The 576,716-nt window shown below is 37.8% G+C and overlaps 1 protein-coding gene, 2 long non-coding RNA genes and 2 pseudogenes across 11 annotated transcripts; 3 read left to right on the forward strand and 2 right to left on the reverse strand.

Moving 5' to 3' along the window:
- Window positions 1-92,165: 92,165 nt before the first annotated feature.
- On the forward strand, window positions 92,166-259,456 carry EMB (embigin). Of its 9 annotated transcripts, none has more exons than XM_061393576.1 (13): window positions 92,166-92,253; window positions 171,411-171,500; window positions 173,742-173,831; window positions 176,944-177,033; window positions 196,230-196,310; window positions 196,419-196,608; window positions 196,838-196,926; window positions 207,187-207,314; window positions 212,557-212,836; window positions 213,856-213,889; window positions 215,988-216,042; window positions 258,260-258,384; window positions 258,907-259,456. In XM_061393576.1, the coding sequence occupies exons 1-12, from the start codon at window positions 92,181-92,183 to the stop codon at window positions 258,299-258,301; spliced, it is 1,242 nt and encodes a 413-aa protein (XP_061249560.1). In that variant the 5' UTR covers window positions 92,166-92,180; the 3' UTR covers window positions 258,302-258,384; window positions 258,907-259,456. The 9 variants fall into 9 exon arrangements, with proteins under 9 accessions (XP_061249560.1, XP_061249561.1, XP_061249559.1 ...); XM_061393577.1 differs by lacking the exon at window positions 92,166-92,253 and adding an exon at window positions 155,036-155,096 and having other exon boundaries at window positions 258,907-259,455; XM_061393575.1 differs by lacking the exon at window positions 92,166-92,253 and adding an exon at window positions 157,118-157,325 and having other exon boundaries at window positions 258,907-259,453.
- Window positions 133,484-154,945, reverse strand: LOC133233611 (uncharacterized). The gene is made up of 3 exons (XR_009731780.1): window positions 141,516-154,945; window positions 138,717-138,778; window positions 133,484-138,117 (listed from the first exon to the last, which is right to left on the reverse strand). It is a non-coding gene; the product is annotated as an uncharacterized LOC133233611 (long non-coding RNA).
- A 2,888-nt stretch (window positions 259,457-262,344) lies between the features above and the next one.
- On the forward strand, window positions 262,345-399,655 carry LOC133233613 (uncharacterized). Its single transcript, XR_009731781.1, has 5 exons — window positions 262,345-263,362; window positions 288,260-288,340; window positions 290,078-290,129; window positions 295,986-296,065; window positions 397,907-399,655. It is a non-coding gene; the product is annotated as an uncharacterized LOC133233613 (long non-coding RNA).
- On the reverse strand, window positions 310,302-311,694 carry LOC133233612 (transcriptional adapter 2-alpha-like; annotated as a pseudogene).
- A 172,725-nt stretch (window positions 399,656-572,380) lies between the features above and the next one.
- Window positions 572,381-573,300, forward strand: LOC133233328 (translation machinery-associated protein 16-like; annotated as a pseudogene).
- Window positions 573,301-576,716: the final 3,416 nt, after the last annotated feature.

Genomic DNA, 576,716 nt, shown 5'->3' on the forward strand with positions numbered 1-576,716 from the left:
AGGTGGCCAAAGTATTGGAGTTTCAGCTTCAGCATCAGTCCTTCCAATGAATTTTCAGGACTGATTTCCTTTAGCATGGACTGGTTGGATCTCCTTGCAGTGGTATATGTAGCTATGCATTTATTTTTAAGACGTTTGCTCAGAGCTTGAGTACTACCTGTATCTGAAAAGCCTAGGTGTGAAAATGTTACCCTAAAGTATCTCTCTGATTTTAACTTAAAGATCTTTTGTTTGAAAACAATTTCAAACAAGTTTGAAATTAAATAAATTAAAAACACAGCAGCACCCATAATACCCACATGCACTTTACTCTAATGTTAATATTTTTTAGCAAATTTGTATTATCATCTTTTCTCTTTTTCTCTCAATATGTATTCCAACTTTCAATCCTTAGACCTGGGTCTTACAGAAACCTGCAATGTGATGTTTGGCTCTGTGCCAGGTGGAGACAGCAATTTTTTTTTCTATTAGTCTGGTTCAGCTATGTATTTTAAAAGTATCCTCTATCATATTTTATCTATTATTTCTGTATGTTTGGAATAGGAGTGAGTTCTTCCACGTTAATACAACCTTGAACATAAACGTCTCAATGTAAATGAAGAGCTACATTGCAGGAATTCTAGAAAAGGGGTCAAAAATAGTATTATTTTCCTTTCTGCTTGCTTTGTTAGTATTTTACTTTATTTCTGAGAGGAGAGTCTGCAGTCTAAAAATAGCAGAAAGGAAGGGAGATGTGAGACTTTTTTCTTCTCTTGCTATCCACATACCATTGGAAAGAATGTTTATATATATACATGTACATATGTATGTATATATATAAAGGGCATGTATCTATGTGTGTGTGTATGTATATGTTTTTATGTATACATAAACATCCATATTCTGTATTAGTGTTTTAATTTTGCTAAAACAAACACCAGAGACCGGGCAGCTTAAACAACAGGACTTACTCTCTCACAGTTCTAGAGGCTAGAAGTGTGTGTCGGCAGGTTCGATTTCACCCTGAGGCCGCTCTCCTTGACTTGTAGATGGCCATGTTCTCTCTTTGTCCTCACAGGCTCTTCTTCTTTCTGTGTGCATGCACACCAGTGTTTAACTTTCTTCTTCCAATAGGAACATCAGCCCTACTGGTTTAGGTACCACCGATATGACCTCATTTTCCTTAATTGCATCTTTAAAGTCCCTCTGTCCAAATACAGTCACATTCTGAAGTGCTGGGGGTCAGGACTTCAACACATGACCGGGATGGGGGCATAACTCAGCCTGTGACATATCCCATGTATCAGTGGTCCCCAACCACTTCATGGCTTCATGGAAGACAATTTTTCCATGGATCCGGGTGATGGGTGGTGGTGGTGGTGGTTTTGGGATGATTCTCATTAAGAGCCGCTGCGCAACCTAGATCTCTCACATGTACATTTCACAGTAGGGTATTCACTCCTGTGAAAATCTAATGCCACCACTGATCTGACAGGAGGCAGAGCTTAGGCTATAATGCAGGTGATGGGGAACCCCTGTAAAAACAATGAAGCTTGGCTTGTCCACCTGCTGCTCATCTCCTGCTGGGCAGGCCAGTCCCTAATAGGCCTATCAGTCTATAGTCCCTATTAGTCCCTAATAGGGACCTATCAGTCCCAGTCCATGGCCTGGGGGTTAGGGACCCCTACTATATATCTACAACATATTTATATAATATATATGATTATATAAATATAATATAAGCTCTTGATTAGCTTTGTCACTCTAGTGATATTGGAAGGAAAAGCTTCAGGTGACTATCCCTTTTGTATGAATAAGAATTCTGTCTGCCCTTAACATAAGAATGAAGTAGAGAGAAATCCATTTAGGGAGCAACATGAAAAAATTCTAAGATTTCAGTATGATACCCTCATTTTTTCCAAGGGTCAAATGTTAGCATATGTGGCATGCCATAATGAGACAGAGTTTTTCAAAGCCATATTTCAAAGCCAGTTGTACTGGCTCACCATCTCCTACTGCCAGCATTCATCTAGCACTCAGTTGGAGAACTGAGCTAAAAATCAGGCTTTTCTATATCAGCAGAGTAGCACAGAATCTGAACTTAATCCTGAATTTCTACTCTATAATACCTTGCTTCCAAACTGAGCCACACACAATTTTTTCTTGTTAGAAGGTCAGATTGATACATTTTTTAACAATAATAAGACAAGAGTAGCAATCTTGGAAAAAGAATAACTGGAGGGCAAAGAAAAACCATTCATTCATTCATTCAGCCATTTATGAACAAACTTGTTTGCTTCATGATTAACACAGCCTCTTGGAGGTTAAGCAGATATTCTTTTGTAAATATCTTTCAGTTATTCATAAGTATGTGTAGTTTACCTTTGTCAGTAAACTATAAATTCTTAGAGGAAAGACCTGTAATTTCTTTCTTTTGACTTCCTTTTAGTAACTGGTAATCATGAACAACTAGTTGAATGTTTATAACAACTATCACAGATTAATAAGTCTTTCAGTGAATGTTTTCCATCATTTCCTAATTTCCAAGCCCTGTGCTATGCTCTGAGGAATGCAGAGATTAATGCATCCCCAACCGTACAGCAGATTTCTTGGAGAGAGACACAAAAAATAAGTGTTGTAAATGCTGAAGACGTTGTACTAGAAATCTCAAAAGAAAATATCTGCTGTAGAGGCAAAGTGCTCCCACTCAGACTCATGTTGCCTAGATTTAAACTCTGGTCTCACCACTTACTTCTTTTAAGAGTTTAGGCAAATTTCATAAGTTCTTCAGACAAGTTTCATCATCCTTGTGAAGTGAAGTGCAGTTGCTCAGTCGTGTCTGACTCTTTGCGATCCCATGGACTGTAGTCTACCAGGCTTCTCTGTCCATGGGATTTTCCAGGCAAGAGTACTGGAGTGGGTTTCCATTTCCTTCTCCAGGGGATCTTCCTGACCCAGGGATCGGCCTAGGTCTCCTGCATCGCAGGCAGACGCTTTACCCAAATACTCTTATAAGAGTATGATAAGGATTAAAAGCAATTATGCATTGATTAAATTTCCTGAGTGCCTCACACTGGTAATGTTATTCTTTGCTCAACAATCAAATGGGAAAAGGTGATATATCTCCAAGGAAAATGTCCTGTAAGTGGCCTGCACAGAGGTCTGGAAGACTCCAAACCTAGCACTACTTATGGTATAAGAATAAAATTAGTTTACATAAAATATTTTTAAAAATCTTTCAAAATATCAAGAAATTTTATAATCATTGTTAACAACTTGAGAAAGATTGTTAGAATTATATGCAGCTGATAAGGGGGTCATTTTAAACCTACAAATTATTAAGGAAACAGTGAAGAACCCAACACACAGATGAAAGGAAGACGACATGGGTAAGTACATCTATCCCTCACTTTTCTGAAGTTCGCTTTCTGTCACTTCACTTTTACAAAAGATTTATATTAGCACCTGCTTTCTCACTAACTGAAAGAAGTCTAAAGAAAATTTTTGCTTTTATAAAATAAAGGTGAAAAAAATAACATTCAGCATTTGTTTTGCTGGGAACTGTCTTAGAGGCATCACTCACCCCCAGAGTCATCAAGCACCTTCCTGGGAACCACACTCAGCAACTCAGGATCAAGGCGCCAATAGCTTCAAACTGTGTCTGTGAGCATCTGTGCTTTATCTTGATTTATGTTGTGTGTCCATTAGCAAGATGTGACCTAAGGTAATTGATTTTCTGTAGGCCATTTTGGCTTAGGAAATGTTTCACAGGAACATTTTACTTTTTGAAAGCAAGGGAAACCTATATACATAGAAAGAGAAAAGCAACAAAGAGAGGCAAATTACCAATTGTGAAAAGATTCTCAATCACGTTAATTCAAGGCATTCAAATCCAAATAGCATTGACCACCATTTTTCCACCAATAAATTGGCAAAACATATTTCGTAATATCCATCATTGCTGACTACCTGGTTGGGAACAAGGGCTGTGCTCACCCACACGCTTGGAGAGTGTGTATACTGATTAAACTTCAGGTGTACAATTTAGTGGCATCTACCAAAATTAGTGGGGCTCCCCTGGTGATTCAGTGGTAAAGAATCCACCTGCTAATAGAGGACACACAGGAGATGTGGGTTCAGTCCCTGGGTCGGGAAGATTCTCTGGAGGGTGAAATGGCAACCCACTCCAGTATTCTTGCCTAGGAAACCCCATGGACAGAGGAGCCTGGCGGGCTACAGTCCTTGGGGTCGCAAAGTCAGACAAGACAGATGGACTGAGCATGTACACACACAGGCACCAAAATTAGTAGTGTATATTCTCTTTGACTGAGCAAACCCTACAATATATGTACAATAATATATGTGTAAGGATTATTCATTTCAGAGTTGTCTGCAAGGGTAGGCTGGGAACAACGTAAATAGTCACTGATAAAGAAATGAGTAGATAAATAATTGTACATCTGAATGATGCAGTACGCAGTAACTAAAAGCGTGGGAAGAGATATATACTATTATGGAAAAGGCCCTAAGACATATTATTAAATAATAAAATCAAGGTTCATGAATGGTGCTGGTTGGCGGTTTAGTTGCTAAGTCGTGTCCGACTCCTATGACCCCATAGACTGCAGCCCGCCAGGCTCCTTTGTCCATGGGATTTTCCAGACAAGAATACTGGAGTGGATTGCCATTTCCTTCTCCAAGGGATCTTCCCACCCCAGGGATCGACCCCGGGTCTCCTGCATTGCAGGCAGAGATAGCATGTATACTAGTCTAGTACACTACTTTTTAAAAAAGTAAATGAAACATACTAGGTTGACAAAGAAATTTATTTTTTTCTTGATCAAGAAATTATTAACAGCACCTACCTTTGGGTAATATTGTGGATAGGGGAGAGGGAGGGGGACATTAATTTTTCATTTTAAACCCAATGAGTTATTCAAATATAATGCCATTATAGTTCTGATGTTTATGATTAAATAACCAATGAAATACATTCTTATATATAAACATATAATACTCTAAAAAGCTAGAAATTATTGAGTGGAGATTAGACTATAGAAAACTCATGTGTCACAAATTTTAACTAAACTATGTCCTTTAGCATCCTAATTCTTTTGAGAACAGTTAAAGCTTCATCTTCTAGACTTCAAGTAATTCTTGGAATTTTATTTGGCTCTTTTCCTGTCCAAACTGCTAAATCTTCTGACAGGTTAAACTTTTTTTCTTAAAACATTAATTTTTTTTTCTTGGTGCATTTTATAGGGTTTTTGTACTATATCTGGTTCTTTATCTGTTTGATTAGTCTTTATCCTTTTGGGAAGACTAGTCCTGGTAGACCTCTTTCTTCAAAATTTTCCCAGTTCTTATGGCTTTTTTGCTTTTTGGCTTATAATCAAAAATCAATTTCTGACTTATTTTGTCCTAGAGAAGCTTAATGGAAGTTATAGCAAGCTAAATTGGTTATTAATTAAAAGTATAAAGCTTGCAAAACCCTAATATGGAGGCTGTAACCCAAAGACATTTCCAATAGTTGATAAAGCCATTCACTCTAAAACCAGCTATTTTTCTTTTGAATTGTATTACCTTTAATTCTGTAAATTGAATGTTATAGAGCACCAGGCAAACTGCTGTGAGTAATTATAATACTCGTTGCTGAGTGATGTGACTTCTTCCTCAAAGCTAAGCTTTTTAGGGAAATTGCATGATTAGGTCCCTAGGTGTCTTGGCTTGTTCAGAGAATCATGTTGGCCCTCCAGGGAGCTAATGTGTCTTTAATTATTTACAGGCTCACACAAGATCCTTTATAAATATAAGCATGTTAGCTCAGTAACTAAATAACAGTAACATGAAACATGGCGGAGACAGTAGAAAGAACTGCTAGAAGCCAATGCAAACCCAGGAGCTGCCCTCTCTATGGCACATACTGTAGCTTTCCAACAGTAATTGGTTGACAACTGTAGACCTTGGTGTCTGTATGCAATTATATATGTTAGGCCCTTCTGAAATATAGGGGCTTTCTAAATTTCTACAGAGGAGACTGAGGAGTAAAGTACATCTACTATATACTTTAAAAAATTATTTATTTATTTATGGCTGCACTGGGTCTTCCTTGCTGCATGTAGGCTTTCTCGAGTTGCACAAGTAGGGGCTACTCTCTGGTTGCTGTGTGCAGGCTTCTCATTGCGGTGGCTTCTCTTGTGGCAGAGCATGAGCTTTACTGCCCCAAGGCATATGGGATCTTCCTGGACCAGGGATTGAACCCATGTTCCCTGCAATGACAGGCAGATTCTTAACCACACAGATGATCAGGGAAGTCCCTAGCATATACTTTGACATCTTTTAGGTGAGAGCCAAATTTGTTTAAGGGATCTCATCTTCTGGTTTTAAAGTAGTGTTTAAATTCATGGGCGATCACTATGTGAAGACACAAACAAAGGGAAAAGAAGTCTGTGCGTCAATGGAGCCAGAGATTGGAATGATGCATCTATAAAACAAGAAACTTAAAGGATCGGTAGCAAACACCTCATAGAAGCTACAGGGAGCGAGGAGGGACTGTCCAATAGAGGTGTCGAGGGAGCCTGGCTCTGCTGACACCTGGATTTCAGGCTCCTATCCTTTGGAACTGTGAGAAAATACCTTTCTGTCATTTTAAGCCATAACAAATATAATTGTGAAAATAGCAATCCATCCACAAAGTACAATATTTAGATGCACATTCTACAAATGTCAACAAAGCAAAAGTTTTCTTTTCAACTTCTGCACCCATCATTTTTCTTCATTCTTTTGTGAAAAGTTTAATATCTGTAGCGGTGTTTGTGTGCAAATATTTTACATATTTATACATTATAATAACATATATACATATGCATAAACAAAAAATGGAATATCCTAAATATATGGATCTGAGAAGTTTTTAAAATAAATTTGGGCTAGAACATATGGGCATGGTTAAGACTCAAAACTCCTCGATTGAAAACAACCTCATTTTGTCAATTCAATAGAATTGGGAACGCCAGGCTCTGTTTTTTGATTGTTGTTCTAGCGGTATCTTAATGACAAAGTTTACTAAAATGGAAATACATGTAGTGACCCATTGTTGGAAATACATATCGTGCCCTCCTAAGCATTCAGTGTTCCCCACCCACACATACTCCTTAAAAAGATAGTGAATTTCCCAGCCATGACAACATCTGAGTGAGATAACCCCATGCCAAGAACTCTTGGTCATGATCATCGATGCAGGAAGGAGCATATGCTTTCAGCTAATCAAATCAGAACAGAGCACAGCTTTTTTATTCAATGACTGAGTGGAAAATAGCTTCTCTCTGATGGTGGCAGAGGAAGCATAAGGTAGTTCCGTGTGATGACATGGAATTTCAAGCCACAGAGTAAAATGGAGACCTAATAATGTCAATGGAGAAGGCAATGGCACCCCACTCCAGTACTCTTGCCTGGAAAATCCCAGGGATGGAGGAGCCTGGTGGGCTGCAGTCCATGGGGTCGAGAAGAGTCAGACATGACTGAGCGACTTCACTTTCACTTTTCACTTTCCTGCATTGGAGAAGGAAATGGCAACCCACTCCAGTGTTCTTGCCTGGAGAATCCCAGGGATGGGGGAGCCTGGTGGCTGCCATCTATGGGGTCACACAGAGTCGGACACGACTGAAGTGACTTAGCAGTAGCAGCAGCAGCAATAATGTCAAAGGGAGACACTCATGCACTGTAGCCCACCAGGCTCCTCTGTCCATGGAATTCTCCAGGCAAGAATACTGGAGTGGGTAGCCATTACCCTTCTCCGGGGGATCTTCCTGACCCTGGGATTGAACCCCAGTCTCCTGCATTGCAGGCAAATTCTTTACTGTCTGAGCCACCAGGGAAGCCCCACAGAGAGGACAAGAAGTATTTATTTTGTGTCATTGCTAAAGCTCTGTATCAAACTATCTTGAATTCTTTACTATTATCAAAATTCTCTCTATTATAAAAGACAGTCTGAATTATGCTTTTTGTTACTCACAACCAAAGTTACTCAAATATACTAGCACCAAAATGTTATCTCACAATTGATCGATACTAGATTTGCCAGAGTTATGGGGATATTTGTTTGCTAACTTAATTAGTAAATAGTCCATGTTCAAATACATTTGGAAAATATCCAGCTGTATTTTTCACACTTTTAGAGATCCACAAAGCACAAGACATGTTAAACATTTCAAGAAGTAAAAAATTAAAAAAAAAAATCTAATTATGATTACACCTACAGTTTTCATTATAATTAACCAAACATTTCCTTTTCCATGTAATATTTATTGAAAATCTATATTAAAAAAGGTTTTTACCTAGAACTGAAAAATACTGATTCAGATTATCAGTGTATTTTCATATTCTACTTTTCCCACAAGATTAGAATCAACATTTTTAGCCAGGACATTTGGACCCAGACACTCCAGGCCTTTTAAAACAAGTTACAAATATATATAACTTGTTTCCTACTTAGTCAAAAAACCTCAGGTCTGTCCAGTCACATTTCTAAGTCCAGCCAGGCTTAAAATATGGTTGGTCTTTACCTCACTTCAGCTTGTTGAATTTTTTTCATTTTACCTGATGTGACATAGATTATATCTTAAAAAGACAAATGTATGCTGTGCATCTCTTATATTTTTCTTGAATTTTTTAAAATATAAGTTACAGATGCCTAATAGGCCTGATTTTAACAGTAAATAAATTTATAACAGAAATATTGGGAACCGTTGAAAAGGCTGGAAAACCGGACTTAAAAGTTAAGCAGCCAGAAAACATGCCCCAAGCATGCTGTAGAACTGTTCAGAGAGGAAACCGCTGACAACACTGCTAAGAACTAACACTGTAGCTCGTCCCTGTTTCACAATCCGAGGCGGACTGTTAAACCACTGCTATCACGCCCACTGTACACCACAACAGACACTTTAGCAGTTACTGCATTGCCTCCACTAGAAACTGAAAGGTTAAATCTTTTTCTTTTCTATGAACTCTTAAGTCAAAATTGAGCACAGGCGAACAAATTGGCAGAATCTAAAGCATATTGTGGTACTCCAGCTGCAAGGGGGCACAGAAAGCATGCATTTGGCAATTTAGGTTCTAAAGTGTGTGTGCCTGCTCACTTACTTCTGACTCTTTGCTACCCCACGTACTGTAGCCTGCCAGACTCCCCTGTCTATGGGATTCTCCAGGCAAGAATACTGGAGTGGGTTGCATGCCTTTCTCCAGGGGTTCTTCTGGACTCAAGGATTGAACCCACATCTCTTGTGGCTCCTGCACTTCAGGTGGATTCTATATCCATGGAGCCAATTGGGAAGCCCAGCTTCTAAAGCAATAGTTTTTTGCTTCCATCAAGACTGATAGGCCAGAGAATTCCTCAAACATAGAAACAAACTTCAAATAGTAATAAATACTCATGCTTTGATTTGCTCAATATTAACGTAAACTTTCATTTTTTCAATAATGCAAAAAACCGATACTTTCTCCTAACATAATACAATGATTTCTCCAAGTGCACACTTTCCTACGTTCCTCCAACAAGGGGATAATCTGCAAATCTCATTAGTCATAACACTTACTTTAAGTCCAAGAGTTCTGGATGATGTCCGTTCCTCTTCTCAGTCTATCACTAATACTGTCTTGATATTTTTTCATGTGTTGTTTCAAAATTAACCTCCAATATACCCTACATTAAAAAAAGAGGGAATAATGGAAAGGAAAGAACAGGAGAAAAACTGTGAAGATATATAAATATATACAAGACAATACCAGAAAAAAGGCATGAGTGGAAGTTACGGCCTTTGTTTCTGTGGATGGTCACCAGGTCATTACTGGTGCTGAAGCGACGCAGCAGCAGCAGCAGCAGCAGCATGACCATGTGTCTTCCGCTAACATCTCTGACAGTCAGATTTTACATTATAAGGTAACCAAATCTTCACTCTCAACAGAAATGTCCTTCATAATCTATTTGTGTGCACTTGCTGTGGTCACTCTTAATTTATTTAAAAAAAATTAATAGACTTCATTTTTTAGAGTGGTTATAAGTTTACAGAAAAATTGAGTGAGAAAGTGCAGAGAGTTCCAAACAAGTTTAGCATCTTGTATATATGTGGTACTTCTGTTAAAATTGAGGAATCAATATTGATACACTGCTGCTACTGCTGCTAAGTCGCTTCAGTCATGTCTGACTCTGTGCGACCCCATAGACGGCAGCCCACCAGGCTCCCCCGTCCCTGGGATTCTCTAGGCAAGAACACTGGAGTGGGTTGCCATTTCCTTCTCCAATGCATGAAAGTGAAAAGTCAAAGTGAAGTCACTCAGTTGTGTCTGACTCTTAGTGATCCCATGGACTGCAGCCTATCAGGCTCCTCTGTCCATCTGTAAAATCCTGGGATTTTACAGGCAAGAGTACTGGAGTGGGTTGCCAGTGCCTTCTCCGATTGATACGCTTTTAGTAACTAAAGCCCATAGTTTACATGAGGGTTATGTCTTTGTGTTGCACAGGTCTGTGGCTTTTTCCAAGTGTGTACTATTATGTATCGACAATTAAAGCATCTCCCTGAATAGTTTCAGTGCCTTAAAAACCCCATGATCCATGTATTTATCCCCCTCCCGCCAACTCCTGGCAACCATTGATATTTATACTGTCTCCATACAGTTTTGAGAATGTCATATAGTTAAAATACTATAGTAGTGTGCCCTTTCAGACTACCCTCTTTCAGTTAGCAAAATGCATCTATTCCCTCCATATCTTTGCATAGCTTGATAGCTCATTCTGAAAAAAAAAATCACTGAATGATATTCAATTGTGCAGATGTACCACTGCTTATTTACCCACCCACTTATTGGAGGATATCTTGGTTGCTTCCAAATTTTGGCAATTAGCCTTCATTAATTTTTACCACAGGACTTGCAAAATTTTGGATGGAATCCCCTGGATCCTTTCTACTTTTCTCAGAAATTGAGATTTTAATTCCTCTTGAAAGTCAAGGTTTATTATCCCAGCCAACAATGGATCCAACTTAAATTTTTAGCTGTTTGTCCACAGGCATGAGAAGCACTGAAAGTCCACATAGCAGTCTTATCCTCTCACTCAATGGAATATTTGTTGTCGATCTTCCCCTTGGGTACTAATTCAGGAAAGCCTAGAATCTCAGAGATAGGAAACAAAAGCTTGAAAGGAATCAGTAGTTGTAACGGTGAAATGACATCTGTAACCCAGATCAAAGGCTCTTGTATTCAATATTTACCCTTCCTGTACAAGTTCAGACTTGTTTACTAGTTTCAGAACACACACCACATCTTCTAGCATCAGCTCAACCTTACAACTCATTGTCTCTCAACAGTAGAGCAGAGTCTTTAACAGAATATTCACCATTCTGTAATAACAGTTATTTTAGGGTGAGAGGATAAATGGTGAGACAGGCAAACTCAATGAATACTCTCTTGTTATGAAGCAGGTTCCTTACATACAAGCAATGTAGAATTAAATACCATGGCATCATATGAAGCATTTGATATGCTCATGGAGAGTAGTATCAGATTGAGACAACATAATCCTAGAATAAACATCTATTCTAGTTACAAAATTCCCATTACCACTCTGATAGAGGATTGTCAGAATTATCAATGAGTCTGCCAAAAGGTGAGTGGTTTGTACACCCAAGACATATTATTGGGTGCTTAGCTTTGATCCCTGTGGCTTGCATGTTGGACACCTAACGGTGCTGCAGATAAATTGGCTTTGGTGAGGAACAGGGCATATGCTGAGTCTACGCATATTCCCTATTGCCCTCACCAAGGTTTCTTTGGTCACTAGCCTTCAGAACAAGCAACATAGTGCCTGGTAAAAGAGATTGTGTCACACCTGAATATCTGATTGGTAATCTTCTTGACAGTAGTTTGGTGAGCATTTGCATTAAGCACAGATGTTATCATACTCTGGTTCATTCCCCAATCTCTTCCCCCAAATTCATTGTTATCCATTCTCCAATCTTGTTCCTTCTAAGTTCCTAATCATTTAGCACAATCATTACCCACTACATATAAATCAGTACTATCCCCCCTTACAGGAATAGTGAAAAACCAAATACATGTCCTAAAGTTCTGTTAAGATTACACTCAAGTGGACCATAATGCCTAAGCAATCTACTTTTGTCTGGTGTTGATATATTGTGCATTTACTCCTGTCAATCAGGCTTAGTTTGTCTGTCATCGATCAACTGGCCATAGGGAACTGCCCATGAAGATACAGATGAGAAGGGGCAACAGTGCAGAGAGTAAATTCACGCAGCTTACTGCATCTTCAGAATCTGTGTTGGCTCAAGTCCACATACATGGATCCTGTTGGCCGATGAAGAAGACTTGTTAATTGTGTAGCACTCATTTCTTGATAAGCAATTCATGTTGTCATGTTTGTCCCATTGATAGGACTTCAATCTCTACAATGGCCTGGAGTCAATCGAGAGGTTTCTTAAAGAACAAAAATGTTATTTTGCAAAAAATAAAAAAAGCATCTTGCTTAATTCTGTGAACTTCAGAGGGGTACCTTAGACCATTAGGGTAAAGAAAATACTTTATTTCTAATAATGTATGTTTGAGGATTACATTATGCAAGTAAAGGCACCCACAGGGTATCAAATTAATGAAATGTCAATAGAATACATAACAGAAATTAACATAATCTAATTATATATAATGCAAGAAAAGGTAGGCTACTCAGTATGAAGCTAAAGTAACCAGAAAAAGCCACTGAAAAATAAAGACTAATTCACACATTCAATACATAATTAATCATGTTAAATTATCCCAGCTACGTTGTGTCTACTGAAAGCAATAGAAAGCCTAATTAACACTGTAACATTTGATTTTTACTTAACGAGAAGCCTTAAGGTATTGGGTCCTACAGTTGGTTTGGCAGTTCAGTGGTATCTTAAAAAACCATTCCCCTCCTCTATCCTTTCCCTCTACCCTCCTCAGGGTATTGAATGTCACCTTCAGGCTCATCACCACATACTTATTAATAGCTTTGTGGCTCTACTTATTTGAAAGCTTCCAAAGTAGGAAAATAGAGAATAGGGCAAAAAAGGCCTTCTTTTTTATTAGAGGTGAAATCTTTCCCAGAAGCTCTCGACACACTTCTTCTTATATCTCAGAGGTCAGAAAGAGATCACAGACTTGCCTCTGAAACAATCACAGAAAAAGAGAAAATGATAGTACCCTGTTGACTCAGACTCCATGATTCATCAATTGAGACTAGGAACCTAAATGATAATAGGGATCTGTTATCAAGGAGGAACGGGAAATAGCTGTTGAATATGCAGCTGAAGATTCTGCTTCCATCATATTTTTTGTAGATGCAGTATTCCTTATAACCATCTGAGAATGGAGAGGGTCAACTCTATTCTCTAGATCTAGAAGCCATTTAATGATTTTGAAATTATGAAAAGTGAAAATGTTAGTCACTCAGTTGTGTCCAACTCTTTGTGACCCCATGGACTGTAGCTCACCAGGCTCTTCTGTCCATGGGATTTCCCTGGCAAGAATACTGGAGCAGGTTGCCAATTCCTTTTCCAGGAGATCTTTCTGATCCAGTGATAGAACCTGGGTCTCCCACATGGCAGGCAGATTCTTTACCATCTGAGCCACCAGGGTATAACCCATTTAATGAATTTGAAAATCTGAAGTAATTTCACTAGACTCTTTTCCAGAAAGCAGGCTGATTGAAGATAAATTTATCTTTAATATAGCCACCCTGAGCTAATCTATTTCTTGTCCCCAAATCTTTCAGAGATGGGCAAAAGGAAAGCATGAATTGGTCAGGAAATTGAATATATAAGAATAAGTTAACAGGTCATGACAAATACCTCCAATAGCCTCTGATCTTGTAATAATAACTATGCACACAGATAAGAACATGATACACACAAGATAGTGAAGGACAGAGAAGCAGTCCATTGGGTTACAAAGAGTCAGACATGACTGAGCAACAACAAACATACAAGAAATAGCAGGAGATTAAAGAACACTGTAAGAAATACATTTTCATTATTACTTCTTAGTCAAAATTCTGAAATTACATGAGGGACCTTGTGTTAGAGTTCTCTGAAGAAATAGAACTAGAAGGATATTATACATTATATAATATATGTATATATTATAAGGAAATGACTCTCATGATTATGGAGGCTGGCGAGTCCCAAGATTTTCAGGATAAGACCAAAGCTGGACACCCAGGAGAACCAATTATATAGTTTCAGTTCAAAGACAGACAGGCTCAAGAGCAAGAAAGAGCTGATGTTTCAGTTCAATCGTGAGAACAGAAAAAAAGCTGATGGCCCAGTTCAAAAGAAGTCTGGCAGGAAGTGCTTTATTCAAGAGCATGTCAGCTTTTTTTATTCCATTCAGACCTTCACCTGATTAGGTAAAACCCACTCACATTAGGGAGGGCAATCTGCTTCCTTCAGTCTACTTGTGTAAATATCAATCCATCCAAAAACACCTTCACAGAAAAGCCCAAAGCAATGTTCAACCAAATATTTGGTCACCCTGTGGGCCAGTCAAATTGACCCACAAAATTAAGCATCACAGACCTGTGAATCTTCAACAGATTTTGACTCCTGCAAACTTTGCAATAACCAGTGTAAGTACTGAAGGCTCTTGAATGTACAGAAATTCTTAATTTTTTTTTCGGTGTTGTGGTGCATAGTTTGGAAAAAAGAAAAATACTAAACAGAATTGTCTGGCAATTTTCCCATCCTCCCCCTACTTATTGGCATACGTGTTTGTATGTTTACTATAAAACAGAAACAAGAGTTAGAGGTGAAGAAATCAAAATGAGCCAGGTTAGGAAAAAACAGGGAGCAGGCATTCATTGCGTCATGTAGACCAGAATTGTAGAGCCTGCCAAGTCCCACGATTACAGGCTGCTAAATTCTACTGGCGTGTTATTCTTTTCATATACTGTTGGCAACCCCACCCCCGCAACCCCCAAGGCTTCAAGAGTCCCAAGCGCAGTCACTTTTTAACTCCAAACTATGTGACATTGGCACTGTGTTGAGATAACCCTGATTCATCGAGAAAAACACTCATGATATTCAGTATACTCTGCTTATTTATCACTGAAGTTTAATACAAAAATTGCTGGAGTTAAAATGCATATTGCTTAAAGTACTTAGCTGACTATTCAAGCAATTTGGCTTCTAGATCTCTCCATTCTTTTGTTATTATATACACACACAATTTGTCTACTTATAAATTATTTTATTTCTAAGAGAAGCTTGAGGAGAGAGAGATATATATTCTAATATGTATATTAGAATATATATTCTAAGAACAAGATGGTTGGATGGCATCACTGACTTAAAGGACATGAGTTTGAGCAAGCTCAGGGAGATGTTGAAGGACAGGGAAGCCTGGCATGCTACAGTCCCTGGGGTTGTAAAGAGATGGACACAACTGAGTGACTGAACAAGGATGTTAGAATATGCATACATCTGATTTGTGCAATATTGAAACAGAGACACTATATCGAACTGTCATCTTTTTTTCCCATTTCATTTAATTTGGTACGGAAAAACATGTGGTTTGTATCATAATTTGCTTCAGTCACTAAGTATATTTCATCCAACAATATTTAAATATAACCTAAACCATTTTAAGTACTTCTTCATGATGCAAGAGGATTGTAACTTCAATATGAAAATATAAAAATTCAGGATCACAAAGTTTATGTATACTTCCCAGAATCTCAATTTCTACAGTTAATAGAAAAAATATATGTGCTTTTCAGAAGAAGAGAAGTTGTTGATTGCTAATAAATTAGTTTTTACATATTGCTAATCAGAGTTCAATAAGCAAAAACAAAAGAATTATAAGTAGTATTCCATAAAATGTTTGAAGTGAAATTACAGCATGTCTTTTAATTTTTTTTAGAATTAAATGTGTGCATACTTAGTTGTGTCTGACTCTTTGTGATGCCATGGACTGTATCCAACCAAGTTCCTCTGTCCCTGAATTCTCCAGGCAAGGAGTCGTTGGCTTTTTGAACGCTAATTGCCTCTCTACAATGTTTTCAAGAAAGCAATATGATGACATGGAGTAGGTTGCATAGCGTGTTTTTGCCACCTGGCTTCTAGTTCCTAGCATTCTGTAAGCTTATTGTTTCTTCCTTCTTCCTCAAAGAGAAGAAAGAAGAAACTTGCGTCAAATTGTTTAGGCAGTTTCATTCAGCAAATGCAACTGCATCACAGGCGTGTCTTAAATTAATAATCTTGATCTGGGTCTCTAACATCTCTGTGTTTAATGAGGACTGAATAAACCATTTTGCCACTCAAAACACAGCCAGTGACTGCTCCTTCTCCTTAAGAAATGTGAACCTTTTGCTTGATTAACTAATTACGTCACCTGCAACTTATGAGGCAGGTAGAAGAGTCTTCCAGTCTGCCAGAGCAGTGCTTCTGAACTGATATGCACATACAAATTACCTGGAGATCCTGATAAGTTGCAGATTTTGATTTGATGGCTCTGGGAGGGTTCTGAAATGTTACCTTCTTAACAAGTCCCCAAGTTAAGCTGATCCCAGGGCCCCTTTGTGAGCAGTAAGTTCTAAGAATTAGAAACCGGACAAGTATTCAGTTTAGTTCAGTCGCTCAGTTGTCGCTGACTCTTTGAGACCCCATGGAATGCAGCAACCCAGGCCTCCCTGTCCATCACCAACTCCCGGAGTTTACCCAAATTCATGTTCATTGAGTCAGTGATGTCATCCAACTATCTCATCCTCTGTCAACTCTTTTTCCTCCTGCCCTCAGTCTTTCCCAGCATCAGGGTCTTTTCAAATGAGTCAGCTCTTCCCATTGGGTGGCCAAAATATTGGAGCTTCAGCTTCAGCATCAGTCCTTCCAATGAACACTCAGGACTGATCTCCTTTAGGATGGACTAGTTGGATCTCCTTGCAGTCCAACGGACTCTCAAGAGTCTTCTCCAACACCACAGTTCAAAAGCATCAATTCTTTGGTGCTAAGCTTTCTTTATAGTCCAACTCTCACATCCATACATGACTACTGGAAAAACCATAGCCTTGACTAGACAGACCTTTGTTGGCAAAGTAAGATCTCTGCTTTTTAATATGCTGTCTAGGTTGGTCATAACTTTCCTTCCAAGGAATAAGCGTCTTTTAATTTCATGGTTGAAATCACCATCTGCAGTGATTTTGGAGCTCCCCAAAATAAAGTCAGCCACTGTTTCCACTCTTTCCCCATCTATTTGCCATGAAGTGATGGGACTGGATACCATGATCTTAGTTTTCTGAATGTTGAGCTTTAAGCCAACTTTTTCACTCTCCTCTTTCACTTTCATCAAGAGGCTTTTTAGTTCCTCTTCACTTTCTGCCATAAGGGTGGTGTCATCTGCATATCTGAGGTTATTGATATTTATCCCGGCAATCCTGGACAAATGTAAACAAGTATCAGAGAACATAGAAAAACTTAAATTAAAAAAATGATATATTTAACCTGTTCAGAATAAAACCCAGAAGAGTCCCAGGGATTCCCAATTCTGCTCCACTTGTGAGGAACATGACCTTAAGCTTCCCATTTATTTATCAGTACATCAATTTTCTTGTCTTCAAGTTGGTAAAATAATTAGCTTCCAAGAATCTTAGCACATTTTATCTTTTTGTTCAATGAGGGCAAACAAGGGTTACAACTGCTATCCTGGAAAAGGCATTAGAGAACGAAAAGCTTGAAGAACTTATATTCATAAAAAAATAGAATGAAAATAAGGAAGATCAAATTGAAATAAAGAATGAGTCAGTAGGGTATGAACTGTTAAACCCTTGATGAGATTTCCCAGGTACTGACACACCAGTAATTTGAAATAAGAAGAATAGAAGAAAAGGTCAGTTTCAACCCTTAAAATGTTGTGGGGGGACTGGGAGTAAGAAATAATATGTCAGAGAGTCTGGTACAAAAATTTTTATTTATCTTATGGAAGAAAGAAGAGACAGCAACGGCCAGAAGCAATAGGAAATGAAAGAAAGAGGTTTACCTGCAATCATTAAAACCAGAGGAAATTCTGTAAAGCTATTTAAAGGAAGATTTATGATGTTTAGATTTACAGAAAAAAAATATGCTAATAAATACAATATGTGTAACCAACTGTTCATAATTAATATATAATGCTGTTGCATTTCACAGAATATAAATATAAGAAAACAATCTAATCTAAGAGGTATGAATAGAGTTCCATATAATTTTCCTTAGGAGACAATTTTGGATAAAGAAAATAGTGATTCAGAATTTATATTAATATAAAAAGCAATATAAAAATTGTTTAGATGATTAAGTGCTGAGTAATTTAGTATTCTGGTAATCAAACAAATGTAAAGTGAAATAATAAGAAGCCTTTTAAAGATTTGTGAGATTTACAGACATAAAAACATTGAAGACTTGGGTTTGTAGGACTGCAAGAAGTCGGTACTTTGACTAGTAGTTGCTCAGAGTATAAAATGGTACCATTTTATACTCTGAAATTTGAAAACATATATACCTCAATCCTCAAAAATCCATATGTACCATAATTCACTAATCACTCTTTATGAAATAATCACTCTTGTATAGATGTATATTTATTGGAGCATACTTCAAACAGAATTGAATACAACCCTCACTTCCAAAAAACAAAGAGGAGGGGACAGATTAGTTAAATATAGGATAACAAAAATATATTAAAGATGCTGTGAACTTATTTTAAAGTACATTTATAAAATATTAATGGCAATAGAAGTGACTGATAAAATATTTTCAAAAAGCAGGAGATATTTTTCTATCAGAAATATGGTAGTCTAGATTTGCTGAACCTCAATTCATGTACATCATCTTCCTATATAACATGTACACATTCCATAAAAAATGTACCTGTAATTTTAAATGTGTTTTGCTGACCTGCAAAGGAGTTAAAATAAACCCCATAGGCTAAACATGAGGAGAATACAGGAATTCAGAAGGCTCACCAAAACCAGAGACTTCCATAGGACAGTCCTGTCCCTGAAACCCTGGGATTCAATTTTTATGATCTGGGAAATGAGAGAGAGACAAAACTTAGTGACTGCTCAGTATCAGTCTTATCGAGAAATCTGCTTAAAGTCAGAACTCCAAAGGAGAATAATTCCAGTGAGAAAGAAAATTAGGGAAAAAAAAAACCCCAAAACAAAAAAACGTGCCTCTCAGAAGGGGCCAACTAGGAAATTTTTCTGCCTCAAAGTTAGTGCTAGGTTGAGGAGGGAAAAATCACAAGTCCATCTTCACATGAATTTGTAGTTTAAGACCTCATTATCTGTTTAATTAATAAAAAAAGGGAAAATTTAGTTTATATTTGCCCCAATTTGTGTTATCGCCAAGAACTTAGATAAACAAAAGCAAAACATATTTGGAGAAATCCATATGTAGCCTGGGTCTCAAAGAATTACCACTGACAGCATTCCATTAAACATGAGATTGAAAATAAGACCATCACAAAATCTATGAGCTAATAGTCATCATGAGCAAAAACAGACTAGAATGATAATGATTTCAGATATTAGAACTACTGCTGCTGCTGCTGCTAAGTCGCTTCAGTCATGTCCAACTCTGTGCTACCCCATAGTCGGCAGCCCACCAGGCTCGTCCATCCCTGGAATTCTCTAGGCAAGAACACTGGAGTGGGGTGCCATTGCCTTCTCCAATGCATGAAAGTGAAAAGTGAAAGTGAAGTCGCTCAGTCGTGTCTGACTCTTAGCGACCCCATGGACTGCAGCCTACCAGGCTCCTCCGTCCATGGGATTTTCCAGGCAAGAGTACTGGAGTGGGTTTCCATTGCCTTCTCTACATAACCATAAAAATCTATGTTCAATATGTTTAAAGAAATCAAAGAAGTTTGCCAGGAATATAAATTAGAAATATATATATAATATATTAAGCAGGTTGGGAACTGAATTTAAGAGAACTTTTATACATTAAAAAAAACCTTAGAATTAAAATCTTAATGGATAAGTTAAATACTAGATTAGATACAACCAAAGATAAAATAAATGAATTAGAAGATATGAAAAAATTGTACTGGATACAGCACAGGGAAGAATGTAAAATGGGTATGTGAATAGATATTGAAAAATAAGGTCAATATCTAACGTGATCAACATAAGGAAAATGTTATATTCTTATATGTTATATAAGGAAAATGTTATATTTGTGGAGATCATATCTGAGAACTTTTCATAATTCCAATTTATCAATGTCAAGAAGAAATAAAAACACTTAGAAATTTTCCTAAGCATTAAAGATATTTAATTTAATTAGAAGTAAAAATCCTTTCCACAAAAAGAGAACCTATATGCCTAGACATTTTTATTGGTGAATTCTAACAAATGTTTTCAAGAACGGTATTATTCTTGTCACACAAAAAGCAAAAAGTAGATACAGTATTTTTCAGAATGAAAAAAGAAGGAAGAGTTATTCATTCATATTTTGAGGTCACTACCATCTTGATACCAACATTATACAAGAAATGTACACTAAAGAAAAATTATAATCAATTTTTCTCTTGAAACTAAAGGCAAAATTCTACATTAAAAATTAGCAAATGAAATCTAGCAATCTATGACAAAGATAATATAATATGAAAATGGCTTATTCTATGAATGCAAGGATTTTTAACAATAGAAAAAAGGAATCTATAAATGTAATTCATCACATTAAGTTAAAAGAGGGAAAGCAAATCATTGTTTCAGGAGATGCAGAATGTAAATTCAATAAAATTAAATAATTAAGCTTGATGAATCTTTTAGCAAACTAGAAATAGAAGAGCTTTTAGTGTCCACTTATAAATCAGAAACTATTCTAGGTCTTTCAAGCAGAGATTTAATGGAGATAATTGATTACCAGATGATGGAAGCCAAACCTGGCATGGTGAGCTAGCTATTTAAGAACAGGAAGCCAGGAATTCCCCGAGGGGCAGAAGGATAGTGGTAGGAAGTATCATTATCAGAGACAGGAGGCCAGTATCTCAGGCAGGTGCTAGGCTAAGATTAGCATTGTCTACTGTAGTCGTCATAATGAAAGTAGGGGCAATTTGTCAGGAGCTGGGCCCCCTTAAAAGAGACAAACTTTGCAGGAGATACCATATGAGACAGAGAGCTGTTAACCTGGCTTCTCTCAATGCCTCACAGATTCCTAGAAATGTATTTTCCTGAAATACAAAATAGTAGAGGAGGCAGGAAGCAATCTGAGAACAAACTGGTTTGGGACCCAATAAATGATTGAGTAGAACAGGGAAGAGAGGGCCTAGTCTAAGCAGGTGGGCTTTAAAGATATCTCAATGTCCTGGTTTTTTAAAAACCATTTTTAAAAATAATTTTATTTATTAAATTATTTATGGCTGTGCTGGGTCTTCGTCGCTACACACAGGTTTTCTCTAGTTTTGGAGAATGGGGGATACTCTACCGTTTTGGCGCATGGGCTTCTCATTGAGGTGGCTTCTCTTATTGCAGGGCACTAGCTCTAGGGCTTCAGTAGTTGTGGCTCCTGGGCTCTAGAGCGCAGGCTCAGTAGTTGTGGCTCCTGGGCTTAGTTGCTCCATGGCGTCTGGAATCTTCCCAGACCAGGTTCAACCTGAGTCTCCTGCATTGGCAGGTTGATTCTTTACCACTGAGCTACAAGGGAAGTCTCAATGTCTTAGTTTTGAAACTTGGAGATAATTGTTTTACAATGAATGTGTATATCTTATACATATTTTCTAAGTATTTCACATATATTCAGTATTTAACTGTTGTTGTTTAGTCACTAAGTCATGTCCAACTTGTTGCAACCTCATGGACTGCAGCACACCAGGCTTCCTTGTCCTCCACTATCTCCTGGTGTTTGCTCAGACTCATGTCCGTTGGGTCAGTGATGCTACCTAACCACCTCATCCTCTTCTGCTCCCTTCTCTGCCTGTCTTCTATTTTTCCCAGCAACAGGGTCTTTTCCAAAGAGTTAGCTCTTCTTATCAGGTGGCCAAAGTATTGGTGCTTCAGCTTCAGCATCTGTCCTTCCAATGAATATTCAGGGATGATTTCCTTTAAGAGTGACTAGTTTGATCTCCTTGCTGTCCAAGGGACTCTCAAGAATCTTCTCCAGCACCACAATTCAAAAGCATCAATTCTTTGGTGCGCAGCTTTCTTTATGGTCCAACTCTCCCATGTGTACATGACTACTGGAAAAACTATAGCTTTGACTGTATGGACCTTTGTCGGCAAAGTGGTATCTCTGCTTTTGAATATGCTGTCTAGGTTTGTTACATGTTTCCTTCCAAGGAGCAAACATCTTTTAATCTCATGGCTGCAGTCACGATTCACAGTGATTTGATTTTGGAGTCCAGGAAAATAAAATCTGTCACTGCTTCTAATTTTTCCCCTTCTATTTGCCATGAAGAGATGTGACCAGATGCCATAATCTTAATTTTTAATGTTGATTTTAAGCCAGCTTCTTCACTCTCTTCTTTCACTCTTTCACCTTTATCAAGAGGCTTTTTAGTTCAACTTCACTTTCTGCTATGAGAGTGCGAGCATATTTCAGCTTGTTGATATTTCTCCCAGCAATCTTTATTCCAGCTTGTAATTCACCCATCCTAGCATTTCATATGATGTACTCTGCATAGAAGTTAAATAAGCAGGGTGAAAATATTCTTTAAAAAAAATTGTTTCTCTGGCTGTGTGTGTCTTAGTTGCAGCCTGTGGGATCTTTGATCTTCCCTGCAGCATGTGAATTCTTAATTGCAGCATGTGGGATCTAGTTCCCTGACCAGGTACCAAACCTAGGCCCCTGCATTGAGAATGCGATCTTAGCCACTGGGCCACCAGGGACGTCCACTTAATTGTTTTTCAAAACAGCATTATATAAATCTGTATGTACACTATAATATCATTATTGTTTTATGCATCACTGGCTCAGTGGACATGAGTGTAAGCAAACTCCAGGAGATGGAGAAAAACAGGGAAGCTGGTGTGCTGCAGTCCATGTCGTCGCAGACTGGGACACGACTGAGTGACTGAACAACAACAAACATGTAAATATGGAAATATACCTGGACTTTGAAATAGAGAAAGAATATGAACATGAGACAAAAAGTACCCCAAATTGTAGTTATATTACAAGAATTGAATTTTTAAAAAATGAGCAATTTGCTATTCTGTGGTCATTCAAAATCCAATTGTTACAAACTTAGGAAAGCTAACTGAATTGTAGTTTAACTCAGAAAGCTTATATATATAGTAACCATATTTATTCTGTCTCAGAAAATGATGTCTTAACAGAATAGACATGGAGTCTGTAAAAGGGAAGCTTGGATAGAATTAAGCTATTTATTTGTCCAAAATTGTCTAGAGGCAAAGGACAGTTGTTTGACAAGAGTGAAGCTCTGATTTTTTTCTTTTGACATTAATAAGAATAAGTTAAATTGAGAGAAAAAATACTGAATGATTTTAATAGTGAATGTCAATGATTTTTATTTTATTCTTTACTATTTTCTATATATTTCTGGTGTTTCTTAAGGAGTATGAAACATTTTAAAAACACAAAGACAGAAACGAGTAATACATTGAAATAATTTTTTTTTTAATTGTGACCTTTGCCATTGTTTTAGTCTGCTTAGCCTGCTGTAACAAATTACGACAGACTGGGTGGTTTATAAACAACAGAAATTTATTTCTCATAGTTCTCACAGTTCTAGAAATCCAAGATCAAGGCACCGGTAAATTTGGTATCTGGTAATAGTCCACTTTCTGGTTCATAGCCAGCTGTCTTTTCACATATCCTTACATGGCAGTATTCTTGCCTGGAGAATCCTGTGGTCAGAGGAGTCTGGCGAGCTACAGTCCATGGGGTCGCAAACAGTCAGACCTGACTGAGCAGCTAATACTTTCACTTTGCATGGCAGAAAGGGAGAGGGATCTCCATAGGGTCTCTTTCACAAGGACACTGATCCCATTCCTGAGGTCTCAGTTCTCATGCTCTAATTATCTCCCAGAGCCCCACCTCCTTATAGCATCACTTTGGGGTTTACTATTTAAACATACAAATTTTGTAAAATAGAAACAGACAGGCCACAGCAACCATGTTTGTGAGCCAGTTATGAAAGGGAGAGACACCGATAGAAAAAGGGCAGGGGGTGGCGGCGATCAATCTCCCAATTTGCTCAGGAATTAAGTATTGTCTAGATGTGGAATTTTTGTTGCTAAAATCAAGACGGTACTGGACACAACAGGAATTCATTTTTTAGCTGTGAATTTCCATCTTAATCTAGAGACTTGACTATTCTGATGAATAGAGTGAGAGGATATAATATCCCTGAAAAGAGGATTGAAATCTTCTCATAATCTTCCTTATTAAATATTGATACTCTACACCCTTGTGAGAAAATATACCTTTGAAAGCTAATGTCTTAGCTAATTAACTGAGAGCACAGCCTTTTGAGATTGCCACATAAGGAAGTTTCCTGGATAGAGAAAAAAGAGAAGTGGATAAAAGAAATTGAGAGGAGGCCATGGCAAAAAAACTTCTAATCTCAGTATTTTTCCTAGGCCTGGCCCTGTATTGCAGAGTGAAAATATGTTTTCTAGAGACAGAATTCTAATAATGAACTCTAACACAGAAATTTACAAACCAAGTGTCAAAAAAACAGAATTTATGTCCATATAGTGATTTTACTTTGTTTCCCTTTGCCTGTCATTATCCTGTGATCAGATGCAGTACTCGGGGTTTCTTTGGAAAGAGGGGCACTGTATTTGACAGGATAGGACTTAAATTTTATTAAATATCTTGTTCCTACAGGGTGTTTCTCAGCATAGGCTACACATAAGCATCATTTGGAAAAAATTCTAAATATCTCAATGCCCAGTCACACTCTAGACTTTGGGAGTGGAGCAAGCATCATTAAAGCTCTCAGACCAAAGAATCATTAATCTTAGAACACTGCAATTTCTATGAAGAACACAGATACTGTAAGTAGATTTGATACAACTGTATTACCACTAGGCCAGGTCAGCCCATAGGAATCTGTCAGTCGTAAGGACTTGAATTAAATGTAAGAGAAGTATCATTAATGTAGAGTGGTAGACTTCCTTAGTGGTCCAGTGGTCAAGAACCTGCCTGCCAAAGCAGGGGACACAGGCTTGATCCCTGGTCTGGGAAGATTCCACATGCCTCAGGGCAACTAAACCTGTGCACCACAACTGCTGAAGTCCGTGCACCTCGAGCCAGTGCTCTGCAAAAAGACAAGCCACCGCAGTGAGAAGCATGCGCGCCGCAGCTAGAGAGTAGCCGCCACTTGCTGCAACTAGTGAAAGCATCTAGGAAGACCCAGAGTAGAATGGCGTTTGGGCTTGTTTGAGACCCAAGATGTATGTATGGGCATCACAGAATCATGTTTAGAGCTTTAAAAAAGTTTCCTGGCCCCACTTTGTCCCAATTAAACCCAAATCTCTACTCGATTGTGTCCAGAATATTAGTAGTAAAGAAATGGTGATTCTGATGCATAGCCAGGGTTAAGAACCAGCATTCAGAAGAATCCTTATGTGAAACAGCTGTTTCAGAAGAGACAGTCTTCAGACTTAGAATTCAGAAGAGACAAGACAAAGCAGTCATACAGTCAAGCCAAAGGTCTCGAAAGCTGGTCCATAATGGGGCACTGTTTTAAATTAATTCAGTTTTTTGGTTAAGATTGGCTAGAGTAAAATTTCACTTAAATTCCAGTTAGCCAAATAGAATGAGAGTATTGAGCATCCTTTTATAGAAACAATATTGTGTATTTTGAGTGCTTTGAAAGAGGCTGGAAGTGTTAGATATGAAGTACACCCATTTGTTAAATGGGCAAAGGTTTTGTTTTATTTACGTAATGCGAAATGTTTGGCCACCTGGAGTAGTGCCTGAAAGTGGATGTAAAATGGAAAATGTAGTCAGTGAGACTGATTAATAACCATGGGCAGAAAAATAGGCCAAGTGGAAAAACTTATTCATGTAATTGCTTCATTTTGCTGACTGCAAAAGAATTTGTTTTGGAAGCGATTTCAGCTATTTAACTTTGTAGATTGATAGATCAGAGAAAGGTCTTTAAAAATGACATTACACAATTCTGTTCATAACCTGAAAATAGTTTGACCCAAAGGAGGCATGTTGCTTTTTGTACCTACTTCATAAGATCATTGTCTTAAAAATAATTGTACAACATAAACAGTCTTTGTGAAAGAAAATAGGAAGATAGAGGAGTACTTTCCTAAAAATTGTGGATTAAAATTACAAAATTTTAAAAAAGATGAGACTTTTTTTTTTTTTGATGTGTAATTGACTTATAAAGTTGTGCTATCTGTCTGGTAGACCGATCTCTACTTATACAGCAAAGTGACTCAGTTATACACATGTATACATTTAAAAAAATATTTTCCATTATGGTTTATCACAGGAGATTGAATATAATTCCCTGTGCTATGAATTAGGACATGTTGTTTATCTGTTTTAAATGTAATAGTTTGCATCTACCAACTTCAAACTCCCAGTCTATCCCTCTCCTTCCCTGCTCCCTTCTGGCAATGACAAGTCTAATCTCTATGTTGGTGAGTCTGTTTCTGCTTTATAGATAGGTTCGTAAGACTTATTTTTCTTTATGCACAAAAATAAATAGGAGAAAACAGAAACAGTTATAATTTCATTTACCCGAGAATTCATGCACCTGATAAGAAAATTCAAGAATTAAATTAAGATAAAAATAAAATATAAAATTCCCCTCCTCTAGTCTTCCACCACCAGACATCTAGAACTTTTCCTGAACATAATGACTGCTGGCGATTTCTTGCCTTACTAAAAATGATTTTTAATACATATCCCCCAGTATAGAATATATATCTTAAGCAAGTTTTAGAAAATATAACTATCTTTTAGAATTATACAAAAGGATTGTGTAACTCAGGCTTTGTGCTCTTTCCCCAGCTTTACTGAGATAGAATTGACAACATTATGTACGTTTAAAGGTGCATAGTATAACCATTTGATACATGTATACATTGGAAAATGATTACCTAGGCTTTGCATTTTTAATAATTTATCTTCAAGATAGTCTTATTTTAACAACTGCATTGTATGACTACTTCATTTAAACAATCCACTACCAATTACATTAATAACAAATCTTGGTTCATGTACTTTCACAAAATTATCTGTGTGATAAGTTCCTGACAGTGAAATTGCAGTAGAATATATGAATTTAGCATTTTTTGTTGTTGTTGCTGAATCTTGGTGCTCAAGAAGTAACACACCAGATTTACAAAAAAAATATTCTGGCTTCTTGGACTGCAATCTCTATTTTTTATCATACTATTTACCAACACCAGGATGTTATGACTATTTCTCAGAGAGTAAGAGAAAGATCAAGGAAAGTGAGAAATAATGAAACTAGATTCAGTTAATCTCTGGCTTGTCAGTGGCTTTCATGAAAGATTTGCTTATTGAAAAAGTTGGGCCCATTAGCTTAAACAGGGATTAGCTCTGTTAGCTTTCACAGAGCATGGGCAATTAAAAGTTTATTGGAAATTAATTGAAAATAATGCAGTGTTATGAGATGGGAGGAAGATCATTTAAAGGAAATTATACCAAGTGTTTTGAATCAGCCAAAGATAAACAAATGCAAACTACCATTCGGTAAATGTTATAAACTGATAAAATGGTTCAAAGTATAAGAATAGGAAACTGGAAAGAATGAGTGAATTTACAGAGACACATAGAAAATTTGAGATGGCTGGATGGCATCAACGACTCAATGGACATGAGTCTGAGTGAACTCTGGGAGTTCGTGATGGACAGGGAGGCCTGGCATGCTGCGATTCATGGGGTCGCAAAGAGTCGGACACAACTGAGCGACTGAACTGAACTGAACTGATAGAAAATTTGTAAAAATTTGTAAGAGAAACAGTGAGTGGGTACATGAGATGATTATATGGTTTCACTGGGGACACTTATCCACTTATGAAGAAAGTTCAATCTTCAAAACACTACCATTTCAGCAGTCAGAATTACATGAACTCACTAAGATTTGTGTTTATGTGGTGGTTTTTTTTTTTTTTGCTTCTTTTTGTTTTGCTTAATTTTTTTGGTGGAGGGAAAGGGTAGGTGCTGATGTTCTGACTTCATATTGTTTGCCTCTAGAGGTTAAATACATGATCAGCGCCCAATTAAGACAGTATGTGTCTTCTGTTTTGCCAGCAAAATATTTCAAGATATTTAAAATGTGACTACATTGAGATCATCAGCTGACATCATTCTGCTCTTGTTCTGCATCCACATGTTTCCCGCAGGATCCTAGAGAACATACTAGAAGATGGTAAGGGTACTTGTAATACCAGTCACTATTGTTGCTTTCTTTCTATGTGGCAGGGCTTGAGTTGACCACTTTAACAGGTGTTAACTCCTTCACGTGATTGCAATACCCCAAGAAGTAGATATGATGATGTAGTCCAATTTAAATAATATAGGAACCGAAACTGAGAAAAGCAACTGGCCCACATTTACAAAACCAGTAGGTGGAAGAACTAGGATTTATATAGGAACTTTCCATCTCCACAGCCAGTGACTTGTTCCATAGGAATTCAATTTCCAGGACTCTTGGCTTACAGACTTGACATTTATTATAGTTATACATATTTTCAGAATTTGCATTTTAAAGGAATAATGTTGATGTTTAATCTCATTAGTGAACAGGGAATTTCAAATTAAAGAAGAAACTAGTTTGTTTTTTTGTCCATCAGATTATATTAAAAAATGCAGTGCTGATGAGGATTTTGGAATATCAACATTTTATGTTGATGGAAATGTGAACTGGAAACTCTTCGTAAAGTAAACTGTGAATAATAATTATTTTTCTTAAAGACAAAATACCTTTTGACTTGAAGTTCTACTTTTGGGATTCGAGCCTACGGAAATTAACGCACCGATGTTTGTTACAGATTCCAGAAAGTTAGATGTTTATTGCTGCTGTGTTTGCAGTAGCAAAATATATGGGACCATGGTAAACCTCCATCAACAGGAGAAAGATTAAATAACTTTTAAAATTAAGTTATATGTACACATATATATTCATACACATACATATATATACATACACATATTTTATATCTATATGTTGATATTATGCAGTTATGTAAGATAACAGTTGTGATTTTTTATTGACCTAGATAAAAAAAAAGCAAAATGGCTGTCTGGGGAGGCCTTACAAATAGCTGTGAAAAGAAGAGAAGCGAAAAGCAAAGGAGAAAAGGAAAGATATAAGCATCTGAATGAGTTCCAAAGAATAGCAAGAAGAGATAAGAAAGCCTTCTTCAGCAATCAATGCAAAGAAATAGAGGAAAACAACAGAATGGGAAAGACTAGAGATCTCTTCAAGAAAATTAGAGATACCAAGGGAATATTTCATGCAAAGATGGGCTCGATAAAAGACAGAAATTGTATGGACCTAACAGAAGCAGAAGATATTAAGAAGAGGTGGCAAGAATCCACAGAAGAACTGTACAAAAAGATCTTCATGACCAAGATAATCACAATGGTTTGATCACTCACGTAGAGCCAGACATCCTGTAATGTGAAGTCAAGTGGGTCTTAGAAAGCATCACTACAAACAAAGCTAGTGGAGGTGATGGAATTCCAGTGGAGCTATTTCAAATCCTGAAAGATGATGCTGTGAAAGTGCTGCACTCAATCTGCCAGCAAATTTGGAAAACTCAGCGGTGGCCACAGGACTGGAAAAGGTCAGTTTTCATTCCAATCCCAAAGAAAGGCAATGCCAAAGAATGCTCAAACTACCACACAATTGCACTCATCTCACATGCTAGTAAAGTAATGCTCAAAATTCTCCAAGCCAGGCTTCAACAATCAGTGAACTGTGAACTTCCAGATGTTCAAGATGGTTTTAGAAAAGGCAGAGGAACCAGAGATCAAATTGCCAACATCCGCTGGATCATGGAAAAAGCAAGAGAGTTCCAGAAAAAACATCTATTTCTGCTTTATTGACTATGCCAAAGCCTTTGACTGTGTGGATCACAATAAACTGTGGAAAATTCTTCAAGAGATGGGAATACCAGATCACCTGATCTGCCTCTTGAGAAATCTGTATGCAGGTCAGGAAGCAACAGTTAGAACTGGACGTGGAACAACAGACTGGTTCCAAATAGGAAAAGGCGTACATCAAGGCTGTATATTATCACCCTGCTTATTTAACTTATATGCAGAGTACATCATGAGAAACGCTGGACTGGAAGAAACACAAGTTGGAATCAAGATTGCCAGGAGAAATATCAATAACCTCAGATATGCAGATGATACCACCCTTATGGCAGAAAGTGAAGAGGAACTCAAAAGCCTCTTGATGAAAGTGAAAGTGGAGAGTGAAAAAGTTGGCTTAAAGCTCAACATTCAGAAAATGAAGATCATGGTATCTGGTCCCACCACTTCATGGGAAATAGATGGGGAAACAGTGGAAACAGTGGCAGACTTTATTTTTCTGGGCTCCAAAATCACTGCAGATGGTGACTGCAGCCATGAAATTAAAAGATGCTTACTCTTTGGAAGGAAAGTTATGACCAACCTAGATAGCATATTCAAAAGCAGAAACATTACTTTGCCAACAAAGGTTCGTCTAGTCAAGGCTATGGTTTTTCCTGTGGTCATGTATGGATGTGAGAGTTGGACTGTGAAGAAGGCTGAGCGCCGAAGAATTAATGCTTTTGAACTGTGGTGTTGGAGAAGACTCTTGAGAGTCCCTTGGACTGCAAGGAGATCCAACCAGTCCATTCTGAAGGAGATCTTCCCTGGGATTTCTTTGGAAGGAATGATGCTAAAGCTGAAACTCCAGTACTTTGGCCACCTCATGCGAAGAGTTGACTCATTGGAAAAGACTCTGATGCTGGGAGGGATTGGGGGCAGGAGGAGAAGGGGACGACAGAGGGTGAGATGGCTGGATGGCATCACTGACACAATAAACGTGAGTCTGGGTGAACTCCGGGAGTTGGTGATGGACAGGGAGGCCTGGCGTGCTGAAATTCATGGGGTCGCAAAGAGTCGGACACGACTGAGCGACTGAACTGAACTGAACTGATATAAATATTCATACTGTATGACAAGAAAATCAGTATGTTTACCTGAGTGGAAGTGGTAAAGTCAAATTACATTTATAAAGTTTGCATGCCTGTGGGCTCCAGTCGTTTCAATAGTGTCTGACTCTTTGCGACCCTATGGACTGTAGCCCGCCAAGTTCCTCTGTCCATGGGATTCACTAGGCAAGAATACTGGAGTGGGTTGCCGTACCCTCCTTCAGGGGATCTTCCCAACCCTGGGATTAACCTGCATCTCTTAAGTCTCCTACATTAGCAGGCAGGTTCTTTACCACTAGCACCACCTGGGAAGCTCTTATAAAGTTTACCATAGACTTTATAAAGGGTAAAATTTTAATTATAAATTTCATACCTATGACTGATTCATGTTGATGTATGGCAGAAACCATCACAATATTGTAGTTATGCTCCAATTAAAAATAAAATAAAATTGAAAAAAAAACACAAATCTTAAAACACCATGGTGAATCACATTGTGCAGTGTATTTTTGACAGCTCTGAGGACATTGGTTCCAACTTATCCTCCACTGTATTGCTAAATGGGGTCAGCCTTCATTGAGGCAATGAATAATTCGATTATTCCTCCTTGTTTTTGTACAACTAAGAAAAAAATTGGAAAGTGATGGATTCTTTTATTCTGGAATTCTTAATAAAATTTCAAAGAAGTTGGGATAAAAATTTTGTATCAACGTATTTATGTCCTCCTAAAAGAAAATGAAGAAATTTCAAAAATTTAGATTTCTTGAATAGCAAAAACAGTGAAAAAAAGCAGAATACCAGTGAGACTTGCATGGTCTGGAGCTGGGCTGGACATAACCCACATGTGATATTGCTTAAGCCTGAATAACCCAGATGTTCTAATTTTGGGTCTCTGTGTCCAAGACTCTTGGAAACTTGGCAGACCACAGCTCCTTGATTTTGTGTAATGCCAGGGAGTCATTTTTTATTAGGTGAAAGTGTTAGGGAATATGACAGATAGCCTTTCTTTTTTTTCTGGTCTATTTGTATCAAAGATTTTGATACCTTTTAGCATCCTCTGTGTTGTTGGCGGCGTAACAACAGGGGCTCAAAATTTTTGCCCTATTGGAATGGAGAACCACACATTGAGACCTGGGGGTCAGTGAGTTTTAGTGTCCTATGCTTTCTTCTAACCTGTCAGTGAAGTTGTAAAGCTTTTTTGTGACTGTGAAATGAAATGCACATTTTTTCCTATTTTTACGAGAAAAGGTTAATCAACTTTTTAGAGTGGTCTGTTTTTTAGTGTTACCAGTCTTTGATTTTTTTCTCTCTGGAATCTTTTGGAGATTAATTGGACAAAAAAATTGGTTATCTTGTGAACATTCTAGGACAGTGGTTCTCAAAGTAGTCCTTGGTCCAGTGTTATCAGCCTTACCGGGAAACTTGTGAGAAATGCAAATTCTTGGGCTTTACCCACTTAAGCACTTATTGCCGATTGAGTGGCAAGGAATCTGCATTTTAATAAGCCTTCCTTGCAGGTGATTCTCCTGCACATTCAGGTTGAAACATTGTTGTAGTAGCAAATGAAGAAATTTTGCATGGCTTGTAACATAGAGAGTTCTGACGTTTGAGAGGTGTTTGCTTGGTTTGCCTGAACCAAGTTTTTCGTGAGTCTGAATACGTTTTGTTGTGGGATCTGTGGCTTTTGTCTTGTCTGGAGTTGTATCCCCTTCTGAAAACTTTAAAGAGTTTCAAGTTTTTATCTTTCTCCTTTCTCTCAAAAGGAAAATCTCAGAAATATAAAAATGCATCACAGTAAGATGCGAGGAATATTCGGTATGCCAAAAATAAGGTATTACTAAATCTCAACAATTATGTCCCTAACTTGACCCATAATCTGACCCAGATGAGGACTATAAATAAACAGCACATAAAGGTACATAAGAAAATAGGGAGAAAATAATCACTGGCCCAGAATACAATAATGACCTTCTGTTGTGTGATGTAAATATCTTTTGAATAAATTCTAATATATTTTACTATCTCTGGAGAAAACTAATAAATTAAGGTAAGCAGTCTCTTAAATTGAATGAAGCTCCTATTTTCACTGACTTATCCATATAAATGCATGTAACTTGATGATCTGTATGTAGCTTGGAGGGAAAAATACAGAGGTTTAGCTCTTAGTTGAATTAATGGGTTTTATTGCTATATGAGATGAGAAGAAGCAAAGGAAGGCAGATGGGTAAAAGGAACTGAATAATGCTAAGGACTTTGGTCCTTTGTGGGTTGCATTCCACAGGACTACAAGGCCTGTGCTTGCTCAGCTTCAAAATGGAAGAAAGACCCCAGAACCAGTAGCAGAGATATCCATGTTTTAACTGAGTGGTGGAGCCCACAGGTCTGAAGCCAGTTCCTGGGGAGTCGCTCCACCATGTGTGGCTGACAGCAGACAGGGCTTGGGGGCAGCCTTCGCTCCTCGAGTCAGGGGTGGGAGTGATGCGGGGATTGATTACCAGTTGTAGGGGAATTGATGTCAGTGTCAGATGAGCACATTAGTTACTAGTGAAAAACCATCCTGTATACTTGCCCCAGGCCCCTCTTTGATAAGCTGGGGCCTTGGGCAAGAATATAGGAAGGTCAGTCGTGTGGTAAGATATGAGTGAAGCAGGCACTTGTCAGGCAGGAGATGGACAGAGAGCGAGACAGCAGCCATCCTGAGTGGCCTGACCATATATACAGTACTTTAAAACCAAATTTGAAGGGGTTTTCTATTTAATTAAAATTAAGCTTACTAATATTTTTAATTGTGGGAAATTCTTAAATAAATTAATATGGTTGGATAGTTTGGTTTAAATAAATTATGTTTTCTTCCTGATTTTATCACAATGTTAGAACTGATGTTAGCATTTTTTTTTCTAATTTATAACATACCCTAATTAATCAGAGGTCTCTAAATGTCTCATGTTGGTTTTATGGTTCAACTAATTTGAATTATAATAATTATTATCTTTTAAAAAGTTTTATTTCTTCTGGAACTTAGGTGGGGTTACAAATCACTACATCGTCTAGGTAAAATCACATACTCTGGGAAAAACTTTTCAAATTTCATATCCAACATAACTTTAATATGTATTTCCATTTCTCTGCAATGTGTCATCCCAAATTGAATTTTAATATACTACTTAACTCTGAGAACTTGGACTACATTAAGATAAATCTGGATACTCAACATTTTTTTATGTCCATGTCCCTTACTTTTATATGTTATAGAGTGGCTATCAGATAAGAGAATGAACAGTGACTACAAAAAATACCTTTAACTCCTATTGGTGCACTGTATATTTTTACTACTTTAAGAAGTTGTCAGTGTGATTATAGGCAAAGTACATGCAAGATAATAGGCTTTATTTATCAGAACAAAAAGGGAGTAACTTTTTTGGAAAAGTAAAATTGTTATGTCTGTGCCATGATGCCAAGTTAGATTTTAAAATACATATTTGAGGGTGTAAAACAGTGGTGGAATATGTGAGGGAAGTAAACTTTATTCACTATACAATTCATAATACTTGTAAATAATGAGTTTAAATGAGCAATACAATGCTTACAGTTTTTGGATCAAGCTGTTTTAAATTTTAATGAGTTGATCTATAAAATATAAAAGAGCTTTTGAATCTCTTATTGCAAAATCTTATATAGATGATCCAAAAAGGAATAGTATTTGGGTTTTCTTTTTGATATTTTAAAATAGTAAATCAATCTTTTGTATCCTAGTCTGCTCTTAGCAGAGATAGTACAGTTATTTTTTGCCTTCCAGATGGCAAAGGTTAATGCTTTCACTTTTGTTATATATTTGAATAACTCTTTAACAAAATCTCCTTTTTAATAATCAATTTGTCTTTTTGTTTCTAATTATCAGTTTCTTATCACTGTGCTTATTTTGTGCGTTTTATTATTCTTGTCCTTGGGTGTTTAAAGCTTACATTCATATTTATATCTTCTGACAATTCTTTTAAATTTTATTTTTTTCACTAGGCATGGAGTCTTAGAGAGGAAGCCTGAGTCAAGACAGTTATGACTACTTGTCTAACTAAAAGTTCAGTTACTTTTTTCAGAACCCTAGAGCAATTAGAGAGTCTGATATCACAAAAGAGTAATTAGAGAGCTTGAGATCACAAGTACACTTACATTTAGCACCTCCTTTGCTTTCTTGTCTTTATTTAGTGTCCTACCAGGTTAGGAATTGCCCTTTAGACATAAATTATACATGCCAACAACAATATTGTTGTTTGTAGCAACACAGGAAATAGAAATTTGTAGCAACACAGCTCTGTACTCTTAGAAAGTCTCTTGGAACGTGGAACAACCGACTGGTTCAAAATTGGGAAAGGAGTAGTCAAGGCTGTATATTGTAACCCTGCTTATTTAACTTCTTTGCAGAGTACATCATGTGAAATGCTGGGCTGGTTGAATCACAGGCTGGAATCAAGATTGCCAGGAGAAATAACAATAACCTCAGATATGCAGATGACACCACTTTAATGGCAGAAAGCAAAGAGGAACTAAAGAGCCTCTTGATGAAGGTGAAAGAGGAGTATGAAAAAGCTGACTTAAAACTCAACATTTAAAAAACTAAGATGATGGCATCTGGTCCCATCACATCGTGAAAAATAGATGAGAAAAAAAAATGGAAACTGTGACAGACTTTATTTTCTTGGGCTCCAGAATCACTACAGATAGTGACTGCAGACATGAAATTAAAAGATGGTTGCTCCTTGGAAGAAATGCAAGTGTGAAAGTGAAAGCCGCTCAGTCATGTCTGACTCTTTGCATCCCCACGGACTATACAGTCCCTGGAATTCTCAAAGCCAGAATACTGGAGTGGGTCACTTTTCCCTTCTCCAGGGGATCTTCCCAACCTAGGGATTGAACCCAGGTCTCCTGCATTGCAGGTGGATTCTTTATCATCTGAGCCAGCAAGGCTTACTTACTTTGCCCTAATCGGAGAGAATGAAAGCTGATGAATGATGTGAGACAGTTAATATGGATACAGAAAAATTTTCTGCATCTATTATATAACTAACAACTAATGTCCAGATTGCTTTGGCATAATACAGATTTTTTTTTTCTGCCACTAACTAAAAAGTAAAACATTTACAAGTCAGAAAATTAAGTCCTAAATTTTGAAAGACCCCAACAAAGATTATCTTTAAGTTGACTGTCTATGATTGTTGATTTGGAAGTTCTTAAAGCCTTTGAGATTTAATATACCAAGGCTTTGAGAATTTGGATAGTTATGCAGTATAATTTGTTACAAATAGAAAATTCATTCTTCATAAGAAATTGTATTCAGAACCATCTTGTCTTCCAAATAGCTTCATTTTTTGGGTTACATTCAAGAATGTAACAGCTTTGATGACTAATGCTTGGGTAACCACTATCATATAAATAAAGTGAACGAACATTTTCTGACCTCTTCTTTCTGTACTTTAACTTGTAAAAGTCATTGGACACTATAGTTGCAAAGCTGGTAACTCTCTGAGGACAAAGTGGAAGCTCTGAATTTCCTGATAAGTTGGAATAACTGCCTTTCCTCTTCATTTGCACACCAACTGTTCTCTGAAGACTGTTTTTGTCTTTGAAATGTCCCAGCACTTGCTGTCTGCCTTCTGATGTTCCTTGAGCAGCAGATCCATACAACAGTGCAGTCTAAGGCAGGATGTGTTTACATGAATTCTCTGGCTAACTGATAAAGGGAAAGCCCAGACTCACAAACCCCTGGGGGAGTGGCCAGATGCTATTGGCCAAGATTTCCACAACCTCTGCTACAAAAGCAACGGTAGTGGCACCTAGGTCATGAAAAAACTTAATTAAGGCTTCAGAAGAAGACATATTTACTTTATTCTGCCTTTCTCATGAGAGCTCCATCTTAAGCCCCAGTATCTGATCCCTGGACAGGGACTGAAGGGAAAAGCGGGTACAGGGGTATAATCGGCTGGTGTAGAGGTGCAGGGACCTCGATGAGATTCCTGCTCTTATAAAAGTTGTGCTTTCCCAGAGCGTCACCATCACAGCTGGGATGCTGAATTGAGTTGGAAGCCCAGCTGGGGCTATCTAATTGCAAAACCCTTCACCCTGAAACTTCTATTGTTGACACTCTTTTTGATACTACTTTTTCAAAATTTAACCTTCCAACTCAAAGTCCTAAAACTATTAAGACGTCTTTTATGAATACAATGTTTCTAGCTTTCCTAGATGATCACTGTGTTCAGTCATGTCTGACTTTTTGTGATCCCCATGGACTGTAGCCCACCAGGCTCTTCTGTCCATGGAGTTTTTCCAGGCAAGAATGTTGGAGCAGGTTGCCATTTCCTGCTCTAGGGCATCTTCCTAACCCAGGAATTGAACCTGTGTATCATGTGTCTCCTGCATTGGCAGGAGGATTCTTTGCCATTGCGCCACCTGGGAGCCCAGATGACCATTGGGCAACCCCACAGATCTGCAAGAAATAAGAAATAAAGGTGATGTTTTCCATTCTCCAGATCCTTAATTAGTTCAACACTACAGTGAGAGCCATTCTGTTTTTTAGCCCACAATATAAGAAAATCTAACAAGTTAAAAAAGTCCTAGATTAATTAAATAGAGTAATTATTTATAATTACTATGGCTACATTGTAACAACTATATGCACATTTCAGGTTGGATTGAAGTATATTTATAATCATATGCAAAGACTGGTATAACTGTCTACCAATTAATTTTTTTTAAATAACCTTATCAACTGGTGACTAAAGTAATATATGCTGCTGCTAAGTCGCTTCAGTCGTGTCTGACTCTGTGCGACCCCATAGACGGCAGCCCACCAGGCTCCCCCATCTCTGGGATTCTCCAGGCAAGAACACTGGAGTGTGTTGCCATTTCCTTCTCCAATGCATGAAAGTGAAAAGTGAAAGTGAAGTCGCTCAGTCGTCTGACTCTAGCGACCCCATGGACTGCAGCCTACCAGGTTCCTCCGTCCATGGGATTTTCCAGGCAAAAGTACTGGAGTGGGGTGCCATTGTCTTCTCCGAAAATAATATATACTTATGTAGTAAATTAAAGGCCCTAGAGATGTATCAGAATTCTCTTAGTGTCCTTAGTATGCTTGTTCTTTTATGGCATTCTCTGTTAAAAGTTTCACTAAGTGAATCTATATGATAAGTCAAAAGAGAATTTCATTTTCTTCCATTGTCATGTTGATGACACAAAATAGAGCAGACTTTTCAATCTTGCTATCAACGTTTTCTTTAAAAAAAAACAAAACAAAACAAAACCTAAAGGCCTCTAGATGCAATACCAAAAGAGCTTCAGAAAGAACTGCACCAGACATGGCAGACAGTCTTGATACCACAGGAAACTGACTCATGGATGTCAGCCTCCCAAATGAGCTAACCTTGTTCTCAGAAACAATATTCTAACTATACCCAGTGAATGAGTCAGGATTTCCAAGGCTTGTAATCTAGAAGCTGTTGCATTCATGAAGGTATACTGCACAGCTCAAGGCCAGTAAAAGAAGAAGTGATTGCTTAGGACTGGAGGGACTTAATAAAGTGATCTGATTGGGGTTAATCTAATTTTGTTTTAATGAACATGAGAGCAACCCCTTTTCTTTCTTTTAAATCTATCTCTAACCCTCAATTTAAGAGATTAAATGTGTAAAAACCAAATGAAGCACCTCAAACCTGAATCCTCATTGCTGAGAAAAAAAATAGCTTATGAAAATTCTTAATATAGAATAGGAACTAATAAGTTTCCAAGAAAAAATACAAATAATGATTTTGTAAGAAAAAATTATGACATGCTACATTTGACTTTGTCTGTTAAAGCACTCATAAAATTAGTTGTAGTGGTTAGATAGTGTATAAACTTACTTTCCTCTCCCCAAAGTTACTTTTAATAAAGACCTTTACTTTTCATGACAATGTAGTTATTTGTATTGGTTCAATAAGAGCTGGTTTTCTTTTCTACCTGCATATAATTGGAAAAAGCAAATTTTTACCATTCCCATGCTACAAATTCCATTTAATTAGATAAGATAGATCCAAGAAATAAAAACCAGTTCTATGTTTTGCATGCAGAAATGATGCCTACAATATCCTTCAGGAACCTGATCTGGTTCCTGATATGGACTACAAAATCTCAGCCCTGGAGATAGAAAAGATTGTCGCTTCTTGGCAGGACAAATACAGTGAGAAATTTGTGTGTCTTTTATAAAAAGGACACCGTTGAAATTATAAGTACTGTAGGTGAAATCAGGTAGAATGAATTGGATGGGTTAGTTTGCTCTCATCTGAACAAATAAATACATACAAATAAAAGCATAGGGCTTTATACACCTATAGACAGAAGTAAACTCTTGAATCTTAGTATCATATGTCCCATTTAAAAAAAATCAAAGAAGTAATTCTATATTAATCAACATTTCTTGTTACATCCATGCAAATGAGTCAAAGTAAAATATAAAATCAATAATACTGATTGAGAAAATGTTAAGCAAATGTAGGTTGACAAATGTGTCCTACAGGGAAGGAAACTTGACCACAGGAAGCACTATAAAAAGCAGAAGTGACACCTGGTACTGCCACCATTATAAGCACATTCACCACATCCCACCACTGAAGAAAGAAAGAAAGAACAAAAAAACCCTCACACTTCACCCTGATATAATCAAAAAATAAATAAAAGACTGTCTAGTTCTAGTCTTCCAAATAAATGACTCTTGGAGTATTTCCTTTTAGTCGCTATCTCCTTAATGAAAGTGACTTTATTGTCGATAATGCTATTGTCTGAAGATAGGCCGTGAATTTTATGAATATGGTAAACATAAAATTGCTGTCTTCCACCATGAACAGGCGAATGTAAAATTGATAGTCTTCCAAATATTGTGTGTTTGCTTTAAAAAATTTGACCTGCTTTTTAATTTGTTGGGCTAGTTTTTCTGAAGTCTGACTTCCTCGTATTTCTTTGTAAGTAGGTGCTGCCTCGCATGTTTTTCCGTATGCTTTTGTTTCGGAGCCTTCTTTTCATGCTCCATACACACAAACCAGTAGGTGATAGAACCTGCAGCTATATTTGGGATTTTATGCTTCACTGCTCACTTTCAGTGGAAGAGAGTATTTTTGCTCTAGCCTCCTTAACAAAAGACCTGAAATTCACCCAGAGCCAAGAAATGTCCTTTATATTTACCTTCGGCAAGGAGGATTTAAATATTTCTAGCTCATTATTTCAGAACTCAATATTATTTCACCCTTGCTGCTAACCCTGACCTAATCTGTGTTCTTATCTTGTCTTATGCCCTATAATTGATTCAGTGACTCAGACAGGCTTAATTTCTTAACAATTTAGGCCATGCTTCAGTCTTGCTATCTCTTAGCCATTTTCCTCACCATACCCCTGCCTGTCCACCTTCTATTTACTTACCAATTCCTCAAGTTGATTTATCCATTCTTTGAAATACTTAATTGTAGGCCCCTATATTGATTGATCAGAGAAGGCAATGGCACCCCACTCCAGTACTCTTGCCTGGAAAATCCCATGGACAGAGGAGGAGCCTGGTGGGCTGCAGTCCATGGGGTCACTAAGAGTTGGACATGACTGAGCGACTTCACTGTCACTTTTCACTTTCATGCATTGGAGAAGGAAATGGCAACCCACTCCAGTGTTCTTGCCTGGAGAATCCCAGGGATAGGGGAGCCTGGTGGGCTGCTGTCTATGGGGTCGCACAGAGTCGGACACGACTGAAGCGACTTAGCAGCAGCAGCAGTAGCAGCATACTGATTGATAGCTTGCCTGGGTTTGCACTGGTATTTGGTTGTTACCATCTTCAGATTCTGAAAACATCATCTAGATATACATCACCGCCAGCCAAGCCTATTCTCCCAGAGTCTGCCTTAAAGAACAAATTTTAAGTTCCATCTTCACCTCATCTACTCCACTTCATGACAGTTAGAGAAGACTTGCACTAATGTACGACAAGTGGTAATTTAGCAGAGAAAAATGTTGTTTCAGGGTGAGTTCAGGCAAAACAGTTTGATGGAGAGTCAGCTAAGATCAATTCTGATAATCGACAATTTGCATAGAATGTAGATGATAGAGTGATGAAATGGAAAATGAAGCAGATACAAATTCTAAGTAGAAACAATGTAAGCAAAAATACAATGACAAGAAATGGCTTTGACAAAGACAGGGAAATAATTTAGATTCTTTGGATCATCAGTGATAGGGGGAGCTGGGCTTATGGAAAGCAGTGTTTAATGTACCAGAGCTTGAGTATTGTTGGGAAAAGTGACACTAATTGGGTGACTCATGTACAAGTAACCATTCAACAGGGGGAGTGGCTTCTTGGTTGTAAACAGCTGAATGTCACCAAATGATAAGGCCATTTTCAGTTAAAACCTTACTGAAATTATACTGAGCTCTGATGACCTTCACAGAGCACCAGTGGGATGGATTGATGGTAAGAGAAATCTGAGATGGTGATAGAGCAAATCTGTGCATGAATCCCTACTATGTCATTAATCTATGGCTTCAACTCAATCCAGTGATTTGTTTGTTCTGACTGTGGTCAAAACTCTAGGTACAACCCTATTGGAACAATAAATCCAGTCATAATAAATGACAAAAGGCATTCAAGCAGAGGCAAGAAGCAAAATACTTTACAAGTGTAAAGGGTAAATGTGTTAGGTCTTGCCCTTCCAACAAGCTTCTCCAGTATTTTCATGCTGCAGCCTTAACTGTGTTCCCTCCAACTGCCTAGACTCTTTCTCTTTTCTAATTTTCCTGATGGTGATTACCTGATTCTCTATTCCCCAAAATGATTCATCCTGTTCATTGAGAAATGTCATTTTTAGACTGCTAATATTACATGAATATAAAGGAAGCTGAGTTTTATCAAATAAATGATTAAAATAATAGAATAATACATAATAGAGAAGTTAGAGTTTCCTTACTTGATGATTAGTTAAGTAGAATATTATAGAGGCCTGAAGAAATAATGACTATATTACAAAAGAATATGACAACAGTTGGAAATCAGAAATCATGTCTTTTAACTAATTCAGTGATTTGGCTGTTTTTTCTCACCTGAATGGTAATGTCTTTTTTTCAAATAGCTTTTAATTTACATCATGGAGGGTTGAGGGGGAAAGAGCTGAGTACACATTAGAAAAAGCTGTTGGCAATCATCTCAAGTTTCAGTTTCTATTTTCTGTAAATTGACTGTTGTTTTTGGAAACAACTTTTTAATGTCTTCCTAAAAGTGCTGTTGCTCCTACTGGTTTAGCTATTGTATCAAACAAATAGCCAATTCCTTTGGGGAAGGATTAGAGGCTTGTAAGTGAGAATCAGTATTTTATCTGCTGCTGCTGCTGCTAAGTCACTTCAGTCGTGTCCGACTCTGTGCGACCCCATAGATGGCAGCCCACCAGGCTCCCCCGTCCCTGAGGTTCTCCAGGCAAGAACACTGGAGTGGGTTGCCATTTCCTTCTCCAATGTATGCAAGTGAAAAGGGAAAGTGAAGTCGCTCAGTCATGTCCAACTCTTAGCGACCCCATGGACTGCAGCCTACCAGGCTCCTCCGCTAATGGGATTTTCCTGGCAAGAGTACCAGAGTGGATAACGTCTAAAAAATATCCCAACTGTCAAAATAAAGGTGAGATTAAAACCATGATAATAACTTAGAAGACAGAGCAAGGTGGAAGTGTGAACTAAGGGAAATGACTCAACACATTCAGCCACAGGAAACTGTGGCCTCAATTCATTCTGACAGTTGTTGTGCCAAGTGCCTGCTACCCAACTAAAGTATATAAACAAAACACATCATGGGGACCAGGATGATGTGTGGTCAAATGCTTTCTGTGTGATGGATCTCTTTCATACATCTATTACCTTCTTAGTTGGATTGCACTATGGGAATTTTTATTATTTCTGAGAATCAGTGTAGTTTAAAGAACACTGAACTCTCAGCCAGAGACTCGAGTTCTGTCTAGTTCAGACTTGTCACAAACTTGTTGTGTGCTTTTAAACAAAGGGCTTAATTTCGCTCTTTCTTAAACACTTTTTTGAAAAGTTCCCTGCTTTCCTTCCAGGGCTGTATTAAAAATCAATACTTGGTGAGACAACGGCCACATGTAAACGATAAATGTGTCTCAAACCAATGGGTAAATTACTAAACAAGTAAAACAACACATTCTAGAGGAAGGTGGGTTGAGTGAGAACCTGTGGAGGGGGAGGGCATGCCATGGAAATGCCACTGAGGTCTTTCATTTCTTCATTGATCTACACCCTGAACATCTGCAGGTGGCAGGAGCCATACAAGATGCTAAAAATATCCAGGTGAAAAACACCACTGTGCTTCTATTGATTCTGCGGGCTTAAGGAACAGATCTGAAGTTTTGATTTTCTCCCGTTCCTTTTGACTCAGGCTGAGAAAAAAAAAAAAAAAAGCGAAAAGTGCTACATTTTTGGAAGAAAAGGACATAACTAATTTATAGAAAAAAAAAGAATTATGTATAGATTAGGATGGGACACCCCAGAGAAGAAAAAGAGACAATGTGTGAAAAGGTTTAGAGAACATTGAAGTTCCACAGAAAAGTAGTAAGAGGTTCTATCTAGGAGTATCTGGGCTCTTACATTTTTGTTGTTGAAGTGAACCTCCTTTATCCAGATTGTGGTCATAGCTTTTGTAGGAGGTTCTTGGTTGATTTGTTTGGGAGGAAGTATACCCTTTCTTTACTCATCTACTTCCTCTCCAACCCAAGTGATGTTTTTTAAGATAATATTTTAAAAGGATATATATTATGCACATTTTAATGCTTCCACATTGAACTGAAGGCAAATATTACCATGATAATGGAGCATATAACAAAATGTGTTCTCCAGAGAGTGAAAAGCATTAAAGACAATACAATGTGGGATTCTGTGCTGTTATCTGAGGGCCTAGAGTAAGGAGGAGCAATCACAGGACAGAAATATCCCAAGGCCATGGCTAATATGACTAGAAGTTAGTGGTCAGGAGTGGCTATTAAACTATATTCAAGTGAGAAGATAGATGTGAAAGCCACTACAAAGGAATAGTATGGGTTGCTCACAAGTTCATTTAGGTTTTTCTGTAAGATCTGAAAGAACTTTTTGGACAGCCCAATATTATGCAAATATAAACTATGACCATTAAAGTGCATGATGAATTGAGGTGTCATGAAAGGAGTTTCAGTATTGAATCAGAAACATGGGCTTCTAGTTTCTCATCCTTAGAATGAAGGAGCTGGTTATACAACCCCGAAGCGTCCCTTGGAGGCCCTGTGGATTCTGAGTAACTGGTCATAACAAGAAAAGAGGGGAACCGGCCAGTTTCAAACCAAAAAATAAAACTGAAAATTAAAGAAATAAATTGGATATCCTGTCCAAATGACTGTTTTTATTTTGGGAAAGAAGTTTTATCTAAGTCTAGCAGTGGAAAGGTAGAAAGAGGAAAAGAATATATGGGTAAATCAATAAAGGAAAAGGCTCAAAGAAATAAGGTTAACAGACCGAATGAAATGGACCATAATGCCTGGAAGAACTAGGAGGACAAGGGCAGGGCGATAACAATAGGCCTGGAGACAAATGGAAGAAGCAGAAAGATAAATTGAAGGGTATGGAGGGGAAAGCAAATTGTTGTTTTTGTTATTATTATTCAGTGTTTTCCATGCACCTAGATATTTTACAATTCCCTCTTGAGAGTATTGCACTTTCTTTTGAGAGGAGAACATGAGAATTTTTAATAGGGGTACTCTTCAGGGAAATATGAAAAGTTATCTGAGGATAATTTTCCTGCATCTAGAAGTTATTCAAAGGAGATTTTAGCTGCATCTCAGGGACAAGAGAATAAAGAAAAACAATTTCTGAAGCCAAATAATAGCAATCAATACAATAGACGATAAGATGAAAGTCTGTGTACAATATTTATGTATGTGTGCTAACAGTTTGGATTGTAATATGAAAAGAGAAAAGGAAAAGAAAAGCAAGAAACAAGTCAATAACAGATAACAATGCATCTGGATAATATTGTTATGGCTACACTATATTTGCAGAAATGTGATCCCAATTGAACTTTAAAACCTTCTTGTGATGGAAGATGGCACCTTTCCTGATAATGTCAAAATTTATTTCTCAAAACTTGAAAAGCTGGCAGTAGCACATAGAAGATGAACAAATTCCATTAGAAATGGGAATGCATTTAAAATATAGGACACACCTTTAAAATATTAAAAATTTTATTCTTGCACAACTAATACTAATATATCATAGTAGAAACCTAGAAAACACAGAAAGGAAGTCATCCAGCAATTCATCACCTATACTATGGAAATTTTCAAAAATTTATAAAAGTAGAGAGTGAACATGATGAATCCCCTTGTCTAATAATTATCAACATCCTGTCAACCTTGTTATCTATTTCCCCACCCCACACCAACACACACAGTTCGACAAGTGGTACTGGAATATTTTAAGTCAAATTTCACCTATCACAACACTTCACTAGGAAGTACTTCAGTGTGCATCTCTAACAGACAGACTTTAAAAAAATATAGCCAGAATGCCATTATCACACATAACGAAGTTTAATTACTCCTTAATACAGCTTTCCTGATTTTCTCAAAAGCATATTTTAACAGTTTTTTTTAATTGTTCTTTTGTTTGTTTGCAAATGAGGATACTGACAAGGATTTTGTGACAAACCAAAGTTTTAAGTCTGTAATTGCTTCTCTTCCCTCTGATTTTTATGACTTTTATTGTTGAAGAAATTAGGTCCATTGTTGTGAAGAATTTCCCACATTTTGGATTTGGTTGGTTGCTTGTTTCCCATGTGGTATCATTTGACTTATTCTTTTCCACTTTCATTTTATTGATTTATTTACAATTTGGTAAGTTAGATTTAGACTTGGTGTATAAATTTGTTATATACACATTATTTCTATAAAAATAAGATGTTCTCACTCTAGCTTTTGTGACTTGCTTTCATACTTCATATATCATATATATAAAAGAAAGATAACATTGGAAAGGAAACCATTGATCATTTCTAACTTTAAAAACTTTTGGAGAATAATGAAATATGTTAAATATGATAAAAGTTTTAATAGAAAAATTAATCAAAAGATATTACAAATAATCAATTTTCAAAATGACAAAATGCAATTGAATGGCCTAAGAATTAGAAAAAAATCAAGAGGCAGAGAGACTGAAAAGCAGAATATTAGAGGTTAGATGGGAAAAGAAAAAACACAAAGAAGCCCTGCACAGAAATTAGAAAATGTTACAGCTGTGAGAGTCCTGTGTTAGGATACGTCATTCTGGTTGCCAGTATATTACTGTTGATTGTTGTCCTAATGCTTTTTCACATTCATTTCTCACACAGGGAGATCACAGAACTCCCTAACTTTGAGAAGGAAGTTAAATTCCTGGTAGAAGTGTTGCAGGAAGGAGGACCCCTTCCAGGGCCCGAAACTGGGCTCTTGTCTAACACTCGGAAATGAATTGTCCGAGGAGACACATGTGCTGACGAAGCAAGAGACTTTATTGGGAAAGGGCACCCGGGTGGAGAGCAGTAGGGTAAGGGAACCCAGGAGAACCGCGTGGTTCGCAATGTCGGGTTTTATGGTGATGGGATTAGTTTCCTGCTGGTCTTTGGCCAATCACTCTAATTCAGAGTCTTTCCTAGTGGCGCAGGCATCGCTCAGCCAAGATGGATACTAGTGAGAGGGATTCTGGGAAGTGGACGGACACGTGGTGTCTCCTTTAGACCTTTTCCGAACTCTTCTGGTTGGTGGTGGCTTATTAGTTCCGTATTCCTTATCAGGATCTCCTGTCATAAAACAACTCATGCAAATGGTTACTATGGTGCCTGGCCACGGTGGGCAGTTTCAATCAGTGTGCTTCCCCTAACAGAACTACAGAAGGAAAATACATGAATTCTTGGGCTTTCCTTGTGGCTCAGTGATAAAGAACTTGCCTGCCAATGCAGGAGACATGGGTTCGATTCCTGGGTTGGGAAGATCCCCTGGAGAAGGAAATGGAAACCCACCCCAGTATTCCTGCCTGGGAAATCCCATAGACAGAGGAGCCTGGTGGGCTACAGTCCATGGGGATGCAAAAGAATCAGCCATGACTTAGCAACTAAACAGCAAAACATGAACTACTGCTTCTCAGTTTCTCTGAGTTAGTCCAGTGGTTAAGTATTCCAACTTTTCTTCAGATTCTTAGAGATGCCTGAGTAACTTTTCAAAAAAATTCTTTTATTGCCCCTTCAGGGTAAATGAATTTTATATGTATTGTTGTCTGGGCTCTGAAATTTTTCTCCCATAGATTAATTCCAGTAAAAGGGATGGGGGCAACTCAGTTTTATAAATGTTCATTTGTGAGGAGGGGAAAGATAGTGGATGCCTTAATCATTTAGAAAAAGGTTCTTCTAGCCAAAAGAAATCAAACTAACAGATCCACTATTAAATCTTATTTTATAGTATCTATTACTTAACATATTTGGTGCCAATATGCCATTCTGCTTTTCCCTCAATAATTGTCTTCATTATCACTCATTTCTTTGTCATTGAAATGTCTTGCCCTTGTTGCCATGTAGACCATTAAGCCACATTATATGGAAGCTTTCCTTACTTATATGTCGCCATTCAGGTTTCCCTGGAGGCTCAGATGGTAAAGAATCTGACTACAATGTGGGAAATCCTGGTTTGATCCTTGTGCTGGGAAGATTGCCTAGAGAAGGGAATGGCTATTCGCTCTAGTATTCTTGCCTGGGGAATTTTGTGGACAGAGGAGCCTGACGGGCTACAGTCCATGGGGTTGCAGAGAACCAAACATGACCAAGTGACTAACACACATGTGTGTATTCAGCAGTTGAGGGCCGGAGTGAGTTTGTTACCAAGTCCAACCTGACTCTGTTCACCTCGTGACAGTCCAGTAAATCTGAGAGACGATGTGTTAAGGCAAAGAATTCAACTTTATTCAGAGAGTTGGCTGACCAAGAAGATGGTAGATGAAGTCTCAAAGTAACTGTCTTGTCATGGTCTGGATGCCAGGTTCTTTTATAGAGCTAGAGGGAGAGCAGCAATGGGGAACAAAAGGCAAAAGGCAGAAGAGAGAGGGAGAGGCAGTGAGGAAGTAAAGTAAAAAGGGGCTTCAGTCTTGCAAAATAGCTCCTGGAAGGGCCAGCCTTTGGAAAGGAGTGTGTTAATCTCTCTCTCTTGTTTTTCTTTTTTGGTAGCCATTCACAGGTGGGCAGACTGCAGCCTTGAAATTAAAAGATGATGCTCCTTGGAAGAAAAGCTATGACAAACCTAGACAGTATATTGAAAAGCAGAGACATTACTTTGCAAACAAAGGTCCGTGTCACTCCAACATCCCTTGTGCAGCCTCTCACTTCGGGAAAAACAAGAGTTACTTGGAAGGCATATTTGGTAACAATGGAGTCACTGGGGAGATCCCACTAGAATGTGTTCTTATTCTTATATTTTGTACTTAACATATTTTCTTTCTTCTTGTTATCGTCAATCTGACAGTAAAACTAAAAGATTCTTAACTAAGATAGTACACAAAGAAGTATTTTTACACTAATCCACAGAAAGGTGAGAATATTGTATATCATTTTGATCACTATCTTCTGTGCATCAGTCTGAGGCTAATTGGGAAATGACTGGTTAAATTAAGTCAGTAAGTGAATGTAAAGGGAAGATGTTGCATAGATCACACAGTAGAGGGAAACCAGGATAATCAGGCCTCAGGAAAAAAGAAAAATAGAACTGTGGCAGCTTTGAGCATCTCAGTCAGAAATTCAGAGACAGTTTCTTTTGAGAGCCCACAAGTCAACTTCAAAAGCACCATCTAACACAACATTGTAAAGTGACTATACGCCAATAAAAATTAATTTAAAAAAATAATAAAAAAGTTTGAAAAAGAACACCACAGCATTCTAATCAAGATTTAGATTCCCAGGAGAAAAAGAATCTTGGTTTATGTACTACCTCTTATTAATAGTTAGGGAGGGGTGGGCCACCATGATTTAGTCTGAGAGCACTGTGCAATTAAAAAGGAAGAGAAAGGGCTACTGGGAAGATAATAACTGATATTCACCTTACTTATGACCACTGGATCTGTAGAGAGAAATGGAGGAGAATGGGCAAGGTTGGTAGCTATGTATATTGAGTCTATCTTTAGAAATGGAATTTAAATGTGGTAAAAGTCAAAAGATGAATAAGAATACAGACATAAGACCTGAGTCTTGTCATACCCAGTATAAAGAGATATGATGGCAAAAGTACCAAAAAGGGTCAATACTTTAAAAGGGATATGAATTTCAAATAAGAACCCATTAGATAAGATGCCACCTCAAATTTCCTTTAAAAATGGATGTAGAGAAATCTTGTATAATCCCTTGCAAATGGTATGTCAAGAAAGTAACAAATAGAAATAAACAAAGGAAACCAGAAAAATGAAATATGGGGCATTGTATCATTAGAAATCAGATCAATAAAATTAGATTAGAAATTTAATTAAATTTTATGAAGTGAAAGGGAATTCTTGTATCATTTATTGCTGAGGGAGGGAAGCCTCATTTGTTTTTTGGACCTAAATGTCTCTTTCTCCACTCCAAATTTGACACTATTATTTAATACTGTTCAGATCAATGTACAGACGTGTATTAATCTCGACTGTTGTGGTAACAAATTATCACAAACTTGATTGCACAAAACACATAAATTTATTATCCTACAGTTATGTAGATAAGAAATCTGACAAGAATCTTACTGAGAAAAAAAATCAAGGCTCAGTGGGAGAAGACTTTCTCAGCTTTTAGAAGTCATTCCTATTCCATGGCTCAAAGCCAGCAGTGGCCAGCCCTTCTCAAGTCTCACTTCTCTGACCTTCTTCTGTCTTCACATCCTTCTCAGACTGAAGCTGAGAAAGATTCTCTGCTTTTAAGGACTTAGGTGATTAGACTGGGACCATCAAGACAATTTCCCTATTTAAAGGCCAGCAGATTAGCAACTTTAATTCAATTTGCAATCTTAGCTTCCTTTTGCATATTCACAGGTTCCAGGGACTATGACCTGAAAATCTTTGGGATGCCATTGTTCTGCGTACTAAAGCATGGAACAAGAATAGAGTAGAACTTTTTTAACAAGATGGGATATAATTGTTAATATTTTTAGATAAGATGATACTATGGTCCATCAGGAGTATGAAATATATGATACTATGGTCCATTAGGAGTATGAAATATATATATATATATATACACACATATATTTCACTTTCTAAATTTTCCTAATGCTCCTAATAGGAGTATGATGATATGAGAAAAGAAGGTGAAAGTCGCTCAGTCATGTCCAATTCTTTGCAACCCCATGGACTATATATTTCATGGAATTCTCCAGGCCAGAATACTGGAGTGGGTAGCCTTTCCCTTCTCCAGGGGATCTTCTCAACCCAGGGATCGAACCCAGGTCTCCTGCATTGAAGATGGATTTTTTACCAGTTGAGTCACAAGGGAAGCCCACGAGTACTGAAGTGAGTAGCCTATCCCTTCTCCAGTGGATATTCCCAACCCAGGAATAGAACCGGGGTCTCCTGCATTGCAGGTGGATTATCAACTGAGCTATCTGGGGAGCCCTTGTATCTCTATATAAATAGAGATATGGTATATATATCTATAGATATATAGAGAGTATAAAGTATATGTATATATATGTGTGTATGTATATATACACACATATATATTGCACTTTCTAAATTTTCCTGTCATGAGTATTATTTATATTAAAGAAAAATAATGAGTTGAGCAATTTGATTGATACATGGATCATCTGTGAGGTACCACAATTAATAGCATGTTAGTTTTAAAGGCAGTTTCTATTAATGAAAAAAAAATAAAGAAAGAAAAATAATAAATCTTACATTTAAAATAGTAAAAATATTAGGTACACATCTGTAAAAGAAATTTTACTGAGAAACAGTACTTGAAAAAGAAGCATACCGAGTCCTGAGTCTATAAATTCAATTGCTTTTGAATTAATTTAGAAGTTTGATGCTATTTTACATAAAGTTACAATGGGGAACATTTAATAGAATTTTCTTTTGGAATAGAACAATATTTTAACAAAATGTATTTGGTAGAATAAAAAGTCTAAACAATTTAGACTATTCTGAAAAAGGATGAGGATGGTGGGAAAGGATATTTCTCATCAGATAAAAAATATATTCTGAAGCTGCAGTGCATAAAACTGAGGAAGGTGTTTCAGACATAGGCCATACCCATAGTAATCTTCTGAATCAAATGCTACTGGTATATATGCCCTGTAGTACCTGTTTGAAGAGTGAAGGGAAGTAAATATTTATACTGGGTACTTGCCAAGGAGATCCAAGGTTTGATAGAAAAGAGAAATCCCAGAGTTCATTGGACTTGTTAAAAATTAAACACTTGATGGAAATTTATTCCTTCTTAGCCAAACTGTCACGTCTTTTTGAAAAGTTGTGTCTTCATCATTGTAAGAAATTTTTATTATTGAAAGTTGTCAGCTTTAGGTGAAATCATGAATCCTCACTCAGATACTATTTCATTATGTCTCAAAGGATTTCTTCAAAGACATGTTTTTCTTATAATTTGTATACCACCCAAACAACTTCTGGCATGTGGGAAATCTTAAAACTCCAAATATCCAAGGAAATCAGTTAAACTCTCCAACTTCTACTTGACATCTGTTAAAGCTCAACCACCCAGTCTACCACTCTCAAACCTGTAGTTTGACAAAATGGTATTTATTGGCTTGCAAGCATTGGAGCATAGTGCAGAGGAACCATGAATGGTGCTCTCCACAAGGGGCCATGCATGCATGCTAAGTCGCTTCAGTTGTGTCCAACTCTTTGTGACCCTATGGACCATAGCCCACCAGGGTCCTCTGTCCATGGGATTCTCCAAGCAAGAATACTGGCGTGAATTGCCATGTTGACTTCCAGGGGATTTTCCCCACCCAGGGATCAAACCCACATCACTTACATTTCCTGCATTGGCGGGGAATTTTTTACCACTAGTGCCACCTGGGAAGCCTCCACAGAGGGGAGGAGGGTACTATTTATGGTGAGGTTTCAGTTCCTGCTGAAGGATTCTGAGGAAGCTCTCCAGGGAAAGGGAGACCTGTTCTGGGTCAGATGCTCTTTCTGCAGCAGGATTAGTAAAAACCCAGGTGGCGCTAGTGGTAAAGAACCCGCCTGCCAATGCAGGAGATGTAAAACGTGCGGGTTCAATCCCTGGTTGGGGAAGATCCCCTGGAGGAGGGAACAGGCAATCCACTCCAGTATTCTTGCCTGGAGAATCCCCATAAACAGAGGACCTTGGCGAGTTACAGTCCATAGGGTCCCAAAGAGTAGGAGGACTGAAGCTACTTAGCATGAGGCCAGTGTGACACAGTAATTGAGTATCCCCAGTAATAGATGGCGGAGAAGGCAATGGCACCCCACTCCAGTACTCTTGCCTGGAAAATCCCATGGATGGAGGAGCCTGGTGGGCTGCGGTCCATGGGGTCGCTAAGAGTCGGACATGACTGAGCGACTTCACTTTCACCTTTAATTTTCATGCATTGGAGAAGGAAATGGCAACCCAGTCCAGCATTCTTGCCTAGAGAATCCCAGGGATGGGGGAGCCTGCTGGGTTGCTATCTATGGGGTCGCACAGGGTCAGACACAACTGAAGCGACTTAGCAGCAGCAGCAGTAATAGATGGGGGCTTCCTGGGTGAGTCAGTGGTTAAGAATCCTAATGGATGGGCGAGGATAGCAAAGCAGGGCTGCAGGCATTATAAGTGACAAAGCAGTGGTCACACAAAGAAGGATCTTTGTGTATTTTGTAGCTGCGTGACCTTGGAAGAAACAATGTTTCCTGTGAACAGCTGGTTTTATCTGTGTCTGCTGCTCTCAACCTGCTTAAGGGCAGGACTTCTTTTTCATTTTTCAGCCCAAGCTGATTTTCAGTTCTTCAGCCCCAGACAGATTTTACTCTTTCCCCTTTACAGAACCAACTCCAGTTTAATTTTCCTGTCATAGCTTCTGAAAATAGCTATATCCATTGACGACCAGCTTTATGTTAACAATCCAAGAGAAAAATAATGTGAATTTATGTGGTTGTTATTCAAAATTATGCTGTGAAGACATGGATTAATGACTAGGAAAATTCAGTGTAAGGCTGTTTTAGAGTTGGGTTTTGAGTTTTAATATAAAGGAGAGAGAAAATGAAAACATTAGAGACAAATGCTAACAGTTGATCAGATATGAACCAGGATATTTGCCTGAGTCAGAGCTGGGCCTTGGGTGAGAGAGGGTGAAAAACCCTCTAAAAATGTGAAGAACTGAGCATATATAACATCCGGTCTTTTTATAATTACCGTCTTTATGTAACTCTCTGTTAGACTAACACTGACATTGCCGTCACCATTTTTCAAATGCTTCCCCCAATGTCTTTCCTTCCCTTAGTCTTAAGAACTTTTGGACAGGGGGGTCCTTCTGTTAAGTAATAGACTCAGAGGAAGCAATGAATTCACCGGTTTTGTTCTGCTCTCCTCTCCTTCCTTCCCTTCTGCCTCACCTTCCCCATCCTCCATCCCTCTCTTCCTTACTCCAAGCACTTTCACATTTACCCTCCCCCTCCCCCATGGAGAAAGACCAATCTGAAAATAAATAGATGCAAACAAATATCGAGTGATTCTGCTATGTAAGAAAGAAATGGTTGGTTAGATTTGTAGATGAACATCTTTAAGGTGCTCCTGAAATTGAAACTAAGACAATGCAGAATTTGCGCATGAAAGCATTTACATAACTACTACAAGAGGTCAACACAAAACTTCTAGGTAAGGGAAAAAGCATTTGCCCAAAAGAAGGGTCTAGAGAATAAGCAAAACAATCTCTAAATGTGCCTACACTAAAATTAAGGGGTAGAAAATTGGGATGGGGAAGAGAGGACTCACTATATTGATAAAGGATCTTATTAAATGCAAAGGGAAACAACTGTGATTATTCTCTGGGAAGTCCAGGCTTTCTGGGAACCAGCATTTTGGAAGCTGGCAGGAAGTTTGGTGACAAATGATCCTGAAATGTGAACTATATCCTAGAAAATAGAATGGAAAAGGCAGTGACAATTTGAGTATGCAGTCTTTGTAACATTTTGCTATTTCTTATCTGTGGGTATTTCTTATTCTGTGGGTATTCAAAAGTCATGAAAATGGAATTAAATCAGTTTTGAAAGATGGGCCATCACCTTAAATATGTCTTTGTTAGATATTATTAACATTTGTGATTTCTAGTAGTGACTTAAAGGGAAACCCATATTTCTTATTATGAAATAAATTTTTAAACATTGTTTTTTAATTTGGCAGAAGGACAAGTGAAGAGTAAGACTGACCAAATGAAATGGTAAGGAAAAACTTGCTTAAGTATCTGTAGAGTAGAAATTTAGCGATTTGTCTTATCAAGTTTGAATAAACACAATTTGAAAATGGTGTTAAAGAAATAAGAATGCTGTTAACTTACTTGTGAGTTATGTATATGGATAACATATTGAGCCCAAGAAAAACTAAAGCTGAAACATTCTGGTTCAATATACCTATTTACAAGATATCAAAGGAATATAATTAAAATAAAAAATAAAACCTGATGCTGGGAAAGATTGAAGGCAAAAGGAGAAGGGGGTGGCAGCAGATAAGATGTTTAGATAGCATCGCTGACTCAATGAACATGAATTGGAGCAAGCTCAGGGAGATAGTGGAGGACAGAAGAGTCTGGTGTACTGTACTCCATGGGGTCATAGAATCGAACACGACTTAGTGACTGAACAACAAAACTGTTAAGACTTTACCCCAATGTTCACTGCAGCACTATTTTCAATAGCTAAGACATGGAAGCAGCTTAAATATCCATTGACAGAGGAGTGGATAAAGAAGATGTAGTACATGTATACAATGGAATATTACTCAGACATAAAGAATGAAATAATGCCATTTGCAGCAACAGGAATGGACCTAGAGATACCATACCAAGTGAAGTAAGTCAGACAGAGAAACAAATATCATATGGTATCACTTGTATGTGGAATCTAAAAAAAAAAATGATACCAATGAACTTATTTAGAAAACAGAGACAGACTCACAGATTTTGAAAACAAACTTATGGTTAGGAAAGGGGAAAGGTGGCAGGGAGGGATAAATTAGCAGTTTGTGATTAACATATATACACTACTTATATAAAATAGATAATCAACAAGGACCTACTGTATAGCACAGGGAACTCTACTTAATATTCGGCAATAACCTATATAAGAAAAGAATCTGGAAAAGAATGGATATGTGATATGTGTTACTCAATCACTTTGCTAGGCAGCTGAAACTAACACAAGATTGTAAAACAATTATACTTTAATATAAGATAAAAATTAAATTTAAAACATTTCTGGGCTTAGGAACATGGAACAATTATAGTAGTTTTCTAACCTGGGGCTTCCCTTGTGGCTCAGCTTGTACAGAATCCACCTGTAATGCAGCAGACGTGGGTTTGATCCCTGGGTTGGGAAGATCCTCTAGAGAAGGGAAAGGGTACCCAGTCCAGTATTCTGGCCTGGAGAATTCCATGGACTCTGTAGTCCATGGAGTAACAAAGAGTTGACCCGACTGATCGACTTTCACTTTCTGTCTACTCTATCTACATTGCCGGATTATTTGTCATAAAATATGACTTTTGTTACTTCAATCTCAGGCTCAAATGTCTTCAGCAGCTGGATATTGTCTCCAAAATAAAACTCCAAAGCCTCCAAACAAAAAATGCTAAGACATATAAAGAAAAAATATTTTTAAACACTTGGAACCACCATAACATGAAGAAGTACCATTTAATTGCCGTAAAGTACAAATGACTACATGAGACAAAAAAACACTTAGCTTACCTTTTCTGACATAGATGGGAAAACCTTTTTTAAAGATATTTACAAATGAAATACAAACAACCTGATATTTGAAAAAGTGATTGATAAGTCAGTCTTATGTAATTAGGCATATGAGATTGCTGATATAAAATTACACTTGACTTGTGAAAATGGTAATTATCATGTGATTCATATTACTATGTACTTTATAAGTGTTTATCAAGTGCTAAATGCATACTGAATAACGTGCAATTTTGCCTTTAAGGAGGAAACGTTTTCATGGATTTTTAAATAATTACTTCCAAAGGTAAGTGTAGAAGTAAAATAATATCGCATTGACTAATTTCACAAATGTTAAGGGAAAACAAAATAGAGGAGCAACCATGGCAGAACTTAAATGGAACACAATTCTTCCTGATGGCTTTGCAACACATTGTCCTTTGCGTATTACCATTTTCTTGTTTGTGACAGCAGCCTTAGGTATTCATAAAATATTTTACAATCTTCCTGGTTTGTTAGGAGGTTAACCTCTTTATTAGTGAGTAATCTATGATATAGAATTTTAATATTAGCAATCTCTTTGGAAAACATGTCTCAGAAAAATTATTTTAAGAGTGAAAACATTCTGCCTCTAAGTATCTGAAATGAGCAGTTATAGTGGCATCTCGGAGGAACTTTGAGATCTTTCTCTCTAGAGCAGCCAAATAGTCTTTCAGCAGTAAGTCCCAGGGGCTATTCTGAGGAGCTGAAATTTCCCTGGAGAATGCAATAAGGATAAAGACTAAATTTTTATTTTGCCTTAGAAAGCAACAAAAGTTTCTTTTGGAATTATGGCAATTCAACTTGAAGGTCAGTCACTTCTCCCCTAAACAATGCTTGGGTTGATAAAGGGAGAGCAAGTATGTTTTGGCAGGAGGTACACATTACAGAAAAAGCAAAAAAAAAAAAATTTTTTTTAGAAAAACCACTTTCCCCCTTCTTTTCCTCCTTTCACTGTCATTACAAATGCCCAGGATGTCTTTCTTCTCTTTTAAAAATTCTTTCATTTTCACTGTGTTCATATCATTAAATGTACTTCAGTGAGACTGTTTTCCACTTTGTTTTTACTTCCTAAACTTCATTCTACTAAAGAAGTTGGTCCCCACGTACAACATGGACTAAATTCATCATTTATAAATAATCACAGTGATCAAAATAATTTTTGTTTGAATTGTATATTGTAATCTTTCAAGCACTTAGCTTTATGACTGTCTCACTTTATGGAATCCTTGGAGGTGTGTATGGCACTTGATCTTATACCCTTTTGATGATGAGGAACCTGAGGCCCAGATTGATTACTGTGTTCAAAATAAAGAGCAATATTGATCCTTAGGTTGGAAAGATCCCCTGGAGTAGGAATTGGCAACCCACTCCAGTATTCTTGCCTGGAAAATTCCATGGACAGAGGAAACTGGCAGGCTACATTCCATGAGGCCACAGAGAGTGGGCCATGACTGATCCCCCACACAGACACACACACACTTATTACAAGTAAGACATCCAGTGCTTAATCTCAAGTTCAGAACCACAGGCTACCCTACGGTGCTCCTCTGTGCCTGCAGCCCCTGTGGCAGGGCTTTAGCTAGACATTCTGGGCCCTTTGTTGATGAATCTGTAAAGGACATGTTTACTCTAGAAAATTTAGGGATCATAGGGGTTACAGAGTGAGAAGACAATTAAGGCAAGCCTGACTCTGCTCACCTGTCCTTAGTCTTCCGTGCAGATCACAGAAACCTGAGTCATTGACCTTCCATCATCTAAAATACTGATTTTGAGCAAGAGGTACTTCTTACAAGCAGAGGAGAGTTAGCTGATACAAGGACTGTAAATACAGTACCTGGTAACTGATTCAGTATCCTTGATTGAATTATGTCTTCCAATTCTGTGACATCCAAATTTGTCTCTTGGGAACCCTCCAGTTACTAGGTTTCCAAACCCTCCTAGGGATCCTCTGGCTAAATGCATGCCCTAGGGTTGTTTTGTTGTTGCTGTCATTTCCAAAGTAATACTTGACTCAAAGTAGCAATTCTCAATTCCAACATGTAAAAATAAACTCACACCTTGATGCTACCCCAAAGATTCTGATTTAATTGGTCTCAAGCAACAATATTTTTCAAAGACCTCGAGAGATTCTAATGTGTAAGTGGGGCTTGAAAATCATTGTTCCCAGGAAATCATAACAGATGTATTTTAGAGAGGTTCCAGAGAAAAGAACAGAGGGCAATGCAATACTATATGCTTTTAAAACTTTAAAAGAACACAGATGAAGAAAACATACATATTGAGGAAATGCCAGTTTTGAAAAGGGACTCAGAATTGTAATGGGATTATTAATACATACAGGTTTTTTCTTTTAAATTAATTAATTAATTTTGCTGCTGCTGTTGCTGCTAAGTCGCTTCAGTCATGTCCAACTCTGTGCAACCCCATAGACAGCAGCCCACCAGGCTCCACTGTCCCTGGGATTCTCCAGGCAAGAACACTGGAGTGGGTTGTCATTTCCTTCTCCAATGCATGAAAGTGAGAAGTGAAAGTGAAGTTGCTCAGTCGTGTCCGACTCTTTGCGACACCGTGGACTGCAGCCTACCAGACTCCTCCGTCCATGGGATCTTCCAGGCAAGAATACTGGAGTGGGGTGCCATTGCCTTTTCCTAATTTATTTTGATTGGAGGCTAATTACTTTACAATATTGTGGTCGTTTTTGCCATACATTGACGTGAATCATATATGTTTTTAACTGGGTCTGCTCAATTCTTCTTTTCAGGGAAGATAAAACTTTACAAATTGTGTTCTGATAGAAGAGATTCAATACAGTTAAGACAAGTAAGACGTATAAGAGAACCTTTGAAAAGGCAGAAGTGGGAGATAAAGATCTATAACAACGAATGATGTTCAATTTTTAAAATCTGAGTTGAGCCAAAATATGAAGTGGGGAGTTGGAGATGTGTAATGAAATTGGGACCTGTGGTGACAGCCTCGTCTCTCAGGATAAAGATGTTGTTGTGATTACTGTACTATATGTCTTAATATTTCAAGGTACAGTTCTGGTGAGATGAAATAATGACTTTTATTTCTTTCCTGTCTTAAAAGTGCAAGAGCAAAATTTATTACTAATTTAATTGCTTTTTCCTGGATAGCTTGCAATGCTTGGCAGCAAGGAAGAGTAGGAATAATATGTACTTGGGACTTCGACCTAGAATCAGACCCTGACTCAGGCCATTTACTGTAGCAATGAAGGATCATGCAGTATTGAACTGCGTGCATCTTTTTCTTGTCTGCTCCTCTTGAGTATTTCCTTTGTAAACAGAGGCATCTACAGTGCCTTAGAGGAATTAGGTAGAGCAGAGAGTTATTAATCTCCAAATATTTTTTACTTTAAATCTAGACTTCTGAGAGTAAACAGAAGGCTGTCAGAGGAGCAGAGGACAGGTGCCTGCCATAACTACTTAGCTCTTCCCTGAGGGAGGTTACATGAAAGTGGCTGGGCTGGAGGAGGGCAAGTGGGGAAGGAAAGGAGTGGGGGTTTCCCTCTAGGATTTCTGGGGTGAGGAAGTCTTCCAGGCAAACAAGGGTGCACCTGCTATAAGAGAAGGCTTTGAAGGGCATTTTAGAAGATTTGCTTGGTATTCCCCTGCTGATCTAGTTGTTAAGAATCCACTTTGCAATGCAGCGTGTATGGGTTCGATCCCTGACCTGGGAGGATCCCTCATGCCTAGGAGCAATTAAACCCATGTGCCACAACTACTGAGCCAGTGCTCCAGAGCCCATGAGCCACAGCTAATGAGCCCACGTACCATAACTACTGAAATCCGAGCACCTAGAGTCCATGCTCTGCAATAAGAGAAGCCACTGCAATAAGAAGCCCGCTTACTGCAATGAAGAGTAGCTCCTGCTTGCCGCAACTAGAGAAAGCCGGTGCACAGCAACTAAGACTGGCAGGCCATAATAAATAAGTACATTTTTTTAGAAAAAAGATTTTATTGGACTGTCTTACAGAGATTCTATTGATTGAGACCTGAATGTGTGCAGATATTTGAAAGTCTCCCAGCTTGTTTGATATGCAACCAGTGTAAAAGAAATGATGCTGCCTGGCTGAGAGTAGCCATTCAATAAACACTGGTCTCTCTTACCCCTTTTTCATTATTTCTACTGTTACCCCTATGCTCTCATCAAGTCAAATCTGTATCGCTGCAAAAACATCCACACTGGTTTCCCAAACTTTAACTTTGTCAGATGCTATTACTGCGTTTACTTTGTCATCACTGTGACTGGAAGCCACTGCTGAGTTTTCTCCCACTTTGGAAATCAATTCCCAAGAAGTTTACCGTTTTCAGCAAACTCATGTCAATGTGCCCATGCTACCATAACAAGCTGTCCAAACTCTGCCTTAAGTAAATAAAGCTATATAAAATTAAACATAATAGATAGTTTCTTATTTATGCAACTAATAGGTTTTATCATTGTTGAACTGTCTTGGGCCAGCTGCTTGACATATATAATCTCACCATTTCTCAAAGCACCCATAAAGGGGAAGCTAGTAATGTTACATTTATCATTCTCTGTTTCGTAAATTTTTAAGAGAAATGACTGTGCCTTGTTCTCCAAAATGTGGTCTGGGCCAGCAACATTAGTATCACCAATAAAACTGCAGAATTTCAGGCAACACCTGAAACTGGACCATCCTACACCTACTGGACTTAAAAGTTAGAAAGGGCAGTTTGACATTTTCCTTGACTGGTCACTTACACATTATAATTTAGGAAGTACTGCAAGCGTCAAATACTCAGCTAGTTTATCAAATGCTGTATACCCAGCTGTCTGTTGATTGAAGACGAGTAATAGTCATGCTGGAAGGCAGGGACAAGTGGTTTCACTGTAACCTGTAAATGAAAAATATTCATAATGTTTATTTTTACTTTCCAGTAAAGAAAAGCCATAGCGTTTTCTGTTGATTGTACCGTCTCAGTTAACACCACCACTAAGAACAAAACCACTTGCTTAATTCACTGACCCGTGATCTGTACAAACAACTTAAAGATCCATTAGATGAAGTCTGAGAAGTTTCCAGATGAAGGATCACTACATTTGATTGATTTCACAACGACTACATTAAGGACAGTCATTGAAAACTAACATTATAACCTTTTAAAGAAAACCCCAGGGGAAATCTTCTTAGCAACCAAGACTCATTCTTGGTTGGAGACTGTATGGAAAAACAAATTTGATCAGTAAATTTTGCTCTTTCATTCCCCTCATCAAGCAGTAGTATCAATTTCATAACAAAAATATTTAACATAGCTTTAACATAACTTGGCTTCCCTTGTGGCTCAGCTGGTAAAGAATCTGTCTGCAATGTAGGAGACCTGGGTTGGATCCCTGGGTTGGGAAGCTCCCCTGGAGAAGAGAAAGGCTACCCACTCCAGTATTCTGGCCTGGAGAATTCCATGAACTGTATAGTCCATGGGGTCGCAAAGAGTTGGACATGACTAAACGACTTTCACTTACTCTAAACTTGAGAGACATATGTGTTTGTTAAATATAAAGGTTATTTCTGCACTTAACAGATATCTATAGCATCAAAAAATATATAATGAAAGCCAAAAGCCTTGAGTCTAAAAATTAACTATAGGCCATAGTACTTTGATATCCTCTTCTGACAGACTCAAGGAGTACATGCTATTTCTGAGTTTAACTGAAAATTGATACTTAACCAAATAACACTAAACTATATACCTCAGAAAAGTTTCCATACATATCACCATCTAATATAATAATAGTAATATGATTAATTAAAAATAATATAGTAAAATAAATTATACAGAAATAGAATGACATGAAAAATAAAAATATGATTATTTAGTCTAACCACATGCTATGGGCTGAATATTTGTGCCTCCTACATCATATGGGTTAGTGTTCTTGTAATAAGAAACACCAGAGAGCTTGTTCTTTCTATCACATGAGGACATAGCTAGAAGGTGGCCATCTACAAGCCAGAAGAAAGTTCTCACCAGAAATTGCCCTTGCCAGACCTTGATCTGGAACTTCAAGTTTCCAGAACCATGAGAATATCAATTTCTGTTGTTTAAGCCACTCAGTCTATGGTATTTTGTTAAGGTGACCAAAGCAGCCTGCTTACCAATTTCCCCTTCTGCTAACTTCACAAACAGAATAGAGTTAATCGTTGGTAATATTTTCATGAGGAGCTCTAACTTATAGCAAATACATGAACCCATATTTGTCCCAAATTTCCTGAAGAAGTTTTCCAGGATCCCTGTAAGTGGCCAGGTACTTTACAGGGACATATTTAAGAGTCCCATTTATTGAGCATACAATTTTTTCACAAGTTTACTTACCTGGTTTCACCTGTCATAGAAGATTAAAAATCATAAGAACGAAAAAATAATAGAATTTCAGTAAATTTGGACCAAGATTTATATGCTATTCTTTCTTTTTTTGTTGTTGTTGAATGCACATGTACGAATGCACACAGTATAAAATTCTAAAGTGTTATTTCCATAAAATTCTCTAATCATCCAGTGTTTTCTCCAGTGGCAAACATAATTTCTTGTGTATTTTTCATCATTTCACGACTACTGTTCAGTGCAAGAAAAATTTAATTTTATTCAGTTCAATATTGTTTAGGCGATGTTGCTCTGAAAAAAAAAGGTGTTCTTTTTTTATAAGGTAAACGTGTGGTAATTAGAATAATTTCCATCCCACAGATGAAATGCTGTCCAAAATTCAATGATCCAGAAGCGTTCTTTGAACATTAAAGTAAAAATGCGTATTGTTGTTCTTTATTACTCCCTGATGAAATTGGACTTGGCAGGAGCAGAGTCTGGGATTACGCCAAGTTTATTTCCAGAGTTTGTAATCTGAGAGCAGGCTATACTAGAGACCATGGAAGCAGTATCACAGATGATTACTGGCCCAGTGCTGGGTGTTTACAATGGACTGCAGAGAGAAAAGGAGACTAACATTTACTAATCAGTAATAACCAGTACAACATGGGAGAAGAATTCCTGGATCCTGGCTCAAGACACCCGAGACACTTGTGATTTTCTTTCCAAAAAGTTGCTTTACTTTGGAAAATTGCTTTAGCTTCTCTGAGAATTGTGTCCCTACCTATAAAATAAAATTTCAAAGATTTCTTGCAAAACTTATATTCAATAATTCTCAAAAGGCTGGCCATAAGTTGTCTTAACCAATACTATATCTCTTTATTGACTATAAAGTGTCATAGAAGCTGAAGTATTATTATTGTGGTTGGACACAGGCTCAATGAGCTTTTAAACTGATGTTGAACAGGAGTAGAGTTATAAGTGGAAGATCTATCAGCACCCCCTGCTTCCAGTTAACCTCTGAAGAATTTAGGATTTCTCCATTTAGGCTTTTAGTTCCTAGGTCTAGGTTTTCAGCAGAACAGGCTGATTTGATGTGTATACGCTATTAAATACTTTTTTAGCCTTTTTGTGACTCTGGATGTGGGTATCTGAATGTGTAGATTTTTTGGCCACAATCAACAACAATGAAATCTTCTTGGATATTATGCTGTAATGTTGGGAAGCAATAGATTAAAAAATTAAATCAGACAAACCTAGAATTTGAGCTCTGGATCTTTTCATTTACTTTCTTTGATCTAAGTATGTTTTCTCATCTACAAAAAGATACAATGATAGTAACTTTCTAGAGTCGATATAAAGATTAAATGAGAATTCATTTATAAAGTTTAGCTCAGTGTATGTGTGTGCGTGTGTGTGTGTGTGTACCTAGTCACTCAGTTGTGTCCTACATTTTGTGATCCTGTGGACTGTACACTAGGCTCCTCTGTTCATGGGATTCTTCAGGCAAGAATACTGGAGTGGGTAGCCATTCCCTTCTCCTGGGGATCTTCCTGACCCTGGAATCAAACCTGGGTCTCCTGCATTGCAGGCAGATGCTTTACTGTCTGAGCCATCAGGAAAGTCCATGTTGAGCTCAGTACCTGACATCAAACATAAATTCAGTACATTCTTGCTATATTTATTGTGATAATATTCTGGTAGATCAGATTATTTTCTTACTTTACTTTTTTTCAATGTACTAGGAACTTGCCTCATAAAATTGATTTTGGTTTTCAGTTGGGTGAGAATTCACTTATTGGAGACATATTCATCAGTTCAGTTGCTCAGTCATGTCTGACTCTTTGTGACCCTATGAATCACAGCACGCCAGGCCTCCCTGTCCATCACCAACTCTCAGAGTCTACCCAAACTCATGTCCATTGAGTTGGTGATGCCATCCAACCATCTTATCTTTTGTCATCCCCTTCTTCTCCTGCCCTCAATCTTTCCCAACATCAGGGTCTTTTCAAATGAGTCAGTTCTTTGCATCAGGTGGCCAAAATATTGGAGTTTCAGCTTCAACATAAGTCCTTCCAATAAACACCTAGCACTGATCTCCTTTAGGATTGACTGGTTTGATCTCCTTGCAGTCCAAGGGACTCTCAAGAGTCTTCTCCAACACCATAGTTCAAAAGCATCAATTCTTCTGCACTCAGCTTTCTTTATAGTCCAACTCTCATGTCCATACATGACTACTGGAAAAACCATAACCTTGATTAGACAGACTTTTCTTGGCAAAGTAATTTCTCTGCTTTTTAATATGTTGTCTAGGTTGGTCATATTGCAGAAGCTTAATTGACATTCCTATTTCCTTCCCTTATTTAATTTTTTTAGGTAATGATTTATTGTGATAGTATTCACATATCATATAATTCACATATATAAAATATACAATTCAATGATTTTTATTATATTCAGTATTGTGCAACCATCTCTACAATCAATTTGAGAAAATTTTAATCACTGCAAAAAGAAATCCCATACCCAACAGTAGTTATTCTCATTTATTTCATTTTGTTTGTAAAAGTGGGGGAAAGGTCATAAGATTGCTCTTGAAATAAATGTGTGGTGGATGAGGAGAGAGCATGTCATGCAAATAAGTTTGAAAACAGTACACAAATATTTTGACAGAATAAATGCAATAAAATTCAATGAGTCCTGTTTCAAATCTCTGCAGTAACACTCTGTGCAAAAAGGAGCAGAGGATTTCTATTGACAAATAATACCCTCATCATCTTTCTTTTTTGGCAATCTTTATGAAAACATTTATTATTCTTGACTTAATAATGTTCTTCTTGGAACACATCCTTAGGAATTTGCTCAAATTAGCAAACAATTTTCTTTCTTTTTTTTTTTTTTTGGTAAGAGCCCTGCTTGTGGTTAGGTTGTAAAAAGAACATGAAAGACCTCCACTCCTACTGACACAAGTTGTCCAATAAACTGAAAATTGATGCTTTTGTTTAAAACCACCATTTTGTGACCATCCTATTTGGCACAAATAAATCTAGAACTAAATGCTCTCTAGAGAAATAAACCCTTCACAGGTGAGCAAGGGATGGAGAACATTTCTACCTGGTGCAGTTGCTGAGGATAGGTGGAGGAGCAAGCTGCTAGAAGAGAGACAATCTTTGCTTTGTGTAAGTGAAACTTGTCAAGTGTTTTTGAACTTTTGAGCTGATGAATGAGGGCTTTGAGTCTGAGGAAGTCTCAAATGCAAAGAAAATGCTCAACCCCAGGTAAAACTCTTATGTGGGTATGTTACTTAGTAATCAAATCCAGAAATCAAAAGATACAGCACTAACTTGCAATCTCACAGTTAAAAACTCTGTTATATTTTTGTCTTCTGATTTCAGAAATCCTGTGGTCTCCAAGATAAAAATTTGTGTGGTCTCACTGTTCTATAGTCCTACATTGGCTAGAAAAAAATGGAGTGTTGGTCAAAATGTGGAGCAACTAGAATACTCACATTGCAGGTTGGGATGCAAAATGATACAATTACTTTGGGAAACAGTTTAGAAGTTTCCTGTAAAGGTAAACAGATACTTACCCTAAGACCAAAAAAAATCCAGAATAAATATTTATTCAAGAGAAATGAAAATCTATGTGCACAAAAGATTTGTACCAGATGTTGGTAGCATTTTTATTCATTATCTTCCCAAACGGGAAACAACCCAAACATCTTTCAACACATGAATGAACGAATAAATTTATGCAGTGGAATACTACCTAGCAACTCTCTTCAGTTCAGTTCACTCGCTCAGTCATGTCCGACTCTTTGCCACCCCATGAATCGCAGCACGCCAGGCCTCCCTGTTCATCACCGACTCCCGAAGTTCACTCAAACTCACATTCATCGAGTCGGTGATGCCATTCAGCTATCTCATCCTTTGTCATCCCCTTCTCCTGCCCCCAATCCCTCCCAGCATCAGAGTCTTTTCCATAGAGTCAACTCTTTGCATGAGGTGGCCAAAGTACTGGAGTTTCAGCTTTAGCATCATTCCTTCCAAAGAAATCCCAGGGCAGATCTCCTTTAGAATGGACTGGTTGGATCTCCTTGCAGTCCAAGGGACTCTCAAGAGTCTTCTCCAACACCTCAGTTCAAAAGCATCAATTCTTTGGTGCTCAGCTTTCTTCCCAGTCCAACTCTCACATCCATACATGACTACTGGAAAAACCATAGCCTTGACTAGACGGACCTTTGTTGGCAAAGTAATGTCTCTGCTTTTGAATATGCTATCTAGGTTGGTCATAACTTTCCTTCCAAGGAGTAAGCATCTTTTAATTTCATGGCTGCAGTCACCATCTGCAGTGATTTTGGAGCCCAAAAATATAAAGTCTGACACTGTTTCCACTGTTTCCTCATCTATTTCCCATGAAGTGATGGGACCAGATGCCATGATCTTAGTTTGCTGAATGTTGAGCTTTAAGCCAACTTTTTCACTTCTTATTGATATTTCTCCCAGCAATCTTGATTCCAGCTTGTGTTTCTTCCAGCCCAGCGTTTCTCATGATGTACTCTGCATATAAGTTAAATAAGCAGGGTGACAATATACAGCCTTGATGTACTCCTTTTCCTATTTGGAACCAGTCTGTTGTTCCATGTCCAGTTCTAACTGTTGCTTCCTGACCTGCATAAGTTTCTCAAGAGGCAGGTCAGGTGGTCTGGTATTCCCATCTCTTTCAGAATTTTCCACAGTTTATTGCCACACAGTCAAAGGCTTTGGCATAGCAGAAATCTGGAACTCTCTTGCAGCGGATGTTGGCAATTTGATCTCTGGTTCCAAAGAAATCCCATCAATCCATTGAAATGGACAGGTTGCTGATTTTCTTTCCTTGCAGTCACAAGGGAATAGCTCTGGAATGAGTCTTTCTCCACAGTTCTTCTGCTCAGCTTTCTTCCCAGCCCATCCAGACCATGATCTCTAGTATTCATGACTTGAGAAAAACCAGCCTCAGTTGACTGAGGCTCCTCTGTGTTGGCAAGAATACTTCTCTGCATTTTGAATCTGCTAGTCTTTAGGTTGGTATCTTTCCATTCCAAGTTGAGTCTGCATCCTTTAAGTGATGGCTGCAATCACCCATTCTAGCAGTGATTTTGAGTTTGAGCTCCCAGGGAATATATGACTGTGAACTGAACTTATACCACAGTATTTGGTGAGAAGTGGCCAGATTTAGCCAATGCCATTAGTTTGCTGAATGTTGAGCATTCAGCCAGACTTTCCTGACATCCTCTCCTTTCACCTGAGCAGGCTGTTTTAGCCATCTGCATCAGTAAGGCAGGGTCATCTGCATCTGAGGTCTTCAGATCATGATTTGTCAAGCCAGCAGATCAGTTCAGACTCTCCCCATGAATCTCCCTGTGTTCACTCTTCATCGAGTCCCATCCAGCCATAGAGTCAACTCTTTGCATGAGGTGGCCAAAGTACTGGAGTTTCAGCTTTAGCATCATTCCTTCCAAAGAAATCCCAGGGCAGATCTCCTTTAGAATGGACTGGTTGGATCTCCTTGCAGTCCAAGGGACTCTCAAGAGTCTTCTCCAGTTCCATCAATAGCCTGTCCAACTCTCACATCCATACATGACTACTGGAAAAACCATAGCCTTGACTAGACGGACCTTTGTTGGCAAAGTAATGTCTCAATATGCTATCTAGGTTGGTCATAACTTTCCTTCCAAGGAGTAAGCATCTTTTAATTTCATGGCTGCAGTCACCATCTGCAGTGATTTTGGAGCCCAAAAATATAAAGTCTGACACTGTTTCCACTGTTTCCTCATCTATTTCCCATGAAGTGATGGGACCAGATGCCATGATCAATGTTGAGCTTTAAGCCAACTCACTCTCCTCTTTCACTTTCACCAAGAGGCTTTTTAGTTCCTCTTCACTTTCTGCCATAAGGGTGGTGTCATCTGCATATCTGAGGTTATTGATATTTCTCCCAGCAATCTGATTCCAGCTTGTGTTTCTTCCATTTCTCATGATGTAATTTGGAACCAGTCTGTTGTTCCATGTCCAGTTCTAACTGTTGCTTCCTGACCTGCATACAGATTTCTCAAGAGGCAGATCAGATGGTCTGGTATTCCCATCTCTTGAAGAATTTTCCACAGTTTATTGTGATCCACACAGTCAAAGGCTTTGACATAGTCAAGAAAGCAGAAATAGATGTTTTTCTGGAACTCTCTTGCTTTTTCCATGATCCAGTGGATGTTGGCAATTTGATCTCTGGTTCCTCAAGTTTAGTACCAGCCAATACCTGTGATGAAATGTCTTAATATGTCACTATTCCTCAAGTTCTGTAAATATCTTATACTATAGTGGAACTTTACTAAAAATGAATCAGCATCCTACAACAATAATCTTCATTTCAACCCTATTTGGCAAGGAATAAAACAAAGTAAAGACAACAGTAGTATTTGGATATATTTTAGCACAGAAAAATAGTCACAGCAGCAATTCACCTGTTCAGGGTTCTTAATATTCTCAGAAAAGTAACTGATATTGATTTCAGTTGTGTTTTTTCCTGTAATCTGTACTATACAAGCAATCCATGTTGTGCCTGCCAAGCAGTCATAGATGAGACCGGTAATACACATGAATTTGATTTACATTTTGACAATTCAAGGGCAAGAATAAGGAATAACCAGGATATGAGAATTGAAGGACGTCTCCAGAGTAGTCAGCAATGAAATATAGTGAGGCTAAGATTTTTCTTTTCCACATGGTGGGGAGTATAACTAGATCATGTCATTGCAACAGCATTTAATCCTAAAAGCATCTTTCGGTGAAATGTAAGATGTCACATTGTGTCTTATATGACCAGTCCCATGAAGAAAGAAAAGTAATATCTCTTCCCACACACTTGCTATTGTTTAGTCCCTAAGTCATGTCTGACTCTTTTCAACCTCATGAACTGCAGCACACCAGGCTTCCCTGTGTTTCAACAAACTAGAGCTTTCTTAAATCTAAGGTTGTTTTCTAAATGTAGCTACTGATGGTTCTAGAATGGTTTACAGTTTAAAAAAGCAGATGACAGTCAGGTTTTCTATTTATTCTAATGTGTTTTCTACAAAACTCAGATACATTGAAAGTGCATACAATGTCTCATATAATTAATGTCTCTACAATGGAAGAGTCACTATTGTCTGAATTACTTACACATCTATCCTTAGTTACAAGTTCCCCAGACACAACCTTCTTTACTTTGCTTTGATAAAATACAGAAAGAAAGCACTAGCCTTGAAGAATTTCATCTGTGGGTAAAGGAGGATAAAGTTGACAAAGAAATTGAGTAGTTGCAGACAGAATAAGAGAAAAAGATTGGGAATGAACAACACCAATGAAGCCAAGGGAAGGAAGAGTGGTTAACAGGTACAAAAGTCACGAGGAGATTAAGCACAATGAAGTTGAAAAAAAATCTATCAGGTTAATAATTTAATGAGGGAGAGAATGGGGAGTGAGGAGTGAATAAGTGGGAAGGAAATGAACGTGAATATGGACAACTTATTAGAAGAGTTTGGTTTGAAGGGGTAGGTGGCGAGGGATTTAATAGTGAGGTTTTCTGTTTTGTTTGTGCTTGTTTTTACTGGTTTTAAATATGGAAAAGATATGAAGGTATTTAAAAGCTGATGTGGTTGAAGCAAGGAAGGATAGTTGGTGATGTCAGTTTCCTAAGTCAAAAGATAAGCTGATTCAGAGAAGCTATGAAAGGACTGGTCTTCAACAGAAAGAGGGTCAGTTGCTTATTTTTACTTTGAAGAAGAAAATGAATGGAGAAGAAGACAAGATTGTTGGATTTGTTAGGGGAAAATTGAGGTAGGACTAATTCAAAGTTTCTACTGTTTTTTTGAAGGTGGGAAACATATACTTAGATGTTTAGTGCAGACTTAGTTTCCTACTTTTGAAATGGAATGTTTTGAGGATTAGTTGAAACAATGCATATCACTATGTCTGCTGAAAGTATTGTTTGCAGTAATTATTTTCATTATAGATATAACCCTGTAAATTTAGATATTATCATATTCTCATTAACAATCAGAAAGTTTTTTGACTTTGTGGCATTGTTTCCAAATCTGTATGCAGGTCAGGAAGCAACAGTTAGAACTGGACATGGAACAACAGACTGGTTCCAAATAGGAAAAGGAGTCCGTCTAGGCTGTATATTGTCACCCTGCTTATTTAACTTATATGCAGAATACATCATGAGACATGCTGGACTGGAAGAAACACAAGCTGGAATCAAGATTGCCGGGAGAAATATCAATAACCTCAGATATGCAGATGACATCACCCTTATGGCAAAAAGTGAAGAGGAACTAAAAAGCCTCTTGATGAAAGTGAAAGTGGAGAGTGAAAAAGTTGGCTTAAAGCTCAACATTCAGAAAACGAAGATCATGGCATCCGGTCCCATCACTTCATGGGAAATAGATGGGGAAACAGTGGAAACAGTGGCAGACTTTATTTTTCTGGGCTCCAAAATCACTGCAGATGGTGACTGCAGCCATGAAATTAAAAGATGCTTACTCTTTGGAAGGAAAGTTATGACCAACCTAGATAGCATATTCAAAAGCAGAGACATTACTTTGCCAACAAAGGTCCGTCTAGTCAAGGCTATGGTTTTTCCAGTGGTCATGTATGGATGTGAGAGTTGGACTGTGAAGAAGGCTGAGCGCCGAAGAATTGACGCTTTTGAACTGTGGTGTTGGAGAAGACTCTTGAGAGTCCCTTGAACTGCAAGGAGATCCAACCAGTCCATTCTGAAGGAGATCAGCCCTAGGATTTCTTTGGAAGGAATGATGCTAAAGCTGAAACTCCAGTACTTTGGCCACCTCATGTGAAGAGTTGACTCATTGGAAAAGACTCTGATGCTGGGAGGGATTGGGGGCAGGAGGAGAAGGGGACGACAGAGGATGAGATGGCTGGATGGCATTGCTGACTCGATGGACGTGAGTCTCAGTGCACTCCGGGAGTTGGTGATGGACAGGGAGGCCTGGAGTGCTGCGATTCATGCTGTTGCAAAGAGTCGGACAGGACTGAGCAACTGAACTGAACTGAACTGAACAGTATTTATTATCTAGCCATATTATGAGGGTAATAAATATGTACACAGTATTATATTTTATTTAAAAACAAGATAAATTCAATATTTTATTTCACTATACAAGTGCAATATTCATTCATATACAATCTCTTGCTGCTGCTAAGTCACTTCAGTCATGCCCGACTCTTTGTGACCCCATAAATGGCAGCCCACCAGGCTCCCCCATCCCTGGGATTCTCCAGGCAAGAACACTGGAGTGGGTTGCCATTTCCTTCTCCAGTGCATGAAAGTGAAAATTGAAAGTGAAGTCACTCAGTCGTGTCCACTCTTAGCGACCCCTTGGACTGCAGCCCACGAGGCTCCTCCGTCCATAGGATTTTCCAGGCAAGAGTACTGGAGTGGGGTGCCATTGCCTTATCCATGGTAGCTTATATTTATGGTGGGAAGATAATGATATTATGTAAAATATCTAAGATTTAACTCCAGTATAATAATTCCAAGAATTATCAGACCTATGTGAAAATACCACAAGATAACCAATATCTTCATTTTGATTTTCTCCCACTTCAGCTCTTTTTTTATCTCCTTAGGATCCATATTCTTATTTGTCTTTGTATGTTTTCTTCCACTTGGAAAGCAAGTTTGGTCAATTTGAAAAAAAAAAACAAAAGAAATGGCCTACTGTTTGCTAAATTATTTTTCAAAGTGTATTCACACATGTCTTGAAGCATTTTTATAATCATTTTAGACTAAGCCTTCAAATGGTGTGTTAATTTCTTTCCCCAAGAATTTCTTAAGGGCTACCTGCTCCTGTATAGGTTTAGCGATGCCACTCACTATTGTCTATACCTGTCCAGGATCGCAGTACACTATGAAATATTTTGATGATTCTAAATAGTCAGGGGGTCAATAACCTTGTTTTAATCATGATATTCCTGAATGAAGTGTTAAAATTGTTGGTGGTCCTGGTGGCTCAGGCGGTAAAGTATCCGCTTACAATGCAGGAGACCTGAGTTCAACCCCTGGGTTGGGAAGATCCCCTGAGAAGGAAATGACAGCCCACTCCAATACTTTTGCTTGGAGAATCCCATGGACAGAGGAACATGGTGGACTACAACCTATGGGGTCACAAATAGTTGGACATGGCTGAGCAACTAAGCATTCGAGAGAAGTATTTATGAGCTACGCAGAGTTGGACATAACTGAGTGACTGAACAACAACTGTAAGCAAACTCCATGCTCTGCTAGGTCCTCTAGGTTCTTAGCATTTTAGCACATGCCGGTAGACTTCTAAGAACAACATATACTATCTTTGTTGGCTTTCTCTGGCAACTGGAGGCTGTTATACTGTTGCATAGTAGTTTGTTGGAAGTTCTGGGAAATTTGCATCCCTTCAGAACATCTTTCAACCCCAAATGATGGGAGATAGTGTTGAAATATCCCAGCTCCCTTGCTCCTCAAATAGGGTAACACTGAGATACACATTCTACATTGGGTCCCAAAGCTCAAAGTAGTAACTTTCCTCACAACACACCCTTGTTACTGTGTTGTTATTACATTATTATGCTTTTAAATTTGTCTCCATGTCCTGTTTCACTTTCTCTCTCTGCTACCAGTGTTTCCTGAGGTCATCTTCTATTTAAACAACTTACACTTGAATTGCTTTTTCAGGGTTTACTTGTTTGGGGATGTGTTTGGGGGACTCAAACTAAGATACTACCGCATGTTCTCATATATATTTCTTATTTCTTCTCATATATATTTCTTATGGCAGAAAGTGGAGAGGAACTAAAGAGCTGCTTGGTGAAGGTTAAAGAGGAGAGTGAGAAACCTGGCTTAAAACTCAACATTCAGAAAACGAAGATCATAGCAACTAGTCCCATTGCTTCATGGCAAATAGGGAAACAATGGAAACAGTTACAGATTTTATTTTCTTGGGCTCCAAAATCACTGCAGATTCTGACTGCAGCTACAAAATTAAAAGACACTTCCTCCTTGGAAGAAAAGCTGTGACAAACCTAGACAGCATATGAAAAAGCAGAGCCATTACTTTGCCAACAAAGGACCATCTAGTCAAAGCTATGGTTTTTCCAGTAGTCATGTATGGATGTGAGAGTTGGACCATAAAGAAGGCTGAATGCCAGAGAACTGATGCTTTTGAGCTGTGTTGTTGAAGACTCTTGAGAGTCCCTTGGACTGCAAGAGTAAACAAGTCAATCCTAAAGGAAATCAATCCTGAATATACACTGGAAGGACTGATGCTGAAGCTCCAATACTTTGGCCACCTGATGGGAAGAGTCAAAGGCCCTGATTAGAAAAGCCCCTGATGCTGGGCAAGATTGAAGGCAGGAGGAGAAGGGGACGGCAAAGGACAAGATGGTTGGATTGCATCACCGACTCTATGGACATGAGTTTGAGCAAGCTCCTGGAGATGGTGAGGAGAGGGAATCCTGGGGTGCTGCAGTCCAAGGAGTCGCAAAGAGTCAGACACGACCGAGCAACTGAATAACAACAATAAAATTTAAGATTTCTAAATACAGTGGAGAGAAAAGAACACAGAAAAGGAACACAGTGCCACCATTTTCAGAAAAATTAATCTTATGTCCACTGTGGACATGGTAAGACTCTTGGAAATATCTGAATTCACCTATATAAATTACAAAATGATGAAATTTCTATTTGTGATTGTAATTATTTTCATCAATATATATTTTAAAGCCACAGCAATCATGCTGTGTATTCATGCATTCAGCCAGAAATATTTACTGAGCATCTACCTGATCCTAAGTACAGTGCTAGATAGTGAGGATAAAATGGTGAGTAAAGTTGATAAGGTCCATTTTTACTCACAGTGTAATATATAATAGTGGCTTTTTATTTTACCTTCACTCAGTGTTAAGTTGTGACAAGTGGTATAAAAGAAAATATTGGAACCTAAATGAGCACGTGACAAAGAGAAGTGATCTAATCTAGCAGTTCATGGAGTAAAGTTGGAGTTCACACACAAAACAAGAGTTAGCTGGAAAGATGGTGGACACATTTCACATTTCAGCAAAAAGCAGGCAATGCAAAGATGCTCAGGACGTGTGGATTATGGAAATTTGGAACAACTAGAACATGATCATTGGTGGCTGGCACATAGGGAGCAAGGGAGAACCTATGTGCCTGGACTTTTCTTTCTGGCACTATTAATATTTTGTTAAGGAATCTGGCCTTGGGGAACTATTAGAGGATTTAAGCTGGGAAGTGATAAGATTTATATTTTTAAACAATCGCTCTAGACACTGTATTGGAAGACAAGTATACATCACTTCAATGTCCAAGCAATTTGTGTTAAAGCCTAAAGCTCAAGTCCAAATTGTTAGAAATGTCATACTATTTTAAAATACATTGCATCAGCCTGACTATTTAATAATATGTTGAGACTGCAAAGTGTTTCAAATGCTTACTTGAAAGTAGTTATAAAAGCATAAAATGAGTGTTTGTCATAATGTCAAGACTATACTTTGTTTCAAATTCAAAGGAACCCTTATTTGTATTCAAGTATACATATATATGTGTATGTGTGTATATGTATATATTTATATATAGCACTAGCCAGAAACTTCTCTATTCACAAAAAATAAAGCAAATAAAAACTCAATGGCAAAGCCTATTGAGTACACAATGGCTTCCATATTTGCCACAGTCTGTGTGCTCCCTTTTCTTAATGCTGAAAATAGTCTGAAGGTGAAGTATGATGTCTTTCCCTTTACTTACAAAGCTATCCTTTTGTTGAACTTATGATTGCATTTGTTCTAAAACAGAGCCTGAACAACTGAAAGAAATTCTGTAATACAATTTAAAGAATTTAAATGGAATCACCATTTACCTTTCTATTTCCCTTTTCTTCTTTCTTTTTGCTCTCCTCCTTTCTTCATTCTCTTCTTTCTCTCTCATGTTCCTCAGACTTTCATTTTCCCACTAAGCCAAAACCCGTGGATACAGTTACACTTTCTGGATGTTCTGTGGAGCTCTAAGCGTAAAGACATCTATATGCTCATTTCCCCCTGTTAATCTTTGATCCATTCTCTTCCTTTGAGTCTTCTCACCCACTGAACAATTATGTCCTGTTATGGAGGAAGCTTCATGAGTCATTGCAGTTACAGATGTCAAAAGAAAATAGCTTGGAAATTGGGAAATCCAATGAAGAAAATTACACTATGATAGTTTCAAGCAATTATAAATATATTGTTATAAAGGAAAATGATTATTTACAAAAATAAGAGATGCATTCAGAAATTTTACTAAACTGGGAGAAAAATCACACTGTTGATGAATCAAAAGTGAAACTGCCCTATTATCAAATATTTTCATCTGAAGCTCTTAAAGGATTCGCCCTAAATAGGAAAGTAATTTCCATAAACACAGTTGGTAATAAAAAATAAATAATAGAAGCTTAAAATTTCAAGATCAAAGCGAGTCAGTGATATAAATGGAAGAGATGAATATATTCAATATATAACCAAAGTAATTATTTTTATTATATATTGAAAATGATAATAGTCATTTTTGTTAAAAATGAAAACTGAGACATAAACTAAAGCTACAGTAAACATTACAAAGATCATATGAGAGCATTACAAATAAATACATATGCGTAAGTTTAAAAGTGGACTTCCCTGGTGGCTCAGTGGTAAAGAATCCGCCTGCCAATACAGGAGATGCTGGTTCAATCCCTGGGTTGGGAAGGTCTCCTGGAGAAGGAAATGGCAACTCACTCCAGTATTTTTGCCTGGGAAATCCACTGGATAGAGGATCCTGGTGGGCTACAGTCCCTGGGGTCACAAGAGAGTCGGACACCACTTAGTGACTAAACAACAACAAAAAATTTGAAAGCATACATGAAAAAACAGTTTTCTCAAGATAATAAATTAAGATAATCAAACCAAGATAAAATCAGAAAACACAATATACTAATAGCCAGTTCATTAGATATTTTTTAATGATAATGCCAACCAATAACTTTGTTCTGTTGAAGAAAAGATTAGATAGACTTCAAGGTCAAATGTTAGAAGAGACACATGTTAAAAAACAGATGTTTCTGATTTATAAACCAAATTATATAGTAAATTGTATCACATAACTCCCTTTTTGCTGCTGCTGCTGCTGCTTCACTTCAGTCGTGTCAGACTCTGTGCGACCCCACAGATGGCAGCCCACCAGGCTCCCCCGTCCTGGGGATTCTCCTGGCAAGAACACTGGAGTGGGTTGCCCTTTCCTTCTCCAATGCATGAAAGTGAAGTCACTCAGTCGTGTCTCTTAGCGACCCCATGGACTGCAGCCCACCACGCTCCTCTGTCCATGGGATTTTCCAGGCAAGAGTACTGGAGTGGGGTGCCATTGCCTTCTCCAACTCCCTTTTTAAATGTGTGTAAATCTGACCAACTAGACAGCATATTAAAAAGCAGAGACATCACTTTGTCAACAAAGGTCTGTCTAGTCAAACCATTGGTTTTTCTAGTAATCAAGTATGGATGTGAGAGCTGGACTATAAAGAAAGCTGAACGCCAAAGAATTGATGCTTTTGAACTGTGATGTTGGAGAAGACTCTTGAAAGTCCCTTGGAATGCAAGGAGATCAAACCCATTCATCCTAAAGGAAATCAGTCCTGAATATTCATTGGAAGGACTGATGCTGAAGCTGAAACTCCAATACTTTGGCCACCTGATGCAAAGAACTGACTCATTTGGAAAAACCCTGATGCTGGAGAAGATTGAAGGTGGGAGGAGATGGAGATGACAGAGGATGAGATGGTTGGATGGCATCACCAACTCAGTGGACATGAGTTTGAGTAAGCTCTGGGAGTTGGTGATGGACTGGGAGGCCTGGCATGCTGCAGTCTATAGGGCTGCAAAGAGTTGGACACAACTGAGGGACTGAACTGAACTGACTGAAATCTGATTTAAAATAAAACAAAACAAGTTATTCTATTATAATAACTTTGTGTCACTTCAGTTGTGTCTGACTCTTTGCAACACTACACATCCTGGTGTAGCCTGCCAGGATCCTCTGTCCATGGGATTCTAATCTTAAAAAAATGATTTCATTTTACCTCTTTAAAAATCTTAACTTCAGTCATATTTGGGATAACAGTTCTAATCTTGATGAGAAAATGAATCATATCTTTTTGATAATTACCAGTGATTGACAGTCAATTAATAGAATATGTTTTTTGGGGGGCTAACATATAAAAGATCTACTTTATCTCTAATTAATATTCTATAAAATGCAGCAAGATGTTATGTAAGAAAATACATTTAAACAAAACTTGCTTTAATAGGCTTTGTTCAAGTTACATGGTCACAACTGTACTTGCAAAATGTGCTTTATTTAATTACTTTTGCTTTATTCAGTTATCTCAATTTTATAAGCTACACAGATATAAGTCTTGGCACTGCATATTATACAGACATGAGAGTGTTTTATGAGAAATGCAGTTGGATAGATTCCTAAAATTTTCTCAATGATTCATGTATGACAGTATAAAGGTAGCTAGATTATGGTAACTTTTTTTCTTTTCCTGAAAATGACTGCAATATTTAACTGCTGTGAAATGAAACCATAAATTACAATCTAGACAGCAAAGAAAGAAAGAATATCTGTCAAAACACATTCTAAATTGTTAAAGACATAAGTGGATGTGTCTGGCTAAATGAGATTTAGAACTTCTTAAGACATTTTTACTTTTAGAAAGGAAAATGATCTAGAATTTTAAAGTCTGAATAGGATGATAAAAGAAAACAAATAAAGCATTAACTTAGCCAGTCTCTCTGCCATTAGTTATTTTGATCATCCATTTATACTCTTTATCCAATCAAATTGTATAAAATTTTAATGGGAAGAAAGAAATTTTACTGAGAGAGGAAAATAAATTTTACTAATTGAGGAAACTAAACTGAAGAGACTTAATAAATAAATGCTTTATTGGGATACTCTAATTAGCAATGATAACAGAAATGCATAAAGCAAATTATGAGAGTAAAGTGATTTTTCTTCCTGCTAGGCTATAAAAAATGCTTTTTAAAGGGCACATTAATACCATTCCCTTCTTAATGTAAGCTTGGGCATCAGCCCAGGTACCATTTTTAAAAGCAGTAAGCATTTAACAAGGAGTTTATAGAAATACATCAGTAGTATTGCTCGAGGGGAGATTTGCATTTCTAGTGAAAGGGCTAAGTAGTCGTTAGCAACATTTATTGAAATATTTTGGGCAACATTCATAGGAGAGCAATGAGGATAGTCACTGAACTGCTGAGGAAAATCATTTCCAAATGAAAGAAAGAAATACATTTTCAATTCAAGAAGTTGGATAGAAACGTCAATTAATTATATTTATTTTCTATTTAAGAAAAGATTAGATAGAATTCAACGTCAAGATGGCAGAAGAAACACATGTTAATACACTGATTCTTCTGGGCACTCCCTCTCCTTCTGTATACATTACACATACATGTATGCATCTCTTCTTGCTTTGTATACAAATATATGTGTGTGTGTATATATATATATATATATGTATAATGTGTATGTATATATAAACATATTTAAAAAGCAGATTGGTACACATACAGATAATGATATAAATAGAATTTTTAATATCAGAAAAAGAAAATAAAGTGTCCAGATGTCTAGTTGCCAGAAACAGAAAATGTATGTATCAAGAAGTCAGATTTGAAAACACTAGACCTGTGCAGTGCCTGTTGCCTAAAAAATTCACAAGGGCTGAAGCCTCAGCACCTGCAGAGAGAGAAGAGCCAAGTCTCAAAGCCCCATGTACGGTGGGGAATCAGAACTTGGTACCATCTGTGAAGCCACAAGATGAAATATGTTCAACGTGACAAAGGAAAATATTTCATAATGATAAAATGAACAATCAACCAAAATATGACAGTTGAAACTTGTGGGTACTGAATCAGAACTTTGCAATATATAAAGAAAGTATGACTGATGCAATTACAGAGGAAAAAAATCTCAAATTTATAGGAAAAGGAGTACATCAAGGTTGTATATTGACACCCTGCTTATTTAACTTATATGCAGAGTACATCATGAGAAATGCTGGACTGGATGAAGCACAAGCAGGAATCAAGATTGCCAGGAGAAATGTCAATAATCTCAGATATGCAAATGACACCACCCTTATGGCAGAAGTGAAGAAGAACTAAAGAGCCTCTTGATGAAAGTGAAAGAGGAGAGTGAAAAAGTTGGCTTAAAGCTCAACATTCAGAAAACGAAGATCATGGCATCTGGTCCCATCACTTCATGGCAAATAGATGGAGAAACCATCTATTTGCAAATATTTGTGGAAACAATGCTGCTGCTAAGTCACTTCAGTCGTGTCCGACTCTGTGCGACCCCATAGACGGCAGCCCACCAGGCTCCCCTGTCCCTGGGATTCTCCAGGCAAGAACACTGGAGTGGGTTGCCATTTCCTTCTCCAATGCATGAAAGTGAAAAGTGAAAATGAAGTCGCTCAGTCGTGTCCGACTCTTCGCGACCCCATGGACTGCAGCGCACTAGGCTCCTCCATCCATGGGATTTTCCAGGCAAGAATACTGGAGTGGGTTGCCAGTGAAAGACTTTATTTTTTTGCTTTCCAAAATGACTGTAGATGGTGATTGCAGTCATGAAATTAAAGGATGCTTGCTCCTTGGAAGAAAAGTTATGACCAACCTAGATAGCACATTAAAAAGCAGAGACATTAGTTTGCCAACAAAGATCCATCTAGTCAAAGGCATAGTTTTTCCAGTAGTCATATATGAATGTGAGAGTTGGACTATAAAGAAAGCTGAGCACCGAAGAATTGATGCTTTTGAACTGTGGTGTTGGAGAAGACTCTTGAGAGTCCCTTGGACTGCAAGGAGATCAAACCAGTCAATCATAAAGGAAATCAGTTCTGAATATTCATTGGAAGGACTGATGTTGAAGCTGAAGCTTCAATACTTTGGCCACCTGATGCAAAGAACTGACTCATTTGAAAAGACCCTGATTCTGGGAAAGATTGAAGGCAGGAGGAGAAGGGAACGATAGAGGATGAAATGGTTGGATGGCATCACCGATGAGTTTGGGTAAGCTCTGGGAGTTGGTGATCGATAGGGAGGCCTGGTGTGCTGCAGTCCATGGGGTCACAAAGAGTTGGACATGACTGAGTGAACTGAGCGAGCATGAACTGAACTGAATAATTATGGTACAGTATTTTAACCAACTAACTAAGAAATTGACAGATTAAGCAGACAAAATCAGGTCTTGAAATTCCCAAACTCAAGTAATATTTTTTAGTCAATAGATAGATTAGAGTTCTGTTTACTCAACAGAGAATGTATATTTTAAGCAGATATTTTGAAACTTTAGAGAAACAAATCATTACCTTAGACAAAAATTTTAAGAGATTCAAAGGGTAACAGTAAAGAGTCCACAAATCTCTAGTCTAAATAAAATTAGAAATCAGTAACCAAAGATATCTAATAAAATACAGTAATTTTGGAAATAACATATTGCTAAATAACTATATAAGAATGGAGATTTTTTAAAATATTTAAAATTAATACATAGAAAAGGCACTTTATGTTCTACCTTGTGGCTCTAAATTAATATTTGATAGAAATGTATAATTTTATATCCATAATTAAAAGACAAGACACATTGAGAATAAATTTAGCTATAGTCTTAGAAATGTAGTAAACCAAGAGAACATGGAGGAAGAAATACCAAAATTAAAAGTAGACACTAATAAAATAGAAAATGACAAGCGTAATAGAAGCAATAATAACCAAAAATCAGAAATGATGATCAATAGAACTGAGAGATAATTTACTGAAAAACAAATAAACATTCTTACAAGTATGGGAAATAAAGCTAGAGAACATAATGCATAAATATCAACAAATTTGAAAGCATAAATGAAATTGCAGTTTTCTGAAATGATTAAATCACATAAGTCAAAATAAGGCCAAAGAAAAAAGATTAAAAAAAAATACTTAGAAGACGCATACATTTCTCTCAGAAGCAGATCCCCAAGACAAGTATTTGGGAGCAAATAATTTGCCTTCTCTGATAGCTCAGTTGATAAAGAATCTGCCAGGATTGCAGGAGACCCAAGTTGGACTCCTGGGTTGGGAAGATCCACTGGAGAATGGGCTTCCCTTGTGGCTCAGCTGGTAAAGAATCTGCTTGCAATGAGGGAGACCTGGGTTTGATCCCTGGGTTGGGAAGATTTGCTGGAGAAGGGAAAGGCTACCCACTCCGGTATTCTGGCCCGGAGAATTCCATGAACTGTATAGTCCACAGGATTGCAAGAGTCGGACACGACTGAGTGACTTTCACTTTAATTTAAATGGACTTGACCTCCCAAAGCACTGAGTGGGAAGTGAAGAAGCAAGACTGAGAATAAAGTTCTTATGTAGATTACCGCTGTGGGCAACTGGGGCTCCATCCCACTGGAAACTCTGGAAGGCTAGATGGAACATCCCTCAGAATTATTCTGCTTGAGGAGCAAAGAAACTAGGCTATTCATCCACAGACTCTCATCCTTCCTTGGTTGACGGTGTCTCTTGGGATTGTTAGCTCCCTGGAACTTATGGCCTGCTCTGCATGGAACCACGGAGTCCTCAGCCAGAGAATTGAGTGCTCCTAGTAAGCAGTGCTTGGCATGCACAGTGCAGTTGGATTACAGGCAGGGCACCAACAGCCCGTGCTGAAGTACTTTGTCTTTTTTTTAAGGTACTTCAGCAGAATGGCTGGGGGAGAGTAGTGATGGGGATCCCTCACCACCATGCACCCAACTTGGGTTCTTCATCCCCACAGCCTAAGAGACCCCTCTCCATCCCACCTATTAACACTCAAGTCTCTTCACTTGATGAGAGTTCAGGTGCAAGACAACACATTTTTGTTTGGAGTGATTGGGACAGATTTTTTTTGAGGATGTGAAATGTGAGCAGGGCAAGATTTCAGTGGGTAAATAAAGAGGATGCTCCAGGTAGAGAAGACTTGTAGACATGAAATGAGCGAAAGAGAAGAAATGAGAAAGCTCAGTTTCTGTTTTCATGTGAATGAGTGATACAGATTGACTGGAGCAGAAAGGCTGATTGTGTGAGTGGTTTGTATGATAAATTTCAGTGGCAGGTAATTTAGAAAGATCAGGAATGTGATGTTAACGAACCCTACTAGCCATTTTAGGTAAGAAATGAACAAAGAATGGTATTTTAGAAAGCTAAATCTGTCTGTAAGGTCAAAGGTGGCTTTTAGGGCAAACAGTTTCAGTGATTTTTGAAGTGATGTTAAATCTACAAATAAAGTGATAAGTGTCTATATTTGGACTAGCTACAGTGGGATGGAAAAAAGGGGACAAATATGCCAAGAGGGAGGATCACACAGAATTTTAAAATCTATTTTAAACCACCCACCTCCCCACCATTTTGAAGATCAGGTAACTGAAGCAGAGAGGGGAAGTGTCTTATCTGATGTCACAAGGCTAGTTAGTAGCTGAGACAAGAATAGATTTTGATCACTGGACCCGAGGCAAGGGCTATTTTTAAATTCACAAGCTCCTTCTTCCCATGATAAGCAAATGACTGAACTCTGCTTCTTGCATTTAGAATTTCCTTTCCCCTTTCTGGTTTGAGGCCCAAGAAAGGAAGTAAGAAATAGCCAACAATCTTATCTCATTAGAAAATGTTTAGAACTTGGTAACTGGTTAGACACAAGATTTGAAATCAAAGACTGAAAGACAAGTGATTACTCTGAAGCCTTTAATGATTGAGGAGATAAAATGGATTCTAATTGAGAAAGTGAAACTATTTTTACAGAGATAAAGATATTTCTTCTAGGCTCACAGAGTCTAAGTGACAATAGAACATACAAGTATGTGTGGTCAGCATGAAGTGGAGCATATAGTTAGGTAGATTTGAGACTCATCTGCATACAGGTGCTGACTTTACTTATATATCCTTAGATTTCAGATGTGATTTTTGAACTCATTTTATTTCATCAAATTTCTCTTCTTCTCTGTCCTGAAAGATGGCATCTTTCAGGATGTCAAAGATGACATTGAATAGGGACTTCTTCTTTGTTTAACTTTGTACAATTTGATTAATCTCTGATGTCCAGTTGCTATATAATAATACCTGCATCACATTTATAATTTATAGTTAGACAAAGTTATTTTTATTTAACTATAGTAGATTAGTGTTAGTTTCAGGTATACAACTTTACATTATTTTCCATTATAGGTTATTATAAGATACTGAATATAGCTCCCTGTTCAGTTCAATTCAGTTCAGTCCTTCAGTCGTGTCCGACTCTTTGTGATCCCAGCATCAGTCCTTCCAGTAAATATTCAGGGTTGATTTCCTTGAGGACTGACTGGTTTGATGTCCTTGCAGTCCAAGGGACTCTAAGAGTCTTCTCTTGAACATGACAATTCAAGCATCAATTCTTTGGCATTCAGCTTTCTTTATAGTTCAACTCTCACATCCATACATGACCACTGGAAACACCATAGCTTTAACTAGACGGATCTTTGTCAGCAAAGTAACGTCTCTGTTTTTTAATATGCTGTCTAGGTTGCTCATAGCTTTTCTTCCAAGGAGCAAGCATCTTTTAATTTCATGACTGCAGTCACCATCTGCAGTGATTTTGGAGCCTGAGAAAACAAAGTCTGTCACTGTTTCCATTGTTTCCCCATCTATTTGCCATGAAGTGATGGGACCAGATGCCATGATCCTTGTTTTTTTTTTTTTTAAACTTTACAATATTGTATTAGTTTTGCCAAATATCGAAATGAATCCGCCACAGGTATACCTGTGTTCCCCATCCTGAACCCTCCTCCCTCCTCCCTCCCCATACCCTCCCTCTGGGTCGTCCCAGTGTACCAGCCCCAAGCATGTTTTAAGCCAATTTTTTCACTCTCCTCTTTCACTTTCATCAAGAGGCTCTTTAGTTCCTCTTCACTTTCTGCTGTAAGGGTGATGTCATCTGCGTATCTGAGGTTATTGATATTTCTCCTGGCAATCTTCACACCAGCTTGTGCTTCATCCAGCCTGGTATTTCTCATGATATACTCTGTATATAAGTTAAATAAGCAGGGTGACAATATACACAGCCTTGATGTACTCCTTTCTCAATTTGGAACCAGTCTGTTGGTCCATGTCTGGTTCTAACTGTTGCTTCTTGACCTGCACTGTACAGTAAATCCTTGTTGTTTTGTGTATCCATTAATCCCACGCCCCGAATTTGCCCCTGTACCTCTCCTTTTCCCTTGGGTAAGGGAAAAGTAAGTCTGCTTTCTATGTCTGTGAGTCTGTATCTATTTTTATAAATAAATGTATTGTTTATATTTCACAATAAGTGATAGTATATATTTAGACAATGTTATTTTTAAAGAAATTTCAGAATGGAGGGACACATGTATACCTGTGGCTGATTCATGTTGATGTATGGCAAAAACCATCACAGTATTACAGTTATCCTTCAACTGAAATTAATAAAATAATTTTTTTTAAAAAAGGAAATTTCACAGAGTAAGATTGGATTGTCTGGAAAATATAAGCAGAATATAATATCTAATTCCATAATATTGCCAAATAAATGCACTACAACAATTTTTTAAAGTCAAGCACAAGTTATATGACTTATTGCTTAGAGAATGTTTAATAAGAATATATAGAAAAGTTATTTTTGAGTTTGCATGAATCTCTTCTCTATTAAATTGATTATGAAAATAATTTTTTCATTGAAGTATTATCTTTATTTTGACAATTTTTAAGAACAAGTTTCAGTTCAGTTCAGTCGCTCAGTCGTGTCTGACTCTGCGACCCCATGAATCGCAGCACACCAGGCCTCCCTGTCCATCACCAACTCCCGGGGTGCACTCAGACTCATGTCCATCAAGTCAGTATGCCATCCAGCCATCTCATCTTCTGTCGTCCCCTTCCCCTCCTGCCCCCAATCCCTCCCAGCATCAGAGTCTTTTCCAATGAGTCAACTCTTCCCATGAGGTGGCCAAAGTACTGGAGTTTCAGCTTTAGCATTGTTCCTTCCAAAGAAATCCCAGGGCTGATCTCCTTCAGAATGAACTGGTTGGATCTCCTTGCAGTCCAAGGGACTCTCAAGAGTCTTCTCCAACACCACAGTTCAAAAGCATTAATTCTTCGGCGCTCAGCCTTCTTCACAGTCCAACTCTCACATCCATACATGACCACTGGAAAAACCATAGCCTTGACTAGACGGACCTTTGTTGGCAAAGTAATGTCTCTGCTTTTGAATACGCTATCTAGGTTGGTCATAACCTTCCTTCCTAGGAGTAAGTGTCTTTTAATTTTATGGCTGCAGTCACCATCTGCAGTGATTTTGGAGCCCAGAAAAATAAAGTCTTACACTGTTTCCACTGTTTCTCCATCTATTTCCCATGAAGTGGTGGGACCAGATGCCATGATCTTAGTTTTCTGAATGTTGAGCTTTAAGCCAACTTTTTCACTCTCCTCTTTCACTTTCATCAAGAGGCTTTTTAGTTCCTCTTCACTTTCTGCCATAAGGGTGGTGTCATCTGCATATCTGAGGTTATTGATATTTCTCCCAGCAATCTTGATTCACTCGTGCTTCTTCCTGTCCAGCATTTCTCATGATGTACTCTGCATATAAGTTAAATAAGCAGGGTGACAATATACAGCCTTGACGAACTCCTTTTCCTATTTGGAACCAGTCTGTTGTTCCATGTCCAGTTCTAACTGTTGCTTCCTGACCTGCAAACAGATTTCTCAGGAGGCAGGTCAGGTGGTCTGGTATTCCCATCTCTTGAAGAATTTTCCACAGTTTATTGTGATCCACACAGTCAAAGGCTTTGGCATAGTCAATAAAGCAGAAATAGATGTTTTTTCTGGAACTCTCTTGCTTTTTCCACGATCCAGTGGATGTTGGCAATTTGATCTCTGGTTCCTCTACCTTTTCTAAAACTAGCTTGAACATCTGGAAGTTCACGGTTCACGTATTGCTGAAGCCTGGCTTGTAGAATTTTGAGCATTACTTTACTAGCGTGTGAGATGAGTGCAATTGTGCGGTAGTTTGAGCACTCTTTGGCATTGCCTTTCTTTGGGATTGGAATGAAAACTGACCTTTTCCAGTCCTGTGGCCACTGCTGAGTTTTCCAAATTTCCTGGCAGATTGAGTGCAGCACTTTCACAGCATCATCTTTCAGGATTTGAAATAGCTCCACTGGAATTCCATCACCTCCACCAGCTTTGTTAGTAGTGATGCTTCCTAAGGCCCACTTGACTTCATATTCCAGGATGTCTAGCTTTAGATGAGTGATCACACCATCGTGATTATCTGGGTCGTGAAGATCTTTTTTGTACAGTTCTTCTGTGTTCTTTCCACCTCTTCTTAATATCTTCTGCTTCTGTTAGGTCCATACCATTTCTGTCCTTTATTGAGCCCATCTTTGGGTGCCTGATGTCCTCTGCTGGCATTCAGAAGTTGTTTTGTGGAATTTACTCGACGTTTAAATGCTCTTTTGATGAATTTGTGGGGGAGAAAGTGTTCTCCCCGTCCTACTCCTCCGCCATCTTGGCTCCTCCTTGAGCCCATCTTTGCATGAAATGTTCCCTTGGTATCTCTAATTTTCTTGAAGAGATCTCTAGTCTTTCCCATTCTGTTGTTTTCCTCTATTTCTTTGCATTGATCTCTGAGGAAGGCTTTCTTATCTCTTCTTGCTATTCTTTGGAACTCTGCATTCAGATGCTTATATCTTTCCTTTTCTCCTTATATCTTTTCTTTCTCCTAAACAAGTTTAGGTTTATAACAAAATTTAAAGGGAAGTATAGAAATTTCCCATACACTGTCTAACCTCACACATGCATAACCTCTCTCATTGTTAATATCACATACCAGAATGATGCTTTTTGTTTTTTAAACCAAGGATGAACCTATACTGACACACCATAATTAACCAAAACCCTATAGCTCACCCTGGGGTTCACTCTTGATGTTTTATGTTCCATGGGATTGGACAAATGTATAACGACATATACACTATACCCATCATTATTATATCAGAGTATTTTTACTGCTCTAAAAAATCCCCTGTGTTCTGCCTGTTCATCTCTCCCCTCACGTCACGCTTGGCAAGCACTGATCTTTTTATTGCCATCATAGTTTTGCCTTTTCCAGAATGTCATACAGTTGGAATCATACAGTATGCTGCCTTTTCACATTGACTTTTCACTTAGTAATATGAATTTATGGTCCTTCTTTTTAAATACATGGACTTTTATTTCATTTATTGCTGCAATCTCTAGGTTATATAATTGCTATCTATTTGCTCCAAGACACATTACACTTTTAATGCTATTAGTGAATATTTATTAGGAGCAATTTGAATAGAAAAATACAGTATGTGTTTGGGAAATGTTTGCTTTCTTATACATGTAAACATAAATGATTTAAATTGGGAAATAAACAACCAAAATAAAAGTTCTACTATATGTCAGGCACTATACTAGCATTCCACTTAATCCCTAGTGGCTCAGATGGTCAAGAATCTGCCTGCGATGCTGGAGACCTGGGTTCAATTCCTGGATCGGAAAGATCCCCTGGAGAAGGGAATGCAACCCACTCCAGTATTCTTGCCTGGGACACAGGAGCCTGGCAGGCTCCATAGTCCACTGGGTCCCAAAGACTTGGACATGACTGAGCAACTTTCACTTCACTACTAGCTTTCCACTTAATCCAGAAAATAGCTTACATACTAGATCTTATTATCCCTGCTGCTGCTACTGCTACTGCTAAGTCACTTCAGTCGTATCCGACTCTGTGTGACCCCATAGACGGCAGCCCACCAGGGTCCCCCATCCCTGGGATTCTCCAGGTAAGAACCCTGGAGTGGGTTGCCATTTCCTTCTCCAATGCATGAAAGTGAAAAAATAAACTGAAGTTGCTCAGTCGTATCCGACTTTAAAGATAAAGAGAGGAGTCCCTACTGGCTCAGTGCTAAAGAATCCACCTGTCAACGCAGGAGACATGGGTTTGATCTCTGGTGCAGGAAGACCCCACATGCCGCAGAGCAACTAAGCCAGTGTGCCACAACTAGTAAGCCTGTGCTCTAGAGCCTGGGAGCTGTAACTTCTAAAAACTGCGTGCCCTAGAGCCCATGCTCTGCAACAAGAGAAGCCACCGCAACGAGAAACTGGTGCACCACAACCGGTGCGAAGAGTGGGACACAACTGAACAACTAACACACACATTAAAAAAAACACACACACACACCAAAATAGATGAACTAGAGATTAAGTTACTTGCCAATATTAACATGATTACTAAGAGATACAGCCTATGAGTAAATCTGTCTTCATTCACTTAATCATTCATAAACCAGGATATTGGGTAAAACTGATCCTGCATTTTAGTGTGACAACACTTGGCACTCACCAAGCTACCCACCAGATTTCCTTGGTAGCTCAGATGGTAAAGAATCTGCCTGCAACGCTGGAGGCCTGGGTTCGATCCGTGGATCCGGAAGATCCTCTGGAGAAGCGATTGGCTATCCATTCTTGCCTGGAAAATTCCATGGACAGAGGAGCCTGGTGGACTGGATAGTCCATGGATTCACAAAGTGCTGGACACGACTCAGTGACTAACACTTTTACTTTCGAGCTACTCACCATTCCCTGTTGTCTTCTACTGGGCTCACTCATTGCGTGATTTGCCTAGTTTCTCATTGAGCCAGAAATAGGTCAATAGACTTTGGATGATCCTGTTTATTTTGAGAAACTCATTCTGAAAAGTTTCAACATTGACAGGGAGTCTCAAAAAGCCAAGAACTATATTGTGGCTGCTTGGAATTCCTGGAGGTGCACACAGTCATGTAGGAAAACTCTTGAAGCCTCTTTTATCCTAGACTCACCTGAGTAGAAACAAGGTTCAGGGACACACCCATTTGTGAGTTACTGAGAGCTGCCTAAAACTTCAACAGGACTTCAGGGGATGATTTCTCTATATAAATGCTGACCCTCTAATTAATGACTCATGGAGAACTGAGGTATTCATTCATTCAGCAGTAAATATTATTCCACTCCCATTGTGGCTTTGCAGTATGCAACGTGCTGGGGGCTCTGGAAAACAGGTTGGGCGTGGTGCCTGTTCTCAGGGAGCACAGGTATGGGGGAATGGAAACAATTAACAACTAAGTAAATAAATTGAAAAATATAACTGCAGCTTATGAGGAGTGCTGGAAACAGGGTGATGTCACAGGAAATGACATAGAAGGCTTTATTTTGGACTGGGTGTTGACTTTTGAGCTGATATGTGAAAGATGAGGAGTCTATCTCATGAGGGGAAAAGGAAGCAGAATTTCAAACAGAGCTAATTGCAAGAGCAATGTGAGGTGGAGAATAAAACCAGGCCTGTTCTAAGAACAGACAGAAGGCGAGAAGAGCTGGAGTTTCCTGAGGAAGGAGGCTAAAAGCAGAAACTGAGGTAATTAATTGTTTTTATTTCATGAATTTAATTAAAATGTTCTGGCATATTTGCAAACCACAAGACACTTCAGTAGATACTGAAGGGTTCTATTATTTAAAAGTGAGTAAGAAGAGAAATATCAATAAAAATGAAAAAAAGTTGTGAACAGACACATTCCAAAAAGTTAGGACATGGATAATAAGCACAAGATGTTCAGCATCATTACTCAGCAGAGAAACACAAACTGAAACTTGCCAAGAGATAACACTCCCTTCTAAAATGGTTACAATCAAAAAGACTAATAATGTCAAACATTGGGAAGGATACAGAACAGCTGAAACTGTTGTACATTTCTTGTGGGTCCATCTACTTTAGAAAACAGGTAGTGAGGTTAAACATATAGTTACCATATGATACAGTAATTCTACTAGATATTCACTCCAAATAAATGTAAATATATACCCACACAAAAGCTTGCACATAAATGCTTATAGCAGCTGGGTTGGTAGTAGGCAGAAATGAGAAACAATGAAAAGGTCCATTCACATGTGGTGATCAATGGCATATTACCCTGCAAGAAAAAGAAACAAATTACTGATTCTCTGGTGGTTCAGATGGTAAAGAGTCTGCCTGCAATGCAGGAGACCACAGTTCGGTCTCTGGGTTGGGAAGATCCCCTGGAGAAGGAAACGGCAACCCACTCCAATACTCTTGTCTGGAAGATCCCATGGATGGAGGAGCCTGGCAGGCTACAGTCCATGGGGTCACAAAGAGTCGGACACGACTGAGCAACTTCACTTCACTTCTTCACTAACAGACACAACTATTAATACATAGATGAACCTCAAAAACATTATGCTGAGAGAAAGAACCTGGACACACACATAAATACAAATGTGTGTGTGTAATGATTCTATTTCTATGAAATTCTAGAATGGACAAAATTGCTCTATGGTGACAGAAAGTGAAAGCAGATGAAAAGCGGATGAGACCAGTGGTTGCCTGGGCTATGAGTGGGAAAGGGTCATGAGAGAACTATTTAGGATGATGCAAATATCCTAACACAACTCATTCAACTGTATTAATACATTATACCTCAATAAAGACCATAAGAAAAAAAAAACTGAATGAGTTTTTTTTGTTAATGTTCATAGTTACTGTTCATAAAATCTATTTTCCATAGTAAACTAATCATATGTTTCCTATATTTCTTTAAAAACACTCATTTTCCAATTATTTTGTTATCATTTACCAGTCTATACTGAGGTTTAAAAAATGGTAAGAATTTTACATCACATGGTACAGAGCTGTATGAAAAACAAAATCTTCTCCTGAACTAGGTTAATTTCCTGGATTAAGGAGAACTTTGTCTTTTGTATTTTTTTTAAACTCTGGGGACTTGTTAAGGCATGATAACTATGGATATTCAAGTGGAGTTTTGCAGAAAGATTTCTAATTATTTCCATAGTATTTTAGATTTCTTACAACTTTAAGATTAAGTATGCCCCCCAAAGTTTGATGTCTTATTTCTCCCTGAAAAATAGAGCCTGCATCCTAAGACTTTATGGGAAGGATCAGTGCCAGGGCAACAAGAGTGTGGGTCAAAGAGGTGAGTTCAGGAAGAAAGAAAAGTGGTCCATGACCCAGCAACCACAGCTTCAGAAGGAAGCACAACATAGTTCTGACAATCAGTGTGGAAGTCTTCGAGGAAGGTCTTAAGGAATCTTAGTTACTCAGAACAGTCTGAAAGACAAGGAAAGTACAGGAATTTATCTGCTAGCTTTTCCCATTTTCTTGACTCTATTTAGTCTAAGTTAGTCTATGGGGCATTAAACCTGCACACTTCTGTTATTAGGTGCTGGCAGAGCTCTGTTTCAGGTCTCAGGGCGGAATACTTTACCTGGATCTAGATGTGATGGGAGGAAACAGAGCTACGGTGAAATCTATGAAGTCGGGCCTGAGCACATGGGCTGCTGCAGTTCTCCTGGTGGCTGGTGCATGAGGGTGATGCTGGGCCAGCTGACACCCGGGAGAGTGGAGACACTGGTGGTTTTGGCAGATGAAGGGCCAGTGGTGACAGCAGGACATTCCAGCAAGCAGCCTGTTGAGTCCGGGGGACAGATGTGGACATGGGAACCTGGCAGGCACCTGACAAAAGTCTATTCTTGGGGTCAGAAGACTCGAGAAGCCAGTTGAGCATTTGTAAGTGTAAGATAACTTGTCCTTTAAGTTTTGGGGAAATTTGCTGGTGGTGGTAAAGAAAGAAAGGGAAGTTTTCCCTCTTGGACTATTTTAGGCAAAGGAGTTGACTACTTCAAACAAATAATGATATGTGGCAATTAATTGTACTTTCATCCTAAAAAAGCAACATTTCTTATGAAGGTACAGATTAAATTTCTTTTGATGGTATTGTTGTTGTTGCTCAGTTATATCCGACTCTTTGTGACCCCATGGACTATAGCCCACCAGGTTCCTCTGTCCATGGGATTCTCCAAGTGGGAATACTGGAGTGGGTAGCCATTTCCTTCTAGAGGGTATCTTTCTGACCCAGCGATCGAACCTGCATCTCCTGTATTGGCAGGTGGATTCTTTACCACTGAGCCACTAGGGAACCCCTGTGATGATATCACTATATTTTATTTCCACCATGAGCTCATCTTCACTACTTTATCAAACTAGAGTTGTACATTTCAGAATATTCATTCATCTACAAGGATTATTATTGAGGTTTTGGTTTGGTCACACCTGCAACTCGACCCTTACTTAAAAATGAAACAAAACAGAATGAAAAGAATCACCATAAGTTCATTTTTATGTATGCAAGATGTCAATTAATATAACATTTTAATTAAAATAAAGCTGAATACCACCTTATGCAATAAATGTTCACCTTAAAATTTGAATTAAGATTTAATTTTTTAAATTAAATATTTAAAATGTTAGACAAATCCATTTGAAAGTAAATAAATCCTACTTAAATTGTAACTTGGGGCATAAAAATATTCCATATAGGGTCATAAATATATTTTTTTAAATAAATTTGTGCTAGAATTTGATAAAGTTAAATTAGTTACACACACAAAAAAATTGCGTGGCCCTTGCTGACTAGAAAAGTTCAAGCACTAGTAAATCATCCTATTTCTCCTCATTTTGGGGAAAGTACATGTACATTATTTGTTCTTTTAGGTGCCAAGTAATCTAAATTTTCCTACCAAGGATGAACCAGAGAAATATCTTGTTTCATTTTTTGTAGTGCTAGGAAACTTTCTGTATCTCAGGGGAAATTCTGAGGCACATGTAAGTCATGGGTTGTCTTGGGGAAAAAAATTCTACTAAATATTTTATAACAAATAAATATAATCAGAATGGATTGTAAACACAGAGAACATCAGATAATTTACACAAGTGAGAGAAAAATGAAATAGAAAAATAACATCAGAGAAGTAAGGTCACAAAACTGGTCAGAGATCAAAGGAGGCCTAGAATTTCTAGAGTGCAGAATCCTAACCACTAGACCACTGGGGATAGAATTTTGAAAATCTATGGTTAATTGGACTTTTGTTTTCCCAAACCCAACCCTTTGCAAGGCAATTTTTGCCTGAATCTGACCTTAAAATTCAATGGAAGGAGAAGAAATACTCTCCTTAGCCTATTCAGTTTTCTCAACAGTGTTTATATCCAATATATAATTTCAATACTGAATTTGGCAAAGCTAGGGTTTCTAGGTCAGAGAATTAATCTCTTTGGGTCTCTTTAATCAATGTTTTAGTTTCAGAAAAACTAAATATTCCTGTTTAATTACAATTTGTGTTCTGTTCCTTGGATCAATTTCCATAATTAAAAATTATATCACAGACACTTTTCTCTGGATACACATACATGGGAACACATATTTGTGTTCACACATGTACCAGCATACACATTCACATGACATCACAAATCTTGAGCATGAAAAATCTAGTAGATCTTCCTGGGATGAAACGTGGATGATGAATAACAAAGAGAGATTGAATTTGTGTCATCTTTATATTTATTCTAAGTAAGATGACACTAATCTCTCATTCCTAGTTATTAATTCTGATGTTTTATAAATATATTACTCTGCAAGTTATGATTTGAAATTGCGTAGAGTATCCTTAATAACATTAGTGACATATTGTTAATTAAATATTTAAGAAATTAATTTCCAAACTTGAAAGTAGGAAAGATTAATGAGGATTTTTATGCACAGTATAATACTCTGTTGACTAATGTTTAAATCACAAAATATTGTGAAGCTATAAATGTTTAGTCAATGGATTTTACATTTTTAATTATTAAAATACGGAAATTTTCATACATTCCAAAAGGACAAAAAGTAAACAAAAATCTGTATGCAAATCACCAACTTAGAAATAAAACATTCTGATATAGATAAAGCTAATTATGAATCTCTTTTTAATACCATAAAGTTTCTTTCAACTTATGAGGTTACTGAAATACTTTCATGAGATTTCTGTTTTACCACCATGAATGGCAGATTATATGTATATAAGTCCATGTATAAAGTTGGTGATGGACAGGGAGGCCTGGCGTGCTGCGATTCATGGGGTCGCAAAGAGTCGGACACGACTGAGCGACTGAACTGAACTGATAATATGTATATACAAAAGTTTTAGAGTTTTTATTTAAGAAGCATCATATTATATATATAAGCTGGCAGTTTTTTTCAATATTAAATTTGTAAGGTTCACCCATATGGATTTGTATAGCTTGGATTTATTCATCCTCTCTGCTATGTAACATTCCATTTTATGGATTTATCACAAATTTATTTTCTAATTAATGGACATTTCAGATTTTTTCTATTACAAAAAGTACTACAGTCAATTATTTTAATTACTTTCATAGTGGATTATTGATCTTGTGACTTGCCAAAATTCAGGTGGCTTATTTAAAAAAAAAGTTCTGCTTGCAGATGTTTTACCATGATCTGTCATATTTTAAACATTTAAGTATGTTTCTTTCCTTCCACAATTTATACTTATAAAATATGATTATTGTGTACAGATATTGCCTGTTATCCTGTTTACATAGAAGAAATAAATGGAATATTTTAAAACCAAATTAAAGAACATTTCTGGGAGCAGGGGAGACGGAATTGTTTGGTTGGTTGAAGACAAACTGTGCCTAGAGAGTGTTGAATACATTTTGCTGAGTAAATGATCAACAAATTTAGAAATATTATAATATTTTATAGCTTGGGAGTCCAATTTAAAATAGACTCTGGTTTATTGTTTCCCAATTTTCCATTAGTATAAATTTTCTATTTATCTGAAGACAAAGACAAAGTCCACATTACCATCAAACACCTAAGATGGCAGTAACACTACTTATGGAATCTGAGAATATTTACTATCCATGGGTTGATACAACCAGTTAGGAAAATACAATAGACGACTCTCATGGGAGGGTGTATCTGAGATGGTACAATACTGTCTTCTGAGTGTCGGCTGACAGCAGTGTGCTGGAGCCAACTTGTAGTGGTTTGAGATAATCAAGTGTTAAATAATCAGACATTTTGCACGCTGGTTGTTAAAGGGAAGCTTGAAGTCAGTCATGGTGGGAATGCTTATATCATAGAAATCAGCAAAGGCTACAAATCAGCCCTTAACCCCCCACCTGGCTTTGAAACATTTATCACCTCATCACTTGTATTTGTATTACTTGCATTCCCTTCTCCTTCATTACCCCAATCAGAATTCTAAATATCTGTTAGGCTACTACATACGTACTGCTTTGAAGGCAGCAGGGATATTTTAAAGTGCTTCATTTGTGTGTTTTGTTTTGTTTTTATCTTGTTTGACACTAAACTTTCAGAAGGGAATAGAATTTACCAGAGGCATGGAGTGTCAAGGGGCTGTTTGCAGGCAGAGTTCCTACAGTTAAAGTTGTTGTTGTTGTGTCTGAGTCTTTGAGATCCCATAGACTGCAGCACACCAGGCTTCCCTGTCCTTCACTATTAAAGTACTGCATTCTAGGTCACACATGGTTTGGGCAAGGAGGATAAAGCACACCCATCCAAAACTGAGTTTCATTCCCGTTATACTGCCTCTAATCGGGGAAGTGAGGGGGTGGATGTTGGAAACCAACCACACTGTCTACTTCTGCTTGGCTTGCGTGCATGCTCAGTCCGTTCAGTTGTGTTAGACATTTGGCGACCCCATGGACTATAGCCCACCATGTTCCTCTGTCCATGGAATTTTCCAGGCAAGAATACTGGAATGGGTTGCTAATTCCTCCTCCAGGGGAATCTTCCCAACCCAAGGATGGAATCTGCATCTCCTGTGGCTCCTGCATTGGCAGGCAGATTCTTTACCACTGGGCCACCTAAGAAGCCCTGAAATGGACTTATTCTATGTGGTTAACCTTACTCCTCACGGTTTTGTAATATGCACCAAAATTATGCTATTTTTACTAAATTCTTCTCCTTCAAACTGTTTCCCCTAAACGGGTCTGTTTTTCTCATCTTGACTGTCTGATCTCTACTTCCTGTAGACCTCCACACTCTGTGTCTGTGCATTACTTGTGTTACCTGTCAACACAACCATGTTTATTCCTGTGGGCATTTATAAAAGTTTTAAAAATTGGTAAGTAATATTTTTATACTCCCTTTTAGATTACCTCTCTGCAGCTCAAGTTCTTGAGTCTCTCTAATTTCCCTGTTGTGTCTGATCAGTCTCTTTCATGGCTATTTTTTTCTGTGATTTCCATACGTGCTGTTAGTTCTTAATTGTTAGTTTATTCCAGCACTTTTGTCTTCCCTTTCTTGTGAGATTGTACACGTGGCCTAGAACACATGTATACCGAACAGCTCTGTGTTAGCTGTACCAGGTCGCCTAATGGTAATCACTGCCTCAGGGACACTATGACACATTAACAGTACATGTTAATTTTACCCTCAAGCCCGTTGTAACCATAGGACTAGAATTTCACTTTATTTGGGAATATATTTGTGTAATAATATATTCCCCAATATATATATATTTTTTCCACATAGAGCAGAGGAAGAGATGGGATAAGCTTTCTTATTATCTGCCCGTGACATTGGGCAATTTAAAAAAATAAATTATCCACCAAACGTGTAGACATGTAAGGGTCCCCACTCCGTTCTCTAAGTTCCAATTCTTTGTCTTGCACAGGCTGGAGAGCACACCCCTTGTTCCTCCTGTCTTGGGGAATGTACAGCTTGAGTCCCTAAAGTTCTGGGAGGAAAAACACATCACAGGACCGTCTCAGGTTCCATTCACATGCTTACCATTTGGTTTTCAGTTTCCAGTTTATTTCTGGTACTCACCAATTCGCCTCTTTGTTGAAAACTTACTTAGGCGCTTAAAATAAGTTTTGTTATATTTCACCTGCTGTGTCTAGGCATTTACAGTGATGGCAGGGTTTCTTAATCGGCTTTCCTGCTAGAAATAGGAGTTACTTTTTACAGAACTTCATAGTCAGGGAAATTTATTTGAAAAGTGAATTTATCCTTGAGTGGGAATAACAATTGCTAGTAAGCTCATTTTGGTAGAATTAGATGTTGTTTTTTATAATTCTAAGGACAATATATTTTTGTAAAAATGGGCACTGTATTAAATTTGCCACTATCAATATATGTGGGGACTTTGAATTGGTAGAATTCTTCTTAAATTTAATAGGCATATAAAAAGCTCCCTCCAAATGCAAAAATATTACTAAGAATATCAATAAAATAGGAAGAATGAAGCATATGGGAAGAATATAGCTTTGTGGACTATTTGGGGGAAGTTATGAAGCAAATGGGAGTTAATTCATGTCCTAGCTAAAAAGAGCTGTAAAGGTAGTCGTGTAAATCAGACTGCAACGGTGCTGATATAGCAGTCAGATTTCAATTTATTTCTCAGGCATTTGCAATGCATCTAACATCAGACCTGGGCAACCCTAACAGCATAATTAGTCTCAAAATCTGACTGCCTAGTGTGAGAATGGCATGTAAAAAAATTTTTAATCTAGAATAATGGTGCCATACTAACAGCATGTACGAGACAGAAAAAAATACAGGGCAGCAAGACTTCACTGAGGAGATGGCAGCCTAGCAAGAATTTGAAAGATACATAGAATTTAATGTGTAAGTTAACACAAGGGTAGGACAATTCAGGCACACTGAAGATGCCTCACATGTTGATGTGTAGCTTATGGGCATGATGCTTAGTTGGTATCATCTGTGTTGAACAAGAGTATATTAATATTGATTTCCAGAAGACGTTGGTATATCTGAGTCCCCACTTGTGAATTTGATTCAGTTATTCATCAAGAAGAAACACATTTGAGAACTGAAGCAGATTTCCCATATATGAGAAGAACAACCAATTGGTAAATAGAATATAAATCCTAGAATCTGCTAGAGTATTCCACAGACATGAGAAATGTGAGTTAACTTGGGTGGGAGCCTGTTCTGCACCAACACAGATGCCCACTGCCTGTCAGTGGTGGTTGTTTGATCAGTACTCAATCATAGGCTCCCCTTTCTCTGTACATTTTCTGTGGAGGAATCACTTAACCTCTAAATGCCTCAGTTTACTCATCTGCACAATGGGAAGAATCTAGTAACTACCTCAGGTCTTTGTAAGGCTTAAGTGTGTTAATGTGCACATAAGTATTTTAAAAAGTGACTGGAATTTAGGAGTTATTAACTATTTCTATTATTGCTGTGTAGATAGTCTGCCTTGGTTTTGTCCCTCATTTCTATTACAAAACATCTGTTCAAAGTTCACTTGGGGAAAAGAACTCCACATATCCACAAATCAATATTATATGTATCATCCATGGTATTATATTCAAAGTGACATTAATCTTATCTACAATATCGTAAAACTTTTACACAGAGAATAATTGTATGTATTACTTACACAGGATACAATTTTACAATTGTTTCTACTCTCTACTTGTAATTTTAGTTGAATGCTGAAATACAAGTTTATCTTGCCAGGATATTTATCTTTTTTTTTTTCCAGATCAGTTACAGATATAATCAATATATCCCTTCTCCCACACGGCTGTATTTAACATCCATTCATTTGTCATTCATCCAGTCACTCATTTCTTTAGTCTTCAGTTACTGAGTTCTGACCGTCTACCAACATCGATTCTGATTATTTGGATATGAGTTATAGTTTGATGTTCACAACCAGCAGATGGGTGAAAGAAAACAAAAATATGGTGTGTATGCACTAGAAGTATCTCAGCAGGAAATCAGTATTTTAGTAAAAATTACAAGACTTGTAAGAAACACAAATGATGATTATCATATATGCAGAAAGAATAGGTAAAGTCCTGATGATAGCACCACCTGAGCAATTTGAAACATAGCTTGAGATGGGGGAAGGAACGTTTCTCACATTTTGATATGTGATTTTTTTAAAGGAAAATAAACTTACATGAAGCCAATCAAATATGAAGCACAAATATGTTATTATTTCTGTAAAATATTGGGAAAAGGTTTAAAATTTTTTTCTGCAATTCTATAGGTGGAATAAATGATCCATAGGTAGCTCAACTATGCATAAGGTAAAGAGGAAGAAAATAAAATTTATATTAAGGTTTGTTTGAATTGTATTGTTTGTTTTTTCTGCCAATAGGAAACAAAAAGATAGTCTGAGGCAGAACTACATTATTTTTGCTGATGGTTTAAAAAATTGAGGCAATATTGCTGATAACATTATATAAGTTTCATGTGTAGAAGATTATATTCCCACTTTTGTATACATTACAGCGTGCTCACCAGCAATGGTTTAGTTTCCATTCGTCACCATACACTTGATCCCTTAAGCCATTTTGCTCTCCCCCTACCTGCCTTCCCCTCTAATTACTATTAATCTTGAACTTTATTTTTGTAAGAAAGTACTTAACTCAGCCTGACAAAATGTTCTTTCCTTTTTCCCTTGCTTTCTCTTTTTACAGGAAATCAAAACATCATACTTTTAGAGAGAATCTCTATTTCTGCATTCTGGTGGAAAATATGTAAGGTTTGGCATTTTGGCCAGTTTCATTTTGAAGTATCTTGAGTCTATAGAAGTCTCATGATAGATTTCCATGCTGCTTTAAAAAAAAATTTCCCCTCCACTGAGTTAGAGACTCTTTATTAACATGCAGGGCCCTTGGCCCCACACTTCCCAGTAGTCAAGCTGTGCCTCACACTCATCCAGCTTGTTCGTCCTTCCCCACTGCCGTTTCAGATGTGCTCCGTCCTGCAGGACAGATCTAGATGAAGCTTTATTACGGACATTCCCTCTTAAACACCACCTGATACCCATCGTGCCTACTCTCATTCACCCTAGTAACTCTACCATTGATTTAGATAAACTCAATTTGGACTTATTTCTTCCTCACATGTAGTGAGTTTGGCTAAAACAACAATTGCTACATTTTTCTGACACTCATAAGTCTTTTTCTAAACTCTTAAATAGTAGAAACTATGTCATATTTATTTTGTGTTTTCTTTTCCATTCTTTGAATCTTTATGTAAGATAAAGAACAAGTGTTTTGGAACGTCCCTGGCAGTCCAGTAATTAAGAATTTGCCTTCCAACGCAGGCAGTATGGATTTGATCCCTGGTTGGGCAGCTAAGGTCCCACATGCCTTATAACCAAAAACCCCCCAAAATATAAAATAGAAACAATATTGTAACAAATTCAATAAAGACTTTTAAAACGATCCATATAAAAATCTTTAAAAATATTTTGAAAAAATATTTTATTTCTTATCTAAATTCTAAATGAGTAAGTGTCCAAAACCAAACAAAACAGAGAATTGGTCAGTATAAACTCTACCTATAAAAGCCAATTTTCCTTTGACTGTTACTGTAAATATGATGACAAAGTCTTTTAAATGACTGGATTTGCTCTGAGTCTACAAGAACTACGTTTATTTTATTTGCTTGGACAATTTCTTATCCTAAAGGAATATGTATTTGTTCTGTATCAAACCAGAAAGGAAACAGAGGTCAATGGAATTAAATTCAAAGTTTGCTTTCAATGTGTATCTTAAAAATAAGTGGAAATTTAATGATTCATTTTGTTCTGATTTTTCAATTCTCAGAATAGCCTTCTCTCTCAATCCTCTCTTGCTAAGGGCCTATTTTTCAATTTTCTATATATGAGCTACACTGTATATATGAGCATTGTCCAAAAGTGTTTGTGAGATATTTTTAGCAGTATTATAATGAAGGTCATTATCATGAGAAAAGAGAGACTTAAAAAAAAAAAAGTAGTTTAAACATAGAAGTACTTTCAACAATTATCTTTTTTTCAAGTTGTTTCAATCTGTTGGGTGTTCCATGAGATGATTTTAAATTTATGAGAATGAACTTCTTGTGAGAGCTTTTTCCCCTTAAATGTGAGGGGTATCACAAGATGATGTAAGACAAAAATGACATTGAACATTTGTACAGCTTTAAAACTAAGGTGAATTTAAACTTAGAAATAGATAAAATATATCTCTTTAAATTTTTAAAGTGGGGATCTATTTCTCTTATCTCTATGCCTTTACTGTATATCTTACTACATACATATTAATAGATCACACCTATGAATTTGTCATTTCTTCCTTTAAAAATGACTGCACTCATATCAATATTCCTACATTTCTTTGTTCTGTGGTAACACTTAATGCCTGGATAAGCACAAAGCATTATTGCCTCCTCCTGACTTCCAGGTGCCACTCTTCAATGCATCTCATAAACTAAGATCAAATCTTCTAAAACATTGTTTTTATAGTAACACTCCTTGCTCAAGAATCATAAATGGTCCTTGAATGGCACTTCAATGGGAAAAGAGCACGGATGTAGGAATCAGATGAGTGCTCCAACGTCTATACAATAATAAGCCTTCTCCACTATAAAAATGAATAATGACAATATATACCTTACAAAGTTGTTAAAAGTGGTTTTGTTTAAAGGATTAAAAAAAGATAAATATCTGAAAGCAGTTTTAAAATTGTAGAGCACTATACAGATGCACTATGTAAGTTTCAAGTTTCTCATAAATGGACTACCGCATCCCTACCTGTCTAACCTTATTTCGCATCACTGATACATAGGCATACTCTGCTCCAAGTAAACTGAACTCTGTATCCTAATGTGTCATATCTATCCCTATCTTTACTTCTGCTTGTTCATTCTGTGTGCTAACCTTTTACCCTTTAGTACTACCTAAATTCCCAGGAAAATTCTTCATCTCATCTTGACCTCCTGCTGCATATACCTAAATGGATTAGGTCTGATTGCACAGATTAGATTCACAGACAGATGACCAAAACATAGAAGGCAGTCTGTGAACAAACAGTAAGTATGCAGTAAGTAGTTGTCAGTGGGTTGTTATTGTGTCAACTCTCTCTCTCTTTCCTCTGAATGCTATGGAATTATTTGTAAGCTTGAGAAGACAAAGGATACTAATTAAAGTCACGAATGATGGTTAATTTTATGTGTCAATTTGACTGGACCCGTGTATTTGGTGAAACATTATTTTGGATATTTTTATGAAGGTGTTTGGATGAGATTTCATATTTGGATCAGGAATAGAACAGAAAAGCTGAGTAAGAGGAAACTCCTTCTGCCTGACTGGCTTTGAAATGAGATAACAGTTTTTCCTGCTTTCAGACTTGAACTGAAACACTAGCTCTTCCTGGGTCTCAAGCCTACTGGCCTAAGGACTGGAACTATGCTTTCAGCTTTTTTGAGTCTCTAGCTTGCTTACTCAGCCTGCAGATCTTGGGACTTTTCAGTCTCCCTGACTGCATGAGCAAATTCCTTATAAGACTAAATTGATAGGCATGTGTGCTTGGTTGCTGTGTCATGTCTGACTCTTGGCAACCCCATGGATTGTCTCTCCATGGACAGGCTCCTCTGTCCATGGGATTCTCCAGGCAAGAATACTGGAGTCGGTTGCCATTTCCTTCTCCAGGAGATCTTCCCCGCCCAGGACTGAACCTGCATCTCCTCTGTCTCCTGCATTGGCAGGCAGATTCTTTACCACTAGCGCCACCTGGAGTATATACTATATTAAGTCGCTCAGCCGTGTCTGACTGTGACCTCATGGACTGTAGCCTGCCAGGCTCCTCTGCCCATGGGATTCTCCAGGCAAGAATACTTGGGTTGTCTTTCCTTCTCTAGGGGATCTTCCTGACCCAGGTCTCCCACATTGCAGGCAGATTCTTTACTGTTTGAGCTACCTCTGAAGCTTGGTACCACCTGGGAAGCCCATGTATTTATATAATATAAATCTATTGAGCTTCCCCTGTGGCTCAGTGGTAAAGAATCTGCTTGCCAATGCAGGAGACCCAGGAGATGTGGGTTCAATCCCTGGGTTGGGAATATACCTTGGAGGAGAGAGAGCATGGTAACCCACTCCAGTATTCTTGCCTGGAGAATCCCACGGACAGAGGAGCCATGCTACTGCTGCTGCTAAGTCGCTTCAGTCGTGTCCAACTCTGTGTGACCCCATAGACGGCAGCCCACCAGGCTCCCCGTCCCTGGGATTCTCCAGGCAAGAACACTGGAGTGTGTTGCCATTTCCTTCTCCAATGCATGAAAGTGAAAAGTGAGAGTGAAGTCACTCAGTCGTGTCCGACTCTTAGCGACCCCATGAACTGCAGCCCACCAGGCTCCTCTGTCCATGGGATTCTCCAGGCAAGAGTACTGGAGTGGGGTGCCATTGCCTTCTCTAGAGGAGCCATAGGGTTGCAAAAAGTTGGACACAACTGAAATGACTTAGCACACATGAACACATATAAATATATATGAGAATGAGCCCTTTAGGATGTTTCTTGTCAGTGTCTTTTTTTCATATATAAACTGCTAAGTCACTTCAGTCATGTCCGACCCTGTGCGACCACATAGACGGCAGCCCACCAGGCTCCCCCGTCCCTGGGATTCTCCAGGCAAGGACACTGGAGTGGGTTGCCATTTCCTTTTCCAATGCATATACAAATTCATATATAAACTGTTTACTCTTTTTTTTTTTTAAATGGTAGAGTTTACTTTTATTTTTTAAATCTCCATACAAACAGAACAAGGTAAAACAAATAAACAACACAAACCAAAGCCAACTGAACACGAAAGAAAAATCAAATGGTTAAAACCTCTACAATTAAGATATACTCTAGGAAGGATATATATAGAAATTATATTTTAAAAAAACCCAGAAAATTAGCTATAAGCATGAGTAACAATATTCTACCTAACTTAAATTTGTGAGAAAGAAATATTTAGGACCCTTTTTCACAAAGCCCAAGGAGTAAACATTTAGTTTCATTCACAAATCCCAAGGTATAAACATTCAGCTATAGTGAGCATATTAAGATAGGAGCCTGTACTGTATACTAGTCTATTCTCTCTGCAGATACTTTGGGAGTAAATGTACACATTTAAATTGTTTTTTAAAAAATGAAATATCACACACTAGAAATCTTAAAATATGATTAATTCCATTCCATTAACTTGAGCAGTTTCTTATACATTTCCATCTCGATCCCAAGTGCTGTCTTTCTAGTGACATTTTTGTACTTTGATTGTAATAAAATTTGAAGCAGAGGCCCACTTTTTGAGCAAAACCTAGATTACAGTATTATTATTGCTATTTTGCTTCATCTTGCGATTGCACTGAGCTCTTGATTTTTAGAACTTCCCGAGTCCTTTGCACTGTGTTTTACACTTTAACTTAGGTCATTGTACTGAACACAGGTTCTGTAGGGCCAGAGCCCTTTTTGCTTTTGCTTGCTTTGTATTTTCAGCACCTAAAATAGTGTCCAGCCCATTGTAAAAGATCAAAAAATTTTACAGATGGATAAATGGCAAAATAGACTGCCAAAAGAATACACAGGCAGATTTCCATTGGAAGATAGGATTTGAGTAAAATCCTAGCTTGTAAAATTTTGCTACGGTACCTAAATTTTACAGGTAATGTTAAGAATAAGATAAAAATAGTTTCTAAATACACGTAAAGCAATATATACATATATTAATTATCAGAAAGAAATTAATGGAATCAGTTACCCTAAGTTAAACTATTCTTTTTATTTTGTAATGTAGACTCTCATTAAGAATAGAATAACTGCTGTTACTGTTAAATATAAAACATGTTATACTTAGTGCTTGTAGTTTAAGAGAATTTCCAGTGGTTCCAATGCCATTTTTAAAAAGAACTACGCCTTTATGTGGTAAAAAAAAAAAAAAAAAAGTTTCTGAAATTGTGTTTTTGGAGCAGAGATGAAGAAAGCAAACACACTTCAGAAGTGCTTCACTGCCTATCTCTGGTATAAATTTGCAGGTTTCATAGCAGCATTTCTTATCTGAGTGGAAAATAGTGAAGATTTTTCCTATTTCATGATTATCAGATAAGTAAAATATGTAAAAATGTAAATGACTAAAAAGTTCAGTTAAAATACAGAGATTAAATGCATGTCCAGTCACTTCAGTTCAGTTCAGTTCAGTCGCTCAGTCGTGTCTGACTCTTTGCGACCCCATGAATCGCAGCACGCCCGGCCTCCCTGTCCATAACCAACTCCCGGAGTTCACCCAGACTCACGTCCATCGAGTCAGTGACGCCATCCAGCCACGTCAGTCTTGTTCTATTCTTTGTGATCCCATGGACTGCAGCCCGATAGGCTCCTCTGTCCATGAGATTCTCTAGGAGAGCATATAGGAGTGGGTTGCTATGCCCTCCTCCAGGGGATCTTCCTGACCCAGGAATCAAACCCATATCTCCTGCATCTCCTGGATTGCAGGCAGAGAGAAGAAGTACAATAATTTAAAAAATTCAAGTAAGAATAGCATGAATATTTCTGGTGGTTGGATTTTTAAGGTGTGGTATTTCTTAATGGTTGTTTTGCTAAATCTTTTTTTAATGTAGTTCCTGAAGAAAAATGGAGAAATTCCAACTGTCCACTTCTTACCTATTTACATATTTTAATTTCTTGATTTCCAACTTCTTGGATCTTTTTTATCTGCTTTCTTATTTCATAGACTGAAATTCACTTGTCTTTGTTGTCTGTTCGCTTTCACTGTCTGTGTGTTGTACAGAAGAAATGTAGTAATTGTATTGTGTATTTTGATTTACACATTACATTCTGTCCTCTGCTATATTCATTAACTAAAGTCTTGAATAGAGTAAGTTCTGGTGGCTCAGAAGGTAAAGAATCTGCCTACAATGCAGGAGATCCAGGTTCAGTCCCTGGGTTGAAAAGATCCCCTGGAGAATGGAATGGCAAAATCCACTCCAGTATTCTTGCTTGGAGAATTCCATGGACAGAGGAGTCTGATGGCCTACAGTCCTTGGGGTTACAAAGAGTCAGACATGACTGAGCGACCAACAGTTTAGTCTGGTGCTTTTTTATTGTACCTCCCACCTGTAGGTTATTGGGATAGGACTCCACAGTAAGCACTAATAAAACATGTTTCAATCAGTGAGTTCATATATTTCCCTTTAGTTCAATTATTTTTTCTGGACTGGGCATTTTTCTTTTGAGAGGGAACATCTTATTTTTTCTGTTTCTTCTATTTCCTCTGTCAGAGATAAAGCTAGACATGAAAGTGGTAAGGATAGTAGTATAATATTGCACAGAGAATCAGTAATATAACATCGCATAGAGAAAAGAGTCTGGTGTGAAGTGAACTCAACTTTGATTTGTACAGAAGTGACTGGGCATTTTAAAAGCAGAAGGAGTGACTGGAGAAGGGAGTGAATGAGGACTCATAAAATCAAGAAAGTGAAAAATTACAAAGAGCAGGTAGGAGAATTGGTCCATGTGAAAGCCATCTGGGTTTGCTAACTGGCATTTATTGTTTAATGAAGTTAAGCTCCTATCCTCCATCAAGGCTGGAGACAAGGGCTCCCTCTTCAGGTTTTGGCTGGAACACACAGTAAATTTTGGAGGCAGCTGTGAGTTTTCTCTGGTCTTGAGCGATTACAAACAATGTGTTTGTGCTAAGTTGCTTCAGTCATGTCTGACACTTTGTGACTCTGTGGCGGTAGCCCTCCAGGTTGCTCTGTCCATGGGATTCTCCAGGTGAGAATACTGGAGTGGGTTGTCATGCCCTTCTCAAGTGGATCTTCCTAATCCAGGGATGGAACCCATGTCTCTTATGTCTCCTGCACTGGCAGGCAGGTTTGTTAGCACTAATACTACTTGGGAATCCCTGTTTAAGTCTTTAAAGACCAAGCTTTAGGTCTGGTAGAGAGGAAGACTTGGAGGAGCCTGATGAGATTGGTCAGAAGAGACAAACTTTGTCTCTTCTTTAAATATTAAAAAAAAAAAATCTCTCTTTTTAATTTTATTTTGCTTTTGCTAACTCCTCCATCCAATGGAATTAAAGTAAATGTATTAAATAAATCTTAGTATATAATCTAAACTCATCATAGGTATATTAGCTTACGTGGATTATGCTTGTAGAATTTAAAACTGAGAGAAAGTTGATAAGAACTGGTAGCAAAAATTGATTTCTAATACCTGTGCTGTTTGCCAGTCATGGCTTATGGATCTAGTTTAAGTCTCTTCCTGAAAAGTCCTTGTTGGCCATTCTTGGAGTGACTCATACTTCTTTTCCGAAGCAAGTGGTCAGGCTTTCTCCATCTTTTTCTGCTCTTATCTTTCTTACTCAACAGTAATGATTGCAATCTACATCAAAAGGGCATGCCTTCTTTCACTAACTTAGAAAGGAGAGGTAATAAAATTTTCTTTATAGTAAGCTTTTTTCCACTCCAAGCTCAGAGAAGGAAGTTTTAGGGATCATGAAATAAATGTTATCAGTCAAACCAGACAACTCATTATGAGGGAGGTTCTTTCCTTCTCTTATATTTATGTCCCTATTCTGATCAAGGACAAAATAATGTATGAATAAATTAAGTAGCTCAAGATCATTTTTTGAATATTTGATGTATTCACTAAATCATATAGTTTATTATTCCAATTCTCCTTTCTGACTTAATTTTTTGGGATATAAATAAAAATACAGGGTCTTTCAAATAACTCGATTAATTTCTTACAGTTTAATATAGCCCACTGCATGATATGTCTATTTGCTGTTTGTGTGGTCTAAGGTGATATTTTAGAAATGTATATAAAGAGCTGTGTTGTAAAAATATCTAAGATCTGTTATTAAGAATGCTGGTTATGGGGAAGTTTATCCCTATGAGGAGCATATGAGAAATGTCCTAATTTTCTCTCAATTTTGCTGTGTACCTAAAACCACCCTAAAAAATTAAGTCTGTAAAATAGAAAAAGAAAAATTCCAGTTAGGTCTTTGCTTTTATTTCTGATAGTGGGGGGAAAAACTTAAGATTTTTTTCCTGCAGAAAGTGAAGAGGAACTAAATAGCTTCTTGATGAGGGTGAAGGAAGAGAGTGAAAGAGCCGGCTTAAGACTAAATATTAAAAAAACTAAGATCATGACATCTGGCCCCATTACCGCATGTCAAATAGAAGGAAAAAGGTGGAAGTAGTGACAGATTTCCTCTTCCTGGGCTCCTAAATCACTGTGTATGGTGACTGTAGCCATGAAATCAGACGATATTTGCTTCTTGGCAGGAAACAGATGACAAACCTAGACGGTATGTTGAAAAGCAGAGAAATTACTCTGCTGACAAAGGTCTGTATAGTCAAGTCTATGATCTTCCCAGTGGACATGCATGGTTGTGGGCTGGACCGTAAAGAAGGCAGGGTGCCAAAGAATTGATGCCTTCGAACTGTGGTGCTGGAGAATTCTCCTGAAATTCCCTTGGACAATAAAGAGATCAAACCAGTCAATCTTAAGGGAGATCAACCCTGAATATTCACTGGAAGAACTGATGCTGAAGCTCCAGTATTTTGGTCATCTGATTTGAGCAGACAACTCACTGGAAAAGTCCCTGATGCTGGGAAAGATTGAGGGCAGAAGGAGAAGAGGGCATCAGGAGATGAGATGGCTGGACGGCATCACTGATGCAATGAACATGAACTTGGGCAAACTCCTGGAGATGGTGAGGGACAGGGAGGCCTAGCATGCTGAAGTCCATGGGGTCACAGAGTTGAACACTACTGAATGTCTGAACAACAGCAGGGGAAAGGGAATTAGGGAAGGGACTGGGCAATTGCAGCTTATACCAATTGACAATAATCTCCTTCACCATAAAACAGTTAAGAATAATCTGTTTTAAAGAGTAGAAGAGTGGATGACAGGACTGGCATATAGGGGGAATGGAGAGATGTTGATCAAATGAACAAACTTCCAGTCAGAAGATTAGTAAGTTCTAGAAGTACAGTATGGTGACTATAGTCAACAATATTTTATTATATACTTGAAGGTTGCTAGGAGAGTAGATTGTAAATGTTCTCACCACACAAACACAATGGGAATTATGTGAGGTGGTGGAGGTGTTAATTAATCCTATTATGGCAGTTGTTTCACGAAATATATGTGTATCAAATCACCACATGTATACTTTAAACTTACATGAAGCTATATCTCAGGAGAGCTGGAAAAAAAGAATAATCTGCTTTATCTCTAAATTCAGAGTGAGAATAAGTAAAGGTTTTAATAAGGAAAGGAAGGGAAGGGAGGGAAGCTGACTGATTTTTCAAGACAACCAATAGCTTCAGATAAGTGTTTTATCATTATTTGGTTAAGCTTCCAATAGCTTATGGATGCTACCATTTTATTTTTGGAACATCGTTATCTTTGTAGATTAATGCTTACATTTCAGGAGGCAGGGAAGTAACACTGCCAATGTAAAAATGTCTTGTTACTTTTACAAGGTGTAAAACGGAGAGATTGTAGGGAATGCAAGGTAAAGGCAGAGTTTTAGTTTCTAGAGAAAGGGATTGCTTTTGGACAAAGCCTTCCTTGAGAAATGAATCCAAACAAGCACCGAAGAGAAGAAAATTTCTTTTGCAAAACAATCCTCAAACTATTCCTTACCAAATCCATAAAAGATGGTTGCAAATTGCCTGCAATCATACACGTATAAGATCGCAGGTAAAATAATTTGGGTTTAATAAGATCAGAGAAAAAAAGTAGGTTTATATTCATGTTGATATTTGACAGAAAACACCAAAATTCTGCAAAGCAATTGTCCTTCAATTAAAAAATAAACACATTTAAAAAAACAAAAAGGAAAAGAATCCATGTTAAAATCAAGCAAGTCATGTTTAAAATTACCACTAGAGGGCACAAAATGGGGAAAAGAATAAATAACAGAGAAAATAAATTTATTTTCTCAATAACAGTGAGAAAAAAATAAATAACAGTGATAAAAAATTTCAAGCTCCTGAAATCTCTGAAGGCAACGATAATAATAACAACAGTCAACATTTATGAGGTACTTACCATGTACTAGACCCAATTTTATATGCACATATATGCATATATGTATTAATATATATATATAATAATTCAGTTTAACTTCACAACAACCCTGTGAAGTAGGTAGCTGGTAGATTGGGGAAACTGAGGTTAAATAATTAGTGCAAGGTCATGTAGTAACTCAAAAGTATCACTGGATTCCAATCCAGGCAATTTTACTTCCAAGTCTGTACATATACTCATTCCCTTTCCCCATGAATGAATGTCCTTTCTCTGTGTATGTGTGTACTTTATTACATAGAAAAGTGTGTACAATCATGCTCTGAACTGTGATAGAGAGAAAGTAGTGTTGTTTTTTTTTTTTTTCCTAGCTTGATAAATTTCTACTGCATTACCTGGCAAGCTAGAAATTTTGTGACTGGTTTCATATACACATATGTGTGCTGGGTCTCTCAGCCATGTCCCATCCTTTTTAGCCCCGTAGACTGTAGCTTTCCAGGCTCCTCTGTCTGTAGAATTTTACAGGCAAGAATACCGGAGTGGATTGCCACTTCCCACTCCAGGCTATCTTCCTGACTCAGGGATTGAACCTGCATCTCTTGTGTCTCCTGCATTAGCAGGCAGATTCTTTACCACTCACGCCACTTGGGGAGTTCCCTCATTTACATACCTTGGGAAATAAAAGTCTAAAAATGTGTTTTATTAATGTTGCAAACTGCCAACTCTAATAAGTTTTCTGGATAATCTGAACTAATAAGCAGGACCTGTGATGGTGACATTAACAGTGTCAGGGGGAGACTGACCCTAGAATGGAAGCTGCATAAACCAAACACAGAAGGGTGATACAGGACAGTGCTGGAGTTCTCCTGGTAAACACTGAATGATACCAGGGGTGGGAAGCGGGAGACCCCAGGATGTCCTTCAGTCTTACTGGTGCTGTATGGAGGAAGGTGCATTTTAAAATAGAATGGTTGAGCCTTGATTGTTAAACCTCATGTTCTCTGGACCCATCCCATTTCTACACTTTCCAGCTTATTGCAATTTAGGGCCTGAATTTCAAACCTGCCATGGGCACATATAACTTGTCAAAGTAGCTAATTCTCCAATACCAGCACACAGGAAAAAAATTAGGAAACTGTCGTGGCAGTGTTATAAAAGAGAGGCAATACACTGAAACCTAAAAGTCAGTAGGATTAATGGGCCAGACAGAATAAGGGTCTAAAATATGCATGGTCAATATTTTCAAGGAGATGCTATCCTATTTTCAATCAAAATTCAATCAGGCATGTTTAGGGGAACTTAGGAATTATATTAAAAAATATACATGGGAGAATAAAGGTCTTTGAATAATTTGGTTACTTTTATCTAAAAAATAAGCAAAGAATGGGAACACATCCTGCTAGATCAAAGCATAGTAAAAAGCCATAATAATGATACAATAATAATGAAACCAATGTGGAATTCATCACAGATAGAAAGACCTCAGAACACAATGGCAAGTTCAGGAATATATCTGCTGCTGCTGCTAAGTCGCTTCAGTCGTGTCCGACTCTGTGCGACCCCATAGACGGCAGCCCACCAGGCTCCCCGTCCCTGGAATTCTCCAGGCAAGAACTCTGCAGTGGGTTGCCATTTCCTTCTCCAATGCATTAAAGTGAAAAGTGAAAGTGAAGTCGTTCAGTCGTGTCCAACTTTTTGTGACCCCAAGGACTGCAGCCTACCAGCCTCCTCAGTCCATGGGATTTTCCAGGCAAAAGTACTGGAGTGGGGTGCCATTGCCTTCTCCTCAGGAATATATATAGACATGTGTATAAACACATATATGAATTTTCTATATGATAATGCTGCAGTATAAGTGAGTGCAAAAACAATAGATTTTTTTGGTAGATGGCATTAGGAAACTGATATAATTCAAGAAAATTAAGTTGGAATCATACCTCACATCACAAGTTATCCCAGGGGTTCAGTTCAGTTCAGTCACTGAGTCGTATCTGACTCTTTGTCACGCCATGAACTGCAGCATGCCAGGATTCCCTGTCCATCACCAACTCCCAGAGCTTGCTCAAACTCATGTCCATTGAGTCAGTGATGCCATCTAACATCTTATCCTCTGTCATCGCCTTCTCCTCCTGCCGTCAATCTTTCCTAGCATGAAGGTCTTTTCTAATGAGTCAGCTCTGCATCAGGTGGCCAAAGTATTGGAGCTTCAGCTTCAGCATCAGTCCTTCCAGTAAATATTTAGGACTGATTTCCTTTAGGATTGACAGGTTTGATATGCTTGCAGTCCAAGGGACTCTCAAGAGTCTTCTCCAACACCACAGTTTAAAAGCATCAGTTCTTCAGCGCTCAGTCTTTTTTACAATCCAATTTTCACATCCACACATGACTACTGGAAGAACCATAGCTTTTACTAGACGGACCTTCGTTGACAAAATAATGTCTCTGCTTTTTAATATGCTGTCTAGGTTTGTTGCAGCTTTTCTTCCAAGGAGCACGGGTCTTTTAATTTTGTTGCTGCAGTCAGTATCTGCAGTGATTTTGGAGCACAAGAAAATAGTTTGTCACTGTTTCCATTGTTTCTCCATCTATTTGCCATGAAGTGATGAGAATGGATGCCATGATCTTCATTTTCTGAATGTTGAGTTTTAAGCCAACTTTTCACTCTCCTCTTTCACCTTCATCAAGAAGCTCTTTAGTTACTCTTTACTTTCTGCCATAAGTGTGGTGTCATCGGCATATCTGAGGTTATTGATATTTCTCCCTGCGATCTTTTCTCCCTTCTGAGCAGTCCTGTGGCCACTGCTGAGTTTTCCAAATTTGCTGACATATTGAGTGCAGCACTTTAGCTGCATCATCTTTTAGAATTTGAAATAGCTCAGCTGGAATTCCATCACCTCCACTAGCTTTGTTCAAGTGAAGCTTTCTGACGTCCAGTTGACTTCATACTCCAAGATGTCTGGCTCTAGGTGAGTGATCACATCATCATGGTTATCTGGGTCATTAAGATCTTTTTTTGTACAGTTCTTCTGTGTATTCTTGCCACCTCTTCTTAATATCTTCTGCTTCTGTTAGGTCCATGCCATTTCTGTCCTTTATTGTGCCCATCTTTGCATGAAATGTTCCCCTGGTATCTCTAATTTTCTTGAAGAGATCTTTAGTTTTTCCCATTATATTGTTTTCCTCTATTTTTTTGCACCGTTCACTTAGGAAAGCTTTCGAATTTCTCTTTGCTATTCTTGGAAATTCTGCATTCAGATGAGTATATCTTTCCATTTCTCCTTTGCTTTTCACTTCTCTTCTTTCTCAGCTATTTGTAAGACCTCCTCAGACAGCCATTTGCCTTTTTGCATTTCTTTTTCTTGGGGATGATTTTGATCACCACCTCCTGTACAATGTCACAAACTTCCATCCATATTCTTCAGCACTCTATCTATCAGATCTAATCCCTTGAATCTATTTATTACTTTCACTGTATAATCATAAGGGATTGTTCTTGCTGTTTTTACCAGGAAAATTGATAAAAAAATTATCAAAGCATACTAGGAATAACAGTGTGGCAGGGAGAAACACTGAGCCTGATGAGCTATTTAAAGAGCATGGATAGATTTTTAAATGATGTTAAACTGAAAAAGTGAAAACCAAGCAGGCCAATAGAATACAATTAATTAGTGAAATTCAAAACACTTACACTCCCTAAATAAAATACAATTTTCAGACTATAGGGGAGGAAAAAATTATTTTCCCTGTACCCTTTTTAGGTTCATTGGCTGGACCCTATAACTGGACCCTATGATTTTATTAAACTGATTTCTCTAAGATCTGAGATTTCTATGAATCTTTTATGAAGGTTGCTTATGTTTTCCTGTTTCCTGAATTTTACCATCTTGTAATGTTAATAGCACAGGCTTGTGAAGAGATGGTGAGTTTACTATACTGTGATATAATGGAATTATGGAATACATACATAGTTCATTTCAGTTAGCTAGTTCAATTTCATTTGTTAGAAAATTTCCCCAGTTGTCCATTAGTTAGTTGATTAATCCAACAAACTTTTGAAGATCATTTTACACACATGCTGATATGTACTGAATATTGGAAATTAAAAGCACACGTGCACACACGCAGATAAACACACACACACATACACAATATTACCTGCCTTTGTAGAATGTGCATTCCATATTGGGTTTTAGACTTTAAATTAAACCAAAAATTTCCCCAAATTTACCTCTCTGTGACATTTTAACTGCTCAACCTCTGCAGCAAACCAAATAAACTTATTACCTCTTCTACATGAGAGCTCTTTAAAAATTTCAAGAATCACCGGGATCTTTATGTGTATATATATGTATATATGTGTGTGTATGTGTGTATATATATATATATATGTGTATATATATATATACATATATATATATATATACATGCTAAGTCACTTCAGTCATGTTGGGCTCTTTGTGATCCCATGGACTGTAGCCCACCAGGCTCCTCTGTCCATGGGGATTCTCCAGGTAAGAATACTGGAGTGGGTTGCCATGCCCTCCTTCAGGGCATCTTCCCAACCCAGGGATTGAACCTGCATCTTTCATGTCTCCTTCATTGGCAGGCAGGTTCTTTACCACTAGTGCCACCTGGGAATTATAATGTGCATCCTCAGATCCACCAAGGACATCTTAAAATGCAATACGCAGAATTGATTGTAGGTACTGTTTACCCAATCAGTTCAATTATTAAGTATGAGAAAACAGATAGTATGGAGTATTTTTAAGTAACCGGTTTGTCCACATCATGCCATTATTATTCAGGCTTCAAGTGGTGCCCAGAGGACTAAAGAACAAAATAAACTGGAGGAGCCTCAGAACACAGGAACAGAAAGCACCAGATGCTTATCGTCCTTCTCACAATGTTGCAACTGTTGCTAAATTTTTGAGCCCTCCAGGGCAGCCTGGCTTGTCTCCTTTTGTCTCATATAAGGAAAGGTATTTGTCCTGTTCTTCTCCTTCTCCATATAAGGAAAGTATATGTTCCTCCCCCATAAGGCAAGATCTCTACCTCGTTCTTTTTTTCCGGGTTATAAAAACAGGCAGATGACCCATGTTGGTCACTGGCTTTCCCTTGACCAGTCGTCTGTTCTAACAGAGTCTCCTGCCCTCGTAAGCTCTATTTTCCTCTCCTTCTGCCTCGTGTCTGGAAATTCTTTTTCAACCCATGGTGCAGACCATGACACTTCATGATGTGTCATTTTGGAGACGCGGAACCACATTTTCCTTAAGTCCCTTTCTTGTGTGCTAGCGTGGGCCACGAGGGAGATCCTTAGGAGACTGGAGGGTCAAGGGAGCCAACAGCTCTGTTTTAGCTCACACACGTTTCTGATACGCTGAGTCACTTCCTTGGGTGGAGGTAGCAGCTGGCTGGGCCTGCAACTGCTCTAGCTTGCCCCGAATCTGCGGTCAGCTTCATTTCAGTTTTACCTGACCCCGAATCCTGGGTCAGGTGTGTGTGTTACCTCTGTGACAAAGGACCCTGGAAATTCTGCAGGATATCTTTGTCACCAAGGTCCCAGGCAGCAAAAGTTGACATAGGTTTCAGTCTGCCCTCTGTGGTTTCAACTTGTGCTTATGGGTTCCTACTTTCCCTGGTCTCCTCCATTTTATGTTCATCTTCCCTTCCTGACTGCCTGCCTAGGACTTCATGCTAGAGTTTCCCCTTATTAAATGCGATTACTTTGACTTCAGACCCTCAAACTAGACTGCTGATATTAGCTTGGATCTTAGTTCATCTCTCTAGTGTATTAGATTTCTCATCTGAAGCTTTGCTTTCCCTCAAGTCTTACTAAAAGTATTTTTTTATGTTTTCATTCAGATGATAAAAATGCTAATATTAAGAGGAAAGTTTCAAGGACAGTGTAGAGACACATGATACTGGGAGCTTCATCTTATCATGGCCTTCTAGTTCAATTGATATGTTGCTTTGCGGTGTTAGCGAAGTGTTCTCAGCATCATCCTTATCACACTTTGCTGTAATTGTTTATATACTTATCACTCTCAACAGCCAGACAGTAATATCCTTGGTGAAGGGACAAAGCCTCATTCAATTTTGTATTTTCTGTGCAAGCACAATTCTTGGCATTAGAGAGGCACTCAATAATTATTTACTGAATGTTCAAGCTTCATTTAGAAGGATAAAGAGGAAATTCAAGAGATGAATAGGGTGGGGAAGGGTGTTTTAGCCAGTGGAAGCCATGAATAGCAGAGCACACTGGGAAAAATTGAGGACAAGCTCAGTACTGTTAAATTTCTTTTAAGGAATTCATACTATAGAAATACAGGTAGGCAAATAAACCAACCATCAGATTGGGCCTTCAGAAAAGCATCTCCAGAAGTTTCAATAAAATACTACAGGAAAGTAATAGTGGGAACTACTGAAAGTTGTGTTCATATTTTATTTTTAAGATTTTTTGGGTGCAGACCACTTTAAAAGTCTTCATTGAAGTTGTTACAATATTGCTTCTGTTTTTTGTTTTGGATTTTTGGCCCTGAGGTAGGTTGGATCTTAGCTCCCTGACCAAGGATCGAACCCACACCCTGTGCATTGGAAGGCAAAGTCCCAACCACATTTTAAAGGGCATAAGGTGGAGGCTGTCTTTTTTTGGTCTTATATCTGTTTTCAGACACTTTAGTGTGACTTTTAAATGAGCTGGATAAACCATCATATTTTCCACTTAAAAAAAGAAACTCAGAGCTAAGATATTTGAGCATTTGCTTTTGTTCAAAGCAAGGATTTTTTTTGATACTGACTTCTTCGTTATTTCTTTGTTTCTCTCTTCCATCGTACACCAATGACTTTCATCCTAGTAAAATGAAGGGAGAAAAAGGGAGGGGAGGAAGGAAAAATGAAGGAAGGAAGGGCAAGAGGGATGGAGGCTAGGATTAGGTTTCTAGATTTTCTTCTGAAAGATTCTGAATCAATAGATCTGAATTGGATTGTACTGTGAAACTGTGTTTTTAGACATTTCCAGAATTGATGGTGGTGTGTAACTCAGGTTGAGAACCATCATCTAAAGGGGTATGGTAACAAACTGAAGGAAAAATAAGCAGAATCACAAAAGGTCATCTATAATATGAATATATTATATTCATATGTAAGCTACTGAGTCACCATTAGACTATTAGTGACACCTACAGTCAGGACTGGATCAATGAATCACTATCCTGATTCTAGGGAAAGTGAAAGTTGCTTAGTTGTGTCCGCTCAGTTGTGTCCGACTCTTTGCGACCCCATGGACTATACAGTCCATGGAATTCTCCAGGCCAGAATACTGGAGTGGGTAGCCTTTCCCTTCTCCAGGGGATCTTTCCAACCCAGGGATTGAACCCAGGTCTCTTGTATTTCAGGCAGATTCTTTACTAACTGAGCCTCAAGGGAAGCCCAAGAATACCGGAGTAGGTAGCCTATCCCTTCTCCAGTGAATCTTTCTGACCCAGGAATCCAACCGGTGTCTTGCACTGCAGACAGTTTCTTTACTAACTGAGCTATGAGGGTTCTAGGTCACATTTTATTGCTCTCTCCATGGATCACCTGTAAATCAAACACCAATAAATTTTCTGACTTGATCCACATGCAAAGAACTGGCCATTTCCTTAAAAAGATGCTGATATACTATTTTCAGAATTTTGCAATATTTCATTTGTAATTAGAATAATTTTGAGGCAGTAAGATATTTTCAATTATATTTCTATTGATCCATTTCTCTTCTGTAATAATTAGATACAGGCTTATAAATTCAATAATATATATGAGAGAAATATAGTAACAAGGATTGCCTGTAAGAAAATGCAAATTATAGAGATTGGGTAGGTATGCGGTGATTATGGCAAGAAGGAGCTCTCTAAAGGAAAAAAATATGACTCAAAATTGGCATTTCAACTCCATTAAGCTCATTCTCATATCAAAATTACCTGGAATATTATTCCAAATTATTCCATAACAAAATATTGAAAAGTCTACAAAAACAACTACACAGAATCTGAAGTCATAATAAATTTCAAAGTCAATACCGTCATGAATATAACATAGAAGTATTAAACAGAACATTATCTATTCAGAGTCCAGATTTTTTAACCAAAATAACTTCAATTGATTACAATGTTAAAGTTGGACTTTGCTGTAGTAGTTATATTTTGAGACACGTTGATTTTCAGAGGTTTAAAAGTATTTTCTAGTCAAATATCTTTAAAAATCAATCAGTATCAGATTAAAAAAAATCGCAGTATCAGAGCTTCAGTGATGTGCAGTTTTCAAACTGCAGTGCATTTCTGGTTTGTCTATTCTACTACATAGTTTAATTTGAGAAAGATAGGGATTGAAAGTAGCTTAGGTTTGATCCTAGATTGAGAAAGTTGAAGTTTAGATGGAACAGCTATTGCTATTTGACAGAATTGTGTTGCAATTTTAGTACTACTAATCAGTTCATATACAAAAATGCTCTGATTATTTTTAAGTTGTATATATGCTTATATTTTAAAGGCTAATAAACACTGAATTTTGCTTTTTTGTGGAATATTTGGATTTCAGTCAAATATTCTGACTAATCACATATTTTGAGGATACAGATTTATTAAACTGAAAAATTTGTCATATGTATGAATTTTAAATAATATATTGCCAGGGTCCAGCCCCGGCTGATCCAGGGTATTCGAAGGAGAGACGGCCTAGGCAACTATTTATATGTTAATTAGAGATATAAGAGTAATAGAATGAGGATAGCTCAGTAGGAAAATTCAGTGGAGAAAAGAGGCTGAGTAGCTTGGTTTACGCGGGAGACCAATAAAACTTCAAGACAAGAAGTTTGCACCACTTACGTAGGCCGCAGGCATCCTTCCGTTCTCCGAAGGAGAGGAGACACTGAGGCCTCCCCGGTCGGATCTTAGAAGCCCAGGTATAATTAGTAAGCATGGTGGGTTCCGCACTCCAGATGGAGACTCAGCTGGAAGTTAAAGGGAAGAATGACGTGGGGAGACCAAGCATTGGTGAAAAAGGCCCGTAGCTTTATTTTCAACAGGGGTTTTTATACCCTAAGTTACACAGAGAGGATAATAGGGGATGCAAAGTCAGCAGTTTTTGATCCTTATCAAAAACCAGGGTTTCTTTCCTGCAAATTTATCGTATTCAAATGGCTTAGGTGATTTACATCATCTTCTGGCCAGAAGGCCTATTAACATTTTATGACTCTTGACAAGGACTTATCAACAAAGACTTATTTTCTCTAAGAGTAATTATTTTAAGGTTTGGCGCCATCTTCCGAAGATAAAATTGCATTCCTATAGGGCGGATGTGTAATGGGTTTACAACAAAGGAAAGAATTTATTTCCTTAAGGGTCTAAAGTTACTAACACCAAGGCCACTACTTATTTTTTCTATATACCAACTATATTAATTAATACACATTCAAGGATACAATTCAGGGGATGTAAAAACTTGGCAACAAGCATTGGCTCATCAATGAAATCTTTTACTAGTTTTATTCTGACAGTTTCTAACTCTCTGAGAGGCTCTAAGCTATTAGAATATCTTAAGCTTCCCGTGACTGTAAACAATCGTATGCATAGCTGTAGGAGTCCAGGTAAACTTGTCAGGCGAGTTAGAGAGCCATCTGAGGGGTTTGGATTTAAACACTCCTAATTGCCCAGGAACTTTTATTAATTGGAGCTGTAAGTTAACTCTTTGACAGACAGAGCGAGATGGTGGTAGGGGACAGCCCCCAATAAAGTCAGAAGTGAGAGCACAAAGCAATAAAATAGGCAGACTCTGGTTTTTTGGGGGCAGATGCTCGAGAATATCCAGGGGGACTGCTGAGGCTCGATCCCGCCTTTGCGTATGCCGAGCCTCCTTCCTCATGACCATTGTCATGAGTGGAATGCCTCACCGGCTCCTGGCAATATATATGAATACATATATTTCTATATAGATGTATGTGTCTGTATGTGTAATTTGCACTGAATTTAGGTATTTTAAGGCCATCTCATTTACTTCCATTCCCTTAGAGTACTACTTTTATAACTTGAGAGTTTCTGAATTTTTTTTTCTGCAGACAAAATAGAATTAAGGAAAATACTCTAGACAAACTAACAAATGTTTTAGATGATTAATTATAATTCAGGTCAATAAAAGATATTAAATAGATACCTATTTCTAGTTATACTTTAAGTCTAATTGTATGTCTAATGGTATGAAATTTTTATAACATACATATAATGATGAAATTCCTCATTAGAAGAGAATATAGAGAAAGATATCATTTTATAGTCCAAGTCTATTTATATGCAATGCAGAATGCAGCAGTGGAGCTACCTGATGAATATATGTAATCAGTTCAGTTCAGTTCAGTCGCTCAGTCATGTCCGATTCTGCGACCCCATTAACCACAGCACACCAGGCCTCCCTGTCCATCACCAACTCCCAGAATTCACCCAAACCCATGTCCATTGAGTCGGTAATGCCATCCCACCATCTCATCCTCTGTCGTCCCCTTCCCCTCCTGCCTTCAATCTTGCTCAGCCATCAGGGCCTTTTCTAATCAGGGCCTTTGACTCTTCCCATCAGGTGGCCAAAGTTTTGGTGTTTCAGCTTCAACATCAGTCCTTCCAATGAACACCCAGGATTGATCTCCTTTAGGATGGACTGGTTGGATGTCCTGGCAGTCCAAGGGACTCTCAGAGTCTTCTCCAACACCACAGTTCAAAAGCATCAATTCTTTGTTGCTCAGCTTTCTTTATCGTCCAACTCTCACATCCACACATGACCACTGGAGAAACCATAGCCTTGACTAGATGTATCTTTGTTGGCAAAGTAATGTCTCTGCTTTTTATTATGCTGTCTAGGTTGGCCATTACTTTCCTTCCAAGGAGCAAGCGTCTTTTAATTTCATGGCTGCAATCACCATCCGCAGTGATTTTGGAGCCCAGAAAAATAAAGTCAGCCACTGTTTCCACTGTTTCCCCATCTATTTCCCATGAAGTGATGGGACCAGATGCCACGATCTTAGTTTTCTGAATGTTGAGCTTTAAGCCAACTTTTTCACTCTCCTCTTTCACTTTCATCAAGGGGCTCTTAGTTCTTCTTCACTTTCTGCCATAAGGGTGGTGTTTTCTGCATATCTGAGGTTATTGATATTTCTCCCAGCAATTTTGATTCCAGCTTGTGCTTCCTCCAACCCAGCATTTCTCATGATGTACTCTGCATACAAGTTAAATAAGCAAGGTGACAATATACAGTCTGGACATACTCCTTTTCCTATCTGGAACCAGTCTGTTGTTCCATGTCCAGTTCTAACTGTTGCTTCCTGACCTGCATATAGGTTTCTCAAGAGGCAGATCAGATGGTCTGGTATTCCCATCTCTTTCAGAATTTTCCACAGTTTATTGTGATTTACACAGTCAAAGTCTTTGGCATAGTCAAAGCAGAAATAGAAATAAATATATGTAATATTTAAAGTTAAATATTATAATTTCATAAAAGCAGATTTGCATTTACTTTAACTGAAATTCGTGGTGGTGGTGGTTTAGTTGCCAAGTTGTGTCCGACTCATGATCCTGTGGACTGTAGCCTGTCAGGCTCTTCTGTCCATGGGATTCTCCAGGAAAGAATACTGGAGTGGGTTGCCATTTCCTTCTCCAGGGGATCTTCCCAACCCAGGAATCGAACCCAGGTCGCCTGCATTGTAGGCAGATGATTTACCAATTAAGCTATGAGGGAAGCCCAAACTGAAACTGGTAGTCTATAAACAAGGTACAGTTCGGTTCAGTTCAGTCCCTCAGTTGTGTCCGACTCTTTTCGACCCCATGAATCACAGCATGCCAGGCCTCCCTGTCCGTCACCAACTCCCGGAGTTCACTCAGACTCACGTCCATCGAGTCAGTGATGCCATCCAGCCATCTCATCCTCTGTCGTCCCCTTCTCCTCTTGCCCCCAATCCCTCCCAGCATCATAGTATTTTCCAATGAGTCAACTCTTCGCATGAGGTGACCAAAGTACTGGAGTTTCAGCTTTAGCATCATTCCTTCCAAAGAAATCCCAGGTCTGATCTCCTTCAGAATGGACTGGCTGGATCTCCTTGCAGTCCAAGGGACTCTCAAGAGTCTTCTCCAACACCACAGTTCAAAAGCATCAATTCTTTGGGGCTCAGATCCTACTTAATATACAGTGATGAGTACCTCCATACGTTATACACACATGCACACACACAGACAGCTAGACATATTAGGACCAGACTCTATTTTACTGGAACTTTGGGAAATTCAAATTTAAGACAAAAATTTGGCAATTGCTGTAAAAATAAACAATAATTCTGAATTAAAAAAAAATTTGCTGTGTATTTATAGTCATTTCTGATATAGTCATTTTTGATTACTTTAAATATAAAATATTTTCTCTATAGATTCTAAAGTTTTGTTATATAATTTTTTTATTGAGGTATAGTTGATATATGGAGAAGGCAGTGGCACCCCACTCCAGTACTCTTGCCTGGAAAATCTCGTGGATGGATGGAGAAGCCTGGAAGTCTGCAGTCCATGGGGCTGCTGAGGGTCGGACACGACTGAGTGACTTCACTTTTACTTTTTACTTTCATGCACTGGAGAAGGAAATGGCAACCCACTCCAGTGTTCTTGCCTGGAGAATCCCAGGGACGGGGAAGCCTGGTGGGCTGCCATCTATGGGGTTGCACAGAGTCGGACACGACTGAAGTGACTTAGCATAGCATAGCATAGTTGATATATAATAGACCTATCTATTCAGGAAAGTAAATATTGAAATACAAGGTACATTTATTGTTTGTACATTATAATCTTTTAAAGGTTAATGTACCAAGTATTCATCACTAATAAATGCTGATGTGCAAAAGTTGGGTCACTTTTGAAATCAATATATGTAAGATATGAGTCCTCATCTTACACTGAAAATGACAAAGAAGGAAAGCGAGGGCGGGTCTTAGTTCCATCACATGTCAGTCCTTCTTCACTTTGTAGTAAGTTGAAGGTATATGTGCATGAGTCAAAAAACAAAATAAAAACAGTTGAGTCACTTTTGTGCAGTACTTGGTAAGAACAAAGTACACACACATATAAGCTGTGAAATATGAATTGGGTGCTTTCAGTGATTGTGCAAATGAGTTCAGTGCTCTTATATTTGTACCTAATCTGGGACCCCAGGCTCGTCATGATGAAGGCGTTTGTGTAACTCAGTGAAGCTATGAGCCATGCAGTGCAGGGCCACCCAAGACTGAGTAGGGTCATAATGGATCACAGTGGGTCATAGTGGAGAGTGCTGACAAAACGTGGCCCACTGGAGGAGGGAATGGCACAGCACTCTAGTATTCTTGCCACTCCAGTATTCTTGCCACAAGAACTCCATGAACAGTATGAAAAGGCAAAAAGATATGACACTGGGAGAGGAGCCCCTCTGGTCAGAAGTTGTCCAATATACTACTGGGGAAGAGCATAGGGTCTTGCATAAAGATGAATGATAAAATTGTTTCTAATAATTAAAAACAAACTTTTCTTTACTCAGAACACCATTACATGGGAAATAAAAAAGACATGAAAAGTCAAGGGAGAGACCACAGAAGAAAGTAAAAAAAACTGTATAGTTAAGTACTGGTAATGGAACTTCTTCCTGCTTTTTGAATAAGGGTCCTGCATTTGCATTTTGCACTGAGTTCTGCAAATTATTAAGCTATCTCTGGCCAACTTACTGAGACTCTGGAGAGGATATTACAGTGGCTTACAGGTTGGTGATTCTGTCTCCCAGGTGCTGTAACAGATACTTTGACCATCCTTCCTGGCTCCACCATTGTGGCAAACCTCTCTAGATTCTCTCAGCCAGCTTGCTGGGGCCAACTCACTGACTCACACCACTGCACTGGCCTGACCTGCCCTGTTTATTTGCTTTGCCAACCATGGGGCTGGCATTTCTAAATTTTTTTTTTCCCACAGCATTGCCAAGACAATAGAGTTCTTTTCCTTTGCTTAAGTAGTCTGGCTGAGCCACAAATGGAGAATGTAATTCATCCCCTCAAATTTCTAAAAGTTACAGAGAAGCTGCAGTACTTACTTTGCACCTTCTCCTCCATGGATCCCATGATGGGAATAAAGTTGCTGTTTACTTTTCAGGTTGTCTCTGTGCCAATGACTTTGCTGATGACTCTACCTGTCCTTTTTATTTCTACTCCATGCAGAAGCTCATTATAGAAACCATCAGCTGAGATTTGTGTTTGGAGCTTAGTAAAGAAAGTTAAAAAACTGCAACAGACTCCACTTTCTACCCAGACTTTTAAGACTAAGTCTAATCTATCTATCTACATATATATTGTCTCACATGCATCCCATTCCATTCTTTTCAAATGCAGTCTTTCACTTTTGTACTGATTTATCAGTATCCTTTTAATATTAAGAATATTAAAGATTTATAGATGATACACTGTATATATTTTCTCCCAATCTTTATTTCATCTCTGTTTTGTCATGTCTTTCATCATGTATGGCCTTCCCTGGTGGCTCAGAAGGTATAGAATCCGTCTGTAATGTGGGAGACCTGGGTTCGATCCCTGGGTTGGGAAGATCCCCTTGAGAAGGGAATGGCTACCCATTCTAGTATTCTGACCTGGGGAATTCCACAGACTGAGGAGCCTGGCAGGCTACAGTTCATGGGGTCGCAAAGAGTCGGACATGACTGAGCGACCATGTATATATTTTATTTTAAATTTTACATAGTTAAAATTTGTGATTTATTTTGTTCTTACTTTGATTGGAATTCTTGTTGTTAAGCATATATTTTTGTTTTTGCTAGAGACCCATAATTACATAAGACAAAGAAAAGCTTCCTTCTATCCCTTGTTTACTCAAAGTTTTGGGTTATTGTTTTAATAGAAAAATCAACGTTGACTTCTTACCAAACACATTTTGAGTAGATATAGAGATAAATGTATATTTTCCCCATTAATATAAAATAGTAAATTACCTGCATGGGTGTATGCTCAGTCATGTCTGACTCTTTAGAACCTCATGGACTGTAAACTGCCAGGGTCCTCTGTCCATTAAATTTTCCAGGCAATAATACTGGAGTGCATTGCCATTTGCTACTCCAAGGGATCTTCCCGATCGAGGGATTGAGCCCACCTCTCCTGCATTGGAAGGCAGATTCTATAGTTTCCTAATGTTAAATTATTCTTTCAAAATATACTGCTTTTGACCTTGTGGTGTTATTGCTAAATTTCTATCATGGTGTTATTGGTGGTATTGCTAAATATTCAATGTTTACATTATTAAGCCTATGTAAGTATATTTCGCAGCTGATAGTTTTAGTGTATTATGAATATTTTTTTTCCTTCCTTTTGTTTCTCTCTTGTGTGTGTTTGTGGGCATGTTTGTGAGAATTGCTATTTCCCTCCACCACTTATCATTAGTACCTCTAAGTACAATATAATTTTCAACAAAGTCAATAACATCTGGTAAATTTAGACATTTCTATTATTTTTCTGGAAACAATCCTCCTGGAGACCCTCTTTTTCCTGTCTGAGCTGGTTGGACGCTTTTTTGAAGCACAAGGATCATTCTAGGACTCCCCTTTTCCTTCATACTTTGAATTTTTCACCTTTTTCTTCTGGAACTACTGCTTGTGGCTCCCATCTCCGTCTTACTTGATTTGTTGCAGAGACAGGAATGAGAGCCCTCAACAAGTTACACTACTCCAGTCTGAGTTCACGGTGCTTTGTGCTGCGCGCATTTATCATATCCCTTCAGTGTCATCCTGATGATTTCTGTTCCTGTATTTCCCCTTTCAGTTTGATTTACTCTCTTGATTTTGAGGATTTTCTTCAGTAGCTTGCCGAGAAAAAGTATGCATAGAAGATAAAATTTTTGAAACTGTTCATACATTAACATGGTTTATTTCATTCTCATATTTGACCATTCAACAGGGCTTTGAATTCTAAGTTGGAAATATTTTCCTTCTGAATTTTGGAGGTATTTCTCTTTTGCTAAGAAACATCAAAGCCATTCTATTTTCTGACCACCTCTAATATCCCTTTCTCCTTCTAGCTGAAATTATAGAATTTTAGAATTCTGTAATTATAATTATAGAATTATAAATTCTATAATTCTATAAATTATTATAATTATAGAATTATAGAATTTTTTCCTTGACCAGAGTGTTCTGAAGTTTCACAATGATGTGCCTTTGGTATGGGTCTACTTTCATTCATCTGACTAAAGGAACTCTTCAGCCTGCATTCCTTCTGTTTTAGTTTTTGAACTATTAATATCCCATCGTTGATCACCTCCCCTCTGTTGTCTCTGTTTAATCTTTATTTGGATGTTGAGACTCTTGGACTAATCATTTAATATTCTTTTTCTTTCCATTCTTACAGTAATCTTTGTCCTTCTGCTCCACTTTCTACAAGATTTCTCTTAACTTTATTTTCCAAAACTTCTTTCATTTTTTTCTATTGTGTTTTAAAATCTGATATCGTTTTTCTTTTCTGAATGTTCATTTGCATTTGTTCATTTTTTTCATAGATGTAATATTGTCTCAATATGAGGGGTTTGATGATATTTTTCTATTAAAATTTCTCTCTCTCTCTCTCTATATATATAGCTTATAAACCGTGCTTTTTCTGTTCTGGCTTCTCTTCCATATTAAATATTTCCCTGAGTGTTTGGCAACCTGGTAGTTGTTTATTTTTGTTTAAAATTGTGGGAATATAAATTTATTTTAATCCCTGTGAGTGTATGGGACTTCTTTGACTTTAAACTTTACTTGACGATGGTTTTAAATAATATGTTTTGAGGGATCCTTGGGCTGGTCAAATATACTTGAAAATATTCTTTCCATCTCCTATCTGTAAAGTAAATGTAACAGCTCCTTAGTTAATGGTTTCCAGTGTTCAATATTCAGTATGTGTGTAGACACTGACCCTTTTATTTTCAGTAAAATACTATGTGACCAACTCTATGGAGGCAAAATCAAATTGTATAGTCACACTGAGCCCCGAGAAGAGACCTGTACTTGATTTCATCATCTACTATAATCATCTTGAAATTGTAAGTTTTGAATCATAGACCCCCTAAGTTATGTATCCAGTCCTGGGTATCTATATCCTCAAGTCTGCAGATTCAAGGCCAAAGACCCTCAGTTTTATCCTCTCCAATTCTCTTTAAGGGTAGAAGAAGGGCATTTGCCTAACAACATATGATACAAGTGGGCATCTAGGGATCTAACTGTTTCTAAGTTGGACTTCACAGAATTCACTAGCCCTGCCTTTTAGCCTCCATCCCCCTTCCTCATAAAGTAGCTGTGCCTAAATATAGCTTTCCACTGGCACCAAGGCCACAGCCTACTGGAAGCTGATTTTTGTCTGCCACTCCTATATGTGGCCAGCAATCCAAATTCAGAATGTCTGTTGATAAGCACTCTTTATCAACAGTGAGGTAGGGTCTTCCCTCTGACTGCCAATCCTATATTGTGTGACCAGTGGAGAACCCTGGCCCTAGAATAGCTCTCTGTGTGATAAGGAGAGGTATTGGAGGACCTGTGCCTGTCTTTCTGCTCATCACATACTTTGTGCTTTGCCAATAAAATCTGTTTCTTAACCCACTAGACTGACTTGGTAGCAGCTTCAATAAGGCACAGCCCCAAATGGATGCATTCGATACTGTGAGGGAACAAAATCTGCCACCTCAAAATGTGGCTCTTTGGAATAAGGATTGATTTAGGCTGTTTTCTTTTTTTAAATTCTTATTTCCTACTATTGACCATTACCTGCTTTTAAATTTTATTTATTTATTTGACCATACATCATGTGGGATCTTAGTTCCCTGATCAGGGATGAAACCCACACTCCCTGCAGTAGAAGCCTGGAATCTTAACCACTAGACAGCCAGGGAAGACCATAGGCTAGCTATTTTCAAGAAACAGAAGACTTAAAAAGTTGTTCCTTTTACCTCCCCCTTAACTACCTAACAGACTTTATATAGAGGGTCTGTTCCCGGAATAGAGCTATCATTAGCTCTATCTGCAAAGAATCTGGGCTAGGTGTGTTGCAGACTCAGCAAGGCCCGGAGAAAAGAGCCCTCTTTGTTTACTATTGTGTCTGGTCCAGACAATATTTATTTACCAAATATTTGCTTTCCCATTTCCGTGTCAGTTGCCTTCTTCCCCTTTGCAGTCCCAAAGCAAGGGTTTTGGCCATTTTGGATAGTTATTTAGCTTTCCTGGGTCTCTCCCATGTATACATGTTATTAAGCTTTTGATTTTCTCCTGTTAATCTAGCTCAAATTAATTTAATTCTTAGACCAGCCAGAAAATCCTAGGAAGGCAGAAAAAAAATTTTTTTCCTCCCTGATAGCACAAAACTAGAAAAAAAAAAAAACACTTTTTTGAAACCTATAATAATAGTCATAGCAACAAACATTCACATATTTTGTTTTGTCATTTGCAGTGCTGCCAAGACTGTTATTTTCACCTTTACAACACTGGCAGACATGTATTATCTCCCTATTTTATAGGAAAAGAAACTGAAGCTTGGAGCAGTTAAGTGATGTACCCAAATTTACAAAAAGTTTAAGTGGTAATGCTCGGTCTCAAAACCGCTGCCTCCAAACATCCTCTTAACCAGTATGAACATGCAAGACTGTCTCCACAGGCTGAGTTTGCTCTTTTTTAATATTTTAAAAATATTAAATCCATTGTTTATAAGTTATTCATTGAGGAAAGCTAATCCTCCTGTCTTTCCCTCTATGTCAAGAGCGCCTTAAATAATACCTAAGTTTATTAACTACACATTTTCCTTAGCAACCATTAATCTTCCAGAATGACTACAAAGCTGCTTTGTATCAGAACGAAAATCAGGGTAATGATTTATTTATTTATTTCTCATACCATGTCATCAAAAACACATTTATAGAGCACCTAGGAGGTTGTAAACACTAAGACATGGTATGCTTTTTTGGCGACAGTTTAATGAAAAAGTGAGGGCAATACTAAAGTTAAAACGTACATGGGTGCTCAGTCATATATGACTCTGTGACCCCATGAACTGTAGCTTCTCTGTGACCCCATGAACACGCCAGGCTTCTCTGTCCAGGGGATTTTTTTCAGGCAAGAATACTGACTGGAGTGGGTTGTCATTTCCTTCTCCAAGAGATCTTCCCAACCTGTGTCCTGCATTGCAGGCCAATTCTTTACCTCTATTCTTTACATAGAGGTAACCTGAGGACAGCAGCACAAATGGCCAAATATCTAATTGTTGAGATCAAGCAGCTTTATTTAACTTGTCAATCTTATTCTTTTTTTAATTTATCAAAACTGTTAAAATATCATGGGAAATAATATATTGGCTCTATTTTGAAATAAAAGTCTCTGAATAAAATCAAATGTTTGGATAAAAATTGAGACATTTAAATCATTTATAGTGGAAAATGTCCTCTCTCACCATCCCCTCCTTCACCTCTCACTTCTATTACAAAGGCTGAAATGAAATTTTCTGCATCAGGCTTTGACATCTTTGATTTTGCCTTCTGTAAATTGCTTTATCTCTAAAATGTGAACTTGAACTAGATCTCTTTGAGAATCAGTCCAGCTGTGAAATCTTTACTTCCATTAGGCTAAATAATCAGATTATTGGGTATATTCAGGTTATTTAATTTTCCTTTCTCATTCATGTGTGTGGTTAGCCCTCTTCCCAATAGTTTTAATTAAACAGTGTCACTTGTTTGAGCTTGCTTGAAATATGAGAAACAGGAATATTAAACAGATAAACGAATAATTCATTTAAATGAGTGGATAACTTAATTGCCCCAAACACAGAGGCAAAATGAAATTCTAAAATAAAAGATGTTTGGATATGACAGGAAGATGAGTCATAACTGTTCAGTTTATAAATGCATCAAAAATTCAAGATAAAGAGAGAAAGCAAAACAATACTAGAATAAATCACACTTTTATATTTTTCTTAAAATAAGGAAGGCTTTTCTATATGTGACAGAAGCAAAAGCCATTTTTTGAAAGATTAATTAATCTGAATGCATAATACATAATTGTTGGTGATAAAGTCATAAGACAAAAAAGGTATACTGAGAAAAGTTACCACCAAAACAAAGTTGACAGTGACAAGTGACCTGAGCAGGTTTGGTTTCTTCTGAGGCTTCCTTCCTTGACCCTGTAGATGGCCATCTTTGCTCTGTGTCCTCACATGGCCTTTTCTCTCTCTGTACATCCTTTTTTGTCTCTTCCATAATCTTGGATTATGTCCAAGATTAGACATATTAGATTCTGAGCCTGTCCATATGACCTCATTTGACCTTGCTATTCAGTCGCTAAGCCATGCCCGACTCATTGCAATCTCATGGACTGTAGCACACCAGACTTCTCTGTCCTCCACTAACTCCTGGAGTTTGCTCAGATTCCTGTCCAGTAAGTCAGTAATCATCTCCAAATACACTCACACTCAAGGATGCTGGCAGGTTAGAACTTCAGTATACAAATTTTGAGGGAACACAGTTCAGTCCATAACACTTTGATCTGGCAAAGATATCCTTTTCCCTCTCAACTTACTCCTGGTGCCAAGTGATAATAGCGTATCAAGACTCAGTCTATCCCTCCTCACCTTTACGTTGGGATGTCCAGAGTTGCCTCAGTCAATACAGGGTGAGTCCCACAGTAAAAGCTCTGTATACCTTTAAGTCATTTCTAGACTGGGTGGCTAGCAATAACTTGTTTCTATGCTAAAGGGATCACAAAACACAAAATTCTATTCGAATAAATCTCAAGTTGCTGTGGCCAGCGCAGCAGGTAGGGATTGAAAGTGGTCAACGCGCAGTTTGGGAAACAGAAACTAGAGACAGAATTAAAGTTTTAAAGATGGGACCAGGGGACTCAAGACCTCTTGGATCAAGAGCCCCGTTCCTCAGAGCCACATCACTTTTATTTAGAGTCTGGGCAAGCAGAAAGTATTTGTTGTGCTATGATGAAGTCAGCCTCCTGTGTTCTCTGTCACATCTCCCATTTTATTGATTACTTCAAATTATCTTTGTTGTTTTCTTGTACAAGGGGTATCACCTAGCTGGATGTCATAGACCTGCATATGCCTTGGGAAAATATCTTGGTGTGTGCACAGGCAGCATTCTGAACTTGCTCTGACCTGGCATTCCAAGGTCCACCCTATGTTTTTCCTTAGCTTAGCAGGGCATAACAACCCCAACTGATCAACCCGATGTACTTTTATTTGGGTTATGCTGTATTGCTATATTTTGCTTTTATTTTTTTCCCATGGTGATTTTCTCACGGCTTAGTCAGAGCAACAGGAGGCTGACTATTAACCTCTGCCTATCCCCCTTTTTGCTTTTGTACCAGAAGATATGTTGATCTCGCAACTTCTTTCTTCATTAGTTCTTGGAGGGTTTTCACATGCATCTGAGGACTAAAGAAGATTATAGTGAAACAGCAGAACATAGCTAGTGTTCCAGTGAAACCACCTCTGATGCTTTTGATCCACTTGAGAGGACTCAATGAGTTAAGGCCCTCTGATATTCCTTGAAGTGTATCTGTACCTGGTAATAGTCTAAGAGAAGCATGCTGTATGCCAATGACTTTTGCTTGTAGCTTTTTAATATTTAGAGTAAAGTTGTCAGTTGTATGGTCCTGCAAGTGCCATTTAACTTTTTCCCAGGAGTGTTCAGATGGTTATACTCCTGGGGGGTCACACAAAAAGTAGTAATATTCCAGTCACTCTTTAAATGTATTTGTAATTTAAGATTTTGCACTTCTTCTCCTACGAGTAGCACTGCATTTTCTGAATCCACCAACCTGTTGTTAATCTCCTCGTCTATATGAGTTTTGGCTCCCCAAGCAGAACTGGCATTTTTTTTTGTGCCACTCCTGCACAAAGGTGGTGGTTTGTACCGACTGATGGAGAGCTATTCCTGCCATTGCTGCTGTGGTGGTGATGGCAATAATGCCCATTATGGTGGCAATAAGGAGCCCAATAAAATGCTTGGAACTTTGCAAAATAGTATTTAGTACTGTGAGCAAAGTATGCATGTCAGGGGAGAGTTCTCAAGGCCTATTTTGAGTTAATGGGAGCCAAACTCCTAAATGTCTATGCAAAATCACATAGGCATGAGTGAGTGATAGTTGCTCAGTCATGCCTGACTCTTTGCAACCCCATGGACTGTAGGCTGCCAGGATCCTCTGTCCATGGATTCTCCAGACAAGATTACTGGAGTGGGTTGCCATTTCCTTCTCCACACATAGGAATGATTAGAGTTCAATAAAGAACTGTTCAAGCAGGTATATAGTTTGCAATCCTGGCAGGTCAGGTTCCTTTCTGTCTGCTTAATAGTTATAGTGCCAATCACAATCACATATGGATCCCCAACACAGTTCAGTTCAGTTCAGTTGCTCATTTGTGTCCGACTCTTTGCAACCCCATGGACTGCAGCACTCCAGGCATCCCTGTCCATCACCAACTCCCAGAGTTTATGCAAACTCATGTCCATTGAGTTGGTGATGCCATCCAACCACCTCATCCTCTGTCATCCCCTTCTCCTCCCGCCTTCAATCTTTCCCAGCATCAGGGTCTTTTCAGATGAGTCAGTTCTTCACATCAGGTGGCCAAACTATTGGAGTTTCAGCTTCAGCATCAGTCCCTCCAATGAATATTCAGGACTGATTTCCTTTAGGATGGACTGGTTGGATGTCCTTACAGTCCAAGGGACTCTCAAGAGTCTTCTCCAATATCACAGTTCAAAAGCATCAGTTTTTTGGTGCTCAGCTTTCTTTATAGTCCAACTCTCACATTCATATATGACCACTGGAAAACCCATAGCTTTGACTAGACGGACCTTTGTTGGCAAAGTAATGTCTCTGCTTTTTAATATGCTGTATAGGTTGGTCATAACTTTTCTTCCAAGCAGCAAGCATCTTTTAATTTTATGGCTGCACTCACTATCTGCAGTGATTTTGGAGGCCCCCAAAATAAAATCTGTCACTGTTTCCACTATTTCCCCATTTCTTTTCCCTTGAAGTGATAGGACCAGATGCCATGATCTTAGTTTTCTGAATGGTGAGTTTTAAGCCAACTTTTTCACTCTCTTCTTTCACTTTCATCAACACAAGCTTGAGTATAAAATGTCCAATTTGCTGATGTATTGAATGTCAAAGTTTAATTTGTGGAATGAGAATAATTTCCATAGCAAATTTGATATTTTTTCAGGCTTATGACCAATTTTCATATTTGTGTTGGAGCCCTACCTAATTTGAGCTGTGGAGAAGGCAACAGCAACCCACTCCGGTACTCTTGCCTGGAAAATCCCATGGATGGAAGAGCCTGGTAGGCTGCAGTCCATGGGGTTACCAAGAGTCGGACACAACTGAGCGACTTCACTTTCACTTTTCACTTTCATGCATTGGAGAAAGGAAATGGCAACCCAGTCCAGTGTTCTTGCCTGGAGAATCCCAGGGACAGGGGAGAGCCTGGCGGGCTGCCGTCTATGGGGTCGCACCGAGTCGGACACAACTGAAGTGACTTAGCAGCAGCAGCAGCAGCAATTCGAGCTGTGGCTGTGGCAGAGACATGCCACTGCCATGTCAGATAATGGGATATTCTGAATGTGCAGTAATATTAGTGTGCTTATATACAGACACATGCCAGTGCACCTCTTTATAAGGATTGCAGGATGAGTTATGGTTTGAGCAATTAGAGACTGCATACCCCTTAGGAGACTAGTCCCAGACAATTCCATGGGAACCACTAAGTAATATCACCCCTCAATTCCCTGACAATTATCCCAGTGTATTTGATCTTGTCAGTTGGCCCATATGTGTCTGTTCTCACATAAGGGTCTATCTGGCTTAGTTAGATTACTTTGATCAGTCTCTTGATATCCAAAGCTCAATCTAGTAAATACAGTTGAGCCTTAGTGTGAATTCTATTCAAAGAATTTACAGAAAGCAAAGCCTGCATTGATAGATTAAGATAGCCCTGGTAAGCACCCAGGCAAAGAGGCTAAGTGTCATAACCCAAAGTACTATTAAATGGAGTATTACGCAGCCATTGAAAAGGATACATTTGAATCAGTTCTAATGAGGTGGATGAAACTCGAGCCTATTATACACAGTGAAGTAAGCCAGAAAGAAAAACACAAATACAGTATACTAAAGCATATATATATGGAATTTAGAAAGATGGTAACGATAACCCTGTATGCGAGACCGCAAAAGAGACACAGATTAATAGAACAGTCTTTTGGACTCTGTGGGAGAGGGGGAGGGTGGGATGAATTGGGAGAATGGCATTGAAACATGTATAATATCATATATGAAACGAATCGCCAGTCCAGGTTCAATGCATGATACTGGATGCTTGGGGCTGGTGCACTGGGACGACCCAGAGGGATGGTACAGGGAGGGAGGAGGGAGGGGGGTTTAGGATGGGGAACACATATGCACCTGTAGCAGATTCATGTTGATATATGGCAAAACCAATACAATATTGTAAAGTAATTAACCTCCAGTTAAAATAAATAAATTTATATAAAAAAATAAAATAAAGGAGGTCCCCTCTTCCTTTTGATGAATGGGCAATGCTTGTCTTCTGGACCAGGAGGAGTCATTAACATAAACAGGGATAGATCCTTCACCTCAATTAACAGGTCTTAGTAACAGGGGATTAGGTACATATGCCCAATAGGTATAATTCTTTGCTTCTGCTGAAGCCAGGGGTGTATATTCACTGCGATGGTTATCAGGACAAGCATAACCATGATGAGGTTGCCTGGAGTCACTGGTTGTTTCTGCTCGGTTTTACTCTACAAGCTGGAATCCACACAGGTTCTAGACTTTCTCCTAGGGAGATACAAGCAAACCCTCTTCCCCATGTAATTAACTTCCCCAGTGACCAAGTATTTGTTAGTGGATCTTGCCACCAAATCACAGGCTTAGTTGTATTTGTGGATGTAGCCTGAAAATGTCACTCAGCTGAAGTTTCCATAATTTGTGTCAAAATATTCAAAAAATTAGGAGTAAATAAAGCTTTATTCAATATTGTTTATTGTCCCATGGCATATCCCCCTTTTTGTTTTTGTATCATATGTTTAAGTGATTGATTAGCTGTCTCCATTATGGCCTGTCCTTGTGGATTTTAGGGAAGGCCAGTAGAATGTTTTATAAACCAAATTTTAAGAAATTGTTGGAATGTTCTACTGGTATAAGCAGGGCCATTATCATTTTTATAGTTTTTGGTAGTTTTATAACAGCAAACAAGCATATAAATGTCTTTGTACAGATAAAAGCATATAAATGTACAGATAAAGCATATAAATGTCTTTGTACAGATAAAAAAGACATTTTTATGTCTTTTTTAGTCTCACTGGATTGAGTAGTGGTCCATATAAAATGAGAGAATGTATCAATTTTCATATATACATAAGAGGGCTAACCAAAGGAAAATATATGAGTTACATCCATTATAACTATGGATTTCACATGGAATTGTATACCTTCATTATATCAATGGCTCAGTCACACATTTGATAATGTTCAGTTCAGTTCAGTCACTCAGTCGTGTCCAACTCTTTGTGACCTCATGAACCACAGCATGCCAGGCCTCCCTGTCCATCACCAACTCCCGGAGTTCACTCAGACTCACGTCCGTCGAGTCAGTGATGCCATCTAAGCATCTCATCCTCTGTCGTCCCCTTCTCCTCCTGCCTTCAAGCTTTCCCAATGTCAGGGTCTTTTCAGATGAGTCAGTTCTTCACATCAGGTGGCCAAAATATTGGGGTTTCAGCTTTTTCAATGTTTTTACTGCTTTTTCAATGATCCAGTGAATGTTGGCAATTTGATCTCTGGTTCTTCTGCCTTTTCTAAAACTAGCTTGAACAACAATACATGGTTCATGTATTGTTGTAGCCTAGCTTGGAGAATTTTGAGCATTACTTTGCTAGTGTGTGAGATGAGTGCAATTGTGCAGTACTTTGAGCATTCTTTGCCATTGCCTTTCTTTGGGATTGGAATGAAACCTGACCTTTTCCAGTCCTCTGGCCACTGCTGAGCTTTCCAAATTTGCTGGCATATTGAGTGCAGTGTTTTCACAGCATTATCTTTCAGGATTTGAAATAGCTCAAGTGGAATTCCATCACCTCCACTAGCTTTGTTCAAGTGACACTTTCTAAGGCCCTCTTGACTTCACATTCCAGGATGTCTGGCTCTAGGTGAATGATCTCACCATCGTGATTATCTGGATCATGAAGATCTTTTTTGTACAGTTCTTCTGTGTATTCTTGCCACCTCTTCTTAATATCTTCTGCTTCTGTTAGGCCCATGCCATTTCTGTCCTTTATTGTGCCCATCTTTGCATGAAATGTTCCCTTGGGATCTCTAATTTTCTTGAAGAGATCTCTAGTCTTTCCCATTCTATTGTTTTCCTCTATTTCTTTGCATTGATCACTGAGGAAGGCTTTCTTATCTCTCCTTGCTATTCTTTGGAACTCTGCATTCAAATGAGTATATCTTTCCTTTTCTTCTTTGCTTTTTGCTTCTCTTCTTTTCACAGCTGTTTATAAGGCCTCTTCAGAGAGCCATTTTGATTTTTGGTATTTCTTTTTGTTGAGGATGGTCTTGCTCCCTGTCTCCTGTACAATGTCATGAATCTCTGTCCATAGTTCATCAGGCACTCTGTCTATCAGATCTAGTCCATTAAATCTATTTCTCACTTCCACTGTATAATCATAAAGGATTTGATTTAGGTCATACCTGAATGGTCTAGTGGTTTTCCCCACTTTCTTCAATTTAAGTCTGAATTTGGCAATAAGAAGCTCATGATCTGAGCCTCAGTCAGCTCCCGGTCTTGTTTTTGCTGACTGTATAGAGCTTCTCCATCTTTGGCTGCAAAGAATATAATCAATCTGATTTCGGTGTTGACCATCTGGTGATGTCCATGTGTAGAGTCTTCTCTCGTGTTGTTGGAAGAGGGTGTTTGCTATGATCAGTGCATTCTCTTGGTAAAACTCTATTAGTCTTTGCCCTGCTTCATTCCATATTCCAAAGGTCAAATTTGCCTGTTACTCCAGGTGTTTTTTGACTTCCTACCTTTGCATTCCAGTCCCCTATAATGAAAAGGACATCTTTTTTGGGTGTTAGTTCTAATAGGTCTTGTAGGTCTTCATAGAACTGTTCAACTTCAGCTTCTTCAGGGTTACTGGTTGGGGCATAGACTTGGATTACCGTGATATTGAATGAATTGCCTTGGAAACCAACAGAGATCATTCTGTCGTTTTTGAGATTGTATCCAAGTACTGCATTTCAGACTCTTATTGATTATGATGGCTACTCCATTTCTTCTAAGGGGTTCCTGCCCACAGTAGTAGATACAATGGTCATCTGAGTTAAATTCACCCATTCCAGTCCATCTTAATTTGCTGATTCCTAGAATGTTAACGTTCACTCTTGCCATCTCCTGTTTGACCACTTCCAATTTGTCTTGATTCATGGACCTAACATTCCAGGTTCCTATGCAATATTGTTCTTTACAGCATTGGACCTTGCTTCTATCACCACATCCACAACTGGGTGTTGTTTCTGTCACATCCACAACTGGGTGTTATTGCTTTGGCTCTATCCTTTCATTCTTTCTGGAGTTACTTCTCCATTGATCTCTAGTAGCATATTGGGCACCTAATGTAATGGACAACAATTCTTGAAACAGGCAATACAGAAAACAACTTAGTTAGCAGTAATAGTAAAATCATAAGTAAGAACTTGAGTCAAGAACTTTTATTAGGTATAGCCCAGTGACATTTTTAAGTCATCTGACTTAGTTTATTAAATGACTATATCTAGTTGCTAATTTTCTGGTTGCAGAGCATCTGATCTTTATTCAAAGACTGGTACTGAGATAAGCTTTAGAAACAAACTTACAGTGTCCTTTTCAGTGAAGGATATTTTTAACTTAAATTAATGAATGTCCTTCTTAATTTAATTTAATGAAGCCTCTTAGCAATGTAACATAACCACAATTTAACAAGTGAGTCATATGGACATTAATTAACAAAACTAGAACTTAAGATTCAATGAAACATATTAGATGTTATAGACCTGACATCAGTTGGGTGGATTTTTTTTTTTTTAGAGCTCCCCAGTATACTCTGAGGTTTTTGTATATGTCTGGAGACAATCTTTTTTGTACCATGATGAGGCTGTTCAGAACCCAAATGTCTCCAATTTCTGGAGGGATGAGGTAGAGAGGAAAAGAAAAATGTTTTAATTTTACTCACAGGTGTAAATCACTAAATTGTTTTAAACCATCAGTGACTTGAGGACAAGAGTTTCTTTATATCTGAAAACAAAGATTAGAAGCCAATAACACGTCAGACAAAAAAATCATGAAGACTGTAGTCATATTTTGCAGCCTGTTCAATCTCATGAAACCAATCCTTTGGTTTGTGGTCCTTGCCTGACGACAAAGGACGTCAGTGAAAGTAATGGTCTCCAAGATGCTCATGAAGTTTTTGCAGTGTCTGTACTTGACTTGACCAGCAAAGTGGGTTCCCTGATCACTGGAGATTGCAGAAAATGTATTTTAACCATTTTTTTTTCCCCACTGTGAGATATTAACCCTACAGCCAGGAAAGGCTTTATACTATCAAATAAAGTGAGGTTTGTCAGGGAGCCAGGAAAAGCCAAGTGGCCATCTTGGACCTCCCGTAGCCCTGACTGTTTGGTTTATAGCCATTATTTATCCATTTTAAATTTCCTGATGAGGCGTTAATTTTGTAGAGGCAGAATGAGCTTTGTCTATGTGTGCTATAGATCATTGGGAAATAACACTCATTTATTTTATCGAAGTAACAAAAGATTTTAAAAGCAAGTATGAATCACTTAAAGACTAAGACATTTACATAGTCTGTAATCAAAAGCTATACTCCAAGAAGACTTTGTTTTTTTAACAGGAAGAGAAAACCAAATTCCAGATTGGTACCAGCTTATATTCATTGTGAAACAATAGTCATTCACCTAGTCAAAGTGACAATGAAAGATTTCAAAGGCAGTGTAATGTCTTAATAAACTTGTATCACGCACAAAATTCTCTTCCACTTGCCACAGACCTTTTTTACACTTCTGGATTCATCACTTTATTTGCCCATTCAGAGAACAGCCACCTATAAGTTCAGATTTACTTCCTTTTTCCTTAATAGAAAGTAATTCCATCCTTATACCTTTTTATTGAACGTACATGTCCTACTTTCCTTCAGCAACCACAAACTGTACTTTATATCATCGTTCTGTAGACTGCTAAATGTAAATCACCCATAGTTATATCATTTGCAAAATTATCTTCACAATGTCTATGTGAATTAGATCAGTAAACACACATTAATACCAGCTATCAATCCAGTAGTGAATATTTCCTAGTTCACACAAGCCTGAAATTCATTTTACTTTAATTTTTTGGAATTTAGAATTGTTTGATTCCTAAGTGTTTACTTCTCTTTAGGCCAATTAAATAGAGCTCATTGACCAATCAGCCTTTAGTAATTTTGTCGAAGGACAAATACACACCGTGAGTCACATATCAATTTAGACAGACGTATAGACAGAGATCTCATAGTTTTCTGCTTGATATTTAAAATGTCTTTGTGCCTTCTTTTTTTCTTGGTTTGAGTTCTACCAATTTGTTAATGGCTGGAGTCCCAGACAGAGTGGGCTGTTTATCCCAAGGACATGATGTGAGTTAACTTTAGGTTTTTTCCCAGACCTGTTTTTGTTTCTCAGGAATGGAGCTCCAACAAAGTATTTTAACAAGCCAACTTTTTTTCTAATTGCACATGCAAGGAGAACTGGTTTTGCAATTTCAAATAAAGATTTTATTTTAACCAGTGTTCTCTGGAGTCTAAATAATATCATGGCCATTCAGTGTCAAAAATGTCATCTCTCTCTTTTTGTAGTCATAGTTTCATAGTTAAAAATTAAACCAGAGAATGTTCAAAATCACTCTGATGACAGGGGTAGCCTGACTAATAAGATGTTGTCCCAGCAGGGATTGTCTTTCTGGGGAGGTAAAGTCTTCTCTCAAAGTAAGGAAAGCCTGTCCTTTAACCTCTATTTTCTCCCAGGCTCTTATGCAGTATCACCTCACCTGTTCTATAGCCTGATCTTCCGTAAGCACTTGATCTTGAGTCCTCCCCCAATTTCCACTGCCTGTCAATTGATCTAAAGAGATGGGGATCTATCTGGCTTGGTCATGAGACACCATAATCAAATAGGAACCCTCAGCTAGTCCCTGCACTATTTCCACAGTAAAAGGAGAATTTACTCCATAATTTTGAACAGTTTGCTTAAGTTCATTTAGTATTTTGAAGGGAATCTGCTTGTGTACAGTCTCATACACTCCATTAGGATTATTAGGGTAATAATAATTATCCTAATTATTATTAGGAGCTACTCATTCATGTATTGTCATTGGAAATGTCATAGTCATAGCCTCCAAGTCAGCCCACCAAATACCTTTCTGGAGGGGTGACAGAACTGTTGCCCGTGGCAAAGAAGGAAAAGCTTAAGTCACTCCATTGGTTAAGACAGGAGGAGGAGGAAGTGGAGGTAGAGGAAATTCATCCTCTGCAAAAGCACAGAAGGAACTGTACTTTTAAGAGCCTCCTGTGTTTTTTGTTCTACCCTGCTGGCTTTGGATATTCAGGTCTTCCCTCTGATGGGGATTCACATTCATCCTCACTCCCTCTGAATTTTCTGGAGTCTGAAGAGGTTCTAAAAGAGATTTTCTCAGTGTCCAAGTTGACCAGATAGATACAGGCAAGGGCACTCCCTTGCAAAGAAGTTTCTCTAATTCACTACCTACCTTCTTCCATGGCCCTAAATCTCAAATACTCAGAGAAGGGAACCATGAGCAGTGTTTCTCAATGGTTTGTAAAAGCTCCAGTAGCCGGCCCTCACTTATTTTTGTTCCTCCTGCTTTTAGAACCTGCTGCAAGAGGCATATATATGGCCAGTACTGTTCCAAGCTTTCTGAATTTCCCATGCTTAACTCCAGTTTCAATACCTGAGAGAGCATTTCTTACCGCAAAGGGGGATTTTCTGAGGCCTCATCCCTCTTCTTCAGGACCGTGAGCCGATACTGATATTTCACCTGCAGTTTCGTTCTCCACAATCCTTCACTTTTCAGCCCCATGTTGGGTGCCACTTGCTGGAACCAGCTCAGCAGGCAGGGATCAAAAGTGGTCGATGCACAGTTTGGGGAAAACAAACTAGAGACAGAATTAAAGTTTTAAAGATGGGACTGGGGGACTCAAGCCCTCTTGGATCAAGAGCCCCATTCCTTGGAGCCAAGTAACTTTTATTTAGTATCTTTGTAAGCAGAAAGTATCTGTTGTGGTATGATGAAGTCAGCCTCCTGTGTCCCCAGTCATGCCTCCTATTTTATTGATTACTTCAAACTCTCTTTGAATAGTTCAAAAAACATTCTTTGACTATTTCAAAATATCACAGTAATCCAAGTCTAAGCCCTGATCAGTAACGCTGAAGAAGCTGAAGTTGAACTGCTGAGTTTTCCAAATTTGCTGACATATTGAGTGCAGCACTTTCTCAGCATCATCTTTTAGGATTTGAAATAGATCCTAGGAAACTGCAAAAATGAAAATGGAAATATGGCATGGCTTAGCTCCTTTTGAAAATAATATTTAGTTTTAAGATTGTATTGGAGAAAGGCATTATATCAGACATTAGTATGTAAAGTACTAAATATAAAGATGGAATTTGCTACTTCCCATTAATAGAAAACAAGCAAAAATACAAATACAAGTCATGAGAACTTGTTGGCAAAATTCTGTAAGGATAATATCCAATATCTAAGGACATTAAATAACTTTTTAATTTATTTTTCCACATCTTCCTCCACCCAAACTATGCTCATCCTAAAATGCTTATAATTCCCCTGAAGTTGATTATTTTATGTACCTAACTAAATTAATATCTGATTCTTTTTTTTTTTTGTAAAGCTTGGAATAGTTTTGCTTATAGCTCTACTGCCTAATTCTCCCTTCAATTTCTATGTGCCTTTTACTCCAGAAAATTCCCTTTGTGCATTTCAAGAGCTTCTACTCTGGCTCCCACTGCATCTGTGTACACCCTAATCGCAGGCTGAGCACCAAAGAAATTATGCCCTTGAACTGAGGTGTTGGAGAAGACTTTTGAGAGTCCCTAGGAATGCAAGGAGATCAAACCCATCAATCCTAAAGGAAATCAGTCCTGAATATTCATTGGAAGTGCTGATGCTGAAGCTGAAGTTCCAATACTTTGGCCATCTGATGCACAGAGCCAACTCATTGGAAAAGACAGTGATGCTGGCAAAGATTGAAGGCAGGAGAAGACGGGGCCAACTGAGGATGAGATGGTTCGATGGCATCCCTGACTCAATGGACATGAGTTTGAGCATGCTCCAGGATGTGGCTAAGGACAGGGAAACCTGGTGTGCTTCAGTCCATGGGGTCACAAAGAATCGGATACAACTGAATGACTGAACAACAGCAATCACCTGTTTATGTTATTTAGCTCCCTAAATATGGAAACAGTGTGTGGTTTACCTTTGCGTCCCATGTACCACAATGTGCAATACACAGTTGTCACAGAGTTGAACTAAAGAAAAAAACCTCCTGGAGTGTCCCTGGGGGTCCAGTGACTAAGAGTCTAAGCTCCCAATGCAGGGGACCCAGGTTCAACCCCTGATCGGGGAACTAGATCTCGCATGCCACAACTAAGACCTGGAGTAGCCAAATAAAATAAAATACTCAAAAGCGACACATATTCTCTGAAAAGTAACCATCTCTTGGCATGTCCCTCAACCCAGATTCCCTCCCCAGAAATGATGGTTATTTGTGCTGCCTTCTTCAGGAATTTTCCAAATCTATGTAAAATATTTCTGAATGCCTATTTCTTTTCATATAGATGATGACATTCCATGCTCACTGTCGCACACCTAGCTTTTCTATTTTAACAGTATATCTGTTTCATTCTTATAGAGCTTTCTCCTTTAAACAGGTAAATGTTCTATTCTGTGAATCTTCAACTATGTATTTACTACGTCTTGCTTGACTGCATCTATCTTGTCTTAATACTTCCATTTACAAGCAGCTTAAAAATCAATATCATTGTACATTTCTTTAGTGGCTCATACAAGGGTGTATATGTAGAATATAATCATGGAAATAATATTTCTTCATCAAAAGATATTTGTGTTTTATACTTTGATAAATACTGTACCATTGTTTTTCTTCAAAATCATTCGTTTATATTCTCAGCAATGAAAGGGTTTGTTTCCCTGTAGTAATGCCAACAAATCAGATCCTTGATCTTTGCCAATCTGACAATTGAAAAGCTATGCATTTACAATTGAATTTTTACTTCTTTATAAAAAGTGATAAGTCGAGTTCAACATCTTTATGCATAGCATTTTTATGTTATGCATAAACATTGCAAACAACAAAATCCAGTCTGGCTAGTTTAATCAGAAAAATAACCTCTTAAAGTTTAATAGGTACTACTGTGGATTGTTGAAGAAACAGACTCAAGGATACACTTTTAGGAACACCAAAGGGCATGCAGTACACTGGTCTGATATGAACCCCACTGATACCTCCTCCATCAAACATGAAGCACCAGAACCCAATGGCCCACATCCACCACTGCCTCCATCACTGATGCTGTCTATGCATCAGGAATTTGCTCTTGAAATTCCTGCTGCCACCTACACCAGCCAGATGGGAGCGCTGCCCTGCAAAAGCAGGAATGCCACCCTGTTTATCTCTGAATCAGTCTCACTAACCTGGGTAGTTCAAATGCAAGGATACGTACCTGAGTGCTAGCTGCAGGAGAAGTTAGTATTTGAGTTCTGACCTCAATGAAGGGAGGCAAGCAAGATTCATAGCGTTAATTTTCCCAAATACAGAAGAGTTTGCAAAATACATTAAGTCCTAAAAATGTCAAATATTCACACCAGCCCTATCCAACAGGCAACTCTTCTTCATAATTATTGTTTGAAACAAAAGCAGATACTCCTTTGTGCTCAGTCATTCATTCATGTCTAACTTTTTGCATCCCCAGAGACTGTAACCTGCCAGACTCCTCTGTCTATGGAATTTTCCCGGCAAGAAAACTGGAGTGTGTTGCCATTTCCTACTCTAAGGGATCTTCCTGACTAAGGGGTCGAACCACATTTCTTGAGTGGCCTACATTGGTTCTTTACCACTGAGCCACCTGGGAAGCCCTAATATAACTTCTACTCATATCAAATACAGACACTTCCTCCAATCCCAGTAATAGGCAAGTCTGGTTAGAAGGGGAAGTCAGATCCGTGACTCATACAGATGCATTCTAAGGCTCTGGGACTGGGATATAGTATTATGTGCATTTTCTGTACGATTATTTTGTAAAATCTGCTAAAGTAAGGTTTATGACTGAAACTACTTAATAGGGCCATCTATTTCTACTCTAACTTCTCATGCATCATACTTTCTCACAGATCGAATGGCATGCTGTGACTGGTTTGGGGATCCTGCTAGAAGGGAGTTAAAGATACACTTGGTGCAGGGGTTAATAGTTAGCCGTCTGTTGCTCTGGCTAAGCCACGAGAAACTCACCATGAGAAAAAAATAAAAGCAAAATATAGCAATACAGCATAACCCAGATAAAAGTATGTCAGGTAGATCAGTTGCGGTTCTCACTGATAAACTAAGGAAGAACAGTGTGGACCTTGAAATGCCAGGTCAGCACAAGTTCAGAACGCTGCTAGTGCACAAACCAAAATGTTTTCCCAAGGCATATGTAGGTCTATGACCTTAAGCTAGGTGATACCCCTTGTACAAGAAAATAACAAATATCAGTTCAGTTCAGTCAGTTCAGTCTCTCAATAGTGTCTGACTCTTTGTGACCCAATGGACTGCAGCACGCCAGGCCACCCTGTCCATCACCAACTCCCGGAGTTTATGCAAACTCATGTCCACTGAGTCGGTGATGCCATCCAACCATCTCATCCTCTATTGTCCCCTTCTCCTCCTGCCTTCAATCTTTCCCAGCATCAGGGTCTTTTCAAAAGAGTCAGTTCTTTGCATCAGGTAGCCAAAGTATTGGAGTTTCAGCTTCAACATCGGTCCTTCAAATGAACATTCAGGACTGATCTTTAGGATGCACTGGTTGGATCTCCTTGCAGTACAAGGGACTCTCAAGAGTCTTCTCCAACACCACAGTTCAAAAGCATCAGTTCTTCAGTGCTCAGCTTTCTTTACAGTCCAGCTCTTACATCCACACATGACCATTGGAAAAATCAAGCCTTGACTAGATGGACCTTTGTTGGCAAAGTAATGTCTCTGCTTTTGAATATGCTATCTAGGTTGGTCATAACTTTCCTTCCAAGGAGTAAGCATCTTTTAATTTCATGGCTGTAGTCACCATATGCAGTGATTTTGGAGCCCCCCAAAATAAAGTCTGCCACTGTTTCCACTGTTTCCCCATCTATTTGTCATGAAGTGATGGGACCAGATGCCATGATCTTTGTTTCCTGATTGTTGAGCTTTAAGCCAACTTTTTCACTCTACTATTTCACTTTCATCAAGGGGCTCTTTAGTTCTTCTTCACTTCCGCCATAAGGGTGATGTCATCTGCATATCTGAGGTTATTGATATTTCTCCCGGCAATCTTGATTCCAGCTTGTGCTTCTTCCAGCCCAGCATTTCTCATGATGTACTCTGCATATAAGTTAAATAAGCAGGATGAGAATATACAGCCTTGATGTACTCCTTTTCCTATTTGGAACCAGTCTGTTGTTCCATGTCTGGTTCTAACTGTTGCTTCTTGACCTGCATACAGATTTCTCAAGAGGTAGGTCAGGTGGTCTGGTATTCCCATATCTTTCAGAATTTCCCACAGCTTATTGTGATCCACACAGTCAAAGGCTTTGGCATAGTCAATAAAGCAGAAATAGATGCTTTTCTGGAACTCTTTTGCTTTTCCAATGATCCAGCAGATGTTGGCAATTTGATCTCTGGTTCCTCTTTTTCTAAATCCAGCTTGAACATCTGGAAGTTCACAGTTCATGTATTGTTGAAGCCTGGCTTGGAGAATTTTGAGCATTACTTTGCTAGTGTGTGAGATGAGAGCAATTGTGTGGTAGTTTGAGCATTCTTTGGCATTGCCTTTCTTTGGGATTGGAATGAAAACCGACCTTTTCCAGTCCTGTGGCCACTGCTGAGTTTTCCAAATTTGCTGGCATATTGAGTGCAGTGCTTTCACAGCATTATCTTTCAGGATTTGAAATAGCTCAAGTGGAATTCCATCACCTCCACTAGCTTTGTTCAAGTGACACTTTCTAAGGCCCTCTTGACTTCACATTCCAAGATATCTGGCTCTAGGTGAGTGATCACACCATCGTGGTTATCTGGGTCATGAAGATCTTTTTTTGTACAGTTCTTCTGTGTATTCTTGCCACCTCTTCTTAATATCTTCTGCTTCTGTTAGGCCCATGCCATTTCTGTCCTTTATTGTGCCCATCTTTGCATGAAATGTTCCCTTGGGATCTCTAATTTTCTTGAAGAGATCTCTAGTCTTTCCCATTCTATTGTTTTCCTCTATTTCTTTGCATTGATCACTGAGGAAGGCTTTCTTATCTCTCCTTGCTATTCTTTGGAACTCTGCATTCAAATGAGTATATCTTTCCTTTTCTCCTTTGCTTTTTGCTTCTCTTCTTTTCACAGCTGTTTGTAAGGCCTCTTCAGACAGCCATTTTGCTTTTTTTGCATTTCTTTTCCATGGGATGGACTTGCTCCCTATCTCCTGTACAATGTCATGAACCTCTATCCATAGTTCATCAAGCATTCTGTCTATCAGATCTAGTCCCTTAAATCTATTTCTCACTTCCACTGTATATTCTTTAGGGATTTGATTTAGGTCATACCTGAATGGTCTATGACCAACCTAGATAGCATATTCAAAAGCAGAGACATTACTTTGCCAACAAAGGTTCGTCTAGTCAAGGCTATGGTTTTTCCTGTGGTCATGTATGGATGTGAGAGTTGGACTGTGAAGAAGGCTGAGCGCTGAAGAATTGATGCTTTTGAACTGTGGTGTTGAAGAAGACTTTTGAGGGTCCCTTGGACTGCAAGGGGATCCAACCAGTCCCTTATAAAGGAGATCAGCCCTGGGATTTCTTTGGAAGGAATGATGCTAAAGCTGAAACTCCAGTACTTTGGCCACCTCATGTGAAGAGTTGACTCATTGGAAAAGACTCTGATGCTGGGAGGGATTGGGGGCAAGAGGAGAAGGAGACGACAGAGGATGAGATGGCTGGATGGCATCACTGACTCGATGGATGTGAGTCTGAGTGAACTCTGGGATTGGTGATGGACAGGGAGGCCTGGCGTGCTGCGATTCATGGGGTCTCAAAGAGTCGGACACAACTGAGCAACTGATCTGATCTGATCTGATCTGAATGGTTTAGTGGTTTTCCCCACTTTCTTCAATTTAGGTCTGAATTTGGCAATAAGGAGCTCATGATCTGAGCACAGCTTCTCCATCTTTGGCTGCAAAGAATATAATCAATCTGATTTCGGTGTTGACCATCTGGTGATGTCCATGTGTAGAGTCTTCTCTTGTGTTGTTGGTGGAGGGTGTTTGCAATGATCAGTGCATTCTCTTGGCAGAAGTCTATTAATCTTTGCCCTGCTTCATTCTGTATTCCAAGGCCAAATTTGCCTGTTACTCCAGGTGTTTCTTGACTTCCTACCTTTGCATTCCAGTCCACTATAATGAAAAAGACATCTTTTTTGGGTGTTAGTTCTGGAAAAAGTTTGTTTTAATTCCAATCCCACAGAAAAGCAATGCCAAAGAATGCTCAAAGTACCGCACAATTGCACTCATCTCACACCCTAGCAAAGGAATGCTCAAAATTCTCCAAGCTAGGCTTCAACAGTACATGAATTGTGAACTTACAGATGTTCAAGCTGGATTTAGAAAAGGCAGAGGAACCAGAGATCAAATTGCCAACATCTGCTGGATCATCGAAAAAACAAGAGAATTCCAGAAAAACATCTACTTCTGTTTTATTGACTATGCCAAAGTCTTTGACTGTGTGGATCACAACAAATTGTGGAAAATTCTGAAAGACATGGGAATACCAGACCACCTGACATGCCTCTTGAGAAATCTGTATGCAGGTCAGGAAGCAACTGTTAGAACCAGATATGGAACAACAGACTGGTTCCAAATCAGGAAAGGCGTACGTCAAAGCTGTATATTGTCACCCTGCTTATTTAACTTATACGCAGAGTACATCATGAGAAATGCTGGACTGGATGAAGCAGAAGCTGGAATCAAGATTGCTGGGAGAAATATCAATAACCTCAGATATGCAGATGACATCACCCTTATGGCAGAAAGTGAAGAAGAACTAAAGAGCCTTTTGATGACAGTGAAAGAGGAGAGTAAAAAAGTTGGCTTAAAACTCAGCATTTAGAAAACTAAGATCATGGCATCCAGTCCCATCACTTCATGGCAAATAGATGGGGAAACAATGGCAACAGTGAGAGACTTTATTTTCTTGGGCTCCAAAATAACTGCAGATGGTGACTGCAACCATGAAATTAAAAGATACTTGCTCCTTGGAAGAAAAGTTACGCTCACTTCATGGGAAATAGATGGGGAAACAGTGGAAACAGTGGTAGACTTTATTTTGGGGGGCTCCAAAATCACTGCAGATGGTGACTGCAACCATGAAATTAAAAGACGCTTACTCCTCGGAAGGAAAGTTATGACCAACCTAGATAGCATATTAAAAAGCAGAGACCTTACTTTGCCAACAAAGGTCCGTCTAGTGAAGGCTATGGTTTTTCTGGTGGTCAGGTATGGATGTGAAAATTGGACTGTGAAGAAAGCTGAGCGCCAAAGAATTGATGCTTTTGAAGTGTGGTGTTGGAGAAGACTCTTGAGAGTCCCTTGGACTGCAAGGACATCCAACCAGTCCATTCTAAAGGAGATCAGTCCTGGGTATTCTTTGGAAGGACTGATGCTAAAGCTGAAACTCCAGTACTTTGGCCACCTCATGTGAAGAGTTGACTCATTGGAAAAGACTCTGATGCTGGGAGGGTTTGGGGGCAGGAGGAGAAAGGGATGACAGAGGATGAGATGGCTGGATGGCATCACTGACTTGATGGACAAGAGTTTGGGTGAACTCCGGGAGTTGGTGATGGAGGGAGGCCTGGCATGCTGCAATTCATGGGGTCGCAAAGAGTTGGACACGACTGAGCAATTGAACTGAATTGAACTGAGACAGCATATTAACAAGCAGAGACATTACTTTGTCAACAAAGGTCCATTTAATCAAAGTTATGGTTTTTCCAGTAGTCATGTATGAATGTGAGAGTTGGACTATAAAGAAAGCTGAGAGCTGAAGAATTGATGCTTTTGAACTATGATGTTGGAGAAGACTCTTGAGAGTTCCTTGGACTGCAAGGAGATCAAACCAGTCCATCCTAAAAGAAATCAGTCCTGAATATTTATTGGAAAGACTGTTGCTGAAGCTGAAACTCCAATACTTTTGCCATCTGATGCGAAGAACTGACTCATTTGAAAAGACCCTGATGCTGGCAAAGATTGAAGGTGGGAGGAAAAGGCAATGACAGAGGATGAGATGGTTGGATGGCATCATGTATCTATGGACATGAGTTTGAGTAAACTCCAAGAGATGGTGACGGACAGGGAAGCCTGGCATGCTGCAGTCCATGGGGTCGCAAAATGTCAGACACGACTGAGTGAACTGAGGATCTCGTCATACCCTTTCCACTCAATGATGGCTTAAGGGAAAAAAAAAAACAAACCTAAGGATTTTATAGCATTATTTTACTACAAAAAAGAGAAAACACAGAAAACAATATATTTTGCCTATAGTGAGCCTTTAACAAGTAAACAAGTAAAAAACAGAGCACACTAAAAGTATTATTTTTTTTAAGACATGGCAGGACATAAAAAGAACTACTTCCAGGTACTGAAAAGAGTTGTAATATAGTTGGGAAAGAAGATATAATCACATAACAACTAAACGTGGTCCACTGGAGAAGGGAATGGCAAACAACTTCAGTGTTCTTGCCTTGAAAATCCCATGAACAGTATGAAAAGCAAAAGTATATGACATTGGAAGATGAGCTTCTCCAGATCGGTAGGTGTCCAATATGCTACTGGGAAAAAGAGGATAAATAGCTCCAGGAGGAATGAAGAGTCTGGGCCAAAGAGGAAATGACACCCAGTAATGGATGTGTCTGGTGGTGAAAGTAAAGTCCAATGCTGTAAAGAACAATACTGCATAGGAACCTGGTATTTTAGGTCCATGAATCAAGGTATGATGGACGTGGTCAAACAGGAGATGGCAAGAGTGAACATTGACATTTCAGGACTCAGTGAACTAAAATGGATGGGAATGGGTGAATTTAATTCAGATGACTATTATAGCTACTACTGTGGGCAAGAATCCCTTAGCAGAAATGGAGTAGCCCTCAGAGTCAACAAAAGAGTTTGACATGAAGTACTTGTGTACAGTCTCAAAAATGACAGAACTATCTTGGTTCATTTCCAAGTCAAACCATTCAGTATCACAGTAATACACATCTATGCCTCAACCTCTAATGCCAAAGCTGAAGGGTTCTACAAGACCTTCTAGAACTAACACCAAAAACAAACAAAAAAGTCCTTTTCATCATAAGGGACTGGAATGCAAAAGTAGTAAGTCAAGAGATACCTGGACTAACAGGCAAGCTTGGCCTTGCAATACAAAATGAAGCCGGGCAAAGTTAACAGAGTTTTGCCAAGAGAAGACACTGGTCATTGCAAACACCCACTTCCCACAACACAAGAGGTGACACTACACATGGACATTACCAGATGGTTGATACCAAAATCAGACTGACTGTATTATTTGCAGCCAAAGATGGAGAACCTCTATAAGGTCAGCAAAAACTAGACCTGAGGCTGACTGTGGCACAGATTATGAGCTCCTTATTGCAAAAATCAGACATAAAATAGACAAAGGAGGGAAAACCACTAACCATTCAGGCATGACCTAAATCAAATCCCTTATGATTATACAGTGGAAGTGACAAATAGATTCAAGGGATCAGATCTGGTAGACAGAGTGCCTCAAGAATTATGGACAGACGTTCATAATATTGTACAGGAGGCAGTGACCAAAACAATCCCCCCAAAAAAAGAAATGCAAGAAGGCAAAGTGGTTGTCTGAGGAAACCTTACAAATAGTTGAAGAAAGAAAAGAAGCAAAAGGCAATGAAGAAAGGGAAAGCTATACCCAACTGAATACAGAATTCCAAAGAATAGCAAGGAGAAATGAGAAAGACTTCCTCAGTGAACAGTGGAATGAAATAGAAGAAAATAATAGAATGGGAAAGACTAGAGATCTCTTCTGGAGAAGGCAATGGCATCCTACTCCAGTACTCTTGCCTGGAAAATCCCATGGACGGAGGAGCCTGGTAGGCTGCAGTCCATGGGGTCACTAAGAGTCGGACACGACTAAGTGACTTCACTTTCACTTTTCACTTTCATGCATTGGAGAAGGAAATGGCAACCCACTCCAGTGTTCTTGCCTGGAGAATCCCAGGGACGGGGGAGCCTGGTGGGCTGCCGTCTATGGGGTCACACAGAGTCGGACACGACTGAAGTGACTTAGCAGCAGCAGCAGAGATCTCTTCAAGAAAACTGGAGATACCAAGGGAACATTTCATGCAAAGATGGGTGCAATAAAGTATAGAAACAGTATGGACCTAACAGAAGCAAAAGATATTGAGACGAGATGGGAAGAATACACAGAACTGGTACACAAAAGTTCTTAAAGAACCAAATAACCATGTTGTGTTCCTTCACTTAGAGCCAGACATTCTGAAGTCTGAATTCAAGTGGGCATTAGAAAGCATCACTACAAATGAACCTAGTGGAGGTAATGGAATTCCAGCTGATTTATTTAAAATCCTAAAAGATGATGCTGTTACAGGGCTGCACTCAATATGCCAGCAAATTTGGAAAACTCAGCAGTGGCCAAATGACTCGAAAAGGTCAGTTTTCATTCCAGTCCCAAAGAAGAGCCATGCTAAAGAAAGTTTAAACTACTGCGCAGTTGTACTCATTTCACATGCTAGCAAGATTATGCTTAAAATCCTTCAAGTTAGCCTTCAACAGTATGTAAACCAAGAAATTCCAGATGTACAATATTTAGAAAAGGTAGACGTACCAGAGATCAAATTGCCAACATTCACTAGATCATCGAAAAAGCAAGAGAATTCCAGAAAAAAAATCTACTTCTGCTTCACTGACTACATTAAAGCCTTTGACTGTGTGAATCATAACGAACAGTGGAAAATTCTTAAAGAGATGGGAATACCAGACCACCTTACCTGTCTCCTGAGAAACATGTATGCAGGTCAAGAAGCAACAATTAGAACCAGACATGGAACTGATTCAAAATCGGGAAAGGTAAACATCAAGGCTGTATATTGTCACCTTGCTTATTTAATTTATATGCAGAGAACATCATGCAACATGCTGGGCTGGATGACTGCCAACCTGGAATCAAGATTGCTGGGAGAAATATTAACAACCTTAGATATGCAAGTGATACATCCTAATGGCAGAAAGTGAAGAGAGACTAAAGAGCCTCCTGATGAAGGTGAAAGAGGAGAGTGAAAAAGCTGGCTTAAAATACAACATTCAGAAAACTAAGCTCATGGTATCTGATCCCATCACTTCATGAAAATAGATGGGGAAAAAATAGAAAAAGTAGCAGATTTTATGGAGAAGGCAATGGCACCCCACTCCAGTACTCTTGCCTGGAAAATCCCATGGACCGAGGAGCCTGGTGGGCTGCAGTCCATAGGGTCGAGAAGAGTCGGACACGACCGAGCGACCTGACTTTCACTTTTCACTTTCACGCATTGGAGAAGGAAATGGCAACCCACTCCAGTGTTCTTGCCTGGAGAATCCCAGGGACGGAGGAGCCTGGTTGGCTGCCGTCTATGGGATCGCACAGAGTCGGACACAACTGAAGCGACTTAGCAGCAGTAGCAGTAGCAGCAGCAGATTTTATTTTCTGGTGCTTCTAAGTCACTGTGGATGGTGACTGCAGCCATGAAATTAACAGATGCTGGCTCCTTGGAAGAAAAGGTATGACAAACCTAGATAGCATATTAAAAAGCAGAGACATTACTTTTCCAACAGAGGTCCGTGTAATCAAAGCTATGGTTTTTCCTGTTTGTCATGTACGGATGTGAGAGTGGGACCATAAAGAAGGCTGTGCACTGAAGAATTTACATCTTTGAATTGTGGTGCTGGAGAAGACTCTTGAGGGTCCCTTGGACTTCAAGGAGATCAAACCAGTCAATCCTAAAAAAATTAACCCTGAATATTCATTGGAAGGACTGGTGGACTGAAACTGAAGCTCCAATACTTTGGCTACCTGATACAATGAGCTGCCTCATTGGAAAAGATCCTGATGCTGGGAAAGATCGAATACAGGAGGAGAAGGGGGTAACAGAGGATGAGATGGTTGCATAGCTTCACCAATTCAGTGGACATGAGTTTGAGTGAGCTCCAGGAGATAGTGAAGGACAGGGAAGCCTGGTGTACCGAAGTCCATGGGGTCGCAAAGAGTTGGACATGACTTAACAACTGCTGCTGCTGCTGCTGCTGCTAAGTCACTTCAGTCGTGTCCGACTCTGTGCGACCCCATAGACGGCAGCCCACCATGCTCCCCCGTCCCTGGGATTCTCCAGGCAAGAACACTGGAGTGGGTTGCCATTTCCTTCTCCAATGCATGAAAGGAAAAACTGAAAGTGAAGTCACTCAGTTGTGTCCAACTCTTAGCCACCCCATGGACTGCAGCCTACCAGGCTCCTCTGTCCATGGGATTTTCCAGGCAAGAGTACTGGAGTGGGATGCATTGCCTTCTCCCTTAACAACTGAATAACAACAAATATTTAAATGGAGATTGAATGCAACAATGAAGGCTACAGACAAGGATGTAAATTATTAATTGTCAAATTAACCCCAGGGACAGCATGAGTTTAGAGGAAAGCGTTTGGATAATTTATTGTGGAGAATAAGCTACCCTTAATTTAGTGGCTTAAAGCAATAGTGTTCTTGTATGTCACAATTGTGTGGGACAGGCATTCAGGCAGGGATCAGCAGAGCAATTATTCTGCTTCAAGGAGCATCATGTGGCACTCATTGGGTCTTGTTTTAAGCTTCAAGAAGGGTCCTGCAAAAATCTAGTACCTTACTGACCCTCACACCCTCTTTCTTTATGGCATCTCATCCTTCCGGTCCTCCATGTAGTTTGGGCTTCTCACAGCATGGTGATCTCAAGGTTGTCACACTTCTGGCGTGACAGCTGTCTTGTAAGAGAAGGGAGGAAGGAAATGGAGGCTCCTGTGGTCTAGATCCGGAAACTCACACAGTGTCACTTCAGCAACATTCAGTATTTCAACAGGAGTCACAGAGACCACTCAGCCCGAGGAGAGGAAGTACAGGACACTCAGCATACCTCGTGACAAGGACCATGTCAAAGCAGGTGTGGCCTTATTTAATTCACCATGGAGGGAAAGGTTAGTTTGGACCAGAAAGATCAGAAAAAGCTGTATATGGAAGGAGTATATAAACTGGTTTCAAAGGATATGGATCATTTGAAAAAAATGGAATGGGAATAAGGCTAAAAAATATTAAATATATAAATATAAGACAGGAGTAATGGGGAAAACTTTCAAAATACTTAGCAAAACAAGAATTATATTTCTTCATCAATTTATTTTGCTAGAACAACAAAAGGCAAGTGGGAATTAGCTTCAACGTGGCAAGTTACTTTTTCCTGGTCATAGACACATTGATTTGCCTGGGAAGATAATTTTTCTTTAAATGTGGTCAGCTTATTTGAAAAAAGGTGAATTTGAGCTTAAGGAGATAATAGGGTTAATTGGGGAAGGTAGGTCAGAGAACATTTTATTTTGAGAAGTGTTTACTGTTAGGACTCGCCAAAGGCCTAGGGAAACTTTTGCATATAGTCCTGAGACAGGAGGCCGGGCAGCAAGACAAGGGTGTGATTGAGCACACAGTGATCTGGCAGTTTGGGTTTAGCAAGTCTGCTCAAAGGTCCTAAGAGGGTAATGGTGAAAAGTGTTTAGTTCTTCAGGGTCTCGCAAAAGGTTTCCTTCAGGAAGATTTAATCATTATAGCCATAATTTCCTGTCTGAGAAGAGGGCTTCCTTAGATTTGTAGATCACAGATAAATAGCTCTCTAGACTCATATGCATACAGTACATGCACCGAACACTGAGCCTGGTATTTGGTAGATATTTAGTGCTGCTTAACAAATTGTATTACTCATATTCTCTGTCTTCAAATTTAGATAATCTACCTTTTCCCTCAAAGTTTTGTCTATGTAATAAATTGGAAACAGAGGAATATTTTTACAATACATACCAATTAAAAATTAGTCATTCCTGTAGGAGGGGAGCATAGCTCTTGTTTAGTGCTCCAATTTTCAAAATGTGGATCTAACATTTTCTTTTTTTGTTTTTGATACTGATAAATTCTCAATGCATGACTATCAAACGACATTGGAAAGACAAAGGAAGAGGGAACAAAGTTCATGAAAAAGAAAATGTATCTTTTAACGTATTATAACATCTTGGAGAATTATCACATCTTACTGCTCTTTTATGTTGTGAAAATTACTCTTTATATATTTAATAATTTTTAGCTTTATCCCCAGTCCTTTTTTTTTTTTTTTCAATGATCCATAGCCTTCATCCTCTTCCTCAGATAAAGCAGTACCTTTTAGTTGTTTTATTTCATTGGGAGCACTGAAAAATTCCAAGCTACAGTAAGCAAGGGATAACATTAGTGTCGGAGTTTGACAAAGGTCAACAGGCTTGTGCATTTTACACAGTTGTCTACTTTCGATAGTTTTGTTTCTGGAGCTCTAGGTGGCTTCTCAGAAACTGCTAGCCTAAGCAAACGAAAGGAAAACATACACCGGGACACCCTGAGACTCTGAAAGCTTAATCTAGAGCAAACCGGTTAAGCCTTCAGAGACCAGAGCCGAGGCTGTGTACGATTGGTGGGCAGAGTAAAGACTGATTAGCCCAGATGCAGGGCGGAGGGACACTGCCTTCCACCAGCGCATGCATAAGCCTCCTTAATAACACAGGATGGCCGGGAGGAAGAAGTGTTCTCCATCCTCAGTCCCACTAAAGTAAATAACTGAACCTTGGTGCATATGAGCTGCAGAGGTGTTTGCACCTCTGCACATAATAGTGTGCTGATGAATCTATAGATATTAAGGGTTTCACTCTCTCCCCCAGGAGATGGGCTAGGCGTCGCCTGCCAGCGTCTTTAGCAACCTCCCTCCCTGACCTGCCCGGGAGGAGTGGACAGAGGCGGGGGAGGCGCCGGCGCGGGTGTGACCACCGCACGTCCGGGCGCGCCTGCAGGCGGCAGCGCGCTGCATAATTGATGGCGAGCCGGACGGTGTTCTGGGTCGGCTGCGGGAGCGGTGCGAGTGTCTCGGCGTAGGAGTGCAGGGCGGCCGGCCCCTCCCACTCCGCCTTTTCTCGAGTGTCCATACCCCGGCCTGGCAGCGGGCGCCGGGCTGCGGGCGAGTGTGCGCGGCGACCCCGGGCACCGAAGGCGGTGGGTGGACGAGGACCGCGGCTGACCTGCTGGCGTCATGCGCGCCCTCCAGGGTCTGCGGGGGCCTCGGGCGCCGTCCCTGCCGCTGCTCCTCCTGTGCTTCCTCGCCGCGCTGCGCCGGAGCTTGGAGCACGGCCTTTCCACAGGTGTGATGGTTGCAGGGCCAAGGAGCGGGCGGAGAGCGCGCCGGGATCGGGAGGCAGAAGTCCCGGGATGCTGGCGGCCGCGGGCGGGGGCGACGGCCGCCTCCGCCTATTGGCCACGCGTGGGTTATCGCAACCTGCCGGGAGACTCGGGCGCCCCGCGAGACGGGGACGTGGGTAGTAGCGGAGTGTTTATGTGTTTCTAGGAGAGGGCGTGAGGTTGCGGGTGGGAGCAAGGCAGCGACTTGGCCTGTCTAAAGTGGCAGGATTTCTGAAAGACACGTTTTCCAAGGCCACCTCCCTTCACTTGAATCGATGCGTGTGTGCTCAGTCGCGATAGTGAGGCTTAAATATCACCTCCTCCTTCCTAGCAGGCGGGTGGCTTTGAGGATGTTTTTTAGAGCTGAGTTTAAATAACAACACAACACAACCAACCAACCAACTAACCAAACAAAGCCCCACTACCGGAGGATAATGTGAGTGTGTATCTTCTTTTACACCTTGGTCTAAACGAAGACTGTAGGTTTTTCGTTTGTTTATTTTTGTTTTGTTTTTTTTTTTGGTTGTGTAAGACACTTTTAAAGAGGGATTTTTGGTGCAAAGCAACACCGGATTTGCCATTTTAGCTTCACCTGTTTATAATTTTTGTGATGAAAGTATTCCATCTCACGTACTTTCTAATGCCAAGTTTCTGTATTATACATTATTACCTGCTAATTAGGATAGTAGATCGCCTCTAGCTTGGCAAATATTGCCCATCAGTAACTCAAGCAGGATCTTACTCTACACAAGGTTTTGAAGGTTTCATAGGCATTCATTTTTATGAACTTATTGCATGTCGACTTGTAACATATTTTAAAAATGGAAAGATAATCAAATAATAATATTATTCATTTTTAAATAAGTGTACTTTAACAGGTCTAGCTGTTAACTACTTGGACAAAACATTTTGGGTTGCCTCAGTTTCCAAATTTCCTTGCCCCACTTTCTCATTCATACCACTTATAAAGAATGGTCAAGGACATTTTTTTTCCCACCCTGGGGCTATCCCCCATTCACCTGTCATTCACCTGAGAGTATCGCACTTGTGAGGACCAGTTCATCTTAGGTGTGTCCTAGAACTTGGTTTCTCAACTTGACTGTATGTTCGAATTACTGCTGCTGCTGCTGTTAAGTCACTTCAGTCATGTCCGACTCTGTGTGACCCCGTAGACGGCAGCCCACCACGCTCCCTAGTCCCTGGGATTCTCCAGGCAAGAACACTGGAGTGGATTGCCATTTCCTTCTCCAATGCATGAAAGTGAAAAGTGAAAGTGAAGTCGCTCAGTTGTGTCCGACTCTTAGCGACCCCATGGATTGCAGCCTACTAGGCTCCTCCATCCATGGGATTTTCCAGGCAAGAGTACTGGAGTGGGGTGCCATTGCCTTCTCCGTTCGAATTACTAGTGAGCATTAAAAATACTGATATGGTGGATCCTGCCTTAAAAATTCTGATTCAGTTGTCCTGGGATTCAGTCTAGATGTCAGGAGGCTTAAAAGTTCCCATGTGAGTTTTATCATATGATCCTAAGCAGGTTGAAAACCACTGCTTTAAAATGATACGACCTAGAGAGTGCACTGTTAGATAGGTATTCCATTGGTATCAGGGAGTCAGGTTTAAATTGACACTTAGAGTAGACTTCTAAAGAGAAAAAAAGTAGGAAACAAATGAGGGTGGAATAAATTAACAAATAAGTCTTAAATAGAATGATGTATGCCATATATGTTTTGTCAAATGTCTGTGTATATACGTAGTGTAAGTCCTGAACTTTTAACTGCCGCTTAAGCTAAAATTATGGAAGAATGTGACATATCAAAAACATGAGGTTAGCATCTCATTTCAAGGGAGAATTAAAAATTGTGAGGCAGCCTCATCCCACTTTATAGATTCTGTATCGAACTGGATGAGATTCAGTTTCCTCTTTGCTAAAGACCATTGTGAAGTTTACTGCTTTTTTTTTTTTTAACCTAGGTGCTTTTGAACTACTTGAAAAGAGATGTTCTATAAACCTAAGATTTGGGGCCATATTTAAATAATAAAAATGGTTATTGTGTTTTTTTAAATCATAAATATATCATATTTACTATGTAACAACTGCATGCCAGGCATTGCACTATGTAATTTATAACTCTGTGGGTTAGTTTTTATTATCTCTGACTTTCAGATGAGGAAATTGGAATTTTAAGGAGCTAAATAGTTGCCCAAGTACACATAATTAGTTAAGCAGAAGAGCAGGAAGTTTAGCATTGTTCAGTCCGACTCCAAATACTGTTTTCTTACACACAATACTCACTTGTCTCTCTGAAGTGGGTGTGTATGTGTGTGAAAGTTTGGAATCACTGACAGAGAGCAGAGTGTGTAGATGTAAATACTTTATTTGGACTGAAGGGCATGATGACAGTCTGAGTCCTAGAATAAAGTTTGGCACAAGGACTCACCTTAATTCTTTTAGGCTGTTTCTTAATTAAATAAATGTAAAATAGCTTTATCGAAGGAGAAATATTACATAAGTGGGAATATTTAAATGCCACTATTACTCTGGGGGAAACAAATTGAAGGAATGAGCCATGCTTTATCTACTGAAAAATGTTTGCAGGGGAGTCATTTGAAATGATCGTTTTTAACCTCTAGATGATGTTGCTTATATGTTTCCTTGATCAACGCTCCCTTCTTTTCAAGAGATAGGCAGAGCAACTGCCCAGTAATAAGTATTCATTGCAATAAATATTATTCAAGCACCTGCATATGTCTGACATTGCTAGTCTGTATCTAAGAAGAAAACCTTAGCTGTTTTTACTTTTCATAGCATTTAAACTTTAAAGGAACAGATTGGCTGTAAACCTGTCTTTAGTAGGGTTGTATCTGATGGATCAAAATTTTGACCCTAAATTGTTACATTTACAATTACATTATATACACATTGTTCAACTGGCTCTTCCTCTTCCTGGTCTTTTGTCCCCACCTTCTTCCCTCCCTTCTGGGAGGCAGGTCTAATAGCCTTTAGGTGGGGAAAGGCAGGAATCATCCCCCTTGGTAAAGAGAACCTGAGGTTTCAGGTCAGGGCATTAGAAGCTGAGCCAGTCAGGATGGCCTCCAGGTAGAAGAGCAGCCCTGTGTGAAGTGTTATACCCTAGGCACAGGAGGTGGCTGTTCATGCAGAAAGGTAGCACCAGACCTCAGGCCTTATAAGCAAGGGCTTCTAAACAGCCATGACATGGGGGTCTGATCCTGATCATGAGATGGAAGTCAAGTATGCAGGGGCAGACAGGGCAGGCCGCTGGAGCCTGAGTGAGTGAGGAAGACACTTCTTGGAGCTATGAGTGGCAGCGGCAGTGGGAGATTAGATTACTCTAAGTAAAGTTGGCAAGGATAATAGAACCCTGGTTTTCCTCTAGAGAAGAAGGAAATAAACAGGGAAAACTAACGTGAATCTTGAGGTGTTAGATTGCAACTGGCAGCATTAGTGTGAAGTTGTGACTTTAAATATCTATCTGCATCTCTTATGTCTCTCTCTATATAAATGGTTGCATCGATATGAACGTGTATGTATAAATATATGTATAATGCATATGCATGCATGCATGCTAAGTTGCTTCACTTGTGTCCAACCCTTTTTGACCCTATGGACTGTAGCCTGCCAGGCTCCTCTGTCCCTGGGATTCTCCAGGCAAGAATACTGGAGTGGATTGCCATGCCCTCCTCCAGGGGATCTGCCCAACCCAGGGATCGAACCTGCATCTCCTGCATTGGCAGGCAGGTTCTTTACCACTAGCACCACCTGGGAAGCCCATATAATGCGTATATATGTCATATATATTTACAGGTGACCACTCTACAACACAGCTTAATCTGTGTATAATTTATAGTCAGCCTTCTGTATCAGTGTGGTTCCTTTGTATCCAAGGATTGAATCAACCGTGGACCACATAGTAATGTATTATTTACTACTGAAAAAATATGTGTAGACTTGGATCCTTAAAGTTTGAATCCTCATTGTTCATGGCCAACTGTATATATATTATACCATTACATATAGGTGTATATAAATATATGTTATGCATGTGTGTATATGAATATACACAATGATTTCTTAGCTCTGTCCACTGAAATGGAGCAACAATTTCCCCATAGTGATGAGCATACTTAGTACCCAAATCTTGATTCTAAATACATTTCTTCCTAATAATAACTAGAACTTTATATAGAAATGGCTGATTTTAGGACTGGAATGGGGAGGGGATGTGATGAGCTTGGACCCTTTTGTTCCAGAAAGCAATGAAGTGTTCAAAAAATGGTGAGTAATGTGAAAAGGATACAGAAGCCAGAGGGAAGGGGCTCCCACTTGATAAACAGAGCATCAAAGTAAATAATAATACTGATGGACTAGCATCCATAGCCACTGAAAAATGTCCGTTGATTTATATAGGTATTCATGAGAACATACTTAACTAAATTAATTGAGTCAATTGAAAGTTTGATGAGGCACAAATTATATAGTTTCAAAGTGGGTGAGAGTGATAATTGTGTAGTCATGTCCGACTCTTTGTGATCCCATGGGCTGTAGCCTGCTAGGCTTCTCTGTCCATAGAATTCTCTAGGTGAGAATACTGGAGTGGGTTGTCATTTCCTTCTTCAGTTTCAAAGTAACTTCCCACAAAGTTTTGGGAAGTAGCTTGCCACAAAGTATTAATGAAAAGAGAAAAAGAATAATTTAAAGTGGAGAATCCTGGCTGACATCACTTGAGTCAAATGATCAAAGTGTAAATCAGTAAGGAAAGAAATAAAAATTATGTGTCCTCTGATAGGATGCTGTGAGAGGAAGGCATTGTCTCCTCTATGATATTCCTGCCAAAGATGTCTACTCTAAATCTAATTGTATTACAACGTAACTATCCTGGAACTTGCGTAAGCATCAAGGTCATAAAAGTCAGGAGAGACCAAAGCTGTGAGAGTGAAGAGAATAGAGGGACACGGTGGCTCAAGGCAGCTCATGTGATCCTGAGCTGAAATCTTTGAATAAAAAGTACATTATAAAGACTTCTGTTGAAACTCCGTTAAAGTGTGGGATGAGATCAGAGGGCATAAAATCCTAATTTCCTGATTTTCACAGCAGTATTGGGGTGTTGTGAGGTGTGTCCTTTGTAGGAAATATACTGTCTTTTTTCCAAGGTCAAGTGAGTCTTTAGGTCAGCAACTTATTCTCCAGTGGGGGAAACATTCTTTATTCTGAACTTAAAACTTTTCTGTTAGTTTGAGATGGCTTGAAAAGAAGCAAAAAAAAAAAAAAGTTACCTCTGAGAACTCTTGACTTGACTGATGCACCACAAGAATAGTTGAGAAACAGTCATTGGTTTATATAATAGGTACTGTTTCTCAAAGGAGTATTTGTCCTCAAACAGAGACAGATTATAAGTGTTGAGACTGTTTGTCCTGGACTGTAATCGTTTCAAGTTACTTTTATATAGCTGGCTTCACATATTTCACAATATCAGATGAACCTTAGAAATAAACAACTTTGGACACACACATTGACATAGAGGGAAAAAAACCTCACTGTGTTTTACTAAAAATAAACTCTCTACTCCCAATAAAACATCACTATTCAGGCACATCTCAATATATTTTAGTATAGAAATAATAGATATTATGTTTAAAAATGGTGTTTCTCTTTTATTTGGAAATAATATTTTCCTGTTATCTGTAAAGTTATTGTGGTTTTATCATTACTAATGTATCCCTACTCTCAAGATAGAATATTTTTTTATGACAGCCTCATAATTACATTTCTGAGATCCTGCAAAGGAATTTGAGTGTCTCATCTGATTGATCTTGAAGCCTAGAGTGCTTTTGTGAGGTAGCCAAGAGCCTGGAGCTAGCTAATGACTGTAAATGGTTTCTTGGTTTGCATTTTAAAACCACATACAGCTCTTGGTGCAAGTTCTCAAAATAGGCCCCAGCCACGAAGGTTGTAAGAAAAGTTCACTCTTTAAAATAGCTGCACTTAAACCTGTAAAATAGGAACTCAGAGCCACAGGGTCATATGAAGATTTTTAAATACTGCGTTGAGAAATCAGGGTTGAAGATGTACCTGTTTTGAAATCAGGGTTTCTCAACCTTGGCAGTATTGACCTTTGGGGCTGGAGAATTCTCTGCTGGGGCGGTGCAGGGGTTGGGGGGGTCATCCTTTCGAATGCTTGGCAGTATCACTGGTCTCTACCTGTGAGTGGGTGTGTTGTGTCCCCACCCCCTCAAGTGTTCAAGCCTTGACCATTGGTACCTATGAAAGTGAATTTGAGAGTAGGGTCTTTGTAGATGTAATTACAGTAAAATGAGGTCATAGTAGATTAGGGTGGACCCTTAACCCAGTGACTGGTTTTTATGAAAGAAGGGAAAGGAAGATTTGGATAAAGAGACACAGACACAAGGAGGAAAGATGGCCACATAAAGATGGAGCCAGAGATTGGAGTGATGCAGCTACAAGCCAGGGAATCCCAAGGAATGCTGGCAACCATCAGAAGCTGGCAGGGGCTCCCCAGGGTGCTCAGTGGTGGAGAATCTGCCTGTCCTTGCAGGAAATGCAGGAGGGTTTAATCCCTGGTTTGGGACGATTCCCTGGAGAAGGAAATGGCAACCTACTCCAGTATTCTTGCCTGGAAATCCCATGGGCAGAAGAGCCTGGTGAGCTACTGTCCATGGGGTGGCAAAAAGTAGGATACAACTTAGTGACTAAACCACCATACCCTATATAAATAAAGGGAGAAATGAAAAGAAGAGGGAAAGATTGTGAAGATATATAAATATATACAAGACAATACAAGAAAGAAAACGTGGGTGGAAGTCAAGGCCCTTCTTTCTGTGGATGGTCACCAGGTCATTACTGCCATCTATGACCATGTGTCCTCAGCTAACATCTCTGCTAATTGGGTTTTACACTGTAAAACCTTTGAGGTTGCAAAGTTGGACACGACTTAGTGACTGAACACGCACACATTTTCTCTCTCTCTCTCGCTCTCGCTCTCTCTCGCTCTCTTTTACCCTCTGACCCACCCATCCCAGAAGCTAGGAGAGGCAAGGAAGAATCCTTACCTAGTACCTTTAGAAGGAACAGGCACCTTGATTTCAGGCTTCTAGCCTCTAGAACTATGAGAAAATAAACTTATCTTGTTTTATGGCACCGTATTTGTGGTAATTTGGTATAGCAACCCTATGAAACTAATGTAACCTACTAGATACAAGTAGTACCCTACAAATTGTGACAACTTGAATGTCTCCAGACGTTGCTAAGTATTCCCTGGGCATGGTGATGGTGGGGGGCAGAATCACCCCTAGTTGAAAACCATCGAACAATATCTCAGTCTCCAAAGAATAACCTAGTCAGTGAAACGTTTAAAAAACCCAGTCTCTAGAAAGAGCAGAAATGCTAGTTTTATTTGGCATAAGTTCACTGTTAAAATATCTTGATGACCCATGTAAAGGTAGTTTAAAATATGGGTTTCCACACTGCCCTTCAAAATATATTTTATTGCAACCATCATATTTAAAGAGAAGTTCAGTTTGCATTTCTGTGTGACCAAGTTTTAAAAGTAGGTTTATAAGGCTGTGTAAAAGTATACATTGCTTTTTTCATTAGGCTTTTTAATTGTTTTTTAATTTTTTAAAAGTGAATCTAAAAATCACCTTCTTGTCTAATAGTTCCCATACTATGTAAAAAAAAATATGCATTCCCTATATAGACTATTATCTGTCTATGACATAGAAAGTCTGACATAAATGTTCCCATCAGAAGCTTATTTTCTTACCAAACGTCTTGACACACTATCTCTGGGGTCTGTAGGAATTAAGGTAGCCTTATTCCTCTTCTTTTTTGTAATGAAGCTATAGATAGGGGATAGGAATATAGAAATACTATATTTCTAGAACCCAGAGGTAGAACTCTAAATGTACTGCTTACAAGCAGTATTGGTAATTAGATGTTTTAATGCTGTAGTTCAGCTGTATCATGACTTAAATGGCTTTTAGAATTTGGCCTGGGATCTCATGGTTATATATAGTATTCCTTCCATGGGGAAATATATTCTGATGAAATATATTCTGATGAAGCCTTTGTTTCATAAATAGTATACATTATCTATTCCTAGGTTATTTTGTTTCTGTAACTGGGTTGCTCATTTATAATGCTATATGTGTGCTAAGTCGCTTTAGTCGTCTGACTCTTTGCAGCCATATGGACTGTAGCCTGCCAGGTTCCTCTGTTCATGGGATTCTCCAGGCAAGAATACGAGAGTGGGATACCATGCCCTCCTCCAGGGGATCTTCCCAACCCAGGGATCGAACCCATGTCTGTTGCATCCACCTATATTGGCAGGCAGGTTCTTCACCACTAGCACCAGCTGGGAAGCCCATAATGCTATATATCAGAATGCTAAAACTTCTTAAAATGTTAATTTTACAGTTGATAGCAACCAATACAGGCTTCCCTGGTGGCTCAGACAGTAAAGAATCCACCTGCAATGTGGGAGACCTGGGTTCCATCCCTGGGTTGGGAAGATCCCTTGGAGAGGGCATGGCAGTCCACTCCAGTATTCTTGCGTGGAGAATCCCTGTGGACAGAAGAGCCTGGTGGGCTACAGCTCATGGAGTCATGAAGAGTCAGACAAGACTGAATAACTAAGCACAGCACAGCAATCAATACATTGCTGTATCCACAATGTGGATAAGAGAGAGGAGGACAAGGAATGGTGTTTATCCTACTAATAGCTTTTTCTTACACTTTTTTTCTAAATGGAGTTCAGATCCTTTTGAGATTATAAAATTTAAGAGATTTTCAGGAGGGGTTAGAGAAAATGCTTCTTCTTAAACAGAGATATAGTTGAACTTATTTTCTGACTTAAGTAAAAGCAAATCTTAAAACCCAAAGCAGTTTTCTAGTGTTACTTATCACAAGCTGGAATCAAGATTGACCAGAGAAATATCAATAACCTCAGATATGCAGATGACACCACTGTTATGACAGAAAGTGAAGAAGAATTAAAGAGCCTCTTGATGAAAGTGAAACAGGAGAGTGAAAAAGTTGGCTTAAAGCTCAACATTCAGAAAACTAAGATCATGGCATCTGGTCCCATCACTTCATGGCAAATAGATGGGGAAACAGTGGAAACAGTGAAAGACTTTATTTTCTTGGGCTCCAAAATCACTGCAGATGGTGACTGCAGCCATAAAATTAAAAGATGCTTATTCCTTGGAAGAAAAGCTATGACCAACCTAGACAGCATATTAAAAAGCAGAGACATTACTTTGTAAACAAAGGTCCGTCTAGTCAAGGCTATGGTTTTTCCAGTGGTCATGTATGGATGTGAGAGTTGGACTATAAAGAAAGGTGAGCACAGAAGAATTGATGCTTTTGAACTGTGGTATTGGAGAAGACTCTTGAGAGTCCCTTGGACTGAAAGGAGATCCAACCAGTCCATCTTAAAGGAGATCAGTCCTGGGTGTTCATTGGAAGGACTGATGTTGAAGCTGAAACTCCAATACTCTGGCCACCTGTTGCAAAGAACTGGCTCATTGGAAAAGACCCTGATGCTGGGAGGGATTGGGGGCAGGAGGAGAAGGGGATGACAGAGGATGAGATGGCTGGATGGCATCACCAACTCAATGGACATGAGTTTGGGTAAACTCTGGGAGTTGGTGATGGACAGGGAGGGCTGGCTTGCTGCAGTCCATGGGGTTGCAAAGAGTTGGACACAACTGAGTGACTAAACTGAACTGATCCTCTTTTTTTTTTTTTTCCGAATTTACTTCAATTGAGTAGGGCCCCATTTAAATATATGATAATGTTTCTTTAATATTAAGTAGAAAGCATGGCATGCTTATTTCATTTAAAAAATGTTAATAGTGTAAATTATAAATCCTTCCAGCAATGCCTATTTTAAAAGGTAACATGTTAAAGATATCTAAATAGAGACCATTTTGCGATTTTCCATGAAACAGTAATAACTGGTGAAAATTAGATGTTACTCAATTCTTTGACGCAACACCCTCATGCTCCATTTGCCAAGTGCAGTGTGCATGCTCAGTCACTCAATCATGTGTGACTGTTACCCCCGGAATGTAGCCCTCAAGGCTCCTCTGTCCATGGGATTCTCCAGGCAAGAATACTAGAGTGGATTGCCATTTCCTTCTCCAGGGGATCTTCCCCACCCAGGGATCAAGCCCACGTTTCTTGCATCTTCTGCATTGGCTGGTGGATCCTTTACCATTGTGCTGCCTGGGAAACCCAGTTCCTTGAGGAGAGAAAGAAAATGTTTTAATCTCTAGCACAACTACTAGAGGCTAGCTACTCTCCTATGTTGGCATTTTGGCCACTACCTGTAAAAGAATACCGAGTGGAATGCCTCCAGTAATGACTAAGAAAGGAGTGAGCATGGTAACTTGAGGAATGTGTGTTCCGATCTCGGTGCCGTCACTCAATATTATGCAGCTTTTCTATCCTCCTTTCTTTCCTCTATGAAATGAAGCCCCAAGGAACACGTCGGTGGCAGTATTTGGATCAGGATACAAATTTTGCCTCTCCGTTTTGTGTACTTCTCTTTTGTGACTCCGCCAGTCCTTTTGGGGAAGTATTCAAACCACATCTGCCTGACTCTCCTGCCAGTTTCCCTCAAATACCATCGTTGGCTGAGTCAGTCTCCTATCATCCTACTGAAAGCAGTAAGGTTTACCTTCTCACTTTTTTGATTAAAACATATCTTGGCTAAACAAAGAGCTTCTTACTTTGCTTTTCTGACACCTTGTGCAGACTGCCCTGCTCTTGTACTGAAGACTCTTAAAGGTCTTCCCAAGACAAAATTCACAACAGTAGACATGCCCTTTTGCACTTGGGACTTCAGTGGAATCTGGAGCCTGATCATGAATGCTTTAAAGGCAATACGAAGTTAGGATACAGGTGATGGCTGGTTTGTGGATGTCTGGTTATATTTTTAAGATAGGAGCTGGCAATTGGAAGTAGTCACAACAGCTAGAATAACTGGAATTATTTCAGTTTTCCTACTCTTTAAGCTTGGTGTTTCCTTTTTCTCCTATTCCTTCAACTTCCGTAAATTCAGATTTTTGCCCAAGCCAAGCCTAGATCCTTTTTTGATTCTTGCTCTAATGTAGACCCTAGGTGGACCCATCCATCCATGTCCTGATGATGCAAAATGTGAAGATAACCCAGCCTCATCTCCATGGTGTGTTCTCTCCAGTTCTCTTCCAACACCAGAGTCATTCAAAGATGTAGATCATGCTTCATATTCAGTAGGTCACATGCAAGCTTGTATACAACACACAGGCTAGTTATAGTCAACATTATGAATGGGTGCTACTCTGAAATTTTAATGACTGTCACAAATGGTGGGCCTCAGTCAATATCATTATGATCCATGTAGCTTTATATTCCATATTGACATCCTGCATGTATGCTCTCTATGTTCACTTATTTAAGTGAAATGAGAATGACAGTGTTTCTTCCAGCTTATGTCACTCATATTGTTGTTGATAGTGTGGATAATAATAATGATAATAAGTGTCAGACCATCTCAAAAGGGTTATGAGCTTGTTTCAGGGATAGAGTGTGATGGAAGACCTTCATGATGGTATTCCACTGTACAGTAGGCTAGGCTAAGTGGAAAGACCTCCTGAGCGAAGGAAGTACTAATATCCAAGCTTGTGTCTGTAGGCTTCACAGAACAGATAATAGAGTGGAGCATCTGTCTTGATCTCCTTGAGATACTTTCTCTTTAATGCAACCTCTAAGTGAGCTATGCCCAATAACAACAAGGAACTTTCATGTTGATAAATTTTTTGGCTATGTCTGTGTGTTTGAGAGAGAGTGACAGAGAATATGAATGAATGAATATTAGGTGTGGATGAAGGAGAAGTTTGTATTCTTGACAGCCTAGTGAGAAACTCAGGGCATATTTTCCTAAATAATCACTGTCAGAGAGCAGTGTGATTTAGGTATGTTATTTGGTTAAAGGATATGAGAAACTGCATTCCACCTTCTAAGATTGTATTCAGTTCAGTTCAGTCGCTCAGTTGTGTCTGACTCTTTGCGACCCCATGAATCGCAGCACGCCAGGCCTCCCTGTCCGTCACCAACTCCTGGAGTTCACTCAAACTCACGTCCATCGAGTCAGTGATGCCATCCAGCCATCTCATCCTCTGTTGTCCCCTTTTCCTCCTGCCCCCAATCACTCCCAGCATCAGAGTCTTTTCCAATGAGTCAACTCTTTGCATGAGGTGGCCAAGTACTGGAGTTTCAGCTTTAGCATCATTCCTTCCAAAGAACACCCAGGGCTGATCTCCCTCAGAATGGACTGGTTGGATCTCTTGCAGTCCAAGGGACTCTCAAGAGTCTTCTCAAACACCACAGTGCAAAAGCATCAATTCTTCAGTGCTCAGCTTTTTTCACAGTCCAACTCTCACATCCATACATGACCACTGGAAAAACCATAGCCTTGACTAGACGGACATTTGTCGGCAAAGTAATGTCTCTGCTTTTCAATATGCTATCTAAGATTGTACTAGAAGTGATCAAATCTTTGGACCATGGGCTTATTTGAGAGTTAGGCTCCTCTGTCTTTGGGGATTCTCAAGGCAAGAATACTGGAGTGGGTTCTGTGTCCTCCTCCAGGGGATCTTCCCAACCCAGGGATGGAACCCAGGTTTCCTGCATTGCAGGTGGATTCTTTACCATCCAAGCCACTGGGGAAGCCCAACATAAATATAAAGCGTACATATACTATACAGTCCATGGAATCCTCTAGGCCACAATACTGGAGTGGGTAGCTGTTCCCTTCTCCAGGGGATCTTCCCAGCCCAGGGATCGAACCCAGGTTTCCCTCATTGCAGGTGGGTTCTTTACCAGCTGAGCAACCAGGGAAGTCCTGGAGAGCAGTGTGATTTAGGTATGTTATTTGTTAAAGGATGATTTTATGAGAAACTGCATCCTACCTTCCAAGATTGTATTAGAAGTGACCAAATCTTTGTAACATGGTATATTGGAGAGTTAGGTTCTTCAAAATACTTTTTAAAAAAATTAGGCAATATTGTAAAGGCGGTGTGTAAGCTGAAGCAACAAAAATGATAACTTGCTTTGGTAACATTTTTCATACATGTTAGAAAAAGAAACAACTAGAAATCTAATCTTGCAAATGGAATAACTTTTTAAGCAGAGAATTTTTAAAAATGTGGTATAAAAGAGGCTCAAGTTTAAAGTAAATGAAAAGTTTTCAGAATGCAGTCAAGTTTACAGTAATGAGCCTTTCTCCTTCTCTGCCTTGTTTGGTAGAGTTGGGGTAGTCTTCCTGGGAGGTAATGTCTGTGTCCTAAAGTCAAATAGAGAATAGCTGGTGTTTAGAAAAAAAAAAAAAAGGATTCTTTGAGGAGAATGCGACAGATGGAAACAGAAACCTTGCTTTTTTGATGAAAGTTTTCGAGAGAAGAAACCAGTGACATAGCAAGACTGGAAGTCAGTTTGGTGGAGGGCAGGCTGGGCTGTGACCGTAGCGGAGAGCAGCGCAGACTCTCCTGTGGATCCGCTGTGTGGTCCCTGTTCTCTAGCAGCCGGCACACTCTCTCCTTCCTGTTAATGTTCTTTATTATGGTCTCTCTGTCCCCTTTTGTCCTCTCATCTTCTCTCTGCCTTTCTATGCCTTCCCCCTCCCCCCGCCCCGATACTGTTTATCTAATTCCTCAATGTCGTCATTTATATTTTATAAAGAAATTACAAATCGTAGGATAAGAGAAGGTTTGTTTTTTAAGCCGCTTGATGTAAAGCAGTAGGGATTTTTGAGTAAAAAAACAGAAGGGAAATTTTGGTACATTTAGTAGCTCAGTGTATTTCAGAATGTCTGTGGAACATAGAAGACCTAGTGAATGAGAGTTTCCTGAAAACATTATTTTTCATTAATAGTATACAGTACAGCATTTTAGCTGTTGTGTGAAGTAGCTTTTAGGCAGTCATTTAACTGTGATAATAATATGTAATCACGTGTTCTTTTTTCTTACAGCTGCACCTTTTAAAAGTCTACCTGTCCAGGAAGAAATGATGACAAAGTACTCTAATCTTTCTTTGGAGAGTCATAACATATCAGTGACTGGTATGCATCGTGTTTCTAATAATTTAATAACCAGAGAATTTTTTATATTTAATTAAGCCACTGTATTTTCCTTATGGAGTACTAATCTCTACTCACAGTTTGGAGGAAGAAACACACCAGTACCTAATACAGTTATAATATAGTGAGATGGGAGTCAAATGTGATGAGGGCAGTGTGCCCCAATGCAGGGAGGAGGCGGCCAGTCAGCTGGGAGGATTAAGGAAGGCTCTCTAGAAGGACAGCTGAGGAGAGGGGAGGGTTCATTTTAATTTGCCGATGCTCTTCTGCTGTCCTCAGACCTTGCTGGAACAGCCATTTAAATCACACTGCCTTGAGAGGAGAATTCAGGTATCTACTGGAAGACCTTTAGACAAAGAAATTAAAGATGTTACCTTTAAGTCAGGGACAGTGCTATGGAAAAACAAGTAAGGAATCCTGAAATAAAATGCAGGTCTGCTTTCTCCTCAGTTTTGGATTCCAGTGTTTTAAAAGTAATCTCAGAGCCTTTTAAATGTTACCTGTTTTAGTAACCATATTAGAAGTATAATTAGAATTCTAATCCTGTTTATTAAGTCACTGATAAGTTTTATCCAATCCTATGTCCAGTCTTTAACTGTCCTCTAGTCTTAAGAATGGTTTCCCTGTTTCTGTTTAATGTGAGTAAAAGGTGTGCCCTCCCTGAAATCTGATACCATTGGAATGTTCACAGTGAGTTTTCTGACAGAAGAACATCTTTATGCCTTTGTGCCATTCCTGTTTGTTTCCAGATGTCCCCACTCTAGTATTTGGAGTGTATTCTGTCTTGTAAAAAGGAATCACCACACTCCTGTGTTGCTGCTTGTTGGTTTACTTTTCACAAGTTTTAATGGTTGGTTTCCTGTGTTAGGATGGAGTGTTTCTTTAAGAGAGATTTATGTAAGGACATAAGTTTGCACATCTATTCATTAACCTGGTAATGCTGGCAGGAGCACACCCCTCATTTATCCTATATAGTGGAGCTCAGGTGCAAGAAGGATCAGGTGCCCACAGAAGGAGTAAAAATTGGACTTTTAGTTGATGTCAGGCTGATGATTTACTTAACTTAACCTGTTTGGAGGGTTTCTCTCATAACTACTCTTTTGTTCTGATAACTGCTATTAAAACCAGCGTTCCTACAGTATCCAAGAGAGCAGGTGTTCACAACTGTCCATTACTCACTGTCTGCCTTGGCCTGATCAAATTGGAGTCAGGCTTTTCTTTTCCTCTCAGACCCCTGACCTTCGGCTTGCCCCCAGTCTGAGTCCAGTGCTGCCGTCGGCTTTCCCCTCTAGGTTGCCCCATTGCTTCTTAAAAGTTCTTTCCAGTCCTCTTACCCCTCTGTATACAAGAAAAGTGTTTTTTTTCTGTTTGACACTGAGATGCCTGTAGATCCAAAGCTTGTAGCATTTCCCCGATTACAGTAGAATTTTTGGAATAAAGACTCTCCTTATTTGGGCGCTCCTGGTGGCTCAGTGGTAAAGAACCTGCCTGCCAATGCAGGAGATGTGGGTTCTATCCCTGGGTCAGGAAGATCCCCTGGAGAAGGAAATGGCCACCCACTCTAGTATTCTTGCCTGGGAAATCCCATGGACAGAGCATCCTGGCGGGCTACAATTGATGGGGTCACCAAAGAGCTGGACACGACTTAACAACTGAAAACAAAAGCAAACAAGGCTGTACTGTCCCCAGAGCTGGAAAACAGCAGCACAGACTTCGCTGCGCAGGTGTTGTGTGCTGTCCGCCCTCCAGCACCCAGTACATTCTCTCTCTCTTCACTTTTTATGTCCTTTATTATGATCTGTCTGTCCATTTTTGTCCTCTCATCTGCTCCCTGCCTTTCGATGTCTTTTATTTTCTGGCACTCTTTATCTAATTTCTCAGTGTCTTCATTTATGTATTAGAAAGAAATGACAAATTGTAGGATAAGGAAAGTTTTTTTTTTTTTTTTAAGTCAACTGATACAAGTCAGTAGGGATTTTTCAGGAAAAAATATAGACTGGAAATTTTGTTACACTCATTAGCTCAGTGTGTTTCTAAATGTCTATGGAGCATATAAAACATAATGAATCAGAGATTCCTGAAAACATTAATATTATGTATGTACATTAATATCTCATTAATATTGTGTATATACAATATAGTATTTTAGCTGCTGTGAAATAGCTTTTATGCAGTCATTTAACCTTGATAATAACATGTAATCATATGTTCTTTTTCTTACAGCTGCACCTTTTACAAGTCTACCTGTCCAGGAAGAAATGATGACAAAGTCCTCTAACCTTTCCTTGGAGAGTCATAGCATATCAATGACTGGTAAATGTATCATGTTTCATGTTTCAAATAATATAATACCCAGATAATTTTTATTTTTAATTAAGCCACTGTATTTTGCCTTATGCAGTACTAAATTCTGCTCACAGTCTGGTGGGAGAAACACACCAGTATCTCATACAGCTAAAACTTGTGAGGTACTCCAGTGCAGGGAGGAGGCAGCCAGTCCAGCTGGGAGGGTTAAGAAAAGTTCTCTAGAAGAAAGACAGCTGAGGAGAGGGGAGGGTTCATTTTAGTTTGCAGATGCTCTTCTGCTGTCCTCACACCTTGCTGGTACAGCCATTCAAGTCACTCTGCCTTGAGAGGAGAATTCATGTATCTACTGGAAGAGCTTTAGGCAAAGAAATTAAAGATGTTACCTATGAGTCAGGGACAGTGCAATGGAAAAACAAGTAAAGAATCCAGAAATAAAATGCAGGTCTGCTTTCTTCTCACAGTTTTGGATACCAGTGTTTTAAAAGTAATCTCAGAGCCCTTTAAATGACTTAGAGTTCAGTTCAGTTGCTCAGTCGTGTCCGACTCTGTGGGACCCCATGAATCCCAGCACGCCAGGCCTCCCTGTCCATCACCAACTCCCGGAGTTCACCCAGACTCATGTCCATGGAGTTAGTGATGCCATCCAGCCATCTTATCCTCTGTTGTCCCCTTCTCCTCCTGCCCCCAATCCCTCCCAGCATCAGAGTCTTTTCCAGTGAGTCAACTTTTTGCATGAGGTGGCCAAAGTACTGGAGTTTCAGCTTTAGCATCTTTCCTTCCAAAGAAATCCCAGGGCTGCTCTCCTTCAGAATGGACTGGTTGGATCTCCTTGCAGTCCAAGGGACTCTCAAGAGTCTTCTCCAACACCACAGTTCAAAAGCATCAATTCTTCGGCACTCAGCCTTCTTCACAGTCCAACTCTCACATCCATACATGACCACAGGAAAAACCGTAGCCTTGACTAGACGAACCTTTGTTGGCAAAGTAATGTCTCTGCTTTTGAATATGCTATCTTTCCTTCCAAGGAGTAAGCGTCTTTTTATTTCATGGCTGCAGTCACCATCTGCAGTGATTTTGGAGCCCAAGAAAATGAAGTCTGACACTGTTTCCACTGTTTCCCCATCTATTTGCCATGAAGTGATGGGACCAGATGCCATGATCTTCGTTTTCTGAATGTTGAGCTTTCAGCCAACTTTTTCACTCTCCACTTTCACTTTCATCAAGAGGCTTTTGAGTTCCTCTTCACTTTCTGCCATAAGGGTGTGTCATCTGCATATCTGAGGTTATTGATATTTCTCCCGGCAATCTTGATTCCAGCTCGTGTTTCTTCCAGTCCAGCGTTTCTCATGATGTACTCTGCATAAATGACTCAGAGTAGTTATCTGTTTTAATAACAATATTAGAACCATATTAGAAGTATAATTAGAATTCTAATCCTGTTTTTTAAGTCACTGATAAGTTTTATCCAATCCTATGTCCAGTCTTTAACTGTCCTCTAGTCTTAAGAACAGTTTCCCTGTTTCTGTTTAATGTGAGTAAAAGGTGTGCCCTCCCTGAAATCTGATACCATTGGAATGTTCACAGTGAGTTTTCTGACAGAACATCTTTATGCCTTTGTGCCACTCCTGTTTGTTTCCAGATGTCCCCACTCTAGTATTTGGAGTGTATTCTGTCTTGTAAAAAGGAATCACCACACTCCTGTGTTGCTGCTTGTTGGTTTACTTTTCACAAGTTTTAATGGTTGGTTTCCTGTGTTAGGATGGAGTGTTTCTTTAAGAGAGATTTATGTAAGGACATAAGTTTGCACATCTATTCATTAACCTGGTAATGCTGGCAGGAGCACACCCCTCATTTATCCTGTATAGTGGAGCTCAGGTGCAAGAAGGATCAGGTGCCCACAGAAGGAGTAAAAATTGGACTTTTAGTTGATGTCAGGCTGATGATTTACTTACTTAACCTGTTTGGAGGGTTTCTCTCATAACTACTCTTTTGTTCTGATAACTGCTATTAAAACCAGCGTTCCTACAGTATCCAAGAGAGCAGGTGTTCACAACTGTCCATTACTCACTGTCTGCCTTGGCCTGATCAAATTGGAGTCAGGCTTTTCTTTTCCTCTCAGACCCCTGACCTTCGGCTTGCCCCCAGTCTGAGTCCAGTGCTGCCGTCGGCTTTCCCCTCTAGGTTGCCCCATTGCTTCTTAAAAGTTCTTTCCAGTCCTCTTACTCCTCTGTATACAAGAAAAGTGTTTTTTTTCTGTTTGACACTGAGATGCCTGTAGATCCAAAGCTTGTAGCATTTCCCCGATTACAGTAGAATTTTTGGAATAAAGACTCTCCTTATTTGGGCGCTCCTGGTGGCTCAGTGGTAAAGAACCTGCCTGCCAATGCAGGAGATGTGGGTTCTATCCCTGGGTCAGGAAGATCCCCTGGAGAAAGAAATGGCCACCCACTCTAGTATTCTTGCCTGAGAAATCCCATGGACAGAGCATCCTGGCAGCCTAGAGTTGATGGGGTCACCAAAGAGCTGGACACGACTTAACAACTGAAAACAAAAGCAAACAAGGCTGTACTGTCCCCAGAGCTGGAAAACAGCAGCACAGACTTCGCTGCACAGGCACAGGTGTTGTGTGCTGTCCGCCCTCCAGCACCCAGTACATTCTCTCTGTCTTCACTTTTTATGTCCTTTATTATGATCTGTCTGTCCGTTTTTGTCCTCTCATCTGCTCCCTGCCTTTCGATGTCTTTTATTTTCTGGCACTCTTTATCTAATTTCTCAGTGTCTTCATTTATGTATTAGAAAGAAATGACAAATTGTAGGATAAGGAAAGTTGTTTTTTTTTTTTAAGTCAACTGATACAAGTCAGTAGGGATTTTTCAGGAAAAAATATAGACTGGAAATTTTGTTACACTCATTAGCTCAGTGTGTTTCTAAATGTCTATGGAGCATATTAAAACATAATGAATCAGAGATTCCTGAAAACATTAATATTATGTATGTACATTAATATCTCATTAATATTGTGTATATACAATATAGTATTTTAGCTGCTGTGAAATAGCTTTTATGCAGTCATTTAACCTTGATAATAACATGTAATCATATGTTCTTTTTCTTACAGCTGCACCTTTTATAAGTCTACCTGTCCAGGAAGAAATGATGACAAAGTCCTCTAACCTTTCCTTGGAGAGTCATAGCATATCAATGACTGGTAAATGTATCATGTTTCATGTTTCAAATAATATAATACCCAGATAATTTTTATTTTTAATTAAGCCACTGTATTTTGCCTTATGCAGTACTAAATTCTGCTCACAGTCTGGTGGGAGAAACACACCAGTATCTCATACAGCTAAAACCTGTGAGGTACTCCAGTGCCGGGAGGAGGCAGCCAGTCCAGCTGGGAGGGTTAAGAAAAGTTCTCTAGAAGAAAGACAGCTGAGGAGAGGGGAGGGTTCATTTTAGTTTGCAGATGCTCTTCTGCTGTCCTCACACCTTGCTGGTACAGCCATTCAAGTCACTCTGCCTTGAGAGGAGAATTCATGTATCTACTGGAAGAGCTTTAGGCAAAGAAATTAAAGATGTTACCTATGAGTCAGGGACAGTGCAATGGAAAAACAAGTAAAGAATCCAGAAATAAAATGCAGGTCTGCTTTCTTCTCACAGTTTTGGATTCCAGTGTTTTAAAAGTAATCTCAGAGCCCTTTAAATGACTCAGAGTGGTTATCTGTTTTAGTAACAATATTAGAACAATATTAGAAGTATAATTAAAATTCTAATCCTGTTTATTAAGTCACTGATAAGTTTTATCCAATCCTATGTCCAGTCTTTAACTGTCCTCTAGTCTTAAGAACGGTTTCCCTGTTTCTGTTTAATGTGAGTAAAAGGTGTGCCCTCCCTGAAATCTGATACCATTGGAATGTTCGCAGTGAGTTTTTTGACAGAAGAACATCTATATGCCTTTGTGCCACTCCTGTTTGTTTCCAGATGTCCCCACTCTAGTATTTGGAGTGTATTCCGTCTTGTAAAAAGGAATCACCACACTCCTGTGTTGCTGCTTGTTGGTTTACTTTTCACAAGTTTTAATGGTTGGTTTCCTGTGTTAGGATGGAGTGTTTCTTTAAGAGAGATTTATGTAAGGACATAAGTTTGCACATCTATTCATTAACCTGGTAATGCTGGCAGGAGCACACCCCTCATTTATCCTGTATAGTGGAGCTCAGGTGCAAGAAGGATCAGGTGCCCACAGAAGGAGTAAAAATTGGACTTTTAGTTGATGTCAGGCTGATTATTTACTTACTTAACCTGTTTGGAGGGTTTCACTCCTAGCCACTCTTTTTTTCTGATACTGCTATTAAAACCAGTGTTCATACAGTATCCAAGACAGCAGGTGTCCACAACTATCCATTACTCACTGTCTGCCTTAGGGCTTCTCTGGTGGCTCAGATGGTAAAGAATCTGCCTGCAATGCAGGAGACCCAGGTTCGATCTCTGGGTTAGGAAGATCCCCTGGAGAAAGAATGGCATCCCACTCCAATATTCTTGCCTGAGTTTTCCATGGACAGAGGTTGTCTACAGTCCATGGGGTCACAAAAGAGTCGGACATGACTGAGCAACTAACACAACACCCTGTCTACCTTGGCCTGATCAAACTTGAGTCATGCTTTTCTTTTCCTCTCAGACCCCTGGACTTTGGCTTGCCCCCAGTCTGTGTAAGCAGTAAATGCATTACCCCAGTCCAGTGGTGCTGTCTGCTTTTACCACTGGGTAAAAGCTTCATTTCTTCTCAAGGATTCCTTCCAGCCCTCTTACCCCTTCTTATAAAATTGTTTTTTTCTATTTGACGTTGAGATGCCTGTAGATCCAAAGCTTGCAGCATTTCCCCTATTGCAGTAGATGTTTGGAATATAATTATTCCTTAAGTCTGGATTTGATTTTACTCAAAAAAGGAAAAAAAAAATGACATTAACTTTGGGCTTTCCTTGTGGCTCAGCTGGTAAAGAATCTGCCTGCAATGCAGAAGACCTGGGTTTGATCCCTGTGTCAGGAAGATCCCCTGGAGAAGGGAAAGGCTACCCACTCCAGTATTCTGGCCTGGAGAATTCCATGGACTGTATAGTCCATGGGGTCGCAAAGAGTTGGACAAGACTGATCAAGCTTCACTTTCACTTTTCTTTGAAACACAGCGTCTCTGAGCTGTGACCCTTTTTATGGTAGGCTGTTGTTCTGGTTGCCTTTGTATCTAAAAGTTTGGTTTTAGGAACTGCCTTTATTGAAATATAGAATTTAAATCTGAAGGTGTACTCAAGTTTATTAGGAACCATAGGCTTTCTTCTTCTTGTTATCACTAGGAGTTTTAAGGTACTTCATGAAGAGAATGTTTTCATATATTTTCACCTTGTTTATTTGAATTGTGCTTAGCAACATTTCTGTTTTGTTGCTTATTATTTTCTCTTTTCCTGTGGCCTTTTTAAAAATTCATCTCTTTTGGGACAAAATGTCTCTTTTAGAGAGATCTAAATGTGGACATTGGTTGTAGAGTTGGCTCCAGTTCATAGCATACTGACTCAAAGATGCTTGAGACTGAGAAACAGGTCCTGTGCCTTGGAGAGTGAACAGTGTGACCTTTGAGTCATGATAGCAAATTGTCTACTGGTTTTATGTTTTAAAAATATTGCTAGTAATTTACCTAACAGATACAAGGTAATGTCTAGATGTGTATTTTTACACATAACTGAGTTTAAACCTCATAAGAACCCTAAACAATAGATACTGCTACTATTTGCAACTTGCTCATGAGGAAAAAGAAGCACTGAGAGACCAAGTGAATGGACCACAGTCACAGGTGGTAAGTTGGGAGTTTGATTTTCAAACCAGACTCTCTGGCACCAGGGGCTTATGCTATTAACCATTATACTATGTACGCAGCCTTTCTTAATGCCCAGTTACTCATTTCTTTCAACAGTGTTCCTAATATAATTATACCTATTTTAAGGAAACTTAGCTTTGTTTTTGAGACTATGGAAAAAGTTTCAAAAACAATGAAAAGGAGGGTATTTTAATTGTTCTTTGCTAAATAGGTTTGTCATGGAAATTGCACTTGCTTAGATAGTGGATATATTGTAAAAGTACAACTGACCTAAGAATAAGGTATGCTTTTTTTCCAGTTGTCTGATACCACTGGGTTTCAAAATTGATCTTTTAATAATGGACTATTTTTACATCACTGTGCTAGGTTTCCCAGGGTCAATATTCAGAAGTCATTGTTTGTATTACAGCAATCAGAGTGTTTCTTTATTGTTTTATTTTTTTCTTCCTCTGTGTATGTTAGTGATTGGTGTCTCCATCAGTGTGTTACAATTTAACCAAAGAGGTTACAATCAAAACATCTGCTGGCAGTTTTCTTGACTACCCTGGTAATGCTGGCATAGGCTGTCCCCACTGGCACATTTTATTTACCATTTTAAGATGTGATTAGCTGTCCTGGCAAGGACCTGATGAGACAGGGAGGTAGACAAAGCAGGCATTGGAGGGACAGATGAGTATATTAAAGCACAGAGTAAAATTTGGAAAGATTAGTCCAGGAAGGGAAAGGCAGCCATGGTGTTTAGACCAGCTAGACAGGAAGTCTAGGGTTAGGATTCAGATTCCAGGCTTAAGTGACTGGTCAGTGAGTTTGTGAAAACATAAAGAACTGATGTTGAAGCTGAAACTCCAATACTTTGGCAACCTGATGCGAAGAGCTGACTCATTTGAAAAGACCCTGATGCTGGGAAAGATTGAAGGCAGGAGGAGAAGGGAACGACAGAGGATGAGATGGTTGGATGGCATCACCGACTCAATGGATATGGGTTTGGGTGGACTGTGGGAGTTGGTGATGGACAGGGAGGCCTGGCGTGCTGCGGTTCTTGGGATCACAAGGAGTCGGACACAGTTGAGCGACTGAACTGAAAGAAACAACTGTCCCTTACATTTGGCTGCTCAGACACTTTGTTGCTGAGAAGATCTGAGGATGATTCCAGTGAGGTGTACTTGTTTAGGATGTTTCTCAGAAGCAGATCACCAGTTATCAAATCTTATGTAGACTGTTGATGTAGAGAGGAAAAGGATTGTGAATCCTAATATATACAGAGAGTGAAAGAGAAGGTGGAAGAGGGATCCGTCATAGTAACACAATTGATAGTAGCTGTCAGCAGCTTTTGTTTTACGCTAGAGTTTCTCATTATCATAAACATTAACATTTTGGGCTGGATAATTCTCTGTTGCTGGGGTCAGGGGGTGCATGGTTGCGGGCGCTGTAGGATGTTTAGCATCATCCCTGGCCTCTCTATCCACTACATTTGAGCAGCACCTACCAAGTTGTGACAACCAAAAATGTCTCCAGATATTGTCACATGTCCCCTAGTAGACAAAATTATCCTCAATTGTAAACCACTGGTTGACACATAAAAAAGAATAGCTGTATTACTGTTCCCTGTCCCCTCAGCGTGGGGAGACAGATGATTTAATAATCACATGGTTGTTAACATTTAATAAAAAATTTCACCAAAAAGTTAGATGATGGTGCTGAGCATAAGTGGGACAGGGAACCTGATCAATTAAAAGCCTTTTCCCTGCCCTTTTGCTGATTTCAGATCCTCCCCATCTTTGAGAAATAAGTTAAAAGCTATGTCCCCAGTAAAGCGCAAATAGAGAAGTACTGTTTCTGTTTCTCTGATATGTATCCAGCATCTTTTAATGAATTTTAAATTACATAAATAAAAATGAATTCATTTGAAGAAATACTAAAATGTTATTTCTAGCCCACAATAAATTAGAGAATCTGACAGTTCTCTTGACACATCTAGAAAATCTAAAATATAGCAACATTCATTCTTTTAAATATAAAATCTTTTAAGTATATAGCTAAGTACTGCCAAAAGATATAATCAATAAACCAGTCTATAATAGGAATGGAAAAGAGTGTTACTTGAGCCAAATGGAAGACTATAGCCCAGGAGACAGATTCAGGAAGCACTTGAATTGTGTTCTACTGGACTACAAAATGGGGAAGTTTATAAAGGCAAACACTGCAAAATTAACTTAAGTTGTTTGTCAAGAATTATAATTAGACTAGGGATCCAATTGTGAATTGATGTCATATTAGGTTTCCTTGTGTTTGTTGCCAAGGCACTTGAGTTCTCATAGCCACAGACTTAGAACAAGGCCTTGAATTTAGGCAAAGAGGGGAGTTGGAACTGAAAAGCCCCAGAAAGCTGGAGCTGAAAACCCTCAGAATTCTATAAACACAGAGAAAGGATTCACATAGTGTAAAAAACAGCTGATGAGCACAAGGAGATGCTCAGCTGGCTTCTTGGTTGTAGCTTTGTTCTGCACCAAAACAAAAGATTTCCATGAGTTTTCTAAGACAAGAGCCTGCTCTCCCTGAGGCTGTAATTCAGATTTACGTTACTTGCATGATACAGGAGCTTCCAACCTGAGAAATAACACAAAAATGACCCTGACAGGTGATACTTCTGCAGGAAAGCAAATGAAAAACATCTGTGGAAGGAGGAATCGTTCTCCTTGGCTGTGCAGTTCATATTTGGACCTGCTTGCGAGACAGAAATGTGAAGTGCAGTGAAGCAGTTCTAACACTGAGCATCCACTAAGGAGCAGTGGGATTACACCTTCTAGAACTTCAGACTCTAGAATACCGGGGAAGGATGTGAAGGAAGCAATACTTGAAACATGAGAAAAGAACATTATGCTATTAAAAATATATATATATATATATGTTGGGGGGTATCTGTATAAGGTGATGGATAATCATTTTCCAATATATATAGGTCTAGTCATTATGATGTACACACTGAACTTACATAGGGTTGTATGTCAAGCATGTCTCAGTAAAACTGAAAGGGAAAAAAAATCACTTTTGAAAAATAGCTGAATAGAACTTCTGGGGATAAAAACAAAACTTGTCAGACTTGACTATTCACTGCTTCCATTCTCAGATCTCTCTCTTTTTGCCAGTGGTAATCTCTGTACAATGTATGTGTTTATGTGTGTAGTAACCATAGAAGCTATATAGTATTTTTGGCTATTCTTTAATATTAATATTATAAACCCATATGTATCCATCTGAAAATTGCTTTTTTTTGGTCATCCTCCAACATTAATTCTGGGGGCTCTAGCCATATCATCTATGCATGTAGCATGTTCTTTTAGCTGTGTGTACAGTATAGATACACAGGCTTGGGTATTTTTCTCTCAAGAGACCTTAGTTTGCTTAAATTTTTTTCTAATGTAAACCATAGAGCAACAGACACTTCTACATATCTCTTTCTGGGCATGGTTGTCTGTGTTCTTCTAGGATAAATACCACAAAATAGAATTGCTGAATTAGAAACTATGCACATTTTAACACCTACTTGCAAACTGGCCTCCAAAGTATCTTGATAATTTAATCCTTCCCCCCGTTTGCATATTTGAGTATAATTTTCTCTAGATCCTGACCAGCCTTGATGTTACTAAACTCTTTGCTATTATGAGCATGAAAAGGTCTACCTGTTGTTTTAATTTGCATTCTGGAGTTAGACGTATATGTGTGCATTTATATGTTAATATCATTTATTCAATTGTCTATTGGGCTTATGAAAAAAGTGAAAGTGTTAGTTGCTCAGTAGTGTCTGACTCTTTGCGACCCAAGAGATGGTAGCCTGCCAGGCTCTTCTGTCTATAGAATTCTCCAGGCAACAACACTAAAGTGGATAGCCATTCCCTTCTCCAGGGGATATTCCAGACTCAGGGATGGAACCCAGGTCTCCCGCATTGCAGGAAGATTCTTTACTGTCTGAGTCACCAGGGAAGCCATTGGGCTTATATGCTCTTCAGTTTATACAAATGAGACAGCTATAAATTTTGAGTAGTAATTTTTACTTTTTAGAAAAATTGCAAATATTCTTTCTTTAATTTTTTACATTTTTTTTTTATTGTGTATTAAATTTTATTTACACATTTCTGTTAATATTTTCATAGGAGTTTTTTAACCTTCCATTTTTAAACCATTTAAAACATGATTCTTTGTATTGTGTGTGATAGAACACTAACATTATTATATAGATGTATTATTTTATATAGACATATTATTTTATATATGTCCCCAAATGTCCCTAAATCCTTGCCTGAATAGTTCTTTTTTTCCCTACTATTTTGAAATACCACCCTGATCATATTACAAATTCCCTTATGCTATTTTGTTTCTCTACCGTTTAAATGTTTTTCAAACTTTTAATAGTGCTCTACAAAGTAAGGAACGATTTACCTTGTGAACTGATGTACTACCATGCATGCATGCACATGTCAAGCAACACCCACACGTAATAGATGTGTTACACTTTGATGATTTCTATCTTACAACCCATGAAAAAACAAATCTGATGGTAATTAAGTTGATTTTCTGGTCTACTGTTTCCAACTTGCAATCTGAAAATTTCTGCTTATTTTATATCATTAATTTTCTTGGTGTTTTCCAGCATCACTAACAAATTAATATTACTTCTTGAAACATTATACTTTTGTTACTTTTTTTCAAAAACTAGCTTTTTCTAATTCCTGTACTTTTACTCTTTCAAGTGGATTTTTTGTTTGGAACCAAGTTCCATAAAAAATCCTTTTTGGATCTGACTGACTTTTAACTGAATCTATGGATTATTTTGGGGGGGGGAATATTAGTATTTTTATAATCCGCTATGATTTTTCCAGTAGTCATGTATGGATGTGAGAGTTGGACTGTGAAGAAAGCTGAGGGCCGAAGAATTGATGCTTTTGAACTGTGGTGTTGCAGAAGACTCTTGAGAGTCCCTTGGACTGCAAGGAGATCTAACCAGTCCATTCTAAAGGAGGTCAGCCCTGGGATTTCTTTGGAAGGAATGATGCTAAAGCTGAAACTCCAGTACTTTGGCCACCTCATGCAAAGACTTGACTCATTGGAAAAGACTCTGATGCTGGGAGGGATTGGGGGCAGGAGGAGAAGGGGACGCCAGCGGATGAGATGGCTGGATGGCATCACTGACTCAATGGACATGAGTCTGAGTGAACTCCGGGAGTTGGTGATGGACAGGGAGGCCTGGCGTGCTGCGATTCATGGGGTCACAAAGAGTCGGACATGACTGAGCGACTGAACTGAACTGCATACTCTGTTGTCACCTGTGATTTAGATCTCATTTGACTTGGAATATCTATTTAGTTAAAATTTTCCACATACATATATATATATATATATACACACACACACTTAAAATTTGTACATAGATACACAACATGCCTATACACACATACACATACATGTTGCTACAGTCAAGCTAATTAACATGTCATCTTCTCACATAGTTATCATTTTTTGTGTGTGAAGAATGCACTTAAAACCTACTGTCTTAGCATATTTCCAGTGTTCTATACAGAATTATTAATTATAGTCTTTATGCCTATATATAGTAGCTGTAAAGTCTTAGACTCTCTAGTCTTACTCACTCTATGTAACTGCAACCTCATACATACCCTTTGATCACCCTGTCCCCACCCCTCTTCTGTCCCTGATAACATCAACATTCTGCTCTCTGCTTGTTTGAATTTGACTTTCTTTTTAGATTCCACATATTAGTGAAGGGGCTTCCCTCATAGCTCAATTGGTAAAGAATTTGCCTGCAATGCAGGAGACCTGGGTCCGATTCCTGGGTTGGGGAGATCTGCTGGAGAAGGGAAAGGCTACCCACTCCAATATTCTTGGGCTTCCCTTGTGGCTCAGCAGATAAAGAATCTGCTTACAATGCGGGAGACCTGGATTTGATCCCTGGATTGGGAAGATTCCTTGGGGAATGGAAAAGCTACCCTTGGAGAATGGAAAAGCTACCCTTTCCAGTATTCTGGCCTGGAGAATTCCATGGACTATACAGTCCATGGGGTCGCAAAGAGTCGGAGATGACTGGGCTACTTTCACTTTCATATTAGTGAAATCATACAGTATTTTTTTCTCTGTTTCTGGGTTATTTCACTTAGCATAATGTCCTTAATGTACTTACCTCTTTTTAATAAGAGTTTCTATTTTTAAAGCATGTTTGGAAACACTGTCCTATGTGAAAAATTTTAATTTGCTTTTTCCATTTGTTTTTTTTTTTTAAATGTAAGAACAAAGTAGATTTTTATTTCACATGATATGATTCCTAAATGAACCCATTAAGGTCTGCTGCTGCTGCTGCCGCTGCTAAGTCGCTTCAGTCATGTCCGACTCTGTGCGACCCCATAGACGGCGGCCCACCAGGCTCCTCCGTCCCTGGGATTCTCCAGGCAAGGACACTGGAGTGGGTTGCCATTTCCTTCTCCAATGCATGAAAGGAAAAAGTGAAAGTGAAGTCGCTCAGTCATATCCGACTCTTCGCGACCCCATGGTCTGCAGCCTACCAGGCTCCTCCGTCCATGGGATTTTCCAGGCAAGAGTACTGGAGTGGAAGGTTACAAATGGCTTAAAGGTCCACATACTTTTTTTCCCCTTCCAGTTTTATTGAGATATCATTGACATATAGCACTGTTTAAGGTATACATCATAATATGACTTATATACATCATGAAATTATTACCATATAAGTTTATTGAATAGCCACTATCCTATGCAGATAAAAAAATTAAGAGAGTTCCCTAGTAGCCTAGTGGTTAGAATTCCAGGCTTTCACTTCTGTGACCCAGATTCAATTGCAGGTTAGAGAACTGAGATCCTGCAAGTCATGTGGTATGAGCAAAAAAATAAAAAGTTTCATTATGATGAGAACTGTTAGGCTTTACTCTCTTAACAACTTTCATATATAACATACAGCAGGTGTTAATCATGTTTATCCTGTTGTACAGGATAACATCCCTTTTTGTTGTTGTTGAGTGGCTACGTTGTGTCCAACTCTTTGCCATCCCGTGGACTGTAGCATACCAGGCTTCCCTGTTGTTCACTATCTCCCGGAGTTTGCTCAAACTCATGTCCATTGAGTCAGTGATGCCATCCAACCATCTCATCTTCTGTCATCCCCTTCTTCTCTTGCCCTCAATCTTTCCTTGCATGAGAGTCTTTTCCAATGATTCTGCTCTTCATATCAAATGGCCAGAGTATTGGAGCTTCAGCTCTAGCATCAGTCCTTCCAATGAATATTCAGGGTTGATGTTCTTTAGGATTGAATGGTTTGATCTCCTTGTTGTCCCAAGGACTTTCAAGAGTCTTCTTCAGCACCACAATTCAAAAGCATCAATTGTTCAGCACTCAGTGCTTTTTATGGTCCAACTCTCACGTCTGTACATGAATTGGAAAAGTCAGAGTTTTGACTATATGGACTTTGTCGGCAAAGTAATGTCTCTGCTTTTTAATATGCTGTCTATGTTTGCCATTGTTTTTTTCCAAGGACAAGTGTCTTAATTTTATGGCTTGAGTCACTGTTTGCGGTGATTTTGGAGCCCAAGAAAATGAAATCTGTCACTATTTCCACTTTTCCTCCATCTATTTGCTGTGATGTGATAGGACCAGTTTCTATGATCTTAGTTTTTTGAATGTTGAGTTTCAAACCTGCTTTTTCAGTCTCCTCTTTCACCCTCATCATGAGTCTCTTTAGTTCTTCTTCACATTCTGCTATTTGAATGGTATCATCTGCCTATCTGAGGTTGTTGATAATTCTCTTGGAAATTTTGATTCCAGCTTGTGATTCATTCAACCCAGCATTTCGCATGATGCACTCTGCATTTAAGTTAAATAAGCCAGGTGACGATATATAGCCTTGACATACTCCTTTCCCAATTTTGAACCCGGTTCATTGTTCCTTATCTGGTTCTAACTGTTGCTTTTTGATCTGCAGGACAGTAGGAGGGCACAGTCACATTAAAATCAAATCCCATACTCGCTGGGTAGGCAAACCACAAACTGGAGAACAGTAATGCCAAAGAATTTCTTACAATGTTATGAAGGTTCTAGGCTCCACATCAGACTTCCCAACCTGGGGATACAGCAAAGGGACTGGGAATCCCCAAAGAATCTGACTCTGAAGGCCAGCTAGATTTGATTATAGGACTTCCATGGGATCCAGGGAAGCAGAAACTCTTTGAGGGCACAAACAAAACCTTGTGCAGGGGGCCCAGGGGAAAGGGGCAGTGACCCCTCAGGAGACTGAACTAGACCTGCCTGTGTGTGTTTGAGGGTCTCTTGTGGAGTCATGGGTTAGCAGTGGCCTGCTGTGGGGACCGGGACACTGGCAGCACCAATCCTGGAAGGCATGTGTTGGCATAAGTCCCCTTGGTGGTCAACATTAGCTCTACCACAGAGCCTGTAGACTCCAGGACTGGGTCGTCTCAGGCCAAACAACTAACAGCAACGGAACACTGCTCTACCTAGGATTAAAGATTTACTGAGCAGGGCCCTACCCATCAGAGCAAGACCCAGTTTTCCCCACAGGCAGTCCCTCCCATCATGAAGCTTGCACAAGCCTCTTACCCTCATCCAACAGAGGGCAGACAGAAGAAGCAAGAAGTACATTACATCCCTAGTACTTATCTATCTTATAATTGGAAGTTTGTACCTTTTGGCCACTATCCTGTTTCCCTTCCCCAGACCCCCACCTCTGGTCATCATGGGTCTGATTACCTTTTTCTATGAGTTTGTTTGTTTTTAAAGTATAACACTACAACACTATTTTAGTTTCTGGTGCATATTACAGGGATTATATATTTCTCTATATTTCAAAATGATCAACACTATAAGTCTAGTTAAGTCTACACCATCTGTAACCATATAAAGATGTTACATTATTATTGGCTATATTCCCCACACTGTATATTTCTCATCTGTGACTTCTGTATTTTGTAAGAAAGTTCATACCTCCTATTCTCTCTCACCTATTTCTCTCAACCCTCTCCCCACCTCCCCTCTGGCAACCATATGTTTGTTCTCTGTTTCTGTGACTATGTTTCTGGTTGGTTGTGTTTGTTCAGTTGTTCTGCTTTTTATATCCCATATAGAAGTGGAATCATTTAGTAATTTTCTTTCTCTGACGTATTTTGGTTTGCATAATACCCTCTAGGTCCTTCGTGTTGCAAATGGAACTGTCTTGTTTTAACTTACTTTGGTTTACATAATACCCTCCAAGTCGTTCATGTTGTTGCAAAATGGCAAGATTTCATTATTTTTTTATGGCTGAGTAATATTCCTGTGTGTGTGTGCGCGTGTGTAGATTACATCTTCTTTATCAATCATCTCTTATTGGGCACTTAGGTTGCTTCCATATCTTGGCTATTGTAAATAATGCTGCAGTGGATATAGGGGTGCATGTATCTTTTAGAATTAATGCTTCTGTTTTTTTGAATAAACACCCAGGAATGGAGTTTCTGGATTGTATGGTGTTTCTATATTTAATTTTTTGAGAAACCTCCATAGCGTTTTCCATAATGGGTGCACCACTTCACGTGTCCACCAGTAGTGCACAGGGGTTCCCTTTTTCCCACGTTCTTATCAGTACTTGCTATTTGTTGGCTTTTGGGTAATAGCCATTTTGATAGGTGTGATATCTCACTGTGCTTTTGATGTGCATGCCCCTTTATGATTAGTGATGTTGAGCATCTCTTCATGTGCATGTTGACCATCTGTATGCCTTCTTTGGAAAAGTTTCTGTTCAGGTCCTTTGCCAATTTTTTATGCAGGTTTTTTTTTTTTATGTTGAGAAAGGTTCATATACATTTAAAATGTTAAGACTGTATTGGGACAGAGGTAAATTACTCTGAACTAAAGAACATTCTTTTTAAAAATATAATTCTGGAACTGAGCAAATGAGTATGGTTTGAGAGATGTAGATGTCATGGATGCTTTTATAACACAGTAAAACAGCAGAAATGCATTGCACTTGTGGAGTTTTGGGGAAGTTGAAACATTGTCCATTGAGTTAAATAGACAGACTATTTTTTTGCTAACCAAAAATATTTTCATATTAGAGATAAAACTTTTTACATGTTTTTAATGCTTGTGATTTCTTCACGGGAAGGAAATCAGGCTGCAGAAACACTAGCATATATAAAAAGCAGTGAGATAACAGTTAAGGCTTGGAGAGTGACTTGGCAAGAAGAAAGACTACACTGCAGTTTTAATGGAAGCATTTAGTTGAAAGTATAAATGTTTAAAATATGTTGATCAAGGTAAAATATTTTTTCTTTTTCATTTTATTTTCTATCTGTATAAGGTGATGGATGCCCTTAAACTTTTATGGTAATCATTTCATAATGTACATAAATCAGAACATTATGCTGTAAACTTATTATAGTGTTATATGGCAATTGTGTCTCAAACTGGAGAAGAAAAGAATTTTTAATTAAAAATGTTAATCACATCATTCATCTAGTACCACACTGCTGTATTGTTTTGTTGTTGTTGCTCAGTTGTATCTGACTCTTTGCTACCCCATGGACTGCAGCATGCCAGGCTTCCCTGTCCTTTACTATCTCCCGGAGTTTGTTCGAACTCATGTCCATTGAGTCAATGATGCCATCCAACCATCTCGTCCTCTGTTGCCCTCTTCTCCTGCCCTCAGTCTTTCCCATCAGCAGTGTCTTTCCCAATGACTTGGCTCTTCCCATCAGTATTGGAGCTTCAGCTTCAGCATCTGTCCTTTCAATGAATATTGAAGGTTGATTTCTTTTAGGATTGACTGGTTTGATCCTTACTGTCCAAGGGACTCTCAAGAGTCTTCTCCAGCACAATTCAAAAGCATCAGTTTTTCAGTGCTTAGCCTTCTTTATGGTACAGTTCTCACATCTGTACATGACTACTGAAAAAAACCATAGCTTTGACTATATGGACCTTTGTTGGCAAAGTGATGTCTCTGCTTTTTAATATACTGTCTAGGTTTGTCACAGCTTTTCTTCTGAGGAGCAAGCAGAAGAAATATATTGTTATGTTATAAATTTGTTTCATCTTCTATTAATGTTTTCTTTCATTTAAAATCTTGGTTCAGTAGTTTGAAAGTGATGAAGTTATTTCCATTGTTATGAGCATTTCACATCTTTGAGAGCTGGGATATACTATTTATTGGTTATAAGAATCTGGACTCAGCCACACCTAAGTTTGAGATTTTCTGCTATTATTATATTTATGCTTGATTTTGGGCAAGATAGTCAAACTCTGCTTGCTTTAGCTTCCTCATCCATGAAATAGTGAGAGAATAATGGCACTTAACACTGTGGAACTGCTGTGAGGATTAAATGATATAATTAATATATAACTTTTAGCAACATACATGATAACTTTGTTATAACCCCCAGTGAGATAAATGGTGAGAGGAAAGAAGTGGGTAATTATTCAGCAATTACTATGTTATATGACTACTACTTTTTCATGATAGCTCATTTAATCCTTTCTACTGTCTCATAAAATATATATTGTCCCATTTTAGAAATGGGGAAATTGAAGTGTCCAGTATACTTTGTTTTGCCCTCCCCCTACAAGAGCCCCTGACATCAGGCCGCTCTCTTGTGAAATGGGGGAATGATTCATATTCTAACTTCCTGCTATGTTGGGAGGCTCCAGTTAACCGCATCACCAAGAAGAGCGTGGTGCCCTGGAACCACCTTCTGGAACATAAATACCTCTACACTGCTTCCTGCTAGGAGTGATAATGGCACGGCATCTCTCTGCCAGTTCTCCCCAGAAAAGTTTGTCATCAGCCTTATGAGGGGCCAAAGATATAATGCAAGAATCAAATTGCCTTTTCTGGGTTCTCTGACCTTGAGCATCTCTTGCCCTGCAGCGAGGCCCAGCTCTCTTTGCTCTGAACAGGGGAACCCTGCAGAAGTTAAGACTTGGGCTGAGCAGCATTCAGCAGGAGTAAACTCAACTCAGACCTGGGAAAGAGATTCACAGATGTCTACAAAGACTTTATCCCTAAAGCAGAGTTTTGTCAGATATGAAAGGGTGTTTTGGAGATTTGAGTGATGGTGCATGTCCACATGTCCACCATGCTCATGTCTGCCACATGTCCTAGACATTTTGACTTCCTGAGACTTTCTTTACAAACTCAGCTTTCCTTTCAGAAATGAAGGAGGGGAATAAACCAAACCAGTTCAGTCTTCTGAGGAGCCATGCAGTACCAGCAAAGGCTGTGACTGCTATGAGCAGAGACTACAGAGATGCAGACCCCTCCATATGTGTGGAATTGTGTAGTGTTTGTCCTGGGGCTGCCTTATTTCACATGGTGTGGTGTCCATGGGTATGGTGTCCTTAGAGTTCATCAGTGTTGCTGTATATTGTTGCTGAATGAATTACCTTCTTTTTTAAGGCTGAGTGATGTTTCACTGTTTGTATATACCCCATTGTTTTTGTCTGTTCATCACTGATGGATGGATGGAGTGTTTCTGTATCTTGGCTGTTGTGACATGAGGTATCCAAAATAGTCAAATTCAAAGAAGCAAGGGCTTCCCTGGTGGTTCAGATGGTAAAGAATCCACCTGTAATGCAGGAGACCCAGGTTTGAGCCCTAAGTTAAGATCCCCTGGAGAAGAGAATGGCTACCCACCTCTGTATTCTTGCCTGGAGAATTCCATGAACAGAAGACCATGGTGGGCTTCAATCCATGGGATCACAAAGAGTCAGACACAAGTGAGTGACTGACAGTTTCATGGAAGCAAAGAATATAGTGGTAGTTGCCAGGGGCTAGTGGGAGGGGGAAATGGGGAGGTATTAGTCAAATGTACTAAGTTTCAGTTATGCAAGATGAGTCAGTTCTACTATACAGCAGTGTGCCTACAGATGAGATGGTAGGTCTCATGGTAAGTGTTCCTTCTATGATTAAAAGAAAAAGAATACCCCCCCCCCCCACTTTTTTGGCAGATGAAAGGTATCTAATCAGAGCAGATAAATAATCCAAGTTTTGCTTTAGAAGGACAACTTTGTTGTTGTTATAGAGAACAAGCAGAAGAGGAACTGTAGTCAAGAGAAGTTAGGAAGTCATTTTTCTGGTCCTGGTGAAAGATAATGAAAGTGTAGGGGAGGAGAAGGTTTTCCTGGACCCTCTTAGGGGGTCCCTGACTGGGTGTGAAAATTAAACTGAAAAAGTAGATTAATAGGAGAAAAGCATGAATATTAATTTAATGTAAGTTTTATGTGACACACATCCTTCATAAGGAAATGAAGACCCAAGGAAACAGTTAAATCTGCATATTTTTGTGCTAGGCTTGATGAAAAGTGAATAGTTATAGGAGAATATGATAGAGAGTATGAGATACATGTAATAAACTGGGAGAAATTTAGAAAATCCTGTTGTTAGAATTCTTCTATGTGTCCCTTTGTCTATGGAGATAAAGATGCTCCTTTCCCCCAAGTACAGAGAGGGCACCTTTGTATCAGGGTTTTATGAGCTGTTTCAGGAGAGGTGGGCAAAGGGAATGCCAGTGACCTTCCTGCTTCTGCTGTTTTCACAAACTCCTTCAGCTTAAGATAGTTAGTATACCAAGGTGCCATATTTTGGGGGTAGCATGTTCTCAATCTCATCAAAGCCTCTAAGTAAGGGGGTTAGAGACAATTGGGCAAATCTTACATTTCAGAGATAAAAATCAACTGAATTCTACTGGATGTGATTTTCTTAGGGGTCAGGAGAAGAGAAGGCTAATGCATCTCCCTTGGCCCTTTTGAAATTGAAGAACATTTGGGATATCTAGATTTAGATGCTCAGTAGACAGCTGGAGCTGTGGGCCTGGAGGTCAGGAAGAAAGTCTTGAATGGAGCTAACAGTTTTACAAATAAAGGATATTAGAAATAATAGTTGAGTCCAACATGGGAAGGTCAAATTGAAAAGTAAAAAGACTAGAGAGCAAAGTCCCAAGGGAGAACAACATTTAGGGGTAGTTGGAAGAATTAATGTACACATTAATTAATGTACACATTTTCACAATGTTAGGATTGTGAAACAAGAGCAAAGTTAAGGGAATTTCGGGTTTCGCAGGTGGCTCAGTGGTAAAGAATCCTCCTGCCAATGCAGGAGATACAGGAGACACTGGTTCCATCCCTGGGTCAGGAAGATCCCATGGAGAAGGAAATGGCAACTCATTCCAGTATTCTTACCTGGAGAATCCCATGGGCAGAGGAGTCTGGTGGGCTATAGACTATGAGGTCCCAAAGAGTTGGACATGACTTAGTGACTGAGCACACAAAGGGAATTTTGAGGAGTGGGGCTTCCCTGGTGGTTCAGATGATAAAGAATCCACCTGCAATGTGGGAGACTTGGTTTCGATCCCTGAGTTGGGAAGATCCCCTGGAGGAGGGTATGGCAATCCACTCCAGTATTCTTGCTTGGAGAATCCCCATGGACAGAGGAGCCTGGTGGCCTACAGTCCATAGGGTTGCAAAGAGTTGGATATGACTGAGCACATAGAGGTAGTCTCTGGCAACATCTGATGTTTTGAAGACATCAGACAAAAACACGCTTGGAAAGAAGTCATCAGGTTAAGTAGGCCATTTTTAACCCAAGAGAAAGCACTTTCTGTAATGTGGCAGGATAGAATATTCTATAGACAGAGACTCTTAGGAAGAAGTAGATTTCTTTGACAGACAGGACTAGGATTTATGGCTGTCCTAGAGCGAGGAAAATTTACAGAAAACAGAAGCTCAGGACCAAATACAGCAGATCTAGAAACATTTTCTCCTGTTACTAGTACCTAGTATAATTTGTGCATGTACATCTGCTGAAATGTATAAATCCCTTCAGTTTTACCTGACTCATATTTTTTTCTCCTGTATAATTGGATTTTGTTAAGGTCTTTCCATACCTAGGAGTTTTGTTTTGTTTTGCTTTTTGGGCATAAAATTCAATTCAGCAGTTTTGGAATTACATGGGTAGTCATTTCAAGCATGTGCTCGCTCACAAAGCGCTTCACACTAGCTGTGCTTCACTGTTCGAAAAACTTTGCACCTAGCCATTGATTGCTTAAAGAAGCATTTTTGTAAAGTTTTAAATGTAATTAAGAGTGATGTTATGCTGTTTTAAATTCGGTTTTTTTCTTTCTACGTTTTGGCTCTGTATTACGCTTTTAATGATACTATACTATTGAACATGAGATGGAAAATGTGTTTCTATAAAGCAATGTCCTCTCTCAAACCCAGCCTCTTCCTTCCCAGTAGAAGTAAGCATCACTGGTCTGATTTTTGTATAGTCTCTTCCGTGCTTTTTAAGATTGTTTTATCACTTAGGTGTACATCCCTAAATATTATAATTTGTTTTACTTTTTTTAAAATGCATGTTTTAAAATGTTTTTCTATTCTCTGTATTTCCCAAAAACTAGTAATTGGATTGAGAGACTTAGTTTTAGGGCTCCCTTCCACTTTACTTTTTTTTTTGGACAAACTTAATTCTTAGGTAATGTGGTGTTCCTCCTCAGCAGACACAATTCTGTTGTTGAGATGATTGCAGCGGTGATGCAAAATGCCTGTTCCTGTGATTTCTGCATTTATTTGTTGAAATTCTATAAAGAGAAAGTTATCCTTCTTTCTTATTTGGTTACCAGTGGTACAATTAGTATAGAAAGAGCAGTGTGCATACTTGATTTTTGTTTTTAATTTACCACTGTTCAAAATTTTAATAAGTCGGCTCTATGTATCTTCCTAAAGTTTGATATATATATATATAAATAAATGTTTACATCTTCCTATTAATATATAGATATATCACCTAATGGCGTTGTACTGGTATTTCAAATGCAGTGAAAACTCAGAATTGCAGGATGTTTATTTAAATTCTTCTGTCCCACAACTGCATCTTTATCCCATTCCTACAGGTTCTTACAGATTTAAGAAAACTGGGAATGAGAGAATTAGTATATCATACAAAGTATAATCACAAACATTCTTGTAGTAACTACCAATAGCATGATCAGTAAAAGGAGTTACAACAGTCACTCCTTTCTGTTCCCACTGCTGCTAAGTCACTTCAGTCGTGTCCGACTCTGTGTGACCCCATAGACGGCAGCCCACCAAGCTCCCTTGTCCCTGGGATTCTCCAGGCAAAAACACTGGAGTGGGTTGCCATTTCCTTCTCCAATGCATGAAAGTGAAAAGTGAAAGTGAAGTCACTCAGTCGTGTCCGACTCTTAGCGACCCCGTGGACTACAGCCTACCAGGCTCCTCCGTCCATGGGATTTTGCAGGCAAGAGTACTGGAGTGGGGTGCCATTGCCTTCTCCATCTGTTCCCACTAGTTTTTGTGTTTCCAGTTGTACTGTTTCTACCCGGTCAGGAGCATATGACACTTCTTTAAATAGAACTCTTCCCCCTATATCCTTGTCAGCTAGCAAGAGTTTGAGTAGATTAAGATCTTAGAGTTAGGCTTTTGTGATTCTATTACTGTTGCAACAAACCTTTTTTTTCCAGCTATGCCTATCAAAGAAAATAATAAAGGGAACCAAATCTGTGTTGACAGAGGAATAATGCTTCAAAGGAATGTTACATTAGGTAACTGTAGATATAGCACTATTGTTGATTATTTAAACTTTTTATATGTTGAATTTTCCCTAAATGTAACTTGTACATCTTTTTTCATTTGTTTTATTTTGTGGCTAGTAGAACACTCCAATATGCCAGTAGAAAAAAATATCACTTTAGAAAGACCTTCTAATGTGGAGCTCATATGCCAGTTCACACCATCTGGAGATTTGAATTCAGTAAATGTGACTTGGAAGAAAGGTGATAAACTGCTTGAGGATAATTATCTCGTCAATGCAACGGGAGGCACCCTGTATACCCAACATAGGTGAGTATGCACGATTTTAACCTGTATGAAATCGGTTAAATTCTAGATACTTTTGCTGACTGAGCATTCTTTCCTTTGCTGTCGCTTGAATAGTATGCTAATACTCTAATTTGCACATTTACAGAATTGTTTCTTTTTTAAAATTTTGATTAAAGGCTGAGTCTTTTGGTGTTCATTAAGAAGCGTTTTTGAGAACTAAGCCTGTATTAATAACATAAATTATCTTTAGGGTCGCCGTCATTAACAGCAAACAGATGGGAAGCTATTCTTGTTTCTTTGGCGAGAAAAAGCAACAAAGGGGCACATTTAATTTGAAAGGTCAGTGCTAATCATTTATAGAGTAATAACTTTAAGTAATCTAGCGTGATACTCATAGAATTCTGAATCCTCAAATTTTAAAATGATTATCACGATACTAAGAAAGTCATCATATGCTTTCTGTGGAATTATAAGTGGTGATATTGAAAATGGAGTTTCCCAGTGCCTTCCCAGTTGAAAATACAGGTTTTAGTTTGAAAGACCAGGCTGCCAGGTCATTTATACATTTCTTGTAGCACTCTTTTGAATTTACTTATTTATTTAGCTCTCTAAACCCGGAGCTTTCATAATATTCTTCTGGGTGTCTGAATTATTGCACTCCTAACCTGTGAGATTATGCTTTTGGTGTTCTGTATCAGTGGCTCTAAAACTTGAGATTTTAGGGACCTATAAGGTTTAAAAATAATACGGGGATGCATAAAGGTTGCCTGCTTTTGATTTAATCAAATAAGGCCAAACCCTAGGCTGTAATCCACAGCTCTCCCCCATGGGGAAAAAACAAACAAACAAACAAAAAACAAGTCAAAGTATTTTTCTCTTGCCACCATTAAACCAAAACTTTAAAGGTCTTAATCTCATAATATAGACTAGTTGTTCAAATTGGGTAATTATCTTCACAAAAAAATCATATTTTATGATATTAACAGCTAGCTGCTCTGACCAAGTATACTGTCCCCAGAGTCCCATCAACAGCAGGATGGCCGGCTCCATCATAGCCATGATTTCAGCTCGTTGCCTCATTCATGCCTCCCTGTAGTCCCTCTGCAAGCAGACTCATTTCCTTCAGGTGGTTTTGTATATGTTCCTACTGAATAAATATAATAAATTCTGTATTTATGCACTTTGGTCTTGGCAAAGGCAGAATCTGTTATCATCTTTTGATTATTTTGATCATGGATGTTCTCTTTTAACCATCTTTCCTCTATTTGCCTAATTTAACCTAGTGAATGTTAGATACGTTGTATAAATTTCCTTCCCTTATTTCTTTTCTTCCTTTTTCTTTTCCTTTCTTTCCCCAGTCTTTTTCTCTGCCCGCTGCAACCATTCTAATGAGCTAACAGATACTAAACTTGTGGACACACACACAACCCTAGTAAACAATTTATTGTGTTTCCTTTAAATGCATAAAGAGAGTCTAGAGGTCTTGAGGAAATGCCTATCAAATCTTGAGGCTCAAAGTGCCTCCAGGAGATTCAGCTTTAAAAATTGCTTTTTTCTCTTCTTCTAAATAGCACGGTTTTCTAGAAGTATGTACTGTCATACCTATTCAAAGTTTGAATATTAAATTCATTTTTTCTTATTAGCACTCATAATAAATTCTTACATTACTACTTGGAACTGATCATTCTGGCCTCTAATGTGAAGAGAAGCATTTTCATTTACAATGTACCATGTTTTTGGGACTTCCCTGGTGGCTCAGACAGTAAAGAATATGCCTGCAATGCAGAAGACCCTGGTTTGATCCCTGGGTTGGGAAGGTCCCTGGAGAAGAGAATGGCTACCCACTCCAGTATTCTTGCCTGGAGAATTCCATGCACAGAGGAGCTTGATAGGCTACAGTCCATGGGGTGGCAAAGAGTCAGACATGACTGAGTGACTAACACTTTAACACTAAGAAATTTAATGCCAGTCTTAAAGGCGGCCTCTTGATTTATATCTATTTTGAGTAACTAGGTTGATGCTGGCTTTTGTTAGAAGCACCTACACAAGGTCTAGGTTTGAAATCAAGTGCTTGAGGAATACAAAGAGCCACTGAATATTTACTTTTTTTGCTTTTGATAGATTTCTTGAAACAGTTTATTTTCAGTGTATTAGTTTTAAATGCCCACTTAACAGTGTAACTTTTAAGTGTGTCCTATATCTTAAAGATTTTATATAATTAATAATTTGGGCCCTTCAAGATTCTTGTTGGTAAAATAATTCTGTTTATTTCAGGTGACTATTACTTGGAGGAATTATTTCATTTGAGTATAATTTAACAGCACTTGAGAATAATTCATATTATGGTTGTTTAGATCTTATAAGACTTCTAGACTAGTGTATATTTTTACAAATATCCTGTATTACTATTTTTCCATGTGGATTGTTTATGACTTTTCCTAAGAAAGGTTATCTTTTCAATTGAGTGTAGATGAAAAGCCCGTTTTATCCTCTATTTGAGCCTATTTTATCCTCTAATTGAGCACCGCCCCCCACCAAATTCTACTACATGAGTCAACTGGAGTGCATGCGCCTGAGACTTCCAAACAGTTTATCAGCAAAGTCCCTCTTTCTCCTTTTATGGGACTTGGTTGATTTGTTACTGTTGTTTTGCAGTCAGTAAGTCGTGTCCAACTCTTTGTGACCCCACAGACTGCAGCACATCAGGCTCCTTTGTCCTCCACTGTCTCCTGGAGTTTGGTCAAATTCATGTACATTGAGTTGGTGATGCCGTCTCACCATCTCATCCTCTGCTGCCTCCTTCTCCTCTTGCCTTCAGTCTTTCTAAGCATCAAGGTCTTTTCTAATTAAAATTAGTAATTCCTGCTAAGGCCCACTTGACTTCCGACTCTAGGATGTCAGGCTCTAGGTGAGTGACTATACCATCCTGGTTATCTGTGTTAGTAAGACCTTATCTGTAAAGTTCTTTTGTGTATTCTTGCCACCTATTCTTAATCTCTTTTGCTTTGTTAGGTTCTTACTGTTTCTGTCCTTTATCATGATCCTTGCATGAAATGTTCCCTTGAGATCTCCGATGCTCTTGAAGAGAGATCTCCCATCTTTCCCATTCTATTGTTTTCCTCTGTTTCTTTGCATTGTTCTTTTAGGAAGGCCTTCTTATTTTTCCTTGCTGTTCTTTGGAACTCTGCATTCAGATGGATATATCTTTCACCTTACTCCTTTGCCTTTCACTTCTCCTCTTTCCTCAGCTATTTGGCAGGCGTCCTCAGACAGCCATTTTGCCTTTTTGGATTTCGTTTTCTTTGTGATGGTTTTGGTCACTGCCTCCTGTGCAATGTTACAAACCTCCATCCGTAGTTCTTCAGGCTCTCTGTCTACCAGATCTTATCCCTTGAGCCTATTTGTCACCTCCACTGTATAGTCATAGGGATTTGATTTAGCTCATCCCTGAATGGCCTAGTGGTTTTCCCTACTTTCTTCAATTTAAGCCTGAATTTTGCAATAAGGAGCTCATGATCTGAGCAGCAGTCAGTTCCAGGTCTTGTTTTTACTAACTCTATAGAGCTTCTCCATCTTTGACTGTACTACAAGATTATAAAAATCCTGAACATCCCTGATTAGTATGTTGTGAAAAAAACCTGCTGACTTTGTGTGTTTGTCTGTTGGTGACAGTACAGGGAGAAAGCAAAGGTCATGCCTGAAGCTTGCAACTGCTAATATGTCAGTGATTACCTTTCACTGAGAAAGAGCAGTGGTGGTCTACCATGTTTTTCAGCAGAAGGTGAAATATTCTAAAGTGGATACTGAACATGTCTATAATAACAATCAGTGTTAAAAGTTCTTAGTACCAAGATGCAGAAATTTTGTTGGTAAAGAATAAGTAATAGGACAAAGAACTTAGAAGACACAGTGAGATTTTGATAGTACCAAGTGCTATGAAACCTCTCTTCTCCCAGCCATCTGTCCTCACCTGGGAGCATCCAACAAGTCAAAGTAGGGAAGAACAGAATAATAGAAACAGTTGGAACTTCAGCTTCAAAGTGTATTGATAGAAGTGTATAGTGTATTAATAGAATGCTAGTTAGCTGGCTTTGACTACATGGGAGAATCTTTTTCTAATTCAATAACACCTAAATATCCTTGAGCCAAAAGTGATAGAGGCTGATGTTTTCTAGTCCACAAATATGCAAATAGAAATCTCTAAGCTTACAGCTCCATAGGGCTTTCACTTCCACTAAGTGGTTCCTAGACCTTACCTTCCTTGACACGTCTGAATCAGCAAATTTACTATCTTAAAACTTGAATTCTTTCAACCCAAAGAGTGTGTGTCCTACTTTATCCAGAGTCCCATAAAGTCAACAGGACACATTAGAATGCTCTAACACTGTCCTTCTATTTGTAAATATTTCTAAACATAAGCAGAAACCCAGAACCAGCTGTTACCTCTGGAGGTTTGAACAAATCAGTGTTCCCTGAGTATAGTACCTTTTCTAAGTTGGATGCACATCACTCTTAACAGCCAAAGAAAGCATACCAGAGCAGTGATTAATATCACTTTGGTTTTTAGTTTAGGGTATCATCAAGGAAACAGAAGAGATGCAAAGAATACAGAATGTGTTTTGTTTCCCTGTGGTATCCCTCAGTCACTGCCAGTTATCTGCAGTTAACATTTAACCTGGGATGCTTTCATAGCATACCCATGTGTTCCTCACCCAAACCTCATAAAATACCCAGGATTTTCTTGAAAAGCACCCTTCAGCTACCAGTTATGCCTTCCAAGCCTGTGCCTCTTAGAGGCTTACTGCAGGCCAATGTATCTTCTGCCGTCTCAAATGTTACCTGTGTCTACTTTTGATTCTTAGCTTGTGGGTGAATTTTCAATATTTTGATCATATTTCAACACACATTCCCATGCTGAAGCATGGCCTGATTAATTTCCAAAATTAATGCTGAAATTGAAAAGCAGAATAGGTGTCTGGGAGATCCACAAGCTGGGAAAGCAGAAACTGTGCCCTTAACTGGTGCTCAACCAAACCAGTTTCACAGTTTATCTTCAAAGCAGTGGTTGTTTTAAGGTGAGCCTAGCCTGACTCCAGAAATAACTGTATCAGAGCTACAGTATGAAAAAGCAGTGCCAAATATGTAGATGTTGTACCTCTCCATGTGGAACTCAAGAAGGGTGGCTCTGTTCCATCTGAGGTTTGGAAGGAACCTTGTGGCTTCAGAAAAGAATCTCTATGTTAACCAAGCTCAAAACTACTTAATCTGCAGGTGTTTAGTTGCTTAGTCACTCAGTCGTGTCTGATTCTTTGCAATTCCATGGACTGTAGCCTGCCAGGTTCCTCTCCATGGGATTTTCCAGGCAACAATACTGGAGTGGGTTGCCATTTTCTCCTCCAAGGAATCTTCCCGACCTAGGGATTGAACCCATGTCTCCTGCATTGGCAGGCAGATTCTTTTACCCTCAGCCACCAGGGAAGCCAGTCTTTTAATTGAGGCCTCTCCAAAAGTAGAGTTGATCTTTCCAGGTAGGACTTTATCCCTCAAAGTACTTCTGTGTTCTCATACTCCATTTAGTAGTAAAACCATGTCAGCTCTTGGGAATATTGGAATGGAGTCCGATTGGAAAGTGCTCCTGAGCTGATAATGTTTTGTCAGGAGACCCAAGAATAACTCCATTCTTACCTGGCACAGTCGTTCCTCTTCACAGCAAAATCTCAAATATGGAAATACACACAGAAAAGAGACACCAGAGAAAAATAACATCTCATTATCGGCCAGACCTGGCTGCAAACCTTGCTGAAATCCTTGGGTGGCTTCTTTTTTCTCAATTAGGTCTTACTAACCTTAAACCGAAGCACGGTCACCTATGCTTTCACAGTCCAAGCTCAATTTGGTACTTATTTCCCCAGATAGGAGGAGAGACCCTCCCAAACCAGAAAAAAACATGCTGAGTATGAAGCTGAGTTATTTATACCTCCAGATTCCTAGCCTTAGAAAACAAGGCCCAATCTGTGCCCTGGAATATGACCCATCCAGGACTCACCCCCATCTAGGACTGAAAAACTGGAGGGTTGAATGAGAGTAGGGAATTTAATACCGAGGTCACCAGGGAATTCAATCCAGCCTCTCCCCAGACTTCTGTTGTCTTCTTCTCCAGTGCCTCCTGAGGAAACTGGCTCTACCATAAGAAAAATGAAACAAAATATGTTCTTTGGTTCAGGCTAAATTAAACCTTTTAACATTGTGACGTTTAAAGTTATTGTCTTATTTTTCAGGAACTTAAAATACAGTTCTCATGTTCATGTCAGTATGTACAGTCAGTCTTCTTTTGGGTGCTAGCTTTGCTTCTGGTTTTCTTGTATGGCTAGGCTAAGGCTAAGTCACTTCAGTTGTGTCCGACTCTGTGCGACCACATAGACGGCAGCCCACCAGGCTCCCCTGTCCCTGGGATTCTCCAGGCAAGAACACTGGAGTAGGTTGCCATTTCCTTCTCCAGTGCATGAAAGTGAAAAGTGAAAGTGAAGTCCCTCAGTTGTGTCCGACCCTCAGTGACCCCATGGACTGCAGCCTTCCAGGCTGCTCCATCCATGGGATTTTCCAGGCAAGAGTACTGGAGTGGGGTGCCATTGCCTTCTCCTTTCTTGTATGGGTTCTTCTATTAGAGTGCTGTCTGGACCTTCAAATGGCCCTGAAGGAGTAGCCACAGAGGAAATTGAACTGGATAAAAAAAAAATGATCTAGTAACAACACTTACATGAGAGATACCCTCTTTACTTGTATTATAAAAAGACACGTGAATAGTATTTAAAAATTTAGCTCACAGTGTATCAAAGTATTACTTGCTGTATTCTGCCTTGTTAAATTCAGTATGTATTGAATGGGCCATTTTCTTTATATTCTTAGGTTTTATAATAATATGTAAAGTTATTATTCCATTTATTCTTTCTGCTCCATATACTACATAGTTCTGGAAACAATAATTTCTTTTTAACTTTTAACCAATTTCATTTCTTTTTATGGTAAGGAGAGGTAATTAGGTCCCCTGATTTAAATTGTTCTAATTTATACTTAAATTGTAATTCTTATACAAACAAACTCTTATTCATCTATGTTAGCCAAGGACTTGAATGAGTTTTTCAAGCAGTAGAATTTGTTTTACAGCTTCACAGCAAATTTTTAAATATATATATTATTAAAGAATGAATTGGTACCACCACCAGCATCTCAAAGTTACTGTTTCATCATTCTTCTGGACGTTGTCCCCTGTGAATTCATTTTTTATTTTCCATCATTTAAATCACCTTTCTCAGATTAGCTGGGTGTTCTGTAAAAGACTCAGTTTGAATGCTTTTCCTCATTCAGGGGTGTTTTCATACATTCTTAAAGTTCTGAAATGAATTCAGATGAATTTCCAGTTCTCTTTTCATTGTGTTTTATTTCTTCTGTCTTCCACATGGCCTAGAAATCATTCTTGCACATGACAATAATCTACACCATTAAGCTGGCTAATGTAGGAAGGCCATGGGCGTTATAAATCATAAGAAAGCTCTATTAAGAAGAGCAGTACCAGTACATGGACACAACAAAAGTTTGAACTTTGTGGTGTTCACGTTACACCAAGGGCTTTCCTGGTGGCTCAGCGTTAAAGAATCCACTTGCCAGTGCAGAAGACGTGGATTTGATCCCTGGGTCAGCAAGATCCCTGGGGAAGGAAATGGAAATCCACTCCAATTATTGTTGCCTGAGAAATCCCATGGATAGAGGAGCCTGGTGGGCTACATTCCATGGAGTCGCAAAAGAGTTGGACACGACTTAGCAACTAAACCACAACAACTGCTCTACACCAAGCAATGTGATATATTATGTTCCTGTACTTAGTTCTTTACAGTAACACTGTGGTGGGGGGTGGGTATAATCTGCCTATGTCCTCAACGCTAGTGACACTGAAACCATAATTCTAACTCAGATATTTCCCGGACCTAAATCTTACGTTTGTCACATCACTGTCACATTGTGCTGACTAATTCAAACACTCATGGTCTGATCTTTGAAATGGACAAATAATGACCACATTTCCCTTAAAGTCCCTCAGCCTCATGGTGACTGAAAGGGAATATGGGACGCTAGTAGGCTCTCAGAAGGAGTGCTCAGAATATTCTCTGGCAAGATCAGCTCACCAGTTTCTTGTGACTGGGATGAGCTCAGTCACAACAGTCACATGTGTCTCACGTCTCTCCTTCCTCAGGAGCGCCCTAGTGGTACCTTTCTAGATGCTCATAAACTGTTAGTGGGGGTGATTATAAATTATGATTGGCAGTTCACACATTTGGTTAATGTAAAATTATACCTCATTCCATCTTGTCTAAATGGGTTTGCTTGGTTATAACAGGTACAGTAATCATTGACTTATAGATTGCTCTGCCATCTTAAGATTTCTGGACCATTTGCACTGGTGATATATCTTTCTCTCTTGCATCTCTATTTTTAGCAGTGCCTCATTCAACACTATGCTGGGCAGATTTACTGCTGAAGGAGAGGGTGATGTGTGCAATTGTATTTAACCCCATGTGAAACCATAAGGAAAATGGAAGACTTCCCACATTCGTCACTATAACGTTCATCACCTAAAGACAAATTGTGAAGAAATCCAACCCTGTTTTTATTCCCTATACAAGTGGTTATGTGGAGGAGTGTGTGTGTGTGTGTGTGTGTGTTAGTTGCTCAGTTGTGTCTGACTCTTTGCAACTCCATAGACTGTAGCCCTCCAGGCTTCTCTGTCCATGGAATTCTCTAGGCAAGAATACTGGAGTGGGTTGTCATTCCCTTCTCCAGGGGATCGTCCCGATTCAGGGATCAAACCCTGGTCTCCTGCATTGCAGACAGATTCTTTACCATCTGAGCCACCAGGGAAGCCCATACAAGTGGATATAGAAGTCAGAATTTATTTTCTAGTTATGATTATTTTCCCCTTCCTCATCTTTATAATTCACATATCCATAAAATGCTCAGTTATCTTTGGGGAGTAGAAAGCCAAGAGCATTTAGAAAATATATTTAACCTGGAAACCTAATTTTAGCAACTAAAATTGATCTTTCCATTTTCCACCCTGACCCTCCCCAAAATAAAATCTAAAAATAGGATAACGAATAGCAAACAATATCTATAAAATTTGTCAACATAATATTATTAAAATGTACACATAATTTCAAACACTCTCTGCTAGCAAACCAACAAAAAGGAAAAACAAAACACAAAACCTGCTAAAATTAGTAAAAGAAAAAATATCAACAAAAGTCGTCTTTGTTGATAAGTTTCTATCTCCAGTATAAATGTACATTCTCTAATACATCCCTTGAAGTCCATCAGAAGGAATTGATTTCATCATGGAGGCTACTGGTTGACCTTTATTGCTTTGCTTATGTTGTTCTGTTTTAATTTTCTTACCAAATTATTCTGGAGAAGGAAATGACAACCAACTCCAGTATTGCCTGGAGAATCCCATGGACAGAGGAGCCTGGAGGGCTAGAGTTCATAGGGTTGCAAAGAGTCGGACACGACTAAAGTGACTTAGCACACACATACCAAGTTATTCATAGCCTTAAAACTTAATTTTTCTACATTTAGTACTCAATTTTAGTCTGTTACTAATGGCATCTGCTTCTAACTTTATGAAATAGATTATCACAGTGACTATTAGGTGTTTTTTTTTTTTTTTTTAACAAAACAACATGAAAGACTTTTTAATCTCATTTTCTTTCTTTTCTTTCTTAAATTTCCTCTGTTTCTCATCTTCTCACCTTCTCCAACCCTTTTCATAAATTTGTATGAACTAAGAATTTTAAATCCTAAAAATTTTGTCTCCTTACTTAAGTGCCATCTAAGGGTAAACTTTAAGAGAAATATTTGTTCTAAAGTAATTTAGTAGGTGGGACGGAAAAATAGACTTGAAAAACATCAAGTTTCTTTCATATCCAAAGTATGTAACAGTTTATTACAATATTTATAACTGTTATTAGGCTCATAATAGAAGACCTTTCTTCTCTTTCTATGCTATGCTATGCTAAGTCACTTCAGTCGTGTCCGACTCTGTGCGACCCCATAAATGGCAGCCCACCAGGCTCCCCGTCCTTGGGATTCTCCAGGCAAGACTACTGACAATTACATTGCACTACCTACCTACTCTGATCCTCGGAGGGATTGGGGGCAGGAGGAGAAGGGGACGACAGAGGATGAGGTGGCTGGATGGCATCACCACCTCGATGGACATGAGTTTGAGTGAACTCTGGGAGTTGGTGATGGACAGGGAGGCCTCACATGCTGCAATTCATGGGGTCGCAAAGAGTTGGACACGACTGAGCGACTGAACTGAACTGAACTGAACTGAACTGACTATTCCTCTCATTAAATGTGCAGAGAACCTACCTACTACAATGGTCCATCCTAAATACTGTACATTGATTCATTTTATATAGAACTAAAACTACAGAAAGAAAATCATATATAAATGAAAAAATGAAAGGATAAATTATATTGAACTTGAATACATCCCGCCATTCAGACTTTTTAGTAATATGTATATTTCTACATTTTCCTTAGTTCCTGAAATTAATGGACAAAACAAACCATTGATCACTTACTTGGGGGATTCAGTTGTCTTGATGTGTAAATGTCAAGATTGTCTTCCTTTAAATTGGACCTGGTACGGTGGCAATGGGAGTGTACAGGTAAGATAATATTTCTTTGACTTACAAAATAAACACATTTATTTGATAAGTAATAAGATTGTATTATACTCAAAGTTCTTAGGACTATTTCTACTTCTCTTATCTTGTTCTTAAATACATGATCATGGAGAAAGAACAGTGATGAATGGAGTTGTTTGATGTTTTCAGCACTTTACATTATATATCTGAAGATACTCCCAATGTTTCATTAGCTGGTGCTTTGTTTTTACAATTAGCAATTTATTTAAATTCACTGAAAGTTACAATTCATTTTTAGTTGATAAGCTTAGGTATAACCCCAACAAAAATGATTCTTCTTTTTCCTTATCATTTCATGAAAGTAACTTGAAAAAAAGGAAGGTATCTTTTCCTGCTTCTGTCTCTGGACACATGTGTGATAGAATGCAATATAGTGGCACTATTTAAGGAAAGAATGAAAATTAGGTAACTTAAACTTAGGTTTTGGGTTCTTTTAGTGTCACTGACCTCTTTCATGCCTCCAGGGACCTAGGGGAAGCCAGATACTTTAAATTCCTACTAAAAATGAATGGCTTTTCAAAGACCTGATATTAAGAAAAACATGCTGCTGCTGACAAGTGCTCAGTCCTGTCTGACTCTTTGCAACCTCATAGACCGTAGCCTGCCAGACTCCTCTGTCCGTGGGGATTCTCCAGGCAAGAATACTAGAGTGGGTTGCCATGACCTTTCCAGGGGATCATCCAACCCAGGGATTGAATCCAGGTCTCCTGCATTCCAGGCATATTCTTTACTGTCTGAACCACCAGGGAAGCCCAAGAATACTGGAGTGGGTAGCCTATCCCTTCTCCAGGGGAACTTCTGGACCTAGGAATTGAACCAGGGTCTCCTGCATTGCAGGTGGATTCTTTACCAGCTAAGCTACCTGGAAAGCCCACATATGTCATACTAGACAAAAAATAGCCAAATATAATTACATTGAACTTTTAGAATACAGTCTGTGCTTCTTTCCATCTTACTAAAGGTCTCTCAATTTAGCCCCAAGCATGGATCATATTAGGATATAAGAAAAGTGCAGCGAAGAGAGTACAAGTCAAAACTTTAGGTCAAGTGTTTTTTCAAAATGTACATGAACCATCTGCATTAGACTCAACCTGGGGTGCCTACTAAACATGAGGTGCTTTGATTTATCAGCCCTGAGTTAGAGAGTACCTTTGTAACAAGATCACAGGCAATGCTGTGCACAGAGAGCCAGGTTGATATAATTTTTGGCAAATAATAAACTCACAGTTCTTCATCAGATAATCTCCAAGAATACTTGTATTCAGATTAGCATTTATTGATCACTGCAGTTGAATGATAGAGCAATGAAGGCAGCAAATGGCCTAAGAATAAAATTTAATTTAAGTAATTAAATAAATCAGCCCTCAAATAGCTTGGTATGGATCTTAAAAGACTGAAGAAAACCCAGTGAATTCCAGAAACCGACTTGATTGAAAGACAGAGAATTTCAGCTTTGAAAAGACAAAAAGTATACAGACCACCTTGCTTACCAGGCTCACAGGAAGGTCTGCTAGTCCTTCTACATCAGCTTCAAAGGCCTGAAGATTTCCGTTCCAGTCTGAGGAACTCCCAGGGTCAAGAACCAGGGAGCTTCCTTAATAGAAATGATCAGTTTAATAGCTTTATTAACTTAATAGTTGATTTAATGAATGTATGCCTGCACTTGTGAAGGAGGAAGTACTTTGAACAACTAGTCATGTATTCTAACATGAAACCTGGATGGATGGAATTTTCCTGTATGTCTACTTTCAATAGACTATTTACCCATGATGACTTGCATGCTGTAGTTTCAAACACTCAGTGCTAAGCACTTAAAGCAAAGTATCCTTTTCCTTTGTTTGCTACCTCCGAAAGGTCAAACTCTGATTGGAATTGAGCTATGTTATGTATCAGTTCAATTCGGTTCAGTTGCTCAATGGTGTCTGATTCTTTGGGACCCCATGGACTACAGCACGCCAGGCATCCCTGTCATCACCAACTCCCAGAGCTTACTCAAACTCCTGTCCATTGAGTCAGTGGTGGCATTCAACCATCTCATCCTCTGTTGTCCCCTTCTCCTCCTGCCTTCAATCTTTGCCAGCGTCAGGGTCTTTCAGATGAGTCAGTTCTTCGTATGAGGTGGCCAAAATATTGGAGTTTCAGCTTCAGCATCAGTCCTTTCAATGAATATTCAGGACTGATCTCTTTAGGATGGACAGGTTGAATCTCCTTGCAGTCCAAAAGGGACTCTCAAGAGTCTTCTCCAACACCACAGTTCTAAAGCATCAATTCTTTGGTGCTCAGCTTTCTTTATAGTCAACTCTCACATCCATACATGACCACAGGAAAAACCATAGCTTTGAAAAAGTGGACCATTGTTGGCAAAGTAATGTCTCTGCTTTTTAATATGCTGTTTAGGTTGTTCATAGCTTTTCTTCCAAGGAGCAAGCGTCTTTTAATTTCATGGCTGCAGTCAGCATTGGCAGTGATTTTGGAGCCCCCCAAAATAAAGTCTCTTACTATTTGCATTGTTTCCCCATCTATTTGCCATGAAGTGATGGAACTGGATGCCATGATCTTAGTTTTCTGAATGTTGAGCCAACTTTTTCACTCCTCTTTAACTTTCATCAAGAGGCTCTTTGGTTCTTCTTTACTTTCTGCCATAAGGGTGGTGTTATCTGCATATCTGAGGTTGTAGATATTCCTCCTGGCAATCTTAATTCCAGGTTGTGCTTCATCCAGTCCACCATTTTTCATGATGTACTCTGCATATAAGTTAAATAAGCAGGGTGACAATATACAGCCTTGACGTACTCCTTTCCCGATTTGGAACCAGTCTGTTGTTCCATGTCTGGTTCTAAGAGTTTCTTCTTGACCTGCATACATATTTCTCAAGAGCAGGTAAGGTGGTCTGGTATTCCCATCTCTTGAAGAATTTTTCACAGGTTGTTGTGATCCACACAGTCAAAGGCTTTGGCATAGTCAATAAAGCAGAAGTACATGTTTTTCTGGAACTCTTGCTTTTTTTTTTAATGATCCAATGGATGTTGGCAATTTGATCTCTGGTTCCTCTGCCTTTTCTAAATCCAGCTTGAACATCAATAAGTTCACAGTGCAAGTATTGTTGAAGCCTGACTTGGAGAATTTTGAGCATTACTTTGCCTGCGTGTGAGATGAATGCAATTGTATGGTAGTTTGAACATTCTTTGGTATTGCCTTTCTTTAGGATTGGAATGAAAACTGGCCTTTTCCAGTCCTGTGGCCACTGCTGAGTTTTCCAAATTTGCTCGCATATTGAGTGTAGCATTTTTACAGCATCGTCTTTTAAGATTTGAAATAGCTCAACTGGAATTCCTTCACCTCCACTAGCTTTTTTCTAGTGATGCTTCCTAAGGCCCCCTGACTTTGCATTCCAGGATTTCTGGCTCTAAGTGAGTGATCACACCATCGTGGTTATCTGGGTCATGAAGATCTTTTTTGTCTAATTTTTCTGTGTTCTTTCCACCTCTTCTTAATATCTTCTGCTTCTGTTAGGTCCATACCATTTCTGTTCTTTATTGTGCCCATCTTTGCATGAAATTTTCTCTTGGCATCTCTAATTTTCTTGAAGAGATCTCTGTCTTTCCCATTCTGTTGTTTTCCTCTGTTTCTTTGCACTGATTACTTAGGAAGGCTTACTTATCTCTCCTTGCTATTTGGAACTCTGCATTCAAATGGGTATGTTTTTCCTTTTCTCCTTTGCTTTTAGCTTCTCTTCTTTTTACAGCTATTTTTAAGGCCTGCTCAGACAACCATTTTGCCTTTTTGCATTTCTTATTCTTGGGGATGGTCTTGACCACTGCCTCCTGTACAGTGTCATGAACCTCCATCCATAGTTCTTCAGGCACTCTATCAGATCTAATCCCTTAAATCTATTTGTCATTTCTACTGTATAATTGTAAGGGATTTGATTCAGGTCATACCTGAATGGTCTAGTGATTTTCCCTGCTTTCTTTAATTTAAGTCTGAATTTGGCAATGAGGAGTTCATGATCTGAGCCGCAGTCAGCTCCCGGTCTTGTTTTTGCTGACTGTGTAGAGCTTCTCCATCTTTGGCTGCAGATAATATAGTCAATCTGATTTCAGTATTGACCATCTGGTGATGTCCATGTATAGAGAATTCTCTTGTGTTGTTGGAAGAGGGTGTTTGCCATGACATTGCGTTCTTTGGCAAAACTCTGTTAACCTTGGACCTGCTTCATTCCATATTCCAAGGTCAAATTTGCCTGTTACTCCAGGTATTTCGTGATTTCCTACTATTGCATTCCAGTCACCTATAATGAAATGGACCTCTTTTTTGCATGTTAGTTATAGAAGGTCTTGTAGGTCTTCATAGAACCATTCAACTTCAGCTTCTTCAGCATTACTGGTCAGGGCATAGACTTGGATTACTGTGATATTGAATGGTTTGCCTTGGGAATGAACAGAGATCATTCTGTCATTTTTGTGACTGCATCCAAGTACCGCATTCCAGACTGTTTTGTATACTATGATGGCTACTCCATTTCTTCTAAGGGATTCTTGTCCACAGTAGTAGATATCATGGTCATCTGAGTTAAATTCACGCATTGCAGTCCATTTTAGCTCACTGATACCTAAAATGTCGATGTTCACTCTTGCCATCTCCTGTTTGGCCACTTCCAATTTGCCTTGATTCATGGACCTGACATTCCCGTTTCCTGTGTAATACTGCTCTTTACAGCATCGGATTTTACTTCCATTACCCATCACATCTGCAACTGGGTGTTGTTTTTGCTTTGGCTCCGTCCCTTCATTCTTTTTGGAATTATTTCTCCACTGATCTCCAGTAGCATATTTGGCACCTACCGACCTGAGGAGTTCATCTTTCAGTGTCCTATCTTCTTGCCTTTTCATACTGTTCATGGGGTTCTCAAGGCAAGAATACTGAAGTGTTTTGCCATTCCCTTCTCCAGTGGACCACGTTTTGTCCGAACTCTACACCATGACCCGTCCATCTTGGGAGGTCCTACACAGTATGGCTCATAGTTTCATTGAGTTAGACAAGGCTGTTACGTATAACTTCTCACAAATTTCAATATGCCCTTTTGCTACTAAGCTGTTTTCTTGGTACTGTCTTATAGCTTTCACTCAAAACTAGATCATTCAGGACATATATTTTTTTATGGAATATGACAGGAATGAATTTTAATGTCTCCTTATATTAGGTTCCTATTGGTGTTCCAGTGAATGATAAGTATGTGATCAGTGGAAAACATGCTAATGAAACAAGGCTCAAGATAACGCAACTTTCAGAGGACGATCAGGGAACTTACTTGTGCCATGCAATATTCGAGTTAGGGGAGAGTGAAGGACACGTTAAACTCGTCGTGCTCAGCTATTTGGTTCCCCTTAAAGTATTTTGTGCAATAGCTGCTGAGGTTGTTCTCTTAGTGGCTGCTATTCTGCTTTTTGAAATGTATACTCAAAAGAAAAAGAAGCCCTCAGGTAAGATTTGTTTTTTTAGATAATATTCTCATGTTATGGCTTACTACATTACAGTGGCTTTAGAGTTTTGGGGAAAAAACCTAACTTGTGTTATTTGTAGTGGTATTTATGTTAATATCAGTGATAACTGTGAGCTAGGAGCTTATATTGATGGACTTCTTTTCTCAACTTCCTAAAAAGCTTTAGTGTTAAAATATGCCTTTTATCCCCCTTTCTTTGGTGTTACTGGTACCAACACACCAATTAAGTGATAACATGCTTTGGTACTAGAATATTAGAAAATTCTGTGGTAACTTAATAGAAAAGATCTCAAAGATAAACAATTATTCTTCCACTTAGATAACTCGTTTTTAAAAATGTATTATCAAACATTTTTGAATTCTCATAAAAGAGACATTGCCTGCCAGATCTGTTTTCATAGCCTGTTCCTAATGGTTTATAGACTGAGAAACCACTGGCCCCCTAGGAAAATTTATCTTGCATTCTGTATTTTTTCCTGTTTTGTGCTATTTAGTAACTTCAATCATTACAAGTCAGTCAGTCCTGTTTTTGATGATCCCAGGCACTAGACGAGGCTTGATCAATTCTTGTCGGTTATACCTCAGCATGTACCTTGTGTTTAGTCATGTCTGACACTTGGCGACCCCATGGACTGTCACCAGCCAGGTTCCTCTGTCTATGGGATTTTCCAGGCAAGAATACTGGAGCATATTGCCATTTCCTTCTCCTGGGGATCTTCCCCACCCAGGGACTGAACCCGTGTCTTCCGAGTCTCCTGCATTGCAGGTGGATTCCTTATGCGCTGAGCCATCAGGGAAGCCAATGTTTTGCTTGATCAAAGCAGCAAGTCAGGGGAGCAGGGAAGGAGTGGACATGACGGATGTGCAGCTGTCCCCTCTCATTGCAGAGCAGCGTGGGCAGTCAGGGATGTAGAAGTCAGGGGAAAGTAGAATTGCGTATATATGTTCTACAAAAATAATAAACCAGCCTAACAGTTAAGTTCTTCTTTTGTTACACAGATGATGGGAAAGAATTTGAACAGGGTGAACAGCTGTAAGTATTATTTTTTATAGAATAATTTTCCCTTGAATAAAATACAGATAAATATGAAATTAAATAAAATGTTTGCAGTTAGAGAAAAAAGGTACAAGAGTATATTGTGTGTTATTTTCTGCACATGTCCATTTGTGGTGAAGAGTGGCATTTACTGTCTGCAACACCTCGCTGTACTTCTGTTTTCTCTTCAACAAAATGGGTTTAATGACATTACCACATAAGGTTTCAGGATTAAATGACTTTCTCTGTGTAAAAGTGCTTAGCAGAAGCTTTGGTTATTGAATGCCTTCTATGCCTGAGCATCTATATTTCTTTAAAGTATCCATCACTGATTCTGATTCTCTGTCATGTTGAAAAGCATTGACCTAGGATTCTATTTGTTATTATTTTTCTGAGAACACAAATTGTGTCACTATTTCTTTTACATCCCCCTTTGTTTAGAGTTGAGCTGAGCAGGAGGAGAACTAGAAAGAAAATGACCAGTGGTGTCATTTGGTTTGGTGACAGTGGGAGTTGTTGGTTCCACCATGCCAGGGAACTGAGAGCGGCGCCCAGCTCTGCTGGGCTGAGGGAATTGCCCAAAACTGGGTTTGAAGTTCAAGTAATAGAGCCAGGGTCTGGAAAATGAGACCAGAGTAAAGCAGCCAAAGGAAACCTAGGAAAAGGGAAGCCTGAGCAACTATTACCAACCCAAACGGACACTTGCAATTTATCTTTATCAGTCAAGACGAGCTCTGAGGTGTAAGTGCTATAACCACAGTTAAATAGCAAGACTAGAGCGGATAGTTGTCATGCGTACATTCATAGACATTTTTCAAATAGTTATTTTTACTAAGTTCACTCAAATCAACAGGACAAAGCTTCTAAAGTAAGGGCATAAAATAATTATATCAGGAGTTCCATAACCCCAGATAAGGAAAAAAAAATGTTAATCTTAAAATCAGACTTTTATGATTGAAAAGGATGTGAACCTCTTTCTGGAGAACTTGTTCATATTAATTTGAACATTTTATCTTTCTGGTTTGCATGTGCTGATTACCTTTCTTACACTTGGAATCATGAAAAACATGATGGTTATTCAGATATTTGAAACAATTATACCCTTGCCTGGATTCTTTTGTTCTCCCAGCTCAGCCTCCACAGTGTTCCCCTCCATTCCCCTGCAAGTCACATTTCTCATCTTTAGGTTTTGTTAGTATCTTTAGATTTAATTCAAGTATGAAGGGCACATGGACTCCTGTAGAGAAGCCTTTTAGCAATGCTTTTTTTAGAATTTTTAGTTTAGGAGATAAATTTGTCTTTAAAGAGAATAGTGTTTATCAATATATTTTGTATTTGATGCTTATATATGTGTTTAGATACCAGCTATTCACAGAATGAATGACTTTAAAATGACTTTTAAAAATAATTCTAAGAGTATAACAAGCTAGTCAGTTCAATGAAGAGCTCATTCATTTATCTGACCCAGCAAGATATTTAATCCACACAATTTTACCTACAACTTCTTCTCCCAGTTTTGATGTAACTGATTATATGGTTCAATTTATTATCTGGTGAGACTAGTTTAACAAGCTCAAGCCTGCCCATAAGATCTAGAAGGGTATTAATTATGTACCCTTGTAACCTAGTTTAGTCTTTCTTGTCTTAAGAATCTGGAGCCCATGTTGTGGTCTTATTCTGATGCACTTTGAGGAGACAAAGAGCCATGCTTAACCTCTAATTCAGTGTATAAACATGTTGGATTATAGCACCTTTATCTATGTACTGGCTGACCTCCAGATTGGCTATTATCTTGATGGGTCAAAGCAACATACGTTAGGCCATATACTGAAACCTTCACTCATGCTTGGGGAAAAGCAATTCTCTCTGCATAAAATAAACAAGCCTTTGTCATTCATCTGTGGCATTGGTTCCTCTCCAAGCAATGGCATGCAAATAAAATCAACATTATGAGTAAAACACCATTTTTAGCAAGAATAAATCCTGTCTCTGTTGACCTCATATTTTAACTTGATGGCCATGATATAGATGGTGTACTGACTTAGTCTGATGCTGTGTAAACATATAGTAATTTTCTTTTTTGTTTTCTATACAGGAAATTGGATGACAGCAATGGTATAGAAAATAGTGGCCCTAGGCACAGAAAAAATGTAAGTTGCTTCCAAATGCTTCCCTTCTAAATAAAATGTAAAATTCAATATGCACAGCCTGTTAATCCATCTCCTTTTTTTTAGTTTCATAAAAGACTTAGACATTCACTGTGTGCTTGGATATTATAGGGGAATATACTCATTACACAATAAATAAATGGCATCCTTTTTCCACCAGAGAACATGTAACAACCAATCTAAAAGTGAATCAGTTGCATTGTAGATGTCTATTTTTTCTTCTGTCACCACAGGCCAAGTTATTTTATAACTTTTTATGTAGTCTTATTTTTTTCTCTATTTTTCTGGATTCTCCTATTTTATTCTCATATATTCCTATACATCTAGTCTGTGAATGAATCAATATTAGTTTATTTTCTTTACTGATGAGGATCACAATTTCCATATTTCATCATTTTTCTCTTGAGTAGGAACTGTTGGTTTAGCAATTTTGGATCACCTCCTTCCAGAAATTTTTGCTTTGCTAAAATAATAATAAGTTGTTACAGAATAACCAGGATGTGCTAATTATGCTTCATTATGCTTTATGTAACTCAGGAATCCGTGGGCCAGTGAGTGACAAACATCATGTCAAGAGTCACAGGAAGATGTACAAAGAGTTTGCATTTCAGCTTTATTTCTGCTTCCTGTTAAGAACGTGTGATTTTTTACTTTTAAAAGGATGAGAAGTTTATGTAAAATGCTCAGTAGTAGCTTTGTAAATACTATATGCAATTTCAGATCTACAAATATATTTTCATTCTGTATTTTACACTAAAGCAAGGTAAATTGTATTAAGTATGTGCTATGAGCTATAACCCAGGATAATTAATTTCATTCCAGTCCTTAAGGGACACGCAGAATAGACACCAGCAAAACCAAACAGTACACAGAGTGAATGTCACTCTAGACCTGTTTATAACCAAAGAATTCATTAAAAACAAAGCTTTGCCATTTGTCTTAAAAAGGTTTTTTTCCCAGTCATGTTTACTAGGTGTAGAAGTGTTTGTAATAATTTCACGTAAAGTTCATTCTTCAGTCATTTTGAAAAGAAGTGTCATCACGGGGAAATCAGCACTGTCTACTTTTGTTAATGGTGGTTACTGTGCAGTCACCACAAGGAAAACATACTTTTCCTATGAAAACATTGGTTGAAGGCAAAGAAATAAAACTGCACACTTGCCCATCTCCGTCTCCACAGAAGCAAGTTTCTGTCTCATTCCACTCATCTCCACTGTTTTCCCACATTAAGCTAAAGTGATTCTTAGACTTCCTAGAGAGCATTTTTTATTTTAAGCTGTGGGTTTTGGATTTCTTAAGTTACAGCTGTTGTTGATGTTGTAGGACTAAGGTTCACATAGACATGATGTCTCACTGCTATAGACATGCTTCTGTGTTTCATGGTGGTATCCATGGCTGGCTAAATATCTCAAAAAGCGTCGTTAGTGGTTTCTAATACTAATGTCTTTGTCTGAAATCAAGAAGTGTTAGAGTTGTTCTATGTTGTTGACAGTGCCTTAGGCTTTCTATTGTGTGTATAACTAAATTATTTTATAAAACTCAGTGTAACCAAGTTGATTGAAATCTGAATAGCCATGAAAGGTTGTCAGTGGCTTTGAATGGAATATTGGTATCATACAGCAGGATACTAGGTTAGGTTGAAGACAATATGTGAATCCTGCTGGGGGATCCTTGGTGCTTATGAGTCCGCTGTCCCCCAGCTCACAGTGCAGCAGGGATCAGAACAATTACAGGCAAAGAGGGAGGGTTTGGGATGGTGGTGAAGACCCACGGTCTTGGTGACAAAGGGGACTAATGCTTGAAAAAGAGAAGTTCAATTATTTGAAAAAAATACTTTACAGAAATTTGTATGATATTCTGGGTGAAAAAATTATAATAAAATTGAGATAGTGAAAAATTATGCTTTATATGGCATCTTAACTAATGTTAAATAGTATGAATAATACACATGAAGTGTGACTTGGAAGCTTCTCTGTTGCAGCACTGTGGGGCATAAAACGTGTGAACTACCCACAAAAGTTTTACTGAATAGACTACATCATTTAAGTAATGGCAGGTTTCATCATATTCTTGTCTCAGAGCCACGAGCCAGGCATTTGTTTTGGTTTAGTTAATTATTAATTTGACCAAATGATATTGGGTGGTATCTATATGATGGCACCCAAGCAGTTCACTTAGTTAATCTAACGCATATATATGGAATTTAGAAAGATGGTAACGATAACCCTGTATACGAGACAGCAAAAGAGACACTGATGTATAGAACAGTCTTATGGACTCGGTGGGAGAGGGAGAGGGTGGGAAGATTTGGGAGAATGGCATTGAAACATGTGAAACGTCATGTATGAAACGAGATGCCAGTCCAGGTTCAATGCACGATGCTGGATGCTTGGGGCTGGTGCACTGGGACGACCCAGAGGGATGGTGTGGAGAGGGAGGAGGGAGGAGGGTTCAGGATGGGGAACACATGTATACTAATTAAATAATTTTCTATTAAAGAAAAAAAAAAGAAAAAAAATCATGCTTTAAAAAAAAAAAATCTGAACAATTTGAATTCAATGAAAAGTTAGTCAGACCCGCTTTTTGACTAAATCCAATTCAAATGCATTTGTGACTAGATATATACAAATCCCCATACAATTTGTAGCTCATATGCAGTATGTACTCTTCTATTTTACCACCATTATTTAGACTAAAATGGTTCTCAAAAAGAAAAATTGCTGTCCCAATGTAAAATAATCTGAAATATTTATGTAGTAAATTGAAATTTTAAGTGTCAGTGTTTGCTATTTTTCCTAGCAAAGAAAATTAAGTTCAGTAACTTTAAGCAGAAAAGGTACTCAGGAAATTAAAGGAAATTAAAGTTGAATTTTGACTTTTCAGAGTCTCTCTGGGGAACCTCCAGAAAATTATTTCACCACTGTTAGGTTAAAAAATGGAATGCTTCCATTAAGTAACCTCATGGAAATGAATGGATTAACTAAAAATGACCAATTGTAAATTGACTAAAAATACAGAGTAAGCAGAAAAGCTGAAGTAGGAAAATTACGCCACGTTTATATATTAGACACCTTGGGAATTCTCTTCATTTTTCCAGCTAACAGTTTTGCTGCATATTAAGTAGATTTAATGATGTCTTAAATTCCCAGATATTTTCATATTCAGTTTATGCTCTAATGTAAATCTTCACTTTGTAGTCTTTTTCTCTCTTTTTTTTTTTCTTAGCATCCAGTTACCCAGGCCAAGACCTAAAGTTCACTGTGCCATTTTCTTTTCCTCTATTAACTAATATTTATTAGTCGTGAATCTCTGTTCCTTTGTCCTCTTTAACAGCTCATCAATCCACTCATTGCCTCCCCTACCTCCATGCTCACCAGCTGCAACAGCTAAGGTCTTGATTTTCCTACATCAGCCTCATCTACTGTTAATCCATTTTTTTGCATTGCTTTGTGTGTGTGTGTGTGCACTTAATTGCTCGGTCATGTCCAACTCTTCACAACGCCATGGACTGTAGCCTACCAGGCTTCTATGTCCATGGGATTTTCCAGGCAAGAATACTGGAGTGGGTTGCCATTTCCTTCTCCAGAGGATCTTTCCACCTCAGGGATCGAACCCACATCTCCTGCCTTGGCAGGCAGGTTCTTTACCACTGAACCACCTGAGATGCCCCTTTAGCATTGGTGCCAGCCATATTTCTAAAACACAAATCTCACTATGGAGCATAATGTGCCAGTTCCCATGACAGACCTCTTTAGGCTCCCCTTTGCCATATCTTAATGCTGCAGTTTTCCAAGTCACTAATCTTTCTTCACTGTCTTGATTTAGCCTTGACAAAGAGAGAGTCTGTCCAGAGTGCTGCCCACTGTGTGCCTCCCTTTGATGAACTCAAGTTTAGCCTTCAAGACTTGAATCTGATGTTACTTCCTGGCAGATCCCTCATTCCCAGTTGACTCTGTACCATCATATGTGCTCAAATAACTCCACATTTTTTGTGCTTATTTACCTGTATTATACATATGCTTTTATGTGTCTCCTTCCTGGATTCTGATTTTATTTGCTTGTCCCATACCTACCACAGAGAAGGTACATTGTAGATGTCATGGATGTATAGTGAATGGATAAATGTATAGGTGAAAATAAAATTTTATAAATTTATACTTATTTTTAGAAATCCAGGTTCGATGCACGATACTGGATGCTTGGGGCTGGTGCACTGGGATGACCCAGAGGGATGGTATGGGGAGGGAGGAGGGTGGAGGGTTCAGGATGGGGAACACATGTATACCTGTGGCGGATTCATTTCTATATATGGCAAAACCAATACAATATTGTAAAGGTAAAAAATAAAATTAAAAAAGAAGAAGAATCTAAATTGTGACATCAAAAGTGAAACAAAATATTTTAACAGAGATAAACCAGTCCTTTGTAACTTCAGTGTTTGCTTCCACTTCTTTGAAAAACAGTAGCAATATAATAAAAACTTCTGTCGAATTTTAATAATGTGTAATAATCTAATGAGCAAAAAGAGTTGTGACTCCTAAACTATTATACAGGGTATGTTGCTTTCAACTTATCTAAATTCCCATTGTCCTTTATCTTTTATTAGCAGTACAAATGTTAACCTTATTTTTCTCCTTTATTTCAGTATGGTAATGTGTTGACTTTATATATATGTAAAGAATTTTAGCAATTGTAGTTCTCTGCATGGCACTGTAGATATTAGTGTCCACTCCACTAACTTTCTCATTCCTCCTCCCTGCCAATACCTCATAGTACCTTAGAATATCTCAGAATCCAATTCAAAACTTTATCTTAAATATATTTTTTAGAAAGCTTTCATTATTTAGTTTTGGTCCCTGTAAGTTTATCTTTACTTTGGTCTCTGTAAGTTTGTATTTGATAATCAGATACATAAAAAAAGAAATGTCAGTTCTGCTCACATACTCCCTGGATTTTCATCTTTGAGGCATTTAAGTAGATTTATGCAAAATTATTTACTGAATCTACTTCTTTATAGAAAATGAATCTTCTCTAATGGAACAAGTTTTGCAATGAATTAGGTACTTCCGATTAACATTTTTAGGTGGGAGCAAGTTCAAAAGTGTGTGTTCTAGTATTAATTAAAAGGCACACTGACCTATTATAGCTTTCTCTGAATTAATATTTATTGAATGAATGAAAAATAGATGAATGACTCAATTATTTTGGAATCTTAAATTGTATATATGTATGTTATCTACTTTGATTTTGATTAACTGAATTTATCTTCTCTAGCAGAGATATAAAGAAAACTGGAACTCTCTGTGTATTTCTTTCACATGATATTTAGGAATATATTTACAGTATATCTGGAAGGTCAGTTACATGTGCAGCTTATCAACTGATTTCTTTATTGATGGTATATCGTATTGTTAAATAGTAATGACTCACATTTGTTGAGTGCTTAGCATGTGACAGGTACTGCGCTAAATACTTTGAAATGTTTTATCTCATTTAATTTCCACATCATCTTATGCTATAGAAACTATTACATATTGTGTTATACATGAGGAAACAAGCTTGAGAGATTAAGTATTTGGAGCTGGGAATTGAAATCCAAGGAGTTCTCCGTAATGAGTCTAGGTTAAACAACTATGGTGAACACCTTTGGCCTTCTACTAAGGAGAGTCTTAGAAAAATCAGGCTATTATCTATAAACTGTCTTTTTTAAAAAAAAATTTGACTCCTTTAGATGGTTAGTTATATAATAAGTTCCATAATTTTATTCTTAAGGCTTATAGAACCTGTGCTATGGCATATTTATGCTATCCCTGCAGTGGTGCTAAGGAATCAATATATTTTTGCTTGTTTGGAGTCTTTATTTTTTTCCCTAATTTTACTTCTCAATAACTAGTGTGACCATAAAATTTATCATCCAAACGATGAGAATGAAAGAAAGTTCTATTTATAATTTTATAAGGACAAATGGAAAACAGATGGTAAGTCACATTTTTACCTGTAGGTAGGAGCAAAGAATTGAATGGATAATCTAGCCTAGGCACAGCAGTAACATCTTAAGTCTGAATAATAAACACTTGTAAATTCACCTTCAGGGAAAGAACTATCCTTAGTAAATGCCAGGTGAGATGCCTATGAGACAATTTAGTAATCTTAAAGATTTATTACTTTTCAGCAGTACTATAAATGTATCAGCATTCAAAAATGTGATTCACAAGTTGTAAGAGAAGCTAGGAAGCAAAGTTGTATTTTTGATGGCCTGTGAAATGAACTGGACAATTCTTTGGATTTGCTTATCTTCATGATTAATGTGTCATAATGATAATATCCATATGATTCTCAATAAGTCAGGAATGCCTGATTATGCCTTTATAATAAAATTTTTTTTTGAAATCAGTGAAGCTCACTCATGACTAATATTGTCAAAATTACTTTTGATCATGTGATTAACCTATAACACCTATTTCTTCATTTCTCATGTCCCAAATGGGAGAAAGCTAGTGAAATTTGTTTATGGTATTGGTTAAAGTCCTTGTATTATTTGGTGTGTTATCTATTATGTTTAAGCACTTTTATTCATAAAAATTGATTCTGCTATTTAATTTGTAATTTACTTCAGAATATAATTAGCACAAATCATTTTTTAAAGATTATTTGATAAACAAATGAAAATATTAGACTTAATAGTATTTGTAATTAACTGTAATGGTACATAATGCTACAAAAATATCACACAGTATGATTACGTGAACTGCTTCTGTGTCTTTTAAGATAGAAATTTGCCCATAAATTTTACTAAAAAAAAAACAAACGAAGCACCGTGGATTTATTACAACATATTTTCAAATAATTGTGGTTTTCTTTTTTTAACATGTATGTCTAAATTCTCACTAACGCCATTCTGCATTATGTAAACAGTACAGAAAATGTTTGTATTAGAATGTTTAAAGTTTTTTTGTTGTGTTAACTCAAAGGATATGCCTAATATGTAATTAAATTCAATAAAATGTTCTCTGGATTAAAAATTTAAGCATTATAGAATGTATTTTAAATTTTTAATTATTTAAATGTGAATTTAAAGGCACTAGATAATAGAAAACACTGACTTTTTAAATTATACACACAGGAGATTCAAGTCTTGTAAAACAATTCATCCTTCCCAAGCCCAGCAAAAAAAAGTGTACCTACAGCTGGGAATCTGTATTTTAACACATCAAATAGGAAGTTGGAAAGGAATTTTCAAAACATAGCAAGATATATTTAGAAATAAAAAAGACAACAGTGGCCTTGACATAAACGGACATTTAAATGAAATTAATGTATAGGACATATTTGTTTGTCCCGCACAAATTTTTTTTTCAACATTGCAGTGTCATTTTCAATTGATTTTGGTAAAACTGGTTACAAAATATTTCAAAATTTGTAATCTACAAAAATGTCTACTGCTACAAAAGAGAATCAATATTCCAAATAGAGCATTTTAACAGTCAAGGCAAAAAGAAAAACTCATTAGGGAGGATAATAGCATATTTCACTATATATTATATTTGACTCAACTGAATTATATACACATATTAAAATGGCTAATGGCTAATAAATGTTTGTGTTGTAAAGCATTTTAGGTCAATTTAAAGGGGGTGAGTGACTGTATTTGGGTAATGACTAGATTAAACAAACAATGATTGGGGAGATCCACTTCTGGAAAGATGTAGTTGACATATTTCCCCCTATTCTGCTCCCTAAATATAGCTAACAACATTTTGCCTTGTTAAAAAACCAGAAAAATATTCTGAAATGTGAAGAGAAGAATGCAGACCAACTAGGAACTTTGGGACACAAGGTATGACACACCAATAAGATTCCTGATTTTTTCTTGTTGCCTCATATATTCCAGACTAGGTGCTACAGAAGCCAACAGCCTGGAAATACCAGTGAGTTCAGATCCAGGAAACTCTCTCCCATGAAAGAAATAATCTAGTAAGGCAGAAAAACATTTAGATAGTAACTGTTCTACTCCAGCCAAACACTACCACTGTGGCCCCACCCCCACAACCGGCACAAAAAGCTGAGTGGGGAGACGTTTACCCCACCTGGGGGGGTAACACCGGGAAGGGTAACAAGGCCCCCTTCTCACTCCTAGTGGAAGGCTGAAATCTCACTTCCATCCTAGAGGAACAAGGTACCCCTCCTTCCTTAGATGTCAGTGAAGGCAAAAGAATTCACAGTTCCGACTTCCTGACAGTAATGAGTAATCAGTAATCTTTCCCCACTAAAGTGTCTCACAGTACCTAAAGAATCCAAATTTCAATAAAAACCTCACTTGTTATTATATAAATCATGAACATCTCTCTTTGAATAAGAAAAAACAATCAACAGATGCTAATATCAAGATGAAAAGAGAATTATATGATGATAATTTTAAAGCAGCCATCATCAAAACACTTCAGTGAACATTTATGAACAAATGTAAAAATAATGAACAGAAAGCATCAGAAAATAAATAGAAGATATAAGGAAAACCCAGATAGAAATTTCACAACTGAAAAATGCAATAACTGAAATTTTAAAAGAAACTTAGTGGATAAGCTCAACAGCAAGATGGAGGTGACCGAAGAACAAATCAGTGATACTGAAGACAACAACAGAAATTACCCAGTCTATAACAAGGATAATGTAGACTAAAAAACATGGACAGAGACTTAGGGACCTGTGGGATGATGACAAAAGACAAACATTTGTGTCATTTGAGTGCCAGAAGGAAAACGGAAATAGTAGCACTTAAAAAGTACTCCAAGAAATAAATAATGGCTGAAACTTTCCCCAAATTTGGCAAGTGACATAAACCAACAGATTCAAGAAGCTGTGTAAATAACAAACCAAAAACCCGAAGAAGAAATATATGCCAAGACACACTGTAATCAATGCTGTGAAAACTAAGAATAAAAAAACAATCCTGAAAGCAGCAATATGGAAACACTTTACCTACTGAGGAAAAAAATGAATGACAGCAGATTTTTTATCGAAAACCGTGAAGGACAGACAAGTGCCACAGCATTTTTCAAATGCTGAAAATTCTGTAAATCTCGTGTTCTATGTCTGGTGAAATGATCCTTCAATAATGAAGTAGAAATCAAGAGGCATATTCTCAATGAGGCATAACTAAAAAACTGTCACTAGAAGGCCAACCCTAAAAGAATGATTTAAAAAAATTCTCTGAGAAGACAGGAATTGTAAAAGAAAAAATTCTGCAATATTATAAACAGAATAATGGCAAGAGTTAAAATATCAGTGAATACAGTCGACTTTCTTTTCCTTTTGACTTTTCTCTATTGTTTTTGATTATTAAAGCAAAAATCACATCATTTCCTGATCTGGTTGTCAGTGTAATGTAAATGTAAAGAAAATATTTAATATCCTTACATTATAAACAGGAGTATAAAGGGACATAAGAGAAGATAAAGTTTCTACACTTCACTTAAACTGGTGAAATGTCTGTATCAGTAAACTGTAATAAATTATATATTATGATACCTAGAGCAACCGCTAACAAAGATATAAAAAGCCATTTTGGATAAATCAAAATGGAGTGTAAAGCAATGTTCTAGTAACCCACAGGAATGCGAGAAAAAACGGAATGATGAAACAGTAAAGTAAAAGAATGGAAATATATGCCGTGTAAATCAAAAGAAAGTAGGAGTGCCAGTTCTCTCCAGAGTGATATACAGATTTACACTTATAATCCAATAAGATTTTATCCTGAAGATATTTACTAAACAATAAATAAATAAAGCAAAATTATTCTAAAATTTATTTGGAAAGGGAAAAAGAAAAGCTGAAATAATATTTAAAAATCAGGATAAAGTTGGAGGAATTGCTTCATTCAATTTTAAGATTTATTACACAACTGTTAACACAAGACTGTGTGGTTCTGACAGAAGGACAGATATACAGAAAAATGGAACAGCATAAAGAAATCAGAAATAGCCCCATACAAGTACTGCCAAAGAGTCTTTCAACAAATGTTGCTGGAGGAATTGATTATACAAATGATGACACGCATCTTAAACCACACATGTTTTGCAAAAATATCTCAAAATGGATGCCAAATTTCATTATAAGGCTTACACCTAAATCTTCCACAACCATGTTCATTAAGCACTATTCACAATGGCCAAGACGTGGAAGCAAAGCAAAAATCTGTTAACTTGATGAATTGGATAAACATAGTATAGCCATACTGTTGTTGCTGTTCAGTTGCCAAGTTGTGTCTGACTCTTTGCAATCCCATGGACTGCAGCACGCCAGGTTTCTCTGTCCATCACCATCTCCTGGAGTTTGCCCAAGTTCATGTCCAATGAATCAGTGATGCCATCCAACCATCTCATCCTCTGTCATCCCCTTCTCCTTCTGCCTTCAGTCTTTCCCAGCATCAGGGTCTTTTCCAATCAGTCAGCTCTTTGTATCAGGTGGCCAAAGTATTGGAGTTTCAGCTTCAGCATCAGTCCTTCCAAAGAATATTCAGGGTTGATTTCCTTTAAGATTAACTGGTTTGATCTCCTTACTTTTCAAGGGACTCTCAAGAGTCTTCTTCAGCACCACAGTTTGAAAGCATGAATTCTTTCGCGTTCTGCCTTATTGTTCAGCTCTCACACCCATACATGACCATTGGAAAGACCATAGCTTTGACTATACAGATTTGCTGGCAAAGCGATGTCCTTGCTTTTTAACACATTGTCTAGGTTTCTCATAGCTTGTCTTTCAAGAAGAAATTGTCAACTAATTTCATGGCTGCAGTCACCATCCACAGTGATTTTAGAGCCTAAGAGGAAATCTTTCACTGCTTCCACCTTTTCCTCTTCTATTTGCCATGAAGTCATGGGACTGGATGCCGTGATCTTAGTTTTTTAAATATTGAGCTTTAAGTTGGCTTTTTCACCTCTCCTCCTTCACCCTCATCAAGAGGCTCTTTAGTTCTTCTTCAGTTTCTGCCATTAGAATGGTATCATCTACATATCTGAGCTTGTTGTTATTTCTCATGGAAATCTTGATTCCAGCTTGTAATTCATCCAGTTTCCCATTTCACATGATGTGCTCTATGTAGAAGTTAAATAAACAGGGTGACAATAAAAAGCATTGCTGTACTCCTTTCTCAATCCTGAACCAGTTGTTTCATACAGGGTTCTGACTGTTGCTTCTTGACCAGTATACTAGCTGTGAGAACTCCACGAATTGTATAAACAGCATAGCCATACAATGCGATTTATTCAGCTTTAAAAGAGAAGGAAATCCTGTTTCCTGCTACAACATGGATGAACCTTGAGGACATTATGCTAAGTGAAATGAGTCAGTCACAAACACTGTATGATTTCACTTCTGTGAGGTATCTAAAATTGTCAAATCCATAGGAAAAAAGGAGAATCATGGTTACTAGGGGCTGGGGAGGAGGGAGGAAAGAAGGTTTATTTGAGAGTACAGAGTTTTAGTCTTGCAAGATGAAAAAGTTCAGACCTTTGTAACAACAATATGAGTATACCTAATACTACTAAACTGTACTCTTAAAAATGGATAAGGTGGCAAATTTTATGTACTTTTAAAAAAAACTACAGTGAACAAACTTACAGGCAAAAAAATAACCTATGAATCCTTTAGTAGAAAAATAGGAGAAAATCTTTGGAACCTAGGGCTTGGTAAAGAGTACACAGAAATGATATCAAAAGTACAATCTGTAAAAGAAAAAAATGGTTAATTATGATCCATCAAAAATATAAACCTTTACTCTGCAAAAGACGTTTTTAAGAAGATGAAAAGACAAACCACACTGGGTGAAAATATTTGCAAGTCACGTATCTGGCCAAGGACTCATTTAGAAAATATAAAGAACCCTCAAAACTCAATACTAACAACAAAACAAACAATCCAAGTAGAAAATGAGCAAAAGGCATGAAGAAGCATTTCACAGAAGAGTACATATAAATGGTAAATAAGTACATACAAAGGTGTTCAACATCACTAGTTATTATGGAAATAAAGATCACAAAGAGCTATCACTACATACGTATGAGAATAGCTAAAATAAAAAATATTGACAATACAGACGCTGACACAGATGCACAGAATGAGATCTTATATATTGTTTGTAGGAATGTACAGACCTGGAGAATCCCATGGGCGGAGGAGTTTGGTAGGCTGCAGTCCATGGGGTCGAGAAGAGTCGGACACGACTGAGCGACTTCACTTTCACTTTTCACTTTCATGCATTGGAGAAGGAAATGGCAACCCACTCCAGTGTTCTCGCCTGGAGAATCCCAGGGACCGGGAAGCCTGGTGGGCTGCCGTCTATGGGGTCGCACAGAGTCGGACACGACTGAAGCGACTTAGCAGCAGCACAGACACTGAAAGATGGTGCAGCAGTCTCTTAAAAATAATAAACATGACACAGCAACCACATGCCTAGGCATTTATCTCAAAGGAATGAAAACATAGGTTCACACTAAAAACCAGTACATGACTGTATACAGCAGCTTTAATTATCGTAGCCTGAAACTGAAAGCAACTAAATTGTTTTGCAAGGGTAACTATTGATATTTAAGCAATCTGCACTACATCCACACCATGGAATATTGCTTAGAAATAAAAAGGAACAAATATGCAACAACTTAGATGGATTTCAAGGTTTGCAGTTAATTATGTAACTAATTATGCTGAGTGAAGAAGCCCGTCTCAAAAGGTCTGATTACATTTCTATGAAATTCTTGAAATGAGAAGATGATAAAGATGGAAAACAAACTAATGTTTGCAATGACAGTAAAGAGGTAGAACTAAGATACTTGTAATGATGTCTTACTTTTGTATCTCAGTGTTTACATGAACCTTGTTGTTGTTCAGTCCCTAAATCTTGTCCAAATCTGCTACCCCATGGACTGTAGCATGCTGGGCTCCTCTGTCCTCCACTGTCTCCCAGAATTTGCTCAAATTCATGTCCACTGAGTCAGTGAAGACTAGAGATCTCTTCAGGAAAATTAGAGATACCAAGGGAACAATTCATGCAAAGATGGGCTTAATAAAGGACAGAAATGGTATGGACCTAACAGAAGCAGAAGATATTAAGAGGTGGAAAGAATCCACAGAAGAACTATACAAAAAAGATCTTCACGATACAGATAATCACAATGGTGTGATCACTCACCTAGAGCCAGACCTCCTGGAATGTGAAGCCAAGTGGGCCTTAGGAAGCGTCACTACTAACAAAGCTAGTGGAGGGGAAGGAATTCCAGTTGAGCTATTTCAATCCTAAAAGATGATTCTGTGAAAGTGCTGCACTCAATATTCCAGCAAATTGGAAAACTCAGCAGTGGCCACAGGACTGGAAAAGGTCAGTTTTCATTCCAGTCCCAAAGAAAGGCAATGCCAAAGAATGCTCAAACTACCGCACAATTGCACTCATCTCACACGCTAGTAAAGTAATGCTCAAAATTCTCCAAGCCAGGCTTCAACAATAAGTGAATGTGAACTTCCAGATGTTCAGGCTGGTTTTAGAAAAGGCAGAGGAACCAGAGATGAAATTGCCAACATCCACTGGATCATCGAAAAAGCAAGAGAGTTCCAGAAAAACATCTATTTCTGCTTTATTGACTATGCCAAAGCCTTTGACTCTGTGGGTCACAGTAAACTGGAAAATTCTGAAAGAGATGGGAATACCAGACCACCTGACCTGCTTCTTGAGAAATCTGTATACAGGTCAGGAAGCAACAGTTAGATTTCGCAGAAGGGGACAACAGAAGATGAGATGACTGGATGTTATCACCGACTTATGGGTTTGGGTGGACTCCAGGAGTTGGTGATGGACAGGGCAGCCTGGTGTGCTGTGGTTCATGAGGTCGCAAAGAGTCCAACATGACTGAGCAACTAAACTAAAAATATTTACAATATTGTAGTGGTTTTGGCATACATTGACATGAGTCAGCCATGGGTGTACATGTGTTCTCCATCCTGAACCCCTCTGCCACCTCCCTACTGATCCCTCCCTCAGGGTCATCCCAGTGCACCAGTCCTGAGCACCCTGTCTCATGCACCAAACCTGGACTGGCGGTCTATTTCTCATGTGGTAATACAAGTGTTTCAGTGCTATTCTCTCAAATCGTCTCACCCTTGCCTTCTCCATAGGGTCCAAAAGTCTGTTCTTTACATCTCTGTCTCTTTTGTGGTCTCGCATATAGGGTCATTGTTACCATCTTTCTAAATTCCATATATATGTGTTAATATACTGTTCTGATGTTTTTCTTTCTGACTTACTTCACTCTGTATAATAGGCTCCAGTTTCATCCACCTCATTAGAACTGATTCAAATGTATTCTTTTTAATGGTTGAGTAATACTCCATTGTGTATATGTACCACAGCTTTCTTATCCATTCATCTGCTGATGGACATCTAGGTTGCTTCCATGTCCTGGCTATTATAAACAGTGCTGCAGTGAACATTGGGGTACACATGTCTCTTTCCCTTCTGGTTTCCTCAGTGTGTATGCCCAGCAGTGGGATTGCTGGATCATAAGGCAGTTCTATTTCCAGTTTTTTAAGGAATCTCCACACTGTTCTCCATAGTGGCTGTTCTAGTTTGCATTCCCACCAACAGTGTAAGAGGGTTCCCTTTTCTCCACACCCTCTCCAGCATTTATTGCTTGTAGACTTTTAGATCGCAGCCATTCTGACTGGTGTGAGAGGGTACCTCAGAGTGGTTTTGATTTGCATTTCTCTGGTAATGAGTGATGTTGAGCATCTTTTCATGTGTTTGTTATCCATCTGTATGTCTTCTTTGGAAAAATGTCTGTTTAGTTCTTTGGCCCATTTTTTGATTGGGTCATTTATTTTCCTGGATTTGAGCTGCATGAGCTCCGTGTATATTTTTGAGATTAGTTGTTTGTCAGTTGCTTCATTTGCTATTATTTTCTCCCAATCTGAAGGCTGTCTTTTTACCTTGCTTATAGTCTCCTTCATTGTGCAAAAGCTTTTCAGTTTAATTAGGTCCCATTTGTTTATTTTTGCTTTTATTTCCATTACTCTGGTATGGGCCATAGAGGATCCTGCTGTGATTTATGCCAGAGAGTGTTTTGCCTATGTTTTCTTCTAACTCACAACTTTTAAGTGTGCTTTTTTCTTCAGTTGACAGCAGTTATACAAAAGATAGAAATTATTTATAAATAATATATATAATATAATTTGCATATATAAATTATATATAAATAATTTCTATTAAATCTCTCATTGTTCTCCACCAGAGCTACAAGAGCCAGTTTAGCTTTCTGCTGACAAGAAAAAAATGTTATTTTATTTTGGAAATAAATCCATAATCAAGGTTCAATCAAAACGTTGCCCATTTATAAAAATATATCTGCACACACAAAATACGAGAGTGTATATATATATATGTATATATATATTACCATTCGTGTCACCTCCCTATCCTAATTACATTCACTCATGTATTTGTTTCTTTGAATAGGGGTTCTGGGGCCATTATAGTAGCTGTCATGTGGAGCAGGAGATAAGGGTGATCAACCAGGGTTCACAGTGATTATAGTGGCAGGAGACAGTTTGTGGCTAAGACAGTATTCAGCACTCTAAGTTTGCAAGTGAGACAGACACCAGTCTCTTGATGACACTCTTCTAGGTCAGATAGCTCAGAAAGCATTAAAATTCTGAGTTAAGAAATATTCTGTCTTAAAAACGTCTCCTGAAATTCTGAAAACAATGATCAAATTATAGTCTAATTTTGCTTTCAGTGATGCACTGAAGTTTCCTTAACTGGTGCAAAGAAAAATCTTTAGTTAAATTAAAAAAAAAAGAGTTAAAGCTCTATAAAATATGTATATTTTATCTAAAGAGAAATAAAAGTTTTGTGCTCTTTTAAAATGTTACAAAAGTATATGAAGAAATGACAGAAATAATACAAATTTATATGGAGAAAACCACAATTTACAAAACTGGTTCTTATTTATGGATATTAGATTTCTGGTTTCACACCTATTAAGTGGTGTCTTGCTATTTTCTATGGTATTGTTTGGATTTAATTCATGGTGAAAGTACAGTCTGGGTTCATGATGCAAAAATGTGTACATTAAAGTCAGTTGTAGAAAGAAATGATATTCCTTTGTTAATTGGCAGCAGACATTGTATTATTTGGGGTACTTCTGAAAGAGATGGGAATACCAGACCACCTGACCTGCCTCTTGAGAAACCTATATGCAGGTCAGGAAGCAACCGTTCGAACTGGACATGGAACAACAGACTGGTTCCAAATAGGAAAAGGAGTACGTCAAGGCTGTATATTGTCACCCTGTTTATTTAACTTATATGCAGAGTACATCATGAGAAACGCTGGGCTGAAAGAAGCACAAGCTGGAATCAAGATTGCCAGGAGAAATATCAATAACCTCAGATATGCAGATGACACCACCCTTGTGGCAGAAAGTGAAGAGGAACTCAAAAGCCTCTTGATGAAAGTGAAAGCAGAGAGTGAAAAAGTTGGCTTAAAGCTTAACATTCAGAAAACTAAGATCGTGGCATCTGGTCCCATCACTTCATGGGAAATAGATGGGGAAACAGTGGAAACAGTGAAAAACTATTTTTCTGAGCTCCAAAATCACTGCAGATGGTGACTGCAGCCATGAAATTAAAAGACGCTTACTCCTTGGAAGGAAAGTTATGGCCAACTTAGATAGCATATTCAAAAGCAGAGACATTACTTTGCCAACAAAGGTCCATCTAGTCACAGCTATGGTTTTTCCAGTGGTCATTATGGATGTGAGAGTTGGACTGTGAAGAAGGCTGAGCACCGAAGAATTGATGCTTTTGAACTGTGGTGTTGGAGAAGACTCTTGAGAGTCCCTTGGACTGCAAGGAGATCCAACCAGTCTATCCTAAAGGAGATCAGCCCTGGGTGTTCTTTGGAAGGAATGATGCTAAAGCTGAAACTCTGATACTTTGGCCACCTCATGCGAAGAGTTGACTCATTGGAAAAGACTCTGATGCTGGGAGGGATTGGGGGCAGGAGGAGAAAGGGATGACAGAGGATGAGATGGCTGGATGGCGTCACCGACTCGATGGACGTGAGTCTGAGTGAACTCTGGGAGTTTGTGATGGACAGGGAGGCCTGGCATGCTGCGATTTATGGGGTTGCAAAGAGTCGGACACGACTGAGTGACTGAACTGAGCTGAACCTGACTTTAAACCATGTGAAATGTGTCTATCATTCTTACTTTTCTGTTTTAATCATAGAAATTTGCCAAAGTACTAATTATTTTGTATCTGTGCCCCTACCATTGTGGACTAAATGGGCCCCGATTACATAATACGTTTCAGAAAAGAAATCAGTATCCATAGGATTGAGTCTAGGCTGGAAACTTCTTAAGCCAAATGAGACATTAAAAGACAGGCACCCTTATACTGGAGAGACTTGAGAAAGAATGTTGCCAAATGAATGGACTATGACACAGTTGAATTGCAAAATCCTGTGATCTGTGGCAAACAGTTGACTTTTATGAGTTTTGAACCACTGAGAATCAAACAAAAACTTAACGTGTTCATTTTCTACCTGGCTTTCCTTTTACACCACATAGAATTCGGTAGAGTTTACTAATTTATACCTAGCAAAACTGTTGTAAACTAGTTATCTAGTGAGGGAGAAAGCTGGGCATCAGCCAGTCCTTTACTTTAGCCTCAGAAACCTCAAGGACTTACCTTTGGGGAAGGAAATTAAGGTGTTTAAGAGAGATCATAATTTGAAGCTGGGTTGTTTTCTTAGAATTAGGTCACAGTTGGGTTGGGCTGAGTGAAAGGCATCCATGTATTCCCGTGTTTCTTCCCAGGCTCCATGCTCACGTGCTTGGTTTCTAAGCCCTGTCTGACTCTGCGACCCCAAGGACTGTAACCCACCAGGGTCCTCTGTCCGTGGGACTTATTCTGGCAAGAGTAGTGGAGTGGGTTGACATCCTACTCCAGGGGATCTTCTCAACCCACAGAACAAATCCAGCATCGTCTCCTGCTTTGCAGGCGGATTCTTTACTGCTGAGCCACCAGGGAAGTCCCAGGCTCTCTCCCATTCCAAATTCTAGTTTTGTGTGTCTTGAAAGACAGAATAGGAATAGCAAGAATGTGGGAATTAAATTCTTGTATTTAAGTGATACAGAGCATTCTTTTCACTTCATTTCATATCCTCTTCTGTGACAATACCAAGAGCATTTTTGCAATGTTACTGAAATTTTCTTTGCTCATTTTTCAGTGTGTGTTTATAAAAGGCCCTCAGCACCACTTAAGATTCAATTAACATTGTTATGAAAAATATTTTATGTACATTATTTCATTCAAATCATGGGAATGACTGTAAATGCTCTGAGAAAGGCTTGTTTATGCCTTCCACAAGCAATTATTGAGGATTTACTTTGCTCAGTAGGGTGCTAGCCACTGGGAATACACAGATGAAAGAAGCAGGTCCTAAAGAATTTACAGGCTAGAGCTGGGGGCGGTGGGGAGGAATTAAGCAGCAATTTTCAGTACAATGTGAAAAATGCTTTCTTCTTTGCTGAAAACTTTCTGGACAAGAAAAGAAAATAAAATACAGAAGAGGTCTTATCTAGGTAGCCTTCATTAAAATGGAATTACCCTCCCAAAGGCTTTAGTGCAAAAATGAATACCTTCTCAAAAATTCTCAATTTTGACAATTCGTGACAGTTTTTCAGAGTTCAGGCTCTGGTTTGTCCCTCTAACTTCCTTTTTAGGCTATGATGATGCTGCCTCAGCTGTACTGCCTGGGTTAATTGCCACTATTTTGGGGACAGACCTGGCACCATGAATCTTGGAAGAGGCTTCTGCTTTCTTTCTGATTCATTCTAAGATGTGGAATAGTTTCCTTTCTCTTTATTCATCATGACATAGAAAATATTTCCCAGATGTTATTGAAGGCTTGACCATACTGGAAGGGAAATATCACATAAAATAATTTATAATTATTCAATGATAAGCCCTATACTACAGAGTTCTTACCTAACTTCATTCCTGCTTAAATCCAGCCTGCCTCTACCAATAGCACTCCCAGTGTCTCTCTTAGAGCCCAGGCTGCATGTCCAAAATGTTTAGAGAAGATGAAAGCTTTTCAAACTTTTCTGCCTGTGGCACACCACTGCAGGTTGATTTTCTTCCCCAGAATTAACATCTTACCAGTATGACTGACTGTACAATAATTCATTGAGGGAAAATTCCACTCTTGCTCATAAAACAATACAGCCAAACAATCCCATAGTAGTGTGAGATCAGTATATTTCCTGAATTCTGAATTGTAATAATGTGATATGTGGATCACAATAAACTGTGGAAAATTCTGAAAGAGATGGGAATACCAGACCACCTGATCTGCCTCTTGAGAAATTTGTATGCAGGTCAGGAAGCAACAGTTAGAACTGGACATGGAACAACAGACTGGTTCCAAATAGGAAAAGGAGCTCGTCAAGGCTGTATATTGTCACCCTGCTTATTTAACTTATATGCAGAGTACATCATGAGAAACGCTGGACTGGAAGAAACACAAGCTGGAATCAAGATTGCTGGGAGAAATAGCAATAACCTCAGATATGCAGATGACACCACCCTTATGGCAGAAAGTGAAGAGGAACTCAAAAGCCTCTTGATGAAAGTGAAAGCAGAGAGTGAAAAAGTTGGCTTAAAGCTCAACATTCAGAAAACGAAGATCATGGCATCCGGTCCCATTACTTCATGGGAACTAGATGGGGAAACAGTGGAAACAGTGTCAGATTTTGTTTTTCTGGGCTCCAAAATCACTGCAGATGGTGACTGCAGCCATGAAATTAAAAGATGCTTACTCCTTGGAAGGAAAGTTATGACCAACCTAGATAGCATATTCAAAAGCAGAGACATTACTTTGCCAACAAAGGTCTGGCTAGTCAAGGCTATGGTTTTTCCTGTGGTCATGTATGGATGTGAGAGTTAGTTAGACTGTGAAGAAGGGTGAGCGCCGAAGAATTGATGCTTTTGAACTGTGGTGTTGGAGAAGACTCTTGAGAGTCCCTTGGCCTACAAGGAGATCCAACCAGTCCATTCTGAAGGAGATCAGCCCTGGGATTTCTTTGGAAGGAATGATGCTAAAGCTGAAACTGCAGTACTTTGGCCACCTGATGCGAAGAGTTGACTCATTGGAAAAGACTCTGATGCTGGGAGGGATTGGGGGCAGGAGGAGAAAGGGACGACAGAGGATGAGATGGCTGGATGGCATCACTGACTCGCTGGACGTGAGTCTGAGTGAACTCCGGGAGTTGGTGATGGATAGGGAGGCCTGGTGTGCTGTGATTCATGGGGTCGCAAAGAGTCGGACACGACTGAGTGACTGATCTGATCTGACCTGATACCTTGTCAAAAACAGTCATATTCAGGATGGGATACATGGAATTCACTGCATTTCCATTTTGGGTCTCTTCCCATCAAAAACAAACAAAGAAAACTAAATTTAGCGTCTTATTTCAGCAAGATTCTTCCTGTTTGCTGTGTGTAAAAATGAAACCAACAACACGAAAGTGAACAAAATGGAACTTTGAAGGATCTAGGGAACTGTAACAAACTCATCATCAAAAAATGATGAGCATCATATTAGTTTGCTAGCCTAAACTATCCTGGGTATAACAGGTAGGATAATAATATAAGAAGAATAAATGGGTATGTACATGAATAGTCAACTATTCATATGCTCATACATTCAAGAATGCACACTGGAATGTGCATTCTTGGTCTTGGGATGGACCAAATGCCTGGAATGGTTCTTGGTCTGGGAGACAGAGGGGCAATTAAATATGTACGTCATGGAATTTAGCTTCTGGGGGAAGATAGATAAACTAAGAGGCAAATAAAAAATACATTAACTGGGATTAATACATGCTATAAAAATAAAGTAGATGATGAAAGATTAACTTGTGCTTTTATTTGAGATATACTGGTTAGAAGTCTTTTCTAGAGGAAGTCCATACAGAGACCAGACATGCCCAGGAGTCCTGTGCTCCAGGACAGAATGACAGAATGAAGGATAAAAAGCACCTAGACCCAAAGATAATAATGTGCTTGATGTGTCCAGTGAGTAGTAGCAAGAAGTTCAGTATAGCCAGAATAGACTGAATGTGGATGAAGGGTAGGAAATAAGGGATAAAATTAGCCAAGGAACACATAGGGCATAGAGAGAATTTTAATTTTATTCTCAGTCACGTGAAAGTTAGAATTAGGTACAGCTGCAAATGATGAAAAATTTATATTTAGACTAGCTTCTGAAAGACAGAAGATTGCTTGTCTTTCATATAAAGACATCAATATACAGGCATCAAAAATTTCAAAAAATTGGCAGGGTCATAGCTCCTTCTATCTTGCTCTTCAGTTATGCTCAGAATGGCTTTTAGCCTCAGGAACTGAGATGACTGAAGGAGCTCCAGCTATCAACTCTGCATTTCAATAATCAGAAAGTACAAGGGAACAAAGAAAATGCTTCTACAGTTAAGTCCCCTACATACAAATGTTGCAAAATTTCAGACGTGAACGTGTGTTCAAATGTCCAATCATATAAGTTAGTTCATGCATCTAGTGTACATTGTCACATGCATTCATCCTCTACAAGTAGTTGCGCTTTTGTGTATTTTATTATACAGTATTTTATTAGAGTGGGGCTTTCCTTGTGGCTTAGATGGTAAAGAATCTGCCTGCAGTGTGGGAGATCTAGGTTCAATCCCTGGGCTGGGAAGATCCCCTGGAGAAGGGAATAGCTACCTACTCCAGTATTTCTGCCTAGAGAATTCCATGGACAGAGGAGCCTGGCAGGAAATAGTCAGTGGTGTTGCAAAGAGTCAGACGTGACTGAGCAACTAACACACACACACTGTTGTATAGAGTGCAGTAGTACCAGATCTTTATTTGAAGCCCAGGATGTCCAGAAGCAAGTGTAAAAGCAGCAGTGATGTAGCTGGTACTGCTAAGAAGCATCAGCAGTTGTTCTGTACTACTGCATTCTTCAAGGTACTGTACTGTGTAAAAATATTGTAAACCTATTACAGTACGGTACTAAATAGCCGATTGTGCTAGGTGGGTACCTAGGCTAACTGTTGGATGAACAAATTGGACTTACGAAAGTGCTCTTGGAATGGAACTCGTTCCTATGAAAGGGACTTACTCTATTTATAAAGTTATATCCCAAAAAGTGCTCAAGATATTTTTAAATTAAAAATACACTTGACTTAAATGCTGTTTTAGTTTCTGGTGTATGGCAAAGTCATTCAGTTATAAATACATACACATTTTTTTTTTCCATGATGGTTTATTTCAGGTTATTGAATACAGTTTCCTGGGCTATACAGTAGTAGGTCCAATGGTTTATCTATTTCATATATAATAGCTTGTATCTGCTAATTCCAAACTCCTAGTTTATCCCTGCCCCATGCACTTTCCCCCTTGGTAACCGTAAGTTTGCTTTCTATGTCTGTGAATCTGTTTCTATGTCATAAATAAGTTCATTTGTGTCCTGTCTCAGATTCCACACACAAGTGATATCATACAGTATTTGCCTCTTTCTGACTCAGTATGCTAATCTCTAGGTCATGTATGCTGCTGCAAACGGCATTATTTCATTATTTTTTAAGGCCAAGTAGTAGTATTCCTCTACTATTCCTCTACTACTAAGATATTATACCACATCTTCTTTATCCATTCATCTGTAGGAGGACATTTAGGTTGCTACCATGTCTCAGCTATTACAGTGCTGCTATGAACACTGGAGTACATATATCTTTTTTTTCCAGATATATGCCCAGGAGTAGGATTGGTGGATCATATGGCAACTTTATTTTTAGTTGTTTTAAGGAACTTCCATACTGTTTTCCACAGTGACTGCACCAATGTATGTTTCCATCAACACTGTGGGAAGGTGCTTTCTCCACACTCTCTCCAGCATTTGTTTTTTAATGATGGCCATTCTGATTAGTATGTGGTGGTACTTCATTGTAGTCTGATCTGCATTTCTCTAATAATTAGTGACGGCCATCTGTATGTCTTCTTAAGAGAAACGTCTGTTTAGGTCTTCTGCCCATTTTTGGATTCGATTGTTTGTGTTTTTTCTGCTATTGAGTTGTATGAGCTATTTGTATATTTTGGAAATTATACCTTTGTAGGTTGCATGGTTTGCAAATGTTTTCTCCTAGTCCGTAGGTTGTCTTTTTGCTTAGCTTATGGTTTCCTTTGCTGTGCAAAAGCTTGTAAGTTTTGATAAAGTTCTACTGTTTATGTTTGCCTTTATTTTTAGTCTTGGAGACTGACGTAAAAAACATTTCTATGATTTATGTCAGAGAATGTTTTGCCTATGTTCTCATCTAGGAGTGTTATGGCATCAAGGCGTAATGACATTTCACTGAATAAAACCTTGTCTGATGGCCACACCTATCTCTGAGAGAAAGTAGAAGACGTAGTGTTCATTCTAGACATTTGTGAATACACTAAGGGTTAAACTCTCAAAGAAGAATGGCAAATAGGTATTTTCTTATGTCAGAAACACACAGGCTCTGACGTAAGAGTCACAGGATGATGCTGAGCAGAAGCATGGCATGACCTGATTTACATTATTAAAGGATTGCTTTGACTGCTGTGTGGAGAATGGAGGATAGCAAATGTTGAAGCAGGGAGACGAGCTGAAAGTGTACAATAGTTATCTAAATTCTTTAAGGTCACCTTAGTTACGGTTTCCCTGGTGGCTCAGATGGTAAAGAATCTGCCTGCAATGCAGGAGACCAGGGTTTGATTCCGGGGTCAGGAAGATCCCCTGGAGAAGGGAATGGCAATCCACTCCAGTACTCTTGCCTGGAGAATTTGAATTCCATGGACTGAGGAGCCCAGCAGGCTACAGTCCATGGGGTCACAGAGAGACACGACTGAGAGACTAACACTTTCACTAGTTATGGTTTAATAGATACATATATTCAATCTTTGTAGAGTTTACTTTGGAACAAGCCAAATACCAGTTGTTGGTGTTAATTCCCCAAGTTTATATTTCCTTAATTATTCACTTAAAACTTGCTTCAAAAACAGGGTAAAGTCAATTGACAATACAGAAGTCTTTTTCTGAACCCTATTCTAATGAGGTGCACATCAAATCTCATTGATAGGAAATTCTATCTGTGTATTAAAAATATAAACTAGTTTTATGGTAAACTAAAATTATGATAAAACAAATTAATGTATGTTTGGTGATATTAGCAGTCTTTAGAGAAATCACTGAAATCAATCTGAAACACTGCAGAGTACAATCTTGGTACAAAGCATTTTGCCGTCATTCTCCTGCCAGTCTACATGGATTAGAATTTGAAATATTATTTCCACTTAGTACAAATCTCTTTCAGGTTCTCCTATTCTAATCTGTTCTCCTGCATGAGAATGCAGGCAATGGTTGAGAGTGAGATAAAGACAAAGAGAAGGAAGGAATAAAGGAAGGAAGAGAGAAAAAGAAAGAAAAGATGATAGTCATCCTTAAGGAAGGAAGGTCATGGCTAAAAGGCAGCAAAGACGATAATCTGGCAAGGTTACTAACAGTTTTGACTGTTTTCCTACTATTTTTCATATTAATAATTCTTACCAAATTTTTAAAATAACATATGTCTTTTTTTTTGACCGAGGAGAGTCATTATGCTCTGCCTCTGAGCTGACACATCTTCCACCTTGGCTGGAAAAAATGCAGTTTGTGTGCATGCTTGAGGGCAAGGTAGAAGGAGAGAAAAATAGAAAGTAAGAAAATCAGCCAGGAAACAAGTCATTATTTTTTCATCAGCTAAAGAGCATTAAACTTGATTTCTGAAAAGGCTTGTGTTTGGTGTCTTGATATCAAGGCCAGCTGTCTGTGCAGTGGTCTGATTTGAGGGGTATAAGGAAAATTCCACTAATTATAAAAATTACCTACACTCCTTCAGTGAAATGATTGATCTGGCAAAGCACCATTTAGAAAGTCAGGGGCATTTAAGAAGACACCAAAAATCAGTTTTCTAAGGGGCAGTTTTGTAGATGATGCAGTGCCTGCCTATATATAGGCTAGGAAGAATAATGTTTCAATATTTTTATACTTCATTTTAGTATACTTTGGGGCTTACCAGAATTATATCAAGAAGCTGTTCAATAAACAAAGTACAAGAAATCAGTATCAAACTTATGCCATAAAGTTGGATCTACAAGGACCAGGTAAATTTAAGTTGACAAGAACAATCCCCACAGTCTAAGAATGGTTAGGAACTTAAATGCAGTAGTTGCTTCAGAATCTTGATAGAGTCATAATGGATTGTCAGAGAATTAGACTTCCCAAAGTTTTATTTCCTTCTTATTCTGCTATAAATGTTTGTATATAATGCAAAAACACCCAAGTTCATGAATCCAGGGACAGTATAGGTCAATTACCTCACAGTTATAAATTAAACAATATCAAAGTGGCGTATTTTTATGAAAGCCTGGCTTTCTAAAAAAAAAAACAAAACTGAAATGGGCAGTCAAACTCCTGATTATGTTTCATGTAGCAGTTGGACAAAAGTAGAAAATATTCATTCTAGGAATAAAAATTCAGGTATTTAATAATACAATTTTTCCGTGTCTTTAAAATGTCTCTTTGGAAGAATATGAAATATTGCAGGAACTGAAACTTGATAATTATAATGTTTATCAAGGAAAAGTTCACCATATGTTATCAAAATGCTAAGTGGGAATTCAACTTTAATGAGTCATAGATGATTGATTTACTTGAATTTACTCATTTTGTAGAGAAAGAGAAAAATACACTCTTGTATGTTACTTCTAGTGATCCCATGCTGAGGTACCAATATGAAGAGTGGGAAACGACTCCTAATTTGAGTTCTTTTTATATGATCATAGAGTAAGCATTTGATTACAACTAAGGGAAGGAAAAGGTAGAAACTCAATGGACAAAAAGTATTTTTAACTACTGAATAATTAATGGAGACATTTGTCAAGGAGAAAAAAGTGTAAAGAAATGTACAGAGATAAGAAGTACAAGGCAAAATCAAGGAATGCTAAAAATTGTAACACCAATTACTAGAAGGAAGGATAGAAAGAGGAGACTGGGAGTTAAGTGTTGGTTAATGAACCTACAAAAGTAAATTAGATCCATAATATGAAAAATCTTAAAATCTTAAGGAGTCAATTAAGAGCTTACTGATAGAACGCAATTATTATTCTTTAAATTATGTACCTTAATTTGGGATAGTCAAAGTAATGGGAGCCACCTAAATTAATATCTCCCAACATATCTTTCAAAACTATACAAACCAACAATGATAACAAAGAAAACCACACAAATCCCAAGCCTTCAGTGTATGTGGAAAACAGAGGACGCTACCACTTCAACTTGCCTGTAAGCAGAAAAATAAGAGCCACTTTGAGATGAGCTGTTCCTTGAGTTCCTACCAAATGTTTGCATGCAGTAAAGGGTAGACATCTTGAAAAAACTGTCTGGAAGATAGGAGAAGGAAATAGAGGGCCTAATATTGAACTAGGAAGATAGGAGAAGGAAATAGAGGGCCTAATATTGAACTAAGATCACCACCATAAAAAGGAAGGCTATACTAAGTGCTAAAATACTGCCAAAAAACTCTTGTATATTAGAGTGCTGGCTATAGATAAAGGACTCAAAAGTATGCAGTTTAGAAAGTTATTTCTTCTGTGAAAAATAGGATAGAAAGGAAGAGAGGAGCAGACTCTGGAAATTGTACACAGGGAGAGAAAAAGGAGCAAGTATGGAGAAATTTTGAAAGACACAACAGAAACAATAAACTCAAAACACAAATATTGCCCCCAAAGTGCCATACTGTTAATAATACTGCATTATCCTATACTGAAAAATGGGCAGTGGAGAGTCACTTTTTGACTAAGAATATTCTAGACCACCATAAACCAGTAGCTTTGCTCATAAAATGCAATGCAAATGAATTTGATCTCCACAAAGCTATTATAAGACCACAGTTTAGTTCAGTTCAGTCCCTCAGTCATGTCTGATTCCTTGTGACCCCATGAACCGCAGCATGCCAGGCCCTCTGTCCATCACCAACACCTGGAGTCCACCCAAACCCATGTCCTTTGAGTCAGTGATGCCATCCAGCCATCTCATCCTCTGTCATCCCCTTCTTCTCCTGCCCTCAATCTTTCCCAGCATCAGGGTCTTTTCAAATGAGAGCTCTTCACATCAGGTAGCCAAGTATTGGAGTTTCAGCTTCAACATGAGTCCTTCCAATGAATACCCAGGCCTGATCTCCTTTAGGATGGACTGGTTGGATCTCCTTGCAGTCCAAGGGACTCTCAAGAGTCTTCTCCAACACCACAGTTCAAAAGCATCAATTCTTTGGTGCTCAGCTTTCTTTATAGTCCAACTCACACATCCATACATTACTACTGGAAAAACCATAGCCTTGACTAGACAGACTTTTGTTGACAAAGTAATGTCTCTGCTTTTTAATATGCTGTCTAGGTTGGTCATAACTTTCCTTCCAAGGAGTAAGCATCTTTTAATTTCATGGCTGCAGTCACCATCTGCAGTGATTTTGGAGCCCCCCAAAATAAAGTCAGCCACTGTTTCCCCATCTATTTACCATGAAGTGATAAGACCACAAATGAGAATTAAACTGTTATAGCTAATGAAATACACACACATGTATGTACACACATACACACATCACAGAAGGAAACTAGACAATATTCTGAAATAAAATATTCCCAACATTTGTTAATATAACAAAATCCCAATAATAGTGAACTAGAAATTTTAAAAAGAACAGAACTGTACCAAACCTATAAAGAAATAAAATGATGATTGATCTGAAAAAAGGAAATAGAAAATAGAGGAAAATAATATAAGACTAAATTATAAGATACCTCAGAAATAAAACTAGGAAAACAGCAAAGAGAATAAAAATTAAAGTAAGGAGTAAAATTCATCAGAGAGGCAATGGTTGAAATAGACAAGCAAAGAAAATCTACATAAATATAACAAATTACTAAAGAAGGAAAAACACTGGAATAATATTAATATCCTATATTTATTGGATAAGAACACTTTCCTGAAATAAATATAAATCTGCAGAGCTTCCCAATTGTCTGTGAAAACTGATCTAGAATAAGCAAGCCATAGGCATATTTCAGTAAACTACTGAACTTTAAAAATAAAGAAATTATCAAGGCCTCCAGGCCTAACCAGACAAACAAATCAAAATTAGACTGTCACCAGTTTCCTCAAAAGCAATTATAAAGAAAGAAAACAATTAGCAATATTTTCAGACTACTCAAGAAAAAAACTTATGAATAAGGACTTTTTTTTTAAACCTATTTAACTCTCTTTCAAGTGTTAAAGCTACAGATGAAAAATGTGAAGTGTTCAAGACACTAGGGATTACTTTTTAAGCAATCTAAGAGAGCAGAAACTTTATTCAACCAAGAGGAAACTGCAGCAAAAGAACAAATAGTGAGCATTTAATATTTTAAATTGATGATCTAAGACTGAAAAAACTGTGGAATGGAGCATTAAAGAATAACTTAATAGCATATCTTATGATGATAGAAATAATAGAGTGGGAGAAGGGGGTGAGAAAAAGAGTAACAAGAAATCCATTAACTGTTGTACAGACAATACGTGTAGTTAAAGGGTACAATTACAAACTAATGAGATAGGATAAATTAAATAAGAAAACTAGAATAAAGGGACTCTTGAAAAGGTATAAGGATAACCATTAGGACAAGAATACAATTATTTATTTTTAAAAATAAACATGTAAAGAAATCATATCTCTTAGAGAAAGTAAATATAATAGATGTAGTAATTGTAACATGAATAGTTGGACAGATAAGAGACTAAACATATTAGACTTAAAAAAAAATATGCATGGGCATAACTCATCTATTGAAAGAAAAAGATTTTCAGCTTAACCGACAAAGTGGGATTGAACTCTGTAATGCATTCAAGAGCACACTCAAACAAAAGATTTATGAAGGTTAAAAACAAAAGGATGGACAAAGGTATACCAGGCAAATGGAAACAGTAAGAAAGCATGGGTTGCAATTCTGATATCAGACAAGAAGAACTTTAGTCAACATGTATTAAACATGGAAAAAAAGTTACATCTTATCTCAAAGCCAAAATTTAAATTGAAAATGTAATCATTATGAATATCTATGTACCAAATAACTATACAAAGTGGGCATTACACACAACGTAAGGAAGACACTGATAGAAACATACTTTTAAAAATAAGAGAGTTTTTACATACTTCTCTAAGATTAAAATCTTCTCTGGTGACTCAGATGGTAAAGAATCTCCTTGCAATGCAGAAGACCTGGGTTGGGAAGATCCCCTAGAGGAGGGCATGGCAACTCACTCCAGTATTTTTGCCTAGAGAATTCCCATGGACAGAGGTGCCTGGTGGGCTACAGTCCATGGGGCCACAAAGAGAACAAACAGTTAAGTATATAAAAGATCTGTATAATGAAATTAACTAGGTAGACCTTATAGTTAGAGTCTGTTTTCTACACACTGATTAAACAGAATAGACTGATTTTTTAACAATGCAATAAATCTAGAAGTCAGTTACAAGGCACAAAAATCAAGAGTCTTTCCACCAGAAATAAAAGACTTCTATTAAACAACTGTTTGATTATTTTAAAATATGGGTTTTATTATTATTTAGGTATAACAACATCAACAGATTGGGAGATAATTGCCATTGAAAAGATAGTTTGTTATACTCACAGATCCCAAGAAAAAGGGGCATACCTTGCTTTAGGGGTCCACAGAGAAGCACCAGGGCTGGTCAGAAAGCAGACAGTGTAAAAAAATATATATATATATATAATATAAATATATATATTATATAAGTATTATGTATATAAAATAAAAAAAAAATATATATATATATATATGGGCAAGAACTTTAATTGTGGTTTCTGCTGGAAGGAACAGGCAAGGCTGTTCCAGGATAAACAGGTTTTGGATTGGCTTGTTGTTATTGTTCAGTTGCTCAGTCATGTCCAATTTTTTGTGACCTCATGGACTGCAGCATCAGGCTTCCCTGTCCTTCACTATCTCCTGGAGTTTGCTCAAATTCATATCCATTGAGTCAGTGATGCTATCCAACCAGCTCATCCTCTGTCATCCCCTTCTCCTTCTGCCCTCAATCTTTCCCAGCATCAGGGTCTTTTCCAATGAGTTGGCTCTGTGCATCAGGTGGCCAAAGTACTGGAGATTTGAGCTTCAGCATCAGTCATTCTAATGAATATTCAGGAGTGATTTCCTTTAGGATTGACTGGTTTGATCTCCTTGCAGTCCAAGGGACTCTCAAGAATCTTCTCCAACCCCACAGTTCAAAAGCATCGATCCTTTGGCATTCATTCTTCTTTATGTTCTAACTCTCACATCCGTCATAACTACTGGAAAAACCACAAGTTTGATGATACAACAGACCTTGGTAGGCAAAGTATTGTCTCTGCTTTTTAATATGTTGTCTATGCATTGACTAGTGCAAAGAATTTTAGCAGACTCTAGAGCAAAGGGCTTGTCTCTAGTTGTCTGATACCAGGCTTTGGGGCATTTAGGACCGGAAGACAGTGGCCCAGATTGTGAAAACCTGATAAAGGAAGTAGTTGGGAGTGTGGGCTTTGAATTGTTTGATTTTCATAAGAAAGACGTGTTCCAGGTAAGTTGTTTACCATCTGTAGGAATTAGGTTGCCTTGAGAGGGCAGTCTCTCCTGAGTTAGTAAGTCTCCAAGATGTCAAAGGATGAAAAATACATAAAAGACAATTTACATATCTGTCGAAGAGAAAACACAATTTAAAATGAAAGAACTTCAAAAAAATAATGATAAAAACTATAGCCAGTGCAATAAGGTAAGAAAAATAATAAAAATGTTTACAGATGGAAAGAAAGAAGTAAATGGTTTATATTTACTGTTGCAATTATTATGTAAAATATTACAAGAGGCTTCCCAGGTGGTGCTAGTAGTAAAGAACACATCTGCCAATGAAGGAGATATAAGAGATGTGAGTTTGATCCCTGGGTGGGGAAGATCCCCTAGAGAAGGAAATGAAAACCCACTCCATTATTCTTAATTAGAGAAACCCATGGACAGAGCAGCCTGGCAGGCTACAGTCCATAGGGTTCCAAAGAGTCAGACATGACAAAAACAACATAGCATAGAACAGCACACAGAAAAAGAAATTTCTCAAACTAAAGAAGTGAACATGGGTTACAGGATACAGGGTTAACAGACAAAAATTAATTCATGTACTAAGAATGAAATCAAACCAAAAAACACAATATCACAGTTGCTCCAGAGAAAATGAAATTCTTAAGTAATAAATGTGCAAAAATATAAAATGCATGTATGGTTAAAATTACAAAATATTGATGAAGAAATATAAAAAGATCTAAATAAATGAAGGGGCAAACTATGTTTATTTACTGAAGCTATCTGCCTGCAATGCAAGAGACCTGGGTTGCTTCTCTGAGTATGGAAGATCCCCTGGAGAAGGGAATGGCTACCACTCCAATATTCTTACTTGGAGAACTCTATGGACAGAGGAGCCTGGTGAGCTACAGTCCATGGAGCCGTAAAGAGTTGGATATGACTGAACAACTTAACACTTTCACTTCTCACTTTCAGTATAACAAAAAAGTCAGTTCTCCCCAAACTGACCTATAGTTATAATGTAATGTCTATTTAAAAAAAAAAAACTCCAGCAAGTTTCTTTTGTAGACATAGATAAGCATGTCCTAAAATTTAGAGGGAAAATCACTGGACCTAGAATAGTGAAAATACTTTAGAAAAAAAAAAAGAATAAAGTGGGAGGAATGAGTTGACCTGATATTAAAGCTTTTTAATACAGCTATAGGAATCAGGACTGTGTGGTGTTGGTATAAGAACAGCTATATTTTTGCAAACATAGTTTGGGCAAAGATGTAATAGCAATGCAATGGTGGAAGGATAGACTTTTCAACAAACAATGCTGGAGCAACTGGGCATAGCAGAAAAAATAAACCTTAATCTAAATCTCATATCTTTTACAAAAGTTAACCAAAATTGATTATGAACTTAAGTGTAAAGTACAACTCTATCAGATTTTAGAAAAAAACATAGAAGAAAATCTTCAAGATAAAGGACTAGGTGAAAAATTCTTAGATTTGATACAAGAAGCATAGGAGTAAAAACCGATAAAATGGATCTCATCAATGTTATAAATCTTTGCTCTACAATACCTTTGCTCTATCCTGTGAAGAGGATGAAATGACAAGCTAGCAGTTGGGAGAAAATATTTGCAAACTGCATATGTGAAAAAGAACTTGTAGCTAGAATATGTAAAACAAAACTCTCAAATTCAACTCTAAAATAATAAAAATATCCAATTAGAAAATTGGTGAAAGACATGAGAAGACATTTCACTGAAGAGGATATACAGATGGCAAATAAGCATGTGAAAAGAGGTACAACATTATTTACCAGTAGGAAAATGCAAATTCAAACCAAATTGAGGTAGTCCTATACATGTGTATGGAGTGGGTTGCCATTTCCTTCTCCAATGCATGAAAGTGAAAAGTGAAAACGAAGTTGCTCAGTCGTGCCCGACTCTTCGTGACCCCATGGACTGCAGTCCACCAGGCTCCTCCATCCGTGGGATTTTCCAGGCAAGAGTACTGGAGTGGGGTGCCATCGCCTTCTCCAAACATGTATCAGAATGGCTAAAATAAAAAAGTAGTTATAACACCAAATGCTAATGAGGATGTTGAGAAACCAGACCACTCATATATTGCTAATGGGAATGTAAAATGATACAATCACTCTGGACAAAAATATGGCAGGTTTTTCATAAAACTAAACTTGTTTACTGTACAACCTAATAATTAAACTCTTGGACATGATTTCAAGGGGAACAAAAATGTATGTCCATGCAAAATCCTGTACATGAATGTTTGTGAGAAGTTTTATTCATAACAGCTAAACCTTGGAAACAATTCAGATGTCTTACCATAGGTGGCATCCTACAATCATGATCCTAAGATCATGGCATCCGGTCCCATCCCTTCATGGCAAATAGATGGGGAAATAATGGAAATAGTGAGAGACTATTTTGGGGGGCTCCAAAATCACTGCAGATGGTGACTGCAGCCATGAAATGCTTGCTCCTTGGAAGGAAAGCTATGACCAACCTAGAAAGCATATTAAAAAGCAGAGACATTACTTTGCCAACAAAAGTCTGTCTAGCCAAAGCTATGGTTCTTCTAGTAGTCATGTATGCATGTGGGAGTTGGACTATAAAGAAAGCTGAGTGCTAAATAATAGATGCTTTTGAACTGTGGTGTTGGAGAAGACTCTTGAGAGTCCCTTGGACTGCAAGGAAATCCAACCAGTCATTCCTAAAGGAAATCAGTCCTGAATATTCATTGGAAGGACTGATGCTGAAGATGAAACTCCAATACTTTGGCCACCTAATGCGAAGAAATGACTCATTGGAAAAGACCCTGATGCTGGGAAAGATTGAGGGCAGGAAGAGAAGGGGACGACAGAGGATGAGATTGTTGGATGGCATCAATGACTCAATGGACGTGGGTTTGAGTAAACTCAGGGAGTTGGTGATGGACAGGGAATCCTGGTGTGCTGCAGTCCATGGGGTCGCAAAGAGTTGGACATGACTTAGTGACTGAACTGAACTGAACCGTAGGCAAATGGTGAAACAAAGTGTCCTACATACACTTTGTAGTGTATGTAGTAGTAGGAGTAGTAGTAGTAGTCGTCATGGACTACTACTCTGCAATAATAAAAAGGAATGAGCTATAGATGTACACCACTTGGAAGGATTTTAAAGTGAAACCAATCTGAAAAGACTATATACTGTTTCCTTCCATTTATACAGGATTCTTGAAATTACAAAATTATAGAAATGAGGACCAGATTTATTTGATGTTAAGGTCAGACTGGCAACACAAGGGGTCTTTGTAATAAAACTGCTCAGTATCTTGATTGTGATGGGTAGTTACATAAATCTATACAAGTGATAAAATTGCATAGAATTAAATACACACAAACACATGAAAAACTGGTGAAGTTAATAAGGTTGACAGATATGCAAATTGTTATCACTGGGGGAAGGTGAACGAAGGATACACTGGATCTCTGTATCACTTTTATAAAGTGCATGTAAACCTACAATTAAAATAAAATGTTAAATAATTACTATATCTCAGAATTTATGAAAAATCAATGAAAAATGTATATATAACCTTAAACATTTGTATTAATAAAAATGAAAAAATGAAAATTAATAAATCCCCAACTCAAAAATCTAATAAAAGAACACCAAATAAAGCAACACATACATATCAAACACGCACAAGGAACTAATAAATATAAAAATGGAAATTAAATGAGGTAGGAATATAAAAACATTGTATCTAATTTATAACTCAAATTCTTGTTTTTTTGAAAAGAATAAACCGCTAACAAATTTAATTAGAAAAATGGAAAGAAACACCAAAAATGGAAGAAAAATGGAACAAAACAGAAAATGTAATACATGACAGTGAGTAAAATAAGATATTGAGAATAAATTTTAAGCATATGAAACCTCTAACATTTCCTATAAATAATGTAAAAGCCTAGATTAAAAAGATACTGTTTCTAGAAGACATAACAAGTTCTGTAGAAGAGATAGAGAAAATTTCTAGGAAATACTCTACAGAAAAGCACCAATGTCAGATATTTTTACAGGAAAATTCTACAAAACCTTTAAAAATAAAATTTTCCCAATGCTTTGTGAAATTTCTTAATTCTTTTTTAGTTGAAAGTGTAACAATGATGCCTATACCTGATGAGGTCAGTACAACAATATAAAATTACTGTCTAATTACACTTATAAATGTTATTGCAAAAATATGAAATAAAATATTGGTAAACAGAATCTATTATAATGAAATAATGCATTATACATAAATGGAATTTACTTCAGGAATTCAAGGGTTCAATATTTTAAAATGTAATAATATAAAACACTTAGCAATCCTGCCTTTATGAATTAACTGAAGATACAGCTCCAAAAAAAGAAAAACTTGTTTACTTAAACTGAATTGCAACAGTATTTGTTAGTGTGAGACTGGTTACTTACAGTGAAAGGGTGGGATCACAGTGGGAGAATTAAGGGTTATGAATGAGGGAAAGGGATGTGGAGAGCATTGATAGTTCTCTGAGTGTATGTTTTGTATAAGTTTGACTTGTGGAATCATGTTATGTTTCCCAAACCAGAGTGAAGGAGTGAACAAATGAATAAAATTAACAGAGGCTGAAGAAGAAATCCTAAAATGAAATACAAACAGAAACAATCCAATCTAAGTGTATTTCAGATAAATACAACAAGCACACTGAAGGGAAGAAAAAAAGAACACTAGTAACCTCTGAACATAGTGATTGAATTACATACCTTAAGATGAGAAAAACAGCTAAAGCAATGTTGAACTCTAGTTACCAGTTTTCCTCCTTCAAACCTTCACTGAGATAGGTTGGCAGTTTTGAAAATATTTTTGGTATATTCTAGCATTGAACAAATAAGTAAATATATATTGATAGCAATCAGATTTGGATATGTTAAAATGAGGATCATAGTGAAAACTGTGTGTCCCCAAATCCCCTTTTTGGACTAAAGGAATTTTTCTCTAAAATTGCTGGGAATGCTGCAGGCAGTCAGCCCTCAGCTGTCAGCAATCCAGGAGAATTACCCTTGGCTAAATAGAACTGCCTAGCCAATTATGGAGTGTTGGATCCAAAAATACAACTTACTACTTACAGAACTCTTTGATTCTTATTTTAAATAATGTGCATGAAAAATAATGTTAATCAGGGATTGGCAATTTATGACCCATGAGCCAAATCCAGACTACTATATGTCTTATAGTTAAAATGTTACTGAGCTATAGGCATGTCCAGTTGTTTATACATTGTCCATGGTCGCTTCCTTCTGTATCTTCAGAGCTGAGTAGCTGCAACAGAGACATATGGCTCACAAAGCCTGAAATATTTGCTATCTGGTTTCTTCCAAAAAAGCTGACTTCTGGTCTAAACTACGATATTATAAATTTAGTTGCTATAAAATATGAATCAAGGTAAAAGGACTTATAGGACTTAAGTCAACTACATTTTATCATCTCTGTAATTAACAAAAACAAGAAGGAACACACTCAATGCATATTTTATTGATAGGTGAAGTCAGAATTTTCTAACATTTCTTGTGGGAAATATTGGTCTCTGAGGATATTCTTTTTTAAAAAAGTTCTGCAGTTAAATAATTTTGAAACATTACATACATCTTCCTCTCCTGCAAAGTCCCCACACTCACAGCCATGATTAAGGCCCTCAGCAGCCAGACTTCCAATTTTCTTTGTTAAAACATGTACCTATGACTTATGATTCTTTTTTAAAAAGCACATAATAGTCTAGAAAGGAAAAGATTAGATTAGCCTCTAATCTCACTTTACACATAACACCAGTGGTATTAAAAGCAATTAGAAACAACAGTAAAAACTATAGACACACAAAGATATATAACTAAGCAGTATGGAAAGTTACAGGATTAAAAAATAAAAATTTCCTCCCCTATTTTCTCTCATTCCACCTCCCAAAGGCAGTTATCATTAAGCTTTTTTTTTTTTCTGAGTTCTTCCAGTTTTTTCAAAGAGAAGGAAAAAGAAAATTGAGGTGTATCTTCTCATATATTCTTTTTGTTGTTTCATACAAAAAGGAGATCATATAAAACATCATGTTTTGCACCTTGAATTTTACGTTTGACTATGCACTTTGAAGAGCTTTAACTATTAGCAATCATTTTTGTTTCCCATTTTGGTAACTGAGTATCCCCAAACGCGTTAATCTCCTGCAGACAAAACAGATTTTGCTCTTTTTGTTCTTGGTGTTTTGTTGTTGCTGTTTATTTACAAATACAAAGAAGCTGAAATGACATCATTGACCATATATTTTGATACAATTTGTGGATCTATCTATAAATACAAAATCCTGACACTGGGATTTCTAGTTGAAAATTTTAAATATAATTAAATCATCATTAATAAATATATAGGGGTAAGCATTGGGCTGTTATACACTCAACAGTGAATGTGGTTTTCTTTCTCTGTACTCCTACCAGCAATAAAAATCTTTTCATTTGAGAAACACCTTTAAGTGTCTTATATTTAAAGGTAAATACTGAGGAAATATAATGCTCTATTATAATTAATTTTTTTCTGAAATAATGCACATGAATAGTGAGATGAATAAGTCAATAAATATGAATTAAGTAAGCACAGTATATTTATTATTTATAAGGATATTATCTATTCCTTATATGATATTTAGAAAGTTGAAATTTATAAAGATGTATCATTGAGTTCAAGAATTTAAATAGCATTATTTAAGAAAGATTTCAGCTGATTATTTAGGAAAATTAATATTATGTGATTATTAAATTTTAAACTTATCAGTATAATTCCTAAGAATTCCTTCCTAAAATTAGATGGCTCAAATACTAGAGAAAGTATACTGGTGTCCTGTAGATGTTATTTTTACATTGTTTACATTTGTTTGCTAGAGTCAAATGGCCAGGGATTTGAAACATAACTCATGACCTCCATCTGTTTTCCTGTTTGTCCTTATTGTTAGGTAATAATCCTGTTGGGTATTTTCTATTTCTCTCAGGAATATCACGCTTACATTAACCACACGCCAACAATGAGAAGCTATAGCCATGGAAAGAATCAGGTGTAGAGCTGAGGCTTGTTGTTAGCGAGACTCAGATTTCCTCCTGTGTTTCTCTCCAGTGTGTCTACTTTACTCACACAGAACACCTCATTTCTGATTCTTCAGGTCACCAAATGTGTGACATTTTCCCCCCTTCACTAAGCAATTTTCTGTAACACCAATTGGGTATCCTACAACTGAACTAAATTCTAATACCCTGAAACTAGAGATAGTGTCAGATGCCACAGATTAAGGGCTCAGTCCCGCAAGATAGCTCCCACTCTACTTCAGACTAAGTTAAGTGATTCTAACTGAAGTAATCATCTAACTGCAAGTAGAAGGTCCCTAGGTTGTCCAAAACTTCTACAAATCAAAGATTCCCCGTGACACTCTCCTGAGGTTTGATTAATTTGCTAGAGTAGCTTACAGAACACAAGGAAATACTTACATTTACCAGTTTATTAAAGAAAATGATAAAGGATACAGATGAAAAGATATATGGGGCAAAGTCTGGGAGGGCTGTGTGGGAGCTTCTGTCCCACAGATTTGGGGGAGGGGGTGTTACCCTCCTGGCAGGTGGAGATGTTCACTCACTTGGAAGCTCCTACACTATTGGGATTTTTATAGTGGCTTCTGTATATTGTTGTTGTTTAGCTGTTAAGTCATGACCTCATGATTCTTTTGTGACCTCCTGGACTATAGCTGCCAGGCTCCTCTGGCCATGGGATTTTCCAGGCAAGAATACTGGAGTGAGTTGCCAGCCATTCTTTCTCCAGGGGATCTTCCTGACCCAGGGATCGAACCCAAGTCTCCAGCATTTCAGGCAGATTCTTTCCTGCCTGAGCCACCAGGGAATGGGCATGATCAGTTATTAACTGCATTTTCAGCCTCTTTCCATTCTCTGGAGACGTGGGGGTTGGGGGAGGTTGAAAATTCCAAGCTTCTAGTCATGACTTGTTCTTTGGGTGACAAGCCCCTATCAAAGAGTGCCCCCAAGGTCACCTCATTAGAAGAAAAGATGTTCCTAGTGTTTTCATTTCGGAGAAGGAAATGGCAACCCACTCCAGTATTCTTGCTTGGAGAATCCCAGGGACAGAGGAGCCTGGTGGGCTGCCATCTATGGGGTCACAGAGAGTTGGACATGACTGAAGTGACTTAGCAGCAGCAGCAGTGTTTTCATTACTTAAGGAAATACAAGGGTTTTAGGAGCACTATGCAAGGAACTAGTGGCAGAGAACAGCGGGTTTATCTTTTGTAACTGAGCAGGACCCTATGGGGCCTTCCTGGAACAGACCCTGCCCCCATGTCCTCTGATCTACTAGTTCCTTTCTGACTACTTAGATAACAGTATCTCATGCACATTTCCTGAGTTGCTTTACAGATCCCATCAAACAGAAGATGTTAAGCACTTGATGATCATGAGTACGTAGCCCCAAGACCTACAGGAGTTTGAGGATTAATAACCTTAACTTCTGTCATACTGCCCTGCTACTTCACCACCAACCAATCAGAGGATCACGCATGAGCTGATTTGATCACAAACCCTGTGATCACCTTGCCTTTAAAAATGCCTCCCTGAAAACCCACTGGGGAACTTGGGCTTTTTGAACATTAGTTGCCCCAGGCTCCTTGTCTAGCACATTGCAATAAACTCTGTCTTCTCCTTCACCACAACCCAGTGTCAGTAGATTGACTTTACTGCTTGTGGGCTAGTAGATTCAAGTTTGGCTCAGTAGCATTTTCTCTTATCTCACAGGACTATAGCTGTTTTCACAAAGAACTTCTCTCTGGCAGCCTTTCTGTAGCCTTCTGTTTGGCAGACAGTCTGACTCTTCGGAATGAAGGCTTTTGGACATTGGTGCCATTTTGGCACTAAATCATTTATATGTGTATTATGATGAATGTAATGATACAGTAGGAATTTACATTTAAAGGAGATTGTGAAAGCTTGTCATATGTAAGTTGGTCTCTTGTCTGATTTAGAAAGTTAAGATATTCTCTTAACTAAAGTGGTAAGAACCAGATAGTTTCTTACTGTTCCTTCCCTTTCTGTGATTTTAACTCCTGACATCTCATGGAGTCAGAGTTGAGAATCACTTAAAACACTGGAAAATCCCACACTTCCAACTATCAAGAGTCACGACAAAAGTCTTCTTTTTTCCAATCACATTTGACAGGAATGAGTGTAGGTTAGGCTGTTTTTCTTGTGGTTCAAGGAAAATGTTATATTACTTCTTGAACTTTTGGCCCTCCTCCCTTCCCCCAGCTGGAACACTTTTTTTTTCCAGCTCCTCATTCTAAGGGTATTCACACTTAAAATCTCAGCTATTCTCTCCTCTTGCAAGTGTTCCCTAAAAACTTCAGAATCTGTTGCCAGATTCTTCTCTGAATTTCTATATGAATGTCTTTACTTTTGAAAACACTTCATTCTAATTGATTCCACAATTGAATGTGAGGCACAGCATATAGAAATTTGCTTATTTTATAGAGTGTGTAACAGAGAAGAGCAAACCTGAGTCTATATTGAATCTATCCCTCTAACTCTAACCTTTGTGCTCTGTTGCCTGTGCTTACTCACGTTGGCTCAGTCCCTCTGTAAAAGAATGTTGCCTATAGACTGACTTATAAATGACAGCCCATTTTCAAGGGACTGCCTCCCAGGCTTAACTTTTAAAGGTATAATGAACAGTCTCAGAAAACAAAATAACAATTGTCTTGCTGGAGTTTTATAGGATCACTGTAACCAGACCTAGGACAGCTGCAAGAACAAAGGATTCCAGAACCGGAAAGTTTTCAATAACCAGCCACATCCTCTCCTCTTTTAGTATAAAAGCAGTTTGAATTCTAACTCGGGTAAAGTGGTTCTTTGGGACACTACACTAGTTCACCATCTTCTCACTCTGCTGACCTTCCGGATAAAGTTGCTATTTCTTGCCCCAACACCTCATTTTTTGATTGACGCCTGTCATGTGATGAACAGTATGAGCTTGGATTCAGTAACAATAGTAATAATGAGGCTTGTAGGATAACTTGTGCAAAATTGGCAAGTGAGTAAGAGATAGGGCTGATACTAAAGGCACAAGTCTATTTTCAACTTCATTGCTCTTTGCCTCAAAATGTTGTCTATTTGATGATAATGGGATTATCCTGCAATTGTTTATTGAGTGCAAATTATGTGCTTGATAATCTATTTGATACTGAAGGCAGATACGAAAGATGTTAAACATATCCTGAGCTTCTAATGTATGTATAATCTAGTTGGATTGAAATAAACATAGATAGTTGAAGAATAAAGTAAATTAAAGGAATATTGAGGGGGGAAGAAAATGTGATTCAGAAAGGTTAAAGGTCAATTGTGAGTAAGACCCAAAACATGAGTAGAGAATGAGTTACTAGGGTGAAAGACAAAGGGAATGTACTTGAGATGCCATTTTGAGGAATATCTACTTGGAGTTGAGGGCAATAAAAATTAGAAAACTGGAACTGAATGTAGTAGACATTTGTTCATTTCTTCCCTGACATTTATTCCACCTTTATGATGTTCAAAGTAGTCTTTCCTGTTTTCAGCTATTGGGATTAAATTGTTTAAGCTAATAAATTTGTACGCCTTCTATCCTCAGTGATTAGTACAGGATGGGGCAAATTAAAGTCATTTATATGTGGTATCTAAAAAAATAAAGCAAACAGGAAACAGACTTACAGATATAGAGAACAGGCTAGCAGTTACCAGCGGGTAGAGGAGACAGGGGAGGGGCAATACTGGGGTAGGGGATTAAGAGGTACAAACTACTACATATAAAATAAGCTACGAAGACATATTGTGCACAGAGAATATAGCCAGTATTTTGCACTAAGTATAAATGGAGTACATGTATGTGCGCTCAGTCATGTCTGACTCTTTGCAACCCCATGGATGATAGCCCACCAGGCTCCTCTGTCCATGGCATTTTCCAGGCAAGAATACTAGAGTGGGTTTCCATTTCCTCTTCCAGGGGATCTTCCCCACCCAGGGATCGAACTTGTGTCTCTTCATTGGCAGGCTGATTCTTCACTACTGTACCACCTGGGAAGCACCCCCCCAACCCCTGCCCCACAAATGGAGCATAACCTTTAACATTTTTGAATCATTATGTAATTTATTTGTAATATATAATATTGTACATCAATTATAACTTTTATATGACTGAACTGAACTGATATGTTTATGTATATAAAGTATATATGTTATATAAAGTATATAACTCAACTATATACTTATAAAAAGTATAATAAAAATACTCAGTTACACACAAAAAGTAAAGTCAGTGAAATATGAGAGATGTTTATGGGACTATGGGAAATGGGAAATATCTCTTTCTTTTCTAGGAAGTGAGGTCTACATCTTTGATAACCACTTTCCCCCCATAAGGGAAGGGCTCAGATATTCCAGGGACAACTAAGTCAAGTCTAAGGATCAACAGAGGACCTCAGAAGACAAGAGGAAGAAAAAGGTAAAAAAAAAAAAATGTTACTGGTGATAAAAGTTTGAACAGGACCAAGATGTCCTTACTCTTTTCTAGACAACAGATCTCACTTTTGGTTTAAATCATGAGGGAGGGAGGGAAGGGGGAGGGGGAGAGAGAAAATGAATTGGATACATAAGTTTGAAAATCAAATGTGTGGCAGGTTTAATTAAAGTCATAAATTGGATCTGTTCATGAACATCAAAACTGAGCTTTGTAGAATATCCATTGTTTGAAGGCAAGAGGTATAAGTGAAAGTTGCTCAGTTGTGTGCAATTCTTTGCGACCCCCTGGACAGTAGCTCCCTCAGGCTCCTCTGTCCATGGGGATTCTCCAGGCAAGGATACTATAGTGGGTTCTCATGCCCTTCTCCAGGAGATCTTCCCAACCCAGGGATCAAACTCAGGTCTCTAGCATTGCAGGTGGATTCTTTACCAACTCAGACATCAGGGAAACCCAAGAATACTGGAGTGGTTAGCCAGGGTCTAACCAGGGTCTCCTGCATTGCAGGTGGATTCTTTAACAACTGAGCTACCAGGAAAGCCCCTGCTGCTGCTGCTGCAGCTGCTAAGTCACTTCAGTCGTGTCCGACTCTGTGTGACCCCATAGATGGCAGCCCACCAGGCTCCCCCGTCCCTGGGATTCTCCAGGCAAGAACACTGGAGTGGGTTACCACTGCCTTCTCCAACGCATGAAAGTGAAAAGTGAAAGTGAAGTCGCTCAGTTGTGTCTGACTCTTCGCGACCCCATGGACTGCAGCCTACCAGGCTCCTCCGACCATGGGATTTTCCAGGCAGTACTGGAGTGGGGTGCCATTGCCTTCTCCAAGGAAAGCCCCTAAGAGGTATCAATTCAGAACAGTTGCTCAGTCGTGTCCAACTCTTTGCAACCCCATGGACTGCAGCACTCCAGGCTTCCCTGTCCATCACCAACTGCTGGAGTTTACTCAAACTCATATCCATTGAGTCGGTGAAGCCATCCAACCAACTCATCCTCTGTCGTCCCCTTCTCCTCCCACTTTCAATCTTTCCCAGCATCAGGGTCTTTTCCAATGAATCAGTTCTTCACATCAGGTGGCCAAGTATTGGAGTTTCAGCTTTAGCATCAGTTCTTCCAGTGAAGATTCAGGACTGATTTCCTTTAGGATGGACTGGTTGGATCTCCTTGCATCCAAGGGACTCTCAAGAGTCTTCTCCAACACCTCAGTTCAAAAGCATCAATTCTTCGGCACTCAGCTTTCTTTATAGTCCAACTCTCACATCCGTACATGACTACTGGAAATACTATAGCCTTGACTAGATGGAGGACCTCTGTTGGCAAAGTAATGTCTCTGCTTTTTAATACGCTGTCTAGGTTGGTCATACCTTTTCTTCCAAGGAGTAAGCATCTCTTAAATTCATGGCTGCAGTCACCACTGGCAGTGATTTTGGAGCCCCCCAAAATAAAGTCAGCCACTGTTTCCATTGTTTCCCCATCTATTTGCCAGGAATAGATGGAACTGGATGCCATGATCTTAGTTTTATGAATCCTGAGCTTTAAGCCAACTTTTTCAGTCTCCACTTTCACTTTCATCAAGAGGGTCTTTAAGTTCTTTGCTTTCTGCCATAAGGGTGGTGTCATTTGCATAACTGAGGTTATTGATATTTCTCCTGGCAATCTTGATTCCAGCCTGTGCTTCATCCAGCCCAGCATTTCTCATGATGTATTCTGCATATAAGTTAAATAAGCAGGGTGACAATATACAACCTTGACGTACTTCTTTCCCGATTTGGAATCAGTCTATTGTTCCATGTCCAGTTCTAACTGTTGCTTCCTGACCTGCATATAGATTTCTCAAGAGGCAGGTCAGGTTGTCTGCTACTGCCATCTCCTTCAGAATTTTCCACAGTTTGTGGTGATCCACACAGTCAGGGCTTTGACATAGTCAATAAAGCAGAAATAGATCTTTTTCTGCTGCTGCTAAGTCGCTTCAGTTGTGTCCGACTCTGTGCAACCCCATAGATGGCAGCTCACCAGGCTCCCTTGTCTCTGGGATTCTCCAGGCAAGAACACTGGAGTGGGTTGCCATTTCCTTCTCCAATTTCTTCTCCATTCCTTTCACTTTAGACAAAGATAAAATCAGGTATATTATAGTACAGATGGATCGTAACCAAAAATCATTATTATTTCAAATATTATTTTCAAAGCATAAATTTAATTTAGTCTTCATTTGTTTAATAATTAATTGTTTCAATATTTTCTTTTTTTAATTTTATTTTATTTTTAAACTTTACAATATTGTATTAGTTTTGCCAAATATCTAAATGAATCTGCCACAGGTATACCTGTGTTCCCCATCCTGAACCCTCCTCCCTCCTCCCTCCCCATACCCTCCCTCTGGGTCGTCCCAGTGCACCAGCCCCAAGCATCCAGTATCGTGCATTGAACTTGGACTGGCAACTCGTTTCATACATGATATTATAAATGTTTCACTGCTATTCTCCCAAATCTCCCCACTCTCTCCTTCTCCCACAGAATCCATAAGACTGATCTTTACATCAGTGTCTCTTTTGCTGTCTCGTACACAGGGTTATTGTTACCATCTTTCTAAATTCCATATATATGCATTAGTATACTGTATTGGTGTTTTTCTTTCTGGCTTACTTCACTCTGTATAATAGGTTCCAGTTTCATCCATCTCATTAGAACTGATTCAAATGTATTCTTTTTAATGGCTGAGTAATACTCCATTGTGTATATGTACCACAGCTTTCTTATCCATTCATCTGCTGATGGGCATCTAGGTTGCTTCCATGTCCTGGCTATTATAAACAGTGCTGCGATGAACATTGGAGAACTGCCTTATGATACAGCAATCCCACTGCTGGGCATACACACTGAGGAAACCAGAAGGGAAAGAGACACATGTACCTCAACAATATTTTCTGACAATAGACTATTCTAGTCATTGTTCTAGATTCTAAGTATACAACAGTAAACAAAATAGACAAAGTTTCTTGCTCTCTTATGGCTTAGATTCCAGTTGGGGAAGCAGAAGAGAAATATAAAAATGTATTAATTGTATGGAATGTTAGAAAGTGATCAGTTTTATGGAAAATTATAGTGCTGATAAGAAAGGTGGTATGGAAGTGGTAGGAGATTTGTCATTTAAATGGGATGATTATACAGGCATCAGTGAAAAAGTGCTATTTGAGTAAAAGCTTGAAGGAGATGAAGAGCCATATAAAGATTTTTCCCAGCATAGAAAACAGTCAGCATAATGTTCTGAGGTTGGAGTATACTTAGAATACTCAGAAAAACAGCCAACAAATCAGTGTGGCTACATAACAGTGAGCAGCAGAAGCAGACAGAGATGAGAGTGAAGAGGTCACATAATAAAATTGCGAAAAATCACTGATATAGAGATAAATATTAAAAGTCCTCCCCTTCTTCCAGGCAGATTGGGGACCAAGTTACATTTGAAGAAATAAAAATAAAGATGACAGCATATTTGTCTTAGGAAACAAATATCAAATATTTAAGGAAGAAAAACGTGCTTACAGAAAACAGGAGTGGAGGGGTTGCTTCTAAACTATTTTATGAGGTTAATATCACCCTAATATCCAAACTAGACAGGGAGGTTACAATAAAAAGCTGAACAAACTATAGACCAACATCTCTCATGATATGCATGAACAGTTCTTAACTAAATTTCACCAAAATCAAATCCAACAATATATTAAAAGAATAACACATCATGATCAAATGCATGTGCTAAATTGCTTCAGTCGTGTCTTACTCTTTGCAGCCCTATGGACTGTCACCCACCGGGCTCTCTCTCTCTCCTCTGACCACCGGGATTCTCCAGGCAAGAATACTGGAATGGGTTGTCATGCCCTCCTCCAGTGGATCTTCCCAACCCAGGGCTCGAACCTGCGTCTCTTATGTCTTGAGCATTAGCAGGCAAGTTCTTTACCATTCACGCCACCTGGGAAGACCAAACTGGATTACTCCCAAGATGCAAAGTTTATTTAATATTAAAACATTAATTAATTTACCTTAGTAACAAACTAAAAGAGAAAAGTATATGAGCATCTTAATACATGCAGGGAAAAGCATTTCAAAAAATTCCAACAGTCGCTTCTAATTTAAACTCTTTTGAAAGTAAAAATAGAAAGGAACTTTCTTAAATTAATAAATGGCATCAATTAAAACTACAATTAATATTGTACTTAATAGTGAGAAACTACTTTCCCTCTAAGATCAGGAACAAAGATTCATACTCTGAGCCCTTCTATTCAACAGCTAGCCAGTGAAATACAAAAAATAAAAGGTACTCAGACTGGAAAGGAAAAAGCAAAACTCTTTGTGGGCAAGATGACAGTCAACAGAAAATTGTTGAATGGAAAAATAACCAAATATAACACCTAGAAAAATTAGTTCATGAGTTAAGTTTGCAGGATACAAGATTAACATAAAAGTTAATTGTACTTCTCCATCAAAGACCACCAGTAACACACATTGGAAGTGTATATACCATAGGAAACCATGGAGGTCTCAAAAAGAATGTGTTGGAAAGAACTTGAGTTTCAGTTAGGTGATTGGAGGAAGGGTCCAAGTGAGCATAAAGTATATTACTATATAGTATATCATTCTAGAGAAGAAATATACTCAATGTGGTCATATTAGCTTGGAGAGGAAGCTATTAGATATTTTGCTGTTTGCTTAGCGACCTTGTTTTTTCTCTGCTTAGACAAAACTATTAAGCAGTCTTGTTTTGTCACACACTTCATGGTTGAAGAGTGACCTTCTTGTTCTGTGAGATTCTTTATGTCCAGCAAGACAAGAACATGAGCACCCAGACAGCTTCTAAAAACACTGTGGCTGTGGTGTCAGGTTGGTTCTCTAATGTCAGGGGCTGCTTTTTTCTTTCTGCTTTAGCTCCTCGAAGAAGGGCAAGTTTCAGTGAGAGGAAGCAAGAGTGAAGGTAAGTGTTGGGGAAGTCTGATCAGCTCTTTCACAGGCTTCTTCCCACGTGGTTTAACACAGGACCTGCAATATAAGCCATTTTGTATGTTAAGCATCTTCGTAAGATTCCTTCTAGTACTTGAAAGCCACACTGTATCTTTATTACTATGTCACAACAGAGGCAGTGGTTGTGTAATGTGTGGATTGAATCTGATCTTGCAAGGAATAGGTAAATCTGGGAAAAATAGCCATATCTGCAGAAAGTCAGCCCTACTAGTATTCCTTTGAACACAATGTGCCACAATTTTTTAAAAATAATTAACCATAGGAAATTATGTAGCAAATTCTACCTAATCCCACTTCAATGTCTAGTAATAGTACCTCATAGGTTTCTCATGTGATTCAGACCATAAAAATCATAGTTTTGCTAACATGTAGAAATGGAATGGGTGAAAGAAGAAACATGAAATTCATATTTTGCTATGGATGAAGCCTTCCTTGAATATTCTTTCTGGAAGTCACATCTTTCTTTGACCTTTTCCATTGAGTAATTCACTTCTGCTTTGCATTAGAAATGGTCATTGAATCTCGTCTCCACAAAAAATGGTATTTTTCAGTGCAAGAAATGAGACAACTGTGTCTCATTCCTTCTTATGCTTAGGTCAGTTTTTCACACAAATGCAGATCAAATGAATAGTTGTCCATTAGAAATATTTCAGATCACAACATAAATCCCTATCATACCTAGTTGGCTTTAGAATTTACGTATATTTAATACTAGTTTTAAATGCCTAAATAATATTCATCTTGGACACTACTTTAAATCTCTGAAGTGTAAGAACATCTAATTTTTTAAAATAAAGTATGATAAATGATTAATTTGCTTAATTTTGAGTCAAACAAAATTGGAAACAGTGAGCACTTAAATAAAAAGGTGGATGATTAAATAAATCAGGATGTACTCAAAGCATCCATGAAAAGTACAGATGCTAATGATTATGTGGGGGGAAAAATTCTAAGTGGTGCAAAGATCAAAATACTGATATACTGTCATTATAATTACAATACTGGTAAGCTGATAGGTTTCAGCTTTAGAAACTAGTAATAAAAATTCCTGAATGGGAGTTTTATTTTCTATTTGAATGGTGGAGTAATATTTCTTTGTTTTAAAAAATGTTTTAAAGAATAATCGATTTGGTAATATTAATTTAAAAAAGATTGCTAATATATTATACTTGATAGTAAGTTAAAATATCAAATGACAGTTTTTAAATAAAATTTAAGTAATATTGAGTTTTAAGTCTTTCTTAAGCTTCAACTTAAAATATTGACCCATTTCAAGAATCAAAAATATGAAGTAATAAATAAGTTTATTAAGAAAATTAGAATCCAAAATACCTGCCCAAAATGACGAATGATCTTTACTTCACAAAGAAACACTGAGACCAGATTCTCCTTGTTCTGTAAAGTGAAATTACAATTTAAATTTAAACAGGTAATTGTGCAACTTCAGAAGTAGCCAGCAGGTGTCAGACTCATACTGCCTTATGTTATATCACAAATTCCTGTCAGACAAGCAGCTAGTTTTGAGACTGAGATATATTCAAAAAAGAAATTAGACTATAGGGAGGAAAATGTACAATACTGTACTGGTGGAAGAGAACATTTAAGACACATTTCTAGATAATAAATATCTACTTATTATAAAATGGCAAAATCTAGAAAGTAATTTGGCATTATTTATTCATAATCAAGATAAAAAATTCATAATGTTTGAATTAAAAGTGAAGTAAACATTTATGTATAAATATTAAAATGATTTTATAGTGGTTTTAGGTGAAAAATAGTGTAAACAATATAAAGTACACATATATTGTTATATAGTAAAATGGGTATTATGATATATGTTAAAGAACGAGAATCTTTAAAAGTGTATATCGTAAAGGGCATCACATTGTTGACAGTGATGGTTTATGAATGGTGATGTTGTATTTAAATGTCTCACTTCTCTGCACCTTTTCTCAATACATGATGGGGACCTTTAATGAAGAAATGTAGTTGTGACTGGCATGGTTTTGGAATTTGATTTGTGCATTCCCTTACCCTGCTTTCCACAGTGCTTTACTTAGCATTTGTACTATCCTTGAGCAGACTGGTTCAGTTTCTTCATTTTTGATGTCATCTATTTTTTTAAATTATGAAAGTAAGATAACACATTTACAGGAGACTTGGAAAATACAGAACAAGTTTATATATAGTTCCATTATATATTACACTCTTTTTAAGTAGATAAATTTTTAGTTGGAGTTTAAATATCAAACTCTCAAAAATTAACAGAATGAATATACAGAGAAGTAGAAGGATGTAGTAGACCTGAAAACTCTGTGAACCAATTCAACATAATTAAGATTTATATAATTTTTACATAACAGAGGAAACAAATTCTATTCACCTTCTCATAGACTGTAAAGTAGGAGACAGTGGAACATATCAAGGACATAAAACCAGATGAAAAAATGTCATGGTCTAAAAGTGTATTGAAATTGTACAGAGTCTGTTCTCTTATTACTGTGGCATTATGTTAGAAATCAATATCAAAAGATATATGAAAATAATCCACATCTTTTCAAGAGAAATGTGACATTTACCAAGAGAGATCTTCAACTTAGTCGTCAAAAGCCTCACTAAAGTCAGACTGAAAAAAAACACAGAGGGTGATTGCAAAGAAGAAAGCATTTAAATGAGGAATTAGTATCAAAGTGAGATATTAATATTAAAGATACTTTAAACAAAATCCCATGTATCTGGAAATTAAATGTCCACTTTTAAATAATGGGTGTATCTGAGAAGCCATAACAAGGAAAATTAGAAAATACTTGTAATAGAATAAAAATGAAAAGAGAATTTACCAGAATTTATTGCATGCAGCTGAAGCTGCTCAATGCAGTTAAATACAATGTGGAGTCTTGAATAAAGTAAAAAAACAAATAATGGACACTAGCATAAAATTTTGTGAAATTTGAAAAAAAATCTGTAATGAGTTAATAACACTGTATCACTTTGTTAATTTTCTTTTTTATTTTTTTACAAGATAGCATTTATATTCTCAGAACAGAATTAGAAGGTTTTTTTTTAATTACTGAAAGAAAGTGAAAGTCACACAGTCGTGCCCGACTCTTCCTATCCTATGGGCTATAGTCCACCAGGCTCCTTTGTCCATGGATTTCTCCAGGCAAGAGTACTGGAGTGGGCTGCCATTTCCTTCTCCAGGGGATCTTCCCCACCCAGGGATTGAACCCAGGTCTCCTGCACTGCAAGGAGATTCTTTTGCCAACTGAGCTACTAGGGAAGCCTTTAAATCACTAAGATAATAAATGTCCTAGACTTTTAGCAGTAATACTAGTTGCTAAAATACATGGAACTATATCAAAGTTTTGAGTGACTATAAATTAGAAATCTAGCATTCTACTCACACAAAATCAAACAACTGGAACCAAAATGTTATGCATTTTTTTAGCTAAGCAAAAATTAATATATTTAAAAAATATATATATACTATATTATACATACTATATATGCGTGTGTACATACAGAAGCTTTTCTACAACAGTTGATAAAGGCTTAAGAAAGAACACCAACAACAAAAAGAGACAGAGAAACTGGGAAATATAAACTCGATGAAATGGGAGCACTGAATATAAAACAGAAAAAGTGAAACAAACTAAATAAAAGTAAAAGATCATCATATAGTACAATTGTTTTTAAACATGGCTGCTCATTGTTTAACATGGCTGCTCATGGATGCTCAAAAAATACATCTGGAAATTTGGAGAAAAATAGCACTACCTGGGCATTTGCATTTTTCAAAAATTTCTAAGATAATTCAGTTATGCATCTGATTAAAAAAAGATTACAAGATTTGTATTAAATGGTAGTTTTAGTGATATAGAGTTTTATTATTTTATGTTGACAAATCATGATACAGTGGTATTAAGTGAATAATAGTTACATAACACAAGAGTAAAAGATGTTTATCAGTTTTCACAATCAATAGCCAGGTAAAAAATAAACGATAATTACAAATGCAAGCCATGATGGAAAACAGTTCAGTTCAGTTCAGTTCAGTTCAGTTCAGTTGCTCAGTCATGTCTGACTCTTTGCGACGCCATGAATTGCAGCATACCAGGCCTCCCTGTCCATCACCAACTCCCAGAGTTCACTCAAACTCATGTGCATCAAGTCGGTGATGCCATCCAGCCATCTCATCCTCTGTCGTCCCCTTCTCCTCCTGCCCCCAATCCCTCCCAGCATCAGAGTCTTTTCCAATGAGTCAACTCTTCACATGAGGTGGCCAAAGTACTGGAGTTTCAGCCTCAGCATCAATCCTTCCAATGAACTTTCTTTGGGACTGGAATGAAAACTGACCTTTTCCAGTCCTGTGGCCACTGCTGAGTTTTCCAAATTTGCTGGCATACTGAGTGCAGCACTTTCACAGCATCATCTTTCAGGATTTGAAATAGCTCAACTGGAATTCTGTCACCTCCACTAGTTTTGTTTGTAGTGATGCTTTCTAAGGCCCACTTGACTTCACATTCCAGGATGTCTGGCTCTAGGTCAGTGATCACACCAATGTGATTATCTGGGTTGTGAAAATCTTTTTTGTACAGTTTTTCTGTGTATTCTTGCCACCTCTTCTTAATATCTTCTGCTTCTGTTAAGTCCATACCATTTCTGTTTTATCGAGCCCATCTTTGCATGAAATGTTCCCTTGGGATCTCTAAGTTTCTTGAAGAGATCTCTAGTCTTTCCCATTCTGTTGTTTTCCTCTATTTCTTTGCATTGATCATTGAGGAAGGCTTTCTTATCTCTCCTTGCTATTCTTTGAAACTCTGCATTCAGATGCTTATATCGTTCCTTTTCTCTTTGCTTTTCGCTTCTCTCCTTTTCACAGCTATTTGTAAGGCCTCCCCAGAGAGCCATTTTGCTTTTTTGCATTTCTTTTCCATGGGGATGGTCTTGATCCCTGTCTCCTGTACAATGTCACGAACCTCATTCCATAGTTCATCAGGCACTCTATCTATCAGATCTAGGCCTTTGAATATATTTCTCACTTCCACTGTATAATCATAAGGGATTTGATTTAGGTCATACCTGAATGGTCTAGTGGTTTTCCCTACTTTCTTCAATTTCAGTCTGAATTTGGTAATAAGGAGTTCATGATCTGAGCCACAGTCAGCTCCCGGTCTTATTTTTGTTGACTGTATAGAGCTTCTCCATCTTTGGCTGCAAAGAATATAATCAATCTGATTTCAATATTGACCATCTGGTGATGTCCATGTGTAGAGTCTTCTCTTGTGCTGTTCGAAGAGAGTGTTTTCTATGACCAGTGCGTTCTCTTGGCAAAACTCTATTAGCCTTTGCCCTGCTTCATTCCGTATTCCAAGGCCAAATTTGCCTGTTATTCCAGGTGTTTTTTGACTTCCTACTTTTGCATTCCAGTCCCCTATAATGAAAAGGACATCTTTTTTGGTGTTAGTTCTAGTAGGTCTTGTAGGGTTCATAGAACCATTCAACTTCAGCTTCTTCAGCGTTACTACTGAAGAAATGGCTACTCCATTTCTTCTAAGGGATTCCTGCCCACAGTAGTAGTAGGTCATCTGAGTTAAAGTCACCCATTCCAGTCCATTTTAGTTCACTGATTCCTAGAATGTCCACGTTCACTCTTGCCATCTCCTGTTTGACTACTTCCAATTTGCCTTGATTCATGGACCTGACATTCCAGGTTCCTATGCAATATTGCTCTTTACAGCATTGGACCTTGCTTCTATCACCAGTCACATCCACAACTGGGTATTGTTTTTGCTTTAGCTCCATCCCTTCATGCTTTCTGGAGTTATTTCTCCACTGATCTCCAGTAGCATATTAGCACCTACCGACCTGGGGAGTTCCTCTTTCAGTATCCTATCATTTTGCCTTTTCATACTGTTCATGAATAACCTAACAATATAAAATAATTACATACAATTTTAGGGGTTAAGTAGACTGATGTGATAAGTGGAAGTGCATACATGCCCATGTTCTCATCTGCCCAGCCAATCTGTCTTTTATTTAGTGCATTTAATCCATTAACAGATAAGGTAATTATCGATATGTTTGATCCTATTACCATTTTCTTAATTGTTTTGGGTTTATTTTGTGTAGGTCTTTTCCATCTCTTGTGCTTCCCTGCCTAGGGAAGTTCCTTTAGTATTTGTTGTAAAGCTGATTTGGTGGTGCTGAATTCTCTTAACTTTTGCTTATCTGGAAAACTCTTGATTTCTGCATCAAATCTGTGAGAAAGTCTTGTTGGGTAGAGTATTCTTGGTTGCAGGTTCTTCCCTTTTATCACTTTAAATATATCATGCCATTCTTTCCTGGCTTGTAGAGTTTCTGTTGAGAAATCACCTGATAACCTCATGGGAGTTCCTTTGTATGTTATTTGCAACTTTTTCCTTATTGCTTTTCATATTTTATTTGTCTTTAATTTTCATCATTATGATTGCTATGTGTCTCAGTGTGTTCCTCCTTGGGTTTATCCTGCCTGGGCTTCTCTGTGCTTCCTGGTCTTGTTTGATTATTTCCTTTCCCATGTTAGGGAAGTTTCAGCTATTATTTCTTCAAATATTTTCTCACATCCTTTCCCTCTCTATTCTCCTTCCAGGACAACTATAATGTGAATGTTGATGCATTTAATGTTGTCCCAGAGGTCTCTTATGCTATCTTCATTTTTTTTCTTTCTTTTTTCTGTATTCTGTTCTGCATCAGTGATTTTCACCATTCTGTCCTCCAGGTCACTTATCCATTCATTTGCATCAGTTATTCTGCTATTGATTCTGGACTTCCTGATAGCTCAGCTGGTAAAAACCTGCCTGTAATGCAGAAGACCCTGGGTCAATTCCTGGGTCAGGAAGATCCCCTGGAAAAGGGATAGGCTACCCACTCCAATATTCTTGGGCCTCCCTGGTGGCTTAGACAGTAAAGAATCTGTCTGCAATATGGGAGATATGACGTCAGTCCCTGGGTTGGGAAGATCCCCTGGAGAAGGACATGGGAACCCACTCCAGTATTCTTGCCTAGAGAATCCCATGGACAGAGGAACCCAGTGGGCCATAGTCCATGGGGTTGCAAAGAGTTGGAAATGACTGAGTGATTAAGCACAGCAGAGTATATTATTCATCTTTGTTTGTTTGTACTTTAGTTCTTCTAGGCCTTTGACAAACATTTATTGCATCTTCTCAATCTTTGCCTCTATTCTTTTCCAAGAGTATGAATTATCTTCACTATCATTATTCCGAATTTTTTTTTTTTTTTCTGGAAAATTGGCCTATCTCCACGTCATTTGGTTATCTTTCTGGGATTTTACCTTGTCTCTTCATTTGGGAAAAAATCCTCTGTTTTTTCATCCTGGTTAACTTCCTGTGATGTGGTTTTGGTTCTAACTGCTGAGATATTGAGGTTCTTTTTGTTTCTTCTGTCTACCCTTTAGTGCATGGGGCTAAGAGGCTAGTAAAAGCTTTCTGATGGGAGGGATTTGTGGTGGGAAAACTGGGTCTTGCTCTGGTGGGCAACTTTAATCCAATTATCCACTGATGGGTGGGGCTATGCACACTCCCTGTTGTTTGGCCTGAGGTGACCCAGACCTGGGGTCTACTGGCTCTATGGTAGGGATAATGGCAACCTCCAAAAGTACTTATGCCAAGAGGCCTCTTCCAGGACTGATGATGTCAGTTCCCCTGTCTCCATGGCAAGTCACTGCCAACCCACAGTTCCACAGGAGACCCTACATCACTAACAAGTAGGTCTGGTACAGTCTCCTGTGAGGTCACTGCTCCTTTCCCCTGGGTCCTGGCTTGCACAAGATTTTGTTTGTGCCCTCCAAGAGTAGAGTCTGTGTTTCCCCCAGTCCTGTGTTGTTCAGTTGCTCAGTTGTGTCTGACTATTTGCTACCCCATGGACTGCAGCATGCCAGGCTTCCCATCCTTCACTATCTTCTGGAGTTTACTCAAGTTCATGTCCATTGACTCAGTGATGCCATCCAACCATCTCATCCTCTGTTGACGTCTTCTCCTCCTGCTCTTAATCTTTCCCAGCATCAGGGTATTTTCCAATGAGTTTGATCATCACATCAGGTGGCCAAAGTACTGGAACTTCAGCTTCACTATCGATCCTTCCGGTAAATATTCAGGGTTCAGTTCCTTTAGAATTGACTGGTTTGATCTCTGTGCTATCCAAAGGACTTTCAAGAGACTTCTTCAGTACCACAATTTGAAAGCATCAATTTTTTGGTGCTCAACCTTCTTTATGGTCCAAGTTTCACATCTGTACATGACTACTGGAAAAACCATAGCTTGGATTATATGGACCATTGTCAGCAAAGTGATGTCTCTGCTTTTTAATATGCTGTCTGGGTTTATCATAGCTATTCTTCCAAGGAGCAAGCATCTTCTAATTTCATAGCTGCAGTCACTGTCCGTAGTGATTTTGGAACCCAAGCAAATGCAATCTGTCAGTTTTCCCCATCTATTTGCCAAGAAGTGATGGGACAAGATGCCATGATCTTAGGTTTTTGAATGTTGAGTTTTAAGCCAGCTTTTTCACTCTCCTCTTTGACACTTATCAAGAGGCTCTTTAGTTCCTTTTCGCTTTCTGCCATTAGAGTGCTATCATCTCCATATCTGAGGAGAGCATATCCATATCCATATTATCTCTATATTTCTTCCAGCAATTTTGATACCAGTTTCACATGATGTCCTCTGTGAATGTTAAAAAAGGAGGGTGACAGTATATAACCATGACATACTCCTTTCCCTATTTAGAACCAGTCTGTTGTTTCATGCATGTCTGGTTCTAACTGTTGCTTCTTGACCTGCATACAGGTTTCTCAGGAGACAGGTGGGGTAGTCTGGTATTCCCATCTCTTTAAGAATTTTCCACAGTTCATTGTGATCCACACAGTCAAAGGCTCTAGTGTAGTCAATGAAGCAGAAGTACATGTTTTCCTGGAATTCCCTTGTTTTTCTATGATCCAATGGATGGTAGCATTTTGATCTCTGGTTCCTCTGCCTTTTATAAATCTAACTTGTACATCTGGAAGTTCTCAGTTCACACACCAAAGCATTACTACAAATAAAGCTAGTGGAGGTGATGTAATTTCAGCTGAGCTATTTCAAATCCTAAAAAAGGATGCTGTGAAAGTGCTGCACTCAATATGCCAGCAAATTTGGAAAACTCAGCACTGGCCACAGGTCTGGAAAGGGTCAGTTTTCTTTCTAATCCTAAGGAAAGGCAATGCCAAAGGATGTTCAAACTACCATACAAATGCTGTCATTTCACATGCTAGCAAGGTAATGCTCAAAATCCTTGAAGCTAGTCTTCAGCAGTATGTGAACCAGTCCTATGGATACTGTGTAATCAAATCCCACTGGTCTTCGAAGTCAGATTCCCTGGTGATTCCCGGTCTTCTTTCCACATCCCCAGGCTGGGAAGCCTGATGCAAGACTCAGAACCTTCAAAACAGTGAGAGAACTTCCTTGGCATTATTGTTTTCGACATTGTGGGTCGCCCAGCCAACAGTTAAGGGATTTAATTTTATCATGTTTTCACCACTCCTACCATCTTTTTGCAGCTTCTTTTTTATCTTTGAATGTGGGGTGTATTTTTTGGTGAGTTTGCCTGTTTTCTTCCTATCTGTGGTTGTTCAACAGCTAGTTGTGATTTCAGTGGTGTCACAGGCGGAGATGAGTCCACATCCTTCTACTCCACCATCTTGAATTGGAAGCCCCATCTCTCGATGTCATCTGTTTTTATATATTATTTCTTGTTTTGTTATTAAGAATTTAAGTATCACAGATATTGACATTAATTCTTATAATGACTTCAGAAAGTGGGTGTTATTTTTATTAAATTAGGAGACTGAAGCACAGAGCAGCTAAATCACTTTCTCAGCTCATAAGCAGAGGAGGTAGGATTTGAAATGAAGCCGTCAGATTCCATGTTCTAACTCCTCAGCTAAACCCAGAAATGCCATATGGATGGAGGATGACATTTTAAAGTGATAATTATTTTGAAAATTAGCTGGATACAAATCTCAGTCCATGGAAATTAGATGTAAAGAAATATAACTGTATGTTCTGTCTTTAACATTATTTTAGATCAGCGGGTACTGCTGTTTGCATGCCGTTCTTGTGATAATGGGAATTGTCTGACTGCTTTCTTGCCTCACCAGCTCAGGGGGCTCTCTCTGAGAATTTGGTCTACAGCCCTGTCTGCCCATGTGCTGCTACAGGTCCATGCTCAGTCATGTCCAACTCTTTCCAACACCACGAACTGTGCCTGCCGGGCTCCTCTGCCTATGGAATTTTCTAGGCAAGAATACTGGATTGGGTTGCCATTTCCTTCTCCAGGGGATCTTCCTGACTCAGGTATTGAACCTGTATCTCTATCACCATGTCACCTGGGAAGCCCATGCACAATAGATATCTATTTTTTCCCCTGGGGTCTTGCTGCTTCTGGGGTGTTTTATTCTCCAAGTAGCATACTGACCTTCCTATTCTCAGATTCCACCAATTTATCCATGGTGTTGATACTTTCTTATGACTCTCTGGGCTACTGAGCAGCTGTTCCTTGTTTCCCAGACCCTCAAATTCCTTTTATCTAATGTATCCCTCTCCTGAGGAAATGGGCATTAAAAAAAGAAACTAATAGTAGTTTGAACATGGCAAAAGGCAAAAAGGACAGTATGGGAGAAAATAGCAGGAAAAAGATTGATTAATATTTCACAAATATTTTCCAGTACATCAAGAAATATTAAAAGGAGAAAATTAAATTTTAAAAGTAAAATGTGTATTTATTACATCAGTGCAATTGTTTATAGATCTCATGTTGCATTATTAACTCAGATGAAGCTTCCCACAATTTCTAAGATGTATGGGAATAATTTTATTTGTGGACTGGTTAAGAGTAGTCACATGAAAAACTATCATTTTCAAATTCTTCTTTCTTTGTTTCATAAAGGCAAGAGAGAATCAGAGGCAGTGGCAGAGACTGAAAGAGGGAGACAGAGACTCATGATTAATCCAGGACAAATTAATCTTTTTCACGGTGCTGCTATTTCCTAGGTCTCCACTGTTTGGAGCCATTTCTTCATACTTCAGCGGGGTTTTGTTTTTTTAATTTTCATATGCTATTTTTTTTTACAGTATTTACATTTTAGTTTCTCAGATATGCAGTTTGCATTTCCCATTAGCATAGGTCTTTTCAGTGGAATTATCATTTAATTGCACCTTGTCTGATTGAAAAGATAAACAAGGATATTAAGTTGTGCAGAACACTAGCTAAACTATTTAAGAAGTTGTGGAGATAGTGAAGGACAGGGAAGCCTACCATGCTGTAGTCCATGGGGTCTCAAAGAACCGAACACAACTGAGTGATTCAACAACAACAACTGTGAAATGTTAGGCATTCTGAAGCTTTGTCATTGGTTTTTCATTATCTTTTGAATTGCATTATGGTACTTTACCGGGAACTCAACACATGTACCCTGGTGGCGCAGAGGTTAAAGCATCTGCCTGCAATGTGGAAGACCTGGGTTCGACCCCTGGGTCGGGAAGATCCCCTGGAGAAGGAAATGGCAACCCACTCTAGTATTCTTGCCTGGAGAATCCCATGGATGGAGGAGCTTGGTGGGCTACAGTCCACGGGTCACAAAGAGTCGGACACGACTGAGCGACTTCACTTCACTTCACAACACATGTATATGTAGTCAAGGTTTATTGTTGTTTATATTCATTTGCTTGCTTTCTTTTTGATGTGAGGGGACACCATATGGGCAAAGAACCCTGGAAAGAAATGTAAATGTGTTGTTGAAATCGATATGTGAGATTCTTGTCCCAACTATTTCTTGCTAGAGTACAACTTTCATATCTGCTGAGATGAGGATGTACTATTCATAGTACAGCATTATGGAATATATTTCCCTATGTATGAAGAATGATGACTTTGGAATTAACAAGCCAGATTAATTTTTTATAGGAGAAACCATGGGCAAAAGTACTATGTATTCTTCATAACTTTCAGAAATCTTTGTCCATTAGAAGATAATTTACATATTCCTTAAAATAAAAATTCTGACAGGAAGTGTTACAATTGCTGCCATCTATGATTCAATGGTTCTTAGAATTTTTTACATGATAAATAAAGTTCTGAAAAAGAGCTGGCCACTATCCAAAATGTAATTTAAAATGTATCTTAATTGTGAAACCATACAGAAAGGCTTCTAACTAAATATATTCAGTTCTGAACCCTAAAAACTTCCAGGCTACTCACGTAGCCATCAGCTGTCTAGACATATTATTTTTGTCTCCTGTGAATGCATATAATCAATGCAACATTTATGCAAAAAAGTGCATTAAATATTAGAAGTATATTTGAATTCATTTTCTATCTTATTTCAAAATTGCTGGAGTTTTTGGTAAGTTTTATTGCTTTTTGTAAAGATTAAATTTTCCTTTCTGAAATTTTAAGCATGGCTTTGAAGTTAAGTCAACTCAAAAGGATTTTAAGTGACGATTATTATTTCAAGTATTTAAAATTAACCTAAATTTATAATACCAATTATACTTTATTGTTTTTTTGGTTACAATATATTTTGTCCAAATGCTTCTGATGAGAAATAGTTCTACATGGAAAGAAAATCTCTATAATGGTCAGTAGTAAAAAGCAAAACAAAACCAAAACATATTTTACTAGGAGTTGGAAGGGATCCAGAAGTGAAGGAAGGAAGAAGAAAAAGAATAGAAAGGAAGGGAAAAACTTATTTCATGAAAGTTGACCAAACTTGTTGAGACAATGTTTCAAGCTTCTCATGAAAACAAACAGAACAAATGGACCCTTAGGGTCTACAGCCCACATGAAAAGAGCTGAAGCACAGAATCAACCGTGGGAAAAATTAAGTTTATGAAACAACAGACGAGGGCTATCTTTTTTTCTTCAATATTTTTTGATTTTTTTTAAAATTTAATTTAATTTTATTTTATTTTTAAACTTTACACTATTGTATTGGTTTTGCCAAATATCTATTGTTAGCCATGGAGGACAGATTCAATGAAGATTTTGAAATAACCCTCTCATCTTTTTTTCTGATAACATATGCACGAACTCTTAAATCTTTCTATGAAGACTGAATTACTTGACTATATTTGTTAGTTGATTTTTATACACACAAATTTGTTTTTACACTCAATTGGTTTTTATTTTCTTCCTTCTTTCCTTTCTTTCTCTATTTCCTTTTCTTTCCCTTCTTTTCTTTTTAACCTCCCAACTTGTTTTTATAGGAGTAAGGCTTATGGAATGGCATAGAAGAAATAACATTTGTTGTTTTGAGAAAGAACTTACCAAGCAGCCAGTAGTCTCAAAACATGAAAAACATGTTCTTTCTCTAGGAAGGCTACCTTACTGATTCCCCTTAATTCCTACTTTCACAAGTTTCAAAATATTTTTGCATAACACATTATCAGAGGATGTCTGAATGGTCTTGAACTCCATAAAATAAAATAGTGATTTGTGTTACTCTAAGTGTCCCTTAAAACGTTTAAAATAATTTCATGTTTTTAAAAATCTTTATTGAATTCACAGTATGAGCAACCAAATGATTAACGGAAATCTCTTTTTTATAACATCCAGAGGTGGCTCCTAATTGGACAAACAATAATTGAATTTTGAGACTCTAAAATAGTTTGACATTGCTGTATGAATTAAACGAATCTGCTCTTCATTTGCATATATCTGTAGTTGTCTGACTCATCCCCTATCTTCTTTGACTCTACAAGAGCCCACTTCTGAAATGTCAAGGAGACTTCTGTTACAAGAACAAGTTGTCTTAACTACTTAAGTCTGTTTCCTCAAGGACTGTGATCTTGAGTCTAACTTTACCTTTTCTCCTTTTTTGTATCACCAAACTTCCTGCAATGGAACCACCATGCTTCATATCAATATTATTCACTATTGTCGGGTATTGGATATTGACTTGCAAAAGCAGTATCTGTTGAGTAAACTTTCATTTGTATACAAAAATGATTCCACCATAGGTTAGTTTCCAGAAATTGTGCTACATTTCTATTTCTTTCTTCACCTTTTCTTCAATTTCTTTGATTTTTTTCCCTACTCTTATAGTTTGGCCAGATGGAATCAGGGGCACAGTCAACTGAACAACATGCTCTTTAATTGCAAAGACTTGTCCTAACTAAGCACTAATCTCTCCTTAGACTGTGGCCCACGCTTGGCCAATACTAAGCACTTCATAAATGGCTGAATGAATGACCATCTCATCTTCTGGATGAGAAACAAAAGAAGCTAATTGGTCTATGAGAGAATCGAACTTGTAATCTTAGTTTCATCAGTATGTCTCAATACTGAATGTGATTGTCTAGATCCTATGCATTTAAAAAAAGAAGCTTTAGCAGCAACAGTTTGAATTTTCCAAATATAACTTTTTTCTTTTTTTAATCACTTAATAAATCAAAATGTGCAAATAAAATAATAATAAAATAAAATTTTAAAATTTAGAATAAAAATTGAGCTCAGACAAGAGAGAGAACCATGCTTGTCAGACTACTGAATCAAGTCTTTGCATGAAGTCTGACAGAGCAAGTGCTCTCTTGGGCCCTGAAATTGTTGAAGGACATGAGCTGCAGCTTACGCATACAGCCTTCTGGGGAGAAAACCAGCCACAGACATTGTCACACTATATAGGGACATCCTTTGTCACTGAGGAAGGCATCAGGGTGAGCTCAAATGCTGAAAATGTCTGTTTATTTTCTCCTAGTTTTAAGCTACAAGGTATTTGAGTCTACTTGTTTGTATTGCCTTGTCTTTTCCTCATTCAAAGACCCCTATTTCACAACAACACCAACAGTTTAAAAAACAAACCCAGTCTGAGAAATGGAAGGTTTTTAGCATCAGAAATTACCATGTTAGTTAGAAAAATCATTCTAAATACAGTATTGCTCTTTTTACTATAGATAAATCTCAACTTTCCTTAACAACCCCTCCTTCCCAGGAAAGCCATAATGCTGAGAAATGTGACATTTAGACAACAGTATCTTATTCACTATTTGTTGTACCTAGAAATAATAAATTACCACATGCATTTAACATTTTGTAAGTGTCAAGGTTTCTTCCAGTTCTAATGTTTTGTGATTCTAAGAATAGAAAGATATATTTTAATAGTTGAAACAATGAGTCACCAGTGTTTGCTGAGCATTTTCTATGTGCCAGACATTGTTAAATAACATGCCTTATTCATTTCAATCTCAGAAAACATCTGTAAGGAAAGCAGTGCTATATTATGCCCTGCTGACAGTGAGGTTTAATGAAGCTGAGCCTTGCTTGGGTTTCCAGAAAGTGTAGAATTGAGCTTTGAACCTGTGTGATTTAACTCAAAGGCCTGAGAGTCAGGCAGTCTCTAATACCAACCAACACACTAAATGCTCTTGTCTGTTACTGCAAGATTTTACCTGAAACAATTTTATTTATAAAGTGTGTAGATTTAAAAGAAATTCTAAAGAGAGCATTTCTAAACTAAGCAAGATCTCCATAGACTCCACTCTCTCTGTCAAACCCTGAAAACATGAGAAAAAAATGGAAAAGAGGAAAAAAGCAACTAACAATAAATTTACCAACACCATTCACATAGGGTAAATAGGACAATTTAATTTAAAAACCACAGCAAAGAAACAAACAAAAACCCAGACTCTCTGGGAAGAATGAGACATATTTCTGAGCAGAACAGAAAAGCACAGTCTGGTATGGTTCTTCACACTAAACCCAAGCTCAGGACCCCTCTTAGTGAGGGGAGAATTTCCATTAATACCCCCAACGTGGAGGCAAATAGAATGTTGAGCCTCACCCATTCCCCAGCTCCTACCTTCTGAAGAAGCATTGTGGAGATCCCTGGCCTTTGGAATTGAAGTTCTAGTGCTACATTCTGAACCGGGGAAATGATCCCATGTAGAACTGTCCTATCCCTCCACTCTACCCTCATTCTAAATTTGATGGAGTATAGAGTTACCAGATAAAATACTTATAATAAATAATCATTCACTGTTTATCTGAAATTAAAATTTAACTGAATGTCTTATATTTTTATTTGCTATAGCTTATGCACTTAAACTTGAATATCAGATAAACAATATTATTTATAACATGTATACCCAACTATTGCATGGGACGTACTTACACACAAAAATGCTTCTTACCTGAAGTTCAAATTTAACTTCACACCCCACATTTTTCTTTGCTATATCTGGCAGCTCTAGTGAGGTAGAATCCCTAGTATCAGATCAGATCAGATCAGATCAGTCGCTCAGTCGTGTCCGACTCTTTGCAACCCCATGAATCGCAGCGCGCCAGGCCTCCCTGTCCATCACCAACTCCCGGAGTTCACTGAGACTCACATCCATCGAGTCAGTGATGCCATCCAGCGATCTCATCCTCTGTCGTCCCCTTCTCCTCCTGCCCCCAATCCCTCCCAGCATCAGAGTCTTTTCCAATGAGTCAACTCTTCGCTTGAGGTGGCCAAAGTACTGGAGTTTCAGCTTTAGCATCATTCCTTCCAAAGAAATCCCAGGGCTGATCTCCTTCAGAATGGACTGGTTGGATCTCCTTGCAGTCCAAGGGACTCTCAAGAGTCTTCTCCAACACCACAGTTCAAAAGCATCAATTCTTTGGCGCTCAGCCTTCTTCACAGTCCAACTCTCACATCCATACATGACCACAGGAAAAACCATAGCCTTGACTAGACGGACCTTTGTTGGCAAAGTAATGTCTCTGCTTTTGAATATGCCATCTAGGTTGGTCATAACTTTCCTTCCAAGGAGTAAGCGTTTTTTAAGTTCATGGCTGGAGTATAAAACAAATAACCAAATCTCAGGATTGACAAAACAAAGATCAAAACAGAGGCCATGAATTCTAATAATGACAAGCTAAAAATACTGGACTCACTTAACCATATAAACTCATACTGAAGAACATGCTAAAAATGGATATATACCAGAAAATAAAGCCTGAGGTATATAATAATATAACTCTGAGTAATAAGAAAGTGAATTAAAAATAAACAACTGTGCTCCAAAAGAAAAGTTATTAAAAATGGATAAATCTTTACGGTAATTTTTATTTTCTTCTAGGTACTGTTCTATATATTTTTAAAAATTAAAGATATTCTAAGGATATAAATAATCCCCAGTATCATTCAGAATTAAAAAGCTAAAAGAAATGGGAAGAAGGTTTATAAAATGTTAGATATCATTTTATTTCCCCTGAGAAATGAATCTGACTGCTTGTAAGAGACAATAATATACATATTGGGTACAAAGGGGAAAACAAGGCAAGAAGAGGGAATAAAAAAGACAAAGGAATAGAGAGATTTAAGAAAAATTCTTCTGTCTAAAGCTAAGTTTAGACATTTTACAGAAAACCATTATAAGATTATTTCTTGGAACAATCCTCATTTAGTAAGTTCTGTGAGGCCTCATTTAGTAAGTTATGTGAGGACTGGTTTAATTTCCATTTGATTGTCTTCTGTTCTTGGAATTTGTTGATTACTAAGAGCAGGGAGAGTAACAATTTTCCTATCCTAATTTTCCACTTTTCCTAACAACTGGTGACTGACTCAGTCAGTCAGTCAGCTGGACTCAGAGTGAGAGACAATAGACTTGTGCCTTGGGTACCGACAGTGAGGACTGATGATCTGGTATATCTGCCACCCCTCTCTCTACTGTTAGGCTATTTTTCTTTACGTTCCCCAGATCTTCAAGTGCAAATATCTCATTCTTAACTATTGGTTATTTTATTCAACCTATAATTAATCTAAAATGGCTAGCTAGATTATGAAATTAAATCTAAATAGATAGGCCAGGAAATTTTTATTTTTATTTTTTGATAGAGAAACTTTTGGATAGAGGGATGTTTTGTTGCTGCTGCTACAACTATGAAAGCTTAAAAAAAAGTAATTACGTCAATGCTTATTATAATAGTGATGAAATTATGGTTGTTTATGTTTGTCTACTTTTTATACAGAGGTGTGATTCATGAGTATCTTTTTATATTATCTAATTTACATATATAAACAAATGTTTTAATAATACTATATTAATTATTATTTTGGCTATAAATCTTAGGAACCTTCCCCCTCATCCTCCTTTCCCATTCCACACGAATAATAATCTCAGCAAGTTAGATGTTCACTCATTCATTCCGGCGGCCTGTGTCACCTTGATATAGGTTTCTATGCCTTCCCATCCTTCCTTGAACCTGGTCTATCTCGCGAGATCATGTCAAAGAGATTTCCATACAACTGCATTAACTAGGTCTATCACCCAGAAACTCCAAGCAGGAAGCTACTTACTGACAGAACCAAGGAACACCTGCTGGACGAGACCTTGTGTGACTCTGAAGTCATTCTGAAGTCTGGCTCGGGGCACCTAGCAAGCGGGGACGCATCCTTGCAGACACTTTCTGGACTCAAAGGACCCAAGAATGAGAGTCACACGGTGGCTCTAATTTGTCCTGGGGGCTGGCAAAGAGCGAGAAGTGGGACTCTTGTCCCAGAAGAGGTGAAGGGCAGTAACAACTGAGGCCCTGCTTACGGAGGGAACTGCACTGCACCTACCGGAGTCTGCTGTTTTCCGGAAGTCCAGGACACCAGGCCGAAGCAGTAGGATACAGGTACAGGCTCCTAGAAGACCAGGGCTATGTCTGGCAAGGTCAAAGCCTGCAGCAAGCTGAGCTCAGGGTTCCTTTATCTTTGAGGGCAGTCGTTCCTCCAGGCAGTTGTGAGGCATCTAGAATTTGCCTCAGGAGACTGCTCCTCAAGCCTTTCTGCTGAAGAACAGTCTCAAGACATTGCTCTCTCTTTCTAACCCAGCCGTCTGCCAGCACCCTGCTATGGGGACTTGGGCCCTTCCGCTAAACCGCTTCATTAGGAAAAGTTCTTTTTTTAACATCTTTAATGACTGAGGGTGGAGCTGCGGCCTATGGGCAGGTGGATTGCGGGACTTCCCAGGAAGGCAGACAGGAACCCACAGAAGCAGCCAGCGCGGTGTGCTGTGTGGCTTTGGTGTGTTGGAGAAGGAAGTGCAGGTCCTGTGGAAGGGCAGGGTGAGCACAATCCCAGAGGCTGATGCTCTGAGGCTCCGAGAGAGGCAAAATCAATCCCGCGGGGGCTGCGGTCAACCACTCTTCCCAGAGGAAGGGTGATTGCTTGGGATCTTGCAAGACTACCGGGTGTTCCAAGAGTTCCTGGGATGACACATACCTAGGTGCTTCAGGTGCCTGAGGCTCCTTGTCTCACACACTTTCTTAGGAAGTGTGGCTCATACCGCCTGTCAAGTAAACCCAAATTCTCCTTTATGCCTTGCCCCCAAAGTGCTGGGGCTCTTTTGGAGCAGAGGAGTCAGGGGTCAGGTTCTGGTGCAAAAGCTGTAGAGGGGCGGAAACACCTGAGGCCAGAAGAGAAGTAAACTCTACCTGCAAGTGCTGTGAATCTATAGCTCAGAGCAGCGACTTGGGATTCAGCGACTTGGGCATACTTGATGCCCCAGTTCCAAGTACGGTCTCCAAAACCACAGAAACGATAACTGCAGTGCCGATATCCTTAGGGTGCTTGATCCCCTCCGCAGCTTCAAGGTCTCTACATTTCCTCTCAGGAGACCATATCCAGGTGAATTTAAAGAAGGAATACTTAAACTGTTTCTAATGATAATTATATCTCTTCTACCAAAATAGCAGGTGAGAGAGAGATATGGGTTGTGAGCTAGTTATATGTTTCGGAAAGTCTTCCCTATTTATGATGCTATACAACACCTAATATTTTAAGTATTATTTTTAAACAATCATTGTTTGTAGGCTATTAAGTTTTTATTTTTCTTAAATTCAATATTTTTGTCTAGATATTTGTGGTAAAAATGAAGTAAAATTTCCTCTTTAATAATGTTCAGTTCAGTTCAGTTCAGTTGCTCAGTTGTGTCCGACTCTTTGTGACCCCATGAATCGCAGTACACCAGGCCTCCCTGTCCATCATCATCTCCCGGAGTTTACTCAAACTCACGTCCATCGAGTCAGTGATGCCATCCAGCCATCTCATCCTTGGTCATCCCCTTCTCCTCTTGCCCCCAATCCCTTCTAGCATCATAGTCTTTTCCAATGAGTCAACTCTTCACATGAGGTGGCCAAAGTACTGGAGTTTCAGCTTTAGCATCAGTCCTTCCAATGAACACCCAGAACTGATCTCCTTTAGAATGGACTGGTTGGATCTCCTTGCAGTCCAAGGGACTCTCAAGAGTCTTCTCTAACACCGCAGTTCAAAAGCATCAATTCTTCGGTGCTCAGCTCTCTTTATAGTCCAGCTGTCACATCCGCACATGACCACTGGAAAAATCAAGCCTTGACTAGACAAACCTTTGTTGGCAAAGTAATGTCTCTGCTTTTGAATATGCTGTCTAGGTTGGTCATAACTTTCCTTCCAAGGAGTAACTGTCTTTTAATTTCATGGCTGCAATCACCATCTGCAGTGATTTTGGAGCCTAGAAAAATAAAATTTGACAGTTTCCACTGTTTCCTCATCTATTTCCCATGAAGTGGTGGGACCAGATGCCATGATCTTAGTTTTCTGAATGCTGAGCTATAAGCCAACTTTTAGAGGATGCTGTGAAAGTGCTGTACTCAATATGCCAGCAAATTTGGAACACTCAGCAGTGGCCACAGGGCTAGAAAAGGTCAGTTTCCATTCCAATCCCAAAGAAAGGCAGTGCCAAAGAATGTTCAAACTACCACACAATTGCACTCATCTCACATGCTAGTAAAGTAATACTCAAAATTCTCCAAGCCTTGCTTCAGCAATACGTGAGCCGTGAACTTCCAGATGTTCAAGCTGGTTTTAGAAAAGGCAGAGGAACCAGAGATCAAATTGCCAATATCCTCTGGATCATGGAAAAAGGAAGAGAGTTCCAGAAAAATATCTATTTCTGCTTTATTGACTATGCCAAAACCTTTGACTGTGTGGATCACAATACACTGTGGAAAATTCTGAAAGAGATGGGAACACCAGACCACCTGACTTGCCTCTTGAGAAACCTATATGTAGGTCAGGAAGCAACAGTTAGAATTGGGCATGGAACAACAGACTGGTTCCAAATAGGAAAAGGAGTACGTCAAGGTTGTATATTGTCACCTTGCTTATTTAACTTATATGCCAAGTATATCGTGAGAAACACTGGGCTGGAAGAAGCACAAGCTGGAATCAAGATTGCCGGGAGAAATATCAATAACCTCAGATATGCAGATTTAATAATGTTAATGAAGGACAAATACTCCATTTTGTGATCTATATTTCCTGTGATTAGTATAGAATACTCTAGTACATAGGAAAGTAAAGCATACATTCAAAATCAAATAGTTTTCTGGAAGCACAAGTTGATATTTTATTTTTAGAATGAGTCTGATATGTGGAGAGTGTAATAGATATATTTTCTGAACAAATTTCTTTTAATTTTGAGAGATAACCAGAGTTTACTCACCAAACTGGGATCATCCATGCACCCATTGGTCAGAAGAGAATTAAACTCCTTGGTTTACAATCTTAAAAGGCTGTACTCCATAGGTAAAAGTTATTTCCTTAAATCAAAACTGTGATACTTTTACCAGAAGAAAGAATAGATCCTGGACAAACAAAATTATTTCCATTTAGGATAGGTGGTCATTTGTGTCCAAATAGCATTGGTGTCTTATTCTAAAATTGGGTTTTCTATTCACTGATACTTTATTGACTCCCATTCATTCTTCATTTATAAGTTGCTAGAAACTTCTTCAAGTTGAAATCTTTCATTTTAGAAGACAGTAATCAAGGTCAGTTTTTAAAATGCAATGTGGTATATTGCATTTGTGCTGTACATTTTCTTCTGTTGAAAAATAAACTGAGGCACATTTAATTTTTCAAGAATTTTTAGCAAGCGTCAACTTGAATTGAGCAGCGCCAAACCAAAAGCTTCCCAGGTGGTGCTAGTGGTAAAAAACCTCTCTACCATTGCAGGAGATATGAGAGACACGGGTTCAATCCCTGGGTTGGGAAGATCCTCTGGAGAAGGGACTGGAACCTACTCCAGTATTCTTGCATGAAGAATCCCATAGACAGAGAAGCCTGGTGGGCTACAGTTCATGGGGTCACAAACAGTGGAACACAACTTAAGTGTCTTATCATGCATGCAAACCGAATGTGGTTAGAAGCTTTTTGCTGACAGGACTCAGAGGCAACACTTTTGAAGAGCCTATGTGGTAGTGAAGCAAGAAAATTGTTTGACTGTAACTCAAGTTGATAACTTAATTGGGAAAGCCTAGTTTTCTGTTTGTGATTGGTTGTTCATAAATTTATCTTCTCAGATACAAATATGTTTACTTGAATTGACTCTAGGTTAGAGTTTGGTTTCCTTACACAGGCTACTAATGCATTAGAACCACCTTAGTCTAATGGTTTCCTTTTTTAATTAATATCTTAATATCATTAACCAACTGAAGAAATGATAAGTTGGAGAGTAGATAAAATAATTATATCCAGGAATACATTAGAACTATGGGATACATTGGAAAAAGTGCGAGATGTTAGGTTACTATTAGTTCAGTTTGCTTGCATGCTACCTGAACTTTCATACACCTAAAAAAGTCTCATTTAAATCTCTGAGTGAACTCACTTTCGTCTATGTTTTTTAGTCTATCTATATGACGCTGCATCCTACACCTGTATCTGGGGCAGACCTCTCCTTTGGATCACTGGTCTATTTGTCCTGCTGCTTACTTGACAAGCCCCCCTAGACAGCTTTCTTCCCCAACTTTCTCTTTTTGCAATGCTCTAAATCTTAGTTAATGGCTAAGCTACAAACCTTGGAGTCATCATGAGTCTTCCCTCATCAAAGATATTCAATTGTTTAAAAATTAATTGGCTCTCCCTCTAATTCAATTTGTTCTTTGATCCCATTTTAATCCATGTTGCTAACACTGACCATTAATTAAATATAGCATGTTGCCTGCTAATTGAATAATTGGCAGAATTGGAGAAGATTCACACAAAAAATAATTTTAGCTATGTAATAAATGCTGCCATGGTCGTATAGTAGGTAAATTGGCTTACCCACTTCTAGATGGTGTGCAGTAATGGAAAAGAACACTACAGAAAGAGAGGCCTGGATTTGAATTCTAATTAGTTGTATGACTTTGGGTAGATTATATGATTTCTTTTAACCTCCTTTCCCTCATCTATTTAAATGGAGATTAAAATATTTATCTTACAGAACTCATGAAACCATTATATGAGCTTATATATATGTACATCATATATATACAGTATCATTGTTCAGTCGATAAGTCATGTCTGACTGTTTGCAACCCCAAGGACTGCAGCAAGCCAGGCTCCTCTGTCCATGGAATTTTCCAGGCAAGAATTCTGGAGTGGGTTGCCATTTTCTTCTCTAATATATTGTGTATATGTATATTACATGAGATTTTGGATATGGCAACCCACTCCAGTATTCTTGCCTGGAGAATTCCATAGATAGAGGAAGACCCCAGGCTACCATTCCTGGGGTCACAGAATCGGGCACAACTGAGCGACTGTCACTCATTCACTCACTCATATATGCTACGCATTTGATGTGCCTGTATTAAGCAAACACTGTTTGTCAGGCACTGTTAAGGTTTTCATAGTGCCAGTACTTAAGGAATTTATAATCTAGGGGAAAATATGGAAAAATAAAGTCTAACCTTTTGACTTGGCTTATTATGTGATCTGTACTTTCAAAATACCCTATGGATAGTAATCCATTTAATTTGTAGGGTAATCCTTTGAGGTAGGTGCTGTTACTTAACTAACATTACAGATAAATACAATGAATTTCAGATATGATAACTAATTTGCTCAAGGTTATACACCTAGTAAGTGGTAGAGCCTGGGTTTGAACTCTGGGACAGGTAGATCTGGGGCTTTAAATATGCTTTCCAGAGGAGGTGAACCTTATGTTTAGTTATAACAACTAGCAGGGCTCTTGTGCTTCTTCCCTTTATTCTACAGCCTCTTTTTTTTTTAAATTTTATTTTATTTTTAAACTTTACAATATTGTACTAGTTTTGCCAAATATCGAAATGAATCCACCGCAGGTATACCCGCGTTCCCCATCCTGAACCCTCCTCCCTCCTCCCTCCCCTACCCTCCCTCTGGGTCGTCCCAGTGCACCAGCCCCAAGCATCCAGTACCACGCATCGAACCTGGACTGGCGACTCGTTTCATACATGATATTATACATGTTTCAATGCTATTCTCCCAAATCTCCCCACCCTCTCCCTCTCCCACAGAGTCCATAAGACTGATCTATACATCGGTGTCTCTTTTGCAGTCTCGTACACAGGGTTATTATCTCTCCACACTTAACATTGCATTGCTGACATATAAAATGAGGAAGTGTTAGTCACTCAATTATGTCCAACTCTTTGTGACCCCATGGACTATAGCCCACCTGGGATCCTCCAGGCAAGAATACTGGAGTGGGTAGCCATTCTCTTTACCAAGGAATCTTCCCAAAAGAAAAGAAAGTGAAGTTGCTCAGTCGTGTCTGACTCTTTGCAACCCCATGGACTGAAGCCTCCCAGGCTCTTCCATCCATGGGATTTTCCAGGCAATAGTACTGGAGTGGGTTGCCATTCCTCCCCAACCCAGAGATAAAACCCAGGTCTCCTGCATTGCAGGGTGATTCTTAACCATCAGAGCCACCACTTTAGGAAGCACTAAAATGAGAAAGTCATGTAAAACCACAGGATTAATCTCTCTTTCTCCTCCAAGATTGTTTCACAAGATGGAAAGAGTGTAGGTCTCCAAGTGACTATTACATGGAGCACTGACCTGTACTGAAGAGTGACATGGGTAAGGTGTATGTGTGTGTGTGTGTTTGTGTGTGTGTTTGTGTGTGTGTGTATGTACATGTGCACACATGCACACACTTAACAGTAAAGAAGATTGTTTATAATGAATAATATAAAGAGAAAAGTATTTTCTCTTACATTCATCATTCATTGCAGGAATTTGGGAGTAAAAGAAATAAAGAGAATACAGTAATAATGTCAAATTAATACTGTGTTTTCAAAGGGCAACATTTGATTGGTGGGAGTTAGAAGAAGTTTACCAGAGAGGTAGTATCAGTTATATAAAACATTAAATAAAATCCCAGTGGAAGTTGAGTATTAGAAGAGGGATTCTTTGTCTTGCATGTTAATATCTCTTCCCCACAACTCCTTTGAGGCAGAAGCCTTAGAGGTAAAGTTCAGTGAAAGCAATTGTAGGTAAGAATAAAGTGTAATCAATTTATGGGAGTTTATATCTGATAGATGCTATTTTCTTGATGAAGCTGAATTTAAATTAATTTTCTAAGAGTAAAAGGAAGTGCTGGGAATTTTAAAACTTATCTTACAACTTAGTGAATTACACATTCAAATAAACTATTGTACTTTTCACAGAAACAGACAATTTTATAATTTTACAAAATATATTTTGTAAACAAAACCTAACCTATGGTATTGGATTAGATTCTTGAAATGATATTACCTGGATAAATCTATTCATTGAACATGGTGGTTAGTACAGTTTTCTTTGGGTGTGTGCACTCAGAGAATCGTCCTCATTCTCTCGTCACAGAATGCTTCAACCAAGTGCCAGAAATTGGACTGAGAGTGGGAAGAAGGAGATTTTACTTTGTTTGGCTTCTTCTAAATGATGAGTGAAATTTCACAGTCATATCCATCTTACTTTTAATAGGTTGCCATCTTCAAAGAAACTTGTCATCTTCTGAAGTGGACAGAAATTGCTTAGAACTGTTATGTAGTTAGAGTAGGAAAAAGGAGTCCAGAATGGCAGTGGCTAAAAGACAAGGAAGGGAAAAGCCTGCAAAAATAAAACAAAGGAAGCTCCGAGGCTGGAGTGAGGACCCCAAGTAGAAAAAACAGCACTCCTGGCTAGCCCAATTTACATAGGGCAGGCCCAGGGAGGGAGGAGAAAAAAACATATAAAAAGGGGAGCCAAAGGGCTCTCTCTCTCTCTCTCCTCTTAGTGTCCTTTGGGTCGGCATGCCCTCATGCCTCGAGGATGTATTTTCCTTTATTTTCTAAATAAAACAGAGCTGTAACACTGATCTGTCTGAGAGCTGTAACACTGATGTGTCCAAGAACCGTGGCACCATCTGTCTGAGGGCTTTAACGTCCGTCGCTCCAAATTTTTGTTGTGATGAGATAGAACCAAGGAAATTACACACTCCCCTGACAGAACAACTGCTTCCTCTTTCTCCCTAAGGGGAAGGTAACCAGACACTGTACCTGTATTTTATAGCTGGTACAGCATGTAGTTAGTGGTTTATATTTGATCTACCTGCACACTGCTCAGTAGACCTTAGTATTTTTTTTAATGTACCATTAGGTTAGCAAGATGGCTTATATAAGACCTTAAGAAAGAGCTTGAATTGCATTTGGATTTCCATCTGAGCTTTTTAAAATGCTAATGCACTGGCAGATGCTTACATGAACACTTGATATTGTTCTTTGACACCACCTTAGACTAAAATACACCTTTCTTTGTGTTTTGCATACTCCATGGGAAACCACAAAATGTAAGGAGCTGCCAGAAGCAAAGATCAGCAAGGCTATAAAAGGACAAACAACCCAAGGTACCAAATGTCTCTTCTCTGGTTGGAAATTTTGCTCAGAGCATAAATGATGAAAATGAGAGCAAAGGCTGCATCAAAACAATGCAGACTTTTAAAATAAAAAGGAAATGTGAACTTTGTAAGAATATATCCTCACCTCTTTGTTGCCTTCCTCAAATATGCTTTACTTGACAATGCCCTGTTATCATGCGGTACTTAAGCAATTCTGAAGAAAATACTCTTTCTTAAAGTAGTTGGAAAACTGTATGAAAGAAAATGTTTTGAAAGATTTGTGCATAGAATGAAAACATTTTGGCTGTTAACATTTCTGTTAGATATTTGTAGCAGTAGATATTCTGTAGATATTCAAAGCAGTAGTTGCTCTATGTATATATTCATGTACACTTTTTAATGTATTTTTTAAAGTCTTTGAAGACAAATAAATTTAATCTTATCTGAAATGCATTTTTATCATATAGGCTGGATATATTAGAGTAGTGTGGTGAAATCTGAAATGGTTGTTTTAATTAGAGAAAAAGAATATACTTTAAAAATTTCTTCAAAAAATTTCATATATCATGTGGAAATAATAGACAAGACATTTTTAGGTCATACTCTTAATTAGTGGAAACAGATAGTTTCTTGTACATTTTGCTTAATTTTCAGGCAGTAGGCCTCTACTCCAGCCCCTGGAGATTAATCATGATTTGTAGAATTAAGGTAATTGCTAAATTCTCCAGGGGGCTTCCCTGGTGGCTCAGTAGTAAAGAACCCATCTGGCAGTGCAGGAGATGCAGGTTTGATCCCTGGCTCAGGAAGATCCCCTGGAGAAGGAATGGCAATGCCCTCTGTATTTTTGCCTGGAGAATTGCAAGGACAGAGGAGCCTGGTGAACTACAGTCCATGGAATCACCAGGGAGTCAGATACAACTTAGTGACTAAATAGCAACAACAACTGAATTCTTCACTAGTGACTGGATACACAGTCAAGGTAGTGGTGGGTGAATGATTCAATTTTGGCCAATAAAATGTAAAGAGAAGTTTGCTGGAGTGGGTGGTCTCAAGGGCAGATATGACTTTCTTCTTAACCACATCTTTCAGCCTTAAGCAAGAGCTTAATACCTGGCGCCAGTGTGGCCATATTTTAGTCAAGGGGCAACGTTAGCAGAAGGATGAGAAGTCAACAGGCTAAGGAGAATGACCTGCAAATACAAAGTACCCGTGTACTGACAGCATTTCCAAGCAGCTAATCATTTTTATGCCTATTTGGAGACTTCTTATATATGAGAAATAAAGCATTTTTGGTTAAGGCAATATTAGTTTAGCTCCCTATTATTTTAGGCTGAGAATTATCCTGAATACAAGTAGCTTCTGTTGAACTGTATTTTAATTTCACTTAATTTTAAGAATTAACATGCAGTAAAATTGCCTTTTGGGAGGTATAGCTCTGTGAATTTTATAAATTTGTGTGAACACTACAACAGCAAGGTAGTGTTTACACAAATTACACGAAGAGCTCTGTGACTCCCCAAATCTCCCTCTTGCTACCCGTTTGTAGTAATACCCTACCCCTACTTCTAAACTTTGGCACCCAATAAATTGTTCTCTGTCACTACAGATGCCTTTTTGAGAATATCATAAAAATTGAATTGTACAGTACACAACATTTTGAGACTGGCTTAATTCACTCACCATAATGTTTTTGAGATTTATTCAAAACACTCTATGTATTGAGTTTGTTCATTTTTACTGTTGAGTTCATTGCATAAAAGTACCACAGTTTGTTTAATCATTAACCTACTAAAGGGCATTGGGTTATTCTCAGTTTTGGAGGGTTATAAGTAGAGCTGTTGAAAACGTCTGTGAAAAAAAGTTTTTATGTAAACATATGTTTTCATTATACTAGGGCAAATACTTAGGAGTGGGAATTCTGAGTCATATGGTAAATATATCCGTATTTCACTTTGTAAGAAACTGTCAAACTGTTTTCAAAATGTTTCATTTTGCATTTTCATAATGAATGAGAGTGTCAGTTGTTCCACATTCAAACTAGTGCTTTACATTGTCAGAAATTTATAATTTTAAAATAATTTTAAAATATAATAATTACCATAGACCTCTTCATTTATTTATGCTATCTCTAATTTTTCATCAGTTTCACTTTTCAGAATTCAGATGTTTTTATATTCATATTTAATAATTTCATTTTTTGGAGATATTATACATACTATTATTTTTAAATTTTGGTTTGTAATTGTTCCAATTTCCAATTGGTGATATATAGAAATATATTGTGTATTTTCCTTGTTTTATGTGATTTTACTTTACTCACAAATTAGTTCTAGGAGTTTCAAAATAGATTTATTTTGATTTTTTACATAGACAATCATGTTATTAATAAGTAGGAAAAATCTTATTTCTTCCTTTTCAATCCATATACCTTTAATTTCTATTTGGTAGCTTACTTCACTGATTAGGACTTCTAATAAGATGTTGAATAGGAGTGGTGAAAACCAACATCCTTATCTTGTTCACAATGTTAGAGGCAAATCATTCAGTTTTTCATCTTTAAATAAGATATTCACTGAAGGTTTCTAAATACTTTTAAAAATAAGATAGAAGAAATTCCTTTTTATTCTGAATTAGCTGAGAGTTTTTATTAGGAATAAATTTTGAATTTTGTCAAATGCTTTTTCTACATGAAATGATAATTATTTTTTTTCTATTAATGTGAGAGATTATATAGATTGATTTTCAAATACTAAGCCAGCCTTTGCATACCTCATAGTTCAGATGGTAAAGAATTCGCCTGCAGTGCAGGAGACCCTGGTTCAATTACTGGGTCAAGAAGCTCTGCTGGAGAAGGGATAGGCTACCCACTCCAGTACTCTTGGGCTTCCCTTGTCATTCAGCTGGTAAAGAATCCGCCTGCAATGTGTGAGACCTGGGTTCGATCCCTGGGTTGGGAAGATCCCCTGGAGAAGGGAAAGGCTACCCACTCCAGTATTCTGGCCAAGAGAATTCCATGGACTCTATAGCCCATTGGGGGGTGGGGGTGGTGGCGGGCAAAGAGTTGGACAGGAGTAAGCGATTTTAACTTTGCTTTGCATTCTAACTATAATTCTCCACTTAGTTGTTGTTTATTGTGCTTTTAATATATTGCTAGATTTAATTTGTGAATATTTTGCTGAAGATTTTTTTGCTTCTTTACTCGTGAGGAATATTGGTAGGTAGTTGTTTCTTCTTATCCTGTCTGCCCACTTGTGGTGTCAGATTAATGCTGGAGTTCAGAAAATGAGTTAGAAAGTGTTCTCTACTCTTCTATTTTCAGGAAGATGTTTTATAGGATTGATGTTATTTTTTCCTTATATGTTTGGCAAAAGTCATCAGCAAAACAACCCAGACCTGTAGATTTCTTTAAAAGAAGATTTTAAACTATTGATTCAATTTCTTTAGTAGTTCTAAAACTATTCGGATTATTTATTTAATTTTAGATTATTTTTGGTAGTTAAGTTTTCAAGAAATTGGTCCATTTTATCTAAGTTGTTGAATTTATGTGTGTAGAGTTGTTTATAGTATTCCATAATGGCCATTTTAATGTCTACATGCTCTGTAGTGATATTCTTTCTCTAATTCTCCACATTGGGAATTTATGTCTTCTGTATTTTTTTCTTTGTGTGTCTTGCTAGGATTTTATCAATCTTATTAATCAGTTTTTAGGTTCATTGATTTCCTTTATTATTTTTGTTTTCTATTTCTACTTTCTATTCTTTTTCTTTTTTTTAAGATAGTAGTTTCCAGTTTTTTCAAATCTTAAGCATTTTTTAACCAATCTATTTTTAAATTTTTAAATTCTTGACACTACAGAGCTATACTGACATTTATTAACATTCCACTCTTACATTTCTTATGAACAAACGTAAATGAATTTCGTAAGCCATAAGCCTAAACAAAGCTGTTTAAAACAGGGAAATGCTTATAAAACTAATATGGATCCTAGCATTAACAGCTGAGCAGAGAATGTGATTTTTAAATTCTTAGCAGGTGATAAAGTTGTGTAGAAACTGAACACTTACAAATTATTTAAAACTTAGAATCAGAAATCCAGAGAAAGCAATGGCACCCCACTCCAGTACTCTTGCCTGGAGAATCCCAGGGACAGGGGAGCCTGGTGGGCTGCCATCTATGGTGTCACACAGAGTCAGACACGACTAAAATGACTTAGCAGCAGCAGTAGCAGAATCATAAATCACACAATTGGATGATGGGAAAACAGCAGAAAATACGTACAAGTGAGCCTACACTATTCTAGCTATACCGCATGCCCTTGGAGAGGAAAGCCTGGCATTAGTTAAATATTGGTCCAGACTAATACTGTCAGAAGAACCAGGGATAGTAACCTGTCTACTAGAAGAGCTTTCTACTGGATTGGCATTTAAATATTTTAAAAAATTCTTTCTCTCTGTTAAAGAAAATGCATAATTTCTGTTGATCTGTTTTATTTTATTTTATTTTTTAAAAATTTTATTTTATTTTTAAACTTTACATAATTGTATTAGAGTTTTATCTACTCTTTACTCTCTCAGATCTGATTATTGAGCCCATCAAATGATATTTTAAAAGTTTGGTTATTGTTTCAGTTAGAAAATTTCAATTTGATTTTCTGTGTAGCTTCTGTTTCTTAGTAGTATGTTTCCATCTTTTCATTCATTTCAAGAGTTTCTGTCTTTATTTTTTGTAAGATTTAAAAAGAAAAAAACAGCTTCATTAAAGTCTTTGTCAAACAAGTCCTGGTATCTCTGTCAACTTGGTGTTGGTATATGTTGATTGTCTTTTTTCCATGCATATTTAGATTTCCCTGATTCTTCATATCCAAGTAATTTTGGATTGTATCATGGACATTTTGCTTTATGAGACACTGAGTCTCTTAAAATTTTATTAGAAATATTTACATTTTTGTTTTAGCAGGAAAAACATTCAATGCCACTCGGACGAAAAGTTCCAGTTTGGCCTTCTTTTGATTGTGTTTACAGCATCAGTTCTACTTCAAAGCCTTTACAATGCTCTTCGTATCTGCCACATGTGTGTGCTACCCAGTGGCCAGTCTGAGATCTAGACAGTGATCTATATCTTACTTGTTTTCAAAAAGTCTATGATATACTGTTTAGGATCAAAAGTATATATGCACAGCTCAGTGGTGAGTTCAGTAGTTCATAAGCTCATTTATAAGAATTATTTCCCAATATTCTCCCTCTCTATAATCTCATTAATACTTTCTGATTCCCCAGGAATCCTCGGACTTGCAATATGGGATTTTATTTGCCCTGTTCTTCCACTCATTTCCTTTGAATGTGATCATGTCTGGAGCCAAACAGTGGAATCACAGAGACATAAAAGCAGTCAATATACTCCCCACATCTTGGGTTCATGGTTCCATTTTTTTAGAGAGAATATTTATCCTCCCCCATAGTGTTAAGCCCTCATGAGTCATCATGGGCTGGGGCAAGAGACAACAGTGAGAAGAAAGAGAGAGCTATCCACTTCTCTTTCTGAGTATTATGAGGCCGCTTTCCTAATCCTCCTACCTGACTTGATGTCTTCTCCTCCAGAGCTTCTTGTGTGTGCTGATGTCCACTTACAGATCTGAAATTTTGTTGAAACCAGATAAGAAAATACTGATGTTCTCAGATAGCTGCTCCATCTATTATGTCTAGGATTTATATATGCATTCAGTAAGAGAGACAAGATGAAGGATGAGCTGAAACAAAAAATAATCTCATTATTTTTCACTTTATTTCTAAAAATGTACTGTGGTTAGTACTGTTTCTGAGTCTAGTCGTTCAAAACTAACAGTTAAACCTGTCATCCATCCAATAGGCAATCACCCTACAGATGCTTATCACATCAGACCAACCAGGAATCACAAATTCATATTCAGAGAGAAGACAAGGTTTGTGGTAAGTCTGATTTATAGAAATTAATCATTGTGCTCTTCCCATTTCTATATCTTTAATGGTATCACCATATGTATCATTATATTTTAATATTAATAACAGCTATGATGACTGGTGTTTACCATGTAAGTGCTTATCTTGTTTTATATAATTTGATTGTTACTATTAACAGCATACAATAGAGTGCTATTCTTGATATGGAAAAGTTGGAATTAAAAAAATTTAATTCATAGCTCAAATATCAGACAGTTGGAAAAAAAAGGTGCCACCAAATTCAAACAGGAGTTATTTGACACCAGTATTTATTCTCTTGGTCAGTCTGTACGATTTACCTCACATGAAACTCATACTATTTCATGAGTACAATCAAGCTATGTATTGCTAAAACTAAAGTACATATTCAGCTAAATTTATAGTTCTGGCTTATTAAATCTACTCAGTTAATAAGAAGTTTTCATATTACTAAAACAACTTAAGAACTAGAGTACATCCTTATAGAAAATGTTATAAAAATTGTTGTTATACTCTACATGTAAAATATCAGTCAATTCTTGCCATACAATAAGCTCTTGCTATCTTTTCATACCTTTTCCAATTTATTTCTTTAAAGTCATTATATTAAATTATATTTGTTACGGTTTCAGGCATTATGTCCTATAGTATCCATCACATCAATAAAAAAAAGCAATAAAGATAACAGACACTTTAGTGTATTATAATACAATATGACACCCCATATAATAATGATGTTGAAGGTTTTATTCTGCCAAATGGCTGCATGGTCACTGAAGTTTGTTCAGCCAGTGATCTGTTCAGCATAATGTAACTGGAAGGTATTACTTTTGTCAAAATCTACCTTCTTCAGTTCAGTTCAGTTCAGTTCAATTCAGTCGCTCAGTCGTGTCTGACTCTTTGCGACCCCATGAATCACAGCACGGCAGGCCTCCCTGTCCATCACAAACTCCCAGAGTTCACTCAGACTCAAGTCCATCGAGTCAGTGATGTTATCCAGCCATCTCATCCGCTGGCGTCCCCTTCTCCTCCTGCCCCCAATCCCTCGCAGCATCAGAGTCTTTTCCAATGAGTCAACTCTTCGCATGAGGTGGCCAAAGTACTGGAGTTTCAGCTTTAGCATCATTCCTTCCAAAGAAATCCCAGGGCTGATCTCCTTCAGAATGGACTGGTTGGATCTCCTTGCAGTCCAAGGGACTCTCAAGAGTCTTCTCCAACACCACAGTTCAAAAGCATCAATTCTTTGGCACTCAGCCTTCTTCACAGTCCAACTCTCACATCCATACATGACCACAGGAAAAACCATAGCCTTGACTAGTCGAACCTTTGTTGGCAAAGTAATGTCTCTGCTTTTGAATATGCTATCTAGGTTCCTTCCAAGGAGTAAGCGTCTTTTAATTTCATGGCTGCAGTCACCATCTGCAGTGATTTTGGAGCCCAGAAAAATAAAGTCTGACACTGTTTCCACTGTTTCCACTGTTTCCCCATCTATTTCCCAAGAAGTGATGGGACCGGATGCCATGATCTTCGTTTTCTGAATGTTGAGCTTTAAGCCAACTTTTTCACTCTCCACTTTCACTTTCATCAAGAAGCTTTTTAGTTCCTCTTCACTTTCTGCCATAAGGGTGGTGTTATCTGCATATCTGAGGTTATTGATGTTTCTCCCGCAATCTTGATTCCAGCTTGTGTTTCTTCCAGTCCAGAATTTCTCATGATGTACTCTGCATAGAAGTTAAATAAGCAGGGTGACAATATACAGCCTTGACGTACTCCTTTTCCTATTTGGAACCAGTCTGTTGTTCCATGTCCAGTTCTAACTGTTGCTTCCTGACCTGCATACAGATTTCTCAAGAGGCAGATCAGGTGGTCTGGTATTCCCATTTCTTTCAGAATTTTCCCCAGTTGATTGTGATCCACACAGTCAAGGGCTTTGGCATAGTCAATAGAGCAGAAATAGATGTTTTTCTGGAACTCTCTTGCTTTTTCCATGATTCAGCGGATGTTAGCAATTTGATCTCTGGTTCCTCTGCCTTTTCTAAAACCAGCTTGAACATCTGGAAGTTCACGGTTCACGTATTGCTGAAGCCTGGCTTGGAGAATTTTGAGCATTACTTTACTAGCATGTGAAATGAGTGCAATTGTGTGGTAGTTTGAGCATTCTTTGGCATTGCCTTTCTTTGGGATTGGAATGAAAACTGACCTTTTCCAGTCCTGTGGCCACTGCTGAGTTTTCCAAATTTGATGGCATATTGAGTGCAGTACTTTCACAGCATCATCTTTCAGGATTTGAAAGAGCTCAACTGGAATTCCATCACCTCCACTAGCTTTGTTCATAGTGATGCTTTCTAAGGCCCACTTGACTTCACATTCCAGGATATCTGGCTCTAGGTCAGTGATCACACTATCATGATTATCTGGGTTGTGAAGATCTTTTTTGTACAGTTCTTCTGTATATTCTTGCCACCTCTTCTTAATATCTTCTGCTGCTGTTAGGTCCACACAAGTTCTGTCCTTTATCGAGCCCATCTTTGCATGAAATGTCCCCTTGGTATCTCTAATTTTCTTGAAGAGGATCTCTAGTCTTTCCCATTCTGTTGCTTTCCTCTATTTCTTTGCATTGATCACTGAGGAAGGCTTTCCTATCTCTTCTTGCCATTCTTTGGAACTCTGCATTCAGATGCTTATATTTTTCCTTTTCTCCTTTGCTTTTCGCTTCTCTTCTTTTCACAGCTATTTGTAAGGCCTCCCTAGGCTGCCATTTTGCTTTTTTGCATTTCTTTTCCATGGGGATGGTCTTGATCCCTGTCTCCTGTACAATGTCACAAACCTCATTCCATAGTTCATCAGGCACTCTATCTATCAGATCTAGGCCCTTAAATCTATTTCTCACTTCCACTGTATAATCATAAGGGATTTGATTTAGGTCATACCTGAATGGTTTAGTGATTTTCCCTACTTTCTTCAATTTAAGTCTGAATTTGGTAATAAGGAGTTCATGGTCTGAGCCACAGTCAGCTCCCCGTCTTGTTTTTGTTGACTGTATAGAGCTTCTCCATCTTTGGCTGCAAAGAACATAATCAATCTGATTTCAGTGTTGACCATTTGGTGATGTACATGTGTAGAGTCTTCTCTTGTATTGTTGAGAAGAAAGGAAAAGTTGCCCTTTCATATATGCAATATCTTTGTCTTTCTGTCTTCACACACACACACACACACACACAGGTGCATGCGCACACATAAAATATTACTGTGATTAACAGTGCAAATATGTGGTCAATGCACTTCTATTGAATTTCAATCTAGCCATTACTAGTTGACCTCGGGTAAGATATTTATTTTGATGAACATTAGTACTTTCATCTACAAAATGGTGATAATGATATTACCTTTCTCATAGTTTCGAGCACTGAATAATATATTGCATAAAAAATATCTGGCCATATGCCTAGATACTGTGTAATCTTTCTAAATTTTATTATTTATTCATATATGTTTTATTCTGAATTTTTTATGTTGCATTAGTATTTTTACTATCATTGGAGCACTGCATTATTTTCATGAAGGCACATAATTATACATATATCTAAGAGGCATGACGTTTGATTGAATAAAGGGAAAAAATGTTTTGTTATTTCTTAGGGGTTTGTCTAAGTCTGGGGTCAAAAAAATCAAATGATCTCAGAAAGTGCCAGGGAGACTGTGCACATGTGTAAGAAGGCTAGTGTAGAATAAGGGAAAGTGGTATCAACTACAGCAAACCGGTGGATACATGATCCTTGTAAAGGCATTCAGTTTTACAGATACATCTGCCTGCAGGCATTCCACCCATAACCCCTGAGTCTGCAGCTCTTGACATTAAGAGGTGTGGGAAATCCCTGATTTATACAATTAATACTATCAGTGTGATATTTGAAAAAAAAAGTGAAAGAAGAGAATAATAGAAATTGTATGTTCAAAGTTTGCACATTTTAAGTTAAAATTCATAAATTTCTCATTGTCAGTCTTTTGATGTGAGTCAGTTGTCTCTCATTTGAGTATGCAAAATAATGCCTGTCATCTTTCTGAAATAAATCACACTATATTCTACAGTTCTGATTTTTAGTTTCATGAAAATAAAATGGGAAATTGAAGTCAGTTTTGAAGTAATCTCAAGGCAGAATCTTTTTAGATTTTATGATTTTTCCTCCCAATATTAATCATACCTAATTTGGTGGCATCTTTATTTTTATTATTGTACTTGTCAAAAATTTCTAAAACTTCCAAAAGAATTTTGACAGAAGTAGCAACAGTACTTATTTGGAAGAAAATATTTAACTAAATTTTATCATTTCAATGATAATTCAAGGGAAATAAAAGTTTTGGAATGATACAACTGCCTCTATTTATATTATTTATGCTTTACCTCTCTTTATATGATTCTTTTACATATATTCTCTATATGTGTGCATGTACATGCCGAGTCTCTTCAGTTGTGTCTGACTGATTGTGACCCTATGGACTGTTGCTCGCCAGGCTCTGTGTCCATGGGATTCTCCAGGCAAGAATACTGGAGTGGAATGGCATGCCCTCCTCCAGGGAACTTCACCACCCAGGGATCAAACCTGCATCTCTTATGTCTCCTGTATTGGCTGGTGGGTTCTTTACCACTAGCTCCACTTGGGAAGCCTCTATTCTCTATGTATTCTGTTTTATATATATATATATATTTCACACACATACCTACAAATATTTACTAGGAGTGGTTTAGGAAACTAGGAATGATATTTATTATTATTAACATGATAATTATTTCCCTGTAATAATGAAACATGAAGTCAGCTTAAAACTCCACATATTTTAACTTGAAACTTCAGAAGTTACAATAATCTAAACTTTCTTTAAAATGCCTTCCATTTAAATTTAGGAGGAAGTCAGGCCAATTTTGGGCTTCCCTGGTGGCTCAGATGTTAAAGAATCCACCTGCAATGCGGGAGACCTGGGTTCGATCCCTGGGTCAGGAAAATCCCCTGGAGGAGGGCTTGGCAACCCACTGCAATATTCTTGCCTGGAGAATCCCCATGGACAGAGAAGCCTGGTAGGTTACAATTCATAGTGTTGCAAAGAGTCAGGTACGACTGAGCAACTTAGCACAGCACAGCACATGCCAATTTTATTTCAAAACATTTAATTCAAACAATCACTCTTTTTCAGGTTTATAAGACTTGTCAGTTAATAAACAGCATTTTATTAAACACTATCTGTTAGACGCTGTGCTAGTCTCTGAGCACACCACAGTGGAGAAGGTAGAATTAGCTCCTGACCTTGTGGTACTTACAGGAAGAATGCTGTTAAAGAAATAATTATAAGAGCTAAATGTGATATGGAGAAGTACAGGATGATTTGGTAGTCTGAAATATGAGACTTAAAGGGGATGTTAAAGACTGTATCTATACCTAAAATCTCTACTAAGTGGTATTTTGGCCTATGATTGAACTCTTGTGATGGAAAATCCATGGTCAGTTAATTAGTCCATTTGTTCCTGAAGAAAAAATCAACAATTTGTAGCCTAGCAAACTTGAATTTTCTCACTCACTTGGGCTTCCCCACTCATTTGAGTACAGTGCTGAGACAGATGACAAAATGCCTGAAAAAAAGATTTGTGTGCCAGTACATGCTATAGTTCTTAAATTCCTTGACTCTTGTGAAAATAAATTTTCGATACTATAGCAGGTTCCACTGCTATGTCAACATTTTAGAGATGGGGCTTTTTCCTATGTGTCTGATCTCTAAATCATATATCTGAGGACCAAATTTTTTTTCTTAAATCATTTATCCCTTGTAGCACTTTGACCATGTCATATTCTTTATATAAAAGGTCCTGATTCTCTAGCTTTCCTAATGCCACAGTGGTAGGACTGCAATGTCAGATTCAAATTTGTTATTTCTCTCTTGATTGTCTCAGTCAGAGATGAATAAAGTATGTGGTGCTCATATGTAGTGACCTTGCAAAAGAATTTGTTCTGTTGCCCCAAACAACAGTCATTTGTTGTTTGGAGTGAGTCATTAATTTTCTCTGACAGATTGAAGATGGTATGGGAATTAAGGTGCAGCCTACAGACCACCTGTCTCAGATGACTTAACCAATGACATCATTTTGCTTTTACTGTCCAATCACATTTGTTCTAATCTCTGACCAGTGCATGCTAGCTCCAGAAGATACTTTTCCAAATGACCTGAATCAAGACTAATAACATTTATATCTGAGTTTTCCATCTGTCCTGCATGATAAATAGAGACTGAACCTGATTAATATTTTACAGTCTGCATTCACAACTACTTGGGAGAAATAACCAAAAAGTCATAATTCATTGAGTAGGACCTGTTTTGTGTGTGTTTTAAATTCTTTTTCTCTCTCTTAGAAATTTGCATCTTTATATTTGGGAAGAGCCCCAGTAAATAAGAAACTCCCCTTCTCCATGTATCTTTCCAGTTTATTGCAATTATGTTGGCTGTATTGTATCTTAATTTTAAGCTGTTTCACCAAGTATTATGTTATTTGTTTAATAGCCTCACCAAAATGATAATATTGGTATGAATGAAGGGTAGTCCAGCAGCACTCAGGACCGCTGAGGGTAGCATGCTAATCCAACATAAATGAATCTGGGAAAGATAAGATAGATCTGCTTTATTTCGTTCAGAAAATAAGCCATTACAGAAAAGTTTTAAGGTTATTTAGGTGTATATACACTTCTCATAAATGGAAGGAATGTATTAATGAAAAGAGAGAAAGAGAGAGGGAGCATAAATCCAATTATTATTATTTATTTACCACTGATGTCTGGTAGTAAAGTGGTCATTATTTAATCTAGTAACCAATTTACATTTAATGAGGGCTCACTATATTTAAGACAGTGAGAATAAGGTATACTGCCTGCAGCATATCTTAAAGGCTCACACAATTAAGTTGAGAACACAAATATTTATCGGTTTAAGAAGAGTCTACAGGATATGTGAACAGACTGATGAAACTAACACCAGAGAATCAAGAGAGCCCTCTCTGAGGGAACAATGGCTAGACTGAGATCTGAAGGGTAAACAGAACTTTAGTGACTCATCTGTACATGCCTAGCACCTCTCAGATGGTAAAGAATCTGCCATGTGGGAGACCCGAGTTCAATCCCTGGGTCAGAAAGATCCCCTGGAAAAGGAAATGTCAACCCACTCAATATTTTTGTCTGGAGAATTCCATGGACAGAGGAGCCTGGCAGGCTGCAGTCCCTGAGGTCGCAGTCGGACATGACTGAGCCACTAACACTTTCCCTTTTACTTATCATATGCATTCAGAGATATACCTTTCTCCATCAGCGATGGCACTCTTCCCTATCCCAGCAGAAAGTTCTGGCTCTGGGTCTGAACCCAGATTATAAAGTAAGAATATCCTGAGCTTACCTCCTCTCATGGGCACACCAGCATTGCCACTACTTACAGAGCAACCTTCTCTGAGAATGACCTGAAGATTAGCAGAAAAAATGTTCCGCAACAATACATATAAAGAAAAGGCCACAACAAGATAGGTAGGCTGCTGCTGCTAAGTCACTTCAGTCGTGTCCAACTCTGTGTGACCCCATCGATGGCAGACCACCAGGCTCTTCTGTCCATGGGATTCTCCAAGCAAGAATACTGGAGTGGGTTGCCATTTCCTTCTCCAAAGATAGGTAGGAGGGGTGGAGATATGGTCTAGTCAGGACCCGTATCCCCAGTACTGTGAACCAGAAAAGTGGAAGAAAAGTCACAACTACAAAGTTCTTTCTTGAGGAGCAAGGCGTCTGACCCTCACTCAGGCTCAACAGCCTGGGGGTCTGTACCAGGAATATGAGCCCCCAAAATGTTGGGCTTTGAAAACTAAGCAGGGCTTGGGTTCAGACAGCCAAACAACTGTGGGAAACTGAGATTCCACTCTTAAAGGGCACATGCAAAAGTTCACTCAATCTGAGTCTCAATGTAGAGGTAGCAATTTGAAAGGTGCCACTTGCTTCCCTGGTGGGTCAGAGGTTAAAGCGTCTGCCTGGAATGCGGGAGACCAGGGTTTGATCCCTGGGTAGGGAAGATCCCCTGGAGAAGGAAATGGCAACCCACTCCAGTACTCTTGCCTGAAGAATCCCATGGAGGGAGGAGCCTGGTAGGCTACAGTCCATGTGGTCGCAAAGAGTCGGACATGACTTCACTTTCACTTTCACTTGCTAAACTTGAAGAGAGATAGGAGGCAGCTGTAACACTCCCTGGGGACTGAGATTCTGGCAGCAGTAATTTTTGTGATCTTATTCTACTTTGCAGACAGCTATACTAGAGGAGTGCCATTTTGAAATACTCCTTCTAGACTATTACTTCCAGGGGCCTGTGGCACCAACCAGTTCCTGCAGTGGTTATGCAACACCAGGTCTCATAGTCAGTTGTGCTAGGGGCTTGCCTTGCCTACCAGGACCTCTGCAGTGGTTGTGAACTGGGGATTTCTGCCCCCTAGCAGCAGTAACATACCATTGTTCCTTATACGGAGTCACATTGAGGGCCTACCCTACTTGATACATGAATGTACATGAATGTACCTACAGTCATGCACTGCTGGGCATTGCAGCCAGCTGGGCCAGGAGTCAGCCCTGAATACCAGAGTGACTGTAGCAGTCAGCACCACCACAACAGAAAGGTGCATACAGCTCACATTGGGAATACCTGTTACACATCTGGCTCTGGTGGCCAGAGCGGGGTGTGCTTCTGGGTCCTAGAGGACATCTACTACATAAGACCACTTCTCCAAGGTTGAGAGATATAACTTACCTACCAAATACAAAGAAGTAAACAGAGAGACTTCTCTGTTGGCTCAGACGGTAAAGCGTCTGTCTACAATGCAGGAGACCTGGGTTCGATCCCTGGGTGGGGAAGATCCCCTGGAGAAGGAAATGGCAACCCACTCCCGTACTATTGCCTGGAAAATCCCACAGATGGAGGAGCCTGGTAGGCTACAGTCCATGGGGTCGCAAAGAGTTGGACACGACTGAGCGACTTCACTTAAGTCTTAAATACAGAGAATTAGGCAAAATGAGGAGACAGAAGAATATGTTCCAAATGAAAGACCAAGACAAAACCTCAGAAAAAGGACTAAACAAAATGGAAATATTTTGATCTACTCAATAAAAAGTTCAGGATAATTGTCATAAATATGGTCACAAAACTTGGGATAAAAATGGATGAACACTGTGAGAATTTCAACAAAGAGATAAAAAATGTATAAAGAATCAACCAGAACTGAAGAATACAACTAAAGTAAAAAGTACACTAAAGGGAATCAACAGTAAATTAGATGATATAGAAGAATGAACCAGAAATCTAGAAGACAAGAGTAGTGAAAATAATGGAAGCTGAAAAGAAAAAAGTATGAGAAAAATGAATATAGTTTAAAGGACCTTCGGGATAACATCAAGTGCAGAAATACTCACATTATAGGGGTCTTGGAAGGAGAAGAGATAGAGAAAGGGGCAGAGAACTTTTTGAAGAAATAATAGCTGAAAACATCTGTAACCTGGCAAGGAAACAGACATCTAGGTCCAAGAAACACAGAGAGTCCCAAACAAGATGAATCTAGAGGTCCCCACCAAGACATACTATAATTAAAATGAAAAAAGCAAAGGTAAAGAAACTAACAGTGGCAATGGAGACACAGCTAGTTATGTACAAGGGAGCTCCCAGAATACAATAAACTGACTTTTCAGCAGAAACTTTGCAGGTTAGAAGGAAGTGGAATGATATGATAGGGAAAAAATTGACAACCAAGAGTACCTGACTTGGCAAGATTATCATTTAGAGTTTTATATACAAGCAAAAGCTGAAGGAGTTCATCACCACTAAACTGGCCTTACAAGAAATGTTAAAAGGATTATTCTAAGTGGAGAAGAGATGGCTACAACTGGAAATAAGAAAATTATGAAAGAAAAAAATCTCATGTAGAGGCAAACCTATAGTAACATTATAAAACTAGTAAGAAGGTTAAAAGACAAAAGTAGTAAAAATTGTCCAAATCTATAATAACCACTTACAGAATATGCAAAATAAAAACATGTAAAATATAACATAAAAAATATAAAAACTTGGGGGGGGTATGAAAATATAAGGCTTTTAAAATGCATTTCAACTTAAAAGATAGACAGCCTAAAAAGGACAACCACATATATATGGTTATAACCTACAACCATATAATATATAACCTGTATATGTGAATATATATATACACACATGTAAAACATGTATGTGTGTGTATATATACACACACATATATATATAGGTTTTAGGTTGTTTTTATGTCATTATTTATAAACTTCATGGTAATCACAAACCAAAAGTCTACAGTAGATACACAAGCATTAAAAGGAAAGGAATTCAGTTATGACATTAGAGATAGTCATCAAGTCACAAGGGAAGAGAGAAAGAGAAGAAAGAGAGAACTATGAAAAGAATTTTAAAAACCCATTTAACAGTACTACCCAAAGCAGTCTACAAATTCAGTGTAATCTCTATCAAATGACCAATGGAAATTTTCATAGAACAAAATTTTTTTTACAACTTATATAGAAATACAAAAAATCCTATATAGCCAAAGCAATCTTGAGAAAGAAAATGGAGCTTGAGGAATCAGGCTCCCTGACTTCAGACTACAATACAAAGCTACAGTAATCAAGACAGTATGGTACTGGCATATTACCAAAAAAATGGATCGATGGAACCGTATAGAAAGCCCATAGATAAACCCATATACATAATCTGTGACAAAGAATGCAAGAATATACGATAGAGAAAAGACAGTCTCACCAATAAGTGGTGCTGGTAAAACTGGATAGCTACATGTAAAAGAATGAAATTAGAACACTCTCTAACACCATACACACACACACACACACACCTCAGAATGGATTAAAGACATAAAAGTAAGCCAGACACTAAAGCTCTTAGAGGAAAACACAGGCATAACACTCTCTGACATAAATTGCAGCAAGATCTTTTGTAACCCATGTCCTGGAGTAATGAAAATAAAAACAAAATAAACAAAAGGGACCTAATTAAATGTTTTTTTTTCAGAACAAAAGAAACTATAAACAAAACAAAAAGACAATCTTCAGAATGAGAGAAAATATTTTCAAATGAGGCAACTGATGAAAGATTAATCTCTAAAATATACAAACAGCACATGCAGCTCAATAATAAAAAGAACAACCTGGTGAAAAAATGGCAGAAGACCTAAATAGATATTTCACCAAAGAAGACACACAGATGGAAAACAAACACATGAAAAGCTTCTCAATATCACTAATTATTAGAGAGTTGCAAATCAAAACTACAATGAGGTATCACCTCACACTGATCAGAATGGTTGTCATCAAAAAATCTATAAGCAATAAATGCTACAGAGGATGTGGAGAAAAGGGAACCCTCTTACACTATTGGTGAGAATATAAATTTGTGTGGCCACTATGGTAGACAGCATAGAGATTCTTCAAAAAATTAAAAATAGAACTACCATACCACCCACCAATTCCACTCTTTGACATCTATACAAAGAAACAAAACTCACTAATTTGAAGAAATATATGACCTCTTTGTTCATCACAGTGGTTTATTGTTGCCAAAACTTGGAGGTCACCTAAGTGTTCACTGATAGGTGAATGGATAAAGAAGATGCTATTAATATAAGAAATGAAATATTAGTCATGAGAAAGAATGAAATCTTTCCATTTACAACAACATGGATGGATCGAGAATGTATTAAGCAAAGTGAAATAAGTCAGACAGAGAAAGACAAATCCTGTATAATTTCACTTGTATGTGGAACATAAGAACAAATCAACAAACAAAACAAAGCAGAAACAGACTCATAGATACAGGTAACAAACTGGTGGGTTGCCAGAAGAGAGGCGGGTGGAGGAATGGATAAGATTGGCAAAGGAGATGAATAAGTATAAACTTTTGCACAGCACAGCATTTACACTCAGTTGTGTCTGACTCTTTGCGACCCTGTTGACTATAGAGTCCATGGAATTCTCCAGACCAGAATACTGAAGTGGGTAGCCTTTCCCTTCTCCAGGCGATCTTCCCAACCCAGGAATTGAACGCAAGTCTCCTGCATTACAGCCAGATTCTTTACCAGCTGAAACACAGGGAAGCCCACAAATACTGTAGTGGGTAGCCTATCCCTTCTCCAGCAGATCTTCCCAACCCAGGAATAGAACCAGGGTCTCCTGCATTGCAGGTGGATATTTTACCAACTGAACTTTCAGGGAAGCCCAGTACAAACTTCTAGTTATATAATAAGTAAGTCCTGGGGAGGTAATGTACAGCATAGGGAATATAATCAACAATAATTTAAAACTTTGTATGGTGATAGACCGTTACTAGACTTATGGAGGTCATTTCATAATGTGTATGTGTTGAACAACTATGTTGTACACCTGCAACAAATGTTATAGTCAATTATATAGGCAGTTGAAAAAATAAGGAAAAGAAAGTTCTTATTCAGATTTCTAATCATACTCGCTTACCTTATGCTGTCTGACTACTGTGGGGCCTAAAACCTTACAGTTTTCTTTTGGCAAAACTGTGGCATTTGCTTTTAAGTTCAGTTGCTGTTGATCTAAAGGTGAGCCAAAGCTGGGAAAATCATCGTTTTTCCCTCAAATTTTTCTTAGTTTAACCTAAAATATAATTTCTGTTTCTTCTCTGATCTCAAGACATGACCAATAGTACCATAGTACTAGTAGTTCCCCTAGTAATGAAAAATACCTTTAAAATATCAACTTCCCTGGTGGGAAGCTGGACATTTCTGGTGGCTAAGACAGTAAAGAATCTGCCTACCTTTCAGGAAACCTGGGTTTGATCCCTGGGTGGGGAAAATCCCCTGGAGAAAGGCCTGGCAACCCACTCTAGTATTCTTGCCTGGGAAATCCCATGGGCAGAGGAGCCTGGTGGGCTACAGTCCATGGGGTTTCAAGAATCAGACACGAATGAGTGAATAAAATACCAACAGTCTTCACTAACTGAAGAGCAGATAGTCCTTCTCTGGAGCACTAGAGACCTCAGTGTTATCCTAAGCATGTGATCTTTACATGGAAACCTTTAGATTTTTTCTGGGTCATTCTTCTCCAGCTGAGTATGCTTTGGAAATATAAAGCTGGAAATAAGCATGGTTATCTTAGAAAACATTGGTTTTATTCAAAGATTTATGAAAAGGGCTAGTAATTTAACTTGTAGGTAGCTGAAGCCATTTTTACTTCAAAAGAAGCATTGATATATTAAGGAGAAGAATACAAAATTTGCAAGCATTTTTAAAGGTTATACTGGGATTTTAAATATTTCAAATTTTAGATGGCACCTTTGTGTTGTGCCTGCAGGTTCCCTGAAGGCTGTATTAAATTTTCTAGGCCATGAACTCAATGGAAAACTTAACAGGATTATCTCAGGTGCTTCTTGATTAAAAAGTAATAATAATCTGGCTATTTGCATCTTGCATTCTTTATCCTAGTTTTTTTTTTTTTTTTTAAGTAGCAAAACATTTTAATCCATTTGTTCTAAAAATAACAGAGACATTTTATATCGGGTGTAACCTACTCAAAAAGTCTTCTGCAGTTGAGAGAGTCAGACTGCAGATTACAGAACCAAACATTCAAGTTCAAGGTGCAGTTTGGGACAAGACCATCATGGGGGAGGTTTTCCTCCTTTCTGCTCATAAACCTAAGTTGTTAGCTTAAAAATAAAATCTCGGACAGAAGGAGAAAGCTTTCTCTCTATATAGCCTCTTTATTTAACATCTGTGTGTAATGTTTGAATGCAAAACAGATAATTAGAAAACCAACCTCCTAAGCAGGTATGAGGATCTGAGCTGGACTCCTGGGACTACAGACTGGTTTAGTTCTACTTCTACCAATACTGTGATGTGTGGTACTATGGTTCTTGTTTTAGTTACAAGAGGTATTAGGAATGAATGCCCACACACAATTAATAATAGCTTATCTAGCACATAACTCTGCAGTACAATACCAACAACAGGAGTATTTTAAAGCAGGGTGGGGAAGAAAGTAGACACTAATACAACTGAAGATTTCCTTTTTTCTTTCCCTTTTTTCTCAATGAGAATTCAGTTAAAAAATGAGGCTCCAGAATGCCCTTGCGGCCCTTTGGCCCGCAGTACTCCTGGGGAGCCTCACAGGCTTTGGTGATGTATCCTTCTCAGATGATGAAATCATAGATTTTCTGGGTTTTGTTCATGTCTGTCTTGATGAGTGCTCTCGCCTGGGCCAGTTTCAAGCCCCTTTGCTTGTGACATTTGTTCAATAGAGCAGATGTGTATTCTAAATAGGCTCCTGGGACCAACCTCACCATCTAACAGAGCTCCTTTTCTTTTTCACTCAACTTCTCTGTGCCAGGGAGGCCGCTGAGTTTCAAGGGCAGTACACTTCATCTACCTGAATTCGAAGTCATTTGAACAGAAGGACTCAAGTCAGAGTCAACGTCAGCCTGCGGGTGGAGCCACTGCTGGCAGGCGCTGCTGTCCTGATGCACTGGAGGACCTCGGAGCGCATTCTGTGTTTGAGGGGTTCCTCTTCTTGAGTCTTCTTGAGGTGATTGTAACTTCTGGCGCTACAAAAATTGATAACGCCTGCTGTCCTGTATTCCTGGAGCCTTTTGATTTCCCTTTGGAGTTCAAATTCCAATGCCTGGCTTTCAATGAACTTGTCAGGCCCCACCGGCCCCACTGTCCTTGCAAATCACCTCATTTTTTGCATAAAGATCTTGGACTTCCTTGGGGTATCATCGTTCCATTAACTGAAACTTCCTAAGGTTGATTAATTCGTGATCTCAATTTTTTTTCATCTTTGTCCTCCTTCATCCTGGAATGATAGATATCTACTACAGCCATCTTCAGAGCATGTAGAATGTCCCAGTCATCTTCGACAAAATCAATATCTCTCAAGTTCCACTTCGCATAATTGTCAAACTGCTGTATGAAATCTGCTTGAGCTGGCACGTATCCTGCCACGTCCTGAGAAAACAAGGAGTTAAAAGTAGGTCGGGGAGGGTCGTCTGCAGAGTGAAATGGAACGGCAGTGTCAGCAGTTTTTGCCTCCTCTGCTTGCTTCAGGTTCAGCAGGGTAGATGTGAAGAGAGGGTTATTGAAGAAATGGTTCATATAGTGCTTCTCACACTCCTCCTTGGTCTTGGCGCACATCTGATTGGTTATATCCTACCAATTTCCAAAGCCACATTCCATCACAGCTTGTAAAAGGGCCATTTCTTCTTGAAAATCCAGCTAGGGTCAAGAAGAGGAAAATCTACATTTCATAAGTATAATCACTTTGATGTTTCTTGTACTCAAATCCTCAAGTGAAACACGGTAAGCAGAGGAAATAAGGAAATTGCACACTTGATATAAAGCTCCATGAGGTAGGTGGAGCAACCTTGGCAAGGTGGCTTATCAGAGGGATCATTGCTAAAGGAACCCAAACTGTCCATTCCCCAGTTGGCAAAACCTGTTGCTTTGATCTTCTTTAATCTGAGCTGCTTCAAGGAGATTTCAGAACCTCACTGCTTCCCTCTCCTCCGCCCATCCTAGTTTTAAGTAGATAAAGAGCTCTCTGTTTCTTCTCTGACAATGTCAACATTTTCTTTGTTTTCTTCTAGTGGTATGACCAAAAGGCTAGTGTGGGAGAATCCTAGAGTCTGATTAGTTACTGTGGGCTACATGTGCAACTCAAGTAATTTTCCATTTCTAATTGGTAGCCCAGGAATTCACATTAAGAAAAACCCAACAGATGTTATAATTCCTCCCAGGGATCTAGTATACAAGTGCTTGCTAAGGATTTTAATGTTGTTTACTTTAAAGTTTCTTGTCTCTTTTCTTTGAGTACTCCAGCAATCTATTAAGAAACTATATTTAAGTATATTTACTTTATTTCTAAAATTTCCCAAAAACTATCTCCTAAATAGATCTTTGCATTAAAATTCTTATTTTTCTTCCATACTAGATTATAACCATGTGATTATAAGCCATAATTCCTCATTCTGATAAATTAGAGAAAAAAATTAAATAGTGTTACATTAAGCCCTGAAAAAGTTTTAAGTCTGAAAAGTGAAGTTAGAACATCTCATGTTATTAGGAGTATGTTTTATACACAGCAGGCTTCTCACGTGGAACCATGGTAAAGAATCAGCCTGCCAGTGCAGGAGATGAGGGTTGATCCCTAGGTCACAAATCCCACAGAGAAGGAGATGGCAACCCACTCCAGTATTCTTGCCTTGAAAATTCCCGTGGGAAAAGAAGCCTTCTGGGTTACAGTCCATGGGGTCGCAGAGTCAGACGTGACTTTTTTACTCTGAAACATGAGTTTTTTCACTCTCTTGTTTCACCCTCATCAAGAGGTAAGACCAGAAACTATAAAACTCTTAGAGGAAAATATAGACATAACACTTGATGACATAAATTGAAGCAAGATCCTCTCTTACCCACCTTCTAGAGTAATGGAAATAAAAACAAAAGTAAACAAGTGGGATCTGATTAAACTTAAAAGCTTTTGCACAGCAAAGGAATCTATAAGCAAGGTGACAAGACAACCCTCAGAATGGGAGAAAATAAGAGCAAATGAAACAACTGACAAAGGATTAATTTCCAAAATATACAAGCAACTCATACAACTCAATACCAGAAAAACAAACAACCCAAAAAAGTGTGAAAAAGACCTAAACAGACATTTCTCCAAAGAAGACATACAGATGGCTAACAAACACATGAAAAGATGCTTAACATTGGTCATTCCTAGAGAAATGCAAACCCAAACTGCAATGAGATATCACCTCACACCGGTCAGAATGGCCATCATCAAAAAATCTACAAACAGTAAATGCTGGAGAGGGTGTGGAGAAAAGGGAACTATACAGCACTATGGAAGATGGTATGGAGATTCCTTAAAAAAACTAGGAATAAAACCACCATATGACCCAGCAATCTCACTTCTAGTCATATAACCTGAGGAAGACAAAATTGAAAAGACACATGTATCCCATTGTTCATTGCAGCACTGTTTACAATAGCTAGAATATGGAAGCAACCTAGATGTCCATCGACAGATGAATGGGTAAAGAAGTTGTGGTACGTATACACAATAGAATATTACTCAGCCATAAAAAGGAATGCCTTGGAGTCAGTTCTAATGAGGTGGATGAACCCAGAACCTATTATACAGAGTGAAGTAAGCCAGAAAGAGAAAGATAAATACCATATTCTAATGCATATATATGGAGTCTAGAAAAATGGTACTGAAGAATTCACTGGAGGAACGGACATAAAGAATAGCATTGTGGACATGGGGAGAGGGAGGAGGGGCTGAGATGTACGGAAAGAGTAACATGGAAATTTACATTACCATATGCTAAACAGATAGCCAACTGGGAATTTGCTGAAGGACTAAGAAACTCAAACAGAGACTCTGTATCAACTAGAGGGGTGCAATGGGGAGGGAGATGGGAGGAAAGTTCAAAAGGGAGGGGATATATGTATATCTATGGCTGATTCAGGTTGAGGTTTGACACAAAACAAAATTCTGTAAAGCAATTATCCTTCAATTAAAAAATAAATTAAAAAAGAGGCTCTTTAGTTCCTCTTCACTTTGTGCCATTAAAGTGATATCATTTGCATATCTGAGGCTGTTGATATTTCTCCCAGAAATCTTGATTCTAGCTTGTGCTTCATCCAGCCTGGCATTTTTCATGATGTACTTACTCTGCATAGTAGTTAAATATGTAGGGTGATAATACACAGCATTACCAGCATATACACAGCATCTGACAAAACTAAAATGAAAAATTACTTAAAATGTACTTTCTTGCAGTATCCAGTATATATGATTTGTGAAGAAAAAGTTAAAATTAAAAAAATAGGGAAATTGAGTCTGAGGATGCAACCAAGCTAATCTTACACTGACCAAATTTTAAAAGGTAAATATAGGCTTAAACAAAATCAGACAGCAGTAGAGGTGTAGCTTCTTTATTTGTATATAAAGGTGGATTTTTCAAAATGCAAAGTGGCATATGGAAACATAGTTTCTATATTGGATAATCATTTCACTGAGACCTTATATTCATTTGCCATTTGGTATCCAGTATCAACTCCTAAAAATTTAGGAGGGTTGTTTGTTCATAGGCTTGAATGAATAGCCAATTATCTTTGATGAAAAAAATTCAGTGTTCATGAGTGGATTAACACACTGGTGAAAAGTTCTTCAAAGTTTTTGTTGTTCAGTCACTAATTCTTGTCTCACCCTTTACCCATGAATGGCAGCACAGCAGGCTTCCCTGTCCTTCACTCTCTCCCTGAGTTTGCTCAAGCTCATGTCCATTGAGTTGGTGATGTCATCCAAAAGCTCATTCTGTCATCCCCTTCTCCCCCTGCCCTCAATCTTTCCCAGCATCAGGGTCTTTTCCAATGAGCCAGCTCTTTGCATCAAGTGGCCAAGGTATTGGAGCTTCAGCTTCAGCATCAGCCCTTCCAATGAATATTCAGATTTGTTCAGTTGCTAAGTTGTGTCTGACTCTTTGTGACCCCATGGACTGCAGCATGCCAGGCCTCCCTGTCCCTCACTATCTCCCGGAGTTTGCCCAAGTTCATGTCCATTGAATTGGTGATGCTATCCAACATTAGGGTTGATTTCCTTTAAAAGTTAATCTTCCAATATTTGTGAACCATTTTCCTTAAATTATCTTTTCTTTGGTTTAGTTTCTAGTCCTTATATGTGCATGTCATATTTTCTTAATTGACACATATTTATCTATGTGTTATTTAATTAACAGCTTCCAGTATTTAATCTCCATTGGTATGCTTTCTCTGGGCCTAATTGTTTAGACTTGGCTCACTTAATCAGAAAAATTGTCATTATTTTCTTCAAATTGTTGTGAGATTTAGGATTATTTTTGTAAGATGCTAACCAAGAAGTTGTTTTGATCCAGGAGTTCAAATAACTACTCAGTTGATAAGTCATGGATTAATGAGCTTTCCATACCCTTTCTTGCATATGTGCGTGTGTAATCGCTTAGTTGTGTTCAACTCTCTGTGACCCTATGTACTGTAGCCCACCAGGCTTCTCTGTCCAGGGGATTTCCAGGCAAGAATACTGGAGTGGATTGCCATTTCCTCCTCCAGGGGATCGTCCCAACCCAGGGATTGAACTCACATCTCCTGTGTTTCCTAAATTGTTAGGCGGAATTTTTACCACTGAACCACCTGGAAAGCCGATCCTTTTCTTAACAACTCTTTAAAAATTGTGATATAATTGACATGTAACATTGTTAGCTTCAGATGTATGCAATAATGATTCCATATTTGTATATATTGTGGGGTGATCACCACAATAAGTCAAGCTAACACAATTTAAACATCTTTTAAGGATTCATACTGCCTCTAGGAAAATATTGTGACTCTTTGGTAGAATGTACTCTTCTTATCAGATCCCCAGTTTGCATGACTTTCCAGACTTATCTCTCACTCTTTCTATCTCATGCTCAGGGGCCTAGTCACCTAGAGTGTGCTGTTTCCTAACCCTTTTATTCTATTTCAGGCTTCCACAGTGATGCCCATCCCTTCCCTCTGCCAATGTCTTTCCTGTTCATGTATATATTTTTAAGTCCCTCTATAGGCATCACTCCCTGTGGAAGTCTTCACTTCACATCTGTAGGTAGAATTATTTTCTTCCGCTTTTATGCTTTCAGGTGTCTTGCTACCTACTGCTAGTGTGCTTGCGTGCTGAGTCATGTCTGACTCTTTGTGACCCTGTAGACTGTAGACCGCCAGTCTCCTCTGTCCATAGGATTTTCCAGGCAAGAATACCAGAGTGGGTTGCCATTACCTCCTCCACTGCTAGTACTATATTCATTACAAATTGCAATAGTTATTATATTTGCATATCTTTAATTAGACTACTGGACTATGAAGTCAGGAACTTTGTTTACCTCAGTACCTCTGTTAGCAAATATATCCACAAAGTATTCAGTAATTTTTATATCTGCTTCATTTATTTAATCATCTATAACTTTTTCTGTGTATACATATGTATATTTATTTTTGGATTAAATTCAATAAGTAAGTTGCAGATATCATTACACTTTACCTACAAATACTTCAATTGGTATTTCCTAAAAATAGACTTCCCTCTAAAAAGCATAATATCATATTACACCTAATAAAAGCACATAATTTCCTAATATCATTTAACATCCAGTCCATAATAAAATTTTGCTCAATTCTTCCAAAATTGACTTGAGAGTTTTTCTTCAACCAGTTTATTACTTAATTTTTGATCAGATGAATGAATCCTGAAACCAAATACTAGCACAGTTTGAATGTTTTTGTAGGAAGAGAAATATGGAATGTGTATTTGATATTTGAAATTCTGTTTTTTGAAATGTCAGATTAAAGCTGATAGTTATGGTAATTGGCATGAAGCATGAAGGATTTAGATTATAATGGAAAGAGCTTAGTTAAAATGGAGCAATATAGCTGCATTGGCACTTACTGCAGCAGTAGAAAAGCCTTTGAAAGCAGCTTTAGAATGGCAGGAATCAACGCTGGTGTAAGGCATCCGCTGCTATTGCGAAGACATGAGGGAAGTGGAAGGTCATCACTTACAGACATTAACTAGCTGTCATTCTTATTTAATGCTGCACCATAAAATTTCTTGGTTGTGTATAAATTGTGGCAGTACATTGCAAATTCTCAGGTCATTTTCCGTGGTTAGCCCACTTAAACTTGCTTACTGCAGTCCTACATTCTAGATCATTGTCATCTACTGATGACTGAAGAAAAATTGCTAAGAGATCCATGCATAAAGTGCTGTGTAGCTTTTAGGGGAAGCTTCAGTCTTGTTCCCAGAATTTTCCATTCTAGCCCCTCTACAGCCTTTGCTATCATCAGCAGATGCTCTTTGTAATTTTTCCTTTGTTATTTTTCCTACTGCTCTGAGTCAAGGTGGAAATTGCTATCACATGGTAACCCTGCTAGAGGAAAGTACCTCATTAGCAATATTTTCCACAGACACCAAGGTAGAATAAAGGGGAATAAGAACACTATAGTACCAAAAGATCAGTAGCAAAACTGCATGATTTAAAAAATAAGAGTTCAGGATGTGGAAGCATTAACCTTGGGGTGATGACTTTGGAAAAATCACCTCAGTTCTGTACCCTTCAGTTTCCTCATCTATAAAATTGAAATAAAACACTTGTATCTCCCAAATGCTTACAAGAAAGAAATCAAATTAGGACTCTCTGAGTATTCTGTGAGTTAAAATAGCTTCTAATATATATAAAAATATTATTGATTTATTCCTAGGAACTTAGAGTCTTTTTACATCTTATCTATTATAGTGCTGAGGCATAAAAAGGCATCTAGATCCTTTCCTTTAAAAATATTTACATGAACCAAGATAAGCAGCATCAGCAATTTTATTTTGGAAACTCTTTACAGGAGTTAAATAAGTGATGACATTTCTCCATGTATTTTCTTGAATCATGGGCCTTGGGTATTCTAAAGTATCAGAAAGGGCATTTGTTTTATTTTTAGCTGTCAGAGTATTGTGCTCAATGAAAATCCATCTGTTTCAAACCAAAGCACATATTTGAAGCTGTTGGGGGAGAGGGCCTGCAACATTGCTTTTATTTTTATCCTGTGTGTTCAAATCTCTACTGAGAAGACCTCATAGGTAGCATTTCCTTGGATGTTTTCACAGAATGCAGGATTGTTTATTCATTTCTGTAATGGATTGGCTACTTACTGTTCTCCACTACGAGCAGCATGAGTTCCAGAAAGAGAACCATTATACAGCATTCTAAACTCCAAACCTGAATAAAACCCAATGTTATTAATTCAAAACACAGTTAAGGGCCTTCTGTAGGAGGAGAATTGGGAGAGGTGATATGAAAAAACTGTAAGATGGAGAAGACACAGGCCCTGCCCTCAGGGAGTTTATAGTTTGAAGGGAAAGATCAGATAAATAGATAAATGTAAAACATCAACTATGGTGAGAGCTATATAAAGATAGTTTAAATGAAGTCCTTGCAAGGAGGAATTCTCAAAATTTTTATTTACAACATAGAAGAATACTCTTTAGCTAGCTCTGTCCTCCCCTTGCTGTCCTTCTAATATCGATTCTTTTGAAGAGTCATGCTCTACAGAGAAAACCTGTCTCCTTTCCCCAACTAGATGCTCAAATCATTTGTGCTAGATTTTGGCATAGGAGATAAAGTGGAGGTATAATGAAATGATTGCTGCACCAATTTACTTAAGAAAACTAAAGTTAACCTTACTGGAGAGAAATTCTGAGATTCGCTGTTTGTACTTTCTGAAATCTAAATATATTGATTTTATTTTTGGAGCATGCTGCTGCTGCTGCTAAGTCGCTTCAGTCGTGTCCGACTCTGTGCGACCCCATAGATGGCAGCCCACCAGGCTCCCCCATCCCTGGGATTCTTCAGGCAAGAACACTGGAGTGGGTTGCCATTTCCTTCTCCGATGCATGAAAATGAAAAGTGAAAGTGAAGTCGCTCAGTCGTGTCCGACTCCTAGCAACCCCATGGACTGCAGTTTTTGGTGCATATCTACCATCTTATTATGTATTTAACTTCTGGCTGCACCGAGTCTTGGTTGCTATGTGCAGTCTTTCCCTAGTTGCAGTGGGCAGGGGGCTACTGTCTAGTTAAAGTGGGTGGGCTTCTCCCTGCAGTGGCTTCACTTGCTGCCAACATGGGCTTTAGGGTGCTTGAACTTGGGTAGTTGTGGCTTATGGGCTCCAGTGTGTGGTGCATGGGTTTAGTTGCTGGGCAACATGTCGAATCTTCCCAGGCCAGGTATCAAACCCATGTCCCCTGCATTGGCAGGCAGATTATCAACCACTGGATCATCAGGGAAGTCTCCTGAGATGCAAATTTAGAACAGCATGACTGAAGTGGAGATTTCATGAAGATCCCAAACTAAAATCACTTGGGAGAAAGTTCGGACTAGTGTTTATGCCCGGCACAAGTTAAAAAAATTCTTTTTAACATTTCAATAGTTTAATATTTCATGAAGTGGGCAGTATTCATTCCCAAGGACCCAGAGAACTGCAAAATAGGGCAGAAAGCAGGAACCTTTTTTATAGGGCAAAGAATAAGAAGCAAGGATAAGAAAAATAAACAATGGATTAAGCATGGGGAAGCAAGTATAGAGCCATGGGTTGGCTTGGTATTTGGGATTGGCTGACTGGATATACTGCATTTCTGATAAAATGGCTTTATAGGGATATCAAAGTTACATAAGTTCTGGTGCTGACATGGCACCAAAGATATGCCAAGATGGCGTGGCTCCATCTTGGACATAGAAATTTATTTCAACTCTGTGAAACTTAGAGTGAGATAGAATGGGAAAGACTAGAGATCGCTTCAAAAATATCAGAGATACCAAGGGAATATTTTGTGCAATGATGGGCACAATAAAGGACAGAAATGGTATAGATCTAACAGAAGCAGAAGAGATTAAGAGGAGGTGGCAAGAATACACAGAACTATACAAAAAGATCTTCACGACCCAGATAACCATGATAGTGTGATCACTCACCTAGAGCCAGACATCCTGGAATGCGAAATCAAGTGGGCCTAAGGAAGCATCACTACGAACAAAGCTAGTGAAGGTGATGGAATTCCAGTTGAGCTATTTCAAATCCTAAAAGATGATGCTGTGAAAGTGTTGCACTCAATATGCCAGCAAATTTGGAAAACTCAGAGTGGCTACAGGACTGGAAAAGGTCAGTTTTCATTCCAATCCCAAAGAAAGGCAATGCCAAAGAATGCTCAAACTACTGCACAATTGCACTCATCTCACACGCTAGTAAAGTAATGCTCAAAATTCTCCAAGCCAGGCTTCAACAGTACATGAACTGTGAAATTCCAGATATTCAAGCTGGATTTAGTAAAGGCAGAGGAACCAGAGATCAAATTGCCAGCATCTGTTGGATCATTGAAAAAGAAATAGAATACAAAAAAAACATCCACTTCTGCTTTATTGATTCTGCAAAAGTCTTTGACTGCATTGATAACAACAAACTGTGGAAAATTCTTCAAGAGATGGGAATACCAGACCACCTTACCTGCCTCCTGAGAAATCTGTATTCAGATCAAGAAGCAAGAGTTAGAACTGGACATGAAACAATGGACTGGTTCCAAATTGGGAAAGGAGTATGTCAAGGCTGTATATTGTCACTCTGCTTATTTAATTTAAATGCAGAGTACATCATGCGAAATGCCTGGCTGGATGAAGCACAAGCTAGAGTCAAGATTACCAGGAGAAATATCAATAACCAGATGACACCACTGTTATGGCAGAAAGCAAAGAAGAACTAAAGAGCCTCTTGATGAAAGTGAAAGAGGAGAGTGAAAAAGTTGTCTTAAAATTCAACATGCAAAAAACGAAGATCATGGCATTCAGTCTCATCACTTCGTGGCAAATAGTTGGGGAAACAAAACAGCGGTAGATTTTGTATTTTGGGGCTCCAGAATCACTCTAGATGATGACTGCAGCCATGAAATTAAATGATGCTTGCTTCTTGGAAGAAAAGTTATGACCAACCGAGATAGCATATTAAAAAGCAGAGACATTACTTTGCCTGCAAAGGTCCGTCTAGTCAAAGCAATGGTTTTTCCAGTAGTCATTTATGGATGTGAGAGTTGGACTATAAAGAAAGCTGAGCACCGAAGAATTGATGCTTCTGAACTGTGGTATTGGAGAAGACTCTTGAGAGTCCCTTGGACTGCAAGGAGATCCAACCAGTCCATCCTAAAGGATATCAGTCCTGACTATTCATTGGAAGGACTGGTGTTGAAGTTGAAACTCCAGTACTCTGGCCACCTAATATGAATTGACTCCTTGGAAAAGACCCTGATGCTAGGACAGATTTAAGGCAGGAGGAGAAGGGGATAGCAGAGAATGATGGTTGGATGGCATCACTGACTCAATGGACATGAGTTTGGGTAAGTGGAGTTTGTGGTGGACACGGAGGCCTGGTGTGCTGCAGTCTATGGATTTCAAGGAGTCGGACTCGACTGAGCGACTGAACTGAATTGACTGAAACTTAACCTTTTAAAGTGCACAATTCACATTTTTTAGTATATTTTTAAGATTGGAGAACCATCACAGCCCTTTAAAAAGATCCATGGAAGCTGAGTTTGGCAAAGTATATGAGCGATGCTATAAGTTTGTTCAAGCCAGAATCTCTGACCCGTCATGGAGTTTCAGTTACCAGTGACTGAATGGTAAACCAGTCATATGCGTGTAAACCAGGTGCACTGTGAGCAGAGTGCAAGAGGGAATCTCACAACTGGGTCTGGCAGGAAGAGAGCCTCCAACAGAGACAACCAATATGTTTCAGAATAATGTTTAGGACCAACTTTCAACAGCAATTCTTTGTGGAAACAAGGAAAATGGAAGTGGGTTGATTATACCTGTTTGCTAAAGACACATCAGATTTATATGTGTTGTCCTGTCATGATTATTAATAGTACGGTCTTTTGTTCCCCAAAGTAGTTTAGATGATTAATCATATGATCACTATCATTAGACTCCCTAGTTCTCTCTTTTGGAGATGCTTTCTCTCTGGTACCCTTCCCAGCCTCCTCTTCAGTCCCCGGATTCCAGTTTCTGTCTCCAAAGCTCAGTGAGACCATCACTCTGTTGTCCATCACTGAGCGTAGAGCACCACTAGCCATGGACCACACTGTGGGGCTCACTTCATTTTTTATCTCTTTGCTACCTGTTGCCCGATATCTGAAAATCTGTATCCACTATAGTTTTAGTTTGTTATTAGTTCTATTCCATCTTGACATTATGTGTGTGAGGTTTCTCTATGTCATTGCATATGGCAGTAGTTCATTCTTTTTCTTTGTTTTTTTAGAATGCCTTGAATAAATAATAAGCAACAATGCATTTATTTAACTTTTGATCGATATTTTGGTTATCCCAGCTTTTGTACATATCTTTTGATGGACATGTATTTATTTCAGTTGGATGTATGTCTTTATGATTGAGTTTTTGAGATATATGTGTTGATTTTTGAAAATATTTAAGTAGTTTTCTGAAGTGGTTTTACCATTTTACCTTCTGCTATCAAACATTTCAGTTACTCAAATTTTCATCAGCACGTGGTATTGTCAGTCTTTTAAATTTTAGCCATTTTGGTGAGATGTTGATATTTCACGATTTTTAATGCTGAACACTTTATTGTTTATTTCACATCCAATATTTTTAAATTAAAATAATATTTAAACCTCTATGATTTATAAATGTATCTTTAGATAAACATAAAATCTACTGTAAAGTTTGAGAACTATTTCACAACCAGTTTCTTTATATGTAAATAAAATTTTAAAAATAAAAATATTTTATTTATTATATGTATTCTACTAAATGGTGGCATTAAGAATACACCATTTATTAAATAATTAATAATTTTTAAGTTCTTTAAGTTTGCCTTAAATACTTTCACTATACTTTAAATTGATACATGGTATTTTTTAGATTTTTTTTAGTCTTTCTGGACATTAAATTATCACATTTTAAAATGTTGTGCTTACTAAATTCTTCAAATGAGGAGCAGAATTTGCTGGTGAATGCTTTTCAATGAGTCATATGTTGTGTACCTGACACTGTAAATCCAGCACTGTACACATCTATGAATAAGGCATGGTGCATTTTTCAAGTGTGTTCTTGAAGTCATCTTTTGATGAATACAGCAGTGGTCACAAACAACCACTTCCCAAATGTTTTCCAAAGAACATCTTATTTAAGATGATAACTTGGAAAAAAAAGCAAAACATAAAAAAAAAAAAACAAACCCAGACAGGTTTGTCATCAAATAATCTGAGGAAACTATTCCTATAAAATAAGATAGAATGTAATAAGAAATGCCAACTCCTATGGATTTCCGAAAAAAGAAGAGCCCATGTTTATTTCAGGGGATCAGACCAGTTGGTGTATACATAATATAATGTAATAATTAGAAATTGATCTAATTTTAGAATCCTAGACTGGGGCTTACAAACTCATTTATGATTGAACATGTCTGGTGGGAAATTGGGCTCTTGGCATTCTTTGGCCCTTCAGTTAATTTATTGTATCTACAGTATTTATTAGTACTGCCTAGATAATTTTTGTAAATTCATTTATTATCAGTCTGGTAGATTGTCTATCTCTTGACCTTTCCATTTTGTAGTTTTATGCTAAAATAAAATAATACTGTCAAAGTAACATGGAACTCTTTATAGTCCATTTATATTACTGTATATATTTGATTTTTATTCAGTATTGAAAGTATCTTTTCAGTTTAAATAGATTCTTATTTTAATTTCTCTAGACCAAATGATTTTATGAAATTTAAAAAATTGTGCCTGTATATTTTAAAAGAGCTTCAATAAATAAAATTAATTGTTGTATTATTATAAAGTTGACATTTTCAACATATACCTGAAAATTAAAATGGACATGATTAGTTCTCAGGACGTGGGATTTACCAGGAAATTTTAATGGCTAAGATATTTTAATGAATCACTTCCTAAGGCTTCCTTTTAAAAGCTGAATTCAGTTTATATGACTACTCCTCCTAAAAGCTGTCTAGTAAATAGTGGATATTTACTATATTTTAGGAGTTGGTTAAATATCTCTTACTATTTTGGATTATTCTTTTCAATTTATATTACTTAGCCATTTTTAAATTTTACAAGATGCTCTTACATGTTGTATATTTTAAACACTGGATTTTCTAGAACCTTAATACAATTCTGTGATTGGAGGGACAGAAATAGCTTTTTGTATGTACTGTGAGTGGGGTTGACTCACACCAGTAATTGATTTACCAAAGTCTGCAAAGTCAGTTAGTGTCAGTGATTACTATAACCTTGATATCTGGCCTCTACGTCAATTAGGTACTATGCCAGATTAAATGCTTAGGGTTTTTTTATGAATACTTAATAGAAGCAATATTCAAATAAACATCTTATTCAAGAGAAGCTTAGTGACTTCTTGAAAACTGAATTTGGTTGTAAATGATTTTAGTTTAAAAGCCCATTGGGGATTAATTCATAGCAAAGCTGTTTTCCCAGTGCATACATTTTGCAGTAAATTCACAAGCTCAGTATACTAAAAATGTGCTTATTTTCCAATCTGCTTTTATTTAATTAGCGGTATGGTTTTAATTACTTCTCAGCAAAGAATTTCACTTCTCACCATTAAAATCTCAAAAAAGTTTGAAATAAAATGAGACTAGAAAGACTCATTTCTTAACTTGGGCATGAACAACAGCCTCATTCTTTAATCTCATCGCACTTGTTCTTGAGCCAGTGACATCTACTACTATAGCAATGACTCTACGATTTCATCATGTTCTTTGTTAGATATAGAGATTCCAATCTGAAGCGGGGACGGTCTCAGTCTTCTTCATGGCCTGCGTCTTTTCTGTCCTCATCTGTGCTTTATTTGGCTGTTTACTCTAGATCTTTCCTTTGTCTTTTTCTTTTCTCTAATACCCCTTCCCCCAAACAGAGAACATTTTTCTCAGGGTTGCCTACAGATTTCCAGGTAGATTTGTTACTGAATCTAAGCTCTTATTACTTACCACACTACAGGCCAATTAATCAATCAAGAGACAAGTTGTTGGGTCAAGGAATGGCGAATTTATTTGGAAAGCAGCAGACTTAGAAGATGGTGGGCTAGTGTCCCAAGGAATCACGTTACCCGAATTAGATTAGTCACTAATAACTATTATTTGAATTTCAGTGTTTTATAAAAAAAAGGTTCTATCCCATGTCAAAGTTAATTTTTGAAGTAAATGTTTAAATCTAGAAAGCTTTAGATTTACATAAAATATTCAGTTAGTACAGAGTTGCTGCATACCCCATATGCAGTATCTTCTATTATTAATATCTTTCATTAGTATTGTGTATTTGTCATACAATTAATGAACCAATATGAACACATTATCATTAACTAATGATCATGTATAAAACTACTCTAAACATTTGCTGTAGATTTCTATGTGCATGTACATGGGTAAGTCATTTGGGTGAATATCTAAGGATGGAATTTTGTCATCCTATGATAAGACCACTTTTAGTTTTGTAAGAAACTCCCAAACTGCCATCCAGAGTGGTTGTACCATTTGCGTTTCCATAAGCAATGAAGGAGAGTTTCTGTTGATGCATATCCTTGCCAGCAGTTGAATTTGTCTGGTTTTGGAATTTAGCCATTTAAATAAATGTGTGATAGTATCTCATTGTTGCTTTAAGTTTAATTTCCTTAATGAGAAAAGTTGTGGAACATCTTTTCATATGCCTATTTGCCATTTGTTTATCTTCTTTGGTGAGATACCTCTTTAGATCTTTTGCTTAATTTTAACCATGTTGTTTATTTTCTTATTGCTGAGTTTTAAGAGATCTTCACAAGTTTTAGATAGGTCCTTTGTCACATATCATTTGCAAATATTGCCTCCTAGTCCATAATTTGTCCTGTCATTTCATTCTCTTAAGAATGGCTTTTGCAGAGCAGAAAGTTTAAATTTTAATTAAGTCTAACTTACCTTTTTTATTTCATGGATCATACTTTTGATATTATATCTGAAAACTCATCTCAAAACTCAAATTTACATAATGTTTCTCCTACATTTTCTTCTAGAAATTTTTTTAAATTTTATTTTATTTTTAAACTTTACATAACTGTATTAGTTTTGCCAAATATCAAAATGAATCTGCCACAGGTATACTTGTGTTCCCCATCCTGAACTCTCCTCCCTCCTCCCTCCCCATACCATCCCTCTGGGTCGTCCCAGTGCTCTAGCCCCAAGCATCCAGTATCGTGCCTAGAACCTGGACTGGCATCTCGTTTCATACATGATATTTTACATGTTTCAATGCCATTCTCCCAAATCTTTCCACCCTCTCCCTCTCCCACAGAGTCCATAAGACTGTTCTATACATCAGTGTCTCTTTTGCTGTCTCGTATACAGGGTTATTGTTACCATCTTTCTAAATTCCATATATATGCGTTAGTATACTGTATTGGTGTTTTTCCTTCTGGCTTACTTCACTCTGTATAATAGGCTCCAGTTTCATCCACCTCATTAGAACTGATTCAAATGAATTCTTTTTAATGGCTGAGTAATACTCCATTGTGTATATGTACCACTGCTTTCTTATCCATTCATCTGCTGATGGACATCTAGGTTGCTTCCATGTCCTGGCTATTATAAACAGTGCTGTGATGAACATTGGGGTACACGTGTCTCTTTCCCTTTTGGTTTCCTCAATGTGTATGCCCAGCAGTGGGATTGTTGGATCATAAGGCAGTTCTATTTCCAGTTTTTTAAGGAATCTCCACACTGTTCTCCATAGTGGCTGTACTAGTTTGCATTCCCACCAACAGTGTAAGAGGGTTCCCTTTTCTCCACACCCTCTCCAGCATTTATAATTTGTAGACTTTTGGATCGCAGCCATTCTGACTGGTGTGAAATGGTACCCCAGAAAATTACTAGAGCTAATCAATGACTATAGTAAAGTTGCAGGATATAAAATCAACACACAGAAATCCCTTGCATTCCTATACACTAATAATGAGAAAACAGAAAGAGAAATTAAGGAAACAATTCCATTCACCATTGCAACGGAAAGAATAAAATACTTAGGAATATATCTACCTAAAGAAACTAAAGACCTATATATAGAAAACTATAAAACACTGGTGAAAGAAATCAAAGAGGACACTAATAGATGGAGAAATATACCATGTTCATGGATTGGAAGAATCAATATAGTGAAAATGAGTATACTACCCAAAGCAATTTATAGATTCAATGCAATCCCTATCAAGCTACCAACAGTATTCTTCACAGAGCTAGAACAAATAATTTCACAATTTGTATGGAAATACAAAAAACCTCGAATAGCCAAAGCTATCTTGAGAAAGAAGAATGGAACTGGAGGAATCAACCTACCTGACTTCAGGCTCTACTACAAAGCCACAGTCATCAAGACAGTATGGTACTGGCACAAAGACAAAAATATAGATCCATGGAACAAAATAGAAAGCCCAGAGATAAATCCATGCACATATGGACACCTTATCTTTGACAAAGGAAGCAAGAATATACAATGGATTAAAGACAATCTCTTTAACAGGGGGTGCTGGGAAATCTGGTCAACCACTCGTAAAAGAATGAAACTAGAACACTTTCTAACACCATACACAAAAATAAACTCAAAATGGATTAAAGATCTCAACGTAAGACCAGAAACTATAAAACTCCTAGAGGAGAACATAGGCAAAACACTCTCTGACATACATCACAGCAGGATCCTCTATGACCCACCTCCCAGAATATTGGAAATAAAAGCAAAAATAAACAAATGGGACCTAATTAACCTTAAAAGCTTCTGCACATCAAAGGAAACTATTAGCAAAGTGAAAAGACAGCCTTCAGAATGGGAGAAAATAATAGCAAATGAAGCAACTGACAAACAACTAATCTCAAAAATATACAAGCAACTCCTACAGCTCAATTCCAGAAAAATAAATGACCCAATCAAAAAATGGGCCAAAGAACTAAATAGACATTTCTCCAAAGAAGACATACAGATGGCTAACAAACACATGAAAAGATGCTCAACATCACTTATTATTAGAAATTTTGTAATATTACATTTTATATTAGGTATGTTACCCACTCTAAGTGGTGTGTGTGTGTAAGATATGAGATCTCCATCTAGGTTCCTTTTTTTACTTTTTCATGTGGACATCGATTGTTTCAGCATCATTTATTGAAAAGATCATGCTTACTTCATTCATTCAATTGCTTTTGCACCTTTGTTAAAAAATCAGATGTTGATTTCTAGACTTTGCTCTCTTCATGTTTCAATTTCAAGAATACCTATGCCTACTTTATATATAACTGAAAACTGAGAAATGGGAAAATAAGATCATAAAGCACAAGGAGAAATCTCTGTTGGAATAAATCAAGAAACTTCAAATATTTTTATTCTAGGTATTTTCTTCTTAGCTTAATAAAAACTGTATACCTAAAGCATGTGTATTACTAAGCACATGAGTATCTCACATGAGGAAAACCTATTTTCTGTAGGAATCCTAGGGACTTGGCATTCCTAGTGAATGTACATCCGATTTCTTTAATTTTGATTGCATGTCTGCTTTATTTTCCTAGAAATCATATACTATTAGTTTAGGGTCTGTAGGATCTCCCCAACTAGTTACCACTCTCTTTTACTCCTTACTTCCTTTTCCTAATTAATTTTACAGGTTTTTTTTTGATAGCTATTTGGAAATTTGTCCATTTTGTTTCCTTTGTAAATATTTTCTAATGTATCCTCTGTGTATTGGTTGGTTTTGCTCAGAACTCCATTCTTTTCTCCCTTCCCATTTTACCCTATTTTATTTTACTTGGCTCAGCATTTTACTCTGGCATAAACTTCCACTTAGATACTGATAACTCTCAGTACTACCTTTTTATTTAGTTTTATTTCCTTGTGTCCACCTGTTTACAAAGATTCACTCTGAAGAGACAGCTTTGATTTACCATATTGAAAACAAAACTCATGTTTCTTCAAAACTTGTTTCTCTACCTGCTTATCCCATTTAGTTCTTGGTGTCAAAATTAAAAAAAAAAATTTTTTTTAGAAAACTTGGCATCATTCCTCCTTCTTACACCCAATATCTCATTGTTTTCCAAGACCATTTGTTAATATATCTTGACATGACTTGACCCTTTTTCCACTCTGATATCCACAGCTGCCACAAACACTCTACTCTCACACAACCTACTTATCTCTTCCTTGTGTTCTGTTAATCTTCAGATCCCCAGACAAAAGCATGGGGCTGAAGCAGAGTAGGTCATGCTATTTCATGTCCTCTTGCTTTCATATATAGATGTCCATTCCCATTGTGATCTTCCTGAAGAACTCAAAATTGTCTTTAAGCTCAATCAAATTTCTTCTGATCTTTCAGGGCAAAGTTTCATGGCTTTTCCTTTCACTAACTTGTGTAACCTTAAAGACTAGCTATTATTCTATCTGGCTGTGTTCAAGGGCATGCAGGAAACCAGGTACTTAGGACATATTTAAAAAGTGATTAATAAATGTGTAAACAAATAAAATATAGATAAAAATACTCATTCTTCCTGGGAAGAAAAGCATTTAGTATAGTCCTGATAATCTTTGCTGTATTCTGTCTTTTTAATCATTAAGGCACATGTTTTATGACATTTATCCTTATTTTTGATATACCATGTATACTTTTTGTGTATGCATGCTCAGTCACTCAGTCATGTCCAACTCTTTGTGACCCCATGGACTGTAGCCCTCCAGGCTCCTCTGTTCATGGGGATTCTCCAGGCAAGAATACTGGAGTAGGTTGTCATGCCCTCCTCCAGGGGATCTTCCTGACCCAGCGATTGAACCCGTGTCTCTTGCATCTCCTGCATTGGCAGGCAGATTCTTTACCACTGTGCCACCTGGAAAACCCATACAGTTGATCTTAATTAATAACAACCTTGTTGGTGGAATGAATAAAATAGAGCCCAGTGCCTTTTTCAGTCCCATATGTCTGGTTTAGTTTGTCTCAAACGATACACATCTATATGTATTTTTTTTTTTTTTGTACAACATGTAAGCACTGTAAGTATGCATGTAAAATTGGAGAATTTTCCTTTTTGTCATCATATAATTCACAATTTCCCTTTCAGGATAATGGTTTAGCTTGTATATTCTCTCTCTCTCTGTTTTGATCTAGCACATACATAGTACTAGCACAATAGCATGTATATGTGCATATTTGTATTTGTTTTATTAATATGTTTTCCTCATAATTTTCTTTCATTATCTTTAATTTACTGTATTTCTCAGAGATATTTAAATATTATATGAGCATTTTCTTTACATTCATCACTTGGTAGAAGGTTCTAATGTATTAATAAGATAGAATCTCCTCTATTAATGAATATTTAGATTGTTTCCAACTTTTTTACTTCAACAAACAATGCTACATTAAGCATCTGTTTTTATACTTTTGGAGATATTATTGATAGTGGAATTGTTCTATCAAAGGTTATGCATATTTGTTCTAATAAATATTATCAAATTGTTCTCCAAAGACAGAAAAAAAAAGCCTTACTAGCTCCTGATCTGTTGCAAGTAGAGGCTCTTATGCAGTTTTCTAATATGTGTCCTTGTGCTGTAGAAAACAGAGACAGAAACATATGTAGTTCAATTTGCATTTTCTTGATTTATTCAACAGCACTTTCTTGCAATTTTGGCTATTAGGATATTTTTGTGAGGGTTTCCTTGGTGGCTTATGTACCATAATCATAATATATTTTCTATTGGGTCATTTATTTTATATGCCATTTTATTTTACAATAGTTTTAAATTGTAAATAGTCAAATATTGCAACCATTTTCCACTTAGGCTTTCTGAATTACATTTAGAGATATCCACATAAAGGGAGAGATTAAGTCCTCTATAAAAATTTTAATTTGAATATAACCTTGTTCTTATAGGACTTGGTATTTTATCAGTTTTTAACTACTTCATTCTAACAAATTAATTTATGAGATAAATGAGAAATTATTATCATTCATAATTTACATATGTGGACTGTGACTGCAGCCATGGAATTAAAAGACGCAGTCTCCTTGGAAGACAAACTATGACAAACCTAGACAGCATATTCAAAAGCAGAGACACTTTGCCAACGAAAGTCTGTCTAGTCAAAGCTTTGGTTTTCCCAGTAGTCATGTATGGATGTGAGAGTTGGACTCTAAAGAAAGCTGAGCGGCAAAGAATTGATGCTTTTGAACTGTGGTGTTGGAGAAGACTCTTGAGAGTCCCGTGGACTGCAAAGAGATCCAACCAGTCAATCCTAAAGGAAACCAGTCCTGAATATTCATTGGAAGGACTGATGCTGAAGCTGAAACTCCAATACTTTGGCCACCTGATGCAAAGAACTGACTCATTTGAAAAGACACTGATACTGGGACAGATTTAAGGCAGGAGAAGGAGACAACAGAAGATGGGATGGTAGGATAGCATCACCAACTCAATGGACATGAGTTTGAACAAGATCCAGGAGTTGGTGATGGACAGGGAGGCCTGGCATGCTGCAGTTAATGGGGTCACAAAGAGTCGGACACGACTGAGCAATTGAACTGAATTGAACTGGTGGTCAGAGGGTAAAGAATCTACCTGCAATGCAGGAGACCTGGGTTCAATCCCTGGGTTGGGAAGATCCCCTGGAGAAAAGCATGGCAACTCACTCCAGTATTCATTCTTGCCTGGAGAATCCTCATGAACAGAGGAGACTGGTGGGCTACAGTCCATGAGGTCCAAAGAGTCAGACATGACTGAGTGACTAAGCACATACACATGAAGCAAACTTGTGTTTCTTATTCCTTTGAGTGAGAATTTTTAGAATCTTTATTGTCAGGTGCTGAGAAAATTGAAGTCTGAGAGACTGAAGTAGAGTTCTGGAATGAAACTAATTGATAAACCCAGTGGGGACAACCTTTGATATATACTGACCGTGGTCAAAGACTACACTTCAGTCAACAGGGGTAGAAGTTCAGGTCTGTTTTATCTCAAATTTAAATAACTAAATGGGCAAGGACTATTTTGGTCTTTCTTATTGCACCTGTGTATGTATCTAGGATTAACAACTTTTTGGTACATTTGCAACTTTACAGAATTAAACTTCATTAATTTTATTTCTGCAAACTTCTTAGAGATAATGTGTACTGCCTTTTAAGAAAAATGAAGTGGGTTGGCAGAATTTTGCAATTATTCTCATACTTGCATGTCCTTAGATGTAGGAACAGTAGTGGCTGTTTCAGGAGAATAAAATGTAGGTGGAATTTTTCATTTTCTAAGGGTCTGTGTTATGAAGTAATAGTCTTGGGTATTAGCATTTGAATATATACTTAAAATGCTACAATACTACTCCTTCTTTGGAACATGTCTGACTCATTTTGCTGGATTACTGATTCCATACTCCAAGATGAAATCAGGTGTTATAATGCACATGAAAGCATTTAGAAAAATATATTACATGCATTAAAAAGGCAGTATACATTACTGTTGATCTAACTTTGAATATATATATATATGTGTGTGTGTGTATATATATATATATATATATAGCTTCAAATATATAATTTGATGCATGGACAGAAAGTCCTAGGAGGGTTAGGTTTTTAAAAGAAATTGTTTTTTTGTTATTTTGTTTAAAAGAAATTGTTTATTTCTCTGGTGTATGATTTAAAATAGTTGGTTTCTCAACACAATTCAACATTTTTACCTATGCCATAAAAGCTTGCAATGTTGATAAATGCCCTATTATACTTGTGTGATAAAGAAATTCAAATAAAGAACTTCCATTGAAATATACCTGCAATTATAACAGTTTCTTCAGTTCTCTTCAAGAGGATTATGCTACTTCAGTATTTTCATTTTTATCTTTTGTGATACAACTGAAGAAAGAACCAAAGCTCTAATAAAAACACAAGATATGATGATAAAAAATACAAATTCCTTTTTCTTGAAGGCCAATTTGCCTTGAGCAGAAAATAATGCTTTTCTTAATCCAATAAATCCTAGTGCAGACACGTGGGGGCAGTGCATCTTCACTATCTACAATTCAAATTCAAAAAATGACTTCTTGCCATTAAAAAATGTGCTATAGACTGACTAGAACAGAAACTCCTGGCCATCATCTTTCTTTTAGAGAGACCATCAGTTCACACACTTTACACAACAACAGCAAAAGTCAACTCTTCTTCATTTTGGTAGTGGTTTCCTATGAAATTAAAGAATGGTTAATTTTTTCCCTGTCTAGACATCTCTTCTTATTGCCTATATTACCTATATAATGATTTTGTCATCAAAGTAACAGTTCATCATTATCCGATATTTCACATAGTAGATGTGGCGTTTGTAACTGTTAGTTAGTAACTGAAATCTTTACTGATTAATTTTCATGATCCTAGTGCAGCTTACACTCATATCAGAACTCTATGCATGTGTGTATTTAATAAATCATATAACACCACTGTGAGACAGTTTTCTTTGTTCCTAATATCATGTCCACACCTTTACCCCATATTTCTTATCTTGACTTATGCGATTCAAAATGATCGAGGCCAGATTGCTAAATCCATTAGCAGAAATACATCTATAATCCTCTTATTCCACTTGACCTGATTCAGCATCATCCCCATGAAGAAAAGAGATTTGGATTTCGCATGAACTATTCTAAGACTTGGAAAAATGTACCATGACAATCAGAAAAGGAAATTTTATTTATTTTTTTTCCAACTTTACTGAGGTATTATTGACAAGTAAAATTATAAAACATTTATATTATACAATGTGATAATTTTATATATGTGATTTCAAGTGATTCCTACAGTCAAGGTATTAATAGTTCACAACCATTCTCCCGAGTCACCATACTATACAAGAGAGCCTTAGAACTTACTCATCTTGTAACTGAAAGTCTGTACTATTTAATCAACCTCACTCCATTTCTTCTACCTCTCTCACCATTATACTTTCTGGCTCAACTTTTTGTTTGTTTGTTTGTTTTAAGATTCTACATATAAGCGATAACTTAGAGTATTTGTCTTCTTCTTTAAAAAATTTCGCTGAGCTGGGTCTTCACTGCAGCCTGTGGGTTCTTTGATGCCTCGTGTGGGCTTCTCTAGTTGTGGCACAAGGGCTTGGTGGCCCCAAGGCATATGAGATCTTAGTTCTCTGACCAGGGATCAAGCTGGGTCCCCTGCATTGGGAGGCAGATTCTTAACCACTATACCACCAGCAAAGTCCTAGTATGTGTCTTTTCCTATCTCATTTTACTTAGCATAATGTCCTCCAAGTTCACCTATTTGCTAAAATGATAGAATTTCCTTCTTTTTTAAGGATGAATAATGTTCCATTGTGTGTGTGTGTTTCTGTGTGTGTATCTCATTATCCCATTCAGGTTGTTTCATATCTTGATGTTTTGAATAATGTTGCAACAAACAAGGGAATACAGATATTTCTTCAATGCAGTGATTTCATTTCCTGTGTATATATATACCCAGAAGTGAGATTGCTGACAGCTCTATTTTTAATTTTTTTGAGAAAACTTCATACCATTTTCCATAATTGATATACCAATGTACATTCCCACTAATAGTATACAAGGGTTCTCTTTTTCTACATTCTTTACAACATCTATTATACCTGTCTTTTTGATAACAGGCATTCTAACAGGTTTGAGGTGGTATTTCATTGTGGTTTTGATTTGTGGTTCCCAGATGTTTAGTAATGCTGCATACCTTTTCATATTCCAATTGGCCATTTGTAGATCTTCTTTGGAAAATGTCAGAACCTTCATTCCAATCCCAAAGAAAGGCAATGCCAAAGAATGCTCAAACTACCACATAATTGCACTCATCTCACATGCTAGTAAAGTAATGCTCAAAATTCTCCAAGCCAGGCTTCAGCAGTATGTCAACCGTGAACTTCCAGATGTTCAAGCTGGTTTTAGAAAAGGCAGAGGAACCAGAGATCAAATGGATCATGGACAAAGCAAGAGAGTTCCAGAAAAACATCTATTTCTGCTTTATTGACTATGCCAAAGCCTTTGACTGTGTGGATCACAATAAACTGTGGAAATGATGATTTTATATGTTATCAATTACTTCTAGGTCAAAGGAAAGTACTATTTCTACATGTGGAAATATAAGCTTTTAGCGGGGAAATGACCACTGGGTAATAAAGTGCTGTTGAGGAAAAGACTCTTGAGAGTCCCTTGGACTGCAAGGAGATCCAACCAGTACATTCTAAAGGAAATCAGCCCTGGGATTTCTTTGAAAGGAATGATGCTAAAGCTGAAACTCCAGTACTTTGGCCACCTCATGCAAAGAGTTGACTCATTGGAAAAGACTCTGATGCTGGGAGGGATTAGGGGCAAGAGGAGAAGGGGACGACAGAGGATGAGATGGCTGGATGGCATCACTGACTCGATGGATGTGAGTCTCAGTGAACTCAGGGAGTTGGTGATGGACAGAGAGGCCTGGCGTGCTGCGATTCATGGGGTCGCAAAGAGTCGGACACGACTGAGCGACTGATCTGATCTGATCTGATATGAATTTTTAATGTATTTTAGATATTATCCCCTTTTCACATAGTTGAATTGCAAATATTTTCTCCATTTTGTATACTTTTCAAAATTTTGTTGATTTTTGTTTGTTTTTTTTGGGCAGAAATTTTAATATTGGTTTAGTCCCACTTAATTATTTTCCTTATGTTGTCTTTGTTTTGGTGCCAAATCCAAAAAATTATCTTGCCAAAACTTAATGTCTAGGAATTTTTGCCTTATGTTTACTTCTAGGAGTTTTACAGTTTCAGACCTACATTTAAGTCATTAATCTATTTTGAGTTGACATTTGTGTATGTATGTAAGATATGTGTCTCAGTTCAGTTCAGTTCAGTTCAGTCGCTCAGTCATCTCCGACTCTTTGCGACCCCATGAATCGCAGCACGCCAAGCCTCCCTGTCCATCACCAACTCCCGGAGTTCACTCAGACTCACGTCCATCGAGTCAGCAATGCCATCCGGCCATCTCATCCTCTGTCGTCCCCTTCTCCTCCTGCCCCCAATCCCTCCCAGCATCAGAGTCTTTTCCAATGAGTCATATCTTCGCATGAGGTGGCCAAAGTACTGGAGTTTCAGCTTTAGCATCATTCCTTCCAAAGAAATCCCAGGGCTGATCTCCTTCAGAATGGACTGGTTGGATCTCCTTGCAGTCCAAGGGACTCTCAAGAGTCTTTTCCAACACCACAGTTCAAAAGCATCAATTCTTCGGTGCTCAGCCTTCTTCACAGTGCAACTCTCATATCCATACATGACCACTTGAAAAACCATAGCCTTGACTAGACGAACCTTTGTTGGCAAAGTAATGTCTCTGCTTTTGAATATGCTATCCAGGTTGGTCATAACTTTTCTTCCAAGGAGTAAGCATCTTTTAATTTCATGGCTGCAATCACCATCTGCAGTGATTTTGGAGCTCCCCAAAATAAATTCTGACACTGTTTCCACTGTTTCCCCATCTATTTCCCATGAAGTGATGGAACCAGATGCCGTGATCTTCGTTTTCTGAATGTTGAGCTTTAAGCCAACTTTTTCACTCTCCACTTTCACTTTCATCAAGAGGCTTTTGAGTTCCTCTTCACTTTCTGCCATAAGGGTGGTGTCATCTGCATATCTGAGATTATTGATATTTCTCCCGGCAATGTTGATTCCAGCTTGTGTTTCTTCCAGCCCAGCATTTATCATGATGTACTCTGCATAGAAGTTAAATAAGCAGGGTGACAATATACAGCCTTGAGGTACTCCTTTTCCTATTTGGAACCAGTCTGTTGTTCCATGTCCAGTTCTAACTGTTGCTTCCTGACCTGCATACAGTTTTCTCAAGAGGCGGCAGGTCAGGTGGTCTGGTATTCTCATCTCTTTCAGAATTTCCCACAGTTTATTGTGATCCATACAGTCAAAGGCTTTGGCATAGTCAATAAAGAACAAATATATATATATTTTTTGGAACTCTCTTCCTTTTTCCATGATCCAGCAGATTTGGCAATTTGCTCTCTGGTTCCTCTGCCTTTTCTAAAACCAGCTTGAACATCTGGAAGTTCATGATTCACGTATTGCTGAAGCCTGGCTTGGAGAATTTTGAGCATTACTTTACTAGCATGTGAGATGAGTACAATTGTGCGGTAGTTTGAGCATTCTTTGGCATTGCCTTTCTTTGGGATCAGAATGAAAACTGACCTTTTCCAGTCCTGTGGCTACAGCTCAGTTTTCCAAATTTGCTGGCATATTGAGTGCAGCACTTTCACAGTATCATCTTTCAGGATTTGAAATAGCTCACCTGGAATTCCATCACCTCCACTAGCTTTGTTCATAGTGATGCTTTCTAAGGCCCACTTGACTTCACATTCCAGGGTGTGTGGCTCTAGGTCAGTGATCACACCATCATGATTATCTGGGTCGTGAAGATCTTTTTTGTACAGTTCTTCTGTGTATTCTTGCCACCTCTTCTTAGTATCTTCTGCTTCTGTTAGGTCCATACCATTTCTGTCCTTTATCGAGCCCATCTTTGCATGAAATATTCCCTTGGTATCTCTAGTTTTCTTGACGAGATCTCTAGTCTTTCCCATTCTGTTGTTTTCCTCTATTTCTTTGCATTGATCGCTGAAGAAGGCTTTCATATCTCTTCTTGCTATTCTTTGGAACTCTGCATTCAGATGTTGATATCTTTCCTTTTCTCCTTTGTTTTTCACTTCTCTTCTTTTCACAGCTATTTGTAAGGCCTCCCCAGACAGCCATTTTGCTTTTTTTGCATTTCTTTTCCATGGGGATGGTCTTGATCCCTGTCTTCTGGACAATGTCACGAACCTCATTCCATAGTTCATCAGGCACTCTATCTATCAGATCTAGGCCCTTAAATCTATTTCTCACTTCCACTGTATAACCATAAGGGATTTGATTTAGGTCATACCTGAATGGTCTAGTGGTTTTCCCTACTTTCTTCAATTTAAGTCTGAATTTGGCAATAAGGAGTTCATGATCTGAGCCACAGTCAGCTCCTGGTCTTGTTTTTGCTGAGTATATAGAGCTTCTCCATCTTTGGCTGCAAAGAAGATAATCAATCTGATTTTGGTGTTGACCATCTGGTGATGTCCATGTGTAGAGTCTTCTCTTGTGTTGTTGGAAGAGGGTGTTCGCTATGACCAGTGCATTTTCTTGGCAAAACTCTATTAGTCTTTGCCCTGCTTTGTTCCATATTCCAAGGCCAATTTTGCCTGTTACTCCAGGTGTTTCTTGACTTCCTACTTTTGCATTCCAGTCCCCTATAATGAAAAGGACATCTTTTTTGGTATCATCTTACCAAAAGGACATCTTACCCCATGCCCAAGGTAAGAGAAACCCAAGTAAGATGGTAGGTGTTGCAAGAGGACATCAGAGGGCAGACACACTGAAACCATACTCACAGAAAACTAGTCAATCTAATCACACTAGGACCACAGCCTTATCTAACTCAATGAAACCAAGCCATGCCTGTGGGGCAACCCAAGACGGGTGGGTCATGGTGGAGAGATCTGATAGAATGTTGTCCACTGGAGAAGGGAATGGCAAACCACTTCAGTATTCTTGCCTTGAGAACCCCATGAACAGTATGAAAAGGCAAAATGATAGGATACTGAAAGAGGAACTCCCCAGGTCAGTAGGTGCCCAATATGCTACTGGAGATCAGTGGAGAAATAACTCCAGAAAGAATGAAGAGATGGAGCCAAAGCAAAAAGAATACCCAGCTGTGGATGTGACTGGTGATATAAGCAGGTCCGATGCTGTAAAGAGCAATATTGCATAGGAACCTGGAATCAGGTCCATGAATCAAGGCAAATTGGAAGTGGTCAAACAAAGATGGCAAGAGTGAATGTCGACATTCTAGGAATCAGTGAACTCAAATGGACTGGAATGGGTGAATTTAACCTAGATGACCATTATATCTACTACTGCGGGCAGGAATCCCTCAGAAGACATGGAGTAGCCATCATGGTCAACAAAAGAGTCTGAAATGCAGTACTTGGATGCAATGTCAAAAATGACAGAATGATCTCTGTTCGTTTCCAAGGCAAACCATTCAATATCACAGTAATCCAAGTCTATGCCCCAACCAGTAATGCTGAAGAAGCTGAAGTTGAACGGTTCTGTGAAGATATGTGTCTAGTTTCACCTTTTTGCATGTGGCTATCCAGTTTTCCCAACTCCATTTATTCGTTTATTAAGTTTTCCAATTATTAAAGAGACTATCATTTCTTCACTGTGTATTCTTGGGACCTTTGTAGAAAATACCTTGACCAAATATTCATGGGTTTATTTCTGGGTCTTTATTCTGTTTCATTGATCTATATGCCTTTTTATGACATAACCATAGTGCTTTGATTGCTACAACGTTTTAATAGTTTGAAATCAGGAAGTGTGATGCCTCCAGGTTTGTTCTCTTGTTCAATCAACTTAATAGATTACATTAACAAAAGAAATGATAAAAGTCATATGCTCATCTAAAGAGATATAGAAAAAGCATTTGACAAAATTCAATACCTTTAGTGAAAACAACAACAACAACAAATTAGGTGTAGATAGAATGTAACTCAACATAATAAGTGCTATCTATGTCAAGCCCACAGCTAGGATCATACTCAATGGTGAAAAACTAAAAGCTTTTCTTTTAAGATCAGGAGCAAAACAGGATGCCTACTCTCACCTTTTCTATTCAATGTAGTTCTGGAAGTTCTAGCTAAAGTAATAAGGCAAGAAAAAGAAACAAAAGCATTCAAATCAGAAAGGAAGAAGTAAAACTGTCTCTTTTTCTAGATGATTTGATCTTTTATATAGAAAACCCCAACTGCTACTGCTACTGCTGCTAAGTCACTTCAGTTGTGTCCGACTCTGTGCGACCCCATAGATGGCAGCCCCAAAGACACTACCAAAAACTATTAGAACTGACAAACAAATTCAGTAAAGTTTCAAGATACAAGCAACATACAAAAACCAGTTGTGCTTCTATATATTAACAATGATCTATCCAAAAAAGAAATTAAGTAAACTATTCCATTTATAAAAGCATCGAAAAGAAACACTTAGAAAAGAATTTAACCAAGTAGGTGAAAGTTCTGTACCCTGAAAAGTATAAAACACTGAGGAAATAAATTGAAGAAGACATAGATAAATGGAAACATATCCCATGTTCATAGATTGGAAGGGTTAAAATGTCCATAATACCCAAAGTGATCTATAAATTCAATGCAGTCTCTATGAAAATTCTTGTGACATTTTGCACAAAATAGGAAAACAATCCTAAATTTTGCTTGGAATCACAAAATACCCTGAATAGTTAAAGCAATCTTAAGAGAAAAGGGGATTCTAAATACTTTTTCCAAGCATGTTTCACCATAGTATCTTTCAGCTTATTCAAAATATTTTGTAAATAAATAATGCTTCCAATAAAATAGTATCAGCATTATTTTTCCTATGGTTATGGCTATTTAACGTATTTTCCAGCTGGATTTCAGAAAATAGATTCTAGTAGGCCAATGAAACGTTGTCTTTGATATGTAGAGAAGAGTCAGGACTACTTGCAGTATATCTGATTGGTTTCCATGTCTCTTGGGTTGCTGAGAACAGGATGCATATCTTATTTTAGTGCTGAAATATGGTGTCCATTGTTGTTGTTCAGTCACTAAGTTGTATCTGACTTCTTTGTGACCCTATGGGTTGTAACCTGCCAGGTTCCTCTGTCCTCCATTATCTCCCAGAATTTGCTCAAATTTATGTCCGTTGAGTTGGTGATGCTATATAACCATCTCATTCTCTGACAGTCCCTTCTTTTGCTTTCAATCTTTCCCAGCATCAGGGTCTTTACCAATGAGTTAGCTCTTCGCATCAGGTGACCAAAGTATTGGAGCTTCAGCTTCAGCATCAGTCCTTTCAGTGAATATTCAGAGTCGATTCATCTGGGATTGACTGCTTTGATCTCCTTCCTGTCCAAGGGACTCTCAGGAGTCTTCTCCAGCACCACAGTTTGAAAGCATTGATTTGTTGCTGCTGAGCTTTCTTTGTGGTCCAACTCTCACATCCATACATGATTACTGGAAAAACCATAGCTTTAACTATATGGACATTTGTTTGCAAAGTTATGTCTCTGCTTTTTAATACACTGTCTAGGTTTGTCATAGTGTTGCTTCCAAGGATCCAATGTCTCTTAATTTCATGGTTGCAGTCACTGTCCACAGTGATTTTGGAGCCTCAAGATAATAAAATCTGTCACAGTTTCCACTTTTTCCCCATCTATTTGCCATGAAGTTATGGGACTCATGATCTTTGTGTTTTGAATGTTGAATTTTAAGCCAGCTTTTTCACTCTCCTCTTTGACCCTTATCAAGAGCCCCTTTTCCTCAGAGCTAAGGGGACAACAGAGGATGAGATGGCTGGATGGCATCACCAACTCGATGGATTTGAGTTTGAGTAAACTCCAGGAGTTGGTGATGGACAGGGAGGCCTGGCGTGCTGCGATTCCTGGGGTTGCAAAGAGTTGGACACGACTGAGTGACTGAACTGAACTGAAGAGCCTCTTTAGTTCCTCTTCACTTTCTGCCATTAAAGTGGTATCATTTGCATATCTGGGGTTGTTGATATTTCCCCCAGCAATCTTGATTCTAGCTTGTGCTTCATCCAGCCTGGCATTTCACATGATGTACTCTTCATAGAAGTTAAATATGCAGGTTGACAATATACAGCCTTGAAGTACTCCTTTCCCAATTTGGAACCAGTCTGTTGTTCCATGTCTGGTTCTAACTGTTGCATCTTGACCTGCATACTGATTTCTCAGGAGGTAGGTAAGGTGGTTTGGTATTTCTATCTCTTTAAGAATTTTCTACAGCTTTAGCATATTTAAGGAAGCAGAGAGAGAGAGATGTTTTTTCTGGAATTCCCTTGCTTTTTCTATGATCCAAAGTTTGTTAACAGTTTAATCTCTGGTTCCTCTGTCTTTTCTAAATCCAGCTTGTATGCCTGGAAGTTCTTGGTTCACATACTGCTGAAGTCTACCTTGAAGGATTTTGAGCATTACCTTCTTACCACGTGAAATGAGCACAATTGTACGGTAGTGTGAACATTCTTTGGCATTGTGTTTCTTTGGGATTGGAAAGAAAACTGGTCTTTTCTAGGCCACTACTGAGTTTTCCAAATTTGCTGACATATTGAGTGCAGCACTCTAACAGCATCATCTTTTAGGATTTTAAATAGCTCAACTGGAATTACATGTATATAATGCATTGTCTTTAAAATTGTAATGTGACTCTGTGTATTCTAAATATTGGTTTATATAATTTCTCACCTTGGACAACTGAAGAATCTCCACATTAATCTAAATTAGAACAGATGATGATTTTCTCAATTTTATTTTGTACTTTTTAAACATTTGCCTGTAGTTACCTAAGAGGGAGCAAGTTTTTATCTATCTGGGAAGATAAGATGGACAGTTGTAATTGTCTGATAAAGTAAGCATTGACCACCCTAACCCTCTTAGAGTTGCAGACATGCAGGTTTTGTGGCCTGATTTGACTGAGATATAATTATCTTGAGTTGATGTGATTCAGTTAATAAATGCTTACATTTGTGCTTCACTCTGCACTTTCAGACTGGCCAAGTGAGAGAACTGAAATAGTGCTGAGAGGGCCTCTCCCTTAGGATTTGCCTACCTAACCTCTTAGGTAACTTATCTTTTTCTGAACTTTTAAAAGGGAATTGCCTGCTTTTCAAATACTTCTTCTTTTTTTTTTTTTTCAGTTAAAGAGACATGCTAAAAGTTCAGTTGGAAATTCAGCTATGGTCCCTAGGCATGTGATACCTTTGTGGGGCTGCTGGTCCTTAGAGACTAGATTTTCAGCTTTGTGAGCCCAGAAATTCAATCCCACCATTAAACACAGACTTGATCTGACTCAGGGGAACTGACTCATGCTAATGAAACTTGTAAGAGACCCATGATAAGCCAGAAGGCTAGTTATGTAATTCATAATTAGAAGTAAATCTGCCAAGAGGAAGGAAATACAGCTGGTCAGCACATTCTCTCTCAGAAAAAAATTTGCATGAAAATGCAAAAAGGTAGCTTGATTTATATAGAACCAGTGGAAAGAGAGCTGGATGATATTAGTGAACAGTTTGATCTGATTATGTTAGCTTCCTATTCCCTTTTGCTTGTAAGCTTCTGCCTGGCAAAATGAAGTAAAATTCTCCTCTGCATGGGAAGTGTCCCTTCTGGGCTAAAGAAACAAGGATCATCTTTAAGTAAGTTAAGTTACAGTTTAACTGAATGACTAATTTCTTTAAAATGTTATGTTCACAGTATCTTGTGAATATAATTTGATCTTCTTGATGGAGACTGAGGAACACTTCATCTCAACCAGCAGCAATACATTTACAAATCATCTCTAAGGATGAGTTACTATGAGAGTGGCTAGTTTCTCAGTTTAGAGTGTTTTTTCAGTCTCGGACAGTGACCTCTTCAAATCTAGGTTCCCATATCCTGTAAGAAACTATTATATCTTACACAGTTTTATGTTGATATGAAAATTTGTAGCAAGAGTCAGGCTCATTTAAAATAAATGAAATAAATATCATAATATATTCTCTAGAATACTTTAAGGTATTGCAAAGACATGTTGTAATTATTTTGTGTGTTCTGGCTATCTTCAGACTGTTTATGATATTCTTTCTATAGCATCCATGCAACATACTTAGAAGAGAAGTGACCATTGCGGACAGATTAACTTCCTTTTCATGAACAGTTTGCACACCCAATTCATGTGTGTTCGAAGGGCATTGACTAGTAGTGAGGCAATATTGATACAGTGAGGCTAAAAAGAAATGCCGATCTTAATTCCTACCGACAAGAAGATGACAAATATACAACAATGCAATTGTTTTCTATTTGATAAAAATACACAGGGCATCAGAACTAGTCAAAATATAATATTCTCTCTTTTGGGTGACTTAGGAGGAATCTTAGCGCCAGAGTCATGAATATCCACTATTGCTCTAGAGAAGAGAAATCTGATAGATTTCAGACAATATGATATACATCAAAATGTACAGTAGATGCATCAAGTAGCGAGAGAGATAGATCATTATATTAGTAGGTGGCTTATGAATTAGAATAGATTGGGAAACTCTAGTAAGTATCAAGACATTTAGTTATGTCTCTTAGAAATAATATTTAATTAAAAAAAATTATTCTAAATTTTGGAATCTAGTATGCTAAGAGAAAATGAGATGATTGGAATAAAGTTGACCTTAATTTTGACCAGAGTTTCTTTGAACATGATAAAAGTTTAGTTGCTATTTTTATTTTATGAAATATGTTTTTAGTATTTAATATTTTATGGAATATTTATTATTTTTTGAATAATTTACTTGATTTTTTTTCCCTTAAAAGTTTCAAAATTCCAGTACTGGCTGTATTTAGCTATTTATTGAAGTGAAAGTCACTCAGTCATGTCTGACTCTTTGTGACCTAGTGGGCTGTACAATGTATGGAATTCTCTAGGCCAGAATACTGGAGTGGGTAGCTTTTCTCTTCTCCAGGGGATATTCCCAACCCAGAAATCGAACTGGGCTCTCCTGCATTGCAGGTGGATTCTTTACCAGCGGAACCACAAGGGAATCCCAAGAATACTGGAGTGAGTAGCCTATCCCTTCTCCCGCGGATCTTCCTGACCCAGGATTTAAGCCGGGGTCTCCTGCATTGCAGGTAGATTCTATACCAACTGAGCTATCAGGGAAGCCCATTAGCTATTTACAGATAATACATTTTACCACTGAAAACTGCGTGAATTTAGATTTTTTTTAACCATGTTGCTGAGAATTCTAGAAGACCATTTTCATTACTTACAAACTCCTCTTGTATATTCAGGCTTAACAGGTGATTCAGACATAATGCTTTATATATCTCTGTCTAAATATGTCTATTCATGGATTCATTTATTAACTGAGAGACATTTGGTGGTTGCAAGGAAACATATCCAAGTGTGTCACTCATCTCACCATTCTGATGAGGAAGGAGTCGTGAAAAACAGGGAAGGATGAGCAAAGATTGGACCTGAGAGAGTTCACATTCCTAGAGCCCCCATCAGAGGCTTGTTCCCATACCTGCCACAGGCTGCCACAGCCCCAGCCCTGACTCTGAGATAGAAGGTGCCAAATTTGGACCCTTCCCAATGTAAGAAGTTAGAAGTGTTTGGGGAAAAAAGTTTTGTATTGGACACATGTTTTAAAAAAGAGTAACATGGAATCTGTAACTATTTTTCTTTTTTTAATCTTCTAACTCACTAAAGAATCAGCAAAACTTGCATAAAGAGACTCAAGAAATGGTTCAGTTCTATTTTCTATTGCTTGTCTCCTTTACTTCTCACTCTCCAAACTCTTAAGAACACTTTCATGTAAGTTTTGTTCTTATTCAGTTGAAGTATTTTTTTAAAAAACTGATGCATGAGAAGTATTCCGGCTTTTAGAAATTCAGTTTTGGCAACAACAAATTAACTCTTTTGTAGGAAATTTGTATAATTCGTCATTATATTTGTTTTAGAACTCAAATTGAGTTCTAACATAGCCATACATATTTTTATTCAGGTCAAAGGAACAGTGACTTCTAAATAGAACAGTGCCTTCATTTATGCTTAGTTCTTGACTATAAAGTTCTGCCCAGGTTTCATGAATCAGCTGATACGAAAGCTAATTAAATATTTTAAAAATCTACTTTTAAAGTGAGAGGATAAAGCTTTAGGTTTAAACAAACAAACAAACAAAAGCTTCAGGTAGCCCAAGTAAGATTTTTATAAATTCATATACAACACAGTTATTGTTTTCTCTTAGTGTTACAATTGCAATTTGAGATTTTTTTTAAGCTTAAATTTTCTATTGTTTCTAGTTTTGCATAAGAACAAGAATTTTTATGGATTCGAAAAAAACATCTTTCAGTACTTTCCCTCAAGCAAAAGTTCTTGGTAACAGGAAGGATTGCATCTAGAAAGTGATACCTTCTTACAAGGATGATATTGCAGTTAACTCAGAGAGAAAGAAATTAAAGAAGGGAAAAATGAGATAGAATGAAAAATGCTGAGGGGTGATGCTGCCTGATGATTCTATATCCTCTTCTTATATTGACCCATATCATTATATGGTATCCTTCTTTTCTTTATGGCCTTTGTTTTACAGTCTATTTTGTCTGATATGAGTATTGCTACTCCTACTTTCTCATCATTTCCATTTCCATGAAGGGTCTTTTTCCACTCCCTCACTTTCAGTATGTGTGTATCTTTTGCCCTAAAGTGTGTCTCTTGTAGGCAGCAGATTGTAGGTTCTTGTTTTATTAACCAACCTGCCATTCTAGTCTTTCAGTCATAGCATTTAGTTCGTTGATATTTAAAGTTATTATTTAAAAGTGTGTATTTACTGCTATTTTAAACTTTATTTCCCAGTTGATTTTGTGCTTATTCTTTGTTCCTTTCTTTTTTTCATTTTTCCTTTTGTAGTTTAATGGTTTTCTTTTGAATTATGCTTGTGTTTATTTTTTTTTAATCTATCATATGTCTTTGATATGTGATAAACCTGATTTTCAAGTACGTTAATCCATAACTGTCTCCACTTGCTTCAGACTGGAAGTCATATAAGTGTAGATTTATTCTAAAAGACCAATGTTTTCTTACTCCCCTCCCCCACATTTTGTGATTTTGATGTCCTGTTTTACATCTTCTTGTTCATCCTTTTGCTGAATTTCTTTATTATTCTTTAATCTATGTGCTGGATTATTTAATTGATCTTCAATCATTTTATATATTTGCCTTTCTTATTGTGATTTTTTTCCCCCTTCATATAGATTCTTGCTTCTTTTCCATTTAGAGAAGACCCTTCAACACTTCTGGGGTAGGTTTAGTATTGCTGTATTCTTTTAATTTGTGCTTTTCTGAGAAATTTTTTCTCTCTCCTTCTATCTAAATGATAACCTGGGTAGAATATTCTAGTTTGTAGGTTTTTACCTTTCAGGATTTTGAATATATCTTGCTACTCCTTTGTGGCCTGAACAATTTCTGCAGAGAAATCCAGCTGATAGCCTTATGGAGGTTCCCTTATAACTAACTCTTGGTTTTTCTCTTGCTTCCTTCAGAATCCTCTCTTTAACTTTTGCCATTTAATTATGATATGTCCTGCTGTATGTCTCTTTGGGGTCATCTTGTTCGGGACCCACCCCCTATGCTTCCTGTATCTGGATATGTGTCCTTACCTGGGTTTTGGAAATACTATCCCATAGTTGTGGAGTTGCACAGAGTCGGACACGACTGAAGTGACTTAGCAGCAGCAGCAGCAGTTTTATAATTGGATCATCATTTAAAGAGAGCTTTTCTGATAGTTTCTGCTGTTGGTCTTACTGTAGCAAATCTATTCTATTATTCTGACAGTGTATCTAAAATTTCACATTGGAAGATTAAATCTTATTCAAAGCAAACCTGATGAAATTAAGATTTCTGAGATGAACAGGATATAAGCATTGTCCTATCCTAGATGGAGCTTGACATTTATTCTAGTCATCTGACAAGCTTGCTCAAACCTAGTAGAAGCTGCTTCTTGAATACACATTATAATGGCAATATTAACAGGATAGTTGATTTTGATTATTCAAATCTTTGCATTTCTGAGCACTAGTCTACTGTTTTAAGCCTGGCTACCTTTTTAAGGGAATGTACTTATTGGGTCCACATCTAAATTTACTTATGCACTCATATTTTTTACTTCAGTCAATTATCCTTTCTTAAAAAAACATGGCTCACCTACTTTCACACTGATACTCTAAACTTTGATTCTTTACAGGCTGAAATGTGTTTTCTTGCTGGATTGAATGTTGATTTAATATTAAAATTTACTTTTACTTGAATCTTTTGTGGAGATTGCTTATCTGTATTCCTGATGCCAAAGTATACTCTCATTATCCACTTTCTGATTATACCTGGTCTTCAGCGATTTCAAGTTGATTTTTTGAAATGGAGTATTAGATTCACAGCAAAACTGAATAGAAAGTACAAAGAATTCCCAATTATTCTCAGACCCTACACAGATAAGACCTTCCTTCTATCAATATTTCCCACCAGAGTGGTACATTTGCTATAACTGATGAACCTACATTGGCACATCATTATCACCTAAAGTCTTCAGTTTATATAAAGATTTACTCGGGATGTTGTACATTCTGTGCATTTTGATAAGTGTGTTTACCATTGTAGAATCATACAGAATAATGCCATCAACCTAAAAATTGTCTGAGCTCTGTCTATTCATCCCTCCTTCTCCCCTTTCCCCAACACCTGGGAATCACTAACCTTTTTACTGTCTCTAGTTTTGCCTTGTCTAGAATGTCTTACAGTTGGGATCCTGCATTATTTAGCTTTCTGATTGGCTTCTGTTACTTAGTGATATGCATTTAATTTTCCTCCATTTCTTTTCATGGCTTGATAGCTCATTTCTTTTTAGTGTTGAGTAATATTCCATTGGCTGGATATATCAAAGTTTGTCTATCCATTTTCCTGCTTAAAGACTTCTTGGTGGTTTCCAAGTTTATGCAGTTATGATTAAAGCTGCTGTACAAATATGTGTACAGTTTCTGTGAGGACTTAATTTTTTAACTCACTTGAGTAAACACCAAGGAGCATGATTACTAGATCTTAGGATAAAAGATAACTGCCAATCTGTCATTCAAATAGCTGAATTATTTTGAATTCCCACTAGCAATGAATGAGAGTAATTTTTGGTTCATAGCTTTGCCAGCATTTGGTGGTATTAGTGTTTTGGATTTTTGTCATTCTAATAGTTGGGCTTCTATAGTGACTCAGATGGTAATGAATCGGCCTGCAATGCAGGAGATCCAGATTCGATCCCTGAGTTGGAAAGATCTCCTGGAGAAGGGAATGGCTACCCACTCCAGTATTCTTGCCTGGAGAATTCCATGGATAGAGGAGCTTAGCAGGCTACAATCCATGGCATTGCAAAAACTTGGACATGACTGAGAGACTAATACACAATAGGATATTTAGTGTTGTCGTTGTTCAGCCGCCCAGTCATGTCTGACTTAGCGACCTCATGGACTGCAGCATGCCTGCAGGGACAGGCCTCCCTGTCCCTCATCATCTCCCGCAGTTTGCCCATATTTATGTCCATTGCATCGGTGATGCCATCCAGCCATGTCATCCTCTGATGCCCTCTTCTCCTTCTGCCCTCAATCTTTCCCAGTATCAGGGATTTTACCAATGAGTCAACTGTTTGCAGATATTTATTGGTACCTCATTATTGTTTTAATTTGCAATTCCTTAATGACATATGACTTTGAACAACTCCCCATATGCTTATTTGACATCTGTATATCTTCTGTGCTGAGTTATCTGTTCAGGTATTTTGCCCATTTTTTTAATTGGACTGTTCATTTTCTTATGGCTACGTTTTAAAAGTTTTTGTATATTTTGGTAACAGTCCTTTATTAGATATGTCTTCTGTAAATATTTTGTCTCTGTCTGTGGCTTGTCTTATCCTTCTATTTTTAAAAAAAAAATATTTTTTTTAAACTTTGAAATACCTCCTATGTTATTTCTGTCTTCTTGCAACTTGAAATATTTCTTGAATTAACTACTGCCTTGCTCTGACATTGTTCACCAGGGTGGCTCAGATGGTAAAGGATCTGCCTGCAATGCAGAGACCTGAGTACGATCCCTGAGTTGGGAAGATCTCTTTGAGGAGGGATGGCAACCTACTCCAATTTTCTTGCCCGTAGAATCCCCACAGATAGAGGAGCCTGGTAAGCTACAGTCCATGGGGTTGCAAAGCATGGGACATGACTGAGCGACTAAGCACAGTACAGCAACTTGAAATATTTCTTGAATTAGCTACTGTCTTGCTCTGACATTGTTCACCAGGGTGAGTTTTGCCTTTCAGCCAGATTCATGTGTCCAGTTTCAATTTCTTTGTCTGCTTCTGTCTTCAAAGGGCCAGAGAGCTGTCAGAGTTCTTATCATGCATACCTCCCAGAGAGTTTTCCTGGCCTTGTGGCAGCACCTCCAATCCTCATGCATGCAGCTTGGGAGATAATCATTAATGCAAAAAAAAAAAAAAATGGAAATCCATGACGTCTTTCCAGTACTTCTGCACACATTTAGCCTTGTTTAACCTAGTGCCAGTCTTTAGCAATATATGAACATAACTATTTTCTTCTGTGCTTCATTCCAAAAATTAATAATATTTGAGTTATATCAAAGGGTATATGAAAACTGTGAAGCATGAAATTAAAACCAACACCTGAGAATCCACCTTCCAATTTAAGATTAATTACATTGGCAATAACATTGACACTACCTAAGTGCTCTGCCACCTTCCCTCAGGTAACCACAAATCTAATTTCTGCTTTATTATTCCCTTTATTTTAAAAAACAGTTCATCAGAAATGTAGAGTTCTAAATGATATATTAATTAGATATGCTTGTTTTGAGTGCTTTAGGACTTGTAGTCTTTAGCTACTTGCTATAGTTCCCTAAACTTATTTCCTGAGATTCATCAAAGTCCTGTGTGGGTGTTGAGTAAGGCTCTCAGGTGTGCTGTGATGTGCTTAGTCGCTCAGTCGTGTCTGACTCCTTGTGACCCATGAACTGTAGCCTGCCAGGCTCCTCTGTCCGTGGGGATTCTCCAGGCAAGAATACTGGAGTGGGTTGCCATTTCCTACTCCAGGGGATCTTCCCAACCCAGGGATTAAACCCAGGTCTCCCACATTGCAGGCAGATTCTTTACCATCTGAGCCACCAAGGAAGCCCAAGAATACTGGAGTGGGTAGCCTATACCTTCTCCAGGGGACCTTCCTGACCCAGGAATGGAACCAGGGTCTCCTGCATTACAGGCAAATTCTTTACCAGCTGAGCTACCAGGGAAGCCTATCCTTCCCCAAACTACTTCTCATTCCTACCCAAGTTTTTCTTCTTTCCATATTACATACCAGAATCATGATGTTGTTTCCTATTCAAATTATATCCTTTTTCAAAAAATAAATTTATTTTATTTTTTGAAATAATTTTATTTTATTTTATTTTTTGAAATAATTTATTTTATTTTTTGAAATAAAATAAATAAATTTATTGAGAAATCTTTGACACTTAAAAATTGTATAGATTTAATGTAGCATACTTGATGTTTCAATATATTTATACATTGTGAAAAGATCCACAATCAAGCTAAATAACTTATCTGTCACCTTTATAAAGTTACCATTGTGTGTATATTGAAAATACCTAATTTAAGATCTGTCATCTTGAAACTGAAGTCGCTCAATCATGTCCGACTCTTTGGGACCCCATAGACTGTAGCCTACCAAACTCTTCTGTCCATGGAATTTTCCAGGCAATAGTACTGGAGTGGATTGCCATTTCCTTCTCTAGGGGATCCTCCCAACCCAGGGCTCAAACCCACGTCCCCTGCATTGTAGACAGACATTTTACGGTCTAAGCCACCAGAAAAGTCACTTCTGTCTTCTTAGCAGATTCCAAGTATAGAATACAGTACTATTAACTGTAGTCCTCTTGATGTATGTTTCCAAAACTCATTCATCTTGCATCACTGAAACTTTGTACCTTTTGACCAACATCTCCTCATTCCAGTTCTCTACCCCTCCACCCCTGGCCACCATCATTCTACTCTCTGCTTCTATGAGTTACACTATTTTAGATTTCACATGTAAGTGACATCATGCAATATTTATCTTTCTGTGTCTGGCTTATTTCAGTTGGCATAATGTCCTGAAGTTTCATCCATGGCGTTGCAAGTGACAGGATTTCCTTTTTTTAAAGGTTGAATAAAATTTCATTATGTATATATATCACATTCATGTCTTCATCTATTCATGCATTGATGGACATGTACATTATTTTCATATCTTTGTTATTTTGAGTAAGTGGTAGTTAAATGGGAGTGCAGGTATCTCTTCAATAGATTGCTTTTGCTTATTTGGATATATACCCAGAAGAAGGATTACTGGATCATACGGTAATTCTATTTTTAAGTTTTTTAGAAACCTGCACACTGTTCTATAATGGCTGCACCAATTTCATTCTTACCAATAGTATATGAATTCCCATTTTCCATATCTTTCCCAACACTTGTTATTCTTTGTCTTTTCGATAACAGCCATTCTAATCTGAATGCATCTCCCTTGTTCTGAAGGATATTTAACAGATAGTTTCCTTAAAGTATTACCCTTTCCATGTGGTTTTAATTTTAGTGGATTCAAAAACGAGAAGAATTATAAACTCCTAGACTGGTTCCAAATAGGAAAAGGAGTTCATCAAGGCTGTATATTGTCACCCTATTTATTTAACTTCCATGCAGAGTACATCATGAGAAACGCTGGACTGGAAGAAACTGGGAGAAATATCAATAACCTCAGATATGCAGATGACACCACCCTTATGGCAGAAAGTGAAGAGGAACTAAAAAGCCTCTTGATGAAACTGAAAGTGGAGAGTGAAAAAGTTGGCTTAAAGCTCAACATTCAGAAAACGAAGATCATGGCATCCGGTCCCACCACTTCATGGGAAATAGATGGGGAAACAGTGGAAACGGTGTCAGACTTTATTTTTTCTGGGCTCCAAAATCACTACAGATGGTGACTGCAGCTATGAAATTAAAAGACGCTTACTCCTTAGAAGGAAAGTTATGACCAACCTAGATAGCGTATTCAAAAACAGAGACATTACTTTGCCAACAAATGTTCGTCTAGTCAAGGCTATGGTTTTTCCTGTGGTCATGTATGGATGTGAGAGTTGGACTGTGAAGAAGGCTGAGCGCTGAAGAATTGATGCTTTTGAAGTGTGGTGTTGGAGAAGACTCTTGAGAGTCCCTTGGACTGCAAGGAGATCCAACCAGTCCATTCTGAAGGAGATCAGCCCTGGGATTTCTTTGGAAGGAATTTTGCTAAAGCTGAAACTCCAGTACTTTGGCCACCTGATGCAAAGAGTTGACTCATTGGAAAAGACTCTGATGCTGGGAGGGATTGGGGGCAAGAGGAGAAGGGGCCGACAGAGGATGAGACGGCTGGATGGCATTGCTGACTCGATGGACGTGAGTCTGAGTGAACTCCAGGAGTTGGTGATGGACAGGGAGGCCTGGCGTGCTGCGATTCATGGGGTCACAAAGAGTCGGACACGACTGAGCGACTGAACTGAACTGACTGAACTGATACAGGAAGTATAGGTACTAACAAGCATGGAGAGATTGATTAAGGGGGGTGGCAGTCTTTCCAGCAATCTTGGAATTGCAAGAAAGTAGCTTTTGTTTCCAGCTTTTTCTGAGTTGGGGGCTTTACAGGTGGCGCTAGTGGTAAAGAGCTCCCCTGCCAATGCAGGAGACACTAAGAGTCATGGGTTTATACCTGGATCAAAAAGATCCCCTGGAGTAGGAAATGAAAACCCACTCCATTATTCTTGCCTGGAGAATCCCATGGAGAGAGGAGCCTGGCAGACTGCAGTCCATAAGGTCCCAAAGAGTCAGACACTATGAAAGCAACTTAGCACACATATCTAAGCCTTAATAATAATAAACTTATGTTTTAACTGTCAGCTTTTGACATGCTAATATAGTTTACTCAATGGCTAGTTAGGAACTAAACAAAAATGAAAAGGTTTTTATAACAGAGTGAATAACCCTTAAGTGATCTAGTTGCATATACAATGCAGAAATATATACTCTGAGTTGAACTTGATTATGTTTAATTTTATAATATTTTTTACTAGACTCTTGGTAGAAATGGGAAACATTATATTACATTATATTAGAGTGGGAACACACTATGTCAACACTAACATGGACACTCTAATAAGCATGTATATTAGATACTTTCAATTTTTCTAGAGTCAAATCTACTAGAAAATATAGTGTCATGCATATTAACTTATTTGGATTAAGTAATCTTTGAGATTTCAGCAACAAATGTTATTTATTTTTATTCCTCTTGCCTTTATAATTGTTACCTTAAAATATTTCTCTTCTCTTCTCATCAACACACTAACACTTAAAATGAACATATGCCTTTGTAAAGTAAACATAAATCCACTTCTCCAAAAAACTCTGAGTTAAAGCTAAATATAATCTTGGTTTTTCACCATCAGATGTTTGACATCTGCACAGATTTTACACTAAAAAACAGAATATTTCTTGGAAAATTCTCACCTAAGAAAGTGCTACATTTGAGGAGATTTAAAATTTCTAGTGTTTAAGAGAAAAAAGCAGCTTAATATATGACATCTTTCTGTTTAGTAATTTTTTTTCTCTCTAAGTAATAATACTTCATCCACTTTAATAATTGTACCAATTTTATTTCAATTCACTTCTATAATAGGTGGTATTATTTTTAGTAATCAATTTGACAACCCAAGAAAATTACTATACAAAACAAGTAAATAGAGCACCACCTTTTAATTTCAAATATACTGCCTCTATTTTCCACTGGGAATGGCTTTTAGCTATGAAGTATATTGGGCTTCCCTGGTAGCTGGGAGGTAAAAAATCCACCTGCAGTGCAGGAGACCCTGGTTCGATTCCTGGGTCTGGAAGATCTCCTGGGATGGCATAGGCTACCCACTCTAGTATTCTCAGGCTTCCCTGGTAGCTCAAATGATTAAAAAAAATCTGCTGGCAATGCAGGAGACCTGGATTCGATCCCTGAATTGGGATGATCCCCTGGAGGAGGGATGGCAACCTGCCGGGGTCCTGCCTCGGCTGATCCAGGGTATTCGAAGCGGGGACGGCATCGGCGACCTATTTATTTAAATATTTTATCAAAGATATAAAGAGCAATAGGATGAGGATAGCTCAGTAGGAAAATTCAGTGGAGAAAAGAGGCTGAGTGGCTTGGTTTACGCGGGAGACCAATAAAACTTCAAGACAAGAAGTTTGCACCACTTACGTAGGCCACAGGCGTCCTTCCGTTCTCCCGAAGGAGAGGAGACACTGAGGCCTCCCCGGTCGGATCTTAGAAGCCCAGGCATAATTAGTAAGCATGGTGGGTTCCACGCTCCAGATGGAGACTCAGCCAGAGTGAGAGAGAGAGCAACATGGGGAGACCAGTATTTCGAGAAACTGATCCCAATTCTTTATTTTCCATGGTCTACTTTTATACACTGAGATGTTATGCAAAAGTCACGTGGGATCAGCAGTCCTGACTTTTATCAAAGTCAGGTGCTTCATACAAATGTATACAGAGGTCTTAGGGGTGTTACATCATCTTCTGGCCAGGGGGGCCTGCTGACAATTTATGACCCTCTCCTTGTGACAACAGTCAACCAGGACACTTATTTCTCCAGGGGTGATTATTCTTAAAACAGACACCACCCAAATAAAGTTACATTCCTATAGGGTGAGGGTGTAGTGGGTTTTAGTTAAGGAAAGAATTTACTTAGCCTAAGGTCTAACGTGATTAATATCAAAGGTTAATACTTATTTCTTCTATATATTCACTAATGTGTGTAAGGGCAGGGGATGTGGAGACTTAGCAACAAACATTGGCTCAACAAATGAAAAACCCTTCACCAACACAATTTCTAATCAGCCCACTATACTTATAGTTTTCTAACTTCTCTAAAGAACCTGTTTTTAGAGGGTTTAAAGCATCTCGTGCCTCTCACGGTTGGGAGGCTGTGAGCAATCACATGTGGCCAGACAAGCCTGTCAGGCTAGAGAACCTTCAGAGGAGTTTGTAGGTTAAAACACTCTTGTCACGCCCAAGAGTTTTTATTGACTGGAGCTCTAGGTTAACTCCTTCTCCGAAAGAGGTAGTGGGGGACAGCCCCCCGTAAAGTCAGAGGTGTAGGTGAGAGCACAAAGTAGTAAAGTAGGCAGGCTCTGGTTATGGGGGTAGACGCTCGAGGATTTCCAGGGGGACTCCTGAGGCTCGATCCCGCCTTTGCGTATGTCGAACCTCCTTCCTCATGACCTTTGCCATGGGCGGAGTACCTCACTCTGGCCCCCAACAGCAACCCACTCCAATATTCTTACCTGGAGGATCCCCATGGGTAGATGAGCCAGTCCACAGGGTCTCAAAGAGTTGGACAAGATTGAGTGACTAAACAAAGCACAGCACAGCATGAAGGATATTATCAAGGTCCTGGTGGCACAAACGGTAAAGAATTTCCCTGCAGTGTGGGAGACCTGGGTTCAATCCCTGGGTTGGGAAGATCCCCTGAAGAAGGAAATGGCAACCCACTCCAGTATTCTTGCCTGGAGAATACCATGGACAGAGAAGTCTGGCGGGCTATATTCCATAGGGTCTCAAAGAGTCAGACACGATTGAGGGACTAAGCACAGCACACATCTGGAGTGTGAATGCTTTGTTTTTATTTATTTATTTTTTAAAAATAAAGGAGCAACAAATTCTGAATAATTTTTCAATGCCTCTTGAATAAAATGTACTTTTTTCTATATTTGTTGCTGTTTGTTGGTTTGACTTTTGTGTGTGTGTACATTGTCAACTAGTAAAGCTTACTATTTTCATGAGTTAGAGTTCAGGTCTTATTTCATTGTTTTCTTGAATATTCTTAGTGCTTCTGAAACTTTGGCGTGGATGCATTTTTAAAACTGAAGATATATGTGCTTTTGACATTTAATATTTATACCATTTATATGCTCTGTAATTGACTAGAATGTTTAATTTGATAGATTTTGTTATCCCCCAAAGTTGGACAATTGTATTATGTATTTATTTACTGAGAATCCTTAACTTCCTCTTGCATGCCCTTTTTTCTTTTGAAACCTGCTTCATAGAATAATGTTTTACTTGCCTCCACCCATTGGCAGGGAGAGAGGGGGGTCATTTTATTTGCCAGATGAGGGTAGGCACTTCACTTAAGTTAGGCCAGTCTGATCCTAAATTTCTTTTTCTAACTTTACCTGAAATTGAGGAGAGATAGAGCAAGAAAGAATGAGAGAGAGAGCAAACTTGTTCTGTTAGTGGAATTTGAGTTCTGTTTTCTGTTTTTATTGAAAAATATTTGACATACTTTGTTGTTGTTTAGTCACTAAATTGTTGTCTGACTCTTTGAGACTCCATGGACTATAGTCCACCAACAGCATCATTTAATTTTAAGGTCTATAGCATGTTGATTTGATATGTTTATATATTGTTATATGATAGCCATTGTAGTGATAGTTCAATGTACCTGTCTTATGTTAAGGGCAGAAATTTAAAACTAGTAGCAAGTAAGTCCCAGAGATCTAATCACAGTATAGTGAAATAGACAATATTGCATTATAATCATCAAGCCTGCTAACAGACTGCTGCTGCTGCTGCTAAGTCGCTTCAGTCGTGTCTGACTCTGTGCGACCCCATAGACGGCAGCCCCCCAGGCTCCCCGATCCCTGGGATTCTCCAGGAAAGAACACTGGAGTGGGTTGCCATTTCCTTCTCCAATGCATGAAAGTGAAAAGTGAAAGTGAAGTCGCTCAGTCATGTCCGACTCTTAGCGACCCCATGGACTGCAGCCTACCAGGCTCCTCCGTCCATGGGATTTTCCAGGTAAGAGTACTAGATCTTAATTATTCCAATCACACACATACAAAAAAAGAAAATTGAGTTTTGTTTATTTTTCCTAAGGCTTAAATGGGCTCTCTCTGCAGTTCCGATGGTTCGATCACTTGACCTTTACTTTCATACATAATATACCCAAGTATACTTATGATTAATTATACCCTTTACCTAGAAAATTGTAGAGTTCTCACTAATGAAAGTGAAAGTGTTAGTCACTCAGTCGTGTCTGGCTCTTTGCAACCCTGTGGACTATAGCCCACCAGGCTCCTCTGTCCATGGAATTCTCCAGGCAAGAATACTGGAGTGGGTTGCCATGCCCTCCTCCAGGGGAATCTTCCTGACCCAAGGATCGAACCTGGGTCTCCTGCATTGTAGGCAGATTCTTAATCATCTGAGCCACCAGGGAAACCCATAATCAATGTTGAGTTGAAGAAATCTACATTTTCCCCCTTTTTTATTCTTTTACTTTCAGTCTAGAAAAATCTTTGCAGCATCATTTTCCGGTCCGATGTCATTTGTTCTATCTCAGAGCAGAATTGATGTACATTTTATTTGTTACCATATCAGATGTGTTAATTTTGTCTCATTTGAGTTATAACTTCCTGAATTCAGGAATTATCAAGAAATATTCAGTATCTCTAAAATAGTTACGTATTTTTACATCAGTATTTAGGATGTTTCCAGGGATTAAGTCATGAGTGATGAGAATATGGAGTGATTGTAATTGATTAAGTGATTTTTAAAAGCAAGAGTGGATTTCCTGTATTGAGTTCATTAATTTCCAACCTGATTTTCAATCCAACCACTGTCAATCAAGAACACAATTACAAATGGCCACAGGCCACAAAACTGACAATGAAGTGAACCACCATTACCAAACAGCTCTCTTGAGGTAGATGCTGACTCACTATGGCAGTTCCTTCAGATCTTGCCTTTGAACTGAATGAAATTGACTTACATTTTTACGACATTTGTTTAAAACTGTTTTGGCCTTCAAAATCTCCTAGAGGTTGAATTTTTCCCCTTAGCATCTTATATTTACCACATCAGAACCAATATAAAGTCTTCTATCATTTAATCTTAGAATGTCCTTTGCAGCAGAAAATTTTTTTTCAACTTGTCTCTTATTTCTAAGGAGATAAAACTGTATTTGAGATGGATGAAATCATAATTCTTGGAATCTTCAACTAGCTTCTTATAGCTGCCTCTGTGTCACAGAGAAGAGATGTAAGTTAAAGACAAAGCCAGGCAAATTACTGAATTACTAGTTAGAGATATGGTGTCATACCTCTGTGGTAAACTAATTTCTCTCTTTATTCTAAGTCTTAATGTTACCTGAAATATGAAATCAGGACTCCATAATTATTTTCTTTACAATCAAACCCTAATTTCATTTTGGATGGCAAGTCAGAACAGCCAAGTAGAAATGAAGCCAAATAATAGCATACCAAAATAAAGGAAAATTATTTTTATCTGAGGTCTAGTGACGAGCTGGTCTAATCTGTCACTGGTATCTTCTCATGAGCACAGAGTGTGACAGTTCATGGAGCAGGAGATTCTTCATCAGCAAAAATTTAACTCAAAATTATTTGACCTATGGTAAATATTGTTGTGTCCGACTCTTTGTGACTACGTGGACTATACAGTCCATGGAATTCTCCAGGCCAGAATACTGGAGTGGGTAGTCATTCCCTTCTCCAGGGGATCTTCCCAACCCAGGGATCAAACCCAGGTCTCCCGTATTGCAGGCAGATTCTTTATCAGTTTGTCACGCGAGTGTATGTTCCTCGGCTCTTTGTCTTGTCACAACAAAGATTTGGAGAGATGGACATGAAAGCCCCCTCGGCATATCACAGCTCTCGGGTCTTGTTATAGCTCTCAGGTCTCAAAAGGACCATGTTATAGGTCTTAGACAAATCAGTGTTACAGCTCTATTTTATTTAGATGATAGCAGGAAAATCCATCTTCGAGGCATGAGGGCACGACGATCCAAAGACACGAGGAGAAGAGTGCCCCAGGCATGGGAGAGAGAGAGAGAGCTAGCTTTAGCTCCTCTATTTGTATGTTTATCTCTCCCTGGGCCTGTCCCATGTAAATTGGGCCAGCCAGGAGTGTTGTTTGTTTTACCTGAGGTCCTCACTCCTGTCCTCAGACTTTCTTTTGTTCTTTTTTCGCGGGCTTTTCCCTTCCTTGTCTTTTAGCCACCACCATTTTGGACTCCTTTTCTCTATTCTACCTACCTAACAAGTTGAACCACCGGGGAAGCCCAAATATTGTTTTATCAGGTCACCTGTTTGGGTTGTAGGATTCCAGAAAAAGATGAATAATAATAATAGTTACCCCACCAAACACTGCTAGCACCATGAACAATAAGAGCAACAGCAAAAACAATAGCAAACAGCATTCCTATGTGGCTTAAACTTTCTTCTCTAAGTAGAACTAACTTAAATTTCTGTTTTCCATAAGGTGATGATTTGGGTTCTGAACTATACTGCATTCTCTCTTTGTTTTTCTTCTAATAAATTGTTTTTACAATGGCCAGCATTGCTTATTTTTCAACTACAGTCATTTAGTCAACACTCCACCCTGAAGGTTTTGGTCAACAGTTGGAAATTTACATTGACTTTTAAAATGTAGTTCTTTGGTTTAGCTCTTTCTTTGGAATCTAATTCATTGTAAGTAGATGTGGGAATAAATTTGACAAGTATATCATACATAGAAGGTTAAAAATCAGTTATTATTTTTCTATCCACTCATTTTTTTTTTACATTAAGGCTGCTTTCTATCCATCAGAATAACGTTTGAGTCCATGGAAACTTTAACATTATTTGAAAGATTGGACATCTTTTTTTTTTTTTTCTAATTTTATTTTATTTTTAAATTTTACATAATTGTATTAGTTTTGCCAAATATCAAAATGAATCCGCCACAGGTATACATGTGTTCCCCATCCCGAACCCTCCTCCCTCCTCCCTCCCCATACCATCCCTCTGGGCCGTCCCAGTGCACCAGCCCCAAGCATCCAGCATCGTGCATCGAACCTGGACTGGCAACTCGTTTCCTACATGATATTTTACATGTTTCATTGCCATTCTCCCAAATCTTCCCACCCTCTCCCTCTCCCACAGAGTCCATAAGACTGTTCTATACATCAGTGTCTCTTTTGCTGTCTCGTACACAGGGTTATTGTTACCATCTTTCTAAATACCATATATATGCATTAGTATACTGTATTTATGTTTTTCCTTCTGGCTTACTTCACTCTGTATAATAGGCTCCAGTTTCATCCACCTCATTAGAACTGATTCAAATGTATTCTTTTTAATGGCTGAGTAATACTCCATTGTGTATATGTACCACTGCTTTCTTATCCATTCATCTGCTGATGGACATCTAGGTTGCTTCCATGTCTTGGCTATTATAAACGGTGCTGCGATGAACATTGGGGTACACGTGTCTCTTTCCCTTCTGGTTTCCTCAGTGTGTATGCCCAGCAGTGGGATTGCTGGATCATAAGGCAGTTCTATTTCCAGTTTTTTAAGGAATCTCCACACTGTTCTCCATAGTGGCTGTACTAGTTTGCATTCCCACCAACAGTGTAAGAGGGTTCCCTTTTCTCCACACCCTCTCCAGCATTTATTATTTGTAGACTTTTGGATCGCAGCCATTCTGACTGGTGTGAAATGGTACCTCATAGTGGTTTTGATTTGCATTTCTCTGCTAATGAGTGATGTTGAGCATCTTTTCATGTGTTTGTTAGCCATCTGTATGTCTTCTTTGGAGAAATGTCTATTTAGTTCTTTGGCCCATTTTTTGATTGGGTCGTTTATTTTTCTTTATAAAATACCATGTAAAGCTGGTCCAAGTGTCATCTTTAGGGAATCTGTTGTTTACGCAGGCTTAGGAGGACTTTCCACTTTTCCTCTTCCTGCTTCCTCTCTCTAAGCCAGGAAATAATTCCTTTTACATATTTCTGTCACATAATTTCTTTTTGAAAAATATTATCATATGTTTAAATAAAAAATAAATACATTACATATCCTGGTTTACCCATATTTGCATTCTCATTTTCTCCCTGGGTGAATACTTCAAGATTAGTTAGACATGAGTCTCCTGACAGTCCTTGGCCCTCACCAAGCACAAACAATTTATGTTGGCTTATTTGGTATTTCACCTCAGAGTTGGTCAATTTGCCCAAAACAAGATGAATTCCTTTTCTGTATTTTCCTCAAATGATTTTGCATATGTGGAGCTAATTCAAGCATTCTGCATATTTTTAACACCAGGGTTGTTTTGAAAAGCAGGATTCACATTTCCTCTGAGTTCTTTTCACCCCTGAATGAATACAATATGAGCTCAATGATATTCTTACTTACGTGTATCAGTGTCTTCAGCTACACTGAACCTTGACTGTTACAAAACCTTGTTTTGGAGACAGAACAAGTACTATTCTATTACTAAGGATTGCTTATTTTTTCCCTATGTTTCACGTGACAATGGCATTGAGGGACAACTATTTCTGGAAAACAGACTTTTAAGTAGCATCTTTATAATATACCATGTAAAGCTGGTCCAAGTGTCATCCTCAGGGAATCTGTTGTTTACACAGGCTTAAGAGGACTTTTCAATTATCCTCTTCCTGCTTCCTCTCTCTAAGCCAGGAAATAAATCCTTTTAAATATTTCCATCACATAATTTCTTTTTGAAAAAATCTTATCAAATGTTTAAATAAAAAATGAATACATTACAAATCCTGGTTTACCCATATTTGCATTCTCATTTTCTCCCTGGGTGGATACTTAAGATTAGTTAGCAATGTGGGAAACCTAGGTTTGATCCCTGGGCCGGAAGGATCACCTGGAGAAGGGCATGGCAACCCACTCCTGTATCCTTACCTGGAGAATCCCATAGTCAGAGGAGCCTGGTGGGACTGATTATTTTTCCTCCACGTTTCATATGATAACTGCACTGAGGGGCGACTATTTCTGTAAAACAGACTTTTAAGTAAAATTTTTATTTTGTTTAAAATATTGATCTCTTTTAATATATATATAATCATAATTATTCCAGTGAAAAATGGTGAGTTGAAAGTATATATACCTATAGGTCATTTAAATTAGATTTGCTTTCATTCTTTCAAGAAATGCATAATAACTTTCTTCTATGAAAAATATTATTGAAAGAAGATTAACTAATGAATTGGTGTGTGTGCACATACTTAGTTGCTAAGTCCTGTCTGACTTTTCACGACCTCATGGACTGTAGTCCACCAGGCTCTTCTATCCATGGGATTTCCTAGACAAGAATACTGGAATGGGTTGCCATTTCCTTTTCCAGGGGATCTTCTCAAGCCAGAGATTGAACCTGAGTCTCCTGCATCTTCTGTATTGGCAGGTGAATTCTTTACCAGTGAGTCACCAGGGAAGCCCAATGGGTTGGTACACCAGTATTATCGTTTTTTAAGATTCCTGATACTATACTTTTTAATCAAATAAATATTTCATTGTCTGTATAAAAATGTTTTTTTTGGATGGCATGATTATGGACAATAGAGCACCCAATTATCAACACTGTATCAAAAATTATCTAAAGTTTTTTTTTTAACCATTGTTATATTATATATTATATTTATATTATATTATAATATATATAATATAATATATTATATATTTTTATATATATATAATATATATATTATAATTATATATTAATTTTAACCATTTAGTTAAAATTATTATAGACTGGTTTACTTTTATAATACCAGTAGGCCAGCCACTCACAAAAATTAAGTTTTCCCTTGCAGAGTTTCTTTCTCCCTCTTTCTTTATCTATCTCTCTTTCTGTCTATCTGTCTCTGTCTTTTTCTCTTTCTCCAATTCACCTGGATCTGTACTCTCTGTTGTAAATGCAAATTTTTATGAAAAACCACCATAATGATCAAATTATCTCTATCCTTTGACTTTCTGGTCATTGTAACCTCATCCTATATTGGTAGAAGAGAAAATAGCTTCTAAAACAGTCTGAGCTTGTTGCAAAATAGTTTGAAAATAGAAGATGAATTTATTTTTTAAACATATGAACATCTTTTAGATTCCATTATACAAGCTCAGAACATTTTGTACTCTTCAGTATTTACTTTTCTGTTAATGACATACATGAATCACTACCTTTTACAATATTCAATCCTGATAAAAATATATCTATCTATATTCATTATAACAAATGACAAACATAAATTAGAAAATACAGAGAGGATGTTAAGAAAAAGAGTAGGTCTTGGAGCAATAGAAATCAGTTAATCCTATTGAGTTCAGTAAGGAAACCGAAGCACATACTACTCAGTAGGAGAATATTTTTGCCTGACCTCCACAGTTTCCCTTAGACGTTGCTGAAGGTACATAAGAGAATTGTCTCAGTCACTAAGTTTCTCCCCTTCCCCTTTCTGCACCCTCACTCTAAAAAGTGAGTTCAGTATGGAATTTTTATGTTGTGGCATATTTTCCATGCTATAGTACATATTAAGCATTAACATTTTTAACTACTGGAAAAAATAATTATGTAAATGAGGTACAGTGATGACAACCATCTTAGTATTTTCCAGAATTTTTAGCCAATGTTAATAACAAAAGAAATAGGACTTAAAGGAATTGAAAACAAAGTCAGTATGTTTGTACTTTGCATATGAAATGATGATTTACTTAGAATTATGAGCACTAATTGAATTATCAGAACTTTTAAGAATGCATAGAAATTGACTGGATATTAGGGGCTTCCCAGGTGGCACAAGTAGTAAGATCCTGCCTGCCAGTGCTGAACACATGCAGGTTCCATCTCTGGGTCAGGAAAGATCCCCTGGAGGAAGGCACGGGAACCCACTGCCTGGAGAATCCCATAGATAGAGGAGCCTGGCAGGCTACAGGCCCTGGTGTCGCAGAGTCAGACACAACCAAAGCAACTTAGCGTGCACGCAAAAGACAAACGTAAAAAATCGAGTAACATCTTTGAATATAAGGAATAAACTGTTTAAAAATATTATGAACCATAATATCTTGTTTACAATATCAGCCTAATCAAATATAAAATGTATTTATAATTGGAAACTTCAATACCCCTCAATAATTCATAGAACAACTAGAAAGAAAATCAGTATGAATATTGAAGAACTCTCACTCTCATCAAACAAAAGGATATTACCAACATTTATAGAACAATTTTCTATAGAACAATTACTAGCTGAAAATAACTTTTCTTTTTTAATCAATTGCCCACAGAGCATCTACTAAGATTAACCATAGCCTGGATCATAAAACAAGTTTCAACCAGTGTAGAACTGAAATCATACAGGAAATCCTTGAAACACTGGAAAACTAAACAGTACACTTCTAATTAATCCATGGGTCAAAGAAGTCTCAAGGGAAACACATTGAACTGAACAAAAATCAAAATATATTATAACATGTGGAAAGCAGCTAAAACAGTATTGAGAGGGAAACACACAATACTAACTGCTTACATTTGAATGAGAAAAAAAACCCATAATCAGTAGTCTTAGGTTTCCATATCAAGAAATTAGAAAAAGGGGAGCAAACTAAAGCAAGCAGAATAAAGAAAATAATAAATATAGAGCAGGAATCAAATAAAATGAAGACAAAATGAGAAAATGGATAAAACAAACGGTTGTTTGAAAAGATCAATAAAAGTGACTCTTTTTTAGTAAGACTGAAAAAGCAAAACAGGGACAAGTCACAAATTATTAATAATTGAAACAAGATATGTCTATAGATCTTGGAGGCATCAAAAATAATAAAAGGACATTATTATATATGTGTGTACAGCTCTACACATGTATATTTAAAAACATAGATGAAATGAACAAATTCCTTGAAATGCACAAAATACCATAACTCATATAAAAATGATATTGATTATTTAACTATTGAAGGAATTGAATTTATAATTAAAACCTCTCCAAAATAAATCTCCAAGTTTTGATAGGTTCACAAGAGAATTCTACCAAATATTTATAGTAGAGTTAACATCAATTCTATACAGTCTTTTTCCAAAAAAATTAGAGGGAACACTTAATTCATTACATGATGCTAATATTACCCTGATACCAAACTAAGTAATGATAGTACACCCCCACAAAATAAAATGACAGATCAGTATCCACATGAATATAGATGTAAAACTTCTTGAAAGTGAAAGCTGCTCAGTCCTGTCCCTCTCTTTGCAACCCATGTATAGTCCATGGAATTTTCCAGGCCAGAATACTAGAGTGGGTAGCTGTTCCCTTCTCCAGGGGATCTTCCCAACCCAGCGATCAAATCCAGGTCTCCCACATTGCAGGGAGATTATTTACCAGCTGAGCCACCAGGGAAGCCCTGAATCACCTCTTAACATAATATTAACAAGTAGAATTCAGCAACATGTGAGAAGAATTAAACAACATTACCAAGTGAGTTTCATCTCAAAGATGCAAATATGATTCAATATTTTAAATCAAGGTAATTCAGCATATTAAGAGGCTAAAGAAATGGTATCACATGATCATATCAATTGAGGCACAAAGAACATGTGAGAAAATTCAACATTGACTCATGATAAAAATTATCAAAAAAGTGGAAACACAGAACTTTTTCAACTTGATAAAAATATATGCTAGAAAAACTTGAAACTCACATATTTGTGAAAGATGGAATGCTTTCCTCCATAATTGGTTAAAGGTAGGATGTTTCCTCTCACCATTGCTATTCAACACATTATTGGAAGTTCTAGCCAAGACCACAAAGCAAGAAAAGGCAATAAAAGGCATATAGGTCAGAAAAACAAAAAAGAAGTAATACAACTGTCCCTACTTATAGACAACAATTTTCTATATAGAAAATCCAAAATTTTGAATAAAAAATCCATACCCAATAATTATGCCAGTTTAAGGCCATAGGGTATAACATATGTACACAAAAATCAACTATAGTTTTATTTCTAGCAATGAAAATGTGAAAATTGCAATAAAAATTACAATATCATTTAAATTACTCAAAAAGATAAATTTACAAAGAACATGACTTGTGTGCTAAAAACTACTAAATAGTGATGAAAAAGAAACCAAAGATCTGAATAACTGAAGAGACATACTGTCTAATAGACATACTGTCTAAAGATCTCAAGATCTCCCCAAATTAGTAAACAGATTTAACATAATTCCTATCAAAATCTCAGTATGATTTTTTGTAGATGTTAACAAGACTATTGTAAAATTTATATGACAAGAAAAAGAACAAAAGCATTTTCAAAAGAAGATAAAAATTGGAGTTGTTCTATGAAATTTTAAGATATAATATAGATACAGTACTGAAGACTGTGTCATATTACTGGAGGAACAGATCCATGGATCTATGGAACTGAATAGAAAATCCAGAGATGACCTCATAAAGCTATTTCCCACACACTTTTGACAAAGTTACAAAAGCAGTTAAATGGAAGAAAGCTAGTATATTCATTAAATGGAATTGGATTAATTGCATGTCAGTGGGCAAAACAAACAAACCAACCTTGATCCAAACCTCAGAACTTTTACCAAAGAATAGCTTCTAGATTAAGTGCAAGAAGTAAAATTATAAAACTTTTAGAAGATAACATGAGAAAATCTTTGGGCCCAAGGCATGTGGAAGAGTTTTTAAGCATGCCACCAAAAACATATTCTATTAAAAATAAAAGATAAATGGGACCTTATGAAAAAAACTCAAAAATTTGTGCTCTCTGAAAGATCTAAGAGGATAAAAATAACATTGCTCATTGATAAAAACATTTGTATACCACATATCTGACAAAGAATTCATATCTAGAATATACGCATAGCTCTCAAAACTCAGCTACAAAAAGGAAGACAATACATTTTTAACATAGACAAAAAACATGAAGTTTCATTTCACTGAAGGGAATTATACAGATGGTAAATAAAAATGTTAAAAGATGTCTGAACTCAGTATCCACTAGGAAATATACAAATTTAAATCACTGTGAAATATCACCACAATAAACCTATTGTGCTATGTGCTTGGTCACTCAGTTGTGTCTGACTCTTTGCAACCCCATGGACTACAGCCCGCCAGGCTCCACTGTCCATGAGCTTCTTCAGGCAAGAATATTGGAGTGGATAGTCTTTCCCTTCTCCAGGGAATCTTCCCGATCCAGGGATCAAATCTGAGTCTCCTGCATTGCAGGTGGATTCTTTACAGTCTGAGCCACCAAGGAAGCCCATATACCTATCAGAAAAATTAAAATAAAAAGTGACAATACCAACTACTAGTGAATGTGTGGAGGAACTGGATCACTTACATATTGTTAGATAGGATGTAAAACTTCGCTGTTACTTTGGAAAATTGGCAGTTTCTTAAAAGGAAACATACAAGTGCTTACCAGCTTACCATACAACCCAGTAACGACTATTTGTCATTTGCCCCAGAAAAATGAAAACTTACGTCCACACACAGACATGAACACAGTTATTCAAAGCAGTTTATCTGCAGTATATATAAAAAAAATGGAAACAACAAAAAGTCCCTCAATAGGTGACTTGTTAAACTGTAGTATATTTGCACCATGGATGCTACTCAGCAGTAGAAAGCAATAAACACCAGAAATGTACAACTTGGACAAATCTCAAAAGTACTATATTGTGTAAAAGAAGCTAATCTCAAAAGGATATATTCTTTAATTTCATCATATATACAGAAATGGTAATACTATAGAGATGGGAAACAGACTAGCTGTTATCAGGGGCTAGAGTTGAAAGGAAGCTTGGGTGGATGTGATTATAAAGGGCTAGCGCAAGACAAATCTTTATCATGATAAGATATACTATAGCTTAATAATGGTAGTGGTTATGTGAATCTGCACAGGTGACAAAAGACCTAGAATTACATACACACATTGTCCATTGTGAAAAGCCTGGTTTTGATATTGTACTATAATTATGTAAAATATAATCATTGAGAAAAATGGGTAAAAAGTACAAAGGAGGTCGCTGAACTACCTTTTCAACTTTGTGTGTTTTTAAATCAAAATAAGAGCTCTCAAAAGTATATAACGGATTCAATATCCCATTTTACAGTAATACCTGTACTAGCTAGGGTTCTCCAGAGAAATAAAACTGATGTGGTAAAATCAACCATCACAGCAACCCAGCCAAATATTGAGGAATTAAAATAATAAGGTATAAGCATAAAGTAATGTATTTGATTTAATCCCCAGTTTGGCATTTTCTTCTTTTGACATAATAGTTTAGGCCAAGGATATTGCCAATATATTTTTTTAAATTCTGCTTTTGGAATTATCATTCATTGGTAGTATTTTTTTTTTTTACTATTCAGAGTATAGCAAAGTTTAATCCATTAGGATGTATGTTACTTTTTGAAATAATTAAAATTCATTCCAAGTTAATGTAACAAAAACAGTGGTTTAGTAGGTTATGCCATCTTATTTGTTTTAAAAGAGAAATATGTACTTAAATTAGTCAATCTTATTTCTTTGTATAGCAAATAAAATTCTCATAATAAAAGACCCCCCAAAATTAACGAGTATTTGGTATAATTGCAAAATCAACAGAATAAGTGAGAATAAGTGTGTAGTTTTCCACATACCAATATTAAAGAACAGAAACTTTTGAATTTTTAAAATTCTTCAGTGTTTGTTAAAAATCAGACCCATTATGTTGCAGCCATATATCCTATTTCATACTCTTTAAAGTATTGAAAATGATCTTTAATACTGTTAAGTCCGACTCATCATATTATTGAAAATACTGAGGCTTAGAGAAGTTAAATAGATTTGTCTAAGATCACATAGCTAGTTAGTGGCAGAAATAAGACTTGAATCCATGTGATTGGAAATGTTTTCAGTAATAAACTGGGAAATATCACATTAAGAATTACACTCTCACTTTCTTTTTCTGTGTATTGTTAAAGAATGCTTTCATTTTATCTTTTGAATAGAAGTAAGATTCCAGGTTTTATGTAGTAGAATATTTTGGAGAAGTGAATAGAAAAGAGGAGCTGTTTTTAACTATGCTGTTCTCATTAAAGGAAAACAGTTTTTATTATAGCTCCTTTCACTTCAGGATTTTAAACTTAGGTATTATTTTGTTACATTTCTCCTCTTTTCAGAAGAAAAGCCAGACTACAAAATTGAATGATGTCATCTAGTACTGTGGAAGTGGACTTTTACTTTAAATTGAAGTAATTAGTTTTTTCTGAAACTTTCATTGCTAAACTTTTCATTACTACTATTCATTATTATTACTTATGGTTAGAAGTAGTTAATACACTAAGGTTAAATTGTAGAAAGGTATTTAAATAGAAATTCTAGATAATTATTTGGATAATCCAAATCAAAAGGTGCTACCCTATTCCAAGCAGCTAATCAGGGCCAACATAATTATTTCTGTTTGGCTTTACCCTGAATTGACCAGAAAACAGCACCTCTTTTCCATTTCACTTAGATATCTATTGTTTCCTATGACCTGAAACTTTATTAAACAGATTGAAGTTTGTACAAATGTAATTTTAAAAGTCATATCCTTTTCCTAACACTAAAGAAAAGAGAAATCTCTCTTACTAAGGAGAACTTTGAATCTGTTTGTTCAGTTCCCAATCTGGGGGCAGAAGTAGTTTATAGACTAGAGGTGGACAAAGAAGTGCCTGGAGAGCTGAATTTACGTGTTTTGGAAAGGACAGTAATCTGCAGGTGTGTAGAAGAAGCTAGATTTGTAGCCTATTTGCATTCCTTTCTTATCCTCTTCATGATCTGAGCCACAGTCAGCTCCTGGTCTTGTTTTTGTTGACTGTATAGAGCTTCTCCATCTTTGGCTGCAAAGAACATAATCTATCTGATTTCAGTGTTGACCATCTGGTGATGTCCATGTGTAGAGTCTTCTCTTGTGTTGTTGGAAGAGGGTGTTTACTATGACCAGTGCATTTTCTTGGCAAAACTCTATTAGTCTTTGCCCTGCTTCATTCCGTATTCCAAGGCCAATTTGCCTGTTACTCCAGGTGTTTCTTGACTTCCTACTTTTGCATTCCAGTCCCCTATAATGAAAAGGACATCTTTTTTGGGTGTTAGTTCTAAAAGGTCTTGTAGGTCTTCATAGAACTGTTCAGCTTCTTCAGCGTTACTGGTTGGACCATAGACTTGGATTACTGTGATATTGAATGGTTTGCCTTGGAAACGAACAGAGATCATTCTGCCGTTTTTGACATTGCATCCAAGTACTGCATTACGGACTCTTCTGTTGACCATGATGGCTACTCCATTTCTTCTGAGGGATTCCTGCCCGCAGTAGTAGATATAATGGTCATCTGAGTTAAATTCACCCATTCCAGTCCATTTCAGTTCGCTGATTCCTAGAATGTCCACGTTCACTCTTGCCATCTCTTGTTTGACCACTTCCAATTTGCCTTGATTCATGGACCTGACATTCCAGGTTCCTATGCAATATTGCTCTTTACAGCATCGGACCTTGCTTCTATCACCAGTCACATCCACAGCTGGGTATTCTTTTTGTTTGGCTCCATCCCTTCATTCTTTCTGGAGTTATTTCTCTACTGATCTCCAGTAGCATATTGGGCACCTACTGACCTGGGGAGTTCCTCTTTCAGTATCCTATCATTTTGTCTTTTCATACAGTTCATGGGGTTCTCAAGGCAAGAATACTGAAGTGGTTTGCCATTCCCTTCTCCAGTGGACCACATTCTGTCAGAAACAAGACTGGGAACTGACTGTGGCTCAGATCATGAATTCCTTATTACCAAATTCAGACTTAAATTGAAGAAAGTAGGGAAAACCACTAGACCATTCAGGTATGACCTAAATCAAATCCCTTATGATTATACAGTGTAAGTGAGAAATAGATTTAAGGGCCTAGATCTGATAGATAGAGTGCCTGATGAACTATGGAATGAGGTTCATGAGATTGTACAGGAGACAGGGATCAAGACCATCCCCATGGAAAAGAAATGCAAAAAAGCAAAATGGATGTCTGGGGAGGCCTCACAAGTAGCTGTGAAAAGAAGAGAAGTGAAAAGCAAAGGAGAAAAGGAAAGATATAAGCATCTGAATGCAGAGTGTCAAAGAATAGCAAGATATAAGAAACCCTTCCTCAGTGATTAGTGCAAAGAAACAGAGGAAAACAACAGAATGGGAAAGACTAGAGATCTCTTCAAAAAAATCAGAGATACCAAGGGAACATTTCATGCAAAGATGGGCTCGATAAAGGACAAAAATGGTATGGATCTAACAGAAGCAGAAGATATTAAGAAGAGATGGCAAGAATACACAGAAGAACTGTACAAAAAAGATCTTCATGACCCAGATAATCACGATGGTGTGATCACTGACCTAGAGCCAGACATCCTGGAATGTGAAGTCAAGTGGGCCTTAGAAAGCATCACTACGAACAAAGCTAGTGGAGGTGATGGAATTCCAGTTGAGCTATTTCAAATCCTGAAAGATGATGCTGTGAAAGTGCTGCACTCAATATGCCAGCAAATTTGGAAAACTCAGCAGTGGCCACAGGACTGGAAAAGGTCAGTTTTCATTCTGATCCCAAAGAAAGGCAACGCCAAAGAATGCTCAAACTACTGCACAATTGCACTCATCTCATACACTAGTAAAGTAATGCTCAAAATTCTCCAAGCCAGGCTTCAGCAATATGTGAACCGTGAACTTCCTGATGTTCAAGCTGGTTTTAGAAAAGGCAGAGGAACCAGAGATCAAATTGCCAACATCCACTGGATCATCAAAAAAAGCAAGAGAGTTCCAGAAAAACATCTATTTCTGCTTTATTGACTATGCCAAAGCCTTTGACTGTGTGGATCACAATAAACTGTGGAAAATTCTGAAAGAGATGGGAATCCAGACCACCTGATCTGCCTCTTGAGAAATTTGTATGCAGGTCAGGAAGCAACAGTTAGAACTGGACATGGAACAACAGACTGGTTCTAAATAGGAAAAGGAGTACGTCAAGGCTGTATATTGTCACCCTGCTTATTTAACTTCTATGCAGAGTACATCACGAGAAACGCTGGACTGGAAGAAACACAAGCTGGGATCACGATTGCCAGGAGAAACATCAATAACCTCAGATATGCAGATGACACCACCCTTATGGCAGAAAGTGAAGAGGAACTCAAAAGCCTCTTGATGAAAGTGAAAGTAGAGAGTGAAAAAGTTGGCTTAAAGCTCAACATTCAGAAAACGAAGATCATGGCATCCGGTCCCATCACTTCATGGGAAATAGATGGGGAAACAGTGGAAACAGTGTCAGACTTTATTTTGGGGGGCTCCAAAATCACTGCAGATGGTGACTGCAGCCATGAAATTAAAAGACGCTTACTCCTTGGAAGGAAAGTAATGACCAACCTAGATAGCATATTGAAAAGCACAGACATTACTTTGCCAACAAAGGTCCGTCTAGTCAAGGCTATGGTTTTTCCTGTGGTCATGTATGAATGTGAGAGTTGGACTGTGAAGAAAGCTGAGCGCTGAAGAATTGATGCTTTTGAAGTGTGGTGTTGGAGAAGACTCTTGAGAGTCCCTTGGACTGCAAGGAGATCCAACCAGTCCATTCTGAAGGAGATCAGCCGTGGGATTTCTTTGGAAGGAATGATGCTAAAGCTGAAACTCCAGTACTTTGGCCACCTCATGCGAAGAGTTGACTCATTGGAAAAGACTCTGATGCTGGGAGCGACTGGGGGCAAGAGGAGAAGGGATGACAGAGAATGAGATGGCTGGATGGCATCACTGACTCGATGGACGTGAGTCTGGGTGAACTCCGGGAATTGGTGTTGGACAGGGAGGCCTGGTGTGCTGCGATTCATGGGGTCGCAAAGAGTCGGACACGACTGAGCGACTGATATGATCTGAAAAGGTGCTATTCTCATTGTTTCGGTTAAGAGAATGGGATTATGATTTTAAATTACTTGTCCAAGGTTACATACCTGGGTAATGTGGATTCAGGACTCAAACTCATACCCTCTGATTCCTGTTCTAATTATTAGTATGATATACTGTGTGGTCTTGAGACAGTCTTTTCTCCCATAGCAGCTGTACTCTAAATTTTATAGTGAGTAGATCTGTTGTCAAAATTTATGCATGCTCCATAAGATAGTAATTGTATTTTCAGTGTAAACTGATTGTTAATATGTGAAATTGAAAAATTAAAAACTTCTATATTTCTTCAATAAATATTTTCAAAGTAGAATCTATACAGAATAAAAAAATAATATTTAATAATTTTATATTTCTGTGTATTTTTGTGTGTCAGAGACTACTCCTTAATTCTTTATGCATGAATACTGGAGCAGGTTTCCAGTCACTCCTCCTGGGGATCTTCCTGACCCAGGGATGGTACCCATGTCTCTTATGTCTTCTGAATTGGCAGGCAGGTTCTTTACCACTAGTACCACTTGGGAAAGCTCTTATTACTTATTAAACCTGAAAAAATTCATTTCAAAGGATCAAATGTCTAAAGTTACATTCCAAGTTATGTGGGAATTGGAATTAAAATCTATCTGCTTGCAAGTCTTTTAGCCTCCTGTGCTCAAGTATGTGTGAAATAACATGTTTATTGAATATACATAAAGTGCTTAGTTCATAAAATTTGGAGCTCCTTGCTATATATTAACAGCATCTCTAGTAGTAAAAAAATGGGTCTAAGAGGTTAGTGGCTTATGCTTTAGTGTTATTAATGTATTATTTTTAGGAAGTGATACTTAACTCAAAACAATGAAAGATTTAAATGTTTTCCCTAAAATGATGCTTAGCACAAAGATGTGGGCATTATGTATCAAAAGCTATATTTCTGGATTAGGCCAATCTCTCCCAAAAAACTTCTAAGCTCCTATATGAAAGGCAGGTCATTTCCTTTTTATCAGTTTTGCCTTTAAGAGGAGTGTTTTACAAAGATCTATCAGAAATCTAAGAATCTAATAAAACACCTCCAAGGTAGAACTCGAGTTTAGAAAAGTAAACCAAGGAACGAAATGAACAGACCTTGACTTGGGTTATTAAGTTAGAGTAATGTACCTTCCAAGATCTGGTTGTCTTTAATCTTAGGATTAACATATATGGTGTGAGTCTTAGTTAATGTGCTTGAGTTCTAAAGACACATTAGCAAAATCAATGTCATTAATTTATAGTTACACCTCATTTTCCCAACCAGCAACTCAATGGCTTTTAATTGTTAATTATGTTACAGTTAGAGGAAAATGTGTCTTTGTGAAGTATATCTTCACTGTCTAAAATGTTTTTCTGTTTTCTGAATCTATTGGAGAGACTGCTTACAAGTGCTTTGTAAACTAGTGTGTAAATAAATCAAAAAAACCCATATCAATAGAACTGTATAAGGTCAGAACCTGAGACTGGAATGAGATCAGTTGAACAATGCTGTTGCTATATAAGAAAATAGAGCCCACATCAGTTAGCAAAGACATTGTTATTAACATAAAATTTGAACCTCTGATGTTCAAGCTGGTATTAGGAAAGGCAGAGGAACCAGAGATCAAATTGCCAACATCCGCTGGATCATCAAAAAAGCAAGAGAGTTCCAGAAAAACATCTATTTCTGCGTTATTGACTATGCCAAAGCCTTTGACTGTATGGATCACAATAAACTGTGGAAAATTCTTCAAGAGATGGGAATACCAGACCATCTGACCTGCCTCTTGAGAAACCTGTATGCAGGTCAGGAAGCAACAATTAGAACTGGACATGAAACAACAGACTGGTTCTAAATAGGAAAAGGAGTACGTCAAGGCTGTATATTGTCACCCTGCTTATTTAACTTCTATGCAGAGTACATCATGAAAAATGCTGGACTGGAAGAAACACAAGCTGGAATCAACATTGCCGGGAGAAATATCAATCACCTCAGATATGCAGATGACACCACCCTTATGGCAGAAAGTGAAGAGGAACTCAAAAGCCTCTTGATGAAAGTGAAAGTGGAGAGTGAAAATGTTGGCTTAAAGATCAACATTCAGAAAACGAAGATCATGGCATCCAGTCCCATCACTTCATGGGAAATAGATGGGGAAACAGTGGAAACAGTGTCAGACTTTATTTTGGGGGGCTCCAAAATCACTGCAGATGGTGACTGCAGCCATGAAATTAAAAGACGCTTACTCCTTGGAAGGAAAGTTATGACCAACCTAGATGGCATATTGAAAAGCACAGACATAACTTTGCCAACAAAGGTCCATCTAGTCAAGGCTATGGTTTTTCTTGTGGTTATGTATGAATGTGAGAGTTGGACTTTGAAGAAGGCTGCTCGCCGAAGAATTGATGCTTTTGAAGTGTGGTGTTGGAGAAGACTCTTGAGAGTCCCTTGGACTGCAAGGAGATCCAACCAGTCCATTCTGAAGGAGATCAGCCGTGGGATTTCTTTGGAAGGAATGATGCTAAAGCTGAAACTCCAGTACTTTGGCCACCTGATGCGAAGAGCTGACTCATTGGAAAAGACTCTGATGCTGGGAGGGATTGGGGGCAAGAGGAGAAGGGGACAACAGAGGATGAGATGGCTAGATGGCATCACTGACTCGATGGACGTGAGTCTGAGTGAACTCCGGGAGTTTGTGATGGACAGGGAGGCCTGGCGTGCTTCGATTCATGGGGTCACAAAGAGTCGGACATGACTGAGCGACTGAACTGAACTGAACTGAACAGAACATATACTTGTGTTTTTAAAAACACTTGGCACTCTAGTCTTTAGTTTCACAGCACCTGCAATATGCAGTACTTTAAAAAATTTTCTATTTCCTAGATATGAGTCATGCCTTGTCCTCAGGCATTACTTTTTAAAAGCACCTATATCTTATGCAAAACAGTCTGCTAAAAATATAAATAACTAGCCAAAATCATGTTGAATGAACAGCATGTTTCAAGCAAACCTCTTTGGAATGAGTAGTAAACCTATAGGGCATGAAATATTAGAAAATTCTTCATAGCTTAAGAGTAACCACTGTGGCTTACAACTGTACTATCTTTAAAATGGTCAACACGTGACTTATGTACATTCACCCCATCTTCGAACCACTTTCTACTCTTCCTTCTCAAACCACATCAGAAAAAATTTTGCTTTATTAGAGATAATTCTTAAAGGAAGTGGCATGACAGTTGTCTAATTTTCCAGAGACTTAAGCCTGTTTTCTTCTGTATTGAACTATTATCATAAGAAACTACCTTTTCTTGTTCAATCTCTTTCTAGCTCATTCATTGAAAATAAAATCCCATAACAATTTGCTGCCCCAGGATTTTCTTTTGGAAATTAACAATCTTATAAGATAATTGTTGAAGTAAAAATATCTTAGCCTATTAATATACCATGTATATTTTCACTATCTAATTCTAAAGGAAATTATTGTTGTAGTCATAAATATTGCATAATCATTATGTTGATAATGCTGCTTACAGAATTGAAGAATTTTGGGAAAATTTTCAGTGTTTGAGGACCATAAATTATACTTACGTAAAAAAATAGTGATTTTGGAGTAACAAATCTTGATAACCCAAGAATTTGACCATTTTTTAGCTCAGTGGTTCTCAGCCAGGGGTGGTTTTTTCTCCTTTCCTTCTCCAAGGGAACATTTAGGGACATCTATGGAAAATTTTTGAGATTTGGGGGAGTACTCCCGGCATTTAGAGGGTAGAGGTCAGGAATGCAGTTAAAATCCTACAGTGCACAAGTCAGCTTCTCCCTTGATGCAGAGTCATCAGGTTCAAAGTGTTAATAGGGCCAAAGCTGAGAAAGCCTGCCACCTGTTATGATTTTTGTATTGCAATGATGTAGTCCGTAAGTCTCAATATTTAGTATGTTGTATTTTTGAGGTCCTGGAGAAAGATCTTTTCCCTAAATATGGCTGTTAACTTCAGAGAAATTGTTCTACAAATTAATCTTTGATAATAATTTTCTTGTACATATGTAGTTAGTAATTATATGAAGGGAAGAAATAAAAACCAGAAAGTTAAACATAGATGTAAACATAAGGATCATTTAGAACTAATTTCTCATTTAATATACAAGATAATAGAGACCCGTAGACTTTACTTGACTTGTGGTCAAGTATTTTGTGGCAGGGTTGGTGTCACAGTCTGTTGCCCTTCAGACTAAACTGCGACCAAAATTTTACCCATAATTTATAACATAAATTAATCTAATACTATGTTCTATTGAAATTAATATGACGCCCAAATATTAGTTGAGTAAAGGAAGTAGAATTGGTTTCAAAATGGTTAAATTATTTTCAACATGTCTGGATATTGATTTATATAAAAAGATGCCCTTTAAATAAGCCCTCAGTTTAGAAATACCCAGTCAATATTCCCTAAAAAGAATCTGAACCTGAAATGTTAAATATCACAAAAGTTGAAATGCCATTTCTATTTTAGAAAAAGCAATTATGGAAATTCATAGACATTCTTATTCTTTTGATATCAACTTATAATTATTTAGAGTTTGATTATCTTTTGTGTGAAATGTAAAATCCTTGCTCTCTTGATGTTTTGTTTTTTCTCATTTTGTTCCTCATTAGCACCTGTCTTGAGAGAGAGAAAGAGCAAGGAAAAGGGATGAAGCTTCAGGCAGACAATGTTTTTACTTGTAAATAATAATCAGAAATGAAAAGGAGGAAAAGTAGAAGTAAGACTTTCTTACCCTCTATGCATTTGGATGTGACTCACTACACAAGACAGAGGAAATAAGAAACAATGCTTCACAAATCCTTTACTAAGGATGATATTCAATAGTTAAATAAATCAGTCCATTATATTTTAGCTCATTAGTCATAAATAAAAACATGCATTTACTGTGTTTATAAGTTAAATTAACTTCTGCTTTTCATCATTTATATTACTGTCATATTATCCCTGAAAGGTAATCAGACAGGTATTAATATCTCTTTTGTACAGATAAAGAAACTGAAGTTCAGAGAGGTTATCTTTGTCAAGGTCACATGCATGGAGAATCATCAGTCTGAGAATGAGACTAGGGTCTTATGACTCCTCAACAATACTGGGACTCTTTATAATGTTCTAAGCAATCCATTTATTTTTTGTGGAGCAAATTTTTATAAAGAATTATTCTTGTAACTACAATAAATGTAATGAATCCTTATAGATCAAAAAGGTATTTTTGGAAAGTTCAGAACTTTTTGTTTTGGTTTGTTAGTATATGTTTAATATTTTATTTTGAAGTAGATTTGTAATGAAGATTGTATAGGGGACCCTCCATGGATATTTCAACCACTTCCATTCAAACATCTTTCCCTTAAGATTGCAAGGTCTTGGGGAACTGAGTGTCTAAGCAATGTTGTATTTGCTGGAGCATTTAGTAGAGTGTGTGGCACATAATGGATTTGCGTATGTGTGCTGTGCTGAGTTGTTTCAGTTGCGTCTGCCTCTGTGACTCTGTGAGATCCTCTAGACTGTAGCCCACTAGGCTCCTCTGTCCATGGGATTCTCCAGGCAGATATTGGAGTGGGTTGCAATGCCCTCCTCCAGGTGATCTTCTGGATCCAGAGATTGAACCCTCGTCTCTTATGTTTCCTGCATTGGCAGGCAGGTTCTTCACCACTAGCACCACCTGGGAAAACCCACTGCAATATACATAAGAAGCAAATAAATTAAAGAATGCATGAGTGGATTGCTTAGGACACTTGACAGAATAAAAGTAGTTATAGACTGGGTAGCATATAGGAAGACTGACGTTCTGAGTGAGGAAGAATCACAATCTTGAGCTATCTTTAGGACTTGGCTGATTATTGTCCTGGGAATGAATATAAATGCAAAATTCATTCCAAGTAAATTTAATTTGTGACTTTAAATCTGCCACTCCTCTTAATGATAATACTCAAAGTCAAGATCTAAGCACATAGGTCAATAAGATATTGAAAAAATGTTTGGAATTACCACTTTTTTATTGAACCTCCTTTCTCCATAAAAATCTAGGTAAATTCAGAGAAGCAAACTGTGCCCCTTGAACCTATGTTTTATTAAAAGTTGGACTCAATTCATGAAAATACCTTAATAACTTCATGGCAACTAAGAATATCAGTATAGTCACCTTGAGGCTAAGAGGAACTTGGGTTGTTTCTCAGGCTTTAAGGGTAGAAGTTGGCAGTTGAGTAACCTCAAATAATGACCCTTGGATGAAGAGTTTTTTATTAGTGTTTCAGGGAACAGAACTGGACAGCTGAGAAAGATTTGTTTTTGTTTTGAGGGCAAACCCCAACTGAAATCTAGTCTTAGCAAAATAAGAGAGATGGCAGAGCAGAAGCTCATTTTCTCCAGGTGAGTATGCACCAGCAGGAGAAAAATAGGCTTGTTTTTGGTAAGAATGTATAAAAGAAAGTCTGTTTTCTATACAATAATTCTGTACAAAGAATAATAGTTCTAAGAAAACCTAGCTTTCTAATTAGTGCAAATAACAATTCTTATTCACTAAATCACTAAAAATGAAATAACCAACAAATAAGTTATAAGTTTTGTTTTTACTATCATAAATACATTCTGATATTTAATTAAATAGTAACTCTTCTCTAAGTCACAATGTCACTTTTCTCCCCTTCTTTTTACTGGGAATATACCTCTGTCTTATAGGTTTGTGTATTCTGTTAGGGTTTTATTCACCTTTGTATTTCTCACCCCACTCCTCAAAGCCTGAACAGTAAGTATCCAATATAAGTATGTTGACTACATGAGTGACTGAGAGGACCAGAGTGCACAAAACAGGGGTAAGGAAATGGTTAAAAAAATGTTTAAGATCATGTTTCAATATGATTTTTACACTTTCAGAGATCAAAAAGAATTTTAAAATTGAGTTTGAAGAAATCATAGAAGTCATTTGGTCCAATCTTATTGTTGTAGCTATAAAAGATGAATCTGAGTATTTGATCAAATTTAAGAGAGAAATAAGTGGGAAAAATATTTCAGCACTGGCCTCTTTTTTCCCCAGTGTATTGATCTTTTCATTTAATCAAATCTCATCAAAGTATTTGCACTATTATTTTAGATATAGTGTCTTATTTTATTTGTCTTCATGTTGAAGCAGAAAAACCTAAGTTCATGTACATAATGAAATGCAATAAGACAAAGCATTTTTCAAACTTAAGGTGCATTAAAATCACTGGAAGCTTGTTCAAACTCAAACTGCTGGAACCCACCTTCAGAGACTCTGATTTGTTTGAGAAAGAACCCAGAGCATTTCTAGCACACTCTCTGATGGTGCAGATGCCTCGAGGAACAAGCCTGAGCATTGTTCTGTTGGTGAAGAGGAGAGGAAAAGATATCACCTTCTAGATAGAAAAAGAACTCTTTGTCAGACATTCCTTGTTTCTTTCTTTTTAACCTCTTAAGACCTCCTGGGTGTGGAGTGTTTTATTTAATGGGTCACTGTGAGAAGCTGGTTTAGCAGGCCTTTTCCCCTTAGCACTGCTGGGATGTGGAGCACGAGGCCATTCTAGTGCTTAGGATCTCAGCCCCTTCTGGGGTGGATCCACTTCTAGCACTGACAGAACTGAGTGGGAACATCAGCTTTGTTCACGTATTAACAAGTCATATTGGCCAAAATAAGTAGAACACATGCACCTGCTTCACCTCCTAGGAATAAGGATGATGCTTCAATCTCTATGTTGACTTTTTGTTTTATTTTTTAATAAAACAGAATTAAGAAGGGAGATCATGGACTCCTTATTGCTGAATTCAGACTTAAATTGAAGAAAGTAGGGAAACCACTAGACCATTCAGGTATGACCTAAATCAAATCCCTTATGATTATACAGTGGAAGTGACAAATAGATTCAGGGAATTAGATTTGATAGACAGAGTGCCTGAAGGACTATGGACAGAGGTTCATGACATTGTACAGGAGGTGGTGATCAAGGCCATCCCCAAGGAAAAGAAATGCAAAAAGACAAAATGGTTGTCTGAGGAGGCCTTTCAAATAGCTATGAAAAGAAGCAAAGTTAAAGACAAAGGAGTAAAGGAAAGATATACTCATTTGAATGCAAAGTTCCAAAGAATATCAAGGAGAGATAAGAAAGCCTTTCTCAGTGATCAATGCAAAGAAATAGATGAAAACAATAGAATGGGAAAGACTAGAGATCTCTTCAAGAAAACTAGAGAGGCTGTCCTAAGATGGTAGAGGAATAGTACAGGGAGACCACTTTCTCCCCCACATATTCATCAAAAGATCGTTTGAATGCTGAACAACTCCCACAAAACAACTTCTGAATGCTGGCAGAGGACACCGGGCACCCAGAAAGGCAGCCTATTCTCTGAAAGGAGGTAGGAAAAAATATAAAAGACAAAAGGAGATACAAAAGAGTTAAGGACAGAGACCCGTCCCAGGGAAGGAGTTGTGAAGGAGGAGAAGTTTCCAAACAGCAAGAAACCCTCTCACCGGCAGGTCTGTGAGGAGTGTTGGAATCTCATAGGGCAACATAACTGGGAGGGGAAAAAAAAATCCCACAGAATACGCACCTAACCGCAACTCCCAGCAGAGAAGTAGCCCAGACTCTCCCACCACTGATCTGGGGGTGCTGGACAGGGAGGCATGGATTGCATGCTTAGGCTAGGGCCTGAATGCCCTGAGGACAATCTGAGGGAGGTAACCTGAAATAGCCAGAAAGAGGGGAAAAAAAAAAAAAAAAGCTAGAGAGAGAGAACTTTCTGGTGAAAAGCTCTAAACCTAAGGCACAGCCTGGCCCATTCATAGAACAAAGGATTGAGCCAATATTGAGGAGAGATAGCTGGCTGTGGTCCAACCCATCCCCGCCCCCCCTACTCCCTGCCTGAGGCAGAGAGGAAGGCGAGGGACAACCAGAGCCAAAAGGCAAGGGGCAATCTTGGCCCCAGAGATGGCATCCTCCACCACAGTGTGAGCAGGCTCCCAGTTGCTAACCAAATCTTCCTGGGATCCTGGACATTTGACATCTGCCAGGAGGGTTGCAGCCAGAGATCAGCTCCCCAGAGGAGACACCTGGCACAGCTGAGACAGCACTCTCATGGCACACCCAGGAAACCGAGTGGCTGGGAACCTGGAGGTGATTAAGACACACAGCTCCACCCACAGGCAGTAACCTCCACAATAAAGAGGAACCACAAACTTCTGGCCTACAGAAAGGCCACCCCAAACAGAGCAATCTAAACAAAATGAAAAAGGCAGAGAAATGTTCAGCAGGTAAAGGAACATGATAAATGCACACCAAACCAAACAAAAGAGGAGGAGATAGGGAGTCTACCTGAAAAAGAATTCAGAATAATGATAGTAAAGATGATCCAAAGTCTCAAAAACAGAATGCAGGTACAGATAAATAGACTAGAGACAAAGATTGAGAAGATGCAAGAAATGTTTAACAAGGACCTAGATGAAATAAAAAGAGTCAATAAATAATGAATAATGCAGTAACAAAGATCAAAAGCACTCTGGAGGGAACCAACAGTAGTATAACTGAGGCAAAAGATAGGATAAGTGAAGGTAGAAGATAGAATGGTGGAAGTAAATGAGTCAGAGAGGAAAAAAGAAAAAAGAATTAAAAGAAGTGAATCATAGGAGTCCCAGAAGAAGACAAAAAGAAAGGGCATGAGAAGATACTTGAGGAGATAATAGTTGAAAACTTCCCTAAAATGGGGAAGGAAATAGCCACCCACGTCCAAGAAACCCAGAGTCTGAAACAGGATAAACCCAAGGTCAAACACCTCAAGACAAATATTGATCAAATTAATGAAGATCAAACACAAAGAACAAATATTAAAACAGCAAGGGAAAAGCAACAAATAACACACAAGGGGATTCTGATAAGGATAACAGCTGATCTTTCAATGGAGACCCTTCAGACCAGAAGGGAATGGCAGAACATACTTAAAGTGATGAAAGAGAAAAACCTACAACCCAGATTACTGTACCCAGCAAGGATCTCAAAGCTGAGAGAATTCAGCACCACCAAACCAGCTCTTCAACAAATGCTGAAGGATCTTCTCTAGACAGGAAACACAAAGGTTTATACACTCATACCCAAAACAATAAAGTAAATAGCAACAGGATCATACTTATCAATAATTACCTTAAACGTAAATGGGTTGAATGCCCCAAAAGACAAAGACTGGCTGAATGGATACAAAAATAAGACCCCTATATATGTTGTCTACAAGAGACCCACCTCAAAACAAGGGACACATACAGACTGAAAGTGAAGAGCTAGAAAAAGATATTTTGCACAAATGGAGACCAAAAGAAAGCAGGAGTAGCAATACTCATAACAGATAAAATAAACTTTGAAATAAAGGCCATGAAAAGAGAAAAAGAAGGACACTACATAATGATCCAAGGATCAATCCAAGAAGAAGATATAACAATTATAAATATATATGCACCCAGCATAGGAGCACCACAATGTGTAAGGCAAATGCTAACAAGTATGAAAGGGGAAATTAACAGTAACACAATAATAGTGGGAAACTTTAATACCCCCTCACACCTATGGATAGATCAACTAAACACACAATTAGCAAGGAAACACGAACTTTAAACAATACAATGGGCCAATTAGATCTAATTAATATCTATAGGGCATTTCACCCCTAAACAGTGAATTTCACCTTTTTCTCAAGTGCACACGGAACATTCTCCAGGGTAGATCATATCCTTGGCCATAAATCTAGCCTTGGTAAATTCAAAAAAACAAATCATTTCAAGCTTCTTTTCTGTTCACAACGAGATAAGATTAGATATCAACTACAAGAAAAAAATTATTAAAAATACAAACATATGAAGGCTAAACAACATGCTTCTGAATAACCAACAAATCAAAGAAGAAATCAAAATATGCATAGAAACAAATGAAAATGAAAATACAACCCAAAACCTATGGGATTCAGTAAAAGCAGTGCTAAGGGGAAGGTTCATAGCAATACAAGCTTCCCTCAAAAAACAAGAGAAAAATCAAATAAATAACCTACCTTTATACCTAAAGCAACTAGAAAAAGAGGAAATGAAGAACCCCAGGGTTAGTAGCAGGAAAGAAATCATAAAAATTAGGGCAGAAATAATTGAAAAAGAAACAAAGGTGACTATAGCAAAAATCAACAAAACTAAAAGCTGGTTCTTTGAGAGGTTACATAAAATAGACAAACCATTAACCAGAGTCATCAAGAAAAAAAAGGAGAGGAATCAAATCAACAAAATTAGAAATGAAAATGGAGAAATCACAACAGACAACACAGAAATACAAAGGATCATAAGAGACTACTCTCAGCTACTACTATTGTCCTACAAGTGTAGGACAATAAAATGGACAACTTGGAAGAAATGGACGAATTCTTAGAAAAGTATCACCTTCCAAAACTGAATTAAGAAGAAATATAAAATATTAACAGACCTACTACAGGCACAGAAATCAAAACTCTAATCAAAAATCTTCCAGCAAATAAAAGCCCAGGACCAGATGGCTTCACAGCTGAATTACACCAAAAATTTAGAGAAGACCTAACACCTATCCTACTCAAACTCTTCCAGAAAATTGCAGAGGAAGGTAAACTGCCAAACTCATTCAGTGAGGCCACCATCACCCTAACACCAAAACCAAACAAAGATGCCACAAAAAAGGAAAACTACAGGCCAATATCACTGATGAACATAGATGCAAAAATCCTCAACAAAAGTCTAGGTAACAGAATCCAACAACATATTAAAAAGATCATACATCATGACCAAGTGGGCTTTATCCCGGGGATAAAAGCATTCTTCAATATTCACAAATCAATCAGGGTGATAAACCACATTCACAAATTGAAAGATAAAAACCATATGATTATCTCAACAGATGCAGAGAAAGCCTTTGACAAAATTCAACATCCGTTTATGATAAAAACCTTCCAGAAGGCAGGCATAGCAGGAACATACCTCAACATAACAAAAACCATATATGATAAACCCACAGCAAACACTATCCTCAATGGTGAAAAATTGGAAGCATTTCCCCTAAAGTTAGGAACAAGACAAGTGTGCCCACTCTCACCACTACTATTTAACATAGTTTTGGAAGTTTTAGCCACAGCAATCAGAGAAGTAAAGAAATAAAAGGAATCCAGATTGGGGAAAAAAGAAGTAAAAGTCTCACTGTTTGCAGATGACATGATCCTCTACATAGAAAACCCTGAAGACACCACCAAAAAATTACTAGAGCTAATCAATGAATATAGTAAAGTTGCAGGATATAAAATTAACACACAAAAATGCCTTGCATTTCTATACACTAACAATGAGAAAACAGAAAGAGAAATTAAGGAAACAATTACATTCACCATTGCAATGAAAAGAATAAAATACTTAAGAATAGATCTACCTAAAGAAACAGAAGACCTATATATATAAAACTATAAAAACACTGATGAAAGAAATCAAAGATGACAGAAATAGATGGAGAAATATACCATATTAGTGGATCAGAAGAATCAATATAGTGAAAAGGTAATATGAAAATGAAAATACTCAAAGCAATCTATAGATTCAATGCAATCCCTATCAAGCTACCAACAGTATTTTTCCAGAGAATTAGAACAACTAATTTCACAATTTGTATGGAAATACAAAAAACCTAGAACAGCCAAAGCGATCTTGAGAAGGAAGAATGGAACTGGAGGAATCAACCTGCCTGACTGCAGACTATAACACAAAGCTACAGTCATCAAGACAGTATGGTACTGGCACAAAGAAGAAATATAGATCAATGGAACAAAATAGAAAGCCCTGAGATAATCCATGCATCTATGGACATCTTATCTTTGACAAAGGAGGCAAGAATATACAATGTAGAAAAGACAATCTCTTTAACAAATGTTGCTAGGAAAACTGGTCAACCACTTGTAAAAGAATGAAACTTGAACACTTTCTAACACAATACACAAAAATAAACTCAAAATGGATTAAAGATCTACATGTAAGACCAGAAACTAACTCTCTGACATAAATCACAGCAGAATCCTCTATGACCCACTTTCCAGAGTAATGGAAATAAAAACAAAAATAAACAAATTGGACCTAATTAAACTTAAAAGCTTTTCACAAAGAAGGAAACTATAAGCAAGGTAAAAACACAGCTTTCAGAATGGGAGAAAATAACAGCAAGTGAAGCAACTAACAAAGAATTAATCTCAAAAATATACAAGCAGCTCACGCAGCTCAATACCAGAAAAATAAACGACCCAACCAAAAAATGGGCCAAAGAACTAAACAGACATTTCTCCAAAGAAGACATACAGATGGCTAACAAACACATGAAAAGATGCTCAGTATCACTCATTATCAGAGAAATGCAAATCAAAACCACAATGAGATACCATCTCACGGCAGTCAGAATGGCTGCTATCAAAAAGTCTACAAACAATAAATTCTGGGAACCCTCTTACACTGTTGGTGGGAATGCAAACTAGTACAGCCACTATGGAGAACAGTGGAGATTCCTTAAAAAACTGGAAATAGAACTGCCATATGACCCAGCAGTCCCACTGCTGGGCATATACACCAAGGAAACCAGAACTGAAAGAGATAACGTGTACCCCAATGTTCATTGCAGCACTGTTTACAATACCTAGGACATGTAAGCAACCTAGATGTCCATCAGCAGACTAAGGGATAAGAAAGTCGTGGTACATATACACAATGGAATATTACTCAGCTATTAAAATGAATGCATTTGAATCAATTTTAATGAAGTGGATGAAACTGGAGCCTATTATACAGAGTTAAGTAAGTCAGAAAGAAAAACACCAATACCATATATTAACACATATGTATGGCATTTAGAAAGATGGTAATGATGACCCTATATGTGAGATAGCAAAAGAGACACAGACGTAAAGAACAGACTTTTGGTCTCTGTGGGAGAAGGCGAGGGTGAGATGATTTGAGAGAACAACACTGAAACATGTATATTATCATATGTGAAACAGATCGCCAGTCCAGGTTTGATGCATGAGACAGGGTGCTCAGGGCTGGTGCATTCGGATGACCCTGAGGGATGGGATGGGGAGGCAGGTGGGAGGGAGGTTCAGGAAGGGGGACACACATACACCCATGGCTGATTCATGTCACTGTATGGCAAAACCACCACAATATTGTAAAGTAATTAGCCTCCAATTAAAATTAATTAATTAAAAAAAGAAAGAGATACCAAGAGAACATTTCATGCAAAGATGGGCACAATAAAGGACAGAAATGGTATGGACCTAAAAGAGGCAGAAGATATTAAGAAAAGGTGGCAAGAATATGCAGAAGAACTATGCAAAAAAGATCTTCATGACCCAGACAACCATGATGGTGTGATCACTCATCTAGAGCCAAACATCCTGGAGTCCAAAGTCAAGTGGGCGTTAGGAAGTATCACTATGAACAAAGCTAGTGGAGGTGATGGAATTCCAGTTGAGCTATTTCAACTCTTTAAAAGATGATGCTGTGAAAGTGCTGCACTCAATATGCCAGCAAATTTGGAAAACTCAGAGTGGCCACAGGACTAGAAAAGGTCAGTTTTCATTACAATCCCAAAGAAAGGCAATGCCAAGGAATGTTCCAGCTACCACACAATTGCATTCATCTCACATGCTAGCAAAGTAATGCTCAAAATTCTTCAAGCCAGGCTTCAACAGTATGTGAACCAAGAATTTCCAGACATGCAAGCTGGATTTACAAGAGGCAGAAGAAGCAGAGATCAAATTGCCAATATCCGCTGAATTATAGAAAAACCAAGAGAATACCAGAAAAACATCTACTTCTGATTTATTGATTATGCCTAAGCCTTTGACTGTGTGAATCACGATAAACTGTGGAAAATTCTTCAAGAGATGGGAATGCCAGACCACCTAACCTGCCTCCTGAGAAATCTGTATGCAGGTCAAGAAGCAACAGTTACAACTGGACATGGAACAATGGACTGGTTCCAAATCAGGAAAGGATTATGTCAGGGCTGTATATTGTCACCCTACTTATTTAACTTATACACAGAATACATCTTGCGAAATGCTGGGCTGGATGAAGCACAAATTGGGATCTACATTGCTGGGAGAAATATCAATAACCTCAGATATGCAGATGACATCTCCCTTATGGCAGAAAACAAAGAGGAAATAAAAGCCTCTTGATGAAAGTGAAAAAGGAGAGTGGAAAAGCCAGTTTAAAACTCAACATTCAGAAAATAAAGATCATGGCATCCAGTCCCATCACTTCATGGCAAATAGAAAAGGAAGCAATGGAAATAGTGAGAGACTTTATTTTCCTGGGCTCCAAAATCACTGCAGATGGTGACTATATCCATGAAATTAGAAGACGCTTGCTCCTTGGATGAAGAGCTATGATCAACCTAGGCAGCATATTAAAAAGCAGAGACATTACTTTGCTGACAAAGGTCTCTCTAGTCAAAGCGATGATTTTTCCAGTAGTCATGTATGGATGTGAGATTTGGACTATAAGGAAAGCTGAACCCTGAAGAATTGATGCTTTTGAACTGTGGTGTTGGAGAAGACTCTTGATAGTCCCTTGGACTGTAAGGAGATCCAATCAGTCAATCCTAAAGGAAATCCATCCTAAATATTCATTGGAAGGACTGATGCTGAAGCTGAAACTCCAATACTTTGGCCACCTGATGCAAAGAAATGACTCACTGGAAAAGACCCTGATGCTGGGAAAGATTGAAGGCAGGAGGAGAAGGGGACGACAGAGGATGAAATGGTTGGATGGCATCACTGACTTGATGGACGTGAGTTTGAGTAAGGTCCAGAAGTTGGTGATGGACAGGGAAGCCTGGCGTGTTGCAGTCCATGGGGTCACAAAAAGTGGGACAGGACTGAGTGACTGAAATTTAACAAAGGGAAAGGATTTTAATTTATTTTGGGGCCTCCTCCGGTGATTTCTACTCCTTGATGCAGAGGCATTTGTTATAAATTGCTGAAGTATTTTAGGTTATTACATTCATTTATATAGTCTCTAACAATTTTAAGTAACGATGACTATCATAGCAGCTATTTCTAGGTGTTTAAGCATACCCCCCAAAACATGACATTCCATTTTCCATTTTATTATATATTTTATATATCATATATAAATATGCACAGTTTAATTATATAAATTATAAATATATTGTTTATATTAGTTATATAATATATTAATTTTTTATGCTAGTCTATCATCTGAGGTCATATTAGCTGAAATACTTGGGCTCTCTTTCCAGAATAGATCAGTGTAATCTTCAGTCCAACTCTAACTTCCTGGGTTAAAAAAAAATTTATGGATACTCATATTATTTGGCATAAGTGAAACCAGGAAGAGGGTACATTTTTTATATCTTATAATACAAATGATATGTAAAGATTTATATTAAGAAGTTTTCTGGCCAAGTTCACACTTTTTATTAATATTTTAAAATTAATGAAGCAAAAGTATGAGTGGATTATTATGTTGAAAAGATAGTGCACCAAAATAATGCATTGTTCTTTCTGAATACGTTCTCCCTTTCAGAGATTAAAAGCTGTTACAAGTTTGGTGTGAATCTTGCCACATTTTTTTTTTATGCACTTAAATGTATAGTTTTAATTTTTGTATTTATTTAAATGATGATATATTATTTTCTACTGTATTTAAAATGTTTTATTTAAAGCATCAATATGTAATACAAAATAGTACATTTATAGGTGAATTATGAAGCATAATAAAACAAAATTCACATCTGAAAAACTTGAAGATTATGAGTACCACAGAAGCTACTTGTATGTACTGCTCTCATCTTCCTGCTAGTTTTGCCCCAGTGTGTTGCTATCTTGAATTTTGTAATTTTTTCTCTTGATTTTAAAAGTTATTTTCTCTTTCTGAGACCCACAACCACCTCTTTCAGTTGCTGTGGCATTGTAGTAAGTCTTGATACATCATACGGCAATTTCACCTGCCTCGTTTTTCTTCCTCAAGGCCTATTGACCATACTTATGTTTTTGCTCTTTTGCGTTCAAGTAAGAATCAGCTTGTAAATTTCCCCAAATATCCATTTTGAATTTTTTTTGGAAATTATTTTGCATCTAAAGACCAATAAAGGGAGAATATATTTCTTTAGAAACTTCAACTTTTACATCTATTAACATGCTGTATCTGTCTGTGCAACATGTTTTCTCTGATTTCTCTTCCACAAAGTAGATTTCAAGAACCTATATACCAAAATCTATATGCAAGCAAAGACCGTTCTCTTACTACTTTACTTCCCCAAATTCTTTTTATCTTTTTGCTATGAATGATGAGTCCAGCTGTTACTATTATAAACATGATAATCAGATAACACCTGAATGGGTATCAGTGCTGTATTATACATGGAACAGAAAATAGCTTGTCCTTTCAATGAAGTTAATTAATTATAGCAGTAGTGGAGCAGTGGTGGTCAGCTAGGAAAAAGAAAGAACAGATCTGAGGTCTCATGGGGAATCATGATGTTCTGCTTGTGCTCAGAAAGCCCAGAGAAAGAAGACTGAGAAAGCAAAATATCTGAGTAGTGACAAAATCTAATTTAAGACAGGGAGCAACCTAGTTGTGAAAAGATGGAAACTTGCTCTCACAGAACTTCTTATTATTATTTTGAATATGAAAAGTGAGAATTTGGAGAAGTCAGAATTATGCAGGTGATTAGATTACATCATCATCACATTTTATGATTCTGACACACTTTAAGATCCCTGGCTACCTACCAGGATATTCTTGTCCTAAGAGTACAGATATTAGCTTCCAGATGAACCAGTGGATAATATGTCAGTGACTATCAAAGTATTTCTCCTTGTTCTTCACTTTTACAACACTGATTGGGTCTCATCTACTCTATACAATTTATGTAACTTTGAGATTTTTATTCACTTAAAAATACAAAAGAGTAAAATATATTTGATAAATTATTACAGTGATTTCTTTTCAATTTTAAAGCCTTGGAAGCTGAAACCTTTCTATTTTCCTCTTCATCAAACCTCAAACAAAGATTACCGACCATTCTGTTCCCTAGGAATACCATTCAGAAAGACCATTTCTACATTACCTGCTCTAGCCCCTGAATAATATGATTTCCTTCACAAGCTATTATCTTTATGTGCATAAAATGTGACTGCAATAGAACAAACCAAAAACAAAAAACAAACCCAAACAACAATAATATGGCACTGGCTCTTTATCTTGTATTGATTAATATGGCTAACCTGTACTTTACTGATGACTTTAATATGACATTTTACCACCCTATTTCTCTTTGCTTCAATACTTGATGTTTGACTTGATGGTTTTGCTTAAAGTTGGTCACACCATATTGAGATTTCTATTGTCAAAATTCTGAAAGGTAAAAATAGTCCATTATCTTTGATTTAAAATGGGAGTTACAGGGCAGAGAAAATAATTTATCTTGGCCTCAGGAACATAGCATAAAATAAGTACTAAAGTATTGTTTCAAAAATAGGTGACATATCTACAACATAATGCAAACCTTCTCTTCAGTGTGTTTTCCAGTGGCATTAATGAGCAACAATACCTAGAATTTAGCAATGCTTAGTAACAATAGTAACAATGCTAAAAATAGCATAAGTTTACTTTTGCACACATTATTTCTCCCTGATGAAACTCACCAAAACATTCTTCTTTGTAACTATGAACAAAAGGGGAAAATGTTAAACAAGAAAAAGAAAAGCCACCCAATATGCACTAACAGCTGTCTTCTTTCCTTAAACATGTAGCTATAAATAAGTGTTTGACATCATACAGCATATGCTATTTGGCTTGCATTATGAGCATCGTTTTTAAAAGACTTAACCAATTCAGAAAAAAAAAACACCAGAGATATGCCATTAGAATAAAGTAATAATTGTTTTGAGAAAATTGAGGAAGAACTGAGTTCTTGTTCAGTATTTTACTTTCTTAATGAATAGATGATACAACATAGTTTGAGAAGGAGAATGGACCTAATATTGGTTAAATATTAAATACCTGTCAGGAATTATGCTCAATAGAATTAAAACAGAAAGAAATATAGTTTTATGTCAAATGTGATATAGATATGGCTACTCATATAGACAATATGAAGGGAAGAAGCCTGATGGATCTGCAGTCTGAAAGAAAAGAGGTATAATGAGAGGGACCTTGAAAGAGAGGTAGACAAGTGACGTGGAGAGAAAAAAAGTCTGGGAAAGAGTACAGATATGCATAAGGCAAGGTAAAGGTTCATTATGTTGTCCCTGAGAAGTATGGAAACATCAGTTAAACTGGGGCATGGGGTCATATAGAAGAACAATTGCAGATAGAGTAGAAAATTTAGGGACAGGATCCAGAAAAAAAATCCGGTTATACAGGCTCTCAAATTTGAATTCAATGCAGTCAGCCAACAGAGAAGAAAGATTGCTTTGTTTGTTCACTTGTTTTCCTGTTGAAAGTTTCTGATCCACACAAGGAAAAACTAATTAATAACGTTTGCTCCTGGCCCTCTGATGTTCCTTTCCAGTTTACTGGCTCTCAGGAAATTTCCCCAGATGGATACTTTTCAGACCTTGAGCACCTTGCTAAACTCATTCCTGACATTTGGGAGACTTCCTTAGGTTGACTAGATTTGAGACACTGACCCGTCTAGCTAACATTCTTTCTAAGGAGTATATTCCCTAATTTTTATCCCTTTATGCCTAGTTACCATACTCCAAAGCTATGCATCTAGAGACCATCAATAAACCTTTCTGTAAGGAAAATTAAAGAGAGAAGAAGTGAAGAAAAAATTCTACAGATATCTAGAAATGAAACCTTTTCTATATTCAGAATTATTGCTTCACCTTTGCATTTCCTTAACAGTTGTTTTGAAAATTAAATATATTTTTCTGCCTCACTCATTGTTAGATCATATCATATATACTACAGTTTAGTTTCTTTAGGGTAATTCCTGTTTTACTAGCTTGCTATTACCCCTTTGAGGATTAAAATGTTCAGGGACTTGCAAATTTACTGTTGAGATATTTTTTATCTCTTAGTCAACGAGTATGAACTACTCTAGAGTATCCCCTTTGTCAGATGTGACACATTTTATATATACTGGATTTTATTAACTAGAAATTTGTCAGTCACAAGTACTCATTCACATAAATGTAGATACACACATTCCCATGAAGGTATATTTCAGTTATAATTTTGGACCTCAGCAACTCTTCTGAGTTACATCCAAATGAGTATTGTAAGAAATAAGTGAGAAAAGAGGAACAGGGAAGGGGAAAGGCAAGAAGAAAAGACAGGAGGAATTAATAGAATGTTAACCAGGAGGAGAAGGGGGTGATAGAGGATGAGATGGTTGGATGGCATCATCAGTCAATGGACATGAGTTTGAGCAAACTCCAGGAAATGGTGAAGAGACAGGGAAACCTGGCGTGCTGCAGTCCATGGAGTTGCAAAGAGTCAGACACAACTGAGTGACTGAACAACAACAACCAGGGAAAACAACAATGTATTTTACAAACAGAAGAAACAGAGGTAGAGTGGAGTGATAAAGGCAGGGTTGGTGTGGGTATATGGGTGGAGAGGATGGGCATGGTATGTCTAGATACAGGTAAGTCATAGATTCTGAATTAATTGCTTTCTTATTGCACTCTGGTCTCCTGGTAGGACATGCCAGAGTTCAGCCTTGTTGCTTGGCTTCCTGCATTTTTCTAAATTTTATTGCAAAAGTCACTTACTGTTCATCTATAGCATGAACCCCAACTTGTATTCTGAGTTTCTTATTCTGGCTTTATGAAAATTCTCAGTTGATCACTTTTTTAAAGTAATGGCTAGAAATTTGACTAGTCTGTTGGGTTTTTTTGGTTTTAACAGAACAGTGTAAAGATAACTTGCACATGATTTGCATGTGTTATACTAATAGTTTAAAAATAATCTGCATTCTAATATGGTTTCAAATTTTAAAAGCTTGCAGATTATAAGAAATTAATTATTTTTTATGATGTATGTCATGATAAGATTTTGTAGTTTAGTATGAGGGACTGCAGAATCATAGATCAGCCGTTAGAATCACAGATTCATATTAAGTGACATCATTTATTGATAGACACAATTCACATTCTGAAATCAGATTGCTTGTGTGGAAATCTAGCATTTAATACATTCTAGCAAAGAGATCTTCAGGAATAATTTTATCTCTCTGATTCTCACCTTCCTCATATGTTGAAAAGGATTAATAGCAGTAACTACTTCCAAAGAACTGAGATATTGAATACCAGAGACCCAAGGTGAAACTAAGCTTATTTTGGCTTGGCACAGCTATGTATGCGGTTCTTTCTGTCTACCCACTGCTCCCTCAGCTCTTTTCATGACTCTATCCCTTATTTTATTCAGGTTCTGGATTACTGATCAGTCATTCTGAAAGAATGTAATCCATCCTCTTCCCTTTTCTCTCCTTTTTTCTATTACTTTCCTTCTGCACCTACATTATAATAACATAAAATATATTGGACTGCCTCTTGCACTTCAGGTTATCCGTTTATCACTATATCCTTGGCACATGAAAGATGATCCAATAGATATTTATTAAATGGCCAAATGAATTGATGTAATTCTTATGAAACACTCAGCAAAGGAAACTGCCATTAACTTTAACCATTAAAGTTAAGTGCTAAAATGATAAATCTGAATTTTCCCATTCTGTTTGTGTTAAAAGTACATACTAGGTACATTTCAGTTTAACTCTGAGATTATGAATTTACATAGTCATTTTTTTTTATAAATGCTGGTCAATATCATTCTTAAAATATACTTCTGATGTTTAAATCAGTTTATTGGTATTTGAACATGTTAAGAAACACGGACTAACTGATTTTTCTGAGGTTTTGTAATTCTAGAATGTAAATTTTTGTTAAAAAATAAAACTTATCTTTTCATCTGTGAGATATATTTACATATGAAAATGAGTAATGAAAAATAGACTTCCAGTTTTTGAAGACTATGATTAAAAATATGAATCAAAAAGAGTGGATATATACCAGAAACTAATAGTGTTGTAAATCAACTATACTTCAGTTTTAAAAAATTGAAAAAAAAAGAGTGAATAGTTTTCTAATTTGTTAAGATTCACTTTTTTTCTAAGTTTAAAATAAAGTCTAAATATCTTTCTATTATAAAGTAAAATTAAGTTCATTGAGTTTTTAAAAATTAATGAAATAATGCACTATTAGTGAAATGAATTGTTCATCCTAAGTGGATTTTCTGGTTGACTAGAGCTTATGCTTAGTCTGTTAAACATCTACGCACATACACACAATTGATTCTTCTCCTTCTTAAGCAGAATATACTTAAATAATTAAACTCAGCACTGCTCTGAGTTAAACAAAGACATCGCTGAATGTGTTGAGAGACTTACAAAAATATCAAAAGCAAGGCATGAAAGTAACTACAGAGAGCAGAGCAGTGTTAGAAAGTTCTTATCCTTTTAGATGCAGGTCTCTTCCCCACTCTTAAAAGTTATTGAGGATGCTAAAGTGCTTTCACTTATGTAGGTTATATGAATTGATTTTTAGATATTAGAAATTGAAGTTGAGATAGTAAAATTTTATTTATTCATTTAAACACAAATTCATAGCACTTCAACATAAATTCATTTAAACATAAATTCATCTATTTTAATGAAAAATAGCTATACTTTCCAAAACAAACAAAAATAGTGAGAAGAGTGACACTGCTTTTACTTTTATACAATTAAAAAATATCTCTGGCTTGGGAAGGCGACAGATTCTCATAACTGTTCTGTTTCAATCTGTTGCACTAGGTTGTTTTGGCTGACATAGATAATGAATATTCAGACACACACAGAGCAATAGTTGGAAAAGGGTATAACAGCCTTTCCAGAACGTTTTAGATATTGTATTTGCATACTATTACCAACTAAATAAGTGGTAGTTTCTTACAGGGTTTTTGCAATGTGAAATGTCTTATCAGTGAATTTTTCTTACTTTATTACATTAAAATTCATTGTTCTATGTCACATTTTAAAAGTATCTCTTACCCATACTAGACTTTGTAATATCATTCGTCATTTGGAAAATATTAGTTTACTGAGATATGCAGATTTTCCAAACGTTGACCTAGTTTGTTAGGCAATAGCAAAAAAAAAAAAAAAATCACATGTATTAATATTACCCTGCTCTTCCTAGAATCATTTACAAAACTCCAAGTTCATGGTGGCAGTTAAAAGTTTCCCAGAATTTCTTGAACACTCAAAATGTCTTATTGTCAAAAAAAAAAAATCTATTAGTTATTTTCTTTGTGAGGCTTACTTTGTTCATTTTGGGGAAAAAATGCTATTGTTTCCAAGTGTGAACCAGTATCTCTGTGATTATTTCTTTCAAATAAAACTGATATTCCATGAAAAAAGTGGCTAATTTAACTCACAACTTAAATAATTGCATATGTGCAATTACTTGAGATAGCCGTCATACCACAATGGAACCAAAGTGTTTATGCATGCTTCCTATTTTGTCACATATAACAATAAAAAGACATTAAAAACATGGTATTCAAGGGTTCATTTTTATTTATTTATTTTTATTGAGTTATAATTAACATACCAAATTATGTTAGTTTTGTGTGTACAATGTAGCAAGTCCATATTTTTTATCCATTGTGACATCATCACCACAATAAGGCCAGCTGGCATCTGTCACTACACCAAGTTTACAGTATTATTGACTATATTCCCTATATAGTACATTATATCCCTATGACATTTACTTTATAGCTGAAAATTTGTACCTGTTAATCCCCTTCACGTGTTTTGTCTATCCTACTTCTTCCTTCCTTTTTGGCAGCCGCCAGTTTGTTCTCTGTATCTATAAGTCTGTTTCTGTTTTTGTTTGTTCATTTGTTTTGTTTTTTTAGATTATGTGCGTAAGTGAAGTCCTATGGTATTTGTTTTTCTTTGTCTGGCATAATACTTTGGGTACATTAATTTTGCTGCAAACTGTAAGATTAATTCTTTTTATGGCTGAGTAATATTTCACATATATGTGTGTATGGGATTCTCAGGTGACTCAGTGATAAAGAATCTGCTTGCCCATGCAGGAGTCACTGGAGATGTGGATTCAGACCCTGGGTTGGGAAGATCACCTGGAGGAGGAAATGGCAAACCACTCCAGTATTCTGGTCAGAATAACCCTGTAGACAGAGGAGTCTGGTGGCCTGCAGACCATAGGATTGCAAAGAGTCAGACACAGCTGAGCGACTAAGCACTGAGCACACATATATGTATGTGTGTGTATGTGTAATACACATCTTCTTTATCTGTGGTATCTTTATCACATCTTCCTTATCTGTTCATCTTTTGCTGAGCACTTAGGTTGCTTCCATATCTTGGCTATTGTAAATAGTGCTGCAATAAACATAAGGGCACATATATCTTTTCAAATTAGTGTTTTTTGTTTTCTTTCAGATAAATACTCAGAAGTGGAATTGCTGGATCATATGGTGGCATTATTTTTAATTTTTGTGGAACCTCTATATATGGACAGAGGAGCCTGGATGGCTATAGTCCATGGAGCCGCAAAAGAGTTGGACCGACAGCGACTAAACAACAGTACTGGACTGTTTTCCATCGTGGCTGCACCAATTTACTCTCCCACCAAGTGCTCCAGTGTTCTCTTTCTCTGCATTTTCACGAACACTTTTTTCTTGTCTTTTTGATGAATTCCATTTCTGCAAGTGTGGAGTGATATCGCATTGTTATTTCCCCTAATATTAGTGATACTGAGCATCTTTCATGTGAATGTTTGGAATCTGTATATTGTCTATGAAAATAGGTTTTTAAAAATTGATATGTAGGAGAAGGAAACGGCAACCCACTCCAGTGTTCTTGCCTGGAGAATCTCAGGGACAGGGGAGCGTGGTAGGCTCCCTTCTATGGGGCCCCACAGAGTCAGAGATGACTGAAGCGACTTAGCAGCCGCAGTGATAGAAAATGAAAACAAAAAGTTACTATATTCTCAGAATATTGTCTGTCACATGCCAATCAATACAATTAAAGATAATAGAAATAGCCAAAAAAAAATTGATATGTATGTATGTATACTTTGTTTTGAATATCAATCCCTTCCTTATCTGATATATTCTTTTCAAATATCTTCTCCCATTCAGTAGGCGGCTTTTTCCATTTGTTGATGGTTTCCTTAGCTGTGCAAAAGCTTTTTCAGTGAATATAGCCCCTTTTGTTTATCTTCGCTTTCATTGCCCTTGCCTGGAAAGACATATACAAACAATGTTAAGATCAACATCAAAGAGGTTACTGCCTATGTTTTTTTCTAAAAGTTTTATCATTTCAAGTGTTACATTTAAGTCTTGAATTCATTTCAATTCAGTTCAGTCGCTCAGTCGTGTCCGACTCTTTGCGACCCCATGAATCGCAGCACGCCAGGCCTCTCTGTCCATCACCAACTCCCGGAGTTCACTCAGACTCACGTCCATCGAGTCAGTGATGCCATCCAGCCATCTCATCCTCTGTCGTCCCCTTCTCCTCCTACCCTCAATCCCTCCCAGCATCAGAGTTTTTTCCAATGAGTCAACTCCTTGCATGAGGTGGCCAAAGTACTGGAGTTTCAGCTTTAGCATCATTCCTTCCAAAGAAATCCCAGGGCTGATCTCCTTCAGAATGGACTGGTTGGACCTCCTTGCAGTCCAAGGGACTCTCAAGAGTCTTCTCCAACACCACAGTTCAAAAGCATCAATTCTTTGGCGCTCAGCCTTCTTCACAGTCCAACTCTCACATCCATACATGACCACTGGAAAAACCATAGCCTTGACTAGACGAACCTTTGTGGGAAAGTAATATCTCTGCTTTTGAATATGCTATCTAGGTTGGTCATAACTTTCCTTCCAAGGAGTAAGCATCTTTTAATTTCATGGCTGCAATCACCAACTGCAGTGATTTTAGAGCCCCCAAAAATAAAGTCTGACACTGTTTGCACTGTTTCCCCATCTATTTCCCATGAAGTGATGGGACTGGATGCCATGATCTTCGTTTTCTGAATGTTGAGCTTTCAGCCAACTTTTTCACTCTCCACTTTCACTTTCATCAAGAGGCTTTTGAGTTCCTCTTCACTTTCTGCCATAAGGGTGGTGTCATCTGCATATCTGAGGTTATTGATATTTCTCCCGGCAATCTTGATTCCAGTTTGTGCTTCTTCCAGCCCAGCGTTTCTAATGATGTACTCTGCATATAAATTAAATAAGCAGGGTGACAATATACAGCCTTGACGTACTCCTTTTCCTATTTGGATCCAGTCTGTTGTTCCATGTCCAGTTCTAACTGTTGCTTCCTGACCTACATACAAATTTCTCAAGAGGCAGATCAGGTGGTCTGGTATTCCCATCTCTTTCAGAATTTCCCACAGTTTATTGTGATCCACACAGTCAAAGCTTTGGCATAGTCAATAAAGCAGAAATAGATGTTTTTCTGGAACTCTCTTCCTTTTTCCATGATCCAGCGGATGTTGGCAATTTGATCTCTGGTTCCTCTGCCTTTTCTAAAACCAGCTTGAACATCAGGAAGTTCACGGTTCACATATTGCTGAAGCCTGGCTTGGAGAATTTTGAGCATTACTTTACTAGCATGTGAGATGAGTGCAACTGTGCAGTAGTTTGAGCATTCTTTGGCATTGCCTTTCTTGGGATTGGAATGAAAACTGACCTTTTCCAGTCCTGTGGCCACTGCTGAGTTTTCCAAATTTGCTGGCAGATTGAGTGCAACACTTTCACAGCATCATTTCAGGATTTGAAATAGCTCAACTGGAATTCCATCATCTCCACTAGCTTTGTTCATCATGATGCTTTCTAAGGCCCACTTCACTTCACATTCCAGGATGTCTGGCTCTAGGTCAGTGATCACACCATCATGATTATCTGGGTCATGAAGATCTTTTTTGTACAGTTCTTCTGTGTGTTCTTGCCACCTCTTCTTAATATCTTCTGCTTCTGTTAGGTCCATACCATTTCTGTCCTTTATTGAGCCCATCTTTGCATGAAATGTTCCCTTGGTATCTCTGATTTTCTTGAAGAGATCTCTAGTCTTTCCCATTCTGTTGTTTTCCTCTATTTCTTTGCACTGATCGCTGAAGAAGGCTTTCTTATCTCTTCTTGCTCTTCTTTGGAACTCTGCATTCAGATGCTTATATCTTTCCTTTCCTCCTTTGCTTTTTGCTCTCTTCTTTTCACAGCTATTTGTAAGGCCTCCCCAGACAGCCATTTTGCTTTTTTTGCATTTCTTTTCCATGGAGATGGTCTTGATCCCTGTCTCCTGGACAATGTCACGAACCTCATTCCATAGTTCATCAGGCACTCTATCTATCAATCTAGGCCCTTAAATCTATTTCTCACTTCCACTGTATAATCATAAGGGATTTGATTTAGGTCATACCTGAATGGTCTAGTGGTTTCCCTACTTTCTTCAATTTAAGTCTGAATTTGGCAATAAGGAGTTCATGATCTGAGCCACAGTCGGCTCCTGGTCTTGTTTTTGCTGACTGTATAGAGCTGCTCCATCTTTGGTTGCAAAGAATATAATCAGTCTGATTTCAGTGTTGACCATCTGGTGATGTCCATGTGTAGAGTCTTCTCTTGTGTTGTTGGAAGAGGGTGTTTGTTATGACCAGTGCATTTTTTTGGCAAAACTCTATTAGTCTTTGCCCTGCTTCATTCCATATTCCAAGGCCAAATTTGCCTGTTACTCCAGGTGTTTCTTGACTTCCTTCTTTTGCATTCCAGTCCCCTATAATGAAAAGGACATCTTTTTTTGGTGTTAGTTCTAAAAGGTCTTGTAGGTCTTCATAGAACCGTTCAACTTCAGCTTCTTCAGCGTTACTGGTTGGAGCATAGACTTGGATTACTGTGATATTGAATGGTTTGCCTTGGAAACGAACAGAGACCATTCTGTCGTTTTTGAGATTGCATCCAAGTACTGCATTTCGGACTCTTTTGTTGACCTTGATGGCTACTCTGGTTACATTTATATATATGGCATAAGAAAGTGGTCCAGTTTTATTATTTTGGATGTAACTGACAAATTTCCCAATAGCATTTTTTGAAAAGACTGTCTTTTCCCCATTGAATGTTCTTGCCTCCTTTTCCATAGATTTATTATCATTCGTTATTAGTGGATATAAATGCAGCTAACCTCCATGTATTAATTTTGTATCCTGCAACTTTATTGAATTCATTTATTAGTTCTAATATATTTTTTTTGGCAGAGTCTATGTGATTTTCTATATGTTGTATCATGTAATCTGTAAATAGTGACAGTTTTATTTCTTTTTTGATTTGGCTGCCTTTTATTTCTTTTTGTTGTCTGAATGATGTGACTTGGACTTCTGATGCTATATTTAAATCAAGTGGCAAGGGTGAGCATCCATGTCTTGTTCCTGATCTTAGAGAAAAAGCTTTTATCTTTTCATCATTTATTATGATGTTAGCTCAAAATTTGTAATACATGGTCTTTATCGTATGGAGCAATGTTTCCTGTATACCCACTTTTTAAAGAATAATTTATCATAAATGGATGTTGGATTCTGTCAAATACTTTTTCTATATTATTGAGATGATTATATGATTTCTATCCTTCAGTTTGTTCATGTGGTATACCACAATGATTGATTTATGGATGTCAAACCCTGTTTGCATCCTTGGAATGAATGCCACTTTCTCATCGTGTGTGATACTACTAAACAGTTGTTGAATTTTGTTTGCGAATATTTTATTGATGATTTTTGCATCTATGTTCATCAGGCATACATGCCTGTGTTGTTTTTTTTTTTTTATTTTTTTAATCTTTGTCTTGTTTTGCTTCTAGGGTAAAGATGGTCTTGTAAAATGAGTTTGGAAATGTTCCTTCCTCATCAGTTGTTTTGGAATAAATAATTGGAGAAGAATGAGTATTAACTCTTTTTTTAGTGTTTGGCAGAATTCACTGTGAAGCCATCTGGACCTGGACTTTTGTTTAAGGAGAGTTCTTTGGTTACTGGTTCAAGTTTGTTATTAGTAATTGGTCTACTCATATTTTCCATTTCTTCATGATTCAGTCTGGAAAGATTATGTTTCTGGGATATTGCCCATTTCTTCTAGGTTGTATAATTTGTTGGCATATAATTATTCATAGTATTCTCTTATAGCCATTTGTGTTTATTTGCTGTCAGTTATAATTTCTCCTCTTTCATTTCTGATTTTATGTATTTCAGTGCCCTCTTTTTTGATACAGCTGGCTAAAGGTTGTCAGTTTTGCCTTTTCCAAGAATCAACTGTTAGCTTCATTGACCTTTTTGATGTAGTCTCTATTTCATTTATTTTTGCTCTGATCTTTATTATTTTCTTCTATCTACTAACTTTGGACTTTGCTTTGTTCTTTTTTTTAAGTTTCTCTAAATGTACCTTTCAATTAAGGTTTTTCTTGTTTCTTGAGATAAGCCTGTATCACTATAAACATCCTTCTCATAACTGCTTTTGCTGCACTGCATAGATTTTTGACAGCTGTAATTCCATTTTTGTTTATCTCATAGTATTTTTAATTTCCTCTTTGATTTTTTTCATTGATGGTTTGATTATTGTTTAGTCTCAATGTTTATGTTTTTTCCCCCCAGTTTTATCCTTGTAGTTGAATTCACTGTCATCAGAATAGACACTGCATATGATTTCAAATTTTTAAAAATTATTATGACTAATTTGTAACCTAAAATGTGATCTCTTCTGGAGAATGTTCCATGTTTACTTGAAAACAATGTGTATTCTGCTTCTTTTCTTTCTTTATTTTTGTTAATACTAGTTTTATATATTAAAGTGCTCCTACGTTGAGTGCATAAACATTTACTATGTCATGTCCTCTTGTTGAATTGACCCCTTTCTCATTATATAATGTCCTTCTTTGGGTTTTGTTACGGCTTGGTTTTCAAATCTATTTTATTTGATATGAGTATTTCTACCCTAGATTTCTTTTTGTTCCCACTTGTTTGCATTTCCGCTTTCAGTCCATGTGTGTCTTTGGATCAGAGATTAGTCTCTTGTAGGTAGCGTGTACGTAAGTCTTAATTGTTTAAAATCTATTTCATTTCCCTATGTCTTTTGATTAGAGCATTTTGTCCAATTAAATTTAAAGTAATTATTAGTAAGTATGTAGTTATTGCCATTTTGTTAATTGTTTTCTAGTTGTTTTTGTTCATTTTCGTGGTTTTTTTTTTTTTTTCCTCGTTCCTGTCTTCTCTTGGTTTCTTCCCTTGTGACTTGATGGATTTCTTTAAAGTTATGTTTTAATTCCATTCTCTTTATTTTTTATGTATCCATAGTAGGATTTTGGTTATGGTTATCATGATGTTTATATATATATTGACTGTATATATGGTTATCTGTTTTAAGCTGCCAAGTCCCTTGGACTGCAAGGAGATCCAACCAGTCCATTCTGAAGGAGATCAGCCCTGGGATTTCTTTGGAGGGAATGATGCTGAAGCTGAAACTCCAGTACTTTGGCCACCTCATGCAAAGAGTTGACTTATTGGAAAAGACTGTGATGCTGGGAGGGATTGAGGGCAGGAGGAGAAGGGGACGACAGAGGATGAGATGGCTGGATGGCATCACCGACTCGATGGACGTGAGTCTGAGTGAACTCCGGGGGTTGGTGATGGACAGGGAGGCCTGGCGTGCTGCGATTCATGGGGTCATGAAGAGTCGGACATGACTGAACGACTGAACTGAACTTATATTTAAAAGCATTCTCAAAGCACTACATTTTTACTCCCACTTGCACGTTTTAGGCATTTGATGCAATATTTTACATATTTTTATTTTGTGATCCTTTTACTGCTATTTATAGTTATAGTTGATTATACTGTTTCTGTCTTTTAATCTTATACTAGCTTTTTAAGTGACTGATCCACTGCTTTTACTATTGATGTTCCTTTATTAGGGAGATTTTTCCTTTCATGTATCTTTTTGTTTCTAGTTGTGGCCTTTTCTTTTATGTTTAAAGAAGACCCTTTAACATTTCTTGTAAGGCCAGTAAATTTTCTTTTCCTTATCTAGGAAACTTTTTCTCTCTCTTTAAATCTGAATAATAACCTTACTGGATAGAGTATTCTGGTTATACATTTTTTTTCTTTCAGTTCTTTAATATATTCTGCCACTCCATTTGACCTCTAAAATTTCTGATGAAAAATCAGTGGATTGTATTATAGAGTTTCCTTATGAGATTAGTTGTTTTTTTTTTTTTTAAATCTTGCTGCCTTTACAATTTCCTAACTTTTCTCATTTTAATATAATATCTGTTGGTGTGGACCTTTTTTAGATTCATCTTTTTTGGTACTCTCTGTGATTCCTATACCTGAACATCTGTTTTCTTCCACACCTTAGGGAAGTTCTGAGGCATTATTTTTTTAAATATGTTTTCTGTCCCCTTCTCTCAATATTTTCCTTCTGGGGTCCTTATAATGAGGATATTAGTACAGTTGATGTTGTCTCAGGATTCCCTAAACCCTCATCATTTTTTTTTAAATTTTATTTTATTTTTTAACTTTACAATATTGTATTGGTTTTGCCATATGTCAAAATGAATCCGCCACGGAAGTTTCTTTCTTCCTTTTGCTATTCTGATTTATTTCCACTAGTCTAGAATCCAGATCACTTATATGTTCTTTTGTATTATTTAATATGGTGTTGATTCCCTTTAGTGTTTTTTTTTATTTTTTATTTCAGTTATTATACTCTTCAGTTCTGGTTAGTTATATTTTCTAAGTCATTGTTGAAGTTCTTACTTAGTTTCTCCATTCTCCTGAGTTTAGTGAGTATCCCAAAGACTTTTTCTTTGAATTCTTTAATCAGATTAATTACTTTTCTCTGTTTCACTAGAACTTTTTTTGGGGTTTTATTTTGTTCTTTCATTTGGAACACATTCCTCTATATCCTCACTTTGACTTTCAGTTATTGTTTCTATGAATTAAGCAAAGCAGCTACCTCCTGGTCTTGAAGGAATGGCCCTGTGTGGGACTGTCTCCTCTGTGGACCTCTTGCACCTGAGAGCCTTGACCGACTGACTGGAGCTGGAGTGGATGTGGGCCATGGCAGACGCTGGCGATTGCTGCACTGAGGTCACCTTCGTGGGCTGGATAGGGCTGGAGCAAACGGAGGCCGGAAAGAGTCCCAGGGGGACTCAAACAATGGTGCTTACCAGCACCTCCAGCCCCCAGGGAGGGCTCCAGCAGTTTCTTGCCTGTTTGAAAGAAATTATAGGGTTAGTAAATGGATTTTCTTCCCATGTAATCTAGGTTCCCTTTAAACTGCTGTCTTTTCACTGTGTCCTAAAATGGGTGAGTCTGTGCTCTGGCCTCTCAGAAATATCCCTCCCTCTTGCAGGCCACTGTGATAACGATAGAGTTCCTGTTTCTCCATCTTTTCTACCCATTTCCATGTAGTCATTTTGTGTATGTTGTCTGTTCAATTACTCCTCAGTGTTCTTTAGGAGGAGTTGCTCTATATGTAGGTGTAAATTTGTTAAGTCTATGGGAGGAGGTGAATGCAGGGTCTTCCAATGCCACCACCTCGGACCCCTCTCAAGGACTGATATTTAATAATAAGAATGCAGAGGTGATGAATTCAATGACTACTGAAGAGTTTTTTTGGGTCAGAAGTTTATTTCCTGGATTTTCAATCATATTTTGGAAATTTCAGATTCAGTGTAACATAAGAAATATTATTCTGTATATGTTGTATATAAGAAACTATGTGATTCACTGAAAATATATAATAAAGAAAATACAGTTGTTATGCCTGCTCTAAATATTCAAGCTTTGAATTCACAATATAAATAATTTAATATAATTAGATAAGTACTCTTACAGTGGCGTTTACAAAGTGATTTTGTACACAAAAGAAAGGTAATTTATTTTTTTCTGGAGCTAAGCTTGTTGTTGTTGATGATGTTCAGTTGTTCAGTCATGTCTGACTGTTTGTGAACCAATGGACTGCAGCTTCTCTGTCCTTCACCGTCTCCTGGAGCTTTCTCTAACTCATATCTATCGAGTCAGTGATGACATCCAACCATCTCATCCTCTGTTGTCCCATTCTCCTCCTACCTTCTATCTTTACCAACATCAGGGGCTTTTCCAATAAGCTAACTCTTTGCATCAGGTGACCAAAGCATTGGAACTTCAGTTTCAGCCATCAGTCCTTCCAATGAATATTTAGGATTGATTTGGTTTAGAATTGACTGGTTTGGTCTTCTTGCTGTCCAAAGGAATCTTAAGTGTCTTCCCCAACACCACAATTTGAAAGCAGCAATTCTTTGGTGCTCACTCATCCTTCTTTATGGTTCAATGCTCATACCCACACATGACTACTGGAAAAACCATAGCTTTGACTATAGGGAACTTTGTCAGCAAAGTAATGTCTCTGCTTTTTAATACCATGTCTAGGTTTATTATTTAAAAAAGTCTGAGCACCAAAGACTTGATGCCTTTGAATTGTGGTGCTGGAGAAGACTCAAACTTTGGCCACCTGATACGAAGAGTTGACTCATTGGAAAAGACCCTGATGCTGGGAAAGATTGAAGGCAGGAGGAGAAGGGGATGACAGAGGAAGAGATGGTTGGATGACATCACTGACTAAATGGACATGATTTTGACCAGGCTCCAAGAGATCGTAAAGGACTAGGAAACCTGGCATGCTGCAGTCCAGAAGTGGCAAAGAGTCAGACATGACTGAGTGACTGAACAACAACAAGGTTTGCCATAGCTTTTAATCCAAGAATTTAGAGTCTTTTAATTTCATGGCTGCAGTCACCATCTGCAGTGATTTTAAGCCCCAAAAAATAGTCTGTCACTTTTTCCATTATTTCCCAATCTATTTGTCATGAAGTAATGGGACCAGATGCCATGATCTTAGTTTTTTGAATTTCGAGCTTTAAGCCAACTTTTTCACTCTCCTCTTTCTCCTTCACCAGGAGGCTCTTTAGTTCCTCTTTGCTTTCTGCCAAAAGGGTGGTGTCATCTGCATATCTGAGGTTATTGATATTTCTCCTGGCAGTCTTGATTCTGTCTTGTGCTTCATCCAGCCCTGCATTTCACCTGATGTACTCTGCACATAAGTTGAATAAGCAGGGTGACAATATACAGTCTTGATGTAATCCTTTCCCAATTTGCAACCAGTCTGTTCTATGTTGGTTCTAACTGTTGCATTTGACCTGCATACAGATTTCGCAGGAGGCAGGTAAGGTGGTCTGGTATTCCCATCTCTTTAAGAATTTTCCACAGTTTGTTGTGATCCATATAGTCAAAGGCTTCAGCGTAGTCAATGAAGCAGAAGTAGATGATTTTTTGGAATTCCCTTGCTTTTTCTGTGATCGAGTGGATGTTGGCAATTTGATCTTAGTTCCTCTGCCTTTTCTTTTTTTTTTTAATTTTATTTTATTTTTAAACTTTACAATATTGTATTAGTTTTGCCAAATATTGAAATGAATCCGCCATAAGTATACATGTGTTCCCCATCCTAAACCCTCCTCCCTCCTCCCTCCCCATACCATCCCTCTGGGTCATCCCAGCGCACCAGCCCCAAGCATCCAGTATCGTGCGTCAAACCTGGACTGGCGACTCATTTCATACATGATATTATACATGTTTCAATGTCATTCTCCCAAATCTTCCCACCCTCTCCCTCTCCCACAGAGTCCATAAGACTGTTCTATACATCAGTGTCTCTTTTGCTGTCTCATACACAGGGTTATTGTTACCATCTTTCTAAATTCCATATATATGCGTTAGTATACTGTATTGATGTTTTTCTTTCTGGCTTACTTCACTCTGTATAATAGGCTCCAGTTTCATCCACCTCATTAGAACTGATTCAAATGTATTCTTTTTAATGGCTGAGTAATACTCCATTGTGTATATGTACCACAGCTTTCTTATCCATTCATCTGCTGATGGACATCTAGGTTGCTTCCATGTCCTGGCTATTATAAACAGTGCTGCGATGAACATTGGGGTACACATGTCTCTTTCCCTTCTGGTTTCCTCAGTGTGTATGCCCAGCAGTGGGATTGTTGGATCATAGGGCAGTTCTATTTCCAGTTTTTTAAGGAATCTCCACACTGTTCTCCATAGTGGCTGTACTAGTTTGCATTCCCACCAACAGTGTAAGAGGGTTCCTTTTTCTCCACACCCTCTCCAGCATTTATTGCTTGTAGACTTTTGGATCGCAGCCATTCTGACTGGTGTGAAATGGTACCTCATAGTGGTTTTGATTTGCATTTCTCTGCTAATGAGTGATGTTGAGCATCTTTTCATGTGTTTGTTAGCCATCTGTATGTCCTCTGCCTTTTCTAAATCCAACTTGCAGATCTGAAATTTCTTTTTTTAATTTAAATTTATTTATTTTAATTAGAGGCTAATTACTTTATAATATTGTATTGGTTTTGCCATACATCAACATGAATCCACCACAGGTGTACACGGGTGAAATTTCTTGATTCATGTACTCTTGAAGCCTAGGTTGGAGGATTTTGAGCATGACCTTACTAGCATGTGAAATGACGGCAATTGTGTGGTAGCCTGAACATTCTTTGGCATTGCCTTTCTTTGGGATTGGAATGAAGACTGAACTTTTTCAGTTCTGTGGCCACTGCTGAGTTTTCCAAATTTGTTGGCATATTGAGTGCAGCACTTTCACAGTACCATCTTTTAGGATTTGAAATAGCTCAGCTGGAATTCTATCATCTCCACTAGCTTTGTTTGTAGTGATGCTTCCTAATGCCCATTTGACTTCACACTCTAGGATGTCTGGCTGTACATGAGTCATCACGCCATCTTGGTTACCTGGGTCATTAAGATCTTTTTTGTATAGCTCTTCTGTGTATTCTTATCATCTCTTCTTAATACCTTCTGCTTCTAGGTCCATACCCTTTTTGTCCCTTGTGGTGGTAAAGTAAGCCAAAGGGTACATTTGGTTGAATGTTCAGTGTTACTGATTATAGTTGTGCCTTCTACCAAATATAGAGTAGATTAACCAGTACCACTGTGGGAATTATTAATGTCAGTAAACTTACCTATGTTGTATTTTAAAGTGCTGAACTCTACTGAAGTAATGACTTAATATTAGTTAATAAAAATCAGTATCACTGACAACAACTGTTTGATGTTCAGAGGTGTGTGTGGCAAATGAACATATACTTCATGAAAAAAAAGAACTCTAAAGTTGGACCCAAACCCATTCTCAACTAGAGAATTAAGCCAGAAACAGGTCTAACAACAATGGCAAATCCACCTGCATTGCTTAAAGTTGAAGATTCACTGGTTGTCTCATGCCACAAATAGCATAAAACTAAAGTATTAATAACAGCCTATCTTCAGTTAATTGTCAGTAACACTAAGTTATCCAGCCTGTATCCTTTCATTTATAATGTTTGTCTTCCCAAGTATGTGGGAAATAGATTAGGATAATATGAATGAGTGTAAATGTATGTTTAGTTAGATGTGATTAAAATGCTTGCATCAATCAGTTCCGTTCAGTTGCCCAGTCATGACCGACTCTGTGACCTCATGGACTGTGGTATGCCAGGCTTCCCTGTCCATCACGAACTCCCGGAGCTTACTCAAACTCATGCCCATCAAGTTGGTGATGCCATCCAACCATCTCATCTACTGTTGTCTCCTTCTCCTCCTGCCTTCAATCTTTCCCAGCATCAGGGTCTTTTCCAATGAGTCAGTTCTTTGCATCAGGTGGCCAAAGTATTGGAGTTTCAGCTTCAGCATTAGTCCTTCGAATGAATATTCAGGATTGATTTCCTTTTGGATTAGCTGGTTTTACCTCCTTGCAGTCCAAGGGACTCTTAAGAATCTCCAACACCACAGTTCAAAAGCATCAATTCTTCAGTTCTCAGCTTTTTTCATGGTCCAACTCTCACATCCATACACAACTGCTGGAAAAGCCATAGCTTTGACTAGACAGACCTTTGTTCTCAAAGTAATGTTTCTGCTTTTTAATGTCTCTACTTGCATCAATATTCTATGCCATTTTATTTTGAGTCTGTTCCTTCTTCTCCATGATAAGGTCATTCCCTCATATAAAACAATTTTGGCTTGGCTGTAATCAATAACAAATAGTATTTGATGAGAAAAGGACAGACATGGGGGACAGTTTGGTCTAGACCTCAAAAGTGAAATTGGTTCAGTGCAGCTAGAGAAGAGCATCATGCTTGGGAATGAAGAGCAGAGATGGTGTTGAAGAGCTTGGAGGATGTAGTAAATCTCATACTATACTTAGAAATTGAAATAACAGTCTACAGATAATTAAAGTAATTTCAATGGAGGAGTTATCATCAGGTCATCTTGGTAGCAGTTGGAAAGATACTTTGGGGGTTACTGAAATGGAAACAGGAGATCAATTAGCAAGTAATTGAAATAATATGATACATAAACCTCCTCTTGATGAGTGAGGCACCATTATAACAAAATATATGAACATGTATTTTTATTTGGTAGATATGATTGTGTATGTAAATTGCCATGCAGTTTAGAACACTGAGTTAGTCTTTCAGGATCTTAGGAATGTGTCAGAGTTTTTCAGATCTTCCTATAGACATCTCATCCAAGTTTTCCTTTTGAGCATTTTTTTTTTTTTAGTCTGTTGCTTTCCCTAGTTTTTTTTTTTCTTCTTCTTTTTTTTTGCTTGGCAGAAAGGTTGTTATTTTCCCTGTTTTCAAAAATTGCTTTCTAGGAAAAGGCTGTTTGCACTGAGACAGTTCTGAGTCAGGTCATTTAAAAACTCTCTTGCAGGTTGAGTCTTCAAAGGAACTACCAGACAGTCAGTAATGACAGTTCTCTGGGAAAGTAGCTTTGTAAGAATTTCAACACCATTCTAACCTCTCCCATGACTGTCAGGTTGTTGGTTTTCATCACGATTATGGGAGCTTGGATTTGAGGCTATTGCATAGCTTTTGAGTGTGAAATAGAAATAGGACAAGTTGAAATATGACAAAGGTCACTGTTCCTAACAAATTTCAGTGTTTTTCCTGAATAAATGCTCCCTAGATTGCTACAGCTATGGGATTTCCAGAGTTTTGAAAAGTCTGAATCTTCCAACATTTACCGCTATTAATATTATAAATGAGATTACTTTTAGACACGCCCTTTTCACTGGTGTCACTCATTTATATTCATGTAAATTGTATTAGTATATTTATTTGCAATGCCGATTCACTAAAGATTTTTTTCCCTCCAGTTTAATGGAAATATAATTGACAAATAGAATTGTATAAATTTAAAGTGTACAATGTGATGATTTGATATATGTATACATTGTGAAATGATTGTCACAGTCATATTGATTATCTCATATAGTTGCCTTTTTTATATGAGAACACTTTAGCAACTTTCAAGTGTACAATACGGTATTAAGCATAGTTACTATGCTGAGTATTCAGTTAATTTCAGTTAAATTCAGTTAATTTCAGCTCAGTTGTGTCCAGCTCTTTGCCACCCCATGGACTGCAGTACGCCAGGTTTCCCTGTCCATCACCAACTTCCAGAGCTTACTCAAACTCCTATCCATTGAGTCGGTGATGCCATCTAACTATCTCATCCTCTGTCATCCCCTTCTCCTCCTGCCTTCAATCTTTCCCAGCATCAGGGTCTTTTCAAATGAATCAGTTCTTCACATCAGGTGGCAAGAGTATTGGTGTTTCAGCTTCAGCATCAGTGTTTCCAATGAATATTTAGGGCTGATTTCCTTTAGGATGGATTGATTCGATCTCCTTGCTATCCAAGGGACTCTCAAGAGTCTTCTCCAACACCACAGTTCAAAAGCATCAGTTTTTGGTGCTCAGACTTCTTTATGGTCCAACTCTCATATCCATACATGACTACTAGGAAAAACCAAAGCTTTGACTAGATGGACTTTGTTGGCAGAGTAATATCTCTGCTTTTTAATATGCTCTATAGGTAGGTCATAACTTTTCTTCCCAGGAGCAAGCGTCTTTTACTTTCATGGATGCTGTCACCATCTGCAGTGATTTTGGAGCACTCCCCCACCAAAAAAAAAAAATAAAGTCTCTCACTGTTTCCATTGTTACCATCTATTTGCCATGAAGTGATGGGACCAGATGTCATGATGTTAGTTTTCTGAATGTTGAGATTTAAGCCAACATTTTCACTCTCCTCTTTCACTTTAATCAAGAGGCTCTTTAGTTCTTCTTCGCTTTCTGCCTTAAGGGTGGTGTCATCTGCATATCTGAGGTTATTGATATTTCTCCCGGCAATCTTGATTCCAGCTTGTGCTTCATCCAGCCCAGAGTTTCTCATGATGTACTCTGCATTTAAGTTAAATAAGCAGGGTGACAGTATACGGTCTTGATGTACTCCTTTCCTGATTTGGAACCAGTCTGTTGTTCCATGTCCAGCTCTAACTGTTGCTTCTTGACCTGCATACAGATTTCTCAGGAGGCAGGTCAGGTGGTCTGGTAATGCCATCTCTTTCAGAATTTTCCAGTTTGTTTTGATCCACACAGTCAAAGGCTTTGGTATAATCAAGATCCCCAGAATTTATTTATCTTATAACTTAAGACTTATATTCATTAATGGGCATCTTCCCATTTCTCCCTTACTTTAGTCCCTGGTAACCACCTTACTGCTTTATGCTGTGAGTTTGGAAGTTTTTTTTTAAGATTGTCCATATAAGGGAGACCATACAGTGTTTGTCTTCTTTGTCTGGCTTATTTCACATAACATAATGTGCTCAAGTTTCATTCAAGTTGTCTAAAATGATAGAATTTTTTTCTTTTCTATGGCTGAATAATAGTCCTACATATCTAGGAATATATTAAAAAAATCTGTATATATGTATAATATGCCACATCTTCTTTATCCATTCATCTGTCAATGGACACTTAGTTTATTTCCATATTTTGGCCATTGTGAATGATACACAATGAATATGGAAGTGCAGATAGCTGTTTGAGATACAGATTCCATTTCTTTTATATATATACCAAGCAGTGGAATGGCTGGAGGGTGAAGTAGTTCATCACTACGAACAAAGCTAGTGGAGGTGATGGAATTCCAGTGGAGCTATTTCAAATCCTGGATGATGATGCTGTGAAAGTGTTGCACTCAATCTGCCAGCAAATTTGGAAAACTCAGCAGTGGCCACAGGACTGGGAAAAGTCAGTTTTCATTCCAATCCCTAAGAAAGGCAATGCCAAAGAATGCTCAAACTACCGCACAATTGCACTCATCTCACACACAAGTAAAGTAATGCTCAAAATTGGAGAAAATTCTCCAAGCCAGGCTTTAGCAATATGTGAACCGTGAACTTCCTGCTGTTCAAGCTGGTTTCAGAAAAGGCAGAGGAACCAGAGATCAAATTGCCAACATCCACTGGATCATGGAAAAAGCAAGAGAGTTCCAGAAAAACATCTATTTCTGCTTTATTGACTATGCCTTTGACTGTGTGGATGACAGCAAACTGTGGAAAATTCTGAAAGAGATGGGAATACCAGAGCACCTGACCTGCCTCTTGAGAAACCTGTATGCAGGTCAGGAAGCAACAGTTAGAACTGGACATGGAACAACAGACTGGATCCAAATAGGAAAAGGAGTACGTCAAGGCTGTATATTGTCACCCTGCTTATTTAACTTATATGCAGAGTATATCATGAGAAACGCTGGGTTGGAGAAGCATAAACTGGAATCAAGATTGCCAGGAGGAATATCAATAATCTCAGATATGCAGATGACATCACCCATATGGCAGAAAGTGAAGAGGAACTAAAAAGCCTCTTGATGAAAGTGAAAGAGGAGAGTGAAAAAGTTGGCTTAAAACTCAACATTCACAAAATGAAGATCATGGCATCTGGTCCCATCACTTCATGGGAAATAGATGGGGAAACAGTGGAAACTGTGTCAGACTTTATTTTTGGGGGCTCCAAAATCACTGCAGATGGTGATTCCAGCCATGGAATTAAAAGATGCTTACTCCTTGGAAGGAAAGCAATGACCAACCTAGATAGCATATTAAAAAGTAGAGACATTACTTTGCCAACAAAGGTCCATCTAGTCAAGGCTATGGTTTTTCCAGTGGTCATGTATGGATGTAAGAGTTGGACTGTGAAGAAGGCTGAGCGCCGAAGAATTGATGCTTTGGAACTGTGGTGTTGGAGAAGACTCTTGAGAGTCCCTTGGACTGCAAGGAGATCCAACCAGTCCATTCTGAAGGAGATCAGCCCTGGGATTTCTTTGGAAGGAAGGATGCTGAAGCTGAAACTCCAGTACTTTGGCCACCTCATGCGAAGAGTTGACTCACTGGAATAGACTGATGCTGGGAGGGATTGGGGGCAGCAGGAGAAGGGGATGACAGAGCATGTGATGGCTGGATGGCTTCACCGACTCAATGGACATGAGTTTGAGTGAACTCCGGGAGTTGGTGATGGACAGGGAGGCCTGGCGTGCTGCAGTTCATGGGGTCACAAAGAGTTGGACACGACTGAACTGAACTGAAAGTAGAGTGACTGAACTGAACTGAATTGAACTGAAAGTAGTTCACAAAAGGGCTTCCCAGGTGGGCTAGCGGTAAAGAACCATGCCAGTGCAGGAGACATAAAAAATGTGGGTTCAATCCCTTAGTTGGGAAGATCCCCTGGAAAAGGAAATGGCTACCCACTCCAGTATTCTTGCATGGAGAATTTCATGGACAGAGGAGCCTGGTGGGCTACAGCTCATGGGATCACAATGAGTCAGACACAACTAAGCGACTACCACTTTTCTTCACTTTCCAGGTAGTTCACTTTCAACCTGTATGTGTCCTTAAAGCTGAAGTTAGCTTAGACTCATAATATCATTGGGCTGCTATATAATTTTCCTATATCAGATTCCCTGTCCTATTAGCCTGTGTGATAATTTCTTATATCATACTCATCATTTTATTATCCAGTTACTCCTGCATTGGGGCCATATTTTGTCCCCAATGCTCCTGGTGCCTAATGTACAGTAGTATGACAAACGGAATATAGATTCCAGACAAAGGACCTGAGTTTGAATTTGTTCTTACATACTTTACTTGCTTGTTGTGTTCAAGAGCAGCACTTAGCTTTTATAACTCTTTGTTTCTACAAAATTTGACTTTACAAAGATCTCTTTATATCATTTAGGAAAAAATTATGAAGGAAATTCATCCATCCAAACTAGTAACTAAATAGTTAGTGAAGATAGAATCTAGACACTTCCCTCTTTCCTAGTGGAAAGGTTCATTACTCTTATGGCTGTTTCTTTGAGTAACACCTAGTATCTGCATCAAGCATTAATTTGTATAGGCATGCTATATAAAATAAGCCATGTAAGATACTTTGCTTTTGTTTAAAAATGCAAACCATTAAAAAGAATTTATTCTTCACTGAATACACAACAAAAATTCTATGCATTAAATGAACTACCCTATAATCAGAAAAAAGTATCACAGTTACCTAAGTTGGTGATATTTTTGAGAGAATGCCTGTTTCAAATGAAAACTTGGCTTCACCTACTGTTCTAATCTATCTACTGAGTACAACATCAATCACCATCTGTTTTTCTCCTATCGTTTATGTAACTTGCCTCAACATATAGTTGTATGTGGTTTTTTGGGGGTGGAGGTAGGGTGGGATAGTCATACATTCTGCTTAAATTTCCTTTTTTAAAAATAGTCAAATGTTAACGAATTTTTGTTTCATTTTTAGTATTTAATTTCAATATTTTGTGTATAAAAGTAAAAAGGAAAATAGGTAATAAAGAGATTAGTTCATATTTCTAAAGTAATGTATAATTTTATGCAGAAGCCAACATTTATTCATTTTGTTATTAATATATGAGGTTGATCATCTTTTAAATAATATTTTTTATTAAAATCAATACAAATTTATTATTGAAAAATTAGAAACAAGAGAGTATAGGCGGAAAAAAAAAGAGTCCAAAATAAATATTAAGCAACCTCTAGAAAAAAAAAGACTACAAAATAAAAATGATGTTCATATGTAGGGTGATTTTATTTAAAACTTTAATTAACATATATATCCACATATATTACATGAAGGCTTAAATCTTGCCTTAAGACTTAGCCTTTAGATTTAGCCTTAACTCAATGTCTTTCAGTTTTGTCCAAGTACCTGTTTGTTTTTGTTTCATTTTTTAGATTGTGTTTTTCTATGACTGTATCTACTCTACTCTGTACAATTACCTTGTTTACCTAGAAAATAAACATAAAAAATCAATAGTTGCAATAATTTTCCTAGTTAGCTGAAAAGATTTGAAATTAATCTTTGTCTCTTTGAGCTAGAGAATTGGAGAAGATTTTTAATCTTACCAAATTTATGTGTGTATATATATATATATTTATAGAATTACAGACATTTGAAAATGGAAGTTTATGCTTTGGTTATGAGAGTGAACTTTGAGTTAGTAATGCACCCAAAGTTAGAGCAACTTCTTCACCTTTCGCTGATGGCCTATGCATAAGACAGTGGAAATACAACATACCTTTTGCTCATCAAGTAGAATTACATGAATGATGAGTCACTCCTAGACCCCATATGCAGGAGGAGACTTTTATTATTAAGCACCAGTGCTGTTTTCAAAGGTTTGTTTAGCACAGCACACCTCACCAACAGAATTGCTTCTGGAGACATCATGCACTACCTGGTGATTTCCTTCAAAACTTCCACTCTATGTAAGGCTACATCATCTCATTATTTTTTGTAATATTCAGTCATTCATGAGGCTTCTCACCCATCATTCAGGCAATAGCACTGGCTTGTTGACTGTCAGTTTGTATGGTGCTGTTAAGACATTTCATTTATTTTTTTCAAAATAACAAACTTTCACAGTCATACTTCATTGTGCTAAAATGAAAAGGGCTTTCCAAAAGGCCATGTTAAGGCTGAAAGTCGGCTAGGTAGTTTAATGCTGGAATTGAAAATATAGGGTCATATTAACCTGTTTTTTAAATTTTTTTTACCACTTTAAACTTGCCAAAATTGTTTTTTAAGTGGCACACTTGTTCTGCATTAATTAAGAAGTAAACAGGAAACACTTGAATAGAATTTAGGAGAACTGATTAAATAAAGACATAAAACTTTGGTGCGATCTACTTCTAACTCTTTTTTCATTGTGCTTTCCCTTTTGTCTTCGTTAAATGTCTTCTTTTTAATGAACTTTATGTTCCCCTTTTTGATGGACATAGCTTTTGATAGTTATACTAAAAAAGAAAGCTATTAAAAAAAAAAAAACTAAACTAAAATACCAAGACATTGACCCGTAATAGTTGACAGTATTTACATTCCTTATCTCCTTTATACTCAACAGTCATTTTAGTTTACATTTTACCTTACATTGGAGTATAGTTGATCGACAATGTTGTGGTAGTTTCAGGTGTACAGCAAAGTGATTCAGTTACACATATGTGTGTATAGTTACTTTACATTCTTAGGTTATTGACATATGTAGTTATAAAAAGGTTTGAGGTGACTGAAAATGAACAAAGATAAAAATGCTTTCATAAGGGCAGTACTGAGTGAAAAATTAGGTTTTGAACAGAAATAAACATATGATTGATAAGGCCATTCAAGATTCTCATGGAAAGAGAAAGCCCAATGATAGTCTAGAGATGGAGAAGCAAGAAAGAGATTCATATTTTGGAAATCTCATAGTAAAATACTGTTATTTGTTTTACGTGATTGAATAACATAGATGTCTCCAAAGTATCCAATCATCTGAGGCTGTCCATTATGTTAATGAGAGAGCAATATGGCTTTTTCCCATTCCATGTCCCACAATATGTAATCCCAATCTTATCTCCAGTATTTCCAAAAGGGCTTATATCATCATCATCATGATTATATATTTTTAATTTATCATAAATGTCTTCATAAATGATCCCTGTAATTAATATTTCTTTTCAGCATCACACTTTTTAGAGTGACATAATCTCCTTCCCTTCTCTTGTTTTGACAATTTACTCCAATGTACTTGTGTGCTGACAAAGGTCCGTATAGTAAAAGCTATGGTTTCCCCAGTAGTTGTGACAGATGTGAGAGTTGGACCATAAAGAAGGCTGAATGCAAAAAAATGGATGTTTTTGAACTGTGGTGTTAGAGAAGATTCTTGAGAGTTTCTTGGACTGCAAGTAGATCAAACCAGTCAATCCTAAAGGAAATCAGTCCTGAATATTCATCGGAAGCACTGTTGCTGAAGCTCCAATACTTTGGCCACCTGATGCAAAGAACTGACTCAGGTATGGAAAAGACCCTGATGCTGGGAAAGACTGAAGGCAAAAGGAGAAGGGGGCAACAGATGATGAGATGGTTAGATAGCATCACTGACTCAATGGATGTGAATTTGAGCAAACTTCAGGAGATAATAGAGAACATAGGAGCCTGGTACGCTGCAGTCCATGGGGTTACAATGAGTCAGACATGACTAGTAAATGAACACCAGCAACTTGTGTGTAGCAGAAATTTACAAAGGCTTACTAATGTTTTGAGGGAGGCAGAGAGTTATTACCTAAGTCATAAGAAAGCAACTTCATATTTGACATAAGACGTCATTCTTCTTAGAATTGCTTTAGTTATTTCCTTATCAAGAGAGATTCTAATGGCAGTGGTCCTCTGATGATGACAACTTGCTGTGAGGATTCACCTCTTTCCATGAAATCAATTTTTCCTCTCCTTCTTCCCCAAGCCTAAAAAATATCTTTCATGTGTCTAGTGAACACCTGAATACCATTGACTTTTTATTTCAGTGAAAGTGTTATTCTTAGTCATCTCTGACTCTCTGCGACTCCATGGACTGTAGCATACCAGGCTCCTCTGTCCATGGAATTCTCCATGCAAGAATACTGGAGTGGGTAGCCATTCCCTTCTCCAGGAGATCTTTCCAACCAAGGGATCCAACTCAGGTCTTCCACATTGCAGGCAGATTCTTCACTGTCTGAGCCATTAGGGAATTCAGAGTATTATGCACTTATCTTTGTTTTTCTATTTTTATACAGTGAGTAAGGGAAGAACTTTGCCTTTTACATTCAAAGAGAGTTACTTAAATATTTTACTAGACTTTACTACATTAAAACTCTCTTGAATTATCTTTGTTCTTTAGATGGTATTTCTGTTTGCAAATAATTGTTTCCCTCCAGGTATTTCAGCTATTCAAGTGAAGTGACCATGAATATTTGACCATTTTTGGTTCTGAACTGTTTACCTTTGAGTAAAGTTTTTCAAAGTAATTCTATTTGCAAACCAAGTATTTCTAAAGATCTACACAGAAGCCAAATTTTGTATCCTGCCAATTTTTTATGTTTAAGTCCTAACCTCCAGTACCTCACAATGTGACTATATTTGAAGATAGGACCTTTAAAGAGGTGATTAAGTTTTTGAATGGAGGTCATTAGTATGGGCCCAACTCCAATCTGACTAATGTCCTTAAAGAAGGAAATTTGGACATGGAAAAATACCTAGGATATATGCACAGAGAGGACATATGAAGACACAGAGAGAAGAAGTCATCTGTAAGTTCAGGAGAAAGGCCTTGGGGGAACTTGAACCAGCAAACACCTTCATCTTGAACTTCCAACATCCATAAATGTAGGAAAATAAGTCTCTGTTGGTTAAGCTACTCAGCCTACGGTATTTTGTTACAGCAACTCTAGAAAATTAATATTCACTCAGTCATGTCCGACTCTTTGTGACCCCAAGACTCTACTGTCCATGGAATTCTCCTGGCCAGAATACTGGAGTGGGTAGCTGTTCCCTTCTCCAGGGGATCTTTTCAATCCAGGGATTGAACCCAGGTCTCCAGCATTACAGGCAGATTCTTTACCAGCTTAGCCACAAGGGAAGCCCAATATAATATATAAACACTATTTTTGAAACTTTGCCACAACAAGTAAAAAGCAATAATGATCATTAAGAGTGAGACAGAGGAATTACTCTAAGTACCAAATTGTATAAATGTTTCTTTGGAAATGTTGAAGATAGTTTTCCAAATGACAATAATATAGGAAATAGATAAAATACTATCTGGATGATTATTTAAATTTATATATTTTAAAGAAACTAAGTACATGATGGCAAAGATAGAGGACAGTTTAAAAGAGACTAAAAATACTTTAAAAGACCTACACACATGAATCTAAGCTGGACTAGTATAAGTTTATGGAGAAGGCAATGGCACCCCACTCCAGTACTCTTGTCTGGAAAATTCCATGGACGGAGGAGCCTGGTGGGCTGCCATCTATGGGGTCGCACAGAGTTGGACACAACTGAAGTGACTTAGCAGCAGCAGTATAAGTTTATAGCACTGTCCCTTAGCTACTTTGAATATTAAGTGTGTGAACTTTTTGAAGTTACATTTTAAGTACTTAGTTTTTCTTCATGAATATGATAAGCAAAAAGTTTAAATGTATTTACATATATTTGGCATTAAATGTTCAAATAAGTATTTTCTAATTTAATTAACAGCAGAGACTATGTTTTCCACATAATGGAAAATGAAAATGGAAATGGAAAATGGAAAATGAAAATATATTTAATTCAGCATTGTAATTTCAACTGTACTCTGCTTAATAATCAATATTTATTTAGAAATCCAGAGAAATGGAATATTTCAAATATTTTCTCAGAGTGTTCTTTTGATTCTTCACCCACTTTGGATAGCTAGAGTTCTTAAGAATAGACAGAATGAGGAAAAACTGATACAAGTGTTAAAAGCTTCTTATATTGTTTAACAACTTCATTTATATAAACTTTCTAAGTAATTAGGAATAATTATTAAAATTGAAAATCAATTAGATGACAACTGATAAAGAAAACCATTTTACTTAATATTAGCTCCTGGGGCTTCCCTTGTGGCTCAGCAGTAAAAAATCTGCTTGCAATGCAGGAGTCACAGGAGGCCTAGATTCAGTCCCTGGGTTGGGAAGATCTCCTGGAGGAGGGCTTGGCAACGCACTCCAATATTCTTGCCTAGAGAATCCCATAGACAGAGGAGCCTGGCAGGCTACAGTCCATAGGATTACAAAGAGTTGGATATGACTGAAGCAACTTAGCACACATGCATGGAGTCAAAGGAAAAAAATAAACTGATCCTGGTTCATTTTTTCAAATTTCAAAGTGATCTTTGAAAACAACCACATCTTTTTTTCCTTTGACTGGATGTATGATTCAGTTGTAGAAGGCTTGAAATTTCTGACCAGGTCTTTTTTCGATGAGAGGATTGAAAAAATTTCACATCCACACACATATATAAAGATTTAACAAAATGTAATTTTTGACTTTAAAATTTCAACTGGCATTAGCAGCTTTTAGGAAATTAAGAAATTTATATTGAGAGGTCTTCCACTGAAGCAATAATTTGTAAAAACTTAGAAACTGTCAAGGAGCGAGTGTGGGTTTCATATGAACTCTGAGAGAGAGCTTGAGGAATCTTATTTTCTGTTTTTCTCTCAGATTCAAGCCACGTAATTAGACAGTCACAGTCTTGAATAAACACCTGTGATAGGATTTGTCCCTATGTCCTCATGTAAATTCCTTATCTAGAATTTTCTTTCTCACAGATTCCAGTCAAATAGCAACATATTTTTAAGTCACCACAAGAATTTTCCAGTCCTTAAAAATCTGTGGTACAATCCACCCTGCTATTTCCATGACTGCTAGTTTTCTCTTCTGATTCCCCTGTCTATCCATCTGACCAATATCCTGCTTCAGGCCTGGTTCAGGTATCGGCTTTGCTCAGGTGGGAGATGAGTGATCTAATCAACCTCTCAGATGACCACTGTTTTTCATTTCAGTTTATGTTCTCTGACCTCTAAATGATTACAGCTTTTGTAGTAGCTTTAAAGAATATTTTCTCTTTCAGTCAGCTTTATGTATCTCTCTAAAAAGGAACTTGGAAGGTCAGAGAATACCAAAAAGGTATGACCAAATAAATGTCCTCTTTCCATTTTGAGGACAAGTTGGGAGATAAGGTGTGTGTGTGTATGTTTACATTTATTCTTCAGTTGAATTCCACAAGGTATGGATTATTTCATTTAGAGTTATCATGAAAAAAATGGGTCACAAAGAAGTTAAATAACTTGTTTAAACTTACAAAACCAGTGTTTTACAAAAGAAGATTCAAACCTATATCTCTTTAATCCAAAATTCCATGCTTTTTTCATGCCACCATGCTGTGTCTTGAACCAGTTATTTTTATCAACTTGACTGGCCAATCAACTTAAACAGTTGAATTTTACATCTTTATTCACATCTTTCCTATTCACTCCACTGCTGTGAATTCTTGAAAATTTAATGAATGCGATCTGATAATTAGCATCTATTTTTTAAGTGGAATGGAGGTTTAACTATGGTAGGGGGAAAGACCGTTTTTATATGAAGTCATGGCCTGATGAGTAATCACAGTACACCTGTCAACATTATGAAAACACTCTTTTGAAGGCTGCGATTTTTTTTCAAAAGAAAAAAGACTGTCATAAAAAGAACCAGTCTTTTTAAACTTCATGTGGTGATGCCTCATCGCCATGACTCAGCAGGTATTTTTATGACTCCCTAGGCATGAGACAGTTTTGAAATGATTGCATATCTTAAAATTCAGTAATCTTCTAAAGAAATTATTTTAAATAGTTTTATTTGTTATTAAACAGACTAGGTCAGATTTGACTTGAAATAAAATCGAGCATTAGATGATATGTGCCTTTGTTTTGCCAATTTTATTATAATTTTTTCCATGACCTTTCTTCAGTTATCCTATGTTTACATACCTTTCTGAGTGTCTCCTATAGTAAGAAAATGGGGGGTGGATTAATTTGTATTGAGATGTGAATAACTAGCAAAATGATATCATTAAAAATCTATTTTCTAAACCCTAACAATGAATTGTCTCATAAAAATGTTGGCTCCAAAGACTTTTATAACTGCTAGGATACCTTCCTGACTCACTCACCTCTGTCCTATGTAAATGATTATCTTTCCCATCTGCAGTACTAGAGAGGTAGTAGAAAGTTTTGGGTTTTCAGTGTGGTTCAGCTGGTAAAGAATCTGCCTGTAACACAGGAGATCTGGGTTCTATCCCTGGTTTGGGAGGATCCCCTGGAGAAGGGAAAGGCTACCTACTGCAGTATTCTGGCCTGGAGAATTCCATGGACTGTATAGTCCACGGGGTCACAAAGAGTGGGACACGACTGAATGACTTTCACTCACTCAGAAAGCTTTACCTAATGACCCAGAGCCCTGTTCTGTTCACTCAGCCATTGCTACTTTAAAGCCTGGAAGCCAACATTTTCATATTTATCTTGGGTCAAAATAAACACTAATCTTTTTTAAAATATATACTTTTATGTATTTATGGCTGTGCTGGGTCTTCATTGGTGAGAGAGGGCTTTCTCTAGTTGCAGAGAGTGGGGGATACTCTTTATTGTGGGGCCTAGAGCACACAGATTTAAGGAGTTGTGGCACATGGGCTTAGTCTTCCTGGACCAGGGATCGAACCCATGTCCTCAGCATTGGCAGGCAGATTCTTATCCACTGTGCTACCTGAGAGGTCCCAAAATAAACATCATTCTTGTCAAAACTGAAATGATGATTTATTGTAGCGTTGCTGTTTATGAAGTTTTATAAAAATGGTGGCTGATGATTTTATATCTTTTCACAATGTGGGGTTATGTAAATTGTTGAAGGATGCTAAGTGAGTTTTATTGCTTTACTAAAATTTTCCTGGTTTATATTCCACATTTGTGTTTTATCATTGTTTATTTAATGTGCACTTATAGAAAGCCATTGAAGGTTACAACTTTATTGTGAAGTGAGTTGGGGATATTGCTAATGATTAAAAGTGTTTTTCAAGGGTTAGATTCTGTGTGCTGGTGGATGTTATACTAAAACTCACATCTTAAAAGAAAACTATCTGATATCCAACTCAGTTCAGTTCAGTTCAGTCACTCAGTCATATCTGACTCTTTGCGACCCCATGAATTGCTGCACGCCAGGCCTCCCTGTCCATCACCAACTCCTGGAGTTCACCCAAACTCATGTGCATCGAGTCAGTGATGCCATCCAGCCATCTCATCCTCTGTTGTCCCCTTTTCCTCCTGCCCTCAATCCCTCCCAGCATCAGGGTCTTTTCCAATGAGTCAACTCTTCACGTGAGGTGGCCAAAGTTTTGGAGTTTCAGCCTCAACATCAGTCCTTCCAATGAACACCCAGGCCTGGTCTCCTTTAGGATGGACTGGTTGGATCTCCTTGCAGTCCAAGGGACTCTCAAGAGTCTTCCCCAGCACCCCAGTTCAAAAGCATCAATTATTTGGCGCTCAGCTTTCTTCACAGTCCAACTCTCACATCCATACATGACCACTGGAAAAACCATAGCCTCGACTAGATGGACCTTTGTTGGCAAAGTAATGTCTCTGCTTTTTCATATGCTACCTAAGGGCATGGGAATTTCTCTTCCAGTTATACTGTACTTGTCTCAGGCCAATAGTGAAGGTGGCTTTCTATAGTACCCCTGTAATCTTTTCTTTGATTCCCATCATGGAAAGAACTCTATTTCTTCCCTCTTCCAACTTTTTATCCTATGTTCTAAGGTCCCCAGCACATTAAGCTACCTTCTCAAATTCTCAATTATTTACTCATCTGCCATATTCTCTCCCATAGCTTTAAACATTATGTATTCTTTAATCATAAAATTAATAAGTGTAGATTTAATTATTTATTGAAAAATAATATTCAATTATTTGGAAGTACCATAACTTATTTTAAAAATTTATACAATGTTTTTCAATTTTTTTCAAAATAATAAATACTTCAGGGTGGAAATCTTTGTCCAAAAATTTTGAGCATGCATATTAATAATTATTTAAGCTAATTTGCTATGAATGAAATTAATGACTCAAAAGATAGACTATTCTATTTTTAAGGGCTCTGTGTATTTTTTATATATATATATATATATATAGCTTTCCAGAAAGGTTATTAAAATTAGCACTTCTGTTCCTATAATGTATGTCTTTTTCAGCACATCATATATTTTAAAAATTTGTTCCAATTTGATTGGTAAAAGCATTATTAATTTGCATTGCTTTAGTTATTACAGAAGTTGAACTTTCAAGTAGTTATTGTCTTATTAGTTACATTTTGATATTTAAATGTGTTTTCTTTATTTTTATATTTGAAATTTATGTTTTTGTAGCAACTTTTAATTGGATAATATAAAGAACTTTTTTGAGAGCAAAATTCCAAGGAACTATGATATTGATGGGGCGTATTATCTGGGAATCAAAAAGCAGGAAAAGGAAGAGAAACAATACTTAAATAATCATGCAAGTTAATGAATGCAGTCTTTACCAATGCTCTGCAGGATTGATATAGAATGCTAAGATAATATTTTGCAAAGGGACTTCATCTAGCCTAGAGTGAGTGAGTGAAAGAACTTTGAACTGAAAGCCACCCCCACAGTGTGTAGAAATTAATTAGGTAAGAGGGAAGGACCTTATACATATCCCAGAAATTACCAGGACTTTTCTTTCATGGTTTATTTAAATTTTAGGACATTTAGGAATAAGCTTAGTCCATGTAAGTTTTTTTTTTTAATTTTAAAATAATAGTTTTTAATTAAATTATCCAGATGTAAGATGAAGGAAAAACTGAATATCTTCTGAGTCTCTCAACTTTATGAGATATGGGCTTTATCCACTTCTATTTATTGCTGTACCCTCATATCTAGGACAATGTCTGGCAAAAAAGTACCCAAGAAGTATTTATTGATTGAATTAATTTAAATATCTAAGAAAAACACTGAGTTTTCTGTTACCACTTCTCCACTAATCATTATGTACTCCATAAACATATACCAAAAATGCATACTTATGTTTTTGAGCTCCTTGATGCAATTATCTTCCAAAGAGGTAGTATTTTGACTCTCCTACAAAATGTGTGAAAGCTTTGAAAGCAGGTGGACCCTGACAATATATTCTCTTGTTTCATGATGATTTGATTCAATGTGCAAACGATGTGGTTAATCATACCCAAATAGTTCCAAAAGGCTGCCTTTTCTCTAATTATCATATTGTCCTTTAAACAGTGTGCAGTAAAAGACTGATTGGTATACTTATACTACTTTATATATTCAAATTTTTACTAGGTGATTATACTTGCTGCTACTAGGATTTTTAAATAGAAAAATGCTCTATTTCAAATATTTTTGACAAGATTAGAACCATAATATCTTGCTAAACATAAAAAAAATCACATCTCTAACCAATTAATACTATGGACTATGTATTTCTCATAACTCTAAATCTTTGTTTTGTCTAAGTTCGTCTCTCTCTGAATTCTTGAATACCAATGCATATTTAATTATCTTATTTAATTACTTTCTTAAGTTATTTCTGAATAGTCATCCAATGATATGCTTTTACCATGCAAGTGAAAATTGAAAATATTTTCAGTTCAGTATACAAGATGGAAACAAAATCTCTTAGTCATTCATAGTTACAGAAGGAAATGACAGTAGTTGAATATAAATAAATAGAAAAGTTGGAAATGGTAATTGCAAACTTGTTTACAATTGACTTTAAAACAAAAATAATTCATTCTGATAAGGCTTCTCTTTTCTGGTTACTAAAATTTCCAAGGGAGATATGTTAAAATATTAGCATATATATTTACGATAATACATATTTATATGTATGAATACATCATTTATTATTAATAAGTAGCTGATTATTTTTATATGGATTGATAAACATGCATTGAGGCTATGCATTTCCACAAATTCAATGTCAGGGTTATAAAGTCATTAACATTTAATTGTAATTAATAATTCTAAAATATTTATAAAATAAAAATGATTAGTGTTAGTTATTTAGTATAAGTCCACTCAGACGTGTCCGACTTTTTGCAGCTCCATGGACTGTAGCCCACCAGGCTCCTCTGTCCATGGGATTCTTCAAGCAAGAATACTGGAGTCAGTAGCTATTCCCTTCTCCAGGGGATATTTTCAACCCAGGGATCGAATCTAGGTCTCCTGCATTACAGGCGGGTTCTTTACCATTTGAACCACCAGGGAAGTCCAGAAATGGTTATATAATATGTAACAATTGCTATGGATGCTGTGGTAAACTGCTTAGATCTCCCCTTCTGAACTGAGGCACTCAGACCTGGGCTCCTGATGGATTTGACTGCTAATGTGTCTGGCTGAACCTCTTGTTTGGAATTGCCCTCAGCCAAAATCATGTCCCCTCCACAGGGGGCAGCCATTACCAAGGACTAGTAGATGCTGGCTGTAGATCCCCAGCCCCCCTGGTTCAAGTTGCAACCTCACGAAACAGCCTTCTCATTTTAATGTTCCCTATGGGATCAAGTGAAGCCTCTGTTGTGGCTCTCAAAGTTCAGTTCCTCCTTTTAGCCAGTCCCTCACAAGTGCTGATTTCCAAGGGTGCTCCCCAAATTTCTGTCCTGCATGCAAATTTTTGTCTTAGAATATCTTCTAGAAGATCCGATCTTAGACAGCTGGTGCCGGGGGTGGTCTAAGGAATCTGATTCTAAAATGGATTTTGAAGTTGGGCCACTAGCCAGCTGCTGACTTTGGGAACCCTATCACCAGTGGCAAATGGAAAAGTGATACCTCTGGCATGCTATCAAGGTGCCATAACAACAGTCACTGGGATGGGCTAACAGAGAAAGGGAATGCAGCTGTTGGCACAATATCTCAGGATTTTGAGAATTCAGAATATCTAGTATTTATAAGGACAGGGAAATCAAATGGCTGTTGCCAAGTACCACTTATGCAGTAGAAAAAAAACAATGAAAATCTGAGGCAAAGTGTGAATGTGGAAGGACTTCCTCAGCAGCATTTAAAGTAACTGTTATTTCTCACAGCTTAAAGACAAAGGGCTCAAAATCACGCATAGGACTTACTTCTATGAGAAGCCCATCTGCAGAGAATGTTGACTGTCCAGCTCTGACAAGTCTACTGTATTGAGGCCAGGTCCCTGATTGGCAAGTGTACAACTTAAGAGGAAGTTCCTTCTTAAAATATGTGTTTTAGCTCCTCACTGACCTTACTCTAGACTTGACCTTGACTGAAGAAGGAGAATCCAGCTGGCTAGTGCTGTGCTTCTGTGTGGTGGCACAACGAATCCAGTTTTAAAAGTGGTGAAAACAATGCAAAATACATTCAGCTGCTGTTACAGTTGGATACTGCTACTGTCAGAGTGAAGAATCATTGCTTGAATAATATACCTACCCACACAGACACAAAAGAAGCAGACAGGAAACCTATAATAGCAAATAGGAAGAGCAAGTCATTTCATCTTTTTCCAGACTTGCAGACTCTCATTAGTGACTGCTACTGCTGCTAAGTCACTTCAGTCGTGTCTGACTCTGTGTGACCCCCTAGACGGCAGCCCACCAGGCTCCCTCGTCCCTGGGATTCTTCAGGCAAAAACACTGGAGTGGGCTGCCATTTCCTTCTCCAATGCATGAAAGTGAAAAGTGAAAGTGAAGTCACTGAGTTGTGTCCGACTCTTAGCGACCCCATGGACTGCAGCCTACCAGGCTCCTCCATCCATGGGATTTTCCAGGCAAGAGAACAGGAGTGGGGTGCCATTGCCTTCTCATTAGTGACACATATTGGTAAATCAGAAAGGTACTTTGCAGAGTCCCAGAACCAACATATTGCAATATAAAGTTGAATCTACAGTGGAATATAGAAGGGTGAACCTTACAGACAATCACTTAGTAACCACTTTGGTAGATTGAAGGAAATAAAGCTTAATTATAGTGGGTAAGAGAGAGGATTGGAATGGAAGACATTGAGGCAGTAAGTACACAAAAATCTTCAAATTTCTATAAAGTGATGCATAAAACTGGTCCATTAGCTAAAAGGGAATGAGAAATTTAAATATATATATATATATATATCTTAAATATAAGAAGCTATATTTTGAAATAGAAATGCTTATCTGTTGATCCAAATGATTGAATAAGAGAAAAAGAAATCCCACAGTGAGAAGAAAGAGAAAACTACTGATGTGCTTGAGTTGGTGACATGGGGCAATGGAGGTTTTGGCCTTGGATATGGGCAGAGAGGCTTTGTACATGTTAGTAATGATGGCAGAGCTCATTACAACTCATGAACTTGGTTTTGCAAATGTGGTAGAAGGAACTTGTGTATGTTCTCACTGCTTTTCTCAGTGAAGTAGAAAGCAAGGCTACCCAGCTAAGCTATGCCCAGACCCAAAGAAATTGTGAGATAATAAATGTTTTAAGCCCCTAAGATTGGGGTGATGTATTATGCAGCAGTCAAAAACAAATACACTAAATATCAGCATATTTATCTAATATCAGACTTTCCTCATTACTACTTGCATTGAGTAGTAACTGCTCACAACTTCAAAGCAACTGTACCATAAACTCTACCCAATCCAATCATTACCTTCCAAGAACTGCTTAAAAACATTTAGTCTGGATCCTAAATCTGCATAAATAACTTCCCCTGATCCCCCCTCTCTTATGCAGTAGATTTTATAAAATAAGTTTTTCTTGAGCACCAGAGTTTCTGGTGGTCTTTTGGAGAGTTAATATTAACTCAGCCTCTAATATTTTGAATAATGTCACATAGCAAAATAATTAGATGATCAGATAAAAGAAAGAAAAGGAGTTTAAATATATATTAAATTAATAAATATGGATATACATAAAGTGAACTAAATATATGTTCTGCTGTTTTTTTCCCAAACATTTTTAGAATGTTTCAAGCTCTGACTCATTGTAGGTAGATAATAAAGAGTTACAGTCTGGGAATATGTTATAAGTAACCCATGGGGCTAATTTATTGAATAAGGATTCATTTTCCACAGGCATCAAAATAGAAAATGTTCCAAGCTGCCTGAATATTCTCAATTGGTTTTTAGGGCAAAATGGAATTCCCACTTGTCTCAAGAACAGAACTCAATGTCTCATTGTATAGAAATAAATTATTTACTTCGTGTGGCTTTCCAAGGATGCAAACTGGAATAAGAAAAACAGTCAAATAAGTTTAAAAAAATCTGAATGTAAGTTGTTACAGTTGTTATTTCTTGAATTCTTTCAGAGGCAAAATTGAAAGCATTATTTTTAAAATTTAGATGTACAACCAGTGAAAATGTTGGTATTGTACATTTTAAAACAATCCAGCATTATACCAGTATGCTAAGTCACTTCAGTCGTGTTCGACTCTGTGCGACCCCATAGACGGCAGCCCACCAGGCTCCCCCCATCTCTGGGATTCTCCAGGCAAGAACACTGGAGTGGGTTGCCATTTCCTTCTCCAATGCATGAAAGTGAAAAGTGAAAGTGAAGTCGCTCAGTCGTGTCTGATTCCTAGCGACCCCATGGACTGCAGCCTTCCAGGCTCCTCCATCCATGGGATTTCTCAGGCAAGAGTACTAGAGTGGGTTGCCATTGCCTTCTCCTTATACCAGTATAATCTGATCCAAATAGGTAGATGTGGCTTCAGATAAGCCCACATTTTTGTTGTTCAATCACTAAGTCTGTGTCCAACTCTATGATCCCATGGACTATAAGCCCAAATTATTGTACTTTACTAGTACCCAGTAGGTGCTGCTAAGTCACTTCAGTCGTGTCCGACTCTGTGTGACCCCATAGACGTCAGCCCACGAGGCTCCCCCGTCCCTGGGATTCTCCAGGCAAGAACACTGGAGTGGGTTGCCATTTCCTTCTCCAATACCCAGTAGGTAATTGGCTTCTATTTACAAATAGATACTTCAGAGTATACTTGTATTTCCTCTCTAATAAACAACAGACATTTTTTAACTAATACAGATTTAGAGGATATACTTCTATTTACAGAAACTATGTTAAATTAATACATCAATGCGTCTTTTTTCACATTACACAATTAGTATTTCCTGATTGCCTACTTTGTGGGTAGGCTTATATTAAGCACAGTGGTAGAGATTTAGGGGTCAACAAACTATGGCCTGTGGGCAAGGGAAACCCATTACTTGTTTTTCTATAGTCCTTTTGTTAAGACTGCTTTAACATTTTAAAATGATTGGATAATAACAAAACAATGACAGTTATTGATACCTGAAAATTATGAAATTCAAAGTTAAGTGGTCACAAATAAACTTACTGGGATCACATCACTTTCATTTGTTTATATAGTGTCTATGGCTGACTTCATGCTATAATGACAGAATTGAATAACTGGAATATAGAACTTACATTGTGCTCTGCTCATCACTGTGCACTTCACTACAAAATTTTTGAGACACAGTTATAACTCAAGGCTGTTTCAAGTGTCATGTGTATTAGCTCAATATTTTGTTTCATGTGTCTATGTATGTATGGATGGATTACCAGTGAAAATCCATTATGTCAAAACAAGAAAAGAAGGTATAAGTGCCCTTTGAATGTTGTCCTTTTGAGGCAGAGTGGAGTGGGGATTATTTTGTTATTAAATTACATGGCAAAACATTCTGTTATTTAAGCAATGACACTGTAATTGGGTTTAAAGAACATTACCATGCTAAATACCTATAATAATATCTCTAATATGGGAAGGCAATGGTCTAAAAAGATTAGAAAATTTAAGGTTACCTTATCAGGACAGAATTTTTTTCCAAGAAAAAAAAGATAGATGAAAATGATGCACAACCAAAGTTTCCAAGCATCTCCTTTGTTAATCAAGCAGGGAAGGAAACTTACCAATAGTGGGTTAATTAAATCATGCTTGATTGCAGGAGATGAAATTTGCTAAAAGGAAAATACTTGTTTAAGTCTATTAGCCCTTAGGCAAGAATACTTGTATGAATTGTTGAGAACATTGAGAACATTAAAAGGAAAACAGGCAGATTGTTTTGAGTAATTGTACTTGATTCATGATGAGTTCCTCAATATTAACAACACTGTCACTTTTTTTTTTCAAGAATGCAGTGATGAGATTGATGTGACTAAAGGATTAGCTTCTATGAACAGTCTGTGAGAATACTTTCAAAGTTTCAGTTCAGTTCAGTCACTCAGTCATGTCCGACTCTTTTAGAAAACTTTAATTCAGTACATATTTAAGTGGAACCCTCTAAGGTTTTTAACACGTAGGGTGTTAAAAATATGTGTGAAGCAGAAAAGGACATAGTTGAGCAAGTTAGTAAAGCTTGTGAAAAATATAAGGAGTGTAAAACCTATGATTCATCCATTGTATTATTAACAGGTACTTTATGGAAATATTTGAATGTATCATGTCTTATTGAATCAATAGTGCCAGTAATGAACTTCATTTGTTCTTGTGGACTTGAATATCCTGACTTGCCTTACCAGAGAGGGGTCTGAAGGCTTAGCAGTGTTCTTTTGGTTGTTGTTTTATTTTCTGCTGTGTGTGTGTGTGTGGTGCTCAAGAATGAGGTGAAATTTTCCTGAGGAAGAAGAACCACCCTCAGATACTACTATCAAATACTGAACAACTTTGGAAGTTAGTTTTTGCTTCAGACTTGATAATATTTCTTAATGAATTTAACCACAATTGTGAGACAAAATAGTGTTTATATGTGGAATTTACACAACAGTAAAGTCATTTTGACAACTAACATTCTTGAATCACAAGTAATATCATGCTGCTTTATATACTTCCTGCAGTGTCAAAAGTTAAAATGAGAAGCGAGATCTCCATTCCCACATAAATTGTAGTGAGTGTTTTTCCTCTGAGCACAATTACATTCAGTTCAGTTCAGTACAGTTGCTCAGCTGTGTCTGACTCTTTGCAACCCCATGAATCGCAGCACTCCAGGCCTCCCTGTCCATCACCAACTCCCAGAGTTCACTCAGACTCACGTCCATTGAGTCAGTGATGCCATCCAGCCATCTCATCCTCTGTCATCCCCTTCTCCTCCTGCCCCCAATCCCTCCCACCATCAGAGTCTTTTCCAATGAGTCAACTCTTCGCATGAGGTGGCCAAGGTACTGGAGTTTCAGCTTCAGCATAATTCCTTCCAAAGAAATCGCAGGGTTGATCTCCTTCAGAATGGACAGGTTGGATCTCCTTGCAGTCCAAGGGACTCTCAAGCGTCTTCTCCAACACCACAGTTCAAAAGCATCAATTCTTCGGCGCTCAGCGTTCTTCACAGTCCAACTCTCACATCCATACATGACCACAGGAAAAACCATAACCTTGACTAGACGAACCTTTGTTGGCAAAGTAATATCTCTGCTTTTGAATATGCTATCTAGGTGGCGTACTTAAAGGTAAATATCAAGAGAAGAGCCTAAAAGTGATGAATATATTTAATTAAAATCTTGTGGATTGATATCAGCATCATCAATATTTGACAATATCTGTTTACAGGAAAAGACATTTTTAAAGATGAAATATACAAAACCTTATTATAGGTCAGCAATAATAGATATATATTTGTAATTAAGTTTGATTATAGAAAGCATTAACTTTGAACTCTAAATAAGGAAAATCTTATCTTCCCCAACAAATAATTGCAATGTATTCTTCTCATTAATAAATCTGTGTTACATGCATTTGTACTCAATTATTATTAACATGTATAAATTTCATCAGACATTTTGGAAAATTTTTCTCTGCTTTACGAATACTTTTACAATATCCTAGATTATGACCCTTGGTACTCAAATATTTACTATTTGGCTCTTTACAGAAGAACTCTCTGACCTCTGATAGCTGAAAGACCACAGAACTTAAACATAAAAAGATAAGTGAAAATATAAGTTAAGATTTTTAATGTGTCAAATGAGAGACATTGATTGTAAAGAAATATGTTGGGGCAAATGGAGGAAGACGTCTCAAGGGAAGTAGGATTCAAGCTGTGCCTTGAGGTTGGCTAGGAAGGAGACAGAAGCAGGGGACATGACACCAAAGACAAAAAGAGACATATAAAAGTTATATTCAGGAAACAATGAGTTGGCCTGTTTGACTAGATAAGAAACTTCACTTAGAAGGGTGTTAAAATGGAGGGTGAATGGGCAAAATTGTCAAGACTCCTGAGTGCTAAGCGTTAGGGATTGAATGTTTGTCCATTCCATCTCCCCATCCAAATTAACACTCTGCCCTCCCAATGTGACTGTATTAGGAGGTGAGTTCTTTGAGAGATAATTAGGATTAGAGGAGATTATGGGAGTGCATCTGGCATGAGTGGGAAGAGTGCCCAAAGAAGAGTCATCAGAGAGTTGATTGCTTGTCTCCATTTTCTGCCATGTCAGGATACAAGGAAAGGTTGGCAGTCTGCAACCCACAAGAGGGCCCTTACAGGAACCTAACCAGGCTGCACTCTGAACTTGGACTTCCAGCCTCCAGACTGTGAGAAATACACTTCTGTTGTTTACAAACCACCTAGTCTATGATATCTTTATTATCACACTCCAAGCTGACTAAGACACTAGGCTAAAGAGTGGACTTATTTTTTGGCACTTTGGAGATTTGCAGTATTGAAGAAATTACTCTTATATGCTTGAAGAGTAAATAGCAACCCATTCCAGTATTCTTGCCTGGAAAATTCCATGGACAGAGGAGCCTGGTGGGCTGTACAGTCCATGGGGTTGCAAAAAGTTAAACATGAACGAGCGATTGAGCACTCAATCTTACATGCAATTTTCTGTTTATCCTTCATAATTTTAAATATCACTTACTCCATGGTGTTTTCCTCAACTCTTTCAAACAGAATAGTGAATAGGAAAAAGATTCAATAACAACAAGAACAAAAAAGAGTAGGTGTGCAAGCATGCCAGAAAGAACACAGTTAAGGAATATTTAACAGTAATTTATTCCAGTGTTATATGGTTCAAGGCAGCTGTAAATTTGTGGGTTCTAAAATATAATATCTTAAGTCAAGAAAATGACACACTCTATGGTTTCAGAGAAAGAAGTAAAACATTTAATATTTCTTAAATTGAAGTTTAGTTGATTTGCAATGTTATGCTAGTCTCTGCTGTACTGCAAAGTGATTGTTATACATACACACACACACACACACACGTACATATTCTCTTTCAGTATCTTTTCCATTATAGTTTATTAAAAAAATATTAAATGCAACTCTTTGTGCTCTACAGTAGGAACTTGTTATTCACATGTTTTATATATGGTAGCTTTTAAATTTAGTTTGGTAGCAGATAGATGTTATATATACAAGAAGGCAAATTGGTTGTCTGAGGAAGCTTTATGAATAGCTGAGGAAAGAAGAGAAGCAAAAAGCAAGAGAGAAAGGGAAAGATATAGCCAACTGAATGCAGAGTTCCAGGGACTAGCAAGGAGAGAAAAGAAAGTCTTTTTAGATGAACAATAGCAAGAAATAGAGGGAAACAATAGAATGGGAAAGACTGGACATCTCTTCAACAGAATTGGAGATATCAGAGGAATATTTCATGCAAAGATGGGCATGATAAAGGACAGAAATGGTATGGACCTAACAGAAGCAGAAACGATTAAGAAGAGGTGGCAAGAATACACAGAAGAACTAAACAAAAAAGGTTTAAATGACCCAGATAACCACAATGGTGTGATCACTCACCTAGAGCCAGACATCCTGGAGTGTGAAGTCAACGGGGCCATGGGAAGCATTACTGCAAACAAAGCTAGTGGAGGTGATGAAGTTTCAGCTGAACTATTTCAAATCCTAAAAGATAATCCTGTGAAAGTGCTATAGTCAACATGCCAGCAAATTTGGAAAACTCAGCAGTGGCCACAGGACTGGAAAAGGTCAGTTTTCATTCCAATCCCAAAGAAGAGAAGTGCTAAAAAATGTTCAGACTACAAGACAATTGCACTCATTTCACATGCTAGTAAGGTTATACTCAAAATCCTTCAAGCTAGGTTTCAATGATATGTGAACTGAGAACTTCCAGATGTACAAGCTGGGTTTAGAAAAGGCAGAGTTTAGAGACTGAACACCAGCAACAAAAAATGCCACACACGCCACACCAGTGATGTCATTGACCAAAATATCAATTTTTTAAAACCTGGTCACTTTTATTGATTCCTAAATACAATTAAGGCTTAATCCAAATCCAAGCTTTTGTTTTCAGACTGTGCTAGAAAAAAAATTGAAAAAGAAAGAAGAGGTGTGAAAGGAGAAGGGTTGTTGTTATTGTTCTGTTCTGTCTGACTCTTTGCAACCCCATGGACTGCAATACACCAGGCTTCCCTGTCCATCACCAACTCCCGGAGCTTAGTCAAACTCCTGTCCATTGAGTTGGTGATGCCATCCAACTATCTCATCCTCTATCATCCCCTTCTCCTCCTGCCTTCAATCATTCCCAGCATCAGGGTCTTTTCAAATGAGTCAGTTCTTCACATCGGGTGGTCACAGTATTGGAGCTTCAGCTTCAGCACCAGTCCTTCCAATGAATATTCAAGATTGATTTCTTTAGGATTGACTGGTTGGATCTCCTTGCAGTCCAAAGGGATCCCAAGAGTCTTCTCCAGCACCACAATTGAAAAGCATCAGTTCTTCAGTGCTTAGCCTTCTTTATGATCTAACTCTCCCATCCATACATGACTATTGGAAAAACCATAGCATTGACTGTATGGACATTTGTCAGGGAGAGAATGCATATGCTTAAATAAACGTTGATGTAAGAGATAGATGAAGTAAATAAAAATGACATAGTTTATTTTGTGAAAGGAAAATTGAATAGAAACAGTCTATAATGTATGAGTTACGCTGCCTAAGTGTTAGTCACTCATTCATGTACAGATCTTTGCAACTCCATGGTCTGTAGCCCACCAGGCTCCTCTGTTCATGGAGTTTCCCAGGTAAGAATACTGGAGTTGCCATATCCTTCTCCAGGGGAATCTTCCTGACCCAGGCATCAAAGGCAGATCTCCCACATTGCAGGCAAATTTTTTACCATCTGAGCCACCAGGGAAGCCCATAATGTATGAGCTAGGGAAGCTTTATTTCTCACATGAAGAGTTGTCTCAGAGCATTACTTGGGTATATTCATAAGTATTTACACATAAGCATACTATACATACATACACACAAACTTACTGTGATCAAGCAGTCAGTCAGTTCAGTTGCTCGGGGTCCGACTCTACGACCCCATGGGCTGCAGCACACCAAGCTTCTCTGTCCATTACTCACTCCTGGAACTTGCTTATGTCCATTGAGTCACTGATGCCACTGAACCATCTCATCCTCAAACAGTACTTTCAGTACTATTCAAACAGTACTGTTCAAACAGATCAAAGGGTACTTTCCAAATTTATTTGGCCATATAAACTTATTTTTTCCAATGGAATATTTTGTGTGTGGCCAGTCTTATATGAAACAAAGCATGAAATTTAGACACCATATTTAATTCTATGATGACAATAAAATTCTTGAGATAGCAATTCAGTCTTTTGTATCACTGTATTCCCAGTGCCTGGCATGTGACGAATAGTCATGAATATTTGTTGACCCTCCTTGTTTTACCAATAAACTTAGCTAAACCTGTATTAATTTACCTTTATAAGTGAAAAAGCTGAAAGAGAAACATGTTGCAAGTTATGTGCCTGAGAATTAAGGGATTGAATGCAAATTTGTTTGTTTACAACTGGGAAGACACAATCTATGTTCATTTTAAGGTGCCTGGCACACTCAGGCACAGGTATAAGAACCACTGTGCCACTGACAAGTCCCCTGAACTGTGTCATATGTGTCCTTGCAAAAGCTGTGCACTTTCCATTCTTTGCTGGACAAGAGTGCCCTCACCTCTGTGTCCTCTAACAACTACCCATCTCTAGCAGATGTAGATGGCTTTAAGAGAATTTCTGTGGATATTGAGCAACCCTCAAGGCTTCATCCTGGATGGGTTAGGAAGATCCCTTGGAGGAGGGCACAGCAACCCACTCCAGTATTCTTGCCTGGAGAATTCCATGGACAGAAGAGCCTGGCAGGCTACAGTTCATAGGGTCACAAAGAATCAGACATAAATGAAGCAGCTTAGCACACACACACACACACACACACAATGGGAAATTTACAAAGTACAGTCATTGCCTGGGGACCCTCAGTTCTAGGATTTCTTTTAATTTCCATCATCTCTAAGGAGCACAGGAATATGGCTTAACAGTTATATTGTAATCTCTTCCAGAGCAGTGCTTCTCAAACCTTTATATGCATACTAATTACTTAAGGATTTTTAAAAAATGCAGATTCTTATTTTGTAGGTCTGGAAGGAGGCTGAAATTCTGTATTTTTAATTGACAACAAGATGATGATAATGATGCTGATCTGTACACCACACTTGGAGTAGTAAAATCCTACAGCATGTTGAAAATCAGAGGCAGACCCTTCCCCCACTTGAAATTTAGAATCTTTTTGATACTCTTACCATGATGAGACTAGTGTTTTCTTTTCTAATTGGAGAGTCCTGTAGTGGAGAAGATTTGTTTTCCTGAGTTGTCACAAAACTCAGTTGTCCTAAAGTTGTAAGATGGTAGAGGCTTTTTATAAAGTTTCTACCTGGTTGTCATTGTGACTTTGGAGCCTGATTTTCAAATAATATAGAACAGTTTGGCAGAAAATTAGAAGAGTCTTTGATACGAATAAAGTATTTGAGAATTTATAAGGTCAGCCATAATTTGAACTAGGAAAAAAAAGGATTTATTCAGATCAGTGGCATTCAGTCACCTATTATTTTAGATCAAGAATTCAATTCAAAGATTACCAAGATACCCCTGTCCTTCTGGAGGCTGCTGTTTGAGAGAGGTAAAATAAATAAATAAATAAACATACATAAATATAAGGCAGTTCAGTAACTATGAATCAATTTTGCTATGTACAAAATACTGTGGGTGCAGGAAAATACTGTGTATCTAATTCTATGTGGGGCATTTGAAAGGGTTTCAAAGGAATAAAATGAAGGAAAAAATGGTGGAGGCTATTCCAGGTAACCCGAAGAGGGCAGTCAACAACACAAGGAGGGGAGTTGCAAGTCTGTTTAGAGTATCACAGCTCCTGATATGTACACAAAGTTCTAGCTTGGAATTGTGGTAGTGTGCAGATGGGTAAAGGTGAGTTTGAGGAAGACTATCAGATGACCTTACCTGCCTCCTGAGAAATCTGTATGCAGGTCAAGAAGCAACATTGAAACTGGACGTGGAACAACAGACTGGTTCCAAATTGGGAATGGAGTACGTCAAGGCTGTCTATTGCCACCCTGCTTATTTAACTTATATGCAGAGTACATCATACGAAATGCCAGGCTGGATGAAGCACAAGCTGGGATCAAGATTGCCGAGAGAAATGTCAATAACCTCAGATATGCAGATGACACCACCCTTCTGGCGGAAAGCAAAGAGGAACTACAGAGCCTCTTGATGAAGGTGAAAGAGGAGAGTGAAAAAGCTGGCTTAAAACTCAACATTTGAAAAACTAAGATCATGGCATCTGGTCCTATCATTTCATGGCAAATAGATGGGGAAACAATGGAAACAGAGAGAGACTTTATCTCGGGGGGCTCCAAAAACACTGCAGATGGTGATTGCAGCCATGAAATTTAAAGACACTTGCTCCTTGGAAGAAAAGCTATGCCCAACCTAGACAGCATATTAAAAAGCAGACACATTACTTTGCCAACAAAGGTCCATCTAGTCAATGCTATTATTTTTCCAGCAGTCATGTATGGATGTGAGTGATAGTCACTTGGTCGTGTCCGACTCTTTGCAACCCCATGGACACACAGTCCATTGAATTCTCCAGGCCAGAGTACTGGAGTAGGTAGGATTTCCCTTCCCCAGAGGATCTCCACAACCCAGGAGCTGAACTCAGGTCTCCTGCATTCCAGGCGGATTCTTTACCAGTGGAGCCACACGGGAAGCCACAGGGGAATGGATGTGAGAGTTGGACCGTAAGAAAAGCCGAGCACCAAAGATCTGATGCTTTTGTACTGTGGAGTTGAAGAAGACTCTTGAGAGATCCAGCCGGTCAATCTTGAAGAAAATCAGTCCTGAATATTTCTTGGAAGCTTCATGCTGAAGCTGAATCTCCCATACTTTGGCCGCCTGATGTGAAGAACCGATTCATTGGAAAAGACCCTGATGCTGGGAAAGATTGCAGGCGGGAGGAGAACAGGACAACAGAGGTTGAGATAGTGGGAAGGCATCACCGACTCAGTGGACATGAGTTTGAGCAAGCTCCAGAAGTTGGTGATGGACAAGGAAGCCTGGTGTGCTGCAGCCCATGGGGTCACAAAAAGACAGACACAACTGAGTGACTGAACTGAACTGATAGGGTCATATATGAAAGGGCTTTGTATATTATGCTAAGGAAGATTAACCTTTTCTAGTTGGTAAGATAGAGTTATTAGTAGTTTTTTAAGTATGAAATTAAGTATGTTAGTAGTTAATTAAGTATGAAAGGACACAACAAATACTTGTAATTGAAATCCACCCTGGTAGAAGATATAGCAGAGAGACAGGTAACTGGTGTACAGGACTGTGGAGGGAATGGACACAGAGAAACTCCTGAAAAAAGGAAAAAATATTATAATAAACATGATGAGGCCTGATCTAAGGCAAATAACATCTGTAAGCTGAAGAAAGAAAAGCAGATTCCAATTCAGAGAATGAGAAAGAGAGCAGTGCTGAGGATCAGGTGACAATGGGAGAAATTTTAGCTGTTAGTAGAAGTGACATTATTCTTTAGAGTTCCAAAGATCATTTGGTTATTATGATAGGTTTCTCAGTGTTACAGCCTGTTTTTAAAACATGCACTTGCTTTTTAAATTTAGGTTGCATTTTTGTGTGTGACCAAGAGCACAAATTCAGATCCACTTGACCTTTCAGCCCTTCCCCTCATAGACACTGGCTGTATCCTGGGAAACTGGTTGGGTCACAGTGACATAAAGATGAACTCTCCAAGACACAGGAGAAAAATGCACTCCATCTCAGGAACTTGCTTGGGTCACTTTGCCCTCTAATCAGCCTACGTGAATTCCTGACAGTCATTTTTCTCTGCTTGTGATGTTTCTTGACCACTCAAGAGGCAGACCTCTTTTTCACACAGATCCTCCAGCCATGCATTCTACTGTTTCCTCTGCCTGTTTCTCACCCTGTGAAGCCATACATAGTGATCAATACAGAGGAAATTTCTCTTCGTGTTTTTTCCAAGAGAAAGAAGGCAAACAAAGATGGACTCACAGATTGAGGTTTCTGTAAACTAAACTTTATGATATCTCCTCTGGAAATGCCAAATTGTGTGTTGTCCATTTGTTAGAGACAGCCTTGAAACTTTAGAAGATGGATCATTATTCAATTATATTATTCGTTTGATTTAATAAATACTTCCTTTTCATTGGAAAATCATTTTTGGAAACCCAAAGGTAAAATACCACATATAATCTGAGAAAGTTGAACATATTATGGTAAAATCTAGGAAAAAGTTTTTGTTATTATACATATATATGTTGTACAAACTATCCAATCTAATAAACATTTGTTGAAATTTTTTATATATGCTTAACTGAGATAGATTCCATAAGTATTCAGAAACAGAGAAGACAGAGGTATACATTTTGATTGTCTTATAGTATTGTTGAATAAATAGGTAAAGAGAGAGAGACTGAGCAAGATAGATTTATCCAAATATTGGCATGATACGTGAATGTTACATGAATGTAAACAGAGCCAGTGAGAACAATGAATTGCCTTTGAAGCCTTCAAAGAAAATTTCAGAATAAAAATGGTGGGAAGGAGAACTATGTAGAAAATCAGGAGTCTTCTACTTAACTTTGTAATATTTTGGAAATATTTTCTTCATCAACTCCAAAACACTTTAAAATATACTTTAAGCAACTTCTCACGGCACGTTTCTTGCCTGCCCTCTCCAACAACTGTTACTCTCTCTGTCCTCTTCTTTTAGGTGCAGTTTTGAATGAATTCCTCTGTGAAAGGCCTCATTTTATAGAATTCATGCCCTTCATCCTTCAGAAAGCTTCCAAGTCACATCCATGGCCTTACTAAGCTCAAGTTTGAGTTAATTCACTGTCACTAAACCATTCGACTGCAAGCTCCAAGAGGTGAGAATTATCTGTACTTTAAAAATATCAATCCCTATGGACATAGTTCCCTATTGCCCTTCTGACTAGCTAGATGACCTCTCTGCATCTTTCAGAACAGATTTTGTTATGTGCCCGGCATAGCACTAGGGAAAAACAATCATAGAAACTTTTAAAAATAATGATTCTTATAATGACAAAAGATGTTTCTCTGTAGAATAAATGTTATGGCATTTTACAAGTGAAGAAACTTGGGTAAATAATTAAAAATTATTGGGCCTTCACAGTAAAAATCACTTATTGCCTGGTCTTAATCAGAACAGCAATACACATTATTACTCTACTTCTAATTAAACAGCAACGTTGCTAAGCACTCCCTAGTCCAAATATTATGTTTATTTGCCTCCATAAACTTAAAGATTTATCTTCCCCTGTGAAACAACACTGAACAGCATTTCTTCATTTCTCAGTAGAAAATGTAGTCTTTCTGCTTTAAACTGTGTAAGTTCCTTGGCAAAAGTAGTATTCTAAGTAGGTTTTTATCAAGTTTAACAAGGTCTAGAAACTTTTATTTGCCTTCCATTTGTCCTGTTAACTGGTACTTAAAAGAATCTTTCTACTTCACAGTCATGAGTTCCTTGGATTTCTCACTCTTGTGTTATCAGTGCCAAAACTTCTAGAATAACTAAACTAATCTTTATGTAAATAGAAACATGCCCCACAGTGCTCTGCAGCTGCTATCAAGATGAAAATACCAATCTTTCCCCCTGACTCTGCTTACACCCAGCTAAGCAGCATCTGTAGCCCAATCTCTTTTTCTTCCATACAAAGAATTGTAATGATTTAGTCTAGCTTTACAAAGAAAAGATTTTTTATTTGACTTTTTATATTTCCAGAGATGTGTAAAGTATTAGCAGGATCAAATATTAAGAAATCACTTTGTGCCATCCTCATGAAACCCTTCCATATTTGAGCTTGTTTGCTATTATACATTATGGTCACAATTGGCCATTACTGGTGTCTTTGACTTTAAGGTATTAGTGGATATATTCCTAACTCAATCCTGGGAGATTCCTTGGGATGGCTTTTAGTTGGAGTTGATTCTGATTTCTTTATTGGAAAGAATCTGAAGCTCTAGGTCATCACCATGGGAACTAGTCCTCTTCCAAGTTGAGAACTGCAATTTGGTAATAAACATCCAATGTGTGAAATTCCAGTGTTATTTAAGAATACAACTGGTATAAATTTTTAGATAAAAATTTTCAGGTATTATTGGAGCTGGAAATACAAATTAAAAGAAAAGCCAATGTAGCCAGTTATGTAAAATTTCAAGTCTAGAATGAGTGTACTATCCTCAATAATTTTTTAAATTTAAAACTATATACATGACTACACTTGAAGTACCTGAATGTCAGCTCAAATAAATTACTTCACAGTTAAAAGGATTAGTATAAAAATGAATATGACTCAGAGTTGGGAGTGGGAAGTGTGAGAGCAATAGTTTGAAGACAAGAAGTGAGTCTTTAAAGTATCTTACATAAGATCCATAATAAAAATACAGGGTGATACAAGCATTATCTTTATAGCTATTGATGGTAATGTATGTGGACAATTTGTATCATTTTAGAATTAACATTTATATAAATTTTTGTGAGTAAAATGCCACACTGGACTATACACATTCAAGCAGGAATATCTTTTTTTTAATCATCAATGTTTTATATTAGTAATATATAAGTTTTATCTCATGACAGAGAATCAAATAAGTTGAGCTAGGGGTAAAATGATCCAAAATGAAAAATTAAACCTGGACATTATACAGTTGAACCTTAGGCTTCATCTTTGATTTTTCCTAATTATTTTTTAAATTGTTTGCACATAATCAGGTCATGAAATGAAAAATGAAGAATCATCACAAAATATAACAAACTTTTATTCACAAAAGTATTTAAAAAGTGACTTGTTCTGAATGCTGTATTTGTGAAAATAAGATTTTAGGTTTTACTTGTTGGTAATTTTCAAAAACTGTCATTTTTCCTCTAACGGATTATGATAGGCAGAATTTCAAGATGGCTCTCCAAATTCCTCCTTGTATACAGATCCCATTTGATCTCCAAGACTGTATTTGTGGTAGATTTGCTCTTGTGATGAGGTTATGTTTTAAGGCACAGTTAATCTCAAAATGTAGTCCACTGGAGAAGGAAATGGCAAACCACTCCAGTATTCTTGTCTTGAGAACCCCATGAACAGCATGAAAAGGCAAAAAGATAGGACATTAAATGATGAACTCCCGAGGTTGGAGGGTGCCCAAAATGCTACAGGAGATCAGTGGAGAAGTAGCACTAGAAAGAATGGAGAGATGGAGTCAAAGCAATAAAAAAAAAAAAAACCCAGTTGTGGATGTGACTGGTGATGGAAATAAAGTCCAATGCTGTAAAGAGCAATATTGCATAGGAACCTGGAACATTAGGTCCATGAATCAAGGAAAATTGGAAGTGGCCTAACAGGAGATGAAAGAGTGAACATTGACATTTTAGGAGTCAGTGAACTAAAATGGACTGGAATAGGTGAATTTAACTCAGATGACCATTATATCTACTACTGTGGGCAAGATCCCTTAGAAGAAATGGAGTAACCATAATAATATACAAAAGAGTCCAAAATGCAGTACTTCGATGCAGTCTAAAAAATGACAGAATCATCTCTATTCGTTTCTAAGCAAATCATTCAGTATCACAGTAATCCAAGTCTATGCCCTGAGCAGTAATGCTGAAGAAGCTGAAGTTGAATGGTTTTAAGAAGACCTACTAGAACTAAAACCCCCAAAAGATGTCTTTTTCATTACAGGGGATTGGAATATAAAAGTAGGAAGTCAAGAGATACCTGGAGTAACAGGCAAATTTGGCCTTGGAGTACAAAATGAAGCAGGTCAAAGGCTAACAGAGTCTTGCCAAGAGAATGCACTGGTCATAGCAGACACCTTCTTCCAACAACACAAGAGAAGACTCTACACATGGACATCACCAGATGGTCAATACTGAAACAAGATTGATTATATTCTTTGCAGCCAAGGATGGAGAAGCATTATTCAGTCAGCAAAAACAAGACCAGGAGCTGACTGTGCCTCAGATCATGAACTCCTAATTGCCAAATTCAGACTTAAATTGAAGAAAGTAGGAAAAACCACTAGACCATTCAGGTATGACCTAAATCAAACCCCTTACTATAATACAGTGGAAGTGACAAATAGATTTAAGGGATTAGATCTGATAGAGTGCCTGAAGAATAATGGATGGAGGTTCATGACATTGTACAGGAGGCAGTGATCAAGACCATCCCCATGGAAAAGAAATGCAAAAAGGCAAAATGGTTTATAGAGGAGGCCTTAAAAATAGCTGAGAAAAATAGAGAAGCTAAAGTCAAAGGAGAAAAGGAAAGATATACCCATTTGAATGCAGAGTTCCAAAGAATAGCAGAGAGAGATAAGAAAGCCTTCTTCAGTGATCATTGCAAAGAAATAGAGGAAAATAATAGAATAGGAAGGACTAGAGACCTCTTCAAGAAAATTAGAGATACCAAGGGCACATTTCATACAAAGATGGGCACAATAAAGGGCAGAAATGGTATGTACCTAACAGAAGCAGAAGAGATTAAGAAGAGATGGCAAGAATACACAGAAGAACTATACAAAAAAGATCTTCATAACCCAAATAACCATAATAATGTGATCACTCACCTAGAGCCAGACATCCTGGAGACCGAAGTCAAGTGGGCCTCAGGAAGTCTGAAGTCAAGTCTGAAGTGGGCCTTAGGAAGCATCACTGTGAACAAAGCTAGTGGAGGTGATGGAATTCCAGTTGAGCTATTTCAAATCCTAAAAGATGATGCTGTGAAAGTGCTGCACTTAATATGCCAGCAAATTTGGAAAACTCAGCAGTGGCCACAGACTAGAAAAGGTCAGTTTTCATTCCAATCCCAAAGAAAGGCAATGCCAAAGAATGCTTAAACTACAAGGCAATTGCACTCATCTCACATACTAGCAAAGTAATGCTCAAAATTCTCCAAGCCAGGCTTCAACAGTTTGTGAACCGTGAAATTCCAAATGTTCAAGCTGGATTTAGATAAGGCAGAGGAACCAGAGATCAAATCATCAACATCTGTTGGATCATTGAAAAAGCGAGAGTTCCAGAAAACTATCTACTTCTGTTTTATTGACTATGCCAAAGCCTTTGACTGTGTGGATTGCAATAAACTGTGGAAAATTATGAAAGAGATGGGAGTACCAGATCACCTTACCTGCCTCCTGAGGAAATCTGTATGCAGATCAAGAAGCAACAGTTAGAACTGGAGATAGAACAACAGACTGGTTCCAAATCAGGAAAGGAGTACGTCCAGGCTGTATTTTGTCACCCTGCTTATTTAACTTATATGTAGATTATATAATGCCAAATGCCAGGCTGGATGAAGCACAAGCTGGGATCAAGACTGCCGGGAGAAATATCAATAACCTCAGATATGCAGATGACACCACCCTTATGGCAGAAAGTGAAGAAGAACTAAAAAGCCTCTTGATGAAACTGAAAGAGGAGAGTGAAAAAGTTGGCTTACAGCTCAACATTCAGAAAACGAAGATCATGGCATCCGGTCCCATCACTTCATGGGAAATAGATGGGGAAACAGAGGAAACAGTGTCAGACTTTATTTTTGTGGGCTCCAAAATCACTGCAGGTGGTGACTGCAGCCATGAAATTAAAAGACACTTGCTCCTTGGAAGAAAAGTTATGACCAACCTAGAGAGTATATTAAAAAGCAGAGACATTACTTTCCCAACAAAGTTCTGTCTAGTCAAAGCTTTAGTTTTTCCAGTAGTCATGTATGGATGTGATAGTTGGACTATAAAGACAGCTGAGCGCCGAAGAATTGATGCTTTTGAACTGTGATATTGGAGAAGACTCTTGAGAGTCCCTTGGACTGCAGGGAGATCCAAGCAGTCCATTTTATTTATTTATTTTTTTTCTAGATTCCATATATATGCCTTGATATATGATATTTATTTTTATCTTTTTTTTTCTAATTTTATTTTATTTTTAAACTTTACATAATTGTATTAGTTTTGCCAAATATCAAAATGAATCCATCACAGGTATACATGTGTTCCCCATCCCGAACCCTCCTCCCTCCTCCCTCCCCATACCATCCCTCTGGGCCGTCCCAGTGCACCAGCCCCAAGCATCCAGCATCGTGCATCGAACCTGGACTGGCAACTCGTTTCCTACATGATATTTTACATGTTTCAATGCCATTCTCCCAAATCTTCCCACCCTCTCCCTCTCCCACAGAGTCCATAAGACTGTTCTATACATCAGTGTCTCTTTTGCTGTCTCGTACACCGGGTTATTGTTACCATCTTTCTAAATTCCATATATATGCGTTAGTATACTGTATTTATGTTTTTCCTTCTGGCTTACTTCACTCTGTATAATAGGCTCCAGTTTCATCCACCTCATTAGAACTGATTCAAATGTATTCTTTTTAATGGCTGAGTAATACTCCATTGTGTATATGTACCACTGCTTTCTTTATCCATTCATCTGCTGATGGACATCTAGGTTGCTTCCATGTCTTGGCTATTATAAACAGTGCTGCGATGAACATTGGGGTACATGTGTCTCTTTCCCTTCTGGTTTCCTCAGTGTGTATGCCCAGCAGTGGGATTGCTGGATCATAAGGCAGTTCTATTTCCAGTTTTTTAAGGAATCTCCACACTGTTCTCCATAGTGGCTGTACTAGTTTGCATTCCCACCAACAGTGTAAGAGGGTTCCCTTTTCTCCACACCCTCTCCAGCATTTATTATTTGTAGACTTTTGGATCGCAGCCATTCTGACTGGTGTGAAATGGTACCTCATAGTGGTTTTGATTTGCATTTCTCTGCTAATGAGTGATGTTGAGCATCTTTTCATGTGTTTGTTAGCCATCTGTATGTCTTCTTTGGAGAAATGTCTATTTAGTTCTTTGGCCCATTTTTTGATTGGGTCGTTTGTTTTTCTGGAGTTGAGCTGTAGGAGTTGCTTGTATATTTTTGAGATTAGTTGTTTGTCAGTTGCTTCATTTGTTATTATTTTCTCCCATTCTGAAGGCTGTCTTTTCACCTTGCTAATAGTTTCCTTTGATGTGCAGAAGCTTTTAAGGTTAATTAAGTCCCATTTGTTTATTTTTGCTTTTATTTCCAATATTCTGGGAGGTGGGTCATAGAGGATCCTGCTGTGATGTATGTCGGAGAGTGTTTTGCCTATGTTCTCCTCTAGGAGTTTTATAGTTTCTGGTCTTACGTTGAGATCTTTAATCCATTTTGAGTTTATTTTTGTGTATGGTGTTAGAAAGTGGTCTAGTTTCATTCTTTTACAAGTGGTTGACCAGATTTCCCAGCACCACTTGTTAAAGAGATTGTCTTTAATCCATTGTATATTCTTGCCTCCTTTGTCAAAGATAAGGTGTCCATATGTGCGTGGACTTATCTCTGGGCTTTCTATTTTATTCCATTGATCAATATTTCTGTCTTTGTGCCAGTACCATACTGTCTTGATAACTGTGGCTTTGTAGTAGAGCCTGAAGTCAGGTAGGTTGATTCCTCCAGTTCCATTCTTCTTTCTCAAGATCGCTTTGGCTATTTGAGGTTTTTTGTATTTCCATACAAATTGTGAAATTATTCGTTCTAGCTCTGTGAAGAATACTGTTGGTAGCTTGATAGGGATTGCATTGAATCTATAAATTGCTTTGGGTAGTATATCCATTTTAAAGGAAATCAGTCTTAAGTATTCAATGCAAGGACTGATGCTGAAGCTGAAACTCCAATACTTTGGCCACCTGACGCGAAAGTGAAGTGAAGTGAAGTTGCTCAGTCGTGTCTGACTCTTTGCGACCCCATGGACTGTAGCCTACCAGACTCCTCTGTCCATGGGATTTTCCAGGCAGTAGTACTGGAGTGGATTGCCATTTCCTTCTGCAGGGGATCTTCCCGACCCAGAGATCGAACCCAGGTCTCCCACATTGTAGACAGATGCTTTTACAGTCTGAGGCACCAGGGAAGTCCTTATGCGAAGAACTAACTAATTTGAAAAGACCCTGATTCTGGGAAAGATTGAAGGTGAGAGAAGAAGGAGACAACAGAGGATGAGATAGTTGGATGACATCACCTACTAGATGGACATGAGTTTGAGTAAGCTCTGGGAGTTGATGATGGACAAGGAAGTCTGGCATGCTGCAATCCATGGGGTCACAAAGAGTCAGACATGACTGAGCGACTAAATTGAACTGAAGCTCAAACAGGGAGATTATCTCTGCTATTCCAGACCTAATCATATGAGCCATTTAAAGCAGAGATTTTTTTCTCTGGATAGTCTCAGAAACAGTAGTCAGGGAGAATCAAAGTCAGAAAGGAATTTGATACACAGGCTATTCTCTGTTGCTGAGTTGGACAAAACCATTTGGCAAGGACCTGAGAACAGTCTCTAGGAGCTGGGATCTGTCCCCCATCCACAGCTAGCAATACAACAGGGAGCTTGGGTTCTTTAACCCCAGGGGAATTAATTCTTCCAACAACTTCAGTGAGTTTGGTAGCAGATCTTCTGTCAGAGTTTCCAAGTGAGAATGCAGCGTGGTTGATACTGTCTTCAGCCTGTGAGACCTTGAGCTGAGAACTCAGCCACACTCTGGCTGAACTCCTGACCTATAAAGCTGAGTTAATAAATAGATGTTTAAGGCCACTAAGCTGTCATAATCAGATATACAGTAATAGAAAGCAAATACTCTAGCTTTTCCCAACATGATTGCTTTGTGCCTGGATAGACTTAGAAGCTCAAAGCTAAATAAAGCAAATAGAGCAAAATGAGGCATGCTTTAGTCTCTTATATTTTATAGGTTTGAAGGGAGAATCAAGTATGTAGTTTCTGTGTAAAATTCTTCAGCCTACTCTTTTCTTTAATAACACGACAATTCCATCAGATTTGTTAGGACTATCCAGAGAACCAGAACCACTTAAATCTCTTTCTCTCTCTTTCTCTGAGTGGAGACAGAGACAGAAAGAGATAGAGAGATTGACTGACTGTAAGCAACTGGCTCATGTGATATTATGGAGGATGAGAGTTTCCAAGATCTGCAGTTGGCAGGCCAGAGACCCAGGAGAGCCAATGGTGTCATTGTAGTCTGAGTGTTGGTAGACTTAAGACAAAGGAAAAGCCAATGTTTCAGTTAAAGTCTTAAGAAAGCAAAAAATGGTGCTAACTGAGGCTCTATGTTCAGGTAAGACCAACCAACACCTGAAATAAATGTTTATCCTTGTGGGGAAAAAAAAATCTCTGATCCTTTCAAGGAAAGCGACTTGCTGTAGTCAACTTGCCATCTGGTTGCAATTTGATATCCCTGAGGACAAGTGCCATATGGGGACTCAGCATTGATCTCTTGCTGTTAGATTAGACATTCAGAGGCAACAGTTGCTAGATGGGCTTTGGTAAATAAAAGATCTTGATGTCAGGTTGATATATATCCCGGCCACTGTGGACAGTTGATTCACATGCCCATCATCCTTGTTTAGGGATGGCATAGATTAAAATTCTCAATTGGTCAACTTGTTTCATCTTCTTAGCTTTTCTGTATTTCTTTCATTGTGGTTAACTTCTTACAGGAATTAATTTGCAATATAAAGATCTTCACATATTGTGACCACTTTTATATATTCACTGTTGAAATGTCTCTCCTTTGTGTTCTCAGAAGACTTATCTATGTAGCAGTATTATATAATATTGCAATCATTTGTTTATGACATTTATGCCTTGCTACCATTTTTTGATTCTTATATTCTTTTATATTTATATTTTAATTTAGCTATAATATTTTTCCTATTTCTTCCCAAGCAAGTTGACTGGGTATTTTATTTTGCCTTTTTGAGGGGAATGGTAGTTGGAGTGGTTATCTAAGTTCAAAATCATCTGTTTTCAATATGGTAAATGCTACTATGGTGTCTCCTAGAATTTAGCATGGTAAGTAATAAGACTGATATTAATCTGACTATCTTTATTTCAGGTAAAATATTTATATAGAAATTGGCATGCTTTTTTTAAATTTCTCACTGGAGTTTGTAAAGGTCACCAAAAGCACATCTGGGTATATATCTTTATTCAATATTTTTCACTGAAACCACATCTTTGTTATTCTTTCTTCACTGCATTCAATTTACTTTTCTGAAAATCCTGTCACCTGTTTTTGCATCTCTTTATTTTTTTTCTTTCTTTTCATATTTTTCTTTCAAGTTTTCCATTTCTAACTGAAAGGAGATGTTATTATATACCAACTAGAAAGAATATAAACCAAAAGACCAATCATAACAAATGAAGGCAAAGATATGGGGGAAACTTTCCATATATAATGGAAACTATATTCTTCTGGTGTGAAATGTGAAATGTTTAAGCTTCTTTAGAAGATAGTTTGGTAGTTTCTTAGAAAGTTAAATGTATATTTAACATAAAATTCAGCAATTACACTTCTAAGTATCTATTCAAAGAACTAAAACATAAATGTTTACAAAAAGAACTTTGTGAATATTCATGTTATCATTATTCATAACAGTGCTAAAGTGAAAAATCCAAAATCCATCAACTATGAAATGGATAAACAAAATGAAGTGTGTGTGCATGTTTTATATATATATATATATATATTAGAATACTACTCAGAAATGGGTAGGAACAAGTTACTGACACATGCAGTAACGTGGATGAAGCTCAAAGACATTATATTGAATGAAACAGAACAAACAGAAAAGGCTACATATTGAATGACTCCATAATTCAATATTCGAATAGAGACAGAAAACACATCAGTGATTGCTTTGGGCCAAGACTGGAAACTGAGAATAACTACAAAGTGTCATGAGGGTATTTTGGGGCTACATAGAAATGTTTTAAAAATTAAATTGTGGTAGCTATTATACGACTCTATAAATGTATTAAAAAAATCATTGAACTATTCATTTAAAATGGGTGAATGTTAAACTATGTAAATTATACTTCCAAAGAGATATTATGGTTTTTTAAAATTTCTTTTTCCTGTTGCTCTTAACCACCTGAGTTCACCTTCTTTTTTTTTTTAATTTAATTTTATTTTTTAACTTTACAATATTGTATTGGTTTTTCCATATATCGAAACTAATCTGCCACAGGTATACATGTGTTCCCCACCCTGAACCCTCCTCCCTCCTCCCTCCCCATACCATCCCTCTGGGTCGTCCCAGTGCACCAGCCCCAAGCATCCAGTATCGTGCATCGAACCTGGACTGGCGACTCATTTCATATATAATATTATACATATTTCAATGCCATTGTCCCAAATCATCCCACCCTCTCCCTCTCCCACAGAGTCCAAAAGACTGTTCTATACATCAGTGTCTCTTTTGCTGTCTCGTATACAGGGTTATTGTTATCATCTTTCTAAATTCCATATACATGCGTTAGTATACTGTATTGGTGTTTTTCTTTCTGGCTTACTTCACTCTGTACAATAGGCTCCAGTTTCATCCACCTGAGTTCACCTTCTAAACAACATTTTGATTTTAAGTTGGCTGTATTCTAATCTATTCTAATTGATGCTTTCAAACAGTGGTGTTAGAGAAGACTCCTGAGAGTCCTTTGGACAGCAAGGAGATGAAACCCATGAATCTTAAGGGAAATAAATCCTGAATACTCATTGGAAGGACTCATGCTGAAGCTGAAGCTGAACCTGATGAAAACAGCTGACTCACTGGACAAGTCCTTGATGATGGGAAGATTGAGGGCAGAAGGAGGAGAGGGCATCAAAGGATGAGCTGGCTGCTGGCATCACTGATGCAATAGACACGCGCGTGGGCAAACTTTGGGAGATGGTGAGGGACAGGGAGGCCTGGCGTGCTGCAGTCCCTGGGGTCACAGAAAGTCAGACATGACTGGGCAACTGAACAACAATTCTAATCTTTATTAACAATATGTGTTAATTTTTTTAAAGCTACTTTTGTTCTTATTATATGACAGACTACATGTTTTCAAAATTAATAAATTTTTTATTTTCAGAGAAGTTTTAAGTTTACAGGAAGGTCCTTTGGAAAGTGCAAGGAGTACCTATAGAGTCCCTCCCCTCCACAGTCTCTCCTGTTATTTCCATCTGTGTTTGTTGTTGTTGTTCAGTCACTAAGTCATGTGTGACTCTTTGCAACCCCATGGGCCATAGACCACTAGGCTCCTCTGTCCACGGGATTTTCCAGGCAAGAATACTGGAACGGATTGCCATTTCCTCTGGTATTTGCTGTCTGTATTGGTATGATACATTTGTTATAATTGATGTACCAGTATAAGTACATTATTATTAACTAAAGTCACATTAGTTTACCCTAATGTAAACTGTCCTCTTTGTCTTATATATTCTGTGGGTTTTAAAAAATGCATAATGATGTATATCCACCACTATTTTATCAGAATAGTTTCACTCTCCTAAAACCTCCTATGCTCCTCCTCTTTGTCCCTCCTTTTCATCCCTCCCACCACTAATCTTGAGCCCCTGGCAACCCACTGATCATTCTACTTTCTCCATAGTTTTGCTTTTTTCAGGATACTTTGTTTGAAATATGGTGTAGTCTTTTCAGATTGACTTTTTTCACTTAGCAATATGTTTTTGAGATTCCTCTATGTCTTTTTGTAATGAAATATTTTATTTCTTTTTTATTGTTGAGTAATACTCTTTTATGGAAGTTCTACACTTTTTTTTAATTCCATTCATTTATTTTAAGAACATCTTCGTTGCTTCCAAGTTTAGCAATTATGAAGAAATTTGTATAAACACATGTTTTTTGACATAAGTTTTAAATTTATCTGGGTAAATTAAAAACTTATGCTCTATGAATGAGAATGACAAGCCACAGATGAGGAGACAATATTTGTAAAAACAATTACCTGATTTAAAAAATGGTATCCAAAATAAACATACAACTCTCTTAAAAACTCAACAATAAAAAATTAAACAAGTTAAAAAATGAGCGATGATCAAAACAGACAATTCACCAGAAAATATACAAAAAGCAAATAAGTATATATAAAGATGCTTCACATCATATATCACTAGAAAATCAAAACAGCAATGAGAAACCAGTACACACCTATTAAAAGGGCTAGAATTGAAAACCGTGACAGCACCAAATGCTGGAAAGGATGTGAAGCAAGAGCTCTCATTCATTGCTGGTAGGAATGCAAAATGTTACAGTTACTTTAGAAAACAGGCTGCAGGTTCTTACAAAACTAAGCATACTCTTTACCTCATGATTAGACAATTGTGTTCCTTGCTATTCAGCCTCCTTTTTTTAAGAACAAAATAATACGATTTAATCGATGTCACATTCTCTTAAATCTCATTGACAATATAGCTAGATTTTTTTAAGCCCGTACTTTTAAAGTTAGAACAATTTTGTTTGCATTTAATTAATTTAAAGTTTGTATTGACACATATAAATAACTAGAGTGAGTTCTCTCTGCAATTTTTATGGAGATATAATTGACATATAACATTATATTAGTTTCAGGTGTACAACATAATGATTCAATTTTCACATGTATTACAAAATGTTTACCATAATAAGTATAGTCAATATTTGTCACTCTGTGTAGTTACAAAATTTTTATCACGAGAATTCGGTAATCTACCCTTAGTAACTTTCAAATATGCAATACGGTATTATTAATGATAGCAACAATACTGTACATTATTCCCCCCTGACTTATTTATTTTATAACTTGAAATTTGTATTATACATTTTGATTCCCTTTAGGTTAGTGGTTGCCAGAGGCAGGAGGTGGGGGTGCTTACAGTTTTTTTGTTTTTTTGTTTTTTTTTTCATCTTCTAAGGGTCCCTCTTGAAATGTAAACATGTTGTGGAAATTCGTGAGCAAGTTCTACACGTACCAAGTGGGCACTGACTGACTCTGAGCCTTCCTTCCTGGTCCACAGACATTTGCCAGATTGGTGCCTTTGGTTGCTAGAGAGTATTCACCTGGAAGATCCACCAAGATCTTATCATCACTCTCACTCACTCCCAATCCATGTCATGCTTGGACCCATTTATCTTCCAGTATCTATTGGGATTTTAGTTGTGGCAGTGTCTCCTTAGATCCTTTAGTGCCTATGAAAATTATGGATGCAAATATCATGGTGACATGGAAAGTTAACTTCTACTGTGAAGGGTGTACTTTTCTCTTTATTTCTTGAGCCTGCCCAAGCCTAAGTAGGATATTATTCCCTTTTTATCTTGGCTATTTCAAGACCCTACCACCCATGTTAAGAAAAATGTCTCAGTATTAATTCATTCTGGACATTATTAGGATTTTGCAAGTCCTTTAGTTATTTACACTTACCACCCATGGCTCTGGTACCTCAGCTCCAACATTTCTGAGCTTGAAAATTATTGAACATTTCTATTTATTTCCCATGGAGACCCTTTTTGCTTATGAAGCCATATGTTGTATGCCCAGCAATGATTGTTTTATACCATCAATTTGATCTCTTCTTGTGTACCTGTTCTAGAAAGTCCTCCGTGCTTCGGTGTATCAGTGGTGTCCTTTATATCTTTCATTAGTACTGTGGGTTTTCTTTAATTTTTAAAAAAAAAATTTCTTTGGATATTTCAGTGAGATTTTTTTAAGTCAAGAGAAATAAATGGGTGAGCTAATTTCATCTTCTTGGAACATAGTTCTAGATTTAGAATAGTTCTTACAATTCCTCAGATATAGTCCATCAATCCTATTGCAGTTATTTTTAAAACGAATTTGTTAACACATTAAGTCAACATTCCTGTTTTCATTTAAAAACATTATACATTTTTTGTACATTTACATTGCCTACTATATTTCTAAGCAATTTTTTGAAGACCCAAAATAACATTTTGGAGGTCTTTCTTCCTCTTATCCAGGATAAGGCTTATTTTGTGTGTATGTATATATAAAGGCATGTGTGTATATATACATACACACGTGTGTATGTATATATAAAACATCAGTAGCAAGTTACTAACACAAATGATTGTTTTTTAAAGTCTGTTTGTGCTAATATTGGAAAACCCAAGTGACAAGAAGAGACTTAGTGTTATTTTTAGCTCTTAGATCCAGTGGATTTTGACATAATTGGAACATACAGAGACTCTTAATCTTTGACAGGGTTTAATCAGTTAAATCCTCATCTTCTGCCTTGTCGGGTGCTTCTCCAAGGGCAGAACACAACTGAAGACCCACAGGGAAAGAAGGAGAAAAATTTGGCCAGGGAATACAAATGGGATATCTATGATCTAACTGCAGAATTATTTTAATTCTAGTAAATTAAAATTTGAGTAGTCTAAAAATCATGAAGTACCATCTACACTTTGATGTGTATAAATGATTTGATGCAGTGATTGTGACTAATTTTTATGTATTATTGAATGCTAAATTAATTCATATATTGTTTTTGCCTTTATTTTTTGTAGCAACAAGCTGTAATTATTTTATATTGTATTTTGAACTATATGTATATGTATCATTACATTTTTTTATCCAGGAAGAATAATTGAGTGCCTTTATTTAACTAAAGTTGAATGTAAAAATCAACTTGCACTTCTTTATAAATAACACTCTTATTTAGAATTATGAGTTGTGAAAGCTTTGATAATTGTAGTTCAACTGTATTTCAGGTACCTTCAAGAGGTCACTGGATTCTACATTGGTTGCCTTTAAATACCATTCTTTATAACACTAAATGGTCTTTTTTGTCTTTTTGGAAGAAAGTTTGTTGGAAAACATTCAGAATAACTTATACTTTCGTTTGTCACAAATTATAATGACAAATGAATTACTATTAAAACAGTTCAATAACTTTTTTTTTTCCAGAAGAACTTCTGATGTTAGTAAATCTTCACAATCTCACTTACAATTTAAAATCTGGGGACTTGGAATTATCACAAGAAATGCTGGAAGCCTACTAGATATACTTAATGCATTTTATTTAAATTTCATGATACCAGAATTTCAAAGTACTTATTTAGTACTTCATATGTAAAATAGCCTTAGATCTTAAAGGGAAAATACAGTCAGATTTGAAATCAAAATGTAGTCTTTGGGCAAGCTGTTAGGACTCAGTGATTCCTCTTTCATTTTGAGCTTTTAAAATAGTGACTGTTCGTAATGAAAATAAACTATTTGAGAAATAATAATAAAATTTCATTGCTACAAGTATGAAGTGCTGATAATCTAAAAGGGGAGCTGAACCATCAAGTTTCTGCCAACATACATGGTTTTGATCAGTCATACATTCTAAGTAGGATAAATGAGTTGGGAAGAAAAGAACCATCATTTGTAATATGTAATATGTAATTTACATAACATTTAAAACAGAGGCTTCACATTATTGTAAATAATTCTCTGAGAAGACAAGGTACATGATTTTTTAAAAATCACAAATTTGAAGCAGGACTTGGTGATTTGAATTATAGCCTGGGACTGGCAACTTGTGCCCCTCCTTTGCTTCAAAAAAAGTGTAAGAAAGAGTAATGAGATCAACATTCACCATTCTTGAATCTTCAGCAAATTCAGGATCAGTGTAGAAAAATACCAGCATATCTACTTCCTCTTATGGATTAAGCCTTTGTTCCTCAAAGCAGAAGCACTGTATTTTATTGAAATAAATAAAGGATGTAGAAATTCCGATTACTGGTTTGTCAGTAAGGTTCTTAGTTCTATGAAACGCCAGTGCTGTCTCTCCTGGCACTACATATATTTCTGTTTTCGCGGGTCTAAAGTTCTACTTTAGTTGCACTTCATGCAAAGATGGGCTCGATAAAGGACAGACATGGTATGGACCTAACAGAAGCAGAAGATATTAAGAAGAGATGGCAAGAATACACAGAAGAACTGTACAAAAAAGATCTTCACGACCCAGATAATCACGATGATGTGATCACTGACTTAGAGCCAGACATTTTGGAATGTGAAGTCAAGTGGACCTTAGAAAACATCACTACGAACAAAGCTAGTGGAGGTGATGGAATTCCAGTGGAGCTATTTCAAATCCTGAAAGATGATGCTGTGAAAGTGCTGCACTCAATATGCCTGCAAATTTGGAAAACTCAGCAGTGGCCACAGGACTGGAAAAGGTCAGTTTTCATTCCAATCCCAAAGAAAGGCAATGCCAAAGAATGCTCAAGCTACCACGCAATTGCACTCATCTCACATGCTAGTAAAGTAATGCTTAAAATTCTCCAAGCCAGGCTTCAGCAATATGTGAACTGTGAACTTCCTGATGTTCAAGCTGGTTTTAGAAAAGGCAGAGGAACCAGAGATCAACTTGCCAACATCTGCTGGATCATGGAAAAAGCAAGAGAGTTCCAGAAAAACATCTATTTCTGCTTTATTGACTATGCCAAAGCCTTTGACTGTGTGGATCACAATAAACTGTGGAAAATTCTGAAAGAGATGGGAATTCCAGACCACCTGACCTGAAAGTGAAAGTGAAGAGTGAAAAAGTTGGCTTAAACCTCAACATTCAAAAAACAAAGATTATGGCATCTGGTCCCATCACTTCATGGGAAATAGATGGGGAAACAGTGGAAACAGTGTCAGAATTTATTTTTTGGGGTTCCAAAATCATTGCAGATGGTGACTGCAGCCGTGAAATTAAAAGACGCTTACTCCTTGGGAAGAAAGTTATGACCAACCTAGATAGCATATTCAAAAGCAGAGACATTACTTTGCCAACAAAGGTCCGTCTGGTCAAGGCTATGGTTTTTTCTGTGGTCATGTATGGATGTGAGAGTTGGACTGTGAAGAAGGCTGAGCGCCAAAGAACTGATACTTTTGAATTGTGGTGTTGGAGAAGACTCTTGAGAGTCCCTTGGACTGCAAGGAGATCCAACCAGTCCATTCTAAAGGAAATCAGCCCTGGGATTTCTTTGGAAGGAATGATGCTAAAGCTGAAACTCCAGTACCTTGGCCACCTCATGTGAAGAGTTGACTCATTGGAAAAGACTCGGATGGTGGGAGGGATTGGGGGCAGGAGGAGAAGGGGATGACAAAGGATGAGATGGCTGGATGGTATCACTGACTCGATGGACGTGAGTCTGAGTGAACTCTGGGAGTTGGTGATGGACAGGGAGGCCTGGCGTGCTGCGATTCATGGGGTTGCAAAGAGTTGGACACGACTGAGCAACTGAACTGAACTGAATATTCCATAATCTGGATGAACTAGGGTTTACCTATCCATTCACCTACTGAAGGACATCTTGCTTGCTTCTAAATTTTGTCCCTTATGAATAAAGCAGCTATAAACATCTCCATGCAAGTTTTTGTGTGGATATAACTTTTCAGCTCCTTTGGAACACAACTGCCGGATCATATAGTAAAAGTATGTTTAGTTTTGTAAGAAAAGGTCAAATTGTCTTCTGAAGTGGCTATACCATTTTGAATTCCCACCAGCAATGTATGATTTTTTTGCTTCACATCCTTAGCAGCATTTGGCATTGTCAGTATTTTGGATTTGCCATTTTAATAGATGTGTACCTGATGGTGTGATACTCATCTACAGCCAGACATCCTGGAGTGCAGTCAAGTGGGCCTTAGGAAGTATCACTATGAACAAAGCTAGTGGAGGTGATGGAATTCCAGTGGAGCTATTTCAAATCCTAAAAGATGATGTTGTGAAAGCATCGCACTCAATATGTCAGCAAACGTGAAAAACTCAGCAGTGGCCACAGGATTGGAAAAGGTCAGTTTTCATCCCAGTCCCAAAAAGAGGCAATGCCAAAGAATGCACAAACTACCGTACAATTGCACTCACATGCTAGCAAAGTAATGCTCAAAATTCTCCAAGCCAGGCTTCAACAGAACATGAACCGAGAACTTCCAGATGTTCAAGCTGGATTTAGAACAGGTAGAGGAACGAGAGATCAAATTGCCAAAGAGTGAAGTCAGGAGAAGAAGGGGATTACAGAAGATGAGATGGTTGGATGGCATCACTGACTCAATGGAAATGAGTTTGAGCAAGCTCTGGGAGTTTTAATGGACAGGGAAGCCTGGCGTGTTGTAGTCCATGGGGTCGCAAAGAGTCGGACATGACTGAGAGATTGAACTGAAGTGGTATCTCATTTTTGTTTTAATTTGCATTTCCCTGTTGCCATATGATGAGGAGCATCTTTTCATATGGAATTATCTTTCATAACACAATTTTAGGTGTTGTTAAGTAGACTTTTTATAGTTTTCAGTTCTTTAAATAATTTGAATATTATAATATTTGTGGACTGGAGTTCTATGTAAACTATACTACTATGTAAGTAGACATTAAATTCATTTTTAACATGTAAGCAGATCACTGGTTGAACTAAAATAAAAACAGACAATTTGCAGTTATTGTACTGAATTTGCAGCAACATGGTCTCTCTCATGTGACTATGGTTGGTACGTAAGACTGAGTTCCTGCCATAGAAGAAATAACACAGATGCTGACTGATGACCTTTGGAAGTGGCTTTGAATTTGAGAGTTTATTTCTACCAAGATTTCCACAGGTCTTGAGGAATGAGTAAAGGGAGAAGTGCAGTGAACAGAATAGAGAGTAAATTTCTTACATTGCCGGTGTCCTCAGCTTATTATTAGTGGTGCTATTTCTACTATTTCTAAATGACTTCGGATTATAAGAAGCATAATTGAGTTTAGCCACCTGGCACTTTGGCCATCTGATGTGAAGAACTGACTCATTTGAAAAGACCCTGATGCTGGGAAAGATTGAAGGTGGGAGGAGAAGGGAACGACAGAGGATGAAATGATTAGATGGCATCACCGACTCAATGGACATGAGGTTGAGGAAACTCTGGGAGCTGGTGATGGACAGGGAGGCCTGGCGTGCTGCAGTCCGTGGGGTCACAAAGAGTCGGACACGACTGAGCAACTGAACTGAACTGAACTTTGTACTAAGAGATTGTTTATTCTAGGAAACCTGAACACCATAGTATCTGGGACTGAACAGAGGAGTATAATAAGTTCTCATGACCTAGAATGTGAGCTGGAACTAACAGAGGGACATTAGTTGAAGGTTCAAGTAGAAAATTCCCTTTCTCAACTGCTGCCTAGGAGGATAGACCTAAACTAGAAATTTCTTTTGACCTTAATTTGTAATTTTAATGTGAAAATAATAATCTTAAAAGTTAGGCTCTGCATATATAATTATATATGTCTGTCTGTCCAGCTACCTAACTGTAATCTATCATTCATCTAAAATAAGAGCAAATTTTGATAATAACATTTTTTAATTTTTTGACTTTAAAATATTTGGTTTTTAAAATGATATGTTTTTACATTTTAATATCAACCATCTTTTATATTTTATGATGATTTTTAAAAGTTTTAAATCTTAACCACTATTTTATCTTTTAATTTTTTCCACAAATCTTATTCTTCTGATCATAGCTCATTATTTTTGTGATATTAAATTCCATCTTTCTTTTATTTTTTGTTTTATGTTTAGAATCTTCTAAAATATCTATATTTTATTATTTTTTAATTGGTTGCAAATTCTCTTATTTTTAAATGCTTTAAATGCTCTCTTAGTTTTAAATGTTTTCTTTTAAATGGTTTAATTTGACCTCAACTTACATTTTTCTCTTGAAATGTTTATTAAGTTCTCCTAATTAAAATGTAGTCAACTAATTTTAACAACTTCAAATTATAAAATGATTTATTTTTTCTTAATATTTCTTTCAAAAATTAAGAAATGAAAGAAGCAGATTTCCTGTCTCTGCAGCCTGTACTATTTCTTCTGACCATATTACTTTCAGTAGTAATGTGGTGTGACCTACTTCACTGACATAGAGAAGCCAAAACATCACTGCAGTGAGGACATGCAGCTAATCTTACATTACCTAGGCTATTTAAAGGAAACAGAGCTACACATAATCCAGTCAGGGTGAAGAATGTTCACAAAGCCATCTTCCTGTTTTATCCGAAATTCTTTGTTAGGGCACATTGTGCAGACATTTTGATGAGTTCTAATATGTGAAAATGGTAAGGAGTGAGACTTGTACTCTTTGAAAAGCAAATCCAGGATGTTCATTTAGCTAACTGAACCATTATGAGCTGGAACATGCTTTATAATCTGGTTTAAAAAGCAATATGCCCTTTGTCATAAGCAGGGGATAAAAAGTAACACAATTGGTTATCATTTTACACCCATGATATTGAAAATCATACAACAAAATGCAATTTTTCAGTATTTAAAATGTTACTAGAGATATGGAAAAATAAGGATCCTTGCAAATCGCTTATGGCATTGTACTTGGTACAACAGGACTGAAGAATAACTTTCAGTATGTGCTAAAATTGCCGCATATCCTACACCTTGTTATTTTTAATGTTAGGTGTAGACCCTTATAAAAATAGTTTTTAAACTTTTATGGCCTCAGGATAACTTTAAACTCTAAAACATTATTTGAAGGCCTCTAAGAATTTTGCTTTTGTAGAATATATGTATATATATACATATATACATTCATAGAGAATATATACTCTATTCCTATAGAAATTTAAAAGTTTAATTCTCAAAATTGGGAAAAGTTTATTCACTGGTATATTTTTAAACAGCATAATAAATTCATTACATATTAAAATAACACATTTAATGAAAAATTATTTTTAAAACAGAGAAAAATTAGAGGAAAGAGTGGCATTGCTTGAGTCTCTTTATCTGGCTTAATAGAACACAGATTCATATTATGTCTGTGTTCATGCTGATTCAGTATGTTGTTTGGTTGAATAGGAAGGAACATTTCAATAACCTTTTTATGTAATTATGGATATTCTTCTTTATGCTACACCAGAACTCAATAAATATTACTTTTAAAATGTTTACTTGCAATGTGGATTCTGTAGCCATGTCAATAAACAGTTTGTACTCTTACACTAAGATGCATTAATCTCTCTTATACTTTAAACAGGTCTCATAACCGTGCAAAATTTTATTATACTACCCATTGGATATTTTGGAAATAATGATTCAGTGAATTCACTTATGAGAATGTAAAAGGCAAAGGATTCTTTAGTAGTATTGTAAAAATACATTTGACCTCACATGTACTCCCAAGGGCCTTCAGACTAAACTTTGAGAACTAAAGATTCAGAATAATTCTTGCAGATATGCAAAAGAGATAATAATTTTGTGGTTAATTTCAGTTTAAAATATATTGGGGAAAATAAGAGGCACCTGTTCTTTAGAACTGAAAAATAAATTAATGGTACAGTTAAATTGAATGAACTAGAGATAAATCTATCCTCATAAAGAAATTTCAAATATATAATGCTTAGTGGAAAAATTATTTGGTACAAAATAATGAATGTAAAATTTAAGAACACATAAGAAAATGTTGCATACTTGGTATGGATATGTAAGCACAGAGTAATATATAAAAACATAGTTGAAAAAAGTACCAACACCAGACTAGGTGAGAACTGAGCTCCTTAAAAACCTCAGAGAAGCTATCAGGTCAGAATTAACAGATACAAATAACAGAAAATGTCTGATGTGTTCCTCTAAAGAAATGAATTAAAGTTTGCATTTAGAGCAGTTCTGTATCTGCCTCTACTTTTCTGTAGCTATTGAACTGAACTGTGTTGTATAATCTGTAATAAAACCTTGATGTTAAGTTCTAAACAAATGAAACATATATCTTAATATTCCAAGTGTGATTTGGAGCTCTAGGAAAAGCCTGCTGCTGCTGCTAAGTCGCTTCAGTCGTGTTCAACTCTGTGTGACCCCACAGACCGCAGCCCACCAGGCTCCCCCATCCCTGGGATTCTCCAGGCAAGAACACTGGAGTGGGTTGCCATTTCCTTCTCCAATGCAGGGAAGTGAAAAGTGAAAGTGAAGCCACTCAGTCGTGTCCAACTCTTAGCGACCCCATGGGCTGGAGCCTACCAGGCTCTTCCATCCCTGGGATTTTCCAGGCAAGAGTACTAGAGTGGGGTGCCATTGCCTTCTCCGAGGAAAAGCCTATCAGTGTCTAAATTAATTCTAACTAATGGTGAGAGTTTGGGATGATAGAAGGAAATAGAGAGACAGTTTCTGACTGACTATGGAGTTGGTCCCTAAGATAAATCCAAAAAGATTTTTCTCTGAAGTGAAAGTTTTTGGTAGCATGTAAGCCCAGAATTCAAGCTAAACCTTTCCTTTGAGATAGGACAATACATCTAAGTATCAGTTCAGTCAGTTCAGTTCAGTAGCTCAGTTGTGTTCGACTCTGCGACCCCATGGACTGCAGCACCCTAGGCCTCCCTGCCCATCACCAACTCTAGGAATTTACTCAAATTTATGTCCATTGAGTCGGTGATATCATCCAACCATCTCACTTTCTGTCATCCCCTTCTCCTCCCACCTTCAATCTTTCCCAGCATCAGGGTTTTTCTGATATAAGTATCAGAACTTCTTAATCAGGAAAAGCAAATGAAAACCCACTCCAATATTCTTGCCTGGGAAACCCCACAGACAGAGAAGCCTGATGGGATACAGTCCGTGTGGTTGCAAGAGTCAGACATAACTTAGCGATTAAACCACCACCAAATAAATTCCAGATATACCAATAGTTAATTTAAGACCTCATCTTCAAACATAAACAGTCAAATGCAGATCAATAATACTTTTAGGAAATTAAACACCTTTGAAAAGAACACCAAACGAAAAAAACAGTAACTATCACCAAGGAAAAGAATTAATAAAAAGGAGAAAATTTATATCTAATTAACATTATTGAGACATTTGAGAAAGTAAATATGTAGTTACTATAATTACATGGACCTCAGTGGATGAACTAATTAGAATACAAAAAGTGTGGACAGGAAGATGGAGCCAATACACATACTATATTTGTATGTTGTATGTCTTTTTAAACTAGAATGTATACTCCATGAATTCAGAGATTTTATTTGCTTGGTTATTTACAGTATCCCCAGTTCCTTGAAAAATGACTAGTATGAAGTAGGCACCCAAAATTTTGTTGAGTAAAATAATGGTTTGTGAAAATTATTGTGAGCCTATTTGTACTTGTTCAGTTGCTAAGTCATGTCTGACTCTGTGATCCCATGGACTGCAGCATGCCAGGCTTCCCTGTCCTTCACTATCTGCCAGGGTTTGCTCAAACTCATGTCCATTGAGTCGATGATGCCATCCAACCATCTCATCCTCTGTCATCCCCTTCTCCTCCAGCCCTCAATCTTTTCCAGCATGAGAGTCTTTTCTAATAAGTCAGCTCTTCAAATCAGGTAGCCAGTGTATTGGAGCTTTAGGTTCAACATCAGTCCGTCTAATGAATACTCAGGGTTGATTTACTTCAGAATTTATTGGTTTGACTCCTTGCTGTCCAAAGGACTCTTAGGAATCTTCTCCAGCAACACAGTTCGAAAGTGTCAGTTCTTTGGCTTATTTATATATTGCTTACTTAATCTTTTGAAATAGAAATGGAAACTTCTATTATAAAATAGCATCAAAAATACTTGGTTAGTTTTCATGGGATATATAAACTTCTGATTGAAATCCCAATCATTTATTTGTAAATACATAAAGAGTGTTTTCTTTTTCCAAAATTTGCAGCATCACCATTTTCAACACATGAAGTATTCTTTGGAGTGGGAAGTTTTAAAGGAACAAGAAGGCATAGTGTTCTCAACCTGTCTTGCATATACAAAAGCAGCTCTTGAGAATGATGATGCTTTAAAAAAATGGAACTGGTGGCTGAAAATCATTAAGTGTGCAAATTGTTATACTTATCTGGCTCTTTTCTAATTATTCAACCAGTTCAGTTCAGTTCAGTCGCTCAGTTGTGTCCGACTCTTTGCGACCCCATGAATCGCAGCACGCCAGGCCTCCCTGTCCATCACCAACTCCCGGAGTTCACCCAGACCCACGTCCATCGAGTCAGTGATGCCATCCAGCCATCTCATCCTCTGTCATCCCCTTCTCCTCCTGCCCCCAATCCCTCCCAGCATCAGTCTTTTCCGATGAGTCAACTCTTCGCATGAGGTGGCCAAAGTACTGGAGTTTCAGCTTTAGCATCATTCCTTCCAAAGAAATCCCAGGGCTGATCTCCTTTAGAATGGACTGGTTGGATCTCCTTGCAGTCCAAGGGACTCTCAAGAGTCTTCTCCAACACCACAGTTCAAAAGCATCAATTCTTCGGCGCTCAGCCTTCTTCACAGTGCAACTCTCACATCCATACACGACCACAGGAAAAACCACAGCCTTGACTAGACGGACCTTTGTTGGCAAAGTAATGTCCCTGCTTTTGAATATGCTATCTAGGTTGGTCATAGCTTTCCTTCCAAGGAGGAAGCGTCTTTTAATTTCATGGCTGCAGTCATCATCTGCAGTGATTTTGGAGCCCCCAAAAATAAACTCTGACACTGTTTCCACTGTTTCCCTATCTATTTCCCATGAAGTGATGGGACCAGATGCCATGATCTTCGTTTTTTGAATGTTGAGCTTTAAGCCAACTTTTTCACTCTCCACTTTCACTTTCATCAAGAGGCTTTTGAGTTCCTCTTCACTTTCTGCCATAAGGGTGGTGTCATCTGCATATCTGAGGTTATTGATATTTCTCCCAGCAATCTTGATTCCAGCTTGTGTTTCTTCCAGTCCAGCCTTTCTCATGATGTACTCTGCATATAAGTTAAATAAGCAGGGTGACAATATACAGCCTTGACGTACTCCTTTTCCTATTTGGAACCAGTCTGTTGTTCCATGTCCAGTTCTAACTGGTGCTTCCTGACCTGCATACAGGTTTCTCAAGAGCCAGGTCAGATGGTCTGGTATTCCCATCTCTTGAAGAATTTTCCACAGTTTATTGTGATCCACACAGTCAAAGGCTTTGGCATAGTCAATAAAGCAGAAATAAATGTTTTTCTGGAGCTCTCTTGTTTTTTTGATGATCCAGCGGATGTTGGCAATTTGATCTTCGGTTCCTCTGCCTTTTCTAAAACCAGCTTGAACATCAGGAAGTTCACGGTTCATGTATTGCTGAAGCCTGGCCTGGAGAATTTTGAGCATTACTTTACTAGCATGTGAGATGAGTGCAATTGTGCAGTAGTTTGAGCATTCTTTGGCATTGCCTTTCTTTGGGATTGGAATGAAAACTGACCTTTTCCAGTCCTGTGGCCACTGCTGAGTTTCCAAATTTGCTGGCAGATTGAGTGCAGCACTTTCACAGCATCATCTTTCAGAATTTGGAATAGCTCCACTGGAATTCCATCACCTCCACTAGCTTTGTTCATAGTGATGCTTTCTAAGGCCCACTTAACTTCACATTCCAGAATGTCTGGCTCTAGGTCAGTGATCACATCATCGTGATTATCTGGGTCATGAAGATCTTTTTTGTACAGTTCCTCTGTGGATTCTTGCCATCTCTTCTTAATATCTTCTGCTTCTGTTAGGTCCATACCATTTCTGTCCTTTATCGAGCCCATCTTTGCATGAAATGTCCCCTTGATATCTCTAATTTTCTTGAAGAGATCTCTAGTCTTTCCCGTTCTGTTGTTTTCCTCTATTTCTTTGCATTGATCACTGAGGAAGGCTTTCTTATCTCTTCTTGCTGTTCTTTGGAACTCTGCATTCAGATGCTTATATCTTTCCTTTTCTCCTTTGCTTTTTGCTTCTCTTCTTTTCACAGCTGTTTGTAAGGCCTCCCCAGACAGCCATTTTGCATTTTTGCATTTCTTTTCCATGGGGATGGTCTTGATCCCTGTCTCCTGTACAATGTCACGAACCTCACTCCATAGTTCATCAGGCACTCTATCTATCAGATCTAGGCCCTTAAATCTATTTCTCACTTCCACTGTATAATCATAAGGGATTTGATTTAGGTCATACCTGAATGGTCTAGTGGTTTTCCCTACTTTCTTCAATTTCAGTCTGAATTTGGTAATAAGGAGTTCATGATCTGAGCCACAGTCAGCTCCTGGTCTTGTTCTAATTATTACACCATCTCAATTGGAATATGTTTATTTCTCTCTTTCATTATTTTTAATTTCCAAATGTTCACTCTTACCTCATCTGTAGTTACAGACTGTAGTTGTTTATTTTAACTTGATGTTACACAAGAACAAATTATCTTTATTGCTTTTTGAAAAGTACATTAAGAACAAATCATGATGTAGCTTATGGAAAATGAAATAACTTACAGAGAAAAATAGTCAATTATTTTGAATTACAAAATAATGTCCTTAAAAGCATTTAGGCATGCTAATCAATAAATTAGCAGATTTAAAATAAAAACTTTACCATTACAAATGAAATATCATAATTCCAAACATCTTGATTCTTAATTTCCAAAGATTCAATTGGTTGGATGAATGTAAAGGTAATCCAATTTCTTAATCTGTAGATTTGTAATACATTGAAAGATCAGTGTCAATTACTTTTTGCACATTTTCCTTTAATTTTTGTGCACCTACAAAAATATTGAAATTTCTTGAGAGCCTGTGAATGTGAGAAGACTAACTAATATTAAAACTGTTCTTTAGTACCTTATATTGGATAAACTGCAGCTTGTAAATTTGAATGAAATAATTCAAAATAAAAGTATGATCTATTGGCAGGTTCCCCATGGCACAATCTGTAAATACATATGTCATATGCAAATTAATACAGAGAACAATATATCCTAAGTATAAACTTGATAGTCTCCTAAACTCCTGTAACTTTATTTTTCTCTTCTATAGCTACAAGGTTTTTCTGTCATTCTTCTCACCTTGTATTCATACTCCTGTATCCGATTCAGCTCCTCCTTGCTGTTGAACAGTTCAGTTTCCCCTCTTTCCACTGGTTTACCTTCACCTCCCTTTTACCTCCTCAGCTTGTTCTTGTTTGACTTAGTTGTTAGCCACTGAGTCTCTGTTGACTTATGTCCTCGTTCTCTGTTCTTGTGTCCAGAGGGAATGGAATCAGGTAGTTCCCATTTCTCATTATGTCTGTCATACTAAAAAAATTAAAAATCCAATTAAATTAAGACAATGTAGTATTATATCATTTAGAGTAAATATTCTCATTTCATCTTGATAAATACATTCATCTAGTATCAATTACCAAATAGTTTTCTTCTAAATAGGCGATCAAACCTATAGTTGACTTGGTTGTCATTGTAATGAATACAGCAAAACAATGAGTTTGCATTTTACTCAATGCCAGTAAAAGCACATTTGCATTAATATGTCTTTAAATTTAACTCATATTGTTTATGAGAAATTAATTTATTTTTCCCCAGTAAACTCATAATGCAATTTTATTCCAGCCATTTTAAATAAAATAGAAACAAGATTTAAGACACTCTAAGATATAATGTGCTGAGTGGTTAATGACATTCACTTAGCATTTCCTAAAGTAAATTATGTTAAGATTGAATTCAATGATTCAGGAAGTCTTATTAGAGCTTATTCAGGAAGTCTTATTTGCATACATTTGAATGTACCCAAAATGATACACTACATCCTATTTGCACTAGAATATTAATTCTACAATTCTCTTATGAAATCTAACCTATGAGCAAATGCATAATAGAGAATACAGAGGAAATGCTCTTTTAAAAAAATTACACCGAAACTCTCTTTGAATAATTTTGTGAGGTTTGATATGTTGTGAATTATAAAACTTGTTTAAATTTGAATGAAAAAACTAAATGAAAAAATAATTTTTATATAGTAATTTTCCATTTAGGAACAGTAAAATGCATCTTCAAAAAAATATAACTAAGAGCAAAATTCTTACATTGTCAGGAAAAATAGTTTTTAGGGTTTTAATTCAGCAGTGCAAATATATCAGTCAATTACTCCCATTACTTCTCTTTACTAATATAAATACAGTTTTTAAAGATGAAATTTGGTTCTTCATTCTTTAGCCCAAAATATACACTGATAGATAGAGTGAGGGGAGATATTTGGGAGACACTAAAAGTACCCAAAAGAAATCTATTAACAGAAATAGAAAATAACAGCACACAGAAAATTACAGTTTTGATCTCTTTATTCTGAGGTCAATTTTCATGCATTTTTGTGTGAGAAATATGAATAAAATAAAATTTATACTATTTTCTCATTAATAAAGCTTTAAGGATGGAAGAAAGAGTCTGGGCTTCCTAAAGGACATCAGAGGATACTAAGGAATATTTTGCTTTGGGAAAATGTCTGATCATGATCTCAGAAAACTGATTCAAGTATACTTTAATTGCGATTGAGATTCAGACAGAGAATTTTGGCAAAATGACTACCCATTTTCCAATACCCCTTCCCATTCATCCCTGACAGATTTGATAGTGAATTATATAACTGATTTTATCATGCCAATTTATCTTTGGTACCAAACCTGATAAAGGGAAAATGCTGCTATGTTAAGTCGCTTCAGTCATGTCTGACTCTGTGTGACCCCATCTACGGCAGCCCACCAGGCTCCCCCGTCCCTGGGATTCTCCAGGCCAGAACACTGGAGTGGGTTGCTATTTCCTTCTCCAATGCATGAAAGTGGAAAGTGAAAGTGAAGTCGCTCAGTCGTGTCCGACTCTTAGCGACCCCATGGACTGCAGCCTACCAGGCTCCTCTGTCCATGGGGTTTTCCAGGCAAAAGTACTGGAGTGGGGTGCCATTGCCTTCTCTGAAAGGGAAAATAAAACATTTAAAAATTGTATACCAATTTTATGATGAATATAGACACAATATTTAAACATCACTGTGTGGGCACAGGGCACAGTGGGCTGATATCTCACTTGGAGTAAGTGATTCTGCCCACTGGGGTGTAAAGCTTTTAGGTTGTGTAGTCCAGAGAGCACTGGCTCCTCCCCTAATATGATCATAGACAAGGCTGAGGTCCATACCTGTTGATGTAGTTGTACAACCTTAGCCTACCTCTAATGCTCCTTCAGATTCATGATTAAGGTAGCACTTGAATTGATGGCACTTGGTCATAGCCCATTTATTGCCATTTCCTTAGAGTTTTTACAGGAGGCCATCTCCCTCTCATGAAGGCCACTGGTCAAGTGACTGGACTTGGAGAAGTTAATCCTGAGATCCAAAACCCAATAAAGTTTTTCAGTTAAAAGAGAAATGAAGATTTTCTCTTTTTTCATTTGTTTGCCTCCCTGTTGTTCATTCACTCAATAATGTCTGATTCTTTGTGACACCATGGACTGAGCACACCAGGCTTCCCTGTCTTTCACCATATCCTGGAGCTTGCTCCAACTCATGTCCATTGAGTCAGTGATGTCATCCAACCATCTCATCCTCTGTCATCCCTTTCTCTTGCCCTTGATCTTTCTCAGCATCAAGGGTCTTTTCCAATGAGTCGGCTCTTTGCATCAGGTGGCCAAAGTATTGGAGCTTCAGCTTCAGCATCAGTCCTTCCAACTCATATTCAGGGTTGATTTCCTTCAGGATTGATTGGTTTGATCTCCTTGCAGTCAAAGGGGCTCTCAAGAGTCTTCTCCAACACCATAGTTTGAAAGGATCTATTCTTCGGTGCTCAGCTCTCTTTATGGAGCAATGAAGTCAAAGCTGGATTAAAGTAAGTTTGAGAGGGATGGGGGTATAAGAAGTGGAGAAAACTAGCAGAGAAAGTATTTATAATAATTTTTTTTTTAAACAGAAAAGAGAAATGCATGATAGCACATGTGAAATCTAGAGGACTTTTTCTTTATTCTTTCTTTCTTTTTTTTCTTTCCTTCCTCCTCCCTCCCTTTCTCCAATCTTTCCTTCCTTCTTGAATTCCTTGTGCAGGTCAGCACATTTGTTTGTGATGGGAAGGATATATTAAAATGAAAAGTGAGGAACTGATGATTCAGGAGACAGAGTGGACAATTACTGAGTAATTGTCTTTGAGTGATGGCAGAGATGGGATCCAGTGCAGCAGTAGAAGCATTGGTTTTAGATAGGAACCCTGACAGCTTTTCAATAATGACTCTAGTAAAGACAGAATGATTTGCAGAAAGATAGGTAGCTTGATAGTTACGGTCGTGGCATCCTGTGAAAATTCTCTTTTATTGCTTCTGTTTTCTCCATAGAATAAGAAGCAAAGTTTTCATCTGAGAGTGAGCAGAAAGACGAGTAATTGGAATGTGGAAACTGTAAAAAAGGTAGTAATCAAATAAACTTAACTCTACTTCTAGAGAGCAATTTTTGGTCCCTATTTTTTCACATTCAGTGATTTAGAACTCTCTCTCTCTATATATATATATATAATTTTTCTGGTTTGAAATGGTTCTCTCAGATTAAAAATTGAACTTTGATTTTGCATTCATAAACAGTTTGGCTTATATTATTTTGGATCAATGGTTAGCTTTGGTTATAATTTCTGACAGTGATCACTCTTTAATATATAAATCAAGTCCTTCAGTAACTATTATGTAGGGCCAAATAAACTGAGTTGACATACCTTGGGGTACAAAATACTATGAATAAAAGAGAGAGAAAAATTCATCTAATTGAGGAGGCTATGGAAATATACCTTAGAAGAAATGGCATATCAAGTTTGATATATCATTGTCATTGTGTTTAGTCATTCAGTCATGTCTGACTCTCTGCAACCCCATGGACTGTAGCCTCCCTCTGTCCATGGGGATTCTCCAGGCAGGAATACTGGAATGGGTCCCCATGCCCTCCTCCAGAGGATCTTCCCAACCCAGGGACTAAACCCAGGTCTTCTTACATTGCAGGCAGAGTCTTTACTATCTGAGCCACCAGAGAAACCGAATCACCCTGGAGTGGGTAGTCTTTCCCTTCTCCAGGGGAACTTCATGACCCAGGAATCTAACTTCGGTCTTCTGCATTCCAGGCAGGTTCTTTACCACCTGAGCTACCATTGATTAAAAAAAAAAAAAAAAGATACCATATATGAGACAAAAAGAAGGCCCAACACAGAATCTAAGAAATGTTTATAATTAGAAAATCAGAAGAGGAAAATAAAAAGGATGATTAGAAACAGAAGAAATCAAAGGTGAGAGGAGAACTAGGCATTTCAGTTCCTCTAGTTACTGAAACATTACTCTAATGCCGGTTATTCTGCTACGCACTGAAAACTTAAGAGCCAGTCCACACCTCTAAGGCATTCACATTCCAAAGGGGAGACTTAATTGGGGATTTCTTCGATAGCTGGACAATTTTCTGGCAAGGGAATCCTGAACACTTTTTAAAGGAGACAGTAAAGAGCTAGAGAATAAGAAAATTGTAATGTGTTGCAATGTGAGCTGTTTAGCCCAGATACTTAGACAAGTAAAATCTGGCTATTTTGTTTAATTCTTTTTAGGTGGAAATGACCTTTAGTTGACTGCTTGGAATATCTACTCTTTGTTTCTGCTTACTCCATGTTCTCAGGACACAGAAATTCCTTAGCTTCAAAGCTGTGAAAGTTCTATGTGGGCTGTTGGGCTGATTGTACTAGCTTAAGTAACCTTTGAAATTCTGCCATTCAGTGGTGCATGATGCAGTTCAAAATGGAATTCTCTTAAGGCAAACTGGCAACTACTGGTGAGTTGCATAAATCAACTACTATTGAATTTTTTCTGCTTCTGTAATAAAGATCTTTCTTGTTATAAAAACGTTGCCACATGTAACTTGATTTAAAACAAAACTCCATTAGCTGAATGTCTACATTTAATTGACACAATAATTCAAATTAAAATATTATTGCCGAATGAACTTTCTCCCATAAAGCACTGCAAATTATTTTCTTCCTCTGTATAGTAACTGTTGAAGTGTAGAGAAAGCTTAAATATGTCATCAAAAAATATTACAGGCATTTAATACACATTAGCTAAGATTTTATGGTAAGGATTTTTCTTCCCTTGCTATGTGAGGTCCTGCAATATTTTTAGCTTCTCTAATTTTCATTTGGCAATCCTTGTAGTGGTAAAGTTTACCTATTGCTTGGGCCAGTCTTCTTTGTTGCTTTTAGGAGTGTCTATTCTTAGGTATCAATGACAGGGTTGCAGGCATCTGACCTATGGCATGATTGGACTCTCAGTGTAGGACTCAAACTCAGATCCTAGACTTCAGTCTCCTGGTCCAAAGCCTCACCCGTTACTTAAAGTCTATGTTGTTCCTTACTAACATACTCATGTATGGATGTGAGAGTTGGACTATAAAGAAAGCTGAGTGCAGAAGAACTGATGGTTTTGAACTGTGGTATTGGAGAAGACTCATGAGAGTCCCTTGAAAGATAGATTTAAGGGACTAGATCTGATAGACAGAGTGCCTGATGAACTATGGACGGAGGTTCGTGACATTATACAGGAGACAGGGATCAAGACCATCCCCATGGAAAAGAAATGCAAAAAAGCAAAATGGCTGTCTGAGAAAGCCTTACAAATATCTTAGAAAAGAAGAGAAGGGAAAAGCAAAGGAGAAAAGGAAATATATACCCATTTGAATGCAGAGTTCCAAATAGGAAGGAGAAATAAGAAAGCCTTCCTCAGCGATCAATGCAAAGAAATAGAGGAAAACAATAGACTAGGAAAGACTATAGATCTCTTCAAGAAAATTAGAGATACCAAGGGAACATTTCATGCAAAGATGGGCTCGATAAAGGACAGAACTTGCGTGGACCTAACAGAAGCAGAAGATATTAAGAAGAGGTGAGAAGAATACACAGAAGAACTGTACAAAATAGATCTTCACAACCCATATAATCATGATGGTGTGATCACTGACCTAGAGCCAGACATTCTGGAATGTGAAGTCAAGTGGGCCTTAGGAAGCATCATTATGAACAAAGCTAGTGGAGGTGATGGAATTCCAGAGAAGCTAATTCAAATCCTGAAAGACGATGCTATGAAAATGCTTCACTCAATATGCCAGCAAATTTGGAAAACTCAGCAATGGCCACAGGACTGGAAAAGGTTAGTTTTCATTCCAATTCCAAAGAAAGGCAATGCCAAAGAATGCTCAAACTACCACACAATTGCACTCATCTCACACACTAGTAAAGTAATGCTCAAAATTCTCCAAGCCAGGCTTCAGCAATACAGGAATCGTGAACTTCCAGATATTCAAGCTGGTTTTAGAAAAGGCAGAGGAACCAAAGATCAAATTGCCAACATTTGCTGGATCATCAAAAAAGCGAGAGAGTTCCAGAAAAACATCTATTTCTGCTTTATTGACTATGCCAAAGCCTTTGACTGTGTGGATCACAATAAACTGTGGAAAATTCTTCAAGAGATGGGAATACCAGACCACCTGACCTGCCTCTTGAGAAACCCATATGCAGGTCAAGAAGCAACAGTTAGAACTGGACATGGAACAACAGACTGGTTCCAAATAGGAAAAGGAGTACGTCAAGGCTGTATATTGTCACCCTGCTTTTTAACTTATACGCAGAGTACATCATGAGAAATGCTGGGCTGGAGGAAGCAGAAGCTGGAATCAAGATTCCCAGGAGAAATATCAATAACCTCAAATATGCAGATGACACCACCCTTATGGCAGAAAGTGAAGAGGAACTCTAAAGCCTCTTGATGAGAGTGAAAGAGAGTGAAAAAGTTGGCTTAAAGCTCAACATTCAGAAAACTAAGATCATGGAATCCGGTCACATCACTTCATGGCAAATAGATGGGTAAACAGTGAAAATAGTGGCTGACTTTATTTTTTGGGCTCCAAAATCACTGCAGATGGTGACTGCAGCCATAAAATTAAAAGACAATTACTCCTTGGAAGGAATGTTATGACCAACCTAGATAGCATATTCAAAAGCAGAGACATTACTTTGTCAACAAAGGTCCGTCTAGTCAAGGCTATGGTTTTTCCTGTGGTCATGTATGGATGTGAGAGTTGGAATGAAGAAAGCTGAATGCAAAAGAACTGATGCTTTTGAACTGTGGTGTTGGAGAAGACTCTTGAGAGTCCCTTGGACTACAAGGAGATCAAACCAGTCCATCCTTAAGGAAATCAGTTCTGAATATTCATTGGAAGGACTGATGTTGAAGCTGAAACCCCAATGTTTTGGCCACCTGATGTGAAGAACTGACTCGTTTGAAAAGACCCTGGTTTTGGGGAAAGAGTGAAGGCAGGAGGAGAAGGGGATGACAGAGGATGTCATAGTTAGATGGCATCACCGACTCAATGGACATGAGTTTGGGTAAACTCTGGGAATTGGTGATGGACAGGGAGGCCTGGCATGCTGTACTTCATGGGGTCGCAAAGAGTCAGACACAACTGAGTGACTGAACTGAACTGAACTGAACGTAATCTATGTGTTTGCTTGATTATCGGGGCATATTAATTAATATCACATCTATCTTAGTAATTAAGTTAAGCAACTCTGAACTTCCTAACACATGTCTTCTGAAATATCTTCCTTCTTTTATCAACATCAGCATGGCAATCTAGTTCTGTCACTGTCTTCTAATGTGATTTGGCAACAGAGTCATGAGACCTTGTTGTGATCCTACTTAATTTTAGGATGCAGGAGAAGAAGAAAGACATCCTTCCTATGGTTTCCTAAGCTGTACCCTTACATACCATTCTGAAACTAAATGCTGGACTCCTAGATTCCAAGCTCTTTCCTGAAACAGCTCTTTTCATTTATACACACAGGCAACATTTACATAGGGGCACAGTGGGTAGAACAGGAAGGATTGTCATTGTGTGTAAACCAGCCTTCTCCTACTTCGTTTTCTGCTGTGACCTCAGATTAAGTCACTGCAATTATCAGAAATATTTCATATTCTATTTTATGATGTGGTAGTCTGGCATTTCATTTTATTCCTTTCCTTGTAGGACACTTCTTGGTTTCCTTTGCAAATCTTTTAATATCTGTTAAAATATAGCAAAAATAGCAAAAGGAAAAGGAGAAAATATTGAAACTATCTGTTGGCATGCAGTGCTGTGGAAACACAATATTTGCAACTTCAACTTCATTGGGAAGTAAAGTAAGAATTTGTGAGTTTTTTAAAACACTAAATCAATAAGTAAAAATGTCCAGGTCAGAGAATAATTTAATGTTTGACAATACAATCATGACAGCAGAATAAATAATATTCTTAAAAGAAAGAAATGTATATGAAACCTGTTACAAGTTTCAGGAACCCGATTTCATCATCTGCTATTTGTGGACTTGATATAACATAGAAAGGAAAAAGTAAGACTTGAAAAGGTGAATTTAATAATGTCACAATGCATACTTGAATTATTAGAACAAAGCAATAGATGCTTCTAGCCTAACTTTGACTAAAATGTTTATACAACCCTCAACTCCTTACCTCATGGGAGCATTTCACTTTTTTCTCTTCTCATACCAGAGTATCATAATAGATAAGGGCAGAGACTGGGCTCAGACTGTTGGATTTAAATCCCACTTCCCCTACCTATTTGTAATGAGACCTTGGGCAAGTTAAACTCAGTTTGCCAATCTAAAAAATAGGAATAATAAATTTATCCATGTCAGCAAGTTTAAACAAGATATTTCAGGAGTACAAATTATGACTGAGTGGACTTGTTTCATATGTAAGGAATGGTGCCTAATAATGGTTTCTAATAGTTCCTACTGCTAAACTACATAGGGAAACAACATACTTGTGACATTAGACTTTCACTGCTTAACTCAGAACCCACAGCTCCCCCTGTGTGGAGCAGTTGTGGGTTCAGAGTCCCAGCCTTCCTCTCTGAATCAATGCAGGAAATCAGATGATAAAAAATGCAGTTCTTCAGAGTAATGCAATCCACAAATATATTTAATTACTCATAAATCATGATTCATCTTAAAGCTTAATGTGACACCTGCTAGCAGAGAAATTTAATCAATTTATCATTGTTTGAAATGTGTTTATCTTTTGAAATAAAGGGCAGAGTTCATCTTATAAAATATTGAGAAAATTGGATTAAGTAATAGGCTTAAGAGCATATGAAGTCAACAGTTGGAACAACACTGAGGACTCCGGATTCATGGCCCTTTTATTTACCTCTCAAATAATATTTTGCCTTATGTCGTTAACTATACACAGATTCTTTGTGGTTTTGTTTTCTGTATAGAAATGTAACCCAAAGTTTGATTATCTGATTAATCTGTAGATAAAGTTATAGAGATATATATTTAAGTAAATAGGTTCTATTTACTTAAAGAGAAGGAATCACTTTAATTTCACCAGATGTTAGATAGATTTTTATAAGGATTGTCAAAGATACAGCATTTGGTATCTATTTGATCAATATACTTTCTCATATATTCCTTTTTGTCTAAGAACTTACATTTTTATTAAATTTGTATGTGGCCTTGGGTGAATGCATTTAATTGATCCTAAAATAGAGTAATCTAGGTTCTCCAAGAGTTATTTGATGAGAATAAAATAAACACATTCAGAATTTACTCTTTTTAGAACTAATGATGTTAATATGGTATTATTACGATACCCTCTCATTGTCAACTGTATATAGTTTTCTGGACACTATATGTCTTAGGTTGGTGGTGGCCTTGGAATGAGGGTACTTCTGCTAGTGATTTATTGTCAAAGGGCTCCTGGGTGAATCCACTAAGGGGATGGGTAAGAAGAGGGGAAAGTGGAAGGAAGGCAACATGGATAGATTTAGGCAAAGCTCTGTGGAGGATAGGGCTTCTCGGGTGTCGCTTATGGTAAAGAACACCTCTGCCAATGCAGATGTGGGTTCAGTCCCTGGGTTGGAAAGATCCCCTGGAGGAGGAAATGGCAGCCCACTCCTGTGTTCTTGCCTAGATAATCCCATGGACAGAGGATCCTGGTGGGCTACAGTTTATGGGGCTGCAAAGAGTCAGACAGGACTGAAACAACTTAAACACATGCTCTGTGGAGGCTAGCATCTCCTTATCCTACAGGAGAAGTCTGGAAAGTTATGTATCTTGATAACCTATGTATCCTCAGGTGTATCCTGATTTTAGATGGGAGCTGTACCAGTCAGTCGTTGATTAAAGATCTTTGTGAGAAGAATGCAAACTCCCAGGCTTTCCACACTTTCACTCTGAGTTAGCAGCCCCAGCAGCCTGTGGGCAGTTCTCCACAGTTGGGGGAGGAGTGCAAAGGAAGCTTAAAGAAGATCCACAGAATTTATCTTTGTTCTTTGTAGGAACTAAATATTACTATCCAAAATTTAGCTGAAAAAACTGAAAGGAGTTTGGCAAATTGTTCAAAATGACACAATAATGAAAGGAGTGGAATTTGAATAACTTTCAGTTCTTCACAGTGATAATTTGTCTAGATTCACAACAATAAATTTATTCAAGGTGCTAAAATAAATGTAATTTTTCAAATGCCTCATAAACTTTCATATAATGGGTGAGAAAGTGATAATATATGACTTAATACATATTATTCCTGACAAAGCATTTTCAGAAATGTTAAATCCAAATTTTCAACACTTCCAAGTAAAATAGTGTGAGATTGCTGCAATTAATTGTGCAGAAATTGTCAAGAGAAGAATTTCAGAAAAGCATTAGTTTCAGAATCAGTTTAGGTTAGTGATCACTTTCTGATATGATGTGAAGTAATTTACAAAAACACACAAAACATTGGGACCTGGGAATCATTAGATGCTGGCTTCCCTGGTGACTCAGACAGTAAAGAATCTGCCTGCAATGTAGAAGACCTGGGTTCGATCCCTTGGTGGGGAAGATCCCATGGAGGAGGGTATGGCAACACACTTCAATATTCTTGGCTGGAGAATCCCATGGGCAAAAGAGCCTGGTGGGCTACAGTCCATGCAGTTGCCGAGAGTCAGACGCGACTGAAGGGACTGAGCACTCATGCACACATCTGTCTAAAGGGCAAGAGATTCATTTAAAATAAAAATCTCCTGAGTAGGGTGCTTATAGTTTACAAGAAGTTTTTGAGAACAATATCTCACTTATTTCCCATAATGTTCCTCTGCTATGTTTATTTTTTATTATTCTTATTTTGTACACGAGAAAGTTTAGGATCTAAAAGTTAAGAGAAATTTTCATATCATCTAGTTTAATTAGATTTGTGATCAGAGTCCAGCCGTTTTAACTCAAGAGTGCAACAGGGCACTGCTGCGGCCGTCCTGTGGACCAGCGCTGCAGGATGTACGCATGACACGTCGGCAGTGTTCAGCCTGCCCCTACGTTCCTTCCCGTGCTTTGTATCAGAAACTGACAAGTCATTCACATTAAAGCAGGGTGTGTGTGTTGGGAGGGGTGGTGGGTGGAGAATTATTTCCCCTGTTAAATGTCTGAGGAAAACCAATTAAATGCCGGAGGAAAACCAATAATTCCCTCTCACAAGAAAAATTCACATACACCTACACTTTTCACAAATAGTTTCAGTTGGTTTTATGACATGTGAGCGTCCATGTTAATGAATTTGGTTTAGAAAACTTGTCAAGTCTGAACATCTTAGAGTAGATGAGTAAGAGACAAGGGCCTGAGGAGGATTCACCACATGGTCACTTAGGAGAAACCTGGAGCTCAGGAAAGATGGAAGGAGATATAGAAAAAGGTCCTAAATTACAAAGCTTCATTCTTAAGTTCATTTGAGTTCAGAGATGTCTCTGAATATTGTCATTCAGATCTGGGGAAGAATTGGTCATGATCTTCTACTTTCTTCCAGATAATATCTTGTGATTTCCCCAATAGGTAGAATCTCTGTATTCTGATCATCCTACCATAGGTACACATGTGCTTTTCCCACCCCTATCCTCACTAGGGCTGTAGGTATCAGTATTCCAACAGAGAACAAACAGCATGTTCACATTAAAAGAATTCAAAAATTAATTTATTAAAAACATATTTACAAAGATTTAGGAAAGCTACAGAGAATAATGCAGGACCCTAGGGTTATGAAGAGTATAGTTATTAGCTAACCTTAGGTCTTAGGGAAGGGTGGAGTAGTTACTAGAAATTGAAAGCAAAATTGTTGTGTAAATAGCATTGTCTTAAAAATAGTTAAGACATTGGTCCAGAAACTCTGTCAGTCTGAGACAATCACTCAGTACAGGATCTAGGGGAATAAGTACTCTCCCTGCCTTCTAGGCTGTCTGGTTTTGTTCAAGGGCTCCTCATTGTCCAGCCAAACCCAAAGGGAAGCATGAGAGAATCTCCTGCCATAGTTCATTCAGGTCATTCTTTGAACAGAAAGCAACTTTCTGGATCCAAAGGGGCAAACAGAACACATCTAGCAAAGAAAACAAGAAAGTAAGTGTATATACACACACCCCCACACACCACTCTTCTGCTCTTGCCTCTGTCAAGTCCTGTGTATCATCTATTTGAGGTAAAGTTCAAGTTGCTCCTTTTTACGAAGTCTTTTCTGATGCCCTGCCCCATGCTGGATCTAAAGGAGGTCCTGAAAAGTCATGCTGCTTTGAGCTAAACCATTACTAGCATACTTGATCTGCCTTCCACCTTATTTATTATATTTGTCTTCAGTTTTATCTTCTTTATTAATTGAGAAGTGTCTTAAATGGAGGGGCTGTGTTTTATACAGTTTTGGCTCTTTCCCAGCACCTCAATAAATGTTTGAATGATAGACTGAAGGCTCTGAGAATTTAGTTTTGCCTGTCTTAAAGTGGGATATAATTATGAGTACCTTTCCTCTTAAAGCATATATCTTGTCTTTCTTCTTTTTTTTTCTTTAAGCTTGCCAGATTCAGAAGCATTTTATCTGTTGCTTGGATACTAATGTTTTCTTCTATGCTTTGTGAAAAGAGTCTGTAATGACTTTCAAACAGTTTGTTCAACCTTTTAATTTTCTCAGGCTTGGAAGACATAGCCAGATGCATTCAAATTTTTATTTAGTATACTCAAGTAAGATTAACATAATATTTTTTCATATATTAATTTATTTTTTCACTCATTAATACATACTTTGAGATGCATAAGGAATTATAATTGAATGTAGAAGCCATTCATTGATTATAAAGGGAACAAGGCACCAAGTGAGATCAGAAAGGGAGAGTTTACTTCTAGTAAGGGGCAGGAGGAATGGCTTCCTTGGTAGCTGTGCTTAGGAGTGGGCCCACAGAAGCTTTCTGAAGTGGTAATGACTTAACCTGAGTGTCAGTAAAGGTCAACTAGGCGATTTACACCTTTCTGCCATTGTGGATTGGAGAAGGAAATGGCAACCCACTCCAGTGTTCTTGCCTGGAGAATCCCAGGAATGGTGGGCTGCCGTCTATGGGGTCGCACAGAGTTGGACACGACTGGAGCGACTTAGCAGCAGCAGCAGTAGCCCTTGTTGATACCAACTTTTTACTTTGCTTCTTCTCTCATCATTTTCCTATTTACCATATACATATCAGATCCATAGATTGTTAGATTTAGTAGGAACCCACTGTAACCAATCTGTCATAAAAGTGATACCCAGGGAACAGAATTGATCCAAGAATAAACAGCCAGTTCTATTCTTGTTGTTCAGTCACTAAGTCAGATCCTACTCTTTGCCACCCCATGGACTGCAGCATGCCAGGCTTCCCTGTCCTTCACTATCTCCTAGAGTTTACTCAAACCCATGTCCATTCAGTCAGTGATACCATCCAAACCATCTCATCCTCTGCCGCCCCCTTCTCCTCCTGTCCTCAATCTTTCCCCTGCATCAGGGTCTTTTCCAATGAGTTGACTCTTCATATCAGGTGGCCAAAGTATGGGAGCTTCAGCTTCAGCATCAGTCCTTCCAATGAATATTCAGGGTTTATTTCCTTTAGAATTGACTGGTTTGATCTCCTTACTGTCCAAGGGACTCTTAAGAGTCTTCTTTAGCACCACCATTTGAAAGCATCAGTTCTTTGGTGCTAATCTTTCTTTATGGTCCAACTCTCACAACTGCACATGGCTACTGGAAAAACCATAGCTTTGACTATACAGGCCTTTGTAGGCAAAGTGATATCTCTGCTTTTTAATACACTGTCTAGGTTTGTCATAGCTTCTCTTACAAGGAGCAAGTGTCTTTTAATTTCATGGTTGCAGTCACTGTCCACAATGCTTTTGGAGCCCAAGAAAATAAAGTTTGTCACTGTTTACAGTTTTTCCCCATCTATTTGCCATGAAGTGATGGGACCGGATGACATGATCTTTATTTTCTGAATGCTGAGTTTTAAGCCAGCTTTTTCACGCTCCTCTTTCACCTTCATCCAAAGGCTCTTTAGTTCTTTTTCACTTTCTGCCATAAGGGTGGTGTCATCTACATATCTGAGGTTATTAATATTTCCCCTGTCAATCTTGATTCCAGCTTGTGATTCATTCAGCTCAGCATTTTGCATGATATACTCTGCATAGAGGTTAAATAAGTAGGGTGATGGTATATAGCCTTGATGTACTCCTTTCCCAATTTTAGACCAGTTTGTTGCTCCATGTCCAGTTCTAACTGTTGCATCTTGACCTGCATACAGGTTTCTCAAGAGACAGGTCAGGTGGTCTGGTATTCCCATCTTCTGAAAAATTTTCCACAGTTTGTTGTGGTCTACCCAGTCAGAGGCTTTAGCGTTGTCAGTGAAGAAGAACTACATGTTTTTCTGGAATCCTCTTAATTTTTCTATGATCCAATGGATGTTGGCATATTGATCTCTAGTTCTTCTCCCTTTTCCAAATCCAGCTTGTACATCTGGTAGTTCTTGGTTCTTGGTTCATGTGCTATTGAAGCCTAGTTTGAAAGACTTTGAACGTTACCTTGCTATCATGTTAAATGAGCACAATTGTATGGTAGTTTCTGCATTCTCTGGCATTACCCTTCTTTGGGATTGTAATGCAAACTGACCTTTTCCAATACTGTGGCCATTACTGTGTTTTCCAATGTTGCTGGAAACATTGGAGTTAAATAATAACACCTTTTAGGATTTGAAATAGCTCAGCTGGAATTCCATCACCTCCACTAGCTATGTTCATAGTAATGCTTCCTAAGGCCCACTTGACTTCACTCTCTAGGATGTCTGGCTCTAGGGGAATTATCATGCCATCATGGTTATCTGTCATTAAGACCTCTATTGTACAGTTCTTCTGTGTATTCTTGCCGCCTCTTCTTAATGTCTTCTGCTTCTGTTAGGTGTATATCATTTCTGTCCTTTATTGTGTCCATCTTTGGATGAAATGTTTCCTTTGTATTTCTAATTTTCTTGAAAAGATCTCTAGTCTTTCCAATTCTATTGTTTTCTTCTATTGTTTTCCAAGTCTATGTCCCAACCACTGATGCCAAAGAAGCTGGAGTTGAATGTTTCTATGAAGACCTACAAGATTTTCTATAACTAACAACAAAAAAGATGTCCTTTTCATCATAGGGATTGGAATGCAAAAGTAGGAAGTCAAAAGATACCTGGAGTAATAGTCAAGTCTGGCCTTGGAGTACAAAAGGAAGTTGGACAAAGGCTAACAGAGTTTTTCAAGAGAACACACTGATCATAGCATACAACATCTTCCAACAATGCAAGTCAACCCTATACATGGGCATCACCAGATGCCCATGTCAATATTGAAATCAGGTTGATTATATTCTTTGCAGGGAAAGATGGAGACACATTATACAGTCAACAAAGACAAGACCTGAACCTGACTGTGGCTCAAATCATAAGCTCCTTATTGCAAAATTCAGACTTAAATTGAAGAAATAGGCAAAACCACCAGATCATTCAGGTATAACCTAAATCAAATTCCTTATGATTATTCAGTGGAAGTGACAAATAGATTCAATGGATTACATCTTGATAGAGTGCCTGAAGAAATATGGATGGAGGTTCGTCACACTGGACAGGAGGCAGTGACCAAAACCAACCCAAAGGAAAACAAATGGAAGAAAGCACAATGGTTGCCTGAAGAGGCCTTGCAATTAGTTGAGAAAAGAAGATAAGCCAAAGGCAAAGGAGAAAGAGAATATACCCAACTGAATGCAGAGTTCCAAAGAATAGTAAGGAGAGATAAGAAAGCCTTCTTAAGTGAACAATGCAACTCTATTCTAGTTTTTTTAAAAACCAGATCTTCTGCCTCCCATGCCAGAGTTCATGTTGCCCACCAGAGATGTCTAGTTAATCTCAGAAGGCTGAGGAGAAGGGTGCTAAAGACATTTGAAGTTACAGAGGAGTAGAGGGAGTAAATATTTCACAGCTGATGTGAATAAATCTACAGTCCTGACTGGTTTCTTAATACAAAGTATGATCCATGCAGATTCTAAAAGCAGTAATCCTGATAAAGCTATAAATCATAATAAAGAGACTCATTTTTCCACCCTGGAAGTACGTTCGAATCTTCTTCTTCTGAAATCTATAGAAACTACATGAAGAATAAGATTTAGGAATGAGTGGACAAGCCAAATATTCTCAAGAGGAAATGTGAAATAACATATTATAAAAGTGGTGATACAGAGAAACATAAAGTATGTGACCTGGCATTGCTCTTAGATGGAAATGGAAGTTCTATACATGGCAGGGCTTTGGCAGGTCCTGAAACATTGTCTTATTTCTCAAATTGATTTTAGATAAAAAGCAATGAAATTATTCATACCGTTAAGTCCACACTGTAACTTACTGGGGCAAAAGGTTAATGTTTATAAAAGTGAAAAAGGAGGCTATATATAATACAGAGGTGTGTACTTTTCATAAAAATTTCCTTCATTTATAGTAGAAAGCAGAGCCTTCTTTTTCATTAACTCACTGGAATAGCTTTTACTAAAAATTGAAGTGGCATCTCACCACATCCCAGTGATCTCTTATACAGATTTATAAGGTGAGGTATAATGTTTGATTCAAGAAGTTCTTGTCCTCTTTTTTAAAAGTTTTGACAGCCCATATATTATTCATATTTCTTAGTTTTTATTTAATATCTTTTTTTCTGTTCCAGCATCCCAACTAGAATATCACATTCAGTTCAGTTGCTCAGTTGTGTCCAACTCTTTGTGACCCCATGTGCTGCAGTCCATGGACAGGCTTCCCTGTCCATCACCAAATCCCGGAGCTTGCTCAAACTCATGTCCATCGAGTCGGTGATGCTATACAGCCATCTCATCCTCTGTCATCCCCTTTTCCTCCTGACTTCAACCTTCCTCAGCATCAGGGTCTTTTCCAATGAGTCAGTTCTTTGCATCAGGTGGCCAAAGTATTGGAGCTTCAGCTTCAGCAGTCATCATATCACCTTGGGATTCTCTTCTTGCCTTTGTTATTGCTGAACATAAAATCCTTCTCTGCTGCTTAAATTATTCTTAAATGTTCTTAACTGGAATAAGGAAGATAAACATAGATAAAATGTGTGAAGATCAGGGTGACAAGAACAAAATTACTTATATTTTATATTTGTATTACATCTGCCTCACTAATTCAGTGTCTTGGCTTTCGCTTCCTGGTATTTTTAATATGAATTGAATTTACAAATCAATTTCAGTTTAGAGATGCATTACCATCTTGAAACATAAGAGATCACATGTGAGGAGGCTGTGTATATGAGCCAGGAAGTCCCAGATGAGAGTCTTTCTGTGTCATGAGAAAGCAACTTAGCAATGTTCAAGCCTTTCACTGAGTCTGCAAATTAAATTTTAGCCTCTGGGTTCATTCAAAAGCATCACAGGAAAACAGACAGCTCTTGTCAACATAGCTAACAAGACAGAATTAATAGTATATATTAGCAACACCTACAAAAACATCATACTTGTGACACAATGTTCAAAGTAAAGACATGCTAAGGAAACCATAGAATTAAATGAGGGAATACTTTAATTTAATAGAGTTCATTACTGTGGGTACATCTAGAATCAATCTAGTATTGCTTGGAATATATATAATATATGTACTGTTGTTGTTCAGTCACTAATCATGTCCAACTCTTTGTGACTTCATGAACTGCAGTATACCAGGCTTCTCTGTTCTTCACTATCTCCCAAAGTTTGCTCAAACTCATGTGCATTGCATTGGTGATGCCATCCAACCACCTCATCTTCTATCATCCCCTTATCTTCCTGCCTTCACTCTTTCCTAGAATCAGGGTTTTTTTCCAATGAGTAGGCTCTTTGAACGAGGTGGTCAATACATACATATATATATATGCAAATATTCAATGACTCATTTTATACTATATATGAATGATTTTCCAAGGCTCTGACAAAGAAGTGACACACAGGTGAATGAAACAAGATCTCTATATTTAGAGGAAATTATAACGTAGTAGGGGTTTTATACACATGGACACAAGTAATGGACAAGACAATGTTGTAAAAAGAAATTCTGAGTGTGAACTGAGTATGAAAATGGATGTTCTCAATACTCTAAATTAGGTTCTTTAAATAAAAAGGTTAGTGGTAAATTCTACCCTGGCTCAGCACTGAGATTTGAAGAGCAAATCCAGATGGAACAACCCAAAGGTAGCCTACAAGTAAGGGACATTTTGAAGTTACAGTATACTGCCTGTGAGGAATGAATGTTGCTTCTTTCATAGATATCAAACCGATAGGTATCTACTAAGCATCCCTAATACCTAAAGAGTCTATTAGCTTCATAATGCAAGTGGTAAAAAAAAAAAAAAAAGTCAGCCATTGGTGACGATGTAAGAGAGCAAAGATAGATTTCTTGGTCTCTTAGTTAGAAATATTTCTCATTTTCAGTAGTAGCTGATCTTATAATAGAGCCAAATAGCTAGTAAACGTCTCCTACTCCATGTCAAATATCTACTTAATTTCTCTGTTATTATAGTTGACAAAGAAAAGACTGACTATGAAGAGTAAGCTATAGTTGTAGTCTCTTTGCAATGACAGTGAAATATAAGATTTTAGTATCTTTGAACTCTGAGTTAATATATATGTACATTTCCTGAAAACAACAAAACCTGATAAACTCCAAGCAGCAGCCCTGGGCAATGTAAAAAACACCATATACCACAACCCAGGGTAACAGCAGAGCCAGTAAGTGTATAGTACTCCATCAGAGAAGCATCATCTCACTGGAATAAGCACTTCCAGTAACCCCATTGGTTTACTTTCTTTACAGCTCATCGAATCTCTCCAGGAAGAGGAAATAGAATGGAGATGAAAGTTAAAGCATATTTGTATTTAATCAGGATTGATTTTCCTTATGTAGTCATGGCAGACATAGTTACAGCTTTATTTAAAATAGCTTCTTTTGTAAATGCAAAATAATAGAATTGAAGGCAACATCCCATTTCATGTAGATAACCAAAGATTATCTGTTTATTCTTAAATTCTCACCAAACATAGATTCTATAGGAAAAAAAAATGCAGGGAAATGAAAGTGCTCAGAAATAAATATAAGAGGCCCATGTAGCTCATTCAGAAAAACCTTGAGCTTAGTATAAAATTGAATGTGTCACACTAAGGTATACCATTAGGTACACTAAATTGTTCCTACAGTTCACTAAATCTTCCTACAAGACACTCTAATGCTATTTTATGAAGCTTGTGTGGCCTTTTAAGTGTCCGGAATTATTTTAGTAACCACTACCAACTAAAAATTGTCACTTGCCATCAGGTTCTTTCTATAAGAATGATGTTACTAGCCACGGTGGTCTCTGCCCTTCAACATCCCCTGAAAGGAGTTCAGAGTAGAGATCAGGAATGAGGTACTCTGTGCTCTGGGAAAAACTGGCAGAACAGGCCTTCAGGTAGTCAGATATTTTCAGATGATTTTATGAGTCCAATTTCTTACATTTTCTAGAAAAACACTAAAGTCATTCATTGAGTCATCTTGCTGTGACTAGCAGCAAGCCTCTGCTGCAGTGTGTGCTTGACTGCACATATACCCCTTCACCAAAATCGTATATATGTTGACCCCCCGCCCCCCAGCCCAACTTCAGAGCAGTTTCCTCAGAGCTATCTGAGAGGCTGTCTCCCAGGTTATAGTCCTCATTTTGCCGCAAATAAAACTTAACTCACAACTCTCACATTGTGCTTCTTTTCAACTGATACCAATATAATACTAGAGATAAGCAATGATAACCATTATCACTGACACAAGGCAGAGGAAGAGGAGTAAGAAAGCAGGAAAGGAAAGACTGAACAGGGGAGAAAACAATGCTAACAGTTAACTCACTACATCCCAATGACTCGGGTACCAATTTAAGCACCAGCGGCCCATAAAACGGGAGAAGCCAATGGCACCCCACTCCAGTACTGTTGCCCGGAAAATCCCATGTATGGAGGAGCCTGGTGGGCTGCAGTCCATGGGGTCGCTAAGAATCAGACACGACTGAGTGACTTCACTTTCACTTTCCACTTTCATGCATTGGAGAAGGAAATGGCAACCCACTCCAGTGTTCTTGCCTGGAGAATCCCATGGACAGAGAAGCCTGGTAGGCTGCAGTCCATGGGGTCGCACAGAGTCAGACATGACTGAAGCGATTTGGCAGGCAGCAGGCAGGCCCATAAAACAAATAGTGCTCCTTTGGTGCATAAATAAACTTTCACAAGTCATAGCTACAAGTTAGACCTTCATAAAAAGGATCAGTATGGTTCTCCCTGGGAAATACTTGCAACAAATCCTTCTGATTAAGAGTAGCCCTGTAGTGTGAACTCACGCAAAGAGTAAGAATAGCACCAATGACCCAACAGATAAAGTGGGAAGATGTCATGGATAGACACCTATTATGTTTGTAATTTTTAACTTATTTTTTCATTCTGTTAACAGACATTTAACTGAAGAACAGAGATTTTCCAAGTATGTTGCTAAGCACTGTGGGTGTGAAGGTGACCTTGATGGGTTTCTTATTCTTGAGGAACATCACATCCCTTTGTTAGAGATAGAAAATCAAAACTGCAACTTAAAATACAAAGACATTAACAAACCATTGAGAGAAGTCAGGGAAGGGTGTAGTGGAGGGAGGCCATAAAAAGGTTTGTCAAGTAATGAAATTGTCAGTAGTAAGAAAGTAGGCAGATGAGAAATGAATTCCAGGTATAAAAGACAGCATGATGAAACACAGTGGTTTTAGTGACTATGTTAGCAGTTAGCTGTGTTAGATTCTTCACTCCCTTCCACTCTCCTTCTCTGTTCTGAACAGTTATAGGTAAGAAGAAATCCTAGCCATGAAAAGACACACTGTATATCTAAGTCTTCCTTTCCATTTATAACAGGATCACATGATATTGGTATTAAAAGGATTGTATTGTAGAAAAGTAATATTTGAGACCATTCAGAAACCAGTATAGAAGTAATCTGGGTCATAATTGTGCCATAAACTTCAAAACAGTAAAAGCACCTCAGTCTGACAGTACATAATAAAACTGCTCACGTTTAGTCATATTTTTCCAAAGCAAAATTCTGATCCTGGAGATTTTTTGAAAAAAATTTTCTCTGTATACCCATTATACAATTAAGGAATTATTTAATATAACATGTTTTATAAAATGTTAAAAAAGAGTCAGTGTAACCAATTTTAGAATATTGAAATATGTGTGGATACTCCTTCCTAAACGTGGTTTTATGATTCAAAAAGAAAATGTCTAGATAATTTTTTAAATAATAGTATACCTATTTATGTATAGATTACATATTAATAATTTAAACCATCTCTCTCTGGATACTTTGCTGGCTCATGTAACTTTTTGGTTCCTTGAAGCTGTGATTAATTACTTCTTCCTCCTCCTTCACTTTCAAATATAATTATCTTAAATAGCACTTATTTCTGGTTTTTGTATGCTGTGTTGGAGGATAATGGAAATGCAAGTGGGCTGAAATTTCTATATGAGTTTTTAAGAGACAAAAAGAACTTTTAAAATGTGATTTAGTTATTTTTCAGGTCAGAACTTTTATTTCCCTATCCAAAGCTGCACTACTTCAGATTAGTTCTGAAAGCAAAAAAAAAAAAAAAAATCCTTTAGTGTTATTTTCCTTGGACTTCTCCTCTACTCATTTAACTTTTGTAAAAAAGAAAATCACTTATTATGTGTCAATTTGGAATTATATGCCAGAAATCTTGTAATCTATGGCTCTTCCCATATTATAGGAGGATTTTTACAATCTTATTCATTAAGAATAAAGATGCTAAACAGTGTTATGACGCCTTAAGTAGTTGCTTACCGGTTACCCGATAAAGAAATCTCCCACCATCTTTTTTATTAATGATAAAAGTTATGAATATATATTATTATTTTCATTTTTTATATATCTTACAGGTAAATGTAAAGAACTTATTTCCTCATTACATTAAAATCTTTCTAATTTGAATTCTCTAAGGACTGACACAGTTTTAGGTTTTTGAACCTCAACATGTTCAACCTTGTCTAGATTTCTTGATGGAAATGTCATGTGTTCCTCATGTAGAAGATTAAGAAGCTACCCATGGGCTTAGAGCCTCAAATACAAGTCTTTCCCCTCCCATTCTGAGTTTCACTATTCATTGAAAAACACTTCCCACCTGTCTGGCTGTTTCCTTAAATATATGCAATCTAAATTTCTAAATATCACATTTCAGTGGTATCTGCTCTTATTTTTCTGTTTTAGATAGTGTCTACTGATTTCCCATTATGGAAGATGGGGATATAATTTTTCAATTGTTGCTGTTCAGTTGCTAAGTTGTGTTCGACTCTTTGCAACCCCATGGACTGTAGCATGCCTGAATCCTCTGTCCTCTGCTTTCTTCAGGAGTTTGCTCAAATTCATGTCCACTGAGTTGGTGATGCTATCCAACCATCTCATCCTCTGCTGCTCTCTTCTCCTTTTGCCTTCAATGTTTCCCAGCATAAAGGTCTTTCCCAATGACTTGGCTCTTTGCATCAGGTGGCCAAAGTATTGAAACTTATAATTTTTTATACCACCACCCCAAATAAGTTTATTTCTTTTATTTTCCCACTGAGTTTCATATCATAATTTTGGGGAGGTCACAACCTAAGTTTACCTTATGAAGATTATGTAAATATTATCCACAACTGAGCCAACAATGTGTGATAATTTTATTTCTTTTCTTTACTCCTTTTGTGTTCCAGGAGTTAGCAATTGCATCATTTTTTATTTACTCAATTCTCAATTCTTTCTATCACTAATCACCAAACTCTGCAATAATATGTATCCCTTCTTAATATATTCTAACAAATTTGAAAGTTAATAAAATGCATATTTTCTTTTTCTTAAAGATATTCCTCCTGGAGCCCTCTGTCCTCTTGATGTGGTCTAGTATAAATGATCTTTGTGTCTGCTGCACAGATGTAATCCTGGAATTTCCTTTGTCTCTCTCATGGGTCAGAGCCCTAGTATCCCAGAGCCAGTGCTTTCCACTCCATTTGGTTTCTTCCTTATTTTGATGGAATGATCACGATTCCTGACAAAGGATTCAGGGGAAATACATTTTCAAGAAATTGCATGTCTAATAAATACTCATTCTATGCTTATCAGTAAATGACAGCATGATTATTTAATAATTCTAGTTTGGGAATTTTTTCCTTCAGAATTGTGAGATTATTGTTTCATATATTTCTTGTTTTTTTTTAGTTGGAATATGGTTGTTTCAGCTTCAGGTCTACAGCAATGTATACCTGGTATATGACTCAGTTACATACACCAATATTATTAACTAAGCTAGCTTTCTTTATTTTTCTGTTGCTTTTACCTAATGCCTCTTTCTCTTCCACAATCCCATTCGGGACACTGCTTTACCTTCATCAGTCATGTCCTGTTAGGCTCCCCTTGCCTGTCAAAAGTAGACGTTTTGGGGTCTGGTCTCTCAAGTGCAACCTTAAAATTTGAGGTGCCTATTGGGGCCCAAGTCCTTTGCTCCTCAGGGAGAAGCTGAGGTTTTGAGTGCACTCTTGATTGTGGGTTGGCACACCAGGGGTGCGGGTCGTAACCAGATTGTATCTCAGTCTCTCTTACTTGCTACAGTGCGGGTTCCCGCCCTGGTTGCCCAGTATGTGTGAGTTGCTCCTTCTAGGTTCGTTTCCTCTCCCCAGAGGGAATTGCCTCATAGTGGCTACAGATTCAGTGTGCCTGTGGGAGGAGGTGTATTCGGTATCTTCCTACATCACTGTCACAAACACGGAACCTGAATTTGAGATTCTTTACAGGCAATTCTTTATAGGAGGAATGTGCTAGACAACCTGCCCCCCTCCTGCCCATCACTTTCCTTTTTTTTTTTTCATTAATCATACATTTTGAAATAGCTTGTTTTGAAAAGATTCTACAGTCTCCTTCAATTACTTAACTTGGAGTGACACAAATCTATTTTTATTGTAACTTTTAAAATTTTGCCACTTTATAAGATGTTAAATACATGGTAATAGCTTTTTCTTCTCTTTTTTTCAATTTTAGTTGGGAGGTACTTGATAAACTAATGCAGAAATTCTGCCTCTCCTTTAAAGCTGTTCTCAGGCAACTGACTCTAGCTCATTTGATGATGGATGTAGGGCTCTACCTCCAGGGTTGAAATTTCCTTTAACTTCTTCAGTTCCAATAACCTCCCTTTTGCTCCAGTCTCCTCTATATCTGCTCAAATCTCATCTCTTCCCATCCTGGCCACTTTATTTCATCTGCTTTAAATTCGGCATTTTGCTAAAAAGCATTGTATAAACAAGCATGGTATTTTTCACAAGTATAGAGCTGTCCCCAAATTCTCCAGTTGCCTATAAGCAATACCCTGGAAGTCATTCAAGAGACATAGGGAACTCAGAGTTGATATAGTAAAGTTACTATACAGATTCATTGTTACATGGTCCACAATTTGTAAACCAAACCACAAATCTGATCTTATAAATATTCCATTTATCAAAATTGTATTTACTGCACAGTAGATACCATACACAGAACTATCCAAAAAAGATAAGCATGATGGTGTGATCACCCACCTAGAGCCAGACATCCTGGAATGTGCAGTCAAGTGGGCTGTAGGAAGCATCATTACAAACAAGTTAGTGAAGGTGATGGAATTCCAGTTGAGCTATTTCAAATCCTAGAAGATGATGCTGTGAAAGTGCTGCACTCAATATGCCAGCAAATTTGGAAAACTCAGCAGTGGCCACAGACTAGAAAAGGTCAGTTTTCATTCCAAACCCAAAGAAAGGCAATGCCAAAGAATGTTCAAACTACCACACAATTGCACTCATCTCACATGCTAGGAAAGTAATGCTCAAAATTCTCCAAGCCAGGCTTCAATAGTACATGAACTGTGAACTTTCAGATGTTCATGCTGAATTTAGAAAAGGCAGAAGTACCAGAGATCAAATTGCCAACATCCATAGGATCATCGAAAAAGCAAGAGAGTTCCAGAAAAATATCTACTTCTGCTTCATTGACTACACCAAAGCTCTTGATTGTGTGGATTTCAGCAAACTGTGGAAAATTCTTCAAGAGATGGGAATACCAGACTACCTGACCTGCCTCCTGAGAAATCTGTTTGCAGGTCAGGAAGCAACAGTTAGAACTGGACATGGAACAACAGACTGGTTCCAAATCAGGAAAGGAGTACATCAAGGCTGTATATTGTCACCCTGCTTATTTAACTTATATGCAGATTACATCATGCAAAATGCCAGGCTGGATGAAGCACAAGCTAGAATCAAGAGAAATGTTGATATGCAGAAATCAGATACGCAGATGACACCACCCTTATGGCAGAAAGCAAAGAAGAACTAAAGAGCCTCTTGAGAAAAGTGAAAGAGGAGAGTGACAAAGTTGGCTTAAAACTCAACATTCAAAAAATGAAGATCATGGCATCCAGTCCTAACATTTCATGGCAAATAGATGGAGAAACAAGGGAAACAGTAAGAGACTTTATTTTGGGGGGTTCCAAAATCACTGCAGATGATGACTGCAGTCATGAAATCAAAAGACACTTACTCCTTGGAAGAAAAGCTATGACCAAGTCACACAGCATATTAAAAAGCAGAGACATTACTCTGCCAACAAAGGTCCATCTAGTCAAAGCTATGGTTTTTCCAGTAGTCATGTATGGATGTGAGAGTTGGACTATAAAGAAAGCTGAGTGCCAAAGAACTGATGCTTTTGAACTGTGGTGTTGGAGAAGACTCTTGAAAGTCCCTTGGACAGCAGGGAGATCAAACCAGTCCATCCCAAAGGAAGTCAGTCCTGAATATTCATTGGAAAGACTGATGCTGAAGATGAAATACTTTGGCCACCTGATGTGAAGAACTAACTCATTGGAAAAGACCCTGATGCTGGAAAAGATTGAAGCCGGGAGGAGAAGGGGACGACAGAGAATGAAATGGTTGGATGGCATTACCGACTCGATGAACTTGGATTTGAGCAAACTCTGGGAGTTAGCGGTGGACAGGGAAACCTGGCATGCTGCAGTCCATGGGGTTGCAGAGTCAGACACAACTGAGTGACTAAACTGAACTGAGATATCACAAAATAGAGAAATCTTTACTTTTAAAGAAAGCAAAAGTTTAGCAGCAAAGGCACTTTCTATGAGCAGAGTTTGATTCTTTATCAAGATTTTAACTGAAGAGCATGAAGTAAATAAATGTATGTCCTAAATAATTCTTTTTATTATTTTCAATTTAGCCTTTGAGTGGCTAGTTCAATACATGCCTTTTTAAGTCTTTTTTCCTTCAAATCTTCTAGTAAGGTAACAACATTACATTTTTTGTGGATGTTAAATTTTTCTGAAATAATTTCTCTGAGCCAGCAGTTCTGAGGGGGTTTATTGTAATATATGAGCAAAGAAAGAGCTTGACAATAAAACTAAAAATAAACTTAATAAGACTTAGGACACATACATTTATTATTCCATTTCATCATCTTTTTCTAAGATGAGTTAGGGTATAGCATTTTATTTCCTCACAATTCCAATTTCATTGGAATATTCATTGAAATGGGAATATTTGAATATTGTAAAATGGGAAGGCTACTAGTGTTTACTAGATGATGTTTTTCATAAATTATACTTATGAACAAAGAATGAACTGTTATAGCACAAATACAAAATATTTGTGCTAGGGACAGATTACTCTAATGCCAACCTACTTCCAAAGTATGCTAGGCTCTTATGGAAACATTTTTTACTTGCAGATTAATATATTTTTGTTGGATAAGAAGTTGCATATTGCACAATTTGTTGGGAGCTGTCAGAATTAATTTTAATCTGTAGTGTGGAGGTCTGAGCCACCAGGGAAGCCACATCAGGCTGTGGTCTTCCCAGTGGTCATGTACAATTGTGAGGTGGACCATAAAGAAGGCAGAATGCCAAAGAATTGATGCTTTCAAACTGTGGTGCTAAGAGGACTCTTGAGAGTCCCTTGGACAGCAAGAAGATCAAATCAGTCAATCCTAAGAGAAATCAACCTGAATACTCATTGGAAGGACTGATGCTGAAGCTAAAGCTTCAGTATTTTGGTCACCTGATTCAAACAGCTGACTCATTGGAAAAGTCCCTGATGCTGGGAAAGATTGAGGGCAGAAAGAGAAGAGAGTATCAGAGGGTGAGATGGCTGGATGGCATCACTGATGCAATGGACATGATCTTGGGCAAACTTCAGGAGATGGTGAGGGACAGGGATGCCTGGTGTGCTGCTGTCCATGGAGTTGCAAAGAGTTGGACATGACTGGGCGACTGAACAATAACATCAAAGGAGTATACAGAGTCTGTTATGTAGTTAAAATGTTTTATTAAAAGGAATTTATACCATTGTGGAACTGTAGTCACTACTTACAAATCTTCTTTATCAAAGGTGACAATATTACAAAAACAGCAAATAAAAAGAGAAAAAAATAAACAAAACTTGATGACATGAGAAAGGCACTTTTACTCAGATCAATTCCTTATCCAGAAACCTGGAATTGTTTCACCACTTGACAGCCTCACATATGGCACCATCCTGAATACCAGGTGCAAATATCTTGACAATAATGTCACAGAACATTAATATTCAGTTCAGTTCAGTTGCTCAGTTGTGTTTGACTCTTTGAGACCCCATGAATCATAGCACGCCAGGCCTCCCTGTCCATCACCAACTCCCGGAGTTCACTCAGACTCATGTCCATTGAATCAGTGATGCTATCCAGCCATCTCATCCTCTGTCGTCCCCTTTTCCTCCTGCCCCCAATCCCTCCCAGCATCAGAGTATTTTCCAATGAGTCAACTCTTCGCATGAGGTGGCCAAAGTACTGGAGTTTCAGCTTTGGCATCATTCCTTCCAAAGAAATCCCAGATCTCCTTCAGAATGGACTGGTTGGATCTCCTTGCAGTCCAAGGGACTCTCAAGAGTCTTCTCCAACACCACAGTTCAAAAGCATCAATTCTTTCTTTCTTTTTTTTTATTTTTAAACTTTTCTTCACAGTCCAACTCTCACATCCATACATGACCACAGGAAAAACCATAGCCTTGACTAGATGGACCTTTGTTGACAAAGTAATGTCTCTGCTTTTCAATATGCTATCTAGGTTGGTCATAACTTCCCTTCCAAGGAGTAAGTGTCTTTTAATTTCATGGCTGCAGTCACCATCTGCAGTGATTTTGGAGCCCCCAAAAATAAAGTCTGACACTGTTTCCACCATTTCCCCGTCTATTTCCCATGAGGTGATGGGACCAGATGCCATGATCTTCGTTTTCTGAATGTTGAGCTTTAAGCCAACTTTTTCATTCTCCTCTTTCACTTTCAAAAAGTAAATAGGCTTTATAGTTCCTCTTCACTTTCTGCCATAAGGGTGGTGTCATCTGCATATCTGAGGTTATTGATATTTCTCCCGGCAATCTTGATTCCAGCTTTTGCTTCTTCCAGCCCAGCGTTTCTCATGATGTTCTCTGCATATAAGTTAAATAAGCAGGGTGACAATATACAGCCTTGACGTACTCCTTTTCCTATTTGGAACCAGTCTGTTTTTCCACATCCAGTTCTAATTGTTGCTTACTGACCTGCATACAAATTTAACATTAATATTAAAAATGTTCAATAAATAATTCTACCCTGCAACAGGAAATTATAGCGTAACAAAACCTCAAATATGCCACAGCCGCCCAGAGTCCCTAGCAAGGAAAACTTCCTACTCTAAGACGCTGATGAGTCTTTCTATAGAAGAGTTCTCTGGGAACCTCTTCTCTGAATCTTCTGTAGTAATCCATAGGTATTGTCCAACAGTGGAACTATTCAGAGTTCCCTTTCCTGTTACTGTGGTTAGGTGGCTAGGTGGTTACTGTGACACCTGCCCCACTGCTCAGTATGGACTTTTTTCTGCTGGTCTTCTCTAGGCTCTCTTCTCGAGTAACAAATGTACCACCGTGGTGTGAGATGGAAATAGCGGAGGACATTATGCATGTGCCAGGACAGGATATGGGGACATACAAGATGTATCTCTGTACTTTCTGCTCAGTTTTGTTGTGCACCTAGAAGTGCTTTAAAAGTTATTTATTAATTTAAAAATATATTATTCCAGAAGCAGCAGTTATTAATATAATTTTTAACATCTGACCATAAAATGTTTTCATTATTTTGTTTCTCAGAAGAATACCCACATAGAAGAGTCCTGAAAAATGTACACACACATATTATAAAGTCATCTGGGTATCTGCTGGGAATCAGTTCCAGAATATCTCACAGATAATAAAATCCACAAACGCATTATTCCTTCATACATGATAATATAGTACAGTTGACCTTTCATAACTGTGGGTACAGAAATCATGGATACAGATGGACAACTGTATATCCTTTCACTTTACATATATATATATATATATATGTGTGTGTGTGTGTGTGTGTGTGTGTGTAGTTAGTGTTCAGTCACTAAGTCCTGTCTGACTCTCTGACTTCATGGACTACAGCGAACCAGGCTTCCCTGTCCTTCACTGTCTCCCTGAGTTTGCTCAAATTCATCCATTGAGTTGATCCCATCCAGCCATCTCATCCTCTGTCATCCCTTTCTTCTCCCTCAATCTCTCCCAGTATCAGGGTCTTTTCCACTGAGTCAGTTCTTTGCATCAGGTGGCCAAAATATGGGAGCTTCAGCTTCAGCATCAGTCCTTCCAATGAATATTCAGGGTTGATTTCCTTTAAGATTGACTGGTTGATCTACTTGCTGTCCAAAGGACTCTCAAGTGTCTTCTCCATCACCACAATCTCCAACACCACAGTTCTTCAGTGCTTAGCCTTCTTTATGATCCAACTCTCACATCCATATACAACTCCTGGAGAAACCATAGCTTTAACTACATGGAATTTTGTCAGAAAAGTGAAATCTCTGCTTTTCAATATGCTGTCTGGGTTTATCACAGCCTTTTTGCCAAGGAGCAAGCATCTTCTAATTTCATGGCTGCAGTCACTGTCCACAGTGATTCGGGAGCCCAAGAAAAGAAAATTTGTCATTATTTCCACTTTTTCCCTGTGTATTTGCTGTGAAGTGATGGGAGAAGATGCCTCAATCTTAGTTTTTGGAAAGTTGAGTTTTAAGCCAGCTTTTTCACTTCCCTCTTTAAAACTCATCAAAAGGCTCTATCTCCCAAAGTTTGTCCAAATTCATGTCTGTGAGTCAGTTGATGCTATCTAACTGTCTATCCTCTGCTACCCTCTTCTCCTTTTACCTTCAATCTTTTCCAGAATCAGGGTCTTTTCTAGGGAGTTGGCTCTTTGCATCAGGTGGCCAAAATATTAGAGCTTCAGCTTCAGTATTGGTCCTTCCAATGAATATTCAGCTTTGAATATTACATATGTGTTACAGGTTGAATTATGCCCACCCAGTCCTCGAAGGATGAAATTCTAACCCCCTCAAGGTGACTGTATTTGGAGATAGGGTTTTGAAGAAAATAAGTAAAGTTAAATGAAGTTGTAAAATGGAGCCCTAATCCAATAGGACTCTTTTCCTTATAAGAGGAAAAAACACTAGAAAAATGCATATACAGAGAAAAGGTCATGTTAGCAAGAAGGCATCAGTCTGCCAGCCAAAAAGAGAGGTTTCATCAAAAACCAATCCTGCAAGTACCTGGATCTTCAAGTTCTAGCCTCCAGAATTATGAGAAAATAAATAAGCCACCCAGTCTGTGGTTTCCTGTTATGGTAGCTCTAGATTAATACTATATACACATCCATCTATATCTATCTCTGCTGCTGCTGCTGCTGCGTCGCTTCAGTCGTGTCTGACTCTGTGCGACCCCATAGACAGCAGCCCACCAGGCTCCCCTGTCCCTGGGATTCTCCAGGCAAGAACACTGGAGTGGGTTGCCGTTTCCTTCTCCAATGCATGGAAGTGAAAAGTGAAAGTGAAGTCGCTCAGTCATGTCCTACTCTTAGCGACCCCATGGACTGCAGCCCACCAGGCTCCTCCATCCATGGGATTTTCCAGGCAAGAGTACTGGAGTGGGGTGCCATTGCCTTCTCTGATCTATCTATCTTCAAAACATTGTTTCTTAAAGCTATACAAAGAGAAGATAGAAAAGGAAGCTGAAGTGTGAGAAAAAAGTTGGAGTTTGAAACTCTGGACAACAATAATGATTAAAGGGGCATGAGTGAAACCAACAAAGGAGTTTGAAAACATAGGCAGTCTCTAAAGAGAGTCATGAAGGAAAGAATTGTAAGTAGGGTGTATCTAATAGTACAACATTTTGTAGAGAATTCTGTTAGTATAGCAATTAAAAGTAAGTGAAAGGATTTGCAAGTCTAGGGTGGGAGGGTATAGCATATATATAGTAGTGAGTTCAGAGAGGGGATTGAGGCTGTGGAGAATGTAAACATAGATTGCGTCTTGCAAAATTTTAGCAGTGAAGAGAGGCAGGTAAATCATCCTCTTGAAGGTAAACCTGCATCAAAGAAAGGGATTGTGTAGGTCAATGGATTGAAACAGTTTGTAAGCTAGAATAAAGGAAAGAAAGGGGATGGAAAGTCCAAACATGAGAAAAGGAATGCAAATAATTATCAGAGTGAGTGTGATCCAAGGAAGGACAAATCCAGGAGGGCAGAAAGTTAAACTCATGAAGCAGGGAAAGCATCTCTGAAAAAAGCATAGTGAAGGGAATGAGAAGTTGTTTAAATCAATTATAAGGGTAGAAAAGAGGAAGATTGAGAATATAATATTGACACATAATATTACTGTGAAGAATGGTTTGAAATACCAGCTAATGAAAAACACAATCTTAGATTTTTGTAATTGTACCTGTGTGATATGCTTGCTCTCTGTTCTTCTTGGTCTAAACTGGTGGTTTATTTCCCTTAGGCACAGTCTAAAGTAATGTGCTCACTTTTTTCTACAAAGCTCACTGACTCTTGTGGTAATAACTTTTTCCTAAGGATAATGGCAGGGCCTCAAGCTTTCCCTCTTTTCTTTTTCCTTTCTCTTTAATATTAACACCCCCCAAGCCCATTAATGGGTTTCCCTGGTGGCTCTGTGGTAAAGAATCCACCTGCCAATTCAGGACACGTGGGTTCAATCCCTGGGTCAGAAAGATCCCCTAGAGAAGGAAGTGGCAACCCACTTTAGTATTCTTGCCTGGGAAATCTCATGGACAGAAGAGCCTTATGGGCTACAGTCCAGAGGGCTGCAAAAGAGTTGGACGCAACTGAGCAACTAAACAAAAGCAAGAAGCTCATTAATATGAACAAGTTGTAAATCCTCAAAATAGTTGCTTGGTGACCTGGTAAGTGGTTGAATGTACTAAGATAATGTATGCCACATATGATTACATGTATCTGGTTTATTAAACACATGCATTAATACATTTTACTTTCTTTATTTACAAAGTATTTCAAATGCTGTGTTAAATTACAGCCAAATTACATCTTCTGTGTATTTCATTATCTAGTACAATACGATTATATGGACAATTCTTTAAAATAGCATATTAAATTTTTCAAGAATCTTTTACTCTTTTAATTAGAGGCTTTTTATATACTGAGTAAATACTTTAAAGAACTTATACATTATAGGCAATAGAAGTTTTTTATAAAATGTTATTTAAAGTACTGTGCACAATGTATCGAAATACTATTCCATTCAAATTTATTAAAGTTCTATTTTTTGAAAGACCATTGAATTAAATTATTCTTCTAAGTTATATATCTGTGAAAATAATTAAACAATGTAGTATTTAAAAATAAGGAGGAATATATAAAATTTGCTATTCAAAGATCAGGGTGTTCCCAATACCACCTTTTAATATGAATAGGTAAAATAACTATAAATGGCATATAAATTCATAGTTATTGAAATATGATAAGGTCCTACTGATGTGTGCTGCTGCTGCTGCCAAGTTGCTTCAGTCATGTCCGACTCGGTGCGACACCATAGACGGCAGCCCACCAGGCTCCCCTGTCCCTGGGATTCTCCAGGCAAGAACACTGGGGTGGGTTGCCATTTCCTTCTCCAATGCATGAAAGTGAAAAAATAAAGTGAAGTCGCTCAGTTGTGTCCAACTCCAGCGACCCCATGGACTACAGCCCCCCAGGCCCCTCCATCCATGGGATTTTCTAGGCAAGAGCACTGGAGTGGGATGCCATTATCTTCTCCTACTGATGTGTAGTTTATGAAAAATAAATTTGGCTTTTAGATGAAATATTTTTGTAAATTTGGCATTGTTACATAACTGGCAGGTCTACCTTTAAAGACTAATAGTGCTTAATAAATAAATTAGTACATACAATTTTAATAGCAAGTACTCCGTGAGGCTTCAAACTAGTTGACTTGATAAATTAGGGGATTAATATGGGTTATGTCATATAAGTTTCAGAATTATATGTCATCTCTGTGGCAAAAACTTCTGTCAAAAAGATCTCTATTGTTCTCTTCTTATTAAAAACTTCATATCTGAGTTAAATGGAGAAACTTTGCCCTTTGCCCTGGACTGTTAGCTTAGCCTGTGTGAAGCAGGCAGCAAGTAGTGGCAGCAATTGTGTTTCTGTGTGCTTAGCTGCTCAGTCACGTCCGACTCTTTGCGATCCCATGGACTGTAGCCTGCCAGGCTCCTCTGTCCATGGGATTCTCCAGGCAAGAATACTGGAGTGGGTTGCCATTCCTTTCTTCAGGGGATCTTCCTGACCCAGGGATTAAACCTGGGTCTCCTGAACTGCAGGCAGATTCTTTACCATCTAAGCCACCAGGGATGCCCAGTAATGACAATTACTAGCAACTCACTAAACTTTCATGGGAAGGTGGGCTTGCACCACAGTTTGAAAAACAAACACAATCACAGTGCATGCATTTGTGTGTGTGAGAGAGAGAAGGAAAGAGGGATAGAGAAATTAATGCATTTTCTAGGGAGGGATGACATATACAAAAATAATTTATTCATCTATTTTATCTATTTGGTTCATTTCCTGTTGAAAAAGAAATTGTAACTGAAAGTCTGAGACTTCAATTATTAAATTACATTGGGAATTTTTAATTATCCATAATGTAGAACATTGAGAAAAGTAATTGAGTTTTGACTGTGGGTGAAATGGTGTTGGGACCTGTGAACAGCTGATAGAAAGCTTTGAAAGTCAGAAAGACATATTTAAATTGTGTGGTGGTGGTTTAGTCACTAAGTCCTGGCTGACTTTCTGAGACCCCCATGGGCTGCAACCTGCCAAGCTCCTCTGTCCATGGAATTCTCCAGGCAAGAATACTGGAGTGAACTGCCATGCCCTCCTCCAGGGGATCTTCCTGACCCAGGGATCGAATCCAGGTCTTCTGTGTTGCAGGCAGTCTCCTGCATTGCAGACGGATTCCTTACCCACTGAGTCACCAGGGAAGCACACTGAATTGGTGTGTCAGGCTTTTCTAAGGTTGAGGGAGAGATGGAAACGCTAAAAATAGGATAAGGATAAAATGATTCAATTTAATATTTTTTTAATTTAAATTTATTTATTTTAATTAGAGGCTAATCACTTTACAATATTGTATTGGTTTTGCATACATCAATATGAATCTGCCACGGGTGTACACATGTTCCCAATCCTGAACCCCCCATGAAAATGTTAACTCATACAAGAATGGTGGCCTTGGAAATAGAATAATTATAATTCATTATAGGTAAATTCACGTGTGTCAGTTTGGGTCCACTCAAGAAAATAGAAACCATACTAGGTACTTTGACAGAGAATACACAGGGTTTGGTTAAACATGCATAAAGGGAATGAAAAAAAGAACACTGAGATAACACAAAGCTAATAATTTTAGGAAATAACAACCATTCCTAAAGCTACGAAAATAGAGGAATGAGGTTGAGAATAACAGAATCTTTAAGTTTATAGGAAGGACCTCACAGTGCTGGCACATGGCGTGATCACTATGTGTATTTATGAAAAGGTGCAGGAAACTGGTCTCAGAGTGGGGGATGCCAAAGGAGCTGAAGGTTGGTGCCAACTGACACTGCCAAAGTAAGAGCTGCTGCTGTGGCAATGCTGACAAGAACAGCATGGAGACAGGGAGAAGATTCTCTATCTTCTTGCTTTCCAAACCTATGTTTCCTATTGACCAACTTATCTGATGTTGCCTATTGGCCAAATTAAAAGGACATCAGCTGTCAAAGGAAAAACATAATAGTTTACAAAGTCCCCAGACAGCATCATAAAGCAAAATGTTTAAGTATGGATAAGGAGCTAGGAGACAGTAGTTTGATAATCACATTATACAACAATAAAATTAATTGGGAAATAAAATGGTAGCAAAAAAACTATAAATTAGATATGGTAGAATGAATATATAGCCATTAAGGTTTGCACATTGAAATGAGTTATTGGAGAAACTGTGCTTAGTAAGAAGAATATTAATATATAGTCTTCCTCTGGGGATCTGTAAAAGCAGAAAATAATTTGAACTTGTTAGATGGCTTTTTACTCTCCTATTTAAAGATAGGAAAACATTATTTTCCAGATCTGTGATTCAAATATCCTTAACACATAAACTTACTAATTAAAAGATAGTCCTCTTTTGAATACATAAATTCCTATTACAAGCAAGGGAATATGATAGATGTAAATATATATCATCCATAAACCTTCATTTCAATGTTTTATTCTGTTGGATGAAACCATCCATGTCCCTAAGTAAAGAAAATACGAGCTATTATAGTTTGTATATTCCAGGTTATGTTACAGATGGTAGAAGACCTGAGAACATTGCATATGAAAAAAATAAAAAACTCAAATAATTGAAGTCCAAGCTCTATTGGTTTCAGGAGTTCAAAGCTGTCAGTAGACAGAATATTGCTTCATCATTCAACTCTGGTTTCTGCACTGTTGGTTTCATTTTCAGAGATTCTGGAATGGTAAGAAGGCAACCAGAATCTGCAGCTTTTACTGCTCTCTCAGTAGACTGAGCAACACTCCCTACTGAATCTCATTGTTTTTGATTGGATAATGTGGTCAACCATGAACCAATCACTATAAAAAAAAATTAGCCTTTACTTGACCAAGCCTACTTCACTTACCTTGAGTTGGAAATAAAATGAGATCCACTTGAAGTAAATAGAGTGAAGAGGGAAATATTATTTATAGAAGAAAGTTGGGGGTTTGTTGTCAGAAAAAAAGGCTAATATGTGTCAGTAAGAGAACAGATATCTGGTACATGCTGTAATTGTCATGAGGTAAAACACAATCTGTGGGCTTTCAAAGGTAGAAGAAGGTAGCTCTAAGGAAAGTTTTAAAGGAGATGATATTTGAGTTTCACCAAGAGGAACTTTGAAATATAGTTACTTGGGGAGCACATGTATACCTGTGATGGATTCATTTTGATATTTGGCAAAACTAATACAATTATGTAAAGTTTAAAAATAAAATAAAATTAAAATTAAAAAAAAAAAGAAATATAGTTACTTGGGAAAGTATTCTCAGAAAACAGAAGTGCATGGGGAAAGTCATGAAGAAAATAAAGTGTAGTATCATGGAAAACATTGCAGTGTGGATACGGAATATGACATTGAAGGAAAATAGTGAGGACCAAGAAAAGTAAATTGGCATTTAGGCAGTCTAAATAATTTGATATTTCAGTGGGCAGACTGTAACCACTGATATTTTTGTGCAGAGACATGATAAAATTTTAACAATTAAAGGACAAAAATCTTACAGAAACAATGGTTAGAATAAATAAAGCTAGAGAAAAGCAGGGGCAGGAAGACCAGTTAGAGAGCCATTGCCATCATTTCATCAGGAAATATTGAGACTGGAGCCAATAGAGTAAATTTGGAATGATAAAATTTGGGACAGATTCTTCAGAAATTGGAGGATATAGGAGCAGCAGGACTGAATACGAAAGTCAAGGAAAAAGATAGAATTTAAGTTTATACAGAGTATCTGAATAATGCCTGTTGAATGCTTTTGATAGAACAATGGAACACATAATCGATGGCAGATTTCAGTAAGATCATGCATTTTATCTAACTTGCTTTGGAATTTAAATGCTTATTTACTTTTATTAGGAAAAGTAAAGGTAACAAGATAACAATAATACCTATCATATTTTTATTAGATTCTTATTGCTGCTGTAATAAAGTATGACAAATGTAGAGGCTTAAAATAACATACGTTTATTATTTTACGGTTCTGGAGATTAGAAGTCCAAAATTAGTTTCACTAGAATAAAACCAAGTAGTTGGCAGAGCTATGTTCTTTTCAGAGAGACAGGGAGAACCTATTTTTCTGACCTTTCCACCTTCTAGAGGCTTCCTGCATTCCTTAGCCTGTGGCTCCTTCTTCCACCTTCAGATACGGCAGAAAATATCTTCAAATCTCCCTCTGACTCACGTCAACTTACTCACCCATCTTGTTCATGCATGACTGTGAGGATCCTCAGTTACATTGGGTTCAATGGAATAATTCAGAATGTTTCCCATGTCAACATCCTTAAATTAATTTTATCTGCAAGGTCTCTTTTGCCAGGTATGGTAGTATATACACAGGTTCTGAGGATTAGGATGTAGACATTTTTAGGAGAGTATATTATTCTACCAACAACAGTATTATAATGTGATGAACACGGCGGGGGGGGAACATACTGGCCTAACATTTCAATATCTTGTTGATATGCTGTCATTTTTCTGGAGGTTTAAAATATAAAAATTAGTTGGCATAACCAAAAGCAAATGCTACATTGAGCTATTTAAATACTTCTCTTTTAAATTACTAAAATTATTACATTTGGAAATCATGTACTTGATTTTTTTGAACTTTAGGAAATTGTGGTAATCTGGACAAAAACACCACTCTATTTAAACATTCTCACAAGTCAAAGTGGTTTCTATCACTCCACCTGCTTCTTCTAGGCTTGGATGTGTGATTTGCATTGGCCAGTGGTCATTAGCAAACATGACATAAGTTGAGGTTTTAAGAGAGTGTTCATGTTGAGACTTCCTCTGTCTTGATTCTTTTTGCCTTCATGGCCTGACCAAGCTGGGCTACACTTCTGGAGGATAAGAGACATGAAGAGAGGCATCAGCCATCCATGTTTAGTACCCATCCTTGTCGTACTAGTTAAGCGCTCAGGCACGTGAATGTGGTCCTCATAGAGTATCCAGCCCAGGAAAGTGGTCTAGACCATAAGAACAATCCGGTAAAGCCACAAAAATATATAAGCATTTTTCATGTTTCAGTCAAGAAATGCGAAAAATAAATGCTTCTTTTTGAAGTGACTAATTTTGGGGTGATTAGCTATATGGCAAAAAATAACTTATTCAGAAATTACTACTGTGGTGTTCATTCAACTGGTATTGGAAGGTAGCCCCCCTGTCAAGAAAGCAAATGCCCTCTAGAATCTCACTGCACTTTTTATCAGATGACGTGAATTGACAAAGAATATTTATCTTAATTGTGATCTAATATTTTGATTTAGTACTGAGCCATTTTTGAAAGGTCATATTAAACACTGTTTTAGTAATTAGAAGCCCTAACCCCACTGAATACTTTAGCTATTTAGTGTATTCCAGTCTTTTCAATGAAGGATAGGTGGGTTTGTGAGTGGCTACCTATAAAGCTCCCCTGCATTTCACTGCAGCTTCCTTGAAGAGTACAGTTTCTTGGGTCAAGTAGGAGAGCCTGGGTGTAAACACTCTGAAGACCTGACAGATTCACACTCTTAAAATCACATTTTTATTTCCCCCATTTTTAGTGACTTAAAAAAAAGTCATTAGAGAATCTCAGAGTAATGCATTGGGCTTCCCAGGTGACGCTAGTGATAAAGAATGTGCCTGCCAATACTGGAGACAGAAGAAAGTTTGATCCCTGAGTCAGGAAGATCCCCTGGAGGAGGGCAGGGCAACCCACTCCAGTATTCTTGCCTGGACAATCCCATGGACAGAAGAGACTAGTGGGCTACAGTCCCTAGGGTCGCACAGAGTTGGACATGACTGAAGCGAATTAGCAGCAGCAGCAGCAAAGTAATGCATTAGAGAGTAATTTTTTTTAAAGAGGGATGCCATATTGTTCTCCCAGAAACTTGACTCACAGGAGTTCCCAAACCAGGAGGACGTGGCAGCTTTTCTTGTGTTTCTCTTTCTATCTGAACGAGACAAAGCATTTGGTGTGTACTAGATTGGTGGTGTTTCTTATTGATGTTTATTGTAGGAAGGGAGATAATTTTTTGTAATGTTTAACAAGTATATATTTTATTTACTATAAGTCTTGTTATCTTGTAGTTCCTTATCTATTTAATCGAAGACATTCCCAATTTAGAAGGACAGAGTCATCTTAAAGCAATTGTTTTGCTTGGGAAATGGCTTCTTATACAAAAAGAAAACGTGATGCCTATGAAATACAGTTCTGAACAGTTTACATACCTATATTGCTTATTTTTCATCCTACTTTATATATATATATATCAACTTTAAATTTTGGGAGAAAATTAATTTTGAGGAAAGTACATACTACCTCTTCTTTTCTAAAACAATAGCATGAAAAGGTAAATCTTTCTGGGTAGTTGATTCGTATATATACATATATATATATATATATGTGTGTGTGTGTGGAAAACTCTGAATATTTTACCAAGAATCATAATCCTGCATGTACAGCATCCAGTTTAATTCTGAAGAGAATATTTTGGATTCTTATTGAGAAAATATACTGCCATAATATTAATAGCACAGTGGAGAATAATAAATTATTTTCCATATTATTAAAACATATTTAGTGTTATATAAAATAGAATTCATGTCTTTTTTTAATGAATGAAATGAAAGAATAGTCTACCAAGCTTAGAAAAAGTGGCAACCCAATATGAGTTCTCATTTTATTTTTTAATGTTTAATGTAGAAAGTAATATAAATAGAATTTCATGAATAAAAACTGAAATATAAAAATTCAATAATATTTTTGCATTTAAATAATCACATTAGAAATCAATCTCTCTCAGACTGTAAATAAATTGTCTTTTCCAGAGTGATTCTCTTTTATATTAGAATTTTTTAAGTTGCCCTTGTGGGAATAATTTCATTGCTATCAATTTCTAGTTTGAGGAATGTAATTGTTGAGTGCTCTTCCCAAGGCAATGGATACTATTATGTTTTTAATATCTATTTTTATGAGCATTTTCAATTTTTACCCTTTTTTCATTAAAATATTTTGCCTCTAGCGCTTCCTGCTTCTCTAACTCTGTACATGCTTATTTTGTATAGAACTTTCAGAAATGTGGTTGACCATGGTTAGAACTTTGTAATAGTATCATTGCCCTAACTTATTTTTATGGGGGTTTTATTAAAAGGGCTAAAAATTACTCATATATCATATTAAATCATCATATGTCATTTCAGTGAAGTTAGATATTGACTTTTTTCACAGGTAATGTATTTGACTCCTTTAATTATTAGAATAAAAGGGATATTCCTAAGAGTGAGGATGCCTACATGTATTATATAATGTGTATTTATATTTAATAATGCTTGAATCACTTCAGTTCAGTTCAGTCACTCAGTCGTGTCCGACTCTTTGTGACCCCATGAGTCACAGCACGCCAGGCCTCCCTGTCCATCACCAATTCCCGGAGTTCATTGCTTGAATACATGTATGCTTACTTATAAACCTATACACAAATATTTATATATATTTATTTATATATATTTATATATATACACATTGTGTATTTACATACACGCATGCAAATATTTACCTGAAAAAATATATTAAATGGCTTAAACAAGTGAAATCAGGGCATGACATATGTGGCAAAGTAAATACCAAGAACACAGAACCAAAGTGTGCAGATGTGACAAATAATTTTATTGAAATTACCACACCAGAGCTTAAGTTATATCTTTTCTTCCAATCTCTACCTTTCCAAGTTATTCTCTATATTTCTTCTAGAATAAGTTCCCTTATTTGAAAATATAATCATATACTGACTTCTCTGGTGGCTCAGATGGTAAAGCGTCTGCCTACAATGTGGGAGACCTGTGTTCAATCCCTGGGTTGGAAAGATCCTCTGGAGAAGGAAATGGCAACCCACTCCAGTACTCTTGCCTGGAGAATCCCATGGACAGAGAAGCGTGGTGGTCTACAGTCCATGGGGTCGCAAAGAGTCGGACACGACTGAGTGACTTCACTTCACTTCACTGTTCTACTCAAACCACTTCAGTGAGATTTTATTTTTCTGTTGACTTCCAGAGTGTTAAAAGTTTATAGGGACACATTTTATGCCTCTAACAAAATGGCTCCTGCCTAATGCTCCAATCTTATCCTTCACCATTTCATACACCAAATCTACACTTGACATTTGTTGTTCAGTCACCAAATCATGTCTGATTCTTTGACATCCTAAGGATTGCAGCACCCCAGGCTTCTCTGTTCACTGTCTCCCGGAATTTGCTCCAACTCATGTCCATTGAGTCAGTGAGGTTCTCTAACCATCTCATTCTCTGTCGTCCCCTTCTCCTCCTGCCCTCAGTCTTTCCCAGCATCAGGGTCTTTTCCAATAACTGGGCTCTTTGCATCAGGTTTCCCTTGTGGCTCAGCTGGTAAAGAATCTGCCTGCCATGAGAGAGACCTGGGTTGATCCCTGGGTTGGGAAGATTCTCCTGGAGAAGGGAAAGGCTACCCACTCCAGTATTCTGGCCTGGAGAATTCCATGGACATGTATAGTCCATGGGGTCACAAAGAGTTGGACACAACAGAACGACTTTCACTTATACTTTCACTTGCATCAGGTGGGCTTCCCTGGTGGCTCAGATGGTAAAGAATCTGCCTGCAATGCAGAAGACCTGGGTTGATCCCTGGGTTGGGAAGATTGTCCTGGAGAAGGGAAAGGCTACCCACTCCAGTATTCTGGCCTGGAGAATTCCACGGACAGAGGGGCCTGGCAGACCACAGTCCTTGGGGTCCCAAAGGGTGAGACACAGCTGAGCAGCCTTCATTTTGCATCAGGTGGCCAAAATACTGGAGCTTCAGCTTGAGCATCAGTCCTTCTAATGAATATTAGGTATTACTTGTCTTTAGGATTGACTGGTTTGATCTCCTTGCTGTACAAGGTACTCTCAACAGTCTTCTCTAGCACCATAATTTAGAAACTTCAGTTCTTTGCTGCTCAGCCTTCTTTATGGTCCAACTCTCATCTGTACATGACTACCAGAAAACCATAGATTTAACTTTAAGGACCTTTGTTGGCAAAGCAATGTTTTTGCTTTTTAATACAAAGAAGCACAAGCTGGAATTAAGATTGCCGGGAGAAATATCAATAACCTCAGATATGCAGATGATACAACCCTTATGGCAGAAAGTGAAGAGGAACTAAAAAGCCTCTTGATGAAAGTGAAAGAGGAGAGTGAAAAAGTTTGCTTAAAGCTCAATATTCAGAAAACTAAGATCATGGCATCTGGTCCCACCACTTCGTGGGAAATAGATAGGGAAACAGTGGAAACAGTGTCAGACTATTTTTATGGGCTCCAAAATCACTGCAGATGGTGATTGCAGCCATGAAATTAAAAGATGCTTACTCCTTGGAAGGAAAGTTATGACCAATCTAGATAACATATTCAAAAGCAGAGACATTACTTTGCCAACAAAGGTCCATCTAGTCAAGGCTATGGTTTTTCCAGTGGTCATGTGTGGATGTGAGAGTTGGACTGTGAAGAAAGCTGAGCACTGAAGAATTGATGCTTTCAAACTGTGATGTCAGAGAAGACTCTTGAGAGTCCCTTGGACTGCAAGGAGATCCAACCAGTCCGTTCTAAAGGAGATCAGCCCTGGGATTTCTTTGGAAGGAATGATGCTAAAGCTGAAACTCCAGTACTTTGGCCACCTCATGGGAAGAGTTGACTCAGTGGAAAAGACTCTGATGCTGGGAGGGATTGGGGGCAGGAGGAGAAGGGGACGACAGAGGATGAGATGGCTGGATGGCATCACTGACTTGATGGACGTGAGTCTGAGTGAACTCCGGGAGCTGGTGATGGACAGGGAGGCCTGGCGTGCTGCGATTCATGGGGTCACAAAGAGTTGGACACAACTGAGCGACTGAACTAAACTGAACACTTGTCTGAGTTTGTCATAGTTTTCTTCCAAGGAGCAAGCACCTTTTAATTTTGTGGCTGCAGTTACACTCTGCAGTAATTTTGGAGCCCAAGAAAATAAAATCTATCACTATTTCCACTTTCCCCCCATTTGCCATGGAGTGATGAGACCAGATGCCATGATCTTAGTTTTTTGAATGTTGAGTTTCAAGCCAGCATGTTCACTCTCCTCTTTCACCTTCATCAAGAGACTCTTTCGTTCCTCTTTGTTTTCTGCCATTAGAGTGGTATCATCTGTATATCTGAGGTTCTTCATATTTCTCCCAGCAATCTTCCTTCCAGCTTGTGAGTCATCCAGCGCAGCATGATATACTCTGCATAGAAGTAAAATAAACAGGGTGACAATATACAGCCTTGACGTACTCTTGTTTCTAATTTTAAACTGGTCCATTATATTATGTCCAGTTCTAACTGTTGCTTCTTGACCTGTATACAGGTTTCTCAGGAGACAAGTAAGGTGGCCTGGTATTCCAGTCTCTAAAAGAATTTCCCACAGTTTGTTGTGATCCACATAGACAAAGGCTTTAGCATAGTCAGTGAAGCAGAAGTATATGTTTTTCTAAAATTCCCTTGCTTTTTCTGTGATCCAACAAATGTTGGCAATATCATCTCCGGTTCCTCTGCCTTTTCTAAATCCAGCTTGTACATCTGAAAGTTCTCGGTTCACATACTGTGAAACCTAACTTTAAGGATACTGAGCATTACCTTGCTAGCATGTGAAATGAGCACGATTGTATGGTAGATTAAACATTCTTTGGCAATCCCTTCTTTGGGATTGAAATGAAAACTGGCTTTTTCCAACCCTGTGGCCACTGCTGCGTTTTCCAAATTTGCTGGCATATTGAATGCAGCACTTTCACAGCATCATCTTTTAGGATTTGAAATAGCTCAACTGGAATTCCATCACCTCTACCAGCTTTATTCACTGTGGCGTTTCCTGAGGCCCACTTGACTTCGCACTCAGGATGTCTGGCTCTAGGTGAGGGACTACGTTATGTTTGTCTGAGTCATTGAAACCTTTTTTGCGTATTTTTTCTATGTATTCTGGCCACCTCTTCTTAATCTCTCTGCTTCTGTTAATTCCCTGCCATTTCTGTCCTTTATTTTGTCCATCTCTGCATGAAACATTTCCTTGGTATCTCCAATTTTCTTGAAGAGATCTCTAATCTTTCCTATCCTATTGTTTTCCTCTATTTCTTTTCATTGTTCACTTAAGAAGCCTTTCTTATCTCTTCTTGGCATTCTTTGGAACCCTGCATTCAGTTGGATTTATCTTTCTCTTTCTCATAACTTCCAGTTTTTATTACCACAGTTAGTATTTCATTTCAGTGTTCTAAAATTTCATTACAGCCACTCCTTTAATATATTCATTCAACAAGGATCTTGAGTATAGATATGTTTTTGTTTTGTTCACTTTAGGGAAATTCTTCCTGACCTTGACATCACCCCCATTGAGTTCTAGCCTTATGTAAACATGATGGACCCTTGCCTCATAAAAGATTTTGGTATTCCTTGGATTGTTTAACAAACACTGTTGGACACCCTATACCTTCAATTTAAATCGTGAAAGGTTCAAAGTGCTGTGTTCATCTTTTAGAGTTAGAAAAATATCAATCAAGGGGTTCTGGTAGGCTAAGTCTCTTGTGGGGTTACATAGTACAGTTTATGGAACTACATGAGACTTCATGAAATAATTATTGGAAATGTCATTTAAGAGGGCAATGATTGGGGTGGGGGATACAGGAAACACCCAAAATTTCTTTTTAATTTCTTGACTTTTTACTTTTTCTCAGGAAGCAGGGACTAGAAGGCAAAGTCATAACTTTTCATGATGGAAAGGTTGTTTGATGATAAACTAGAACTTTGGCAGTGATTTAATGGGAAAAGCCAATATAAGCCAAGATTTGGAATCCATCTAAACAGTGGAGAAATAGCAATTATTATAGATTATGTGGACTACTCCAGTGAGGCCATAAGCCAGGGAAGAATAAAACAGCATACATCCTGTCAGGCAGTTAATCAAATTTAGGGTGCTGGAAAAAGAAAAAGGGGGACCAATTTAAAAAGTAAGAGAACTAGAAGATATGGACCTAGTCTATAAAAAAAAGTTAGACAATGGGAATTTAGACAGTAATCCATTTGAATAAGTAAACAAAATTTCATATAGTGTTAATGGTTGTTTGAACAAGAATATTCTCAAGATACTCTCCTGCCAGGGAACATTTAATCTTCTCAAAAATGAGATGTTCTGAATCTGCAGATGAGGCAAACATTGAGAGCTGACTAATTAATCACATAACTAGGTTATGTGAAGATCTCAGAAACATTGAGACACATCTATAGAATAACTCCGGGTGGTCAAAGCACTGTTGTTTTCTAGGATTCAATGCAAATTTCAGCCTCTACAGTGTCAGTTTCACTTTGTGGGTAATTTTTTGTTTGCTTACTTGCTTATTTTGTGTGTGGGGTTAGAGAATAACTTTAATATCAGATTGATTATGTTCTTTGCAGCTGAAGATGGAGGTCTATACAGTTAGCAAAAACAAAAGCTGGAGCTGACTGTGGCTCAGATCATCAATTCCTTATTGCAAAATTCAGATTTAAGTTGAAGAAAATAGGGGAAACCACTAGGCCATTCATATAAGACCTAAATTAGATCCTGTATGATTATACAGTGGAAGTGACAAATAGATTCAAGGGACTAGATCTGATAGACGGAGTGTCTGAAGAGCTATGAATGGAAGTTCATAACATTGTACAAAGTGGTGATCAAAACTGTCCCCAAGAAAAAGAAATGCAAAAGAAAAAATGGTTGTCGGAAGAGGCCTTACAAATAGTTGAGAAAAGAAGAGAAGTGAAAGACAAAGAAGAAAATGAAAGCTATATCCATCTGAATGCAGAGTTCCAGTAAATTGCAAGAAGACATAAGAATGTTTTATTAAGTGAACAATGCAAAGAAATAGAGGAAAACAAAAGAATGGGAAAGGCTAAAGATCTCTTCAAGAAAATTAGAGATACCAAGGGAACATTTCATGCAAGATGGACAGAAAGAGTATGGACCTAACAGAAGCAGAATATGTTAAGAAAAAGTGGTAAGAATAAACAGAAGAACTGTACAAAAAAGGTCTTAATGACCCAGATAACCATGATAGTGTGATCACTCACCTAGAGCAGACATACTGGAGTGTGAAGACAGCACCTTAGGAAGCTTTACTACCAACAAAGCTAGTGGAGGTAATGGGATTCCAGTTGAGCTATTTCAAATCCTAAAAGATGATGCCGTAAAAGTCCTGCACTCATTATGCTAGCAAATTTGGAAAACTCAGCAGTGGCCACAGGACTGGAAAAGATCAGTTTTCATTCCAATCCCAAAGAAGGGTGATGCCAAAGAATGTTCAAACTACCATACAACTGAGCTCATCTCACATGCTAGCAAGGTAATCCTTAAAATCCTTCAAGCTAGGCTTCAGCAGTAGATGAACTGAGCAATTCCAGATGTACAAGCTGGATCTAGAAAAGGCAGAAGAATTAGAGAACAAATTGTCAGCATTAATTGGATTATAGAAAAAGCTTCAATGCTTTGGCCTCCTGATACGTAGAGCCAACTCCTTTGAAAAGACCCTGAAAAGATTGAGAGCAGGAGAAGAAGGGGACAAGAGAAGATGAGATGGTTGTATGGCATCATCGACTCAATGGACATGAGTTTGTGCAAACTCTCAGAGATAGTGAAGGACAAGGAAGCCTGGCATGCTGCAGTACATGGGGTTGCAAAGAGTCAGACACGACTGAACAACAAAGGATAGTGGAACATAGCAAGAGGTAGGTAGGTCATTGATGGATAAATATTTACTCAACTCTGACATATTAAAATCCAGAATTCTGGGCTCCTCCTTAGGTTTAACTGACTTGGGATTTTCCAGACAGTAGAGGGATGGTAGCAATCTGGAAACCGTGTTATGAAATAAGCAGCCCAGATAATTCTTTTTGTATAAAAAAAATTAAAACTCTATTAATTCAGTAGTCAAAAATGTGATGGAAACAGATCAGAGCAAACAACTAGTTTAAGAGTTAGAAGAGGACAGAAGTGAAAGAGATTCTGCTAAACTCTTAGGAGGGATTGAGAAATTACTATCCTATGGGTCAGAGCAGATGGCTGGTATACATATAGCTCAAATCAGAAGAGCAATTTCAAAGTCAAAGACAGGATGGCATGCAGAGGTCAACTCTGGCATACTGGGAAAGATTTTAGACAGAGGTAAAATTCATTTCTGAAGGAGTCACTCAACTTGGGGATTTGGCCTGAAGACTTCTTTTAATACTCCTGGACATCTTTTCAAGATGGAAGTCAATTTAATCAAGTATTCTCACTCTTTGGTGAATATTTGCCTCTGTGGGGCTGGAAAACCATTCTAATGCCCTCAAGGGATTGTGGTATTCTCTTTTTAGGGAACGTCTATATTTCCAAGAGTGACTACTTTGCTGTGGACTTAGTCTTCTGCTTCGTAGTCTGATTAACTGTGTCCGTGTCTGTGGGTGTATTTCTAGCTACCCCTTTCCTTGTGTATAGTAATGAAGTTTTTCTGGATTAGTAGAACGTGACAATAATTTTGTGTATAAAACTATTTATTCATAGAAGATGAGACTTTTTAATGCTAAGAAAAACATCTTTCTAAGAATTTATTTTTTCAAAATACAAAGACAGGTTTTGAAGGGAGAATATATAAATATTTCTTCTAATAAAATATCAGGGAAATTTTTCTAGCACCTTTCTGTTTTCTCTATTCTCATTAAATCTCTCAGCTTCTTCAATTTGTTCTTTCTTCTCACCTTTTCTCTGTTCTGGAAAAATCTGCTCCTCTTTATAGTATTCTGTGTTATTAAAAGATGTGTATTTGTGCCTGGGAAACAAAGATTTATCAGTTAGTGATTAATAAACTCTTAATGCTGTATTAAAAATAAAAACATTTATTACACTCATTTAAAAATTACTCTAAAAATTATCTGGGGATATAAATGTCAGTTGATGTCAATACTTTGTTTCCAGGCCCATTTTCTTAAAACTCCTCCAAGTTTTATTATATCAGTTGCAATTTGTCTTAGTTGCTAAATGTTCACTTTTGAAAAACTATTTTCAAGAGTACGTAAAAAGCTTCGTGGCTTCTACTGCTGCTTTTCAGTTGAGTAGTTCCCGTCAGTAGCCACTGGGAGGTAGCACATGTATTGTGCTTTCATTATTCTGTGTGTGTAAAGTTATAAACCAAGAGTTCATATTACCTGAAGGTAGTATGATTTATTGTTTTCACTGTTGGTGTTAAAATAAGCAATTTATAACTATGGTCAAAGTGGTGAATAGCAAAAACTAAACAATACAAAGCAAAACAAATGCCCTTCATGCTGTGTTTGGAGGTTAGTATTCTCCAATGTGGAAAAAACATACAATGAGGAATACTTGATGTTTTGCCATCCCTATCACTTTCTGAAAAATTAAGCAGGAAGTCTTATTCATTTTCAAGATGAGAATAGTTTAAAAACAAAAAGTAGTTATGGTTACATGCCTGAATTAGAAAAATAGCATCAATAGGGGAAGCTGATTTACAGGCCTGCACAAACAAAATCCTAGTGGAAATTTATATGCATTGCATAGATTTTATTTTAATATTACTTAAATTGTTACTGGTACAGAAGTGTATTACTAGAAATTGGGATTACATAGATCTAGTGGAGACCCACCACAGTAAATTAATTTCCTGTACATCCCATGCTATTTTAAGCTTTACTGATAATTAACCTCAAAGTTTTTTTTTTTTTTCCTATAGAAGCTAATGTCTTTAAAAGTGTTAAATATTTGGAAATTTTGCCAATTCTGGATAGGTCAAATAAAAAACTATTTGCTTGAAGAACTTGGGATTAGGTTTTGACTAATGTTGAATTCTAATTCACCTCCTTCTCAGAACTTAGCTATAATTCAGTATTAGTGTGCATGATGGGTAAACACTTTGTAGTAAAATAATAGATGACAAATTATATAAAAAAATCACAAAATTGATTTATCAAGTACAAGTAATATACTTGCCACAGTCTTTAATTGAAAGAAAGTCTTAAAATAGATCCTTATTAATTTAATTATTGAACATTTTTGCACTTTACCAGAACAAACCACCTTCAACAAAGGAAAAAAAAAAGGAAAGAAAGAAAAGAAGTGAGAAAAAATTTCAATAATATTTATCCATTATAAGTTAATAACATTAAATGTGATAATTAGCATATTTCTATTGTGATTATTTATTTTGCACTTGTTATTATCAAAATGTATAAATTCTGTGGCTATTATACTGACTCAGTCTTTCAGAAAAGAACTCTGGGATATAAGTTTTTTGCTATATAATTTATAGTTATTTAAAAGCATACTAAACAGAAAAACAGAGTTATCATTTTGAATTTTAATCTGATAATTTCTCCTGTCATTGACCAAGTCTGCCTATACATGTACCAAAGTATGTCCTCTTAGCTCTTCAGGTCAACCTTGGACATGAATTCAAATGATTAAACTTACTAGTTCATTTAGTCTTTTCAGTCCTCTTGAAAACAAAGTGGACTGATATTTCTGACACTGGACAACAAGGAGCTTGCCCTCCAGTAAATTTGCAGCCTTCTACCCTTATCTGTTGCTCATATGCTTATCTAGTGCATCAGTCAGTCAGGCTAATTGTCAGTTTCCTGTAGTGGAGAATCTTCCAGATAAGTTAAGTAGAAAAATTACTTGTCTGAAATATGAGATAGCCCACAGAAACCACAGAAAAGCCAGAACGGCACCCTTTGATTCTGTAAAGAGCAATATTGCATAGGAACCTGGAATGCTAGGTCCAATAATCAAGGCAAATTGGAGTGGTCACACAGATGGCAAGGGTGAACATCAAACCGTTTAGGAACCAGTGAACTAAAATGGGTGAATTTAACTCAGCTGACCATTTTCTAAGGCAAGAATCCCTTAGAAAAAATGGAGTAGCCATCCTAGTCAATGAAAGATTCTGAAAGGCAGTACTCGGATGAAATGTCAAAAACGACGGAGTGATCTCTGTTCATTTCCAAGGCATACCATTCAATATCACAGTAATCCAAGGCTATTCCCTGGCCAGTAATGCTGAAGAAGCTGAAGTTGACTGGTTCTATGAAGACCAACAAGACTTAGAACTAACACTTAAAAAAGATGTCTTTTTCATTATTCAGTTCAGTTCAGTCGCTCAGTCATGTCCGACTCTTTGTGACCCCATGAATTGCAGCACGCCAGGCCTCCCTGTCCATCACCAACTCCCAGAGTTCACTCAAACTCATGTCCATTGAGTCGGTGATGCCATCCAGCCATCTCATCCTCTGTCGTCCCCTTCTCCTCCTGCCCCCAATCCCTCCCAGCATCAGAGTCTTTTCCAATGAGTCAACTCTTCGCATGAAGTGGCCAAAGTACCAGAGTTTCAGCCTCAACATAATTCCTTCCAAAGAACATCCAGGGCTGATCTCCTTTAGAATGGACTGGTTGGATCTCCTTGCAGTCCAAGGGACTCTCAAGAGTCTTCTCCAACACCACAGTTCAAAAGCATCAATTCTTCGGCATTCAGCTTTCTTCATAGTCCAACTCTCACATGCATACATGACTACTGGAAAAACCATAGCCTTGACTAGACAGACCTTTGTTGGCAAAGTAACATCTCTGCTTTTGAATATGCCATCTAGGTTGGTCATAACTTTCCTTCCAAGAAGTGTATTTTAATTTCATGGCTGCAATCACCATCTGCATTTATTTTTGAGCCCCCCAAAATAAAGTCTGACACTGTTTCCACTGTTTCCCCATCTATTTCCCATGAAGTGATGGGACCAGATGCCATGATCTTTATTTTCTGAATGTTGAGTTTTAAGCTAACTTTTTCACTCTCCTCTTTCACTTTCATCAAGAGGCTTTTGAGTTCCTCTTCACTTTCTGCCATAAGGGTGGTATCATCTGCATATCTGAGGTGATTGATATTTCTCCGGGCAATCTTGATTCCAGCTTGTGCTTCTTCCAGCCCAGTGTTTCTCATGATGTACTCTGCATAGAAGTTAAATAAGCAGGGTGACAATATACAGCCTTGATGTACTCCTTTTCCTATTTGGAACCAGTGTGTTGTTCCATGTCCAGTTCTAACTGTTGCTTCCTGACCTGCATATAGGTTTCTCAAGAGGCAGGTCAGGTGGTCTGGTATTCCCATCTCTTGAAGAATTTCCCACAGTTTATTGTGATCCACACAGTCAAAGGCTTTGGCATAGTCAATAAAGCAGAAATAGATGTTTTTCGGAACTCTCTTTGCTTTTTCCATGATCCAGAGGATGTTGGCAATTTGATCTCTGGTTCCTCTGCCTTTTCTAAAACCAGCTTGAACATCTGGAAGTTCACGGTTGACATATTACTGAAGCCTGGCTTGGAGAATTTTGAGCATTACTTTACTAGTGTGTGAGATGAGTGCAATTGTGTGGTAGTTTGAGCATTCTTTGGCATTGCCTTTCTTGGGATTGGAATGAAAACTGACCTTTTGCAGTCCTGTGGCCACTGCTGTGTTTTCCAAATTTGCTGGCATATTGAGTGCAGCACTTTCACAGCATCATCTTTCAGGATTTAAAATAGCTCTACTGGAACCATCACCTCCACTAACTTTGTTCATAGTGATGCTTTCTAAGGGCCACTTGACTTCACGTCCAGGATGTCTGGCTCTAGGTGAGTAATCACACCATCATGATTTTCTGGGTCGTGAAGATCTTTTTTGTACAGTTCTGTGTATTCTTGCCACCTCTTCTTAATATCTTCTGCTTCTGTTAGGTCCATACCATTTCTGTCCTTTATCACGCCCATCTTTCTTCCACAACACAAGAGAAGACTCTACACATGGACATCACTAGATGGTCAACACTGGAATCAGATTGATTATATTCTTTGCAGCCAAAGATGGAGAAGCTCTATACAGTCAGCAAAAACAAGACTGGAAGCTGACTGTGACTCAGATCATGAACTCCTTATTGCCAAATTCAGACTGAAATTGAAGAAAGTAGGGAAAACCACTATGCCATTCAGGTATGACCTAAATCAAATCCCTTATGGTTATACAGTAGAAGTGAGAAATAGATTTAAGGGACTAGATCTGATAGATAGAGTGCCTGATGAACTATGGACAGAGATTTGTGACATTGTACAGGAGACAGGGATAAAAACCATCCCCATGGAAAAGAAATGCAAAAAACCAAAATGGCTGTCTGGGGAGGCCTTACAAATAGCTGTGAAAAGAAGAGAAGTGAAAAGCAAAGGAGAAATGGAAAGATATAAGCATCTGAATGCAGAGTTCCAAAGAAGAGCAAGAAGAGATAAGAAAGCCTTCCTCAGTGATCAATGCAAAGAAATAGAGGAAAACAACAGAATGGGAAAGACTAGAGATCTCTTCAAGAAAATTAGAGATACCAAGGGAACATTTCATGCAAAGATGGGCTTGATAAAGGACAGAAATGGTATGGACCTTTTCATTACAGGGGACTGGAATGTAAAAGTAGGAAGTCAAGAAATACCTGGAGTTACAGGCAAATTTGGCCTTGGAGTACAGAATGAAGCAGGGCAAAGGCTAATAGAGTTTGCCAAGCTTATGACACACTGGTCATAGCAAACACCCTCTTCCAACAACACAAGAGAAGACTCTACACATGGATATTACCAGATGGTCAATGCCGAAATCAGATTGATTATAGTCTTTGCAGCCAAAGATGGAGAAGCTCTATACATCAGCAAACACAAGACTTGGAGCTGACTGTTGCTCAGATCATGAACTCCTTATTGCCAAATTCAGACTTAAATTGAAGAAAGCAGGGAAAACCACTAGACCATTCAAGTATGACCTAAATCAAACCCCTTATGATTATACAGTAAAAGTGAGAAATAGATTCAAGGGATTAGATTGATAGAGCACCTGAAGAACTATCAACAGAGGTTTCTGACATTGTACAGGAGGCAGTGATCAAGACCATCCCCAAGAAAAAGAAATGCAAAAAGGCAAAATGGTTGTCTGAATAGGCCTTTCAAATAGCTATGAAAAGAAGAGAAGCTAAAGGCAAAGGAGAAAAGGAAGGATATACCCATTTGAAAGCAGAGTTCTAAAGAATAGCAAAGAGCTACAAGAAAGCCTTCCTCAGTGCTCAGTGAAAAGAGATAGACGAAAACAATAGAATGGGAAAGACTAGAGATCTCTTCAAGAAAACTAGAGATACCACGGGAACATTTCATGGAAAGACAGGCATAATTAAGGAAGGAACTGGTGTGGACCCAACAGAAGCAGAGGATATTAAAAAGAGGTGGGAAGAATACACAGAGGAACTATACAAAAAAGATCTTCATGACACATATAATTACGGTGGTGTGAACACTCACCTAGAGCCAAACATCCTGAGTGTGAAGTCAAGTGGGCCTAAAGCTAGTGGAGGTGATGGAATTCCAGTTGAGCTATTTCAAATCCTAAAAGATGATGCTGTGAAAGTGCTGCACTCAATATGCCAGCAAATTTGGAAAACTCAGCAGTGGCCACAGACTAGAAAAGGTCAGTTTTCATTCCAATCACAAAGAGAGGCAATGCCAAAGAACCCTCAAACTACTGTATAATTGCACTCATCTGATACTCTAGCAAAATAAATGCTCAAAATTCTCCAAGCGGGGCTTCAACAGTATGTGAACCATGAACCTCCAAATGTTCAAGCTGGATTTTAAAAAACCAGAGGAATCAGAGATCAAATTGCTAACATCCGTTGGATCATCAAAAACCAAGAGACTTCCAGAAAAACATCTACTTCTGCTTTATTGACTATGCCAAAGCCTTTGACTGTGTGGATGACAGCAAACTGTGGAAAATTCTTCAAGAGATGGGAATACCAGACCACTTGACCTGCCCCCTGAGAAATCTGTATGCAGGTCAGGAAGCAACAGTTAGAACTGGACATGGAACAACAGACTGGTTCCAAATCAGAAAGGAGTATGTCAAGGCTGTATATTGTCACCCTGCTTATTTAACTTCTATGCATGAGAAATGCCGGACTGCATGAGAAATGCTGGACTTCCATCATGAAAAATGCTGGACTGGATGAAGCACAGGCTGGAAACAAGATTGCAGGAAGAAATATCAATTACCTCAGATATGCAGATGACATCACCCTTATGCCAGAAAACAAGGAACAACTAGAGGGCCTTTTGATGATAGTGAAAGAAGAGAGTGAAAAAGTTGGCTTAAATTCAACATTAAGAAAGCTAAGATCATGGCATCCAGTCCCATTACTTCATGGCAAATAGATGGGGAAACAGTGGAAATAGTGAGATACTTTATTTTGGGGGGCTCCAAAATCACTGCAGATGGTAACTGCAGTCATGAAATTAAAAGACACTTGCTCCTTCCAAGAAAAGTTATTATCAAGCAATGGCACCCCACTCCAGTACTCTTGCCTGGAAAATCCCATGGATGGAGGAGCCTGGTAGGCTGCAGTCCATGGGGTCACTAAGAGTCGGACACGACTGAGCGACTTCACTTTCACTTTTAACTTTCATGCATTGGAGGAGAAAATGGCAACCCACTCCAGTGTTCTTGCCTGGAGAATCCCAGGGATGGCGGGGCCTGGTGGGCTGCCGTCTATGGGGTCACAAAGAGTCGGACACGACTGAAGCAACTTAGCAGCAGCAGCAGCAGCAGGCAGCTTATTAAAAAGCAGAGACATTATTTTGCCAACAAATGTCCATCTAGTCAAAGTGATGTTTTTTTTCAGTAGTCATGTATGGATGTGAGAGTTGGACTATAAAGAAAGCTGAGCACCAAAGAATTGATGCTTTTAAACTGTGGTGTTGGAAAAGACTCTTGAGAGTTCCTTGGACAGCAAGGTGATCCAACCAGTCCATCCTAAAGGAAATCAGTCCTGAATATTCATTGGAAGGACTGATGTTGAAGCTGGAACTCCAATACTTTGGCCACCTGATTTGAAGAACTGTCTCATTGGAAAAGACCCTGATGTTGGGAAAGATTGTATGCAGGAGGAGAAGGGGACGACAGAGGATGAGATGATTAGATGGCATCACCGACTCAATGGACATGAGTTTTAGTAAACTCTGGGAGTTGGTGATGGATGGGGAGGCCTGGCATGCTGAGTGCTGTGGTCCATGGGGTCACAAAGAGGTGGACACAATTGAGTGACTGAACTTAACTGCACCGTTTGATGTATGATTGCCCCAGCCTTTGAGGAGCTGGAGCAGCTTACTAGATTTAGAACTCTGGCTATGACCTCTGTTCTTCTCACATACCTGATTTTTTTTTCCCCTAAGAGGGGCCTCATGAGCATTTCTGTGGATATCCTTCTCCTCCTGCCTTCAGTTAAGTCCACATTAAGCCTTTTGTGGCCTGGAGATACGTAGGTATGGTACAATTAGCCTTCAGAAGGACTGACTCAGCAATAAGCTTGAAAAAGACTAGCAAAAGACCCTTTGGTCTGGAAATGTTGGGATTTTGAGTTGCCACAATGTATTAGGAACACATGCTTTAGGTGGGTATTTCCTTTTTGTCCTGTGGACGCCTTGTTTTATGGGGAGAGGCATGGCCAAAATGGTGCATCAGTTTCTAGGGCCATTGCTTGGAGGAGAGCAGTCAGGTACACTGGATCCATTGACAGTCAGTGTTTGTAACTGACAACCTCGTATCAGATTCTGTCACTGCTGTTGGAACTCTTCACCATTGTACCTATTAGAAAATCAAATCTTATACCCACTATTTCTCCTCAGAAAGAGAATATAGGTAACTAACCTCCTTCCTAATGTGCCCATATCTTAACTACAAGGGAGATTGACAGAAAAAATTCTAGCTTCTGTTTCAGAAAAGCCTAATGCAGAATCTGGGAAATTCTCCAAATCCAGGAAGAATGTTCAGTATTTCTGTGTGCTTAGTCACTCAGTCATGTCCAGCTCGTAGAGGCCCCATGGACTGTAGCCTGCCAGTCTCCCTTGTCCATGGGATTCTCCAGGCTAGAATACTGGAGTGGGTTGCCATGCCCTCCTCCACGGGATCTTCCCAACCCAGGGATCCAAACCAGGTCTTCTGCATTGCCGGCAGATTCTTTACCATCCGTGCCACCAGGGAAGTCCCTTGCATAGCCCTGAAACATACTTAACATTCACTAGCCTTAGGGACATTGGAGAAGGAAATGGCAACCCACTCCAGTGTTCTTGCCCGGAGAATCCCAGAGACAGGGGAGCCTGGTGGGCTGCCATCTATGGGGTTGCACAGAGTCGGACATGACTGAAGCGACTTAGCAGAAGCAGCCTTAGGAACAGTTGTTTGTTTGTTTATTTTTTCCCAAAGCAGTTCATTTTGGTTTACTTATGCAATTACATAATTTAAAAAATAGTATGTCAACCCATAGCAAGTAAATAAATGAAAGAGAAAACCATTTCTTTGAACACTTGAATAATTTGGAAAAAGCTGATGAAGGTGAATTGCCTTAAAAATACTATTAAATTCGGTGTGGGTGAAAAAAATCATTAAACTCTAAAAAAGGCTCTGCAGTTAGATTGCTTTTCCATGGTTTTAGGCCAGGTCTTCATTTCACTTGATAGAAAGAAAAACTTGAAAACCAATTGTGTATAGCTCTTTATGGTGAAGGAAGGGAAATACAATAGGTTACTTCAATCACCAGATACATGTTAAAGAAAAATACTGGCTGTAGATCAAACAGTTATTAACGCAACATTTATCAGCTGGTTTGAAAATCAGAAATTTTGATCCCAAAACAATCATGGTGTTGAAACCTGAAGAAGAGATATTTGTTTATTAACCTGCTACTCAACATCTCATAGAAGCGATGGAGTCGTTTAGGGATTGAAAATAAGTCTACAATACAGTAAACTTTATTTTACAACTTCTCACTTGAATTGTCTTTTTCTATGAACCAACTTACAAATTTTGAGCACATTAACTAAGACTATTTCTCATATACAACCACATAATTACAGTTATGGCTGTAACTTGAGTACTTGAGTTAGGTTACTTATTCTTTCATATAGATTAACTTTCTATGAATTTAGTCATACCATATTTAAGAAAACAGGTGAAGCAGCAGCCTCAAATTTTTTTGCTAAATTTTCACTGTTAAGGTGAAATGAAGAATGGAAATCATTACATTTAATTAGTTAATTAACACATTTTGTTGTTGTTGAGTTACTACGTCATGTCCAACTCCTTGCGACCCCATGGACTATAACCCACCAGGCTCCTCTGTCCATGAGGTTTTCTAGGCCAAGAATACTGGAGGGGGTTGCCATTTCCTTCTCCAGAGGATCTTCCCAACCGAGGGATAGAACCTGGGTCTCCTGTACATGTCTCCTGTATTGCAGGCAGATTCTTTGCTGCTGAGCCACCAGGGAAGCCCAAATTAATTAATTAAATTATACTTTAAAGAAGAGATTGGCAACTTTAGGTGTCACAGTTATTTTTTTTCTTTTTTTCATAGCCTGTACTATCAGAATCTGTGTTATGCAATTTTTTGTACTTAAATCCACATGTACCATCTCATTCAGCTGTCATTCAAAATTAATAAGCATTTTGAATGCATTTTGCTTTAAAAATGAAGCTTTCCTGGCTTGACTGTCTTATGATGTTTCTCTTGATACAATTATTATCTCTGATCTTAATTGCTACTTCCAATTCCTTATATTTATCAAGACTCAGTCTGTGGAAAATTCTGAAAGAGATGGGAATACCAGACTACCTGACCTGCCTCTTGAGAAATCTATATACAGGTCAGGAAGCAACAGTTAGAACTGGACATGGAAAAACAGAGTGGTTCTCAATAGGAAAAGGAGTTCGTCAAGGCTGTATATTGTCACCCTGCTTATTTAACTTCTATGCAGAGTACGTCATGAGAAACACTGGGCTGGAAGAAGCACAAGCTGGAATCCAGATTGTCAGGAGAAATATCAATCACCTCAGATATGCAGATGATACCACCCTTATGGCAGAAAGTGAAGAGGAACTAAAAAGCCTCTTGATGAAAGTGAAAGTGGAGAGTGAAAAAGTTGGCTTAAAGCTCAACATTCAGAAAACGAAGATCATGGCATCTAGTCCCATCACTTCATGTGAAATAGATGGGGAAACAGTGGAAACAGTGTCAGACTTTATTTTGGGGGCCTCCAAAATCACTGCAGATGGTGATTGTAGCCATGAAATTAAAAGACGCTTACTCCTTGGAAGGAAAGTTATGACCAACCTAGATAGCATATTCAAAAGCAGAGACGTTACTTTGCCAACAAAGGTCCGTCTAGTCAAGGCTATGGTTTTTCCAGTGGTCATGTGTGGATGTGAGAGTTGGACTGTGAAGAAAGCTGAATGCCAAAGAGTTGATGCTTTTGAACTGTGATGTTGGAGGAGACTCTTGAGAGTCCCTTGGACTGCAGGGAGATCCAACCAGTCCATCCTAAAGGAGATCAGTCCTGGGTGTTCATTGGAAGGACTGATGCTAAAGCTGAAACTCCAGTACTTTGGCCACCTCATGCGAAGAGTTGACTCATTGGAAAAGACCCTAATGCTGGAAGGGATTGGGGGCAGGAGGGAGAAGGGGATTTCAGAGGATGAGATGGCTGGATGGCAACACCAACTCAATGGACATGAGTTTGGGTGAACTCCGGGAGTTGGTGATGCACAGGGAGGCCTGGCGTGCTGCAGTTCATGGGGTCACAAAGAGTCAGACACGACTGAGTGACTGAACTGAACTGACTGAACTGAGTCTTCTGTTAATTTGTTTCTCACTAGATCTTTTCCAATTCTTTCATTCTGTTCATATCCTTAATTTGTTTGAACCATTTTTGTTAAGAATTAGAGATGCTTTTAAGGTCACCAGGCTTCTTACACAGAATCTCTATTTTGCCTCAATGACCAGCGTCTAGGTTCTGCTGCTGCTGCTAAGTCACATCAGTCGTGTCCAACTCTGTGCAATCCCATAGACAGCAGCCCACCGGGCTCCTCTGTCCCTGGGATTCTCCAGGCAAGAACACTGGAGTGGGTTGCCATTTCCTCCTCCAATGCATGAAAGTGAAAAGTGAAAGTGAAGTCGCTCAGTCGTGTCCGACTCTTAACGACCCCATGGACTATAGCCTACCAGGCTCCTCCGTCCATGGGATTCGCCAGGCAAAAGTACTGGAGTGGGTTGCCATTGCCTTCTAGCTGAGTGCAATTCTCATTCATGACCAGTCGCTACTCTTCTATATCCTGTGTGGTAATAACTCTTCCAGTTCTGACTTCTCACCTCCTATTTATCACTTATTAAACCCAAATATTGCGAATTTTCGGGGGACTGAACTCTCTCAAAATATAACTATTAATCTTCTTTGGTCTCTAGCATCATTTATCTTTCTCCTGTGCTGTTCTGCTATATTTATTTTTCCAATTTGTTTTTGTTTATCAGTCCATATTTCTGAAACAAATTGATTCTATTTTGTCATATGTGAGCAGAGCTCCATTCATTATACCTTAATATTTTATCACTCAGGACTGCATCCACCTGCATGTAATGGAAAAAACAGCTTGTAGTTACTTAAATAATTAGTCATTTGTCATTTATTTTTCTTTCGCTATAAAAGCCTGGAGTTAATAGCTGCTGAATATTATCAACAGGGATCCAGTTGTCTGTCTTTTTAACTTATTACATAACTTAGACCATTACTTTTATCTTTTTAATAGTGTGATAGTTTGTGTCAATTTTCAGCCTCTTCTTCCTCTCACAAAATGCATGCTTTTGAACTTAAAAATAACTTTATTGAGGTATAATTTAATAGAGTAAACTATACATATTTAAAGAAAACAGTTTGATGAATTTGGACCTGTGTATATACACGTAGAATTTTCACCACAACTAAATAAGTTAACATACCCATTTCCCCTCAAAGTTCCCTTATGTCTCTTTGTGTTCTGTTGTGTGGTAAAGACAACACAGATCATTTTGATGTTCTAATACTATTAATAATTCCAACACTCATTAGCAGAATGAACCTGGGAAACTAGTATGATCATGATTTTCTAATCTGTTAAAATAAAGATAATGAAACCTACTTTATAGCACTGTTATACATTTACGATCTTATTTGTGTGCATGCTAATTTGCTTCAGTCGTGTCTGACTCTTCGCAACGCTATGGACTATAACCCTCCAGTCTCCTCTGTTCATGGGATTCTCCAGGCAAGAATGCTGGAATGGGTTGCCATTTCCTCCTCCAGGGGATCTTCCCGACCCAGAGTCAAATGTGTCTCTTATGTCTCCACATTGGCAGGCTCTTTACCACTACCATTGGTAGTGCTCTTTACCACTAGCACCACCATGTGTAGTAAGCACCATTTAATGGGGGTCAAATGTAAGAACATATGATAATAGAAACAGTGTAAGGAAAATCCCCATCACTTCCTTTACTTGTCTCTCTAAAACAAAACAGTAGGCCCTCTATTTCCTTCTGTTTCAGAGAAGATCAATATTTATATAAATTGCTTCTCTATCTCCTTATGCCACCCATTCTCCCAAACATTAGTGCCTTAGTTGCTATTCTTTAATAATAAATGAAAAAACATGGTACATACAGAGAATGGATCAAAGCTACATTGACTCTTTGTGGCTGAGCTTTAATCAAATAACCTCTTTTTCCTTGGTTTTAGGGCCAGAAAACTTAGGCAAAAATGTGAGTTTATGGAATCAACATATTTAGTATATATTTTCAAACTTAAGTAGAAATCCTGGTCAATAATTTCTGAAATTACAAAATGAACTTAACCTGGAAATGGAGGTATTGTCACTTCATAAATTTTGTACTGCTAAACCTTTCAGTCTATATATTCTTTGAGATTTTCAGGCATTTTCAGTCACTGGAGCTCTCAGTATGCCATTGTTCCAGTGACAGGTTTATCTCAAAATCTAAATCTAGGACCTTAAGTGTCATTGGATATTTTTCTTGTAATAAAACCATCTATGGGAAAAACAAAATTCTGGTGACCTCCAACATAAATGAAATAAGTGAACTGTCAAGAAAACTGGCATTTTATGATTCCTGACATATTGCTGGATCCAGGTGTAAACAAGGTCTCACAGCATTAGTTATCCATCCCCAGTGTACTGTCGTTTAACTAAAACTACTTATTCCTTGATTGTGGGAAAGTATGAATGATTTGGTGACTGGGAGATGCAGGGGAAAACTGTGCCTCTATTTTAGATATTTGAGTTGCTGTTACAATTCATCTCAGTGGGACCAGACAGTTCAGGCATATGTGTGCTTTTTCTATTTTATACACAGAATGCTCTGCATTGGGGTTTCTATATCTTATTCTCTAAATGTTGTTAGTCTCCTCATAAATGTACCTGACACTTAATTAAAAGCTAGTGACCAATGCCTTAAAAAATGTAGGGCATGTAGGGCATAGAAAAGACAAGGGTTACAGAGTAAGACTCAACTAAATTAAAATCTCAGTTCAAAATGGATTTATTTACCCTAACATCAGGGTTAGAGTTTGGGTCAGAATCAGGATCAGGTAATTAACCTTTTATGTTTCAGTTTCCTTGTATGTAAAATGTGAATAATAACATTTTCCCAACAGAACAGTGGTAAATAATGATGGAGTGCCTGACACAGGCCATCTGTAAAATTTGAAGCTATTATATATAGAAATATTCTGTACTACAGTGTGGTATTACTTAGCAAGGGAGGGTTTGAATAGTGTGAAATAACTGATATTTTCTCTTCCAATTAATATACCTGGCTGATATAAAATTATGGTTAATATTTTGAGCCTCTCTATCACAATTTAAGAGATTTACATTATGGGAACTAAATTATTAGGGTGTAGAGAGAATGTTCAAATGTCAAGGTTGTAAATGAATTGAGGGGTTTGCATGGTGGAGCAGAAATGACATGTCAGGTAAGGAAGCATAGAATACTAAGAAGTTGAGTTCAAGAGAGAAAATATGATTATTTGCTCTGAATCATGTTTTTTTTTTTTTTGCTCATCATCCCTCCATACTGTAAAGATAATATAATTAGAAGGATATTGAATAAGACAATGTGGATATGAATGTATATATATATATGTTTGAGTATGTAGATGGATATATTTGTGTGTGTGTGAGTTTATATTCACACATTTCAAAAAGGACAAAGAGATATTCATTTGATTTTTTTTATCCTTTAACTATTTTTATCCTCTTTCTCTTCTCTTTCATCTCTCCAAAAACCTGTTACAAGAGATTTGTTCATTTATGTAGCTATGGACATAAAAATTCAGCCCAAGTTTAAGATAACAACAACCACAGCAGCAATATCTTGGGGACATTTTAAATTCAAGAGGGTTAGTAACTGAGATTGGATTACTCTGACCATTCGCTGTCTAGATGAAACTTCACTGTGTTATCCTTGACTTAAATTCCCAGTGAATGTGCAAAAGACTGTTTTGGAACTCCAGGAAGAAAACATTTTTGCAGATAATAACTATATGCATTTAGAGACAGGAAATTACTAACTCAGCCATAAAATTGTTTCATGTAAGATGCAAGTTTTAAGCTTGCTCTTTGTTTCTAGAGAACATGAATATACATATTACAGAAATCATATTTAAACATAAATGACTTTATTAATCCTTCTTATTTCTTAAAGCCTTTTTGTAAAGTAAAGGAATGCAAGCATCAGTGCATGAAAGTCAGATATAGTTTAATGACTTCACACATTTAGCCAAGTTTCTACCTTAGAAATTGCACAAAAGTGAAGAGCTTGAGGCCATAACATTCATAAGCATTCTACAAATATTTTGATAGCTGTTATATCATGTTCAAATTTCTGATATTTTTTCTTCCTTTGAATCCAGGCAATTCATATGCTATTGACATATTTGGCAGCAAATATAATTTAGAATTAATGAAGTCATATTTTCAAACAACAGAAATAGTAACTGTACTTAAACTGTTTCAGATAAATGGAAATCCATTTTATTGCTATCATATGTTCTGAAATTCTCATCCTTTTAATTTTGGAGCCAATGATTGTTAATAATTTTACCAGGTATCCAGGATTCATGACATCCCCATTCCAAAGCCCACATTCTTCTCTTTTTCCAGAATTAACTAACAACATCAAGAAAAACTCCAACTCTTTTTTGAAATACTGTGTATGTGTTTACCAAGTTTGTGTAACCTTCAGTAAAATTTTAGGAAACTGATTTGCATTTGGGACATGGTCTTATCTTTATATGGGTTGAACTCATATCTGCTTTTGGATTTCTGATTTTTAATAATCAAAACTAGGGTGGATAGTCAGCAAAAGAAAAAACTTGTTTCTTTTTTTTATTTTCCCCACTTCTGAGGTTAATTAATAGTATGTTCCCAACAGTAATTTGATGTCAGTAGTCTGAGTTACTCATTCATAATTAAGGATTCGAAATATTCATGGCTAATTTGGCCTTATCTTTAAATCTGAAACTCCATTAATGATAGAAAATAGCAGAAAGTTTAGAACTTATTTTTGACCTCTTTTTATTCTTTTAATCTCTCTCCTAAAGATTCATTAGAGGTGAAAAGTGAAGGCAGCCACCTTCTTCTTTGACTACAAAACTACAAACTATTTAGCCAATATTTCATATCCAAAGGAGAAAGCACCTAACCCACCACATCCCCAGGAACGAGAAGAATTTTGCTTAGACAGAGGAAGGTTGTACAGTACAAGAGCTGCTATGACCCTTTTCCTTTCTTTAGGGTCAGGTACTTAAATGTCTCAGGAGAGATCAGGCCATTCTGTCTTGTTGAAAAAATTCATTTGCTGATTCTGTTCTCTGTTATCCAATGTAAAATTGCAATTGATTCCATTAATCTATCATTCCAGGCCACTATGGCTGAGGGAAATTTAATAGTGTTGCCTACCATGGTTTTATGCAATTAAAGATAAGATTTTTGTTCAGTTTCTAAGAAGGAGATTCTACCACCATCATCCCAGCATTTAGAGAACACAAAGGTCTTAGGTTAGAATTTCACAGCTACAGCACTGTGTTAACATTTTATGGTTAATAAGAAAAAAAAAAAACAACCCTGCGAATTGCATAAATTTTTTTCTTGTTTGTTAGTAGCCTCTTTCATGAGATTATAAGCCCTCTGAAGCTGTCTGGCTCTGCTATACTTAGCACAAAGCCTGGCACAGAATAGAGGTTCAAACATACAGGGGTTCAATAAATGTTTGTTGTTGGATGAATCAATATTAAGGGTCCTGTAGCAAGAAGTGAGTGTTCTGGCAAGATAATTTAGATTGCAGAAGAATAATGTAGGGGATTTAAAAAGAGACAAGAATTTCAAGCCCTGGGTAGAGGCAGTTTTCTAAGTCACAGATATATGTGGAGAAATGTGGTATCAGACTCACATCATATACTTCTCATACTTTACATTTTATTATGTATAAATATGTATAGTAGATTTTATATATATATTTATATATAACACATGACAAATTGTATATATCTTATATGTACATCCAGAAGTCCTCAGAGTTTGAACTGAATTTTTTTTAATATGCCTAAAAGTTGGAGGGAATAGATTCATAATTCCCCCACACACACAGACACACACACAGTTGATATATATTCCACTGCAAGAAAATTATTCTATGAGAAAATCAATTAGAGCATAGATATTATTGAGTCACAGAGAGGGAAGTGGAATATTAACTAAAAGAGGTTTTATTTTTTAATTCTTTTTTAGCTGGTATAATTGAGAAGGAGATACTTTATGTTTGAGAGTGTATGACTGATTGAGAACAAGTTTGTTTTGTTTTTTGTGAAGATTCTAGAGACAATAAGTGACATTAAATAAAAGGCTAGAGAGCTTGTTATTGGACAAGAGAAAAGAGTGATGTAAAGGCTGTAGATGTAGTTTTTTGCCAAGGAGTAGAAAACTTGTACATTGGAAGAAAATTCACAATGTTACAAAAATTGGATCGTTGAAAATGAGACAAAAATTGGATAGTGGAAAAGAATTAATGGTACAAATGAAATGCCTGAAGATAAATATTGAGATTGCTACATCAAATGTCCACTTAAATTTGTGAAAGTGTGATTTTATACTGGAACCAATACCCCATGTTTTCTGTCTTTTTACAGCAGTCTTTGCTCCAATGGATCAAGTATGGAGAAAAAGAACCATGCCTGAGACAGAGTTTACCTTTGGAATGATATATTACAAAATCTTTCTAAAAATGGCTTGTCCCCAAGATATTTTAAATCTAATGGATCTCAAACTTTCCTTAATCGAATGTATTTATGTAAATTTTGGAAGATCGCTAATGTGGGGCCATTTAGAGCTAACTGGCATTTATTCTATTGATGAGAAACCTATGATGATTTTCAGTTCAGTTCAGTTCAGTCTCTCAGTCATGTCCCACTCTTTGCGACCCCGTGAATTGTAGCACGCCAGGCCTCCCTGTCCATCACCAACTCCCGGAGTTGCCCAAACTCATGTGCATTGAGCTGGTGATTCCATCCAGCCATCTCATCCTCTTTTGTCCCCTTCTCCTCCTGCCCCCAATCCCTCCTAGCATCAGAGTCTTTTCCAATGAGTCAACTCTTCCCATGAAGTGGCCAAAGTATTGGAGTTTCAGCCTCAGCATCAGTCCTTCCAATGAACACTCAGGACTGCTCTCCTTTAGGATGGACTGGTTGGATCTCCTTGCAGTCCATGGGACTCTCAAGAGTCTTCTCCAACACCACAGTTCAAAACCATCAATTCTTCAGCACTCAGCTTTCTTCACAGTCCAACTCTCACATCCATACATGACTACTGGAAAAGCCATAGCCTTGATCAGATGGACCTTTGTTGGCAAAGTAATATCTCTGCTTTTTAATATGCTATCTAGGTTGGTCATAACTTTCCTTCCAAGAAGTAAGAGTCTTTTAATTTAAGGGACTAGATCTGATAGACAGAGTACCTGTTGAACTATGGACGGAGGTTCGTGACATTGTAAAGGAGACAGGGATCAAGACCATCCCCATGGAAAAGAAATGTAAAAAAGCAAAATGGGAAGGCTGTCTGGGAAGGCTTTACAAATAACTGAAAAGAAGAGAAGCGAAAAGCAAAGGAGAAAAGGAAAGATATTCCCATTCGAATGTAGAGTTCCAAAGAATAGCAAGGAGAGATAAGAAAGTCTTCCTCAGAAAGAAATAGAGGAAAACAACAGAATGGGAATGACTAGAGATCTCTTCCAGAAAATTAGAGATACCAAGGGAACATTTCATGCAAAGATGGGCTCGATAAAGAACAGAAATGGTATGGACCTAACAGAAGCAGAATATTAAGAAGAGGTGGCAAGAATACACAGAAGAACTATACAAAAAAGATCTTCATGACCCAGATAATCACAATGGTGTGATCACTGACCTAGAGCCAGACATCCTGGAATGTGAAGTCAAGTGGGCCTTAGAAAGCATCACTACAAACAAAAAGCTAGTGGAGGTGATGGAATTCCAGTTGAGCTCTTTCAAATCCTGAAAGATGATGCTGTGAAAGTGCTGCACTCAATATGCCAGCAAATTTGGAAAACTCAGCAGTGGCCACAGGACTGGAAAAGGTCAGTTTTCATTCCAATCCCAAAGAAAGGCAATGCCAAAGAATGCTCAAACTACTACACAATTGCGCTCATCTCACACACTAGTAAAGTAATGCTCAAAATTCTCCAAGCCAGGCTTCAGCAATACTTGAACCATGAACTTCCAGATGTTCAAGCTGGTTTTAGAAAAGGCAGAGGAACCAGAGATCAAATTGCCAACATCCACTGGATCATGGAAAAACCAAGAGTTCCAGAAAAAACATTTCTGCTTTATTGACTATGCCAAAGCCTTTGACTGTGTGGATCACAACAAACTGTGGAAATGATGATTTTATATGTTATCAATTACTTCTAGGTCAAAGGAAAGTACTATTTCTACATGTGGAAATATAAGCTTTTAGTGGGGAAATGACCACTGGGTAATAAAGTGCTGTTGAGGAAAAGACTCTTGAGAGTCCCTTGGACTGCAAGGAGATCCAACCAGTCCATTCTAAAGGAAATCAGCCCTGGGATTTCTATGGAAGGAATGATGCTAAAGCTGAAACTCCAGTACTTTGGCCACCTCATGCGAAGAGTTGACACATTGGAAAAGACTCTGATGCTGAGAGGGATTGGGGGCAGGAGGAGAAGGGGATGACAGAGGATGAGATGGCTGGATGGCATCATTGACTCAATGGACATGAGTCTGGTGAACTCCGAGAGTTAGTGATGGACAGGGTGGCCTGGCGTGCTGCGATTCATGGGGTCGCAAAGAGTCAGACACGACTGAGGGACTGAACTGAACTGAACTGAACTGAGTACTTTTTTAATGCAAGTATAGTAAGCAAAGTGAATTTCACCTGATCGTAAAGTTAAATGTGTAATAATATACTAAATGTGTAATAATGCATTTATTACATTGTAATAATACATTTACATTACATTGCAATAATACATTTGAAAGAGGGTTTCAGTAAAACGATACCATCATACTTTGATATTATGAATGCAGTTCAGTTCAGTGTAGTCACAGTTGTGTCCAAGTCTTTGCGACCCCAGGAATGCAGCACACCAGGCTTCCCTGTCCATCACCAACACCTGAAGCTTGCTCAAACTCATGTCCATCCAGTTGTTGATACCATATAACCATCTCGTCCTCTGTCACCCCCTTCTCCTCCTGCCTTCAATCTTTCCCAGCATCAGGGTCTTTTCCAAGGAGTCGGTTCTTCACATCAGGTGGCCAAAGTATTGGATTTTAAGCTTCAGCAACAGTCATTCCAGTGAATATTCAAGACTGATTTCCTTTGGAATGGACTGGTTGGATCTCCTTCCAGTCTAAGGGACTCTCAAGAGTCTTCTCCAACATCACAGTTCAAAAGCATCAATCCTTTGGTGCTCACTTTCCTTACAGTCCAATTCTCACATCCATACATGACTACTGGAAAACTATCACTTGGACTACATGGACCTTTGTTGGCAAAATAATGTCTCTGCTTTTTAATATGCTATCTATGTTGGTCTTAGCTTTTCTTCCAAGGAGCAAGTGTCTTTTAATTTCATGGCTGCAGTCACCATCTGTAGTGATTTTGGAGCCCAAGAAAATAAAGTCTGTCACTATTTCCATTGTTTTCCCATCTATTTGCCATGAAGTGATGGGACCAGATGCCATGATCCTAGTTTTTTGAATGTTGAGTTTTAATGTACAAATGTAAGGGACTGTTAATTTTTGCCTTCAACCTGCCACACTCTTCATAACTCTGTCTTCACTTTCTGTGTATGCTGAATGCTGGCAGAGTATGCTATCTCCTCTCAGACGTAATTCACTCCAGTATTCTTGCCTGGAGTATCCCCGTGGACTGTAGCCCACAGGCTCCTCTGTCCATGGGGTCACAAAGAGTTGGACACGACTAAGCAACTAACACAGCACAGCACAGCACAGGTCAGATATATATTCTAAGCAATAGTCTGTATACTGAAGAGTTCTTTTAAAATGTATGGCAACTCTCAGTCATGTGACCTTAGCTAATATGGTAATTAGCCCTTTAGTCCAAATGACTGAACTGCATGATATAAGATTGAATATAAACATACAAGATTTGTTATCTACTTTGCTAATTAATATACCACTGAAAAATAAATTATCTTCCTTTGCATAATTTTTACAGAATAGAAAATAAACTCTAGCTTGTCATGGAAGATTCAAAATTCTGTGGCTGAGGAGTTCAGTTCTGCATAGTTCCTGGCTCTACATACATCTTCTTCTCTTTGGACTGAACAGAAGAGCTACCATCTCAACTCTGGAAATAAGTTGGCATATTAGCCCTGCCTTGAGACGTCTGCTGTGGCAAGTATCTGCTATGGGAAAAGGAACAGAGGACAGCTCTGGTCCCTTCCTATGCCTAAAGCTGCACGTGACGATGTGGTTTCATGCTAGTGTTCATCCAAAAAAAAAAACAGTTATTAAGTATCTTCTCTGCATGGCATGATATAAGAATGAAATATTTTTAAATGTGTAGAGTTTTCCTACTTAATGTAAGGCAGCCTAGGAATGAATACCACAATTTTAGAGACAATACGTGCTAGTGAATGGAGAGAAATTTTAAGTGGCTTCAGTGTAGGCAATAGTTCTTTGTCTTCATGACTTCAATAAGTAGGATACAGCCGTAACAATATTCAAGATTTAAATTCAAACAACTCAGCTGGTGCTTTAAAGACACCCTTTAACCTAAAGTTTGTTTGGTTTACAGAGTTTTATTTGTTTTTTTATAGACTATGCAGAATTCAATGAGTGTGCCTGTGATCCAAACAGTGCCGAATAATTTATTGGGCTTCGACTGATGAAAAGAGATGTTGGCTGATGAGGTCCTGGTTGGGTTGCGCTATTGTAAGGTGGGGGGATGTTCTGTCATCCTTCCATGCATTGTGGGAGCTGTAATTTAAGACACCGTCTGTGTGAAGCTACAAACCATGGTGCCTGTGGTGCTTTGCACAGTCCCAGCTTCTCAGATGCTGAGGAACTCTAAAACACATCAGCTCTGGGAGAACCTGCATTTCTCTGGAGAGGGCTTCTATGCTGGGGAAGCTAATCTCCAAGTTCTTTCCTGTGCCATGTGGATTAACTCAGGCAGACATTCTCTAGACATGTCACTAGTATCAAGTGGGACTTTAAAAAAGTAAATAACACCTTAGGGGGAAAATACTCTTAGAAAGTAATGTCTTAAAAGGGAAGAAAAAGAAGGAGGAGGAGGAGAAGAAAAAGCATGATTATTGTATATACCTTTTTCTTTGGGATGGTTTTGGTCACTATTTCCTATACAATGTTATGTACCTCTCTCCATAGTTCTTCAGGCACTCTGTCTACCAGATATAATCCCTTGAATCTATTCATTACCTCAACTGTATAACCATAAGGGATGTAATTTATGTCATACCTGAATTTGGCCTAGAGATTTCCCCTACTTTCTTCAATTCAAGCCTGAATTTTGCAATAAAGAGTTCATGATCTGAGCCATAGTCAGCTCCAGGTCTTGTTTTTGCTGACTGTATAGAGCTTCTCCATCTTTGGCTGCAAAGAATATAATCAATCTGATTTCAGTATTGATTATCCTGAAGATGTCCATGTATAGAGCTGTCTCTTGTGTTGTTGGAACATGGTGTTTTCTATGATCTGTGTGTTCTCTTGGCAGAACTCTGTTAGCTTTTGCTTTATTCATTTTGTACTCCAAGGACAAACTTGCCTGTTACTCCAGGTACCACTTGACTTCCTACTTTTACATTCTAATCCCCTGTGATGAAAAGGACACCTTTTGCTGTTAGTTCTAGAATGTCTTATAGGTCTTCATAGAACCATTCAACTTCAGCTTCTTTGGCATTAACGATTGGGGCATAGACTTGGATTACTGTGATGTTAAATTATTTGCCCTGGAAATGAACCAAAGTCTTTCTGTTATTTTTGAGATTTGTACCCAAGTACTGCATTTTGGACTCTTTAGTTGACTCTTAGAGCTACTCTATTTTTTCTAAGGGATTCTTGCCTACATTAGTAGATAATGGTCATCTGAATTAAATTCTCCCATTCCTGTCCATTTCAGTTCACTGATTACTAAAATGTTGATGTTCACTCTTGCCATTTACTGCTTGACCATGTCCAATTTACCTTGATTCATGGAACTAACATTCCAAGTTCCTATATAATAATTTTCTTTACAGCATCAGAAAAAGCAAGAGAATTCCAGGAAAAAAAAAATCTACTTCTGCTTCATTGACTACACTAAACCCTTTGACTGTGTGAATCACACAAACTGTGGAAATTCTTAAAGACATGGGAATGCCAAACCACCTTATTTGTCTTCTTAGAAACCTAGATGTAGGTTAAGAAGCAACAGTTAGAATCGGACATGGAACGATGGACGGTTTCAAAATTGGGAAAGGAATAATGTCACGGCTGTAGTTTGTCACCTTGTTTATTTAACTTCTATGCAGAGTACCTCATTCCTGGCTGGATGAATCACAAGCTAGAATCAAGATTGCTGGGAAAAATATAAAGAACCTCAGATATACAGGTGATATCACTTTAATGGCAGAAAGTGAAGAGGATCTAAAGAGCTCCTTGATGAGGGTGAAAGAGGAGAGTGAAAAAGTTGGCTTAAAACTCAACATTCAAAAAACTAAGATCATGGCATCCACTCTTATCACTTCATGGCAAATAGACATGGAAAAAGTGAAAACAGTAGCAGACTTTATTTTCTTGGGCTTCCAAATCATTGTGGATGGTGACCACAGCCCTGAAATTAAAAGATGCTTGCTCCTTGGAAGAATATCTATGACAAACCTAGACAGCATATTAAAAAGCAGAACATCCCTTCATTGACAAAGGTCTGCATAACCAAAGCTGTGGTTTTTCCAGTAGTCATGTTCTTGAGAGTTGGCCCATTAAGAAGACTGAACGCTGAAGAATCAAAACCAATACAACATTGTAAAGTAATTATCCTCCAATTAAAATAAATAAATTTATTTTAAAAAATATATAAAAACAAATTGTGGTGCTGGAGAAGACTCTTGAGCATCCCTTAGACAGCAAGGAGATCAAACCAGTCAATCCTAAAGGAAATCAACCCTGAATATTCATTGGAAGGACTGATGCTGAAGCTGAAGTTCCAATACTTTGGCTACTTGATGCAAACAGCCAACTCATTGGAAAAGACCCTGATGTTGGTAAATATAGAAGACAGGAGGATAACGGGACGACAGAGGATGAGATGTTTGTATGGGATCACCAACTCAATGGACATTAGTTTGAGCAAACTCTAGAAGATAGTGAAGGACAGGGAAGCCTGGCATGCTGCAGTTCATGGGATTGCAAAGAGTTGGACATGACTTAGCAACTGAACAACTATATATATATATATATATATATATATATATATACACACACACATATATACTTTGGTATCATATCTATACATATATATATATTTTATAATTATAAAGCTATTTCCTGAGTGTCAGCAAATCAGACATCATTACTGTACTAAATTCATCCCCTAACATCCATGAGTCAACTATAAAATGAATACAAGTCAATCTTTCTCCAGTTGTATTGGCACTCAAAAGTTATAGAATGGGTGTCCATAATTAATCCTTTAATTAATTTGTCAAAACAAGCCTTTTTGCAATTGAATTTTGTAGCAAATCCCTGGCAAGCTGAAGCCTGAGGAAGCAAATCCAGAAGGCAGTTCAGCTTAAAAAAATAGACTTTCTTGCAGAATCTAGAATTTCTATTATATAAAATCAATGAAGAAATGATGTTTTTAAATTTCATAGTTTTGAAAATCACATATAACAACATATAAAATACTTATGCTCTTTTTGAGCTAGAATTATGGTGTAGATTCATAGTTTCTATATATATTTTACAGAGCACTATTTCAGGGAATATAAATAGGTATACAGAAAGTTGTGATTTCTGAAGTGAGTCTATATCTCAGTCTAGAAACTTGTTTTCACAGCACCTTATACATGGTACCAAAAATCATGTAGAAAAGCATAGGATTTTAAAACTTTTTTTTTTATAAAGCATACTTGTAGAGGAAAACCAAACATGGTAGTTATCATGACTTTGACAAAAAATTTTGTATCTTGGGAAAAAATGAGTTTGAAACATTTGGGAAGAGCATTTTAGTCACAGGGAATAGAAATTATACATTCTTGAAATTTTTTAAGCAGGGGAGATACAAATCAAATTCGTATCTTTATTTTTAGATATTTTAACAGAAAATTGAGGGTAACTAGGAGAGAGTGGTGATGCAGTTCGGAAGATACATTACTTCTATGTCTAGGGAAATCGCTGGTCTCCCTCCTCATCATTTCACTGGTGCAGTCCTCCCACTTTTGGACCTGAGAAGGATTTGATGTACAAAAATCACTAAATGCATCACTTAAGCTTGAACTATGGCTCTTTTTACTTCCAATTCATTTAGATTATGAGTTAACTTGCACTGGTCTAGAAAGCTAATACGTGTGTGTAGGGCAACTAAGCTTCATAAAACTGAGGAACAAATAACGTTTTTGTAGGCCAAAGACTGCCTGTATAATCATGTTTTCAGGGCCTAGGATCTGATTTACTCTGTTTCCTGGCAGCAGGATGTGTGAAAACTGCTCAAAAATAAGTAGGCCCTCTAGCCTTCTGAAAACTGGCAAAGAGAGTGCAGTGCCATCAAGCTCCATGCCAAGTTTAAGGGCAGCTGAGAGCCAATAAAGCCTGCCCTTCTACATGATAGTGAAGCATGGATTTTCCACTCACATCACAGGTGGCTTCTCCAGTTGCCTCGTCAGTGTCACTGACAAAGCATTCCTTGCCTGAGATAATTTGGCAGAATCTCCAACCCTGGGATAGTGGAATGCAGTCAATTTATTGGCATGAAAGTTAGCTCCTGGGAAGCACATGTGGCTATTGAATGTAGGACTGATTGAAGGAGAGTGATTCTGAGCAGCTTGGATAGTAAAACCTCCTTATGGGCATAACAGTTTATTACTCAGGATTTTTGAGCAGTTGATACTATTTTTCAAGCAGTAAAATGTTTCACAAACAAATTTTGTTTTGCTTTTCTTTGCATTTCATTGAAATAGAATTATTTAAAATAAGAGAACACCTACCAGCAAAAGAATTCTGGCAGACCATAAAGCTGTATGTACCAAAAGACTAAATTTGAGAGTAAAAGTATTCTATTCTCAAATCAGAGCACTCTGCCATCTTGTCTCGACAGCAGGCCTATTGGGCAGAATTCATGGTATTTAATTTAGGATAATCTGCAGGAAAAGCTAGTCAGCTCCATTAACTTTTACAAATCTACCCTTATTATTACAAAGCAAATGGTTGTCATGATATGGAGTTTATTTACCCCCTGTTTAAAAGGAGAGAACTGCTTCTAAAATATCTAATAATATACTTAAGAAATTTACTTAATTCCTGTGGTCATGTATGGATGTGAAAGTTGGACTGTGAAGAAGGCTGAGCGCCGAAGAATTGATGCTTTTGAACTGTGGTGTTGGAGAAGACTCTTGAGAGTCCCTTGGACTGCAAGGAGATCCAACCAGTCCATTCTGAAGGAGATCAGCCCTGGGATTTCTTTGGAAGGAATGATACTAAAGCTGAAACTCCAGTACTTTGGCCACCTCATGCGAAGAGTTGACTCATTGGAAAAGACTCTGATGCCAGGAGGGATTGGGGGCAGGAGGAGAAGGGGACGACAGAGGATAAGATGGCTGGATGGCATCACTGACTCTATGGACGTGAGTCTGAGTGAACTCCGGGAGTTGGTGATGGACAGGGAGGCCTAGCGTGCTGCGATTCATGGGGTCACAGAGTCAGACACGACTGAGCGACTGAACTGAACTGAACTGATACTTAAGAAGTTCTGATCGTGAGCCTAGACATAGGAGAACAAAGGTGAGCTTGTTGTGGGACTAGAAATTAGGGGAAGGGTTGATCCTTATCCTATAACCTAAAATGAAGTTAAACATTGAAACCCTCTATCCGTATTTATAGAACAATGGTCAGTACTACCATTAGAAGACAAATCTTGTTAGGGAAAAAAGCCTACTCAGTGGTGGAAGTTTCCCATACTAGGTACTCATATTAGTTGGCCAGGTCTTTTATTCACAAATATGAACTGACAACCGAGAATCACAAGACACTTGGAGAAAATCAACAGCATAAGAGAGAAATGCCTACTTGAATAAAACAGAACAACAAATTCTCAAATCACTTTGAGAGTCAAAGTAAGTAATAAAATTATAATTTCCATACTCAGATTGGTTTGAATAAACAATACATCTATTAAACAAGAATGGACTGCTTCAAAACAGAATTAGGAGAGCACAATAAAAAGTTGTTTCAATAAACCATTAATTTCCTTTCCCAAATTAATAGTGATACTAAAAGATATAGAGTAGGAAATTTAAAATGAAGAGTACAGCAACATAGAGATAGAAAAATAGGGGAAAATGTAAGAAATGCAGACAATCAAGCCAGGAAGCATATCTCTTATCAAACCATAGACTTAAAGGCAAAGGAGAACAAAGAAATAGTGAGGAGAAAAGCAGTAATAAAAACATTTTAATGAAATTAAAGAGAGAAAAATGTGGGCTATAAGAATATTTTATCAGTGTATTTTCTTTTCCAAAACAAACAAACAAAATAAAAAAGCAAGTTACTGAAAATATTTGTGTTGTTATCAAAAATTCCTTATTATGTAATATTATTGTATTGCAATGTTATGACATGATATTGCACACTGGTAAAGCCATTATATATATTCTTCATCAGAGGTACAGAGATGAGCAATAACATAAAGATTTGCAAGGGGATGATAAGCATAAATTAGCTCTATAAACAAAGAATAAGCCAATATGTCATCATTTTATGATTGATAAAGCTGAATGGTGAGTTCAGGGATATTTGCTATATTTTTTCTATATTTAATGAAATTTAATAGAATTCATAATTTAAAAAATAAAGTAAAATTCTAATTATGCAGCTGTTACTATGAACTTCCTGAGAAAATGCCTTTCAAAAACATATTGGGAAGATTTGGGAGAATGGCATTGAAACATGTGAAACGTCATGTATGAAACGAGATGCCAGTCTAGGTTCAATGCACGATGCTGGATGCTTGGGGCTGGTGCACTGGGACGACCCAGAGGGATGACACATGTATACTAATTAAATAATTTTCTATTAAAGAAAAAAAAAAAACCATATCTTTATAAGTAGTGTTTTTTTCTCCTTGCTGATCGCCTACTGATAAATTTGAACCTAAAGAGATTATTTTGGGAATAAAAACTGAAAACAGAGTGGAACTGAGGAGATGGCTTCAGTCACATTTATGAGAAGCAGCAAACATCAGAAAGCCTTATGAGAAGCCTAGCAAATTTCTGAAGTTCATATGAGATTTTACCTACCTCCTTAGAGGGGGAAGTCTTTTGAAGGCAAAGTCAAACTGTCTGTTGATGAAGCTTATTGGTTCAACAGAAAAACCATTTAATGAATTGGGAAAAAAGAGACTATGATGATTTACTCCAAAGAATTATGTAGTATCTTCCTGATTCACCTGGAATCTTAAGGGTATTTGGAATTGCATTTAGTTTGTGCATGTAATAATGGGAAATTTCAATTATTTTTCCTATTGAAGTCATTATGAAATGCTCTTTGTGTGTGTGTGTGTACATTTGGGACACTTTTCAAATTAAATATCCATTAATTCGGATATTTTCATGTCAGTAGTGGAAAATGAATGCAGAAGAGACGGTTAAATATGTGTCCTCCCCATTCTCAGGAAGCCACGGTAGAGTGTGCTGCATAAATCTTGACATATCTGTATACTAAAAGAAGTACACCAATAAGAATTCCATAAATAGAGAGAGACAGCTGGATGCCAGATGGATAGACACATAAGATACACAGATAGATTGATAGATCAATAGATAGGCAGACATTCATATATATCTCTATATAGTAATATGGAGATGGGTATAGAGAGAGACATAAATATGTAATGATTATGAATACAGACTTAACTAGGGAAGAACCTGTGATTAATGGCTTCAATATCTTGAAAAGTATATAGCTATAATACAGAAAGAAAGCAATACCATGATTGGTTGCTTAGTCACCAAGTCGAGTCCAACTCTTGTGACCTCATGGAGCCTCAGGGATTAAAGCTGTGTCTCCTGCATTGCAGGCAGAGTCCTTACCAACTGAGCCATCAGGGAAGCCCAATGTCATGATTAGCTAGTCAGAAAAATAGAACATGGAAGTTAGAGCAGAATACTTCTTTTCAGCTCCCGTGGATGAGCCTCTGCATTCTTTCTCTTCTGTGTTTATCCCTTTTCTGAATCAATTTCACCTTCTCAGACTTTTCCCATACCCCTGTTCTATTCATCTCTGTCCTTGAGATGCCTCAAAATCTCAAAATTCACGCACAGACTTTGTGGTTCTAAGAAGAGTTGGCAGTAGGCACTCCGGTTTCAAAGGCAGTGACTTTCATGTAATTAAGCCTCTACAACTTTAGTGAGTGTTCAAAGTGGAGAGCACCCTCCAGGGATGTACAGAATGATCTTTCAGAGTTCAGGGGTATAATTTTACCAATTCTATTTATATTCAACTTTTATAATTTTTTGTGACATATATCTTTATAATGCTTTATATTGTAATACTATATGTATGAAGCTCAGTCGCTTCAGTCATGTCTGACTCTTTGCTATCTGATGGACTGTAGCCTGCCAGGCTCCTCTGTCCATGCGATTTCCCATGCAAGAATACTGGAGTAGGTTGCCATGCCTTCCTCCTGGGTAACTTCCCAACCCAATTATCAAACCCTCATCTCCTGCACTGCAGGCATATTCTTTACTGCTGAGTCACCGGGGAAACCCTATATGTGAATATACAGTGGTACATAAAATATAATTAAATATAAATGCATAAATTTAGCATAAATGTACATATATAGCAGGCTCAATTTAAATGAGAGAAGTGTACTATCAAAGACTCTGCCGAATTAAAAAACCCATCACTGGTATTTGTCAACTTAATGTGTTAATTTTGCTTCAATTTATAGAATGACAGTAATAATAGCATCAGAAAACACTGTACTTATATACGATCTTAACAAATTTGCTTTATCAACTAAAAATAAAGATAAGGAAAGAAGGGGCAAAAGAAACAATGTCTCATCTTGCCTCTGAAAGGAAATATTAGAGAGATTAAACAAATTTAAAGATAACAAAGAGTTGTGAATTTCCAAGAACTGCTGTTCACACAAAAGGAGGTAGAGTGTGCAGAAAGAACATTGGGTGACCAAATTGCCCTGAATGTCCTGGGTTCTAATTGGTCTCCCTGCTTCTCTCTTACCTCCTCCAAACTCTGCCACATATCAACCACCCTGATCCTTTGTCCTCATAAGTCACAGCATGTCCTTCTCCTGGTCTCAGTCTTTACTTTTCACCCATCTCACTCAGTGTAAAAACTAAAATCCTTACCATGTGCATAGAGCCCTACCTGATATGGCCCTGGCTACTTCTCTGACCCCATTTTTTACCACTTTACTCATTATCTCAAACCAACAAATGTATATCCATCTGCCTACTCTCTCCATGTTCAATATTCTTCCTCTGTCCATTCATGTGACTCACTTCTTTCCTTTATCCATATGTCCTTTTAATGGCCTCATCTTTTCAAATGACCATTGTAACTGAATTAGAATCTCCAAGTCACTTGGTATCCTCTTATTTTTCACTTACTACTTGGCACACTATACGGGTATTAGATTAAAAAAAAATAAACAGGGGAAACTCAGTCCTTTGACTTCAAATTTCTTATCATCTGAAAATATGAAAGAGTTAAATTAATTTCCAGGAAGCTTCAAATTTGTTAGTACGTTTGTAATGAACATGCATTTGTCAGATCTAGTTTTCTTTAGTGGCACTATTGTTAGCTTATTCAGCAATTGCATTTGGGGAAGCTTTAGGATAGATCTGTACTCTTCTCCCAACTATTGTTGGCTTCCCTGGTGGCTCAGAGGTTAAAGTGTCTGCCTGGAATGCGGGAGACCTGGGTTCAATCCCTGGGTCAGGAAGATCCCCTGGAGAAGAAAATGTCAACCCACTCCAGTACTCTTGCCTGGAGAATCCCATGGATGGAGGAGCCTGGTAGGCTACAGTCCATGGGGTCACAAAGAGTCAGACACGACTGAACGACTTCACTTTCACTTTCCCAACTATTATTGGCTTTGAGATGAATAAGACTTTTGTATCAGGCTTTTGAGAGAAGGAGAGTAAATGAAAGAATGTGGAAAGGACCGTCTCCCAACATTTGTAGAATTCAGATCAAGAAGCCCACAGACATATTTCTAAAAACATACAAGTTATAAATCAAACTATCCTCATGGCCTGGACTATTTCCCCTCAGTTCCTCCATCCTATCGTCTCTGAGTCTCTCTTAGAAGAGACCTGACGTGACATGGCAGGTTGGAGGCAGGGCCTTGGTGGTGACAGAACCTGCCCGGCCAGGACAAAGTCCCCAGAGAGTGCAGAAAGAGTAGCTCCTCAACATATCATTTTTCTAACTCCACATCTCTGGGCAATTCTAAGAGCTATGTCACCCATCTTCAAAGACCTGCACAGTGAAACTTAAACAAAAACAGTCATATTTTTTATTTCCCTCAGATAGAAGCCATGATTTGCTCATCTTACCACCTTCCACACACACACACACACACACACACATGCACATTCATATCCCTCTGGCCTGAGTGACTCAGTTTGTTTGAATGTTCTTTTTGGGTGGATTTTTATCTTGGTCCAAGTTGTTATGAAACTTTCCAAAACTTTCCTTAGGTGTGTTGTGTGTCAATTTGAAATACATGGGGTCCTCTCAGGATTGGCATCCAGAGCAAAAGGTCCCTGTTACCCAGTCTGACGGAAGGACCAGGAAACTATGTCCTTTTAATGATCTGGAGATTCGCTCAGTTCTCAGGGGTTCACTAACTCACTCCAGCCTTTGGATAAAACACTTAACATCTCAATAATGTTATTTCTTTCCTGATAATCTTTTAACAGTAAGAACTATCTCTACAACTATTATGAGGATATATACATATCTGTTAGTTTTAACACTTAGAGATCACTTCATAGGAATTTCAATATAAATCAGAAACACTGATATAAAATAATCTGCTCACAAGATGTTTTGCAGAAAATGCTAACAGTTTATGTTTAAAAGTTTTTACTAAATAATGTGTAATTTACATACTGAAAAGTTGAATCTAAACAATACAAATGTGAACACATTAACTGAATTCCTATTTAGGATGGGGCATAGTGCTGAGTGCTAAAGGAAGATATCAAGATGAGAAAGAGTTTTTGATTCTAAGAAAAATATGTATATTACTATAGCATAAACCAAAATCTAATTAATATGTATGTGTGTGAAAAATGCTCAGTCCTTTCTGACTCCTTGTGACCCCATTGGCTGTAGTCTGCCAGGCTCTTCTCTCCATGGGGATTCTCTAGGCAAGAATACTGGAGTGGGTTGTCATGCCCTCCACCAGGGGATCTTCACAACCCAAGGACTGAACCCAGGTCTCCCCGCATCGCAGGAACCCAGATCTCCTGGATTGCAGACAGATTCTTTACCCTCTGAGCGACCATTTCAGTTCAGTTCAGTCACTCAGTTGTGTCCAGCTCTTTGCAATCCCATGGACTGCAGCATGCCAGGCCTCCCTGTCCATCACCAACTCCCAGAGTTTACTCAAACTCATGTCCGTTGAGTCAGTGATGCCATCCAACCATCTCTTCTATCGTCCCCTTCTCCTTCTGCCTTCTATCTTTCCCAGCATCAGGCTCTTTTCAAATGAGTCAGCTCTTCACATCAGGTGGCCAAAGTATTGGAGTTGCAGCTTCAGCAATAGTCATTTCAATGAATATTCAGGAGAGATTTCCTTTAGGATGGACTGGTTGGATCTCTTTGATGTCCAAGGGACTCTCAAGAGTCTTCTCCAACACCACAGTTCAAAAGCATTGATTCTTTGGTGCTCAGCTTTCTTTATAGTCCAACTCTCACATCCATACATGACTACTGGAAAAACCATAGCTTTCACTAGATGGACCTTTGTTGGCAAAATAATGTCTCTGCTTTTTAATATGCTGTCTAGGTTGGTCGTAACTTTCCTTCCAAAGAGCAAGTGTCTTTTAATTTTATGGCTGCAGTCACCATCTGCAGTGATTTTGTCACTGTTTCCACTGTTTCCCATCTATTTGCCATGAAGTGATGGGACCAGATGCCATGATCTTAGTTTTCTGAATGTTGAGTTTTAAATCAACTTTTTCACTCTCCTCTTTCACTTTCATCAGGAGGCTCTTTAGTTCTTCTTCGCTTTCTGCCATAAGGGTGGTATCATCTGCATATCTGAGGTTATTGGTATTTCTCCGGCAATCTTGATTCCAACGTGTGCTTCATCCAGTCCAACACGTCTCATGATGTACTCTGCATATCAGTTAAATAATCAGGGTGACAATAGACAGACTTGACATACACCTTTCCTGATTTGGAACCAGTCTGTTTTTCCATGTCCAGTTCTAACTGCTGCTTCTTGACCTGCATTCAGAAATACCAGGTGGTATTCCTATCTCTTAAAGAATTTTCCACAGTTTGTTGTGATCCACACAGTCAAAGGCTTTGGCATAGTCAATAAAGCAGAAATAGATGATTTTCTGGAACTCTCTTGCTTTTTTGATGATCCTATGGATGTTGGCAATTTAATCTCTGGTTCCTCTGCCTTTTCTAAATCCATCATAAGATTGAAAGCCATCAGGGAAGCCCAATTAATGTGTATATAAAATCTCAAAAAACTTTTTATATGTATTGTCATCCTGAAAAATACATAACTGTCTCATATTATCAGTCATTTTACATATGAGTTTATGACTTGATTGCCATCACAAGTTAGTAAAAGAGGGTGCTGACTTTGGAAACATAAGTTGGATTGAATCGGCAATTGAATTCCAAACTGAGTGCTTTTCAATCATATGATGCTTTCTCTTTCAGATGAGACATAGTGAGTCTTACAGAGCAAAATATTTTGGTTCTGGCTAAATCTCTGTCATCAGCTGATGGCAGTGGATGTTAGAGAAATCAAATTTATTTTCTTAAAGTCTAAGCAATATGTTATTAAATAATACTGTGATCAATAATGAATCCCGTAAATGAGTCAGATACTAGATTATCTGAGGTTTTTTCCTAAATGGTAGTTGTCTAGTCTTAGGGCATTTTTCAGTCATGAGTTGAAGGTTGGGGGAGGGCTCATTTGTTTTGTAGGGCTATGTTTTCAGAACAATTAGTACTGGATCTGCACTTTGTAATGCTCAATATATGTTAGCTATTACTATTGTTCAGCTTTTTGAGTTCAGCGGAGAGCCAAGTCAAGCTTCAGCTCAAATATAAATTCCAGAGTGCAGACAGCAAGCTTCCTGGCCAGCAGGAAAGAAGGAGAGATCTCTTACAAAGAGCCTCTCGTCCAGAGTCAGGGACATTTGCCAGGGAGTTTGCTGGTGGGAGACTCATTGCAGTAATTTCCTTCAGAGGTTCTAATTCATCCTAAGTTCTTGACTGTCAAAAGAGAGGAAGACACAAGAAGGAAGAGGAGGAACACTTGACACACTGTGCTGGTAACTGCCTGATTCTGTGTGGCATTGCCCTCCACCTCTTCCGTGAGGGAGATCTCCAAGGTGGCACTAAGGTCGCACAGCATATGCCTGGACCGGTGGGGATGACTCCCACCTTTATCTAGTAAAGAGAGAAATCAAGCTTTTATATTTATATTAAATATTTGGTTATTTTGCAAGTAATTTTTGTGGATATAATTGTATTTTTTTTCTTTTCCCTATTGATTTCTGCAAGGAACATTCTGCTTTGGTCACAATCAATAAACTTCCTCATATTTGACTTAATCTCCATCTTAGACTGTGACCTTCCAATACAGAGACCAATGTATTCTTTTCATGTCGGTAATCCTCTAACCCTATTATAATGCTGTGCACATACAGTTAACAAATGACTGATTAGAATAATGTTAAGTACATTTGCAGAGTGTCCAACTGATAATCTCATTAAATTATTTAGGTACTTTTTAACAAAATAATTGAGGAAGCATGATCCTGTTACGTAATCCAACTATAAATACTATAACAAACAGTGAGAAACAATCCATTGAAAATTGAAAAGAAGCCCTAGCATTATAGGCATAGTTTTCAACTTGTAGATTCTACAAAGATCTGAAGTTTATGAGAATAGATAAAACCAACTAAGTTTTTGTTGTGATAAATAAGCCTCAAAACTTAGAATCAAACATTTTATAGTGGCTGTAGTTCTCTCTGTAGGATGTAGTTTTGCTTGTTTTGAAACCGCTAAATTCTTCATGTGACCTGTGGGAATTGATTTTTGGACTATTATATTCTAGCTGCTAAAAGAATGTAATACATTAAACTGCATGTGAAGCTTTGTATAAATGTTTCCTTACGCCACATTTGTAGAACAGAGGCCTACAAATGGAAGTATGATTTCATAACCACATGCATCTTAGCTCATCTTGGGTCCATGCAATTTATTTATTTATTAAATGTTCATCCTCAGCTCACACCAGTGTGCTGGGTCAGTGTTTTCCTCTTCCAGAGAACAATATAGTCTTAACTGCTGCTGTTGCGGCTTAGTCGCTTCAGTTGTGTCCTACTCTGTGCGATCCTAGGGACTGTAGCCTGCAAGGCTCCTCTGTTCATGGGATTCTTCAGGCAAGAATATTGGAGTCGGTTGCCACAACCTCCTCCAGGGAATCTTCATGACCCAGGGATCAAACCCAGGTCTCCTGCATTGCAGGCAGATTCTGTACTGCTAAGCCACCAAGGAAGCCCTCTTAACTGCTAATCAGTTAAATAAAAACTGATTTTAGATTTGAGGCATGCTAAAACAATTCAACTTGTTGTAATATTAAAAATCATTAATTTCAACCTTATTTTCAGGATAATTTTTTTCCACTGTAAATCACTGTTCAGGAGTATAAGAATTCCTTAGTGTTATGAAGGTAGAGCATCAGGTAAACAATATTTCTTCCTCACTCTCTTTTCATTTCATGCACTCCCTCTTTACCACCTCTGACTTGTAGAATACAGTCGTGTTTCATACATGGAACATCTTCACTGAATATTCTTTGACTGGATCAATGGATGGATCTTAACAGAGAACATCCATGTGCCTACAGGTTTTTCTTTTGTAGATGACATATACTGATATTTAACTGGGCAATTTGATGTTAATTTGTTCTTTGTTTTCGAGAGTACTTTCTTCTGTCCTCTTGCATGATACTGGAACAAAACCAGGGTTTCCCTAGCCTACTTTAGCCCTTTCAGCTCAAGGTCCCTATGCAAATTAGGTAGGATTGGTCTTCATCCAGTTTCAGATTCAGTGTGGTAGAGTCTTACATGAGCTGTGCTGTAATTGTTGGAGCAAGACATTCTGGACAAGGTTCAAAATCTTTAGGAGAATAGCTTGGAGTAGAAGTATATGCCAGGAAACATATACAAGTGGTTCTAATTTTCCAATATTCATTTTCCATGTTTCCATGGTTACAAGGTAAATGAAGAAGCAAAATAATTACAAGACAATATTATTTATTAGTGAACTGAACGCTCATAAAATTGGTCTGAATTCAAATTTCCCTCCCTCTTTGTGTTTTTATGGTCAGTGTTTTGTGAAATGCTGAATTCTTGCAAGAATACAATACAGTATAGAGCAAACTGATGACAAGGTAAAAGTGGCAACATCAAGATTTTATGAAACTATTAATAAAATGCTGGACAACTACTGAGATTCAGTGCCAAACTATTAACCAGTAAAGGTATGATGGAGTTTGAATAGACACACAAGGAAAAAACGCACTAATTTCTAAGAGTAAATAAGCAAAAATGAATGAAGAACATGTGTGTTTGAATCATGTAAATTTTGGACAAAGTTGTATGAGAGAACAGTAGGTATCACAGAAGAGAACATTTTGACCATCAAGGAATTAACACATCTGAGAAAAAGCTGAATCTTTTTGTGCACAAAAATATGATTTTTGAGGGGTTACTTAGGCATGAAAGTCAAATGAGAGGAAAGGATGGTAAATTTGTGATACCATAAAGCTTTGTCAGAAAAATTATTCCTCAATAAATGAAGACCAATAAATATTTGTTTCATTCATCATTCAAATATTAAGCTCATTGGTAATTACTCATTGTTAAATACAAAATGGTTTGAACATTTGTTATCTCCAGTATTATTTATTCCCAAATAGCAAAGCATTCTATCTTTCTAAGCATGATGCTGAGAGTCCAAAGATAGGGGCGAAAATATGAATATTTTTTCACAGTTATCAATTCCAGTAAATTTAACATTGATAGAATACTTTTATCTAATCTACCCTAAATATTCCAATTCTGTTAACTGATACAAAATGTTCATTATAAAATTGCTTGTCTTCCTATATAAAATCGTCTAGAGTAAGCTTTTCATTTAGTTCTGATGAGTTAGTCTTCTTAATCTGAAACATTTTCACACTCTTTCCTTTTCATATCAGCATTTTGAAGAACTCTCTCTCTCCCTCTTTTCTTCAGCACTGTTCCTCATTTGGGGATTTGCATGATGTATCACTCATAATTAGATTCAGATTATGCACAAATGACTGGAAAGATACCAAAGCGATATTGTATCTTGTTCACATAGTCACATCTGAAGGCACACTGATATGTATCCACCCCTCATTTTGATGACAATTTTGATCTATGGGTCAAGGCAAAGAGTCACCTAATTTCTCCAGCCTGTGGTTACTACACTTTCTATACAATTAGTAGATTCTCTGAAGGGTAGTACATATTGAGCCTTACTAGTAAACCATTATTTTGGTATTTTACTGTAAGAAAAGATCTTCTTCCTCTTCCCACTTATTTATCTATTTATCTCTTTTAAATTTATAATTTATTCTTGTTCATAATTATTTTGATGTTCAAAGTAACCCAGATTTGCTGTGGGAGCCCACTCAAGCTCCCATATTCTTGTGACAGACCCACATAATTGTTTTATCTCTCCTTACTGTTTTGCATAGCTAATGCTGCAGGATCATCTTCCATCTCAATTGCTCCAATCCTGCAGTCATTTTTATAAGAAACCCAGGGTTAAGTGAATAATAATAATAGATATATAATGTCTGTCACCGTATGGTTCTTTTTATTGTGCTATGTTTATTTCTTGGCCCTTTCTACAGCCAGGGCTATGAAAAACCACTAACACACATACATGCATGGTCATATATACATATACTGACATGCATCCATATCTGTGCACAGATTCATATTTTAGAAATCAGGAGTTTGCACAGGAATGTACAATTCCAATTCATTCCCATCTCAGAGTATTTTTTTTTCTTTGTCTTTCTCAATTTCATGTGTGGTGTGACTCCCAACCATATTAACGCATTCACTCATTCTATAACATATTTAAAGTAGTTTTAGAATTGCTTCATCCATAATCAGTAATCAGGTAAATCTGACCTTACTAACATATTTTCTAGTTCTGATCCATTCTATTTGTAAATGAACCTGCTTTTTCATCCTGTGAAGAAGATATATGCTATAATCCATTTGCTATTTTGATTGCATATTTATTTTTGAAGTAGCAGAGAAAATATCTTCTCCCTCATATATTGCAATTTGTATCAAGCATTTCTTAAGTAACTCAGGAATTTATGGGAAGGAGCCTTAGACAAGATTAAATTATAATGCAAATTAGAAACCAAAGCAATCCTTACCAATTAGCCTTTCTCAGCTTACTGCTTGGCTTAAAACTTGGGTGTGTTAGTCACTCAGTCATGTTGGACTCTTTGCAATCCCATGGACTGTAGCCTGCCAGGCTTCTCTGTCCATGGGATTTCCCAGGCAAGAATACTGGAGTGAGTTGCATTTCCTTCTCCAGGGGATCTTCCTGACCCAGGAATCGAACCTGGGTCTCCCACATTTGGGGCAGACTCTTTACCATCTGAGCCACCAGGGAAGTCTGGCTTAAAACTCAATATTAAAAAACTAAGATCATGGCATCCAGTCCCACCATTTCATGGCAAATAGAAGGGGAAAAAATGGAAGCAGTGGCAGATTTTATTTTCTTGGGCTCCAAAATCACCACAGACAGTAACTGCAGCCATGAAATTAAAAGACGCTTGCTCCTTGGTAGAAAGGCTATGACAATAGAAAGCATGTTAGGCAGTAGAGATAGCACTTTGCCAACAAAGGCCCATATAGTCAAAGCTATGGTTTTTCCAGTAGTCATGAATGCATGTGAGAATTGGACCATAAAGAAGGCTGAGAGCCAAAGAATTGCTTTCAAACTGTGGTGTTTGAAAAGACTCTTGAGAGTCCCCTGGACTGCAAGGAGATTAAACCAGTCAATCCGAAAGAAAATCAACCTTTAATATTCATTGGAAGGACTGATGCTGAAGCTGAAGCTGCAATACTTTGGCCACCTGATGAGAAGAGCTGACTCATTGGAAAAGACCCTGATGCTGGGAAAGATTGAGGGCAGGAAGAGAAGGGAACGGCAGAAGATGAGATGGTTAGATAGCATCACTGACTGAATGGACATGAATCTGAGCAAACTCCAAGAGATAGTGGAGGACAGAGAAGGACATAGAAGCATGTGACCATGGGGTCACAAAGAGTCAGACACAACTTAGGAACTGAATAACAAGTTTTTTGCTGTGTTCTCAAAATGGCGGTGTTAAGAGTAAAATTTTCCAGTCAGACAAGTCTTATTTTGAGGCCTTAATGCACCACTTCCTGGATGACTGTCTTCTCTAAGCAACCATTCATAAAAACCTAGTTGAGAGACTTCTTTTGTGAATTAAGTATGTAAGGTATTTAATAGCCTCAGGTCTGGGAGAATAGAAGAATTTAATGATCATTAGTATTATTATCAGGTAAAACGTATAATATCTGTATACTTAATTTAACCCACTAAGAATCCTAATACCTTACTATACATTGTGACTCTGTGCTGCTAAGTCGCTTCAGTCGTGTCCGACTCTGGGCGACCCCATAGACGGCAGCCCACCAGGCCCCGCCATCCCTGGGATTCTCTAGGCAAGAACAGTGGAGTGGCTTGCCATTTCCTCCTCCAATGCATGAAAGTGAAAAGTGAAAGTGAAATCTCTCAGTCGTGTCCGACTCTTAGTGACCCCATGGACTGCAGCCTACCAGGCTCCTCCATCCATGGGATTTTCCAGGCAAGAGTAGTGGAGTGGGGTGCCATTGCCTTCTCCCAGTGACTCTATAGTTCCCCATTTTAACCATTTCAGAGTGTTACTAGTAACTATTTCACTTAGTATATTAGTATACTATTTCACATAGTATAATGCTATGATTTTCATTCACACAATCTTTTGTAATGAGTTGTGATAGAATCAGTTTTTAAGTTGTGATAGAATCAGTTTTTAATTTCTTTCTTCCATTAGTTTATTATAAAACAACCCCATCATTTGCAACTGCTGAAGACCATGTGATTGCCTAATTCTTAACTAGCACATAGGTTCATTGTTCTTTAAGTACATTCCAATAAAGAGCTGTTTTTAAAAATAAAAAGGTTGCAAAGTCCAAAAAAAGAAAGGCTTTTGAAAGGTATAGTTGAGAGGAAGTCAGCCCATAAAATGCTGACCTTTCATCAAATACTGATTTTTTTGCTTTCCTGTGGGAGCATTAAGGAGGGAGTGATCTCATAGATTTCCACTAATGTCATGACCTATAGTTTCCACCCAAAATTTCTGCCAATTATGGAGACTTCCCTATCCTGCTCAGGATGTGCTTACCTGTTTTCTTATGCTAAGTTGACAGCTTGTGCACTATCCTGGTCTTGACCTTGGCTTTGACATCTGCAGGAGGTAGGCAGGCTGTCAATACTGACATCAGAATAGTGCAAAGACTTTCCAGCAGCTAGAACCTGGGATAACTTTGGCAGCTCCTACAGATTTGTATTTTTCATGTGATTATTCGGCTGGCTCCCCCCATCCTAAAATGTTAGAAGGCATCCCAATGCAAGAGGGCTGATACATGTAATTAGAGAGGCGTGGTTTTTGCTATTCCCATCCCATCTGCAACAGCTTAAGTACCACTGCATTACTCATTAGGAGTCATAAGTCTGACCTACTGGATGCCCAAAGGGCTCACAGACTAGGGGTGGACAGCTTGGAAGAGAGCCAACATTGCCTTTAACCTATCGTAGTCAAGTTAGCCCAAACAAGACTTATATTCTGCATCTTATATTTTTTAAAAAAGATTTTAAAAGACTCCACTTTTATGTGTTTCCATGAGACCCATTATTTTTAGCTATGTTTGCTGGTTTGGTTTTTTTTTTTTTTTTTTACATTTTTAACTTTAGGGAGCAGTATAAGAATATAGCATAGCAAATTAACAGTTTCCAAAAAAGGTTTAAAAAGTCAAAAATATGAAAATGTATATTGGAAAAAATGCTCTTTAGTTATCATTTCCATACTAATAATAGAATGCATTAATGTTCATTATTCATAATTATGGGTAAGATAAGTGAAAAAGTTCAGAAGGACTAAATTTGAAACCTTTTTGTGTATTTCTGTAAATAACTCCCTCCTACCTTACTTTATAATTTGGACAACTTGGTGTTCCAAACAAATCAGGTGGTATATAAAAACAGATATAGAAAGCTGATTGTCTTTGGAATTCTTTCCACTTAACAAAAGCAAGGAAATTGAGTTTAAAAAAATTATGAATGAAAGCTCGCCAATAATGTCTCTATTCATGTTTTTTATATTGAGGGGAATGTCCCAGAATATTTTCCCAATTGTAACACTCTATCTGAATGCTATCCTGACCTTCTGGCCTCCACAATTATGACCAGAATGGTGCCTGAAAATGGAGGAAAGTTGTGTAGAGAGAGAAGAGAAAGAGGGAGGAAAAGAGGGAAGGAAGAAAGGAAGTGAGAGGAGAGAGGAAGGGAGAGAGAGACAGAGAAAAAGAAAACATGAGAAGACAGATGAAAGGGACGGAATAAAGGTATAAAAATCAAATAGGAAAAGAGTACAATGAAGTTGATCTATTTATTTTGTACTCATCGAGAACTATTCTAAAGAAATATAAAGCCATGTTATGAATAACCTATCCTCTGCCCTCTTATACTCTCCCTCTCCCGTAAATCCTGTTCTTGACATTTCTTATCTCAGTAAACACCCTCATTTTTCCAGTGGCTTAGCTGGGAGACCTTGGGCTCATCCCTGCCTCCTCTCTTTCTCTCACATACCACATCTGCAAATGCAGCTGACTACACTCGAAATGGCACCCCACTCCAGTACTGTTGCCTGGAAAATCCCATGGATGGAGGAGCCTGGTGGGCTGCAGTCCATGGGGTCGCTAAGAGTCAGACACAACTGAGCGACTTCACTTTCACTTTTCACTTTCATGCATTGGAGAAGGAAATTGCACCCCACTCCAGTGTTCTTGCCTGGAGAATCCCAGGGACGGGGGAGCCTGGTCGGCTACTGTCTATGGGGTTGCACAGAGTCGGACACAACTGAAGCGGCTTAGCAGCAGCAGCAGCAGCAGCACACTCGAAACAAATATCTAGAATTCTATAATTTTTATTTACCTCTACCAATATCACTTTGGTAAAACGTACTATCATTTTAGGGCTTCCCTAGTGGTACAGTTGTAAAGAATCTGCCTGTCAATTCAGGAGACACGGGTTGATCTCTGGGTTGGAAAGATCCCCTGGAGAAGGAAATGGCAACACACTTCAGTATTCTTGCCTGGGAAATCCCATACACAGAGGAGCCTAGAAGGCTGCAATCCATGGGGTTGCAAAAAGAATAAGACAGGACTTTTCAACTAAACAACAACAACAGCTATCCTTTTATGCCTGAATTGTTTCTTTAGCTTCCTAACTGGTTCATGGTTTCATGTTTCCTTCCCTGACAACCATCAGTCAAAATTTCAATGAAGCAGCAAGAGACATTCTTTAGAAAACATTATGCTACTTTTTAGCTTAAAAAAAAAAAAAAGCAAATTGTTTCCATCTCAGAGTGAAAATAAAAAGCTTTACTTTGGCTTGAAAAAAAATGAAAGTGTTTGAAACTCTATGGACTGTAGCCTGCCAGGCTCCTCTGTCCATGGAACTCTCCATGCAGGAATACTGGAGTGGGTAGCTATTTCCTTCTCGAGGGGATCTTCTTGACCCAGGGACTGAACCCAAATATCTCACATTGTAAGGCAGATTCTTTACCATCTGAGCAACCAGATAAGCCCCTTACTATGGCTTATAAGGTGTTATCTGTTCAGCTTCTGTACCTTCACTCTCTGCAACCACATCACAATTATCTTTCTGAACTCAACTGGTATCATTCTGCCCTTTCCTCTCGCACACTCTGTATAGTGATTACTCCATCATACCAAATATGTTCTTGTTTCAGAAACTGCACATAATATGGCCTATTCTCTCTCTCAAAGTCAGCCTCAGTTTTGCAAATTAACTTTATATCGGTGAAGTCTCTCCCGATTGTCTATTCAACAACTAACATGTATTTTACTCATTTATTTTTTCATTATCTTGACTGACTGATGTGAAGATGTAAAATTTCAGTTTCCTCATCTCTGGTTAGGATATACTCTGAGATCCCCTCCAGAATCAGGCTGAAACTGCCCTTCATGGGATCTTGTCTTCTTTTGCAAACACCCTGGTTTCTTTCCCTTCTCTCTCTTGCTTCCATCACTCCCTAATGGGTTTCCTAAAAGCCCTTCCTCAATAAAGGTGTTAGAAATCTTGTTCTCAGGGCTGCTTTTGGTGAACCCGATCTAAGAATTTTCCAAGAATACATGTCGGGAGAAACCACTGATAAGTAGAGCCCAGGAGTTACTTCAGGGTTGTTTTTAATCTGAAGAAAGTTTTCTCAACCATAAATCATTAAGTAATTTAGATTCTCAACAATTTTATATAAGACAAGAGTATCACATGCACCAAGGAGACTTGAATTTTCAGAACTGAAAGTTTTTTCCTCATACTCCATTCCTTTGATAAGATTGAAGCGCAAGCTTTGTACTATGTGGTTGGTTGCTTGTTCCGTTTGCTTGCTTGTACTCGTGTAAGTTTAAGAGGCAGTCCTCTCAGTTAATCTCTTAGTCTTGCTCTTCTTCATCTTCCCAAGATGGCCATCTTCACCTGTGAACAGTGCACTCAGTTCTCAAACTCCGGCCATTCCCTCCTCTATAAAAACTCAAATAATACAGCTGATGGATTTTCCTCCTTCCTCTAGTTCTTTCTTATGAATATTCTGTGTAATACAACTCAGCATATCTCTCAAAACCTTTTTCTTCTCTTTTATTTTTTTTTAAATTATGTTTCTCTCCTACGTCCAAACTAGATGACAGCTCTATATGAGAAGAGGCTTTTTTTGTTCCCATCTTTTAAAATTTAGCTGTTTATTATGGGATAATTGTAGATTCACATGTATGAAATAATTCTGCAAAACTGTGGTTCAGTATCACAATCTGAACACTGGCATTGATAGAACTGACACCAGAATATTGACATGACTGCAAGGATCCTTCATGCTGCCCTTTCGTAACCACCCCCACTTCCCTCCCACCCCTACCCTTCTTGTGGATGAGCTGAGTAGCTCAGTCATGTCCAACTCTTTGTGACCTCATGGACTGTATGCCACCAGGATCCTCTGTCCATGGGATTCTGCAGGGAAGAATACTGGAATGGGTTGCCATTCCCCTTGCCAGAGGATCTTCCCAACCCAGAGACTGAACCCAGGTCTCCTGCATTGCAGGAGCATTCTTAACCATCTGAGCTACCAGGGTAGCCACTTCCGTCTTAACCACTGGCAATCAGTAATCTCTTTTCCATTTCTGTAATTTTGCCATTTCAGGAATGATACATAAATGGAACCACATAGTATACACATTTCAGATTCAGTTTTTTCACTCAGTATAATTCTTTAGATTCATCCAATTTTATTTCCTCCCTTTTGATAGGCATCCCTTTTGTCTTCTTTTTCTTTTTTCTTTCTTTTTTTTCCTTTGGCTTTGCACTTGGTAGGACTTCCAGCAGCATGTTGCATAAGAGAGATAAGAGGAAACATGCTTGATGTTTCCTGATTTGAGACAGAAAATATTCAGTCTTTCATCAAGTAAAATGTTAGCTTTATTTTTTAGAATTTCTCTTTTATCAATTAACTAAGATCTTTATTTCTGTTTCTCTGAGAGATTTCATTATGAATGGGTATTGGATTCTGTCAAATGCTTATTTTGAATTGATATGATCATATAATATTTATTTTTATCCTGTTAACAAGAGGAATTATATTGCTAGATTTTCAAATAATCCACTGTTGTTCATGATATAAATCTCACCTGGTCATGCTGCATTATTCTTTTTATATATTGAATAATTAAATTTGCTAAGAATTCTTGTTGCCATTTTAATGAGGGATATTGATTTGCAGTTTTCCTTTTTGTACCATCTTTGTCTGATTTTGGTGTCAGGGTAATATTAGCTTCATGAATGAATGGAAATCATTCCTATCTCTTCTACTTTCTGGAAGAAATTGTGTAGAATTGGTTTTAATTTGAATATTTGGTAGAATTCTCCAGTGTAACCATTTAGACCTGGAGATTTCCCTTTTCAGAGTGTTTATAATTATGGATTTAATTTTTAATAGTTATGGAGCTATCAAAATGATGCATTTCACATTTGATTTATGGTAGTTTGTTTTTGAGAAAATGGCCCATTTCATTTATGTTGTCAAATTTAATCTGTGGAATTATTCCTATCATCCTATGATGATTATTCTGATGTGTGAAGGGTCTGTGTGATGTTGCCTTCTTCATTCCCAGTATCTGCAATTTATGTCTTCTCTCTTTTATTTTGGTAGTGTTGCTGGAGTTTCAGTTTTACTATTTTTCAAAGAATCAAATTTTTGTCTAATTGAGTTTTTTCTTCTGTTTTTATGTTTTCATTTCATTGATTTCTGATCATGTCTTTATTATTTCCTTCCTTTTTCTTGCTTAGGGTTTAGTTTGCCTTTTTTTTTTTTTTAGGTTCTTGAGGTGAAAGCATGGATTAAGACCTTTAAAAATCTTTCATGATGTATATAATTAGTACTATAAATTCCCCTCTCATGACTGCTTTAGCTGTATCCTACAAATTTTTAGGTGCTGTATTTTAATTTTCACTAATGCAGTGTATTTTTTATTGAGTCTTTCTCTTTAAATAATGTTTTTTGTTTGTTTTTTTAAAGTATGTTGTTAGTTCCCAAGAGTTTTCAGATTCTATCCTCCTTCTGTTACTGCTTTATAATTTGATTCCACTGTGGTTATTAAACAATATTCTGTGATTTTAATTCTTTAAGGTTATTGATGTTTATCTTATGGCTATAGATATGATCTAACTTGGTATTTGTTCTGTGGTACTGTAAAAGAATGTGAATTCTATTTTTTTGGTCAAAAGTGAAAATGTTAGTTGCTCAGTCATATCTGATTCTTTGTGACTCCATGGACTGTAGCCTGCCAGGCTCCTCTGTCCATGAAATTCTCTAGGCAAGAATACTGGAGTGGGTAGCCTTTCCCTTCTCCAGGGGTTCTTCCCAACCCAGGGATCAAACCCAGGTCTTCTGCATTGCAGTTAGATTTTTTACCATCTGAGTCACTAGGGAAGCTCTCCCCTTTTTTTGGTCAACTGTTCTATAAGTGTCAATCATATTCTGTTGCTTGATTGTCTGTTTAGTTCTTCTATATCTTGGATGATTTTCTCGTTATTCTTTCAATTTTTGAGACAGAAGTTGAAATCTCCATATATAATTTATTTCCACAATTCTATTAATTTTTGCTTTATATATTTTGCTTAGTGCATACATATTTAAGATTGCTATGTATCTTTTGTGGAACTCCCCTGTTATCATCATATAAAAACTTTGTCTCTGATAATTTTTGCTTTGTTTTGTTTTGGCTAATTTCACTTTTAATGCCTAATTTTTGTAATGTCTAATTTGGCTCTGTAGTTGTACAAGGAATATTTTTTTCTGTGGTAGTTTCCTGAAATAGAGTGGTTATTGTAAAAAAAAAAAAAAAAAAAAAGGTTTCTGTTTTCCTGGATGCTCTTTGGCTAGAGAGAAAGCACGCCTTTTTTAGGACTTTTTTGTTTGCTTGTTTGTACCTGCTTGTGCTTTTAGATTGTCAGTCTCTGAAACTCTCAATCTAAGATACATGAGGAAAAGAAAACCTAGGGAAGTATCATTCGGAGAAGGCAATGACAACCCACTCCAGTACTCTTGCCTGGAAAATCCCATGGACGGAGGAGCCTGGTGGGCTGCAGTCCGTGGGTCGCTAGGAATCAGACACAACTGAGTGACTTCACTTTCCCTTTTCACTTTCATGCATTGGAGAAGGAAATGGCAACCCACTCCAGTGTTCTTGCCTGGAGAATCCCAGGGACGGGGAGCCTGGTGGGCTGCCGTCTATGGGGTCGCACAGAGTCGGACGAGACTGAAGCGACTTAGCAGCAGGGAAGTATCATTATCTCTTCTTTGGGTCCCAAAATTTCTAGCCATTCTGCCTATTTCTATCTTCCAGAGGCTACCTATGTTTGTTTTATGAATAATATTAAAGGCTGCTTAGTAATGCTTAGGAAAGAATAGGAAAAGTATGTTTATTGTCTTCCTAGGATCAAAACTCAGAAGAGATATTTTTGTCATTAAACATTTTGTATCACACACAATTTTAAGGGTATATGAAGAATTTAGAAACTTCTCATTTATTTATTGGTACATTGAAATAAATACATAAAACAAGTTAGACATACAGTAAACTATCATTAAGTTTGTAGATCTGGGATAAATGCATTGAGATATAGTTTGGTAAACTTTGGGGTTAAAAATAGTCACAGCCATGCTGTTATAGAGTTAACTATATAGCAAATTATACTCTGAGGTGCCCTTTATATCAGTGTTTTAAAATAGTAGTTATCATAATTTTTAAGTTTATATATTAGGTTTTTCCACTACTGAATCCATACCTTTCTGCTACACTGCAGAATCCTTCCCCATACCCTGAGGAAAATTTATTAAGTGACAGTTCTTATTAAGGTAACTGCATTCTATCCTCAGAAAAGCTATTTAGGGAAAAGAAAGAGCTTTGCCAAGGTGTCCAGCAAAAATTTGTTCCTGTAATTTTATGTGGGACAAGCATTTGGTGCCTAGGTCACATTAAGATTAATTTTAAACTCTCAGAATGACTGGGAGGCAATTTTGACATTTCAGTGTTCACTTAGATAAGATAAACATTACCAGGAAAAACTTTAATAATTCTTTATATTTGTGGATATATTTGGAAACTTCCATTATGTTTTTAAAATGAATTCTACTCTTACATTTATCATTCTAAAAAGTGAGCTGCCTCATAAATTTCTTTGATTTCTATAAAATTACTTAATAAGTGTTTATATTTTATTATAGCATTTAAAAGAAAGAGAACATTGAAAAAATTATCAGAGAGAATTACTTCCTAAGTATGTTCAAAAAGTGGTATTGTGAGATTTAGCCTTCAATAAAAATATCCAAGTTCTTTATTTAAAATGTCTCATGTTGATCTGTGATCTATGAAGGATGAAAGTATAACACCATGGAAAAGGAGAAGGATCAGATTTTGAGCCATGGCTCCTTAACCAACATCTTTTAACATTTGTTACATATTTATGATGTAATGTTCAACTGAGTTCTTACAAGGGGCTGAGAGTGTTCTAGTTTACATTTAAAAAGTCAAGTTTAAGCTGTTTTTATACTTAACATATGACATAAATCTCCGTTAAGTATCATAAATTTAATTGCACTAATTGTGCAATCATTTGGTTCATAAATGATTCTTTAATAGTAATGTAGTGTATGGCCGTAGCTCAAGAACAGTGGAGCAATTTGATTTTTTATAACTTTTACAGAGGCTGCAGGACAGATATTGTTATGCTGTATAATCTGTATCTAGTGAAAAAATAAACTCTCTTCTCAGATTTATTGATCTGAGCCTCTCAAAAATTCCTCAAGTGAAGACGTTTATGCATATTTACTTCTCAATTAGAGAGGATGCTTTTGAGATGTATACAAAGGTAAAGATGACTCAATAACTGGGCTATCAGTAAACACTCCAGGCTGTAGCCCTAGATGGCATTATTCCAGATTTCCTTTACTCTAGCACAAATCATTAAAATTTTTCATAACTCAGTCTCCTCATCCACAAAATACAGAAGTTGCTCTAGATTGGTAGTGTTCAAGTCATGGTCTTTGGAGCCCTAAATTTCACAGAATGGGTTGGGGCTGCCACAGGACACTGGGGCTTTGGGCTCCCTCCCTTCACTAAGGGAAGTCTTAAATCTGTCTGGCTGTAAATCAAGATTTTTTATAAAATTTAATCTGAAAAATAAGTTCTACTTTAAAAAACAAGCTGCAGATCCCTGTACAAGATTCCCAAAGAAAGGCAATGCCAAAGAATGTTCAAACTACTGCACATCTGCACTCACTTCACATGCTAGCAAAGTAATGCTCAAAATCCTCCAAGCCCGGCTTCAACAGTATGCGAACTGTGAACTTCCAGATGTTCAAGCTGGATTGAGAAAAGGCAGAGGAACCAGAGATCAAATTGGCAACATCTGTTGGATCATCAAAAAAGCAAGAGAGTTCCAGAAAAACATCTACTTCTGCTTTATTGACTATGCCAAAAACTTTGTGTGGATCACAGCAAACTGGAAAATTCTTCAAGAGATGGGAATACCAGACCACCTGATTGGCCTCCTGAGAAATCTGTATGCAGGTCAAAAAGCAACAGTTAGAACTGGACATGGAACAACAGACTGGTTCCAAATCAGGAAAGGAATATGACAAGGCTATATATTGTCACCCTGCTTATTTAACATATATGCAGAATACATCATGCAAAATGCCAGACTGGGTGAAGCACAAGCTGGAATCAAGATTGCTGGGAGAAATATCAATAACCTCAGATATGCAGATGACATCACTCTTATGGCAGAAAGCAAAGAAGAACTAAAGAGCCTCCTGATGAAAGTAAAGAGGAGACTGAAAAGTTGGCTTAAAACTCAACATTCAGAAAACCATGATCATGGCATCTGGCCCCATCACTTCAATGCAAATAGATGGGGAAACAATGGAAGCAGTGTGAGACTTCATTTTTGGGGGCTCCAAAATCACTGCAGATGGTGACTGCAGCCATGAAATTAGAATACACTTGCTCCTTGGAAGAAAAGTTATGAACAATCTAGACAGCATATTAAAAAGCAGAGACATTCCTTTGCCAACAAAGGTCCATCTAGTCAAGGCTATGGTTTTTCCAGTAGTCATGTATGGATGTGAGAGCTGGACTATAAAGAAAGCTAAGCACTGAAGAATTGATGCTTTTGAACTGTGGTATTGGAGAAGACTCTTGAGAGTCCCTTGGACTGCAAGGAGATCCAACCAGTCCATCCTAAAGGAAATCAGTCTTGGGTGTTCATTGGAAGGACTGATGCTAAAGCTGAAACTCCAATATTTTGGCCACCTCATGCGAAGAGTTGACTCATTGGAAAAGACTCTGATGCTGGGAGGGATTGGGGGCAGGAGGAGAAGGGGATGACAGAGGATGAGATGGCTGGATGGCATCAATGTGATAGGTATGAACTTGATTAAGCTTCAGGAGTTGGTGATGGATAGGGAGGCCTGGTGTGCTGCAATTCATGGGGTCGCAAAGAGTCGGGCACGACTGAGCGACTGAACTGAACTGTACAAGATTCTCTCTGGTTCTTCCTTGCTCTGTAGGTTATGATTTGCCAAGATTTCAGAGAGAGATACTGGTAAGGTCCCAAAGTAAAATCCTATATCAGAATCCTATATAAGAGTCTAGATTTTTTTTTGTACATTTAGAATTGTAAAATGAAAGATTTTGTTTGTTTGCTTTTTCATTTTGGTTTTTATATAACAGGAAAAAAATAGTGGTTCATGTGCTCTCCCCTTAAAATCCTTGGTAATCCCAGAGGCTGACCCTGATTCTCTATACTGAGTCATCACATATCAGAACCCTCTTCTCCAACTCTTGTTCTTCCCTAAGATAAACCAATCTCAAGTCTGCCCATAACTTACGTTGACACTCCTTTCTGCACTTCCCTTTCATCAGTGTGACCCCCAAGTCTGTGCCCAGCTTTTCTCAATTTTTTGTTTGATTCTTCAAAGACTGGTTTGGAAGTTAAAAAACTCAGCATGAATCCTTCCTTGCTTATTTTTTTTTCTTTTTGTCATTCCTTTGTAACAATCCTACTTCTCTTTGAAGCAGCTTAGATGGTACTGATGACTAAAGAACTGGAGAAAAGAAAATAATAAAAATGTATATTTCAAACTAATTTTTCACCATATCAGTGGCAACCTGGAGACTGCATTCTAGGTCAGAAAACAGGATTAGCAAAGCAGAGTTTCAATGTAGCCTATTGATTTTTATTTGCTTGATAAACAGACACCTTGCTGTCCTCTGAGAGCATCAGATGAATAATGCATGGTTCTTGTCCTTGTGGATCTAACAATCCAGGATACTTTAGATACCACACAAAAGGTGTGCTTGGGGTAGAATGGTACTTCTGAGACACAGCACTTTATCTGGGCTTCTTGAAAAGCATGTTGAAGGTAAGAACACTAAAGCCGTGTCTTGAAAGTTGAGAAAGATTTTGTCAGGTTAAGAAAGGGGAAAGGGCATTTCACCTCGAAGGAGTGGCAAGAAAAGAATACGTAGGATGAAAGAATGCTCTGGGCCAGTAACTAAGAGCAGCTTTGTATGATTTGAACCGAAATACGATCTGAACAGAAAATACGATCCAAGAACAAGCGGGTAGCTTATGTGCTCATGATTTTTGACCAAGAAAGGTTTGGAGTGAAAATTACATGGCTGGATTTGTTTTTCAGGTAGTTTATCTGATTGTGTTAAAAATGAACTCCTGGAAGCAAAACTAAAGCCCTGGCAGAGCTGTTATCGGTGTGAACTGGAAAAGGGCTAAGGGGAGATGGAAAGGAGGGGAGAGATTTGAGGAAGAAACTGCATTGGCAAGAGTCCAGAGAGGGTCTAGGAATTGCACAGGCTCTCAGGGGTGCCATTCCCTGCCCCCATCACCACTCCTGGCAAGAATGAATTAGAGGCCTTAGCTTTTCTCCTTGCAGGAAGTCCCCCCCACCTCCCGCCCCCACTGGCTTGCCCTCTCCCAGCACTGCTAGCGTCACCACCATTATCTCTGTTGACACCATCAGTAAAAATCTCATTATGCCCTTTATCCCCATTTACATCAGTCACCACCAGAAGCCCAGGGACTCCCAGGTCATTCTTCATCCCTAGACTCTAATCCCCATCTGGCTCTTTGAGCAGGGAGCCACTCCTCTTCCTTCTGGCACTCCCTGTGCTCTTCCCCCAAGACTAATTTTTTCTCCAAGCATTTCTGACATATTGTATATTTTACGTACTTATTTGATTGTCCCACTTCCTCATCCCCCCTCAACCCTCCACTGGGGCACACACCAGCATGTAAGCTTTATGACGACATCAATTTTTGTCTATTTATTTGTGTTTCTTTCTCCAGTATTTAGGACAGAATCAGGCACAATAAACATCTGTGGAGTGAGCAGATTTAAAAGGAAAAATATAACGAGGTTTGTCTATCAATTGTACTTCCAGGGTAGGGAAAAGAGATCAGTTGGGACTGATTTCAGGTTTTTGGCTTGGATGACCTATATATAATTTTAAATATTTGCTAAAATCAAAAGTAATTTTCTTCTATATACTGTAATAATTTTGGCTTCTTTAATTTTGCTTGGAGAGCATTCCTGTATCACTGTGTAAACACTGTGTATTTTATTTGTTGCAACTGTTGAAATTTAAGTATTTATTTTTTTGCAAAACATCACAGAAATTTAAGCATCACTATTTCAGTACAATAGTCTAAAGAAACAATTTCCTAGTACCATCTTCCAAAAATGTAGAAATCATTATTTGTGTGTTATGTATCAGGGCAAAGCTATGAAGATAAATCTGTCTAATCAGTGCCTGGAACACTGGCATCAGAAAAGATGAATAGAATGAAGGAGGAGAGAAAGAGGCTTGGGGTTGGGAAAAAAAAAGTGAAGAGATTTTCTCTGGACATTTCTAAGGAAAGAATGGAGGGCAACAGAGGGCAGCAGACAGATATGGAAGCACAAAACAGTTAACAAGAAGTACTAAACTTTGCCTCAGCCAGGGATAAAAGATCCATATTCTGAGCCATATTTCATGCTATTATTTTATTATTCCTTAAGAAATTACTTCATACATGAATTTTAAAAAATCCCTCTGATGCCCTTCAACACCATTTACACACTGAATTTTACAATATACAAATGACCCAAATATACATATACACAATTTCTATGAAAGAGTTTACAGTTCAACTCCTGACTTATTTTGATCACTGCAGAAGCATTACATATAACTATGACTCCATGGGATTCTCCAGGCAAGAATACAGGAGTGGGCAACCTTTCCCTTCTCCAGGAGATCTTCCCAATGCAGGAATCAAACCCAGATCTCCCACATTGCAGGCAGATTCTTTACCTGCTGATTCACCAGGGAAGCCCAGGAAAACTGGAGTGGGCAGCCATTCCTTCTCCAGGGGATCTTCCCGAGCCAGGGATCAAACCCAAGTCTCCTGTATTGCAGGCAGTTTCTTTACCATCTGAGCCACCAGGGAAGCTCTTGGATGACTAGCAGCGTGGAAAGATTTTAAAAATATATAGCCAGTTAGGAAAGGAAGCTAAATGGAAAAGTGAAAATGGAGCTCTCATTTATTGTCACACACAATGTTTATATAACTTAGATATATTCTCATTTGATTATGGGAAATTGTATTTCCCCAATTTTACAAGTGAGGACAAAGAATAAAGTTACTCAGCTGTAAGCAGAGGGAATGGAAATCTAACCCATGCAAATGGATTGTTCTTTGCATATATTGTGTACAATATCTCAAAAGAAAAAAATAAGTTCTGTGTATGAAGTTCTGGAAGTCTCGTACAAAATGAAGAACATGACCATCACATTTGGATTGCCAGCCCACCCACGCTTTGTGGGCATTTATAAAATTCTACTAAATTTGGCTCAGAGGCAACGCACATGCTACAAAGAAGCGGTTGTTTTGTGAGTGTTTTGGGGAAAGAAGGAGAGAAAGCAAGAATGCATGGTGGGAGTGCAGACAAAGAGCAGCTTCTTAGTGAGCAGTGGTGACTAAGAAAGACTTCAGGCTTAGAAAAAGAGTGGGAGAAACACAGCAATTTACAGGCCTAACCTTAAGTATAATAAAATGTAAAGACTAGGAGTTTCTACTCCATTTATTGTGCACAGATATTCTAAAAACATTGTTTCATATTAGTGTACATGCTTCTTATTCAGCAGCAACAACATATTTATCCACAGCCTAAAATTAAAGAAGGAAAAAATTTTCATTCAAAAAGCACTTTTCCACTGAAAAAAAATAGTGGATAAATCACATAGGTATACCATTTCAGAGACTGGAATGACGCCTTTGAGATGTGCAAGAAAGACATTACGAATCCTATTCTTCCATTATACTGTAAATTTAAAAGACTGACCTGCTTGTTATCTATTTTTGGCAAGGCATGGACCGGAGTCACCTTGTGAGCTTCCCGATGCTGCCCGATGGCGATATGCCCATGTGTGGAGTCGGAGATCTGGAGGGAGGTGCCAAGCTGGGGGGATGCTGCCATGCCTAAAGCACCAAAGGAAAATGGGTAGGGCAAGAAAAAAAGTCATCTATCCTATAAGAGAAGTCCTCAAACAAGAAAAAATAAAAAGGAAAAATTGAAGAATGAAAGGCATTGTGCCTTAACCTTATTGGTAAAAACTACACTGGTTTCAAAGTCATCTTGATCCCCAAAAAGTAGGATATTGAAAGAGAGATGCTTGTAAATTAATTGAAAGGTATTTGCATCGATACAGCGGTGAGCTGGAGTGGATTGAGGTGCAGAATAGCATCAAGGAAATGACCGGGCCATGAGCACTGTTCCTGGGAGGTATTCATCAAGCAGACCCTGGAGCAGGATTGGGCACTGTATCAAGGCTGCTTGTTGTCGTTTAGTAGCTAAGTCATGTCTGACTCTTTGCAACTCCATGGACTGTAGCCCGCCAGCCTCCTCTGTCCATGGAATTCTCCAGGCAAGAATACTGGAGTGAGCTGCCATTTCCTTCTCCAGGGGATCTTCCTGACCCAGGGATGGAACAGAGGCTCCTGCACTGGCAGGCAGATTCTTTACTGCTATGGTCTCCAGATTCCAGACATTTTAAATGCAGATAATCTGAAAACTGTTAGGGAATGGGATTTTGATCTGAGGAGTATTCTTACCTGGAGATTTCTAAGGACAGTACAGTCCATGGGGTTGCAAAGAGTTGGACACGACTGAGCAACTAACACTTTCACTTTCAAAATGAGAAAAATCTGTGCTAATGATGCAGTGCCCACGAGATGCAAGAAGAAAGCTGTTAAAGCCATAGACAGGAATTTAGGGGGAACTGGAACTGAAAGATGAGTCAATTGACACAGATGAGGAAATAACTGCAGTGGCCTTATTGTCTTTACTTGAGTTGAAAATAAATAATTTGAGAACTTCTAATTAAATGAATTTTGATGGTGATAAAGAATTGTCTTGATACATAAATTTGCTGTTTAGTTTATTCTCTTATTTTCAGTTTCAAAAACAATGTTATAATTTTTACTCAAAAATGAATGTTGGTTTTCATTGACATCAATTTATTATAATAGGTGGAAGTGCTTTGCAAAACCCATTTAATCTGGATTTCTGGAGCTAGGAGAACAATATGAGAGCAAAACATGTTATAATTTTTTCTTCATGTTTACTTACAATCACCTAATCTCTCATATTGCGGCATAGGCAGGAACTGTTTTGCTAGAAGGTTAATGTGGGTATTTCTTGAGTGATCAGTGATGTTAGAAAAATTTCCTTTGATCCCTAGGCTGCGAAGATCCCCTGAAGAAGGAAATGGCAACTTACTCTAGTATTCTTGCCTGGAAAATTCCATGGACAGAGAAGACTGGCAGGCTACATCCATGGGGTCGCAGAGTTGGACATGACTTAGCAACTAAACAAAAACAAGAGAATAGAGTAATTTACAACTTAAAGATATCAATCATTGGATAAATGCCAGAAACAAGAGATACTAAGGCAAAGGCAGCCTTCTGCAGTGGAAGATGTAGAGAAAGTTTCATGAATAAATATAGCAAAGAATCAGACACGACTGAGTGACTAACACTTTTTTATGGTTTGAAATGACCTGGTTCTTTCGTGATTGTTATGAGAAGCTCAAAAGCATCTAAAGCATTATTTTTTTTTAATGAATGGGAAGTAAGAAATGGAAATGGTTATTTTCCTGTAACATAGTAGTAGTGTACTGTGGTAAAAGTGGGGGTATTAAATACCATAAAGTAGATTTATTTCTAAAGAACAGAAATTAACAATACAAGAATGTTCAAACAAGCTTTGTAAAAAAAAAAAAAATTTCTTTCCTTTCCCTATGTACCACATCTTTCATTCTATGAATTAATGAGAAACGTGGAGATGATGAAGGACAGGAGTATACGTAAAAGGAGACTTTCATTCTGCATTTAATGTTTAATCTAGAAAAGAAAGGGCGAGTAAGTGTTTTATTGTTTGATACCTATAACCAAGCAGTAGTCCTCCCACTGTGATAATTTAAAAAAAAAAGGTATATAAGGACTTATCTGGGCTTAGAGAAGCATAATGCCATGGTCGATTGCATGTGTGCCAAGTTGCTTCAGTCATGCCTGACTCTTTGCAATCCTTTGGACTGTAGCCTGCCAGGTGCCTCTGTCCGTTGGTTTCTCCAGGCAAGAATACTGGAGTAGGTTGCCATGCCCTCCTCCAGGGGATCTCCCTAGGGAGTCTCTTATGTCTCCCAGCACCATAGCTAGGTCCCACTAGCGCCACCTGGGAAGCTCCGTGATCCATCAGTAATAGTCAAAGACATGGCTGAAAGGAGTTACTGTTTTTTGGCTAAGTATTTGCGACTCTGGCCTAGCACATTGCTGGTGTTTAACAACTTGAAAATTTCATGGGGCGATTGGCTTTCTACTCATCCAAAACAGAGTTTGAAAAAAAAAAATCACTTTTTAGATTTTGTTATATTGCTGACTACTAGTTTTCATGTTGTCTATAAAGACTATGATTTTGGTGATGAGCAAATGAAAAAAACAAACAGAGGATAATGATCTATCCTACCCGTCCTCTGGGATTTCTCTTCTTTTCCTCTTATGTCTCCCACCCTCCACATCTTCTTTGGTCTCTCTTCCTATCTGGATGGTATTATTTTAAAAATGTTCTTTGAAGCAGCTAAATTTGAACTGATATATGCAGCATAGCAGTTCCAAGTTTACCAGCAAACAGTCGGCAGGAAGCTACCCTGCAGAAGTGCACTTCAGGTTACTGGCACCCTCTGGGTTTTGGAAGGCTGCCTTTTCTTTTTCCTTGGTTAAATGATGCCACTTGAAAAGACAAATACCACTATAATTCCTGTTGAGTTGGGAGACCAGCCTTCATCTAGCACACTATGATTTCATGAAAGCATAAATCAGGCTCACATGATAAATCTCTGAGTCAGCTGTTCCTACTTTTGTATTGAATCTAATTAGAAGCATGAAACAAATGCTCGTCACACATTCTGTCTCCCTGAAAAATAAATAAATAAATACCAAGACAAAGACTTGGAAGATATGGCAATTGGAACGACAATAGGTAATTTTATCCAGAAGGGCCTCAGTCAGCTATCTAACATCCAGGAAATCAATTTAGCTAAAAGCAGATGAAATAGGCTAGTCATGTTCAATGCTAAAGGATTCAAATTAGTATCGTGAAAAGCTGTTAGGATAGATGGCTGTCAGATAAATCACAGATGCATCTAATGTCACAGGTATGCTAAGATAATAGCTCTCTGATTAGTGCTTTTCTCAGTTCATGATACAAATGAGTGTTGAAAACGCTTCTGTGTGATGAAAATTATGTCAGAACACAGGGAAATATGCAGTCATAAATGCAACCAATTGCTTTGGAAGTATGAAGACTTCTTTAAAGTGGACCAAGGGAAGAAAATATTCACTAGCTAACAGTTGGGTGGGCTTCCCACGTGGTTCAGGGGTAAAGAATCCAACTGCCAGTACAGGAGCCACAGGTTCGATCCCTGAGTCAGGAATATCCCTGGAGAAGGACATGGCAACCAACTCTGGTATTCTTGCCTGGGAAATCCCATGCACAGCGGAGTCTGGAGGGCTATAGTCCAAGGAATTGCAAAAGAGCTGGACACAACTTAGAGACTAAACAGTAACGACAGTTGGGTACCATGTGCCGGGGACTATAGTGACTTATTCCATCAGGGAAATTATAACTGGCACAGCAGCTAGGGCTGGCATCGCCACACCTGGTTTAGCTTACAAAGACCACCTCCTGTTCTCTAAGACCCATTCTTTCTCTGCACTGGGCAAACTTGAGAGGAAATTGGGATACTTATGAATCAACAGCCCTGCATCTTTCAAGTCTTAATTAGTGGCACAGAATCCTATGACCCCCCCCAAAATATGACACTTTTTAATTTAAATATTAGATTGGGAGAAGAACTTCTAAAGATCTAGATTTGACCCTTCCTACCCAAATAGCTTATTTTATAGGTCAGGAATCTACTAAGATGCTCCTGCCTCTTGCCTAGGAGGTCTAATTCTAGCCAACCAGATAATTAAAACACACACTGGATCCTTCATGAACTGAATACTTTAACAGATAAAAGGGACACTAAATTTTTTTAATACTTGATTTTCTGAGTATTTACTTATTAATTCACAAATTTATTATATTGGGCTTCCCTGGTTGCTCAGATGGTAAAGAATCTGCCTGCAATGCAGGAAATCTGGGTCCCATCCCTAGGTCAGGAAGATCCCCTGGAGAAGGAAATGGTTACCCACTCCAGTCTATTTGGCTGGAGAATTCCACGGACAGAAGAGCCTGCTTGGCTAGTCCAT

The sequence above is a fragment of the Bos javanicus genome, chromosome 20 (assembly GCF_032452875.1).
Source record: "Bos javanicus breed banteng chromosome 20, ARS-OSU_banteng_1.0, whole genome shotgun sequence".
NCBI classification, from domain to species: domain Eukaryota; kingdom Metazoa; phylum Chordata; class Mammalia; order Artiodactyla; family Bovidae; genus Bos; species Bos javanicus.

What these genes read in the sequence shown, in the direction of transcription:
- EMB (XM_061393568.1), top strand. Translation starts at nt 167,871, where the DNA reads ATGAAGCCCCAAGGAACACGTCGGTGGCAGTATTTGGATCAGGATACA. An exon ending in TCATAGCATATCAATGACTG is followed by an intron (nt 177,034 to 196,229) that starts GTAAATGTATCA and finishes TTTTTTTTCCAG; the next exon opens with CTATGCCTATCAAAGAAAAT. An exon ending in TCAAAGGAATGTTACATTAG is followed by an intron (nt 196,311 to 196,418) that starts GTAACTGTAGAT and finishes TTTTGTGGCTAG; the next exon opens with TAGAACACTCCAATATGCCA.